The following is a 521208-nucleotide window of genomic DNA, read 5'->3' on the forward strand; positions in this document are numbered from 1 at the left end:
TGTCTCGCAACTTTCAGGTCACGGCAGTGTGAACTGAGCCTTAAGGTTTACATTTACTTTAATCTTTGGATTTTCCACATCATATGTAGTCAGGGTATTTCTTTAGAATTTAGGTATAAACCATGAGATCAACACTACATATTGAATGGAAAAAAGAATACACCTTGTAACAATCCATCATTTCAATGTATTCTAATAATGCAAGCAGTGTAATTACCTGCATTTGATCTGCCTCTTAGTACTGGTATAGCAAAGTTGGAGTGTGGGAGGAAAACGTAGTACAATTCATGTGCTAAAAGGAAAATGCTGATAGGAGGAGAGACCAGAATGACAAAGATGAGCTCATCATGGTGCTACTTCTCTTTGCAATTTCCAGGCACAGGTTGGGGTGTGTCTAGAACAGGTTTGGGCTCAGAGGAAGTGGGTTGGATAATGCTGACCATCAGACTGAGGACATCTAGCAGCAGGAAAAAGTGATGAGGGGAAAATCTCTGTTCTGATTTAAATATGCCAATCTTGGGTGCGTCCAAATGATTATACACTATGTTGAGATAGATATTGATCAATTTTATCTTGGAAAAAAACTGGTCCTCCAACAGTCCTGTAAGGATTCCTGGAAGGCCTTGATTAATAAAACCTTCCCCTTTATAAAGCTACGTATTTTAATAGGGGGAGGGCACTGCACAAATTTGATAAGGTCTGGGGAGGATGGGTAGCATCTCCTCTCGCTGTAACTGACTAGATTGTGCATCATACTCGGAGTTTCTCCTTGGGGCTTATGGCCTTTTTTGTTTGAATCAAGCATAATCGTGTAACTCTTATTTTCTAATTTTAATAGTGCAATATATTGCTTTGGGCTTGGAAAAGGGGTGTGGATGGATCCTTGTACATTCCACCGCAGTTTTGTTGCAGAGAGGCTCCTTTATCCTAAAATGTTTTATTATGTGGGTCACAGTGGTAACACTCGCAGGCATTGTTTTTGCTTTATTGTTTTTGCCCTCTATTGTTGCTTTTATTGTTCAGGACGGCTTGCCGTAATTGTGATTTGCAGTCCTAGCTTTTTATTTTGTATTGTGATATCTCTGAAAATGAATAAAGAGAATTTTTCAAAAAAAAAAAAAAGAAAGAAAAAAAATTATAATAATGGTCATTTTAATTCTCTTTCCATTTCAATCTATAACAAGTTTCTAAAACGGACCAAAACATTTAGTGGTTGCTTCCTTGTATTTTTTTTTTTTTTTTAATAATAACGAGACTGATGAATGATTACAGTAGGCAGATCTTATAATAATTGTGTACCCCGTGCTAATAAAAAAAAAAAAAAACTAAGAATAAAAAACTATGTGTCTAATGTGACTCTCCGTGAAAAGAGAAAAAAAATGTAAATTAATTTATATAGATGTGTATGTATGCTGTGCATAGTATGCAATAACATTCACTATAATTCTATCATTCTCATGAATAAGATACACAAACATAACACACTGCTGCCACCATAAATTCAAAATACAAAAATAAAAGAAAAAAGGTAAACAGTGTAACATTTTAAAGGTAGCGCTGTAAACATTAAAAGGAATATCGATATTCCAATAAAAACAAAGTATGATTGAAAGTCCATAAACATGAAAAATAAAAGTCCATACACAAACACCCAGTGCTGGTCTTCAAGAAAAAGATTAGTGAAGAGCTAATATTAAGGTTAAGTGGTATTTTCCTTATTCCAAGGGCTAGCTTTAAACCACCAAATTGGGTGCAAGTGATCCCGCTCCCAATGAATGTCAAACTCACCAGCTAATGTTGCCTTCCATTCACATGGTCGGCATAATTGCTTGTTAATTAGTATGACAATTCCAAGACATAGTTCAAGGTGCTTGCTCAAATATCATGTGAAAACAAAAAGAAGACCCCCTGTGACGAAGTCGGAAGTGACGAAACGCATCGGGAGTGGGACACAGACACCAGAATTTGCAGCTGACATCCATCGTTGGTGAGTAAAGCATCTGTTTTTTTTTAATGATCACTTGCACCCGATTTGGTGGTTTGAAGCTAGCCCTTGGAATAAGGAGGATACCACTTAACCTTAACAGGAGCTCTTCACTAATGTTTTTCACGGAGACCAGCACTGGGTGCTTATGTTTATGCACTTTTGTTTTTTATGTTTATGGACTTTCAATCATACTTTATAGTTTTATTGGACTATGAATATTCCTTTTGATTTTCACAGCGCTACCTTTAAAGTGTTACACTGTTACTTTTATTTTATTAGACAGATCTTATTTATCTTTTATATGTATTTATATTGCACCATCAATTTATGCAGCACTTTATAGATCTCTATCTCCCAAGCATACTAGGGCCGATCCAGATAGGGGACAATTAATCTATCAGCATGTGTTTGGAGACTGGAGCATTTGAAGGAAACCCATGCAAGCACAGGGGTGGGCATACAAACGCCTAACAATAAAAAGAAGAAACCACTGTTTTTTTGAGACTACAATTGACTTAGGGCTCTTTCACACAGGCGGACCGTTCAGATCCGCCTGTCCATTTTTTTGGCGGATCTGAACAGTCCCACCATGCATCCCTATGGGGCATCGGATGTCAACGGAGACATGTCCGCTGACATCCGATCCGTCAAATCTTGACGGATGAAAATCCTATTTTTCTGTCCAGCAGATGAGAACAGACCAACGGTCTGTTCCCATCCAATTCCCCCATAGAGATGTATGGAGAACTGACAGCTGTGTCACCGCACACAGTGTGAAGAACAGCTGTCATCCTCCTGCTCAGCGGAGGATCGGCAGATCGATCCCCCGCTGAGATAAACGGAGTCCGTCCGATGGACGGGCTGTGTGAAAGGGACCTACCGTAATACTATCAAACATAAGTGACCTTTCCAAATTTCAAATAAACACCAATATCAAAGCCAAGTTTCTACTTCAATCTTTTATTGTACAAAAAAATAATAAAACACCTCTATATATGTAAACACCCAACCCTTAGTTATTTTAGAAATCCATTACCAAAATGGGTAACAAATACATGCAAGTTGTAATATAACCTTAGCAGACATCCCGTGTTACAGATAATGTCATAAGTAAATACACAACACATAAATACTTGTAGACCACAGGTGACACAGACCCTCTTCTCAATTATTTAGTAGCATTAAGAGAAACAGTGCATAAAATGTCCACCAGTCCATCCATCTAAACATAAATACTTCTGTGTGAAGCTAGTTGTAGTCTCTATATGAACAAGCTTTAGTATTTTAAAAAAGTTTATTGAACCTGGGCCATAAATAATATCCAGAATAGTGACAAAGTGGAACTTCACTCCCTCAAACATTGGCTATTTTTAATCCTTATGCTGCTAGCATTAGTAAATAGATAGAAATATATATCATATTGGCTTGTTTTACATTTTTTTTTACATTTCTTCACTTACTTCCTGGTTTCCATGCCTAGGCAAATGACATCATACATCCCAGGGGTCTTTAGTAGGGGAGGGGAGAGAGGTATTCAGATGAAGTGTAGTTCCACTTTATTAAGATTCCAGTGCTTAGCTCGCAGCTACTATCCGAAGATCCACATCTGCAGTTCCTAATCCTAGTGGAAAATCTATAGTTAGTCACAGTCAAACTCATATGTTACTGTTCTATTGCAGAAAGCCCTTCTCAGAAAATAGATCACTATGGATTCAGAAGACCTCATATAAACTTCTACTGTGTAGTTTATGCTCGTACATATATGGTCATTTTAACAAGAAAAGTTTTAGTCCATAGGTGTTGTATCACACTATTACCATATGTATTCAATTACATGTATACTCAGCTCTGTCTTAATGATCACCCATGTGCATGTACTGTACTGTATATCCCTTTTCAAAATTCACTGATAGAAAGATACACTATATTTCCAAAAGTATTGGAACACCTGCCTTTTCACACACATGAACTTTAATGGAATCCTAGTCTTAGTTCGTAGGGTTCAATATTGAGTTGGCCCACATTTTTCAGCTATAACAGCTTCAACTTATCTGGGAAGGCTGTCCACAAGGTTTAGGAGCGTCTCTATGGGAATTTTTGACCATGCTTCCAAAATCACATTTGTGCAGTCAGGCACTGATGTTGGATGAGAAGGCCTGGCTCGAAGTCTCCGCTCTAATTCATCCCAAAGGTGTTCTATTGGGTTAAGGTCAAGTTCCTTCACTCCAAACTCGCTCATCCAGGTCTTTATGGACCTTGCTTTGTGCACTGGTCCAAATCATTTGGTGGAGGGGGGATTATGATGTGGGATTGTTTTTCAGGGGTTGGGCTTGGCACTTTTAAGGCATCAGCATACCAAGACAAAGGGTGGGCCAACCAAATATTGAACCCTACAGACAGACTGGGATGCCATTAAAGTTTATGTGTGTGTAAACGCAGTTGTCCCAATACTTTTTACAATATAGTATATATCTAAGCTGGATAAGTTTGGCCCTAGACACCTATCTACAACAAATCCTCCAATATCTACTATTCCATGCATAGAAAGCTATGTTGGAGCGGTCACACAAGACTTAAGACAAATGGATTTTCAGAGGGTCTGAGGGGACAGAAATTGTAAAAAAACATCATATAAAAGTGGGCACATAGGCATTGTGAAATATACCTACAGTATCTCACAAAAGTGATAACACCCCTCACATTTTGTAAATATTTTATTATATCTTTTCATGTGACAACACTGAATAAATTACACTTTGCTACAATGTAAAGTAGTGAGTGTACAGCTTGTATAACAGTGTAAATTTGATGTCCCCTCAAAATAACTCAACACACAGCCATTAATGTCTAAACTGCTGGCAACAAAAGTGAGTATACAGTATATAAATGAGAATGTCCAAATTGTGCCCAGTGTCAATATTTTGTGTGGCCACCATTATTTTACAGCACTGCCTTAACCCTCTTGGGCATGGAGTTCACCAGAGCTTCACAGGTTGCCACTGGAGTTCTCTTCCACTCTTCCATGATGACATCAACTGGTGGATGTAAGAGACCTTGCGCTCCTCCACCTTCCATTTGAGGATGCCCCACAAATGCTCAATAGGGTTTAGGTCTGAATACATGCTTGACCAGTCTATCACATTTACCCTCAGCTTCTTTAGCAAGGCAGTGGTCGTCTTGGAGGTGTGTTTGGGGATGTTATGTTGGAATATTGCCCTGCGGCCCAGTCTCTGAAGGGAAGGGATCATGCTCTGCTTCAGTATGTCGCAGTACTTGTTGGCATTCATGGTTTCCTCAATGAACTGTAGCTCCCCAGTGTCGGCAGCACTCATGCAGCCCCAGACCATTACACTCCCACCACCATGCTTGACTGTAGGCAAGACACACTTGTCTTTGTACTCCTCACCTGGTTGCCGCCACACACGTTTGACACCATCTGAACCAAATAAAAGTTTATCTTGGTCTCATCAGACCACAGGACATGGTTCCAGTAATTCAAGTCCTTAGTCTGCTTGTCGTCAGCAAGCTGTTTGCGGGCTTTCTTGTGCATCATCTTTAGAAGAGGCTTCATTTTGAGACTACAGCCATGCAGACCAATTTGATGCAGTGTGCGGCATATGGTCTGAACACTGACATGCTGACCCCCCACCCCTTCAAACTCTGCAGGTATGCTGGCAGCACTCACATATCTATTTCCCAAAGACAACCTCTGGATATGACACTGAGCACGTGCCCTCAACTTCTTTGATCAACCATGGCGAGGCCTTTTCTGAGTGGAACCTGTCCTGTTAAACTGCTGTATGGTCTTGGCCACCATGCTGCAGCTCAGTTTCAGGGTCTTGGCAATCTTCTTATAGCCTAGGCCATCTTTATGTAGAGAAACAATTCTTTTTTTCAGATCCTCAGAGAGTTATTTGCCATGAGGTGCCATGTTGAATTTCCAGTGAGCAGTATGAGAGAGTGAGAGTGATAACACCAAATCTAACACACCTGCTCCCCATTCACACCTGAGACTGTGTAACACTAATGAGTCACATGACACTGAGGAGGGAAAATGGCAAATTGGGCCCAATTTAGACATATACACTTAGTGGTGCATTCACTTTTTTTGCCAGTGGTTTAGATATTAATGACTGTGTGTGTTGAGTTATTTTGAGGGGACAGCAAATTTACACTGTTATACAAGCTGTACACTCACTACTTTACATTGTAGCAAAGTGTAATTTCTTCAGTGTTGTCACATGAAAAGATATAATAAAATATTTTCAAAAATGTGAGGGGTGTACTCACTTTTGTGAGATACTGTACTTAGGAATATGTCACAGGGTCCTTAGAATAAAGAATGGTACACTAATATACAAGCATTCTCCCACTGCCCATATAAATATTCACTAGGGATGGTCAAAATTTTGGCCCCCATGGACGCACCTCATAGTTGGAGGTAAGAAGTGCCATCAGACTAAAAGTAATTATGTTCAAGTAGGAAATCAATAGCCATAACCAAAAATTCTCACTGTTCTCTATTGTAACTTAAGCACTACACCTCGCAATATGTTCTTTGACTGATGACAGGACCAGATGATGGGGGATGGAAGAATACAGAGCCTGTACATCTAAAGTGATCCAGATAAAGTTCTCATCCCAGGAAAAATCACTACTGCAAAATAAAAGCATCTTGGTATCCCTGATGTAACCTGGGAGCCTTCTTACCAGTGGCTGGAAATAAACATCCACCCACTTGCTAAGTGGCTCCAGAAGGAAACTGATGCCGACTAAAATTGGCCTACCTACCTTCAAGTCTGTCTTGGTCAGACTCCTCCACGTAGCTACGGCTGATATATTGAGCGCACTCAACTCTACTGGAACCTATCACCAGCGACTACAGACTGTATCCTGTACCTTTCCTGGTGCTCAGATTGTATATGAGGGATAAGGTTGAGCTATAGAGGTGCCAATATATCTTCATACAGGTTGCTGCAATTGCTACTACCCTGCTCTGTATACTTAATGGTGAAGAATACAGTCTGGATTTGTGCCAGTGTATTTTTAACAAATGTTGAATACGATTCTATCAGTGAATATACCAGGCTTCTTACAAATGACCTGGAGAGGGAAAATGTATATAAACAAGCTCCTGAAGAAGCGATTAACCAAGAAACATGTAGAGCGACTAGTTTTTCATTATGTTCCAGGTTCTATGATTTTACTGGCTCTGACCTTCGGTGTCTGTACCGGTTTTGTTTTTGTTTTTATCCTCTTGTGTCTATGTTGACATTGTATTTTGTATACAAACATTTTTTATGTTTTTGTTACCAATAAAATGTAAAATTTTAATTGTGCCTGTAAAATCCATGTTTCCCAATCGCTATATACACATTTAATTAATCATTAGGACATGGCACAGATCTTTTTTTTGTCTATGCACCCACAGCATTAGCACTTTAAGTATTGCACGAAATCGTTTATTATTTTTTTGCATTATTTTGCACATCATTGGACTTTTGCAGTTTGCACCTATTATATGAATTTCAAGCATTAGTGCACTTTTCAATTATTTTATTTGCAAGCGCTGTGTTTTTTGCTAGATATTTTTCAGTCTGTGTGTACCCAGCTTTAATGATCTAGAAGCCGGGCTTCTGCATTGCATGTAAATCACTTCAATTCTGGCACTTGTACGTGTAAAGTGAAAAAGTGTCCATGCGCAAAATAGAATTCAATCTTAATAAAGCAACACAAAAAATCAAAAAGGCCCTTCCTCCAAAGAGGTCTTATTAATGACGAAATGCATCAAGGAGAGTCCTAACAGTGACAACATCTCGCACACCTGATTGCTTACCAGCGGTAGTGATTGAAGCTGACAGTCTGCTGCTCTTCTGCTATACAAAAATTTCCCTTTATTATATTGGGAAAAAAAAAAAAAAAAACACAATATTTTTAACTTTCTGCTATAAAACATATCTAATAAAGAATTGAAAAAAAATCAAATTTCTTCATACATTTTGGCCCATATGTATTCTGCTACATGTTTTTAGAAAAAAAAAATCCCAATTAGCATATATTGATTGGTTTATTATAGCGTCTACAATCTATGAGATATTTTTATTCTTTTTTTTTTACTGTTAATGTCGGCGATCAACGACTTATAGTGGGACTGTGATATTGCGGCAGACATTCAAACACTAACTGACACTTTTGACACTTTTTGGGGACCAGTAACACTAATACAGTGATCAGTGCTAAAAAATAATCACTGTCACTGTACCAATGGCTGGGAAGGGTTTACCAGGGGGGCGATCAAAGGGTTAACTGTGTGCCTAGCCTGTATTTTACTACAGTGTGGAAGGTGCTTTTACTAGGGGAAGGCATGTATCCTAGTCCCAGCTTTGCAGAGACACAGGATCCCGGCTTTGCAGAGACACAGGATCCATGCCTTCCCATTAACAGAACGGAGATCTGGCTTGTTTATACAGGCAGACCGCCTTTGTTCGTTTCTGCAGGACGATCGGCGGGTGGCCTCCAATGCACAGCTGCCGCCATGTAGCAGTCAAACTAATTAAGGAGAAGCCTAGTGTGTTCCTCTTTGTCAGTTGGGATAGATACGAGTTACCATCAAATTGTTCAGAGAAGTTTACGGTCTGTCCAGGCCTGCTACAAACACACACCTAGAGAGGTAAGAATTATTTTTTAATATTTTTACAGTAGGTATACTGTGTGAGTGGGAACACATAGCATACATTTAGTGGGGCTTTTTTAAATTTGCAAAAGTGGAAATACACTTTAAAGTTTTCTAGTTGTGTATAGAGTGGTAAAGTGGTCTGTCAGGGCACCAAGCATCTGCAATTTCATTTTTGCTAGGTGTTCCACATGAATATATTCTTCCGTATCTTCCTGGCTGATACAATTATTCTGTGAACATAATAAAGGTGTACATGATTATTGTATTAAATTGCTGTCATTTTTTTTTTTTTTAAATTTGAGTTTCTATTTCTACATTGTATCATTTAATAGGGAAATTTGTAGGCTAATTCATTGAATCAGGAGAAAATGAGAACAAAGTTGCAATTGATCATTTCCTCTTTGCATCTGCTGATCATTATTAGTTATCACTATTGCTTGTTTTCCTAATAGTTTTCTTAGTTTTCTTAGTGTCTACAGAACTTCTTTGCCTATATTATGGAGATGAGGAAGGGGGATGCATTATAATTGTGAACATAAAATGTTATAGACTAGTGATGGCGAACCTTAGCACCCCAGATGTTTTGGAACTCATGCGCTCTGCAGTGTAGTGGAGCATCATGGGAAATGTAGTTCCAAAAAATCTGGGGTGCCAAGGTTCACCATCACTTTTATAGAATCTTTCTAATAAAATAATTAATGAATACAATTGATTGGTTTTACCATTTTTACAAGGCAAAACATTCTGTCATGTAACCATGCATCTCTTCTACCTGACACTGGAGGATGGAGGTTACAGGACATTATTAACAAAAATAACTGCGCTAAACACTAAAAATATTTTAAAAGCTGCAGCTAGAAGTGGGAAACACCAAAAAATGCAGTTAACAATAATAAAGCTGCGCTACAGATGATGTATGTTAGTGAAACATATAAGTATTATGTGATATAAATGTAATATCAATATACAACATGCGGAATAGAGTCACAACCTTGAAAAAGGTGTTACAGACCCATATACATATTATGTGATATAATAGGTATGTGACAATATGCAAAATTATGCTCACAACTTAAAAAATATTGTGTGCAAACAAATAAGGAGAAGGAAGAAAAAGTCCCAAACAAATTCTAAAATGGTGAGTAATTGGATGTGTAAAGGAAAGTTGAAGTCATCCACCACAATTCAGTATCATTTTCCTCTGCAGTGTCTCTGTGCTAATGCGCTTACCAGATGGGGTAAAAAATATAGCCTTTCAAGATATTCCCTGGAGGGTCCAGATATAAAGCCAGCTCAAATGGATATCACTTAAATCTCCACACTGTGCCAAGCAAACACTAGGTACCGTGGCTTTCAAGGGCAGCTCAGACAGCAATCTCCCCCGCAGTTTCACCATATAAAAATAAGGGCCACCATAGTGAAGTACGTAGCAAACAGCATATTTATTAAAAAACACAAAGTAGAACACTCACATTTAAATGAAGAAAACAGTGTCCCCAGGAAGACGTCATTTGTGACGAAACGCGTCGGAATAGGCGTGCTGCCGTCACCACGTGATACCCGGACGTCGGGCGGCTGTGTCCTTTGTTTTCTGCCGGTTTTACGGCGCTGTTTTCTTCATTTAAATGTGAGTGTTCTACTTTGTGTTTTTTAATAAATATGCTGTTTGCTACGTACTTCACTATGGTGGCCCTTATTTTTATATGGTGATACTGCTGGGGAGATTGCTGTCTGAGCTGCCCTTGAAAGCCACGGTACCTAGTGTTTGCTTGGCACAGTGAGGAGATTCGAGTGATATCCGTTTGAGCTGGCTTGATATCTGGACCCTCCAGGGAATATCTTGAAAGGCTATATTTTTTACCCCATCTGGTAAGCGCATTAGCTTATCTTTGGCACAGAGACACTGTGGAGGAAGATTATACTGAATTGTGGTGGAGGACTTCAACTTTCCTTTTCACATCCAATTACTTACCGTTTTAGAATTTGTTTGGGACTTTTTCTTCCTTCTCCTTATTTGTTTGCACACAATCATTTTTTTAAGTTGTGAGCATAATTTTGCACGTTGTCACATACCTATTATATCACATAATACAGTGGTTCTCAACTCCAGTCCTCGGGACCCACCAACAGGCCAGGTTTGCAAGATAACTAAATTACATCACAGGTGATCTCATTTGCTGCTCAGTGATTGTGGTATTCTAGTCTGCATCCCCCAAGGTAATACTTAAAATCTGGCCTGTTAGTGGGTCCCGAGGACCGGAATTGAGAACCACTGACATAATATGTATATGGGTCTATAACACCTTTTTCAAGGTTGTGACCCTATTCCGCATGTTTTATATTGATATTACATTTATATCACATAATACTTATATGTTTCACTAACATACATCACCTGTAGCGCAGCTTTATTATTGTTACAGGACATTATGCCTGTATTCCATAGTCTGTTCAGCCTGAGGCAAGATGTAATTTATGCTTCAGCAGGGGGCGTGTTCAAGAGGCAGGCTGTGATTGGTTGGGGGTGTGGTGGCTGAACAAACCACCCAATAAAGACATGCTGTGTGTCTGCACAGGGTCCTGTACCTCTGAACGGACAGCCAAAGAATGAAAACTGACCATGCATGCACAAATCAGCTTCTGTGCTTTGTATGGCCAGTTTAAAAGGATCAACCAGGTACTTCAGATAGAATAAGTACATGAAAATGATGGAGACTGTCATTTATATCAGTGGTCTCCAAACTGCAGACTTTTGCTTGCCTTTATACAGCCTTCAGGCCACTATGAAACCACTGACACCAACAAGGGGGCACCACTTCTTCCAATGACAAACAGTAGGGAACCATTCCTGCTGTTGACACCAACAATGGATCATTTTTCCTTCCACTGACAGCAATTATGGGACACTATTCCTCCCACTGACACCAGCAATGAAGCATAATTCCTCCCACTGATATATACAATTATCCACTACTCCTACCTCTAATACCAACGATGGGGCACTATTCTTCCTTCTACTGACTACAGGCACTATGTCATTTTTTTTTTTTTTTTTCCTCCCACTGACGCTGGGGTATTGTCTACTTCCACTGGTCACTCCGGCCCCAATAAAGTCAAAAGGACAGTAAACCGGACTTTTAAGAAAATTGGAGACCCCTGATTTATATAATACACATACAGTATGTGGACACACACGTCTTCCTCCATAAATACAGTACAGTGAGGATATATGGTCTCCTTAGGACAAAAAGTGTGCTACTGGCAGGATAAACAGGCAAATAAAGGTTAAAAAGACGCCTTGCCTACAGCTTGGTGCCTCATATAAAGTCCCACCGTGCGATTTTCGTGCGTTTTTGGTGGATGCAGTCTGATTTGACCTTAGTTTTTCCGTATACAGGGATGGAGACCAATAGCATGACCTGCTTGTCTCACACAAAGTCCCAAATAGGAAATTAGGGATTGAAAGGCATTGTGCTTTACAGGCCATGCCCCATATATAAAATCCCAATCTGTCTTTATACTGCATCCACCAAGGGGATGGAGGTGTAATGCTTCTCAGCTGGTCCTTTCCAGTTTGTACCATCGTTACAACTTAGTTATTTGAGTTTTTAGATAACAGACCAGTCATGGATGGGGGTGGGTTGGAGGAGGTTTGGGCTGTCTCCCTCCCACCTGTTCCCCCATCCATCCATTAGCAGCCATGTGCTCCCAGTGTGGAGACACTAAATTAGGAAGTGTTAGGAACTGCAGATAAATCAGGGTGCCGTGTAGTGGCTCTGCAGCTTACACATGCATTTGCAAATGTGTGTCAACTAAACCCCTGTTCTTTGTATCATGAGACAGGTCTACTTGGTTGGTGACAGACTGGAGGGTGAGTACATCAGACTGGGGGGCTGGCTGACTTCCATGCACCTCTTATAATCCTTCAACCTCATTTTTTTCTTGATACAGGGATGGAGACACCGGGCACTACCTGCTGGGGTCTCACTTAAAGTCCCACCTAGCCTATTGTGTTTAAGCAACCAGGGATGGAGACGCCTTGCCTACAGCTTGGTGCCTCATATAAAGTCCCATCGTGTGATTTTCGTGCGTTTTTGGTGGATGTAGTCTGATTTGACCTTAGTTTTTCCGTATACAGGGATGGAGACCAATAGCATGACCTGCTTGTCTCACACAAAGTCCCAAATAGGAATTTAGGGATTGAAAGGCATTGTGCTTTACAGGCCATGCCCCATATATAAAATCCCAATCTGTCTTTATACTGCATCCACCAAGGGGATGGAGGTGTAATGCTTCTCAGCTGGTCCTTTCCAGTTTGTACCATCATTACAACTTAGTTATTTGAGTTTTGAGACAACAGACCAGTCATGAATGGGGGTGGCTTGGGGGAGGTTTGGGCTGTCTCCCTCCCACCTGTTCCTCCATCCATCCATTAGCAGCCATGTGCTCCCAGTGTGGAGACACTAAATTAGGAAGCGTTAGGAACTGCAGATAAAACAGGGTGCCGTGTAGTGGCTCTGCAGCTTACACATGCGTTTGCAAATGTGTGTCAACTAAACCCCTGTTCTTTGTATCATGAGACAGGTCTACTTGGGTGGTGACAGACTGGAGGGTGAGTACATCAGACTGGGGGCTGGCTGACTTCCATGCACCTCTTATAATCCTTCAACCTCATTTTTTTTTTTTCAATAAAGGTTAAAAAAGCCCGAAAGGGTAACTCCACTTTCGTGGGGAAAAAAATAATAAAAACCAATATAGCGTATACAATTGCGACACAAATCATATTGTAATTGAATGTTATTAAAAATGACCTTTCCTTTTCAGTCTGCAGCTATTGTAATTGTCTGCAAAATGCAATGCAATATGGCTACCTGGAGCTGTTCTGTACACAGATTGTGTACTGACCACACCCCAGAAACATAATTTCCTGCTTGTGTGATTGGCTTACCAATTTTCCCATAAGTCTGCCTAAGATACAAGTCAGATTTCTAGCATCTCCTGCAACTAAAATGTATTTTTTGGTGAGATACTCCCAATAGGAACACGTCTAAAGGGATGCAGGCCCAGCAGCTTTCCTCATTAGTGCTCTGCAGCTTCCACAGCTAATAGATAATTATGAAACCGCTCCCATTTGACCCACCCAGCAGAGGGGCACAGAGCAACAAACAAGGATTTCTTCAGAATAACAAAAGGTAGGAATCTGCAACAGTTAGTTAAAATCCTTGTAATGTACATAGATAACCGAGAGGGGAATGTTTTCTTCTCAACAAAAGTGGATTTATGCTTAAAAAAAGGAAAACAAATGCAATAATTTACAACCAGTATACAAATTTCACATATAAAAAATAGCCAAATATTGAATCTTTTTTTTTTACATTTTCCCTGATATAGGATGAAATCTGTTTGCATATTGCTAGTCATAACTCTATATTGCTCTTTGTTTTCTCATCTTTAGTTGAAATGAACAATCACCATTATGTCATTTTAACCCCCATCACTATAACATTTCTTTTATATGCAAAACAGTGAACAAATGCATGCTGTTTTTTTATATATATATATATATATATATATATATATATATATATATATATATATATATTGTGTTCAGCTATTATCTTTAGTGCCTTTAACAGTTTTCCATTGCACACTTATTTTCCCATGCATGTACAGATGCTGAAACACATTTGATGTGCTAATGATGGCAACATCTGCTATCGCTAGGCTGTAGGCTGGAGATATCCATACAGTAGACTTCCCATTAACAAAGTCACAGTGCTTGTTATCCTGTATTAGGCAGCACAAAGCGAACATACATACCACTAACAAAACTACACCCAACATATTATTCAGAGCCAATTACCTTTAAAATATGGGTGTCTTTTCTACTGCCAAATGCCAGCTAGCTGCCTACTCATTTTATTGACAAAGGAAAAAGAAATCAATTAACCTGACAGAACACCCCATTCAATAGCTTGTTAAAGGAAAATTATGTTTAAATAAGATAATGGAAATAATGTCCCCTATGCTGAGAATTAAATAAATATTAAAACTTTCTTTAAGTATATTTAAAGCCCATTTTTTAAAATTGGATAGAGTAAAAGATGGTTAAAACTACCATTTCTTCTTTCATCTGTCTCTTATTAGGGAGATTCCCCTTAACTTCCTATTCAGAAGATTCAAAGGGAAATGAGACAAAAGCCTCGTACACACGATCAGATTATAGAACGGTCTGTCATCCATTTTTTGTTGCATGCTAGTCTCATGTGGAAAGTGAAGAGGTTACTTTCATACGAAAATTCCCGTACGACAGAATTCTACTTCAGAAGTGATGTCTAGAGTTGAGCGGACACCTGGAAGTCTGTGTTCGGCGGGTTCGGCCGAATTTGAAAAAAAAGTCCGGGTCCGTGTCCTGGACTTTTTCCGAACTTTACCCGGACACCGAACCCCATTGAAGTCAATGGGGACCCAAACTTTCAGGCACTTAAATGGCTCTAAAACACCAATGGAAAGGGCTAGAGTGCTGCAAATGGCAGCAAAATGTAGTTAAGAGTATGGCGAGTGCTCTGCAAACAAATGTGGATAGGGAAATAACTTAAAACAACAAAAAAAAAAAACAGAAAAATAAAAATGTTTTTCATCTGTGAAGGACGAGGCCCATATGGAGTAGGAGGGAGGTTGAGGTGGTGGTGGATGTGGCGGTGTCATAGGCATGCGCACAGGGTGTACCGGGTGTGCCTGGGCACACCCTAATCACCTAGGGCACATTAGCATTATCACTCTGTTTGCCAGTGAGGAGATGGGAAAGATCCCCCTCGCACCTGCTCTGCCATAAGAGAAGTGCCACACACTTCTATTTCACTTTGCCAGCAGGGAGAGTAATGTACCGGGGCCATATACATGTAGGCAAACACATGCATGTGTATTTAAACTTTGGGGTGCACACCCTAATGCAATAGGCTGCGCACACCTATGGTCGGTGTAGGTGGAAGCGGCGGTGGAGGAGGACGAGGTAGCCAACACTGCTTTTTTTCAGTAATTTTAAATGAGGGTACACCCCAAAAGAGTGAGAAAGATCAAAAATAGAACAATGGCTGGGTAAGGTCGGTATCCATCTCTATTCTGCACAAGGTACGGAAAAGTCCTGTGGGATCCATGCCTGGTTCATTTTAATGAACGTGAGCTTGTCCACATTGTCTCTGGACAGGCGGCTGCGCTTGTCTGTGATAACGCCCCCAGCCGTGCTAAATACACGTTCAGATAATACACTGGCTGCAGGGCACGCCAGCACCTCCAAGGCGTAAGGGGCAAGCTCAGGCCATGTGCCCAATTTGGAGACCCAGAAGTTGAAGGGGGCAGACCCGTCTTTCACTACATGTAGGCGTGTGCACACATACTGCTCCACCATGTTGCTGAAATGCTGCCTCCTGCTAAGACATTCCATATGACCTGCTGGTTCTGCTGTTTGTTGTGGCGTGCTGACAAAGCTTTTCCACATTTCGGCCATGCTAAAACCCTGCCTTCTGAGGTGCTGGCGGTGCCCTGGTTGCGTTAGCAACCTCTTCCTCCTCCTCCTCCTCCTCTGCCTTGGCCTTGTGCTTCCACTGTGGCCCCGCTGTCAGGTGGGAATGCAAGCAGCATCGCGTCTACCAGCGTGCGCTTGTCCTTGTAACGGGGATCCAGCAGCGTGGCCACCCAGTAATCAGCACAAGTTAGAATGTGGGCAACTCGTTGTGGAGACACTGCAGCATGTAATCGCTCATGTGTGCCAGGCTGCCCAGAGGCAACGAAAGGCTGTCCTCTGTGGGAGGTGTATCGTCCGTGTCCTCTGTATCCCCCACGCACCAGTGATGGCCATGAGCTGGCCTGGGTGCCACCCTGCTGTGAACATGGTTCCATCTCCTCCTCCATCTCCTCCTCCTCATCCTCCAGAACTGTGCCCCTGCTGGACAATTGTGTGTAACGCTCCTGCGTTTCATGTATGGTGTGGATTTTCAGCTGCAGAAATATTCCACTTCAGTAGTCATGTAAGAGAGATGCTGAGATACCATTCCCAACCTCAATGACTCATCATGTGTGGAAGGTCTTAATTCAGCTAGTAAATACACACACTCAACAAGCTGGTTCCTAGAGTGACTTTATGTATGTAGTAACACAGTGATGAAGATTTAAGAGACAGGTTGAGTGGAGGTGGTAGGTGACAGACACTTGAAGGTAAGACAGTAGCAGATGGATGCAGGTAGGTTTAGCAATCATGTATGGTAGCAGATGACAGAGTAGCAGGTGGACATACAAGAGAGATCAACCCAGTGCAGGAATAAGTAGCAGTAGTCTTAAGAGCTAGCAATCTAGATATGCAGATGTGATAAATAGTCTTTACTATGCAGAGCTAGATAGTGTAAGCTTAGTATAAGTTTATAGAGGGTTCCCCTGCGGGGTACTTAGCACTAATAGCAATACAGCCGAAGGTTGGTTCAGGAGGAGCGGATGATCCGGAAGCGGGATGCAGGGATCAGCGCAGCGAGGTACCGTCAGCGAGGTATGCTTGCAAGCACGAAAGCTTCAAGCCAAGTTAGCATCCAGGTAAGGGTGTTTGAACGAACACATGTGAGTGAGAACCGGCGATTTAAATAGCCATCTAGTCCGGCGCTGAGTGATGACAGCTTCAGTCTTAAAGGTGTATGCGCACCTTTCCAAAAGAGAATGGTGGGGCGCATACACTTGTGAAAAGAGTAATTTAGGGTACCAAAGGTACCGGAACATTACAATACCCCCCCCTTAAGGCCGGCTCCTGAAGGCCTCTGGAGCTGGTTTGTCTGGGTATCTTGCATGAAAATTGCGGATTAATCTAGGGGCATGTATTTCAGAGGTGTTTAGCCAGGTGTCGTCTTGGGGCCCATAGTTCTTCCATCTAACCAAGTACTGAAGTCTTCTTCTGTAGATACGAGAATCCAGAATCTCTTTTATCTCGTATTCTTCTCCACCTTCAACTTGTACAGGAGGCGGAGGTGGAATATTAGGCCTTATTCCTTGGTCCGGAACATGGGGCTTCAGTAGCGACACATGGAAAATGGGATGGATTTTTAAGTCTATTGGCAATGTAAGCTGTACTGCAGCTTTTCCAATAAGTTTTTTGATTGGGAAAGGTCCCAAGAACAGAGGTCCAAGCTTTTTGCTAGGGATCTTCAGTCTTAAATTTTTTGTTGAGAGCCAAACGAGGTCCCCGATAGTGTACTGTGGAGAAGGTCTTCTGCGAAGATCATAGTACTTCTTTTGTTGACTGTGAGCGTGTGCAATGGTAGTATTTAATAAACCCAGAGAATCCTTTATTTGGGTAAGATAGTCTGAGGCTACTGGGTTGTTTGAAGGAAGGATGCGTGGTGGAAGAATAGAGGGATGAAACCCATAGTTCAAGTAGAACGGACTCTGCTTGGTTGTACTGTGGGTTGCGTTGTTGTAGGCAAATTCTGCCAGAGGGAGAAGATCCACCCAATCATCCTGTTGGTAGGAAGTGTAACAACGTAAATACTGCTCGATGCATTGGTTGACTCTCTGTCTGTCCGTTGGTCTGCGGATGGTAAGGAGAAGTGAGCTTCCGCTCGATCCGTAGTATGTGACATAGTTCTTGCCAGAACTTAGAAATAAATTGGGATCCACGGTCAGACAGAAGAGTTTTTGGGATACCATGTAATCTAAAGACATGTTTCATCAGGAGTTCTGCCGTTTGTTTGGACGAAGGTAGTCTGCGAATAGCAATGAAATGTGCCATCTTTGTCAGATGGTCCACTGACACCAAGATGGTATTAAATCCTTTGGAAAGAGGCAATTCTACGATGAAGTCCAAGGACAAAACTTCCCATGGAGTTTGGGGTATTGGTAGACTGCATAGTAGACCGGATGGTCTCGTTGTGTCAATTTTGGACCTGGCACAGACATTGCATGAAGAGACGAATTTTTGTATAGATGTTTTCATGTCAGGCCACCAGAATTGCCGGGAAATCAAATTGAGAGTCTTTGTCATACCCATATGTCCTGCCATAGGCACATCATGAGATAATTCCAAGATCTTGGTGCGTAGGGTAGGTGGTATGTAAAGTTTGTCGTTGTAGTAGAGGAAGCCTTCTGCATCAGTATTTAGTTGTGGTGGGGGTGAATCCAAACTTATACCATGCAAAACCTCTTCCTTCAAGGAACGGACAACTCCAATAATGCGTTTGTGAGGTATTATAGGAACGGAAGGGATTTCAAAGTAGTTTTCTTCAGTTAGTCGTGATAGTGCATCCGCCTTTTTGTTCTTATCTGCAGGTGTGTAGGTCACTAGGAAGTTAAACCTTAGAAAGAATAGTGACCATCGTACCTGTCGGTGCGAGAGAGTTTTGCTAGTCTGAAGATATTGGAGGTTTTTATGGTCCGTGTATATAATTATTGGTAATTGGGTGCCTTCGAGTAAATGTCGCCAATTCTCCAGAGCCAATTTTATAGCAAGCAGTTCCTTTTCACCCACGGGGTAATTTATCTCGGGACTGCTTAGGGATTTAGAAAAAAAGGCGACTGGATGAAGTGGTGAAGTGTGGGTTGGTCGTTGGGAGAGTATTGCTCCTACTGCCATGTTTGACGCATCTACCTCCAGAATGTATTGGAGGGATGGGTCTGGATGGCGTAATATGGGAGCGGAAGTAAACCTTGTCTTTAACAAGTGAAAAGCTTTATTGGCTTCTTCTGACCATTTGAATGTTTTTTTTTATGCTAGTGAGCTGTGTGAGGGGTCTCACAATAGCAGAAAAGTTTTTAATGAACTTCCTGTAGAAATTTGAAAATCCCAGGAATTGCTGTAGCGCCTTGCGTGTGGTTGGTGTAGGCCAATCCTGAATGCAGGATATTTTACTCATGTCCATCTCGATTCCTGTTTTGGATATGATGTAGCCTAGAAAGAGTACCTCATCTTTATGAAACAAGCATTTCTTCAGTTTCACATAAAGGTTATGTGCAAGCAATCTCGATAGTACAAGTCTTACATGTCTTATGTGTTCAGACAGGGATCGTGAATATATAAGTATATCGTCCAGATATACCACAACACAGACATCTAGTAAGTCTTTAAAAATATCGTTTATAAATCGTTGGAAAACTGCAGGGGCGTTGCATAGCCAGAATGGCATCACAAGATATTCGAACAATCCGTATCTGGTTCTGAATGCAGTCTTCCACTCGTGTCCATCACGGATTCGAATGAGATTGTATGCTCCTTTCAGGTCCAATTTTGAAAAATAGGTAGCTCCACGCACCTGCTCAATGAGCTCAGGGATAAGCGGTAGAGGATAGCGATCTTTTATTGTGATAGCATTCAATTTCCTGTAGTCGATGATAGGTCTGAGACTGGAGTCCTTATTGCGAACAAAAAAGAGTCCTGCTGCTGTGGAAGAAGTGGAAGGTCTAATAAAACCTTTTTCCAAATTCTCATCCAAATAGGTTTTGAGATGGGAAAGTTCATCCTGTGAAAGAGGATAAACATGACCGAACGGCAATTTGCTATTTGGGAGTAGATCAATGCTACAATCATAGTCTCGATGAGGAGGTAATGCTTGAGCATTTTTCTCAAGAAAAACCTCAGAAAGATCCTGATAACATAGTGGTGCAATCTCATCTGTCACCATAGACAGAATCTTCCCGGAAGACGGGAGGTTACACGTATCCTGGCAATAGCAAGAGAGGAAGGCCAAGGACCGTTCCTTCCAATCTATGGTTGGTTGGTGTGTGTGTAACCAGGGAAGTCCCAACACAATGGGAAAGTGGGGTGAAGGTATTAAATCGAAGGTAGTAGTCTCCCTATGAGACTCGTTAATAGTGACTAGAAGTGCTTGTGTCTGATCAGTGATCGGACCAGAGGATAACGGAACACCGGTAATAAGACTTACTGAGACAGGTTTAAGTTTAGAAATAATAGGAATTTTATTTGAAGCAGCAAAACATATATCAATATAATTTCCACAAGATCCTGTGTCAATCATGGCCTTAGTAGAAATCCTGTTCTGGTCCCACTGTAATGTCAAACAAATAAAAATGTAAGGGTTAGTGAATAAAGTTGTCAATCCCCCTAGGAGGACATGTGAACACTCACCCTTCTTTTTGTTGACTAGGGGACAGACATTTATCTTGTGATCCGGGGATGCACAGTACAAGCAGAGATTTTCATATCGTCTTTTGGCTTTTTCCATAGTTGATAGCGGTGGGCGTATGGTTCCTACCTCCATAGGAACGGGGTTAACGGCCGGAATCCGAGGGGAAACGGATAATGGCATTCCCATTTTCTCAGCCTTTCTTTCTCGTAGTCTTCTATCTATGGTAATACTGAGTTGTATTTATGCATCCAGGGTTTTTGGTAGATCCGCTCGGGCGAGCTCGTCCTTAACGGCTTCTGATAGGCCAAGCCTAAATTGGGTTTTCAGAGATGCATCATTCCATTCTGAATCAAGGGTCCATCTCTTGAATTCCGCGACAAAGTCTTCTACAGGCCTCCTTCCTTGTTTCAAGGATCTTAATTGAAGATCGGCAGTACTCTGCCTATTGGGGTCATCATATAGGCTAGTGAGTTCTGCTAGGAACAAGGCATAGGAGTTGAGAAGCTGGTCATTTTTCTCAAAAAGAGAGTCTGCCCAGGCTCGAGGATCGCCTGTTAGGTAAGAAATAATAGTACAAACCTTAATGTGATCAGTAAGGTAGGTACGAGGTTTTAGCAAAAAAAGTAACTCACATGCGTTTTTAAATTCGCAAAATTTTTTGCGATCGCCTGTAAATACCAAAGGGGGATTTATCTTGGGTTCAGGGGACTGAGCAGAGGTAAGTTGTGTCAGTCTAATTACCTGCTGCGACAGAGCCTGATTGTCTTCTTTTAATTCAGCAAGTGCGTGTATTAACGCAGTTACTTGCTGTTTTAATTGTGTCACCTGAGTGGTTATTTCTGCTGAATCCATTTGTGGGTTCGTTCAATCTGTAACGCTCCTGCGTTTCATGTATGGTGTGGATTTTCAGCTGCAGAAATATTCCACTTCAGTAGTCATGTAAGAGAGATGCTGAGATACCATTCCCAACCTCAATGACTCATCATGTGTGGAAGGTCTTAATTCAGCTAGTAAATACACACACTCAACAAGCTGGTTCCTAGAGTGACTATGTATGTAGTAACACAGTGATGAAGATTTAAGAGACAGGTTGAGTGGAGGTGGTAGGTGACAGACACTTGAAGGTAAGACAGTAGCAGATGGATGCAGGTAGGTTTAGCAATCATGTATGGTAGCAGATGACAGAGTAGCAGGTGGACATACAAGAGAGATCAACCCAATGCAGGAATAAGTAGCAGTAGTCTTAAGAGCTAGCAATCTAGATATGCAGATGTGATAAATAGTCTTTACTATGCAGAGCTAGATAGTGTAAGCTTAGTATAAGTTTAGTTTATAGAGGGTTCCCCTGCGGGGTACTTAGCACTAATAGCAATACAGCCGAAGGTTGGTTCAGGAGGAGCGGATGATCCGGAAGCGGGATGCAGGGATCAGCGCAGCGAGGTACCGTCAGCGAGGTATGCTTGCAAGCACGAAAGCTTCAAGCCAAGTTAGCATCCAGGTAAGGGTGTTTGAACGAACACATGTGAGTGAGAACCGGCGATTTAAATAGCCATCTAGTCCGGCGCTGAGTGATGACAGCTTCAGTCTTAAAGGTGTATGCGCACCTTTCCAAAAGAGAATGGTGGGGCGCATACACTTGTGAAAAGAGTAATTTAGGGTACCAAAGGTACCGGAACATTACATTGTGTCCCTGGCGTTTGTGGGTGCAGGAACCCACCCTCGGAGCCACTTGCGAATGACTGCCCTGAAAGCCTTGGAAATGTTACCTCTTTATCCTCCTCCTCCTCCTCATCCTGTGCCACATCCTCTTCCATCATCGCCCGAATTGTTTTTTGAATGAGGCATAGAAGTGGGATAGTTAAGCTGACAACGGCGTCATCGGCACTGGCCATGTTGGTGGAGTACTCAAAACAGAGCAACAAGGCACACAGGTCTCGCATGGAGGCCCAGTTATTGGTGGTGAAGTGGTGCTGTTCCGCAGAGCGACTCACGCGTGCGTGCTGCAGCTGAAACTCCACTATGGCCTGCTGCTGCTCGCACAGTCTTTCCAGCATGTGCAAGGTGGAGTTCCACCTTGTGGGCACGTCACATATGAGGCGGTGAGCGGGAAGGCCGAAGTTACGCTGCAGCGCTGACAGGCGAGCAGCAGCAGGGTGAGAACGCCGAAAGTGCGCACAGACGGCCCGCACTTTCTGCAGCAGCTCTGACATATCGGGGTAATTTTTAAGGAACCTCTGCACCACCAAATTCAGCACATGCGCCAGGCAAGGGATGTGCGTCAAACCGGCTAGGCCCAGAGCTGCTATGAGATTTCGCCCGTTATCGCACACCACCAGGCCGGGCTTGAGGCTCGCTGGCAGCAACCACTCATTTGTCTGCTGTTCCATGTTCCTCCACAACTCCTGCGCGGTGTGTGGTTTTTCCCCCAAACAGGCAAGTTTTAAAACTGCCTGCTGTCGTTTACCCCTGGCCGTGCTGAAGTTGGTGGTGAAGGTGTTACGCTGACCGGATGAGAAGGCGGTAGAGGATGAGGAAGCGGAGTAGGAGGAGTTAGGAACAGGAGGCAAACTGAAGCGCCCTGCAATCCTCGGTGGTGGAAGGACATGCGCCAAATTGCTATCCGCCTCAGGCCCATCCACCACTGCATTTACCAGTGTGCCGTTAGGGAGATATAACGCCCCTGACCGTGCTTACTGGTCCACGTATCGGTAGTTAGGTGGACCTTGGCACAGATGGCGTTGCGCAGTGCACACCTGATTTTTTCCCCCACTTGGTTGTGCAGGGAAGGGATGGCTTGCCTGGAAAAATAGTGGCGGCTGGGCACGACGTACTGTGGGACAGCCATCGACATAAGGCTTTTAAAACTGTGCGTCTCCACCAGACGGAATGACAGCATTTCAAAGGCCAAGAATTTTGAAATGCTGGCATTCAGGGCCAGGGATCGCGGGTGGGTAGGGGGGTACTTCCTCTTCCTCTGAAGTGTTTGGGAGATGGAAAGCTGAACGCTTCCACGGGACATTGTGGAGATGGTTGGTGACCCAGGTGGTGGTGTTGCTGACAGATCCTCTGTTTGCGGGGTGGCAGGTGCCGGTATCACTACAGATGTGGATGGAGAGGCCGAGACTGCAGCAGAAGAGGAAGCAGGAGCAGCCAGAGACCTTTCTTGGTTTTGAAGGTGTCTACTCCACTGCAGCTTGTGCTTTGCACTTAGATGCCTGATCATGCAGGTTGTGCTCAGGTTGAGAAGGTTTATGCCTCGCTTCAGGCTCTGATTGCACAGGGTGCAAACCACTCGTGTCCTGTCATCAGCACATTTTCTGAAGAACTTCCACGCTAGAGAACTCCTTTGAGCTCACTTTGGTGTGCTCGTTCCCTTGCTGTGTTGGGCAGTAGCAGGCGTAGTGTCTACGGCATGGCCGCTCCGCTTCTGCACCCTGCTCCCTCTTCTGCTGTGCTGGTGGCTCTGTGCGACCACCGCCTCTTCCTCCAAACTACTCGGGTCACCTGCATGACCTTTATTCCATGTGTGGTCGAGGACCTCATCATCCTCCACATCATCTTCCACCCAGTCTTCACCCCTGCCCTCCTTGTCGGTCTCCACAATTCTGAATGCCGCAGCAGTTGGCACCTGCGTTTCGTCATCATCGGAGACGTGCTGCGATGGTCCTTCCATGTGCTCATCTTGAGAAATAAGTGGTTGGGCATCGCTGCACTCAATCTCTTCCACTTCTGGGGCAGGGCTAGGTGGATGGCCCTGGGAAACCCTGCTGACAGAGTCATCAAAAAGAAGAAGAGACTGCTGCATGACTTGGGGCTCAGACTGCTTGCCTGATTTGCAAGGGGGTGAGGTGAAAGAAGGTTGGACATTGGCTGCAGGTGCCAACTCTGACCTTTCTGCAGTAGACTGGGTGGGAGACAATGTGAAGGAACTGGAGGCACTGTCAGCAACCCAATCTACTATCTCCTGTACTTCTTCTGGCCTCATCACTTCTAGAGGCACATGATGCCCTACCAAATACTGCTGCAGGTTCTGTCACCTACTCACACTTGAGGAAGGTGTTTCACTTGTGCGTGTAGCTGGCACAGATCGACCACGTCCTCTCCTTGCAACAGGAGCTCTACCAGCAGCACCACGACCCAGGCCACGGCCCCTATTTGACGGTCTCCTCATATTTCTGTAATTTATGATCTTGCCCTAGAAAGGTGTTTATTGAATAGCGGAACACAACAAATCAGTATCGCACGGGTGTATCTCACAGTCAAATATGCAAACTATGCCGCAATTTAATTTTTTTGCCCCAAAAGGGTGTATATTTTATAGCGGAATAGAAAAAAGGATAAAAAACGGTGTATCTCACATGTACAAACACAGACTAGGCCCCGATTAAAATTTTTTGTACCCTAAAGGGAGGATGAGGAAGAGGAGTAGGAGGAGTTGGAAACAGGAGGCAAACTGAAGCGCCCTGCAATCCTCGGCGGTGGAAGGAGATGCGCCAAACAAATTTAAAAAGGCGTATCTCACATGTACCGATACAGACTATGCCGTAATTTAATTTTTTACACTCAAACAGGGTGTATATTGAATAGCGGAATAGGAAAAATTTTACAAAACGGTGGTGTATCTCACACGTACAGACCCAGACTAGGCCCAAATTACTATTTTTTGTACCCCCAAAGGCAGGATGAGGAGTAGGAGGAGTTCGGAACAGGCAGGAGGCACACTGAAGCACCCTGAAATCCTCGGCGGTATGAGATGCGCCCCAAAAATTGGAAAGGTGTATCTCACACGTACCGATACAGACTATCCTGCAATTTAATTGTTTTTACCCCAAAGGTGTAGATTGAATAGCGGAATAGAAAATATGATATCAAAAGGTGTATGAATCTCAAACGTACAGACCCAGACTAGGCCCAAATTACAATTTTTTGTACCCCCAAAAGCAGGATGAGGAGTAGGAGTTCGGAACAGGCAGGAGGCACACTGAAGCCCCCTGCAATCCTCGGCAGTATAAGATGCGCCCCAAAAATTGGAAAGGTGTATCTCACACGTACCGATACAGATTATCCCGCAATTTAATTGTTTTTACCCCAAGGGTGTAGATTGAATAGCGGAATAGAAAATATGATATAAAATTGGTGATTTTTCAATAGCACATGTGAACAGCAGTGTCTTATATCAGTCAGCTCTTCTGCAGGCTATGGAGGGGAAAAAAAAAAGAAAATTCCCCTTTTAAGTTTGTAATTTTTAAATAGATTAGTACAGACTATGCCACAATTTAAGTTTTTTTAACCCAAAAGGGTGTATATTGAATAGTGGAATAGAAAAAAGTGTATACATTTTGAAATCACTCAATAATAGCACATGTGAACACAGCAGTGTATTATCACAGTCAGCAGCACTGAAGAAAAAACGCTGCACACAACTGACTGATAAAAAATACTTTTTTCTCCCTCCTCCTTAGCGGGCAAAAAGATTGTGTTCACACCACCCCACACACAGCAAAATCGATGTGGACCACTGACCCTGCCTATCTCCAGCCTCGCCCTAAAATGATCGATAAGATCGGTCACTGCCGGCAATGCAAACCCCCCACACAGCAAAATCGATTGTAGAACACTGACCCTGCCTATCTCCAGCCTCGCCCTAAAATGCCCTAACAACTCGCCCTGCCTGCAGCACTCCGACCTGTCCCTGATTCTGAATTATTTTCGGACACAATATAATTTATGACTGTCTGTCCCTAATCAGCAGCCAGCTCGTATGATGTGTGCTCTGTCCCTGTACTACAGCAGAATGACGCAGCGGCGCTCGGTCTCGAACTTATAAAGACTTGGTCACATGCTTCAGATGGCCAATTACAGCTACTAATACATTTGTAGGCATGGCTGGGATGGCTTAAGGCACACCAGTTAAACGCTTGTTGATTGGCTGTTGAAAGCCCGTCATTAAAAGCGCGCCAATACATACAAACCCGGAAATAAAATGAACGAACATGAATTTTAAACCCGAACATACAGTAAAGTTTTCAGGTCCGTGTTCGGGTAACAAAAATCCAATTATTCGGTACGAACACGAATAATACAGTCCGTGTTCGCTCAACACTAGTGATGTCATGTGTTGAATTGTTTTGTATGTGTTCTTTCTTTGCTGAGCATGCCTAGTCTTGCTCTTACGATTTTTTTCGGACGAAAACTGTACTAATTAAATGAAAATCGGACGTAGTGTTGACGTACGATAAACATTTTATAGCCTGCACATCCAGTTTTTGTCGTCCCGAAAATTCGTAATCGGCTGTCAAAAGCACCAAACTAACAATCTGAAAATCAGCAGGTCGTTCATCGGACGAAGTTTCCCTTCCGATTTTCGTATCGTGTGTACGGGCCTTAAATCTTTCCAATTTGAGGGGAATCCCCTTTTAGACAGCTGTCAAAGCAATACGTGTCCCCAATAAAATATTTACCCTCAATCACTGAGGCCAGTGGCAACTCAATATTTACCCAATGACACTGGATATCAGGACACTTAGAAAGAGTGAATCTCACTAATGGGGACAAAGACGCAGTGGAACCCTGACCTGGTCCTAACCCTCTTTCCCCCAGTTTTGCCTCTAGGTTGAATTACATTTTTAGTGACTATTAGAAATCATAAAAAAAAAAAAAAAAAAAAAAAGAAATCATAGTGGTGTAGATATTGCTTTGTGCCGCTAAAGTTCTGAACGATGTAAAAAAAAAATGTGTTATATTATATAAAGAAATCAATTTTCCCTAAATAGGTTTCAACTTTGACATTTAGGCAAAAGTCAGAAAATCAAAAGAGGAAATGAATCAATTATTCCACCATGCAATGGATCTTTCCAAAATGATTACTTGTGGGTTAGTTTTCAAGAGCACCTGTTATGATAAATTAATTTAGAGGCTGCCATTGCTGACCCCTGGGCATAAAAAGAATCCTAGCATGTGTGACTAACTACTTATTCAACTTCTAGCAAGTGGATAAAGATGATTTAAAAAACAAAAAACACACATTATGTGGTGCAACATGATCTGGCCCTCCATAGGTTTGCCTTGTGATGGCAGATACCTATTCTATCAAGAATAATCACAGAAGTGGCATAACTGCTCTTTAATTATTTCCGTTTTTCTAGTGCACCCAGACCCATTTCCTGGCCAGAGTAAAAAACTGACAGACACGTCATGCTGTTGTGTTTCAGGACTTTTTTTTCTCAAAGAAAAGGTGGTGGAACCCAACCCCCAATCAAAGGGTGAATGTGGTCGAATTGCCAAACAATTGAAGGGCCTTGTTAAGACATTTGTGCATACAATAGGGTTCAGATGTACACTGCATACAGAGTGCACAGAGTGCAGGGATCAGGAGTGCACTCCTTACAGGGTGCAAGGTTCAGGAGTGCACCATGTACAGGGTGCAAGGCTCAGAAGTGCACTACTATGGTGCAAGACTCGGAGTGTGCTAAGTACATAGGGCAGGACTCAGGAGTGCGCTGTGTACCTGGAGCAGGACTCAGGAATGCACTATGTACAGGACTCAGCAGTGTGCCACGCAGGGGGTACAAGGTTCAGGAGATCACTACGTACAGGGTGGGTTCAGAGTGCGCCTCTGTACAGGTTAAGGACTCAGGAGTGCTCGATGTACAGAGTGCAGAGTTCAGCATGCGCTATATACAGGGTGAATGTCTCAGGAGCATGCTACATACAGGGTGCCGAGTTAACTAGTACATATATCACAGGCCAGTTTACCCCCAAATTCTCAGCCCACCAGCACAGAGCTCTACCATCAAACCCACCTTTCCATCTGTCTTTTCTCACTCAAATCCGCTCTAATTAACATAGACAGTACCATAGAGAGGAGACAGGGGCTATTACCAAGGGGCAGCTACAACTTACAGTTTTGTACAGGCTGCCTGCATGGGCTTAAGATGAGCTGCTGCCAGGGCACTAGAGCAGCTCTGCACATCCCCCTGGCCTTTCCTCCCCCTGCTTTCATAGGGATAGTGCAGGGAAGGCTATGTGTGCATCGCTAGGAGAGGGGAGAGCTGTGTGTAAATTGCTGGGTTAGGGGAGAGCTGTGTGTACATTGTCAGGAGAGTTGTGTACCGATGGATAAGCAGCCTGTCAACCGCTGGGAGAGAAGCCTGTCACTTCTTCACACAGAAGCTAGGCTTCTTTGTGTGGGAGTAACAGCAGTAAGCGGCGGGCAAGGGACTAGAGCTGGAGGTGGTGGAACACCGTTCCAGCTAAAATAAAATAAAAAAAGGCCTTGCAAATGCAGCCCACCTATTACCCCCTTGTGGTTTAGACAGTTTTTTTTTTTTTGGGGGGGGGGGGGATAGAGTGGTTAAGAATCAGTTTAGACTGAAACCAGAGCAAATTTTCAGCCCAACTCCTGAAAAGCAACCCCACACCATAATTCCCTCCTCCACCAAATTATTTGGAGCAGTGAACAAAGCAAGAGTTCTGACCTCAACCCAATAATACCCCTTTCATGCTCCTAACTTTGTGGGAACAGTTTGGGGATAGCCCCCTCCTGTTCCAACATGACTGCGCACCAGTGCACAACAAGGTCCATAAAAGACATGAGTTTGGGGTGGAGAAACTTGACTGGCCTACACAGAGTCCTGATTTCCACCCAATAGAACACTTTTGGAATGAATTAGAGAAGAGACTGCGAGCCAAGGCTTCTCATTCCACATCAGTGCCAGACTGCATTCACAAATGCTCTTCTGGAAGAATGGTCAAACATTCCCATAGACACACTGATAAACCTTGTGGACAGCCTTCCCAGAAGAGTTGAAGCTGTTATAGTTGCAAAAGGTGGACCAACTCAATATTGAACCCTACAGACTAAAGCCCCGTACACGCGATCAGATTATCGAAAGATCTGTCGTCCGTTTTTTGTGGCATGCTAGTCTGATGTGGAAAGTGAAGAGGTTTTTTTCATACAAATTTTCCCGTACGACAGAATTCTACTTCAGAAGTGATGTCATGTGTTCTTTCTTTGCTGAGCATGCGTAGTCTTGCTCTTACGATTTTTTTCGGACGAAAACTGTACTAAGTAAATGAAAATCGGACGTAGTGTTGACGTACGATAAAAATTTTATAGCCTGCACATACAGTTTTTGTCGTCCCGAAAATTCGTAATCGGCTGTCAAAAGCACCAAACTAACAATCTGAATCAAACGTCTCTGAGCATACCTAGTCTTGCTCTTAAGATTTTTTTCCGTCTAAATCTGTACTAATGAGACGAAAATCGGACGTTGTATTACGGACAACAAAAATTATATAGCCTGCACATCAGGATTTTGTCAGCCGAAAAGTCGGAGTCGGCTATCGAAAGCACCATACTAACAATCCGAAAATCGGCAGATCGGTCATCGGACAAAATTTCCCTTCAGATTTTCTTATCGTGTGTACGGGCCTTTAGACTGGGATGCCATTAAAGTTCATGTGTGTGTAAAGGCAGGTGTCCCAATACTTTTGGTAACAAGTGTATCTTGTAACTTTGTATTGGACCTGAAATTTGTCTTATGGGAGGCAGATTCTGAATTTAAAGTCTGTTTGGTGTCAAGTGAAGTCCCATAATTGAGGATTTTTCCTTAGTGGTGTCACTTTGAAGTCAAATTGTCATAGCCTTTGCTGGAGGTAACCCATTTTCCAATAGCAATCTTTCTCTAATGCAAGCTGAATTTGTACTAGTTGGTATCTTATCATTTCATCTGTTAGAAATCCAAGCTCACAGGTAAAAACCAACTCACTCAAAGCTGATATAAATTGTACTGTGGATTCACCATTATGCTACACACGTTGCTGGAAGTTATATTGATCTGCAACCACATTTACTTTAGGCACAAAGAAGTTCTTTATTGCAGTGAGAGCTGTATCATAAGGGTCATCTGCTACCGGTAGGGTATAGAAATATGCTGTTCTTCCGCTCCAAGGCAGTGAATAAGTAAAGCACACTTTCTAGCAGTAGATAAGTCTCCCTGATTAGCAGCAAGTATGTGATTTCCAAACCAAAAGAATTCAAGCAGTAAAAGCCATTGCAGACTCACCAGGGTGTGGAAGAAAATATCCAAGGATGGTGTAGAAGGGGGAGAGAAATCCTTGTGAATGACTTGCCAATTTAGCATAGCTACAGTAGCTCCAAACTGTCCCTGATTTCAAGGAGCTGTCCCTAATTCGGAACAAAGGCCCTCTTTTCTCATACGTCCCTCATTTTGGTCTGTTCTGTATAGTTGTATATAAAATGCACTACTTATCTATAAAAAGAAAAATGTTTCCCAGTGCTATACCTTTCATCCAATTTTCTAAATTGCTGCATTAGTAAATTCCAAAAGCCAATATAAACGAATAATAGTGGTAAAAAGCACTTGTGGGTTAAACCACTTGCCAACCACCCGCCGCAGGCTGGCTCAGCTGTGTGAACCGCCATACCTGTACGGGGGTTCACGGGAGCTCTCTAGGGAACTCCCCACTAGGCAGCGGGGATGGTGATTTACAGGGCCGGCACCTACGATTGCTGCCAGGCATCCGTGATTGCTCCCTGCTGAGAGATAATAATGGTATGTTGTTGTAAACACAGCAGACCGTTGTTCTCTCTGAAGTGATCACAGAGCACCAGGGCTTTTTTTCTCAGAGAATAGGTGCAAGAACTCCACCCCCTTTTGAGTCAACCCCTGTGTCTACCCAATACTCACCTCTGAGCACCGTTCCTTGGTTTCACCCCCACCCCACCTTCCAGCATCACCCCTTTTAGAGAATACAGAACCAGTTATCATTTGTGGTGCTAAGTAATTTGTATGGAATTAATTGATGATGACAAGAAAGACAGTAAAATAAATTCCCGGTAGCTAGCAAAAATATACCCCCAACAAAAAGGATCCACCCCAGCAACATTAGATCTCCAACAGCCAGCATCAATAGACCCTCCAGCAGCCAGCAACAATAGACTCCTCCCTCAACAGTAGATCTCTCCCAGCAATGATCAACCCCCCAGCAGCAATAGATCCTCCTCCAACAACAATAGACCTCCCCAGCAACAACAGACACCCCTGCAAAAATAGATCCCTCCAGCAACAGTTGATTCCCCGGCAGCCAGCATCAATAGAACCTCCAGCAATCCTTGCTATTACATAAATTCAGTGCTGGAGGTGCCGGAAATGCATTCCCCCACATTCCTGCTGAAAAAAGCCCTGCAGAGCGCCTGTGATCCTCCTATTTAGGATCGCAGGTCTCTGTGTTTATTCCACAAGTCCCCCCCCCCAAATACAGTTAGAAAGCACCCCCTAGGCTCACAATTAACCCTTTGATCACCCCTAGGTTAACCCCTTCCCTGCCTGTATGTAAACAAGGCAGATTACCATTCTGCAATGGGACAAGATGGAGATCTTGTGTTCCTGGGATCTCGGTCTTCCCCCAATCAGTGCAACCCCCCCCAGTTAGTAAGCACCCCCTAGGCTCACACTTAACCCTTTGATCGCCCCTGGGTTAACCCCTTCCCTGCCAGTGTCATTATTACAGTAACAGAGCATATTTTTAGCACTGATCACTGAAGTAATGTCATTGGTCCCCCCAAAAGTGTCAAAAATGTCAGTCATCAGGGGTCCGATCTGTCTGCCGCAATGTTGCAGTCCGGCTAAAAATCGCAGATTGCTGTCATTACTAGTAAAAAAAAATGACAAATCTTTCCCCTAGTTTGTAGACACGATAACTTTTGCGCAAACCAATCAAAATATGCTTATTGGGATTTTTTTTTACCAAAGATATTCAGCAGAATGCAAATTGGCCTAAAATGATGCAAAAATTAGATTTTTTACATTTTTTTCATTGGGAATGTTATATAGCAGCGTAGCACCCTACAGGTAGGTGCTAGGTAAATGTATAGTGGGCCTTGTCTGCCTAACAGCAGGGCTGTGATTTATTTAGTTAGGGTGTCATGGCTTCCAGATGTGCCTGCTGAAGGGGGAGTCTCCCCACTGGCTCCTGTGAGAGGCTTCTCATAGGGCATTGTGGGAAGCCCAATCAGGGGACACATCCAAGCTTGTAACTACCCAAGAAGGCAGATTATGCTGCAAAGAATTCTGGGAGTGGGTATAAGTTTGGGGGGGAAGTGCGTGACAGGGTGTCTTTTGCGGGAGCAGAGTCCCAGGAGGGAGAGTGCGGCTGTCTCTCCTCCTGTCTCAGGAGGTGGATGTCTCGGGGGGGGTCGCCTGAGAATCCAGAGAGTGTTGAGCTGAGTTGAGGGGATCCGGTGTGTCGAGAGCCTGCGGAGCGTGAAAGGAGTCCAGTCCCAGGAAAGCCTACACAGGTCGTGAGTACTACGGATTGCCTCTGGGGGTCTGCCAGAGTCAGAGGGGACCACTCCGGCAGAGGTTCTGGGATCCAGTGCAAGCTAGCTGAAAGGGGGTACCTAGGTTGAGGACCCTGAAGTTACAGAGGGGGGTGCAGAGTCAGTGAACCCCGAAGAGTTCAAGGTTAAAGGGGGCACCTGCATATGGGCCCTGAATTAGACAGAGTGTGACAGTTGAGAGTTGCAGCTTTACAGAAATCTACAGTGTTCTACCTCAAGCCAGTGCAAGGCGGGAAGTTAGTATTCAGTCACTTTGCAGTACAGCAGTGTCACTAATTCTACAATTCACAGTCTTGGGTCTTCTGGACTTATTGTTGAGGATCCAGCACTTCTATCAAGTTACAGTGTGTTCTTAGTGTTGAGGAGCATTGACTGGCGTCGGCTGGCGTCAAGGAAGCGCCAACAGGCATTTTTCTAGGATTAAATCGCATGTGTAATTAGTTAAGACTAAAGGAGTGCAATAATATAAGAATTTGCTGCACTATACACCACGTATAAAGATCTAATAAATCATAGAATTAATTACATAAGCAGCTACACAAATGATTCTGAAATAATCTAAAATAGCAATGTAATAGGGGGTGTAGCGCTGGTCAAAGGATGAAACCATAAAGTCCATATATAGTAGTAGATATCCGTGTGACAATAATAGACCACGCTGACAGTCCCGATAATGCAAAAAAAGAGGTGCAATAGATCCGCCACCAAAAAGATCTTCAAAATGCCCTTACCGGACCATTAGACCAAAAGTCATAAGAAGCAGATAGTAGGCAGCTGAAAACCAACGGTCTGAAACACCAACTTCTTCACTTCCTGCATATCATCTCGAACCACTTGTCAGCCTTAATGATCTCTCAAGATACAAGCAAAAACACCTCTCATAGTGCAGTATTTTCCAAAATCATTTATTATTAGATAAGAAAGCAGCTTACATTTCAGCAGAGTGGCAGCAGAGTATTTGTATGCAATGGCACCGGCGTGATGTTATTTCAAGCCAAAAAAGCCTAAAGGACCTGCTACAGCAGAAAGTGAAAAATATTGTTTTTTTCAGAATTGACGCTCTTTTTTTGTTTATAGCGCAAAAAATAAACATTTTTATTTAAGAACAGTGTCGCACAACCACGCAATTGTCCCTTAAAGTAACACAGTGCCGAATCGCAAAAAAATGGCCTGGTCATTAAGAGGGTAAAACCTTCCAGGGCTTAAGTGGTTAAAGCAGGGTTCCACCCAAAAGCGACCTCCACATTTGGCATGTCATTTTTTTTTTTTTTTTTGGGGGGGGAGCGGGTACCTAGATTTGTCAGGTACCTGCTCCCATTTCCGCTCAGGCCGCCTAAGCGGCTCGAGCGTAAGTTCTTCTCTCCCTCCCTGCCATCTTATAGGACATGTCACAGGTCCCAGAAGATTGCCCATGCACTCAGGACACGCAGCGCGACTCGTGCTTTTGCAGCTCGCACCCGGCTGTGAAGCCGCAAGCTGTCACATCCCACTAGTTATGTCGGCGCCATGGTAGGGAGTGGGAGAGAACCGAGGCTTTCCCCGAATTTTTCTTAATTTCTGTTATAACATTTTGCAAATAAATCATCTTTCTTCATAAATTCAGGCCAAATTGTATCATTCTCTATTTCTTTGGTGAAAATAACCCAAACCAGTGTATATTATTTAGTGTGTAGAAACTTTGTCCACAAACTATGGCATATATACTGTATATCTGAAAAATCGATCAATCCTGATGTACTGAGACCCAAAAATGCCAGGACAGTACAAATACCCCCCCCCCCCCCAAATTACCTTCATTGAAAAATGAAAGTCTGATGTATTTAGTAAGAGGCATGGTGTGTTTTTTGTCTTTTTTTGAAAATTAGGAAAAACATTTTTTTTTTTTTTTTTACATACTGTCACCACTGCAGTACAGCGTCATCATATAACTGGTGACCAGGGACACTGGTGACAGTATGAAAAAAGTTGAAAAAAAGTGATTTTATTTTTCAAATAGCAAACCTGTTATTCTTATTGTACCTGCTCTGTGCAGTAGTTTTGCACAGGGCAGCCTGGATCCTTCCCCCTTCTCTGGACCCTCCTTGCTGCTCCTCACCCCTCCTTCCTGTCAAGTGCCCCCACAGCAACCAACTTGTTATGGGGCACCTCAATAGCTGCAGCTGTGTGTGTCTATTCAGACACGGAGCTGCTGTTCGGCCTAGCCCCCTCTCTCTCCTGATTGGCTGACTTTGATTGACAGCTGCGGGAGCCAATAACGCCATTGCTGTGTCTCAGCCAATCAGGAGGGAGAGTCCCCGATGGCCGAGGGACTCGTGAACATCACTGGATAGAGATGGGGCTCAGTAAGTATTAGGGGGTGCTGGGGGGCTGCTGCACACAGAAGGCTTTTTATCTTAATGTGTAGAATGCATTAGGATAAAACAAACCTTCTGCCTTTACAACTCCTTTAAAAAGATTTTTTTTTATGTCAGTTTAAAAAGAGTTTATTTCTTTTGCGTTTAAAAGGTAAATGAGAGATCTGGGGTCTTTTTGACCCCAGATCTCTCAATAAAGAGAGTCTCTCATGCTTATTTCTATTACAAGGGATGTTTACATTCCTTGTAATAGGAATAAAAGTAATAACATTTACATTTCTTGTAATAGGAATAAAAGTGATAAAGGGAAAGTGTAAAAATAAAAAAGTAAAATAAATAAGAAAAAAAAAAATGAAAAGCGCCCCATCCCATATTCTCACACACAGAAGTGAACGCAAACGTTAGCTGTGCCTGCATATGCAATGTTTAAATCAAACATGTGAAGTATCGCTGCAATCATTAGAGCGACAGCAAGAAAGAATTCTATCACTGGAACTCCTCTAAAGCACACACGTACCGATTATCGGCCGTAAATATTCGGCCGACGACCGATTGTAGGCTTGTTAGTATGATGCTTCCGACAGCCGACAGCGCATTTTCGGCCGAACAGAATCTGTCGTGCAGGCATTAAAATTTTTGTTGGCCAACACCAGAACAGCCGATTGTTCGCCAGTCAGTACAGATTTCGGCCGACAATCAGCAGATTTGCAAGACTGGGCATGCTCAGAAAAGAAAAAACACACGGAAAGTTAACCATCACATGACATCACTTCTGCAGTCGGCTGTTGTTGGCCGACAAAATTCGTGTGCAGTCTTTTGCAGTTTTCAACAGACACGACAGCCCTGGACAAAAGATGGCCGATCGTTCGGCCGACGATCAGTACGTATGTACGGAGCTTAACTCTAAACAGGTAACCTGTATAAATTGAAAAGCATCGCCTACGGAGATTTTTAGGGAACCGTAGTTTGCCGCCATTCCACAAGTGTGTCCAATTTTAAAGCATAACATGTTCGGTATCTATTTACTCAGCGTAACATCATCTTTAACATTATATAAAGACATTTGGCAATCTTAACAGTTTTATTTTTTTAATTCAAAAAAGTGTATTTTTTCTAAATAAATTGCGTTTGAAAGATTGCTGCACAAAAACAGTGTGATATAAAATATTGTAACAATCTCCATTTTGTTCTCTAGGGTCTCCACTAAAAAAAAGTAAGTAGTTTTCCAGCACAAAATACTAATTTATTTTAATTTATTTTAATTTAAACTTGTGAACAAAAAGGTGCAGAAAAGTCCTGGTCAGCAAATGTTTAAAGTAAAGTTTTACCGTATTCACTAAGCTAAGGCAAAACTGCCTTCCAAAAGTGCAAATACAGCCTATTTGCCTTTAGTAAAGCAACTCTTTGTCTTGATTCTGAAATGAGTTCCTGTCCACTATAGACTCCGCTAGGCAGGCCAGATAGGAACTGTACATCTGTAGAACATACCCGTGGGTTCATTAAAAATTCTCAAAGCAAACTGGATGAATTTTGCTATGTGTTTGCTTCCTATTACAGTCTGTGTTTGCATCTGCTGAATACTCTAGCTCATAGTTGCCATATTTGCTTATTGTTACGGTGAATGCTTTCATATACAGTAACAATTCTATAGACATAAATAATGAATAAATTGCTTGTTTCAAAAAGAAAAAAAAAGACTGTCTAGGCAAAAGTACAATTTTAAACAAAGTCAGGCTTTTTTTATTATAATGTAGGTTTGCTAGAAACCTTTCCAACATCTTTATTTTAACAGACTTTTTTTTTTTTTTACGATCGTACCAGCAAAAAAAAAAAAAAAAAAATTACATATTTTATTCAGTAAAATGTTCAAACGGCAGATTTTCAGTCCCAGTGGCTGAGGCTTCAGCTTGTGGAAAGAGGATCATTACTTTTGAAAGTTGTATTTACTTTTCCCCCAGACTGTTGGTTAAGAGCCGGAGATCGGAGAGTCGGTGCCAAATTTTTAATAGTGGGGGGTTTGATGCGGCATATCACAAACTACACTTATTACCGCCACGCAGTTTATCTGCCATGACAGCTTAGATATTTTCTTAAGTGCTTTCGGTTAGGCAATTCATGTACATCTGTAGCATTTAAACTGTCACTTAAGAGATCACCTTCTGGTAAGTAGTTTTACATCCAGATAAAAATCATGCTGATCAAACTACTGAATTGCTAAACACACTTTCATCAGCAGAAGCCAGATGAAGAATCCAAGTATCCTAGTAACAATGCTGAGGCAGCTGCAGCTGCTTCACGCGCTAGACTAGGAGAAAAATTGTACAGCGGGTTAAAGAATGGCACCTTCAAGTTTCCTACTTGGAAGATTAATGGATGGATGATGGCTTGGGAAAGCCAAATAAGAAATAATCTATTTGTCAAGATCTCCAACTGATTTGGGTTAAGGAAGAACATACAAGAGATAAAAATACTCCTTTAATCCATGTTAAAATCTAGAAAGAAGGAAGGATTGGGAGACAAGGATTTTTGGCACAACAAGGTTACTAAAATTTATTTTTATTCATGAATTCATATAAAATCAGGGGAATACACTCAATATAAAAAATATGACCTTATAGAAGGCCCAAAAGTTGTTTACAATTATGTAGCAGTTTACTTAGATATTGATTCCATATAGAATATACAGAGAGTATTGCAAACTTATATTTATGCAAATACTTCACATCAGACGGATCTTGCCGAAGGGTGACAGAAATCAGGAACTGCCGTCCAACCAGACCAGCTGATGCTGTATTTAGTTGTTCAAAGATAAATATTCAACATTGCTCAACATGTTTCGCCTTCTGGAAAGCTTCATCTGGAGCATTTTAATTGGGTACTCTGTATAGTATTATAAAACAGGACATATGCATCAGCGTCATTCGTAACTAACGAGGAGGGTATCGTGGATTTCCGGAGAATGGATCATGTATTTGGTAGAGGATAGAAACCCTTGGAATTGTAGCAACCAAGGGTTGACGAAAGCCTGGCTGGCGTCGATAGACCAAGCAACAGTAAATTACTGTGGCTTAAGTCCAAACTGGAAACACATCAAATGGGTAGCAAAGCAAAAAGGGACAGAGAAAGATGGGGCTTTGCGGGCCAGTGGGAGTAGAAGGATCAGACAAGGAACCGTTTGTAAAACCAAAATTACATTTTATTTGTATAAAGAACAATAAAACTAAGCATGGACTACCATGCATATGTGATAACAGAGGACTGACATGACATACAGTAATAAAATCAAACAATTAACGTCACTAATAATAGAGAAACATATCCCCAAAAGGGGTTGTAACCAAAAAAGCAGAGCCTGTATAGGGTGGAAAATGGGTCTCAAGCTGGATTCGGTCACGGTAGGTCCCCAGCAAGCCGACGCGTTTCGCTCAAGGCTTCCTCAGGGCCTGAGAGACCATAACAGACCGATGTTTTCCTTCTTGATAGTGACTTGTACTAGGCGACAAAGCTGTAGCGATACTAATGCTGCTTGGAACAATGTTGCTTCCGTATTTATCATAACAGACATCAAGAATATATTTCTTGCATAGGATCCAATGTATTACGTCCCAGATTGTGTTACCAGGGGCAGGGCTTTTATGGCTATCCCCACTGTGAACTTTTGGGGTGGGTCCCGACTCACAAGGTGAAGGTCCTCTCCCTGATATATTCGCCCTTATATATATATTCGCTCCTAGATATAATGGATCTAGTATTGTGTTACATAGCTTGAATAGGACAGGCAGCACCTTTCTTTCTGTGGTTCAAAGATATGGTGTATATTTCCCCAGTTTAAGGGTCCTTGGTGGCGACACAACTGACCTTTCCTCAGTCTAAGGTAGACTCCAGGCAGGAAAGGGAGACATGCATATATTTCAATTATATGGACAATACAGTCCTGGGCTGTATAAGCCCTCTATGTCTGGTTCACTAGCAGCCTGCCTCAAGTCCAAACTGGAAACACATCAAATGGGTACATCCATATGCTCCTGAACAAGTAACCACAAATCCCTCCCCGGATGGGGAACCGCCACCATTACTTGTTACTTGTTCAGGAGCATATGGATGTACCCATTTGATGTGTTTCCAGTTTGGACTTAAGCCACAGTAATTTACTGTTGCTTGGTCTATCGACGCCAGCCAGGCTTTCGTCAACCCTTGGCTGCTACAATTCCAAGGGTTTCTATCCTCTACCAAATACATGATCCATTCTCCTGAAATCCACTATATCCTCCACGTTAGTTACGAATGACGCTGATGCATATGTCCTGTTTTATAATACTATACAGAGTACCCTATTAAAATGCTCCAGATGAAGCTTTCCAGAAGGCGAAACATGTTGAGCAATGTTGAATATTTATCTTTAAACAACTGAATACAGCATCAGCTGGTCTGGTTGGACGGCAGTTCCTGATTTCTGTCACCCTTCGGCAAGATCCGTCTGATGTGAAGTATTTGCATATATATATATATATATATATATATATATATATATATATATATATATATATATATATATATATATAAGTTTACAATACTCTCTGTATATTCTATATGGAATCAATATCTAAGTTAACTGCTACATAATTGTAAAACAACTCTTAGGCCTTCTATAAGGTCATATTTTTTATATTGAGTGTATTCCCCTGATTTTATATGAATTCATGAATAAAAATTATTTTAGTAACCTTGTTGTGCCAAAAAATCCTTGTCTCCCAATCCTTCCTTCTTTCAAATTTATTAAGGATTTGGCACCATCAGTATATGTTTCATATGCTCAGATTGCTGCTATCTGAGTGCATATTCCCTTTATCATGTTAAAATCTATTTGAAGTGTAAGACTTGTTTTTCCATTTCGGATAGAGTAATGGAGGGTTATAACCCCCCATCAGTTTTTTTCTTTTTACTTCCTGTTTTAGCTATGTGACAGGAAGTGAAGGGAAGTCTTCACCAATGGAACATTGCTGGCGACTTCTTCACTTCCTGTCCCATAGCTAAAACAGGAGGTGAAAGGAAATTTCTCCAAAGTGAGGGAATCCTGAGATGTCACCAGAACCAGTGCCCACAATGGAAGATTTGGGATTTTCTTTTACTTTTACTATTAATGATAACGATAAGCAGAATAAATAGAGAGGAGAATCTCCCTAACAGGGGCACATAAAAACTGACAGGTGTTTTAATTCCTCTCTACTCTAACCAAAGCTAGAAACTCTTTTAGTTACTTTTTCATATGTTAATCTAACATAAGCCCCGAGTCTGTCCAAGTATAAGCCTCAATTCCTGATCATCAGCACTCTCAGCCAATCAGGACTTTTTGCTTTGTATATACAGTGCAGCACATAAATGAGTACACCTCAACAGATTTGTCAGAAAACCTTTCATTTCCTTTCACAATCAACATTTTCTATGGGACAGTATACTGCAAAATACAAGATTTGTTCATTTGAACACACAAAAAAAAAGCATTTTTTCTAAGAAAATCATTCAAGACCATGTTGCAAAAATGAATACACCCCAATGAAAGTCTCATAAGCAAAGCTAAATTTTAGACAACAAAATCCTACTCAACAGGAATTCAACTACAGGATAGTCTAATTATTCATTAAACAGGGGTCCAGCAGACAGTGGATTATAAAAGGGTGTTACTTAAAGAAAACCCCTTCCCATTTCATGCTGTCAACAATGGCCCCTAAGAAAAATGTCACAAGGGCTGAGAAAGAAAATTATTTCTTTACACAAGAATGGCGAAGGCTACAAGAAGATCAGCAAAGCTTTATAAGTCAGAATATTGTAGCAAAAGTAATACAAAAATTTAACAAAGATGGAACTGCGACCATCTCAGAGACGTCCAGGCCGTCCAAGGCAGGTAACGCCTTGACAGGAGAGTCTTCTGATGAGAAGGATTGAAGAAAATCCCCATGCAAGCTCACTTTAGTTAGCTAAAGAAGTAGAAAGCCGAACTGGGGTGATTGTTTCCTGTGACACAATACAGCAGGGATCCACAAACTATGGCCCTCCAGCTGTTGCGGAACTACACATCCCATGAGACATTGTAAAACTCTGACATTCACAGATATGACTAGGCATGATGGGAATTGTAGTTCCTGAACAACTGGAGGGCCATAGTTTGAAGACCCCTGCAATACAGTGTACATTGCAGAGGAATGGCATGCATGGGTGCCGTCCACAAAAGAAGCCTCTCCTAAATCCCATGCACAAAAAAGCCCACCTAGAATTTGCCAGGGCCCAGGCTGAAAAAGAACAAGACTACTGCCACTCTGTACTCTAGAGTGATGAGACCAATATAAATGTTTTTTTGGAACTAATGGCTTCAAAACTGTATGGTTTTGCAAAGTAAAAAGAAAAATGCTGGTGCATACAGTGAAACATGGTGGTGGCAGTGTCCTTCTGTGGGGCTGCATGAGTGCTGCTGGTGTTGGGGAGCTACATTTCATTGATGGTATTATGAATTCACAGATGTACTGCTCTATATTGAAAGAGAAGATGCTTCCATCACTCCGTGCCCTTGGTCAGCGGGCACTTTTCCAACATGACAATGATCCAAAACACACATCTAAGACCACTGTTGGATTCAGTGGGGCTGGTGCTCTGAATTTTTTTTTTTTGGGGGGGGGGCGCAAACAGAAAAATGAAATAGGCATTGCTTTGCGGCAAAAAATGCTGTAAAAAATTGCGTGACTTTGAGGTCTCAAAAGTGTGAAAGGGACCTTCAGGGACCTTCAGTAATTAAGGTATAGTGTGCCCCCTTTCAATTCAGCGAGACCAGCGTGCCCCCTTTCAATGCAGAGAGACCAGCGTGCCCCCTTTCAATGCAGAGAGACCAGCGTGCCCCCTTTCAATGCAGAGACACCAGCATGCCCCCTTTCAATGCAGAGACACCAGCATGCCCCCTTTCAATGCAGAGAGACCAGCGTGCCCCCTTTCAAAGCAGAGAGACCAGCGTGCCCCCTTTCAATGCAGAGAGACCAGCGTGCCCCCTTTCAATGCACAGTGACCAGCATGCCCGCTCCCGCCTCCTCCTCGGCCAATGGCATGGGGTTTGCCTTGCGGCCAATCAAGAATCAGGTATTAGACCCGCTCCCTGACTGGCCAGGAGGAGGACCCGTGTGACAATAGTGAATTTTCATTCGCTATTGTCACACAATGGGTAGGCTCGGGGCGCACTGCTCTGCGCCCCGGGTCCACCCTTTGCTGAAGCCTATTAGAGCCTCTGGCTCTAATCAGGTGATGAAAAAAAAAAGCCCCATTGAACTCCATGCGTCCGGCGCCCACATGCAGATTAGGGGGCCGGATGCATGGATGGACACCGGCCGCCACTGGTTGGTTTTCTGAAGAACGGGGTGAAAGTGATTTGGTGGCCAACTAGGTCTTCTGATCTGAACCCAATCGAACACCAATGGGGAAGTCTGAAGAGACAAGTTGAGCATCACTCTCCATCCAGCATCCAGGCTCTAAAAGAGGTAATTCTTGAAGAATGGAAAAAGATAGATAATGCATTAGATTGCCAGCATGTTCATTCCGTGCCTAGAAGATTTGGTGCTGTCCTTACAAATCACGGGAGGTCACACAAAAGACTAGATATAGTAGTTTTTGTTGTGGGGTGTATTCATTTTGCATCAACTGATTTAAGAAAAACTAAAGATTTTGTAATCTTTAATAAGTAATAATAATAATAATAATAATAATAATAATAATCTTACTTTCATATAATGAGCTAAACAAATATTCTATAAAACTCAGTTTTGTCAAAATTTTGGAAATTGTTCTTGTGTTTATTGAGATATTGAATAAAATCAATGTAGTGTAAATGTGTTCAAATGACAGAGCACAGAGAACCTCCTTAGTATCTTGTTCCTCTTCTGGTAGCCAGTCACAAGAGGTCCTTAAAGTATAAACTGTACCTGAGCACCAAAAACCAAAAGAGCTATTGAATTAATTTTTTTAATACTCAAAGCAAATTCGCCGTCCTTGTTTCTATGCTAAAAGTTAAAAGCAAGTAAATATAATATACCTCCCTATCGATTTACTAAGGCTAGTATTATAAGGATTAAAAATAGGTAACATTTATTGAGAGAATAAAGTTCCATCAATCCCACCAGAACTTCTGTCTCCTAACACATGCAGTTATTCTGCATTGGCGGCACTGATAGTTCCTTCCTCACAAGTTCACTAGAGGGCATATGTTTCAGTGTTTGCATTTCTAAATGGCTTGTTTTGTTCCCTGACCAATTCTTGCACGCTTTGTAAATTCTGTGAGCTTCCAAAACTGGGGTCATTTGGTGTCCCATATCCCAGGTCTGATTAAAGTTGAATGCAAGGTAAACAGCTAAATACACAGATGAAATAGATATAGCTTTTACCTGACAAAGGATCTATTTCTGTCCATCCATTCATGAGATTTATACAGCCCCGCCAATCCACTAAGCCAGGCTGCTGACCTGATTTTCCTCCAAGGCAGGTAAAGTAGGGAAGAAATGCTGTAAGGTTCTCTGTTAGAGAGATTCCTACCATCTGTGGCCTGGTTCACACTTCAGCTTGAGCTTCTTTGAGCGTCTTCAGAGAACATCTGTACCTATATTTTTCAGGAGAGGCAAGAAATTGCCAAAAAAAAAAAAAAAAAAACGCACACTACATGCATTTTCAGGCTCTCCTGTGGAAGTCTATATTGACAAAAGAAATGCCACTCTGCCCCAAAAAAGCATTTTTACTCTTTCAAGCTTTGAGTAACACCTTACAATTGACCCAACACTGTATCAATGGACACCATTGACTACAATGGGAATCTTGATGGTAAGCTCTTCAAAAAACACACTTCAATTCACTCCGGTGTACTGGACATAATGGTTCTCATGACCAATGTCACCAGGAATAAAGGCGAGATTGAAGCCAAAACTGACCAGAACAGAAAAATGGAGGAAGTATTCCAATTAGGACACTTGTTCCTGTGGTCGATCTAAGTGATAATTTCTTTTATATTGGAAAGATGATCCATTGTGTCTAGAGGGCAGAAAGTGAAAATAAATCTCCCTAATAAGACACACGTGGAAAAAACGACAGCAGCTCCCCTCTACTCTAAAATTGATTTAAGCAATAAAGCATGGTCACTTCACTGCCTCCAGGCTGTGATTGGACTATGAATAAGCAACAGCAGTCCAATCAGGTCACCTCTACTCCATTTAGCATTAAGCATTTGCGATACTTGGCGATGAGTCTTTCACATCGATGTGGAGGAATTTTGGTCCACTCTTCTTTACAGAATTGCTTTAATTCAGCTATACTGGAGGGTTTTTGAGCATGAACAGCCCGTTTACGGTCATGCCACAGCATCTCAATCAGATTCAGGTCCAAACTTGGACTAGAACACTCCAAAACCTTAATTTTTTATTTTTTTGTTGAGCCATTCAGAGGTGGGTTTGCTTGACCTTGAGGTCACATACTGATGGCCGGACATTCTCAGTCAGGGTTTTCTGGTAGAGCACAGAATTCATAGTTCCATCAATTATGGCAAGTCGTCCAGGTTCTGAAGCTGAAAAGCAGCCCCAGACCATCACAATACCACCACCATGTTTGACTGTTGGCATGATGTTTTTTTGTAAAAATGCTGTGTTTGTCAATGTAACAGGATGCACGCCTTTCAAAAATGTCAACTATTTGACCAAAAGTCTTGGGGATAATCAAGGAGTTTTTTGGCAAATGTGAGAAGAGCCTTTGTATTCTTTTTGGTTAGCAGTGGCTTTGGCTTTGAAATTCTCCCATGGATGCCATTTTTGCCCAGTCTCTTATTGTTGAATCATGAACACTGACTTTAACTGAGGCAAGTGAGGCCTGCAGTTCTTTAGATGTTGTTCTGAGTTCTTTAATGACCTCCTGGATGAGTCACTGTTGTGCTCTTTGGAGTAATTTTGGTAGGCCGGCCACTCCTGAGAAGGTTCAACACTGTTCCAAGTTTTCTCCATTCGTAATAATGGCTCTCATCTTGGTTTGCTGGAGTCCCAAACCCTTAGAAATGGCTTTGTAACCCTTTCCAAAATAATACATGTCAATTACCTTGTGTCTCCTCTGTTGCTGAATGTCTTTTAGATGGTAGCATGATGTGTTGCATTTTTAGATCTTTTAGCATGCTTTACTTTGTCGGACAGCTTCTACCCTGAATGCAAGCAATTGAGCTGCAAGTTTAAACATGATTTACTGGGTTATTGCTAAACTTGCCAGGCTTCAAAAGTTTGTTGAACAATTGCAGCAAGTCTGCATTGCATGGCGCTAGATCAACTTTCTTTGCAAACATTCTGCAAGTCTGCTGCAAGTTCTGGTTCAGTTATGTTGTGCAATAGTCATCCCACCACAGGGGTCATCACTGCATCCTTCTTCTTGCTAGAGACTTGCAACGTAAATTTGCTACAAGTTAGAAAAGTGTCAACTAGAACTTGTGCTTCAAGTGCTCTGCAAGTGTACAACTTGGCAGTGAAAATATTCAGCAAGCTACCAGGACTTACAATTCAATACTGCCACAAATTTGTGGCAATTTATCCTTTGCTATCTGGGTATTTAAGTGATTTATTGATTCAACGGGTCTGGCAGTAATCAGACCTGGGTGTGGCAAGTGAAATTTAAAGCGGCGTTCCACCTACATTTGCATCTTTGCATCAATTTCTTCAATCCAGCAAGTTAAAACAACATTGGGCGTTTTTTTTCTAGCTTTGTTTACCTTGTTTCCATGATGTATTTGTCTTTCTTCCCGTTTAGGGTGTTGCGGCGAGGTGCGCCATATCCTGCGGCACATTGGCTCCTGGGAGAGGAGTGTCATCATTCCCAGGAGTCAGTGGGCATCGCCGCCTGTTAGCATCACATAATTTCCAAACAGGAAATGACGCAATGCAAGGCGGTGCTAAGCGCCATTTTGAAAAAGGGCAACCAGGTGCTTGTTGCCATTGTCACTCTTTTGTCTATAGAAGAGGCAGCGGTGGTGGCAGAAGTGGCTAGGGTGGCGATCTATGTGCATATTTACAGGAAGATTACTGTACTTTTACATGTAAATATCCACTAGGACATCAGACCATGTAAGACTGAGCATTGTGATGTGCTGGGGACATGTCATTCCATTGTGATGGCAACCAGAGACACAAGTGCGCTGCATCTTGTGTCTTAAGTGCAAGCACCTATTCCCGGAAGAACACTTGTGGGCTTCACATGCCCACAGTTAAGATGGGAGCGCGCTGCTGGTGGACTATAAAGGTTCGTTTTTTAAAAAAATACTGCAATACTACAGTGACATTTCATATAATTAGCTTTTTTAACTTTTAAGAAGAACATCTCTGTGTCTTTAAAAAAAAAAATTACGGCTGGAACTTCACTTTAACTCAGCTTTCCAAAAAAATTTGGTAATCACATTTCATTCAAGATTTAGCAAGGGAGGCGAACAGGCAGGTTTGGACTGTTTTTTTTTTTCCCCATAAAAAATGAAGTCATCATTTAAAAACAGAAATTTGTATTTACTCGGGTCATCTTTGTTTAATATTACAAAGTGTTTGATGATCTGAAGTGGGACAAATATGCAAAAAAAGAAAAAAAAAAATCAGGAAGGGGCCAAATATTTTTTAACAGCACTGTGCATGCATCACACTTTATAGTTTCCTAGTGCTGAGAGCTGCTGGATGTAGCACTAAAATAGACTGTTACCAAGTCAAATTTAGATATTAATACTAATTACATTTAAAATATATATTTAATGATTATTTAATAAATACTGAACTGCATTAATGTTTTAATGTAGCCTGAGGCTAGTTTTAACATGAGATCTCATGATAGATTTCTGACAGTTTTCATTATGTCCTTTTTTATTTAATGATTTAAAATCTCCAACCAAGTGTGCACACATGGAAATGCCAGTAATGTATTAAATTGGCAGTGTGTATGTTTTTATCATGATATGTTCACTAGCTAGCTTCAGACCTGGATTAGGGTCACTCACTTCTGCCCAGGAACTCCTTGTCAGTCATAACTAGTGGTCTCCAAACTGTGGCCCTTCACTTTCCTTTATCAGGCTCTTGGGGCACTCTTCCTCCCACTAATACAAGACACTATTCTGCCAACTGACACCAACAATCAGGCACCATTTCTCCCACTGACACCAATAATGGGACACTATTCCTCCCTTTGATATCAGCGATGGAGCACTATTCCTCCCCCTCCCGCTGGCCATAGTCCAGCCCTCCTAAAGACTAAAGGACCATAAACTAACCCTTTGTTTAGAACCTTTGGATACCCCTGATCTATACTAAAGTTTTAGGGAACGGTGGCAATTTAACCGCTTCAATACAGGGCACTTTTACCCCCTTTACTACCCAGGCCAATTTTCAGCTTTAAGCGATGTCACACTTTGAATGACAATTGCGCGTTCATGCAATGCTGTACGTAAATTACATTTTTAGCATTGTTTACACGAATATAGCTTTCTTTTGATCGTATTTATACACCACTGTTTTGTTTTTTTTTTTGCTAAAAAAATGAAAAAAGAATGAAAATTTCAGAAAAAAACATTTTTCCTTAGTTTCTGTAAAAATTTTGTAAAGATGTAATTTTTCTCTCTCACTGATTTGCGCTGATGAGGCTGCACTGATGGGCACTGATAAGGCAGCACTTATGGGCACTGACAAGGCAGCACTTATGGGCACTGACAAGGCAGCACTTATGGGCACTGATGAGATGGAACTGAAGGGCACTGATGAGCAAGCCCTGATGGGCACTGAAAGGCAGCACTGATTGGCATCACTGGTGGGCACAAAGTAGCATCACTGATGGGCACAGATTGGAATCACTGCTAGGCACAGATTGGAATCACTGCTGGGCACTGTTGGGGCTGCACAGATAATCAGGGCGCTGATGATCAGTGCCCTAATTATTTGTACAGGTCTCCCCTGTGAGGAGATGCCGCTGATGGGCTTTCCTCCCCTCATTTGTTTAAAAGAAGGAAAGTGTCGCGCTCAAACATAAATATAAAGTGCCTGTGCAGATATTAGATCAACAATTCATAATTAGTAACAATCAATCTGTGCCCAACATTATAAAGTGCAAACAGTCCATATGCAGCATCAACCAGTCCACATATCATTGGTGTCACACAATGTAGCAGAGACTTGATAGATAGTGCAGATTAAGCCTTCACCTCCACACTTCACCCAGTGATCTAGTAAGGTACTCCTTACCGGAAATATATGACCCCTTGATTATAGGGGGTCACATAGACATTTTCTCCAACTCAATGCACGATCCTCAGCTCCACTGTCACACAATAGGTTCCAGTAACAAGCCTTTAGAGCATAGCTCGGATCAGGTGACAAACATGGGTGGAATGAAAAGAGACTCTCATGGTGCAGTAAATCAAAACATGTCGCTTTATTTAAAAAGAAATGCACTTACTAGAATCTCCATAAAAGAATCGCCTTTCTCATAAAAGTATACAGCGGGGTTGAGAGCACTGCCGATCGTACAGCGCTCCTCTAACCCAGAAGTGGCTACGGTCTCACGTTTCCCTTCCCGACGTACGTTTCGTCAGTACGACCTGACGTCATCAGGGGATCATGTGACCGTATGTTTACTTCTCCTTTTTATTGAGAGTAAACCACTCGGCATCCAATCAAAACCTCCTTAGTTCCTTACTCCACCCACATGACTCGGATCGGAATCATTACGGGGGCCTGATTAGAACAAAAAGGATAATAACATAATATTGCAGCATTGTCGCCGCAGCTTCTCTCTTTTATTGGAGTATACGCTTATATTGAACCCAATGCAAAAAATTGCTTAGTTTTAAACTTGGACTGCAACTATGCTTACTGGGATTTTTTAATGGAATGCCTCGCGTTACAATAAATTTATTACTTAAAAAATTTTATACCAATAACGGTGTTAATACAAATGCATAAACCTAATTAGACTCATTAACCATTTGTATACTAAATATCTTAAATAGCACGTTATAAATTGCAGATTTGCATATACTTTAAACATTAATTTAATATCTTTAAAACCCATGATTAGGAATGGATTATGAATAGTGTTGAGCGAACACGGACTGTATTATTCGTGTTCGTACCGAATAATTGGATTTTTTTTACCCGAACACGGACACGGACACTTTACTGTATGTTCGGGTAAAAATCCGTGTTCGGTCGTTTTATTTCCGGGTTTTGCATGCTTTGGCGCTCTTTTCATGGCGGGCTTTCAACAGCCAATCAACAATCGTTTAACTGGTGTGCCTTAAGCCATCCCAGCCATGCCTGCAAATGTCTTAGTAGCTGTGATTGGCCGTCTGAAGCATGTGACCAAGTCTTTATAAGTTCGAGGCAGCCGCCGCAGCAGCGTCATTCTGCTGCTTAGCTAAGGGACAGAGCACACATCAATGTGCTGGCTGCTGATTAGGGACAGATAGGCAGGAAAAAACCATTTGTGTCCGGATAGAATTGAGGGACAGGTCGGAGTGTTTAGGCAGGGCGAGTTGTAGGCATTTTAGGGATAGAGTCTGCTGAATTATAGGGTCAGTGTCTTCTACAAACTACAATCGATATTGCTGTGTGGGGGGTGGGGTGAATCTGCACTCAATCCTGATCTACGATCTCTTCTCAATCCTGTTAGGGACAGAGTCTGCTGAATTTTAGGGAAACTGTGTTCTACAAACTACAATCGATATTGCTGTGTGGTGTGGGATTGGAGATAGGCAGGTGTCAGTGATCCACATCCATTTTTCTGTGTGTGAGCTGCAGTGAACACAATCTTTTTGGGCTGCAGTGAACACAATCTTTTTGGGCTGCAGTGAACACAATCTTTTTGGGGTGCAGTGAACAAAATCTTTTTGGGGTGCAGTGAACACAATCCTTTTTGGTGTGCAGTGAACACAATCTTTGTGGGGTGCAGTGAACAAAATCCTTTGTGGGGTGCAGTGAACACAATCTTTTTGGGGTGCAGTGAACAAAATCCTTTTTGGGGTGCAGTGAACAACATCCTTTTTGGGGTGCAGTGAACACAATCTTTTTGGGGTGCAGTGAACAAAATCCTTTGTGGGGTGCAGTGAACACAATCTTTTTGGGGTGGAGTGAACAACATCCTTTTTGGGGTGCAGTGAACAAAATCCTTTTTGGGGTGCAGTGAACAAAATCATTTTTGGGGTGCAGTGAACACAATCTTTTTGGGGTGCAGTGAACACAATCTTTGTGGGGTGCAGTGAACACAATCTTTTTGGGGTGGAGTGAACAACATCCTTTTTGGGGTGCAGTGAACAACATCCTTTTTGGGGTGCAGTGAACACAATCTTTTTTGGGGTGCAGTGAACACAATCTTTGTGGGGTACAGTGAACAGAATCTTTGTGGGGTGCAGTGAACACAATCTTTGGGGGGTACAGTGAACACAATCTTTTTGGGGTGCAGTGAACACAATCTTTGTGGGGTGCAGTGAACACAATCTTTTTGGGGTGGAGTGAACAAAATCATTTTTGGGGTGCAGTGAACAACATCCTTTTTGGGGTGCAGTGATCAAAATCCTTTTTGGGGTGCAGTGAACACAATCTTTTTGGGGTGCAGTGAACAAAATCCTTTGTGGGGTGCAGTGAACAGAATCTTTGTGGGGTGCAGTGAACACAATCTTTGGGGGGGTACAGTGAACACAATCTTTTTGGGGTGCAGTGAACACAATCTTTGTGGGGTACAGTGAACAGAATCTTTGTGGGGTGCAGTGAACACAATCTTTGGGGGGTACAGTGAACACAATCTTTTTGGGGTGCAGTGAACACAATCTTTGGGGGGTACAGTGAACACAATCTTTTTGGGGTGCAGTGAACACAATCTTTGTGGGGTGCAGTGAACACAATCTTTGGGGGGGTACAGTGAACACAATCTTTTTGGGGTGCAGTGAACAACATCCTTTTAGGGTGCAGTGAACACAATCTTTGTGGGGTGCAGTGAACAACATCCTTTTAGGGTGCAGTGAACACAATCTTTGTGGGGTACAGTGAACAGAATCTTTGTGGGGTGCAGTGAACACAATCTTTGGGGGGTACAGTGAACACAATCTTTGTGAGGTGCAGTGAACACAATCTTTGTGGGGTGCAGTGAACACAATCATTGTGGGGTGCAGTGAACTCAATCTTTGTGGGGTACAGTGAACACAATCTCATACTTCTGAAGATTTGAGGGTGCTGCCTGTTCCATACTCCCCCTACTCCTCATCTAGCCTTTTAGGGGTACAAACAATAGTAATTGGGGCCTAGTGTGGTTGTGTACGTGTGATATACATACACTTTTTTTGGATCATATTTTCTATTCCGCTATTTAATCAAAAACCTTTGGGGATCAGTTAAATTGGGGGATAGTCTGTGTTGGTACGTGTGAGAGAGATCCACCTTTCCAAGTTGTTGGGGTTCATCTCATACTTCTGAAGGTTTGAGGGTGCTGCCTGTTCCATACTCCCCCTACTCCTAGCCTTTTAGGGGTACAAACAATAGTAATTGGGGCCTAGTGTGGTTGTGTACGTGTGAGATACATACACTTTTTTTGGATCATATTTTCTATTCCGCTATTTAATCAAAAACCTTTGGGGATCAGTTAAATTGGGGGATAGTCTGTGTTGGTACGTGTGAGAGAGATCCACCTTTCCAAGTTGTTGGGGTTCATCTCATACTTCTGAAGGTTTGAGGGTGCTGCCTGTTCCATACCCCCCCTACTCCTCATCTAGCCTTTTAGGGGTACAAACAATAGTAATTGGGGCCTAGTGTGGTTGTGTACGTGTGATATACATACACTTTTTTTGGATCATATTTTCTATTCCGCTATTTAATCAAAAACCTTTGGGGATCAGTTAAATTGGGGGATAGTCTGTGTTGGTACGTGTGAGAGAGATCCACCTTTCCAAGTTGTTGGGGTTCATCTCATACTTCTGAAGGTTTGAGGGTGCTGCCTGTTCCATACTCCCCCTACTCCTCATCTAGCCTTTTAGGGGTACAAACAATAGTAATTGGGGCCCAGTGTGGTTGTGTACGTGTGATATACATACACTTTTTTTGGATCATATTTTCTATTCCGCTATTTAATCAAAAACCTTTGGGGATCAGTTAAATTGGGGGATAGTCTGTGTTGGTACGTGTGAGAGAGATCCACCTTTCCAAGTTGTTGGGGTTCATCTCATACTTCTGAAGGTTTGAGGGTGCTGCCTGTTCCATACTCCCCCTACTCCTCATCTAGCCTTTTAGGGGTACAAACAATAGTAATTGGGGCCTAGTGTGGTTGTGTACGTGTGATATACATACACTTTTTTTGGATCATATTTTCTATTCCGCTATTTAATCAAAAACCTTTGGGGATCAGTTAAATTGGGGGATAGTCTGTGTTGGTACGTGTGAGAGAGATCCACCTTTCCAAGTTGTTGGGGTTCATCTCATACTTCTGAAGGTTTGAGGGTGCTGCCTGTTCCATACCCCCCCTACTCCTCATCTAGCCTTTTAGGGGTACAAACAATAGTAATTGGGGCCTAGTGTGGTTGTGTACGTGTGATATACATACACTTTTTTTGGATCATATTTTCTATTCCGCTATTTAATCAAAAACCTTTGGGGATCAGTTAAATTGGGGGATAGTCTGTGTTGGTACGTGTGAGAGAGATCCACCTTTCCAAGTTGTTGGGGTTCATCTCATACTTCTGAAGGTTTGAGGGTGCTGCCTGTTCCATACCCCCCCTACTCCTCATCTAGCCTTTTAGGGGTACAAACAATAGTAATTGGGGCCTAGTGTGGTTGTGTACGTGTGATATACATACACTTTTTTTGGATCATATTTTCTATTCCGCTATTTAATCAAAAACCTTTGGGGATCAGTTAAATTGGGGGATAGTCTGTGTTGGTACGTGTGAGAGAGATCCACCTTTCCAAGTTGTTGGGGTTCATCTCATACTTCTGAAGGTTTGAGGGTGCTGCCTGTTCCATACCCCCCCTACTCCTCATCTAGCCTTTTAGGGGTACAAACAATAGTAATTGGGGCCTAGTGTGGTTGTGTACGTGTGATATACATACACTTTTTTTGGATCATATTTTCTATTCCGCTATTTAATCAAAAACCTTTGGGGATCAGTTAAATTGGGGGATAGTCTGTGTTGGTACGTGTGAGAGAGATCCACCTTTCCAAGTTGTTGCTGCTGGCATTCCCATCTGACAGCGGGGCCACAGTGGAAGCACAAGGCAGAGGAGGAGGAGGAGGAGGTCGCCAACGCAACCAGGGCACCGCCAGCACCTCAGAAGGCAGGGTTAGCATGGCCGAAATGTGGAAAAGTGTCACGTACCTGGTAGAAGAGCCTGATACAGTGAGGAAAGCCTCTCTTACACCTCTGACTCGGGGCCCCTGATAGAGCAGACAGGTAGCACAGGAGTGCAGAGGGGCACGAGTGCCTATTGGTCTTGATAGTAGCTTAGCCGGACGAACTGTCAGGATCAAGCAGGGGAAGACTGTCGGTGGACCGCAGCGGAGCAGGAGTGCCGTATGGACACCACTGAACAGGAGACAGGAGCAGGCTGGGTCTGTCAGTAGGTTGCAGCAGAGCAGGAATGCCGGATGGACACCACCGAGCAGGAGACAGGAGAAGACCAAGTTCATCAGCGGGTTACAGCGGAGCAGGAATGCCGGATGGACACCAGTGAAAAGTAGGCAGAGACTAGCAGCAGGCAGTCCAGCAGGATAGTAGGCAGAAACAGGATCAGGCAAACCGGGTCATACACTGGCAGACGGATCAGGTGCAGATGTACAGGCAGAAGCGTGGTCAAAGACAAGCTGGGGTCAATGCAGGCAGAGTTCAGGAGAAGTCAAGGCAAGCCGGGTCGATAACAGTAATCAGATGCAGGTTTACAGGTAGCAGGTTTACACAGAAACGCTGTAGACAAGACAGCACTGAAGCACAGCACAGGCTCAGTTTAAATAGCCCCCTTGATGACCATACAAGCAACAGGTGCACGCACTTGTGCAATGGGCGTAGCCTATGCACAGCAAGCTGTCTAGAAGAGCCATTCTGTCTATGGGAATGCCCTTCCTGACAAAAAGCTTTGTCAGCACGCCACAACAAACAGCAGCACCAGCAGCTCAGATGGAACGTCTTAGCAGGAGGCAGCATTTTACCAACATGGTGGAGCAGTATGTGTGCACACGCCTACATGTAGTGAATGACGGGTCTGCCCCCTTCAACTTCTGGGTCTCCAAATTGGGCACATGGCCTGAGCTTGCCCTTTACGCCTTGGAGGTGCTGGCGTGCCCTGCAGCCAGTGTATTATCTGAACGGGTATTTAGCACGGCTGGGGGCGTTATAACAGACAAGCGCAGCCGCCTGTCCAGAGACAATGTGGACAAGCTCACGTTCATTAAAATGAACCAGGCATGGATCCCACGGGACTTTTCCGTACCTTATGCAGAATAGCAATGGATACCGACCTTACCCACCCATTGTTCCATTTTTGCTCTTTCTCACTCTTTTGGGGTGTACCCTCATTTAAAATTTTTGAAAAGAAGCAGTGTTGGCTACCTCGTCCTCCTCCTCAGGGCCAGATTAATGTAGGGGCTATTGGAGCTGCAGCTCCAGGCCCCTACCTTTTATATAGGCCCCGGGTTGGCCATATTCACTGTTACCGCTCTTCTGTCACTTGTAAACACAGAAGTCTGGCTTCTATGCTCGCTTCCCCAGGCAGCACCCTCAGAACCTCCCCACACAGCGTGAAGGCCGGACAAGGAGGGACAGTTGGCGATGCATGGATGTGTTTATGGGCTTCAGAGACAGCATCCCATGTTGAATTAGGCATGCATGGCTGCACCCTTCCTCCTCTGGGTGCATGGCAAGGCACGGCCCTTAAGGCCCTTCAAAATCCTCAGCACCAAGCCCATGATGCTGTTAATCCGGCCCTGGTCCTCCTCCACCGCCGCTTCCACCTACACCGCCCATAGGTGTGCGCAGCCTATTGCATTAAGGTGTGCACCCCAAAGTTGAAATACACATGCATGTGTTTGCCAGCAGGGAGAGTAATGTATCGGGGCCATGTACCTGTAGGCAAGGAGAAATAGAGCAGAGCAGGTCCCAGGGAGATCTTTCCCATCTCCTCACTGGCAATGCTATGTGCCCTAGGTGATTAGGGTGTGCCCAGGCACACCCAGCACACCCTGTGCGCACGCCTATGTCACCGCCACATCCACCACCACCTCAACCTCCCTCCTACTCCATATGGGCCTCGTCCTTCAGAGATGAAGAAGAACATTGTTTTATTTTTCTGTTTTTTTTTGTTGTTTTAAGTTATTTCCCTATCCACATTTGTTTGCAGAGCACTTGCCATGCTCTTAATTACGTTTTGCTGCCATTTGCAGCACTCTAGCCCTTTCCTTTGGTGTTTTAGAGCCATTTTAGTGCCTTAAAGTTCGGGTCCCCATTGACTTCAATGGGGTTCGGTGTCCGGGAAAAGTTCGGTAAAAGTCCGGGACACGGACCCGGACTTTTTTTTAAAGTTCGGCCGAACCCGTCGAACACGGACATCTAGGTGTCCGCTCAACCCTAATTATGAATTAAAATTATTTTAGTTATAAAATTTAAAATTACAATTAAAATTTAAAAATTAAAAATTGGATATAAAGCAATTCAAATCTATCTCAATGTTCATATTTATGTTTGAGCGCGACACTTTCCTTCTTTTAAACAATCGTTCAGCACATTTGCTTTTTTTGTTGCTGCTCACTACAAGGAAGCAATTCCTTTAAATTAATAATTATTTATTTATTCACAAATATTTATATTTTATATATATTTATATACACGGTTGAACCATTTGCGCAGTTTTTGGTTACACCAAACCCCCTTTCTGATTTCCTCCCCTCATACTCTGTCAGTTTGAGGCGAGGAGAGACGATAAACGGCACTTCCATGCTTACATGTGATTGCTGTGATTGGACACAGCTGATCAGGAGTAAAAAGCTGCGGTTCTTTACCAAGATAGGGGTCCCAGGGATACAGCGCGCCCGTGATCGCGGTGTGCCCGGCGACGACATAGGACATTGGCCCACAACAAGAGAGCATCCCGTCCACTGTTATTTGTCTATACGGTGGGCAAACATATATGTTCTTTATCGAGATCGGGGGTTGCGCCGTGTCCCAGGGATCCCGCCTGCCATCAATTTACTATACGGTGGGCGGGAGGTGGTTAATGTTGTTGTAAACCCTGGCAAATACGAAATTAAGTGGCTAGCCTCAGGTTATTCAAAGAAATGAAACAAATCCTCCTACATAGGTTGTACCTCTTTATCTGCAGCCATCTCTTCTGTACAGACTCATAAAGCATACATTTTAAACAGCATTTCTGAGCATCCAAAGGCAGGGGGTGGGAATTCAATGTCATTCATTGCACTGTATAGAGCAGGAATCTGAGTGAAATCCTAGGCCTGAGTAGAGGAAAATGGCACAACCCCATCAACACAGTCTCATAGAGAAACATGCGCAGTTGAGGCTGTCAATCAACTGCTGTGTGCTAAAGGAGGGGGCGAGGCCATCTCCCATGATTACTTAGTGTTGGCATAGACCAGGGGTGTCCAAACTATGGCCCTCCAGCTGTTCAGGAACTACAATTCCCATCATGCCTAGTTATGTCTGTGAATATCGGAGATTTACAATGCCTCATGGGATGTGTAGTTCCGCAACACCTGAAGGGCTGTAGTTTGGACACCCCTGGCATAGACTCTTAGATGTGACTCAGATACTGGAGGAATGACAGAGCAGACCGAAATCACACTTGTTCTTTGAATCTAACACAATTTAAAAAAAATCTTTAGCGTTTCTTAAATACGTAGTTGGAAGAAACTTTTTTTCTCTGGAATTCCTCTTTAAATCCTGCTAGGCAGCAGCAATCATATCATGTATGTGGATGGCTGTGCTAATCCGTATCTGTGCACAGCTACACGTATATACATTTACTCTGCCCCCAAACTAATATGGTTACTAAGTACATGTGACTTCTGGATGACACCATAGCATTTTATAGGGCTATGAAAAATGCAATAGAGAGAACCCGCTCCGCTATATGAGAGTTGTATGTACAATAAATGCTTTTGGTATGCAGCAATATAAAGGCCATTCTGCACGTATTTGTCTCTTACTTTGCTCTTAAAAGGTTTACAATATACATGAATGTATACATTATTAAACAGGCGATATGTTGCCTGTGTTTTCCTCTATAGTATATAAGAAACTCAAATCCCAAAGATAACTAGTGAACTTTGTTGAAAATTCTTATTGTAATATTATCTCATCACATATACTGTAGATTTCAAAGGCCAGTGTATCCCAAATGACTGGAGAGTTGAAGAAAGAAATAAGACTCAGTAGTAGCACTACAAGGTCATGGCCAGAAAGAGAACGTTACTCCCCTGCTGTAATAAACACATTATGTTGGGAAGCATTAGCAAAATAAGCTTCTTTGTCCATCTCCTGCTGCTTGATCCTAAGGTTTTTTAATTTGAAGTCTATGGAGAAAAAAAGGCGGTGTATCCATCAGATTCATATACTTTTAAATATGTGGGCAACTCGGGCTATAAAGTGCAAGCCTTAAGCACATATAAAGTCGTTTCTAAAGGCAGAAGGTTTTTTACCCTAATGCATTCTATGCATTTTTTTTTCTGGTGCTAGTAGTATTCTCTCATCCATTTGCCGACCAGCCACAGCCAATATATGGCGGCAGGTTCGTGGGTGCGATCCTAGGGGCGTGGGCGCACCACCGGAGGCACGCGTGTGTGCCTACCCGCTGGCAGGGAAGCCGATGCACGGGACCGGCGGGTACAATTGCCGTCAGGCACCCGCAATCACTCCCCGTGAATAGAGAATGGTGGTCCGCTGTAGTAAACACTGCCGACCATTGTTCTCTCTGGAATCAATAGCTAATACATCCATGGCAGCACTGGCATATAAACCGAGTCTATAGCAGCTGAGAGATTGTTTATATTTTTATTCTCAGCTGCTGGCTTCTACATGTACAGTTAAAGCGGAGTTCCACCCAAAAGTTGAACTTCTGCTCATTTGGTTCCTCCCCCCTCCGGTGCCACATTTGGTGCCCCCATTTCAGGGGGGAATGAGTACCAGTTTTTGACAGGTACACTTCCCCACTTCCGGGAGACGGCGTCGCAGCACTGTCCCTCGGAAGTTTGGCCTCCTCCTCCTTCCCCCGCCACGAGACAATCTGAATGCGCAGTCCTCAGGTTCCCTCACCGGCAATGGCGACGCCAGCACCTGACAGCCGATGGAAACATTGGCTGCGGTGCCGACATCGCTGGACTCCAGGACAGGTAAATGTCCCAATATTAAAAGTCAGCAGCTACAGTATGTGTAGCTGCTGACTTTTAATTTTTGGAGGGGGAGAGGGGAAGCTGAAACACCGCTTTAAGTGCCTTCACCTGTCCCCATGAGATAGCAATAAAGTTAAGTTGAAAAAAAAATGAAAAAAAATGTAAACAAAGTTTATTAAACACTTCTGGACCGGAAGGTTTTACCCCCTTAATGACAATTAAGGGGGTAATGTATGTGTGAATGAATGTATGCGTTCCTTGATGAACCAATCGAGGACAAATACTGCTGTGCAAGATGTGAGCGACTTGTTGCTCTGGTAGACCAGATCCTGGACCTACAGAGCACAGTGGCAACACTGCGTAGCATCAACAACCTGGAAAGGAGCTTGGACATTACCCATCAGGAGCTGGCAGGGGCCAGCATAGAGGAGGGAGAAATAGAGGAGACGCAGGCAACTGTCTTGAGAGAGCCACACAATTTAGGAACCCATAAAAACATGATTTGGCTTTGTAGCATTCTATGTACACTGCGAGTGTATTTATTCAAAATAGAAAAAAAAAAAGTGCAGATCTGTTTGATTTCCAAACCAATTCAACCCTGTGACACACTAAACTAGTTCAATGGTTTTCATTTTCAGTGGCTGTGGACATGGGGGGTACAGAGGTGGCTGTGGACAGGGGGGATGTAGAGGTGAGTTTGGACAGGGGGGGTACAGAGGTGACGGGGGGGTACAGAGGTGTCTGTGAACAGGGGGGTACAGAGGTGGCTGTGAACAGGGGGGTACAGAGGTGGCTGTGAACAGGGGGGTACAGAGGTGGCTGTGGACAGGGGGGTACAGAGGCGGCTGTGGACAGGGGGGGGTGTAGAGGCAGCTTTGGACGGGGGGGTGGTACAGAGGTGGCTGTGGACAGGGGAGGGATAAAGAGGTGGACAGGGGAGGGATACAGAGGTGGACAGGGGAGGGATACAGAGGTGGCTGTGGACAGGGGGGTACAGTGGAGGCTGTGGAAAGGGGAGGGGGTGAACAGAGGTGGCTGTGGACAGGGGGATACAGAGGTGGCTGTGGACAGGGGGTGGGGTATAGTGGTGGTGGCTGTGGAAAGGGGGGGTGGCAGTGGTGGCTGTGGACAGGAGGGGTGGCTGTGGATGGGGGGGTACAGAGGTGGCTGTGGAAGGGAGGGTACAGAGGTGGCTGTAGATGGGGGGGTACAGAGGTGGCTGTGAACAAGGGGGGTACAGAGGTGGCTGTGAACAAGTGGGGTACAGGAGGTGGCTGTGAACAAGGGGGGTACAGAGGTGTCTGTGGACAGGGGAGGGATACAGAGGTGGCTGTGGATAGGGGAGTACAGAGTATGTGGTTGTTTTTTGGGGTAGACCGCGAAATTGCATGGTCAGGGGGGCCCAAGAAAATGCTTGCCCAGGGTCAAAACAATATTAAAGACGGCCCTGATTGCTCCCTATGGGGTAATAACTCTCTTTTTATTCTATTTCACAAAGGGCTGGTTTCTCCCCAAAAACTTTTTTGGCTCCTTATAAACTTCTTTCTATGTACCTCATTTTTTTTTTTTTTTTTTTACTAGTAATGGCAGTGATCTGCGATTTTTAGCGGGATTGCTACATTGCGGCAGACAGATTGGATCCCTGACATTTTTGACACTTTTGGGGGTACCAGTGACATTACTACATTAATCAGTGCTAAAAACTTGCACTGCTACTGTAATAATGACACTGGCAGGGAACTTGGGAAATCATCACAGAGACCCGTGATCATAAATAGGAGAATCAGAGGCACTCTGTGTTCATTCCAGAGAGAACAACGGTGTGCTGCGTTTACAACAGCAGACGAACGTTGCCCTGCAGCAATCGCGGTCGCCAGCCCCATGGTTTGGCTTGCCCGCTGCCTAATGGGGGCGTGCCACCGGGAGCGCTCCACGAACCGACACACCTATACATCGGTTCGCGCAGCCGAGCCAGCCTGCCACAGTATATCAAGTAGTTACTATAAATGAAAAACACCCCACTTTTTCAAAGCCCCCTGCCCCACATACACACACGTCAGGTGTGCGTATGACTATGATGATTGCACCATGCATATTAGGCAATGTTACACATGCCAGAGATAGAGAGCAAGAATTCAAGGACCATCACGTACCATTACTCTAAATTGATACGCTGTAAATATTTTTAAAGTGTCGTCTGTAGACAATTTTGGGTACTATTGTTTTTCAACATTTTATGAGCACGTATAGTATTTAGTATCCATTTACTACAAAAATAATCTTTTATATTACAAAAAAAAAAATAATTGAGTATGTTATTGTGTGCACTGAATTTAATTGGAGTGTATTTGTATTGGAAAATATAGATTTGATAACTGGTAGCACAATTATCCTGTGACATAAAAATTGATTTTTTATATTTTAAGACTACCAATTTATTCTACAGGGTCTCCGCTTTTTTTAGAAAAAGTGTATTTTAACATAAGTGTGTGTAGCTGGGACCTGCCTACGATTATCTGATAGTGCAGACTCACCTTGTGTTCCTTCAGATTGTCTTTGTATCCCTTAAGTGTTGGTCTCAGGGTTAAATCATCATATTGCAGAGACTGAGAGAATGGCATTGTGGGAATTGTAGTCCTCTGTAAAGCTATGACTATGTGGCTGGATTGTTTAAGAACTATATTTCCCAGCAAGCTTTGGATTACAGAGGAGTATTTTGGGAGAGGCTATAAAGGGATCTGCTGAACAGGTGTTCCGTGAGAATTACCTACCCCATGAGAAATGCCTACCCTCGTCACTTCCTGTCAGGAACAGCTGAGCACCGTAGCAGTGCCCATGCTCACAGCCCCGGATACGTAATGGATCAGCTGAGGAGCTGACTAGTGCGCATGCACGGAGGGTATGAAATGATCACGGCAGTGTGTGTAACTTGGCGGTTACATTAAAACAGCTGTGCTGCAATATGAGTCATCTCCGCTCCTATCCCTGTCACTACCCTGATCTTGGCTAGTAAATATAAAAGCGGGGGCGGGTGTATGACGGAGATCTCGGCTCCGTGATTTATCTTTTCATACACCCGCCACCGCTTTTATATTTACTAGCCCAGATCAGGGAAGTGACAGGGATAGGAGTGGAGATGACTCATATTTCAGCCGAGCTGTTTTAATGTAACCGCTCGCGTTACACACACTGCCGTACACCGGAAGTGACGAGGGTAGGCATTTCCCACGGATAGGTTTTTTTCACGGAACACCGGCCTGGGCCCTCTTGCTTCCCAGGATCCATCGTGTGCACATTTGTCTGCTGTACAGAGCGAGAGATGGCAGACTGCGGCCTACTGCACACCGCCCATCTGCATACAGACTCAGCCCTGGCAGAACGCATGTTCATTGCTGCGTCACAGACATCCCTGCAGAATTGCTGATCGGGTGGAGTCAGCAGGGATCAAAGAGACAGCAGAGCACAGCCATCTCGAGGCCACAGAGCGTGGAGAATTGCAATTGCCTGGACCCTCATTGATGGACATCAGGATTTGGTGAGAGGGCACCTGCTCAGAGTTCAGACCGCATTTATTACATTTCTTGTTACACTGAACACAGACACTCTGCAATGGAATCAGCCACCAGACCTTTCAGGATTATAATCAACTATTCTGCATTGCTTGCTATACACTGAGTCCCATTGGGAACTGTTCATTTTATGAGCTGCAGCTGCCGGTGAAGATTTTAGCATGGCTTTGCAAGTAGGACATTGTCATATTATTGCTTTTAAAGGGGACACATTACTGGTATCTAGATTACCTCATCTCTGATCAGGATACAGGTGGTATAGGCCGGCCCGGGGTTCCCCTTTAGCCAGAGTGCTTCACAGTAAAAAATATATCGTTTTCTGAGAGATTCACATGAATATTCCAAAAGACTGTGTTTTAGTATCATTTGGCGTTATTAAAACCGGTTTCTCACTGTCTTTTGTGGTGTCCCCACAACCCAGGTGTCAGGATCTGTGTCATTACATGGGTCACCTGCTGGTGGCACTGTTGTTCCTGGAACTGAGGGGCGCAGTTCCAGGGCCCACCAGCGGGTGTCTCCCAGCAGCTGGACTGTTCTTTTAATTAAGCTGCACCTGAGGAGGACTGCTGAGGGAATATAAGCCCGCCCTTCACTGAGGCTCAGTGCTTCAGTATTTTCTCTGCTAGCCGTGTCCCTGTCTGAACCTGTATCCTGAAACCTGTATCCTGAAACCTGTATCCTGAAACCTGTATCCTGAAAACTGTATCCTGATCCTGAGTCCTGTTCCCTGCATCCTGCTTCCTGTACCTGGCTCCCTGCTTTCCTTGTCTCCTGTCCCTGTCCTGTCCTGCTATTGTTTGCTCCATCCCTTTGTATATAGTTTGTTAGGTTCTATTGGGGTTTTGTACTGTTATCATTTATATTTTGTTTACTTGTTTATGGTCACTGGTGTTGGTATTGGAGTGTGTCATTTTGCTTAATAAACTTATTTACATCTTTATCCATCTGGGTCCTGATTCCTTGGTGCAGCCAACTGATCTGATCACCCTTGCTGGATGCCTGCATGTGGTATCCCTGACAGAATACTGAAGCCACTAACGATCAGATCGGTTGCACCTGGGAATTAGGAATTTTCTGGTTGTTGCAAGATGCAGTCAGAGGAGGTCTTTTATTTTTCTTTGCTTGTAACAGAAGACAGGGAATATTGTCGCCAAATTTTGAAAACTTACACTAGCGAGCAGTTGTTGGAATGCATCCGTCTGGCCCACTCGTTTGTTGACAAAGGCAGAGTTTTGTTCAAAGAGATTCAGCCACTTATTCAGCTCTGTGCAGAGTTGGCTTTATCTAATACCCCTAAGGGTGGTGATGATTATTCTCCTCCTTTTAGTGTCTCTCAGGTGGTATCTCTTGTGTGGCTCTTGGAAGATGATAAACCCTATTTTATTGAACATTATTCAGTGTATTCTCCAGAGGCCCTGTTGGATTGCATGAATGCTGTATATTCTCTAATCAGACAAGGGGGTTGTAAATTGAGTTTTGTTCAGGCCTTATTGCAAACCTGGTCAGATCTTTCCAATTTAGCATCAGCTAACTCACACCAATCCACTTCTGCCTCTGGACACCAGTTTTCTCAAAGTTTATCCTCTCCGTTACCCGTAGCAACCACAGCTGCAGTTAGGTATGGTTTGCTTTCCACTGCTTGTTCATATCCTGGCTTAACGAGTTGCACTTTTCCTGCATTTAACTCTGTGAAAACTTCCTCTACTACTCTGTTGCCTCTAGCAACCTCTCAGAAATTCTCCTCTGTAACTGTCTCTCCTTTTCCACCATCTCCCAATACTGCCATTTCGCTTCCATCTACTTCACAATCTATTCATAGCCCTGCAACCACTAGCAAGATTTCTGTATCTAAACCTAAAAAGAAAAGGAGATTTTTCCCAACACATACAATTATACCTGTTACCCAGCCTGCTGATCCAGTGCCCGCTGATCTGGTGCCTCCTACTGAGCCTGTTGATCCAGTGCCCACTGATCCGGTGCCTCCTACTGAGCCTGCTGATCCAGTGCCCGCTGTTCTGATGCCTGTTGTTCCAGTGCCTGCTGATCCAGTGCCCACTGATCCGGTGCCTCCTACTGAGCCTGCTGATCCAGTGCCCACTGTTCTGATGCCTGCTGTTCCAGTGCCCGCTGATCTGGTGCCTCCTACTGAGCCCGCTGATCCAGTACCTGCTGTTCCGGTGCCCGCTGATCCGGTGCCTCCTACTGAGCCTGCTGATCCAGTGTCCACTGATCCGTTGATTTCTACTGAGCCTGCTGATCCAGTGCCCGCTGTTCTGATGCCTGTTGTTCCAGTGCCCGCTGATCCAGTGCCCACTGATCTGGTGCCTCCTACTGAGCCTGCTGATCCAGTGCCCACTGTTCTGATGCCTGCTGTTACAGTGCCCGCTGATCTGGTGCCTCCTACTGAGCCTGCTGATCCAGTGCCTGCTGTTCTGATGCCTTCTGATCCAGTGCCCGCTGATCTGGTGCCTCTTACTGAGCCTGTTGATCCAGTGCCCACTGATCCGGTGCCTCCTACTGAGCCTGCTGATCCAGTGCCCGCTGTTCTGATGCCTGTTGTTCCAGTGCCTGCTGATCCAGTGCCCACTGATCCGGTGCCTCCTACTGAGCCTGCTGATCCAGTGCCCACTGTTCTGATGCCTGCTGTTCCAGTGCCCACTGATCTGGTGCCTCCTACTGAGCCCGCTGATCCAGTGCCTGCTGTTCCGGTGCCCGCTGATCCAGTGCCTCCTACTGAGCCTGCTGACCCAGTGCCCACTGATCCGGTACCTTCTACTGAGCCTGCTGATCCAGTGCCCGCTGTTCTGACGCCTGTTGTTCCAGTGCCCACTGATCCGGTGCCTCCTACTGAGCCTGCTGATCCAGTGCCCACTGTTCTGATGCCTGCTGTTACAGTGCCCGCTTGTCTGGTGCCTCCGACTGAGCCTGCTGATCCAGTGCCTGCTGTTCTGATGCCTGCTGATCCAGTGCCCGCTGATCTGGTGCCTCTTAATGAGCCTGTTGATCCAGTACCCACTGATCCGGTGCCTCCTACTGAGCCTGCTGATCCAGTACTCGCTGTTCTGATGCTTGTTGTTCCAGTGCCCGCTGATCCAGTGCCCACTGATCCGGTGCCTCCTACTGAGCCTGCTGATCCAGTGCCCACTGTTCTGATGCCTGCTGTTCCAGTGCCCGCTGATCTGGTGCCTCCTACTGAGCCCGCTGATCCAGTGCCTTCTATTCCGGTGCCCTCTGATCCAGTGCCTCCTACTGAGCCTGCTGATCCAGTGCCCTTTGATCCGGTGCTTTCTACTGAGCCTGCTGATCCAGTGCCCGCTGTTCTGATGCCTGTTGTTCCAGTGCCCACTGATCCGGTGCCTCCTACTGAGCCTGCTGATCCAGTGCCTGCTGTTACATTGCCCGCTGATCTGGTGCCTTCTACTGAGCCTGCTGATCCAGTGCCCACTGATCCGGTGCCTCCTACTGAGCCTGCTGATCCAGTGCCTGCTGTTCTAATGCCTGCTGGTCCAGTGCCCGCTGATCCGGTGCCTCCTGCTGATCCAGTGCCCGCTGTTCTGGTGCCCGCTGTTCTGGTGACCACTACCCAGTCTGCTGACCCAGTGCTTGCTGTTCCAGTGCCCGCTGACCCAGTGCCTGCTGTTCCGGTGCCTGCTGATCCGGTGTCTCTTACTCAGCCCGCTGATCCGGTGCCAGCTGATCCCGTGCCCGCTGTTCTGGTGACCACTACTGTGCCTGCTGATCCTGTGCCTGCTGATCCTGTGCCTGCTGATCATGTGTCTGCTGATCCTGTGCCTGCTGATCCTTTGCCTGCTGACCCAGTGCTTGCTGTTCCAGTGCCCGCTGACCCAGTGCTTGCTGTTCCGGTGCCTGCTGACCCAGTGTTTGCTGATCCAGTGCCTGCTGAGCCACGGTCTGCCGCCCTGTTTGATGTGCCACTGTCTGTTGCCCAGCCTGGTGTGCCACTGCCGGATATCCTGCATGCCGCTGGCGCTCCCCTGCTTGATGTCCAGCTTGCCTTCAGTCCCAGTGTTGGGACATGTGTTGCAATGAGGGCAGGTGTATCCCTAATGTTACGCCTCTTCAGGAACTTGACCTGTGGGGTGCCAAGACGGCTTCCAGACCCTGGTGGTGGGGCCCATGATCAATTGCTGGACTCTGGTGGCACGCCTTCCGGCAAGTTAAAGGACTTTGGCCTAGAGAGTGCTAGAAGACCCGCAGACATGGAGGGGAGACCTTTTTGGACTTTTGGGGTAGAAGCACAATGGAGCGTCCGGAGGCCGCTCCTTAAAGGGGGGGAACTGTCAGGATCTGTGTCATTACATGGGTCACCTGCTGGTGGCACTGTTGTTCCTGGAACTGAGGGGCGCAGTTCCAGGGCCCACCAGCGGGTGTCTCCCAGCAGCTGGACTGTTCTTTTAATTAAGCTGCACCTGAGGAGGACTGCTGAGGGAATATAAGCCCGCCCTTCACTGAGGCTCAGTGCTTCAGTATTTTCTCTGCTAGCCGTGTCCCTGTCTGAACCTGTATCCTGAAACCTGTATCCTGAAACCTGTATCCTGAAACCTGTATCCTGATCCTGAGTCCTGTTCCCTGCATCCTGCTTCCTGTACCTGGCTCCCTGCTTTCCTTGTCTCCTGTCCCTGTCCTGTCCTGCTATTGTTTGCTCCATCCCTTTGTATATAGTTTGTTAGGTTCTATTGGGGTTTTGTACTGTTATCATTTATATTTTGTTTACTTGTTTATGGTCACTGGTGTTGGTATTGGAGTGTGTCATTTTGCTTAATAAACTTATTTACATCTTTATCCATCTGGGTCCTGATTCCTTGGTGCAGCCAACTGTTCTGATCACCCTTGCTGGATGCCTGCATGTGGTATCCCTGACACCAGGGTCTAGTTGACTAATATATTTTTGCAAGTTCTTCTTCTGAGTAACGTTAAATGCATTCATATTGTGTCAGTGTGTTACTTAAAGGTAGATGCAACATTCTGAACCTAGAGTGTCAGTAGGGCTGGACAGTTTACAGGGTCAAAGTAGTACAGAAGAACATACACTTACCAGCAACACCCAAGGGGGTAGTGCTACATATGCAAAAAAAAATGGCTAAAAAAAAATGGTAAGTATAACATGTTTGTCATTTTAAGAGAAAAAAAACAAGACTTTACAATCACTTTAGGGCTTGGTTCGCATTGGTGCGATACGGGAACCTTGCAAATTCACTGAGGGTTCCCGCATCGCACCCGACTCGCAGGCAGTTCACACTGCCATATGCAAACTTCTGGGAGTGTCAATACAATATTAATGACACCCCCAGATTAGTTTGCATATCACATGAACACCCATGCGATCCGATTCTGCTGTGGACCAAAAAAAGGATCCTGAAGGACTTTGGTCCGAATCTGTATGGCTGAATTCATACATTTTTCTGTCCATCATGCTTATCCAAAGACACACTACTTCCAGAGTCACTGACCAAGAATTTCTGTATTTTTTTTTTTTCGGATTGTAGGATTCTGTACTTTCTTCTGTTTATACAGTATCTCCCAAAAGTGAGTACACCCCTCACATTTTTGTAAATATTTTATCACAAAAATTATTATTTTATATGACAACACTGAAGAAATGACAATTTGCTACAATGTAAAGTAGTGAGTGTACAGCTTGTATAACAGTGTAAACTTGCTGTCCCCTCAAAATAACTCACAGCCATTAATGTCTAAACCGCTGGCAACAAAAGTCAGTACACCCCTAAGTGAAAATGTCCAAATTGAGCCCAAAGTGTCAATATTTTGCGTGGCCACCAATTTTTTCCAGCACTGCCTTAACCCTCTTGGCCATGGAGTTCACCAGAGCTTCACAGGTTGCCACTGGAGTCCTCTTCCACTCCTCCATGACGACATCACGGAGCTGGTGGATGTTGGAGATCTTGCGCTCCTCCACCTTCCGTTTTAGGATGCCCTACAGATGCTCAATAGGGTTTAGGTCTGGAGACATGCTTAGCCAGTCCGACGCCTTTACCCTCGGCTTCTTTAGCAAGGCAGTGGTTATCTTGGAGGTGTCGTTAGGTTTGAGTACTTCCCTACCGCCCAGTCTCTGAAGCAAGGGGATCACGCTCTGCTTCAGTATGTCCCAGTACATGTTGGCATTCATGGTTCCCCCATTGACATGTAGCTCCCCAGTGCCGGCAGTACTCATGCAGCCCCAGACCATGACACTCCCACCACCATGCTTGACTGTGGCAAGACACACTTGTCTTTGTACTCCTCACCTGGTTGCTGCCACACGCGCTTGACACCATCTGAACCAAACAAGTTTATCTTGCTCTTATCTGACTACAAAACATGGTTCTAGCAATCCATGTCCTTAGTCTGCTTGTCTTCAGCAAACTGTTTGTGGGCTTTTTTGTGCATCATCTTTAGAAGAGGCTTCCTTCTGGGATGACAACCATGCAGACCAATTTGATGCAGTGTGCGGCATATGGTCTGAGCACTGACAGGCTGACCCCCCACCCCTTCAACCACTGCAGCAATGCTGGAAGCACTCGTACGTCTATTTCCCAAAGACATCCTCTGAATATGATGCTGAGCACGTGCACTCAACTTCTTAGGTCAACCATGGCGAGGTCTGTTCTGAGTGGAACCTGTCCTGTTAAACTGCTGTATGGTCTTGGCCACCGTGCTGCAGCTCAGTTTCAGGGTCTTGGCAATCTTCTTGTAGCCTAGGCCATCTTTATGTAGAGTAACAATTCTTTTTTCCATATCCTCAGAGTTCTTTGGCATAAAGTGCTATGTTGAACTTCCAGTGGCCAGTATGAAAGCATGAGAGTGATAAGACCAAATTTATCACCCCTGCTCCCCTTTCACACCTGAGACCTTTTAACACTAATGAGTAACATGACACCGGGGAGGGAAAATGGCTAATTGTGCCCAATTTGGACATTTTCACCTAGGGATGTACTCACTTTTGTTGCCAGCAGTTTAGACATTAATGGCTGTGTGTTGAATTATTTTGAGGAGACAGCACATTTACACTGTTATACAAGCTGTAAACTCACTACTTTATTTTGTAGCAAAGTATAATTGCGTCAGTGTTGTCACATGAAAAGATAGAATAAAATATTTACAAAAATGTGAGGGGTGTACTCACTTGCGGGAGACACTGTATGTCCAGAGTGATTCAAAATAGTCAGCCAGGCAACAAGCATTTTCAGTCACAATAGCCCCCCATCTCTCCTAGCTTCAGGTCACCTTTAAGAACCAAGAATGGAAAAGCCTATGCAACATAAATCCTCATACAAATGTAGTAGATTTTATCAAGTGTGATGGACACTACTGCACACTAATTTATAGTTCATTTCTGCCTTCCCTCTACATCACCCTTTCATTCTGCTCGGGGGAAAAAAAAATGATGCTTGATCGGCTTAAAATAGTGAAAATACAGATTTCATTTTGTATTCTGAAAGTATTTGTTTATGCTGCTGGCCAAGCGGCATTTAATAAACAATGAATACAAGCACATAGTTTCCTCATCAATCAAAGCCCATAAAAAGCTCAGCCAGAGATTTAATCTCCCTTTTCTGGGAGCTGTCGTAACACAGCTCTTTTTTTACAAGATGTTTTTGTTCCGAACATATACACTCTATCCACGTCTTGTCATTAATTTGAAAAATTACATGCATGGATCACAGTCCCTGGGAAACATGGACAAATCTTACAAGTATTCTTTAGAACTAATTTTTCTCAACACAAAGTCAGGGTGATCATCTATACAATTGCTGTCAGAGAAGCTAAACCCAACCGAGGGCTCTTCAATTCAACACGTTGCACAGTTTTGTGTTTATTCCAACATTTCACAAAGACAGCTGTGAAATAATGACTTAATCAGTTCTTTTAAAAGCAGCTCATAGTCAGATCTACAGTATGGGTGCGGAAAACTGTTCATGTCAGATATAGGCAAGGCACCTTGACAAGGACTTGTTAAAGAGGAACTTATCCCGACCATGCCAAAAAAATATTAATTATTATTTTTTTATTTTTTTAAGTGATTGTAAAGTTTTCTTCTTCTTTTTTTTTTTTTTTATTAATAACAAACCTGTTATACTTACCTTCTCTATGCAGTTGGTTTCTCCTCTTCTTGGGGCCCTCGTTCCTGTTCCTTCCCTCCTGTTGAGTGCATCCACAGCTAGCAGCTTGCTATTGGGGCACCCGAGCCAAGCCTCAGCTCTGTGTATCCATTCAGACACAGAGCTGCTGTTCAGCCCCGCCCCCTCTCTCTCCTTAATGGCTAACTGACTTTGATTGACATCCGGGGGAGCCAATCAGGAGAGACATGGCAGCAGAGCCTGTGCACTGATGTCCCCTCCCAGCCATCCACAGTAAGGGTTTGTTTGCAAAGCTTGACCAGCCCGCACTTCCAAACTGTTTTTTTTCTATAACAATTTGGGGTTGTTGGTGGCTGCTGCTGTCAACGGTAGCCACCCTGCCCAAGTGGGGTGGGATGGTAACGCCCATGTTTGAAACGGTTTCCTGTTATCTGTTATATAAGATGGGTGTGGGTAGTCTTCTCATGTGGCTCTGAAGAAGAGGAATTCCTTGAAACGCGTCAGCCCATGGGGTCTTCAGTGACTGTTCTATCCATACGTGTTGATACATTGGATGGAATTTACGTATATCTGTGATGCGCAATTTTCTGTTGCCTTTGTAAGTACAATACTTACTGTGTTTTTATACAATATATTATTTGTCTCGGGTTAACCACTTGCCGACCGCTGCAAGTACATATACTGCGGCGGTCAGCCCCGGCCAGGCAAAGTGGCGTACTGGTACGTCACTAGCCTGTCACTGGCTTGTGAGCCAATAGCGGGCGCCCGCCCCGGCTCGTTCCCCAACAAGTCAGTGCGTGTGACCGGCGGACCCGATGTCCGCCGGTCACTCGCGATCGTTCGCCGGGAAGGGAGAAAGGCAGGCGGCTAGTGTAAACAAGCCGCCTGTCATTCTCCCCTGTGTAAAAATGGAGATCAGACGGTTCTACTATGTAGGACCGTTGATCTCTGTTTTTACACTAGTAGCCATGTCCAATCACCGTTAGAAGCACGCCCCTAGGGACATACTTAACCCCTCCCTCTCCAATACAATTAACCCCTTCCCTGCCAGTGTCATTTTTACAGTAACAGTGCATATGTATAGCACTGATTACTGCAGTAATGTCACTGGTAACCCCAAAAGTGTCAAAAATGTCAGTCAAGGGTCCGATCTGTCCGCCGCAATGTCGCAGTCCCGCAAAAAAAAAAAAATCGCAGATCGCCGCCATTACTCGCTAAAAAAAAAAAAAAAACACCAAAAATGACAAATCTTTCCCTTTGTTAGTAAACGCGATAACTTTTGCGCAAACCAATCAAAATACGCTTTTTGCGATTTTTTTTTACCAAACATATGTAGCATAAAACAAATTGGCCGAAAATGTTAAAAAATTTTGATTTTTACATTTTTTGGGGGGGAATTTCATATAAAAAAAATGTGAAAAATATTGTTATTTTTGCAAAATTGACGCTCTTTTTTTGTTTATAGCGCATGATCAAACAATCGCACAGGTGATCAAATACCACCAAAAGAAAGCTCTGTTTGTGGGAAAAAAAGGACGTCCAATTCGTTTAGGTACAGCGTTGCACGACCGCACAATTGTCCGTTAAAGTCACGCAGTAAAAAAAAAAAAAAATCGCAAAAACCCCCTGGTCAGGAAGAAGGTAAAATCTTCTGGGGCTTAAGTGGTTAATGCACTAGGTCGGTGCGCCCTCTGTGTGTTTTTGTATAGTTAAAGTGTTTTCTATGTGAGTGTTTTTAATTCATTTTATGGCACAATAAATTGAGTATAACAGAGAGCACTAGCTGGTGTCATTTTTTGTCCTCGTATAATAAAGTGTCATCGAGGCTCTGTGGAGCCAAGTGGAGGGAGACCAAGGTGGAAGAAAGCCAGCGGTATCCTGGTTATTGTATATCCCCAAAAGGGAACTGCTTTATCTGACCCACTGGAAACACAGAGGTCAGATCACAAGGTGGGCAGCTTGTGTGCAAAGTTGAAGGAGAGTACTTCATTGTTAATTTAGTACCAGCACTTTCTATATGCACTGCACAGTAGAAAGAGTCACGGATGAAATTTGATTTAAAGGCACACTTGCAATATGGACTTTATTGCTTGATATATTGTGAATATATGTTTATCATCAACCATTTGGCGCAACACATTTTTTTGGGGGTTTAATCGGGAGGAAGAGTCCTGGAGAGAGAAGTGGTTCAGGTAAGTATTAGGGGGTTCTGGGGAGGCTGCTACACCCAGAAGGCTTTTTATCTGAATAGATCGAATCCATTCAGATAAAAAGCCTTTTGACTTAACAATTCCTTAAATAAATGCCCTCCAATAGTATGAAGAATACATACTTACTTTTTGAATACAAAGTTTTTTTATTAAAAAAAGGTTTTCTTCCAAATATTTGAAGCAGCAACAATAAAAAGGAACATACATATGTTATTATTATTATTGTTGTTCAGTCGTTTAGTCGTGTCCGAATCTTAGTGACCTCATGAACCATAGCGCCAGGCTTTTCTGTCCTCCACTGCCTCCCGGAGCTTGCTTAACCACTTGCCTACTGTGCACTTAAACACCCTTCCCATCCAGGCCAATTTTCAGCTTTCAGCGCTGTCACACTTTGAATGACAATTGCGCGGTCATGCTACAAAAAATATAAACTATTTTACAATTTTTTTAAAAATATATTTTTTCAGCACGATTTCATCTCACCGATTAATTGTTACATGTATGGGCACTTCTTTCATAGTCTAGCACCAATTGCATAGACACATGGGCCCACGATTTTATATATTATATTTTATGTATTGAGTATAGTTAAGGCACGTATCACTTTGTCACATAATAATAAAAATATTTTAATCAATATCTATTTATTTTCCCAATCACGGCACACACTGGTTATCAGTTCACCCCGATTAAACCAGACACATCACTATTTGCACAAATGCATTTTAAACATAGTAATTGTTTTTAGTCGTACTCTGTGGTTAATAAAGTATATTGTTGCTTTTATGTACGGCAAACACAACATGAAGGGAGTTCACATGATGAATAAACATTCTTTAGGATATGGGATGGGTGCACCAAGATGGCCGCCGTGTCCGGCCTCAAATTAGGTACACCAAGATGGCGCCATCCCAGCCTATAAAAAGACCGGGAGTAGTGAGAGATGGCACGCTCCAGATGACGTCGTATGACGAAACGCGTAGGGCGTGGCTTGTGTACGTCAATACGTCACTTCCGGTATTGGTGGTTTGAGCCAGTGGAACGCGGAAGCGACCCGGTGAACACCATTCAAGCTGACAGTGAACTCCCCAAACTGTGAGTGGATGCTAAATATTTTCGCTTTATACAACAAATGCTACGCAATGGAGGTTTATTCTTTGTTGTAGTGACCAAGAAGTGTCGAGTCAAAGGCTTAAGAGTGCGGTAAGCAGCGGTGCTTCTTTGGTGGAACATCCGCCGGCGCCATATATTGTTTTAGCACGGATCACAACACGTGGCATTTGGTATTATCAGCACTTGGCACTTTGTATAAATATATGATATATGACATTTTAATGTGGCACACTGAGCACAGCCCAGGTTAATACCTATTGTTGGTTTTAAACGGCACGTAGCACTTTTCACTTTGTTTATTGCAACACATGCACTTTTATAGCACATATTTGCACAATACTATTTTAAAGTGGTAGCGCCGGGTCCAACATTTCTTGCATTTTTTCTAACTCTACTACCTCAGAGGTAGGTTGGAGGCAGCTTACACCACAAAAATGGATTTTGTACTGAAACTCCATAGCACTGGTATATAACCCCCTTTTTTATGCTACACTGTACCCATATGAAATTTTTATCATTTTTTTCACACAAATAGAGCTTTCTTTTGGTGGTATTTAATCACCTCTGGGTTTTTTATTTTTTACAAAAAGAAAAGAATAAAGACAGAAAATTTTGAAAAAAAAAAAAGTTTTTCTTATTTTCTGCGAGTAAATTTTGAAAATAATTTTTTCTCCTTCACTGATGTGCGCTGATGAGGCGGCACTGATAGGCTGCACTGATGGGCACTGATGAGGTGGCACTTATGGGCACTGATGAGGAGGTACTAATATGCCGCACTGATGAGCACTGATAGGCGGCATTGATAGGCGGCACTGATAGACGGCACTGATGAGCACTGATAGGCGGCACTGATGAGCACTGATAGGCGGCACTGCTGGGCACTAAGAGGTGGCACTGCTGGGCACTGAGAGGTGGCACTGAGAGGTGGCACTGCTGGGCACTGAGAGGTGGCACTGCTGGGCACTGAGAGGTGGCACTGAGAGGTGGCACTGCTGGGCACTGAGAGGGGGCACTGACGGGCGGCACTGATGGGCACTGATAGGCGGCACTGATGGGCACTGGCGGATGGCACTGGACACTGACGGGTGGCACTGATGAGCGGCACTGATGGGCAGCACCATCAGTGCCCACACTCAGTGCCCATAGTGCTGCCAGTCAGTGCTCATCAGTGCCTAGATGAGCAGGCACTGATGGGCACTGACTGGCAGCACTATGGGCACTGATTGTGGGCATTGATGGGGGGCACTGATGGCGGGCACTGTGGGCACTGATGGGGGGGCACTGTGTGTATGTTTTTACCTTTAGTAATCAGGGCACTGGTGATCAGTGCCCTGATTACATTCCTGTGTGTCCCCGGCGCTGTGAGGCTCCCCCTCCTTCCTCACACTGCAGGCTCTGTGTGAGGAAGGAGCGCCGGTGATGAGAGATGACCTCATATGTTTACATATGAGATCATCGCTCATTGGACGGCCCGATCACGTGGTGAATGGCCGCTGTGATTGGCCATTCACCACGATCTGTGATCGGCCGTGTCCAAGGGACACGGCCGACACAGATTTTCCCCGCTGCGCGCTCGCGGGAGCGCGCGGGGGCCGTGTCTCTGGGAGGCCGTTTAAAAACGGCCTCCCGAAGATTCAAGTCCGCGCTGCAGCCGTATATAGGCTGTAGCGCGGATGGGGGGAGGTTAACTTCATGTTCATTGCGTCAGTGATGCTATCTATCCATCTTATTTTCTGTCGTCTTCTCCTTTTTCCTTCCATGTTTCCCAACAACAGGGTCTTTTCCAATGAGTCCTCTCTTCGTATTAGCTGGCCAAAGCATTTGAGTTTCAGCTTCAGGATCTGTCCTTCCAGTCAATATTCAATGTTGATTTCCTTAAGGATTGACTGGTTTGACCTTCTTGTGGTCCAAGGAACTTTCAAAAGTCTTCTCCAACACCATAGTTCATAATAATAATAACAAGTCGCGCTAAAGGTAATAAAACAATAATGAAATTGTGTCAAATAATAATTGAATAGTCCATAAAGTCCATAAAAGCCAAATATTGAAAAGGTGACTTGTAAAATATCCGTATGAATGGGAGGCTTACCAGAAACCAATAAAAACGTGCCAGAATGAGAACACAAATTCCAGAGATTCAGCAAGGGCTAAACACGATGGATCTCACAGTCCAGACCAATCCCCCTCAATGGTATGGTTATATGTGGAATAAAAGTGAAAACGCCATAGCGTAAAACCAAAATACAAATGTAGGGTAGTAAAGAGGAAAAAAGCACTTAAGGGCGTGAGTCACCAAAGAATCCCGTGAGAAATAAAAAGTGCCAAAAATGAATAAATAATGTAAAATGGGGTGAAAAAATGAGAAACCGCCACCATAGTTCATAAGCATCAATTCTTCCACATTAAGCCTTCCTTATGGTCCAACTTTCACAGCCATAAGTTACTACTGGGAATACCATAGCTTTGACTACACGGCACTTTGTCGGTAGGGTGATGTCTCTGCTTTTTATAATGTTGTCTAGGTCCACCTAGCAGAATGTGCCTTATTAGCACATGAGCACTACAGCCGATCTGATTTTGTGCGGATTCTCCCTCTCCCAGTCTGAGCGCTGCCATAGAGTTGAGTGCAAGAGGCTGATGCCAGGACAAATTCAGGTACTTACAGTGTTTATGTAAGCTGGAAGTGTCCTCATTCCAAATGTAGCGGGCTGTAGAAAGCCTGAGCCCTGATTTGTACTGCTTTCTGCATTCTCTGGGTTTCTCCTAAGCCTAGGGCTATGTGTACTGCTCTGGGGAAGGGAGCTTGTCTCCCAAAACGCGTTAGCAGTCCAAGAACTCCTCCACATAGGAGTCCAAGCACAAGGACGTGTCCTCCTCCACATAGGAGTCCAAGCACAAGGACGTGTCCTCCTCCACATAGGAGTCCAAGCACAAGGACGTGTCCTCCTCCACATAAGAGTCCAAGCACAAGGACGTGTCCTACTCCACATAGAAGTCCAAGCACAGATCGGTACTTGGACTCCTATAGGAGTCCAAGCACAAGGATGTGTCCTCCTCCACATAGGAGTCCAAGCACAAGGATGTGTCCTCCTCCACATAGGAGTCCAAGCACAAGGACGTGTCCTCCTCCACATAGGAGTCCAAGCACAAGGACGTGTCCTCCTCCACATAGGAGTCCAAGCACAAGGATGTGTCCTCCTCCACATAGGAGTCCAAGCACAAGGACGTGTCCTCCTCCACATAGGAGTCCAAGCACAAGGACGTGTCCTCCTCCACATAGGAGTCCAAGCACAAGGACGTGTCCTACTCCACATAGGAGTCCAAGCACAAGGACGTGTCCTACTCCACATAGGAGTCCAAGCACAAGGACGTGTCCTACTCCACATAGGAGTCCAAGCACAAGGACGTGTCCAACTCCACATAGGAGTCCAAGCACAAGGACGTGTCCTACTCCACATAGGAGTCGATATGTGATATGCGATTGTATTCGTCATGTTTTGGGAGTATGTTTTTGGCTCTTCAATAAAATTTTGTAAAGTTGTCCAAAGGTAATGCACTAGGCATTTGTGCCTCCTTTTTTGTTTGTTTTCAGTATTCTATGTGTACTTTTGCCTTTTGCTGGGGAGTGTTCCCCACCACACAGAGCAATAGATGCTATGAATACCGTATTTTCCGGCGTATAAGACGACCCCCCTAATTTTCATCTAACGGTAATACTTATACTTAGGTTACCTTGGAGATATTATACTCGGCGTATAAGATGACCCCCCATTTTTGGGCGATTTTTTTGAGGTTCAAAAGTAGTCTTATAATAAGAAAATACAGTATTTATTTCACTGTGGCCAATCACTAGAAGGTTTATTGCAAGTAATGCATCCTGGATGTAGAGATACATGTTCAGAGAGCCACACCACTAGTATGTAAGAGGGCTCCAGAAGTCTTCATGAGTGAAGGAAATCTGTTGGTGCTATTTTTGGGTATTCTGTATTTGTATCCCTCTCTTCCCTGGACATTTAGCAAATAAAACCCACAAGAACCCAAAAGAAGAGATCGATGTCAGTTTTTTGGTTGCCACTGGTTGGTCAGCATCTGATTTTAGGCAATGGTAGGTCAGTGTACCAACAGCACCTCTAGGGGGGCCCATCAGTGCCAGCTACTCCTCAGGGGGTTAGTGCTTAAAACATATTTACCCACTTGAAGACCAGGCCTATTTCTGAGATTTGTTGCTTACAAGTTAAAATCAGTATTTTTTGCTAGAAAATTACTTAGAACCCCCAAACATCATATATATTTTTAAGCACAGACTCTAGAGAATAAAATGACGTTCGTTGCAATTTTTTTATATCACACGGTATTTGCGCAGTCTCTTAAACGCAATTTTTTGGGAACAAATACACTTAAAATAAATTTTACAAAAACTAAACAGTAAAGTTAGCCCAAATTTTTTGTATAATGTGAAAGATGATGTTACACCGAGTAAATGGATACCACTCATGTCATGCTTTAAAAATTGCGCACACTCATGGAATGGAGGACTCGTGGAAACTACGGTGCTTAAAAATCTCCAAAGGCAATGTTTTAAAAATGCTTAACGATTACCTGTTTAGAGTTAGAGGAAGTCTTGTGGTAAAATTGTTGCTCTCGCTCTATTGATCGCAGCGATACTTCACATGTGTGGTTTGAACACTGTTTATGTTTGAGGGTGCTTTGGCACGCAAGCACGGAGTGATGGGGCGCTTACATTTTTTTTTTCTTTTTTTTTTTATTATTATTTTTACACTGTCCCTTTAAAAAAAAAAAAAAAATATGATTGCTGTCACAAGGAATGTAAACATCCTTTGTGACAGTAACACTGTAGGCAGTGCCAGGTACTCTTTATGGAGGGATCTGGGGTCCAAAAGACCCAAAACCCCTTCACTGCACTTTAAAGTATTCAAAACATCAAATTCAGCATTTTTGGATACTGTGGATTTTTTTTAAACGGTCTGCCGGGTAAACCAAAAGTGACGTTGTGATGTTGCTTCCGGGTTACTACATTGGAGACCCGATCAAAGCCGATTTCAGCTTTTTTCGGGTCTTCAGCTAGCCAGCTGGATGGAGACCCAAGCGGAGCGATGGGAGTGGGGGGAAGGGGTGACGTTCCCTTCTGCTGCTTGTATTAACAGCCAAGCGGCTGATTAGCCACATCACTAGTTATTACAGAAAGCCAACCCTCGGCTCTAAAATAGAGTACTAGGGTGATGCCTGAAGCACCCCCGTACAACCATGTGAGCAAAATGACGTACAGGTACATAATTTTGCGGCAAGTGGTTAATATGGTTTTAAATATTGTAGAGCTACATTAAAGCGTTTGTTACCCCAACACTTCATATTCCTGATATGTGCCTGCTGTACCATGTACTTGTATGAGAAAGTATCCTGTCCTGTTTTTATTGCTTTCTTTGTGTGAAATCCCTGGTGTTCCTGCTAGTCCCTTTGCTTTGTTAATAAAAACTGACTACACTAAGCAGGCGAGCACACTGTGGTCAGTTCTCTAGCTATGCTGGGAATTCAGTGTACTCTCCTCCAATGATCAGACAGATCAATTATTTTGACAAGCCCCCACTGCACAGCCATTCACTGGGAAGCTCAGTGTGCTGCTGCTGCTTCTTCTCCCCCCAGCTCTTAGGCAGCTGAGAACAGAGGGAATGTGATCACTTCTAAAAAAAAAGGGAAAAGAGATATTTATGAGGCTTTTTTTTATATCTATACAAGCTTATTTAGCATTTAATTCCAATTTTAAACTGAGTGCGCTGTTATACAAGGTGACTGTTTACACTCACTTCAATGCGTGCCTTTTTATCTGCCTGCAATTCAACTTTAACAAAATGGCTGCTAGATCCAAACGCAATATCAGACAGCACTAGGCCAGCATGATATCCAGTTGCAGCATTTGGTCTCCTTGAATTGGCATTGTGGGAGTTCACTCTGTCTGGTCCAACAAATCCAGAATGACCACTACCATTTTGTCAAATTGGCCAAAATAGTGTCAATAACTTAAAGTAGAACTATAGGCAACTTTCCACTTTTGATAGAGTAAGGGAGGGTTAACCCCTGTTAGATTTTGTTTTGCCATCTGTGTTCCGTTACAGAGATTTGCCTTCACTTCCTGTCCCATAGCCAAAACAGGAAGTGAGAGGAAATCGCTGCAAATGGAAAATTCCTTGGGGGCCACCAGAACTAGTGTCCCCATTGGAAGATTTCCCCTCTATGACTTTTCTGGGGCCAACTCAGAATTTTGGATTTTCTTTTACTTTCACTTTTAATGATAATGGTAAAAAGGACAAATAGGGAGACCCCCTCTCTCCAACGGGGGCACAGACAGCAATAAAAACCTGACAGGGGGGTCTAACCCCTCTCCACTCTATCCAACACTAAAGAAAAGAAAAAAAAAGGTTTTCATTTAGTTAAGCTTTAATTAACTTTTTAGCATAGGGAAATAGAATATATGAATTTAAGATTTGGATTAGTGGGAAATTACTAAGTAAAAGTATTGTGGCCGTCAATATTTTACGCTTGAATAATGGTGCTTATGTAATTATTTATCTAATTTCCATTATTTAGTAGGTGTCGCACAAATAATCACACAGTTTTTAATCTGTGTGCATGATCAAAGAAACCACATCAAATGCCTCCTCGGCACATTACTGACAATACTGAAAAGTGAGACATTATTTAAAAGTTTACCTGTCGCACTGACAGCACAGGTGTCACATGACCTGTGGTGTGTCAGGCCCGTGCAGAAAGATATGAAGGCACCCAATCAAGCGCACTATATTTACCAATTTTCTTGACATTTCACCATTTATCATTAGGGATAGAATGCATAACAAAGGCTTAAGCAAAATCAATAAACTCTATAGCCACCTTCAGAAAAATAACACTCAATTATACAGCATGAACAATGGTGAAAGATGTAGTGATCATTTTATTTAGGAATTGTTCTACAGTAGACTACTGTTTGTTCACACACATTACTTTCATGGAGTCCCTCTAGGTAGTAAACGAGCATGTTGACGTGTGAAACGCATCAACCTGTAACTATGTATCCTGTTTGTGTTTGGTTTTACAATAAAGCAGTGGCAGCTGGTGCTTGGTAATTCGGGAGGGGGGGCAAACCAAATCAAGGGGTGCTCGGTAATTCCGGTTGGTCGGGACAGTCAGTCAGGCGACATATTCCTCCTACACCCCCCTCTACCTCCTTACCTCCTTCCTCCTGTTGGGAGCCGGGGAGTGCTGGATGGCTGAGCCGCTGTCCTCCTCCAGCCGAGGTGTGTCTTCTGCCTCTTCCTGGCCACTGGCCAGTAAGATTGCTTCTCTTTTCAGCCAATCAGGAAAGGGGTCTCACAACTCTCTTCCTGATTGGCTGGGAGGAGAGTCAGTGTGACAATAGCGAATATTCATTCGCTATTGTCACACAAATGGGTGGGCTCGGGGTGCAGTGCTCTGCGCCCCCAAGCCCACCCTTTTCTGAAGCCTATTAGAGCCTCTGACTCCAATTGCGTGCTTCAAAAAATAAAAATCCCCTATTGGAATCCATGCATCCGGCATGTAGGTTAGGGGGCAGGATGCATGGATAGGGGGGGGGGGCGGCGCCCCTGCGCCCTCAATGGACGGGCCGCCCCTGCAATAAAAGACTTCACTTTTCTCAAGCTTTTGGTGGTATGCGGCTGACTTTTCTTCTATATCATGGAGTCCCTCTACAAAGAAGTACATTTTTTTTTACACTAAAGGTTTGATTTACTAAAGGCAAAAAGGCAGTTCACTTTGCAGGGGGGAAGTTGCAATTTGCAGGGAAATTTGCCACAGAGCTTAGAGAATTTGATGAAAATGTATTTTGCTAGGAAAACCTGATCACATCCAAGGAAAATAAAAAACAACATTTTTGATTGTATGTAGCACCCTCCTAAGTAGGTGCTAGTGAGACAGTATAGTTTGAGCTCAGTCTGCTTACCAGAAGAGCTGTAGGTAAATTTATATTGTTCTCTGCCTACCTGAGGGCAGGATCTGTTGGTGAGGTCTGCTCATTGTTCGCAGGATGCAATTCATTCAGTCTAGGGAATGTTTCACACTGGTCCAATAGGGAGGCATATTGGACAGTGGGAGGAGACCTGCCAAATGGGTGCATGGGCTTTTGATACAGTCCTGATGATTGGCAGAGGGAAAGTGCCTATGTGCATGTTGGCATATTGTATAAAAGCCAGGGGCACATGTGCTTGAGGTCTTTCGGCTGGATAGCGGAGTTCCGGAGGGAGGTGGCGGCTGCCTCCTCCTCTGTAGAGGTGTCATGTGGCCTCAGGGGGTTGTCCTGAGGGCCTGAAGAGTAGCAGTGAGGAACTGAACCCAGAGGTCCAGAGAGGCTGACAGAGAGGAGACACTGGAGGATCTGTCTCTGCAGTACAGTGAGTACAGAAACTTGTGTCAAGGGGCCTGACCTGAGGGGGCCACCCCTGCTCTTAGGATAGTCAGTGGATGGGTGTCTGTTAAAAGGGGATGCTAGAGAGAGAGCCCTGAAGACAGGTTATCGTCCATCAAGTCATCTTGTCAGAGAGTGAAGAGAGCAAGAGACCTAACCCATCTACACTTGTGGCAGTGTGGATTAACAGCCTGGCTTTTCCTAGAAAGTCATGAAGATAGAAGTCTTCAATCAATGTGATTAGTTCAGTTGGAGTATCCCATTAGTCCTTTCTCCTATCCCAAACACAATAAACAACAAAAAAAACAACACCCCTAGACTGTTCATTTGTGCGATGATCATCGGGGCAAGGAGGGATCCAGGGACCTCATCTAAAGTTAACAGTGTGTCGGTAACCAGGGGAGCTTGTCAAGACACTATTCAGCAGGTCCTACGGGTTCAGTGCTACATGTACATAATTGGAGATGAACTACGGGGAAATCCCCTTAAAATATGCAACTCCTCTTGCAAAGCAAACATATGACTTTAGTAAATCAACCCCTAAGCCTCTACACTCTTTAATTGTTTGCCACTTGTAGTCAATAGTATAATTGTACTATATCACATGGAGAAAGAAGGTCTACATATTATGAAACATTTTACAGACAACACAGATCTATTTACGTCAGATGCTGCCCCTGATCAGGGCTTACAGTCTAATGCCCCTAGGGCACTAATACAAACACACACTATGGTGAGAAATACTAGTCAACCTACGATGATGCTTCTTTTTACATTATAAGAGAAAATTACAGACACATGAAGAAACCATACGGACCCTTGCTGGATAGCATGATAGTCAAACCCATAACCCAGAGATAAAAGGCAAAAAGGCTAACCGAGGCATGAATAGGAGAGATACCAGAGAAGACTGGTGTGCCACGGGATAGGCTCAAACCCATGTAAGCAATCCAGAAAAATCTGGAATCTGCCAGAGGGTGTAAAAATGAAAAGCCCCTTCAGTGGTGGGACAAATGGACATCAATAGTTAGCAACAGAGGTGTCCAATGAATTCAATCAGATGGGAAGCTTTAAGTATGGAAAAAACTTGCATGGAGGGGGGGAGCAGAGAGTGGGGGTATACAGCTAAATCAGGCTGAATGTAGCAGGAGGTGAGATTATAATAGCTTTATGTTATGCCATAATTGTACATTAAGCTATTATGATCTCACTTTCTGCTACATTCAATCTCATCCAGCCACAGGCCTCTGCACTCTGCTCCCCCCTTTGCAGTCTGCATTCAGTTGCAAACACAGGATCTCACCTCTTGCAACATTCAGCCATGCGCTCCCACTGCCATCACTCCTGGCACCACCCTCACAGGTTCAGTGGAGCTGGAACTAGAGAAGGCACCAAGTATCAATAAACATTGACAATATTCGCTGTCAGTGCCCATTGAAAACATTGGTATCATGTGCGTGTTTCTTCTGCACAGAAATATGCAACAGGTATGCATTTTTCTGCAGAGAAAAATACTCAAATGACACCAGCATTGTAGTGTGAACAGGGCCCATAGAAATCAGTTGTTTTCTTTATGTCCTTTCAGAGACCTACGTTAGGAAAATGCATGTCTCTGTGGATTATGTGAACCAAAAAGTATTCTATGCAGGTCAAATCTGCACCATTTTCAATAATTTCTTAGGCTGCATTCACACTTGAGCGTAGCATTTTTTACCGCGATTTTACCGCGATTTTTACCGCGATTTTTTCAGGCGTTTTTCATTGACATCAAAAACGCTGGTAATCAGCCCAAAAAGAAGCTCATGTACTTTTTTCAGCTACAGGCGTTTTGCAAAACGCTCAGATGTGAACAGGGGCCATTTAAATGAATGGGGTTTTACTTGTTGGGCGTTTTGGAAGCGTTTCTTTTGAGCGTTTTTGGAGCTGAAAACGCCCAGGTGTGAATGGAGCCTTATGCATGTAGTAAACAAGGCCAAACAGTTCCCATACAGTAGTCTGCTGTCCTATTTATGAATCACAATATTTGTGAGTTTTGTTCAAGTTTATTAAGGCCTTGTTCACAGCATATGTGCAAACAAACTAATGGAAAATATGTGCAAATTTGACTTACTTAGAATATTTTTGGCTTTTTTTTAACGTAGGTCTCTGCAAGGACATAATGAAAACTATTGATTTATATGTGCCCTGTTCACACTATAATGTTGATGCCGGGTGAGTTCTAATATTTATTCTATTATGTAAAGCTATTTAAACAATATTTGTGGATACATCTACAGCTCTCTGATCAGATCCAATGTTCCGTGAGCTGTAGATCTGAATTTTTTATTTTATTTTAGGGGTTCCCTGAGATCGCTGACTTTTTGCTAAGGGTTCCTGTGACGGATCAACCAGCACCCCGACCTGGTACCTCAGTTGACCGATGCTCCTAGTGTTTCCCGAGGGCTTCACACACTCCACTAGACACCATGAATCGCCGCAGCTTGGTTGGGGTCTCGCTGTCTCCTACCCACCCTGGATCTACGACAAGGCTCCAGGTTCCAGTGGGTGAACTTCTCTTTCCCCAGAGTGCGCAGCAGGAACAGGAACAAGCTCTTACACAAGCTCTTACAAGAGCTTAGTGATTATCCAAGGGAGTATGAAGGACATAGCAATCCCTTGTAGCATATTCCCCCAATGAGAGACAGGACTCTAGATTGAGGGTGAAGTATGACTCCACTTTATTGAACAAGAAACATACCTTTATACAGTTTTCCCCCACAAGGTTACTGCCCAGGTGGACCTTGTTGAAAACAGGCCCTGACATTCACAATCCAATGAAAACAGAGTTTTACACTCCCATAGTATACACAAAGATATACACTGTGAGACAATCCCCCCTCCCCCTTAGCAGCCAATCAGCATACACATATACATCCCATAATAAGCTTATCTTAAGGCAAGCAGAACAATGTGAGGTCATCAACATTTAACAATGAGACAGGCACAATCCACATTCCATCCCAATCCACAAACAATAGGGAAGTCTGCCAATGACGGTCTGTGTGTCTCTCTCAAGCACATGGAATACACTGTGTAAGGTGGTTTTAAATCTTCATATTCCTATATAAAGATATGGTTGACAAATATTACTGTCCAATCTGAAGCAATTCAAACCATTAAGTATCTGCTCCTCACCTCCTGTCACTGTGAATACCGTCAAAGTTCCTCTATAGTAAAAAGGTTGAGAAACACTGGTTTAGTGTCTTCTTTCTAATTTTATTATATTTTATGTTGCTTATATTACTTTGTAATTTCTTGGAAAATAATAGAAATTACATAAAAAAAAGGCCTTTACATTAGAAAATCAGTTCAATATGTTACATGGACAACTTCACCAAATGCATCCCCCCCCCTCCCCCAATGACTTCTCTACAGGCGTGCTCCCATGATGCTTCACAGTGTTTTCATAGTTACACATTCCGGTTCATCAAACACTAAGATAACAAAAAAATTACTATACCAAAAAGCAGATACAGCATCCAGTTAAAAAATCCCCAGCTGATAAGAATCAATGAATAAAATAAAAAAAATTAAAAATCAATACAATTTTTTGCCGACAGCAATACTTACATAGCATAAATGCAATGTTCGCATTCATATTAATAAAACTCTCCTTAGATACAAGCATTTTGCAATTGAAATACCAAGTTGTACATAGCCTTATAGTTTCTCATAAAAACAGCAGTGTAGCATGCTTATAACGTTTTACACAAAGCTTCAGCATATTAAGAGTTCCAATGATAACTATAAAACATACCTATTAATAACAACTACTGACAACCACTTCAAAAATCTAATCTACACCAATCTTCTGCGGCCTACTCCCTGTAATGAAGCCTATGTCAACATTTGATCATTATAGGTAACTCCAACATTTTTATTTTGATTAGTTGGGATTTATAGGAACGTTTTAGAATTATAAGACTGTGCAATGAGAGCTTTGGGACTAACTGCGTATATTGCTTCAAAGCAATGCCAAACAGAAAAGGAACATTAGGGCATTACTCTTGTTGATTTGGAATGGTTAACGTGGGCAATCACAGAAGCCTTTCTTAATTTCCACAATCCTTTGTTAGGTTATTTAGCTTTGGCTATTTTGCAAGTGAATTTGTCACAGGAGAACAAAGGATCAAACAGTATTTTGTGTTTGATTGCAGGTTTGTGTAGGTTTTTTTTTTCCTTTCTTTTCTTTAACCACTTCAGCCCAGACCCTTTACTGTGCTTTCCACACTTACTGCTTTAGCACTAGATGGGTAATGGTTAGAACCACAGTTAAGTTTTGGCTACACAGTCTTATAGCTTCCAACTGTCCCGTATTTGAAGGGACTGGCCCTCTTTTCTCCTCAGTTGTCCATTTTTGGGCATTTAACAGAATGAGCAATTGGCCAAATAATTGTACAGAGAGTAACTGAAACTTTCATTTTACTAAACAATGCATGCAAAGTTAGAAGCAATAATGGAAACCAATTTCAGGATGTCAAAAACATCCAAACACTACAGAAAAATGAAAACTGCACAAATATGGACTCTTCATAGCAATGTCTCTGTGGCTATGTCAGGTTAGGAATGGGGCTGAATAGTATAGTCCCTATAAGACTCCAACAGAATTGCAGGAGATTTACTAAAACTGGTGCACAAATAATCTGCGGCAGCTGTGCATAGTAGGCAATCAGCTTCTAACTTAAGCTTATTTAATTAAAGTGATATTAAAGGTTAACATTAAAAAATAAATAAAAAACATTTTATACTTATCGGCAACCTTGATCCTCCTCTTAAGTCCTCCGCTAGCACTCCTGGCTCCTCCTCTTCTCTGAGTGCACCCATAGAAAGCTGCTTGCTTTGGAGGCACTTGTGTGTGCTCGCTCCTGAGCCCCGCATAAAGACACACAGAACAGGGTTAGGCCCTGCTCCCTTCTCACTGTTTTTGAGATTGACAGCACTAGGAGCCAATGAGGAGGCACAGAACCGAGAGAGCAGCTTCTCCCATGCTCATCGCTGGATTATAATCGGGTTCGGATAAGTATTGGGGAGGGCTGCAGGGGGAGCGTTATACTGAAGGTTTTTTTATCTTCATGCATAGAATGTAGGGTTGCAATGATATAATTTTTACCAGGGAGTATGAGTCCCAATACTTTCGGTCAAGTACTTGCTGATACCGATTTCGGCTGATAAAAGGGAATGTCTTCAAATCACACTGCAAATTATCACATAGCAAGACTCAAAACAATTCAGAACTCAAACAGCTTACTTGTGTTGAGCTACTGCTGCTGACAGGGCACGTACTTGTGATCTCTCTGGAAGAAATACCACTAAAGGTCCAGTTCACTTCTAGTCTAGTCATATTGCTTTCAATCAAGCCCTTATGAAGGGACATTTTTGTACCCCCAAACATGTTGACTACTTTTGGGATTGTCCCCTCACTTTTTTATTGTAATAAAGTCATATCTGGACCTTATAGCAGTGGTGTGGTGCTTCAATTTACATTCTTGTAGCAATCAAAACTAGGACAGTGTTAGGGTGCCAGGATACCAGACCACACGGGGATACAGGTAAAATAAGACCACACGGGGATACAGGTAAAATAAAGTCGTTTATTGGAGAAAACAACAATAATCGCACAGCAAGAGTGAGAGAGAGAGAGCAGGAACAAGCCGGGGTCCAGTCCAGGAGCGGGTAGTCATCCAAGCCGGAGTCAGGTCCAGAAGTTGGTTGTCTGCCAATTTCAGGTCCTCAGCCGGTGCTGGGTCGAAAGCCAGGAGAGTCATCAGCCAAGCCAGGTCATGCACAGAGGAACACAGAGAACAGGAGACTGCTAGCAGAGATGCACCTTGAAGCACAAAGGCAAGGATTGCAACCCAACAGGTGATAGATATACAGTAGAAGTAGTAAGCCTGAGATAAACGAAAAAAGTAATAGGTACCTACATCCATAATAACATCTCATGGAAAAATAGTACAGGATAGAGACTGTTGTCCCCAACAAAAACAGTCTCATCGGGAGGGGGGGGGGGAGGGGGTAATGATTGGACTTTCACCGTACCTTGGTTCAGAAGTAGGATAAAAAGAATTTTCTTAAAAACATACAAATTTTATTTGATACAAAATATTAGGTTAAAAAGAAAATGGACCAAACGTCCAACAGCAATTTGCCATCAACACTGGTAAATACTTATTTATCACAATAGAGTGCAAAGATTTATTGTTGGGCCTATATTCCTCAACATATTTCGCAGTGATGATCCGCTTCTTCAGGAAGATAAATAAATATGCACTCTCTAGAAATAATAACAACATATAAGTGAATAATATCAAAAGGATATGGGTATGTAATTTAAGCAATACATGCAGACAATGCAACAACAATTTTTGAAACATTAATTAATGGGGAAAGTTTGGGCTCACCTGGAAACAGCACAGGTCACCCGGTCCCGTAGAAGTTCAGCCAATAAATACTCTCCCCGGTGGACATGGGAGACTAAAGTGAGTGGATCTAGTCAACAATGAGGTAAAAATACTATAATACAAAGCCATAGTGAAATCCTACTAAAATAAGAGGGAAAGGAAAGGAAGGGGGGGGGGAGAAAGGGGGTAAGAATGTATTTAAGTGGGTAGAAGACAATAAAGAGCGGTGAGGTGATGATCATACTTCCTTACCCTCTTCTTTTAGTAGGATTTCACTATTGCTTTGCATTATAGAATTTTTACCTCATTGTTGACTAGATCCACTCACTGAAGTCCCCCATGTCCGCCGAGGAGAGTCTATTTGTTGACTGAACTGCTACGGGACCTGGTAACCTGTGCTGTTTCCAGGTGAGCCCAAACCTGATTAACCACTTTACCACCGGAGGATTTTGCTGTCTTACGTCCAGGCCACTTTTTGCGATTCGGCGCTGTGCGACTTTGACAATTGCGCGGTCGTGCAAAGCCGTACCCAAACGAAATTTACGTCCTTTTTTTACCACAAATAGAGCTTTCTTTTGGTGGTATTTGATCACCTGTGCAATTTTTACTTTTTGTGCTATAAACAAAAAAAGAGCGTTTATTTTGAAAAAATAACAATATTTTTAACATATTTTTTGGGAGGAATTTCATATAAAAAAATGTAAAAATCTAATTTTTTTTTACATTTTTGGCCAATTTGTTTTCTGCTTCCGATGTTTGGTAAAAAAAATCACAATAAGCATATTTTGATTGGTTTGCGCAAAAGTTATTGCGTTTACTAACTAAGGGAAAGATTTCTGTCATTTTTGGTGTTTTTTTTTTTAACGAGTAATGGCGGCGATCTGCAATTTTTTTTGCGGGACTGCGACATTGCGGCGGACAGATCGGACCCTTGACTGACATTTTTGACACTTTTGGGGGTACCAGTGACATTACTGCAGTAATCAGTGCTATATATATGCACTGTTACTGTAAAAATGACACTGGCAGGGAAGGGGTTAATTTTATTGGGGAGGGAGGGGTTAATGTATGCCTGGTGCTTACTAACGTGTGGGGGGGGGGGGTGACTGAGTGAGCCAGGGACAGATCAGATGTTCAGCTATGCTGAACACTCCGATTTGTCACTCCCTGTCACTGAGGAGATCCGCCCGCTCTGTTTACACAGGCGGGCGGATCTCCAAACTAGATTCCCCAACGATCGGGGAAGAGCGGCAGCAATCGCCGCCACTCCTCCCCTGGCCCGACTCCCGCTGCGCGAGTGCCGCCTACAGGGGGAGGAGTCCAGCGACGTAGGTCTACGCCGCTGGACGATAACGAGCCACTGTGCCGCAGTAGCAGCACAGTGGCCGGAGGTAAAGTGGTTAAAGCAGATTTCCAGCCACAAAAATGTTTTTTCAATAAAAATACCCCCAGTCAGGGCTAGTACATTCCACAACGGATAGCCTCTGTACTGTCCTGGGTTGCACTTACCTTTTAGAAGAAATACTTACCTTGAAAACTTCTTCTCCAGCGCTGCCACCTCAGGTGTGGGCACCTGAAGCCAGAGCGTCCTCTTCTGCGTGCTCTTCCGTGTCTTCTCCCAGAATGCGCCCCGCTCGTCACTTCCGGTGCGGGCGCGTCATCCCTCCACAGCTTCTGGGCATGCCCAGAAGCTGTTTAGCAGGGAAAGAGTGCCCGCACCGGAAGTGGCGAGTGGGGTCGATGCCGGCGCATTGATTCCTGGGAGCGATGACGTTCAGCTCCCAAGAATCAATGCAAAGAGGAAGTGACGGCGTGGGCCGCGGCCGCAGAGGGAGGAAGTGGAAGAAAGGTGAGTATATTTTCTTCAACAAGGTAAGTAAACAAAAAAATCGTAACTATCCATTTCTTTCTCAGGTGACCAAAAGCAAGCGGATGGCCCAAAATCGATTATGTCAATTTTGTGGCCGGAACTCCGCTTTAAGGTTTTAACATTTTTGTTGCATTGTCTGCATGTATTGCTTAAATTATATACCCATATCCTTTTGGTAGTATTCACTTAAATGTTATTATTTCTAGAGAGTGCGTATATATTTATCCTCCTGAAGAAGCGGATCATCACCTCAAAACATGTTGAGGAATATACGCCCAACAATTAATCTTTGCACTCTATTGTGATAAATAAGTATTTATCAGTGTTGATGTCAAATGAATTGCTGTCACAATGTTTGGTCCATTTTCTTTTTAACCTAATATTTTGTATCAAATAAAAACTTGTGTATGTTTTTTTAAGAAAACATTTTTGTTATCACACTTCTGAACCAAGGTACCGTGAAAGTCCAATCATTACCCCCTCCCCCCTCCCAATGAGACTGTTTGTTGGGGACAACAGTCTCTGTCCTCTATTTTTCCATTAGGTGATAGATATAGTCAGGTGTGCAGCATCATCAATGTGTGACGCCCAGGCAGCAGTAAGTAATGATGCAATCAGAGTCTATAAGAGGCAGCAGTCTGCACATGTCCAAGATGGCTGCCAACAGGAGGGCACAGTAAAGCCTCGTACACACGCAGCAAATTTCCGCCGACCGGTCGTCTGTCTTTTGTCCAGAGTGGTGTCTGTTGGTTGGAATGTGCTCTAGACTGCACACGAATTTTCCCGCACGACAAAATTCTACTTCAGAAGTGATGTCATGTGTTGGATTGCTTTCTTTGTGTTCTTTCATCTCTGAGCATGCCTAGTCTTGCTCATCAGATTGTTCCCCTTTGAAATCTGTACTAATGAGAGGAAAATCGGACGGGTTTTGACGATCGACAAAATTTATATAGCCTGCACACCAGGATTTTTTCGGGCGAAAAGTCGGAGTCGGTTGTCGGAAGCATCATACTAACAAGCCGAAAATCGGCAGATCGGTCGTCGGACGAAAATTCCCGTCCGAATTTCCACTGGTGTGTGCGGGCCTTAAGACCTTGACGGACAGAGTTTTTAACTCTTCCTTACTTCCCCCATCCAAAAGACAAAATTAGTTTTGGCTGATGTTCTATCTTGCATTTGATCTGATTAGACACAGGGGGCCAAAATCCAGTCGTATGCAATATCATAAACCTCCTGGTAAAGTAGAACGCTAAGGCATATCTCCTGAGGCCTCAGTATGCATTCTCTCTTCTCATCAATACAACCCATGTAAAAAGCATGTTGTATATTGTTGGATACAAGGGATGCGACACGGCACTTCTTTAGAATGGCTTGTTGGAAATGACATACTGGATGTCACTAGGGTTGTGTTCAATGGGGAAAGCATGAGTACATCTACAACGAATAAGTCATATGTAGAAATTCTATGTTTTTATTTTTTTTTTTATATAATGCAAGAGTAATGGTGTTCTGTAAGAGTTCATACTTTGTATGCTGACAGCTAATTATATAGATCAGTGTATGACTAGACTAGGACTAGGTTTCCTAACAATTATCCAACAAAACATGTACTTGTCTCTTCTCTCACTCCCACCTCTTTGTGTTAAAACCAATGTGAAACTGTTTCATCCTATCGTCATAGGAAAGGTTCCTTAGAAATGTCACAATAACAATACTTCCCACTGACCTCCACAGTGATGTACAGTATGCCATCAAAGACTGCAGAAACTCATATCCAGTTATTTGTAGAGTTCACAGCTAGAGAATCAAGACCGTCTAACATAGTCCTTCCAGTAGTTGTTTTCTGAGCACCCATCTGTCCTACCAATGTGTCACTCCAAAATACCATACTTGGTATATTGCTTCACAAAAGGACAAATGTTAAAATGATGGCTGGCTTAATTTAGGAACATAACTTTAATCTTTAATCTTTTATCTTTAACCACTTCAGCTCCGGAAGGTTTTACCCCCTTAATGACCAGGTCATTTTTTGTGATTCGCCACTGTGTTACTTTAACGAAAAATTGCGCGGTCGTGCAACACTGTACACAAATACAATTGCTGTCCTTTTTTCCCACAAATAGAGCTTTCTTTTGGTGGTATTTGATCACCTCTGCGGTTTTTAAATTTTGTGCTATAAACAAAAAGAGAGTGACAATTTTGAAAAAAACGCCATATTTTTTACTTTCTGCTATAAAACATTCCCAATAAAAAAATTTTTTTATCAGTTTACGCCAATTTGTATTCTTCTACATATTTCTAGTAAAAAAAAATCCAAAAAAGCGTATTTTAATTGGTTTGCGCAAAAGTTATAGCGTTTACAAAACTACGGGATAGATTTTGGGAATTTTTTTTGTTTTTGTTTTTATTAGTAATTGCGGCGATCAGCATTTTTTAGCAGGACTGCGACATTGCGGCAGACAGATTGGACCCCTAACTGACATTTTTTACACTTTTTGGGGACCAGTGACATTAATACAGTATTCAGTGCTAAATTTTATGCAGTTACTGTATAAATGACACTGGCAGGGAAGGGGTTAACACTGGGGGTGATCAAAGGGGTTAATGTACGCCTAACTGTGCTTACTCACTGTGTATTGGAATGATTCTGTGACAGGCACAGATAGATTGCGGTTTCAGGTTAGCTGAAACTCCTGATCTCTCCCTGCCTGTCTCACAGAAGATCCGCCTGCTTTGTTTACATAAGCAGGCGGGTCTTCTGTCAGTTTATCTGACAATTGCGGGAGGAAGGCGGCAATCGCCGCCACTCCTCCCGGGGCCCACCTCCCGCTGTCTATTGCGCGATTTTGCGTGATTTTACGCAGCCAAGCTGCCCTGCCGCAGTACTACTACGGTGGGTGGACAACAAGAGGTTAAAGTGATACTAAACACACACTGTTTATTTTACATTGTCCCATCGACTTTTGAATGTGGAAGATGGCACTGTAATTATTTTAATAAAAAAAAAAAAAAAAAGAACCTTTTTCAAAATCGATCTACAGCTTTCACATGTTTCAGATCTTTCCCAGCCCGTCTGCAGGGAATCGAAAGCAGGAGGAGCTTCTAGTCCTCTGCTACTGATCACAAGTTCAAAAAAAAAACAGCCTTGGGAATACAGAGTAAAAATAAAATATATAATATCGTTAAACTGTATACACTATATTACCAAACGTATTGGGATGCTTGCCTTTACACGCACATGAACTTTAATGGCATTCCAGACTTATGCCTCGTACACACGCATCGATAGTTGGGCGTGAATTTTTGTGCAGACTATAAAATTTTTGTTGGCCGTCAACAGAACGGGCGATTTTCCGTCAGTCAGTACAGATTTCGGCAGACAAAAATCTGATGAGCAAGACTGGGCATGCTCAGAGAAAAAAAAAAAACACACAGAAAGTAAACCAGCACATGACATCACTTCTGAAGTTGGTTTTTGTTGGCCGAGAAAATTCGTGTGCAGTCTAGAGCACATTTCAACCAACAAAACACAACACTGGACAAAAGACGGCCGATCGTTCGGCCGATAATCGTTGCGTGTGTATGAGGCATTAGTCTGTAGGGTTCAATATTGAGTTGGCCCACCCTTTGCAGCTATAACAGCTTCAACTCTTCTGGGAAGGCTGTCCACAAGGTTTAGGAGTGTGTCTATTGGAATGTTTGACCATTCTTCCAGAAGCATATTTGTGAGGTCAGGCACTGATGTTGGACAAGAAGGCTGGGCTTGCAGTCTCTGCTCGAATTCATCCCAGAGGTGTTCTGTCAGGTTGATGTCAGGACTCTGTGCAGGCCAGTCAAGTTCCTCCACCCAATACTCGCTCATCCATGTCTTTATGGACCTTGCTTTGTGCACTGGTGCGCAGTCATGTTGGAAGGAAGGGGCCATCCCCAAACTGTTCCCACAAAGTTGGGAGCATGAAATTGTCCAAAATGTCATCTTACGAGTTTCCTTCACTGGAACTGAGGGGCCAAACTCAACCCCTGAAAAACAACCCCATACCATAACCCCCGCTCCACCAAATGATTTGGACCAGTGCATAATGGAAGGTCCATAAAGAAATGAATGAGCATGTTTGGGGGGGGGGGGGGAACTTGATGTGCATGTAAAGGCAGGCAGCCCAATAATTTTGGTAATATAGTGTATATTTGAAATCAAATCTTTATTTTTATTTTTTTTTGCCAATAAGGTGGTGTGGGCGGATTTTTGTCCTGCCCCTCCAGCCTGTGTCTTAGAATAAGAGGAAGGTAAAGCCTCCAATAATCTACATGTAATATCCCACCGCCATTGTGTTTTAGCTGGTTGGTGGGCATAGAGGAGGAGGGAGGGAGTGGGCTGTCATTTACCAATGTGTGTACTCTATAGTCACATGGGCTGAGATGTGATAAGGAGGAAATGCTCAGCATAGAACTCACTGAAAACTGAGCATGTGCAGAGATGCCACTACAGCTGCAAAATCCCTAGCTGTATTGGGTACATAAACAGAAGGTGAAGACAGTAAGTAGCAGGATCAATCAGGTTTTTTTTTTGTAGAATACAGAAAACTAATCTCATAGTGACCGAGTATGAAAAGCATGTAATACACCATTTATTGATAGATTTTTAGGATGTGGGTTTAGTAACACTTTAGGTCCAGAAAACATACACTGCAGGGATGGGGTACCTTAAAGGTTACTGCTAGGTATTGTGTTCCTTCAACACAGCTTACTACCCAGCGAGCCCCAAAGCGTCTCCATATAGCCTCTTGGGGTGCAGATCGGTCACAATGACAATTTTTCCTATGAAAGCTATAAAAACAAATCTATGTTGCCTGCAGCCATGTGTGTTAATGCACGTTTTGTTTATGTATGTTTTTCTATGCGTTAATGTGCGTATTTCTGCTTTGTTCATTTTTTAATTAAAAGGCATATTTTTATAGATTTTATCAGGGCTTTTTCCCCCCAGAAAATAGGTGCAGGTACTCAACCACGACCACCCACCCCCCCCAAAAAAAAATCTCGGGGGCCAGCTGAAGTTCCAGCTGAAAAAAAGCCCTGGATTTGATAGATAAAATTGCAGAATATTTAAAATGTAAGTAGGTCCAAATATCTCTTTTTCCAGATAATATTTATGACAAGTAACCTTTTTTTTTTTTCTTTTTTTTTAGATCTTTTGTTCTTTATTAATTATTCAAACCTGGAGCAAACCCAGAGCGTAACAGGACAGGCAGATATCCCAGCATTCAGACAATAAGATCACAATTTTCTTTTCTCCTCTCACCAGACATACAATATCTCATCTGAGCAGACAGTGAGATACACATTAATAGACACCAATTCACATAGAGATGTACTAGAGAAGACAAAGATTAGAAATTCTCTTCTACATCTGACAGCATCAGAGCACAGAGGAATCAGAGCACAGAGTATGGTGTCATTAGTAAATGACCAGCATTTTCCAACGCTGATTGCTGGGCAACCGGAGCATGGACAGAAGTCAAACATGGAGCTCAGCATTTATGAAAGTACGTGTGTTATTTGGATGTTTAATGTTCACAGAGTCATTCTAGTGTGAATTTCCTCTTTAAAAGGGCAATACCCTAATCTTATAAAAAAAAAACTGGATGTGACCAGCACTATGGAGAGCCTAAGTAAAAATAGTCAGGTGTAAGCTGCCACCAACCTACCATTGAGGTGTTAGGGGTACAAAACTATAGGTGCAGCGAGGTGTTCGTATAAGGCGCTACATTATCAAGGGGAGTAATGTGGCTTGGTGCACAAAATGTGTGTGTGTATAGGTTGCTTTAGATACGTAATCCCCAAGCTACAATCATATACATAAATTACAAAATGATATACGTTTAAAAAAATGAAAAATACATTTAAATATGAATAAAAACAAGGAGCACCGTGCTAAAATGGGAAGAAAAAAGTGTCAACTTGCTGGGTAACTGTTGATACCCCTAGGAAAGTGCTACGTGCTTAGTGCAAGTGTTGCTGCTGCTACTTATATTGTATGTGAAACAAATATTCCCCAAATATAATGCAAGTGCTCATATAAGTGCTATTTAAAAATCAGCTTTATTTAAGGATGATATTGTGTAATGCCCCAATTCCGAGGGGGTATTGTGTGAATTTTTTTAGTGCAAATAGTGCAAGCCAAGTATAAATAAGAAGTGAGTTTTATAGTGCTAAGTGCTGGACAGTGGGATGTCCAATTACTCCCGGTGATAAGTCAGCCGGGTACTGTGCAGGTGTACCAGTGCGTTTACCCTTGACGGAACTCCTCTTTCAACAGGGGTGCAGGCTATGTATGCTAAGCTTCGGTTCCTGCTAGCAAAGAATCCCTTCTTGGATGTCCGGGGTGTCTGTTGCCTCAATAGCTCTGAGTCCCCCTCGCAGTCATCTACTGGGTGTGGCAGACTCGAAGTAAAAACAGAGGATTCCCCATAGTGAAGTATGTTGTAATTGTACAAAAAAAAGCAGATAAACTCACAGTTAGAAGTACGTAGTTCACCAATCAGCGGGGACTGCCGGAGCACTTCCGCGTTCCACGGACCGGATCCCCTAACCGAAAGTGACGTGTGACGCTATCCTCCGCCCTATGCGTTTCGTCACATCAACGTCATCTGTCAGAATGACAATTTCTCATATGAAAGCTATAAAAATTAATCTATGTTGCATGCAGCCATGTGTGTTAATGCACAATTATATGCGTTTTTCTATGCGTTAATATTCGTTTTTCTGCTTTGTTAATTTTTTAATTAAAGGCCTGGTCATAAAGGGGGTATAGATGTGATAGATATAATTGCAGAATATTTAAAATTTTAAAAAGTCCCAATATCCCTTTTTCCAGGTAATATTTATGACACATAACCCGTTTTTTTTTTGTTTTGTTTTGTTTTGTTTGGTTTTTTTTAAATATTTTTTGTTCTTTATTAATTATTTAAACCTGGAGCAAACTCAGGGCATACCAGGACAGGCAGAAATCCCAGCATTCAGACAAGAAGATCACAATTTTCTTTTCTCCTCTCACCAGACATACAATATCTGAGCAGACAGTGAGAGATACACATTAATAGACACCAATTCACATAGAGATGTAGTAGAGAAGACAAATATTAGAAATTCTCTTCTACATCTATGACAGCATCAGAGCACAGAGGAAGCGTTCCCAGTTAGACTTTGTAATCACAAGACGTAGGGTTGTATGGTGTCATTAGTAAATGACAAACATTTTCCAACGCTGATTGCTGGACAATCGGAGCATGGACAGAAGTTGGAGCTCAGCATTTATGAGAGTACGTGTGTTATTTGGATGTTTAATGTTCACAGAGTCATTCTAGGGTGAACTTCCACTTTAAAAAGGGCAATACCCTAATCTTGATTTAAAGTGATAGTAAACCCTCAGTTTTTTAAGCACTTTTGGCAGCTGATTTTATTACTGATTGTGCAGCTTTTTCATATTTTTATACCATCCTATGTTCCAGATTGACCACCAGAAGGTTTTACCCCCTTCATGACCAGGCCATTTTTTTGCTACTTCGACTGGCAATTGGGTATTCATGCAACAGTGTACGCAAATTACATTTTTATCATTTTTTTTACACAAATAGAGCTTTCTTTTGGTGGTATTTGATCACCACTGGGTTTTATTTTATTATTATATAAATGAAAACATTCCTAAAAAAATTTGAAAAAATATATATATTTACTACTTTCTGTTATAAAATATATCCAATCAAAATTTCTCTATAAATTTAGGTTAAAATGTATTCTGCTACATGTCGCATATGCTAGTAGTGATCGGGGGACTGAGCCTGCTAATAATGCATTTTTTGAGACACTATACTTTTTGGGGACAATATTATACTTCTGATCGTGATCAAGATACTGATCTATACATTACAGACACATTTCAAGTAATTGCGGTGATCAGCGATTTATAGCAGGACTGTGATAGTGTGGAAGGCAATTTGGCGCTAATGAACACTGGCTATGAGAGACGCTATCTGACTGACAATGACACTAATACAGTGATCATTGATAATACTGTACACTGACACTGTACTAATGCCACTGGTTGGCAACTCCCCTTGCTTTCATTTCTGAACAGCATGGAGTAATCCAGCCGCAATCTGTTTACAAACCCAACCCTGTGATTGGCCGCAGCTAAACAACAGGTATACATCTATAGTGATTGGCTGTATCCTGCTGACAAACTTCTGCTGTGGCGAACCACGGCACAGGCCAGCAGGGGCATGCACACCCAAAGACCAGGAAGTACACTATGATGTACACCATGGTGCCTGGCGGTGCCACCAGTGGGGGCTGGTGCATTGGGGGAGCAGGGGCGCTGCCCCCCTATCCATGCTTCCGGCCCCCTAATCTACATGCAGGGCGCCGGACACATGGAGTTCAATGGGGCTTTTTTTTTAGCATGCGATTAGAGCCAGAGGCTCTAATAGGCTAAAATAAAGGGTGGGCTTGGGGTGCCGAGCACTGCGCCCCGAGCCCATCCAGTTGCGTGACAATAGCGAATGAAAATTCACTATGGTCAACGGATCCTCCTCCTGGCCAATCAGGAACAGGTCCTGAGAGCCGTTTCCCAATTGGCCGAAAGGAGAAGTCATGCCATTGGGCATGGAGGAGGAGGAGGGAGGAGACACAGAAGACTGAGGGGGAAGAAGCCGAAGCCGCCGCCGCTTGCTGCTGCACATGTCCAGATGTCCAGGCTTCCAGGCAGGGTGAGTGAGCCGGGGGGTCCTGCTGTGGTCCTGGGGGGGTATGGTGCGCGGCCTGGTGTGGTCCGGGGGGGGGGAATGTATGGTGCGGTCCATTTGCTGCCCCCCTCCCCCCGGCCCATGGAGCACCAGCCGCCACTGGGTGCCACCCGCTTGCAATATATGTACTGTGAGCAGACGGCAAGTGCTTATGCTGGTGCCATGATGACTACTCCAGATTTCCTATTTCAGGTTGGCTCCTTTCTCTTTCAGCCTCCTATGGAGCCATACTTGCATGCAAGGACTGGACTTGTGTCTCCCTACACTGTGTGAATCATTAGAAACGCACAGCCCTGTAGCGAGGGTGGCAAGGGTCTCTTTTGGCTCCAGAGACTTCAGTGTCCACTGTTATGTCTTTCCTGTGAAGACTGGATGTTCAAGGACGCAGAAGCTGGGGTAAGCATTTTACCAAATATTTTATTGGGGCCGTTTATTTTATTGTGTTCAATGTGTTAGGCTAAAAAAAAAAAAAAACTAAGGGTTTAATGTAATTTTAAGGAAACAATGTGGAGTAAGCACACCACAAATAAATATGTCATTCTAATATCTTACTAAATAGATCATAAGTAGTTTTTTCGTAAACAGAAAAGGCAAAAATGATTATGCACAATCCTTTGGGAATGCAGAGTACATCACTTTTACAATGATCTCATATTGCCTGAATGTATGTGCAGATAATCAAAGGATTACCACAGAATTATGTGCAGATAACTTGTATCAAAGGATTGAAATACCTTGGATTACATTTACAGAGGTTTAACATATAAAATCTCTACATGCATAAACAAACAATGTTACCCTAGACGATAAAAGCATTCCAACTTATTTTACAGTCCACATATATTTTTAGTCATCATGTTTGTTTATAAAGCCAACACATTTCAGACGTTCTGAGAGGTCTTCTTCAATTAGATGAAGGGTTGATGTCTTAGGCTCCGTTCACATGTTAGCGTATGGATCGTGGCGCGATTCCGCCCGCAATCCGGAGATTGTTGCAAATCGCGGGACGCCTGTGCGTTGCCCGTGATTTGCAATAGCCCCCCCAAACGCTGAGCGATGTTACCGCGATTTTACGCCTGTCGAATCGCGGTAACATCGCGCAAAAAAAAATCGCGGGACGCATTACACCCAAAAAAGTACAAGAGCTTCTATGGAGCGTATTGCGTCCCGCGATTTTTTTTGTGCGATGCTACCGCGATTCGGCAGGCGGAAATCGCTGCAACATCGCTCAGCGTTTGGGGGGCTATTGCAAATCACGGGCAACGCACAGGCGCCCCGCGATTTGCAATAATCCCCGGATCGCGGGCGGAATCACGGCGATTCTGCCCGCGATCCAAACGCTGACATGTGAATGCAGCCTTAAAGCTAAAGTTTTGATAAGTTTAGTTAGCCTGGTTTACAAGCAATACCAAGACAAAATAGTAAGGTTGAACTTGTACAGGTGCATCTCAGAAAATTAGAATATCATCAAAAAGTTCATTTATTTCAGCTATTAAATTCAAAAAGTGAAACTCATATTTACTATAGATGCATTACACACAGAGTGATATATTTCAAAAGTTTTTATTTTCATTTTGAGGATTATGACTTACAGCTAGTGAAAACCCAAAATTCGGTATCTCAGAAAATTTGAATATTACATAAGACCAATAAAAAAAGAAAAAGGAATTTTATACAGAAATGTCAGCTTACTGAAACGTATGTACATGTAGGGTATAGTATGCAATCAATACTTGGTCGGGCTCCTTTTGCACGAATTACTGCATCAATGCCGTGTAGCATAGAGGCGATCAGCCTGTGGTACTGCTGAGGTGCAATGGAAGCCCAGGTTGCTTTGATAGTGGCCTTCAGCTAATCTGCATTGTTGAGTTTGGTGTCTAATCTTCCTCTTGACAATACCCCACAGATTCTCTATGGGGTTTAGGTCAGGCGAGTTTGCTGCCCAATCAATCACAGTGATACCATAATCATTAAACCAGGTATTGGTACTTTTGGCAAGTGCCAAGTTCTCCTGGAAAATGTAATCAGTATCTCCATAAGGCTGGTCAGCAGAGGGAAGATGAGAGACACCAGCCCCAGCAATGCAGATGAGCTGAAGGCCACTATCAAAGAAACCTGGGCTTCCATAACACCTCAGCAGTGCCACAGGCTGATAGTCTCCAAACCGAACCGCATTGATGCAGTCATTTTTGCAAAAGGAGCCCTGACCAAATATTGAGTGCATACTGCACTCTACATGGACATACTTTTCAGTAAGCCAACATTTCTGTATTAAAACATCCCTTTTCTTAATTGGTTTTATGTAATATTAAATTTTTCTGAGATACAGAATGTTGGGTTTTCATTAGCTGTACGCCATAATCCTCAAAATTAAAAGAAAGAAATGCTTAAAATATATCACTCTGTGTGTAAGGCATCTGTATAAAATATAGGAGTTTCACTTTTTCAATTGAATTACTGAAATAAATTAATTTTGATGATATTCTAATTTTATGAGATGCACCTGTATGCTATGTTCTGGGAAAAGAGGAGTATGTGCTGCTGGGGAGGGGAGGCATGAAACATGTCCTGCATGGTCAAAGCACATGTTCGTTATAAAGTCATTTAGCTCATCTCTACCCTTCTGGCCATGAGTAGACACATCTCCTCTAGAGACCACAAAGCTGCTTACATTGGTGCTGCTCTAATGGTCCGCTGTTCTAATGGACACTTTCCACAAACACACTGCCTAAGGAATTCAATAATCAGCTTAGTGAAGATCACAATTCATAAAATAACAATCAGCTAACACGTCAAGCGAGAACTGATGAATCTCCTAGATAAAAACATTACGTTTTAGATCGTTCACGGTCATGGAGTTGAAAGCTGTGAATAACATTGGGAATAACTATGACCAGTGTACTACAATTTATTGTTCTAGAAAAAAAATCTCTTTGTGCTCATCTTACTGGCTTTAAAACATTTTTTGCCACTGTTACTACACTGAAGATCTACTATGAAATAACCTGCTTTCTGTTGGGTCCACTGGACCAAATGTTACCATTTCACTTTTTTTTTGTTACAATTTAGATAACCTTTTTTTTCCCCTGACAAACTCCATGGCAGCATACCACCCTCGCTACTACCCCATAGGACCCCACTCCCATATATTTAGAGGCTGAGCCAGAGGTCACATTCCTTTTTTGTCCTCACTCATAGGATTGTTGGTGTTTGAAGTTTTGGAAGCATCAGTGGGCAGATCTCAAGCAGGAACAGCTGTGCAGATACATGGAGAGTCCTGCAGCTCCAGGAGACTTGCAGCTTTAAACGGGATGACTTGAGTTATTGTGTCCCCAGCTATTATTAGAGTTGTGCTTGGCACACTTATGCAGAGGATTGTTGCTTGGAGAGTGGGTCCTGCCATCAGCATTTGCATTGACTGGAAGACCTGCTATCAGTGGGATGGAGCGTAACATAGGTTGCAGAGGTCTGATGCCTGGTAAGTGGGCCCTGCCATCGGTGAGCATATCCATTGATGGAAAGCCCTGCTATCAGTGGGTGGCTGTTAAGTATGCCCAGCATGGATACTGCAGCTGCATTCCTGCCTCTGGGATCCAGGTCGCTTGAGTACCTTATAGTTACTGCTGTTGGTATGGTAGATGTGTTTTTAGAGGCACACTCCCAGCCATCGTCAGGGCTATGTTTGACCAAAGGTCCAGCTATCGGTGGGTGGTCCAGAGTGTGTCCAGCATGTGCATTAATCGCCATGTGAAAGAGGTCTAGTATACATAAGCATGTTTGGCTTCAGGTCAGCACAGGCACCTGACCAGATGCCAGGTGGGCTGTTATAGGGAAACTACACTTTTGTTAAAAAAAAAAATAATAATATATATATATATATATATATATATTAGTAAAAAATAAAGTGGCGCTAAAGTGAGCTGAATTGCGCTAAAATTAGATCAATACAACAGCATATAAGTATTAGGTAACAAATAGTGCTGAAATCGGTGCAAAACAACTACGCAAAAATTGTGCAAAAAAATGTCCAATACAATGATGTATCCAATTTTTCAAGAAAGTGCAGTGCAATCGGAGACCAGAAAAGAGTCGCCACCACCAACACATGCCTCTTACCGAATCAACAGGACTGTAGATTATAATGTTCTAATGCGCTTAAGCAAGCAGGTGGATTTTTTTTACTGAGTACGGATTTACTTTGCTATATTTGAGATATATATATATATATATATATATATATATATATATAGCAGGATTTCCAGCCTTTGTGCTGGATGTGGGTCTGCCAGGGTTATCGCTAGTAACAACAGCACATTTAAGCTCCAAGTGTGAGAAACAGTCCAGCATCTTTGGTTTTTGTATTTATTTTAGGAACTTGGATGGGAGAAGGGAATGAGTGGGATACTCCTCTGACTCGACTATACACAATGTAATGGGACAACTGAGAAAAATGCCTCTTAACGCTGACTTGACGCTGGCAGAATGCCGGTCAACGCCGGTTGGCACTTGTTAACGCTGACTTGCTGTGTTAACACTGAACTGACTTCCTGTCATGTGCTCCCCCACAGACTTATACCCCCTCCCAGGATGCATTGTGGCAGAATCTGCTCTCTGGGAAGGATATGAACCCTGGTGTGCTATTGGTCAGGTTTCCTCCACTGTCCAATGAGAGCCCTCATCGGATACAGTGGGGAGACTCCCCAACTCAACAGTCACACCTGAGAACACATGACAGCCTAGCTGAACAATTGGACCCTGCTGATAAGCAGACAAGGTCCCCCCTATGGGTTACCTAGCACCTACCTAAGAGCGTGCTACATATATACACAGTATCTCACAAAAGTGATTACACCCCTCACATTTTTGTAAATATTTTATTATATCTTTTCATGTGACAACACTTAAGAAATTACACTTTGCTACAATGTAAAGTAGTGAGTCTACAGCTTGTATAACTGTGTAAATTTGCTCTCCCCTCAAAATAACACACATCCATTAATGTCTAAACCACTGGCAACAACATTGAGTACCCCCCTAAGTGGAAATGTCCAAATTGGGCCCAATTAGCCATTTTCCATCCTATGTGTCATGTGACTCATTAGTGTTACAAGGTCTCAGGTATGAATGGGGAGCAGGTTTGTTAAATGTGGTGTTATCGCAAACAGTCAGATAAAGCCTTGGGTGCGAACAGAGAAGTAACTTTTCTGGGCTGCAGTGCATGCTATGGCCAGTAGAATTCCCCTGTTAGGAAATTGTTTTGGACAGTCCTGTTTTCTGGCCAGCCCTAATATGCTCCCTGCATCTTTTGTCACCTGACAGTAGGCTCTTTAGTCTCTGATGAGGCTTAACAACATCACAGTGGTGTTCTATATCAGGGGAAAGGTCGGAACCTGCAGGGATAGTCTTGTGAGAGAGGTAAAGATGATTGTGACCTGGGTGGAGAGGAATCTCTCTACATTTTCAGTGAGTTTACATTAGCAACTTCTGGGAGGAATCCATATTTCATCTCCGGGCAAGATTCCAGAGTTAGACCTGCAAGCATCTACTTACTATTACAAGCTTTTCCTGAGGAGCCTGGGCAAGCAAGCCCTGGGTGCAGTTGCTGTGACAGATCAGGAAAGGTTTTCTGAAGCCGTATGCTTTCCTCCAGTCCGATCCATATAGAGATTTATTTTGGCCTGGGTTGCTTTAAGTTATCGAAACTCAGTCTTTTCCCTCAGATGAGCTCATCTGTCCCAGAGTGCAATACTCCACCCTTGCTTATCCCTTTCCAATTTTTCGTCCTGATGGAAAGAGACTATTCAGCCTTGGTTGTTTTTTTTCTCTAAGCAGATCTCTATAAGTCCTACAACATGATTTGAGTTACTTTTTTCAACGTGTACGGTTTTGTCTTCTTTAGACTCAGTCTTCAGGTCAAGTATACATGCTAGACTTCAATTGATCTTAAGCTTTCTTAGAAACGAGACCTTTGCACTCCCTGTCATATCCAACATCTCAAGGGTGAACTATCCCTTACACATCCAACACCTTGGTGGGGTATTGCATCTGAGACTCGAGGGAGAGCAGAGACTCTCTATGTGGGATTTACTACTTGCTCTTGACTTCCTTGCCAGCTCCAGATGAGATCTCTAGTCAGTCCAGCTTGGGAAAAAACTGGGCCATAAAGACAACCTCTGTTAGGGTTTTTTTTGCCTCAGTCAGGTTTGCCAGGACCTTAGGCTATAAGTGACCCTTGTTGGCACGATGCCTAGTTTGGGTAGTGGGTATACCCTTACTGGCTTGCAATTCAGGGGGGCTTCAGTATCCTACAAGAACAAATGATTTATTCCCCTCTCATGCAGAACCACTAAAGATAACTGGTTCCATGCCCTGAATATTGGGATGCTTCAAGCATGCTCACAAGCTGTAGCTTTCCTTTGAGCTTTAAGACATATTTGTCACTGTCTCTAGCAGAACCAGCAGGATGGAGATATCATGCAGAATCAGCGATTGGTGGGTCATTCCAGCTAACCAACTGTCTTATAAGGCTTAGGACCTGGTTCCTACAGTAGCAGTGGCAACACACTCAATCAGGAGTGTGTAGAATTTGTGAGCAACCTGTGACAGGACAATTGGAATAGTTGTAGGGTGATGACATGGTCCTCCACTAAGGCTGTTCTGGCTCACTGTGGTGAGAATGTAGCTTCTTTATCCTGTTTATTTGTAGCCATAAAGTTTTCCGTTGGGTAAGTGCTGATTAAAACCTTACATTTTTTTCAGCATCCTCACCCTTGTTTTTTTGGATAGTTAGTTCCCTAATGTATGTGTACCCTCCCAGTGTCTTGAGTAGGCCAGTTACAGAGCCTGACCTCTGGCTCAGCCTCAAAATTGATGGGAGTGGGGTCCCATGGAGTAGGGCGAGGGTGGAGCTACCCAAATGTATGCTGCCATGGGGGATAGGATTGTGCATATGCTAGAAAGTGGTTGGTTCCTCAAGCCAAAGAAAGGTGGGATTGTGTAGGCAAAAATGTTATAAATAAAACAAAATTTATTGTATCACAAAGAAAAAATATATACAAGAAAAATTATATAGGTGCTGTACATATCACACAGTGTCGTCTCTGCCGCATGATTGCATATTACTTAAGGTAGGTATGGTGATTCCTGATGTAGAGAAACACGGGGTTCTGATGCGTTTCGGCAAAATTTCAAACAGTGCCCTTTTCAAGGTTAATCACCAAACTCTATGGAAGTGAAAATACATGAATTTAGTGACATTCTGTGGTTTATTATTCTTATTCAAAAACATCGTCTTTTTTGTGCATACCAATAGTGCAGAGGTTCCCAACCCGGGTTTAGCTGGGGGCCCGTCTCATCTGGGGTCACTTAGGTTGCCACTGGATCTTGAAGGGTGGTCTGCACAAGAGCTGGCGGGGCGATAAATATGTGGCGCTTGTAAGTATACTGCTAGAGGAAATGGCATTTGAGTAAAATGACTGGGACTAACTGTACTTAGTCGTACAAGTCGGGGGTCCCAGTAAATGTTCCTGGGATTCCACTGTCCCTAAAAGTAAGGGGAGGGAGTGTTATCCTTAGTAGTAGAATTTCCAATGAAGTATCTCATCGAGGTCAAAAAGTAAAAAAAACTTACAGGTCTGTGAGTAATCAATGCTCCATATTGAGAAAGGACCTAAAAGGATTGTGCATATGGTGATTTCCTATTTGTGTGTGGTTTTTTTTTCCTGAACTAGATGGACTTTTTCAACCAGACTAACTACATACTGTAACTAGATAAAGAGAGTATTACATATTTCCCATCTTTATTAGTGGCAAATGCAATATAAATATGATATACTCTGTATTTAAACTGTAACTCCACTTTTGCTGAGAAAAAACATTCCCCTCTGGGTGATCTATGTACATTGCAAGGATTTTATCAAATTTTGTTGCAGATTCCCACTTTTTGGTATTCTGAAGAAATCTGTTTGTTCCTCTGTGCTAAATTAGTCTAATGGGAGTGTTTTATAATTATCACTCAACTGTGCACCTGCAGAGCTCTAATGCGGAAAACCGCTGGGCCTGCATCCCTTTAGACGTGATTTCCTATTGGGAGTATGTCACCAAAAACAACCTTTTGTTGCAGGGGATTCCTAAAATCTGACTTGTATCCTAGTGTAGACTTTTGGGAAAATCAGCGAGCCAATCACACCAGCAGGAAAATATTTAGGGGCGTCCTGTACACATTCTGTGTACAGAACACCTCCAGGTAGCCATATTGCATTTCATTTACAGAAAATTACAGGTTTTTCTGCACTACAATGCAGGTTGAAAAGGAAAGGTAATTTTTAATAGCATTCAATTACAATATGACTTGACTTGCTATTGTATATGCTATATATGTATTTATTTTTTTGCTATTTCTTTTTTCCATGAATGTGGAGGTACCCTTTAATAAAAGTTATGTGATCGCATTAAAATAAAGTAGAGTTCTGGAAATTAAACTGTAAATGTTGTAAATGGCCTGTAGCTAATATAGTTATATTGTGTTAATTTAACGCTAAAGACACTTGACATTCTGTAGACATAACTCCCTGATTGTGCGCATATCTAGTCCTCTGGGGGGAAGGTCACATCAGACAGATGTACATATTGTATAACCAGCATTAGAAAATGAAAGGTGGAGTTTGCTTGATTGCTATAGAAAGAAATGGCTTTTTTATTTTTTTTCCTTCTTTACTTTTATCATCCATCCTGCCATGCAGACTGCCTGCTAAATCTTTGAATGAGTCCTGGTTTTGGTGTATAGCAGCAATCTAACTATAAATATTGTATGATGATAACATATTACTCATTTTATCTCCTAAAATACATGAGTGGCCACCAAATGTCACTTTGGTACGTAGATGTCAGATTTCATTTCATTTCCAACTGAAACCTTTCTAAAAGTTGCCTATGGGAACATCATGTTGATCTGTGGAATTGTACTGGCCTCTAGTGGTACTGTTAAAGAGTCCAGAGAACAGAAATAATTGGTAAGCGTGCTTTAACTGCATGAAGTAATGAGTTATTTTCCCAAAACAATTAATTCTTACAGAACTACTAATTTGATTCTATAAAGTTCATTCTCAACAATCACTTTAAAGCTGAAGCAACTAAATACACAGTTGCAATATATACTGCAAGCTGAAAAAGTTTTACCTCTCACAAGAGGAGTGATTCTGTGCCACCACACTTTTGAACCAGGCACCATTCCTGCAACACAAGCAGATACTAATGGCGCTTTTCCACTGCATGGAACCGAATGGTTCGGCACGCTTTTGTGCTTTTCCACTGTTGGTACCGCATGGTATAGTGTCGGAACGGTTCGGTACGGTACGGCGGCGCTTTTCCACTGCATGGAAGCGAACGGTACGGTACGGCTCTGAAAAACAGTACCTACTCGATTGTGGTTCCAACAGGTACCATAACTGGTACCATATCCCACAATCCTTTGCATGCAGTCACTTCTAGCCACTGATTGGTCAGAGAATCCCACCCACCCCGTTGTTATCCCACCCACTTAACTTTAGTACTACTTTAGTGGAAAAACAAACCATACCGTACCGTACCGAACCGTTCTAACACCGTACCATGCGGTACCAGCGGTGGAAAAGCAAACCGGGCCAAGCAGGGCCAAGCAGGGCCGAGTAGAGCCGAGCCGGTACTTGCAGTGGAAAAGTGCCATAAGTCCTCCAGTGCAGCAATGCAGTTTTACCAAGAGTAAACCGACAGCCTGCTGACTGGACAATTTGGGAACAGAATATTGATAAGATCATCTCTCCCTACTCTGTCCTCCTGCCAGCTTTTCTATTGCCTGCAAATGTCCATGGAGCAAACTGGTTCGCTTCTAGTATTGGCCCTCCCTCCCCCAGCCTGAGAGCGAATATAGAGGGGGCTCACGTGAGTATGAGGGCAAATTCAGGAACTGGCTTTTAAACAGACATATTTTAAATATATAAAATGTAGCACTGCCCCCTAGAGGGCTGCTGAGAGTTACACTTTGTGGGACCCCTGGGTTACCATTAGCAACTGACAGTAGATAAACGGCATTAAAAGTTCTTGGCTCAGTCAATGATCAGTCCAGGGGATTTGTTTTTTTGTGTTTTATTTAGAACTGGGATGGGAGAATGGGGATGAGTGGGATACTCCAACTAGTAACTATGCACAATTCTGAGGTCAACTGACTGTAGAATGCGGCAAGTCCGCTGCTTCACCTTGCCACTGAAGTGAAGATAAGATTACTGTTCCCGCTTGAATAGTCTCTTCAGGGTTAACCACTTAAGCCCCGGAAGATTTTACCCCCTTCCTGACCAGGCCCTATTTTGCGATTCGGCACTGCGTGACTTTAACGGACAATTGCGCGGTCGTGCGACGCTGTACCCAAATGAAATTGACGTTCTTTTTTTCCCACAAACAGAGCTTTCTTTTGGTGGTATTTGATCACCTGTGCGATTTTTACTTTTTGCGCTATAAACAAAAAAGAGCGTAAATTTTGAAAAAACAACATTTTTCACTTTTTTATATGAAATTCCCCCCCCCCAAAAAAAATGTAAAAATCAAAATTTTTTAACATTTTTGGCCAATTTGTTTTCCGATACATATGTTTGGTAAAAAAAAAAAATCGCAATAAGCGTATTTTGATTGGTTTGCGCAAAAGTTATTGCGTTTACTAACTAAGGGAAAGATTTCTGTCATTTTTGTTGTTTTTTTTTTTTAACAAGTAATGGCGGCGATCTGCGATTTTTTTGCGGGACTGCAACATTGCGGCGGACAGATCAATCCCTTGACTAACATTTTTGACACTTTTGGGGGTACCAGTGACATTACTACAGTAATCAGTGCTATACATATGCACTGTTACTGTAAAAATGACACTGGCAGGGAAGGGGTTAACTTTATTGGTGATGCAGGGGTTAAGAGTGTCCCTAGGGGCAGGCTTCTAACTGTAAAGGGGTGTAGCTAGTGATGTAACCACAGAGACATACGATCCTACATAGCAGGATCGTATGATCTCTGCAGTTAGATCAGGGAGAATGATAGGCGGCTTTGTTTACATCAGCCGTCTGCCTTTCTCCCTCTCCTGCGGGAGATCGTGAGTGACCGGCGGACGTCGGGTCCGCCGGTCACACGCGCGCACTTGTTAGGGAACGAGCGGGGGCGGGAGCGCGCCTCCGGCGGTGCGCGCTCGCCCCCTAGAGGCTCACAGGCTAGTGACGTAGTACTAAGTCACTTTGCCTGTATGGGGCTGTCCGCCGCAGTAAATAGTCGTGCGGCGGTCGGCAAGCGGTTAATAACTTGGAACCCCCTTTACACTCACTGCCTGTGTGCTGATACCCGTCCTCTGACTCTAGCCTTGGAGTGGTCCCCTTTCTGGGCAGACCCCTTGGCAAGCTTCCCTGTACTCACGGACACTGTTTTTCCAGAGTTGCTCTGCCTTCACCTCCACAGTCCGCTTCCACTGGACCTCTGGGTTCAACCACACTTTCTGGTCTACTAGGCTGACTGTCTGTGACCACCATCCATAACAACAGGAGGAGAGACAGCCATCACCCTCCTCCTGGGACCTGGCTTTCCGCCCAAAGACACCCTGTCACATGTGCCCTTGGCTTTTATAACATATCCCAGGATGCACACTGTTTGTGCCAACCCACTGAGATAGTTACAAAAGCCTGTGTGTCACTGGGTGGGTTTCCTCCACTGTCCAACAGGCTCCCCTATTGGATACAGTGGGGGACACTCCCTCAGTCCAGATGGAAGCAGAGACAAAATCGGAAGTTGCATGCAAGAGAGCAGAGATGGAAGCTTTGGAGACACAATGTAAGTGTGCCAAACAGAGCAAGCTGCTAGTGAAAGTGAAGGCTGAAACAGCAGTAGACACGCAGTTGCAACGTATGACAAAACAGAGGCAGACGCTCAATTGCATTGTATGCAGCATATGCCTTACACACTCTCCCAAAACTTCAGGTTTGCCCATGATGACCCAGCCTAGGTCCAGGCATTGGGCATATGGTGCATCGTGTTGCCTGTTCATTTGTTGGCGAGCCTTGTGTACCCTTGGGATGCCTGTCAGGAAGCAGGAGAAAATCAACATACGGTATGTGGTCAGCTATGACTCTGAAGTGAGAGTGGTGACAAGCAGCTGCAGGAGTAGGGATCTTCTCTGTGTTGGTTGAAAGTTGGTTGTGGGCAATGGTATTTCTACACTGCTATTCAGGAGCGCTACTACAAGAGCAGTGTCTCCCCTGCCTGAAACTTCAGTAATATCAGCACAAGATCCCAGGGTGTATGGTAAGGCATCTCCTGTTATGTTTAACAAGTCAAAAAGCTATGATCTTGCTATAAACCAGTTACTCTGATCATTTAGAATAGTATACAGTCTTCAATAGATGAAAATATAAAGTGAACAAACAATTTATAAAATCACACCCAGCGCCTCTGAAGACCTATCAAATAAATGTCCAGCACCCACTATACACATAAAATATCCTAATACATAGGTAATGAAACAGTAGTCCAAAATTGACTTACAATAAATCCTTTATCTTTATCATTTATGGTAACTGTTTCCATTTGTGGAACTACAATTTGGAGTCCACTTATAACAGCCAGCAAGTGTGAGCACATGTACGATGATTGGGCTGGACATACTCATATCCCCCAACTCTCCACATAGAGGTTCTTTTGTTGCTTGTTCTGAGCATTGGAACTGTAAAGGGCCATACACACTATAAGATTTTCTGAAGACTTTTTCCTTCAGATTTACCTTTTCTATGTAGTGCAAGGGCCTGCCAGATTGCATACAAATTGAAAGTGTTTAGGTTTGACCTCATATTATATGGTTTTGGTAAGTCTAAAAGAAAAAGTCTTCAGAAAATCTTATAGTGTGTATGGCCCATTATGGTACCCAGGTGTTCCTCTCAGTTGCGGGTGAATACTCAATCAATGCTTTTCATGGTCCACGATAGAGTGCCATAATCATTTGTTTTTTGTATCTGTACGTGGAAAAACTGGGATATGAAGCACTGTTTGGTCTGTGCTCTCCCCACCATTCTTTGCCTTAGGAGGATTACCAGTGGAGAGAGTGGGACTGTCTTGAAATGGATGAAGCGCTTGCACGTGATCATCATTGGCACATTCTATGCACCGAATAGTAGCCTTACAGTCTTTAGCATGGTGTTCCGTGGAAGCACAGCATTTGATGCAAACCCCAAATGTATTTAAAAGTCCTTTGTGTGATTTCAAGGCTTTCTTACTGAAGCCAATGTATTTCCTAAGCAGGTGTGGCTTGTCATGCATGTGGCATTGGTTATTTGGGTTCTCAGTTTTCTTGATCTGATCAGTCTTTCAGGGACTGGAGTAGGTTCAGGTAGAATATCAGTATCTTTGACAGACATTGGACCTCTGTGGTCTCTATGTGAAATACGTGAGCTTGCAGGCCTTGGATAGGGTGGACCGAGAGGGTTGGACTCCCCAAAAGAGAAACTTGGATAATTTTTAGTTACTGCAATTAATGAGCTCAAAGAAGTAGGAAATAGGAAAGAAAGTTAATGTTTCTTTGCACTTTGATCCAAGTGATGCCCATTTTTCCTGTATGCCATAAGGTAATTTTGAAACTTGTGGATTGATCCTTCATGAGGTGTCTGGGTAACTGAGGCTGGGCAGGTGGGTATCAGCCTTGGGGAGTTGAAGCTCCAAGAGAAGGTCTCTGAAATCTTGAAACTTTAGGCTGTCACAGCCAGATATTTTTGAGAAACTTTGCAACCTTTTAAATAAAGCATCCTCAATGGATTCTGGGCTTCTGCTTAAGTATTTCCCAAGCAATGTTAGGACCTGCTAATGTGAACAGCTTTAAGTGTTTTGAGGTTCAGCAGATTAAGGACCCGGCCCCCTGATATGCAGATCCAGTTCTTTTGTAGTTCTGACATCTAGTTCACTGATGTTGGCTTTGGTGGATTTCCAGCCTCTGTAGTTTTCAGGTTTGTCATCGAACTTAGTGACATGTGTGACATATATCGGTCTCCAGACTTTGGATGCACAGCTGCATGCAGAAAGAAGTTAGTTACATTGACTGGTGTGCTGAGATTAAGTAACTTTAGGAGGTATGGTGGTGCAAAAGCATTCATACCTGACACTGGCTCAGAGATTATAGCCTTGTTGGGTTGCAGCTGTGGAGCAGTGTTCTTGGTAGGCGATAGTAGACTAGCCTCATGGTAAGATGTATTGTCCATTATCTGCATACCTGTCTCCAGATTGCTGGCATGCAAAAGCCTGGTGTACTGAGGGATGAGTAGGCAGACTGTCTTGAGAGGTGGTAGGTGTGGTGGTGTACCTACCTTTGTTGAGGGATACAGCTACTGTGGCAGGGACCTGAAGTTTTGGCAGAGCGTGTAAGCCATATGCTGCCATATGCTTCAATTGAGCGTCTGCCTCTGTTTTGTCATCTGCTGCTGTTTCAGCCTTCACTTTTACTAGCAGCTTGCTCTGTTTGGCACACTTACATTGTGTCTCCAAAGCTTCCATCTCTGCTCTCTTGCATGCAACTTCTGATTTTGCCTCTGCTTCCATCTGTGCTTTCTTGCATGCATTTTCTGCCTCCATGTCTTTCTTTTGGGAAAGGCTGCCTGAATTTTAGAAGCATCAGCTTCGGCACAGACTTTAATAAGTTGGCTGAGAGTGGAAGGTCTTGCCTGCAGAGACCTGGCAGATCTGGAGGAGTGTCTCAGATAGAGAGCGAGGAGATTTAGATTCATGAAGCTGTTCAATTATCACTTCTGCCTTTGTCTGTTTGTAGAGCTAAAATGTCTCTCTAAATTAAGCTCATAGAAAGATAAACCCTTTAATTCTTCCTGGTACCCTTAAGTGTTGTACCACTTTAGAAGGTTAGAATATTTAAAAGAGAAGTGCAGGAATACAGCTGTCTCCCGCTGGCTCTACCCTGGAAACTGTGGGATCAAACCGCTGATCGCTCAGTTCTTCCCCCCCCCTCTCTGCGGGGAGTGCTGGGCTGTAGAGGGTGCAGGGAGGCTGGTTCAAGCGCTCAGCAGCATGCTGAGAGGCTGAGCCTGGTGCTGGTCTAGGGTATCTGGATGGATCCTGACTTTAAAGTTGGGATCCATCCAGAGTTGTATAAAGTACTCGAAACCCATACTTGAGTAAAAGTACAAGTGCTCGATCAAAAAGTGACTTGAGTAGAAGTGGAAGTGCTCGATCAAAAAGTGACTTGAGTAGAAGTACTAAAGTATTCAACATTTTTTGTACTTAAGTATTGCAAGTAATTTTTTTTTTTAAATTTTGCTCCTCAAGTACTGAAAGTAAAAGTACCAGTAGTTTTGAAAAAAAAATGCTTCTCAAGTACTGAAAGTAAAAGTACAAGTACTGTGTTATGTAGTTATTAAAGAAAGAAGTCAAAAGTTTGAACATCATATTGTTTTTTATTATTTCAAATGCAGCTTTTATTTATACATACAGTTGCATTTATTTTCGTATGCGCTGATAATACACATGTTTTGAGCTTCATGAAACCTGCCATCTACTGTTCTGGCAGTGGTCATTTTTATAATTGTAACTAGTAACTATGCAGGACAAAAAAAATAAAAAAATATTGAAGTAGAAGTATTGAAATCATTGAAAAAATGTAGTGAAGTAAAAGTGGAAGTAGGAGAAAAAAATTCTACTCTAGGAAAGCACAGATACCGCCTTTCGGTACTTAAGTACAGTAGTGAAGTAGTTCTACTTAGTTACTATACATCTCTGGATCGATCCCAAGCCTGGATCAGCTGAGCTACACCAGCCAACAGCAGTCTTTAGCCCGCTGTTAGCTGAAAACAGGTGACAGGAGTGCAGAACGAACTGAACTTCTGTGATCCATAGGAAAAGTCTAGCCAAAAGAGCATTGACTATAGGTCTCCTTTTAATGTGCATTCTTTGATAACGCTCATAGATAGCAATGAATTTTCTGAGAACGCCCTCTGTTGCAGTACCTCATGAGAACGCTGGGAAAGGTATGACATGCAATCAACTAATTTGTACCATAAGGAAATATCATTAACCAGTAGTTCTTCTTGGTCAAACTCATTCTTTTGAACATTCCAAGTTGGTTTAGCCTAGCATTAAAGCGGAATTCCGGGCAGAGAAACATTTTTTTTTTTAACATACCCCCGGGACAGTCAGGGCTAGCACATTCCACAATGGCTAGCCTCTGATCTGTCCCGGTTCGCACTTACCTTTTAGAAGAAATACTTACTTAGAAATTTTCTTCCACAGCGTTTCCATCTCGGTTGTGGGCAGCTGAAGCCGGCGCGGTCCTCTTCTCTGTCTTCTTCCGCGTCTTCGTGTCCCAGAATGCACTGCACCGGTCCCTCTCGTCACTTCCGGTGCGGCGCCGCATTCCTAAACAGCTTCTGGGCATGCCCAGAAGCTGTTTAGCAGGGGAATGCGGCGTCGCCCGGAAATGACGAGCGGGGCCGGTGCGGCGCATTGATTCCTGGGAGCTATGACGTTTAGCTCCCAGGAATCATCGCGAGGCAGGAAGTGACGGGGTGAGCCTCGGCGCTGGAGGAGGAAGCTGTCATAGGTGAGTATTTACGATCGTCAATAAAAAGGTGAGTAAACAAAAAAAAAATAATAATTATCCAATTCCTTTTCAGGTGAGGCATACCTAGCGGAGGGGCACAAAAAAAAATATTTTTTGTGCCCGGAACTCCGCTTTAACCTTGTCTAGTTAGTCCCTCATCTGGAAGGAACTCTGATTCTTGCTAGGTTTAGGCTCCCACAGGAAATTTAATGTTTTACTGTAACATTGTGCTGACGATGAAAGAATTAACTAGAAATCCTTGAGAAATGTATCAGTTACTTAGCCCTGTGTGTTTTTGGAACATAGGCTGCTTTCTGTCTCACTTGCTTGAGAAGGTATTCTAAGCAGAAATCAGAGTGGCATGCAATAATGCAGGCATCTTCTATTATATACATTTATAATGTACAATTGACAGTTCCATTAAAAAAAACATTGTATTATTGTTCTCTTGTAGGCTGCTGTGATTAGCTTGCAGGGATGTACAGGCTTGTGCGACAAGGGCTGCCCAGTCCTAACCTGCTGTATACCCAGAGTCCATGTCACATCTCACAGTATATTTGAGAGCTATTATTGATTTTCTGACTGGAGCTAAACATTTTTTCGACTGTTACAATCTAAGCACTGAAAGTGTGATCTCTATAATTGATCCAGTTGTGATGAGATAGCCTAACTTAGTCTCATTAACTTGGCAAACAGTGACTCAATCCAAATGACATCTTGCAGATCTTAGAAAGCTTTCATCATAAAGCCTGTGCAGATCATAACAAATGAAGATCAGGTCAAAAAATTGTAGTGTGTCAAGCTCCAGCAGAACACAGTACATGTGAAGAATGGAAGCTAAAGCATGAAGTATGGGACTACTTTTATAGAGCATCCCCTAGTGTGAGGTAGGGACAACATTATTAAAGGGAAATAAACAGACAATGCATGTGTAATATGATATGTACAATGGCTGGCTGCTCTGATATCACTGTATGTCAGCACCCAGCCATTGATTCTGATTACTGCCACAGCAGAACAAACTCACCAGACCAATGCTGCCAGTCAGTGTCCCTAATCACCGCTGCACCAGTCAGTATGCCTAATCACCGCTGCACCAGTCAGTATGCCTAATCACCGCTGCACCAGTCAGTGTCCCTAATCACTGCTGCACCAGTCAGTGTCCCTAATCACTGCTGCACCAGTCAGTGTCCCTAATCACCACTGCACCAGTCAGTATGCCTAATCACCACTGCACCAGTCAGTGTCCCTAATCACTGCTGCACCAGTCAGTGTCCCTAATCACTGCTGCACCAGTCAGTGTCCCTAATCACTGCTGCACCAGTCAGTATGCCTAATCACCACTGCACCAGTCAGTATGCCTAATCACCACTGCACCAGTCAGTGTCCCTAATCACCACTGCACCAGTCAGTGTCCCTAATCACTGCTGCACCAGTCAGTGTCCCTAATCACTGCTGCACCAGTCAGTATGCCTAATCACCGCTGCACCAATAAGTATGCCTAATCACCACTGCACCAGTCAGTGTCCCTAATCACTGCTGCACCAGTCAGTGTCCCTAATCACTGCTGCACCAGTCAGTATGCCTAATCACCACTGCACCAGTCAGTATGCCTAATCACCACTGCACCGGTCAGTATGCCTAATCACCGCTGCACCAGTCATTGTCCCAAATCACCGCTGCACCAGTCAGTGTCCCTAATCACTGCTGCACCAGTCAGTGTGCCTAATCACCACTGCACCAGTCAGTATGCCTAATCACTGCTGCACCAGTCAGTGTCCCTAATCACTGCTGCACCAGTCAGTATGCCTAATCACTGCTGCACCAGTCAGTATGCCTAATCACCACTGCACCAGTCAGTATGCCTAATCACTGCTGCACCAGTCAGTATGCCTAATCACTGCTGCACCAGTCAGTATGCCTAATCACCGCTGCACCAGTCAGTGTCCCTAATCACTGCTGCACCAGTCAGTATGCCTAATCACCGCTGCACCAATAAGTATGCCTAATCACCACTGCACCAGTCAGTGTCCCTAATCACTGCTGCACCAGTCAGTATGCCTAATCACCGCTGCACCAGTCAGTATGCCTAATCACCACTGCACCAGTCAGTATGCCTAATCACCACTGCACCAGTCAGTGACCCTAATTAGCACCACACCCGTTAGTGTCCCTGATCCCTGCCCCGCCAGTCCCAATATCCCTGACACCACCACAACAGTACAATGTTATCAGTACTGCCAGTCACAGTGTCCCTAATCACAGTAGGAGGCATCTACAATTAAGCTTCTCTCTATAGGTGGAAAAAAAGAGCTGAAGCCATATTTTATCCATCTCATTCACATTTATACAACAGGGAATTGGTGGTGGTTTGCAGACGACCACCATTTTGTTGAAGTCCACTGGAGCCTAAAAAGCAAATTGTGGTCTTGCACCAGTCTTTTCATAATATGCTGATCCGACTGGCACAGGTTTAGGAGCATTCAGCAGTACTATTTTCATTGTTTTGGGCTACATACATAAACGGCCTTCCTAGCTGCTATTGTGAATGAGCCCTAAAAAAGCAGTTCTGATTCTACTGGATTAGGTCTCAAGTCTAAAAGTAGCGTATATACTGTACATATAAACATACATACGCACACACGCATTTAAACATACATACACAAAGTACAAACTGTACATACATACAAACACATATTATATATGTAGCACCCTTCTAGTCAGGTGCTAGATAGTAGGTATTGTTTTTGGCTTTCTCTGCTTAACAGGAAAGCAGTAGGTAAAGCATTTGAGCTCTCTGCTTATCAGGGAGCTGGATCTACTTGTTAGGCCTGTTCTATGTGTTCCATGTGTGATTCATATGGGCTGAGGGAGTGTCCCCACTGTATCCAATGGAGAGGTACATTGGACAGTGGAGGAAACCCAGCCAATGACACACAGGCTTTGATACCGACCCATGGGTTTGGCACAGAGTGGTGCATCATGGGATAAGGTATAAAAGCCAGGAGCACATGAGGCAGGGGGCCTTTGGGCAGGAAGCCAGGTCCCGGAAGGATGGTGATGGCTGTCTCTCCTTCTGTAGCTGTGGATGGTGGACTGGTGGAGTTGGAGGCAACAGTGACTCTGGAAAAACAGTGTAAGCGAGTACAGAGGAACTTGTCCGGGGGTCTGCCCAGGAAGGGGACCACTCCAGAGGATAGAGTCAGTGGACGGGTGTCAGCACACACAGTGAGAGAGAAAGGGGGTGCCAAGTTTAGAACGCTGGAGAATTGCAAGCAGGAACACTTACAATATCTTCACTTAAGTGGCAGAGTGAAGCAGAGGCCTTGCCGCATCCTAAAGTCAGTTATCCTCTACATTGAATAGTTATTAGTTGGAGTATCCCACTCATGCCTTCTCCTATCCAAGTTCTAAATAAAACTACAAAACAACATCCCCTGGACTGATTATTGACTGAGCCAAGGATTTAAAGTGATCAGTTTCTGCAACCAGTTGCTACGGGTAACCCAGGGGAAGTCAGAAAGTTTTATATCCAGCAGTCCTCTAGGGGGCAGTGCTATATATAAAAAAACACACACACACACACGCGCGCGCAAACTCATATACATACATAGCCATTTTGAAGCTTCCTTCCAACCACTTTGCATATTATTTTATATATACTGTGATTCTGTACTTGCCTTCTGGCTGCAGCCATTTTAACTGTAGGAAGCAGAAGCTACTGCCTGTTCACTTTCTGGATTTACACACACACACGCACACTGTCAGGTACCACTACTTGCCTGCACATTTCTCCTCTCTTGATGAATACTCATGGACCGCTGCAATCTCCTGTTCTCTCCGCCCTCATACAGCCCCCCCTCCCTCCCCGGCTTTGCAACTCTCATTGGCTTTCCTATGACTTCACTCCTCCTCCCTTGCTGGCAAACTCTCAAGAGATTGAGAGAGAGCTGTGCATGATGTCATTAGCCTAGGCAAATTACCAGACAAGAAAGAGGAAGTGGGCTGTATAAGGTATTTACTGGCAGAAAAAAAATGTTTTACTATCCAAAGTTAAAACAACAAGGGCAGAAGATTTAATAGATGGAAGGATGAAAAAATGATTGAAGGTCCACTTTAAGGTAATTAGCAATAGGCATGGTGAGTTTTTTTTAGGCAGTCTACTTTCCAGAAAGGGGTCATTTTGTGGATAGTTGTACGGTCTAGGCATTTTAGAGCCTCGGGAAATGAGATAGGCAGTTATTACACCAGGATTAATCAGTTTTCATATACAATATATACCATAGTTTGTAGACTAACTTTCACACAGGCTAAATATATACACTGTTTTTTGTTTTTCACCAAAGAAATTTAGCAGAATATATTTGGGACCAAATTGATGAAGAAAAATTATTTAATTGAAAAATTTTATAAAAGAAAAGCTGTTTTTTTCTATTTATTTTGGTTGCTTGTATAGCAAAAATAAATAAGAAAAACCCAGTGGTGAATAAATACCATCAAAAGAAAGCTCTACCTTTCTTTAAAAATGATATAAAATGAATTTGGGTACATTTGAGTTCAGTGTCTTGAAGCCTCCTGGGATGTAGGACATAATTTGCCTAGGCATGAAAATCAGGAAGTAACTGAAGAAATAGAAAAAGAAATAGAATATATTTACTTTCCTATCTATTTACTATTGCTAGCAGCATAAGCATTTCAAATAGTCAATGTTGACTTAGAGAGTAAAGTTCCACTTTATCGACTGTCACTGCTCACACAGGGTCTCAGTTTGACTAACTGCTGCCTCTTTCCTCAGCATTATTTTTGAGGTTGCCACTGAAGGGCCAAATACTGCTGGAACATGATTTTTCAGGGAAGCGGTCCTCCAAGATTTTGTGCCTCGAGTATCCTGCAACCCTAAACCCCCCTCCCTCCATTTGTTCAAGACCTGCAATAAATCTTTAAGAGACACGTCTAGACTGAGCTTGAGTTTATCAGTGTGCTTCTGGGACTGAAAACTAGACGAGCAATCTCCGGATAGGTATGGGGACTCCGTTTTTTCCAGCAATCCCTTTGGGGCAGGGCCAAGTTTAAAATTGATTGGACCCTGGGCAAACATTTTCTTAAACCTTCCCAAATCCACTTCTCAACTACACTCTATTGTCAAAAGTATTGGGACACCTGCCTTTACACGCACATGAACTTTAATGGCATCCCAGTCTTTTATTGCCATTCTTCCAGAAACGCATTTGTGAGGTCAAGCATTGATGTTAGATGAGAGTCCCCCCTCCACCAAATGATTTGGACCAGTGCACAAAGCAAGGTCTATAAAGACATGAATGAGGGAGTTTGGGGTGGAGGAACTTGACTGGCCTGCACAGAGTCCTGACCTCAACCCGACAGAACTCCTTTGGGATGAATTCGAGCGGAGACTGCGAGCCAGGCCCTCTCGTCCAACATCAGTGACTGACCTTACAAATGTGCTTCTGGAAGAATGGTCAAACATTCCCATTACCTTGTGGACAACCTTCCCAGAAGAGTTTAAGCTGTTATAGCTGCAAAGGGTGGGCCAACTCAATATTGAACCCTACGGACTAAGACTGGGATGCCATTAAAATTCATGTGCATGTAAATGCAGTTGTCCCAATACTTTTGACAATATAGTGCATTTTGCGGGCAGTGCAGGCTCAAGGGGAAGCTGCCTTGGGCCCTACGACAATGACTGAGCCCGGTGCAGCTGCCCCTTTTACTTTGTGTTAAAGATGGCCCTGCTTTGGGGTCATCTCTATATTTATGTCTATTTTAATGATTTTCAGGGATACCTTAACCACTTGCCGACTGCCGCCCGACTATATACGGCGGCAGTCAGCCCCTCACAGGCAAATTGACGTATGGGTACATCACTAGCCTGTGAGGCTCTAGGGAGCGAGCGCACGCCACCAATGGCACGCTCCCGCTCGCTCACGGACCCCCTGCGCGAGTGAGCAGCGGACCCGATGTCCGCCACTCACTCGCGGTCCTCCGGTACAGTGGGAGAAAGACAGGCGGCTAGTGTAAACAAAGCCGCCTGTCATTCTCCCCTGTGTAACAGCACAGATCATACGGTCCTGCTATGTAGGACCGTTGATCTCTGCTGTTACACACACAGCCACATCCAATCACAGTTAGAATCACGCCCCTAGGGACACACTTAACCCCTCCCTCTCAAATAAAGTTAACCCCTTCACTGCCAGTGTCATTCTTACAGTAACAGTGCATATGTATAGCACTGATTACTGTAGTAATGTCACTGGTACCCCCAAAAGTGTAAAAAATGTCAGTCAAAGGTCCGATCTGTCCGCTGCAATGTCGCAATCCCGCAAAAAATAAATAAATCGCAGATCGCCGCCATTACTCGTTAAAAAAAAAAAAAAATCCCAAAAATCTTCCCCTTAGTTAGTAAACGCAATAACTTTTGCGCAAACCAATCAAAATATGCTTTTTGCGGCTTTACCAAACATGGTAAAAAAAAAAAAAATTGGCCTAAAATGTTAAAAAATTATGATTTTTACATTCTTTTTTGGGGAATTTCATATAAAAAAAATGTGAAAAATATTGTTATTTTTGCAAAATTGTCGCTCTTTTTTTGTTTATAGCGCATGATCAAAAAAATCGCACAGGTGATCAAATACCACCAAAAGAAAGCTCTTTTTGTGGGAAAAAAAGGACGTCAATTTCATTTGGGTACAGCGTCGCACGACTGCGCAATTGTCTGTTAAAATCACGCAGTGCCGAATCGCAAAATAGGCCCTGTTTAGGAAGGGGGTAAGATCTACCGGGGCTTAAGTGGTTTATAAATAAAAATAATTAAACAGGCCTACTGAGTTGGCAATAGATGTGAGGATCACTCAAGAATAGTGTTGAGCGAACACGGACTGTATTATTCGGGTCCGTACCGGATAATTGGATTTTTGCTACCCGGACACGGACCCGAAAACTTTACTGTATGTTCGGGTTTAAAATCCGTGTTCGGTAATTTTATTTCCTGTTTTGTATGTAATGGCGCGCTTTTAATGGCAGGCTTTCAACATCCACTCAACAAGCATTTAACTGGTGTGCGCCATTACAGCCATGCCTACTAATATATTAGGAGCTGTGATTGGCCAGCTGAAGCATGTGACCCAGGTCTTTATAAGCTCGAGAGACACAGCGCGGTGCGTCAGTCTGCTGTAGTGTAGGGAGAGAGCACACATCATAACGGTGCTGGCTGCTGCTGATTAGGGATAGACAGGGAAAAACAACATTGTGCTGAAAAGTATGCAGGGACAGGTTGGAGTGTAGGCAGGGAAAGATATTTGAGCATTTTAGGGACAGGCTGGAGAGATTAGGCAGGGAGAGATTAGGAGACACAGGACAGAACAATTGTCCATTAGCGATCAACATCGATTTTGCTGTGTGGGGGGGTGGTGCAGTGAACAATCTTTTTGCCCTCACTTGAGCCCACTGAGGAGGAGGAGGGAGAAACAAATATATTTTTATCAGTCTGTTGTGTGCAGCGTTCAGCTATATTTTACTACAGATTGCTGTTCTAATCTGCTATTTAAAAATTACAAATTTAAAGGGGCATTTTTTTTAAGAGCACTTGCCATGCTCTTAACTACATTTTGCTGCCATTTGCAGCACTCTAGCCCTTTCCATTGGTTTTTTGGAGCCATTTTAGTGCCTGAAAGTTCGGGTCCCCATTGACTTCAATGGGGTTCGGTGTCCTGGTAAAAAAGTCCGGGACACGGACCCGGACTTTTTTTTCAAGTTTGGCCGAACCCGCCGAACACGGACATCCAAGTGTTCACTCAACTCTACTCAAGAACAATAAGGTGGATGTTGAGAAGTCTGTCTGTCCTTGCATAAATCTCATGACACCTAGACCCACTGTGTCCCCCCACCCCAGCCAAGAAAAAAAGAGAAGAAGGAGTAGGAGTTGTATTTCCTTTTTGTCTTTTTTTTTTTTTTTTTTAAAACATATTTTATTGAGGTTTTTCAAGAAATGAACAGAGTTTGCACAAACAATGCAATGCAAAATACACAACAAACAGTATCATGTAAAACAACACTCAATTAATAAACCAAAGTAGGCGTCCCGAACAGGTCTCACAGATTTGGGCCCGTAGCCTCGATATGTGGACCTGATGGGAGGCAAGTGACCATGAATGTGCATTGCATCTAGCAGTGAAGTAGTGGGGTGGAGGGGGGAAGACAAGAGAGTGCAGGTAAAGGAGGGAGGGGGGGGAGAGTCAGATTGGGAGAAGAGGGGTGGAAGGGGGGGGGGAAGAAGGGAAGGAAAGAAGAGCAAAAAAAAAAAAAGGAAGAGGAGAAAAGAGAGGAACACCATCTCATGATATCAAGTCAACGCATTAACCGGGATTAATTTAAAACACAGCATATCAGGTACAGAAAATCTGACAAATGGTTAGTAGGAAGGACCCAAATTATTGCCTAGACCTCTCGAGACAGCTCATGTGGATGTGGAGTCCCAGTCTGGAGAAGCGCAAGGTAATAGAGATACCAGCTGAATAAAAGATTGATATATCGGCTTGTGCCAAATGAGGCGGTGTAGGCATAAACAGTAAAAGAAATGGTAACCAGAATGTTAGAGTATTCAAGCAGCGGTAACTCAAGCTGTAGAGGGTTTTTGACATAAGTGGGAGCTACTGGTCCTCTATGACGTACATGCAGGCGGCAAAGTGCGCAGGAAAGAATTCCACTTGCGATTGAACTTGGCTAGATTGGGAGACGAGGCAGTTGCAAGCTCGAGGGCTTCTTTGGCTTGTAGTTGTTGCAGGCCCGAGATCACTTCGGGTAGGGTTGGAGGCAAGTCTCGTATCCATTTGTCCAGGATAGTTCTTCTGGCTATCATATAGCAGGTTAAGAGCCATGTTTTATGTGTTTTGATGATGGAGCCTTGGTTCTTTGGTAGGTTGATGATTGAAGAATCCAGGTGTCCAAACAGAAGTGCGTAAGGGTCTTTCAGGGGTGTCAGACCCGTTTTGGCAGCAACATAGGTTTCCACTGAGGTCCAAAAGGCGGAGATATGTGGGCATGACCAAAGTCTGTGGGCGAGAGTAGGTTTGGGGGCTTTGCAGAGCGGACAGCCAGACGAGTGAGTAGGATGGGAGCTTCTGGAGAATAGGACATAGCTGTGGTGCATAATCCTGAACTGTTGCTCCCTCCAAAATTCATTGGTGATAGCTTTGTGAGTGGCCAAGTAGCCAGACAAAATAAGTGAGTGAGCGTCAGGGTTGGGGAAGTCTTTAGCCCAGGTGGAGTTATGAAAAGAAGATTTGCTGATATCTGGGGAAGACAGGAGAGTTTTATATACGTCTGAAATTTTGTGAAGGCCTTGGTCCAGAAATTGGTTGACCAGGGTAGGTTGAAACCGCAGTGAAGGGTCGGGACAAGTTTTGACTACGAAGCTAATAGCTTGCAAGATTCCCAGAGTGTGGCCCTTCGGAAGGTGAAAACGCTCCCGAATCACAGAGATGGGTAAAGGTGAACCCTGGACGGGATCAAACAATTGTGAGAAACAGTGAAGACCCCGGGTATGCCAGTCTCGAAAAGGTAAATAACACTGCGCCTGTGTGAAGAGAGGATGTCCACAAATAGGCAGATGATTAGACATGGTGGGTGAGGATCGGGTTTTGCGGTGGACTTCCCTCCAAGCTATGTTGGTGTCTCTAATTAGGACACTGTTCTTCAGTGTGGGTGGTAGGGCACTGTGTTTGCAATGTAATATGGCAGCCAGGTCATAGGGCATGGACTGATGGGATTCTAGTAGGAGATTAGAATATCTGGAAGCTTTGCCAATCCAATCCAGCCCTACTCTGAACACACATGCGAGGTTGTACAATCGAGCATTGGGGAGTGCCACCCCACCCTCCCTTCTCGGCAGATACAGTTTCTGGAGGGCAATGCGGGGCCTTTTGCCTTGCCATATAAAGTTAGATACAGCTCTAGTTAGCTTTTGCATATCCGCATGCCTCACCAAAAGAGGAATCGTCTGGAGAGGATACAGCAGTTTGGGGAAACCCACCATCTTATACAGGTGACATCTGCCGAAGAGGGAGAGGGGGAGACCCATCCACGTGTCTAATGAAGATATTATTTTAGAAACAGTAGGTGGGATATTCAGGTGGTATATAGACGAGGGGGTGCGGCCAATTTTGATGCCCAGGTATGTGATAGAGGACTTAGCTATAGAGAAGAGAGGTGTAGAAGGCCAGGGATTATGTGTTGCATGGCGGAGAGGGAGGAGTTCGCTTTTGGAAAAATTTATCTTTAGCCCAGATTAGAGGCGGAAGTCATTAAATATATCATGGACTAATTTGGAGTCCCTGACAGGGTCAGATGTAAATATGAGTATATCATCAGCAAATAGGGCTATGCGTAACTCAGAGTCGCCTATACGGATACCATGAAGATCAGGATGGTGAAGAATGTAGCTGGCAAGGGGTTCTAGAGCTAAGTTGAACAAAAGTGGGGACAGTGGGCACCCCTGCCTGGTTCCCCGGCGTAGGGAGAACGGTGCAGAAACATGACCGTTGGCCACAACGCAGGCGGAAGGGTTCGTGTACATGGCTTTGATAAGGTGGACAAAGGGACCCCGGAACCCGAAACGTTGTACGACTAGATGGAGCCAATCAATGTCCACCCTATCAAAGGCCTTCTCAGCGTCTAGAGAGATAATGGCCATGTCGGACAAGGGGTGAGCTTGGGACGCTTCCAGGGCTGCTAGAACCTTTCTGATATTGGCCGTTGCTGACCTGCCAGAGGTGAAGCCTGCTTGGGCAGGGTGGATCAAGGTGGGCATGATAGGGGCATGCCTATTGGCTATGATTTTGGATAATATTTTACCATCTAGGTTTAGAAGTGAGATGGGCCGATAGGATCCTGGTTCGGTTGGATCCATACCGGGTTTAGGTATCAATTTGACATGTGCCTGGAGGCCCGTAGGGAAATAGGGATGGCCCTCCAGAACATGTTGATACAGTGATTGAAGGGACGGTGCTATGGTGTCGACCGACGCTTTGTAAAAGTCAGAGGTGAAGCCGTCGGGACCGGGCGCTTTACCAGGGGGCAATTTGGCTATGGTAGACTTGATTTCCTCTAAAGAAATTGGGGCATTTAGAAGTGAAAGTTGGTCTTCCGTAATTGTGGGGAGGGTTACAGAAGCCAGCCAAGCTTCAGCGGCTTGGGTGTCATGGTTCTCCAGACTGTAGAGGTCTGAGAAGAAGTTGGAAAGAGAAGCAGCTATTTCCGTCGGTGAGGTAGTCAGTGTGCCATCACTTGATTTCAGCACCCTAATGTGTGTAGGAGTGAACCAACCTTTGCATAACTTGGCTAGCAGTTTGCCTGGTTTATTGCCATATTTGTGGTATTGGAGATCCTGGATCGAAGAGTATAACCTCTCCTGCGCCGCCGCCCAAGTATCAAAAACTAATTTCGCCTCCTGCCACTTTTGTCTGTTAGATTGCGTATTGGATTGAGATAGAGCCAAGTGGGCGAGGCGTAGCTGGGCACTTGCATCAACATATGCTTTTTTGATGACCCGCTTGCGGCCGGCAGCGTAAGAGAGAATACGACCCCTCAACACAGCCTTCCCCGTTTCCCAAAACAAAGCAGGATTGGAGGAGTGGGAAGCATTAGTGTGTGCAAATTCCTGCCAGGTGTTCTCAATTATCGCCGCCAGTTGTGCGTCGTGTGCCAAGAAGGAAGGGAACCTCCACCCGCTTGAGGGCGGCCTGGGGAATGCTTCCAAGAAGTCAATTGAGACCGGGGCGTGGTCAGAAATTGCTATGTCGTGAATTGTGGAATCCGTGATCAAGGATTGTGAGAGGGGATTAGAGAAAAAATAATCAATGCGGGAGAGGGAGTTGTGTGGGTTAGAGAAGAAAGTGAAGTCGCGTCCCGTAGGGTGCCGGAGGCGCCATATATCCGTAAGTTGGACATGTTCTGCAAAAGCAGCCAGGTGACTGGGGTGGGGAGTTCTATCTAACGGGTGGTAGGATGACGGACGTGCCCTGTCTTCCCGTTCATCCATGACTGTGTTCATATCACCTGCAAGGATCAAAGGGACATGAAGGGAACGTGCCAATTGGGAGGTAATGTCTTGAAAGTATTGTTTTGACGGGGAATTGGGGGCATACGTAGTTGCCAGAACCCATTCCTTCGACCCAGAGGACAAAGTGACAGCAATGAATCTACCCTCCGTATCAGTGTGAGAGGAAAGGACAGTACCGGTGAAGCACTTGTGGATGAGGACAAGAACACCTGCCTTCCCCTTAACTGCGGGAGAGCCCAAAACTTGGCCTACCCATAGTTTCTGCATTCGTTTAAAGTCCTGTTCAGAGAGATGAGTCTCTTGAAGGACTGCAATTTTTGCACAAAGTCGTTTCAGGTGGCGGAGGATCGCCATTCATTTGTGGGGGGGATCGTAGGCCCTTGACGTTCCATGAAATTATCCTAACCATAGGTGAGTGCTAAACAAGTAAAATGATGCGTATATTATAGAGTTAAAATCTCGTACTGTGGAGTGAGTAAAACTGCAGAGCGTTGTATTTGGAAAGATATATAAGGAAAGTGGGCGATGGTGTAAACGAGTAGGGATAGGTGGATGGAAAATTGGCAGAGCTTGTACAACAGAAAACAAACAGTACAGAGCAGTGAAAAGACACTTACGTGTCCGTGGAAGCCTGAACTTCGCTTCTTCCCACATGTGACTATCGCCTACAGTAGCGCTACCGGGGAAGGTCGACGATCTGGCCCAAGCGGCGAGTCCGCAGCCCCATCCACAGGTAAATGAGAGTGTAGATGAGATCCAGCCCAGACATCTCCAACAACAGCAGGGTGACCACAACCAGCTGTAAAGGAGCAGACTATCCGCGGTAGCACCCTGTGAGGAGGTGGGTAAAAGAAAACAGTCAGGCAAAACCAGTGGCGTAGCGTGGGTTGTCAGCGCCCGGGGCAAGGCAAGTAATTTGCGCCCCCTAACCTGCGGACTTTTAGTACTCCCCGAGTCCCTTCCTACAATAGTACTGACCAGCCTGATTCCTATACTGACCTACCAGTCCACTACACTAACATACATGATTCCTGTACTGGCCACTACACTGACCTACCTGTCAATGACACTGACCCTTACAATGACCTACCTGATTCCTACCTGACCACTACACTGCCCACTACACTACACTACACTGCCCACTACACTGCCCACTACACAGAGGATACCACCGCGTCATTGAGCCCTTACAGGGGGCAGGTCGGGGAGGATTGTGAGAGCTTAGAGGAGGCCGGACGGAGGCACATGCAGGGCTGACTTAGAAGACGGCGAGGCAGGCTCCAGAAGCGAGGCGGGGCTCTGCCACTGGCCAGCCCCGCTGCAGCACATGACAATGTTGGCCCAATCACAGGGCGCCGACCGGCCATCGTTTAGCCTGAAGATGGCTGGGGCTGAAGTGACACGCTAGGAAGAATTTTTAAAGTTTGCTTGAGTGACACTGGCGTGGGATGCGCCCCCCCCAAATTTTGCGCCCGGTGCGGCCGGCCCCCCCTGCACCCCCCACGCTACGCCACTGGGCAAAACAGTGCACATAATCTATCAAGAGCCTATATATACGAACCAATCCATCAATGCAAGGTAGGGGGTGAGAATGAGACATGGGCATGCCAACTAGGATGTTCGGCCCCACCTGTAGATAGTTAGAGGTGTATTCAAACCACTAGGAATGTTACAGGCGGGTGGAAATGGAGCTAAGCAGTGGCTGCAGGGGCTCCCACTGGCATTCCTTAGTGTGTTGATGGAGCAAAATAAAACTGAAAGCGAACCGAGGAACAGAGATGGGGATCATCAACTTTAACGTAGGTCACACAGGATTATACTTCCCGGGAAGATCAGTGAGTCGCAGTTTTTTAGCAGGCTCCCCGCGGGGGCTCCGTTGATCTCTGGGATGTTGGTACCTGGCAGAGGATTGTGCAGGTGGTGCGGAGGTATCCATCGGCAGTCTCAGGTGGGAATTAAGGTAATCCCAGGCGTCATCCGGGTGAGTGAAGGACTTGGAGAGGCCTGTCGGATCTGTGAATCGCAAAGTCGCAGGATAAGCCAGAGTGAACTTTATACCCTGCTGATAGAGGGCGTTGCAGATTGGTTGTAGGACCTTACGGCGGCGGGAGACCTCCTGTGAGTAATCTGCGAACAGCAGTAATTTATGGCCGTCAATTTGCAGAGCTTTGGAATTTCGATAGGATTTCATCAAATTATTCCTGTCAGCAAAATTCAGGTATTTCACTATCACTGGACGTGGAGAGCGCCTTTCATTAGAGGGGGGTCCCACTCGGTGAGCCCTTTCAGCAACGCAGGGGGCTGTGAGTCCCAATGCCTGAGGTACACGCTGAGAACACAGTTCCATCAGGGAATCCGCACCAAAGGATTCCGGGAGACCTATTATACGCAGGTTATTCCTGCGTGAACGATTTTCAAGATCATCCACTTTCTCTAAGAGATATTGTTGGGTCTGTTTGAATTGTTTCTCAGAATGTAAAGATGCCTGTGTTTCTTCCTCTATGTCAGTCACTCTACTCTCAAGCTCAGTGAGGCGGAATGCATGTTCACTCAGATCCTTCCTGATCTGAGCAATGCCTGCAGCCATAGCTTTATCAACAGCTGCTGTGATCGTTGGGGATAGCAGGGCTGCGACAGCTTGAGCAATGCCATTATAGTGCTCAGGGGACACCGCACTAGTGGCAGTGGAGGTGGCCACAACAGCGGCATAGCTAGGACCGGGTGGATGCTGGCTGGGATGCAAGGTCGCGCCCTCCGCCATCTTGCCTGTCTGTGAGGCGGCAGACGAACAGTCCGAGAGGTCGGGCGGAGGAGCTGCGGGAGGTCCGTGGACCAGAAACTTGTCCATGGGGTGTTCCCCTAATTGGTAGTGGCTGCGGGGGGTGCCGCGGACCCGCAGATCGGGCGGATTAGCCGGTTTTGTACAGCGATGTGCCCGGAGCCGCTACTTCCTGCCCCTTCACATCTGGCGCTGGAACCGGAAGTTGTCCTTTTTGTCTTTTAAAAAAGAACCAGTAGATAATCAATTGCCAGCAAAAGCTCGCCAGAGTTCATTATAATTCAGTAGTTAATCCATACATGGGTCAATCCTAGCAAGCAACACTACAATCGCATTACTTGCTTTTGTTTGGCTAGTACAGCTATCCTGGATCTTTATCTTTGCCACACAACGGCAAGTAGAGGAAAATTGGAAAATTCACCTGCGGAGGCTTTGCATATCTGTGGACAGATTGTGTACACGCTTAGTGACACCCTGTCAGATTTCAATGCAAACTCAACTGACTGACTACACCATACTTTAGACTACGATAGCAAAAATAAAAGGCATCAGCAATAATCAGAAAATATGACAACACAGCTAAGAGCAGAAACATAAGGCTGATTTACAAAGTCTAAATCTAAAGCAAAAGTGCAGCAACAGCCCAGAGCAGTGAATCAGAAAGCTTGCTGACTGCTGGGGGGCAGTTGCTCCAATTTTGCTCCTGCTTTCTGGGCACCAGTCTTTGTACATCATCCCCAAAGTAAATAAAATATGAATGCACACTGACAGCATTATTTACATTAAGCTGACCACATTCACACACATATATAAAAAAAAGATGAAATACAAAAACAGATTGTTATTTATGGATTTATTTAGAATAATCAAAAGGTTCACTTTACGCACAGGGAATTTCCATGAGCCATGCAATTTAGGATAATTAAATAATATTCTTACTAAGTTAAATACAGAAAAATACATAACACAAAGACAGGTTGTGTACTGCCACCCAGGGAATAGTGTTTGGCTCTATAAAATCAATCTAACTTTATGTTTTAAACAGTACAGGAAAGCTGCTGTAAATGGATATAAAATACAGTGTGTCATTGGCAAGCAAACCAGTGTGCAACTTAATCCTTTCACTGCCAGAGCGTTTTTGTTGCATTTTTTTCCAGTTATATTTTTACCTTTATCACTTTATCACAAAATAACAGAGTGGGCAATGACATGGCAAATGAGGTTTAATGTGGATAAGTGTAAGGTTTTGCACTTGGGGACTAAAAACATAAAAACAAAATACACTTTAGGGGGGAACCCTTGGGGGAATCAAAAATGGAAAAAGATCTGGGAGTCTTGGTAGAGGATAGACTAGGTAATAGCATGCAATGTCAAGCGGCAGCTGCCAAAGCCGGCAGAATATTAGCATGCATAAAGAAAGGGATGTATTCCAGAGATAAAACTAGAATTCTACCACTTTATAAAACTCTGGTCCGACCGCATCTGGAGTATTCTGTCCAGTTCTGGTCACCAGTCCTCAGGAGGGATGTGTTGGAGCTGGAGAGAGTCCAGAGAAGGGCAATTAAACTATTTAGGGGATTGGAGGACATTAATAATGAAGAGCGTCTGCAATCGCTTAAATTAATTCTCCCTGGAGAAGAGACGCCTGAGAGGGGACATGATAGCAATTTATAAATACCTCAATGGTGATCTCGGCATAGAAAAAAAGCTATTCAGTTGCAAGGATTGCATGAGGACTCAAGGGCATACTATGCGATTAGAGGAGAAGCATTTTAACCTCAGGCAACGTGGGGGGTTCTTTGCTACAAGATTGTGGAATTCTCTACCACAAGAGGTGGTTTCTGCGGGAAGTATGGTGGCTTTCAAAAGACTCTTAGACGTACATCTCAAGGATCAGAACATTCAGGGCTATGTGAGATGATTACGGCCACGCACACCTACTGTAATGTAATGTAATGTAACTTCTACCAAGGATATTTTTCATTTTTTGCATGCATTTTAACTTGCACATTTTAGGCCTAAAGATTAGTTTAAACCCCCAAACAGTACTGTAAATTTTCTGAAAGCAGAATCCCTGGAGAATATGTAGCGCCACCCCCGAAGCCACTTGAGTATGTTTGGTTCTATACTCTGCCTTTCAACCCCAAAAACAGTCTCAGCCCCTGTGGCAAACCTGGCAAATAAGCATTATTAGGAACTCACAGTAAATGGATACAAGTTTGTAATGAACCCAAAGGTATTTTTACTGAGAAACGTTTGGCATAAAACAGACAGGAACAATATGAACCAGTAGCAGTAAAATATGGCCCAAGTAACTCAGTTGAATCTTGTTCACTGACAGATCAATAGCAATGAGTTTCAATAATATGAACAGGCTACTTTCAGGGGCTCTTTAAGGTGAATAGCTCTGAAAGTAGAAACAATCACAAAAAAATGATAACTGATTGTAATGCGGTATGAACACTTTGCACAGAATCAACAACCTCACTTGAGGTCTATGGGTCCAGGCAGAAGAAGGGCGGTGGAATGAACAGGCTTGTGTCAGACCACTCCCTTCTATTTCCTGACACCACAGTCCCAAAAAAACATCCAAAACACATTGTTTAGTTCAATAATGGATCTCAGCCTTTAAGTTATATTTTGTAAATAGAGTCCTGGGTAAAATTATGAGCCCTTATGGCACCAATTAATTTTATCCCTTGTGAAAGGGATATGTTGGAGCCTCTCAGAAGAAATGAAGGTCTTATGTCTTCAGCTAGCTCTTTGTTGGTGCACGTGGTGTCCTTTTTGGCAGAGTGAACAAGGTATATACAGTTTTGAAGATGTCCTGACAGGCATGGGTGATGTGCTGCTGGCAGTATCCTGGTAAGCAAGCTGGATACTATAACTGCTCAGCAGGGTGTAAGTGTAAAACAGGTTCTACAGGTATAGGCAAAGAGAAAGCAATGTTGTCTGCATGCAGTGTCTTTTATTTGTATCCGGGCAAGTGCCCGCTCACCAATCTTTTGACCAAGGCCCAAAGGAGGGATGTCCCAGAATAGGCTCCTCAGGTTGCCCGACTGGCTACTCAATCACTGGAATGCCCCCTGACATCTGAGGAGATGCACCAGGGTCCCTCTATTAGCGAGATGTCTGTGACTGACTGTGTAGCTGTGGCGCGAGACGGTCACACCAACCCTGGATGGCAGCACCTCTCTCCTGTGTTTGGCCTTCTCTTCACCTTGTGGTCTCTGTCCCAGCTCCCAGACAACCTTGTGGTGAAAGCTTCCTCCTTTTCTGTGTGGGTATGCTGGGGTGTGTAGTTCTGCCCCCAGGGATTGCCATGGGCCCACTAGTGATGGGAACTACATGTCCCAAGATGGTTTACCCCTGTAGCTATGGAGCCCCATTGGTCCCCTTCCCCTGCCAATGATGAAGCAGGTTAAGGAGCAGAGCGGGCGGCCGTGTCCCTGCTAGCGCCGCTCACATACAGTAGAGCTGAAGAGGAGAGGGAGGGAAAGAATTCCCCTGCAGGTTTTAATAGGCTTGCTCTCCCTCAGAGTCTGTCATTGATTGTCTCATCAGTGGCCGGCTGAGCGGCATCCGCAACAAATAAAACGCTGGTAATTTTTGTCACACAATATTAGTGCAATGGTTTATCAAAACCCATATTTTCAGGAAAAAATACACTACACTAAAGTTAGTTTTAATGCCTACAAACACAATATATTACCCAATTTTCTGGTAAAATATAAAAGATGAGGTTGCATTGCATAAAAAGATACCAAACATGTAAAGCTTAAAATCGTGGTGGGGAGATTGAGAACATTGTCCCCTTCTGCAGGCAATTTGTGTCAAATAGTTTTTTGTATGCTATAATACCTGTGCAAGGACCCAAGGATTTAGGTCATCAAAGAGAAAAATTACTATTGGGTGGCCACCCTATTCGATCCTCAATATAAAAAGGTAAAACGACCAATCTCCTGCATCCATCTAAGAGAAAGCCCAAAATGCTGCACTTTGAGAAAGTGCTGCATACAAACTTTTGCCGCATTTCCTAAATTGAACCCAGAACGCAGATTTGCCAATCACTACAGACAATGATGTTAAATATACTGGGAACTGTCCTTTGGGTGCCTGGTATAATGTATCTATGGGAAACAAGTGAAGGTTTATCAAATCCTATTTGTTTTGGTAAACTCGAACTTAAGAACAAATCTCACTGAAGTCTAGAAGGAAGTGGGGTCAGATCCTACTAATAGATCCTGGTCATTTTTAGGGCTCAGAAGCAAACTATTATCAAAAAGTCACAGGGAGCTGAACACTGCCGTGGGAAGCATGCACCAACTCAAAAAAAAAAAAAAAAGTACGCAAGGGCAGAGGGTCTTTTTTATGGCTTCAGGGTCAAACTTTGCTTGGGAATGCTTGGCCACTTGCTGCCAAATCACGTACATGTATGTGATTGACTGCAAGTGGTTATACCGAGGTTATGGCTGCTTTAGAGCCAGTGAAACTCTAGAAAATAAAATGCAATCCTAGTGACTAATTAGCCGCTGGAATGCTTTTACAGGTAGCAGAAGGGGGTCACCCTCGACTGCCCTTCGGTGTCTCTCTGGGCTCCAGGGAGCCAAGCATGTGATTCAAGGGTTCCACTGGTTTATAAAAGAGGTGAATGGAGACTGGATTGTCTCCAATCAGCTCTTGGGTTTAGGAGACCGGAAGTGACAAAAATGCACCGGATGTACACAGCGCCATTTAAAAAAAAAAAAAAAAAGCAATCTTGGTGTAACCATGTAGCTTTTAAAGAGCAAAGGAGACATCTAATAGACTCCAGACCTCTCCACAAAGAGTACCTGTCACTGCCCATTGCTGTCACAAGGGAGGTTTAAATTCTTTGTGATAGCAAAAAAAGTGATCAAAGTGATCAAAATATTTTAAGAAACAATGTAAAAAATAAATAAAAACATTTGTAAAGCACCCCCGTCCAACTGTGCTCACGTGCAGAGCATGTAAGTCTTGTACACATGTGTAAACGATTTTCGCGCCACACGCGTAAGGGATCACCACAAACATTATAGCAAGAGCAAGAATTCTAGTGCTAGACGCCCTTTGTAACTCTCAGCTGGTCCCCTATGGACATTTTTAAGTATCTTCGTTTGTTGCCATTCTACGAGCCTGCACAATTTTAAAGCATGACATGTTAACCATGTATTTACTTGTTTACTCGACATAACATCATATTTTTTATTTTACCAAAGAATTGTGTGATTTATTGTGGGTTTTTTGCATTTAGATTCAACAAAGTATATTTTTTGCTTAAAAATTGTGTTTAAAAAATAAAAATAAAACCACTGTGCAAATATCATGCGACATAAAAAAATTGCAACGACCGCCATTTTCTTCTCTAGGAGGGCCTTGTCATGGACATTTTCAGCCACTGAATACACTAGTTCATATTTTTCTCTTACAATTACATACAGCAGCAACATTTCTAACCCGATGAATTTTGGTTTCAAAAAAGATTTTTTTTTTGTTTGCTTTAGCAACAACACATGCTTTACATCAAGTGATAGCAGGCCCACTTTGACCGGCAGACAGAAATTAGCTATTAGTTTGGTAAATCGGTCTCTTTTCTGCTCTTGGCCAATTTCTATCAAACTATCAAGATGTACAGTAACTAATATTCACTTCTAAGAATTAAACTACAAGATTTGAATGACCGCAGGTGACACGGCAGTGTAAAATTGACAAGCAGCAGGATCATTTTTATCAGGAAAGCTAGGACCAAATGTACCAGGGATAAAGAGCAGTCATGGGTTTTATTACAAGAATTAAGACACTGCAGAGGGCACAGCAGGCCTGCAACAGGACAGTCCACACAGAGATAAGTCCTCTAACCAGTATGCCTAACTTTGAATGCCTAACTTTTATTTTTATCAAACAAGTTTTTGTTTTTATGTTTTTATCTCTGCTCTGTCTTTAGGGGCTTTACAACAATTTTTAGTCAAACGTACATATTTTACTCCTCTGCATGTCTACCCCATATAGAGTTGTATAAAATGTAGCCTTTAATAATAAAATTGATATGTATCCCAACTAATTTTGCTAGGTGTATTTATTTTCCATATTATCTTCCATTTAGACAAATATATATATTTTTCACATTTTTACATCATCTTACTAGCTTTTTCTGTTTTCCTCAATCTGTATTTTTTGTACATCTCTTCTTTAAATATTTCCGTCTGAGTCCAAATATCTCTTACTACCTCTCTTTAATATCCATTTACTAAAAGACTTTAAATGTGAATGCCTCCTTCCTAACTTAAAAAAAAAAAAACAAATTTTCACACTGCATACTTTACCGCATTGCATGGCTTCCGCAGAGACTACATGCTCAGGAGTGAAAAATATATGTTTGTGCACTTTGCACATGTAGCAGGTTTTCCAGGCCTGTGGCCTGATGTGGGTCTGCCATCGGTACCGGTTACCCCTCCAGCCCCTGTGAGCTGCGGCTCTGGGTGTGAACACTGAGACATTGACAACTCCGGCATCTTTGTTTTGTGGTTTTATTGTATTTAAGGGGATGGGAGAAGGGAAGGAGTGCGATATTTCTTTAGGCTCAACAAGATACAATTGTGGGACTTTTCTGGCAAAAATGCCTATTAGCGCTGTCTTGACACCAGCCGGCGCTAGTCAATGCTTCCTGACGCTTGAACACTGTGAAATTACTGAAACTGTGCTGGATCCTCGACTTTAGTCCAGAAGATCCAGGACTGTAGAACTGCTTGACTTGTAACACTACAATAGCTTTAGAGTCACTGAATGGCTCCCTCCAGCACTGCACTGTCTCCGGCCCATCTGGAGTGCCCGGGTGCCTGTCTCCGGCCCCTCCTTGTAAGTTCCTATACTGCTGCAACTATCAGCTAGCACACTTCACACTGTGCACTGACACTTCAGGGCCCAAACTACAGGCACCCCCTTTACACTGTAAGCTCTTCAGGGTCCACTGACTATGTACCCCCTCTGTCACTTCAGGGTCCTCAACCGAGGTACCCCCTTTCACCACTAGCTGGCACTGGATCCCCAAACCTCTTCCGAAGTGGTCCCCTCTAACTTCAGGCAGACCCCCAGGGGCAATCCTCAGTAGTCACGACCTGTGTAGGCTTTCCTGGGACTGGACCCCTCTGACTCTCCGCAGGTTCTCGGCACACCGGATCCCCTCAGCTCAACTCGGCACTCTCTGGATCTTCAGGCAGCATCCTGAGATCCTCCTCCTCAGACAGGAGGGGAGACAGCCATTCTCTCCCTCTTGGAACTCTGCTCCCGCCAAAGACATTGTGTCATGTGCCACCCCCAAACTTCTACTCACTCCCAGAATCCTTTGCAGCACAATCTGCCTTCTGGGGTAGTTACAAGCCTGGTTGTGTCCCCTGATTGGGTTTCCTCCACCGCCCAATGAGAAGCCTCTCACAGGAGCCAGTGGGGAGACTCCCCCTTCAGCAGGCACACCTGGAAACCATGACACCCTGACTAATAAATCACAGCCCTGCTGTTAGGCAGACAAGTCCCACAATACCTTTACCTAGCACCTACCTGTAGGGTGCTACACACACTATGCAAACAAAATGATGGCCTTTTCTATTAAACCCATTAAAAATAATAATGATAAAGCAGTGTAAAATTCACCAGAAGTAGGAATATTTTAAACAGGGATATAGGCCAAAATGTAATTACATATAAAGAGTACAGACAGGTGTTTTACTACAAGAATTAAAATACCACACAGGATACAGCAGTGTAACATTGGCCAACAACAGGGCAATTTTACTGAGCAAGGCTAGGCCCAAATTTACTAGAAACAAAGAGAACAGGCAAGGGTTGTAGAATTAAGAGGATGCATAGGATACAGCAGTGTAAAACTGGCCAGCAGCAGGACAAATTTAACCTCTTAATGCATATATATTGCATATATACTGCAGCAGGACGGCCCTCCTGTGCGAAATCACATACCTGTACATAATTTAGTGCAGTGGGATTGGGTCGCACGCCACCGGCGAGACACAGCGGGAGGCAATCAGGTCCGCCGGGACCCACTGATCGTATTCAGGAGAAGCAGAAAGGCAGTCTGCCTATGTAAACAAGGCAGACCGCGGTTCTGTGAGAGGGGAAGACAGATCTTGTGTTTCTACTAAGCGGGAACAAAGATCTCCATCTTCCTTCAGTCAAAGCATCCCCCACACAGTTAGAAAGCACTCCCTAGGAGCACACTTAACCCTTTGATCGCCCCTGATGTTAACCCCTTCCCAGCCAGTGTCATTAGTACAGTGACAGTGCATTTTTTAGCACTGATCACTCTAATAATGTCACTGGTCCTCAAAAAGTGTCCAAAGTGTCAGTTAGGTGTCCAAATTGTCCACTGTAATGTCAGTCACACTAAAAATCACTGATCGCCGCCATTACTTGTAAAAAAATAAATAAATAAAAATTCCATAAATATATTCCATAGTTTGTAGATGCAATAACTTTTGCACAAACCAATAAATACAGGCTTATTGGGAATTTTGTTTACCAAAAATACATAGCAGAATACATATTGGCCTAAATTGATTAATACATTTGATTTTTTAAATTTTTTTATTGGGTATGTTTTATAGCATAAAGTAAAAAATATTTTTTTTTTTTCAAAATGGTTAGTATTTTTTTGTTTATAGCTCAAAAAATAAAAACCACAGAGGTGATCAAATACCACCAAAAGAAAGCTCTATTTGTGGAAAAAAAAAAAAAAGACCAATTTTTTTGGGGTACAATGTCGTACGATCGCGCAATTGTCACAAAGTAACGCAGTGCCGTATCGCAAAAAATGGCCTGGTCACAAAATGGGGTAAACCTTTCCGGGACTGAAGTGGTAAATGAGGGATCATAGAAAAGACAAGTCCTGTTAACATAAAATTAAAAACAAGAAACCCCCAAAGGAAAATGAAAACCTGAGAAAATACCCCCTAAAAAAGCTCACTTTTTTTTTTAAAAGGGAAGCCTTGCTGCTGCAAAAAAAAAAAGAAGCAGTTACCTGCATTAAGGCTAAACAAAAATAAAAATGAATTCCAATTTATGAGCTCTCTCGCTCTATTCAGCACTGTCAGTCCACGGCAGTACGGCTCTCTCTGCCCACTCTCACAGGACCGATTGATAGCAGTGAAAGCCATAGGCTCCTGCTGCTGCCAAGCAAATCCAGGGAGGAGGGAACAGGGGTGCGGCCAAGCCACACTGTGTGTGTTTCTGGACATACTTTGTAGAAGAATATTCATTCAGTCTATGGTTCTTTGGAAATAAATACACGAACATGTTATTTTTTTAGATTTTTATATTAACATATCCTACATAACACAGTTAAGCATTTGCTAATGGTCTTGTAACAGAAATACTGTTATGGGGGATTAGTGAGCTAACGCAGAAGGTGTTCATGTGGGGTGTAGCACTGCATCATTCACAACTCGAAACTTGATCAATGACAATATATTTTGATATTTATTTTCAATGACAATGCACATGATTTTGGTCAATTTACTAATCAGGTATTTTAACCAGTCAGAGCATTAGGAGTAAACACTAAGAAAAGTATACACATTGCAGGAGGTGGTGTGGACATTTTTCCCACTGTCCAACTTGTTCTTTCCACATTAGACATTGTTCGAGCCAGGTAGAAGAACATGCCCCAAACTCCCTAGCTACTCCATTTGTGTGCACATAACTATTCATTTTTATGCTTTATTGAAGACTTCCATAATATGTACAAATGCTGTTCAGTTGTGCTTTCACAAATACTTGAAAATATTTTTCCTCAACAGCCACAAATGATAGAAATCCACATTCTGTGCACCAAAAGCCTTTGCTAATCCTGATAAAACCTTTTATGGGGTGTGTCTAAAAAGTCTGGTGTATGGTCCAATATCTCAATGGCAACATTGGCCAGTTGCGCACGCATGTATGTGGCTATCCAGAGACATGTCAAGAAGCGCCACCTAGCTTGGAGTACACGTGACCCTCAGGGTAAACCCACTGCAGGCAGTTGAACGTAGTTAGTGAGAGAGGTAGGGTCACAGTGCAATGGAGCAACACGTGATCATCAAGTTCTGCTACAAATTGGGGTAAACTGCGACCGAGATGCATAAAATGTTGGTGTAAGAAAATGTTTGACTGGTTCAAACCCTTTCGCGATGGGAAGGTAATGACTGGGGATGAGCCACGTTCGGGTTGACCATCAACAAGCAAAACCCTAAATATGATCAAACAAGTGCGACAAATGCCGGCACGAGATCAGCAACTGACTCTACGATTGATGCCGTAGAAACTGAGCATTAGCAAGGACACGGTGCACACCATCATCCGCAAAGATTTGGGTAAGCAGAAGATCTGTTTCAGCTTTGTGCCTCACAAGCCGACTGATGAACAGAAAGCAAAACGGATAGAAACCTCTGGAGGTTTCATTACCATGTGTGACCAGGATCCATCCTTTCTGCAAACCATCTTCACAGGGAATGAGACCTGGTGCTACCAGTTCAATCCGGAATCCAAGCAGCCGATGGAATGGCATTCACTGTCTTCCCCGTGACCGAAAAATTCCCCGCCTGAAGAGTGTCATGAAAGGCGCACGTTTTGCAGATGTGGCGGCAATCCAATAACGTGTGACGATGGGGTTCTGCAATTGATTCTGAGGAGACCTTTGCTGACAGTTTCCAGATGCTTTAGGATTGTTACCAAAAGTGTGTTGTGAAGGACGGCGATTATTTTGAAGGCCAATAAGAGCCGGTCCACACTAGCGCGACTTGTCAGGTGACTTGTCAGCCTGACAAGTAGCGCTCCCTCGCGGTCCATTGACCGCTACAGGACCCATTCTAATAGGAGCGACACAAGTCGCTCCAACTTAGAAAAAGGGTCCTGTACTACTTCGGGGCGACCTCGGAGCGACTTGCATAGACTTCCATTATGTGAAGTCCCTGCAAGTCGCTCCGAAGTCGTGGTGCAATGTAATGCACAAGTCGCCCCCGAAGTAGTACAGAGTCGTGTCGCCCCAGTGTGAACCGACTCTAAAGGTAATTTGTTTGTATCTTCTGTTTTGTTTCTTTTCTGATACCATTCACCAAACTTTTTAAACACACCTCGTAAAAGTAGCAGTGACAACACTGTGCAGAAAGCAGAACTTTGACGAGGAATCCAGCAGGCCCACTAACTACAGGCTGCCTGAAAAAAAAGACTACAATTTTCACGCTTGATTGCACAGATCTGGAAGATATACATTAAGTACAAAGATTCAAGTAATAATACATATTCCTAATACAGTAAAACCTTGGATTGCGAGCATAATTCGTTCCGGAAGCATGCTTGTAATCCAAAGCACTCTTATATCAAAGCGAATTTCCCCATAAGAAATAATGGAAACTCAGATGATTCGTTCCACAACCATTTATTCACAAATCCTTCAATTTATAGTCCATATAAAAAGATTATGGACACAGCGATAGGTTGTGTAACCATACAATGTCCATCCACAAATAGCCGCTTCCACAAGGGGATTGGAAGCAAAATCCAGCAGTAGCTACAGGGTAGCAATATGGTTCCATTTAATGAAGGTACAACATTTAGCAACTCACATGGTTGATGAATAAAACAGGCACATCTAAGTATGCAGGCATCCGGGGTAAAGCTGTTCACATAGACCATCTTCTGCACCGCCGGCTCCCAGTCTGTAATCCTGCCCGGGAAGACCACCCTGCAGTAAAGCGATCTGAAAGTGAGGGGCAGCATGGAAAGGATGACGTAGATGATGGTGCGGAGGATAGTCCTATGTGGACAGCTTTACCCCTGATGCCTGCATCCTTAGATGTGCCTGTTCCAATCATCAGCTGTGACTTGAGGCTACTTGTATATCAAGACATCGCTTGTATATCAAGTCAAAATTTATTTGAAAATTTTGCTTGTCTTGCAAAGCGCTCTTAAACCAAGTTACTCTCAAACCAAGGTTTTACTGTATTAAGAAAGTATTTGCTTATCCCTAAGTTCAGGAAATTCATAGTAAGAGAGAAAAAAGGGATCCTATTGCTGACCTCATTCTGACAATCCTAGTTGCCTGAATGCCCCTGTCTTCAATACTTAGAATATAGAAAGTCAAAGTAATGTCAGAACTCCTGATCTGCATACTTGTTTTTAAGGTTATGGTGTCAAGATTTGAAAATATATGAAGAGCATATCGTTATATAGTCAAAGAGTCCCCTTTAATATACCGTACTAAAAAAATATATTCTTCTTAATGCTTAGAATTCTAGTTGGTATGTTTTAAATACTGTGTCTCACGTTGTCCCAGAGGATATGAAATGTTCTGCCAAAAATGATAAAGTTCCCGGAAAGAGATGTTTATGAAAATAAGCCCCTTATTACCGTAAAATGTTATTTTCCCTAACATATTCAATCTTTTTTAATTGTCAGACTAACCTGTCACTACGCCCTTGCTAGGTCAAAATGACCCGAAGTGTAATTGGGATTTTCCACAAGGAATGTATTGTCATCCGCCTAGACTGTATTGTGAAACTTTGTGTTTGCAAGTACTAAAGCTGTTGGAAGAGCATAACAGTCAGGCAACTAGTATTTTCAAAAGGAGAGGGGAGCATTTGCAACATAAATACTCTTACTACAGGTCTTTGGTAATTTTACCATTTTAGATCACCCTTTTCACTTCTATAAGTTATGCCTAATTCTGTACATTTCTTTTTGTTATTAGTGTCACAAGTCGAATGCTCAGATTGGGGATTGGTGTAGGCCAGACGAGAATAAAAAATAAAAGGGATTAAAAAATAAGTACACAAAACACACAAGGTAAAAAAGAATACAAACAGCACCTTGTAAAAGCTGTCCAGAAAAATGATGATAATCCTGTCATGATCGTGGTATTTGGCTCAGGACATACTCAATCTGAAAGAGCTGGGAGTATTGAGAAAACTAATTCAGTTAATGAAAAAAAAAAAAAAAAAAAGTTTTATAATCTCAGGCTATCTGAAATAATAATGAAAGGAAAGGGAGTAATGAAATTTGGAGAATGCATTTTGTAAAGTTTGAGCTTGGGAGGAAAAATTTGGGAGTGGATTTATTCTAAACCATCAATTATTGAATTTAGTCCTATCGGTGAAAGAATATGTACAGAATGAAATTTTCTTTTTTCAATATCTCTATTATCAGTGAGAATGCAACCATGGGAGATGAGAAGGAGGATGTCAAGGATGAGTTTTATGAGAATCTGAAAAAGATATATACAAAAGCTCTCAACAATGATGTGAATATAAAAAAATGGGTGAATTAAATAGCAATGACTAAGAAGACATATACTGACCATAAACTGTATTAGTATACAAATCTTGCCTAAAGAAAATAAAAATAGGCACAACGAGAATGGGAAGAAAAAGTAGTATACTGTATTTTTTAAAAGCAAACATTTACATAAAGCTATATGAATACCTCAGACAATAGAAAGTTAACCAAATTATGTGATGAGCGATGGGAGTAAGAAGGTTTATGGATGTGGGGGGTGGCATTGATCATATTACAATTAGAAAGAGATATAAATATGTAGCATTACACCCGAAGGAGCCGCTGGTATTAACAGATTCTTCCCTCAAAGTAGAGGCTGCCCACCACCACAATCACCAATAAAACACTATAGTGGAAGTCTTTTTAAGATTTATTGCTTGAAGAAACTTTAACAGGAGATGGAATTAGGGCATGGGATACTCCAAAACACTTGATACTTAATGTTTAAAAGACGCTCTTCTACTTGAGTAATAGTCTAGAGTACAGTCTAAAACCTCACAGCTGAAGACCACGGGGCACGTCTCTTTGGCACCTGGTTACTTTGCACAGATGCACAACTGCAGGTATCCAAGGCAGTTGGGAAAACACTACACAGACACAGGGATCAGTTTAAGGTCGTAATTTACAAGGCCCTAGGGACAGCTTCCACCTTCTAGCTACCTCTGGAGAGAGTCCAGTGAGTGGGATGGCACCTCTCAAGACTGGACCCTTTATTGTGAGGTTCTGAAATCCGCTCCTGAGGCCTTTAGAGCAGCTTTACAGTCTAAGGGCAGCCCAGGGACAGCAGCCCCTCTGGCTTTGGAACCCTCCTGGGGAGAAGGAACCCTGTTCTTAATTGTTTGAGATTATTTACCATCATCCCAGCCCCCTTCTGGACACTCCTTTCTAGGAATTGGCTGATAAGTGGCTATTTGAATCTTCCACCATATGTTCTGGAAGCTTCTTCCAGAGACAGGGGGAAGCAGGGGAAAGCAATCAACTCCCAGCCTGTGAAACCCTGACCATACCAAGCAAAATAATCACTGCTCCCTTGATTACAGAAAGACCAAAAAAAAAAAAAATTGCCTAGCATTTTACGCTAGGACGGTGCTACAAATAGAGGAGTAGCACAAGAAATGTAAAGAAAGGAGATACAAAAAAAAGGAATATTTGGGCAATTGGAATAGGTGAAAAGTGGAATAGCTGAAGCAAAGTGAAAAAGAGGAATGGATGCAAGCTAAACTGAGACTGGCTTTTTGTCTATTCAGAACACAGTGACAAGTTCTCTTGATAGCTCTCTCACCTACTTAGATCTTCTTAATTATATTTTCCTCACCCACACAGGGCTGCCATCAGGGGGGGGGGGGGGGGACAGGCCATACACATGTAGGGGGTCCGGACGTACCAAGGGGCCTGGGCCACCCAGGCCCCAACCAATGAGACCAAGTTGTTGCTGATGTAGTAACTAGCAATTGCTAGAGCAGGGCAGCCATAGAGTGAAACAATGCAGCTGGTGGGATGTCTTTTTTTCTGGATTGGGATGTCTGTTTGCTGAATATATGGGTATGTCTCTTTGTTAGGTTGGGATGTCTCTTTGCTGGATTGGGACATCTCTGTGCAGATTATATGGGGCCTTCTCTTTTCTGGATTGGGATGCCTCTTTGCTGGATTGGATTAATTTTCATATATTAAGTTGTAAGAGTGGTAAAAAAAAGTGGACGCACTGAAAGACTCGGTAGGATGGCCAGTGGGCGGATTCAGTTGGACAGCCATTGGACGGGTCCTGGGTGGGCCTAGGCCTAAAGCTGTTTAAGGGGCTCAAAAATTTCTGATGGCTGCTCTGCACTCACATACCATTGTTGTCCAGCTCTATGTAAACTGTGTCATTTGACATGTAGCTATGTGTTTTTTGAACATTGTGTGTCTTGCACTTACGGTCTATTGGTATTTATTTTCATTTAGGTGTGTGTGTGTGTGTATATATATATATATATATTACATACACACACGAAAGCCTGCGACACATCTGGATCCTGAGGAAGCCCAAATTTTACAAAAATATTAGTTTGAATTAATACACTGCTGCTAAAAAAAAAACCCTGGAGGAACTCCTCTTGCCATTTGCAATACACCTTCTAGATATTGTATTCTCGTATGATGTTTTACTATCTTGCCTTTAATAAAATTTATATTTTTATAATTTGTATTTTATCAAATTGATAGTCTTGGACACACTAAAATCCCCATCCGCCTCGTCCACAGAGTTCACCTGTAAGACTTGGTATACTTTTGCCATTTTATTCTCAGGGGACTGTGCCAATATTTTTCTTTGATAATTACTATAACATAGTAGGATCATTTCCTTATACACCTCCATCATCCACAGCTATCTGCAGCTCTCCTGTGTCCTCCTCTTTCCTCCTCCCCCCTCCCTGCCTGTCACCTGTCAGGGCTCACCCCCCCCCCTCCTTCTGCTGAAACAACTTATCAATATATAATATAAATATCACATAATCCCATCTTTCATAATACTAAGTGCCCTGTATATGTGCCAAATGAAAAATATGCTGTTCTATATCTGATTACCCAGCGCTCACGTGACCGCCCACCTCTCTTCACCTCCCACTTATCAGCGAGGATTCTCAGCCCCTTCCGTTCTAGTTGTCAGATCGGGAGAGGGGAGAGATGGCCGGTCATGTAAGCGCCGAGCAGCGCTGGAAAATAAGGTACAGAATAGCATATTTTTAATAAGGCACAGGGCACTTAGTATAATGAAAGACAGGGGATTACGTGACAATTACTAATTGGGTGTACAACCACTTTAAGCCTAGTACACATGGGCTGAATGCCAGGCTGCATCAGCTGGTTTAATAGAAACCAGCCAACATTTTGCCCATGTGTCAACGGGGCACGACTGAAAAGGGTCTGCCGACCCGCTCCCATTCAGGGTTCTCAGCCAATGGCTGAAAGCACTCACTGGAGTGTTCTGAGGGGGGGCGTTCCCCTGTCAGAACACAATAGATCAGCAGGGGAGATCAATGTACTAACATCGGATGGTTAGTACAGCAGCTCCTCCTAAGCTGTCAGGTTTTTTTTTGTTCAGCCTTGCTGGGTTGAACGGAAAAATAAACTACTGGTGTGTACTAGGCTTAAGGGTGCAGTATGTCAAACTATAGAGGTAAAGATAGTAATACATGCCTGACTAAAGAGAAGAGGCAGAAATTTTGAGGAGATGTGGGTCACAGGAATACACTTACTAGTTCTTTCCTGTGACCCAAAATCTGCCAACAGCAGGCTAAAGCACGCTGTCACCTGACATCACAGAGCCACTCCAGACTTTAGAGGGATTGCAATTTCAATGTCTGGATCCACCCAGATGGCAGGCAGCTGACTCATGTTGCTGAGAGCCTGAGCCATCTACTCCTGCCCCCTTTCCTGCCAAGCACTCCAGTGAGTGCCAGAGGGGTAGAGCTCAGTCACCGCTCTCTGCTCAGAGCCAACCTGAAAACTGAGTAACCAGCGGTCATGCTTAGAGCCAGTGGGGAAAAGCTTGCAGCACCGGACCAATGTTGGAGCCATATAGGTGAGTATGTTTTTTTTTATATTCCCACACTTCTTCTGTAAGACTAACTGAACAGAGAGGATAAAAAGAGTAGATAAGAAATAAAGAAAATGTAACGCATGCATTAGACCTAATAATAATAAAAAAAACTAGGCAAGGAATTACTTACTGCAACTTATTGTCAAACGGAAAGAGAAGATTATAGAAAAGGAGCTATGAATGGTTTAGTAGTGTATGAGAGAAAGAAGAGGCAACAGGACTGGAGTACAGTGGTTTTGACCAACCTTTAATACGGGGGATAAGATGTCCAAATACAGAAGTAGAGTCACGTTAGGGAAAGCATACTTTTTTTAAAAAACAAAAACTAGCTATTGCAATAATACATTAGTACAGACTGAAGCTCTACTGTCCTTGTGGAAAGATACAGGTGACTACCTGTGTGGGGTCAGGAAGAACAGACACATTTTAAACCATACAATTTAGATCGCCATTTGGTATTTGTGGCTTTGTAAACAGCAGATATCAATTGTGGAGAAGGACAACACTTTACAGAAAATGGGAATGCTAGTACAATCTAGAACAGCAAATGGGAATGCTAGTACAATCTAGAACAGCCTTTCTCAACATTTTCAACACAGAGGAACCCTTAAATTAATTTTCAGGTCTCAGGGACCCCTGCTAAAAATGACTATATTTACAACTTTCTTTATAACTCTTATACGATACATTAAAGTGATGGTGAGTGGGATGAATGCTCCTTACACTTGTGGACACTGGGAAGAATAGCTAAAAAGCTCGATTCTGTCAGGGGGAACTTATCTGAGAGGCAGAAATTGCCCATTGCTCAAGGAACCCCTAGCAACCTCTGGAGGAACCCTGGTTGAGAAACACTGATCTAGAAGATTGGTTGAAGTATATTTGAAAAGGGAATCTTACGTTAAAAAAAAATAAAGTTGCAGACAGATGTGAACTGCAGGAACACATAGGTACAGCTTTTATTACCTCTGGTTGCCCAAAATGCCTGGCCTTCTCATTTTAAAGCGCCAATACCTGGAGGTGCTAAGGCTTGCCTTCCTATTTCTGCCTCCTGCCTATTCCTGTTGTCCACAGGTAATCCAGGCAATTTGCAACATGACCTGGAAATGTCAGAGCCTTGCCTGTAAAAATGGTCCAGAAGTTGGGCAAAGCTGTAAGGCAATGCAGGTATGTTTCAAGCTGAGGTTTAGTTTGCTTATATGCTGTCTTCCGTAGTTCTTCCCAACCACATCAACATAGTAATACAGCTTTTCTCAACTTTTTCAACACAGAGGAACCCTTGATATAAATTTCCAGTATCAGGGAACCCATGTTCAAAATGACCATATCTACTCATAATACATTAGTATGATGCTCAGTGGGAAGATTGATCCTTGTGGACTTCTGGAGAGAATTACCCCCTTACAGATAGCTAAAAAGATCAACGGTGTCAGTGGGAATTCTTCTGGGAGGCAGAGATTGCTCTTTGCTCAAGGAAACCCTAGAAAACCTCTGGAGGAACCCTAGCTGAGTAACCCTGCGGAATGCCCTTTTTTTTGTTTTTTCAAATAAAACCTTTTCGTTTTCAGTACATCCCTTATTTTATTGAGTAATTCACTGGGTCTCTGGGCTTCTTTATGCAATGCAGACACACAGGGCAGCCATCAGAAATTTTACACAGCTTTAGGCCTGGGCCCCTCCGGGCCTGACCACCAACATTTCACAGGGCCTACCCTCTGGCCGTCCCACCGAATCCACCCATTGGCAATCCCACTGAGTCCTTCAGTGCACCCACTTCTATTTTAACACTCTTACAACTTAATATATAAAAATGAATCCAAGCCAGCAAAGAAACATCCCCATATATTCAGCAAGGAGACATCCCAATCCAGCAAAGAGACAACCTCATATATTCAGCAAAGCTACATCTCCTTCCAGTAAAGAGATGGCCTCATGTATTCAGCAAAGGGACATCCCAATCCAGCATAGAGACAACTTCATATATTCAGCAAAGATACATCTCCTTCCAGTAAAGAGATGGCCTCATGTATTCAGCAAAAAGACATCCCAATCCAGCATAGAGACAACCTCATATATTCAGCAAAGAGACATTACAATCCAACAAAGAGATGGCCTCATATATTCAGCAAAGACAGATCCCAATCCAGCAAAGAGACAGCCTCAAATTTTCAGCAAAGAGACAGCACAATCCAGCAAAGAGACATTCCTTCAGCTGCATCCACCCTCTCTGCAGCCACCCTGCTTTAGCAATTGCTAGTAACTACAGCAGCAACAACTCGGTCACATTGGTTGGGGCCTGGGCCAACGGGCCCCTCAGGAATGCCCGGGCCCCCTACATATGTATGGGCTGTCCCCCCCTGATGGCTGCCCTGCAGACACATCATAGGTGGTGGGAGATGTACATAGCTTCCTAAAAAAATGCATTTTCAGGCTGACTGCTCTAGGTAAACCCACATGCAATGCTTAGCCCCTTTGACTGAATAACTGAAATCCAATGTATGAAAAAGACGGGTCAGGGAAAGCAAGGCTGGGAAGAAAAGCGCTAGATAATGCTGGATGTCCTCCAGCCAGGAAATGAGGCAAACTAACTTGCTACAGTTTCTAATGCACACTGTGAGAAGCTTAAAGTTTGGAATGGAATTAGAGTAAGCAATTTCAGTACAAGAGAGGAGACTATAACTCTGCAAACCTGAAGGGAAGGCTGGAGTTCAGCATTAAGCCCCTTTGAGTGCCTATATTTCAGACCTGCAAGCAGCATTTTATTTTCTTGAACATGCAGAAGTAAGAGTATGTGAAGAAGGCACCCTCATGGAAAAGTATACTATCAATAGACAAAGAAAATGAATAACGGAAACAATCTTTCTGATACCTGTACCTGGCTGCCATAATAAATGAAGACTAGGATTTGTCCCGGGGAGTAAAATAAACAAGCAGCTGCTGAAAAGGGATGTTATTAGTCATTGAAGACAGTTATTAAAGTATCCTAACATACAGATTTATAGAACTATTCTCAGAACTATTGTTATGTATACAGCTAACAAATGGGTACCAGAAAGTAGAGTAGCACAGACAGGTGGCAAGAAGGGTTTGAGTGATGAGGAATAGCTGTATTGCTAACGTAATTACTGTTTTTATTCTGTAAGGGAACTCCAAGTGTTAATTAATAACATTGAAGTCTGATTGGCTGATTATTAAAAATAAATAGAAAGGTTGTTTTTTTTTTTAGATATTTTGTCAATTTGTGTACATAAATGTGAAGAGTTTTCATTGAGGTTTCATTCATTAATCTTTTTTTTTTGGTTCACCATTTTTAATTTTTTTCTTTTTTGTCCAGGCCCGCCTCTTTCCACCGGGTCATTCTTGCCTAGGCGGAGCTGGCACACGTCATCGGGGGCCTGGCTGTCTAAAGCCGTAAGATACTTTAGAAGACTAAACAGAACCAAGATGGTGACAAAGGACCCCAGCTGTCTGAAACTTTTGATGACTTAGGAGGACCAAGATGTTGGTGTTGGACCCTGACAGCGGCACCTGATCAACAGATCGCAGTTCCCCTTTACCCACTTGCTGCCACTAAAGCTGCCACGAGTGTGTGCATACTCCACAAGCCATAAAGTGATCCAGTGGCTGTACAGTCATCCGATTGCTTATTGTGACCCCCCGCTTTTAGCGCGACTCCCTCATCATGCTTCCTGGGCTCCGTTGTGCCAAATGCAGGCCCAGGTCCCACATAGCAGGTGTTGCCAAGTGGAGGGGGAAGGAGACCAGCAAACATCCATTCTCTGATTTCCCCTAGCTATAATGTAAGAGGAAGAGACACGTAAAACGTCACTTATGGTTTGTTTCTGGCGACACTTTCCCTGACCTTTTTCAATGGAAGGCTGGGAACACATCAGGGGTCTAAAAGACCCCTGATTTATCATTAAAGAGAACCTATCTTAAAAATATATCACATAGGGGACTTTTTGTAATATAAATTATGTTGAAAGGATAAATTCAGCTTTTAACAAAAAATAATAAATGCACATTTTAAATTGCATTTAATATTTTGTTTTTGGAGCCTGTTAAACATTGCATCAGCAATCAGCATATCTCCTGCAGATCTCTCTCAGCATCATGGTAGTTCATTGAAAACTACAAACTAACAGCCACAAAGGCTGCCTACCTTTTAGTTTTCCATTCACAGAGGATTGAACGGCCGCGTCTTTTTTGGATCGTGGCAGCAGATACGGGGAGAAGATGCCTCGGGGATCATGGGGGGGGGGGGTCTGTGGGAGGCAGGGGCTGGTGCATTTATAACATTTTACATGTTACACCATGAAAATGGGTGTAACATGTAGCATGGTATGAAAGGTGAACTTATCCTTAAGTATTAAAAAAATAAGTCAAGAAATAATGTTACACCCAATCACTTAAAACACCGCTCAAAAAATCTTCAGCCTGCATGCACACACAAAAAAAAAAAAACGCACCCCTCGGGGGGGGGGTTGGCTTCTACATAGGAAAATGTCATTATACACCGTTCAGTCATAAAATTATGACCACTGACAGGTAAAAGGGAATATCTTTTTACTAATACATCTGGAAATTGGTGGGATATATTAGGCAGAAAGTGAACATGTTGTCAATGAAGTTGATGTGGTAAAAGTAGAAAAAGATGGGCATCGCAGTTTGTTGTGTATGGGGCTGTGAAACCCATGGTAACCCATGTCCACGGCCAAAAGATTCTACAATGATCACATGGACATCAGAACTGGACTATGGAGCATTGGAAGAAGGTGGCCTGGTCTGATGAATCACATTTTCTTTTACATCATGTGGATGGCCGGGTGTGTGTGTCACTTACCAGGATGCTGTATAAGTAGGCAAGTCGGCAGAAGCAGTGTGATGCTTTGGGCAATGTTGGGTCCTGCCATTCATGTGGATGTTACTTTGGTGTCCATGACTCAATGGGTCAGGGCTGTTTTTAGCAAAAGGGGGCCATATTCAATATTAGGTGGGTGGTTATGGCTGATCGGTGTACAATATATCGCCATGCACACCGGAATGACAGCAATAATTCTACGGCCAATATTCATGGTTAACTCTAAACTGATGACCTGTAGGGGCTTTTAAGGCATCCCCTATGGAAAATATAAGTTCATTGTCATTTTATAGATGCACATCTAAAACTTGATATGTTGGGTATCTGTTTAATCAGGGAAGGGGAGATACTCACAAACATCAGAGCATAAAAACATGGCAGGCGTAGTAAGAAATCATCCCCATGAATGGAGTGAGAGTTCAGGAAGGCCTCTAGCGGTCATGGCTTCTGGGAACGCTGCCGGTGGCTTGCGGTACTCCCTCTAGCCATGGAACCTTCTCCTGACGTCACTTCCCGGGAAGTGATGGGATGCCGTAGGCAACGCGTTTGCGGAGCATGCGCTCCTTCTTCCTCCTAGCTACCTCCAAGCTCCTTCTCGCTTGTATACAGCGCTGCCCCCCAAGTGAGCTGTGCCTGGACTTTGCTTACTATAGAAATTCCCTTATGGACTTTACATTGCATGTAGAGATTATGTCCTTTTTTTTGTCTTTTAATTGTCCGCCAGCAGAATCAGTGGGTCCCCAAAACCCTTCCGTTTGCGCCAGTACCATTGCGTTCTTTTCTGGTTGTTTACTCAGCGCAACATCATCGTTTATATTTTATCAACAAAATTTCTAATATTTTGTGTTTTTGTGCCCATAAAACGAATGTTAATGTAAATTTTACTGAAATTTCGTACTTGATAAAATGGTTGCGCAAATATGGCATGACCTAAAATAGTTGGAGCTACCACTATTTTATGCTCCAGGGTCTCTGCCTTCAGAAAATGTATAATACTCTGGGCTTTTAACCTCATCTTAAGACCTTAAAAATATTTTTTAAAAGTACAAAGTATGTAAAAATTGGCTCTGGCACTTTGTAATCGTGATACTTAGAACTTTGCTCCATAAAGTGTTTTAAAGTGATTGTAAATGATCACCTTGTAAAACAACACATTTAGTTTAAAATTGAAAGGTTTTTCGCCTTCCTCTGGATCAACTGTGGGTATAGGATTGTGTATATGGGATTGGATGGTTGGGGTTTTTTTTGTTTTTTATTATTGGTCGAGCAAGATGGACTTTTCAACCTGACTATGTAAAACATTTGTGTATAGATGTATTTATAATGTTATATTATATATATGAGATATATATAGATATATATATATATATATATATATATATATATATATATATATATATATATACACACAAAAATGTTTTACATAGTCAGGTTGAAAAGTCCATCTTGCTCGACCAATTAAAAAAAAAAAAAAAACATTATAAAATACCTTTTTCCCTTTTCTATAAGTGATCACATTCCCTCAGCTGCATAAGAGCTGGGGGGAGGAGAAACAACAGCACACTGAACTTTCCAGTGAATGGCTGTGCCAGAGGGGCGTGTCAGGACAAGTCTGATCATTGGAGGAGAGCAGTCTAAGTTCCCAGTATAGCAAGAGAACTGAGCACGTTGTGTTCTCTTGCTTAGTGTGGTCAGTTTCTAAGAGGAGGGCAGAGGGAGTGGTAGAAGCACCAGTGATTTCACACAAAAGAAAGCAACATAAGGAGAACAGGATACTTTCTCATACAAATATATGGTATATCAGGCATATATCAGGAATATGAAATGTTGGAGTAACAAACACTTTAAGTGCACACCTATTTTCCATAAAATCTGTAGTCTAGGCAGACTAAATGTTGCTGTTATTGATAAGCAAATTTAGGATTTTTTTTCTCCAAATTCAGCAGCTAAACCCCCTTCTCCATTTTTAGCCCCCCTGTTTACTTTCATACACAAAGATCAATACCACATGACTGTCACAGGTGCCTCCAATGTGAGGGCTGTGACTGACAGGAGAGACCTTTCAGTAACTTTACTTACAAGTCACAAAAATACATTCCTGAAATATCACAATATATAGAAGTAGAATACGATTTCAGAAAAGCGCTACCATTTCTTATTAAATAGCAGTCTTTGAACTCCTGACAAGTGACTGTGCCTGGGCTGACATTACATGGTCAGTCTGCTGCGGGCAGGAGAAGGGATTTCCTCAGTATCTCCTCGGCCAGTGATCAGACTGCAACACACATGTAACTGAAGAAAGGCTAGAGGCTGTAGTGGGAGCTGATCTGTGTCAGGCATTTGTGAACACAGCTAAGAACTGCACAGGCATGAGGATTTACATCATTGTACCATCTCTAACTAGCATCTCAGGTCACTTCTATAGAGGTTATGGATCATGCCTTAAAGAGGAACTTCACCCCTATTATAAAAATTACAGCAAAGGCACATTTAGAAAGTTTAGTAATGCCAACAGATATTTATAAATACAAAGAGAGAGAGGGGGCGCCACCTTCTAAGTGTAGTTTATTAACTACTTTAGCCCCGCCTCACGTAGATTTACTGCAGCACTCTGCCGCTTACAGGCAAAGCGACGTAGACTTACGTCGCTCGCACACGAGACTGTAGGGGGCGAGCGCGTGCCGCCGCCGGCGCGCTCCAGCCCCCGCTCGTTACCTGGGGAGCCAGTGCGTGTGACCAGCGGCTCTGATGGCCGCCGGCCACTCGCAACCTCCCGCATGAGAGGGAGAAACACAGATGGCTGATGTAAACACAGCTGTCCGTCATTCTCCCTGAAGCACAGAGGCTATGCAATCCCGCTATAAAGGGTCGCGTGTCTCTGTGGTTACTTCACTAGCCACGCCCCCTGACAGTTAGAATCACGCCCCTAGGGACACACTCAACCCCTTGATCACCAATAAAGTTAACCCCTTCCCTGCCAGTGTAATTTTTACAGTAATAGTGCATATTTATAACACTGATTACTGTAGTAATGTCACTGGTACCCCCAAAAGTGTCAAAAATGTCAGTCAGCGGTCCGATCTGTCCACCGCAATGTCGCAGTCCCACAAAAAAAAAAAAAAAACGCAGATCGCCGCCATTACTAGTTAAAAAAAAAAAAAATAATGACATAAATAAATCTTTCCCGTAGTTAGCAAAGGTAATAACTTTTGCGCAAACCAATCAAAATAAGCTTATTGCGATTTTTTTAACATATTTATATTTTTTAACATATTTTTTTTATTAACATATTTTTATATATTATAAAAATATGTAGCAGAAAACAAATTGGCCTAAACTGTTAAAAAATTTTGATTTTTACATTTTTTTTGAGAATTTCATATAAAAAAAATGTGAAAAATATTGTTATTTTTTTTCAAACTTATAGCTCTTTTTTTTGTTTATAGCGCAAAAAATTAAAAATATTTAAAAATCACACAGGTGATCAAATACCACCAATAGAAAGATGTTTGTGGGAAAAAAAGGACATCAATTTCATTTGGGTACAGCGTCGCACGACTGTGCAAATGTCCGTTAAAGTCATGCAGTGCCGAATGGCAAAATAGGGCCTGGTCATTGAGCAGCCAAATCCTTTAACAAAAGTGGTTAAAAACATGGTAAAATCATATATACACTACAGTATATTGTCAAAAGTATTGGGACTCCTGCTTTTACACGCACATAATCTTTAATGGCATCCCAGCCTTAGTCAGTAGGATTCAATTTGAGTTGGCCCACCCTTTGCAGGTAAAACAGCTTCAACTCTTCTGGGAAGGCTGTCCACAAGGTATAGGAGTGTGTCTATAGGAATGTTTGACCATTCTTCCAGAAGCATGTTTGTGAAGTCAGGCACTGATGTTGGACGAGAAGGCCTGGCTCGCAGGCTCTGCACTTATTCATCCCAAAGTCATTCTATCAGGTTGAGGTAAGGACTCTGTGCAGGCCAGTCAAATTCCTCCACCCCAATCTTGCTCATTCACGTCTTTATGGACCTTGCTTTCTGCACTGGTCCAGATCATTTGGTGGAGGGGGATTATGTTGTGGGGTTGTTTTTCAGAGGTTGGGCTTGGCCCCTTAGTTCCAGTGAAGGGCATCAGCATACCAAGACATTTCAGACAATTTCATGCTCTTAACATTGTGTGAACAGTTTGGGGATGGCCCCTTCCTGTTCCAACGTGACTGTGTACCAGTGCACAAAGCAAGATCCATAAAGATATGAATGAGCAAGTTTGGGGTGGAGGCACCTGACTGGCCTGCACAGAGTCCTGGCCGCAAACTGATAGAACACCACTGGGATGAATTAGAGCGGAGACTGCGAGCCAAGCATTCTCTTCCAACATCAGTGCCTGACCTCACAAATGTGCTTCACACACATTCCCATAGACACACTCTTCCCAGAGGAGCTTAAGCTGTTATAGCTGCAAAGGGTGGGCCAAGTCAATAATGAACCCTATGGACTAAGACTGGGATGCCAATAAAGTTCATGTGTGTGTGTAAAGGCAAGCGTCCCAATACTTTTGGTAATATAGTGTATGTTTAAAAATTGAATATAAAGGAACTCTTATTGTCACAGCATACACTTCCATCCTATAACATCAGCATTGTTATAGTAATACAAGCAATAGTTATTTTAATACTGATAAAATTTATATTATTGCAGATGGAACATGAGAATATGGCTTGTACAACATAGCTTTGAAAGAACTTTGATGCGAGACAAATGAGAGTGTTCACAGCCAGGCTGCACTAAACGGGGCTGGATCAACGCACAAGGCTCCTATCATCTAACCAGTGGGACTCCTGAGAATATTCAACTGCCCCTCACACCTGGCCAGCATGGTGCCCCTAGGGTGATGAACTGGAAAGACATCCTGTGTGTGATTATCTGCTCAAAGGAACTGAAAGTTCCCTTTACCCCTTTACCCATACAAAAAGGGAAGAGAACTCACTGCTCTAGGGGATTCCAGAAACGTAATGATTCAGCACACATACTAGTGTGTGAAAGGAGTCTACCTTGCCACATTTGTCACATTGGGATGTTCAGCCAATAAACCTGAATTTTGATCACACCTGGAGTGCAGCCATTTCTTCTATGTTTAACCCCTTTACCCAGTTCTGGACTGGAAGGATTTGCCCCCTTAACCACTTGCCGACTGCCTAACGCCGATCTACATCGGCAGTCAGCCCCTCACAGGCAAAGTGACGTAGGGCTACGTCACTAGCTTGTGAGGGTCTAGGGAGCGAGCGCACGCCCCCGGAGGCGCGCTCCCGCTCCCGCGTGGTCACGGACCCCCCCGCGCGTGTGACCAGCGGACCCGATGTCCGCCAGTCACTCGGCGATCGGCGGGGGAGAGGGAGAATGTCAGGCAGCTTGTGTAAACAAGCCACCTGTCATTCTCCTCGCTGTAAAGACACTGATCAAACGGATCTAGTATGTAGATCCGTTGATCAGTGTCCTTACAGCTCAAGCCACAGCCAATCACAGTAGAAAGCACGCCCCTAGGGATACACACAGCCCCTCCCTCCCAAATAAAGTTAACCCCTTCACTACCAGTGTATTTTTACAGTAACAGTGCATATGTATAGCACTGATTACTGTAGAAATGTCACTGGTAACCCCAAAAGTGTCACAAATGTCAGTCAAGGGTCCGATCTGTCCGCCCCAATGTCGCAGTACCGCAAAAAAAAAATCGCAGATCGCCGCCATTACGCGTTAAAAAAAAAAAACAACAAAAATGACAAAAATCTTTCCCTTTGTTAGTAAACGCGATAACTTTTGCGCAAACCAATCAAAATACGCTTTTTGCGATTTTTTTTACCAAACATAGGTAGCATAAAACAAATTGGCCGAAAATTTTAAAAAATTTTGATTTTTACTTTTTTTTTGGGGGGAATTTCATATAAAAAAATGTGAAAAATATTGTTATTTTTGCAAAATTGACGCTCTTTTTTGTTTATAGCGCGTGATCAAAAAATCGCACAGGTGATCAAATACCACCAAAAGAAAGCTCTGTTTGTGGGAAAAAAAGGACGTCAAATTCGTTTAGGTACAGCGTCCCACGACCGCGCAATTGTCTGTTAAAGTCACGCAGTGCCGAATCGCAAAATACCCCCTGGTCAGGAAGGGGGTAAAATCTTCCGGGGCTTAAGTGGTTAATAACCAGGCCATTTTCTGCAATTCGACACTGCGTTATTTTAACAGACTATTGCGCGGTCCTGCGCTATAAACAAAACAAAAAAAAAAAGAAGAGCGACAATTATGAAAATTTTTTTTTTCACTTTCTGCTATATAACATTCCAAAAAAAAAAAAAAGTAAAATCAGTTTTTTTTTCATCATTTTAGGCCAATTTGTATTCTGCTACATATTTTTGGTAAAAAAAGAAAATCCCAATAAGTGTATATTGATTGGTTTACCCAAAAGTTATCGTGTCTACAAACTAGGGGAAAGATTTATATCATTTTTATTTACATTTTTTTTTTTTGCTAGTAATGGCGGCGATCAGCAATTTTTACAGGGAATGCAACATTGCGGCGGACAGATTGGACCCCTTACTGACATGTTTGACACTTTTGGGGGGGGACCAGTGACATTACTACAGTAATCAGTGCTAAAAATATGCACTGTTACTGTACTAATGACACTGGCAGGGAAGGGGTTAACCTAGGGGTGATCAAAGGGTTGTGTGCCTAGGGGGTGTTCTAACTGTGGGGGTCTGGGCATGTGAAATGATCATAGAGACCTGTGATCCTATATAGAAGGATCACAGGCCCTCTGTGATCATTTCAGAGAGAACAGTCGGCTGTGTTTACAATAGCTGACTGTCCTTTCTCAGCGGGGAGCGATTGTGGGTGCCGCCGGTCCCGTGGATCGGCTTCCCCGCTGCCTAGTGGGCCAGCGCATTCGACCTAAGGAGCGCTCCTGCGGATCGCCGTACAGGTATGAAGATTAGCGCAGTTGAGCCAGCCTACCGCAGTATATATGCAGCGGGCGGTCGGAAAGTGGTTAAATGGGTTGCTTTAATTTTCTAGATTGTAAGCTCTAACGAGCAGGGCCCTCTAGTTCCTCCTGTTTTGAATTGTATTGTAACTGTATTGTCTTCCCTCACATTGTAAAGCGCTGCGCAAACTGTTGGCGCTATATAAATCCTGTATAATAATAATAATAATGTGCATTACAATAAGTACGAGTTTCCTGAACCACAAACACATCCATAGAATTTTGTTTATTCGGAAAATTATATCCATCCGGCTCCTTTAAATTTTCTTATCACTATAGTCAAAAACCTTTGGCTTTTTAACCTCACTAATCATTAGAAAATGTAAAAAAAAAAAAAATTAAATAATTCGAACAAAAATTCTATAGTTTATAATCAACTTTACTTGGGCACACTGAAACATCATTCAATAAAATGCCCAGTATGTATATCAAGTGGGTAAAAAGTTAATTTTACGTCTACTTTTATAAAGTTATTGAAGTCTACAATTAATGTATTAGCATAAATAAACTGATATCGCTTGAGTAATGGTTTATAGGAGAAGCGTGAAATGTGGACTTGTTGTTCTTGTAAAATGTAGAATGTTGCTGTTTTATTGCGGTGAGCGGTTTTAATGAACTAATATAACTGCCATACATACCAAATGTTCTTTTTTGAGCCCTATGAGATTGCAGTGGGCAGCATTTCATTTAAAAAGAAATTGTATGCACCATTTTATTAAATTAAGAGCAGCAGAAACATATTGCATTTAATTAAAAATCCTCCAATGCACAATGCACAGTCAAGTGAATATAATTACTGAACACTTGACTGCAGTGCATAACTATATGCGTGGCTAGTGATCTATGAAGATTTTACTGCTGTCTCCATGCACTTTACATGAGTAACATATCTAAAGAAAATCACTTCCACCATTTTGATTAGTATTTTCCTGGAAATTGCTCGATTGATTACTATGTATGCAGACATTGATCAAAATGCCAAATCGCTGTTAATATACACGTTTGTCCTGTTCATGATAAGATGTTACTTTATTCTCTTGTATTACAGTAGCAGCTGCGTCCGCGATTTACAGTCTGTATACTTTTTGGCTCTTCAAAAATATATAAAAATCTATTGAACAAAAAAAAAATGCCAAATCACGGGAAAACCTAGAAAATATAATTAACGCAATTATTCTGAAAAACAAGAAAAAACTTTTATCCCATATAACAAACTATTATTCTAAGTCAGCTGAACTATTCAGTTAGGTGGTACTTTTTGAAAAACCCAAGAATGGAACCAGTAACCATGGCATACAAGAATATGAAGGTAGCATAAAACTCTAGAGTTGAGTTTTACTTTGTATTAACAATACCGGTTCTATACATTTTCAAAATCTACCATTAACATTACAGCCAGCATAGAAGTAAGGAAGCTATTACAGCATTGTGCACTATATATACCTATCCTATTAAAATCTGAGGACATCTCTCCTGGAGACTTTGAAAGTATATACACCACACATAACAGCTGAAGCTCTCATTTATCAAAGTGTGTTTTATAGGCATTGGCTTCACAGCAACCACGCAAATCAAACTTGCTCTGGAAAGTAGTGATTAGAGGAAAATTTGAACCCAACCATGGCAATCTAGACAGTTATTGTGTAAGATACTTTGCTAAACATACCTCAGAGATGGGTTAAACAGCCATATTGTACAATAAAATTCTCATTATTCTCAGTTCATTAGAGCTGGATGTAGGACATTTTTCCCTTTCACGTATGGTTTATTTGACCAAGATACAGTACTACTCGAGACTTGCCGAAAACCTCCTCGTGGCTTGTTTAAAGTGACAGCTTTTAGGAAACCACCATTAAGATCTGTGTTTAACCTCCCCAAATGGGAGCTTTAACAAGCTGCTAGAAGCTTACTGAAAGCTTTGCACGAGCTTTGTAAAATGTTACTTTAAATAATGCTCTGACACACGCTGAACATATAAAGACTGTCAGCAGTTAAGTTGCCATTTTATGTGAAAAATATCATTTCTATACTTAAAATATTGCAGTTCACGAATTTAATTTGGAGAAAATGATCATGGAAAAAAAAGAATTAAAGGGATGGAGTTGAAATAACAAATTTTAGTGAATTAAATTTGCAAATATTGTGGAAATGCTTTGAAACAACTTCAAACTCACAATCTGTAGAATAATGTTCCCATGCATGGTGGCATGATCTGGAGTCAGGCTTGAAGATCAATAGCTATAGCAGCTAGATAGAAACATAGGCAGGCAGATGACACAAGCTCACCTGAGGTGCGGAATCTAAGCATTAACCAGTGTTCACCAGAGCTCCTGATGGTGGAGATGGTTTTTTCTTTATGTCAGTACCAGGTCGGGGTCCTCAGGATCACCCCACCAGGAGGTGAGCAAGCCAGGGTCCAGTAGCAGATATAGCAGGTTGGGATCAAGGAGAAGCGTAGTCTAGGAGTAGCTAAAGGTCGGTAATGAGTAGTTGAAGGTTGGGATTAGGCAGAAGCATAGCCAAGGAACAAGCCAAGTGTCGATAACGAATGGTAGCGAAGATATGGACGGCAGCAGGAGAAACAAGCGAGATATTGGCTGGGGAAGGCACAATATACTGGGAAACAGGAAGTGCAAAGACATGGCTTGAATCAGGAAGTTCATGGGAGGGTTCAAGGCAATTAAGATTCACGGCAAGATCATTCAAGGATTTCTTCAGGAAGCTGTCCCGCATTCCTGGTGGCTCAGTAAGCAGAGTCATTGCCAGGCACAGTAGACGTTCCAGGTTCAAGTCTGGGTCCTGGCACATGGTGCCCCATGATGCGGGAATGGTAATCTACATTCCACCCTTGATAGCAGAGCATAGCCACACTGAGTTGCCATTGAAATAGTCAAGATGATCATATGATCAATGTGTCAGCTTTTACATAGTGTTCACATGCAGGTTAGAGGCTTCATTCACAAAATAAACTTTCACCCTGCAGGTACCACTGTAGTGTTTTTTTTTTAATAATGAATGTTAAATATACAGTGGATATAAAAAGGTCTACACACTCCTGTTAAAATGTCATTCTGTGATGTAAAAAAAAAAAAATATATATAAGACGATGATAAATAATTTCAGAACTTTTTCCACTTTTAATTTGGCCTATGAACTGTACAACTCAATAGAAACACAAACTGAAATATTTTTTTTTTTTTTTGGGGGGGGGGGCAATAAAAACAAAACTAAATAATGTGGTTACATAAATGTGCACACCCTCTTATAACTGGGGATGTAGCTGTGTTCAAAATTAAGCAATCACATTCACACTCATGTTATATAGGAGTCAGTACACAAGTGCCATCATTTAAAGTGCCTATGATTAACCCCAAATAAAGTTCAGCTGTTCTAGTAGGTCTTTCCTGAAATTTTCTTAGTCGCATCCTACAGCAAAAGCCATGGCCTGCAGAGAGCTTCCAAAACATCAGAGGGATATCATTGTTAAAAGCTATCAGTCAGGAGAAGGGTACAAATTAATTTAAAAGGCATTAGATATACCATGGAATAGAGTGAAGACAATCATCATCAAGTGGGGAAAATAGGACATAACTGTAACATTCCCAAGAACTGGATATCTCTCCAAAATTGATTTAAAGACGAGAAGGAAACTGGCCAGGGAGGCTGCCAAGAGGCATACAGCAACATTAACGGAGCAGCAGGAATATCTGACAATTACTGGCTGTGTGGTACATGCGACAACAATCTCCCATATTCTTCATATGTCTGGGCTATGGGGTAGAGTGGCAAGATGGAAGTCTTTTCTTACGAAGAAAAACATCCAAGCCTGGCTAAATTTTGCAAAAAAACACATCTGAAATCTCACAAAAGCTTGTGGGAAAATGTGTTCTAGTCTGATGAAACCAAGTTTGAACTTTTTGGCCACAATCCCAAAAGATATATTTGGCGCAAAAACAACACTGCACATCACCAAAAGAACGCCATACCCACAGGTAAGCATGGTGGTGGCAGCTCCATGCTTTGGGGTTGTTTTTCTTCAGCTGAAAAAGGGACCTTAGACAAGCTAGAGGGAATTAGGAACAATTCCAAATACCGGTCAATATTGGCACAAAACCTTCAGGCTTCTGCTAGAAAGCTGAACATGAAGAGCAACTTCATCTTTCAGCAGGACATTGACCCAAAGCATACAGCCAAATTCAACAAAGGAATGGCCTCAAAAGAAGAAGATTAAAGTTTTGGAATGACCCAACCAGAGCCCAGACCTGAATCCGATTGAAAATCTGTGGGGGGATATGAAGAGGGCTGTGCACAGGAGATGCCCTCGCAAACTGACAGATTTGGAGTGTTTTTGCAAAGAAACCTTTTTTACTCATTCTTATTTGTCAGCCTGCGCCCGCCATACAGGCTTTAATTTCTTCTGTCACTTAGTATCTCATCTTTCATTTGGGGCTATGTTCTTTTGAATGTAGGCTTATACACACACTGTTACCCATGGGTTCTTTCGGTTATGGATTCACTTTGGCTCATGATATTTTTCATTTTTTCCTTTTCTTTACATTCCTTTGTGTCCTGTGCTTTTTTCTTGGTTCGTGGTCTCCTGTTATTAACATTATTATCGATTTATGTTTACATTTGAGTTTGCTATACTCAATAGTATTTTTCCTTTGACACTATTTTATATACAGTTACAGCATTGGAGCCCATACCAAACTCTTTTGATCACCTTCCTTCTTTGGAGATCCCAATTATGCTCCTGGTTGATGCAGTGTCCTTGTACCACAGCTCCTGTAGCAGACTCCATGGGCGGCCTTCTTGCTGCAGGTTTACCATTTCACATCATTTTTATGCAAGTACCTCTGGAGGAGGGACTTTCTCCTCCCCTTGGATACTACATTTTCCTAAAAGTTTAGACATACAACGTTATACTATTTTAATATGTTTTATTGCAGACTTATGATGCATCCGCCCCTGAAGAAGTGAGATTATTCACGAAACGCGTAGGGATTTTGGGATGCCTATTATATGTATTACATGTATGTGAACACTGTTTGTATGTATCATTGGAATATACCATGTACTTGTCACTACAGATTAAACATTGTTTTTTCAAACTCTGACCAATTTGTGGATGCCATATATTCCGTATATAAAGTCCCAAACAAACCCTTACTTTTTATATTGAATCCGGGAAGAAGACGTATTCATTATACGTTTCATTTAAAGTCTCAAATCCTCTTCTTTTCTTTTTTTTTTTTTGCAAAGAAGAGTGGGCAAATATTGGCAAGCCAAGATGTGCCATGCCAAAAGCCCCTTCCCAAAAAAGACTAAGTGCTGTAATAAAATCAAAAGGTGCTTCAACAAAGTATTTAAGGGCATGCAGACTTATGCAACCATATTATTTTAATTTTTTTTATTTTTACTTCCCTCCACCTAAAAGATTTCAGTTTATTGTTCAACTGAGTGTTACAATTTATAGGTCACATTAAAAAGGTGGAAAAAGTTCTGAAACAATTTATCTTTATCTCATTTTTTTATGACAGAAACCTGACATTTTAAAAGGGGTGTGTAGACTTTTTATATCCACAGTAATTACACTACTTCCATCTTTTAAAAAAAATGATGTATCAATGTAACGGCACCCCCCTAAATATAATTCCTATTTATAAATGCGTACTCAGCTGCTGCCATTAATTTTGGTTGTCCCAAACCTAGTATAGTGATTAGTGTTGAGGCTTTAACTACAGTATATACTGTGTATGTGTTTAAACCAATACCATTTAATATACAAAAAGAAAAAAGTGCTATCAACAATACTATATAAACTGTTCAAAGAAACAGAAATTTGTGACAAAACATATATGTGTAATAAAAGTCCACGCAGAGAATAATAATAAAAAAATAATAATTAAAAAAAAAAAAAATCTTGTATTCCATTTCTTTTTCTTCCGTTTGTAAATCAGTGATGCATCCTCTTCTTGTATATCTGTGCGCCACCACCTATTGGAAGAGGGGCCACTCACCAGAAGGCTTTGGGCCACGAGGACCCTCATCGCTTAAATGCCGATTCCTATATTGGACTTGTAGTATACATCCACTTCCTTATTACTTGTATCCAGTAATACCCGCAGGTTTAACCCAGAATAAAAACCAATAATGGGGTGATCGTGCAATACATTTATCAATACGTTTATTAAAAAGGAGTATTAGAATGCAAGCCGATACACTCACATTTTTCTGTGCTCTAAAGCAGCACCCACTATGCAGAGCCTGTTTAAAAGAAATCCTCGCCGCCGCTCGTCTCTCTGAGCCAGCGTGTGTTCCACCTTAGCCGGACATGATGTCAGAAAAGAACCCAGAACTACTGCCACTAGTAAGACCTCAACGCATTTCACCGGAAGGCGTCTTCAGGAAGTCGACTTCCCTCTTACGATAGGTGGTGGAGCACAGTATGCAAGTGAAGCACAGATTTATAAGAACAGCATGCAACACTGATTCAGAAAATGGTGGATACGTGGAAAAGGATATTTTTATTATTATTTTTTTTTTTATTATTATTATTTTCTGCAAGGACTTGTATTACACATATATGTTTTGTCACAAATGTTTCTTTCTTTGAACACTTTGTATAGTATTGTTGATGGCACCCATTTCTTTTTGTATATTGAATGGTATTGGTTTAGACACATGCACAATATGAAGCTAGAGCCTCAGCACTAATCACTTTTAAAAAAAATTATATTTTTTTTACATTTTTGCCCATTCAAGCATACTGGGATTGCTAAATTTGACATCTAAGCTTCAATAATCTCTGATCACCAAAAGGCTAAACATACTTCAGCAGATACTTTTTTTCAGCTTCTGTACATCAGTTTTATGCCCATGTTTCATAGCAAAAGAGGATTATTGACAAGTTCCTTTATATCACTTATTATCTGGAATAGTGGCTTTAAAATCGCAAAGGAAGTGATATATGACAGAGGCAGTAGTATAGTCTCTCAATTTGCAGGTTTAGTGCACATCTTTCTAACAATAGTGCTAATAATCCACTGAACCACCGATGTAAGATTACCTTCAGGGGTTCTGTAAAGGATCAAATACTTTCAGGGAAAGCACATTTCAAGCAGAACAACAATGACCTATAAGAGAAAATCATCAAGAGCTGCCTGTAGCAAACGTTCAAGTTTTATGTCTTAAAGAAATCCAAATTGCACATATGAGTAATGATTGTAGTTTTGTAATCTGAACACTTTATGTGGAAATGTTATGCATCGCTTAAAATGTCTATGTATGTTCTATTATTCTACAACGTTAAAAAAAAAAAAAAAAAAAACACTTTAAATGGGCATAATATGTATGGTATTGTGTTGCAGGGGTGTGGACACTTTTTTTAAAAAACACTTTTCCAAGGGACTAAAATGGGGGTCCCAATCTACTTGTCCTTCATGACAATCTACTTGTCCTTCATGACAATCTACTTGTCCTGATAAAAAAAAAAAAAAAAAATTATTATTTTAACCAAATTTAAATAAGAGGTGGTTTTACGAATGTCTGGGGCATTAAAAAAAAAAGAAAAAATGAAAGGGGCTTTTCATGGCGACTTAAACTTTGAATGTTTTTGACATTGCACTGTTTATGTCTTCCTCACCTCCCTGCCTGTCTTCAGCACCGCACCCTGGGGCTAGCAGGGAGGGGAGAGACCTTGCAGTGTGACGAGCACCAATTGGGTGCTTGTTAGGACAGGGGAATGTCGGGCTCTCTTAACACTCAGCAGAAGCGCATCTGCTGAGCAAGTAAATGGGGCGCCAGCCCCAATGAGAGAGGAAAAAAAAAAAAAAAAAAACTTTATTCCTTCTGGTTACCTTCCCACACTGAAACACTTGGGTGCTCAGTACAAGTGCATGCTAAGCAGCCAAACCAAGCTCCATTGTCCCCTCTGTTAACCCTTTTGCTGCCAGAGCCATTTTTACTGGGTTTTTATTGCACATATTTAAAAAAATCTATTTTGGGGATTACATAAATCCCCCAAAAACATACATTTTCTGAAAGCAGACACCCCAGAGAATAAAAAAGTGTCAGTGTCAATTTTTTATGTCACTCAATATTATTGCAAAGGTCTAGGAAACGCAAACAAAAAAACAAAAAAACAGTTAATTTAGGGCACAAAAAACCCAATAAATGACGCAATTTTTCGGTAAAATATAAAAGAAGAGGTTGCACCGAGTAAACCTCAAATTTGCACCTGTGACAAACTTTAGTTCCCCTATATTTTCTATAGGCGATGCTATTAAAAGCCCCCTATAGGACATCACTTTAGCATTACGAAGGGAGGTCTGCTGCTAGAATTACTGCTCTCATTCCTGCATGCACAGCGATATTTAATATGTGTATCGCAAGCGACATTTTCATGTGTAGGCGTCCCGACGTGTGCGTATGTGTATATGTTGGCGTCGCAGGGGGGGGCATAAAAAAAATTGTTGTGGGGGGATATTTTATGTAAATAAAAATAAGCTGCACTAGTGAGAGCTGATGGGTATGTGCAATACACCAATCACAATAGCATTAAAATGAATATGGAATTTGCCCAAAAATAACAATAATAAATAAGCATCAAGTGCCAGGTGGGCAACAAAGATACTGGATAAGTGTATATCTAGTGTCCACTGAATCATAAACAATGATAGGTAGATAAATACATAAATAGATAAAACATTGGATATCCAATAAAAAGCACATAAATGTAATGATTGTGACCGTAAATCACGAACACATAAATAGGTTAGTTCATAATAGAGCTTGGTAGAGTCCCAAAAATAGATTCCAGAATCAGAGTATTGAGTGAAGTGAATGGAAATGATCCAGTAAGGCTAATCACCACGGTGCTCCCACACAAGTGACATGCATGTCTCCTTACCAGATTCTGGTATAAATGAGCCTCTAAGTATTGGTTCCTCACAGCGGCACTCTGAAGGGATCCCAACTCCAGCAAACCTCCAGGTCATGGCCAGAAGTGGATGGTAATGCCGGTAATGTCCACAAGATGGAACTCAGTACGCCATAAAGAAAAGAGTGGACTGGATAGTGTGATACCGTACAGCATTTATTAAATAAAATATAAAATATTACTCACATGATACAGGTAAAAACTTGCATGTAAACGAAGCCGGCCGGCTCTCATGTAGCCCATCCTCAGGGCAGCGCAGTGACGTCAGCATTTATTCACTTCACTCAATACCCTGATTCTGGAATCTATTTTTGGGACTCTACCAAGCTCTATTATGAACTAACCTATTTATGTGTTCGTGATTTACGGTCACAATCATTACATTTATGTGCTTTTTATTGGATATCTAATGCTTTATCTATTTATGTATTTATCTACCTATCATTGTTTATTATTCAGTGGACACTAGATATACACTTATTCAGTATCTTTGTTGCCCACCTGGCACTTGATGCTTATTTATTATTGTTATTTTTGGGCGAATTCCATGTTCATTTTAATGCTATTGTGATTGGTGTATTGCACATACCCATCAGCTCTCACTAGCGCAGCTTATTTTTATTTACTTTTAATGTTTGGTGTTGTCTCATCTGAAGCTGCTGCTTTTTACTATCTTATTGCTAGCGCGGTTAACCATAATTTACTTATTGGATATTTTATGTGCTTGGGTTTAACTTTTATTTTTTACAATTAAATTATTATTATTTTTTTTTTTTTTTTTTTACTCAACTCTTTTTTTACCATCACGGAGGAATAAAAGTCCCCTATTTGATGATTTTTTTGGTGACAGGTTCTATTTACTAAGACCCTGCATGTCTCCTCTGAGCTTCACCGAATGTAATGCAATGCACATCGCACAGCGTCAGTTGGCTAGTTGGAGTGCTCAGTAAAAAGTATTAGGCAAGCCCCACATGCATTGGTTTCAAAAAGATTCTTCCATCCTTGCTAAACAGCATTCTAAAGTCTAACAGTCTAAATACCAAAACAGCGACTGCATCTAATAGCCTGCGATCACTGTTTAGCGGACAATTTGCCACCTGGTTCCCATTAATTTTCCATTCAAAACTGTTGTTTGTTAATCCAGATGATGCCAATAGGGCCACCAATGGTTTAAATTATGGCCGAAGCAGTTGGTATCAGATGAAATTCAAGCCATGTATGGCCAGTTTTTGTCCCAACGCTGACTAAAAGATAAACTCTAGCCAAAATTAAAAATTGAAGAAGAAGTTCACCCCTTAAAATAAATACAATGTAATACCTTTTTCTTAGTTTTGTAAAACCATTTTAACTCATCAACAATACATTTACAAAAAGAAACATGTAACTGGCCGGCTTGCCAAAGTGCCCTTAAGAAACAAATATCTTCCATCTGTATCTGCCAATTGTTGGCCGAGAACAAATGGAGCCGCCTTACACACCAGGATGGACACTCCTTTGGTTTAAGAAGTCAGGCTGGTTGCATGGAACACCTTAACAAAATATTTGTCAGGGTAGATATATGCTGTGTTCCAAAGGGAGTCTCTTGTAAGAAGACCAGGAGGGTTTCAAAGGGAGTCTCTTGTAAGAAGACCAGGAGGGTTTCAAAGGGAGTCTCTTGTAAGAAGACCAGGAGGGTTTCAAAGGGAGTCTCTTGTAAGAAGACCAGGAGGGTTTCAAAGGGAGTCTCTTGTAAGAAGACCAGGAGGGTTTCAAAGGGAGTCTCTTGTAAGAAGACCAGGAGGGTTTTCGAAGGGAGTCTCTTGTAAGAAGATCAGGAGGGTTTTCGAAGGGAGTCTCTTGTAAGAAGATCAGGAGGGTTTTCGAAGGGAGTCTCTTGTAAGAAGACCAGGAGGGTTTTCGAAGGGAGTCTCTTGTAAGAAGATCAGGAGGGTTTTCGAAGGGAGTTTCTTGTAAGAAGACCAGGAGGGTTTCGAAGGGAGTCTCTTGTAAGAAGACCAGGAGGGTTTTCGAAGGGAGTCTCTTGTAAGAAGACCAGGAGGGTTTCAGTTTTTTTTAAGCTCACGCAACAAGGCAACTCTTTTCAGGGAAGTTCAGTCCCCTGCAATTAAAGGATATGACTGTGCAGTGTTTTCCCAAGGCAGAGAATGTCATGATTGGGATGTGTTAACTGGTGTTAGAATGCACTAAAAGCCTTGGTTGCACTCACTGTAAATGTGAGTCAAAAAATAGTTTGCCGATAGAGGACTTGGGTTCTTTTCTTAGTTTTGTTTACAGTGTGGAAAAATGTAAATCCTTACCACATTCTGATCTAATATTGAAGCAGTAGCCAAACCATATCACAGCCAAGCCTACAGTTTTTTTCAGGGATCAGCTTTGAACAAGTTTCTGGATTCCAATATCCAATCAGCTAAGTAGCTGTTAGGCTGTATGCAACACCAGTCACCTCTGCCCCAAAAACCCATCAAGAAGAGCTATCTGAGGGAATTCTCTGCTTCACAGAAAGGTGTCATAAAAGCATCAGGAAGAGCCAACGGCATTGACAAGTCTATCTGATTAGGCCTAGCTCTCTTAGACGAGCCCCTTTAAATATATATTTAAATACTTTGAAGCCTAGTACACACAGGCTGAATGTGGGATGGCATTTTCTGGTTTTAAAGAAACTGGCCAACATTCAGCCCGTGTGTATGGCACCTGGTCCGACAGAAGTCGGCCTATCGAAGGGTCATGTCTGAAAAAACGGTCTTCCCACTGGCTCCCAGTCTGATCCCTTACCCAATTTTCACCCTCTGGACTGTACTGCAACTAATTAGGAGAAAAAGGAAAGAACAACTAATAAGCAATAGAAGCGCAACAAGCCTGCTTGCATGTTGTTACCTGTAACATTTTTTGAGGGCTCAATTCAGGTCGTACACTCAGACTAGTGGTCCAAAATTGGTCTTCATTAGAAAGACCCAGGGTTAGAAAAAAGCCAAAGAATTAAGAGTGACATTCTATGTAATGGACCATGGTCTGACATTTTAATGCAGGTGTTGACCCAGCACATGACTAAGTATATTCAGTCACACTTAAGTTAACAAGTGGTTGGGCATCTACTTAGCCAACTATGTTACACTATGTATGTACACACTGTATGAAAAAAGAAAGCATGCCAAATAAGGGTGAACAAATGTGAAATAAAAACAGAACAGTCTGGTGGCAACGAACTATGACCACAATGGTAGAAAATATTTCAGCTTGTTTAATAACCCCTGGAGTGTTCAAAAATGTGCTTGTTAACTAGCACCGAATCCCATGTGATCAAGAGAAAAGAGGGGAACATGTGCGAGGTTAGGGGAGTGTTACACAGACACAAAATCAGCTTGTAGAAAAGAAAACAAGTCAAAAAAAAAAAAACCTAATTGCTTGAACATTATTTTTAATAGAAGCACAAGCCAACTGGGACAGCCTTTAGTACTAGCCCAGTGACTCGAAAGATGCCTCATATCCATACACACGCCTGATTAACTGCTCACTCCTCGTACTGCCAACAGTGCTAAGTGTCAATAGCTGTGTATAATTGGCCCCATTGGTGCCCTGCTGTCTCAGTTCATTCGTGTTTAACAACATATTAAGACTAGTTATTTAACTGCCTCAATGCAAAAGAATTTGTGAAAGCTGAAGAAGCCTCAATGAAACTTACAGAACACACTTGTACACTGAGGATTTCCAATCTTTGAGCCCTTACAATAAATTATGCATAGTGTTTAATTAAAGTATAACTTAAGGCAAAACTTTTCTTTTTTGTTTTAGAGTGGGAAGGAATTAGAACACCTGTCAGGTTTTTATTGCTGACTGTGTCCTGGTTTGGGAGGTTCGCCCTTTTAAATTTATACTGGTGAGTATTATCACCGAAGGTGAAAATAAAAGAAAATTCAAAAAATGTTAGTTGTCGCCAGAACAGGAGAGTAGAAAATCTTCCAATGGGGACTATAGTACTGGTGACCCTTATGACAACCAGGGATTCCCTTACTTTGAAGGGATTTCCTCCTACTTCTTGTTTTGGATATGGGAAAGGAAGTTCCGGATTTCTTTGGAGTCGTTTCACTTCTATTATTATATATGGGTTATCAAAGATCCAGGCTACACACAATTTTTTATACATGTTTTATTGAATAATACTAATTGAATAATATACATTTTTATTTTATTTAGCATTGTCCCATAATTATTTTTTATTATTTATTTTTTCTGTTTTTGATCAGTTTTTCAATATTCTATTCATTTTTTCTTCTCTGCTGCTCCCACCAAATCAGTTTTATTTTCGTCCTGTTGTATGCCAGTATTCAGGCTTAAGAAAGGGTCATTGAGCCCCAAAACATGTTGCCTGTATATTTCTGTGGTTTCCAGTTCCTGGGGGCTATGCTAGCGTTGTATGCAGAGCGCTTCATGTCATTCTGTCCTCGTGAACTGGTCAGTCCTAGCTGAAATTACATTACTGAGTGGTGTTTGTATCCTGGCCTATCTGTGATACTCTGAAGCTGGTGGTTGTGCTCCCCTACCAGACTGGATGTCCCTCTTGCAACATTTAAGTGGATGCTTTTTTTTATTTCTAATAAATTGAATTTTATGCAGACATCAATCTGCCCTTTGCTTTTTGTTTCTCCTATCATGGGGCAGGAAGTGAAAGGAAAAATGTCCTCAATTGGACACAGAATAAAAAAAACTTGTTGTAACCCTCACTTACTTACTTTGTTACCCTCAACTTTTACATGTGTTAGCAAAACTGTACATATTTTCAACTACTTTGTGCATCCAGTAAGATTATGCCTTGTTTTTTTAGGACAAATTGTGCTTTTGTTTGTTGGTAAATGGTAATGGATATCTCCTATCGCCTGATTTTTTTTTTAATGATCAAAGAAAAACTGGCCTAAATTAGTAAAAACAAAAAATTAGCTGTATGTTTCTTGCTACTACCATGACCTACCAAAACCTACCAGCAAAGAACAACCCAAAATAAAAATCCCTGCTCTCCTGATGAACATAGTGATACCACATGTGCGCATTTTCCTTTTTTTTTTTCCCTACTTAAAAAACACACTGACACTAAAAAAAATCCTGTACAAAAAATACTGACCCTGATCTTTGACCCAAACACTAACTCTGGCACTGACCTAGATCAAACCTTGATCTATGTATTTTTTTTGGTTAAATATTTTTATTTATTTTTTCTACACACACCTTTTTTTTATCTCTATCTGCAAGGACAGAGAAAGATATGGGTCTCTCATCCATTAACAGAGACAGAAAATATAGGGGTGGGCTTTACAGTGACTGCTTACAGGGGGCTATCACAGTGATCAGGTGACCCAAAGTCGCACCACAGTGAGCTCCCAGCACAAATGAAGGTAAGCAAATATGCGGCCCCACTGAAAAAAACCTAGTCTAGTGGAGCCGCATATTTGTGTTATGTCGATTTCAAGGGGTTAATAAAAAAGGACACTTACCTGTCCAGGGATCCAGCAATGTCCTTATCCGAGCCGATTCTTCAATCTGCTTTAGGTGCAGTGGCCGGCATCTTAGGTAAGAGAAATCTGCAGTGAAGCCTGCCGGTTTCCTACTACACAAGCTTTATGAATGGTAGTGGGGCCAAACTTCCACACAGGTAGCCGCAGTGATCTGACCAGTAATGGGAGCGGATACCACCCAAAACCAGGTACCCGCTCCCACCCAAAAAGTGCCAAATGTAGCAGTAGAGGGGTGAGGGGGATGTAAACGAGTGGAACTTTCCCTTTTTGGGTGAAGTCCCACTTTAAAGTAAACCTGGTTTGTGAGAAACACAAGGGTTGATGCGGAAGCCCTCCTCTGAAAATGCAGATTGTTTGGTAGTTATGCTGATCCTCTGGCATTAGCATGACAGCTAGGCAACCAAGCAACTAGCAATGTTTAATGACAGAGGTCAGCAACAGTAGCCAACATGTTTCTCTCATGCTGTTAATGTATATGCCCTGAAATGTGGGGATTTTCTCACATCAGGATATAAAGTATACTTATGTAGCAGGTTTTCCAGGCCTGTGGCCTGATGTGGGTCTGCCATTGTTACCGGTTACCTCTCCAGCCCATGTGACATTCTAGGAACCGGTCATGCATTGCCTGCTAATTATAATGTAATATTAAACTGTCCAGGCATCACCTTTATTGGCAGCCCTGGCCAGCAGCAAAACAGGCTGCCTCCCACATCAAATGTGGTGAGATTTTTCTGAGATTGTCGGACAAAACATGCTAAAATTGTGGCAACAATTGCAACGCAAAAGGCATCTGGCTCTGTGCCACAATTTGGTACATGAGCTTTCTTTGGCGGGTTTTTGTAGTGGAGCGAGGCCCATTCAAATTCATGGTGCTGCTTCAAAAACTTGCCACTAAAAAAAATGAAACGGGGTGCAGCAGGTGTCGCTGCAGTACGCTTAGGTGTGAATGGAGCCTTAGACTAACATTTTTGATAAGCCCAAATTTTTTCTGTGTTGTGAATGATAACAGTAATTTAAAAGTAAGCCGATACAAAGTCTCTCTCTGCCTTGTCCACAACATTTAGGTAGAGCCCCGATCCAAATGCATTAAAAGGAGGTAGTGCCAAATATCTAGTACGTCCTGATGAAGTCCATTACTAGACGTAACATGTAGATATCATGCTAGCTATGCCCTGTCCCCTTTCTAGTTGGCATGTATGAATGAATGTCTGACTATGCGGACAAGCATCAGAAATCGCCCAATTACAACAACTTGTATAGTGCCTGTGGGCCACAGACAAGTGAGGTTTCTGCAAGTACAAGCTGATATCAGTAATCACAAGCTCCAGTTCACATACCAGGAACAATAACACCACAAGGATGAGTGGTACCAGGTTTTACAGGAGGAGATTTAAATCTCTGGATGACTGACTATCAGTATTGCAGACAGTTTAATGCCTGTGATGCAGCTTGTCACTGCTTGAGTAATCAAACTGGATTTTCTACTTGACAGTCATATAATTTCAGCTAGTTTGTTGCTTTGTGGATGACTTTACAATCAATCATTCTGCTTAATTTCCTATGCAACTAAGCCTATATGTCTGAATGCAATTGCTGTAATTTCAAGATTAACAACTTGCCATGAACTTCAAGCAGTTTTGTGGACATGTATTAAGTGGCAGTAAAAAGCTTTAAGCACTTTTCCCATTCAATCTACTTGCTTTAAAATGATTCTAAAACGGGGCTTTTTTTTCTCAGCGAATAGGTACAGGAACTCTCCCCTTCTGAGCCACCTTTTGTCCCCCCTCCTACCCAACTCAGAGCACCGTTTCCTGGTTCCGCTCCCTACGCACCTCCCAGTAACGCCCCAGTAACGCCCCTTTTAGAGAATACAGAACCAAGTATCATTTTGTGGGGCTAAGTATTTTGTATGGAATCAGGTAATGATAACAAGAAAGGCAGTAAAATAGATCTCCTGTAGCTAGCAATAATGAACACCCCCTAGCAACAATAAATCCCCCAGCAACAATAGACTCTCAGTTGCCAGCATCAATAGACCTAGCAGCCAGAAACAATAGAGCCCTCCCTCAACAGTAGATCCTTCCCAACGATTGTCCCACAGCAACATACAATAGATCCCCTCCAGCAGCAAATAATTACCCAGCAGCCAGACCCAATAGACCCTCCAGCACACCCCAGCACTCCTTGCCATTATATACATTCAGTGCTGGAACTGTGTTCCCACTGAAAAAACGCCCTGATTCTAAGGGAATTAATTAATTAAAAATAAATAAATAAATAACAAAAATGTAAGCAGGTTGAAATAGCCAGTTAGGTGCTTTCCCAAATGGGAGGGTAGGAGGTAATGCTTTTCCTGTTTCTTTGGTCTTTTGGTGGGTTCTTCTCTGGGTCCAGCCCTGAGATATACTGTAAATATAGGACAGTGGTGAGAGAATCCCTGAGAGGGCCAACTAGAATCAGTTCAGGTTTGAGCTACCTCCAACAGCATGTTCCAGAAAAAGACCTAATGGAAAGCCAAGACTGATGCCCATAAGGGAGTGAGACAGCAAACGACACCCACGAGAAGCAGAAGGATGTGGCTTATTATCATATTGATGGAAAGTCTTCAGAAGTTAAGGTTCACCCCAAAGATACCAGCACTGTAGGAATGCCTCTGATGGACTCTGTATTGCATGAACACTACTTTTGCAGGTATGCCGGGGCAGCACAAAGCCTGTAGTTAGAGCCAGAAATGAGGGATAAATGTTGTCTGTGAATCTTGGACTAATTACCTTTTGCACTGTTCTAAGTAAAGCGTTTGAAACGTTGTCCTTGCCTAGTCTGCAGTTACTAAAAAGGAGTGTAGTGCAAGTAACCACCACATGGTCTACCGAGTGGGTCCTAAACACATTGGTGTATGAAGACATTGGTAAGGAGTGGAGCAGTCTAAAAACACAAGTAGTTACCTGAGGTTTATCAAGCAGCCTGTCAGTAGCGTGTATGGCTTATAGGTAGAATGGCCTTCAGCAGCAAGGGAGATGTCGGCTCTCCTACTGCCAGCAGTCTCTCTCTCTCTCAGAGCAATGGGGGTGGATTTGCACCGCTGAGGTCCCCATTCTGTACAGAGGTACAGAAGTTCAAGAGTTAACTCAAGTGTACGTGTGGAGCCCACGCAGGATGCAGAGCGGGGCCCACTCCGCGACTGGAAATAGTAGTGGAAGACGCTGGACAGGTGGATGTGGACAGGGCTCAGCATGTCCCTCATAAATGCAAGGTACAGAAAAGGTGTACATTGACACAGGGACCAGAGAGTAAACTGGAGAACAGATACAGTGCAAGTGTACACGGAGTACGTTTATCTCTGCGAGTAGTGGCTTGCCTTAAGGTCCAGTATTCCCCCATGGCATCCTGAGCCTTGTCCCAGGGCATTGATAAAAGTGGCACAAAGCAAAAGGTACCCCATGTGTAGTAAAGTGACCTTGTACAAGATGCCTAGCATAGCCTAGAAGAACCCACCCTCGGGTAGGTCTCTCATGTTACCCTGGCTTGGCACCAAACAATAAGGGAGGCATATGGGACGTGACAAAAAAACACCACCCAACCCTTACAAACATGTTATACTTACCTGCTCTGTGCAATGGTTGTGTACAGAGCAGCCTTGATCCTCTTCTTTTTGGGTACCCCCCTCCCCCGGATGTCCTGGCCCCTCCCCCCTGCTGAGTGCCACCCAATAGCAAGCCTCTTGCTATGGGTACACAAGCAGGCACGCTCCCAAACCATCCCCCACCCCCAGTTATCACCTCATTGGCTCACTGCCTCTGACAACTCCTGATGCGGTGTGAGTCAATGAGTAGAGAGAGACCTGGGAGAGCCACTGCTCTCCTTCACATCACTGGATCGAGATGGGGCTCAGGTAAGTATAAGGGGGAGGGGGGCTGGTGAGGGCGAGCTGCACCCAAAAGGTTTGCATACACACACACACACTATTTTTTGTTTGGGAGTTTAGATATGCTTTAATTTGCAATATTAATAAAATAATTTATTATAGCTGATCATCCTACTGATCTGTTCTTTTGGAGCTCCATTATCTGTTGTACTTCATCCAAGTTCCCTTAGTATTTGGCAGGTGCCTCTGCCAATCTAAAACATTGCAGTTAAATACATAGAATAATCAAGTATTTGAAATGCTTAATTACAGTGTGTTTACTTTCATTAGTTTTTTCTTCACTTGTAATATGCCTTTGAACTTACTAAAAAAGGTAGAAACAGGCTTGCGCTGGTATTCTTTTCCCTGTGGAACTACATACACGGATTAAATGTTATATTGTTTGTGAGCAATTATTGACTTTATTAAAGCGGTAGTAAACTGGCATAAAGAAAAACCTGGGGCCCCTGCAAGTTTATGCCATATTGTGCTAGTATGCATCTTATACTAACATTTTGACAAATGTACTTTTCAAATGAAGCACTCAAGCGCGTGCTGTCATTGCCACTACTCCTGTTTTAAAAAAAAGTCACCAAAAGTTCAACTGCGGCCAGGATACTTCTTTACTAGTTTTTGATAGCGTGGTGAAAGATGGCAACTTTTTTTTTTTTTTGTGCTGTCTATGTCCATTTTGCAGGCTTTTCCCTCTACTTTCTGTCCGTTTCTTCCAGAAGGAACAAAGACATCCCAACCAGGACACTACTTGCATAGGGTTTGAATGTTCAACTTTTGCTTGTGTGGGTTTCCTCCAAAATTCCAAGAAACATGCTGGCTTGTTAATTGGCCCTAGTGTATGCATGCATGCGAGATAGGGACCTTGGATTAGTTAGATAGTGACCTTAGATCTAAAACAGAGGTATATATTAAATAGCAAGTAAATATTTTGTCATTGATGTGTTGTAAGCAGAAAAACAGGCATCACAATTTGTTGGGTATGGGGCTGTGTAGCCGCAGACCAGTCAGGGTGCCCATGCTGACCCGTGTCCACAGCCACAAGTGCCTACTATGGGCATGTGAACATCAGAACTGGTCCACAAAGCAATGAAAGGTGGTGGCCTGAATTAATCACATTTTCTTTTACATCTTGTGGATGGCTGGGTGCATGTGCTTCACTTTGGGCAATGTTCTACTGGGAAATCTTGGGTTCTGCCAATCATGCGGATGTTACTTTGACATGCACCACCTACCTAAACATCGTTTCTGACCAAGTACACCCCTTCATAGAAACAATATTTTTTTATGGCTGTGGCCTCTTTCAGCAGTATAATGCTCCCTGCCATACTCCAAAAATAGTTCAAGAATGGCTTGAGGAACACAACGAGTTGCAGCGATGCATACTAGCACATTAGGATATTAGAAAAAAGATAACACTATACTAGTGTATCTCCCTGCGCCTCCAAAAAGGTTTTGTTTAAATATAAGATAAAAATATAAAAATGTGTGTAATTAGTGAGATATAAATATAAAAATATATATTGTGTGGCAGCAGCTGTAGATTTAAAAGCTTTTGAAAAACGTCACAGGAAGTGACGAAACGCGTGAAGGTTGTGGAACGCACGTCAGCACGCTACGCACCACGTGGAACGCAAGCCGGAACACTCCGCTCGCCACTCTGCTAGGAGGTGTTTGTAAGCAGTTTCTTTGCCTGCAAACTTGGAGTTTGAGTCTTTCTTCGCTCCGATTTTTATGAATATTTGATGAATAAACTTTTAAAACGATAATACACTATCTGGAGCCTTTCTTTTAACCCCATATCCTGAGGATCGAGATCGGGTAAGGAGGAACCTAACCTGTATCTCACCAGGATCATCCACAAAGGGGATCCCCAATCCGGCCTGAACGGCCTCCAAGCGCTGTAGGTGCTAGTGCTATACAGCACATAGGACCCAACAATTCTGGTAAGTCATTCATTTCTACCACAAGCCACAGGAAAAGAGGAATCCATGTCACTAAAGTCACAAACTTTTATTTATTGAGCACGAAGCACTTTGCACCTGATCGACACTTGAAAAGACTTTATTTATTGAATTTTACATTTATTTTATTCACATATATTGATCACCACTGGAAAAGACTTATTTATCTATTTATCAATTCCTTGGAACTTTTTATTAATTTTCATGTGTTTAATTGATTTGTATTTTCACTTATACTGTAAAGATACGTTTTCAACATTGTTCACATACATTAATTGTTTTTCTGCGACAAGCGCTGTATATACATTAGGACATTGCCTTGCAGGGAATCTTTTTTTCCAGCAGCTGCAGGTTTACTAACACTTTAAACACATTAATAATCTGAGTTTTTAAACCTTCCCCTCTCCAAAAGTAGACAAACTTTTGTCTGGCATTCGGTATTAAGGCTTCTGTCAGACACAAAATCATGAGATATGCCCAGACAGGAAAGGTTTAAGTGATGTCCACCTATTAAACTGAAAACGCAAAGTTCAAGCAGCCTTGCTGTACTATTAAATACTTGAAATCCTTGGAAACAAGTATAATAGTACTGACATTACTTTTAAAAAGCTTTAAACTTGGTTTAAAGTTTCACAAATAGCAGTTTAACTTCTTCAGAACAGAGCTGGGCGGGTATAAAGGGAATTTTATGGTGTTCATTATTATAACACACAGTCTATGCTTCCACGGATTGACCTCTGAACACCGACATGCCTCGATATGGATCATTTCTCTAGGAGAAGTGAACAGCTGTGGCCACAAATGAGATCTCTTGTGACTTCCAACTGCTGACCCCTCAAATAGCTCTAACCACATAGTGAAATAGTAAGATATCAATGAGGGAGAAAAGTCATTCTGAAGTGCTATACTACCCTACTTTTATACCAGTAATTGTAATTATTTCTAGTGGTTTTATATTAATTGAAAAAAAAATGGTGTTTCTAGAAAACCTGAAATTCCCATAAATGTATATCACTATTCAGTGTATTAGCAAAAGCAGCTCCACTGCCAGCCATAGCTTTTAATTACTATGGTGACCAGGAGCTGCAGTGCCATCTGAGCATGAATGTGAAATGCTTTGGTTCTCTATAGCAGCCTTTTTCAACCAGGGTGCATTGAGGTTTCTTCAGGGGTGCCTTGGCAAAACGCCTAAAAACTGCCCAAAAATTGTATACAAGCCTGTGTGGATGAAGGCTGCCTTTTTAGTTACACCAAGTCACAGGTTTTCATTGTGTACCATTACAACCTTCTAGCTGTCAGCGTCCTAACGACCTAATTAGTTGATTAGGAAGATGTCCGTCGCCTGCATAGCATCCTTTTTTAAACCCTCCCCTGCCTCTCTCCATCAGCGTCGGGTTCACATTAGCTGAGTGATGGAGAAAAACTGAGGGAGAAGAGAAACATTGGTATACTAGTCAGTACCAGTTTGCAAAAGTATATTTGCTTTGGAAGAATAAATTACCTCTAATGTTGGATGTCCTACTTTGACTTGTGGATGTTGCTGCATTATGTAAAACTATTAGAATAGTGTTTACCTTTTAGAATGGGGTGCCCCAAGACTGTCCATAATTTTAAAGGGTGCCTTGACTGAAAAAAGGTTGAGAAACACTGCTCTATAGCAATCAGCGTTTTAGTGGTAGGATTTCAGCCTGAAGAGTACTGCATGAAATAGTGGAAGATGGGTCTGTGGTTCTATACAAGTGGACAAGTTCCTAACTCTAGTAATGGATTTCTATATTGGAATCCCTTTACACAATAACCTCTAAATAAAAACACCACCAATGACCCCATAAGATGATAATCAACGACTATAGAAAGTGCAGTAGAAATATAAATATCTCCAAATCTCCAAACCATTATGGTGGGGCTTCTGTGATTAAAGTGTATCTCAACCCAAGACAAAAAGCTAACACAATCCTTAGATGTGACGGCTTCATTTTTTTTTTTTTTAAATCTGGCTTTTTTTCTTATGAACCTGCCAGTGATACGCTTCTTGTTGTAGGGTTGCAAAGTTCACTTGCCGTACTGTATCTACGGAGGAGCCTAAGAAGAAAGTATTTTAGGGCTATAGAACACCTTCTTGTTTCCTCATCTCCAAAACAGTGGAAAAGTGTTCTGTAAATCACAAAGACAGCCAAGAACAAGCTAATAATAAGAGAGCACAGAAGTTACCAGTGTGGCAGAGTGCCCATTTAGTCACCATGGTCAGATGCAGGCACAGAGCCTTCAAACTCCATTTCCCACAACTCCTTGGACATCTGAACACACCCAGAGGAGACAAGTTTCTCAGCTTCCTTTCTCTCACAGCTCAGACTGCACCCAATAAGGTAGAGGTAGAGGGGCCCTCCACATCAGAACCAGCGTGCCAGCAGTCAAGTAGGAGCCTAATGGCATGCAGCTTCTCCAGAAGACCCAGCTGCTGTGCTGAGAACCACCCCAATTGCTACCAGAGCACAGCAATTCCAGTAGGGTGGGCCTTTGTCTTTGGATCCCTCCAGCTGTTCACCTGTGTTACCAGAGCTACTCTGGACTTCAGTACGAGCGCTATATATATGGATGGATGGATGGATGGAAGTAGCTCTTTGCATTCTGAACTGCTTTACTGTAGTAGTTATTCACAACTGAATACTCTTGTTATAGAGTCTAAAATAAACTTTGCTATTCAGCCACCCTGACTGAGCCCAGAGACATTGCTGTGAAAAAAAATGTTTGTCGATCTTTTCTAATCTATTTTATATTATTCTTTGTGTATCTATCATATCAGTAAATAGCAAATTACACTTACGCCCTACCTGATCATTCGGCGGATTACTTATTGTGTTAAAATTGGCATCTATGAATAGGATCAGCCATGTCAGACAATGGGGGATGGGAGATGGGCAACAATGGCACCCGATAACACTACTCCAGAGGTAAGTAGGCAACCTGCCATGCATGCAAATATGACTCCCCTATCACTGGCAGAATTCCTGCTGCAGCAATAACCCAAGTAAACAGGAGCAGGTCAGGATTTGGTTAATTGGGTAAAGAAGAGATTTCAGGGCCTGATCCAATCATATGGGATCCCAACTCCTCAGCAGGTAAAACTGACCATAAACACCTTAGAGGCAAAAGGCTAACCCTGCATCTCCCAGGAATTCCTTGACAAGGTAGGCAACCACTTGGATGTACTGTATAGTCACGCAGCAACATTAAGAGACCTTAGAGCCAATTTCATCAGTAGAAAGCAAAGAATGTGAGAATCCACCCCACATTATGCACTGGAACTGGAAGACATTGCAGCAGAGATACTCCATGAGCAAAAGGGGCTAAATAGGGTGGCCTTTCTGGGGTGATGCAGACATGGTTGAAGGAACAATTTGTAGATGTACTGCAGTTGGACAATTTCAGAGAAACCTTGGAAATACCCAAAATATGTCAAGAGCAAAAATGTACAGGCTTCGCACACCTGTGGCCATCACAGGTGGGGAATCTTTAGACCCACCTGCCTCCATGGGAGGTAGATATTTGGAAAATGACAGAGGGAATGACTTGGCTACAGACTGAGTTATCAAAGTTGAGCTCAAACAGGAATACTGCTACGAGTTGCAGAGGGGAGAAGGTAAACATCACCTTGGAGGGGGTCTGTCGTGTGCCTGGGTTCGAACCTGAGTTCTTCCAGCTTTGTGCTGTGGTCCTGTTTGCTCTGCCACTGGTGAATCTGACTCTATGCAGCTTACTCTGCTTAGTACATCTGCTCCTGGGACTCTAGCTCCAACTGCCTTCAAGCTGCAGTCAATCCACAATTAACCCGACTTAAATTGCAAAATTTCCTGTGTACTGGGCCACTTTCCTGGGTGTGTGATATGCTGCTGAGTTACTGAACTTCGACCTCTGACTGTTTCTTGGATTACCCTCTTTGCCTGATAATTCTACATTACCAATCTGTGTATGACCCTACCTACCCCTGACCATGCGTCTTGATTCTGACGTTTTACCCTGCTGTCAAGATTTGTTGCTGACCCGGCCTACCAGACTACACTAACACATAAACCCCAGCCAAAGCTCCACTCTGGACTAAACCTTTTACATGTACCTTACAAGGTCATCTCCAGAGAAACTGCACCAACCATACACAGAATGCCCTTTTGCCAGGAGTCAAGCAGTGGGGCAACAAAGTGGAAAGACTCCCCTATTTAAAAACCAAATATATCGATAAAAGATCTGAAGAGATAGAAATCCCTGACATAAATAGTGGAAGGCCTAAGAGTAGGCTGAAGGGGAACCTCATCCATGTACTTGAAGAGTATGACTGGGCAGACACACACAGAGAGGCCCAAAGGGGAGTTTTCAAAGAACCTGTGCAGATTCATGAGCAATTAAGGTCTCTGCCTCCTCCTCTTCACCCATTATCTCCAAGACCCCCACGAGAAGATATGGGTCCTGGCAACATTACACAGTCCAATGGTCACCCAGCACAGGTTCAGAGGCCTCAGAACCACTATCCACCGACGTGCCTCAAGATAGAAGCACACAGCCTCACGTCCTGGAAGATAGAACTAAGACTCAATCCCTAAGGTGCTCCAAGAGACCCAACTTTGGGTGCAGGATGGTGCAGAATATGGTCTCAAACTTGCAAGGGACAGCAAATTCAGCTGGGATGTAGTACATCAGATTACCCATTTACTCACTATGCTCAGACGTAGGCACAGGCCCCTTTAACTCCTTTTGCTCAACTCTAAGTTCTCTGCTTCCCTCCCTCAGCAGCTCAGAGAGGCCAACCCTGATAAGGCAGAGGTACCTGGGCAAGTTATCTGGGAGGACCTCCACTTTCAGAACTGACATGCAGGTAGCTGGGCACAAGCCTAATAGCAAGCAACACCTCTCGAAAATCCAGCTCCTACCGGAGTAGCACCTCTCAGATGCTACTAATAAAGTGGTACCCCTGTGTTCTTGGACCTGAGATAACTACAGCTGTTTACCCGTGTTGCCAGAACTACCCTGGACTTCACTGAGAGGGATGTTGTTTATGAGGATAAACACAAGTAGCGGTTTGTGTTCTGAACAGTTTTACTGAAGTAGTGATTCTTAGCTAGATTCTCTGTTGCTATAAAGTCTTCTAGAGCCTATAGAATGCAACCACATGAAACCCTCACTGATTGCTGTGAAGTCCACGTTTGTGCAGTCCATGTTTCCTAATCTGTTTTGTATTATTCTGCAAGTTTATGCAAGTTCTTTGACATTCTGATTCCACAAACAAAGTTCAAGCGCCAATCCTACATGCAATATCCATGTTATATCATGACCCCCAAAAAAATATAAACTGGTGAAGACTAAGTGCACCACGTTCGCCTGATCCTTAACACAGGATGGTGTATGCATACAGTTAAACAGAAGAGAAGGATGGCGCTCAGGTGTGCACCTGTGATTGAAAAGTACAAATATGACCTCAGAGAATAGTCTTTGAAATGGGCCTCAAATGTTTAATGAACTCATACAATAAAAAATGAAGATACTTTCAAACCGGACTCTGGAGCCTCTGGATATCCTAGGGAGCCGTGGGAATCCCTGGTGGTAATCATGGGACTCGCAATGACATCAGGTGACTCAGATAAAAAAAGAGATGCTCCCTGATGGAAGGCTGGAACTTCCGATTGTAGTGGCTCGCATTGTTCTGTGTGCGGCCGCAACACTGAACCGGGGCCAATGCGTAGTTGAAAGCAGAGTCCTACGTGCGGACCGGAAGTGACGCCTGCATGACGTCACCGGAAGTAGCCGAAAATAGTGCCGCGGGGATCCACGGAGGCCAGGCTGGGCGGATGGAGTATCGCAATTGCTTCTGAAGAGCTTCTGGTTGCCACAACTACATGTTTCGCTGTATATAGCTTTGTCAAGTCTTTGACATTCTGAACCTGTTTTGCATTAAAGATTTTAACTTTGCATCTGTTTAGCAAATTGCAAGTTACAGTTACTCCCTGCCTGGTTATTTGGCCAATTACCTAATCTTGTTACACATGATTCATTTCATGAGCAAAACAGGATTTACTGTATATATCACTTTAAAGTAAAGGAGGCTGGGCTTCAGAGAGACCAAAAATGAAGAGAGGGCTGTACATTGGAGAGACAAAAAAACAGGGAGGAGGGGCAGGACTTTGGAGAGACTGAAAAATTCTGTACACATGTGCTAGTGTACCTTATACAGCTAATGTTTACCCAATTCCCAGTCAGAAGGCCAGCAGGTTGCTGGGTACAGATGCTTGTGCTCCAGCACCAGGCACTGAAAGAGAGAGAGACTGTACTGTGGAGGAGTTATCTCAGCCCAAAATACAAGTATGGTCCTGGCCTGGGGAACGAGAAAGAATGGCGCGGGGGTACGTGATGGTTAAGTGACCGCCAATTGGGGGGGGGATTAACACTTTCAATACCATGACTGCCAGTGCAGGGAGAATGGGGGGGAGGGGGTTATCACTTTCACTGCCATGACCACCAATGCAAGGGGTATTGGATTAACTTTTACTGCCATGGGCGCCAATACAGGGTGGATGGGAGGGTTAACTCTTACTGCTATGACCACCAATATGGGGGGGGGGTAATTTTCATTGCCACCGACTATAAATGCAGGGTTGATGGGTTTAAAATTTGACTGCCTGTGGCTACCAGTGCAGGGGAGGTATGGGGGGGGGGTACATTTTTTACTGCCACTGACCACCAGTGTGTGTAGGTAGGTAATAGTAAATGCTGCCCCAGAGAGGCAGGGAAGTTGATAGTTGATTTTGTTGCAGGGTTTTCTTTTGGCGGCTTCACTGGGTTCAACCCACTGGTTCAGTGTGATATAAAAGGAACAGGGGGTTCAAGCCTAGAGAGGGAAACACCAGGGATAAACCTAGGGATTTTAATACTACTGTTCCCAGTCTGGAAATATAGTGATGTGCCAAATTCGGAGTTCCCACTACCCAGGAGGATTGCTGGGGCTTGCAGTCCCTCTTGAAGACACCACATTATGAATTTTGCCAGAGATAGACTCTTTCTTCTGCAGGTATGCTGGGGCAGCCACAAGCCTGAGTTAAGGATTAGGAAGGTTTGGGAAATGTATAGTTACAGCTCTGGTCACTAAACATTAAAGAGGAGATTCAGGCTCCCCCCCCCCCCCCCTGACTTTTAATAGAAGGACACTTAACTGTCCAGGGATCCAGCAATGTCCTCACCCAAGGCGATTCTTCAATTGCCTTCGGATGCAGGGGCCAGCATAGCAAGTAAGGGAAATAGGAAATGAAGCCTTGTGGCTTCCCAGCCTGTTTCCTACTGTGCATGCATGAGCCATGCTGTGCCTTTTAAAATGGCCACAAAGTCTTCTGGGATCTGTGTTGTGTCCCAGAAGACTGCAGGGGAGGGGGGCGGGGGACCTCTGGGTCAGATTGCTGCAGCAATCTGAGCCATAAGTAGGAGCTGGTGCCTGTCAAACCAATTATCCGCTCCCCCCAAACAGTGCTAAAATGTGGAAGTGGGGGGGGGGTGCAAACAAGCAGAACTTCCCCTTTTGGGTGGAGCTCCACTTTAAGTGTGTACATATGACAGATGAGATAGCCTCTTGCAGCAAGAAAAATGTTGCCAGCATCGATCTATGGTCTATTTTTAGGCCCCCCCAGGTGGGTTATGCTGGTATGCACAGCATATTAGTACATTATGGCAGACTTACCTGCCATATGGTGTCCTTCAGCGTAGTGCTGGGACTGATCCATTCCATCTTCGCTCTGCCTTCTTCCGTGTCCTGTGCCTTCAGCATGCACATGGGAGTCACATCGCCACGGCACGAATCAGAGCCGATCAGGGCCGTAAATGAATGCCGAGCTGCACATGATAGGCAGAAGGATGCATTTCTGGCAAATGAGACCAATAGGGTTTCTTCTGTCATAAATACCCTGCCTGTCAGCCACTTGTTTATACAACAACTTTATTTCCATTTCCACAGAAAGAAATGCTTGAAATATATTACTGTGTAATGAATCCATATAATATGGGTTTCACATTTTTAAATTGAATTACTGAAATACATTTTTTTGAGATGCACCTGTATAGTCCATATGCTATCCACAAACCACCTTATAGCTCATCCAGTTTTGAAGTGGATGCTGGTCTACTATCCATGCAGCAGTAGCTACTCTCTTGCTAATGGGGGCATGAGTGTGCCAGCCTCCTGCTCATGAAGGCACCTAGCTTTACTGTATTGTAGCCCTTGTAGTTTTGGCCATGTGCATTTACAAGCACACTCCAGCACTAGAACTGGAGTGTTTTGCAAGCCTGCCGCTGATCTGCATTAAGGCCAGAAGAGGCAGTAAGTACATTGCCTTACAAAAGTTGGCTTTCAAAGTATAAAATTGTATAATATAAATATATATAATATAAATATAAATATAAATAAAATATAAATAAAATATAAAATAATATAATAATATAATATAATAAAATATAAAATATAAATATATAATATAAATATATACAATTGTATAAGTATAAAAAGTATAAAAATATACTTGTTGCATGGGTTTATTCTTTATTACAGTACATGGCTAATCTAAGAACCAGACCTTTCTCTGTCAACCCTCTGATGCAGAATTTTTCCTTTTAATTAATTTACCACAAAGGCATTGCAGTATAATACACCCAGAGCCAAGTAGCATTTGGCCTATGCTCAGATCTCAGAGAAGTACATATCTTTGCTTGCATTTCCTGTACCCAAGTTATGGTAGATTAAATGTAGTGAAGACAGGGACTTCTCTGAGATCCAAGCGTAAGCCAAGCTGACAGCCATCTGACAAGACTGAGCTTGGCATCCGAATAGGTTGACCTCATCTTTAAACAAATGCAAGCACAAAACAATCTAAATTGCTTATAAACCCCTTACTAAACATCCTGATATTTTCTTTCCGGCACTCTTTGGACCAGCAGTAAAATGGTTAATAAGACACGTTGCAAGCACTAGCCAAACTGTAGAAATTGGAAATGGGGGAGGGAAAGAAGACAAGGAAAATTTAGCAGATGCACTAGTTATTTTACAAAAATAGAGTAGCACACGGATTGAAAATGACCAGGAAATAAATAAGTTGGCCCCGCGCACATCTTGCTCTGCTTTTAGCTCCCTTGGCCATAAATCTTTTTTGAAGCAGAAATTATACCCTCCTATTACCCTGAAAAGAAGGATGAATCACTACACTGAGACAGGGTCAACATCAATTTATCTGCATAAGTCATTGTCACTGCAGGTGTCAGGCTTTATCAGCCAAGATAAAGCATATTTGATTTTGCTTTTAACTTCAACAGCTTTGTTTGTTACAATGCTAAGGCCAGGAGAGCTTGAGCTAACTGATCTATCGCCATGTCATTTTTGACAACATATCAGTAGACTAAATAACATTTTGGAGAAAAAGGAACATAATAATAAAGAGGAATGCTCTTCCAGACTTCAGAAAAAAGGATACTATTTAAGACAAGAGAAACTCAAAAGCAATAAAGGATTTGTAAAACTGTGGCCAAAAGTATGCACAGGCAGCTTGGGATTTGTGGAAATGCAATCCAGGCCCAGCTTTTTAAGAGGAGGCTGCTTTTTAATTTTAACACATTCCACGTTTCTTATAAAAAGTTTAGAATGATTGATTGATGGGTTAGGGGCGTTATTATGGGTCTCCGTCGCTTTTATTAAATCAACGAGTCTTGAAAGGTGAAGTAGGTGAAACCAGGATTTTCAGCATGGTCATTATTTATAGCAGCTCCTAGTATTGTAGACCAAGTACTGCATTTTACGATATGCCACCCTACTTCCCATCAGGAACATAAATATATGGCAGTAATACAAATTTCTATCTTTGGTCTCAGAGTGAGAGGACTGCGCTTTTAGCTTTTCTAATACATCTGAAATAAAGCAGAACTTGGCAATTATTCAACAAAGGCAAGACCAACCAAAATACGTTCAACAAGGGAGCCTTTAGAGATATGGTCACATCACAGTTTGAAATACTAGCTCTACAGTATGCCAACTGTTGAGTTTTGTAAAGAAGGCAAGTCAAGAACACGGGACTAAATGGATTCTAGGGTGTATTTTTAGATTTACCCCATAATTGTCCATGTGTTTTAATCACTTAAGCCCCGGAAGATTTTACCCCCTTCAGACCAGGGGGTATTTTGCGATTCGGCACTGCGTGACATTAACGGACAATTGCGCGGTCGTGCGACGCTGTACTTAAACAAATTTGACATCCTTTTTTTCCCACAAATAGAGCTTTCTTTTGGTGGTATTTGATCACCTGTGCGATTTTTTGATCATGCGCTATAATCAAAAAAAGAGTGACAATTTTGCAAAAATAACAATATTTTTCACATTTTTTTTATATGAAATTCCCCAAAAAAAATGTAAAAATCAAATTTAACATTTTTGGCCAATTTATTTTCCACTACATATGCTTGGTAAAAAAAAAAAATCACAATAAGCGTATTTTGATTGGTTTGCGCAAAAGTTATTGCGTTTACTAACTAAGGAAACGATTTTTGTCATTTTTGTTGTTTTTTTTTGTTCAACGAGTAATGGCGGCGATCTGCGATTTTTTTTGCGGGACTGCGACATTGCGGCGGACAGATTGGACCCTTGACTGACATTTTTGACACTTTTGGGGGTACCAGTGACATTACTACAGTAATCAGTGCTATACATATGCACTGTCACTGTAAAAATGACACTGGCAGGGAAGGGGTTAACTTTATTGGAGAGGGAGGGGTTATGTGTGTCCCTAGGGGCGTGCTTCTAACTGTGCAGGGATGTGGCTGTGTGTGTAACAGCAGAGATCAACGGTCCTACATAGCAGGACCATTAGATCAGTGCTTTTACACAGGGGAGAATGACAGGCGGCTTTGTTTACACTAGCCGCCTGCCTTTCTCCCTTCACTGCGGACATCGGGTCTGCCGGTCACACGCACGGAGGTGTCCATGAATGAGCCGAGGCGGGAGCGCGCCTCCGGCGGCGCACGCCCACCCGCTATTGGCTCCCAGGCTAGTGACGTACCGGTACGTCACTTTGCCTGGCCGGGGCTGACCGCCGCAGTATATGTACTTGCGGCGGTCGGCAACCGGTAAAGTAGTCTTTTACAGCTCGCAGTTACATTATCCAATCTTCTCCAGAAGTTTCACTTACATTACCAATTTCCCTGTGTGTAGTAATCACTTTTCATATAAGTAAAAGAAAAAAGTATGTTCTGCTGTGATATACAGTATCACGCATGTTCTCTATGTCTCAGGAAGGAAATATATTAACTATAGGTGAAGGGTGACATACCATGCTTCTACATCTTAATTTAGTTCACTTTAACATCATCCCATATATACAATATATTACCAAAAGTATTGGGACACCTGCCTTTACACACACACATGAACTTTAATGGCATTCCGGTCTTCGTCTGTAGAGTTCAATATTGGACTGGCCCACCCTTTGCAGCTATGACAGCTTCATATCTTCTGGGAAGGCTGTCCACAAGGTTCAGGAGTGTGTTTATGGGAATGTTTGACCATTTTTCCAGAAGCGCATTTGTGCGGTCAGTCTCCGCTACAGTTCATCCCAAAAGTGTTTTATTGGGTTGAGGTCAGGACTCTGTGCAGGCCAGTCAAGTTCCTCCACCCAAACTTGCTCATCTATGTCTTTATGGACCCTGCTTTGTGCACTGGTCCAAATCATTTGGTGGGGGGGGGGGGTTATGGTGCAGGGTTGGGCTTGGACCCTTAGCTCCAGTGAAGGGAGCTCTTAAGGTTTCAGCGTGCCAATACAGTTTGGACAATTTCACGCTCCCAACTTTGTAAAAACTGAAAAACTGTTTGGGGATGGACCTTTCCTTTTCCAACATGACTGCGCACCAGTGCATAAACAAGGTCCAAAAAAAGACATAGATAGCGAGTTTGGGATGGAGGAACTTCTCTGACCTGCACCCAATAAAACACCTTTGGGATTAATTAGAGCAGAGACTGCGGGCCAGGCCTTCTTTTTTTTTTTTTTTTTTTTTTTATACTTTATTTTTATTTGCATATAAAATCTCAATTTACAGAGTTCCACCAATTTGGTTTAGATTCACGAGTTACATAATTACATTATGCATCAAAAAGGCACACAAAAGAAATACATATACATTTTTCCCTTCCCACCCTCCCCCTCCCTCCCAGAATTCCTCTCCTACTTGCCAGCCGTTTCGCTCTAGGATGCTTCCCCATAGTAGATATGCTAATTATTTATCTCAATATATTTAGTTGATTTTTTAAATTCTTTCCATTTCCCCCATTTTCTTATCATATTTCTTGGAATCTCCTCTTGTGTATTACATAGGTATTCCATATTATATTTATTATTTATCTTTTTACACCATTCCTTTATTTTCGGACTCTCCTTTTCTCTCCATTTTTTTGGTATGGTTCCTTTTGCTGTATTCAGCATTGTTGGGACCAAAGTCATTTTATATTTCTTTAAAGGTATTGTTGTTTTGTGAAATAGGCATGCCCATGGATCGTCCGGCACTTTTATTTCGGTGATATCTTCAATCAGTTGTCTTACCTCTAGCCAAAAATCTCTTATTTTGGGACAGTCCCAAAATAAATGATAAATTGTACCTATGTTGCCGCAGTCCCGCCAGCATTTATCTGTCTTGCCTAGTTGGTATTTGTTTATCACTTCTGGGGTGATGTACCACCTGTATAGACATTTGTAGTTTAATTCTGTAGTACTGACATCTATGGCTGTGGATCCTGCCATCCCCAGTACAATCCCTAGCTCCTGTCCTTGCAAGTGTGTTCCTATTTCTTTCTCCCATTTTCCTATATATGGAGGTTTCTCCATACTGTGCCATTCCGTCAGCATTTTGTAAATCTGAGACACTCCATGCCTTTGCATGAGAGAGTAACTCAATTTCTCGATATTGTTGAGATTTTTTTCCGACCTAATCGGCTGTGGTAATGAGCTGACAAAATGTTTCAGCTGGAGATATCTCCAATTATCTATTTTTATATTATTATTTTCTTGTTTTAATTTCTGAAGTGTTTTTATGTGCCCTTTGTGTAAAATATCTTTTAATTGAGTGTTCCCTATCCAATTTCCCCCCTGTTCTTCCTCCCCGGGTGGGAAATATTTAGTGCCTTTTAATGCTATCATTGGTGAGTTATATTCCCATTTCAGTTGCTTATTTATTCCATCCCATATTTTATAAACTACTTTTGTCAACTCATGTGCTCCCTGCGTTCCCCTATATTTTGGTGGAATCCAAATTGTTTTGTGTAACTGGTTATTATTTTGTGTACATTCTATCTCTACCCATCTTTTTTCTCTCCTTTCTATTTTTGTCCAGTCCACCATTCGTGTAATAATTACCGCCTTATAATACCTCTCTATGTCTGGGGTGGCTAATCCTCCCTGTGCTTTGCTTCTTGTCAGGATCTTGTACTGTACTCTGGGTTTTTTCCACTGCCATATATACTTTGTCAGTAGGTTTCTAATTACCCTAAAAAAATTTGCGGGGATGTTTATTGGCAATAAAGAGAAGGTATATAAGATTTTTGGCAAAAGAAACATCTTAACAACATTGTTTCTTCCAATCCATGAGATTTGACCATTTGATTTCTTTCTTATTTCTGTTTTTATTTCGTTCAGTAACGGTATATAATTAGCTTGATATAATTTTTCAGTTTGAGGAGTTAAATATATCCCTAGGTATTTTAATTTTTCTTTTGTCCACGTATATGGGAAGTGTGTTTTTATACTTTGTTCTTCCTGAGTATTTAACCTTATGTTGAGAATCTCTGATTTTATTGGATTTATTTTAAAGTTTGACAGCTTTCCATAATCTTTTAGCTCCTTTTGAATATTTGGGAGAGTGATCCTTGGATTTGTGACAATGAAAAGCAAGTCGTCGGCGTATGCTGCGACTTTGTGTTCTTCTTGATTTACCTTCACTCCTTTTATGTCTACATTTTGTCTAATTTTTGCCAGTAATGGTTCCAGGGTTAACACAAACAATAGGGGTGACAGGGGACACCCCTGTCTTGTCCCATTACTCATTCCAAATTTCTCTGATAAGCTTCCGTTTATTTTTATTTTTGCTGTGGGGTTATTATATAATGCTTCTATCCATTGCCTCATTCTTAGCCCAATCCCTAAACTTTTTATGGTTTCTTTCATGAAGTCCCAGTCGACCCTATCAAAAGCCTTTTCGGCATCAATTGATAATAGGATGGAGGGGACTTCATGTTTTGTTGTTTTTTGTAAAAGTAGCAAGGTGCGTATAACATTATCCTTACCTTCTCGACCTGGAACGAATCCAGTCTGGTCCGGATGGATCCACATTTTTAATAAATCTTTTAATCTCGTTGCCAAAATTTTCGCAAATAATTTTGTATCTGTATTTAACAACGCGATTGGCCTATAACTAGAGCATAGGGTTTGATCTTTCCCTTCTTTCGGTATGACCGTTATATATGCCATGAGAGATTCTTCTCTTAGTTCTTCCTTCCCTATTTTATTCAGATATTCTAGCATTTTTGGTATTAATATTTCTTTAAATCTTTTATAGTACTTTATTGTGTATCCATCTGGACCTGGACTCCTTCCATTTTGGGTGGTTTTTAATGCTTCTCTTATTTCACTTTCAGTAATTGGCGCTTCAAGAAGTTCCAATTTATCTTCTGGGATCTTGGGCAGGTTTGCTTCCTCAATATATTTTTGGATATTAATTATTCTTTCCTGCCTTATTTTTGAGGTTTCTTTCTTCCGGACGTTATATAGCGTACTATAGAAGGCATGGAACGCTTTAGCTATTTCTGTAGTTGGATTTACTGTTTCATTTTTACTGTTTTTGATTTTTTCTATATAATTTTTTGATTTTTTCTTCCTCAGTAATCTTGCTAGGGATTTCCCTGGTTTATTTCCAAAGTTGTATCTGTATCTAGCTATCTTATTGAAGTGATTTCTAGATTCTTCTTCCAATAGATCTTTTAAGTCATCTCTTTTAATTATAAGGTTTCCCTCTGTTTCTTTTTTAAATTCTTTTTTGTGTTTTTGTTCTAGATCATATATTTCTCTTATGAGTGTATTGATTTGATTGGACCTCTCTTTCTTTTTTTTTGAGGCACTGGCTATTAATATCCCTCGGATATACGCTTTGTGTGCTTCCCAGAGTGTAGCGGATGATATTTCTGGCGTATCATTCTCTTGAAAGAATAGCTCTAGTTCTTTTTCTAATCTATTTCCTATTTCTTCATCTAGAATTAGTTCTTCATTTAACCTCCATGTTCCCATACTTTTGTGGTGTGTCGGTGTCTTGATTGTTAGGGTTAGGGGGGCATGGTCTGACAGTGTGATTGTGCCTATTTCTGTAGTTTCTACAAATTCCAACAGGCGGTGGTCAATAAAAAAGTAATCCAGTCTTGAGTACATCGAGTGTATTGAGGAGTAGTAAGTATAGTCTCTTTTTTTTGGATGTTGAACCCTCCATGCATCTACTAATTGGCTCTGATGTAACTTTACCCTTATTTTCCTCAGTTTTTGGTCTCCTAACGTCCTTACTCCCGATGTACTATCGACATTTGGATCTAAACAAAAATTTATATCTCCTGCCATTATCAGGTAGCCTTTTTTAAAGCTCTCTAGATCATACAGGATTCTCCCCAGATATTCACTTGGTTTTTTATTTGGGTTATAAATATTGGCCAATGTCAGCTCCATCCCCCTTATTTGTCCCTTAAGGAAAATGTATCGACCGTTCGGGTCTGTTTTCATTTCTTCTAAGGAGAATTCTGTATTTCCAGCTATTCCTATTGCTACTCCTCTTGCACGTTCTATTGGTGAGTCTCCGTAATACCATTTAGGAAAGTGTTTAGAAAAAAGTTTTAAATTCGAGTGAAGAGAGATATGCGTTTCCTGTAGAAAAGCAATATTTGCTGCTTCTCTCCTCAGCTCTTCCAATATCTTATACCTTTTTGTATGGGAGTTTAATCCTCTTACATTGTACGTTATTATTTTTAGTTGTTCATCTTTCATTTTTTTTCCTTCTGCTTGATCCAGTTCCTCCACAAACAGGGGGGCACCGGATCGATTTAAATTCCACTAACAGCATACTACCAGTGTTGTTAGTCTGGCAGGCTTTTAAAATTCCTTTTCTTTTTTGGCAATGGAGAGTTTCCCTATCCCTACCCTTCCCCTCCTCTCTCACCCTCCCCCCCCCTCCCCTCCCCCCCGCCTCCGTCCCCTTCCGTCTCATGTTGATGTTTTTCTGATCCATTTTTGATCTTAGGGTATTTAGTTGTTTCTTTGGGTCATTCTCCCTGATACCCATTCCTTTGGGGTGGTGCTCTAATGGGTTAGCACGATATACCTCCCTCCTCAGCTGGAAGGACGTTCCGGCTTTGGGGGGGGGCTATCCTGCTTCCTTTGTATAGCTTACCTCCCTTCCCCTCCCTCCCTCCTCCCCCCACTCCCCCGGCCCCCCCTCCCCCAGTCCCCCCACACAGTTCGCATCTGTAAAAAAGGCCACTCTCCGCAAAGCAGGAGAGGGGGAGAAAAAAAAAAAAAAAAAAAAAAAAGGGCCAGGCCTTCTTATCCACATCAGTGCCCGACCTCACAAATGCACTTCTGGAAGAATGGTCAAACCGTCCCATAGACACACTTCTAAACCTTGTGGACAGCCTTCCCAGGAGAGTTGAAGCTGTCATAGCTACAAAGGGTAGGCCAACTTCATATTGAACCCTACGGACTAAGACTGGAATGCTATTAATGTTCATGTAAAGGTAGGCGTCCTAATACATTTGGTAATATAGTATATGTTACTGGCAAGATTACCAAGTGAAAGAAAAGGTACAATCTATCTATATCACGGGTAAAATCAGTATTGAACAGGTTATCAATTTGCTAGGTAAATATATTTCTTAAGGTGCTATTGACATGAAAAACTTTCACTACATGTCGGTAACAGCCCATGCAATCCATACATAGAAACAAACCAAAACAAATCTGTTCAGAAATTAAGGTTATGTGTAATAAAATGGAATGACACAGGGAAAAAGTATTCAAAAAACCATGTGGTTCCCCTTTGGGTGGCACTTTAGGCACTATTGTATCAAAAATTACACATTGATATATATATAAGAAAGCTTTATTGAAAGTAGTTATACAAAATGGTAAAAAACATAAGGCAAGCGAATTCAAACGTCACATTAACAGTTGAACATCCACCACATAACCCCCGGGTAAACACCCGACGCGTTTCGGAGTAAAGATACACTCCTTCAGGGGTGCCCTAGGAGGGTGGTATGGTTCACTGTAATGATTGAGGAAAGAATGCCTGCCTACTAGGCTTAAAAACAGGAAATCCAGATGCCGATGTAAACCAATGGGGTGCCGTCTGGAAGTTGTAGGTGTTGCTTTTCACAAATAAGCGGTAACTTATAAAATTTAATTGGTCGAGATTGCTTGCTCACCAGACTCACACAGGAGGCTGGGTGGGAATAGCTGAAACCCCAGGTGTGGCAATCCTTCAGAGTCCAATTTCACCAGTCAAGAGTTCCAATGGCATAGTAGATGTTATCCCATGTTCGGCAAAGGAGCAGGGAAAAAGTATTGAACACATGAAGAAAGGGAGGTGAAAAAAAAAGACATGGAAAGCCAAGACACCAGCTGAAATCTATCAGTAAATAGAAAGCAATCCTGCACATTGTCAGTGCAAATAATATCAACTGGTTCAGTCTCAACTGATGGCCTATAAAAAGGTGTCATTTCCAAGGTGTCACACAAGAAACATCTCATGATGGGTAAAAGCAAAAAGCGCTCTCAAGACCTTCACAGCCTTATTGTTGCAAAACATATTTATGGCATCGGTTACAGAAGGACTCCTAAACTTCTGAATGTTCCAGTGAGCACTGTAGGGGCCATAATACGGAAGTGGAAAGAATATCATTTCACCATAAATTGGCCACGACCAGGTGCTCTTTGCAAGACTTCTGACAGAGGAGTGAAAAGAATTATCAGAAGAGTTGTCTAAGAGCCAAGGGCCACTTGTGAAAAGCTTCAAAAAGACCTGGAATTAGCAGGTACAATTGTTTCAAAGAAAACAAACAGTAATGCAATCAACCACCATGGCCTGTGTACACGCTCCCCACGCAGACCCCATTGCTGAGGAAAAAGCATGTGGAAGCTCGTTTAAAATTTGCCACACAACATTTAGACAAGCCTCAAATATTAGGAGAATATAGTCTGGTCAGATGAGACTAAAATTTAACTCTTTGGATGCCATAATACACATAATGTTTGGAGGTCCAACGGCACTGCACATTACCCCAAAAACACCATACCAACAGTGAAGTTTGGATGTGGAAACATCATGGTGTGGTGCTGTATTTCAGCATATGGTACTGGCAAACTTCATGTCATTGAAGGACAGATGAATGGAAAAAATTGTACAAAAGACATTCTAGATAAAAATCTACTGCCATCTGCCTGGGATGATGAAGATGAAACGAGGGTGGACATTTTAGCAAGCCAATGATCCCACACACAAAGCCAAGGAAACCGAGTGATTAGTGGTATTTGATCGCTCAGTTCTCAGTGTTAGAACTGGCGGGGGACCAATGCTGCATCCACCTGGGTAAGTATAATTAAAAAAGAAAAAAAAAAAATCCCATAGTTGTCTGAAGCCTTAATGTACGCAATTCACCTGCTTTGAACACAGAATAAATTACCTGGTAAGTGTAAAGTACTTCTATGTTTCCCAGATCACATTTTCCTGTGATTGAATTTTGCTGGGGTTTAGCTACATATAGCCAAATGTAGGCATGTGTACACATGTTTACATGCATGTAAACACATAAAACCAGGCAAAACTCACCCAGGATGCCGAAATTTCTATCTTATGTAAACACAGCTAGGCGAAAAGCACCCAGATGCTACCGGAAGGTCTTGGTGTACATTCAGCCATAGCAAAGCCTTTACATGTTTCCAGGACTACTTAGAATTTAGCTTCAACCACACCTGGATGCCAATTATTTTATTTCCCACATATATACTTTTTGTGGCAATTTCTTTTCCTCTTCTTTTTCATTTAAAGGTGGCAGTGATTTTACCTCCTTTATTGCTGACCGCTGTACAAATCACCGTTGTCTGGTATTGTTCGGTCCAGTTTTCACCGCAACGAGAGGACGCATCTATCTGGACCCTGGTCCAGGAGTGTGAGCGCTCCCCGGAGGGACTTGCAGACCATGCTATTGGTCGTTGACTTACTAATTGTGCCCAAGATTTTATGATAGTGGTGAGTGCTTGACACGATACCTCTATTAAAACAATGAAACATGTACTATTTATGTCCTACTCTGATATGTCTTTTTCTTATGTGATGTTTAAGAAGATGATATTTACAATATGTTATTTGTACCTAGAACCTATTTGGAGGTCACCTGCACTTATGGTCCCTGAAGAAGCCCAAAAAGATGGCGAAACATGTTGGACCTGTGTGACCCCCATTTCTCTAGGATACGGTTCTCAATCTTTTATATTGCACGTATTCTTATGTCTGTATTGATGCTTATGCATCTTTGCTGTTTATTACTTTTTATGTGTGTATATGCATTAATAAAATTATTATATTTTATCCAATTGTTCTTTATTATTTATCTATTAATGCCAAATGAACTCCGCCTTTAAAGTCCCACGTTGGGTGTATCCTGTTCATATACACAGGTCCCTGTGGGGCTATTTCAGGGTCTGACGTATTGGAACACCAACTTCTGTCTTTGTTTCTATATTTTATTTCCCATTTGTTTGGGGCATGAACAATCAGTGTTGACTGCCTGGTCTGGAAAAGTTGTGATTATAATGTGTGTGTATTTTTTATTTTTTTTTCTGCTTAACCACCATTTGCTATGGTGCGGTGTACTTTAAACTTTCGTTGGTGGAGCATATTGTTTAGGTATTATCTTAGCTACATCTCAACACAAAATTGTTTGTAAGGTAGCAGCAAGGAATTTTGGCATCTAACAAGACTAAGCTATAATTTACTGGAATTGTTTTGTTACACATTTAAAAGGATAATTGAAGATTTAGTAGACTTTATTTTCTGTCCCAACTCCCCTAGCAGATTAAGCAAACAATATACATCTAGTAGACGTGGTCCCATTTATGTCGATGGAATTCCAATCTATCAGCCTAACAGAAGAGTTTTCCAATACAGTTGTTAGAGCTAGTAGAGAAACTAGAGACTAATGATATCACTGGCAAAGCAACCACAATATAGATCAAACACCGAGCAGCCTCAGGGAAGGTTCACTCAAAATCATGCTTATCCACAAGTAAACAAGCCTTCAGGCATAAAGGAAAATGATACAGGAAATGTCAAAGTAGGAAAAAGGGAAAGCTCCCAATCCAGCAGGTTATTCACATGAAGATCCACTATAAGTCAATAGAATGCTTTTATAGTGACAAGAATGCTAGTGTAACAGACTAAGGTAAAAAAAAAATCCTAAAAATAAAGCAAGACAAAAAAAAGGTATTTAAATCATTATAGAATCCACACACACACAAACCTCAAAAAATATACAGTAACCCTTATTTTGAAGGAAAGATCAATACAAAATAAAATAAATCTCATCAGCTGGTAATCCTTGTTGAGGAATAATCCCCCTCAGGTAAGATCTGGATCTTAATGTATGCTAAACCTCATGACTAAAGAAAACTAGTCCAATAAAGTGCAAAGTTTAAAAACATGCAATATATTAAATGATTCAAAATACCCCACAATTTATACATATTCAAAACAAGGAGCGGTTCCAAAATTAGTCTATAAAATAGATAAGACAGAACAGGTGAAGGTACAGAATACATGGCCTGGGCATCAAATCTTTGCCCTTAATGTTTTGGCACTTTCCCACTGCAAGTACCGGCTCGGCTCTACTCGGCCCTGCTTGGCCCGGTTTGCTTTTCCACTGCTGGTACCGCATGGTACGGTGTTGGAACGGTTCGGTATGGTTTGCTTTTCCACTAAAGTAGTACTAAAGTTAAGTGGGTGGGATAACAACGGGGTGGGTGGGATTCTCTGACCAATCAGTGGCTAGTAGTGACTGCATGCAAAGGATTGTGGGTTATGGTACCAGCTTGGTACCTGTTGGAACCACAATCGAGTAGGTACTGTTTTTTCAGAGCTGTACCGTACCGTACCGTTCCTACACTATACCATGCGGTACCAGCAGTGGAAAAGCACAAAAGCGTGCCGAACCGTTCGGTTCCATGCAGTGGAAAAGCGCCATTAGTGGTCCCATATGCAATGTCTTATGTGTCCCAGACCAAAATCCATATTTTCTTGGGAAATTTGAGGCATTGCCTTGGTTTTCCGTTCTTATATTACTGCAAAGGTGAGGAGAGATTATCTTACCTGTGTTATCTGTACTCCCCCCTACTCTCTAGCAGCAGCTCCAATGTTCCCCACTTCGCTGTCTTGCACCTTGAGTTTGGGGTCTTGCTGGTCCTTTCTGCTTGACTTGTTACCTGGCCCCGGGACCTCTGGTTCAACTGAGATGAGGGCCTGGAAGAGATTGTTACTGCGTCAGAGGATCCAACTACATATTCTGAGTCAGATATCATAGGGTCCCCTTTCCCTGAATCTTTGGTCTTGGTAAAACTGTGGGACATTTCCATTTAGGTGCTAGGGTCTGCTGTTACCCAAAGGGATCCCTACCCCAACCTGCAACTATGGGACAATTTAGAATGTCAGAATAGGCTGCATCCCAGAGTCTTGGACTGGTGTTGCCAAAGGAGGGTGACTTTCTCATTGTGAAGCCAGCTGAGGAGGCTCTAAAACCTTCTTCTTAATCTCTGGTAAAAGTTGTTTCTGTGTGGCGGTCCTGGAATGCAGTTGAAATTGCTAACAAATACCATCTTTGGATGCTTTACAAACTCTACAAAAATCTATTTAGGTTCCTAGATAGGAGACCCACACAAACATTGTGGATTCTCTTGATGAGAGTGGTCAAAGGGACCACAAAAAAAAATAAAATGGGGTCCCCCCAAATTCCATACAATACCATTTGGTTCAACCCCCCCCCCCTTCCTCTTTCCTAGTCAGGCTGCATGCTCGGAGGGTCTGGTAAAAAAAAAAAAATTGTGGAGACCCAGGTTTATCTTCTTGTTTTTGCACGGGGCTCCCCCTTATAAAACATACCAGATCTTAAAGGGATTCCAGGGTGCCATTTCCCTGTGTTTTTTGGGGCATTTGTTTTCTTTTTAAATGTCAGCTTTATTGTAGCAGGCTGTATACATTGTAAAGATGCTTCACTTTACAAGGCTAAGGCCTCCAGATAAAGACCAAATAAGCATGCAAGGCAGCTATAAACCTGTAAATCATAAGTGTGGGGGGGGGGGGGGGTGTTCCCAGGGAGCCTGTACAGTAGAGGGAAGGCCACAAACCTATATTGGCACGACTTTAAGGTTTAAGCAACATGGGATCAAAATTTCACACGGTCGTATAGAGTGGTGTCAATCTAGCCATGAATCATGGTGGACGTAACTCAGTTTTTAACTTCTTTTAATATAAGAGCGGGGGTTTTCCAGGCAGCCACAGCCTGTTTGGCTGCTATTATAATTTGCAGGAGAAGCTTGAATTTGGTAGTGGTTATATCTAGGTGACTAAAATGTAGTACAGTGATAATGGGATCTGCAGAAATGGGGAATTTTGGAATTTTATTGTTGCCCTAAAACATTTTTAAAATTTGCTGCTCCCCATCAAACTGATTGTTTTTTTTACATTGTTTTCTGTTTTGGTACAGTTCCTTAGGGCAGTGTCCAGCCCCCCCCCCCCCCCCCCATGTAGTTTGCTTGACAATTTATTGCCTATTAGCCTAGAAAATGTCTATTTTTTTTTTTAAACATTTGGCTCCCATTGACTTCAGTCGGGCTTGGATTCAGCACCGAAACTTTAGGCTACGTTCACATGTGGGCGTAGCGGATCGCGGGCTTCTGCCCGCGATCCGGAAATCATTGAAAATCGCGGGACGCCTGTGCGTTGCCCGTGATTTGCAATGGCACCCCAAACGCTGTGCGATGTTGCCGCGATTTCCGCCTGTCGAATCGCGGTAACATCGCGCAAACAGAATTGCGGGACGCATGACGCCCCAAAGAAGCTCTTGTACCTTTTACTAGCCTCAAACTGAAACCAGGTGTATTCAGTTCATCCATATCACTAAGCAGCACTGCTCGTGCTGGATTGACTACCCCTTATACAAGGAATTTTAGTAGTGTTTCACTGTATTTACTATGATTGGCACATAAAAAAAAAAAAAAAAAAAAAAAACTGTGGTTCGCCCTGGAGCTGAGAATCAGAGCTTTATGTTAGACCCCATGGCATTATTTTTTAAACTGAGAATTTTTTTTTTTTTTCGTTTTGCTTTTTGCGTGTGCATCTGTTGTACTGCATGAGTTTCTGCTTTCTTCTGTTTTGTGTTAATTGCAGAAAAGTTTATTTCTTGGTGTTCTTGCTGGTTAATTGTCTAATAGACCATGGTTATACAAAATTGCTGTTTTTAAATTAATGATGTTTTTTTAGTAAATAGAAATGGAACAAAGGCATGCCGTGACAAACAGGGGTGTGTGTTTCAGTGTATTAGACCCCTTTAAGACCCAATCCAGCTCCCAATCCAGCCTGTCAATCTTGGTCCCTGGTATTGGGTGAGAGTTAGGAGGAGTAATGTGGAGAATTACTTTAAATTAAATTAGGAGAATTTAATTTAATTAAATTCATTAAGTGGTGACTAAGATCTCGCGTCACAATAAGCTATAAATCATGCCGTGTCATGCACTTCTTTGGAAGATCATACCCTAGAATCTGAGAATCAGGCCAGAGAGACAATTCACCCAAATTTTAGGAACCAAGCAGTTTTCACCAACCAAAGAATCACCAAATCAGAGGCTTACAACCTAAATAGTCAACTCCACTTTCCAAACCACCAGGTCTACTTTCGACTCAATGGTCCCAGAGAATGACAATATTCCCTTCTACTAAAGAGCAGTATTCTAAACATTATGATTGAACTGGACAAGTCAATTGTCTCTATTGTACAAGAAAGCATATCCGCTAGCAAAATAGCGGCAGAAGACAGTGACATTTTTTCTGTTATACCAAAGAGAGGTATTCTAAACCTTATGGTGTTGGAAGTGGAGAAGTCCATTGTCTCTTTTGGGAAAGAAAGCATATCCAGCAAAGAGATGGAAGCTAGTGCCAAAATACCAGTATAAATTCAAAAAGGTTTAAAACCAGTGTTACCCTTTATAAAAAAATAAAAAAAAAAAGTGTCAGTTAGTGATCCTATACCCTAGCTTTAGTGAAAATAAAAAAATACACATACAAAATGTAATAAGTTAATAAAGTGAAAATAATAAAATTCAAACAGTGTCATTATTTTGAGCAATAAATTCTCCCAAAAAACATGTTCTTCTAAACGTGCTATGAAAGAAACAAAATTCCATTCCCCTACTGCTCTTTATCCACACTCTTTTCTTCACCATAAATATGACCATAATAAACTATAAAACACTTCCTCCAGATTATTTTGTGCTCCCAGTGTGCTCACACCCACAATATAGACTTACTGGAATTTTTAGGCCCTCTTAAAATTTATAGGTGGGTCCACAACAGCTTGTATTGAATATTTTTCCTCCAAGCGACCTTCTTGGCCATCTCTCTCCTCCAAACAATAGATTTTCTTGAAACCCACTTCTCTTTACTCCTACGGTACCATGCTGACCATATCAAATAAGCATAAAAGGAAGTACTATTGTGCCATATGCTTTAATTTAGAATGGATTAACCCCCCTGGAGGTCTGATTATGTACAGATTTATGTGCTAAAAGCGGTATATTCTTTTGCACGGAAATCTGTTTTACATTTTAAAACCCACCTTCCTCTGCGATCCCCCGCCGTCCTCCCTCTGTGTGCTCGGCCAATGCTGGCACCTGTCTTCCGTTTCCCTTCCCTGCGAGTGCTGCGACGCAGGGGGGGTGATCCTAACGGATTACACTGTATCATGCCATTTCAGCACAGGATTGCACCTGGTGACTTTTCCAGTGCCCTGCCTGTGCTTTTCCAGTTCTTTTTGCCTGGAAAATTGAGAACGACCATGGCGTCCAAAAATCGTTCTTTTTGCGCAAAATCGCTTTTCCAGGCACAAAGAACTGGAAAAGCACAGGCAGGGCACTGGAAAAGTCACCAGGTGCAATCTTTTCCAATACTTCCGGCATGCATTCCAAAGACCAGAAGTGACATCATGACAGATGTTTTTTTTTTCCCCTTCTCTTATATGTTCTCCTCCCATTTCATTGGTATTTAGAATCTCCTAATTCTCTTCTGCGCCATTTTGTGGCAATCTAATATATTACATCTCCAGATTTCCAAATATTATATTGGACTGCTCCTATGCCATGAAGATGCCAATGAGCAAGCCAAATATCAACTCTTAACATAATAGTTAACAAGATTTTAGTTCCCGAAATTTGAACAAATATTCTATCTATAACGAAATAGGCAAGCACATTTTTCTTTTTCTCTACAACCCCAATTCCATAAAGCCTTATTTTATTCACATTAGAAAATTGAAAACATATCAAACGTTTTAACCACTTAAGCCCCGGAAGATTTTACCCCCTTCCTGACTAGGGCCTATTTTGCGATTCGCCACTGCGTGACTTTACCGGACAATTGCGCGGTTGTGCAATGCTGTACCCAAATGAAATTGACGTCCTTTTTTTCCCATAAACAGAGATTTCTTTTGGTGGTATTTGATCACCTGTGCGATTTTTACTTTTTGCGCTATAAACAATAATTTTGAAAAAATATTTTTCACATATTTTTTTTTATATGAAATTCCCCCCCAAAAAAAATGTAAAAATCAAAATTTTTTAACATTTTTGGACAATTTGTTTTCTGCCACCTAGGTTTGGAAAAAAAAAAAAAATCGCTATAAGCGTATTTTGATTGGTTTGTGCAAAAGTTATTGCGTTTACTAACTAAGGGAAAGATTTCTGTCATTTTTGGTGTTTTTTTTTTTAACGAGTAATGGCGGCGATCTGCCATTTTTTTTGCGGGACTGCGACATTGCGGCAGACAGATCGGACCCTTGACTGACATTTTTGACACTTTTGGGGGTACCAGTGACATTACTACAGTAATCAGTGCTATACATATGCACTGTTACTGTAAAAATGACACTGGCAGGGAAGGGGTTAACTTTATTGGAGAGGCAGGGGTTAAATGTGTCCCTAGGGGCGTGCTTCTTACTGTAAAGGGGTGTGGCTTTTCATGTAACCACAGAGACATACGATCCTAAATAGCAGGATCGTATGATCTCTGCAGTTACACCAGGAAGAATGACAGGCAGCTTTGTTTACATCAGCCGCCTGCCTTTCTCCCTCTGCAGCGGACAATCGTGAGTGACCGGCGGACACCGGAGCCACCGGTCACTCGAGCTGGAGTGTCCAAGAACGAGCGGGGACGGGAGCGCGCCTCCGGCGGCGCGCGCTCGCCCCCTATTTTCTCGCGGGGGAGTGACGTATATATATACACGTCACTTTTCCCAGGAGGGGCTGACCGCCGCTGTATATAGTCGTGCGGCGGTCGGCAAGAGGTTAACCAGAATGTACCATTGTAGGAAAAAAAAAAAGAGGTAAATTCGAAATTGATGACAGCAACACGTCTCAAAATAGTTTGGGACAAGGCAACAAAAAGCTGGCAAAAGGACAACCCCAATTCAAAAAAAATGTGATGGCCATCACAGAATCGTGTCTATTTTCCATGCAGGGGCTTCAGAAGGTCTGAAGATACGGGGCATTCAATATTCCGTTTTGAACTTGTCCCTTGAGCAGAGATTTCTTCAGATTCTCAGAATCTTTTAAAATATATGATCATCTGAAGTACATATTTTTAAAGTCTTACGTTAAGGAACACTTCTCAATTTTTGGATGCAGCTTTTTACAGATTGGTGGACCTCTGCCCATCTTTACTTCTGAGACACACTGTCTCTCTAGGATGCTTTTTTACGTTGCAAAATGTTCTTCCAACTCTTCCTTGTTGGTACTATACCAACTTTTTGTTCCTCTTTCCCAACTTTTTTGAGACATGTTTCTGCCATCAGTTTCAAAGTTACCTTTTTTTTTTTCTTAAAATGGTACATTTTCTCAGTTTAAACATTTGATGTTTTTTTTATTTTTTTTTTTATATTTAAATTAAATACGGGTTTAAGAGATTTACAAATCATTGCGTGTCCCAACTTTTTTGAAATTGGGCATGTAGTTCTTTTATATTGGCCCATATTTTCTTACTTCTTTTTGATCTCTTTACTTTAATGTTTTTGATATCTTCTTTCACTAAACCTCTAAACACTTGAAGAAAATGGAGTACTAGTTTTTTTTTAGGTCAAATATTAAGTTGTTCTTAATATTTGAGAATCACTTTGAATCTGCCCGCGATTCCAAATTGTCTATGTACACGGGGCCGCAAGGTAAAAAGACAAAACAAACAGTTCAAATGAGAGGCACATGCATGTATAGTTAGGAGCAGGGCTTTTTTTTTCAGTGGGAACACTGTGGATCGCAGATCCGGCACATCTTGCACTCCAAGTATGTAATGCCAAGGGTTGCTGGGATATGCTGGAGGATTTATTGATGCTAGCTGTTGAGGGATCTAGAAGGGGTTGTTGGGTAGGGTCTGTTGTCACTGGTGGGGCATCTACATTTGCGGGAGGTGTATATTGTTGCTGGGGGGGGGGGGTCTACTGTTGAGGGGTCTATTGTTGCTAACTGCAGAAGGGTCTATTGATGTTGGCTGCTAGGAGATATTTTTGCTGGGGGGGGGGGGGTATATTGTTGCTGAAGTGGATTTATTGTTTTGGTGGGGGCATCTATTGTTGCTGGGGGATCTATTGTTGGTGATGGGGGTCTGTAATTGCTGGAGGCATCTATTTTACTGCTTTTCTTGTTGTAAATAATAAATTCTATACAAATTACTAAATGATACTTGGTTCTGTATTCTCTAAAAGGGGTGGTACAGGGAGGTGGCTAGGGGGTGGTACCAAAGGATGTGCTCAATGGCGAGCTGTGGTGGGGATAAGGACTGACTCGGGAGGAGGAGGAATACCGGCATCTATTCTCTGAGGAAAAAAAACCCTAGTTAGAAGGGATATCTTAAAGGTGTCAAGAAGAAAAATGTGGTACACCTAACATGCTACTGGTGAAAGCCTGGAAGCATGGCCAGTAGACTAATGTCATTTCATGATGTTGGGGCTTGTAGTGTGGAAGCATAAGAAGCCCCATCATTGGTGTCATTGGTAGTAATAGCAATCCCCATCACTGTTGTAAGTGGCTGCAATGGAATTTAGTTTTATTGGTTTACTCCAAACAGGATGTTTGGTGGGAGGTTCTGGAGGGTGTGTATTGGTGGGGGTAGGGGAGGGGGAAAGGGGCACCGGAAAAAAAAACACACTTGAGGGTGCCATTGCAGACTCCTACACCAGTGCTAAGGGTTACTGTTGCTGCTAATAGCACCAATGATGGGGCTTTAATTTACTCCTACACTGGTCTTAACATCCTAAAGCAACACCTACCTTTTTAGCCATGGCTAAAAGTTCCTGGCAGGGGGCATGCTACACACTCCACATTTTCCTCTTGATACCTTTATCAATTGTAATGCCTTTACATGCACGTCAGTTGTTTAAATTTGTATTTTTATTCTTGAAGGTCTGCTTTTTGTGACCAACTATTTGAGGTCTTCTGTAGTAGAAACTGATGGTCAGTATGTCTTATGTTGTGTTATCAATGAGAGGTTATACACGATAGTAGGAGTGTATGCTCCAAATTTGAGACATGGCTCCTTCTATCATAAATTATTTGCCAAACACAAATAGGGTAATCTTCTTGTAGGTGGGGATAGGAATTTAGTTGTTGATCCCCAACTTGATTCCACCTCCAACAGGAGAACCAGCTCATTCTCCCTTGCCAATCTAATATTCAAAGAGAAGATAAATGATGTATGGAGAGGTTTGCATGCTTCAGAAGATTTTTTTATGTATCACTCACCTAGATTTAATTCGTACTCTAGAATTGATTTATTATTGGTGGATAAGTGGTAAAAAAAAAAAAAAAAAAGAAGAAAAACATGTGGGACTTTGAAGGCAGCCACTTATAACCCCGTGGAAAAAATAAACTCAAGTGTTAAGATAAAAATATATTCAAACATCATCATAAAAAATTACAAAAATTACATAAAATCCATACATCAAACATGTTGAATATTTCCCTAATATGAAACAGGCTCTCTTACAAACAAGGAGAGGCCTATAGAGATACCGTAATGTAAACATATAGTTCATGTAAGTAATCAAAAATATCTAGGTATCACGGGCATCTCCAAGGATCGCTATGCGTTTTGCTTGTAGCTTCTTCAGGCAATCCTGTCAATACCTGCTTCCAAAAGGAAGGGAATGAGTATGGAGCACCTGGAGCCGTAGGATGGAAAAGCGGGAGGGGGGGGGGGGGGAGAAACCTGCACACACCTGTCCCCAAAAGAGAGAGGGCAGAGAGCCAACATGCCATGGATATTGCTCTGACATTTCCAAATTCAGGGGTGTCTGTCATGAGCCGATATCACTTGTAAAGATATGAAGCATTATGTAAGCTTATGATTTCAATTATTCCCCGGAACAGAAGACCATCTCTCAGAGAGATGGTCTTCTGGATCTGTGTCGGGGAGGGGAGCTTCTAAGGGACCGGTACTTTATTTAACAGAGAGGGGTACCTGGACGGACTACCTTCTGTTCCGGGGATCCAGACGCTAATAAGGTAGCCAAACTACCTATGGAACTTTGTTCAGTGCTTTAGGACCCCCATGGTCTTCTATTTAAACACCTCAAATTGAAAATGGGGGTGTGATTTTGTGGACATGGCTGTAAATAGAGATTTGGTTTGTGGATGTGGTAAAAAGTGGGTGTGATCAGTAGAACGCCTCTGGATATCATTTTAAAAATTCGGAAGCTTTAACATATGGTGAAGGTTTAATTTTTCATGGGAGCAAACTTTTCAGTTGTGGGTGATTCATAAAGATCTTTTTATTATCATTAAGTGTGTGAACTTTTGATAGACCTTTCATGAGTATTGTGATTTGATATTACTGCTATTTCTTTTATTGCTGCTATTAAATACTAGGACCAGCCATGACACGTATCTTGCTGGTGCCAGTCTATTTTGCATTTGAGGTGCTTGGATGATGGAAAGTGAATCAGTGGTGTGTTTTGGTTTTGTGCTGCCCTAGGCAACACTAAAATTGCGCACCTTCCTATGTAAATTTGCCCCACTCCTTTTTTAACAGATGTGACTCCCTCCATAATTGAAGGACTACAAGTCCCAGCATGAACCCCTGAGATCTCACGAGAGGGGGGGGTGAGAGGGGGTGGGAGAGAGGGGGGTGGGTGAGGGAGAGAGAGAGAGGGGCTGAGGGAGAGAGAGAGAGAGAGAGAGAGAGAGAGAGAGAGAGAGAGAGAGAGAGAGAGAGAGGGGTGGGTAAGGGAGGGAGAGAGAGATGGGGGATGAGAGAGGGAGAGAGAGAGGGGGGATGAGAGAGAGAGAGCGAGAGAGAGAGAGAGAGAGAGAGAGAGCGAGAGAGAGAGAGAGAGAGAGAGAGAGAGAGAGAGAGAGAGAGGGGGAATGAGAGAGCGAGAGAGAGAGAGGGGGAATGAGAGAGAGAGAGAGAGAGAGGGGGAATGAGAGAGCGAGAGAGAGAGAGGGGGAATGAGAGAGAGAGAGAGAGAGAGGGGGAATGAGAGAGAGAGAGAGAGAGAGAGAGAGAGAGAGAGAGAGAGAAAGAGGGGGGATGAGAGAGAGGGGGTGGGTGAGGGAGGGAGGGAGAGGGGGGGATGAAAGAGAGGGGGTGAGAGAGGGGGGGATGAGAGAGAGAGGGTGGGATCAAGGAGAGAGAGGAGGGGGGGTGAGAGAGAGTGAGGGGGGTGAGAAAGAGAGAGGGGGGGTGAGGGAGAGGGGGGTGAATGAGAGAGAGAGAGGGAGGATGAGAGAGGGGGATGAGAGAGAGGGGGGATGAGAGGTGAGAGTGAGGTAGAGAGAGAGAGGAGGGGTGAGAGAGAGAGAGAGGGGGGAGGGACAGAGAGGGGGGGTGAGAGAGAGGGGGTGGGGGAGAGAGAGAGAGAGAGAGAGAGAGAGAGTGGGGGTGAGAGAGAGGGGGATGAGAAAGGCGGCTCTAGCAACCAGTGGCCAATAGAGTCTCAGGTGGAGGGGGGTGGCTTTTTTGCTGCCCCCCTGCAAAGTGCCGCCCTAGGCCTGGGCCTTGTTGGCCTAGGCCAAAATACAGCACTGAAGTGAATACCAGAAAAGAGATTGTGGAAAGCATTGATGGACAAGGATTTCTTTAAGCTGGGCATCGAAATGGAGCAGACCATGGAAAAGGAAAGCTGCCAGTTTATGGCATCTGCTGGTACTTTCCTACTCACACACCTGGCCAAAATCTTTTCTATAAGAATGAAGTTATACCAAGCCAGGAGGTGTAGGGGAAGACAGCACTTTGCATAAACAAGCTATTTCAAGACTACAAAAATGTTTATTTTTTAGTTCAGTTTAGAGAATCGCAGTGCTATAAGCTAAGGAATAAAAGAAAATCTGAACTGTGATATCATCATCGATGATCTCCTTCTGACAATGCTAATTGCCAGGTTTTCATGTAATTACAGTCAGTCAATTGGCATTTTTAGGTCAGAGATAATGTAACCATTTCAGCACAAAATTTACATGAATGATACAACGGCAATGGAAAATAATCAACATTGTTCCAGATAGTATTAGGAGGAATAACGCTTCAATCTACTCCAATATGGAAATATTCTCAGAATTGGTCATTGACATACACCAGCTGCTGTGTTTTTAAACAAATAATGTGTGCATAAATTCTTGTATTTTATATAGCTTATAGTAGGTGGTAGATTTTTCACAATTTAAAAGAAATACATAGCAATAAATCTTTAAGAGATATATCTATACAGTTCCAATTCTAAATATTCATTTTTGTCTCCTGCAGCAGAAAAAAAACAACCTTCCAACAATTTCATATCAAACAAAACCAAAGAAAGTTTCCAGCTCAACTTACCGACCAGTCTGCACCCAACTGAGTTCTCCTGTCTAACAATATACATTAAAAACTATGGTTTAGTTTGCACACATTTGCAAATACATGCATAGGCTGCAGAAACACTTCATGGCACCCCAGTATTATCTGCAGTCCTAACTCCTAACTTTGAGAGCCTCCATAGTAGAAGCACATGTATTATAATGGGTAGGCAGAGGGCACGTAAACTAGGAGGGAGCCCATCCCTCCTTCAAGGCACAAGGGCACGCTGAACACCCAGTATATAGCAGCAAAGGTGTTCAGTGTGTCCCCTCCCCAATATTCCAACAGTACAAACAAATGGCCACTGCCCCCAACTATAACTGGCCTTTGTGGCTCTGCAGCATGTGTATGGAAACAAAACCCCTGTTTCTAACGCATTAGGACAGGATAATTTGGTTGGTTGCAGACTGGTCAGTAAGTTGAGCTGGGAATTTTCTTTGGTTTTGTTTATCGCCCTTTCATGTGCTCCTTGCTGTCAAGGCCAGTTAAAGGGTGGGGCAGTGGCCATTCGTTTGTACAGGTCCATTTCATATTTCAAATTCAGCTAAATGATATAAGATAGTTATGTCAGTTCACCGTTACGAACTCTACAAAAGAAGTTTACCAAGAGCTCAGTGATAGCCTGGGATAATTCCCTCATTGCAGTTCTCCCATTGGACTGTGACAACAGCTGCTAATTTTATACATTTGCCTAAAATGCAGATACCGATATTGTTTTTTTAAATCAATCAGGTGGAATACCTTCTATGTACCCCAATCAGTGTCGAATGACCACAGAGATGATGATCTATTCATTAGTGTTAATGAGGAACTATTTATTCATTACCGAGTTTCCCCAAAAACAGGTCTTATAATTTTGGCTACAAAAAACACACTAGGGCTTATTTTTAGGGGATGTCTTATTTATTTACGGATTGTACAATAACCTACATTTATTCAAATACAGTCATGTCATCAGGACGATCCTTAATTGGTTGTACCCTAAAAAACTATGGCCCTCCAGTTGTTCAGGAACTACAATTCCTACCATGTCTAGTCATGTCAGTGAATGTCAGAGTTTTACAATGCCTCTTGGGACGTGTAGTTCCGCAACAGCTGGAGGGCCGTAGTTTGAAGATACCCGCTTTAAAAGCATGATAGACAGCACAGTGCTTGTGTTGTGTCATTTACCCCTCTCTATGTTCTAAAAAAAAACTGGAAGAAAACAATAAAATGTTTTTTAAAACGTTGCTGTGTCCCCTGTCTTCTCTCCCTCTGTCAGCTCAGGAGTCAGCATTATGACATTCTAGAATTCCAAAAATAAACCTTGGTTAAAGGCATTGTAAAATTATGTAATCCGATTTGTAAAAAGGATGATAATGTACAGTGTGTCTCCTTTTGTAAATTTATTGTAGAAAATATCTTATTTACAGCACTGCTGGGCGCTGATGTGACCCACCACAGCTCTTCTTGCCCCACTCTGATCACTGCAGAGTTTGTTGTGTATGGGGCTGTGAGGCCCATGGTGACCCGTCTCCATAGCCAAAAGCTTCTACAATGGTCACATGAACCTCAGAACTGGACTACGGAGCATTGGAAGAAGGTGGCCAGGTCTGATGAATCACATTTTCTTTTACATCATGTGGATGGCCGGTTGTGAGTGCCTCACTTACCTGGGGAAGAGATGGCACCAGGATGCTGTATAAGAAGGCAAGTCTGCAGAGGCAGTGTGAGGCAATGGGCAATGTTCTGCTGGGAAACCTTGGGTCCTGCAATGTTATGGCTGATTTGTGTATGTTTGCCAAAGGGGCTCATGTTTATGGAAGACTTGATCAAATCTCAATAATTGTAGTACAATGTATTTGCACCTATTTACAGCATATTAATGCAAATGTAGAAATTGAGTTCCTCCTTCTGCCTGCTATAAACTGAAACATACAGACAACAACAGCGCAACATTTTTGTGTCGGGTGTGATCATAAACCAGAAGCTTATCTGAAATGTTCATGTTCCAATTCTATGAACTCTGCTTCAATGCCTGTGTATGATAAATATTGGAAGGAGCAGAGTCTCCATTGAATTTTATTAGTAGCTGAGCAGTGAAATATGTTACCTTGTTGCAGGCTTTCACTATTTGGCTACACTACTTATTACAAGGAGGCATTGAAGCACAGCCTAGCATCAAGACATAACCATTACAGATAAGCTTATTGCTTATGACACTGCTCGGAGCAAACTTGTTCCACCATTGCTTCCAGCAGGTACGTTCTGCATTACAGTTTAGAGATTATTATGGGACATTTATATTTTCTTCTCTTCATTTTATGCCTGTCATGTATCTTTATATCGTCATCTTTTTTTTTTTTTTTTTTTAGACAATTTAACATAAATTTAAACCCAGATCTATTTTTTTTTCCTCTTACATTTTGTGTCCCTATACATATATCTGATATACACAATACTCAGGGCTGGTGCTAGACTATTTTACGCCCTAGGCAAGACCAGCTACTTGCGCCCCTGCCCCCAAAAAAATAAAATAAAAAGGGAAGGGGTTAAAACTCCTCTATGTCATACCTAGTGACCCTGATCTGATGGCTCCTCTATGTTATGCTGTCATACCCAGTGACCCCCATATTCCTCCATGTCACACCTGGGCACCCATGGCACACCCAGGGACCCCAGTGCCTCATGGCACACCTGGTGACCCTGAAACCCTGTTACACCCGGTGACCCCTATCCCCCATGGCACACCTGGTGACCCTGATTCCCTTTCACACCAGGGAACCTCCATGTCACACCCAGGGACCCTGATCCCCTGTTCTGGGGACACTCACTGGGCGGTATGAAGAGAGTGGCCCGTACTCTGCCCTCCTTCACCATGATCCTGCTGATTCCTTCTCCTAGGACGCTCCTCTCCTGGGCTACAGTGCTCACCACAGCTCCAACCGGCTCCTGGTGAAGGGAGAAGCAGCAGTCAGAACTCCGCACGTCCCTAATCCCCAACCTCCTCAGACCAATCCGGTGCCTCCTCGTTTCAGCTCCAATAAAGGTGCCGCCCTCCAGTGCCAAGCTTGGGGTCAGGTTCAGCTCTCCTCCGCTCCCTGCTTAATACCGACCCAGGGAAATGAACGGCTGCCCACCAGCTCAGTGCAGAGAGTCTCTTCCTGCCCAGGGTTTACACTACTCAGCTCCAGCTAAAGAGGATAATCATGCAGGCAGCACTCCTGGGGGCTCCCTTCCTGCCTCTTGCCCCCCCCCCAACAGTGGTCGAAAGCCAGGGCCTGGTAGTTCAGCCACTGCCCCAGACACCTGGCATCTTCCTCTGTCTATTCTTCCTCCCCCACTGCCGCCCCCTCCCCTCAGCTCACAAGGACCATTCATGATGGACAGAGAGTGCCGACTCATGGCTGCGCCCCTAGGTTGCAATGCGCCCTAGGCGGCTGCCTAGTTTGCCTAGTGGAAGCATCGGCCCTGACTATAGTGTCAAATAGTATTGGGACACCGGCCTTCACAAGCACATGAATTTTAATGGCATCCCAGTCTTAAGCCTCGTACACACACGTCGAAAATCGGCAGGGAATTTTCGTCCAACGACCGATCTGCCGATTTTCGGCTTGTTAGTATGATGCTTCCGACAACCGACCCCGACTTTTCGGCCGAAAAAAATCTGGTGGGCAGACTATAAAATTTTTGTCCTCCGTCAAAACACGTGCGATTTTCGTGCAGTCAGTACAGATTTCGACAGGGAAAAATCTAATGAGCAAGTCTGGGCATGCTCAGAGAAGAAAGAACACAAAGAAAGCAAACCAACACATGACATCACTTCTGAAGTAGAATTTTGTCTGGCGAGAAAATTCGTGTGCAGTCTAGGCACATTCCAACCAACAAAACACCACTCTGGACAAAAGACGGGCGATCGGTCGGCCGATAATCGTTGCGTGTGTACTAGGCTTTAGTCTGTAGGGTTCAATTTTGAGTTGGCCCACCATTTGCAGCTATAACAGCTTCAACTCTTCTTGGAAGGCTGTCCACAAGGTTTAGGAGTGTGTCTATGGGAATGTTTGACCATTCTTCCAGAAACGCATTTATGAGGTCAGGCACTAATGTGGACGAGAAGGCCTGGCTTGCAGTCTGCGCTCTAATTCATCCATAGTTACATAGTTTGTCAGGTTGAAAAAAGACAAGTCCATCTGGCTCAACCAATACCCAAAGGTATTTTATCAGGTTGAGGTCAGGACTGTGCAGGCCAGTTAAGTTTCCCCACCCCAGACTCGCTCATTCATGTCTTTATGAACCTTGCTTTGTGCACTGATCAAAATAATTTGGTGGAGGGGGGATTATGGTGTGGGGTTCTTGTAAGGGGTTAGGCTTGGCCCCTTTGTGCCAGTGAAGGGAACTCTTCACTGGCACCAAAATACCAAGACATTTTGGACAATTTTATGCTCTCAACTTTGTGGGGACAGTTTGGGGGATCACCCATTCCTGTTCCAACATGACTGCACACCAGTGGACAAAGCAAGGTCTATAAAGACATGGATGAGTGAGTTTGGGGTGGAGGAACTTGACTGGCCTGCAGAGAGTCCTGACCTCAGCCTAACAGAACCACCTTTGGGATGAATTAGAGCGGAGACTGTAAGTCAGGCCTTCTCATCCACATCAGTGCCTGACCTCACAAATGCTCTTCTGGAGGAACGGTCAAACATTCACATAGACACACTCCTAAACCTTGTGGACAGCCTTCCCAGAAGAGTTGAAGCTGTTATAGCTGCAAAGGGTGGGCCAACTCAATATTAAACCCCACTATACTTTTGATTATATGGTGTATGTACTGTACTGTATTATTTCTGTAATAATGAAAGAGGCCAATACCTCTAACATGCATCAGTAATCTCTGATACTCAATAGAAAATTCTTCACTAAAATGACAAATCTGATTTTTTTTTTTTTATCTGAATCCTATACCCCATCACTGACACCCAAATAGGAACAGATCCTCCTGAGATATTTATTTTACCTTTTTTCAAACCTGTGTTTAGGAAATTTGCATGGACAGAAATGGGAAAAACTCACCTCCTTAGTTTGTGTAGCTGTCCGTTTTAAACTGGTATTAAACATTTGTATTTCAGCTTCCATTTCACAATGTGGTGACTGCTTTGGGTTTTTTTTTTTTCCATCTGGTGATCAGCCAGTAATAGTGTCTATACATGCTTCAATATATTATCAATTTTTTTCCCAATAAATCTCTTCCAAAAGCAAGTTAACCAATGCAATTGGCATGCCACACACAGGGAAGTAGATTTAGATCAATAATTGAGATTCAATTGGAAGTTAGTTATCGATCGCATCTTTGTTTGCACCATGGGCTCTCACAATCCAATCCAATTTATAGACAAAGTGTCTCAGTGCTACTGATGGCCTATTGGCTCATTTTGATTGAATTTGATCGAAGTCCAGTCTAAATCAGTCAGAAGTAAAGTTTAGCCATCCAATGGTTTGCAGATTTGTTGAAGGACACATTGATCGGATAACAAAATCAAAGCATGCATGGCCTACTAATTCTGTTGTTTTTCAACTTCCTTTAACAGCATTGGCAGTTAGAAGGTTATTTCAAACCATTTAACACTGACGGGGGTGCTTACAATGATCAGTTTGTATTTAGGTAAAACCTTTTATTCCAAAAAGGAAAAAAAACTGTTGCTGTAACTTCTTAAAAAACTAGCTGGAGTTCAGCTTCAGTTTATTACTCAAGCCCATCTACATGTGCTACTACATCTAACACCGCCCTCCCACCAGAATGACACTCATGCCGTCCAAAGGTGTCTCCATTATGCCTCCATCCAGAATGGAGACAACTAAAGACAGCATGCATGTCCTGGCCAGATCACTAGTGGAAATTAAAGATAGAAGGCCTAAAACTAATGCTGCCACCACATTTAAGGACTGGTAAGCTGCAATATGTTAAAGCCTACCTTCACTCAAAAAGTAGAAGAAGTATCACTTGTGGGCGGGGTCTACTGCGGTATACTTCATATGGAGCAGGCTCATTAATGCCCATTAATGGTGTAAGGGAGAAATAAAAGTTGGAGTTGGCCCTACCTAATATAAAATAATGGTATATCCAAACTTTGGGGTAATAAAAACTTTTAAAACCGTGTGTGGAATAAAGTGCCAGTGCAAGGTGCATATAAAACAACGCTTACCATGTGAATAAAATATAAATTGGATTGTTAAAAAGAGATATCACAAAAAGATATTTAACCACTTTACCACTGTGTACCGGAGTACTACTGCGGCAAAGTAGCTCGTTATCGTCTGACGACGTAGACCTACGTCGCCAGACTCCTCCCCCTGTAGGCGGCGCTCCCGCACCGCCGGAGGCGCGCTCCCGCTGTTTTCATTCACAGCGGGAGTCGGGCCAGGGGAGGAGCGGCGGCGATCGCCGCTGCTCTGCCCCGATCGTCGGGGAATCCAGTTTGGAGATCCGCCCGCTTGTGTAAACAGAGCGGGCGGATCTCCTAAGTGACAGGGAGTGACAGATCGGAGTGTTCAGCATAGCTGGACATCCGATCTGTCCCTGACTCACTCAGTCACCTCCCCCCCCCACACGTTAGTAAGCACCAGGCATACATTAACCCCTCCCTCTCCAATAAAATTAACCCCTTCCCTGCCAGTGTCATTTTTACAGTAACAGTGCATATATATAGCACTGATTACTGCAGTAATGTCACTGGTCCCCCCAAAAGTGTCAAAAATGTCAGTCAAGGGTCCGATCTGTTCGCCGCAATGTCGCAGTCCCGCAAAAAAAAAAACGCAGATCGCCGCCATTACGCGTTAAAAAAACCACCAAAAATGACAGAAATCTTTCCCTTAGTTAGTAAACGCAATAACTTTTGCGCAAACCAATCAAAATACGCTTATTGCGATTTTTTTTTACCAAACATGGGTAGCAGAAAACAAATTGGCCAAAAATGTAAAAAAAAATTGGTTTTCTTTTTTTGGGGGGAATTTCATATAAAAGAAAATTTAAAAATATTGTTATTTTTTCGAAATAAACGCTCTTTTTTTGTTTATAGCGCAAAAAGTAAAAATCGCACAGGTGATCAAATACCACCAAAAGAAAGCTCCGTTTGTGGGAAAAAAAGGACATAAATTTTGTTTGGGTACAGTGTTGCATGACCGCGCAATTGTCAGTTAAAGTCGCACAGCGCCGAATCGCAAAAAGTGGCCCAGACGTAAGACAGCAAAATGCTCTAGTGGTAAAGTGGTTAATGTGAAGTGACAGGATGGTGTATAAATTATTTGTTTTGAGATAAAAAATAGCCAGGGAACAATCCCATATAACAAGCTGTGCTCAAAAGGTGAAGGTGAGTATGGTGAACTCGAAGTGCTCGTGGATCAACTTTCCACTAGAGGTCGCACTCACCCTTAGAAAGATAACCAATAGTGGTTTTAAGAATGTTCATGGGGGATTTTTTCCAGTCCGAAGCTCCCAGGTCTAGTTCCTGGAAATCCTTACAGATAGGCGGGTCCCATCTAGGTGCTCAAACATAAAAAAACCCCATAGTGCAATATATTCTGTTATAAATGTAAAATGATATGTAGTGACTCACGGTGAGGAGTTTGCTGATCGACTCAAGAGAGTGTTAGGCGCAGCGCCGGGAAGCTTCCGCGTTCCAACCACGGCAGACTGCAGACCGGAAGTGACGTTTGACGCAGAGTACCGCCCTACGCGTTTCGTCATTGGACGTCTACTGGAGCGGTGGCTTTAATGCCCGGGACCAGGTGGTGATTTTGGTCACGTGAAAAGTCAAACATTAGGGCAGTTCCCAGACTGATATGAACTCTACTGTGTGTAGCGTTGAAGTGCAGCGGTCCTCTGACAGGTGGTTTGTCCCGTGTAGCTACATACACCTTCGAGGTTGGGTTCACACTTATGCGAATTGGATGAGGGTTTCCCCACATCCAATTTTCATGTCATGAACCTGTGACCGTTTCTCAATGAAGTCAGTTCACACAGCTCCATGATGGCTGTGGAGCCAACTATAGTCCTGTACGTCTTCTGGTCCGTTTCAGGTCCAAACTCAGCCAAAAATTTGGACCGAATTTAGACCTGAACCAGGCAACAGGGACGCACTGTACCCCTGCTGTGAGCCGCTCCACACACAGTGTGAACCCAGCCTGGATGTTTTTCATTAGGATGGACATGCCTAGCCTGCGCCCTCTCCACCAGTCCAGCGTACCTCGGTTACCTCACTCCTAGTAACAAGATGGGGTCCCGTCGAGCACATAGCCTGGACCTCATGCTTGCTCATTAGCTTCTTCATTTCCTGTACCTCAGATCTCTGTAATGCTGGTGTAGCACCCTACAGGTAGGTGCTAGGTAAATGTATAGTGGGCCTTGTCTGCCTAACAGCAGGGCCATGATTTCTTTAGTTAGGGTGTCATGGGTTCCAGATGTGTTTGCTGAAGGGGAAGTTTCCCCACTGGCTCCTGTGAGAGGCTTCTCATAGGGTAGTGGAGGAAGCCCAATCAGGAGACACATTCAACCTTGTAACTACCCCAGAAGGCAGATTATGCCGCAAAGGATTCTGGGAGTGGGTATAAGTTTTTGGGGGGGGGGGGAAGTGCGTGACACGGTGTCTTTGGCGGGAGCAGAGTCCTAGGAGAGAGAGAACGGCTGTCTCTCCCCCTTTCTGAGGAAGAGGATGTCTCGGGGTGTCGCCTGGAAATCCAGAGAGTGCTGAGTTGAGTTGAGTTGAGTTGAGGGGATCCGGTGTGCCCAGAACCTGCAGAGAGCGAGAGGAGTTCAGTCCCAGGAAAGCCTACACAGGTCGTGAGTACTGAGGATTGCCCCTGGGGGTCTGCCTAAAGCCAGAGGGGACCGCTCCAGAAAAGGTTCTAGAATCCAGTGTCAACTAGTTGAGTAAAGGGGGTACTTAGGTTGAGGACCCTGAAGTTACTGAGGGGGTATATAGTCAGTGAACCCCAAAGAGTTCAAGGTTAAAGGGGGCATCTGCAGTTTGGGCCCTGGATTGTACAGAGTGTCAATTGAGTGGCAGCCATACAGGAACCTACATCATACTACCTCAAGCCAGTGCAAGGCTGAGGGGGGAAGTAGCCAGTGACTTTGCAGTACCGCAGTGTCAGTAGTTCTATAATCCACAGTCCTAAATCTTCTAGACTTAAAGTCGAGGATTCAGCACTTCTATCAAGTTACAGTGTGTTCTGAGAGTCAGTGAGCATTGGCTAGCATCAGCTGGTGTCAAGGCAGCGCTAACAGACATTTTTCCTGGATAAAGTCCCAAGTGTATTTAGTTGAGCCTAAGGAGTATCCCACTCATTCTCTTCTCCCATCCCCTTTATCTATAATAAAACAAAGATGCCGGAGTTGTTAATGTCTCAGTTATCACACCCAGGGTCGCAGCTCACATGGGCTGTAGAGGTAACCGGTAACAATGGCAGACCCACATCAGGCTCAATGCCTGGAAAACCTGCTACACTAGTCTGCTCCCAGTTACCATGGGTGACAGACTTCTAGGGAGGGAGCCAGAGCACCGACCCCTTCAATACCGGAGGACCTGCCACCTAACCAGTTACCGTGCCTAACAACTGGTTGCTTTTAGTGTGTTCTTCCCTTTGGTTATCTATGGCAACTACCTCCTCTTCCTTGTCTTGCCGAGTTACCTTTTGTAGTTGTGTCACTCATACCCCATAGTGCTTTACAGACCCAGCTTCTTTAGAATATTCCAGAACCCAACATAAACTCCTTATAAATAACTTCAGACCAGGCTCAAAGCAGTTGAAACAACTTTACTGTTGGCAGCATCATAAAGCATAAAATCCTTCTAACTAACCTATCTGTGGCTGCCCCAGCATACCCACACAGGTAGAGCCCAGAGGTGTTGGGAGGGGGGGCTGACCGGGGCTATCTTATCTCGTATTGCTTATTTAAAATGATTAACCTTGAGTCCCTGGGGTTGGCCAGGAACTCGGGGCTAAATCCCTCAGCAGTGTAATATCTATCCAGCGCATCCAGTGATTGGTGGTCAAGCTGGGGGCAGCCGCAATGAGAGTGATTGGAGCTGCCAAATTGAAGCACTGATGTCGGGAGTGGGCGGGGCCAATATGCAGGGCTCCACCCCTTTGTCCCATGCATAGACAAACAGCCACTGGGTGGGGAGGAAGGGGGCGGGACCTATTGTAACTACTGTATGTGCACCGACATTCATGGTGTATAATACACCGCTGTGGGTGCACATACAGTAGTTATAATTAGTTTCACCCCCTGCCACCTTCCTCCCCGGCCAATGGCTGTTTGTCTATGCACAGAACAAAGGGGCAGAGCCCCACATATCATCGCGGCCATCAGTGCTTCAATTTGACAACTCCAATTACTCTCATTGTGGCTGCCACCAGCTTGCCCACCAATCACTGGCTGTGCTAGATAGATGTTACACTGCTGCATTTCCTGCTATAGGCTGCATTCATTTATGTTCCATGTGATGCCACCATTCTTCCCTCAGTTCCTGCATTCTGCTAATCAAGATTTTAAGATAAGCATGCAAGGTTTAACGCACTCCTGAACCTTGCACGCTGTACAACGCACTCGTGAACCTTAAACCCTCTACAGCGAAAAAAGGAAAAATGAGAAATCAGCGAATCTTCACCTATTTTTTTATTGTACAACGCACTCCCGAACCTTGAAAAATCAGTGCATCTTCACCTATTTTTTATTGTACAATGCACTCCTGAACCTTGCACCCTGTACAACGCACTCCTGAACCTTGCACCCTGTACAACGCATTCCAGAGGTGTGTGGGGGGGCTGTGTAATGTAAAGGGGTCCAGGGGTGTGAGAGGGGGGCTGTTTAATGTAAAGGGTTCCATAGGTGTGGAGGGCTGTGTAATGTAAAGGGGTCCAGAGGTGTCGCCCCATCAAATTCTCCAATTGGTGTTACACTTACCTTTAATCCAGCGCTGGGCAAAGCTCCCTTGCGCTGATCTTCATGCCCCATGCTGATGTCGGAAAGGGTCATCGTGGGATCAAATTTACGTTTGAGCTGAAGCCCCTGGTCTTTTTCCTACCTAGCAACACCTCTGGTAGAGCCCTTATAGGCAAAATCTATAGTGGAGCTATCACAGATGGTGGTGTCCCGAAGAGTCAACGTCTTCTTCTGCAGCGACAGCTCTTTGGAACTCAAGGCACAAGACAAGTGGGTTGGACCCCAAAATAATCCCAAAATAGATGGGGAATGGCAGCAAGAGACATTAACCTCCATAGTATTACTGCTCCGCTGTGCAATATCACAAAGTGCTACGTGATTACGTGCACGAGGTTTCAGCGGCGCGTTTAGGCACATCGGAAGGCAGGCCGCGGGAGGAGCTGCGGCGATCGCTGCCTTCCTCCTGCCATCGGCAGATAAACTGACAAACGACCCGCCTGCTTATGTAAACAAAGCAGACGAGTCTTCTGTCAGACAGGCAGGGAGAGATCAAGAGATCAAGAGTTTCAGCTAAGGTGGAGCCTTGTGTTCATTACAGACAGAACAGTTCTGTCTCCACGAGGAGCGATCGAAGGTGCCCAGCAGCAAACGCAGTCGCCGGCCCTGCAGATCAGATTCCTCTCTGGCGAATGGGCATGCAGGCGCCCCCATGAGCAATCCAGTGAAGCGACGTACGGGTACGTCGTTTCGCAGGAACCTGACAGTATATGTACGGCAGCTGGTCGGCAAGTGGTTAAAGTTCATGTGCGTGTACAGGCAGGCGTCCCAATACTTTTGGTAAATTAGTGTGAAAGTAGAGGAGTTGTGAAGGCCTTTTTAACCATTTTAGAGGTGAAGGCGACTGTAATGGGTCAAAGAAAAGAAAAGACCACCAGAAGAGAGGCAGAGAGAAGATACGCCAATACAAAGCGGACTGCCCTAGAGAGTTTAAATTTCCTCTCACCCAATTGGATGACGGCCATCTTTCTGTACTTACTATGACTATCTGTACACTCATCATTTTCTTTACATGTGTAAGTGAACTTTAGCCGAATCTGCTTTAATTATTAGACTAGTTAGGGCCCCATGATTCCACACCCCTTTTGCAATTTTGTTAATAGTTTAGACTCAATTCAGAAAATAGATACAAAAAAAACTTAATTATATGGCATGTAGTTTACTAAAGCAATTTTTATAATAAACTATTTTTTTTAATAAAATACTTTACGCCTTTCTTTTCATTCTTTGTTGCATCTTAGTGCTGCCAATCTCCTGCAGCCTTGTTGTTGCTACTTCCTGTTTATCTACATGCACTCCAGTATTGGCATCATGCCATTTCTCAGGGTGGGATTTAGGATACTGACAACAATGGATCATGTCTACATAATGTGTGCTGAAACAGCCACTTGTAAGCTCATGTGACAACACAGATGGACATAGAGAAGTCACCCTATAAAAGGAAGTGCCTGAACGAGCACCCTCATGACAGAACCACCAGATATTATTGTAGTGAAATTTGCAGCCTTAAATGTTTAAGCAGCCATTTTAGTCACAAAAAAAAAAAAAAAAAAAAAAACACAACCATACAATTACCAAACTACAAACAAACATTGTTGACAACGCAAGCAAGAGGAGGGTGTTTGGGTGTCCTTAAGGTCCTGGTCACACCTTAAACGTTTTTCAGCTCGTAAAATGCTTATCTCTGAAGTCTCAAAATGCCCAACAACCAAAATTCCTTTCATTATAATGGCCCCGGTTCCCATATGAGCGTATTGTCGCCTTACACAAAACGCCCGAAGCTCAAAAAAAAGTCCATGAGCTTCTTTTTGGCAGATTACAAGTGTTTTTGTTAGATGTCAATGCCTGCCTCCAAACACCTGGAAAAAACGCCCAAACGCCTTAAAGAGGAAGTAAACCCTCCTCTGCAACTTGTATGATAAGGCTTACCTATAGGTAGTGTAAATATCTCCTAAACATGTACCGTTTAGGAGATATTTACCTTACATGCAGCCAGTGACGTCACTGGCGCATGCGCTCTGAAGGAACGGCCGCTGGCGCCGTTCCTTCAGAGCCCCGTGCCGAGAACCGTCGGCTCCCGAGCATGTGCGCAGGAGTGACGTCACCGCGGCTCTGGCCAATCAGATGGCAGGATGCCACGATCCCAGAAGACAGGCGACTGGACATGTCGCCCATCATAGAGGTAAGCGGGCGGCACGGCGGGGGGGCTCATTCTAAGGTAAGTATTTCATAATGAGCTAGTATGCAATGCATACTAGCTCATTATGTGTTTTATTTCAGGGTGACAAAAAAATAAATTAAAAAATTTCGGTTTACAACCTCTTTAAAATGATACGCCCAGATAAGAATGGAGCCCTAGGTACAATTTATAACTATATCCACCCTGGTACTCCATCACGCCCCAACCAGCAAAAAGATGTTAGAAAATCACCCATTCTTACTTTTTCCCAGGGGACCTAGCTCTTCGGAGAACCATCAAAAACCATCCAAGTGGAAGCACTATACCCCAGATGGGCCCCAGTTTTGTGACATTCAATTACTCACTAACCCCCAGATAGCCTAGGGATAAAGATGTCCCTCTTTCTACCCTCCTCTAGATAATCAACAGGTGGGGGGAAAAAAATCCCTATCTAAATGCCCCTTACGTCCTGCTTGGAGTCCTTATTTGATGACCAACATCATCCTGGGGGGGGGACAGGTGTCTTCGGGCACCATTACAGTGCTGGATTAGCAGTCCCCTGTACCAGATCTGGCCACAGTAAGGGAACGGGACGGTGAACGTAGGGGAATATTGCTGGTTTCACCAGATAAGATTGTCAGCATAGATTAGAGGGAAGGTTGGCTTGGATAGGATTGGGTTTGGTAGAAAATGACTTCTATCCTAAAGTGGGGATTTAATACCTCCTAACAGCCCTCGACTTACCATGAACTGCAAATCAAGAGTGGGTGATTGGGGAAACGTCATCGTCATCTGAACTTTCCAGAATCAATACCCAGCAGGCCTTCACAGGAACATTCCCTGCAACTCCACTCTGCGCCCAACCTCACCTTTACTCAATCACCAATCTCATGAGACCTCCACCCTTTCCAGACTGAATTATTAACCCTGTTCCTCCCCTTAGTCATGACGACTCCCCATCCATTTTCTCTTCTGCAGGTCTCTTATTTATTCCTGGATTTTCTGATGGTGATGTGGCCGTTTGCATTTATATGAAAATGTTTCCATTCCTATTAAAACAAATGATATCACCCCCCTATAGCAGGATAATAATTGGGGAGGTTGCAATGGTCATTGTTCTGTTCCTGTGTAATGCAGAAAATACATACTACTGTGGTCGAGTACATTTTCTGTAATCTTTCCTAAGATGCTTCCAATTCTTTATATACGCGTGTCAGCAGACACATGAAAAACAACCCCTACAATGCATTACGACACTTCTTATGAAGTAGTATCTGTGGAGTCAGCCCTATAGCATTGTAAAGAAAGCCACAGATCTGCAGTGTCAACATATCGCAACTACGTGTAGAGGGATTATTATGATGTGTTTGGCAAACTGTGTATTCTTTATCTTAAAACACACAATATAAAACCATACGGGGAGCACCGCCATATTCACGTAACCAGTTCCCAGACCGCCCACCGGCCCGGCTGCGCAAAATCACGTACACGTACGAGATTTTGTGCAGGAGATGTCGGGGGCGCACACAGCGCCACTCCCACTGTGATTGGATACAGCAGGAAACAATCAGCGAGTCCAGCACCCGCCGGGACCTGCTGATCATTTGGTGAAATGACAGAATGGTAGTCTGCCTATATAAACAAAGCAGACCGCTGTTCTGTCAGGGAGAAAAAGAGAGATCTTGTGTATCGGCTAAGCTGAAACACAGATCTATCTTTTCTTCTAATGCATCCACTCCCCCCAGTTAGAAAACACTCCCTAGGAGCACACTTAACCCCTTGATCGCCCCTGGTGTTAACCCTTTCCCGACCAGCGTCATTTATACAGTGATTTTTTTTTTTTTTAGCACTGATCACTGTATTAGTGTCACTGGTCCCCAAAAAGTGTCACTTAAGCCTCGTACACATGTAGCGATCGTCTTTTGTCCAGGGCTGTCGTGTCTGTTGAAAACTGCAAAAGACTGCACACGAATTTTGTCGGCCAACAACAGCCGACTGCAGAAGTGATGTCATGTGATGGTTAACTTTCCGTGTGTTTTTTCTTTTCTGAGCATGCCCAGTCTTGCTAATCTGCTGTCTGTCGGCCGAAATCTGTACTGACTGGCGAACAATCGGCCGTTCTGGTGTTGGCCAACAAAAATTTTATAGCCTGCACGACAGATTCTGTTCGGCCGAAAATGCGCTGTCGGCTGTCGGAAGCATCATACTAACAAGCCTACAATCGGCCGATCGGTCGTCGGCCGAATATTTACGGCCGACAATCGGTACGTGTGTACGGGGCTTTAGTGTCAGATTTGTCCACCACAATGTCACAGTCCAGCCAAAAATTGCTGATCGCCTCCATTACTAGTAAAAACAATAAAAAATAAATAAATGTATCCCATAGTTTGTAGAAGCTATAACTTGAGCAAACAATCAATTTACACTTAATAGGACTTTTTTTTTTTTTTTTACCAAAAATATGTAGCAGAATACATATTGTTCTAAATTGATTAAAATATATATATATATATATATATATATATATATATATATGATTTTCAACATTTTTTTTTATTGGATATGTTTTATAGCAGAAAGTAAAAACATTTGTTATTTTTGTTTTTCAAAATGATGGCTATTTTTTTGTTTATCGCACAAAAAATAAACCTGCAGAGGTGGTCATATATCACCAAAAGAAAGGTCTATTTTTGGGGAAAAAAAGACATCAATTTTATCTGTGTACAGTGTCGCACAACAGCGCAATTGTCAGTTAAAGTGAAGTAGTGCCGTATCACAAAATATGGCTTGGTCAGGAAGGGAGTAAAACCTTCCGGAGCTGAAGTGGATTGTATTCAAAATTTTAACTTTACCCCCCCCCCCCCCACCAAACATATCAATCAATTTATCAATCAATCAATTTAACCACTTAACATCTGCTCACATTGCTGCTACTGCAGCAATGTGGCTCGTTATCGTCCAGCGACGTAGTACTACGGAGGCGCGCTCCCGCTGTTTTCAGTCACAGCGGGAGTCGGGCCAGGGGAGGAGCGGCGGCGATCACCGCTGCTCTTCCCCGATCATCGGGGAATCTAGTTTGGAGATCCGCCCGCTTGTGTAAACAGAGCGGGCAGATCTCCTAAGTGACAGGGAGTGACAGATCGCAGTGTTCAGCATAGCTGAACATCCGATCTGTCCCTGGCTCACACAGTCGCCTCCCCCCCCCCCCACACGTTAGTAAGCACCAGGCATACATTAACCCCTCCCTCTCCAATAAAATTAACCCCTTCCCTGCCAGTGTCATTTTTACAGTAACAGTGCATATATATATATATATAGCACTGATTACTGCAGTAATGTCACTGGTACCCCCAAAAGTGTCAAAAATGTCAGTCAAGGGTCCGATCAGTCCGCTGCAATGTCGCAGTCCCGCAAAAAAAATTGCAGATCGCCGCCATTACTCGTTAAAAAAAAAACACCAAAAATGACAGAAATCTTTCCCTTAGTTAGTAAACGCAATAACTTTTGCGCAAACCAATCAAAATACACTTATTGTGATTATTTTTACCAAACATATGTAGCATAAAACAAATTGGCCAAAAATTTAAAAAAAATTAGATTTTTACATTTTTTTTGGGGGGGGGGGGGGGGAATTTGATATAAAACATTTTTTAAAAATATTGTTATTTTTTCTAAATTTTTTCAAAATAAACGCTCTTTTTTTATTTATAGCGCAAAAAGTAAAAATCGCACAGGTGATCAAATACCACCAAAAGAAAGCACTGTTTGTGGGAAAAAAAGGACGTAAATTTTGTTTGGGTACAGCGTCGCACGACCGCGCAATTGCCCGTTAAAGTCGCACAGCGACGAATCGCAAAAAGTGGCCCAGACGTAAGACAGCAAAATCCTCTAGTGGTAAAGTGGTTAAACAGTCTTAAAAAACATGTTGACCTGCCCAGCAGATCCAGCAATCTGCTGTTCAGGCATGACAGTTGATGGTCTACGCTGCCATCTTAGTCCTCCCAAACCGGCTGCTTCTTCCAGGTTCAGGCAGCCCGGCCCCCTTGTGAAGAGGCTCCAAAGGCTTCCTAGGATATGTAGCAAGATTATGTAGCAAGGGGGCTGCAGAAGCATGAAACATCATTGTGGCCTGGGATAGTGGTGGTTTCTGGTCCTCCTGGGAAAAAAAAAGTTTTAAGAAAACAGTAATAGCCACCCCAAACTCCCCACACCAGCTTGTATAACTGCTAGGAGGACGGAAGGTGGAGCCATTGACCCCAAGTCGTTTTGCAGAAAAGGTCCTGCTTTAACCACTTGCCTACAGTGCACTTTCACCCCCTTCCTGCCCAGACCGATTTTCAGCTTTCAGCGCTCTCACACTTTGACTGAGAATTACTCAGTCATGCAACACTGTACCCATACAAAAATTGTGTCCTTTTTTTCACACAAATAGAGCTTTCTTTTGATGGTATTTGATCAATACTGGGTTTTTTATTTTTTGTGCTATAAATAAAAAAAGACTGAAAATATTGTGAAAAAACGCATTTTTCTTTGTTTCTGTCATAAAATTTTGCAAATTAGTAATTTTTCTTCACAAATTTTGGCCAAAATTTATACTGCTACTTATCTTTGGTAAAAATAACCCAAGTAAGTGTATATTATTTGGTCTTTGTGAAAGTTATAGAGTCCACAAGCTATGGTGCGAATCATTGAAAATTGATCACACTTGATCACACCTGATGTACTGAAGGCCTATCTCATTTCTTGAGACACTAAAAAGTCAGGAAAGTACAAATACCCCCCAAATGACCCCTTTTTGGAAAGTAGACATTCCAAGGTATTTAATAAGGGGCATGGTGAGTTTTTTGAAGTTGTAATTTTTTCCCACAATGCTTTGCAAAATGAAGATTTTGTTTTTTTTTTTTTTTTTTTTTTTTACAAATTGCCGTATTAACAGGTTATTTCTCTCACACAGCACATGTATACTTGCAACTACACCCCAAAACACATTCTACTACTCCTCCTGAGTATGGAGATACCACATGTGTGAGACTTTTTCACAGCCTGGCCACATACAGAGGCCTAGCATCCAAGTAGCCCCGTCCGGCATTCTAGGAGCACAAATTACACATATAATTTCCTGACAACCTATCACACTTTTGAAGGCCCTGGAGCACCAGGACAATGGAAACCCCCATAAAATTACCCCATTTTGGAAAGCAAACAGCCCAACGTATAATTTTTGAGGCATAATGAGTCTTTTGAATATGTCATTTTTTTCCACAAGTTTTTGGAAAATGTGGAAAGAAAATGAAAACACATTTTTTTTACACAAAGCTGTCCATTTATGCAATATTTCTAACACATAGCATGTACATAGCAAAAATTGCACCCCAAAATACATTCTGCTATTCCTCCTGAGTATGGCGATACCACATGTGTAACACTTTTTCACAGCCTGGCCACATACATAGGCCTAACATCCAAGTAGCGCTTTACACAAAGTTGTCCATTTATCCACTTTAAGACTGGGCCTATTTTTGACACTTGGTGTTTACAAGCTAAAATCATTTTTTTTTGCTAGAAAACTACTTAGAACCCCCAAACATTATATATTTTTTTTTAGCAGAGACCCTAGAGAATAAAATGGAGATCGTTGCAATATTTTTTATCACACCATATTTGCGCAGCAGTCTTCCAAATGCGATTTTTTTGAAAAAAAATTCACTTTTTTGAACTAAAACATAAGAAAACAGTAAATTTAGCACATTTTTTTTCCATAATATGAAAGATAATGTTACGCCGAGTAATTAGATACCCAACATGTCATGCTTCAAAATTGCGCATGCTCACAGAATGGCGCCAAACATTGGTACTTAAAAATCCCCATAGGCAACATTTTAAAAATTTCTGCAGGTTACTAGCTTAGAGTTACAGAGGAGTTCTATGGCTCAAATTATCGCGGCGATACCTCACATGTATGGTTTGAACACCGTTTACATATGTGGGCGGGACTTGCGTATGGTTTGCTTCTGCGCGCGAGCTAACGGAGGCAGGGCGCTTTAATTTTTTTTTTTTTCCTATTTATTTTATTTATTATTTTTTTTATTTTTTTTAAACACAGTTTAAAAAAAAAAATGTTTTGATCATTTTTATTGCTATTACAAGGAATGTAAACATCCCTTGTAATAGAAATAGGCATGACAGGTCCTCTTTATTGTGAGATCTGGGGTCAAAAAGACCTCACACCTCACAACTACACTAAAAAAGAAAAAAAAAAAAAAAAAATTGTTGAAAGAGGAAAAAAAAAAAAAGCAAAAAAAAAAGCGGCCCTTTAAACCGGTTGCTAGGCAACGTCTTTTGACGTAGCTCCGGTCCTCCAAGACCATAGAGTTGAGTGAGGGCCATCTTGCCCTCACTCGACTTCCTGTCTCTGAGGATTCGGGACCGGATAGTTTTCCCCGCTGCCGGCGGGTCCGGTAAGCTGGGAAAACGTCTGGGACGCGGCAGGAGGGGGGGGGGGCACCTCTTCCCCTGCACCGTAAGGGTAATTCCGTGGCGAATCCGCCACTGGGACCACCCTTATCTGAAAGCCGACCGCCCGCCGTTTCAAAAAATACCGGGGTTATGGGGGCTATCTGCTGCCATAACTCCAGTATTTAGCTTTTAATGGCCGACGCATATAGTCGTTAGGCGGTCAGTAAGTGATTGCATGTATATGACAAACAGGTGACGATGACTGATGGGGTGACAGGTGACGATGACTGATGGGGTGACAGGTGACAATGACTGATGGGGTGACAGGTGACGATGACTGATGGGGTGACAGGTGACGATGACTGATGGGGTGACAGGTGACGATGACTGATGGGGTGACAGGTGATGATGATTGATGAGGTGACAGGCGACGATGATTGATGAGGTGACAAGTGACGATGATTGATGGGGTGACAAATGACAATCACTGACGGGGTGACATGTGACGATGATTGATGGGGTGACAAGTGACGATCACTGATGGGGTGTCAAATGACGATGATTGATAGGGTGACAGATGACGGTGACTGATGGGGTGACAGGTGACGATGTTTGATGGGGTGACAGGTGACGGTGATTGATGGGGTGACAGGTGACGGGCGATGGTCACTGATGGGTGACAGGTGACGGGCGATGGTGCACGGCGGTACTGATGGCAGTCTCTGGTGACCGGTGAATTTTAGGCTACGTTCACATGTGAGCGTAGCGATCACGGGCAGAATCACTGCGATTCTGCCCGTGATCCAGAAATCATTGCAAATCGCGGGACGCCTGTGCGTTGCCCGTGATTTGCAATAGCACCCCAAACGCTGTGCGATGTTGCAGCGATTTCCGCCTGCCGAATCGAGGTAACATCACGCAAATAACGCATGACGCCCCAAAGAAACTCTTGTACCTTTTTTGGGCATCATGCGATGTTTGCGCGATGTTACCGCGATTCGGCAGGCGGAAATGGCGGCAACATCGCACAGCGTTTGGGGTGCTATTGCAAATCACGGGCAACGCACAGGCGTCCCGCGATTTGCAATGATTTCCGGATCGCGGGCAGAATCGCGGTTATTCTGCCTGCGATCGCTACTCTCACATGTGAGCGTAGCCTTATGGGTGTCAATTTCTGGGCACTGATGAGGTGACTGTTGGGTGACAGGGGACATTGGGGGGGGCTGAGGACTGTGTGGGGGACCTTTATTTGTGTGCTTTTTACTTTTTACAGGGGTACAGAGCAGTAACTCAATGTTTCTAGCTCTTCTCCCCTCATACTGGAAGCTGTATGAGGAGAGAAGAGCTAGTAACACTGAGTTACTGCTCTGTGTTTACATTTTGTGATCGGCTGTGAATGGATTCACAGCCGATCACATAGTAAACAGTCACTGTCAGTGACTGTTTACTACCGCCGGTGACAGCTGTGTTCCTACGGAACACAGTGCCACCGACATGACCGCGCTGCGCGCTCCCGATCGCGCATGCGCGGTCATCTCCCGGGCGCCTCCATTGTGATCGGCTGTGTCATTGGAACACAGCCGATCACGTGGGAAACAGCCATGCCTATTGGCTGTTTCCCCCCTGCCGGTGACCGGCTGTGTCCCGGGGACACGCCGACACCGGCAGTGCACGGCGGCGCGCCCGCGATCGCGCGCCTGCCGTGCATTTACTGGGTCACGTCATATGACGTCCGCCCAGGATAATAGCCGCACCGTCCCGCCGTCATATGACGGCGGGCGGGCGGTAAGTGGTTAAAGTGGTTGTAAACCCTTACATATACCCTATGAAGTGGCTAACCCCAAGTGATACACAGAGGAACCAAATCCTCCTACATAATGCAAGTTGTACCTGTTTATCTGCAGTCTTCTATTCTCTACTTAAGTTCAAAGTGCAGAATTTACACAGCTTGTCTGATCTTTCATAAAGCAGGTTCAAAATAGCTAGCTAGGTGCTTTCCCAGACGGGAGGGTAGTAGTTAATATTTCCCAGTTCTTTGGTCTTTTTTTTTTATCTGGGTTAAACCAGCTGATCCTGTGTTATATAAAAGGGACAGGGGGTCCATGCTTAGAAAGTTGCAGGTCAAAGAAGACCCATAGGGGTTTAGGGCCTGTAATAGGCCAGAGAGAGAGAGAGAGAGAGATCCAGGACCCCTAAGGGAGAGAAACGGAGAGCAACACCTGTGAGGGGAAGGAGAATGTTGCTCACTACTACTTGGATGTAAAATCATCAGAACTTGAAGTTCACCCCATAGACACCAGCTTCTGGAGGGTGCCTCTGATGGACACTGTAATTACATGGACACTATCTATGAAGGTATGCTGGGGCAGCACACAGCCTGTAGATAGGGTTAGGGATTTAGGGAAATATTGTCTCTCTGAATTTTGGACATTGTAATACCTGCACTTTGCTGCGTAAAGTTTGGAAACCTTGTCCCCGCCTGGTCTGAAGTAATTCAGAGGAGTGTAATGCAAGTAATCGGCACTACCTCATGGTTCAGGTCACTAGATACTTGTGGTATGAAGTAGGGATTGACCGATTATTGGCAAAGCCGATATATTGAGGGCTGATATGCACTTTCCACGATATATCGGAATCGGCCACCAAGGTTACCGATATTGCCGATATTTCAGAAAGTGCTTGTACCGGAGTGATGCCGGTACCAGCGTCCATAGCCGACCGTCAACTGTTTTTTAATGACAATCGATGCGGCTGAGAAGGACGCCCCCCCCCCCCCCCCGCTGCCTTCTCTCGTCCCACCAGGAGGTGATCAAACTGATCAAATACCACCAAAAGAAAGCTCTATTTGTGAGAAAAAAAGGATATCAATTGTATTTGGGTACAGCGTCGCACGACCGCGCAATTTTACGTTAAAGTAACGCAGTGCCAAATCGCAAAAAAATGGCTTGGTCATTAAGGGGGTGAACCCTTGGAATCACACTCCTGTGATTGTTTCTTCCCCTAATTGCTTTGCCCTTCCCTCCCCTGCCCACGTGTTCCCTACAATATTTAAGAGCTGTTCATGTATAGTTGATTTATTATGACTGAGGCCTATGTAGGAGGCTGAATCATGCCAATTTTTAGCAACTGATTCCTTTTTATGGTTTGATGGATTAAATAAAGGTATCAATTTTTAATGCCAAGACGTCTTGGTGTCGGATTTTTATTCTCTTCAGTAATGCCCTGTACACACGTGCAGATTATCTGAAGACTTTTGTCTTCAGATTTACCTTTTCTATGTAGTGCAAGGGCCTGCCGGATTGCATACAAATTGAAAGTGTTTAGGTTTGACCTCATATTATATGGTTTTAGTAAGTCTACAGACAAAAGTCTGCAGATAATCTGCACGTGTGTACGGGGCATTAGAGGAGATTTGGGGTGGAGAGCTGCTGTTTGAGCAGAAACAAGGAAAATGGCCTCTGCCCCCACCTATAACTGGCCTTCATAGCAAAGAACACATGGAAGGGCAACGCACATGAGACAAAGATAAAAATTCCCAGTTCAATTTTCTAACCAGTTTGTTTACCAACCAAATTAACCTAACAGTTTGCATCAAAACAGGGGTTTAGTTAGCACACATTTGCAAACGCATGTGTAAGCTGCAGGGCCACTCCACGGCACCCTGTGTTACCTGCAGTCCTAACTCTGGTAAATTATGAGAGCCTTCACAGTGGAAGCACATGCAAGCTAATGTATATATAGAGGGCAGGTGAGCCTGGAGGTGGCCCATCCCTCCTGAAAGGTAATTGGGGGCATAATGGAAGCCCAGCCAATGGTACAACAGCAAAGGCATCCAGTATGTCCACTCACCAGTATAAATTAACGAGGAAAAGGGCCTCTGCCCCCAATTATAACTGGCCTTCATAGCAAAGAACACATGGAAGGGCAACGCACATGAGATAAACAAAGATAAGATGACAGGCATTTTGCTTCAGGTGCTAGAATGGTCAGATGTGAACAGGGGCCATTGAAATAAATAGCATTTGGCTTATGGAGGATTTTAGTGTGACAAGCTTCAAACAGAAAATCGCTCAGGTGTGAATGAGGTTGAAGAGTTAATGAAGTGCACGCATGAAGTCCACGCTATATGTACGGTGGGACCTCACACCATTACAGAGAGAGTGGTAGTGGGGATACGCAGGATAGGTGGATGTGGCTCACGAGGAAGGAAACTCAGAGGACGTGAGGAACACCCTGTCACGGTGACCTGCCCTGAAGTTACACTCTGTAGAGCTCAGTAAGGATGCTGATTTGAGGGAAGAGACACACCCCTCTTCATACAGTACACAGGAACAGAGCTGAGGCTGTCAATCAGCTGGAGGTCCCTCCCCTGTCAACTTTTTTTCTCTTGGTGTCAGAAAACCTTGTCAGAAAAGACTCATGTAGATAGCAGAGGAATGACACAGCAGACAGAAATGACACTCAGTGTTCTGGATTGAGACAAGTACACACTATAGAGGAATATGCTTTGTTTATATTTCATGTCTGAGGTTTACAACCATTTTAAGTATGCTTACATGATTGCGGAAAAGGTGCATATATAGCCCATGGATCTTCAAAGTGCAATTCATAGAACATAAGCTGCTACATAAAAACTAAACCTAACATTTTAAAATTGCAAGCAGGCATTTCTATATTGCAGAAGAGATGTGCATGCCTCTTCCGCAAAAATACCCACTTACAGTAAGGGAAAAAAGTATTTCATCCCCTGCTGATTTTGTAGGTTTGCCCACTGACAAAGAAATGATCAGTCTATAATTTTAATGGTAGGTTTATTTTAACAGTGAGAGACAGAATAACAAGAATATCCAGTAAAAAAATGTTTCAAAAAAGTTATAAATTGATTTGCACTTTAATTAGTGAAATAAGTATTTGACCCCTTTGCAAAACATGAGTTAGTACTTGGTGGCAAAATCCTTGTTGGTAATCACAGGGGTTAGACCTTTGTTGTAGTTTGCCACCAGGTTTGCACACATCTCTGGAGGGATTTTTTCCCACTCCTCTTTGCAGATCCTCTACAAGTCATTAAGGTTTCAAGGCTGACGTTTGGCAACTCAAACCTTCAGCTCCCTCCACATATGTTCGATGGGATTAAGGTCTGGAGACTGGCTATGCCACTTCAGGACCTTAATGTGCTTCTTCTTGAGCCACTCGTTTGTTGCCTTGGCCATGTGTTTTGGGTCATCGTCATGTTGGAATGCCCATCCACTGATCCATTTTCAATGCATTGGCTGAAATAAGAAGGTTCTCTCCCATGATTTGATGGTACGTGGATCCGTCCATCGCCCCTTTGATGCAATGATGTTGTCCTGTCACCATAGCAAAGAAACACCCCTAAAGCATGTTTCCACCTCCATGTTTGATGGTAGGGATGGTGTTCTTGGGGTCATAGGCACCATTTATCCCCCTCCAAACACAGTGAGTTGAGTTGATGCCAAAGAGCTTGATTTTGGTCTCATCTGACCACAACACTTTCACTCAGTTCTCCTCTGAATCATTTAGATGTTCATTAGCAAACTTCAGACAGGCCTGTACATGTGCTTTCTTGAGCAGGGGGACCTTGCGGGCGCTGCAGAATTTCAATCATTCACAGCGTAGTGTGTTACCAATTGTTTTCTTGGTGACTATGGTCCCAGCTGCCTTGAGATCATTGACAGTATTCTCTTGTGTAGTTCTGGGCTGATTCCTCACTGTTCTCATGATCATTGAAACTCCACCAGGTGAGATCTTGTATGGATTCCCAGACCGAGGGAGATTGATAATTATTTTGTGTTTCTTCCATCTGCGAATAATCGCACCAACTGTTGTCACCCTCTCACCAAGCTGCTTGTCGATGGTCTTGTAGCCCTTTCCAGCCTTGTGTAGGTCTACAATCTTGTCTCTGACATCCCTGGACAGCTCTTTGGTCTTGGCCATGGTGGAGAGATTGGAATCGGATTGATTGCTTCGATGAACAGGTGTCTTTTACACAGGTAACAAGCTGAGATTAGGAGCACTCCCTTTAAGAGAGTGCTCCTAATCTCAGCTTGTTACCTGTATGGAAGACTCCTGGGGGCCAGAAGTCTTGCTGATTGATATGGGAATAAAATACTTAATTCACTCATTAAAATGCAAATCAATTTATAACTTTTTGAAATGCGTTTTTCTGGATATCTTTGTTGTTATTCTGTCTCTCACTGTTAAAATAAACCTACCATTAAAATTATAGACTGATCATTTATTTGTCAGTGGGCAAACGTACAAAATCAGCAGGAGATCAAATACTTTTTCCCCTCACTGTACCTGTCTGCTCGCAATCTTCTAATGAATGAACACTGAGTTGCGCATGCATTTCCGGGACACTCCAGCTGTGCCGGAAAGACTGACTCCTGTGCATAGGTATGGAATGATGTCATCTCCCACTGCTAATCAAGAGGCTAAATACCCGGCACCTGGAAAGAGCTGGAGGAGAAGATGACAATGGTTGGCAAAAGATGTAACCATGTCGCTATAAAGTTGGGGCAAGTATTATGTGGAGTTTTGTTCCACTTTATATCTACCATAGGTTTATAGTTTACAGTTTCACAAAAGGCATCATGTAAATTATGTAATTTAATCATTGGATTATTTGCATTCTGTATAAGCTCATTTGCTCAGTAGATTGTTATAAAAAGCTGAATGCACTCCTAAATACACAAAATATAACTAGATACTAATATTTATAGGCAATAGCACCAGAGCGAATTGATCCAGGGAACATCCGATTGCCTCTTTGGGGATCAGAAAGGAATTTATTTTTCCCCACTGGACCTAATTGGACCATGCTTTACAATATATAGGGTTTTTTTTCTCTGGGTAGAATTGTGTATATGGAGGTTTTCTATTTGTTTATTCTAATTGCTTTTTTCTATTGGTTGAACTAGATTGAACTGTTTTTTTTTTTTTAAACCTTCCTATGTAACTTTGTATTATATAAAATCAAGAGCAGACCGAACAAATCTTACCATATCAACACAAAATGGTCTAATCTGCTTGCGTTGTATTTTTCTCATCCACAAGATGGCGTACTAACCATCTACGTTTTGGAATATGCTTCTAAAATGATGAGATGCAGAATATTTTTTTGTATTTCTCCAGTGTATATTCATTTGGCAAACTACATTTACATGAAAATTGTATAAATCTGCTTAACTATAATCAGTACACAGCCCAATGGTTTATGCAGACAAATATTTGAATAATCCATAAATATCAACATTATTAAATAATTTCTGTTGGGCTAGCATAACTAAATTCATTGCACATAATCCTGATGGATTGATTGTGGAGCAAAACATGCCCAATTACAACATTTTATTACATTTAAAAAACTTCTGAATGTAAAAGTAAAGTAGAAGAAAAGGTATTACAAGAACTTATCAGGTACAAAAAGTTTAAGGTGTGTCAAACATAAATTGATTTTAGATATATTTAGAGATCCGGTACCAACATCCCTATACTTAGATATAAGTAACGCTCTGAGATTCCAGAGTTCTCGTATATACGAGGAAAAGGAGGGCTTGGCTATACCAATTTGTTTGGGACTTTTAAGGTACCAATAAAGAAAATTTGGATAAAGACAAAAGACATATATAAAAAATTATAAATTTTATTCACAACTTTAAAAGATTCATCTCATTAGACGTTTTTTAGGATGAATGTTGGCAGACAAAGAGACATACAAAAAACAAACAGGAAAACCATATATCTATAAACAGTGGAATATATCACATAGTTGAATATTGTTGTATGTATAGAGTCAAATGGCTGGTAATTGCTCAGAGTGAACAAGCAAAGGATTCGTCCACTAGGGCAAGAAACAGCGCCCGCCCGACATGTTTCACCACAAAGGCTTCTTCAGGGGCATAGCATACAGTATATTGCAGGTTATATTGCTATATGATACATAAAACAGAAACAAAAACAAAAAAAGAGAAAATATGTTAGCAACAAACCAACATCAGAAACATTTGTATTGCTTAAGGTGGTGCATGCCAAAGGTCGTGCAAGTGTCCAGGGGAACAAAGTTTCCTCTACTGCTAGGGGGACCCCAGACACCAAGGGGAAACACCGAAGCGTAATGCGCATGCAAGACAACCAGGGGTGAAATTCATACTGGGGGGGGACGGATGCGGGAGCAGATATTAGTAGATAGAATCATATAGGTGTATAATAGAAGCCTAACATAAGATGTTTGAAACTGCATGCAATATGCAGAAAAGTCTAAACAAAGGGCATATTGTACCTCAAAAAGAATAGTAAAACACCTTCATATAATATAGATATAGAGGTATTTAGGATATTAGGAGTGGTGGGGAATGCGGTTGTGCACCGTCTGTTGCTCAGGTAGTTTCTCCGTACGGTAATTTATAATAGCATTATCTAAAATAGCAATATCAAGGAAAAAGCCATTAGATTGGATCCATAGGATCATAGAAAACAAAGTAGGGAATGAGTGAAGAGAAAAGGCTCCAAGTACCAAGGCTTGAGAGACTAAATTGTGTATATACCTGAGAATAGTTATGAGCAACTAGAGTTAGTATAGCGGTATACTGCATCGTATATACTGGTAACGTTGGGTCAGACTGCACCACCCATACAGACGGTCCAGGCTCCCAGGTGAGATAATAAGATGCTGAAGGGGGATAGACAAAGAAAATAATGCCTAAGGTCATCTCCAAATTGTGTTAAGTATGTTCGAGAAGCTGAGAGATATATGCAGAGTTACTTACCGCTACGAGCTACAGGTCCAACATTCCCACACACTAGCGCCATAATGAATGGCGTGGGTTTAAGTATCCGCTCCAACCCGACAAACGCACTTCCGGAGAAGTGACGTCCGCCGGGCCTTATCTTATCAGGTACTGTAAATGTTGGTCCCCCTTAGCTCTGATCCTCCCTGTATATATTCTGTAAAACAAAACAAAAAAGAAATTGCATTTTTCTTCTATCCTGACAAATGTTCCAGTCCCTGCTGCAGAGAAACACCCCCATAACAGGATATTACCACCTCCATGCTTTACTGTAGGAATGGTGTTATTTGGATGATGAGCTGTATGGGATTTCGGACAGACATATTGTTTGGTGTTGAAGCCAAATGATTCAATTTTAGTCTAATACAAATATTACAAAGTCTAGATGTGCAAAGGTAGTAGAGACCTATCCAAACAGACTAAAGGCTGTAATTAAAGCAAAAGATGCTTCACACACATACTGACACAAGGGGGGGGGGATCCTTTTTTCAACTCAGTAAATCTGTTTTTGAATGTTTTTTTTATTTATTTTTTTCTAACAATTTGTGTAATATCTTTCACTTGGATGGTATAAGTTGCACTAGAAAATATAGCTTTGGAGGTGCCGCTTCCCTCTGGATGTAAAGGATACAACGTTTTTACCTGCTCCTTGTTTCTCAACAGATCTCACCTTTATGGTAAAGCTCAAATGCAAAATTATATAAATACCATTGACTTACTGTGTGGACATATTGTAAATTATGTGTTCTCTTTAGACAAAACAGTCCCCCTGGGGAAGACCTCTCACAGGTCGAAACGCGTTGGGGTGTGTGCTCCCCCAGCATCCGTTCTGGGGTTGAAGTGATATACCATCATGTCATTTTATGTTATGAGTTATTGAGATCAATTGATATTGTAGTTACTGGAGCTTTCATGTCTTTCCCCCTGTTGGGGTTTTAATATTTGTATATGTCATTTGTTAATAAAGTATACTTTTATCATACATATTTTTTTCATTCACTCACTACCTACTGTGCTGCCTAAAAACCCACTGGGGGTCGATACCTCGGTATCAAGTTTTTTTCCATTTATCATTACCGGGTGAGCAGCCACTCCACTGTTCAGTGTTGTATTTTTATTATAGAAAATATAGCTGGGTAATACAAAAACTGTGTCTGTCTTCATTTCAGGCTGCAAAGCAACAAAATGTGATTTTGAAAGGGGGTGATTCTTTTACTATATATAGTAGGCTCGCACGAGGTGAAAAATGCATTGCATTTCTGAAAAGATCAAAAGATTTAGTTCTGTATTTGCTGACTTTTTTTTATAACCTTGAAAATAAAAATGAATGCAGCTACCCCAGGCTACATTATATTCCATTTAGGTCTTCATACAGCAGTGTGGTTGCCTCTAATGCCATCCAGTGCAATGCAGAAAAAAATGCAGCATGTCTGTATTTTTCTGTACTGCACGTCATACCAGATACAGAAAAATGCAGGTTTTTCCATATGGTGTGAATGAGGCCTAAGGGTGCTGATAAGTCTCTAAATTTTGAATAATGGAGTGCTAAGAGTAACAACTAAAATATATTAGCAAATATCTAAGCAAAGAATAGCAGATGTAGCTTGGAATGTATAACTTAGTGGTGAATAAAGGCACCATGATAACGTAGATCATATACAGCATTATGTGTAATGACTCTGTGTGAATTTAAGCACTCTTATAATGTGCTGAGCAGCATTTAACCTCCTTTCTCCACCCTGGGCTGAGACTCTTCCTGTAAAATGATTAAAGCAGTTTTATTTTTACATTTAAACAGCCACTCCCTGCAAATGCTGTGTCATTATCATTTCATGTGCAGTCTTACTGCACAAACCACATATGTAGAGCTGAGAACTGAGTATTATGTATTGTCATAGTATCATCTGTTTTGATGGTAAAAACCTGTGAACCATGCAAGCCTAGATTTTTATGTTTTCATGTGATTTTGGAGAATTTTTGTTGCACCTTTTTTTAGGTACTTTCAGGCTTAAAGGGAAATTTGAGTCCTTGCAGTAGGAGTTGCATCAGCAATACAAGAGTAAGCTGCTCATTTAGGTCAAGAGGAAAAGTACCTGACCCCTCGTCCTTCCAGCAGATGGCACTCCCCCATACAGTGGACTGTCCCTTAATGTTATCACATCCAATGCAGGCCTATAGAACCTATAAAATTGGTTTTGATATGGTCAGGACCTTGGACAGCTGGAGTGTGTGTGGGTGGGATGGGAGGACGCTGTGGGGACCAGTCTAGCAACATGTAGGATCTAGTAAGTAAATCTTATTTTCTATGCTCTCTAGACCTAAAGCCCCGTACACACGCACAGATTGTTGGCCGTAAATTGTCGGCCAATGTCCGATCTGCCGATTGTCGGCTTGTTAGTATGATGCTTCCCACAACCAACTGCGAATTTTCAGCCGGAAAAAATCTGGTGTGCATGCTATAAATTTTTTGTTGGCCAACAAAGAACAGCCGATTGTTTTCCTCAGTCAGTACAGATTTCGGCAGACAAAAATCAGATGAGCAAGACTGGGCATGCTCAGAGAAGAAAAAACACACGGAAAGTCAACCATCACATGACATCGCTTCTGAAGTTGGTTTTTGTTGGCCAACAAAAGTCCAGTGCAAGTCTAGAGCACATTTCAACCAACAAACAACACTGGACAAAAGAGGGCCGATCGGTCGGCCAACAATCTGTGCATGTTTACGAGGCTTAAATGAGGAAATGACCCCTGCAGTTGGGCTACAAAAATGTATGATCATGCTCCAAAGAAACTCTTGTACTTTTTCTGGGCATTGAGCGGCAGCATTGCTCAGAAGTGAAAAGGCACAAGAAAACACCATGGAAATCTGGTGGTGAGCGTTAAAGCACTTCTTAAAACATGCTTCAAATCAAATCATTCAGGTAAGAATGGGGCTAGGAGTTTTGAATATTCTGCAAGAATCCAAACAGTCCATATTTGGCCACACACAAAAAGGTAACAATACAGTGTGTGTATAAACCATTCAATAAATATCGTGATCCAATAAAGTCCTTCAAATACATATATTTTTAAGCAAAATTAATTTCAAATGAAATAATTCAAATAAAACATCTAATGTAGATTAATGGTGTAATAACTAAAAGGTTCCCATCACTAATTTGATTCTTTTAAGTTTAGACAAATCTTTCCGTGCTTAAACATTGTGAATCAAGCATATAAAAAATAGGCGGAAAAAAAAAACTAGTCCAAACTTGTGAATAGTGTGGTGAAAAAGATCCTGTTGACTGGATGCTCTACACACGAAAGTGTACCACCACCTTGGATATAAAGGACTGTTAGCAGAGCAAATTTAATTTTTATATAGAAAAAGGAGTCACGTTGGGGAACATGTACCACCTCCAGGACTCCATATATGGTCACCAACACAGCACATCCAATGAAGCAAGGTATTCATACAAAGAGAACCAGGAATACCCCACCAGACGTCAGATGTGACCAAATGTGTAGGGCGGAGTTATCACTCATGACATCACAATGCACGCTATAATCAGGAAGTGACCGGTATGAATCCTGGGACCTGTATTTTTATATTGATGAGCGCTTGATGTATTTTATAAATATGCGAGTGGCTAGTACGATTTCAATACATTTTCTATACAGTTTGACACTGTCAGTATTACTCGTTCTCTTGGTATTTCACTGCACATGCATGAGTCATGCTGCTCTTTCGGAATGGATCCGCATCAGAACTGTATCTAAATCGCAGCTGAACCGTTGAAACAGCTACATTGGAAATTGGTAAAGAAAATCACACCGCACATGCTTGAACCCGGTCTAAGAATAAAAATAAGTATTGGTAATGGATATCGGCGAGTATAGTACTTGGGAAAAAGTATTGGTACTCAAACTCGGTCTTTAAAAATTGTTATCGGTGCATCCCTAAAGTAAAGTAAATTTTCAATGTATAATCATGACAGCTACACTTTACACAGGTATTGATTACAACACTGCATTAAATTGATTGTAAATGCTCTGTAAAAATATTAACAAACCAGTTTATACGTACCTGCTCTATGCAAAGGAATTGCATAGAGCACCGCTAGATCGCTTCTTCTTGGGTCCCCAGCTTCTGCCCAAGCCCCACTTTCAAGCTTAGCGAAGCCAGTAAAACCAGGAAGTGTGGGGGAAGAGAGAAGAGATGCAGACATGCACAGTGCAAACAATATACCAGGGTGCTAAATCTTATTGGCCAGTAGTGGTGCGGATGTCTTTATAAATCACTTGGCTGTGAGTGTCAATTGTGGACTAATTCCAATGCCACACATAATGCTCAACTACATTCCCAAGCAATAAACACTCTTGCTTTGGTATTGAAATAGTGTGCCAATCTCAGAAAAAAATCCAATGGACCCTTGAGTCAATAAGGGGTTAAAAACAAAGTCCTCAGTGTGTAAATGGTATCCACATAAAAGCAGCGATCATAATTGGTGCTTACACTGGTTTCCTGCAATGTGCAGTGATTGAAAAGCACAGTGCACTACAAGTGGCGCACTCTCACAAACTACCCGACCACTGGGTATAATGTGGCAAGATCTGTGCTCCCTGGAAGGTGAGAGTGGAGGAAGCTGAAGCATTCAGGCCAGGGGGGACGCTAGAGCTGATCTGTGGCACTAGAAGTGCTTTACCGCTTACAGGAAGTCCTCAGGCGGCCATATTACCGGAGTCCATAGTGCCAGTAAGCATACAGGGTCTCAAAGATGACATGTTTCAGAGGGCTTGCCTCTATCAAATCTTGGAGAGGGATGAGTTCATTAAAGTAAAAAAAAAAAAAATGTTTAGGCTTTATAACCACTTCCTTTCCATAAAACCTCTGTTCCTTATTCCATTAACCTGTTCCAGCGAGTGACAAATCATGCTGCAGTGCGGCCCATGGCGAATTCTGGGGAGGACGTCATGATGTCCACCCAGATCTGGAGTAGTCCCGTCTGGCCTTCATTAAAATATAGGCTGGGCAGGATTGTTCTAGAACTGGAAGAACGTCTATAGGGTGTCCTCCCCAGAACGTCTCATGCTGTGGCATGATCTGTCACCCACTGTACACAGCAGATAACAGATCACTGTAGCAGCCCGCTGCCAATACCATGTGATCGCTGTGACCAATCACAGCAGATCACATGACAATTGTACGCAATGGATGGCTTCAATTCATTGGGGTTGATTTACTAAAGGCAAAGCCAATTTGCATTGCAAGTGAACTTGGAATTGCAGTAGCTATAGATCCGAGGGCAAGATCTGAAATGAGGGAGGCTCTGCTGATTTATATTATCCAATAAGGTGCAAGCAAAAATGCTGTTTTTTATTATCCTTGGATGGGCCCCCAGATCTATAGCGACTGCCCTCCCAAGTGCACTTGTAGTGGATTTGCCTTTAGTAAATAAACCCCACAGTGTACTATTGTGTTGAGCTCTGTACTTGGTCACAATAATTACATAGTAAAGATAGGGCCAATCTAAGCCCATCTGAACTGTGATTAGCTGTTGCCAATCATAGGTAATCACAATAGTAAACACTGAATGAATCTATTCCATTCATCAAAAACGGCTGTTTATACCAGTGGTATTCACTATTATAAGCAATATGTGCAAAAAAAAAAAATGTAAAAAAAATGTAATAAAAAGAAAATGAATACTTATACAGTGTCTCTGATCACTGCCACACCAGTTATATGACGATACTGGACTGGTGACAGTATGAAAAAAATTAATAAAATAAAACATTGTGACAATAAATAACTTACTATGCCCCTTACTAAATACCTTGGAAATCTTCTATCTTGACATATGAGTAAAAATACTGCGTTATGGTACACCACTGGGGAATGTAACCAGCAAGGACAACAAGTTTCAGCATATTCAGGACAATATAAAGTGCTTGTAACATTCAGCCCGTGTGTATGTTCGACAAGCATGCTGTAAAAGCAGCTCCCGATCAGCGTTCTCAGCCAATGGCTGAGGGTGCTGATCAGAGCGTTCTGGCGTGGGATTGTCCCCCTATCATAACACAACAGCTCAACTGGGCAGATCGCTGTACTAACGTCAGATAGTTAATACAGTGGCTCCGACCGAAGCTGGGTTGAATGAAAAAAACTACTGGTGTGTACGATGCTTTATAGGGGCCACACCAGTTGTTGAGTGAGTGGGGACACTGAAGGGGAGCATCATTTTCACTTAAAGAGACAGCACTTTAAAAATGGCAGGACTGATCATCACATTCTGCATAAAGTTACAAAGGTATGACTAATTTAGGAATGACACGTGTTTATGTATTTATCCATTCTTTATTTTACATAATTTGTTTTTCCAATTGTTTAATTTCTTATTGCAAATGTATTTATCACAAGTACACAAGTGGGAATTTGCATTTATGTAACCAGGTAGCGCTCAAAACACCTATGTATAAAATACCTTGGACTGTCTACTTTCCAAAAAGAGGTCATTTGGGGGATTTTTGTACTGTTCTGCCATTTTCGGGCCTCAAGAAACGAGTGAGGTCAGTCAGTACATCAGGATAGATACATTTTCAGACATAATACCATAGTTTGTGGACTCTAACTTACCTAAAGACTAAAAAAAAAAAAAACACTGATTTCAGTTATTTTCATTAAATGTAGCACAATACATTTTGGTCTAAAACTTATGAAGGTTTTTTTATTTGCAAAATTTTCTAACACAGAAATACCTTTTTTTTTTTTCAAAATTTGCAGCTTTTATTTAGCAAAAAAAAAAAAAAAAAAAAAACAGTAGTGATTAAATACCACCAAAAGAAAGCTCTATGTGTGAAAAAATGATTAAAAAAAAAAAATGTATATGGATACAATTTTGGAGGATCACACAAATTCAAAGTGTGAAAGCTGAAAAAATGGCCTGGGCAAGAAAGGGAGTGAAAGAGCCTGGTATTGAAGTGGTTAAAGAACAAGGAATATGTGTCTTAACTAATTTTAGGAATTATTCTAATTACACTAAAAATTTGATTGATGACTATTTGGTTATTGTTTTTGCCCATCCTAAAAGCACCAGAATACATGAAATCCTCAAGAAAACAACTTTTTAAAAGGAAAACTTTCTAAACAACATGCATCATCCACACTTTACATGTTCAACAGTATTGATAGCCACACAAAACTAAAATGTAGAAGGGAAGAGTTAAAACATTTTTTTTATACTATACATCTCATTGGAAAGATTTCCCTTCACTGAAGTAGTTGGCTCAGAAGATTTTATATATATATGTATGAAGGTCAAACTTCATAGTTCAGTACAAAGTAAAATATGATGTGCAGAAGCAACCATAGAAACCTGTTAGAAATAACCTTTCATTGATTCGAGAACAGTAAACCTAAATATGACTGGCATGGATTCCCTTTATTTGCACACAACAGTACTGAGCTTTGCAAGCTAAAATCAATGCACTTTTGTTGAGAGAAAAAAAAACATTCCCCTCTGGGTGATCTATGTATATTGCAAAGATTTTAACAAACTTTGTTGCAGATTCCTACCTTCTGTTATTCTGAAGGACTTTCAGCTGTGTGTCTGTGTCCATATGAAAAGTGAATCTGTATGGGAGTGGTTTTATAATTATCAATCAGCTGCTGCACCTGCAGGGCACTAATGGGTCTGCATCCCTTTAAACATGATTTCCCTTTGAGAGTATCTGACAAAAAAATAAAAAATAAACATTTTTGCTGCAGGGGATGCCAGAAATCTGACTTGTATCTTACATATACTGTAGTTACATAGCAGGTGAGGTTGGATAAAGACAATAGTCCATCCAGTTCAACCTGTGTAGGTGTGTGTGGCCGTAATCATCTCTCATACCCCTTAATGTTTCGATCTTTGAGATGTGCGTCAAAGAGTCTTTTAAAAAATAGCCATACTCCCCGCAGTAACTACCATTTGTGGCAGGGAATTCCACAGTCTTGTAGCCCTTACAGTAAAGAACCCCCTGCGTGTCCTGTGGTTAAATCTCTTCTCCTCTAATCGCATTGTATGGCCTCCTGTCCTCATGCATTCCTTGCGACTGAATAGTTTTTTTTTTCTATGCTCAGATCACCGTTGAGGTATTTGTAAATCGCTATCATGTCCCCTTTCACTCTTCTTTTCTCCAGGGAGCATAAATCTAGTGGTTCTAATCGCTCTTCGTAATTAAGGTCCTCTAATGCCCTAATAAGTTTTGTTGCCCTTCTCTGTACTCTCTCAAGCTCCAATACATCCCTTCTGGGGACTGGCGACCAAAACTGGACAGAATACTCCAGATGTGGATAGACCAGAGTTTTTTTTTAGAGTGGTAGGATTGTATTTTTATCTCTGGAATACATCCCCTTCCTTATGCATGCCAAAATTCTGCCAGATTTGGCAGCTGCAGCTTGACATGCTATTGCCTAATCTATCTTCCACTAAGACTCCCAGATCTTTCTCCATTTTTGATACTCCCAGAGGTCCCCCCCCCCAGCTTGTATTTTGCTTTTATGTTATTGGTCCCTAAGTGCAATACCTTGCACTTATCCACATTAAAGCTCATTTGCCATGAAGTTGCCTACTCTGTTATTTTGTTCAGGTCATTCTGTAAGATTTCTGCCTCACGACGTGAAGTTATTGCCCTGCTCAATTTTGTGTCATCTGCAAAAACTGAGATCGAGCTCCTGATTCCGTCCTCAATGCTACTTATGAAAAAATTGAACAAAATTGGTCCCAGAACTGAGCCTTGGGGGATCCCAGTTATCACTCCAGACCAGTCCGAGTATGCATTGTTTATTACCACCCTTTGGACACGCCCCTTTAACCAGTTCCATATCCAAGAGCAAACCTTGTGGTCGATGCCTGTCGCCCTTAATTTATAAATCAAGCATTTGTGGGGAACTGTATCAAACGCCTTAGCAAAATCCAGGTACACCACATCCACTGGTCTCCCACTGTCTAGCTCACAACTAACCTCCTTGTAGAATGTTAACAGATTGGTTTGACAAGAACGCCCCTTTGTAAACCCGTGCTGATTACTGCTGATGTTGTTCTCTTTAGCAAACTCTTGGATATAGTCTCTTATCCCCTCCAGAAGTTTACATACGATCGACGTCAGGCTCATCGGCCTATAATTTCCCGGGATATGCCTCTGCCCTTTTTTGAACATCAGTAATGCAGACTTCTGGGAAAAGGAGTGAGCCAATCACACAAGAAATTAGTATATTTTTCAAAAATATTCCAACATGGCCGATCACTCAAATTTGATGGCCGCATAAAAATTGGCCATTGGTGTGAAATTAGAACTTAGTTACAACTTTCGAGAGAAAATTCTTTTGGAATTCAACCATGTATGGCTAGCCTTAAGCCATAACAGTTTTTGGATGGAAAAGGGAGAGGTTAGAAGTTTTTTTTTTTTTTGCGGCATCTGAGAGATTTAAAGAGTGACTCTTGTTGAGACGAGAAAAAAAAAACAAAAAACATTCCCCTCTGGGTAATCTACGTACATTGTAGGGATTTTAGCAAACTGTTGCAGATTCCTGCCTTTTCTTATTCTGAAAAAAAAAAAAAAAAACTTTGCTGGTCTATGTCCATGTGCAAAATGATTGCATAAGAGTGACTTTATAATGATCAATCAGCTGCTGCACTTGAATGAAGGGTACTTGACAAATTAGGTGGGGCCTCTGAAACACATCAAACACAACCCCCCTTCACACCCCTTGGTGCTTGCCCGGTTCATGGAGGACATCCGTAGATGATGCTGTTGTTCCATCTCCATATGGTGGGTCCGGTTTCCAGTGTTGCCAGTTGGCTGACTGTGCATCTTCATTACACACACACAGTCTTTTCCCTCCAAGTCCAAGCAAGCACTTATTTTACTTAAATGGAAGTGTGGATTTAGGTTTTTTTTAATAAATGATACAATACTTTACTTTTTTGAGCCCTGCACTGACTACTTTTTGTCTTTTACATGCTACAGAGGATCCTTCCCAGATCTGATATGCATAGCTGTGGAATGCTTTGAGCCCTCATCCATCCTTCTGAGTCTCACCCTGCACTCACTGTTTCCAAGGTTGCTGACCATCCATTTTGAGCCAAGAATTTATCATACCACCAGCTCTGGAGCCACACTATTATACTTCAGAACTTTACATATGTTTATTGATATTGCATTTGCCACCATTGCTCCATTGTTACTCCTGATTCAAACTTTGAACGCTGAGCGACTTTTTCTTTTTAGGTTTACAGAATAAAGTGGCAAGGTCTGAATGCCATTGGACAGGACTTCTCTTTGGGAGTATCTCAAAAATGTTTTTTTTTTTTTTGCAGCAGATGCCCTAAATCTGACTTGTGTCTTAGTGCAGACTCTTGGGGAAATCAGTAAGCCAATCATACCAGCAGGAAATTATATTTCTGGGGGAGGTTCTCTACACCATCTGTGTACAGAATGCCTTCAGGTTGCCATATTGCATTTTACAGAAAATTACAGAGCTGCGGAATGAAATGGAAATGTAATTTTTAATAACATTCATTAACAATATGCTTCATGTAGCAATTGTATATGCTATAATTTTTTTTTGCTTTTTTTCTCCAGCAAAAGTGGAATTACACTTTAACCTATTTGATCTACTAAGCATTTGTTTTGGGGGAAAAAAATTAGGAAAAATCCATTTCAATTTAACAGGAGGGGACATTTTCCATTGGAAGTATCCTGCAGTGACAATTTAAAAGGTAATTGCTCCTAACTTTGGAGGGGTTTCCACCCACTTCCAGTTTGGTTTCTAAAACAAAGTGATGGGATATCACCCTAGCAGGACAGAAAGCAAGGGAAAAAAAAATAACACTTGACAAATAGTATTTTTGATTTATTGTAAAACCATTTTCTTGGAGGTCATTAGGGGCACAGGATGAAGTATTCAGGTACATTGGATTATGCTGCCTGTAGGAGACTGGATACTGTCAAACAAAGCTGTAAAGTACAGCCCAGTATAACCCCTCTCAGGCTGCTTCAGTGTAATAGGAAGCAATAGTAGAATTGAATCATAGGAACAGAGGAGGGGCCTGTGTCCCCTATGGTGTTTTAAGAAAAGGATTTTATGGTAAGTCAAAAATCCTACTAATTGCATATTAAATGGACACAGGATGAAGTTTTCATGTAAATTGGGATGTTCAAAAGCAGTGCAACTGACAGCATTAAAAAAACATTATTTTGAGTTCAGAAATGGGACAACTGAGAAACGTCACCTGCTAAATTATCCAGCCTTGGAATTTCCATAGGAGACCGGGCAGGGGTGTGAAGTCTTGCCCAAGGCAGAATCTGATTGGCTTATATAGGGCAGCGAGAGTTTAGGTTCATACCTTATAGTTAAATGTGTGCCACTGCTCAGGCATTGCCTTAGCTTAATCTTGGCTGTATGACCCTGCAGTGAGGTGGTTAAGCATTGAAGGAATAACAATTATTCTGAGTTTCAGAATATTTATCAGGAAAACCTCTTTCTCCAGCCACCAAGTCCTTAGCACCATAACTGTGTCCAGGACGCCTCCTTAGCCTGACAGGCTGCCATCCATCACGAGGACCTTTCAAACTGGTGGAAGAATTCTGGCCCAGCACTACCAGAATGTTGAGTTGCAACAGTCTGGAGTGCAAATGGGCCTACAGAACTACTTTGAAAGAGGTCCCTAGTAAGCCCCTAATCCCCAATCAAAAAGTGGAGATTTGATTGGCTCCTTGACTGTAAAGTATAAACGCGGCAGCAGACAGTTTGGAGTTTGTCCAGGGGAAAGGAAACCTTGGACGGGGTCGTGGCTAGGATCAGGCACTTCTACTTTATACTCCAAGCAAAGCCAACTTCTGAAGATTTAAGATCTACCCTGACTGTAAGAGCAGTCTGTTGTAAGTTAGCACATAATGCAGAGAATGTTCAATGCTGCAACAATAATTTCAAAACACAGGACAAAGTTCACACTCACACGTGGATACAAGCACTGTATATATAGTGAAAAGTAAACACATTATTTACTGAAAGTAGCAATTTTTATTTGAGTTAAAATTATTTACAAAAAACCCAAAGACATACTTCATGAAACTGGTACAAACTTGATTTTTATTTTCCTGCCGTTGGCTTTTGCTCCAAATATCACAGCTGAGAAATACTGTATAAAATAAAAATAAGATTGGATTCAGAAAAGTACCCATTCTAGTCTCCAATGGCTTGTATTTACATAAATATATACAGAGGAGAGAAAAAAAAATGTTACTTTGAACTTCAGGTTAGGTTTCAAGTACCCTTAAAGCAGAATATTTGATGGGGTTTTCATCATGTACAACAATGAACAAAATGGCTCCCACCGCCACACTAAAGGCAGGCATAGATGGCTAGAATTTCCACCAAGAGAGGGAGAAAACAAAACCAATTCCCCCATCTATGCTACAAACACAGATGGAAGAATTTTCATTGCATTCAGGCAGTTGTGCCAGCTGGTGCCTGCATCCGATACTTCACCACCCAGCTCGGGTTTTTTTTTTTTTGATAGTTTGTCAAGCCAGGTATTTTAAGGGCCATCCATGGCTCAAATTCCAGAATTCAAGCAGGCAATGGGGGCTTTAGGCTACAGCATCTTCCATTACCATCCCAGAGCACATTCTAAAGAACGGAATCTTTAATATTACAAACCAATCATTTTTAATTATAAATATCGGTCACTTCAGGTAGGACTGCATACTGATAAAAGGTACATCAATGAATGAAGGAAAATCTTCATTTACTCTGAATCTAAAACAACTAGTTGGCAACTTTAAACCTCAAATCCCCATTGTCCTGCACCAAAAAACCTTGAAACTAATATGCCCAGTGTTAAGACATTGCACCTCTGATAACATTTTTATTAGAAAAAAAAAAACAAACAAAAAAACACAGTTTTCATTTTTAAACAATTTTTAAAAAGGAATGGAGATGAAAAGAGGCATTTTAAATTAACAAACGGGTTGGAGCAGTTGATAAAGTGTATAAAACGTTCAAGAGAGCCTGTCAGCTTACATCTAACCAATAAAAGGTAAAGATCCTACTGTGTTGTGTGCTATAAACACCCTCCACCTATAGTTTGCAGAGGGTTGCAGTAAATTTGGGTTCACTCTTTGCAAATGAGGTCATCAAAAACACTTACACGGGTTAGATGGAAACTGGCACAGTTGTGCTAACACCAAAAAAGGTGACTGAATTTACTAATTTTTCAAAACCAGAATTAGTAAAAAAAAATTTCAGCTACCATTCAATATTAACAGCTCAATTTTTGTGAACAAAAAGAAAAATGGAATTATGAAACATCAACAGCTTATAGTGATACATAGCAGTTAATGAGGAAGTCTGGCATCCTGTCATATTAGAATGGGAGTTCATTCTACTTGCTTCCACCGTGTAACGCTACATGCAGCATTAATAAGACTGAATTCTAGAGACAGGAAGGGGTGTTAAAAGCTAGGGAGCCATTTCAGCCTACCCCAAGTTCAGTGTTAATCAGACACTTACTAAAACTGTCACTCTGTTTAAGCGAATAGGAATTAACTCAGTACATTTGTCTTGGTTATCAAGCAGTAACACAAAGTTAACTTTGAAAAGAGAATTACAATCCTTTTCATAGTTTTTTTTTTTTTCAAAAATACGGAGAGAAGCACATTATGTAAATACGTTTATCAATCTGTGCCATTTCATAAAACTTCGTTCTATATATAGTTTGTAATTAAAAATGTACATGGGGCAGCCATAATTGCTCATTCACTTATTCTAATGAACATAAATATAAAAGGGTGTGATTAAACACAATAGACACTGGAGTCTGTAATGGCATGAAACATCCACAATAGTAGATATGAAGCATATAGTCTTTACTTAGGCTTCAAGTCACATGAAAAGTAATTTTTGTATATCTGTAATGCAGTTAGATGATAAGCACCATACTAAAGCCCCGTACACACAATCAGATTATCGAACGATCTGTCGTCCGTTTTTTGTGGCATGCTAGTCTGATGTGGAAAGTGAAGAGGTTATTTTCATACCAATTTTCCCGTACGACAGAATTCTACTTCAGAAGTGATGTCATGTGTTGGATTGCTTTTTATGTGTTCTTTCATCTCTGAGCATGCCTAGTCTTACTCTTAAGATTTTTTTCTGTCGAAATCGGACGTTGATTTGACTGACGACAAACATTTTATAGCCTGCACATCAGGATTTTGTCAGCCGAAAAGTCGGAGTTGGCTGTCGAAAGCACCATACTAACAATCCGAAAATCGACAGATGGGTCGTCGGACAAATTTTCCCTACAGATTTTCTTATCGTGTGTACGGGCCTTAATGCATGTAACTTGCCGGTAGGTTAAGTGGCTCCTGTCTAAACTGGCCCTAGTATGTGTACGCATTAATGGGAGTCAGGGACCTTAGATTGTATGTTCCTTGAGAGAAATGTACAACATTTATGTAAAGTGCTGCGTAAATTATCGGCACTATAAAAGTACCTGTAATAATGTTAATTTTAAATTATTACAGGTCCCCTTGAACAGACACTTCTATATTTTCTCATCTCAATGGTATAAAGTACAATGACTTGCATGTGTCTATCAGTTAGTAAAATGCACTTCAATCCAACAACCCAAGAAAAAATATTTTTTAATATGACACCAACCCAATAGGAACAGCTCTACTTGAATTTTAAGAACCAAAGTCAATGGGTGCTCACATTCTCAATGAGAGATTCTTATAGACCTATATAAACCATCCTAAATGTAATATAAAATCTATTTTAAATGACTGGAGCTTGCACGGAAGGTAATGCTACCAATTTAACCAAAAATAATTGGTTGTTATATTTTAAATCCATAATTTAAGTTCAGACTGACCTTGGTAAAAATATTGACGTGATACAATTTCTTCTGTTTCTTGATAAAATGATAGCAACTACAATTTTATATTTTTTAAGAGGAAACACATGTTCAAACACTGAACTTGAATAGGTGCACATAAAATAAGTAATGTTTCAATACGTATAAAAAAAAGAAAAGCCAGATATACATACTTTAGCAATCAAAGTCAACAGTGACCAGATGTGTTCTGCAACCACTGTTTTTAGGTTAGATACATAGAGGTCAATTGGAAGAAAACTGCCTTAAATCTCCTCATTTTGGAAATGGTCTAGATAAGCCAGTTAAAGTATAAGTGCACTTTTAAAACACACCCAAGCTTTTAAGCGTACCTTTTAATGGGCATAAAAGCTCAATGCCAAACTTTCACCGACCAAGATGATCAGGAGGAGTGGTTTCTCCATGAGGCTTCAAAGCAGAAACATTCTTCAATCTTCACTCATTATAGGAAATGCAAATCTAATAGGCCTATGATGTCAAAAGAGGACAATGAATGGAGGGGTTAATCTTACTGACTGGCATGGCTGTGAAATGGTATCCTTGAAAGTTAATTTTAAAGTCTGACTTCAACATCTAAATTTTACTTTGTGGCAAGCTCCAGAGCATTACCCTACTCAAGATACCAGAGATAAATGTAATATTTGTGCTTAGGCCTATATATATATATATGCAAAGCAAGAACGTTAACAAATAACCTTCATCTTCCTCTATGAGTCTAAAGCATTTCAAGAGAAAGATCACAAAAAAACAGGCAGAGAGGCTCTCTCTGCATTTCCTCCTCCAAGGATTTTTTTTTTATTGAGGACTGCACAAGTACCAGCTACTTCGCTACTAGGGAATAGTGGTATTAAGATTAATTTATAGGTCTAATGCAGTGGTCTACAAACTGCGGCTCGGGGGTCAGATCCGGCCTTTTGCTTTCCTTTCTCCAGCCCTTGGGGCACTATTCATCCCATTGATATGAGACACTTTTCTGCCCACTGACAATAGGGCATTCTTCCTGTCACTGACACAAAGGGGTACTATTCCTTCCCCTAATATCAAAGATGGGATACTGTTTACTCCCACTGATTCTAGAAACATTTTTATTCCCCCTGGCTTCAGTCCGACCCCCCTTAAAATCTTAAGGACAGTAAACTTGGCTCTTTGTTTAGAAAGTTTGGAGACCCCTGGTCTAATGCATGGGTGCTCAATCTGTGGCCCTCCAGCTATTGCTGAACTACAAGTCCCATGAGGCATTGCAAGGCTGACAGTTACAAGCATGACTCCCAAAGGCAGGGGCAGAATTGTAGTTCTGCAACAGCTGGGGGGCCACAGGTTGTGCTCCCATGGTCGAATTGTGACTTGATTGATGCCAATCATCCCAAACTTTACATTTTCAACATAGAATAGAAAACCTAATCTACCAAAGGCTGAAAATGTAGTATTGTCTGTACAATACCTGCAGAAAGTGATCTAATATGCTACCTTTTGAAAAGTTTACAATGGGGTTGGATTTACCAAATCTGGAGCATGCAGAATCTGATGCAGATCTGCAAAGAAGCCAAGCAGCTCCAAGGTTTTATGGTCAAAGCTTAATTTAACAAGCTGAAGTTATAAGCTGAGTGGCTACCATCCACAGCTGCCCCAGATTTTGCACTTACCAGTTTTCGTAAATCAACCATGAACTGCAGTTCTTCCATTGAGGAAAATAAAATGCAATAAAAATGTTTTATTTTTTTTTTTTATTGAAAGGTGCACTTATTCTTTAAATAAATTACACATTTTTGTCAGCTAAAAAGTGTAAACTGGCTTTAAAACAGTTCAAGCAGGAACTCTGACAAACTTTACAGCTTTACACACAACTTCCTTCAACCTGAAGCTGTGAATTCTAATACACTATGCTATGGAATGACAAACAAAGTATCTGGGGGAAAACTGCTATTTTAGGACAATACGGTGTTATTTATCCAACTTCTAAAAATCTGTCCTATGGTGTATGTTACTCAAAGCAAAACCTTGGGTTTAGCCAATTGTCATTTCTTTATGTACTCTTCCCTTCTGCATACTGGGGATGTCTGCTGCAGATTTACCAATATCGATAACCAAATATCCAAGGACATACCATTACATTACACCAGTAAAGCCATGCAATCTTGGGAACTAATAAATGGTCAGATATTTGCACCTCTGCAATGTAAGCATAAACAGGAAATACCCTGATTATGCAAGGCATTTGGAGGAGGGGGAGTCACCTATTTGTTCAAAGCGACAATGCATAGAAAACAGAGGTGTTAAAAAGTACTTATCCGAACAGTAAAAAGTAAACAGATAACCTGCACGTCCCCTGAAAACAAGCAAAGGTAATACGCAAAGTGATTTCTGCACTCGCATCTTTGGGATTTGCTGCTAGTGGCTGTCACATCAGCCTAAGCATCATTCAAACCAGTAGCAAAGAAAGCATATTAAGGGGGGCCTCAATCACTAAATGTTTATTGTTAAGCACAGCTGAAAATAGGCTTCCGTTTTGGCTGCTTATCAAATGCTCAACTGTATGTTAATCTAATGTATGTGAGGATTAGGAGCACTGTGCCTCATTTATGTACATTAAAGAGGTTGCAACCATCAATAGAACACTCCAGTTGCTGAGGGCTCATGACTAGTATGGGTTGAGCTGCTCATACCCTATTACGGGATTTTCAAGGCTCTAATAAAAAATGTACAAGGGTGTCTTGGGAGTGCTTGCAGCTGTCCTGGCTATTCTTGCAAGACTCAGGGCCATAACCATGGCTTTTCCATAGGTTGGCAGTTGACACTAAAAACTGAGCAGTGGTATGAGATGACCAAAGCCCAAAAGATCACAGCTGCTCAAAACGAGAAGATTTCAAACTCAAAGCTGAAGGCAGTTATATATAACTATTAGGGCTTCCCCTTGCTAAAAATCAAATATTTTTAATAAATGAGGCCCAGTACCACTTCTCATGGCGACATCGCTTGTGTACCCAAACCAAATAAATAAAAGTTACTTGCAACATCTTCGAAATTTCCCTATGGGTTTGCCCAGGAATTAAACTGCACAATAAATCTGTATATAAAAGAAAAAAAAAATAAAATAAAAAAGCTGTAAAGATAAAGCCACTCTTTGGAAAGTTAGTTTTACCTTTTCACATTTCTCAATGTGAAACTGACAACCTTCATATATTCCCATCCCACCCTCCCTTTGCTATCAAAATTGTACAGATTACAAGTGCAAAATTAGTAGATCTAAAAAGAATTTTCAAAACTGAATATATTTTATTAACATTTTCACATAAATATTGCTAAGAACCTCAACTATTTTTTTATTTATTTTTTTTGTACAAAAAGCCAAAACTACCTACAGCATTTCTCCACCTTCCTTGAACATTTTCTATGCAGGCAGAGATGCAGAATGGGTGTTGATCACCTATATGGCTTTATTAACATCTTGGTAGACAGTAATGTTTTGTTATGGTGGACATCAGATGCACCCCTGAAGAGAAAGTCTCTGGTGTACACAAAGACAACAGCAAATGGGGCATAGGTCTTAACGTTAGAATGTACCTCACCCTGAGGCTACTCACCTCAAAATATTTGCCAGCTTCAAAGAAAACTCTTAATAGAGAGCTCTTGAAGAGTCTACACTACTGCTGACAAACATGTCTGCCGCTTGCAATTTCAATGTTCTCAGAGTGCCTGCTGTTCATGTATGCCAACTAAAAGCTTTAAAACAGGTAATGTCAAGGTACTGCAAACCTCAACTTCAGCAAAGGTTACAAGAGACTAAATGTTAAAATACAAAGTCTGCTGAAGGCATGTTCCTCTGTGCCACCCAATACACTGCGAGTGGCAAAAAGCATTAGAGGAAGATGACCCACCCCCCCCCCCCCCTCCCAAAAGTCAACTAAGGGCCCCTTTAATTTACATAAGTCCAAGATGACACATCCCTTTTCATTTACATTAGTCCAAGATGACACCTGAGATGGACCACAAGAAATATAAAAATAGATCCCTATTTACTAACTGGGCACATAATGTACAACTGAGCTATTGACAAAAGCACTTCCAATTGTATTTGTGCTCTGGCACACTTAAAAACCAGGGTCTACCAGCCTGCCTTTTGGAATTTGGTGCTGCAGAGCTCTACAAATTTCACAACATAATTACTTTAAGGTATCACTAAGTCTTAAATTAACAAAGGAAATTAGGAAGGGTGCATATACAGAAAATACATTTTATGAAAAACTTATGATTGGAGCAATCTAATAAAATTTATAAAATGGGTGTAGCTGAGGAAGAAAACTATCAACAGTATTCTAAAAAATACATTTATCTCTTGTACTTTTGGAAGCATTGAAAGCCTATTAGTAAGCAGGAAGGTGAGGGGGTGGGAGAAAAGAAAAACATATAAAAGCAGCTCGTTGTCCAGATGTTTTTTTAGACTTCACCCAGGCTGAGCAGTCTTTGTACCTGGCTGGCATAGAACGCAGTATTTGATAGTAAACAGCAGTTGCATGAACAGCAGCAATTTTCCATCAATTTTATAATTCTTTTCCCTTTAACTGGCCATAACCAAATTCTACTTGAGGAAATACGCAGTGAAAACCCCATCGAATTCTTTAAAAACGCAAAAGAATCGAAATACTGCAATGATTACAACAGCCGGTCACTTATCCATATACGGAATTTCTGGTCCTTGGAATTAAAAGCTGCTGTATGCTCAGCTAAAACCTGGTTGTTGTGGCAAACATATGCTCAGTTTAACTGCAAAAATCAGAGTCCCGTTTGCCATTTCCATGTAAGTAGCACATAATCTGCACACAGTGCGTCTTCAGGTATTTTTTTTTTTTTTAACTAACATGAGTTGTATATCCAGCATTTATAAAAGTCTGTTGATGATGGTGCATTCTAGCAGTGTTCCAAATACTCAATGACTCTTGAGATGGACTTCTGGCCTGTTGTTCCCACTGCACACTGTAAGAAACAAACAAATAAAAAAAGGCATGCATAAGATATTGGGTGCCAATCATTAACAACCCCTCCTTTTAGACAATGCTGTTAATAAGGGTATTGCATACATCTGACATTCTTCAGCTACTTAATGTGGAACTAATACAGTCAATTTAACGCTTTGCCAAAACCGTTACATTAAAGACATGCCATAGCTAATCGGGGATGGGCTCAGGCATGTTCAGGACGTAGTCCCAACCCAACTGAGCAATCCCGCCAGGAAGCCCTTACTGCACACTCCCAATTATAAGCAGTGAGGCTTTTCCCTGCCCGCAGCTGCATATACACATGCTGCCTATGATTGGCGTGTGAAGTAAAGGTTTCCTGGCGGGATTGCTCAGGTGGGTCAGGACTACGATCTGAACATGCCTGAGCCCATCCCTACTGATCACATGTGCAACACCATTGCAACTGCAGATCACAGAGGCTAAGATGGCCACTTTTGCTTTGTTGTAAAGAATAGGAGGGTTTAGTACCATTTAAAGAATGCTTATTCAGCATTAAGAAATAAGAACATTTTTACTTACCAGTAAAATGTCATATCTTGGCGTACAATACAGGATACAAGCAAAGTATTCACAGAATCTGGGGTTATGGGCTTGTAGTTTAAGGTCATTTGACACTGACAAAGCTTTTGAAGATACGCCACTATAACTACCTCATTATGTGGATTTTGTAGCAAAGGATTTAGCATAAACAAGAAATGGAAGGGAGGGTGTCCTGTACTGTAGTACAAGACATGGAATTTACAGGCAAGTCAAAATTCCACCTCTCATTCGTACAGGACACAGACACTGGCAAAGTATTCATAGATTTGGGACATCCCCAAGCAATGAAGGAGATGAAGAATGGGCAACTAGGCAAATAGAACAGTGCCAAACGGCACAACAAGTCTCAACAGGCCTAACTTAAGTGAACCGCTGCAAGACCCCCTGTAGCCAAACAATGCATCCCTTGAAGTTTGGACATCCAACTGGTAGAACTTAGAAATAGTATGAAAATCGGACCAGATGGCAGCCTTACTTAACTGAGCTACAGAGGCCTAGACCCAAAATAACCAGGAAACACCCAATGATATGGTGGAATGGGTGCATAAAAGCACAGGAGGAAATTTTTCCTTGAAAGCGTAAGCTCTAGAGATCACATTTCTTATCCATCTGGCAACACTGGACTTTGCAAGGTCCTGAGGACAGGACAAAGAGGAACACTGTTTGATAAAAAACAAAAAAAAACTAAGCCTTGAAGTAGGTGTGAATGACTGACCACAATCCAGGTAATGAAGAGAGAATTCCTTTGGAAGCCTTCAAACAGTGCAATAGGATGGTAGGACAATGTCGAAATTGAGGTGGAAGACTAATACCACCTTGGGCGTAAGTCTTTTGAAGTATGAAAAACGGCTACTTACAGGAGAGAGCCACCAACTCAACCAAAATGGCAACCAAAAAGCCTACTTTACAGGAGAGATCATTTAAAGAAATATTATTAAAATAGAATAGAGAAAGCAGAGACGGATCCTTTCAAAATGCTTAAAGCGGAGCTCCCCCCAAAAAGGAAGATCCTCTTGTCTGCCCCCCCCCCCTCCGCTGCCACATCGGGGGGTGGGGGATGTGATCCAACACCTAAAGACTTAAGTAATCCACCTGCCAGTTCTCCACTCTGGGTATATGCAAGACGGAGAGGGCTGTAACAAAATTTTCTGCCCATAGTAAGATCTCAGCCACCTCCCGGGCCGCCAGGACACTCTTGGTGCCCCCTGGATGATTGACGTAAACCACGGCCGTGGAATTGTCTGATTGAACCCGAACTGGACAGCCCTGCAGACAATTTGTCCAATGACTCAAGCAAAGCTTTATCGCTCTGAGCTCCAGAATGATTGGAAGTCTGGACTCTTTCAGAGTCCAGGTCCCCTGGACACACAGCTTTCCAAGTACTCCACCCCCAGCCAGACAGGCTGGCATCTGTGGTTACCATGGTCCAATACAATGGAAGGAAAGACTTGCCCTGACGCAGGGCCAGGGAACAGAGCAACCACAGAAGAGCACTTCTTGCGTTTTGACTCAACCAAATAAAATTGTCCAAAGAGTTTGGATCCTTGTTCCACTAGACAAGAATACCCCTTTGCAGAGGTCTCGTGTGGAACTGAGCAAACAGGACCATCACAAAAAGGTAGGCACCATCAGGTCTAGAGCTCGCATGCTAGTCCGCAATGAGGACAGAGTGCTGGATAACAGCAACAGAATCGCCCTCTGCAACTTTTGCAGCTTTTCCAGGGGAAGAAACCCCCTCACAGAGGCTGAGTCCAGAGTCAGTCCCAGATAAACCATTTTGGAGGCTGGGACCAGAGCAGATTTTCTGAAACTGATGGTCTAAGCGAACTCTTGCAGAGTCCGTACAGTGATTGACAGATTGCTGCCCCCCCCCCCCCCCAGAACGGAGTGGGAGTCTGCTCTTAAGAGGAAATCATCCAGGTACCCTGGTCCTGCAATTGAAGACCCTGGGGTCGGAGGCGAGACCAAAGGGTAACAAAGGGTAAGCGAATTGATGAAAACGCTGGTGTCCAGCATAAATAGGGATGTGCAGATATGCGTCCTTGATATCGATAGAGGCCAAAAAGTCCCCTTGGTGTAGGAAACCAAGGCGTGCGAATGGACTCCATTCGAAACCTCTGTACCGGCACAAAGCACTTCAGAGCCTTGAGGTCCAGAATTAGACGCACTTTCCCTTCTTTCCTGGGAACAGTAAACAGGTTTGAATAAAACCCTTGAAAGCATTCCAGAGAGGGAACCGACACAATCACCCTTTGCGACAGCAGATCTTGTACCGCCTCTCGTAGATCCCTTAACCGATCTGAAGATAGGCGTAGATTGGATGGGAAGAATCTGTCAGACAGTCGGGACCTAAATTTGATCTAGTAACCCGAACGCAGCAGCTCGTGGATCCATTTGTCCTGAATCAAGGAGGTCCCTGGTTCCGGACAGAAAACAAAGACGTACCCCCACCCCCGATACGGGTGAGGGCATCCCTTCATGCAGACGGAGATCTGTCCGCAGATCTGGAGGGGCCTGTCCTCGGCTTACCCGACCACATCTTCTTGGAACCCCCAGATGACCTAAATGGCTTAGGTCCTTTCTCCTGCGTGCCAAAAGGCAAGGAGGGGCTGCCTGTGTGCTAAAAAAAAAAAAAAAAAAAAAAAAAAAAAAAAAAAAAAAAAAAAAAGGAGGGCCCAGTCTATTACGTGGTAACTTGCCCTTAGTGGATAGAGGAAGAAGAGTACTCTTCCCACCTCTGAGTCCTTTGATCACTTCATCCAACAAAGACCCAAATAGTAGCTACACCATGTGTGGTTACCATGGTTGCGTTTAGAACAACTCCACTGACTTGCGACAATTGTCACAGTAGATGGGAAAAGGGAGTATCTTTGCCGCTTTTAGGGGAACTGCGGGCCCCCCCATGTTATAATTTTCTGCACCGATACAATCAGTGCATCCACCAGCACCCTTGCATGCGCATGTGTAGTAAAAAAAAGGAATCATCCTCACCGCAGAGCACCCGAAGTGCGTGGACGCAGAGCCAGTAGAGTCGCTATACGCGAAGCACACCCTGAGAACATAACAAGCAGGGGAGGTCGCCGACCACAGTCCCGCAAGGAGACGCCGGCTAAAGTTCCACAAAAGGACCCCTATTAGACCTAAGGGTCGCCCACCATAAAGGACATAGCCCCCTATAAATGGGAAGAGGGGAACGCCATGACGCAGGCACTCAGACAGTGTACCCCCATGGCGCCCCACGGTTCAAGGGGGGCGCCAGGCGGTCCATATGGACACCCCGTGTCAGCAGCTCAAACAGCCTGGTCAACAGCTTGGTCAGCAGCTCAGACAGCCAGCTGCGAGTAGGCCGCAAAGCTGAAGCCTAAATTTGGGGGCTGATCCGGTCGCAAGACCGCTGTCAGCTCTGTCAGCCTGATCAGCAGCTCAGACAGCTCGGTTAGGAGCTTTGACAGCCTGTTCATTCACTCAGCCAGCTGTGTCAGCCGCAAGCTGCAGCCTCAATTTTTGGGCCAATCAGTCGGCATCCCCTGGTCAGTTTGGTCAGGCTTTCGCTCATCTCGGTCAGGCACTCGCTCATCTCAGTCAGGCACTCACTCATCTCGGTCAGCTTGGTCAGGCACTCGTTCAGTTTGATCATGTACCCGGACAGCCGCAGACTAAATTTTCAGCCCAATCCAGCCACATGAGGCACAGACCCGCGGATGATGAAACATCCGTGCCCACCCCCCCAAGCCTTTATTACCCACCGCAGGGAGCCCAAAGGACATACCTGCCCCAGTCACTAACCTCCAGGGGGCTGGAAACTTGCTGAAAGACCCCCGTGTGCGATTTGGGTAGCCCGGTCAGCAACAACTGCATCCACCCCTACTTACTGGAGCAAGTGGCAAAGCCAGCTCCTACCTACTTACCGAACACCGGGGGGGGAGGGGTAGGTTGGGGCCAAAAGACTACCTTGACTGTTAGAGGGGCTGGGGGAAATGGAAGGGAACCAGTGGGGTCCGAAAATGCACGTCCACCCCGAGACCACAAGAGCTCTGTGGGGACACTAATCACCATACCAACGACAATCTGGTGGGCGCCACTCCGGACAGACTACCTCTTCACTCGGGGTGGGGGTGCTGGCGGCCAAGGGGCACACTGCGACTCAGGTCGAACCAGGTCGTGTTCGTTCCGTCGAGCTCTTTCACTCACGGGCCAGCCCCCGTTTATTGGGGCTCTGTCGTGGCGAGGCCTAGCGCGGGGCTATAACCTGCACACGCTCGCTGGCTGGACTGGGAGACCTTAAGGATCTAGGATATCCAGTCTGAAACCCAGTTCAGCTGATGATTGCAGTTTTCTGAGGAACATAACTAGCTAGAAAATTAAAACTTAACAAAAGGTTCCATTTAAAATAAAAAAAATCAAGCTAAGACTGAAATCCCAGCAGGGAACTAGGTCCTACTTCTAAACTAGGCAGAAACAAACTGAATCCTATAGCGCAAGTGGGGATTGCCCCATAGGTGTGGTAAAGTTTTTTCCTGCCTAGTGTCCTACTCCTGTAGGGGGCAGCATAACCCAACGGCTAAGAATATGGAGCTGCGTCTGTCAATGAATGATAGAGAATATAAAAACGTCTGTAATCTGCCAAAAAAGAAGCTCATGTACTTTTTTGAGCGACGGGCGTTTTGCTTAAAGTAGAGTTCCACCCTAAAATTTTACTTTGGTCCATCTTCTTGCCCCGGGTCACCTGTAAAACAAATGGATACTCGCAATTTTTTTTTTTTTTTTCACTTACCTTGTTTTAGAAGAACATATACTCACTTTACTTCCTCCCTCTGCGGCCACGGCCCGTCGTCACTTCCTAGCTTGCAATGATTCCTGGGAGCTGAACGTCATCGCTCCCAGGAATCAATGCGCCTGCACCGGCCCCGACGTCTGTTCCGGTGCAGGCGCCGTCATACCTTGCTAAACAGCTTCTGGGCATGCCCAGAAGCTGTGCAGGGATGACCCTGCGGCACCGGAAGTGACGGCGGTGCCGGTGCAGTGCATCGTGGGACCAAAGAGGATGCAGAAGAGGATCGCGCTGGCTTCAAGCTGCCCACACCTGAGATAGCAGCGCTGGACAATACATTTTTAAGTTAAGTATTTCTTCTTGCAGGTCAGTGCGACCCGGGACAGTTCAGAGGCTATCCATTGTGGAATGCACTAGCCCTGACTGTCCCTGGGGTATTTTTATGTACTTTTTTTTTTTAGGTGGAACTCCGCTTTAAGGTAATAGAACGCTCAGATGTGAAAAGGGGCCATTAAAATTAATGTGATTTGTCTTGTTGGGCGTTTTTAAAGCTGAGGCTTAGAGCAGAAAATCGCACAAAAACACCTAGATGTGAATGAAGCCTAAATCTGCCTTGCATCTGGATACATTCTTACATGACTAGCATACACATTCTTTTTTAAATAAAGTACACAGAGGATTTATAAACGTATGACCATGACATTTAGAAAGGTAACTTACGGTGAGGTTCATGAAACTGAGAAATTTTTGAAGCATTTCGGTCATTATTGAAAAATCTCCTTCTGGTAGATGGTTCCGTACAGTAGTCACATTTATCTGACAAAGGAGAGACAAAAGCATAATCAAACAGAGCAGACATGGTTTGCTGCCACGTAAACTGCCACGTAAACTGGATTAACGAATGCACATTACTGTAGAGAAAAAGGAAAAAGTAAAAATAAAAACATAAAAAAATGGAGAGAAAAAGACAGATATCTGAAGATATAAGAATTCAAATTCAGAAAATTTAAGGAACTAAAGAAACCTTTGCTCCACAGATCTATTACCCATCCTTATTTGAAGTGCTATATTAAAGTGGTATTAAACCAAAAATCAAAACTAATATATTGCAGCTTACAAATAGATGTGGTGGATGCATTACATACATACATATACACACACACTTTTTTTTTGTGTCCCCCTCTGTTTTCAACTGGTGATCGGGCCAGTAACATCTCCTGTATTGCATACCCCCACTCTGGATGAAGGAGCACAGGGGCACAGTAAACCGCATTTTCAATCTGGGGGGAGGTAAGTGGTTGTAAACCCACTTTAAAGACTTGTACCTATAGGTAAGTCTATATTAAGGGCTTACCTAAAGGTGCTATAAATATCTCCTAAACATGCACCGTTTAGGAGATATTTACAGTGCATGCAGCCGATGACGTCATCAGCGCATGCGCTCTGAAGGAACGGCCACCCGTAACGTTCCTTCAGAGCCCTGTCCTGTTAATGGGGCTCCCGCCCGCATGCGCGGGAGTGATGTAATCGCGCCTCCGGCCAATCAGATGGCCGGTGTACACTTACCAGGAAGCAGGACGGCCGAACATGTCGGCTGTCCTGACGCTGAGCGGGCGGCACTGCGGGGGCATGGTTTTAAAGTAAGTAATTCATAATGAGCTAGTATGCCTTTGTCTTTACAGGTTTTTTTCTCATTTTTTTTGGCTGAGTTTACTTCCTCTTTAAATGGACCAGCAGAATTAGATACACTAACTGAAGTCAAACTCTAGCTCACACTGCAGTTAAGAAATGAAAGCAACAGTTTTTATATTTTGGGGTAAAGGTTTTACATAAATAGAAGCTGATCATGGTAAGCACCCCTGTCAGTGGAAAATGGTTAGTCTCACTCGTAACGGATACAACAGAAAGCCTAAAAAAGAAAACAAATGCAGCCATCACATCTAAGAACTGGTGTGGTGCAATAGAATACATATTTGATTTGGGTTTAATTCCTCATTAAGTTAACGAAAATTATTTCCTACTGAACACAAAAGCTAAATTTCTTTCAATAAAGGGAGTATAACATTTTTAAGCATAAGGTGAGAAAGGCAGTTCAGCCAGAACTGATCATATAATCCACCTAAGAACCTAACCCAATGTCTATGTTCTCTTTACACACAGATGAAAAATAAAGAGATTAAAGTGGAAGTTCAGCCAATGCTGTTCAACACTAAATTTACTCTCAACACTAAATTTACTCTCAGCCACGTTCTAACACTAATCTGTCTAATACTATTAAAAAAAACCCATACATACCTTTTATAAAGCCAATCCGGTCCAGTGTCCAGCAGCGGATGCTGGGTGCAAGAGAGAAATGACAATGGCTGGAAAATGCTTAGGAAGTGACACCACCCATAGAGTTACTATGGGGTGTCTGTTGGCTGCCTCTCCTTCGCACACCTACATACTGAAGCCACCACTGACTGCTCAGCATGGGATGGGACCGGAGTGGCTGCAGAACAGTTAAGCACAGCAATTTCTTTTTTACAGGGCTAGATGGATTAGGTTTAGAGCTAGTTAGATTTTGGCTGAACTTCTACTTTAAGGCTTAACACTAGAACTAAATGGAATGGTCAGTCCCAGCATAGATCATACCTCTGTACCATAATGCTCTGTTGTCTGCAGATACTATTCTATTGTGGGTTTAGTTACTGCTGTGTACCATGTGACACGCTGTAAAGTCTGGATGTAGACTGAGGGCCTTGCAGCCACTTCCTGTCCAAACTCTAGCCTAGGACACACCCCTCTGTAGTTTTTCAGAGTCTGCAAATGATGTAACTTCCTTCATAGCTCTGATGGTGGGAAGGATGGCTACATCCTAATTGGCATTCAATCCCACCCAGTAAGGCTCCATGTACACGGGACATTAGAATAAACGTCCTGCAAAGCTATTTCTGACGCCGGGAAAAAGCAGCTGTTAAACGTGCTTTCAGTAGCTTTTTTAATTTGCGTTATTGCACGTTTGGCCACGTTGCTTTTAGCAGCGTTTTTCTGCCTCCATTCAAAATCAATGGTTCCCTATGGGAGCCTATTGATTTGAATGGAAGTCGCACCGCAAGTCGGATTCGACTTGCGGCGCGACCTGCACTGTGAGAATCTTGAGGGGGAACTCCACGCCAAAAATGGGAAAAAAAACTGCGTGGGGGTCCCCCCCAGGTTCCAAACCAGGCCCTTCGGGTCCGGTATGGAATTTGAGGGTAGCCGCACGCCGAAAAAACTGCGTGGGGTCCCCCCAAAAATCCATACCAAACCCTTATCCGAGCATGCAGCCCGGCAGGCCAGGAAAGGGGAGGGGACGAGCGAGCGGCCCCACCCCCCCTGGACCACACCAGGCCACATGCCCTCAACATGGGGGGGGTGTTGGTGCTTTGGGGGAGGGGGAGCTCTGCACCCCCTACCTCAAAGCACCTTACCCCCATCTTGAGGAGGACAAGGGCCTCATCCCCACAACCCTGGCCGGTGGTTGTGGGGGTCTGCGGGCAGGGGGCTCATCGGAATCTGGAAGCCCCCTTTAACAAGAAGGGCCCCCACATCCCGGACCCCCTCCCTATGTGAATGGGTATGGGGTACACTGTAGCCCTACTCATTCACCACATAAAAGGCAGTGTATGGAAATAACGACAGGAGACGTTTTGGAAAGTTTATTAAAAATCTTCATTCGGCTCTTCTGGTCTTCTCCTCTCCGGTCTTCTGCTCTTTTGCTGTCCGCTTCTCTCCGGGGGTCTTCTGCTCTTTTGCTGTCCGCCCTTCTGCTGCAGTTGTGATTCATATACATGCACAATGCATCTGTTTTGGTGAGGAAAATTTGGAGTTCTGTTTTAAAGTAGAGGTTTCCCAACCACCAGGTTGTGGTTGGCTGCAGGCTCCCTCCTTTCAGGTCAAAATAGGTAAAACAGTGCAGCGCTCTAAAACTATACTAAACAGCAATAAGATCAATTCACAATAAAAAGTCAATCTTCAAGACAGTCAGATGAAAGATCGGGTATAAAGATCAAATGAGAGGTATCGGAGTTAAGGTCCTTAATATGGTGCAAAGAATCCCAATGAATTCCAGAGGAGCCAGGTGCAGATAGTAGAAAAAACACACACTCCCTCCACCTTCCAGAGTGGCCTCTCACGTGTTTTTTCTACTATCTGCACCTGGCTCCTCTGGAATTCATTGGGATTCTTTGCACCATATTAAGGACTTTAACTCCGATACCTCTCATTTGATCTTTATACCCGATCTTTCATCTGACTGTCTTGAAGATTGACTTTTTATTGTGATTTGATCTTATTGCTGTTTAGTATAGTTTTAGAGCGCTGCACTGTTTTACCTATTTTGATTTGCTATCCAGGTTTTGTTTCTGTGCCTGTTTAGTGTTCAGCTGCTAGTTGTTAGGGTCGAGCGCTGATATTCTATATCATTTGTATATCCCTCCTTCCAGGTCTCCAGACAACTGCAGAGCCCTTAACCTGATACACTGCCTTTCAGTTGCCATAGTTCCCTCCTCCAACCTCCTATAGCAGCCTGAGGTGCCCCTTAACTTCTCAGAGTATCCCCCAGCCACCTGAGTGCCCTCAATAACCACAGTGCTCCCCTAACTACTTAGACTTTACTGAGTAAGCTAAGCTGAGAAAAGCACTGAGAAAAGGATGCTAGCAAAAAAGAAAGTTATGCTGGGTAGAGGAGGGGGGTTATACAGATGCAGGCTTACTATGTTTCTGTTAGCCAATGTCAAAACATCCTGATGGCAGTAGTATAAACCAAATGTATCTGACTGCCTGTGTCCCTCTATGGACAAGAAAACCTAACTTTTCAAGGCAACAAAGATATGACAAAGCCATTGGCAAATCTAGCAGATGATCCAAGGACTGCTGAGAGTCCACCTTGGCCTAAGACCTACAAGCAGCTTCATGTAGGTCTAGAGGACAGCAACTGATCTACAAGTTAAACCATTTGCGTTGTTTCTCCAGCCAATCTGTGCTTCAGTCTTTGTAGGTGAGTACTTCCTGCACACTTCACAAGCCCCTGTCATGGAATCACATCTTACAAACAAAATTGCAAGTGTCAGCAAGATTAGAAAGAAAATTAGGACTTTGGGTTTACATATATTAATCCTTTTTCATGACTACCTGGGTTAGGTTGACAAATTCAAGTGAATGGACATTTGCCAAAAGAAAAAAAAAAAGGCAAGAATTCCCACCCACACACAATCCAAAAATTGCAAAACCCACCAATTTGTTCTCTAGGGCCTCTACTTTGAATGAATTGATTAATGAATAGATAACAGCATCAATTTGTCTTTCATATCAGCCTACAGTCCAGCTTTACATTTTTTTAAACACATACTTCAATACTAGATCAGGTACGCAAGAACTAAGTTCCTATTTAAAGCGGAATAATACTTACCTCTGCTCCAGCGATTCGGCATCCTCAAGCTAACCGTCCGGCCACTGACAGCTTCGAGCAGCTGGCTTCCGGGTCTCAATGATCAGCCGAGGTCATTAGCAGGGCGGGGATGATGTCACTCTTGATTAAGCTCCAAAGACGCAAAGTGAAATGTGTTGGGGGCATGGCCTGGGGGTTTGCATTGATGTGCAGCTTCATGGGATCCATCCTTTGCTCAACTCCCGCGCATGTGTGGGAGATCAGACGGATTTGGCACTGCTGAATTTTTAAGTATTTTGGTAGGTAGTCAGTCAATGTAGATGAGACAAAGTGTGTCTCTTCCGCATTAAAAATCCTGCCTGTCTGCCCATTTTCATAGCAACCTAAAGTTCCACTTTAAGTAGTAAACGACTGGAATGAGTCGTAACATTTAAGCCGAGGTCATACACAGCAAATTGAAACATTTCCTTAGAACAGCATATTTTTTTTTTTTACACGATTACATTTACATTATCATTCATATTTCAAATTCTACTTACTGGACTCTCCTGGCAAAGACATCCTAGAAGCAAAGCTGTGTAGGAGGCAACGATGCAATCTTCCATGTGCTTTCCAGCATGCTGGAGAGCTAAAAATAAACACAACATACATTATATTAATGCAGTTAAGATGGAAGCCAATCAATCGACAATTGAATAATGCAAAGCATTGGCAACACAGTGTTAAATCCTCATATAATTAAGTCACAGGGTTGTCTTGGTGAGCAAAACGTCTAAAAATTTTAGAAACTTTAAATCATTTCCATCTAGTATTAAAAGCTTTTACAAGTCAAAAATCCCTTAATCTTAATTGTACAGTACAGGTCACAGGCAAAGTATTCATAGATCCAAGGACGTCCTCAAGCAACAAATGAGAAGGGTGAGCAACAAGGCAGCAAACAGAACAGGCCCCACAACAAACTTCAGAGTGCTGCTTCAAGAATCCTACAGCCTAAGCCCTGGTTCACACTGCCACAACTTTAACAATTTCAACCCCTTCCTGTCCAGGCCAATTTTCAGCCTTAAGCGCTGTTGCATTTTGAATGACAATTGCGCGGTCATGAAACACTGTACCTAAACCAAATATGAATTTTTTTTCCCCAAAAATATAGCTTTCTTTTAGTGGTATTTGATCACCGCAAAGTTTTTCTTTTTTGCTAAATATAAAAAGTTTAAAAAAAAAAAAAAAGTGTTTTTAGGTTATAAAATTTTGTAAATAAGTTTTTTCCTGCACAGATGAGCACTAATGAGGCCGCACTGACTGGCAGTGATGGGGTGGCACTGATATGAAGCACTGACAGGCAGCACTGATCGTTGGGCACTGATGGGCGGCACTGAGGAGGACACTGACAGGCTCTCTGAGCACTGATTGGCTTCCCCCTCGTCAGGAGAGCTGCCGATTGGCTCTCCTCTACACGTGCCTGTTAGACGCGAACTAAGGAAAGGTCCTATTTACTATGTGACCAGCTGTGATCGAACACAGCTGATCACATGGTAAAGAGCCTACGTCATAGGCTCTTTACCGGGAAATCGGAGATGTGGAGAGTCAGTGACACACCACACCAACGATAGCAGCCCTGCCCCCCCCCCCCCTATAGGAAGCCCGGCCAGGATAGGGAAACCACTTTGCGGCCGTCATTTTGCTATATGACAGGCGGGAAGTGGTTAAAGCCAACATTCCGGCACGACTTCATTGCGGCTTGCATACAACTTCTTTAACAGAAGTCAATGCAAGCCATATTGAAGTTGCACCAAGTAGCGCAGGAACGTTTTTTTAAGTCTGAGCAACTCAAGTCGCTCCTCATAGAATGGTTCCAATGCTGCTAATGGGGCGCGACTTGTCATGCAACTTTGAACTCTCAAGTTGCATACAAAATCATGGCAGTGTGAATCAGGGATAAAGCTTCAACCGCAGAAGATTAGACTTCCGCTTGGTAGAATTTTGAAAAAGAATGGAGAACCAGGTGGTGGCCTTACATAGCTGAGCTACATAAGTTTGGTGGAGAAATGCCTAGGATACTCCCAAAAATGGTAGGACGGGGGCACAAAAGGTTATCAGGAGATCTGTTGAGAGTGTAGGTTTTAGTGATCAGATTTCTTATCCATGTCATGAGGGTGGACATGGGAGCAGAAAGTCCAATGCAAGGTCATTAAGAGAATTTGTTAGTCATATCAAAGCAGTAGCTGAGGTTGACTAATGGCTCTGACTACATCCAGAGAATGAAGAGATTTCCAATGAATGCTTTGCAGCAGGGCATAAGGATGGTAGGACTATCCTCACTGAGGTGGAAGACTGATACCACCTTGGACCCTGGATTGAGGGACTGGAACACTCCTCACCAGCCTGAAAGACTGGCAACTGTGGTTATCACTTGCCAGTGATATGGAAGAAGGGAATTACCACTATTGTAAGAGCAGAGCTTGAGATCCACCAAAATAGCAGGTTCCCTTGTTTGGCTGGACAGGGGCATGGGTAGGTCAACAAAAGGAGAATACTTGTTCTAGGTACCCAAAATGATCTACTGGAGGGGTAAGAAAAAAAAAATGGGTATATGGTACAGATTCAAAGACAGCTACCATGATGCCTAGAACCCTCATTGGATCTCTCATTGTGGGGTGTCACTGATCTCAATTCTGAAGCGTGGGCTCAGAGAACAAATTGAGCCCAGAGCATCTGAATTGTCCTGTTGATTTTACAGATAAGCTGGAAGGGAAACAAGTCCCTCAGGAGAAAGTCATCTAGACACCCAGTGACCTGGATGCCCTGAGATCGGAGAAGGGGACAAGGTCCTTTGTGAATACTCTGAGCAGAGGATGGGTCAAAAGGCAGTTTGACAAACTGGAAGGGATTATCTGCCATCGCAAAGCACAGAGTGCACAAGTGTTAATACAGTAGATAAATGGAATCCTGCAGATAGGCATCTTGGATATGTAAGCATGCCATGCATTTCCCTCATCTTAGAGAGGCAATTATTGAACATGTGGATTTCATGCAAGATTTTATTTAAAAAGTACTTATGAGAGATTTTAGGTCCAGAACAGGATGAATACCACCGTTGGCACTTCAAATAAAATCCTTTGAATAGAATCCTCTTGAATAAAATGATGGTTGAGGGCAGCAGCTTTTGGTTTATTCGATAGAAGAAAGCAGTGAGGGTAGAGCTTTGAACTATTCTCTATCCCTTTAAAACAACTGATTTAATCCCCAGGTCTGTGTCATCTGTTACCTAGACAATCAAACCGTAACATACATCGCCACACTAAGGAGTTAGGATGCCCCTTCATTGGGAAGGAGGCTTTGTGGTCTGAGGCTTGTGCCAAAAAGAAGGGCTATACATACAGTATCTCACAAAAGTGAGTACGCCCCTCACATTTTTGTAAATATTTTATTATATATCTTTTCATGTAACACTGAAGAAATTACACTGCTACAATGTAAAGTAGTGAGTGAACAGCTTGTATAACAGTGTACATTGCAGCCTGTCAAGTACTCAGACCATACGCCGCACACTGCATCAAATTGGTCTGCATGGCTGTCATCCCAGAAGGAAGCCTCTACTAAAGATGCACAAGAAAGTCCACAAACAGTTTCCTGAAGACAAGCATACTAAGGACATGGATTACTGGAACCATGTCCTGCGGTCTGATGAGAGCAAGATAAAACTTATTTGGTTCAGATGGTGTCAAGCGTGGGGCTGCAACCAGGTGAGGAGTACAAAAGACAAGTGTGTCTTGCCTAAAGTCAAGCATGGTGGTGGGAGTGTCATGGTCTGGGGCTGCATGAGTGCTGCTGGCACTGGGGAGCTACAGTTCGTTCAGGGAACCATGAATGTCAACATGTACTGTGACATACTGAAGCAGAGCATGATCCCTTCCCCTTTCGGAGACTAGGCTGCAGGGCAGTATTCTAACAACGACCTCAAACACACATCCAAGACGACCATTGCCTTGCTAAAGAAGTTGAGGGTAATGGTGATGGACTGGCCAAGCATGTCTCCAGACCTAAACCCTTTTGAGCTTCTGTGGGGCATCCTCAAATGGACGGTGGAGGAGGGCAAGGTCTCCAACATCCACCAGCTCCGTGATGTTGTCATGGAAGAGTGGAAGAGGACTTTAGTGGCAACCTGTGAGGCTCTGGTGAACTCCACGCCCAAGAGGGTTAAGGCAGTGCTGGAAAATAATGGTAGCCACACAATATATTGACACTTTGGGCCCAATTTGGACATTGTCCCTTAGGGGTGTACTCACTTCTGTTGCCAGCGGTTTAGACATTGATGGCTGTGTGTTGAGTTTTTTTGAGGGGACAACAAATCTACACTTATACAAAATATTTACAAAAATGTAAGGGGTGTACTCACTTTTGTGAGATACTGTAGGTTTGGAAGTTGAAGCCTGGGTAGAACAGTTAGGTGCTCTACATTTTGAGGAGATAGACGGTTCCTCTGAGGGGGGTTTGGTGTTCTTTGGATGGAGAAACCATCCATCCTGTAACATCTCTGATGAAATGGTCAAGTGCCTCTCTAATTAGACATCTTTAAAAATGCACACATGAGGTGCTTTTTACAGATAGCTACAGCTTACAGATCCCCATTTGGGAAATTTGTCTTATGACATGGTTTAGGGCGTCAACACCAAAAAGTTGAACAGAAGGTAATTGCACAATGTCTGGGCTTTTGCCGATAGCAGTAACGAGTACCCTCTAAAGGCTCTAAGCATAAGCGGTGGTACAATTTGCGACTTGCGGTGTGATGTTACAAATGGTCATCCTTCTGAGACTAAGCCCTGAGTGGCTGAGTTTTAGTGCCCAAAATTTGAAGGGTATACATGTAGTAAATTGCATATCAAATATCGACCCAATCTTTATCAGTAATAGTTAGAAGCATACAGGGTATTGTACTGTATACAACATTCAGGCTTAGCCTGTCACAGTCCGCAAACCCCTGAAGGGGTTTTCATGAAATAGCTTCCATTGGGATGGACCATGGCCCTGGGCCTGTCTAGCACCCTGCAGCTGACTACACACAATGCACTAAGTGTTAACCACCTACGCAGGATCCAGTGCCCAGAGTAACATTACAGGCTGTCCTCACATTGTAGGGTCTGGTTATGAATCAAGGTTTACTAAGGTTGCCCCGATCCACAGCTTTTTCTTAAGCAAGAAAGCCCCCACTTTGGGTGCTATGCTGTCTCCATCTTTGTTTAGTTCCCACAGGCCACAAGTCTTAAATTCATGGCTGGGAGAAGTGGGATCGTAGCCATGTGGATTTACTACATGCAAGCAGCGCATTACACATAAGAAGAGCAGGAGAGTCACTTCTTACATAGTTACATAGTTAGTGAGGTTGAAAAAAACATCAGTCCATCCAGTTCAACCTATGATGTGTGTGTGTGTGTGTGTGTTTGCTTTTAACCGTACATTGTATACCCCTGTATGTTGTGGTCTCTAAGGTGCCCATCTAATAGTTTTTTGAAACGATCAATGCTCCCTGCTGATACGACTGCTTGTGGAAGAGAATTCCACATCCTTACCGCTCTTACAGTGAAGAACCCCGTACGCACTTTAAGGTTAACCTGCCTTTCCTCTAGTTTTAGTGAGTGGCCACGTGTCTTTTTGTATTCCCTTTCTCTGAATAGTTTGTTCCTTATGCTAGGGTCGCCAGTACAGTATTTGTACATTGATATCATTTCCCCCCTCAATCGTCTCTTCTCCAGAGAGAATAGATTCAGTGCTTGTAGCCTTTCCTCATAGCTGATGTCCTCCATTCCCCTAATCATTTTTGTTGCCCTTCTCTGGACTTTCTCCAGTTCCAGCACATCCTTCTTGAGGACCGGTGCCAAGAACTGGACAGCATACTCCAGATGTGGCCGGACCAGAGTCTTGTAGTGTGGGAGAATAATCTCTTTATTTCTGGAGTGAATCCCCTTTTTTATACATCCCAGTATTCTGTTGGCTTTGCTTGCGGCGGCTTGGCATTGCATGCCACTGCCAAGCCTGTTGTCTACCAGTACCCCCAAGTCCTTTTCCATCCTAGACTCACCCAGAGGTCCCCCCCTAGTGAGTAGCTTGCTTTCTGGTTTCTGGCCCCCAGGTGCATTACTTTACATTTTTCAACATTAAACCCCATCTGCCATGTAGTTGCCCACCCCGTTATTTTGTTCAGGTCCGCTTGCAAGGTTTCCACATCCTGCATAGAAGATAATGGCAAGCCTAGTTTAGTATCATCTGCAAATACTGAGATTGTACTAGATATCCCCTCCTCTAAATCATTTATGAATAAATTAAACAGGATTGGTCCCAGGACACAGGAAGATCGTATGTACAGGAAGATCCACAGGAAGATCGTATGTACTTAAAAAATACGTAAACTTCAATTCTCAGATGATCATTTATGTTACTGAATGCAGTATATGTCGGTTGCAGTATGTTGGTTGCACTATCCATAATTTGAGAATAAGAATATCGAAACATGTTAATGATACAACCAATGTAAATGCCAAAAACATTTCTAATGTCTCCAAACATTTTAGGGAGATATATGCAGGGAATCTTAAATATTTTTCTGTGGTTTGGAACAGGTTAAAAAAAACAGCCAGAGGAGGTGACCACATCTTGCTACAACCTGAGTTGTGGTGGATACACAGTCCTAATACTAGAGCACTAAGTGGAATTAACATTAGATTGGATATTAACACTTTTTTAAAATGATCACATGATTAAGATGGGTCTATTGATTAATGGTTTCTCTGCATTCACAATGTGTATTTTTTCGTTTTTCTTTTCTTTCCTCTCTTCAAACTGGCTTCAACATCCCACTTGTGTGTTTGTCAATGATCTTAATTGCAATCAAGAATATACTGCCCCTATTTTGACAGGGCTGTTTTGTAAATATATAAGTCTGGTTTTATTATATTTTTGTATGCTACGAGTAAGGCTACGGCCGAAACGTGTTAGCGTTTTACCATGTTGTACACTGCGGTCATGCTGGAATATATCGCTTTAAAAAGGAAGCATTCGTGTGCCGACTTTTCTTGTTACTTGGAAGCAATTGCACCGATCCAAATACACATTTTCTACTTGTGACATTAGAAGACACGGAGATGTTTTTAGAATTCAAAGAAAGGAAAAAAAAAAAAAAAGAGTGGACAGTAAATTCCCTGGACTCACGGAGTGGGGTAGGGTTACAGGGTAAGCACCCAGTGGGCGTATCCTTAAAAGTTTGCTAGTATCCAATGTGAATACTTTGCCTGTGTCCTGTACAACTAAAATAGATATGTTTTCCTGACTTGCTTGCTGAACTTGTTCTGAGTTTCAGAAGTATTTAAAATATGCAAAAACAGCATTTTTAGTGGTAGACTATCAACACTCATACTGCTCTCATGACGGTCGTTTTTTAAGTGAACTCGTCTAGAATGTTTATTTAATGCAGCAGGAGCAGAAGTGGCAAAGACTATCTCTGAATACAGAAAGAGGAGATAAGAGCTGCAGCACAGCGCTGGATCGCGAGACGACTCAGGTAAGTGTTAAAGGGAGGAGGTGGAGCTGCAATTGTAAGGTGTGCTACCTTAAAGTAGAAAGTCCACCCTAACACTAAAATCCCTGCATCTACAGACATCCACAATCTAACACTAACCCTTTTTAGCTCTGTAAAGAAGAAATCAGTAAACCTTTTTTGAAGCCTACTTGACCTGATACCACACTGAGTGGTCAGCTGCGGCTTCGCTGTGGAGGCAGGGGCAGATGACATGACCGACAACGGAAGCCCCATAGTAAGTTTATGGGTGACGTCACTTCTCATTAATTTCACAGCCGTTGTCGGCCGTGTCCTCTGCAGAGCTTCCACCTCTGGAGCCTGGATCAGCTTCAAGAAAGGTATGTATATGGATTTAATCTTTACAGTGCTAAATAGGTTAGTGTTAGATCGTGGATGACTGTAGATGCAAGGATTTTAGTGTTAGGGTGGACTTACACATTAATGCAAAGATTGCATTAAAGTAATAAAAAAAAAAAACAAAAAACGTATGCCTTTAGAATCACTTTAAGAGGGCTTACAGATGCCTATCAACAGAATCCTTAGATGAAGAGGAAACATCCTCAATAGGAACTGTAAGGTGTTCATAGCGAGCAGAAATGGTAGGAACCACGCCTAGAACATATATCAGTTCATCTAAACTGTTTCCCATCTGGCTGTTTATAGACATAAAAATATGTGATTTGCCGATGTGGGTAGACATGCCCGTACATTCTCAATTAGCAGCTCCTAGAGCGCTCACCGGCGAGCCCGATCGCTGTGTCTTTTAGACACAGGGGATCACATGACCAGGTACAGGACCATGAAACTTGGTCCTGTACCATGTGATCAATAGGTTGATAGGTCGAATTACAGCAATCACAAATGTACAGAATAGCTGCATGGTGCAACCATCGCTTTTCTCTTCTTACACAGAGACCGTCTTTGAGAGGAGAGAGAGCTGAGAGCTGTTCAAGCGATCCTTTGAGTCATTCAGTGTCTATCAGTTTAAACACACACACCAGTGAAGTAAGCTTACAGTATTTCCTGATCACTAGCCCATCACCTGTTCCAGTGTCACTAAAGCAGGCAGAAACAGTACACCTTTTTGCTATTGACACCAGCCAGTGTCCCTAATTACAGTGACACCAGACCAGTGTAAGCCAGCACCTGCATCCTGATCATCACTAAACCAGTGCCAGTGAAGTCAGAAATACTGTTCTTATCCCTAGTTACGCCAATGTCAGCCATTCAAGCCAGCAACAATGCTCTGATCACTGTCACACTAGTACCAGTGACCGTGTCCGCACCAGTGTCCTGACCACCTCCACACCAGTACAGTGTCACCAGAAACTGAACACCATGCCCAAAAAAAGGTTTACAAGTGAGAAGGCCTTTCACATTCTGAGCATGCCAGATGAGAGTAGTTGGGATGAACTCTCAGATTCAGAATATGAACCCGTGGAGAGCAGCGGTTCAGTAACCACCTCTGATTTATAGGAGGAAAGAGTCCTTACAAAGAGAATCAGGTGTATAGAACAGCAGCAGGCAATCACCAGCAGCACAGTACATTGTAGTGAAGTGACAAACGCCAGCAGCACAGTACATCCAGATGAACGGCCAAGTGCAAGGAGTGGGGTGTAGCACCAAATTCATTATGGCTACCTTATAATTCAGAGGCACCTATCATCTTCCCATTTACAGTGTAATCAGGCATAAACTGAAAAAATTAACATTGTTTCAGTTGTTTTTACAGACATTTCATATCTTAGTGAAACAAGCGAGCACAGCGCTTGCAAAAATAAATGTCTTCAATAACCAAGTATATAGTAATATTCATCAAATATGTGCAAATATCCAGTGTATAAAGTGCAAAGTATGACCATAAATATGAATAAAATATGCTATTAATGAATAAATGTCCAATAAACTAATGATAAAGCCCAATAAAAAATAGAAAGTTCAAATTTCATGTGCACAGAGGTGCAATATGTGACCAAAAAATGAAAAAATTAAATAAAGGTGTTTCAGTGCAGGTATTAAAGTGCTTAAGATGATCACTCGTGCCAGGTGCCTTGAACCCCTTCAGGAACCCCACTCACCAGAAAGGGTGGACCCTTGTTAGGGGTCAAAATCGCTTGTATAATGAGGGATTGTTCGATCTGTATTCCTGGCTAGTTGAACCAAACTCCCTGCACAAAATTGTGAGCCAAGGACTTCGCTGCCAACTGCCTTTGGAAAAAAATAGCCAAGGCGGAAATCTGGCCCTTGATGGTGCCCAGAGCCGAACGTTGATCTACACCCAATTGTAGAAACTCCAACAGATGAGACACAGAAAAGGAGTGGGGAGAAACCCTCCGCAACTCACACCAAGTAATGTACGCCTGCCAAACTCGATAAGCATTCCTTGAAGTAGATTTCCTAGCCTTCAACAGTGTAGGAATCACCGACTCCGACAGCCCTCTGTCTTTCAGCACCTGGCTTTCAATAGCCAGGCTGATAAAGCCAGTGACCGTAAAAGCAGGATGGAAGATTGGTCCCTGAGATAGAAGATCTCCCCTGAGAAGAAGCCTCCAAGGGACGTCTGCTACCAGCCTTACCAGGCCTGTGTACCAAGACCGGCAAGGCCAGACTGGTGCCACCAGAATGACTGGAATTCCTTCTACCTCGATTCTGCGTAGCAGTCTCGACAGAAGTTGTATTGAAAGAAAGACGCAAATCAAAACGATACTGACCCCAAGGAGCCACCAGAGGATCCCGAGACCTTGACGTGAACCTCTGCACCTTCCTGTTGAGACGGGAAGCCAGCAGGTCCACATCGGGGGTCCCCCATCAAAGACACAGTTGATGAAATACATCCGGGTGAAGAGACCATTCTCCAAGATCCAACGTCTGCCGACTGAGATAGTCCACTTGCCAATTCTCTAACCCCGGAATGTGCACAGCAGAGAGGGCCGGAACATATCGTTATGCCCACCCTAAAATGCTGGCTACTTTCTGGGCCACCAGGGCACTTCTTGTGCCCCCTCGATGATTGACATATGCCACAGCCATAGCACTGTCCGATTGTATCTGTACAGGGCATCCCTGTAGACGATCCGTCCATTGAGACAGAAAGCCTGATCGCCCGAATCTCCAGGATGTTGATCGGCAACCTGGACTTCTCCCGAGGCCAGACACCTTGGGCTGAACACACTCCCAAGACACCTCCCCATCCGGACAGACTGGCATCCGTGGTGATTACAATCCAATACAGGGGAAGAAAAGGTTTTCCCAGACGTAGTGCCGGGGAGCAGAGCCACCATAGGAAAGACTCCCTTGAGCCCCAACTCAACAGGATCAGATTGTTCAAGGACATTTGATCCTTGTTCCATTTGATCAGAATCTCCCTTTCCCTTTGTAAGGGTCTGGTGTGGAACTGCGCAAACAGAACCGCCTCAAAAGGTGGAGAGCATCAGACCCAGCACTTGCATGCAAGTCCTGAGTGATGATCGATGGTTGGACAACAGGAGCCGAACAGCATCCTGTAGCTTCAGAAGTTTTGTCTGAGGATGAAACACCTGGGCTGACGCTGAATCCAGAATCAGACCCAAGTAGTAAAGCTTTGTGGACGGAGACAGTGCTGATTTCTGAAAATTCAGTGTCCAGCCGAACTCCTGCAGGGTGCGCACCGTAACGTTTAAGTCGGCTTCTAGAGGCGAGGAAGAGTCTGTGCGCAGAAGCAGATCATCCAGGTAACCTAGTATTGCATAAATAATATTGCTGCGCTAAGTGAATGAAAATCAATAACAAATAATCGCTTAGTGAAAAATGGTAAATAATGTGACCATAAACTCAAATAATGTGATAAACAATAATGAATATTGAATCAAAAAAAAAATCAGTGATATTGAAAGTCCCAATACACAGTGCAAATAAAGTGACACAATATTACTGTGATAAATAAGTCCCAATGCACAGTGCAACTAAAGTGACACAATATTAAATAAATTAATCTTCATCTGTGATTAAAGTGCTGCATGCTTCACTTAAAGTGATCCACGTGACAATGGTAAGATTAGCAGCTCACCTCAAAGAAAGACTCATGAGAGCCAAAATGCGCATGGGGTAAAATCACAGTCGCCTGGTAAGCCCTCCTGCCACCGCCTCCAAACAATCATTCAAGTTGTATATGGCATCGGCGTAATGACGTGCAGGCTCCTCCCCCGTGCGCGTTGCGTTGACTTCGTCAGCTGACCCCGCTGACGAAGTCGATGACGCAACGCATACATACAAGTCTTTCTTTGAGGTGAGCTGCTAATCTTACCATTGTCACGTGGATCACTTGGAGTGAAGCATGCAGCACTTTAATCACAGATGAAGATTCATTTATTTAATATTGTGTCACTTTAGTTGCACTGTGCATTGGGACTTATTTATCACAGTAATATTGTGTCACTTTATTTGCACTGTGTATTGGGACTTTCAATATCACCGATTTTTTTTGATTCAATATTCATTATTGTTTATCACATTATTTGAGTTTATGGTCACATTATTTACCATTTTTCACTAAGCGATTATTTGTTATTGATTTTCATTCACTTAGCGCAGCAATATTATTTATTCATTATCTCAGGTGTTTTGTGTTTGGCACTGATTGCTTGCAGCTTTGTGCACATCACTTGTATTATTTAGACAGGGATTGCGCTGATTATTTTTATTCTTTATTGTAACCTAGTATTGCAATCCCCTTCTGCCATAACAAGGCCAACACAGGGGCCAAAACGTTTGTGAACCCCCCGAGTAGCTGAGGCAAAACCAAAAAAGGGGAACACCACGAATTGAAAGTGCTCCTCGCCCACGGCAAAACGAAGAATCCTCTGATGCTCGACATATATTGAAATATAAAAGGTAAGTGCCCTTGAGATCAATAGAAGCCAGCAGATCTCCTTAATGAAGGAAAGCTACTACTGTGCGGAAGGACTCCATCAAAAATTTCTCAACATGCGAAAAGTGGTTCAGAGCCTTGAGATCCAAGATCGGACGAACCCTTCGCCTTCCTCTTCCTGGGAACTGTAAACAGATTTGAATAAAAATCTTGGAAATGTTCCGACTCTGGAACCAGTACAATAACTCCTTGTGCTAACAAATCCTGCACTGCTCTGTAGAGGCCTGGTAGCTGCTCTGGAGACAGGGGTAAGTTGGAAGGAAAGAACCTTGCCGGGGCAAGGACCGAAACTCGATCTTGTAACCGAACCAGTTTGTGGACCCATTTGTCCTGAATGAGCAAGATCCACGGATCCGGAAAGAAACAAAGAGGTCTCCCCACCTCAGACGCGGATGAAGGCGCCCCTTCAGGCTGAGGAAGGGCTGGTCTGCGGAACCAGAAGTGCCCACTTTGGACTTACCATTCCAGTGTCTGTTGGAGCCTCCCGCAAAGCTACGGGTGGATCTCAAACTCTTTTCCTGCGAACCAGACGGACAAAAGGGCTGCTTGTGAGCTGAAAATAAGTTCCGTCAGATCAGAAGAGTGTTGACTCCCCTCCAGATCCTGGCACAAAATCTTAGCCTATTCTGTTAAGGTCTGGGATACCAAGGTGATAGCAAATGCTGGTCTCAAAATGAAACCAGCCACGGTGAAGAGGTACCAGACCAGAGCCTCAGCTCCTTTGTCCATGGGGTCCTTAAAAGACAGGGAATCCTCCACCGGCAAAAGTGTGGCCTTATTTAGCCTGGAAACCTGAGAGTCCACCAACAGTGGAACCGTTAGTTTCTTTAGAAGAGACTCCTCAAAGGGATATCTTCTAGCAAAACGCTTAGGTATACCAACCATGCGTTTCGGGGAACCCGACTAGTGACAATCTCGTCAAAATATGCAGGAAAAGGGAAATACCTTATTCACCTTGGAAGCTTTGCGGTGCCAAATTGTACCGGTGTAGCTAACTCAGCAGTAGCTGAGTCCTCCAACTTTAAAGTTTCCCTCACTGCATGCGCGGCTGCATTAGAGGAGGAGTTATCCTCACTATTCGAGCACTCAGCGTGCGTGGACGCAGACACAGTGGGCTGACTCTCCTCCGCAGCAGCCAAATCCACCTCAGCATCAAGCAGAGAATACAGGTGAAGGCGGGGGGGGGCGCTTCTTGCCAGGTCTCTTTCGCAGGACCATATCTACTTTACTAGCAACTGCAGGGCTGCCATCATGGCTGCCAGGTCAGACTGAGACCCAGAAGGACCCACAGCTTCCAGTAGTGGATCGGGTGATGAAACATGCTCCATAGGCTACATTACCATAAAAGGTCAAACAAAACCACGCTGCTTAGCAAAGAAAAAAAAAAAAACAGGAGGCCCCTCCCCCTGTGCACCGCCGGGGCACCACAAGAATCAGTGCACCCACGGCGGCTATATACAGCAGCAGAAGGAATATATACCCCCTAGAGACTCACCACCCAAACTGGAGAGCGCCAAAAACTGTCTGCCTCACTGCAGGAAGAGGAAACGCTGACCTGACACTAGAGGCCCCCACAACTCATCACAGCATCTGACTACAAGAAAATGGCGGCCAGTGAAACTCTGGGGAAACCAAAATGATGGCCACTAAACTACACAAGCATGGCCACCGAAGCCAGGAATACAGAGACAACGGCAAAATGGTGGCACCACGCGTTGCTTTATGGGAACGTGGACCCACGGAAAAATGTAGACCCCAGGAGGGGACCCCCATATATTTGATCATAAATGACTTGGATGTAAATGTTAAATAAAACAAAGTAGAAATACATAAATTTATTATCACCTGCTTCTAGACCCAAGGCTGACAAATATTTAAATAGAAATAGCATGCATGGGTAAATTGTTATCCATTACTGATGAAAACCATATTAAGTCTTGTGTTCCCCTTTGAAGCAGGATGTCCATTTTTGCACAAAAAAGTTATTATTGTACCCATCTACTATGTCAAAAACTATACTTGGAAGAAAGCGGTAACAAAAAAATATATATTTTTTGCTTACTAAATTATATAAAATCAAGTGACACTATGTAATCTAATATACAGTATAAAAAGGAGATACCTTTAGTAAGGTCAAGTTCTTCATCTTCCTCCTCCTTCTTCTTTTCTGGCTCTTCAGTATTAGTAGGACTCTTTTCAGTTGAAACCCACTGGATTTCACCTCCAGTTTCTTGCCATTCCCCACTTTTGTCCTGTTGTGCTGTAGGAACTTCTTTAATTAACTCATCCGTCTGGCTTTCCGCTAACTGGGCTGCTCGCTCCCGCTCAAGGAAAAGCTAAAAAAAAAAAAAAAAAAAAAGATAAAAAGATTTTTGCATTTTAAATGCCTTTCATCATACTTTGGGGAACCTCATTATTTAACCACGTAAAGACTAAGCCTATTTCTGACACGTTATTTAAAGTTAAAACCTGTATGTGTTTTTTGCTAGAAAATTACTTAGAACCCCCAAACATTATATATTTTCTTAGCAAAAACAATATTTTTTGTCACACTGTATTTGCTCAGAGGTCTTTCAAACAATTGTTTTGGAAAGAATACACTTCACTGAATTTAAAACACTAAAAAGTAATTTTTTTTTTTTATATTGTGAAAGATGATTTCACGCAAAGTAAATAGATACTCAACATGTTACGGTTTAAAATTGTGCACACTCGTCAAATGGCGACAAACTACGGTACTTAAAAATCTCTGCAGGAGACGATTTAAAAAATGTTAACAGTTACCAGTTTGAGGTCTTTTGCTAGAATTACTGCTCTCGGTCTGATGATCACAGTGATACCTCACATGTGTGATTTTGCACACCATTTTCATTTGCGAGCGTGATTTAGGTATGCGTTTTCTTTTGTGCGCAAGCTCATGGGAACGGGGGCGCTTTCATTTTTTTTTTTTCTATTCATTTTTAACACCATTCTTTAAAAAAAAAAAAAATGGAAACGAAACAGACAAAATGGAAGAGGAAAGAATTTCTCTCATCCGCGTCCACGGACCCTAATGAGGAGTTGTCTGTCCTTCGACCCATTTGTTATTGTAGGCAATAACCAATTTTGAGAGATTACGATTAATAGGGAATGACATTTGCTCCTCTTTTTAATCAATACCTCCACAATTGTATGACTGAACAGCTTGTCATTTTGTCTATAGTAAATGCAATTTTTTTTTTTTTCATAAAACCCAATAAAAAAAGATTAAAATAAAAAGATTAAAAACCTACTTTGTGCAGCAGTCCCCCCTCAGCCCCCCTAATACTTACCTGATCCCCTTCTCAATCCAGCGATGTCCACGAATACCTAGGTCGTCCGGAATTCTCCCTCCTGATTGGCTAAGAAATAGAAGCAGCGCCATTGGCTCTGACTGCTGTCAAACTCAGTTATCCAATGAGGAGAAAGAGGGAGTGAGGCCAAACCGCAGCTCTGGGTCTAAATGGATACACAACGCTGTGGTTAGGCTCGGGTGCCCCCACAGCAGGCAGCTTGCTCTTGGGACACTCAACAGGAGGGGCCAGGAGCTCCAGCCAGGTACCAGAGAAGAGGTGGATTCGGCTGCCCTGTGCAAAAGCACTGCACAGAACACATAAGTATAACAGGTTTATTTTAACAGAAAAAAAATGTACAATCACTTTAAATCCCTATTATATGCACGTATTGTACCATACAAGTATATGCTGCACCTACACATGAACCACTTCCCCCAAATGGATGTTCCTGTACGTTCTTTGGTTTCGGTCGTTATACCAGGATGATGCCTGCACCTACAGGCATCATCCAGGTATCATTCTTTTCAGCCCTCAATTCTGAGTAAGGCAGAAGTGATCAGTCACTTTATCACTTCTGCCGGTGGCGAAGGGGGGTCCCAGCCCCTCCTGCTGCCAATCCTGGGCTCTACCGTACAATCGCGATGCCCGCGAACGATTCGGCCAGCGGCGATGGCTGCCCTGTACATAGAGAGAGGAAGACGTTGTTGCCCTCTCTGTAACCCTGGAAACCGGGAGCAATGAGTTGTTTGTCACTTCCGGTTCCGCTTCCTTGTTTACCTGGTCACCAGCATAAAAAAAAAGAAAAAGTGAAAAATAATTATTTGTATAAAATTAAATATATATATATATATATATATATATATATATATAAAAAAAAAATACACAGCGCCACTGTCCTTACGCGAAAATGCCAACACATACATTGCTCCCTGAGGTATTTTTGCAAAAGTCAAAGCGAGAGCAATAATTCTTAGGGAGGGTGGCCAGTACTGTACACCAAGATATGGAATTAACAGGAAAGACTAAATTCTTCTGATCCTATTGGATATAGGCAACTTATTGATACACCATTTGGTCGTTCACAAGCATAAAATAATAAATACATAGTTGGGCAACAACTAGCCAAAAGGAACTTCGCCATAAGACCCCAAAAAGATTTAAAGTTCTAGTCTAAACATTTTAACCTGAATTCAATTCTAGTATTAAGGTAAAAAATAATTAGGCATCAGTACCCCCCTCCATCCTTTTATTTACCTCATTGGATCCAGCGCTGTGCACGTCTGCAGCTCTTCCCTCTTGCTTTGCATTCAATCAAAGCCAGTAATAGGGAGGCGGGGGGGGGGGGGGGGGGGAGTCAAGGTCCCATTGTTTGAGTCAACAAATGCAGACAGCGCGGCTAGGGAACTCACTCCATAAGTGCCCCCACAGAAAGTGGCTATGACGGCACTCGGCAGAGGGGAGGAGCCAGGAGCGCTAGCAGGGGAGACGCCAGAAGAGGAGGTTGGTGCCAAAGGTGCTTCAACAAAGTACTGAGCAAAGGCTGTGAATACTTAAGTACATGGGATTTTTCTTTTTAAATAAATTTGCAGAGATTTCAAACAAACTTCTTTCACGTTTTCATTATGGAGTATTTTTGTAGAATTTAGAGTAAAATAATGAGCTTAATCTATTTTGGAATAAGGCTGTAACATAAAATGTAGAAAAAGTGAAGCGCTGTGAAAACTTTCTGAATGCACTGTATGTACACACTCCAATGGCTCCAACTACATTCAGGCAATCTAGAGAGAATATCTTTGGAAGTTTATGAACAGGGAAAAAGGCAAAAAAAAGCCCTCGTTGAGATGGAACACTAAAACCACCTTTGGAAAAAAGGGGCGGGTACTACGTCTGTCAATGAGCTTAAGAGAAAAGGATTTTACGGTAAGATCTTACAAAAATCTATTTTTCTCTGTCGCTCATTGACAGACGTAGTCCTCCTTGATTAATATCAACTCGGGATGTCCCAAAGCAGTGCCACAAATGAGGGGTGGGAGAATGGAAATCAAAATCCAATCTAGAAGGCCCAACCGGTGCCAACTAGAAGTTTTAAAGGCTCATCAATCAAAAGATGAGACTCAACTGAAATTCCAACGGAAAAAAACCCTCGAGGTAGACCACCGGTCTCCTCAAATTGCGGCCTGCAAAACCTTGCGGCCAAATGAGGCATCCGCCGATGCCATCACATCAACTTTATAAAATTTTGTAAAGGTATGCACCGACGACCAGGTAGCCGCCTTGCACACCTGGACCACTAACGCCTGATGGCGGTAGGCCCAGGAAGTACTGAGCGCTCGAGTGGAGTGCGCCTTAACAGGGAACGGAGGATTCCGACCCTTAATAGAATAAGCCTGTACCACCGTCTGCCTAATCCATTTGGAGATAGTCGCGGCAGATACAGGCAACCCCTTTCTGGGGCCATCCGTGATCACAAAAAGTGAATCTGTCTTACGGAACGATTCCGTAGTCTTCAGGTATACCCTGATTGCCCGCACCACATCCAAGGAATGCAAAGCACATTCCCGAGGATGACTGGGCTTAGGACACAAGGAAGGTAGCACAATATCTGCATTCAGATGAAAGTCTGAAACCACCTTAGGAAGAAAAGATGGCTTCGGATGAAGAACTACCTTATCCCTATGAATCACCAGATATGGGGAATGACACGATAATGCAGCCAGTTCTGACACCCTGCGTGCAGAAGTGATAGCCACCAAGAAGGCCACCTTCTGGGATAATGTAAGCAAGGGAATCTCCCTGATATTTTCAAAGGGAGGTTTCTGAAGAACCGACAACACCAAATTAAGATCCCAGGGTGGTAAGGGCGCGCGCACTGGCGGAGCCAAGTGCTGCACCCCCTGGATGAAATTCCGCACCAAGGAATGAGTAGCCAGAGGCTTCTGGAAGAAGATTGCTAACGCTGAAACCTGACCCTTGATAGTACTCAAGGATAGTTTCTGCTCAACCCCCTTTTGCAGAAAAGCCAAGATTCGGCTCACCGAATAGGTACGTGGGGGAAAACTCCAACGATTCACACCACGCAATATAAGCCTTCCATGTGCGATAATAGACTTTGCTGGAAGTCGCTTTCCTTGCTTTAATTAGAGTAGGAATAACTGAAGCTGACAATCCTCTGTCCTTCAGTACCTGGGTCTCAATGGCCAGGCCGTTAAAGCCAGCGACCGTAAAGCACGATGGAAGATCGGTCCTTGAAACCGCAGATCCTCCCTGAGAGGAAGTCTCCAAGGAGCGTCCGCGACTAGTCTGCCCAAGTCGGCGTACCCGGCTTGACGGGGCCAGCCCGGAATTACCAGGATAACTGGAGTTCCCTCCACCTCTATCCTGCGGAGAAATCTCAGCAGTAACTTGAGAGGGGGGAAGACATACAGTAGCTGATACTGCCCCTACGGGGCGCTCAGCGTGTCTGCTGCGGCGCGAGCCCTGTTGATCCGACCTGCCAACAGATCCATATCCGGGGTGCCCCAATGAAGGGACAGCTGGTGAAATACCTCTGGATGAAGAGACTATTCCTCTTGATCCAGAATCTGACGGCTGAGATAATCTGTCTGTCCACCCCCGGGATAAATATCGCGGAGAGAGCTGGAACAACTGTTCCGCCCAATAAAGAATGTTGGCCACTTCTATGGACGCCAGGGCACTCTTGGTGCCCCTTGGTGATTGACATAAGTCATGACCGTGGCATAGTTCGATTGGATCTGAACTGGGCTGCCCTGGAGCTGCTCGGTCCAGTAAATCAGACAAAGTCTGATCGCTCTCAGTTCCAACACATTTATCGGTACCCTGGAATTTATCAGAAGAAATGACTTCCCCTGGCTGAGCATCGGAGACCGAAGCCACCAGACCAGAGCCTCCCTGGTCCGCTCGCTCAATCGGATCAGATTGTCCAGGGAATCGGGATTCCGATTCCATATGAGAAGAATCTCCTCTTGGAGAATTCGGGTATGAGACTGGGCAAACGGTACTGCCTCTAAGGAGGCGACCATCAGTCCCAGCCAGTTGACGGACAGCAACATCCGAATCATTGACTGAATCTTCTGGAGTTTCTCCGCATGGAGAAACACTCTTGCCAGGGATGTATCCAAAATTAGGCCCAGATAGTTCAGTCTCCTGGTGGGAACCAGCCTGTGAAGATGGGGATATGAAGATAGGCATCCTAAATGTCTATGGACGCCAGGAAATCCCCCTGATGCAGGGAGGCCACCACTGTTCGGATGGACTCCATCTCTCCCAAGACCAGAATTGGACGCACCTAGCCCTTTTTCCTGGGCATTGTAAACAGGTTCGACTAGAACCCCTGAAACTGTCCAAGGAATGGGAACTACCACTCCTTGTTGCATCAAGCTGTCCCCCGCAAAGCTTTTTAAGCGACTCGGGGATGTTGAATATTGGAAGGGAAGAATTGATCGAAACTCGATCTTGTATCCCGACCGTATGACCTCGCGAACCCCTTTATCCGGGATTCTGGAAAGCCATGGATCCGGAAACCGGTGAAGACGTCCTCCCACCCTAGAGATGGGTGGTGCCCATTCTGTCAATCCAACGGGATAACAGTGGCTTTATTTAGTCTGGAAATCGGTGAGTCCACTATTGGTGGTACCGTCCATCTTTATAATGAGGGATTCCTCAAACTGATAGCGCCTAGCAATGCGTTTGGAAATAGCAGGGGTTCGTTTTCGGACGACCCCATTTGGGCAAGGGAAACCCTTTGCCATTTTGGTAGGCTTGCTAGTACCAAAAAAGGAATATCAGTCTCAGCTACCTCTGCCGGTGTAACCTCAAGATTTAAGGTTTCCCGGACAGACACAACTAGTGCCTCCACCAACGCTTCTTGTGCTATGACGGAGGCAGAAGCGTCCTCCTCACTGTCTGAGGAGACTGTACCTGAGACAACAACCCCAGAAAAGGGGCTGCAATGACCAGCTCAGAATCCGTATCTGAAGTATCAGATAAAAATAGGGGTAGGCGGGGGGTCGCTTTTCTTGACCCCCGTCCCTGACAGGCTACCTCCACCCGGGATACCAAAGACTCCAAAACTGCTGATAATGCATCATCACAAGTGGGGTACTGGAGGGTCCTGCGGCCACCTCGAGGGGATCAGGTGGGGATACGTGTGGCAGGGTTCATGATTAACAAGACACTTGCCAGAAAACACAAAAAAATAATTGCAAGAAAAAAACATTTTCTTTTTTTTTTTTACTTAGTCCCCCAGCGCAATAGCGCCCCTCAGTGTTACCTGCTTGGACCCCTCAGAGAGAGAGAGAGACCCCAAGGCTCACCTGATGCACAGAAGTTTCTTATCACCCTGCTTCCAGCACTGTCTGTTACAGACAGGAAGTCTTTGGCTTGCTTTCCCGGGCCAAGGAGGCGGCTCTGCCCCTTTGCACACCTTCCGGCGCCTCCCAATTACTCCTCGAGGTGTTTGGTCACCTCAAACATGGCCGCCCCCATGCTGGAGACACGAGGCTACGCCAATATGGCGGCCCCGTGCGATCTGCGGGAAAATGGCGGCGGCCTGTGGAGGATAGCGGCGGTTTGCAAGGTAGCAGCGTCCTGCTGGAGGTGTGCGCTCGGCCTGTGCGGCCTGCGGGAGGTAGTCCTCGGCCTGTGCGGCCTGCGGGAGGCTGTGCGGTCTGCGGGAGGTGACCGGCTTTATGGAAGGATGGCGACCTGCGGATGCGGTAATCCAGGCATAGGCATCAGCCTGTATAGCACATTATGTCAGATAGGATACCTCTATACCTTCAACAGTAATGCCTGTTCCTTACAGTGTCATATAGTGACTATAGATAGTCAGCTCCCAAACCAAGCTCTCAAGAGGGGGATCAATGACACCTGTTAGGATCACGTCCATCCATCCCAGAGAGGGGCCCACGTCCACCAGCAAACCCGACAGGGGGAGAGGGGAACATTTTACTCACCATACCGGGAACCAGGCGGGCGCCAACTCCTGACAGAACCCCTCTCCACCGGAGTGGGGGGGCTGTCGACCAATACGGACGCCGTGACTCAGTTTGTAACTGGTCATTGGCATCCAGGCGAGACGTTTAACTCGCAGGGTCAGTCCCTGTCCAGTGGGACTATGTCGCGGCCGACCAAGCGCGGAGCTAGGGCCTGCACGCGCTCGTAGGCTGAACTGGGGTGACCACTGGATCTCAACATCCAGCCCGTCGCCCAGTTTCAGCGTACTTGCTTGAAGATCTCACAGGAACACTGGAGAAGAAAAGCTGCCTAAAAAAGTATTTCTAAAAAATCTTGCCAGGACCAAAGATCCCAGCAAGGAACTTAGGTCCTTACTCCTAACTAGACAGAAAAAAACTGATATCCTGTAGCAGGAAGTGAGAGGATATACCCTCTGGGACTGCCCCTAAGGTGTGGCCAGAACGTTTTCTTTCCTGTCTAGTCCTACTCCTGTAGAGGGCAGTATAACCAGAGTTGATATTAATCAAGGAGGACTACGTCTGTCAATGAGCGACAGAGAAATAAGATTTCCAGATACAATAGTACATTTTCTTGCAAGGTAGGAATCAGACTCAGAAATCCCTCTATCCTTTAAGACCTGGGTTTCAACAGCCATGCCGTTAAAGCCGGAGACTGAAGCAGTGTGGAATAGAAGGCTTTGAGATAGTAGACCTGGCCTGTTAGGAGGCAGCCAGGGGTCATCTGCAAAAAGTCAGTATGTGTGTACCAGGTTCTTCTGGGCATATTCAATACCAGTAGAGTCGGTCTTCCTCTCTTGCTGTATTTGTTTAGACCAGGCAATTTGGAATGTTTAATGGAGGGAAGGCACAGATTAGTCTGAAGAAATTGTTGGCCAGTGAATTTCTGTCAGAGAATCTGGTTTGTTTCCTTCAGGGCAGCCAGGCTCCTTTCATGGTTGTTGTATGCCACTGTGGCACAGCACATTACAGCTTACTATTAAATGTTGATGGGGAGTTTGGTTTCTTGAACAAGTTCCCTGACCCACCAATGATTGAAAGACAGCTCTACAGCCTGACAGATTTTTGTCTGTTGTAAGAACTTCCCAAATGTAAGTAAGACTTTCCCAATGTTAGAGATGGAGTGGTGGCCCACCGGGCAAGGACATTATTATTTAGGTAGATAGGAGCATTGGTAGATCCAGGAAAAAGCCTGCATTTTCCATGCTGATTCAGTTAGAGAGTTCTTGAGTGGAATTGGGCAAAGGGTTCTACCTCAAAGGAGGCCACCATTGGACCCATAACTCTCAATGTAAACCGCATTGTGGGAGTTTCTTGGGATCTCAGTTAAACAGCGTGAGCTCTCAGAGAATGCTTTTTTCTGGAAGAAAAAGCTTTGCCTGAGATGTATCGAGGATTATACCCAAATACTCAAGGTACAGGGATGGATGTAAAGCAGATTTATTGATTACCCAGCCAAATTGTCTTTTGGACATTTGCTGAGAGTTGTAAAGGAGATTAATCCTTCAGAAGGTTGCCCAGATAGTCCATCATCTGGATGCCCTGAGTTATGAGAAGGGCATGGCAAGGGTGTCAAGTTATTTGTGAACACTCTGGGAGTAGAGGACAGGTTGAAAAAGCAATGTGATGACCTAAAGGTGATAGCCTCCCACTACAAAGCCTAGAAATCGCCAAAGAGGTGGGAAAAGGGGAACATGTAGATAGCCACCTTGAATGTCCACAGATGCCATATGTTCTCCTTGTGTCAGGCAATTACTGGCCCCATACAGTGGTGGTACTGGTATGACTCCTCCCTGGGACAAGAGGTGGTTCAGGGCCTTGTGAATTCTGACTGATCCTGGTCATTTTTTGGTTGATTTTAATGAAAAAGCAGTGAAGCAGTACAGTTTTGCACTCTATTTTGTGATCCTTTGAAACAACTGATTGAATCCACAGCTCTGGGACATGTCACTCAGAGAACTGGAAACTGCAACAGATAACTCCGCAACCAAGAGTAGAAGTAGAGAGGGCATTGGAGGGGGCTTGGCGGCCTTTGTAGTCCATGCCTTGTGCCCAAAAGGAATTAACTTAGGTTTTGAAGTTGCCTGGATCAAGTGTGAAAGTGCTCAGCATTTAGAGGAGCTAGGAGTTCCTGAAGAGAAAGGGGTTGTTTCCTTCCACAGAGAAAATAAAGCTCTCCGACCTGTAACCTTTTTGATGAATTGGTCAAGTGACTCATCAGAGACGTCAGCAACGTCTTCTGTCCAAGCCTTTAGCCATAGGATTCTTCACATGTGAATGGAAATTAGAGCCATTCTGGATATTTGTCTCAGGGCACTTACACTGAAAAAGCAGGATCCTGAATATTAATTGGATTTTTGTAAGAACTTAACGTAAAATCCTTTTCTCTGAAGTTCGACAGACGCAGCTCCATCTCTTCAGAGACTATAGGGTTATGCTCCTCCAATCAGGAAAAGGTACTAGGCAGGAAAAAAGATTAATCACGCCTATGAGGCTGTCCCTGCAGGCATTACCCCACACACTCTGCTATCAGCAAGCAGCTTAGTGGCAAGCAGTGTTAGAATACAAAAAACCCCATTCACTCAGAAGTAGAGGGGCGGGTGCTGCATCTGTCCAACTTCAGAAAAAAAGGATTTTACAGTAAGTTCTTACAAAAATCCAGTTCTCTCTATCGTTCAACGACAGATGCAGCTCCATCTCTTCAGAGACTATAGGGATGTCCCAAAGCAGTATATTCATGGAGGGGTGGGAAGATAACGCAAAGAAGCCATCATTTCCCAAAGGCTAAACTTAGCTAACCAGGTAACATGGAGCTCAACCAGGAACAACTAGAGCTCACCCAGAAAAACATACACCCTCAAGAGAAATAAAGATCCTCTTGAAACAGCAGCCTGCAAAACCTTGCGGCCAAAGGAAGCCAACCGAAGATGCCAAAACATCAACTTTGTAGAATTTTGTGAAAGTTTGCACAGACTACCAAGTTGCCTCCTTGCACACTTGCAGCACTGACGCCTGATGGCGAAAAGACCAAGAGGCACTCAGCGCCCTAGTAGAATGCGCCTTCACTGGGAAAGGAGGAACCTGGCCCTTTAGCGAATAAGCCTGAACAACCATCTGCATGATCCATCTGAATATGGTTGCAGCAGGCGCAGCCAATCCTTTGAGATAATACCAAATTCAAATCCCACGGAAGCAGCGGAGATCGTGTCGGGGGAGTCATGTGTCAGACACCCTGAACAAAAGTATGAATCAGGGCATGCGTAGCTAAAGGGCATTGGAAATATACAGCCAAAGCTGACACTTGGCCTTTGATAATGCCCAAAGCCAACTGCTGTTCAAGGAAGGCCAAAACCCTAGTGATCGAAAACAAGCGAGGGTGCACCTTCAGCGATTCACACAATGAAATGTATGATTTCCACGTAAGATAATAGAGCTTTCTGGAAGTCGACTTCCTAGCCTTCAAAAGCGTAGGAATCACAGAATCAGAAAGACTTCTCTCTCTCTCTCTCAACACCTGGCTTTCAACAGCCATGCCGTTAAAGCCAGCGACTGTAAAGCAGGATGGAAGATCAGACCTTCAGACAGCAGATCTTCCCTGAGAGGAAGTCTCCAGGGAGCATCGACGACCAACCTTACCAGGTCCGCGTACCAAGAGCGACGAGGCCAGTCTGGAGCCACCAGAATGACCGGAATCCCTTCCACCTCTATCCTGCGGAGAAGCCTCGGCAGGAGTTTCCGCAGAGGGAACGCATAGATCAGTCGATACTGACCCCAAGGAGCCACCAGTGCATCTGTGGCGTCGGCTGAAGGATCTCGAGACCTGGCTATGAACCTCTGCACCTTCTTGTTGAGACGAAAAGAAAACAGATAGACCTCGGGAAGCCCCACTGGATACACAGGTGATGAAACACCTCTGGATGTAGGGACCACTCCCCTTGATCCAAAACCAGGCGACTCAGGAAATCCGCTTGCCAGTTGTCTACACCTGGGATGTGCACAGCAGAGAGGGCTGGAACAAACTTTTACGCCCAGGCCAAAATCTCAGCCACATCCCTGGCCACCAAGACACTCTTGGTGCCCCCCTGGTCATTGAGGTAAGCCACAGCCATGGCGTTGTCGGATTGAACCCAGACAATATTGCAGACGAGTCGTCCAGTGGCTCAGACAAAGCTTTATTGCTCTGAGCTCCAAAACATTTATCGGCAGTTTGGACTGTACTGTCCAGGTTCCCTGGGCACAGAACTTCCCCAGTACCCCGCCCCAGCCTGACATCGGTGGTCACCACCGTCCAAAACAACTGGAGGAAGGACTTGCCCTGGCACAGTGCTGGAGAATGGAACCACCACAACAGAGCAGTTCTCGTATTGCAGCTCAACCGAATAAAAGTGTCCAAGGACTTTGGATCCTTATTCCATTTGACAAGAATCTCTCTTTACAATGGTCTGGTATGGAACTGAGCAAACGGAACCGCCTCGAAGGTTGATACCATCAGACCCAAGGCCATATGCAAGTTCACAGAGAGGACAGATTGTTTACCAACAACAACCGGATCGCCCACTGCAACTTCTGCAGCTTGTCTAGGGGAAGAAAGACCCTCAAAGCGGAATCCAGAGTCAGGCCCAGATAATCCAGTCTCAAGGAAGGTATCAGGGTGGATTTCTTGAAATTGATGTTCCACCTGAACTTCTGTAGGGAGTGATGAGCAGTGATCATCAGGTCGCTCATCAGGGCTGAATGGGAGCCTGCTCTCAACAAGAGATCGTCCAGATACTCGTTGGCGCAACAATGCAAACATTGGGGCCAGTACTTTGGTAAACACCCTGGGAGCGGAGGCTAGACCAAAGGGTAATGCCACAAAATGATAATGCTCTTCTACTATGGCAAAACAAGGAAACCGCTGGTGTCCAGCGTAAATAGGGATGTGTAGATATGCGTCCTTGATATTTATGGAGGCCAAGAAGTCTCCCTGTTGTATTAACGCCACCACCATGCAAATGGATTCCTTATGAAACCTCTGAACCCGCACAAAGCTGCTCAGAGCCTTGAGATCCAGAATTGGACGCACGTTGTCCTTTTTTTTGAGGCACAGTAAACAGGTTTGAATAAAAAAACTCTAAAGTGTTCCTGAGAGGGAACTGGCACAATCACTCCTTGGGACAGTAGATCTCATACCACCTCCCATAGATCCCTTACTCGATCTGGAGTTAGGAGCAGATAGGTAGGGAAGAACCTGTCCAACGGACAAGACCGGAATTAGATCTTGTACCCTGATCGGATAAGTTTGTGAACCCATTTGTCCTAAATCAAGGAAGTCCAAGGTTCCAGAAAGAAGCAAAGATGTTCCCCCAACCCAGAAGCGTTTGAGGGTACCCATTCATGCAGACGAGGATTTGTCTACAAATCTAGACTGGCCAGTCTTTGATTTACCTGACACATCCACAATATTGTGAAACAATACTGGACAAGGGAACACCTTGCCTGATTTATGGGATTTGCAGGAGCCAAAAGACACCTACATACCCTGCGCTGTGGAGTCATCAGTCAATTTGAAAGTTTCCCGCACTGAAACTATAAGGGCTTCCAACAATGCGCGTTCCCGCGTGGCGGCTGAGGACGACAGGTCCTCTTCACTGTCAGAATGCGAAGACACCGACCCCTCAGGGTGGGCTATATATGGGTGAGGGCACAACTTCATGCAGAAAGAGCCTTGTCTGCGGGTCTGGAGAAGCCTGCTTTCAGTTTGCCAGACCAGGTTCGTTTGGATCCGCCAGAGGAGGCCCTGAAAGGCTTCGAACCCTTGTCAGTCGACCCTGAGGGACGAAAAAAACTTTTCATAAGCCTAGAGAGAAGGTCCACATCTATGACAAGGTTCCTTGCCCTTAGCAGCCTGCGGAAGAAAGGTACTCCCCCCCCCCCCCCCCCCGTGAGACCTTTAATGATGTCATCCAGGGTAGCGCCAAAAAGACAGTCTCCTTGAAAGGGAAGATCAGTCAGGGCCTTTTTCAAAGTCTGATCCGCAGACCAGCATTTGAGCTAAAAGAAACGCCGAAGGACCACCGCCAAAAGCAGAGAGGTGAGCAAACAGGGGAGCCGTATCCAAAAAGGCATCGCAGATAAACTGCAACCCCTGGACCAGCTGGTCTGCCAAGCTCAGTAAAGGCAGGAGGAAGCTGTTCTCCCTCCAGGTCACGGCGTAGGAGCTTAGCCCACTCAGTCAGAGTTTTCAGCACGAGGGCAATGGTAAATACCGGCCTCATTGCGGAACCAGCGAAAGGGGTACATAATGCGGACCACAGCCTCCGCCTTCCAGATCCTTAAAGGCCGAGGACTCATCCACCGGAATCATGGTTGCCTTGATTAATCTGGAAAGCCGAGGGTCCACCAGTGGCACAGTGCACTTCTTAAGGAGGGACTACTCATAGGGGCAACGCCTAGTAAAGTGCTTAGGAACCCCATGGGGACACTTTGGTCACCTCCACTCTTTAGCGACAATTCTGTCAAAATAGGCGGGGAAAGGCTTTGCCGCTCTGAATGGCTTGTGAGTGCCAAAGGGTACCTGTGCCTCCATCGCAGCTTCAGCTGCGTCCTCCATCTTCAGGGTCTCACACACAGATACAATCAGTGCATCTACCAGCACGGTCGCAGATGTGGAGGAATCCTCCCCACAATCATTCCAGGAGCGTGGTCACCAACCCAGCTGAGTGACCCACGTCCACGGTGACTGAATCAGATTCAGGATCTGATGAGACAGATGAGGCAGGGGGCACTTTTTGCTAGCCCCTTGCCAAGCCGCCTCCACCTGGGACACAAAGGACTCCAGGACCACTGTCAGTGCATGCACGCATGGATGGTTGGGCCAGGGAGGGCCCCGCAGCCTCAGAGAGGGAATCAGGTGGGGAAACGTGCGCCAAAGACTCCATGAGTCACCAGGGGGGCCCCACAAAAAGTGTAACACACTGGTAAGGGACAAACACCACCACACTGGTAGCACCACCCGGTCGCCAAGCACAAGGCACAGAGCGATCCTCAGCAGAAGGGTAAAGGACCCTACCAGACTTACCACCCGCCGACACAGGCACCTGCAAATCACCAGGAGGATCTGCACTACACGTGCGGCAATCAGGAAGCTAAAAAAAAGAGTCAGCACCAGGGGATAAGGAGGGGTTCCCACTAGGGCTGCAACTAACGATTATTTTGTCTGTCGACTAATCTAGCGATTTTTCCCATTAGTCGACTAATCTAACGATTATTTTTATTTTTTTGCTTAATTGAGTGTTCTTTTTTTGATTAGCCAATTAATCCTTTGAATAACAAAAAGTACAGACCCCTCAGTAAGCCCCCTCCCAGTACAGACCCCTCAGTAAGTCCCATGCCAGTACAGACCCCTCAGTAAGCCCTCCCACCTAGTACAGACCCCTCAGTAAGCCCTCCCACCTAGTACAGACCCCTCAGTAAGCCCTCCCACCTAGTACAGACCCCTCAGTAAGCCCTCCCACCCAGTACAGACCCCTCAGTAAGCCCTCCCACCTAGTACAGACCACTTAGTAAGCCCCCCTCCCAGTGCAGACCCCTCAGGCTCACCTGAGATTACATGCTGCTGCTGCTGGAGTGGCGCGTGACGTCTCGTCTGTGTGGGACAGTGGGAGGGATCATCGGCGTTGGCAGCAGACTGCAGCCACAGAGAGTCAGCTTAGTTGATACACAGCCGCGCAGGCGCAGCTGCCCCGAGACGTCATGCCGCTCACAGCGGCTGACGTAGAAGAGACGGACACTCTATACTGGAGCGCAGCGGGGGCCGGGCAGTGCAGCCTACAGCGGCCCCAATTAATGCATCGGCCTGGCCGGCAATGCGAGCAGGGGGCGTGACGTCACGCGTGACGCGTCAACGCCTTTCACGCACGTTGATGTATTTCTGTAGTCGACGTAATCGATTACGTCGACGCATCATTGCAGCACTAGTTCCCATTGCCGAAATTGCGTCCCACGGGGCTCCACTGTCATGGTCGCCGCTATTTGCAATGCAAACCATAAGAAAATGGCAGCTTCGCGTGGTGCCACGAGGCCTACAGGTTCCCACAAATCCGGACACCGGATACATACTCCTGTTAAAATGCCAGGTTTCTGTGATGTAAAAAAATGAGACAAGATAAGAAAATGTGACCTACCGTATAAACTGTGAAACGCAATTGAAAAACCAACTAAAATCTTTTTCTTTTTTTTTTTGGGGGGGGGGGGGGGGGTGGGTAAACTAAAATGTGGTTGAATTAGGCTCCTTTTACACGGAGGGGGACTCCGTACTGCTCAGCGGGGGATCGATACACTGATCCCCGCTCAGCAGGCAGGTGAAAGCTCCCTCTCCGCTCTGTGTGGAGAGTGAGTTGTCAGAGCCCCCCTGCTCTCTATGGGGAATAGGATGAGAACGGACCGCCAGTCCGCTCTCATCCGATCCCCTGGACGGATGGAAAATAGGGTTTCCATCCGTCCGGATTTCACAGACAGGATCGGATGTGGATGGCAGTGGGTGTCAGCGGACATGTCTGCCCCATAGGGATGCATGGAGGATCCGATCAGGTCCACCTAAAAAACTGACAGGCGGATCGTTCGTGTTAAAGGACCCTAAGTGTGCACACCCTCTTAGAACTGGGGATGTAGCTGTTTTCATTATTAAGCAATCAAATTCAAAGCTCATGTTAAATAGGAGTCAGTACACACCTGCCATCGTTTAAAGTGCCTATGATTAACCCCAAATAAAGTTCAGCTGTTCTAGTAGGTCTTTTCTGACATTTTCTTAGTCACATCCTACAGCAAATGCCATGGTCCGGAGAGAGCTTCCAAAGCATTAGAGGGATCTCATTGTTAAAAGGTATCAGTCAGGAGAAGGGTACAAAAGAATTTCCAAGGCATTAGATAGACCATGGAACAAAGTGATGACAGTCATCAAGTGAAGAAAATACGGCACAACAGTAACATTACCAAGAACTGGACGTCCCTCCAAAATTGATAAAAAGACCAGAAGGAAACTAATCAGGGAGGCTGCCAAGAGGCATACAGCAAAATTAAAGGAGCTGGAATATCTGGCAATTACTGGCTGTGTGGTACATGTGACAACAATCTCCCATAACCTTCAAATATCTGGGCTATGGGGTAGAGTGGCAAGACGGAAGCCTTTTCTTACCAAGAAAAACATCCAAGCCAGTTACATTTTGCAAAAACACATCTGAAGTCTCCCAAACGCATGTGAGAAAAAGTGTTGTGGCCTGATAAAACCAAGGTTGAACTTTTTGGCCATAATTTCACAAGATTGGTTTGGCGCAAAAATAACACGGCACATCACTAAAAGAACGGCATACCTACAGTGAAGCATAGTGGTGGCAGAATCATGCTTTGGGGCTGTTTTTTTCTGGTTGGAACAGGTTCCTTAGTCAAGGTAGAGGGAAGGAATTATGAACAGTTCCGAATACCAGTCAATATTGGCTAAAAATCTTCAGGCTTCTGCTAGAAAGCTGAACATGAAGAGGAACTTCATCTTTCAGTATGACAATGACCCAAAGCATAAGTCCAAATTAACAAAAGGATGGCTTCACCAGAAGAGGATTAAAGTTTTGGAATGGCCCAGCCAGAGCCCAGACCTGAATCCGATCGGAAATCTGTGGAGTGATCTAAAGAGGGCTGTGCACAGGAGATGCCCTCGCAATCGGACAGCTTTGGAGTGTTTTTGCAAAGAAGAATGGGCAAATATTACCAAGCCAAGATGTGCATATTACCAAGCCAAGATGTGCTATGCTGATAGACTCATATCCAAAAAAGACTGAGTGCTGAAATAAAATCAAAAGGTTTTTCAACAAATTATTAGTTTAAGGATGTGCACATTTATGCAACTATATTTCATTTTTTTTTATTTTTACGTCGCTCCACCTAAAAGATTTTAGTTTGTTCAACTGAGTTGTACAGTTTATAGGTAACATTGAAGATGGAAAAAGTTCTGAAATTATTTAGCTTTGTCATTTTTTTACATCACAGAAACCTGATATTTTAACAGGGGTGTGTAGATTTTTTTTATATCCACTGTAAGTTAACCCTAAAAAGCTTTTAGCATTCAAAACCGTATGGACTGCGAAAAGCAGCTGTTTTGCAGCCTGGTGGTACAAGAGTGAATAGTCCTAAATTGCAACCTTGTAAACAAGGCATTCGCTGGATGGGAGATATCCTTCAGGATATTAATAGCTCTTCGAAGGCACTTCCTCTCCCCGTTCAACACTCGGTAAATGTGCCCCTTTAATAATCTTCAGCGCTGTTTTGATCACCCTCTGTAAGGCATTTCGGTCATGAACTGTGCACATCTCTTGCCACACAGGTGATAAGTCAGCACATGCTCAATGGCATCCACATAAAAACTGAGGGGGACCCACTCGGAAAAGCCAGACTTCCATAGCTTCCTCAAGAAATACAATCTCTGATAAACCTTGCCAACCAGATGGAATATATAACCTCTGTCCCATCAATCACAACTGTCTTATAACTAGTTTTTACCAAAATCTACAAATGTTTCCTTTGTCTTCTCCACATTTATTTTCTCTGCACCAATCCACTAAGTTTCCTATATCCTGCCAATAGGCAAACTCATCACTATCCCTTATTCTCCCATGGTGTCTTCAGGGAAATTTAGAGCAGAGTTCCCCTTAAAGCTAAAGATGCAATTATAAGTATATAAAGTCAACCAAAAAAAGAAGCTTAGCACACGTCACTGTAGCATCCCCTGTACGGAGGGACAGTGTCAATAAGTTGCAATAGCCAGCCTTTACCCTCTGCTGCTTATCAGCTCTAGGCATTAAAGTGTATAACCTGTAGTGTGATGTAGCACCTGAGCCTAAATCTGAGACTGAGTTCTAAGTGGTTGAATTTTAGCGCCAAGTTTGAAAAGTTTACACACTGAAGTAAATACATTCCACACATAGCTCAGTTTTACAACAGAGCTATGTAACAGAGATACAGCGTGAACCTGTATTTACAGTCCAACATCGTTGACAAGTAATAGGCCAAGCTTCACCCATCATGGTGGGCATACAATGTTTTAGATCAAAACATATTCATGTGTTAGAATGGCCCAGTCAAAGTCTAGAACCAAATACAATTGAGAATCTGTGAGAATCGGTGGCAAGACTTGAAAACTGCTGTTCACAGAAGCTCTCCAGCCAATCTGACAGAGCTTGAGCTATTTTGCAAAGAAGAATTTTTATTCTAAATGTGCAAAGCAGGTATAGACATCCCCAAAAAGACACGCAGCTGTAATTACAGGGAAAGGTGGTTCTACAAAGTATTGACTCAAGGGGCTGAATACAAATGCATGCCACACTTTTCAGATATTTGTAAAAAATGTTGAAAACCATTAATCATTCTACCTTCCACTTCACAATTACATACCACTTTGTGTTGGTCTATCAGATAAAATCCCAATAAAAATGGATTTTTGTAAGAACTTACCGTAAAATCCTTTTCTCTTAAGCTCATTGACAGACGTAGTCTTCTTGATTCTCAAGAGCTGGGTTATGTTGTCTCCGCAGGAGTAGGACTAGGCAGAATGACAAAACGTTCTGGCTCCACCCTAGGGGCAGTCCCTGAGGGTATATCCTCCCTCTCTCTGCTACAGGGAATCAGTTCTGTTTAAAGCAGTACAGAGAATTTAACCCAACCCAACTCAATGATAGAGGGGCGGGTACTACGTCTGTCAATGAGCTTAAGAGAAAAGGATTTTACGGTAAGTTCTTACAAAAATCCATTTTTCTCTATCGCTCATTGACAGACGTAGTCTTCTTGATTCTCAAGAGCTGGGACATCCAGAAGCAGTGCCACAAATGAGGGGTGGGATTGACAAAATCAAATCCAATCTAGAAGGCCCAACCGGTGCCAAACGAAGTTTTAAAGGCTCATTATAAACAAAGAATGAGGCTAAAGAAAAATTTTTCCAACGGAAAAAAACCCTCGAGGTAGACCACTGGTCTCCTCAAATTGCGGCCTGCAAAACCTTGCGGCCAAATGAGGCATCAGACGATGCCATTACATCAACTTTATAATGTTTAGAGAAGGTATGCACCGACGACCAGGTAGCCGCCTTGCACACCTGGACCACTGACGCCTGATGGCGAAAGGCCCATGACGCACTAAGTGCCCGAGTGGAGTGCGCCTTAACAGGGAACGGGGGCTCCCGACCCTTAATAGAATAAGCCTGCACTACCGTCTGTCTGATCCATCTGGAAATGGTCGCGGCAGAAGCAGGCAACCCCTTTTTGGGTCCATCTGGGATCACAAAAAGTGAATCCGTCTTGCGAAACGAGTGTCGTTTTCAAGTATACCCTGATCGCCCGGACCACATCCAAGGAGTGCAAAGCAAATTCCCGAGGATGACTGGGCTTAGGACACAGGGAAGGTAATACAATTTCTTCATTCAGATGAAATTCTGAAACCACTTTTGGTAGGAAGGATGGATTCGGACGAAGAACCACCTTATCTCTATGAACCACCAGATATGGTGAACGACAAGATAATGCGGCCAGTTCTGACACCCTGCGTGCAGAAGTAATAGCCACCAAGAAGGCCACCTTCTGGGACAACGTGGGTAGAGGAATCTCCCTAATATCTTCAAAGGGAGGTTTCTGAAGAACCGACAACACTAGATTAAGATCCCAGGGGGGTAACGGCGCGTGCACTGGCGGAGCCAGATGTCGCACCCCCTGGATGAAATTCCGCACCAAGGAATGAGTAGCCAAAGGCTTCTGAAAGAAGATGGCTAATGCTGAGACCTGACCCTTGATAGTACTCAAGGCCAGTTTCTGCTCAACCCCTTGTTGCAGAAAAGCCAATATTCGGCTAATCGAATAAGACCGAGGACGGAACCCCAAAGGTTCACACCATGCAATGTAGGACTTCCATGTGCGATGATAAATCTTTCTGGAAGTCACTTTCCTTGCTTCAACTAGAGTAGGAATAACGGAAGCTGACAAACCTTTGTCCTTCAGCACCTGGGTCTCAATAGCCAGGCCGTTAAAGCCAGCGATCGTAAAGCAGGATGGAAGATCGGTCCCTGAGACAGTAGATCCTCCCTGAGAGGAGGTCTCCATGGGACGTCCGCCACCAGTCTGACCATGTCGGCGTACCAAGCTCGACGAGGCCAGTCCGGAGCTACCAGGATTACTGGGATTCCTTCCTCCTCTACCCTGCGAAGAAGTCTTGGCAGTAACGCGAGAGGAGGAAAGGCATATATTAGCTGGTATTGCCCCCACGGGGCGATCAGTGCGTCTGCGGTCTCTGCTAGAGGATCGCGGGAGCGAGCCACGAATCTCTGAACTTTCCTGTTGAATCGTGATGCCAACAGATCCACATCCGGGGTGCCCCACCGTAGGCACAACTGGTGGAAAACGTCTGGATGGAGGGACCATTCCCCCTGATCCAGGGTCTGACGGCTGAGATAATCTGCCTGCCAATTCTCCACCCCCGGAATGAACACCGCAGAGATTGTTGGAACAAATCGTTCCGCCCAGCGAAGAATGCAAGCCACTTCTTTGCCCGCTCGGACACTCTTGGTGCCCCCCTGATGATTGACATAAGCCACGGCCGTGGCATTGTCCGACTGGATCCGAACCGGGCTGCCCTGGAGCTGCTCGGTCCAGTGAATCAGACAAAGTCTGATCGCTCTCAGTTCCAATACATTTATCGGTAACCTGGATTCTTCCGGGGACCAAAGTCCCTGGACAGATAACTGACCAAGAATTCCTCCCCATCCGGATAGACTGGCATCCGTGGTCACTATCGTCCAATATATTGGCAGAAATGACTTTCCCTGGCTGAGCATTGGAGACCGAAGCCACCAAACCAGAGACTCTCTGGTCTGTTTGCTCAATCGTATCTGATTGTCCAGGGATTCCGGATTCCGATTCCATCTGAGAAGAATCTCTTGCTGAAGAATTCGGGTATGGGACTGGGCAAATGGGACTGCTTCGAATGAAGCCACCATCAACCCCAGAACCCTCATGCACGTCCGAAGGGAAGACCAGCTGTTGGATAGTAACAACTGGACTGCTGATTGAATCTTTCGAAGTTTCCCTACCGGAAGGAAAACTCTCGTCCTGACTGTGTCTAGAATTAGACCCAGATATTCGAGCCTCTGGGTGGGAACCAGAAATGACTTTTGCTGGTTCACCAGCCACCCGAATTCCTGTAAAGAAATCATAGTAATTTCTATGTTTTGTAGCAAGGTCTGAGGAGACTCTGCATGAAGCAGAAGATCGTCTAGGTAACCTAGAATCGATATACCTCTTTGGCGCAGAAGTGCCAACATTGGGGCCAACACCTTTGTGAAGACCCGCGGAGCCGTGGCGAGACCGAAAGGTAACGCCACAAACTGATAGTGGTTCTCCTCTACAGAAAAGCGTAGAAAACGCTGATGTCCTGCGAAAATGGGAATGTGAAGATAGGCGTCCTTGATGTCTATGGACGCTAGGACATCCCCTGGATGCAGGAAGGCTGCTACCGTGCGAATGGACTCCATTCTGAATCTTCTTATGTTGACGAAAGAATTGAGTGCTCTTAAGTCCAGAATTGGACGCACTTTGTCCTCTTTCCTGGGTATTGTAAACAGGTTTGAATAAAACCCTTGAAATCGTTCTGTCCAAGGAACGTGGACTACCACTCCTTGTTGTAGTAAATCTGTGACTGCTCTCCTCAGATCTTCTAAACGATCTGCGGATAGACGGATATTGGAAGGGAAGAATCGCGCCGGTGGGAGAGATCGAAACTCGATCTTGTACCCTGACCTTATGACTTCGCAAACCCAATTGTCCGGGATTCTGGAAAGCCATGGATCCGGGAACCGGCGAAGACGTCCCCCCACCCCAGTTATGGGTGGGGGCGCACCTTCAGGCTTTGGATGGTTTATCTTCAGGTCTGGAGGGGGCGGGCTTTTGCTTGCCCGACCAACGACCCCTGACGCCTCCTGTAGGAGCTTTGGAGGACTTCGTTTTTTCACCCGCTGGACGAAAAAACCTCTTGTGAGCAGAAAAAGAAGGCCCTCGTCTTTGACGAGTTCCTCTACCTTTAAAATTTTGCGGTAAAAAGGTGCTTTTTCCACCGGTGAGATCCTTAATGATCTCATCTAAGTTAGCTCCAAATAGACGCTCTCCTGAAAAGGGGATATTAGCCAATGCTTTTTTGGAACCTTGGTCGGCTAACCAACCTTTTAGCCACAGTGTACGCCTGAGAACCACTGCTGAGACTGATGCTCGCGCCATTAATGGAGTGGCGTCTAACGCCGCATCACATACAAACTGTAACCCCTGTATCATTTGTTCCAACAAATCTGATACCGCCTGAGGGACTTCTTCTAAGTCCCGGCGTAACCACTTGGTCCATTCAGTTACAGCCTGCGAAACCAGACCAATAGCAATTATTGGTCTGAAAGCTGATCCAATCAAGGAAAACATGGTGCGAGACATAGCTTCTATCTTGCGATCCACTGGATCTTTAAAAGACGGAGCGTCTTCTAAAGGAATAACCGTGGCTTTATTCAATCTAGCAATAGGTGAATCCACCACAGGTGGTTCTGTCCATTTCTTAATAAGGGTTTCCTCAAACGGATAACGCCTGTTAATGCGTTTAGAAATAGTAAAAGTGCGTTTTGGCAGACGCCATTCTTCTTCGATTGGATTGCCAAAACATTTGGGCAATGGAAAAACCTTCGCCACCTTGATGCGCTTTTTAGTCCCAAAAGGGATCTCAGTTTCAGCTATTTCCGATGGAGTACCCTGTAACCTTAAAGTCTCTTGAACAGATACAATGAGTGCGTTTACCAACGCTTCCTCTCGGGCTATGGCGGATGCCGAAACATCCTCCTCACTGTCTGAAGAGACAGGACCCGAGACACCAATACCAGATGAAGTACCTGCAACTGCAGAAATAGGCTCAGAGTCTGAATCCGAAGTTTCAGATAATAAGGGGTTAGGCGGGGGTCGCTTTCTTGCGCCCTGTCCCTGACAAGCCACTTCCACCCGGGACACAAAAGTTTCCATAATAGCTGACAAAGATTCAATTGTCAATGGGGTGCTGGAGGATCCCGCAGACCCTTCGAGGGGATCCGGAGGAGATACATGAGTGGCAGGGTCCATGTTAATACAGGACACCTTTGCCAGTAAAAACAAAAAAACTTTTTCTTTTTTTTTTTTGTGTGTCTCCCCCTAGCGCAATAGCGCCCCTCAGAGTACCTGCTTCTCGATCCCAGAGAGAGAGAGAGGGACCCCCAAGGCTCACCAACCGATGCAGTGCAGTTTCCAACAAACTGCAGTCAGCGTCTGTCTTACACAGACTGGAAGGAGCTGTTTGCTTTTTTCCCGGGCAGAAGGCGTGGCTCCGCCCCCTGTGTACGCCTTCCGGCGTTCCCAGCCCTCCACGAGGTAGCTGGGCTCACAAAACATGGCCGCCCCCATAGAAGAGACATAAGACTCCAAAAACATGGCGGCCGGCGTGACCTGAGGACATACATGCATTCGGTCTACGGCAAAATGGCGGCGGACCGCCGATATCGTCTTCCCAGCACATCCACCTGCACTCTGCTAAGAGGTGACATATGGATCTACAGAGATACACTGCACATAAGGTAGGATTATACCTCCTATGTCTGCTGTAATTTACAGTCTGCTGGGTAGAGTGTTAGCTCTTGAACCAAGTCCACTTCCCACAAACACATGCTGTATTACAAGGGGGACTTGTAAGTATCAGATATATACTGACCATATATGGAGGGGCCCATAATATATACTGCCTCATAATGAGGAAAAAAGGGAACGTTTACTCACCATACCGAACCGATAGGCACCCTCTCTTCACAATACCCTCTCCACCGGGGTGGGGGTTTTGTGGACGCCTCGACTCTCTGGTACCTGGCGTCCCAGCGAGCTTTTAACTCGCAAAGTCAGTCCCTTTGCTGGGACTCCGTCGCGGCCGACTCAGCGCACTGGTCTGCACGCGCTCTTAGGCAGAAACCGGGGTGACCACTGGATCTCAACATCCAGCCCGTCGCCCGGCCCCGCATACTTACTTGAATATGTCGCGGCCGACCAAGCGCAATGCCATGGTCTGCGCGCGCTCGTAGGCCGGCTGGGGTGACCACAAGTGTCGCCCAGTCCGGCATTTTTGCTTGAAGATCTCACAGGAAAAAAACACTGGAGAAAACTACCTAAAAAATGTCTTTTTCTTAAAGAAAAAAAGTCTTGCCAGGACCAAAAGATCCCAGCAAGGAACTTAGGTCCTTACTCCTGACTAGACAGAAAAAAACTGATTCCCTGTAGCAGAGAGAGGGAGGATATACCCTCAGGGACTGCCCCTAGGGTGGAGCCAGAACGTTTTGTCATTCTGCCTAGTCCTACTCCTGCGGAGACAACATAACCCAGCTCTTGAGAATCAAGAAGACTACGTCTGTCAATGAGCGATAGAGAAAATACATTTACGTTTCTTGGTTGTAACATGACAGAATGTGGAAAATTTCAAAGGGTATGAATACTTTTTAAGGCACTGTATTTCTCCTCCTCAGCTCTTATAACGATTACTTATAAGCAAGTACATAAAAAAAAAAGGGGGGGGGGAATATGTGCTGGTAATGTTTTTTTTACATCTATATACAAATGTTTTGTCTTTCGTTTCTATTTTTAACTGAATGGGTTGTTTTACAAGGTGAGGGTACACATTTTAAGCAAAAAGGTTTGCTTTAATGCTACCTTCATCAGCAGCACTACTCCCGTTACTCAGATCAGCTGTCAGAATCAAAGAAAGTTTCCAGTACTCCTGGGTATGGAGAACTATACAAGAAGCTGTGATGCTTGGCAATGACCCAGCACAGTTACATGAAGGCAGGGAGAAGCCTCAGAAAATGCTTCACTCAACTTTACTTCTGATGGATGAACAGAGCTATAAGGAAGAAAAGTCAAGAACCAGCTGCTAGGGATGAGCAATAAAACAAAACCAGACACTTTGCCCTACAAGCAACAGATTTCATTTTAGATTTCAGTTCAGATGCAGAGGGTAATCGACACCTTACCTGTACCAACGCAGGGACTGCATAGACTTGATCCGTTTCCACTTCCTCCTCACAAAACGAATCATATGATTGGGTTGTTTGCATGTTCACAAGGCAATGCCGGTTTCTTGCACTATACTCAACTAAATTAATTAGTAGGCCCAATCCCTGAAGAGAAAAAAAAAAGTACAAAAAAAAAAAAATGACTGGAGAATGTATTATGTATGCTGCAGTATTCTGTAACAGCACACAGAGGATGCTTTTCTTTGTCAAACTTGTTGCATAATCAGTTACATACACACAGCAATTTCCACACACAGATAGCTGTCCCAACACTTCCATCATTAACAGACAAAAGCTAAAAGAAAATGCATCTTCGACAAGAACTTACCAAAACTCGAATATCAAATCTCTGTTCTTGAGGTAGGAACCTTGGAACTTGAAGAACGCAGTTCATTGCAGTGCTTATCAATTCGTCCTGTTCACCTGTCTTTGTACTTCCCCACTCTGTACACCAATAGAAAAAAAATGAGCCCGGTCAGTTATTTTAAAATGATTTATACCTGCAGAATTACTACCAAGTTCATACATATTTCAGGAACTATGCTCTTCAGTGACACAAACTGGAAAAAAAAAATTATCAGCCTGTCTCATGCAAAACAACAATCGATGAGATATCTGCTGGTCATCAAAAAGCTGAGATAGTCATGCTAGGAGATTTTCCAACAAGTCAGGTCACGGACAGCCTTAGGTGTGTCATGTTTCTATAGCACAAAAGGAAAACCACTTAAATTGGAACTTTAGTCAGAAAACTTAATCCTGATAGATTACTTCAAGCTGGCCCCTTTTGCATGTATAGCTATGCAAAACAATTAAAATAAGTGTCTATATGGTTTTAAAATCCAGTAATACACTCACCTTGCTCTGCACATGCTCAGTTCGTCTACATTTTTAGGCACTGCTGAATCTTTAAAGGCCGATCTGCTGACAGCCTTAATGCGGAATTAAACCCTTCTATCCTTTATAGCCAAGGAAGCTGCTTCTGTTTGATCTGCAACTGCCATGGTGCTGCATATGTGATCCGTTATGACACCAGCCATTTGATGGTTTGAGTTTGGCTGAGAGCGCAAGCAAATGGGACAATTAGCAATCCCAGCATTCCAAGAATGTGACTTTTTTAAATTGTTAAATTGATGGGTTTAGTCCTGCTTTATGATTTACTCCTGCTCAGGGGCTCTGGGCTTCAGCAAAATGACAGCCTCCAATATGAAGAAACAGGAGCAATGCTGGAGGCAATTCACAGCACACAGTAACTTTTGTAGCATAATTATTAATGTGGAATGTATGACCCTTGCTAAAGAACTTTTTTTTTTTTTTTTTAATCAAGTTATGGGTAAAATTCTGTTTTAAATTTAAGTCATGCTCAAAAAACAAAAAAGTATGGGTCTTTACACAGTACAAGTTTTTAATGATTCACAAATTATAAACAAACCATTACAATTCTCTATGGCATGTATAAAACAAAAGTTTGCTTATTTCAAGCCTACTAGAAATGGTTTATATGTGGTTTAAAACGTACTCGCCCTCCACTAAACAAAAAAATCGGAGCAATTCATAAATTCACCTATGTGCACAAAAAAATAAATAAAAACCTTATGCAAAAATATTATAAAGTGCCAGTGCATGGATTACTTAGCAACAGATTAAATTCATATAGCTACGTTAAAAAAAAAAAAAAATCAAGAAAGTCCACAGTGATAACAAAAGATCATCTACTATAAAAAGTGCCAGTGCTCAAGATTAGTACGGAGGTGATGTTTTTCTTCTTATATTAAAGTGCTTTCCACCGTCAAAACTCACCAGATGAAGATGACCCCCTTTAGCATCTGCAAATGACCCTCACCCAGTTGTGGGTGATCGCTTTCCTTTGTTTACTGCCTCTCTCTGACACAGAACCCAGGTACAGCTCTCATGCATGGGAGGATCAAACAGAAAGGGATCTCATAGTGCATACCATAGTTTATTTAAAATCCATAAAAAATATAAAAACACTCACATTTAATGGTGCCCACCCCGGCACCCAGCAATCACCTGCCGTTTTAATATTCAAACCGCCGCCGCTCTGTTATGAGGGCTTGCATGCTTTCCTCCACTGCTTGTAGATCAGAGGGGACATGTCGCCCCAAGGCGTACACGTTTCGCCTCACGCCCGCCCTCATAGCAGTGGAGAGTAGAGTTGGCAGCGGAAAGCACTTCATTTAAGTAGAGAAGTATCACCTTCGCACTAATCTTGAGCACTTGTCCTTTATAGAAGATTCTTTGTTAGTACTACATCACTAAGTTTTTATATATATATATATATATATATATATATTACGGTATATACACACACACAAAATTAATTGATTGCCAAGTAATCCATGCACTGCAGCTTAATATTTCTGTAAAGTTTTTTGTTTTTATGCACAGATGAATTTGAAAATTGGCCTCGGCAGAAAGGGGGGTTAGGTGCCTTGTACTGAAGCGGTTAAAGGTTGAACATCAGAAATATATATGTAGCCTCTTTGGGGATGAGGTTATCCTGACAATCAGTACTGACCTGGTCTCGTTGATTTTTCAGAAACTTTTGGCACAATTCGGATACGGGATACTTGGCAGGCTTAATGCAACCCTTATAAATCCAGTCCTTAATACCACTGGGTAGACAACCAAGCTTCTGCACTTAGGAAAAAAACTTGTGAAACTTCCATCTTACAATTTTTGAGGCCCCCCACTCCTTTTAAATTTCAATCCAGATACCTACTTCTACTATAGCCAATCTTCAAAGACAAGCAATGCACTGTATAGGACGTAGTTACAATCTTGAAAACCCCTTTGTGCGTCCACCTGGAAGCAGAGGACGGTACCCACTGTCCATATACAACCTATTTCAACTGCATTCCCAATCCTCTCTTCTCACCACTCTACAGGTTTGGGACAATCTCAAGTACTGTGGGGGATTACTATCCCCACATTTACCAATATAGTCTTTTATACACAAATTCAGCCTTCCAACCAGGCTTTTAAGAATTTTATCACATAAGAAAGGACTTTCTTCCATACTCTGGGAAAGATTTTATACCATTGGCAGATACCAGACACCCAAGCCTCCCATTAACTCCCTTCGTCTGAGCCGTTTTGACAAATTAAACAAAATATCTCTTCCACAAAGCTAAGGGGAGACAGATTGAGCCTAGCTCCCTTTGAATCAAAATGCCTAAAAGACCTGCACTCTGGGAAGGAACTCACTCCTATACACTACACTTATTTCTAAATTCTCCCCTAAAGGGCGTATCTGACTTCCGGTATGTAAGCAGCTTTTCTTTGGAGCTTCAGACGTGCTGAAATCCTACATCATCCTTAACGGCCTCGCTTATCCTGCCTGAAACTACAACAATCAGTGGATACAGACACCAGGAGACGATCAAGGTAAAGATAAGTCCCGGTCTTCGCCAGACACCCGCTGAGAAGCTCTCCCACTTTGCCCACGAGACTGGCCAAAATAGCGCCAGGGACACACCAGAACCTCCACACTTGCACAGCCCTGGGCTGAGGGGGGGTTCTAAAACTCTGGTTTTTAAACTCTAGCCATTAAACAGGCATTTATAAGCCATGCTTTTCACTCCATGTACTCTAATTATGCTAGAGGGGTCTCTGTTGAGGTGACCAAGTCCCTATTGTATACCCCTAATACTATTGTTACAGACCCGTATGGTAGTCTCATAGTGGTGGTTCTAATAGTTGATAACTTGCCCCATAATGTTGTAGCAGTTTATATTCCACCACCTTTTACAGTGGCTGTATGGGAGGTGCTGATGGCAAAGGTGCTCCAAATGGCAGAGGGATCAATTATTTTGGCATGGGACTTGAATACAGTGCTTTCTCCTGATATAGACCAAATGCTGCATCTACGAGTAACACCCCTTCGGAGACATGCATGACACATTATAACTTAGTTGAGGCCTGGAGATGGATACACCCAGAAGCCCGAGCATATTCCTGTTTTTCCTCCACCTACATTACTCTCTCTCGTTTAGATATAGGCTGTTTGTCTAGAGACGCTTTGCACTGGGTGGTGGCAGTTCAGTATCTCCCAAGGGCTATTTCAGACCACTCCCCCCGGTTGCTACGGCCTTGGGCCGGTTGTGCGGCTAATCTATTTGGAGACTAAGCCTATTATGGTTAGAGTAATGTTTTGAAGAATGGCTGCTGCCTCAATTGGTCATTTCTGGTATGAAAACGATGTAGAAGTCCCATTTGGGGTTACCTGGGATGCCTTTAAGGCTACCATTAGAGGGGATATCTCAATGAATATAAAGAAACTTAGATCTGACAGAGAATGGAAGGTTAAAGAATGTGAATAGGTCACTACAGAAGCTGAAGTGGAATATATAAGGAACCCATCCTCCCTTAATCTTAAGATTTGGAGAGATTATGCCCGCCAACTGGAAATGGTACTGGTAGAAAAGGCACAAAAGAAATGACTACCAATCACAGTGCATCTTTGAATTTGGATATAAAAATAGCAAACTCCTAGCTTACTTAGCTCATTCTCAACACTCCCCTGCTTCTATTACTTGCATTTATGATGAACAATCAAACTCTTTGCATCTCTCCATAGAACATGGCAAATGCATCTTTTACATTTTTCTCTACCCTCTATACCTCACATGTGAGTTATGGAGCAGATGAAGTACATGTGAGTTATGGAGCAGATGAAGTTCGGCAATATCTAGAGCAAATCCCTCTTTCAGTACTGTCTCAGAAGGCTGCAGCGGAGTTGGATCTTCCAATCTCTGTGCATGAAATAGAGGCGGCAAAGCTTTCTTTACATCCAAAAAAAAACTCCAGGACTAGATGGGTACCCGGTTGAACTAGATGGGTACCCGGTTGAATGGTATTGTACTTCTAAAGAACTGTTTGCACAAAAAACTACTGCAAGTTCATAAGGATGCTTTTGATAGTGGTAAGCTCCCAGAGTCCCTCAGGGAAACGTCAATTGTCCTGATCCCCAAGCCACACAGGGACCATAACCTCTGTGAATCCTACAGACCAATATCGTTAGTGTAGATGCTAAAATAGAGGCCAAGCTTCTTGCTAGACAACTGAATAAGGTGATAGCCTCTATTAAAAACCAACCAGACTGGTTTTAGAATGATGTGATCAACGGCTATAAATCTGTCGACTGTTTACGATCCTGCAGTCTGCTGGGCCTAACATATAATCGTAGTGTCACTGGATACTCACAAGGCCTTCGACTCAATTGAGTGATTTACTAGCGGTCCTTGTGCGGATGGGTTTCGGACCCAACTTTGTAAGTTCAAACAGGAAGACATTTATTGGAAGAACACAGCACACTTTTATACAGAATTTGGAACACCCTGCCCCCAACAACCGCCCTCCCATTGGTCAATTGCAAAGTACCTGCAGTTCCTATTCAGGTCCTCTTTTAGCCATGCAAATGAGGAATTGAAAATGAGTCAGCAGGGATTGGTCAGATAGCTTGACCAATGCAAGGAGACAGAAGCCCCAGGGGGCAATCAATGTACACAATAGTCAGACACAGAACAATGGTTGCAAAACAAGTTTTAAGGTGCAAAGCACCAGTTCCCTGCGCTCAGAGAGGTGTAGCTTCTAGTCCACCTCATTAAGGTCTTTCCACTGTTTCTGGAGCTGTGGATGCGACAACCCAGGAAAAAATGCTGCGGCCTTGCTGCCCTTTACACGACCAGGGAAGTCTGGAAATACTGTAAACAACAAACAAACACAGGGGCGCACAGGCCCAGTGCATTATCCTTTGGTTGGTTTATTAAAAATAAGAAGATTAAAAATACTCACAAACGAGTTTCTTGGTTAAAAGCATATCATGTAAGGAACGCAGTCCTCAGTAGTATGATCCGAGGGTAAGTTATCCCTTGAGTTAGTAGTGGCTAACGCGTTTCGAGGGTTAGCCTCTTCCTCAGAGGCTCTGAGGAAGAGGCTAACCCTCGAAACGCGTTAGCCACTACTAACTCAAGGGATAACTTACCCTCGGATCATACTACTGAGGACTGCGTTCCTTACATGATATGCTTTTAACCAAGAAACTCGTTTGTGAGTATTTTTAATCTTCTTATTTTTAATAAACCAACCAAAGGATAATGCACTAGGCCTGTGCGCCCCTGTGTTTGTTTGTTGTTTACAGAACAATGGTTCCCTAACGAGCCCTCAATACACATTACTCTGAGTGTCAATACATCCCTTAGCAGACAACAGGTGAGGTCATTAGCACACCTGACAATAGGTGAATGGAAAGCCCCCTCAGACAAAAAGCAACATTGTTAGCCAGCCCGTCTCCCCATTGAACTTCCTGGAATGACCATATTAGGAGTGGACTTCCTGCTCAGAGACCTCATGGCAAAGGGAACAATTGACCTTGCTGACTAAATATGAAGCAATTCAACCCATCACCCATCTGTCCTTAAATTCCAGTGATGGTGAACACCATCACACATGGGTTTAAATTACTCTATTCCTACCCTGTGGCTCGTTTACGAGTAAAAATGGATTTTTGTAAAATCTTACCGTAAAATCCTTTTCTCTTAGCCCATTGACAGACGTAGTCCTCGGTGATACAGCACCTTCGGGTTATGTTGCCTCCACAGGAGCAGGACTAGACAGGAAATTAAAAAGCTCTGGCCACACCCTAGGGGCAGTCCCAGAGGGTATATCCTCTCTCTCTCTGCCTCAGCAAATCAGTTATGTGAAAAAGCAGTCTTTAGAGATTTTAACCCAACCCAACTCAAAAAACAGAGGGGCGGGGACTACGTCTGTCAATGAGCTAAGAGAAAAGGATTTTACGGTAAGATTTTACAAAAATCCATTTTTCTCTAGCGCTCATTGACAGACGTAGTCCTCGGTGATACAGCACCTTCGGGACGTCCCAGAGCAGTATCACAAATGAGGGGTGGGAAAATGAAAATCAAATCCCAATCTAGAAGGCCCAACCGGTGCCAACTAGAAGTTTACAATGCTCATCCTTAATGATGAGACTCAACAAAAAAGAGAAAAAAATTTTTTTTTTTTTTTTCAAACAGAAAAAACCCTCGAGGTAGACCACCGGTCTCCTCAAATTGCGGCCTGCAAAACCTTGCGGCCAAATGAGGCATCCGCCGATGCCGTCACATCAATTTTATAGAATTTTGTAAAGGTATGTACCGACGACCAGGTGGCCGCCTTACATACCTGGACCACTGACGCCTGATGGCGAAAGGCCCAGGAAGTACTGAGCGCTCGAGTGGAGTGCGCCCTAACAGGGAACGGAGGACTCTGACCCTTAATAGAATAAGCCTGTACCACCGTCTGTCTAATCCATTTGGCAATGGTCGCGGCAGATGCAGGCAAACCCTTTCTGGGGCCATCCGTGATCACAAAAAGTGAATCCGTCTTACGGAATGATTCCGTAGCTTTCAGGTATACCCTGATTGCCCGAACCACATCTAAGGAATGCAACGCATGTTCCCGATGATGCTTGGGCTGAGGACACAAGGAAGGTAGTACAATATCTTCATTCAGATGAAAATCTGAAACCACCTTAGGAAGAAAAGATGGCTTAGGATGAAGTACTACCTTATCCCTATGAATCACTAGGTATGGGGACTGGCATGATAATGCAGCCAGTTCTGACACCCTGCGAGCAGAAGTAATAGCCACCAAGAAGGCCACCTTCTGGGATAAAGTAAGCAAGGGAATCTCCCTGATGTTTTCAAAGGGAGGTTTCTGTAGAACCGACAAAACCAAATTAAGATCCCAGGGCGGTAAGGGCGCGCGGACTGGTGGAGCCAGGTGCCGCACCCCCTGGATGAAATTCTGCACCAAGGACTTGGTAGCTAAAGGCTTCTGAAAGAAGATTGCTAATGCTGAAACTTGACCCTTGATGGTGCTCAAGGCTAGCTTCTGCTCAACCCCTTGTTGCAAAAAAGCCAATATTCGAGTCACCGAATAGGTACGTGGAGGAAATCCTAAAGATTCGCACCACGCAATATAAGTCTTCCATGTGTGATAATAGACCTTGCTGGAAGTCGCTTTCCTTGCTTTAATAAGGGTAGGAATGACTGAAGTAGACAAACCTCTGTCCTTCAGTACTTGGGTCTCAATGGCCAGGCCATTAAAACCAGCGACTGTAAAGCATGATGGTAAATTGGTCCTTGAGACCACAGACACTCCCTGAGACGAAGTTCCCACGGAACGTCTGCGACTAGCATGTCCAAGTCGGCCAGGCCGGCTTGAGGAGGCCAGCCTAGAATTTCTAGGACCACTGGCGCTGATAGAATCTGAACCAGGCGTCCCTAGAGGTATCTGGCCCCGACCATCCGAGAAAGTCTGGTCGTTTTCTGTTCCCACACATTTATTAGATACCTGATTGTTATCAGGAAGGGTGATCTTTTCTGGTTGAACCTCAGGGACCGAAGTCACCCGACTAGAGGCTATTTGGCCTATCTGGTCAACCAGATCCGATTCCTGTGAGGTATAGGGACTAATCTTAGGAAAAGGTAAAGGAAAAGATCTATTCAGGGAACGGTAACTACCGCTTCCTGTAGTACTTAAATGTTGGAAGGGAAGAATCGCACCGGTAGTAGTGGTTGATGCTCAATCTAATGTCCTGAATACCAGTGAAAACGTCCCCCCACCCTGAAACCGGGTGGGGGCGCACCTTCAGGCTGTGTACTCCTTTGCTTCGGGTTTGGCTGGGTTGGTCCTCTGCTTGTCCGACCAGCCCTTCTTGAACCCTCCTGGAGGAGTCTTGCCTTTCCCGCTTGTACCAGCCGGGCGCCCTTTATGGGCGGTAAAGAAAGGTCCTCGCTTGTTGCGAGGTCCCTTAGCTTTAGCAGCCTGTGGCAAGAAAGTGCTCTTGCCCCCAGTGGCATCCTTAATGATTTCATCTAGGTTGGCCCCAAATAGACGATTCCCCTGAAAAGGGAGATTTGTCAAGGTCTTTTTGGAACCTAGGTCAGCTGACCAGCATTGTAACCACAGCACACGTCTGAGGATGACCGCTGACATAGATGCATGCCCTAATAAGGGAGTAGTGTCCAAGGCTGCGTCACAGATAAACTGTAGCCCTTGTATAATCTGTTCCATCAAATCAGATGTCTCCTGGGGAATATCTTTTCCCCTAAGGTCTTGGCGTACCATTCTCGCCCATTCCGTAAGTGTCTGGGAAACTAGACCAATAACAATTACTGGTCTAAATGCTGACCCTATCAGAGAGAAGATGGTGCGGGACTCTGCTTCCATCTTTCGATCCACCGGATCCTTAAAGGACGAAGTGTCCTCCACTGGGATAACCGTGGCTTTATTCAGCCTGGAAATAGGTGGATCCACCACTGGTGGTACCGTCCATTTCTTAATGATGGATTCCTCAAACGGATAGCGTCTAGCAATACGCTTGGAAATAGTAAAGGTACGTTTAGAATGCTCCCATTCTCCTTTAATCTGATTACCGAAACACTTGGGTACAGGAAAAACCTTCACCGTTTTGATGGGCTTATTAGTACCAAAAGGAATCTCTGTTTCAGTTGCCTCTGCCGGTAAAGCCTCAAGTTTTAAGGTTTCCTGCACTGCCACAACTAGTGCGTCCACCAATGCTTCTTCCTGAATTATAGCGGGAGAAGAAACGTCCTCCTCACTGTCTGAGGGGGCTTTACCTGAGACAACAGCCCTTGCAGAGGAACCTGCAACTGCAGTGACCATCTCTGAATCTGAGTCAGAGGTGTCAGATAGTATAGGGGTAGGCGGGGGTCGCTTCCTTGACCCCCGTCCCTGGCAGGCCGCCTCCACCCGAGCCACCATAGACTCCAAGATTGCTGTAAATGACTCTACACTCTGTGCACCGGCGGGTCCCGTGGCCCCCTCGAGGGAAACAGGTGGGGGAATATGTGTGGCAGGGTCCATGATAATTCCAATCACTTCCTGGATAATATAATTCAAAAATAAAAAAACTTTTTTTTTTTTCAGACCCCCAGCGCCACAAAAAGCCCCTTAGTGTTACCTGCTAGGGATCCCTATCGATCGAGAGAGAGAGAGATAGACCCCCAGGCTCACCACTTGATGCTCAGAGTTTAACTGCAACAGGTTACAGCGCTGTCTTGACAAACAGGAAGTCTTTTGGCTGGCTGCCCAGGAAGAAAGGAGGCGGCTCCGCCCCTCTGCACGCCTTCCGGCGCCTCCCCTAGCTCCACGAGGTGTTTGGATCACCTCAAACATGGCCGCCCCCATGCTGGAGACACGAGGCTACGCCAAAATGGCGGCTCGTGCGATCCAGCAAAAAAAATGGCGGCGGCCTGTACTGAATAGCGGTGTGCTGCAGGGCACACAACACTCTCTCTGCATGGGGATTTGGCGTGGTTGGCGGTACCGGCCCTGGCGGACCGCATGGCTATTCGGGAGGCCTGCTAATAGCTGGAGATCTGATTAGGAAGGCAGTCTACATGTCCGTGGCTTCTGACTGGTAGGTAGCTATTCTTATCACCGTAAGATTCCCAGAATGCCACTGATTACAATCTTTTTAACATGTATACAATTAGATTGTTAGCTCCCAAACCAAGCCTCCTGGCTTTTTGCACATAAAATCACACTCAAAGTAGGAGGATCTGTGTCATTTATAGGATAGAGAGGGACTCTATCTTACCATACAGAGAGGGGCCCGCGTTCACCACAAGACCCGTCAGGGGAAAAGGGGGAACATACTACTCACCATACCGGAACCAGGCGGGCACCAACTCCTGACAGTACCCCTCTCCACCGGGGCGGGAGGGCTGTCGACCGATATGGACGCCGTGACTCATGGTCTTTGGCGTTTCAGCGAGACATTTAACTCGCGGGGTCAGTCCTTTAATGGGACTTTGTCGCGGCCGACCCAGCGCGGAGCTATGGCCTGCACGTGCTCGTAGGCTGAACTGGGGTGACCACCGGATCTCAACATCCAGCCCGTCGCCCAGTTCAGCTTTCTTGCTTGAAGATCTCACAGGAACACTGGAGAAAAAAAGCTGTCTAAAAAAATCTTTTAAGAAAAAAATCTTGCCAGGACCTAAGATCCCAGCAAGGTATCTAGGTCCTTACTCCTAACTAGACAGAAAATAACTGATTTGCTGAGGCAGAGAGAGAGAGGATATACCCTCTGGGACTGCCCCTAGGGTGTGGCCAGAGCTTTTTAATTTCTTGTCTAGTCCTGCTCCTGTGGAGGCAACATAACCCGAAGGTGCTGTATCACCGAGGACTACGTCTGTCAATGAGTGCTAGAGAAATAATATTATTACTAATACCTTTGACATAGGGCGGGGCACATGACAGGGGTGCCCATTGTCATCCCTGTTGTTCTCCCTTGCTATAGAACCATTGGCAGCTGTCTTGAGGGCAGATCAGGCTGTTAGGGGTTGTAGGATAAATACTTTAGAAGAAAAGACCTCTTTATATGCTGATGATATGTTACTATACTTAGCAGACGCAGACAGATCTAACTACTGCATTGAATATAATTTCAAGATTCGGGGATTATTCAGGTTTCAAAGTTGATTGGAACAAGTCAACTGTTTCCCCTTTTATTCCTGTATTTACTCCTAGGATGCCTCCGGATGTTTCCTTACAAGTGGTTCCCAAATTCAGGTATCTATGGATGGAGATCCAATTGCCAATAAATACATATGTCTCCAATACCCTCTCCCCTCTAATAACACACTTGCGAAACAGTCTCCATACTTGGTCCAAACTGCCTCTGAATATCCTAGGCCCAATCAATATATTCAAAAAGGATATACCGTTCCAGGTTTTTATATATATTTTGGCATGGCCCGACCTTTTTCCCTCAAAAACTGTTTGTGGAGATAAATAATATACACTCCTTGTTTCTCTGGGGTCCTAAACCACCTAGGATCTCTCTCGAGGCATTGCATTTGTCTACTTCTGCTGGAGGTTTGGCTTTTCAGAATCTGCAATGCTACTATTTGGCACCCCAGTTAAACATATTGGTGGTTCTTTCCAAACCTAGAGATTACCTCTGTAGCTTTTCAAGCTGCTATGGTCCACTCTTATGAGGCATTGATTAATGTGTTGTATAGAGATTGCCCCTATCCCTCTTGGGGCAGATATGCTTAAACTTTCACACAAAATATTTAATGTATGTAATAACAGAAGAGGAGGTGCCCCTTTGACCAACTCACCCAACGCTCCTTTATGGCATAATCCCCAACTCACTGAAATATACAAGATCCCAGAAGGGGAGTGTTGGGCTACTTTTGGAATCAAATATGCACACCAATTATTTGAAGATCATACCTTTAAAATGTTTAGGGCCCTACAGATCGAATATAAGATCCCTAATCAATGTTTTTTCCGATACCTGCCATTTACGTCATGCGGTGGCTGCACAAATTGGCTGACAAGGCCTCATGCACACAGGATAATTTTTCTCGCTTCTCCTGGATGCCTTTCCTCCTGACAGCAGTGTTTTGGCAGGAAAAAAAAAAGCCTGATGCTTTTAATCGCATTTAATGTATTTAGGTGCTTTAAGCGCATGGGCCTTAATTTCATTGGCCAGAAAAATAATGTATCCTGGCCCATAAAATGAATTAATGTTAAACGCAATTATTGTCATCACGCCGTTGCTCCTGGATGCACTGGGGGGTTTTTTTCTGCCTCTAAATAGCTGAGTGCACAGTAACATACATAGATTACCATGCAGGGGCATTAAAGGCCAAAAAAAACCACACGCCAGATGCCTGTAAGAGCAGCGAAAAAGTGTAAATGTCCCAGCTGTTTTTACAAAGACAAGATAAGAAATTTAAAGAAAACACATCAAATCTAATAGAAATATAACAAGCCCATACCATTATCATTTGTTAAATTGAGCAGCACACCAATGATTGCCCTCATACAGTCCTCCACGGCTTTTCCCACATTGCTGCTTGCACTGTGGTGAGGGAGTGTTTCGTTCTGAGGAATGCAGATGGTATCTTCAGCTCTGTTATACCTCTGAATGAATTTCTCACAGTGTCTAAGGGCTCTGTACACAATTACAAGAGACATGCACATAAGTGATCATACATAAGACTAAAAAGTTGTAAATTAATATAAACACAACACTGCAGTGCCAAGGCTTATTTTATTGGATATATGTTTAATATATTGCTTAGGTAGGCATGAGATAATTGTTGAAATACCTTATGGAAACAGTCATCATATTTTAATTCGGTCACATGCTAAAAGTAAACCTGTGCTTTGACAATGCAACAGGTTTACTTCATTGATGCTTCTGCCAGCTTCTCCCTTTCCTTCACTCCCCTGCCACTCAGGGTGAAGAAATGAAAAAAAAAAATGCAGTAATTTTGTGTACAGGGAGCATGTGGCCGCATAGGTGCTTGTTGACTGGCTGCACAGTCACCTAGCGCTGTGGCATGAGGGCAAACACATAGCACCCAGTTATGTAATCTCTAAGTCACAACATGGTGCATTGTCGCTTTGCACATAAAAGACAAGAAGCAAAACGAGTGTGGGTAGGTGAAGCTGGGTAGGAGTGTAGTACAGCCAAAGCTTGTCTGGCTGTACTTCTCCTGTGGATTACAGGAGTGCAGTCCGTTCTGCACTCCTATGACCCGTTTTAGGAAATCACCCACATGCCTGGACCGGCACCCGGCTCAGCCTCTCAGCGAACCGCTGAGAGCCCGAGCTGGCCACTTCCGCCCCCCTCCACAGCCCAGCGTTCTAGTGAGGGGGGTTTACAGAGCAGAGAGCAGTGACTGAAAGTCACCAACTCTCTGCTCAGGGAACTCTAAGAACCGAGTGATCAGCGATGTTTGATTGCTTAGAGCCGGCAGAGAACAGATGCAGCACAGGATCGATGCTGCATCCAAGTAGGTAACTATGTTTCTGAAGAAAAAAAAACACAACATACTTTTCTTTTAAGGTGTGAGGCTGGTATTTATGCCCTAAAAATGCAAAGCACAGGTTCACTTTAAAAACAAATACTTATCAAAATACACAAAAAATAATAATTACTTACTTTGCTGAAGCCACTATGAGCTGGGAGTCTTTATAAGCAATTAAGTAACTCTGGTTTTCTGGATTATGCACTGTAACCTGTAAAATACATTTCCCAAGTTTATTACTTTTTTACAACGATATAGTTGGTTAAACAAATCAAGTTTGCTTGGTATGTAGCAATTCCTTCAGCCCACTTTCAACTACTCTGGGACCCCATCTAACATAGAACAAGTATACGCTGGGGTATTGGGAGCAGTGATATCCGACTGTACCTTCTATTGCTGAAACCAAATTTCACTGATGTTTACTGCATACTAAGCAGCCTAAAGCCTCTACACAGATTTAGCACCTGGCTCTTGCCTTCATGTGCTGGGTTTTTATTTTAAACGTATTTACTTGTACAGTCAACACAAACAAAAGGAGCATTTCAATGTTATCTTGAAATCTCTTTTTGCGTCTGCAGCTTTCACGCAATAGTAAAAATACTTTTCAATAACACGATTATCACAATATGTTTTAGGGCTGTAACAGCAATTATCTAAAAAGGTTTGCAACTACCATGTTTAGATGTCTTGTTTAAGCACTTCAATACAGGGTACTTTCACACCCTTCCTGCCCAGGCCAATTTTCAGCTTTCAGTACTGTTGAATGACAATTGCGCAATCATGCAACACTGTACCCATATCACATTTTTATCATTTTTTTCACACAAATAGAGCTTTCTTTTCATAATATTTAATCACCATTTGGGTTTTTATTTTTTGCTAAGCAAACAAAAAAGACCAAAAATTTAGGGGGGGAAAAAACAAAAAAACAAACATTTTTTTAGTTTCGGTTATAAGATTTTGCCAATGGGATTTTCGACTTAAGCCCCATACACACACAGCGATTGTTGGCCGACCGATCGGCCGTCTTTTGTCCAGTGTTGTTGTGTTGGTTGAAATGTGCTCTAGACTGCACACAAATTTTGTCGGTCAACAACAACCAACTGCAGAAGTGATGTCATGTTCTGGTCTACTTTTCGTGTGTTTTTTCTTCACAAAGCATGCCCAGTCTTGCTCATCTGACTTTTGTCGGCCGAAATCTGTACTGACTGACGAACAATCGGCCGTTGTGTTGTGTTTATAGCCTGCACACCAGATTTTGTTCGGCCGAAAAGTCGCAGTCGGTTGTCAGAAGCATCATACTAACAAGCCGACAATCGGCCGATCGGACGTTGGCCGAAAATTTACGGCCAACAATCGCTGCGTGTGTACGGGGCTTTACTGTTCATTGACAGACACAGCTCTTGTCATTCTAGACCATTGGGTTATGCTGCCCCCTACAGGAGTAGGACACTAGGCAGAAAGAACTTCTAGGTACAGCCATGGGCAGTCCCAGGGGGTATACTCCCTCTCCCTGCTATGCTCACTCGGTTTTGTTACAAGCAGAGTCGGGAGAATTATAACTTCACAGAGGGGTGGGTGCTGTGTCCAGCAATGAACATCAGAGAAATGGATTTTACGTTGTCAAAAATCCCATTTTCTCTTTCGTTCACTGACAGACACAGCTCCTGTGATTCTTGACCATTGGGACGTCCCAAAGCAGTGTTAAACATGAGTGGTGGGAAGCGCAAAAAGTTCCCAAAGCTAAATATTAGCAAACCAGGCAACAGGGGCTTAACCAAAACAACTGAAGCCCACCTAGAAAAAAACAACAATACACCCTCAAAGAGGATAAGGTCCTCTTAACAGCAGCCTGCAAAACCTTGCAGCCAAAGGAAGCATCCGCAGATGCCAACACATCCACTTTATAGAACTTTGTAAAAGTGCGCATCGACGACCAAGTGGTCGCCTTGCAAACCTGCGTCACTGATGCTTGATGACAGAAGGCCCAGGAGGCATTAAGCACCCTAGTTGAGTGCACCTTGACAGGGAAAGGAGGAACCTGACCCCTGATGGAATAGGCTTGAACCAACATCTGTCTGATCCCTCTGGAAACGGTCGCAGAGGAAGCTCACAACCCTTTGCGAGGTCCAACCGTGAGCACAAAGAGTCTGACTTCCTGAACGACTCCGTAGCCGTCAGGTACACCCCAATTGCCCGAACCACATCCAAGGCATGCAAGGCAATTTCCTTTGGATGTTTAGGCCTGGGACACAGGGAAGGCAACACAATGTCTTAATTCAAATGAAAGTCAGAGACCACCTTAAAAAGGAATGACTGACAGGGGAGAAGCACCACCTTATTCTTGTGAATCACCAGATAAGGTAGACAGGATAACGCCAGCAGTTCGGACACACTGCACGCTGAGGCAATGGCCACCTTCCGGGACAGAGAAAGCAGGGAAAACTCCCAAAGATTCCCAAATGGAGACAGCTGGGGAACCGAAAGTACCAAATTGAGGTCCAAAGGTGGCAAAGGAGACCACACTGGAGGGACCAAGAGCCGAACACCCTGAAGTAAGGTACGCCCCAGGGATTGTGTGGCCAAAGGTCATTGGAAAAAGACCACCAAGGCTGATACCTGGCCCATATACTCAAGGCCAATTTCTGTTCAACCTCCATTGGAAGGAAGGTTAAGATCTGAGCCATCGAGAAGGAGCAAGGATGAACCCCAAAAGACTCACACCATGCAATGTACGTCTTCCACGTACGATAGTAGATCTTCCTCGAAGGTGATTTCCTAGCTGGGTACGCCAAGGCCTCGCCACAACGCCGGTCATGGGTACGCCCAGGCATCGACACGACAGTTCCCCTGAGGAAGGGAATGAGCCTGTGGAGAACCTCATCTTCGCCGTGATGTCTCAACTTCGGAACTCCCGTGTGTTGCTAGCATCCCTTCCTGATGATGAACGGTAAACACCAGCCTCAGTGCCAAACCAGCCGGTGTGTACATATTGCGGGCCACAGCCTCTGCCTTCCTGTCAGTTGGGTGCTTAAAGGCCAGGGACTCTTCAACCGGAATCATGGCTGCTTTGTTCCACCGGAGGTGGACCCTCCGGTCTCCAGATTGAACAGTCCACTTCTTAAGAAGGGATTCCTCATAGGGGTACTACAAAGCAAATCGCTTAGGGACTACAAGTGGGCGTTTTGGTAGTTACTACTCTTTAGCGACAATTCTGTGAAATAAGAGGGGAAAGGCAACACCTTTGCCGTTCCGGATGGCTTGGGAGCGCCAAAAGGGAACCTGCGCCTCCATCGCAGCTTCAGCTGCGTTCTCCATTTTTAGGGTCTCGTGCACAGATACAAACAGTGCATCCACTAGTGCCTTTTCGTGCACAGCTACAGGAGTGGAGGAATCATCCTCACTATCTGAGAACTCAGGGAGTGTGGTTGCAGATCTAGCAGAGTGACCCATGTCCGCGTTGACCGAATCAGATTCAGGATCTGAGGAGACAGATGAGGCAGGGGAAGGCGGGGAGACGCTTTTTGCTAGCCCGTCGCCCGAAAACCACCTCCAGCCAGGACACCAGGACTGCCGTCAGTGCATCGATGGATGGTTGGGACCCGGAAGGCCCCCCAGCCTCAGAGAGGATAAAATGGGGAAACGTGCTCCAAAGACTCCATGAGTCAATAGGGGGACCCCGCAAAAAAAAGTGTAAAAAACAGGCGTTTGCTATGTGACTACGAGCATTGTGAATTTACGCATATGGACTCAAGCAGATGATGCTATGTCTAAGTTTTGATGTAAGCATTGGTTTGAGTACATTCACCTCCGTTTTATACCATTTAATAAAACTTGTTTTGAGGATAATGCGCTAGGCCCACGCGCCTTCTTTATTTCCTATACCAGCAGCCACCAGGATAATCTGCACTCCACGTGTGGTGATCAGGAAGTATAAACATCCAGGAGTCAGCACCAAGTGATAAGGAGGGGCTCCCACCGCCAAAATCTCCACTCATAGGGCTCCACTGTTATGGACGCCGCTATTTTCAATGGCAAACCACCGCAAAACGGCCAGACTACACAAGCATGACCGCCGTGCATTGAGCACACAGGCTACTAGAAAATGGTGGCACCACGAGGCTCCCAGGGACCCAGGAGGGATTGCTAAGCCTAAGAAAATGGCACAAGCAGGAAGGGGGGGGGGCCTGGTAGGAGCCACCACCAGGTAGGAGCCCCCCCACACAGCCGATCACCGGCGAAGCACCCCCCCCCCCACACCACCCTGCCCCCACCCCAGGCAGAGGACCAGGCCGCCCCACAACCCAAGGGTCAGTGGAGGAATGGGGGGGAGATGGCCCACAGGGACCACCAGACCGATGAGGGGGGTGCCTAATGGGAAGAAGGGAACCCAGGTGTCCCACCATCTCATTGAGGAGCCTACTTCCACCCCAAAACCCTCCAGAGGGGAGACGGAGGACAGTTACTTGCCATACCAGGAACCAGGCAGGCACCGCTCCAGACAGAACCTCCTCTCCATCCAAATTCGGCAGACGATGCGACCTCACAAGGCGTTTAACTCGCAGGCCAGCCCCCGTCCGGTGGGGCTATGTCGCAGCCGACTGAGCCCGGAGCTGAGGTCTACGCACGCTCCATGGCCAGACTGGGGTGACCACTGGATCTAGATTATCCAGCCATCGCCCAGTTCAGCAGTTGATTGTAGATCTCACAAGAAAAAAAAAAAAAAATCTATCTAAAGAAAAAATTGCCAGGACTAGAGATCCCAGCAAAGAACTAGGTCCTTACTCCTGACTAGGCAGAAAAAAGTATCTATAACAAAAGGAGGGAGTATACCCCTGGAACTGCCCATAGGCATAGCCAGACATTTTTTCTGCCTAGTGTCTGTCTCCTGTAGGGGGCAGTATAACCCAATTGTTAAGAAGATCAGGGGTTGTGTCCGTCAATTAACGAAAGAGAAAAACAGATTTCCATGCATTAGAAATGACCAATTACAGCATGTCATAAGCAGGGATGGTGCCAGCCACCTATAACTTTCCATTTTGTACTAAAGATGTATCTGCCCATCAGAGGACATAACTATCGGCTTCCTTCCTTCCAACCAGATGCTTATTCTTGCAGTGATAGGGTAAGCCAGCCAGCACTTACAGGTTTTGCTGTGGAGAGCAAAAAGACATGATGGGGTTAGCAGGACCCATCATGGGCAAGCAACAGGGTAAGCTGGGAGTAACTTAAAGCGGAACTCCACTTAAAAGGGTAAGTTGTGCTTTAAGTCCCCCCCTGCCATGTTTGGCATGTCATTTTTGTTTAGGGAGGTGGGGTGGGGTGTTGGAGGGGAGCAGGTACCTAGTTTTGACATAAGTTCTCCTCTCCCCCTCCCTCACGTCACAGGTCCCAGAAGATAGCAAGACCATTCACAAAGCGCAGCACAGCTCACGCACGCACAGCCGGCTGTGAAGCTGGCTGCCCACAGTTAGAATGCTGGTGCCGGGAATCCAAAGGCTAGTGAAGGACTAGCCAGGTGAGGGCAGCGCTGAATCCCTGGACAGGCAAGTGTCGTTTTACTAAAAGTCAGCAGCTACAGGATTTGTAGCTGCAGAGTTAATGTGTTTTTTTTTTTTTCTAACAGAGTGGACATCCATTTAATAAAGTTATTTTAGTCTACAAAAGAATCAGCTAGCAAACGTTTATAATGAGGCTATGTTAGCAACAAAAATTAATGAAAAACTTTAATCAAAATAGGAGATTGCATTTTTCAAGTCAGCCTTCATTGTAACAACAGCAATTATATTCATAAACACTCAAATGTTTTCCTTTTGAATAGGATGCAGTTCTGGCACAGAAATCTGCTGGCATCAGACTGGTAACCCGCCTTCCTCAACACTTTTCTCTGCCAGATTTTAAATCATCAACTTGGAGAAAAATCAGTACGTTTTCAGAAAGAGAACAAACAAGATGCAGATACTTACACTCTCCAGGACCCTTAAGCATCGTTCAGCTCCCCATAAAAATGCAACTAATTTCGCCTCACTTTCTTCATTGCCAAGATGATTTGCACATTCTTTAACTGAAGGAGAAAGAAAATGAAATCCCAAATTTTTATCCATCAAGCTATGCAAGTGTATTAATACAAGATTATCCCCCTTGCCGCCTTGAAAAAGTCTCAAAATCTACATCTTCTGGATTTGTCAATTTGCTAAACCAGAGTAGTGATAATGTGCAAACTACTAACACATTGCAACCAAATCTGGGTCAGATCAACAAAAGATAAACCAAGCCTGGATGCTACAAGTTACAGCAATGAAGAGACTAAACTATTAAATACGATTTACCAAGTCAGTCCATTGTTAGAATATTCATCTAAATTGTAAGCCAACATTGCTGAATACTGTATATACTGCTGCATGGCAATATGAGCACAGCAGGAAGTAAACACACCCCAAAGTGTACAAAATCTACAATAACCTGAAGTATATCATTTTTTATGCGGTTATAAAAAGTTTAAGAAGAAACAAAAAAGAAGTTAAAGAAAAAAAGTTTCACTAAAGAAAAAAGAAGTTACCTGAAAGCAGGAAGTCAATACATACCCTTGTCTACAATATGGTCCAGTCCACCTAAAAGCCTCAGCTCCTCCTTAAACCAGTCTCCTGCTCGTTTGGATGTGAGGGACAGTAATGTTTCCATTGCTAAATGACCAGTCTGTGGAATGGAAAAGAGCATATTAACTTAGATTGTAAAGAGTATATATATATATATATATATATATATATATATATATATATATATATATATATTAATTTAAAAATAAACATGTTCTACCTCCTGGTTATGCTCTTTCAGAGAGACAGGGTAAAATGAGAAAGGTGGTGGTGACGGTCTATGTGAGAAGTGATCTCAAAGAAAATGAGAATGAGGATCTAGCTGATGGAGAGGGTGATGAGGCTGAAGCATTATGGGTGGGACTGCAAATAGATGTGCGTATTTTAAAGGTAATCATTGGAGTTCATTATAGGCCACCCAGTGTTAACCACTTAAGCCCCGGAAGATTTTACCCCCTTCCTGACCAGGGGGTTTTTTGCACTTTTTTATTGCGTGACTTTAACGGACAATTGCGTGGTCGTGCACGCTGTACCTAAACGAATTTCACGTCTTTTTTTTCCCACAAACAGAGCTTTCTTTTGGTGGTATTTGATCACCTGTGCGATTTTTTGATCATGCGCTATAAACAGAAAAAGAGCGTAAATTTTGCAAAAATAACAATATTTTTCACTTTTTTTTATATGAAATTCCCCCCCAAAAAAATGTGTGGTAAAAAAAAAATCGCAAAAAGCGTATTTTGATTGGTTTGCGCAAAAGTTATCGCGTTTACTAACTAAGGGAAAGATTTTTGTCATTTTTGGTGTTTTTTTTTTTTTTTTAACGAGTAATGGCGGCGATCTGCGATTTTTTTTGCGGTACTGCGACATTGCGGCGGAAAAATCGGACCCTTGACTGACATTGACACTTTTGGGGGTACCAGTGACATTACTGCAGTAATCAGTGCTATACATATGAACTGTTACTGCAAAAATGACACTGGCAGGGAAGGGGTTAACTGCATTGGACAGGGAGGGGTTAAGTGTGTCCTAGGGGCGTGTTTCTAACTGTAGTGGGACAGGTCTACTATTGTAAAAACAGAGATCAACAGTTCTACATAGTAGAACCGTCTGATCTCCATTTTTACACAGGGGAGAATGACAGGCAGCTTGTTTACATAAGCCGCCCGCCTTTCTCCCGCTGTACCGACGATCGTAGTGTGACCAGCGGACATCGGGTCCGCCGGTCACACGCCCGCACTCCTCTGTGAAGGAGCCGAAGCGGGCACGCGCCCGCTATCGGCTCAAAACCCAGTGACAGGCGAGCGACGTAGACCTACGTCACTCTGCCTGGCCGGGGCTGACTGCCGCAGTAAATATACTGTGCGCAGTCGGCAAGTAGTTAATGAGGAGGTGGAGACTCAGCGCCTTGCACAAATGGAAAGGGCTGCAGGGGCTGGGATGGTGATTTTACCTACCCAGATATAGAGCTGCACGATTATGGCAAAAATGAGAATCACCATTTGTTTCTTGCTTAGAATCAAGATCACGATTCTCAAAATCATATATATATATATATATATATATATACACATACACACACATACATATACACACACATATATTATATATATATATATATATATATATATATATACACATATACACACACATTATATATATATATATATATATATATATATATATATATATATATATATATATATATATATATATATATATATATATATATATACACACACACATACAGTGCATTGCGAAAGTATTTGGCCCCCTTGAACTTTTCGAACTTCTGCCACATTTCAGGCTTCAAACAAAGATATAAAACAAATTTTTTGTGAAGAATCAACAACAAGTGGGACACAATCATGAAGTGGAACAAAATTTGTTTGATATTTCAAACTTTTTTTAACAAATAAAAAACAAAAATTGGGCGTGCAAAATTATTCAGCCCCCTTAAGTTAATACTTTGTAGCGCCACCTTTTGCTGCGATTACAGCTGTAAGTCGCTTGGGGTATGGCTCTATCAGTTTTGCACATTGAGAGACTGAAATTGTTGCCCATTCCTCCTTGCCAAACATAGCTCGAGCTCAGTGAGGTTGGATGGAGAGCGTTTGTGAACAGCAGTTTTCAGTTCTTTCCACAGATTCTCAATTGGATTCAGGTCTGGACTTTGACTTGGCCATTGTAACACCTGGATATGTTTATTTGTGAACCATTCCATTGTAGATTTTGCTTTATGTTTTGGATAATTGTCTTGTTGGAAGACAAATCTCCGTCCCAGTCTCAGGTCTTTTGCAGACTCCATCAGGTTTTCTTCCAGAATGGTCCTGTATTTGGCTCCATCCATCTTCCCAATTTTAACCATCTTCCCTATCCCTGCTGAAGAAAAGCAGGCCCAAACCATGATGATGCCACCACCATGTTTGACAGTGGGGATGGTGTGTTCAGGGTGATGAGCTGTGTTGCTTTTACGCCAAACATAACATTTTGTATTGTTGCCAAAATTTGATTTTGGTTTCATCTGACCAGAGCACCTTCCACAGGTTTGGTGTGTCTCCCAGGTGGTTTGTGGCAAACTTTAAATGACACTTTTTATGGATACCTTTAAGAAATGGTTTTCTTCTTGCCACTCTTCCATAAAGGTCAGATTTGTGCAGTATACGACTGATTGTTGTCCTATGGACAGAGTCTCCCACCTCAGCTGTAGATCTCTGCAGTTCATCCAGAGTGATCATGGGCCTCTTGGCTGCATCTCTGATCAGTCTTCTCCTTGTATGAGCTGAAAGTTTAGAGGGACGGCCAGGTCTTCGAAGATTTGCAGTGGTCTGATACTCCTTCCATTTCAATATTATCACTTGCACAGTGCTCCTTGGGATGTTCAAAGCTTGGGAAATCTTTTTGTATCCAAATTCGGCTTTAAACTTCTCCACAACAGTATCTCGGACCTGCCTGGTGTGTTCCTTGTTCTTCATGATACTCTCTACGCTTTAAACGGACCTCTGAGAATATCACAGTGCAGGTGCATTTATACGGAGACTTGATTACACACAGTTGGATTCTATTTATCATCAGTCATTTAGGTCAACATTGGATCATTCAGAGATCCTCACGGAACTTCTGGAGAGAGTTTGCTGCACTGAAAGTAAAGGGGCTGAATAATTTTGCACGCCCAATTTTTCAGTTTTTAATTTGTTAAAAAAGATTGAAATATCCAATAAATTTCGTTCCACTTCATGATTGTGTCCCACTTGTTGTTGATTCTTCACAAAAAATTACAGTTTTATATCTTTATGTTTGAAGCCTGAAATGTGGTAGACGGTCAAAAAGTTCAAGGGGGCTGAATACTTGGAATACTTTCGCAATGCACTATATATATATATATATATATATATATGTGTGTGTGACCTCCTCTGTCATGGATTACCCCTGGGTACTGCTGTGGGTACTGTTGGCTGGCCGGTACTGCTGAGGGTACTGTTGGCTGGCTGGTACTGCTGTGGGTACTGTTGGTGGTTGGTACGGTTGTGAGTACTGGCGAAGTGTGAGGAGCAGCGCAGAGCCAATGCTTCCTGTAGCTCAGCGCTCCTTGGTATCCTCTCACAGGTAGAGTGCATTTGATATCACTACGCCTGTGACAGAACGGAGCCGAAACTATACAGGAAGCATCGGCTCCAATCTGTCAGATGAGCTCTGAAACAGACAGCCGCTACATTTCCACTGTGTCATCCAGACATCCCAAGTCTCTGGCATGCGGGCTGCAGCTGTTTTAGATCTTGGGGGGAAATCGAGATTGGGATTCTTATCCGATTAATTGTGCAGCTCTACCCAGATATTAACTGGGGTAATGACACTAAAGGAAGTTAAAGGGAAAACATATATGCCCATTACAAGACAATTTTAGGTCCAGTTCACAGAGGCACCGACTAGAAATGATGCTCTGCTGGAACTGGTAATCTCAAACCATGCAGAGCTGATTACTATGTTCATGAGACTGGGGACAAACAGCGGGCAAATTTTATAAACATGGCACCTCCGGTAAAACATACTAATTAACTCAGTGAGCAGCTGCCATAAATTTTTGGTATATGCCAAAAAGATATGTAAATTAATTATATTTGAGGCACTAGCTTAAATAACAATGTGTACCCACATACAAAACAAATACATATAACAAAACAGTGCTGTTGCAATAACAATATGTGAATGTCCTGTATTCAAATTCAATTGTGACTCTCCTAATAAATTTTTTTCAAAAACACCACGTGTATATTAGTGTTCAGAATTCTTCATGAAAAGTGCTCCTTTTTTGTGTGCTCCTACACCTTAAAGGGGGCCACCCACCAGATGGCTTTGGGCCAGCAGGACCCTCACAGCTTATATGGAACTCCTGCAGGAGAGATTCCACGTTCATCCAATTTCATCAGTATAAATAACCAAAAGCCTCTGGACCACCCAGAATCACTTTTTAAAAAGAATACAGAGCACTAATATACACGTGGGGTTTTGAAGAATTTTTTTTTAAGGGCAGTCACGATCGAATTTGATTACAGGATATTCACATTGTTATAGCAACAGCACTGTTTTGTTTAATACATTTGTTGTTTTTTTATGTGGGCACACATTGTCATACAGGCTAGTGCATTAAATACAATTAGTTTACAAATTTATTAAATACCTTCTTTAGCTCGGTGTATACAATAAAAGCATGGGGGAGCTCGTGTCCATAATGGGGATGTTATTGACAGCTCCAAATGAACCACTAGGACTCAAAATTGAAATATGAAATATTTAGACAGAATAATGATGAATAAAGCAGATAGCATCCACCCACGGATCCTAAAAGAATTGAGCCATGTCATTTCAAAGTGATTGTTTCCAATTTCTAGGAACTCTTTAAAGTGGAGCTCCAATCAAAGAGGAAGTTCCGCTTTAAGCACTCCTCCCACCGAAAAATGCCACATTTGGCATGTCATTTTTAGGGGAACATGTACCTAGTTTTGACAGGTACATTCTCCCACTACCGCTCGAGCGGCTTCTCCTCTACCCCTCCCTCCTTGCTATCTTCTGGGACAGGTAACAGGTCGCTGAATGTGCATCGCACAGACATTGCATGTAGTCTGTACAGAAATACGGTGCAAATCACATGTGATATCCAACATAGCACCAGTGTGAACCCAGCCTTAAAAAAGGATCAATCTTTACCATGCAACTATAGACCTGTTAGCTTAACTATAGTTAGAAAGATACTGGAGAGTTTAACCACTAAGTGAGCGCCATATAGCAGTTTTACTGCTACAGGGCGGCAACTGTGTACAGGATCACGTATATTTACACACATGAACCTGTACTTCCGGGTAGGAGGTACCAATGGGCACCGCCTGTGGCTTGCTACCCCTGTGATTATACACAGCAGGAGCTGATCGGCAGGTAATGTGGACTCTAAGATTTAACCCCCCCCCCCCCCCCCCCCTTCATGATCAGGCCATTTTTTTTCAAAACGGTACTATGTTACTTTGACAATTGTGCAGTCATGCGACCCAGAAACCAAATAAAAATGATGTCCTTTTTCTACTCACAAATAATTCTCTTTTTTGGTGGTATTTGATCACCACAGCATTTCCCATTTTATATGCTATAATCAAAAAAGACAGCTGCCATCATTACCTCTCTTGACTAGTACAAAAGACAGGCCCCTCAGCTTTATTTACATCCCCTGCACCAGAAGATTATGGTTGGGGGGGGGGGGGGGGGGGGAGTAGAATGCGGAACAGGAAAATGGAAGATAACTAAAGCAGCAGCACAGGGGAGTAAATAATAAAAAAAATTGGCACAAGGGACATTACTCATTAGTTTTGACCACATTTTTGACCATAGATAATTTCTTTGCACATTCAGGGCAAAGTGAGAGGTTCTCTATACACGCTCCTCAAAGATAACCTTTGTGGTGCTATTCTGCAGTGGGTCAGTTGGAGCCCTTGGAACCCAGTACTTTCAGGTATAAGGGTGTATGCGCCCCAAATAACTTACTTGAGCACCGAGAGGGGGGGGGGGGGCAGGACCGAGCTGTGGTTCTGTGTGTGAATGGGCACGAGCCTGCTTGGGTGCCCCCAATGCACAGTGCTTGCTCTGGGGGCACTTGGTAGGAGCCAGGAGTGCCAGCAGGGGCCCTGAGAGGTGGAGGATTGGGGCTGCTCTGTGCAAAACCACTGCACATAGCAAGTAAGTATAACATGTTTGTTGTTATTTTTATTTTATTTTTTTTTAAAGATTTTAATATCACTTAAACCTCTTTTCTACTGGAGTACATTTAAAATCAGTAAATTGGCAGCCAGTTATTTACCTACTGCCGCTTATAAACAGAACTGGATAAATGGCACCATATCAATGAATGCGGAGTTGTCAAAACTGTACACAGAGTATGGAGCTGATCTGAAGGGCTTGGTATCTTAAAATCGCTGTAATGTCATCACAGTGATCGTAAACTATTGTTTAGTTAACCCCTTCCCTTCCTTTTACAACAGAGGAATGATCATAACATATGAACAGAGAAACAAATGAATGGACCCGCAGCAGTAGATCTATGCACTCTTTTTCACTGGAATCATTTTTTATATTTTACTTTATTTACTTTCCTACACATATGATCCAAATGCTGTTCCTGTATGTACTACACATCAACCCCGTCGCCTACATCTTGCATATTAACCCATTCATCTCCTATAGCCTCTGTTTACGATCTATACAATAATTGATATAGTGCACCACTGCCAATCGCCACATTTTAGGGCTCATCTACACTGGCACAGAGGCCTGTACATCATGCAACAGCTGTTTGTTTATGCATCCTCAGCAGCACACAGGCAGCCTGTTCGTAAAAGGAGACAGCGGCTGTGCGTACTCAACCGCAGATCTGAGCTTGACAGATGTTCAGGGATGAGTGCCCACATGAACATACAATGTCTAACATCCAGGGCCACACACCTGTCCCCTTTCACCCGTGCAGGTGTGTGTTTGTAAAGCCACTGCTTCTTTATTAACAAAGGCTGCATGCATGGAGCTCCACACTGCTCCAGACAGATAAATAGCTCTTGCATGGTGTACGATTCTCTGCATCAATGTGACTGAGCCCCAAACCTCCTTAAAGAGGTGGTCCAGGCTCCTTCAGAAAAAAATAAAAGTCAGCAGCTACAAATACTGTAGTTACTGACTTTTAATATTAGGGGAAATAAAAAAAAAAAAACAAGAGGGAATACCGTGCTAATGTCCCAATAAGCAGCCAGCACAACACAGGACGAATGTAAGCAACAATACGTGCAGCGCTAATAATAAATGATTACCCATAATGTAACCATCAACACACAAATTAAATCTTGATAATTAACTTGTAAGATTTCATATACTTTATGAAAATATTAAGGATCTAGTGTGAATATAGATTAATATAAACACAGATATATTAGGAATACCTGTATGGGCATTAAATCATGAGTGACATCAATAAAGGTGATATAGTAAACTGAAAAGAATAGAACATTGCCATTGCATACTTATGCTGTATACAGAATTCATTTGAAAGTGCTTTTTATAGACTGAATTGTGTTTGAACTTTTTCATAAATCCCTTCATTGCTTCATTGTATGGTTTTACACTATGTGGAGGCTTTTTGTTTCCCTTTTATGATGATCTACCCACTGAGGAACTGTTGGAGAAGAATATATCTGTGCTTGACAGTGATGCTACCAATTCCCTAACAAATCTTTCCATTGAGGGTGGATAAGGAGCATTCAAGTGTAGGGAGAGCCATACGGAGAGTGGTGGTAGAAACTACAATATCATTCTCCCCTTCCCTACTAGGTGTGCCTACACCATCGCTAGAGTTGACCCAATAGGCGAAGCCTTCTTTAACATTGGTGGTAGATTTCTTCACAATACTTTTTTGGTTGTGGGATTTCATCCAACATTCACTTGGCACACGATTTGAAGATTTGTTTTACATACACTCATTTGGATTCAATCTATGGACTACGCTTTTTTAATTTTTTATAATTTGAAAGTTATGTCACTTTTATTGTGATTTGTCGGGTCACTATTCAGTTTAGTAGATCACCTTTATTGATGTCACTCATGTTTTAATGCCCATGCGGTTATTCCTAACATATCTGTGGTGATATTAATCTATTTATATTCACACTAGATCTTTAATATTTTCATTTAGTATATGACATTTCTTATTTTAATTATCACGATTTAATTTGTGTGTTAATGGTTACATTATGGGTAATCATTCATAATTTATTAGCACTTTACCTTGTTTTAATATTAGGACATTTACCTGTCCAGGAATCCAGCGGCGTTTTCATCCCAACCAATTTTTTCATCGGTTCTTGGGTGCTGGCGCCACCATTGCTTGCAAGGGAAACCGGCAGTGAAACCTTGTGGCTTCACATTTCCCTACTGCGCATACCTGAAGCGCTTTGTGAATAGCCAGGCGGTGGGGGGGTGAGAACCTAATTTCCGGGTGATCGCGCCAAAGTGGGGGTGGGTACCTGTCAAAACCTGAAAGGTGTCAAATATGGCACCTGAGGGGGGGGAAGGGGGGGGGGCAGATAAGGGGAGCTTCCCCTTTTGGGTGGAGCTCCACCTTAATATCAAAGTGTCATCATTTATAGAAAAAGTGACAAAAAAAATGTAATTACCTTGGGGGTGTATTTATCAAAAAAAACGACATTTTTATTCTTTTTTTAGTAAAAAATAAACACCGGTGGTTAATACCAGCAAATGAAGGCTTGGTCTAAAAAATGGTATAAAACTTGTTTGGGTACATTGTTGCATGACTGAGTACCTGTCCAACTATCACAGCACAGAAAACTCAAAAACAGCCTGGTAGTGAAGGGGTATTACATTACGGGTACAGAAGTGGTTAGGAGAGGGGCACTCAAATTCTAGCACTTTACTGAGATTTTGCAAAAAAAAAAAAAAAATGTTTCAAACTATATAAAAGAAAAACTCATTTAAAAACATTACAGATGGAAACAGTCATAAATAGAGGCAAGGGTGGAGGAAGTGCTCTGCCTTAATCACTTGACACCCAAAGCCTCCTGGACCTGGACTACCCCCAAGCACCCACTCAGGTGGTCACTTCTGGTTCCCCAAATCACTAAACCTATCTAGATAACAATATGATTATTGCAGTTATACTTCTCAAGTTACTTCTATAAAGATAAGCTTAAATATATTAATTTTGACTGTGTACTAAACATGAATAAAATAATTTGGTAAGAAAAAAAAAAGGTAAAAAAAAGTTTAAACACTTACAATACACTAGGTCATGGAAGATCATTATGTATTAACACTTACCTATGAAAATACACTAGAAACAAGGACCCCCCAATTACACCAATAAAAAAAAAAAAAAAAAAAGAAGAAAGTAAAATCAAATTTAGTAGGAAGGCCATGTAAAGTCACCAGAGCCTGGGAGAATGAGCCAGAAGCTGAAGTATGTGACGTTTTTTTAATCACAATCTGGCTTTATTCCCGATTTTAATTCAGACCTAGTGATTTTGTATTGGAGAGCAGTAACAGATAGGGTTTAGGTGCAAAAGTTTAACTACTTCGCACACAATGAAAAATACTGGAACACAGTGTCACAGTCTATATAGGTGAATGTCATAATATTTCAAAGATCATCATTGAAAGCTCAAGACTCTATGGCTGCAAATTACAACAGAGGCTGACTATACTATAGTGACAATACTAGAATTCTAGGGCACTGCCAAAAAGCTTAGAGAGAACATGTCATGACAGCTGTCACCTGGCACATCTAAGGCTTCCAATTCAATGCTGAAGGCTGCCATTCCCAATGATCAGACGCAGCACAGGACGATATAGCAAGGAGAGGCAAAGTCCTGCACTTGATAAGAGCTTTAGCTGTGAAATGTATTACCAGAAGTCCTAAGAGGCCCTAACTGGAAAACAAAAACACTTACTGTGATATTCTCCAAGTCAAGATGCTTGTTGTGAACAGTTTCACACAACTTGCGAATTTTCTCTTTTATTTTGTTCATATCTTTCTCGTTCATATGCTTGGATGTGATGTCTTGCTCCATTTCTAAAAGTCGTATCATGAGGTCCAGACTAGCTCTGTCAAGGTCCATATTTAAGCGGTCTCTGCTCAGTATATACATTAGAGCAGCAGTACAAAGAGCTAGATTCTGTGATAGAAGCACAAAAAGGACAAAGAAAAGGAGGTAAATCTTTCTGAAAGTGAGGTTTATTAACAGTCTCTCCCAGCAAAATAAGATCAATGTGGAAATCATGCACATTAATGTTAAGCTGTAGGTAGAGAAGACATTAAACTCCAAATGAACTTCGCGCAAATGCCAAACACTTAGAGATATTGTAATTATAAAATTGTGCTCACACCTAAAAAGAATAAACTTCAAACATATTTTACATTTTATAAACATACATGTGTAGCGCTGTCCCTTTAAATGAAATATACCAAAAATCTTAATCACATTAACATATGACTATAGTACACAGTGTTGCAACGGATAAAAGCATAAGTATATAAGCAGAATAAAGTCTTATGCTTGCCATACAATATATGAAAAATCGTACAAACTCCTTTTTGAAAAAGGAACATTTGACCGTGAGAGCAAACGATAGTGCCATCATGTAATGATCGATAAATCATTCAATGGACATAAATGAATCTGTTTATTGTTAGTTTTTTTCACATATACCTAGTGCAAACAGTTTGGACGAGAAACACAATCTTTCAATTTATCATTAGTTCGGCAGAAAATTTCCAAAATTGGTTGTGACGTTTTTGAGCCGAAAAAAACAAAGGATGATTACCGATTTTTGCCCATTAACTGGCCGAAAAAAAAAGAACTGTCCAAATGAGAAATGACCGAATTTCGGCCGATTTTTCATATAGTGTATGGTCAGCATTAAACTCCACTGTGAGCTCTTAGGCTCCATTAACCCACACTGCTACGTTGCTATAATCCTCTTTGTTTCCCAATGCTATTTGCTCCTTTCACAGTTTTATATATAAAAAAAAAAAAAAGCGGGATGTACCCAATTTCAGAGCACCGATCGGCCGTCAGGTGACCTGCTGCCTCTCTCCTCTTCCCCGCCTGACAGCTGCAGCGGATGGAGCCGAGATTCCCCCACTGACGTCAGTCAGGAGGAGAGAGCAGGCCGGTCACGTGACGGCTGAGCGACGCTCTGAAATCGGGTAAAGCCAGCATTTTTATTTATAAAACAGTGACAGGAGCACAGGGGAGGGGGTGGGCACCTGACACAGGCCAAATTACATAGTACACTTTATACTGTATTTTGTATTGCCGTAATAATTTTTTATATGAATAAATGGTTGAGGAACAAATCCTCTGGAGTTTCCATTATTTCTTATAGGGAAATTCACTTTGATATAAGAGCGCTTTTGATTACAAGCATGCTTCCAGAACTAATTATGCTCGCAAACCAAGGTATTACTGTATATTCACAAAGTTGCAGTGATAAATGCACACATCGAGATTTACTGTGGAGCAAATAGTTATATTACAATATCACACTATATGCAGTTTGCTTTTCTTTGACCTATTAACCTATAATACTATATATTAGACATGCGCAATTCGTTTTGGTCTGAATACAAATTCGGGCAATTTTTTCGTTATTCGCATGTATCCATATCGCCAAATGAAAAAGTAACGAATTTCATTGAAATCTGTTAGAATTTGTTTAGTTTATTTAGTTTTCTAACAAAATCCAACTTTTAAGAAAGATTAGATTTCTGATCGGTTGAAAAACGATCGACCGATTCAAATTTTGTTTGAAAAAAGCTGGTTGTTAAGCAGCAGGTTGGAAAGCCAGCCGCTTGTGTCCTTAACAACCATGAGTCACCTTGTCAGTGGGCTTCTCCACGGACAGATGAATGTAAAGAAAACAATGCCGGCATTACCCAGCAACAGGGGGGGAAAAAAAAAAAAAAACGTGTGCGATCCCCCTCCCAAAACCATACCAGACCCTTACTCAATTATGCAGCCCGGCAGGTCAGAAAAAGAGGGGCACGCGTACGGCTCAGTGATTCTGCCTGCCCTACCAAATCACAGCAAATCATGGGAGGCTTGTGTGATGCCATTACTTCTTAATGGCGCCCCAATCAAGACGCGATTTTGCCACAATTGCAGCACGATTTATCTTGCAGAAAAATTGTGGCGTGATTGGGGGGCCATTAAGAAGTAATGGCATTGCACAAGCATCCCAAGATTTGGAATCATGGGCAGAATCTCGGCGATTCCGCCCGTGATTCGGATTGCTCAGGTGTGAACGGAGCCTTTAATGTGTGAATGTAGCCTTATTAGGGAAAGATCTTTGAAAACATACAATCTGAGGCCAAAAAAGGCACATACATGCTGCAAGATTTCCCACTCGTTCAGACGCACCACTGACCTACATTGCACATGTAACAGCAACTAGAGGCATCTGTCCGCATGCACAGAAAATCTATTGCTTTGTACAGATGCGTTGCAAGTTTCTGTCAAGTATTAGGGACTTTCCAAGTCCCAAGAACTTGCCAGAGACCTGCAATGCATCTGCGCTGGATTTTGAAGATGGTAGCTCAGAAGGAGGGAAGGGGGGATGGATTAATGGGGATGTGTAGTTTCACCTTAGGCGGCCATGTCCGCAAATAAACCGTTTTAAAAAGCCCCTCCATCAAAGCTGCATTAATACTCACTTGTCTTCCGGGTCTCTCTTTACTTCTGTGTTCTATAGTGACGTACAGGTAAACAAGAGGAACCACTGAGCACAGGGGAAATTTAGTTTTTTTTCTGCAGATATCTCTTTAAAATAGTGGCGTTTGAACAAATTTATGTTACTGACAGATTTGCTTTAAAAAAAAAAAAAAAAATGGACTAGCAGTATGAAAACAGCCTGTATACCCTCACATAATGTTCTGATGTTTGCGTCAAATGTACTTGCATACACATCATTGAAGATAATTGTTTTTTTTTTTTTTTAAAAAGAACACAAAAAATGTAAAGGATTCTGGCACTACAGCAGTTAAATGCAAAACATTACAATAAATACATTAGAATTTTGTAACAATATTTATGGCTGCACAAGCAAAATTAGGTAATGACATTTACCGGGTGGTGCTGACTGTCATCCAGTGTTTTAAAGACCATGGCTACCATTCCATGTGCTCTCAGGTGCATTCGGAAACTTGGCATTGCGCACTTTGTTGCCAAGCTTATTACACTGTTGAAAAGAAAAAAAAATGTAATTTAACATTATGCTGTGACTTCAATAGACTGAAAGTGGGTAAAATGTGCTATAGTGATACAGACAAAAAGCTGACAGTGTAGCCTTCCCATATTCTAAATGTTTTTATTAGTGATTTTCTTTTTTTATTATTACACTAGAGCTTTATTAAAATTAAATTTGACAAATTAGCCCAACAATGATTGGTTACATCATCATATAGCGCATTTAAAAATCCCGACAAAGGGATGCCTCAAGGCTGTTACATGGTTTCCAAATTCAGTGTAACGTAATAACTAAAGTCCTTAGGGGAGAAAGCGTGAAGTTCTGGACTGTAGTGTGCAACGGACTAAAACAAAGACATCCAAGCATGATATTGAAGAACACAAAACATTTAAACTTGTAGACAGTGGATGTCTATATGACTATACGATATACCAGTAAGAGGATGCGATCACTGTAACCATCCTCACCAAAACGCCCAGCGGCTTGGTGGGCAATAAAGACAATTCTACATAAAGGTGAAGAACTGGAGCGAAAGCTGGGAAATGGAAGGAAAGAGGAAAGGAGTCAAGAAGAGAAGATGAAGAAGAAGAGTCCTACGGGGTGTGCGATACGAAATCGCCTAAATTGAGAGAAACTGGTTATTGAATCTAGAAGGTTGGATATAGGATATGCACGGCTGCCAGATTCTGAAAAATCTATCATTAGTGACCAAAGCAAAAGTCATCAGTTTCTCATTTACTATATTGTTCATTCGGTTCTCAACTGCTTCTCAACTGCTTCAGATCGAAGCACAGGGGTTTTCCAAGTCTTCGCAATAGTCAACTTACTTGCAGAAAAAGATGTAAAGCCAATTGGCGCTCCAAACGAAGCAGTTCTGCAATTGGTTTACAAAAGTAATGCCTTGTAAGGGGCCCTTTTAATATTGGTATGAAATATATCATGAAGAAGGGTGTAAACTCTGACTCAGTCTGCATACCTTAGGACAGTGATGGCAAACCTTGGCACCCCCGATATTTTAGAACTACATTTCCCATGATGCTCAACTACACTGCAAAGTGCATGAGCATCATGGGAATTGTAGTTCCAAAACATCTAGGGTGCCAAGGTTCGCCATCACTGCCTTAGGTCATGACCACCAAATATATGCCATAGTTTTGTTATGAGAACATCCCCAGAAGCAAAAGGAGAATAAGATTTAATGAATCGGGCCAGCCTAGCTGGCGTATAGTACCATCTAAAAAGCATTTTGTAGGCGTTTTCCAATACAAGAACATTTTTATTGCTGTTCGAAAGGGCTATGGTCATGATCTGCCAGTCCTCTGGATCTGTGTTCCATTGTAGATGGTAAGGCCACACTGGGGGTTTCTTAAAGAAGTAACGATATAAACCCCGGGGAATGGGGTTGGGTTCTGCAAAGGCTCTCAAAAGGGGTTAACGTGTATGGAGTAAGTCGTGATTTTATAAGTTGAAGTGCTTGAGTTGTAGGCAACTGTAATGTTCATGCAGGGGTATATCATGAGGAGATCTAAGAGCTTCAAAAGGTTATTATTCTTGTGGGGGGTGAATAGAGAATGAATGTCAACTAATCCATTATTGATCCAGCAGGAAAATTGATTATTGTATTGACGTTTGAGAGATAAGACATTTGAACTGCAGCAATCCTGCCAAACCAAGATAATAGCAAATGAGACCAAGAGGAGAGCAATGTCAGTCAATTTTCTAAATAGAGGTGGGAAGTTGGTCTGATATAATCCTTCATGCTGGGGGGTGAGCCAGATTCCTAAATAGGGCAAAGAAGAAAACCATTAAAATGGAAAAGGCTGTTCTCAAAGCAGCCAGTTCAGGTGAAAGCTTAACTGAGATTGCTTTAGTCTTGGTAGGGTTAACATGCAGACCCGAAAGGGACGCAAACGTTTCTAGAAAAGATAGTAAGTTAGGCACAGAAACTAGGTGTTGTCAGGGTCATCAAAATATCGTTGGCGAATAAGGAAATCTTATGAGCGGAGCCCGCTTCAATGCCCCAAATATGAGGATTTGAGAGAACTGCTTCCGCCAAGGGTTCCAAGGCTAAGATAAATAGAAGCGGTGAGAGTCGGCAGCCCTGACGAGTACCCTTTCTATTGGGAAACAGGATTCAAACACATAATATTGGATTCTGAACTTAAAAATTAAGTACCAAAAGGTGATGGAGCACAGACATAAGGTAAGGCCATGACCGTGTTAAATGCCTTGTTCACATTGAGTGATAAAGCAGTTTCCAGAGAACGGTTGTGAGCGAGGTGTTGCAACTGTATAATTCGACAGATGGCGTCCCCAGCCTGCGGTTGTGGAACAAATCTGACTTGGTTATTTTTTGATTAAGTGAGAGAGAAACGAGTTTAGACGATTAGCCAGGATCTTGGTGAAAATTTTCATATCAATATTGATGCAAGATGGGCCTAAAACAGGCCCATAAGGAGTAATCTCGGTCAGGCTTTGGTAACATGACTAGGTTAGCAGACAGAACATTATAATGGGTACGCAGAGTGATGAGAGAATTTGGGAGTAAAAGTACATAACCTGTTGGCTGGCATCGGATTTGGCTTATTTGCTTTGGCGTACCATTTCTGGCAGGACCAGCACAAAGGGTGTTTAGCCTCATCAGTTAAACATAGGTCCAGTTCTATACAAGCCTGGTCCAAGAGTTTACGATTAGCCAGAGTCGGGGATAGTTTAAGTAGTAGAGAATGGCTAGACAGTAGAGCTGCACGATTCTGGCCAAAATGAGAATCACGATTTTTTAGCTTGGAATAAAGATCACGATTCTCTGTGTAACAAAAAAAAATTGGGATAACTTTACTGTTACGTTTTTTTTTTTTATTCATTAAAGTCTATTAATTGCGTTTGAAAGGCTGCGCAAATACAGTGCGACATAAAATATTACAACAAAAGCCATTTTATTCTGTAGGGTCTCAGCTAAAAAAATATATAAAATGTTTGGGGGTTCCAAGTACTTTTCTAGCAAAAAAAAAATGATTTTAACTTGCAGGCAACAAGTGTCAGAAAAAGGTCTAGTCTTTAAGAGGTTAAACTTCCTTTCTCCCTGGCAGAGGGAAGGAAAAGATACAATGTAATCATTTTGTTTATAGTTACTGGGAGACTAATGTTGATAGGCATTTGTTTGCAGGAGGCTTTTTTTTGTTCCACAGCTGTTCTCTCTGCAGCTATGCAAAGAATCGAGCATATGTCAGGTTCAGATCGTCAGGAGGGGTGAATCGAGATCGCGATTTTCATACGATTAATCGTGCAGCTCTACTAGACAGGATTCTAATTTATGTTGTAGCTGTTAGCATTCTAGTTTGCATTTGTTTGCTGGATAATATGTCCACTAAGCACTGCCTTATATGCCTCCCAGAGAGTCACAGGAGAGGAAACCGATGCAGAGTTAAGGCAGAAGTATTCGGTTTGGGCTTTCAAGGTCTGCCTGAATTTCTTTGAGAGTCAAGAACAAGTCATTCATGACCCAAGTGTTTTTAATTATTATTTTAAAAAAGTGTAAGTTTAGACATGTTTTTGGCCAGAGTTGCACTTTAAAAATGAGCCTGTCGCAAAGGTTAAACACAAAGGTTTGAATTATCTTAGAGAAAGGTGTGATAAAGTTTTCTTTTAAGTAGGAATAACCTTGTAAAAGTAACATTTGCCAGCAGGTAGTATGGCCTTGGTAGAATATAATTTTTCAGACTCTTACAAAAAAACTGAATTTTTGTAAAATCTTACCGTAAAATTCCTTTCTCTGAGTCCTCCGACAGTCGCCGCCACTTCATAATCTTCACTAATGGGGTAATTGACCTTTGCTCCGCAGGAGTAGCTAGGCAACAAGATTTGTTAATATCAAAGCTTTTAGCATATCACACCCCTAGGGGGTGGTCCCCTCAGTCAATACCTCCCTGCTTCCAGCATTCTCAACTCAGTTTCAGTAGCATAGCAGTAGAGTACATAAACAAACCCCAAAAGAGGGGCGGGGGCTGCGACTGTCGGAGGACTCAGAAAGGAATTTTACGGTAAGATTTTACAAAAATTCCGTTTTCTCTTACGTCCTCCGACAGTCGCCGCCACTTCATAATCTTCACTAATGGGGACGTCCCAAAGCAGTGTAGACATGAGGGGTGGGAAAAAAACGCAGCCGCGCATAAAGCAACGCAGTACCCACATCAGAGAAAGGAACCATACCAAAGTAAGAGAACCAACCTGGCAACAGGAAAACATGCTCAACAGGAGCAACAACCCAGGAAGAACAAGTAACCCAGGGGTAAAAACACCCCAACAGCCAAGGGCCCAAACAAGGGACCCTAAGGCACTGCCGCACTAAGAACTTTACGGCCAAAGGAAGCATCTGCCGATGCCTGAACATCCACTTTGTAAAATTTTGAGAAGGTGTGAACGGACGACCAAGTCGCCGCCTAACACACCTGGGCCACAGAAGCCTGATGATGATAGGCCCAAGACGTACTCAGAGATCTGGTAGAGTGCGCCTTCACAGGGAAAGGAGGAACCTTCCCCCTCAAAGCATAGGCTTGCACAATCGTCTGTCTGATCCATTTGGCGATGGTAGCAGCCGACGCCGCCATGCCCTTCCGAGGTCCCTCTGGAAGGACGAATAGGGAATCCGACTTGCGAAAGGACTTAGTCGATGACAGGTAAACCCTGATCGCCCGAACAACATCCAAGGCATGCAAAGCCACCTCCTTCGGATGCTTAGGCAAGACAAGGCAAGACAATGTCCTCATTCAGGTGAAACTCCGAGATCCGTTTCGGAAGAAAAGATGGGTTAGGTCGCAAGACCACCTTATCCAAGTGAATCACCAAGTAGGGAGAGCTGCAGGACAAAGCCGCCAGCTCCGACACCCTGCGAGCCGAAGTGATCGCCACCAAAAAGGCAACCTTTTTGGACAACAGAGACAACGAGATCTCCCTGATCTTTTCAAAGGGAGCCCGTTGTAACACGGACAGAACCAAGTTCAAGTCCCATGGAGGCAAAGGTTCCCTCCTAGGAGGGGCCAAATGTCGCACCCCCTGAACAAAGGTGCTAGTCAATGAATTAGACGCCACTGGGCGCTGAAAAAGAACGGCCAGCGCAGAAATCTGACCCTTAATTGTGGCCAGCGCCAAACTCTGGTCCACTCCAGTTTGGAGGAAAGCCAATACTCTCGACACCGAGTATGAGCGAGGGGAATACCCCCTGGACTCACACCAGGCAAAGTACGCTTTCCAAATACGGTAGTAAATTTTTCCCGAAGAGGCTTTTCTAGCCTTGATCAAAGTGGGAATGACCTCAGGGGAGAGACCCCTATCCTTCAGGACCTGGCTTTCAACAGCCAGGCCGTTAAAGCCAGCGACTGTAAAGCAGGATGGAATATCGGCCCTTGAGACAGAAGGTCGTCCCGAAGCGGCAGACGCCACGGAGCTTCGACTGCCAGATTTACGAGGTCTGCGTACCAAGACCGGCGAGGCCAGTCCGGTGCCACCAGAATCACCGCGTGCGGTTCCGAGGCCAATCTGCGAAGCAGCCTGGACAGCAGCTGAATCGGTGGAAAGGCATACATCAGTCGGTACTGAGGCCAGGGCGCCACTAACGCGTCTGAGGCGTCTGCCCGAGGATCGCGCGTCCTTGCCACGAACCTTTCCACCTTGTTGTTCAGACGAGACGCGAACAGGTCCACATCCGGAAGACCCCACTTCTCGCACAACATCTGGAAGACATCCGGGTGAAGGGACCATTCCCCCTGGTCCAGGGTCTGGCGACTCAGATAGTCCGCCTGCCAGTTCTCCACCCCCGGAATGTGTACAGCCGTTATCGCCGGGACGTGCGTCTCGGCCCACGACAGAATGCTGTTTACTTCCCGAGCAGCACGGGCACTCCTGGTGCCCCCTTGATGGTTGATGTAGGCCACCGCTGTGGCATTGTCCGTCTGAACCCGAACCGGACGGCCCTGAAGCCGTTCCGACCAATGCAGAAGGCAAAGTTTTATCGCTCGCAATTCCAGAATGTTGATCGGAAGGGAGGATTCCTCCTCCGACCAAGTTCCCTGGGCGGACAGAACGCCCAGAACACCACCCCAGCCCGACAGGCTGGCATCCGTGGTGATCACCGTCCACGACAAGGGACGAAAGGACTTGCCCCCCGACACCGCCGGGGACTGGAGCCACCACAAAAGACCCCTTCGGGTGTGGCGGCTCAACGAAAGCTGCCGATCCAGAGATTGTGGACGCCCGTCCCACTTGGCCAAGATCTCCGCCTGAAGACCCCGCGAAGGGAATCGCCTCGAAAGTCGAGACCATTAGACCTAGACATCTCATACATGTCCGGAAGGACGAGCACTGAGTGTCCCTGAGGGACCTGACCTCGTCCTGAAGTGTCCGGAGCTTGTCGTCCGGCAGGACGACCTTCGCTTGAGCAGAGTCCAGGATCATCCCCAGGTAGGGAAGACGAACCGACTGACAACGCCGATTTTGGAAAATTTATCGTCCACCCAGAGTCTGCATCGTGGTGGACAGGTCGTTCACCAGGCCCTGACTGGTCGCAGACCAAAGCAAGATATCGTCCAGATATCCCAAGACAGACGCCCTGGGCTCTCAATAAAGCCAGGACCGGCGCAAGCACCTTGGTGAAAACCCGCGGAGCCGAAGCGAGACCGAAGGGTAACGCCACGAATTGGTAATGATCCTTCGCAATGGCGAATCGAAGGTACCTCTGGTGACCCTCGAAAATGGGGATGTGAAGGTACACATCCTTCAGATCGATGGAGGCCATGAATTTCCCCGGACTAAGGGCAGCCACCACTGAGCGCAGGGATTCCATGCGGAACTTGCGAACCCACACAAAGCGGTTCAGAGCTTTCAAGTCCAGAATCGGACGCACTTTGCCCTCCTTTCTGGGCACAGTGAACAGATTGGAGTAGAACCCCCGAAACCTGTCCCAATGAGGCACCGGAACCCACCACTCCCTGGGCCCGCAGATCCCGCACCGCCAGGTGCAGATCCTGCAAACGCTCCGGAGACAGCTGAAGATTTGAGGGAAAAAATCTGCTCGCCGGCCGAGAGAGAAACTCGATCTTGTATCCAGATCGAACGATTTCCTGAACCCACCTGTCCCGAATGCGGGCCAGCCAGGGTTGAAGAAAACCGAGCAAACGTCCCCCCACCCCAGAACCGGGTGAGGGCGCCCCTTCAGGCCGAATTGGTATGGGCAGCGGACCCGGACTGCCGCTTACCTGCCCACGGCTTCTTCTGGGAGCCTTGGCCCTTGAAGGGCTTGCCCTTGTATTGCGACCGAAAGGCACGAAAGGACCCCTGAGAGGGCCTAAACGAGGTATTCTTCTTACCGCGAACAAACTTATTCTTGTGAGTTTGGGGTAAGAGAGTGCTCTTACCCCCGGAAATTCCCTGTATCAGAGAATCCAAAGACTCGCCAAAAAGGCGAGATCCCGCATAGGGAAGATTAGCTAGAGTCTTGCGAGAAGATTGGTCAACCGACCAACATTTCAGCCATATCAGGCGATGGTTCAACACCGCTACACTGGAGAGGCGTGCAGCCAAAGGGACTAAATCCAAGTCCGCATCGCACAAATACATGACACCCTAATGAATTTGATCTACCATAGCCAACGTTGTCGGCGGAGCAGAGTCAGCCACCAGGGTGCGCCTGAGCACCTGTGTCCAATCTGCAATAGCTTGGGCTGCCATAATGGAAGCAAAAATAGGCCTCAGCATAGAACCAGCAACCGTATAAGTATGACGGGCCAGAGACTCCAATCTCCTGTCCGTAGGGTCCCGGAACACCGGGGTATCCTCAGCAGGAATCGCAGTAGATTTATTCAAAACTGCCACCGCGTGATCCACCTGAGGCGGCACACACCAACGCTCATCAGCGGTGGGTGTAAATGGATAACGCAGCTTGAACTTACTTGGCACAGTAAAAGGCTTCTTTAAATTGCGCCATTGCTCATCAACAGCGCGCTGAAATTCCGCAGGGCAGGGAAAAACCTGCGCTGATTTGCGTTTCCTTTTTGTCCCATAAGAGGACATCAAAGCAGGAGGACACGGTTCATCCTGCAGATGCAGTGTTTCCTTGATAGAAGTAATCAACTCATCCAGTGCAAGCTCTTCAGGCGAGCCGGGGGGAGAAGTATCAACTCCTTCTACCTCAGCCTCCCCCTCAGACCCCACAAGGTCCAGAGATGAACGAGACCCTGAGAAGGGCACTCCAGCCATAGCAGCCCCATCGCCCTCTGAATCAGAGGAAATAGATAACCTGGGCCGTTTTGCGGATCGATCAGCCATTAGCATCTGCACCTGAGAAGCCAAGTTCGCTACAACAGCAGCCAGATCAGCCCCCCTCGGGGGATGCAGCAGCCCCTTGGCCCCCCACCAAGGTGGGAGGAAACTTGCAATCCTGAGAATCCATGCCCCAGTATCAACTGAAAATAAAGTACTGCCCCTTTAAGACCGCGGCGAGCGCAGCCCACCGCACACTACTGTATGTACCGACCCCCGCAGGGATAAGGAGCACTGAGCAAGGAAATACAGGATAAGGAAGGCAAAAACCTGGAGAGAGCACACAGCTGCTGCCACCGATCGCTGTTCCAGTGAAAAAGGAAGTGATGCAATGACTGACCGCCCTATATAGCCTATGAAGGCTTCACAAACATGGCCGCTCGGCTGAGGGAATCAAGGCAATAAGAAAATGGCGCCGACATGTGCTTGCAGGAGCGATCGCCGCCAAAATGGCGGCGTTTGGCGCCAAGACACCGCGCTGTAACACACAGGGCCGGTCACCACAGTTTGCCTAGAAAAATGGCGGGCCGCATCAGCGGTCGCCGCATAGCATGTCTGAGCCCAGCCTGCCCCATACATCACACACAGCAGAGCGGGAGAGCCCCCCCCCCCGCAGCACACAGAAAGGCAGCTATTCCACACAGGAATCTGACAGGGAGCTCAGCACTTACACAGACATGCAGGGTCTCACTGTCACAGACTGACACCCAAACAGACAGGTCCCCACATAGAAATTTACTTACCAGTCCGGATGGCGTGGGGAGCCTTCTCTAGCGACCAAACCGCTGTACTGAGGACAGGGAGTGTCGCAGTCAGGACGCAGTGGACTGCGGTGCGAAACCGCAAATGGCGTCCGGTGAGGTAGACACCTCACAGGCAGCATCCCTGCAGCGAACAGGGATGGGTCGTTCAATAGGCCAGGGAAACCTGAGCTGAACGCTCGATGGCAGGCTGGGGAAACCCCTGGCTCTCAGCCCTGGGATCCAGGGTGGCCAGACCGAGACCCAGCTCCGCATGATCATCTTCATCCGAAGAAAACTAAACGAATGCTGAGAAAAAAAACAGCTAAGTAAAAGAAAGAGAAAAACACTTGAAATAAAATCAAAAAGAGGATAGAAAGCTGAGACTGAAAGCCCCAGCACAGGAACAGCCAGCTACTCCTAAGCTAGGCAATTGAAAATTGAGTTGAGAATGCTGGAAGCAGGGAGGTATTGACTGAGGGGACCACCCCCTAGGGGTGCGATATGCTAAAAGCTTTGATATTAACAAATCTTGTTGCCTAGCTACTCCTGCAGAGCAAAGGTCAATTACCACATTAGTGAAGATTATGAAGTGGCGGCGACTGTCGGAGGACGTAAGAGAAATACAATTTTACCTGCTAGCAATTTCTTCTAATTTGAACATAGACTCTGTACTGTAATCTGTAACACCAGCATGCATGCACGGGAGTTGCATCATTGTCAGTGCTCTCCCAGTAGTCAAAACAATCAGATAGCGAACCCAGAAAAAGTTACATTGGACTTGGCAGGGATGGAGCTCAGACCTCACATCACTGGAGGAGAGCACACTCACAAGTCTGTCAGGTTGTCCAAGTATGCTGTGCATCCAGAACATTTAGATATTCTTTTGGTGAAAGGAAGCCGACAGAGGGAAAGAAAAACAAACAATGTTCTGGTTGAGGTGAAAGGCAGAAATTACCTTAGACAAGAAGTCAAAGGCCTCATCACCACCTTTTCCCTAACGCAGGATATGGCCATCAGTTTGGACACTCCTCTTGCAGAATTAATGGCTACAAGAACCCCACTTAAAGCCTCGTACACTATGTTTTGTTTGTTTCAAATAACTGAAGTCACTGTACTAACAATCTAAGGTTAGATCTCCCCTGCTGAGCTATTGTGTTCTGATGGGGACAGCGCTCCAACCCCCCACCAGAACACTCCTGTCAGCCAATGGCTGAGAGCGCTGATCAGGAGGCATTTGGCTTGTCCATCCAACAGAAGCCGACCAAACGGACCAGCTGCCGTACACACGGGCCGGATGTCGGACAGTTTTCATTGAGCCAGCCGATGTCGACTGACATTCAGCCCGTGTGTACTAGGCTTTATGAATTTAAAAAAAGGTGAGAGGGTAGGGAATGTCTTTAGCAGAGATGTTTTTGCACACATTAAAATGCAAAATTTTAGGCCTGAATATTAGCAACAAACCCTGAACATATTTTCTGTAAGCAGGGACCCTGGAGAATAAAATAATTTTTCATGTCCAAGTGAAGAAAACATTTGTTGGTGACTGGCTTAAAGTGAAGCCTTAAAAAAAAAAAAAAAAAAAATGTTATGTTTACCTATGCAGCTGATTTTTAACAGAGAAGCCCAGATCCTATTCTTCTTGGGTCCCGCATTGCTGTTCTAGGCTCCTCCCTCCTATCGGGTGCCCCCACAGCAAGCAGCTTGCTATGGGGCACCCGATCAGTGCTGCAGCTTCATGTGCCCATTCAGACACGGAGCTGCTTTTCAGCCCTGCCCCCTCTCTCTCCTGATTGGCTCACTGACTTTGATTGACAGCCACGGGAGCCAATGGCACCACGGCTGTATCTCAGCCACTCAGGAGGGAGAGTCCCAGGACGGCCGAGGGACTCATGGACATCACTGGACAGAGGGGTACAGGTAAGTATTAGGGGTGCTGGGGAGGCTGCTACACACAGGCGGCTTTTTATCGTAATGCATAGAATGCATTAAGATTAAAAAAAAAAAAAAAAAAAAAAAAAAACTTCTGACTTTACAACTCCTTTAAGCTCAATCTTCTCTTGTAAGACACACCCTACAGACATATTTAATTCAAATAGGGCCTAATGAGCCACTGGGTTTTTATGCATCATAAGCCGTTGACAAGATAGGATACAAATGGGTATCTAGAGAAGTGTGCACACTGCTTTCACAGAGCTGCCCAATCTCAGGCCACACACACAACAATAAAGAAAGCGAACCAAGAAAAGACTATTCACATAAAACCTACATAAAGGCCACCATTAATATGTTTACTCCCACTATAAATCAAGGAGCAGCTTGCACGTATGTTTCAATATATGACTAAGTGTAAATAAAAAAAGATACAGAGTATTTCTGTATATGCATGCAATCCAATAAAATGTCTGGCATTTGCAATCATGCACTACAGCCAGAAGTGTGTAGTTCAGTTTCTACTTATTCTAGTGACCCATATGAGACAAAATAAAGAATAAGGCCTTTATATCAGTGCTGGTTCACACCATGAATCGCACAAGAACGTGCTGTGTGTTCCTGTGCAATTAACATTAGAACCAGGTCCAGTGCATTTTCAGGCCATTCATTTAAATGGACTGAAATTGCCCCAGACCACATCTATAGTGGATGAGCACAAAAAAAGCACAGCAACCAGATCACATGGTACTACTGTATCATGCAATCCGGTGTAGACAAACACACTGTATTTTTGAGGTCATTAAGTTAACACTGATATCCGCTGCAGATCACAAGTGAAGTGTGTTTTGAACACTGTATGAAAAATGCACATGGAATGCTGGTTTCCATTACCGCATTCTAGTGTTGAATGGCACTTAACCCCAAAAACTAGAAAGTTGGAAGCAAAGGCCTGAATAATGGGCTTTTTGACTTCCTGTCAAATCCATTTCTCCTGATATTCTTAACCATTGGGTTATACTGCCCTCTACAGGAGTAGGACACTAGGCCGAAAAGAAATCTGGCTATGCCTATGGGGAGTCCCAGGGAGTATACTCCCTCTCTCTGTTATAGGCACTCCGTTTAGTTACAAACCATGTCAGGGGAATTATAATTCCATAAAGGATGGGTGCTGTGTGTCAATGAACATCAGAGAAATGGATTTTACGTTAAGTCAAAAAACTGGATATTTGACTTACCGTAAAATAATTTTCTCTTATGCATCAGAGGACCTATCAGTAGCGTTAGATTGCCCCCTACAGGAGTAGGACACTAGGCAGAAAAATTTCTGGCTACGCCTATGGGCAGTCCCCGGGGGTATACGCTCTCTCTTCCTGCATAGGATGTCAGTTTTGATTCAAAGCAACGTCAGAAGAAACACCAACCCACTCAAAATATTAGAGGGACGGGTACTGTGTCTATCAACGAACCTAAGAGAAAAGGATTTTACAGAAGGTCAAAAATCCAGTTTTCTCTATCGTTCATTGATGGATGCATTCCTCTGATGCATATCAGTAGGGACGTCCCAAAGCAGTACCCAAATGAGGGGTGGGAACAGCAGAACACAAACAGTCCCCAAAGCCAACATGGCAAACCAGGCAACATAGTACTCATCAGAACAACCAGATGAGATCCACCCAAAAGCCAAACAAGAACACCCTCAAGGAAGGCCAAAGGCCCTCTAAACAGCAGCCGGCCAAAAGAGGCATCTACAGATGCCAGCACATCCACCTTATAAAATTTGGTAAAGGTGTGAACAGACGTCAGGTCGCTGCCTTGCACACCTAAAGCACAGATGCCTGATGGGGAAAAGTCAAGGAAGCATTAAGCGCCCAAGTAGAATGCGCCTTGACAGGGAAGGGTGGAACCTGACCCTTAGAAGAATAAGCCTGCACCACTGTCTGTCTGATAAATCTGGAAATAGTCGCAGCAGACACAGGCAGCCCTTTCTTTGGGCCATCCGTGAGCACATAGAGCAAGTCAGACTTGCAAAAAGACGCAGTCGACTCCAAATACACCTTGATAGCCCGAACAACATCCAGGGTATGGAGAGCAATTTCCTTAGGATGTGTAGGCTTGGGACACAAGGGAGGTAACACGATGTCCTCATTTAAGTGAAAACTGGAAACCACCTTTGACAGGAAAGACTGATACGGCCGCAGTACCACCATATCCCTGTGAACCACTAGGTGAGGACAGGACAATGCCACCAGTTCCAACGCAGCAGAAGTGATAGCCACCAAGAAGGCCACCTTCTGGGATAAGGTAAGCAGGGGAATCTCCTGAATACTCTCAAAGGGAGGCCTCTGGAGAACCGACAGCACCAAATTAAGGTCCCAAGGTGGTAACGGAGGTACCAAGTGTCACACCCCCTGGATGAAGTTACGCACCAGGAAATGGGTGGGCAATGTTTTCTAGAAGAAAATAGCCAAGGCCGAGACCTGACCCTTGCTAGTACTCAAGGCCAGCCTTTGATCAACTTCCCGTTAAAGGAAAGCCAAGACCTGAGCCACCAAATAGAAGGGTGGGTTCTGAGGGACTCACACCACCCAATGTACGACTTCCAGGTGCGATAAATCTTCCTAGAAGTTGCTTTTCTCACCTTCAGCAGAGTGGAATTTACTGAAGCAGACAATCCCCTGTCCTTCAGCACCTGGCTTTCAACAGCCAAGCCATCAAAGCCAGCAACTGTAAAAGCAGGATGGAAGATTGGCCCATGAGACAGCATATCCTCCCTGAGAAGAAGTCTCCACGGGGCACCTGTGACAAGCTTGACCAGATCGACGTACCAAGCTCGAGGAGGCCAGTCTGGAGCTACCAGAATGACCAGAATCCCCTCCGTCTCTATCCTGCGAAGAATTCTTGGCGGCAACTTGAAAGGAGGAAAAGCACACATCAGTCGGTACTGGCCCCAGGGAGCCACGAGCGCATCTGCGGCATCTGCCAGAGGGTCCTGAGAGCAGACCAAAAACCTCTGCACCTTCCTGTTGATTCGAGACGCCAACAGATCCACCTCCAGAGTGCCCCAACGAAGGCACAACTGCTAAAACATCTCCGGATACAGGGACCAATCCCCTGCATCCAAGGCCTTGTGGCTGAGGTAATCCACCTGCCAATTTTCCACTCCCAGAATTTGGACAGCGGAGAGAGCTGGAACATGACACTCTGCCCAACGTAGAATGCCCGTTACTTCCAAGGCTGCAAGGACACTCTTGGAGCCCCCTTGGTGATTGACATACTGTAAGCCACGGCCAAGGCATTGTCTGATTAAATGCGCACTGGACAACCCTCCAGACGTTAGGTCCAGTGCGCCAGGCAAAGCCGGATCGCTCTCAGCTCCGTGGTGGTGACAATTGTACAGTATATAGGGAGAAAGGATTTTCCCGACTGAAGCATCGGAGACCAAAGACACCAGACCAGGGACTCCCTGGTCCTGTGACTTAGCCGAATCCGAAGGTCCAGAGAATTTGGGTGTTTGTTCCACTTGAGAAGAATTTCCTTTTGAAGAAGCCTTGTGTGGAATTGAGCAAAAGGGACCGCCTCCTCGAAGGAGGACACCATCAGTCCCACCACTCTCATACAGGTCTGAAAGGACGACCGGACATCAACAGCTGAACCACTGACTGGAGCTTCTAGAGTTTGTCCGGAGGAAGACACATGCTGGCTGAGGACGAGTCCAAAAACAGACCCAGATAGACCAGTTAAATGGAAGGGGTCAGAGGCGACTTCTGTAGATTCACAATCCACCCGAATTCCTCCAGAGTTCTCATGGTGACCCCCAAGTTCTCAGTTAACAACACAGGGGACTCCGCACGGAGAATCAGATCATCCAGGTAGCTGGTACATGATGACAGCAATATTATGTAGTCATCATTTGGGAGACTGTGAAGTTACACAAGAGAAGGGAGTGCCATTTTACAATGGACCCTAAGGTGATAGTATACATGCTGGATACAGTGACCAGGAACCCAGTCTGTGTGGAAAACATCAACCCTGCCATATTGCCTAATCCATGAGAGAGTGGGTAGGCATGTGTCGCTGGTGAGTTACCATCTTTATCACATTGGGTGTCACAGCAGTGGAGGTGTGTGAGGTGGTTTGGGTCCACACACTGGTTTCCTGTGGGTCTGTGGTGTCACTGGAATTAGTGGTCACTATACATACTTTGGTAAGAGGCTCTGGTATTCAATATTAACCAGCATTAGAAACATTATCACACTACTGCGGCCCCTTTGTTTCTTTCCCCTATTGTGGTCACCAACTGGATTGAGGAGAAACATAGAAGAAGTGTGTGCTGCATTTGACGATACCCCAAGGTGTTACCATCTATACAGGATACAGTCATTAGAATCCAAGCCTGCTGTGGAGATCATCAAACTTGTCCGATTGCCTTATCCATGTGAGTGGAGGGGCATGAGCTCTGGTGAGTTGCCATTTTGTCCATGATTGGTGCCATAGTGGTGTAGGAGTTAAGAGGCGTTTTGATCTACATACGGGATCCTTTGTGGCTTTATCCTGTTACTGAAGTTATTCAGTAATATATAGACTCTACCCAAGAGACTTTATTATCATTAATTTTGCTGTTTTGAGGGGTAACACAACTGAGCCCTTAATCACAATTTCGTCTGCGCTACTAACACTTATTGGGTTTCCATGAGATTTAATTGGTGTTTTTTTGAGACTGTGCACTTTGCAAGTGTAGTTGCATTCATTTGTCTCTGAACTTTGATAAAGCTCTGCTGATTTCAACATACAATCATGAGCAAGCAAACATGCTTGTGACAGGAGTCACTTTGGGCATGGGGGTTGTGGACCCCAAATTCCTTTAAAGAGGTTGGGAGGCACTATGTCCAGCCTTGTGTGGCTTTCTTATGTTTAAGTCACCCTGCATCTGTTATGGATGCAGGGTGACCAGGAGGGTGGTGAACACTGACACTATGGTTTGGACTACTACAAATGGGACAGTCATATTCAAGAATAATGTCTCCCTTGTAATATGAAGATTTTTGTTCCCATTTGCCATGAGCTCTCTGAACAGGAAGTCAACTCCTAATATGGTCATCCCAGGAAGTTCTGAGGAGACGGACTGTCTAAGGTGGCTCCCCATTCACCTATTGTCAGGTGTGCTAATGACCTCACCTGTTGTCTGCTAAAGGAGGTATTGACACTCAGAGTAATGTGTATTGAGGGCTCGTTAGGGAACCATTGTTCTGTGTCTGACTATAGTGTACATTGATTGCCCCCTGGGGCTTCTGTCTCCTTGCATTGGTCAAAGCTATCTGACCAATCCCTGTTGACTCATTTTCAAGTCCTCATTTGCATAGCAGCCCTCCTGGTCAAGCTATCTGACCAATCACTACTGACTCATTTTCGAGCCCTCATTTGCATGTCTGGAGATGACCTGAATGGGAACTGCAGGTACTTTACAATTGACCAATAGGAAAGCGGTTGTTGGGGGCAGGATGTTCCAAATTCTGTATAAAAGTGTGCTGTGTTCTTCGAATAAATGTTGTTCCTGTTTTACCTTCAACTCAGAGCTTTGTCTCGTTATTGGGGGGAGTCTGCTGCAGGGATTGCTATGGTCTTCCATACTCCCTTAGAGAATCACTAAGCTCTTGTAAGAGCTTGTGTAAGAGCTTGTTCTGCTGCACTCTCTGGGGAAAGAGAGGTTCACCCACAGGAACCTGGAGCCTTGTCGTTGGTCCAGGGTGGGTAGGAGATGCCAAGACCCTAACCAAGCTGCGGCGGTTCGTGGAGTCTGAAGTGCTTACGGTGTCTGGTGGAGTGCTTGGAGCCCTCGGGAAGCACTAGGAGCATCTGTCAACGGAGGTACCTGCTCAGGGGTGCCCTGTTCCGTAACAATGCTATTTTTTATTTTCCTTGCATCTGACTGGGTGAAGCTTTACCACAATGAGATATATATTATATATATATATATATATATATATATATATATATATATAAATAAAATAAATAAAGGGGGAAAAAGAGCAACTGCACTTGCAAAAGGCACAAAATAAATAAAGGGGGGAAAAAGAGCAACTGTACTTGCAAAAGGCACACAGTCTGCTTTTAGTAAATACACTCCAAAAGGCACAGGTTTTCTTTGTGCACCATTATATCCTTCCAACTGCCAGCGTGCTAACAATGAAGGACATCATTGGTTGGTAAGGAGAAGGTCGGGCCCCTGCACACACAGCATCATCGTTTGCCCCTCCCCTGCTCCTGTCTGCACTGGGGTCACATTAGCTGAGTGAGGGAGAGAAACTGAGGAAGAGGAACATTGGAATACTCTAAAGTGTGTCCTACATGTCTGGATGTTGCTGTGTTATGTAAAACTGTTTTGTTTTTAACATTTTAGAATGGGGTACCTCAAGATTGCGCATCATTTTTTAGGGTGCCTTGGCTGAAAAAAGGTTGAGAAACACTGCTCTAGATCAAATGGGTATAGGATGGTGTATGTGGAGGTTTTCCATTTACTTTTTCTATTTGAACAAGATCGAATACAATTTTTTTTTTTTTTTACAACTTGACTGCGTAACCTTTTTGCAAGAACAGAACAATTCAATGTTGACTCACCTAAGGCATCGTGTGTTTATGGGCTGGTTACTTTTAAGCCCACTCAGCAAGTACTCAATATCATCCGTGAACTCCTGATTCTCTCCAAACTCCACCACATCATTGAAGTGCTTCACATGTTGAACAACAGTGTACAACTAGGAAAAAAAAATCAATATATGCAATTAAATTCGTTTTGATAGGATACCATTATGAAATTAGCAACTAGCTTCTTGAGGCATACTTTCATAAAAAGAAGTCATCATGTACTTTCTACTGGCTCTAAAATGTTCCCATGAGGGATATTTCACAACATTCACAACTAACTATATGTTGAAAAGCCCTAATCGAAGTGCTCTACAATTCAAACCGCTGTGGAGGAAGAAAGTTATCACTAAACCCACAGAACATCATGGCAAATATTCAGCAATAGGGACTTCAAATGAGAAATCAAAGTGAACCTTTTCATTCCCCAAGTTTGCAAACATAGCAATGCCTTCATAATCAGCGGTTTTCAACGCACGTATCTACTTTCTCCAAAACGTACAGACTAAAGAGCACTTTAACAGCCATAAATATGAGCTTTTTGTCAAAAGGTAAAAAGTGTAAAGTGTAAAAAATGTTAAAAAGATGAGATAAGGGTTGCTCTATCAAACATGAAAAAAATTGGATTGTCTTGCCGTAAAATAATTTTCTCTGATGTTCGACAGACAACTCTAGAATCTTCTTGACCATTGGGTTATGCTGCCCCCTAAAGGAGTACACTAGGCAGGAAAACGAAAAAACAAACAAAAAAACTTTACCATGCCTATGGGGCAGTCCAGGGGGATATACTCCCACTTCCTACTATAGGCACTTAGTTTTGTTGCAAGCAGTGTCAACCCAACTCAATAGAGGGGTGGGTGCTGTGTCCGTTAATTAACATCAGAGAAAAGGATTTTACGGTAAGACAAAAATCCAATTTTTCTTTAATTTATTGATGGACAGCTGCAGAATCTTCTTGACCATTGGGATGTCCCAAAACAGTGTCAAACATGAGGGGTGGGAAAAAACACAGCAGAACAAAATTCTTAAAGGCTAAACTTAGCCAAACAGGTAACATAAAGCTGAACCAGGAACTGGAGCTCATCTGAAACATACACCCTCAAACAGCAGCCGCAAAACCTTGTGGCCAATGCCAGCACTTCTACCTTTTGTGAAAGTGTGCACAGACGACCAAGTAGTCGTCTTGCAAACCTGCATCACTGACGCCTGATGGCTGAAGGCCCAAGAGGCACTAAGTTCCCATGTACAACGTGCCTTAACAGGGATAGGAGAGACCTGACCTTTGATTAAATAGGCCATCTGGAAATGGTCACGGCAGATGCGGCCAACCCCTTGCGAGGTCCATCCGTAAGGACAAATAGTGAGTGATTTCCTAAACCACTCAGCTGCCGCCAGGTACACCCTGATCGCCCAAACCACATCCAGAGAATGCAAGGCCATCTCCTTAGGATGCTTAGGACACAGGGAAGGCAACAAAATGTCTTCACTCAGATGGAAACCATTAACAACCATAGGAAGGAACTACTGACAAGGGCGAAGCACCACCATATCTCTGTGAACCAGCAAATATGGTGAACGACAAAACAAAGCTGCCAGCTCGGAAACCCTACATGCAGAAGTAATAGTCACCAAGAATGATACCTTCTGGGATCATGTTAGCAGAGGAATCTCACAAATATTTTTGAAAGGCGGTTTCTGAAGAACCAATAGAGCCTAATTGAGATCCCATGGGGGCAAGGGAGATCGCACTGGGGGAGCCAAGATATGCCCGCAGAGACCCTTAATACTTTACCACCTCAAACACAGAGCCTCCTGAATCTTCCACAGCATGGAGAGAGAAGCAGGAAGAGACCCTGGCTCAGCAGCAGGAAATAACCACATAGGAATTGATGTTGTTTGATAGGGATACACTGTGAAATATAGCACCAGAGCTACACAAGGATGGATTCCCATATAAAACCATAGGAAGCTGCAGGGAAAATGGCTGCCCCATGCAAGTCTATGGGGAAAAAATTTCTTTGCCCACACCTAAGATAGCAGCGCCCACAGCACACCATGCGGCTAGAGACCGACACATGAAGGCCTCAAGAACCACAACAGGGACCAGCAAGCCCAAGGTACCATGTCAGGTTTTGTACAGAGCAGTCCCAATCATCCTCTTCTTGGGCCCCCCGCCAGTGGTCAAAGCTCCTCTCCCCACTGAGGCCCTCTATGGCAAGCCGCTTGCTATGGAGACACTAATGCGTGCTCGCTCCATGTGTGTGTCTATAGACCCAAAAATTGGGGCTTGGCCCAGTCCCCTTGTCTCTGGCTGAGATCGACAGCAGCGGGAGCCAATGGCTCCCACTGTTGTATCTCAGCCAATGACGAGAAAGAGAGCCTCAAGCTCTTGTGCACATAACTGGATCGAGATCAGGCTCAGATATTTTTTTAGGGGCTGCAGAGGAAGGTTTTTTACCGTGCTGCATAAAAAGCAGTAAGGACAAAAAAATCTTCTGCAATTACAACCCTTTTGAGGGCTACATGTTCTTATACAAAATTCTTTGTGAGCTTTCACAACATGTATTCTTGTATTTTTATCAGTGCAAACAAATTTCAAATTTGCAGTAAAGGAAAACACACATTCCAAAATGCTTTACACTGCTATATTTGAAAGATAGCCAGTTAATGACAAGGCATGTACAGCTCTGTAGGGGTTAACACGGACGTCTGGGGTAGAGGGTTAAAAAAAAAAAAAACACAAGTGGTCAACACTCAGTTTTATTGCCCACTTAAACTGTGCAATTGTAGGCAGAGGGGGTAGTACATATTGGTGAGGTCTGCAGTGTGCTGGTACAGATGTGCTTTTTATGTCCCACTATGAAAACTCCCAAATGTAAACAAATCAAAATGACTCATGTTATCAAAGTCTTAGGTAAACTTAACTGAAACGGCACAAAAAAAGCTGCCCAAGAGGACATAGCATAATAGATTAATACCATTTCCCAGTGTTCTGAATAAAACAAAGATGTGGTAACAATTTTAACTGGGTTATTTCTAGAGCAACTATAGGTGTTGGTCCTCCAAGCAAGAAAATGTCAAAACTCCTCTCCTTAGATTGACAATACAAAATACTCACTTCCTTGTGCTCCTTTCTGCATTTCAGTGCAGTCACTATGTCCTGATAGGGCTGGGTGGGAATAGTCACAGTTTTTATCACTTTAGGAGGTGGAGCAGGTGCCTTAAAAACACCATCATCCTTTGGACATGGCGCCTCCGATGGCTTTGCCTATAAAAAGTAAACATTAAAATATAGCACAATTTAACATGCAATAAATTAAGTTATGACATTTAAAGCAGATTAATCATAAAAACAAAAAAACAAAGGATGTCAACAAATATAACATGCTATTAAGGACAAACAATTTTGGTACAACATTTAAATCCTTTTTAGACCCATTCTTTTAAATCTCTATCACCCTGTACGTTATAATTTTAACAGATTCTTGAAATGCCTTCATACAGAGCAGGACAAATCCTAGTCATCAGGTCACCATGGTAATTGAAAAATGCTGTCTGGTCACCTGGTCTCGTTGACTGCAATTTCTTCACTCACAACAGCTGCTAAAGCTGGCCATAGACGGACGGATGGGTTGTAGGAAATAAAATTGTTCCATAACCCCAGCAACACAGTGTTCATGGGGAAATGGGGAAATCCCCCCCCCCCCCCCGCCCCCGAACCATTGTGATCTTCTGGCAGGGAGGGGGCAGGGGGAGCAGTCCTTGCCGGGAGAACACAATGGTGATTGCTGGAGGCTATAACAGCCGATACCAATAATCGTAAGTAAAATCTGACACGCTGGTGGTACCCAAGTTAATCAATCAACTTGGGTACATTCAGTCTGCCCATACATGGCTCGAATCTCAGCAGGTTCAGCAGGGATTGTCTATGGCCACCAGCATAAGGTTTGGTTCACACTACGGCAATGTACTTTTGATGTGATTTTCAGTGTTATTATGTAGTGCAACTTTGGATGTGGTTAGCTTAGTCTATGGAGCCAAATCGTACTGAAATCACATCAAAGTAGCACAGGAATCTTTTCAAAAATAGCAACCCACAGAGTCACATTGACGTGAACTGGCACCATTGAAAATAATGTGATTTTCTTTGTCTAAGGCTCAGGAGGTGACAGAAATTGCACAAGTGTGAATCAGCACTAAGTACATGTGTGATCTAGAAACCCCATTATGAGTCTGAGTTTGTGTGTGCCAGCAACCATAGCATGCCTGTCAGTAGTCTAGTTTGTGAATATGGATCAGTGAGAAACATAAGTATATACAGTATGTGTGCAACTGAGGTCTTGGTAGGTGTGAATGTCCAAATATAGATCAAATGGTTACTGTTACTCAGTTATTTGTGTGCCCTGCACACAATGCATTAGTTACACGTGAGCATGCACTGGAGATATATACATCAGGTACATGTGTGTGCAGACTGAACAGACTATACACGTTATATGTATGCGCACACAGGAGACACTACGCACCAGGTACGTGTGTGCAGACTGAACAGACTATACACGTTATATGTATGCGCACACAGGAGACACTACGCACCAGGTACATGTGTGTGCGTGTATAGAAGACACTAGGCATCCATTACATAGCTGTGAGGTGAAACGTGGTCTGTAATGTGCTTGCGTCAGGGTATGCATAAATTTGTATAGAAAAAAAAAAAATTACCCTTTTAAAATAATTAAAATTTTGTTGCTTTGCAGCCAGAAATTAAGACAGACACAGTTTTTGTTTTATCCAGCTATATTAAGGGTCCATTCAATCTAGCGCGACTTGTCAGGCGACTTGGTCGCCTGACAAGTCGCGGTCGGTCGCCTACCATTGATTAGCACAGGACCCGTTCTAATAGGAGTGACACAGATCGCTCCGACTTAGAAAAAGGGTCCTGTACTACTTTGGGGCGACCGGGAGGCGACTTGCATTGACTTCAATTATATGCCCCAGCAAGTCGTGTCGCCCCTGTCTGAATGGGCTCTTACTCAACTGCAACTTATAACATCAAAGTCAAAGATATAAACACCAACATGACAGAAAAAAATAAACATTCAGAGTTGGAAAAAGGATCACCCCTTGTATCAGTATTTTGTTGAACCATCTTTTGCTTTAATTAAAGCCTATAGAGCCCATTCACTCTAGCGCGACTTGTGAGGCAACTTGTGTCGCCCCAGGTCACTTGACATAACAAAAGCAATGTTAATCAATCAGTGCCGTCTTAATTGGCACTACTGAAGTCGCTCCGACTTCAGAAAAGGGTCCTGTACTACTTTGAGGCGACCTGTGATCCGACCTGTCCCATATACTTCAATGGGAGTCGCCTCTTAATTATTATTATTATCTTAATTGACACGACTTTCCAGGAAGAAGAAAGATTAGCCAGGCATTCCCTACATTGCAGCCATGCCTATAATGGAATATATATAACATTACATTATATACATATACATATATATATATATATATATATATATATAAATAATGGTATATATATATTCCATCATCTCTGCTTGGTCTGTGTGAGTGGCACTGGTGGGCACCGATTCGTGGCACCGATACGTGGCACTGGTGGACACTGATACGTGGCACTGGTGGACACTGATACGTGGCACTGGTGGACACTGATACGTGGCACTGATACGTAGCACTGGTGGACACATACGTGGCACTGGTGGACACTGATACGTGACACCGATACGCGACACCGATACGTGGCACTGATATGTGGCACTGGTGGACACTGATACATGGCACTGATATGTGGCACTGGTGGACACTGATTCGTGGCACTGATACGTGGCACTTGTGGACACTGATTTGTGGCACTGATACGTGGCACTGATACGTGGCACTGGTTGACACTGATTCGTGGCACTGGTTGACACTGATTCGTGGCACTGGTTGACACTGATTCGTGGCACTGGTGGACACTGATTCGTGGCACTGGTTGACACTGATTCGTGGCACTGGTTGACACTGATTCGTGGCACTGGTGGACACTGATATGTGGCACTGGTGGACACTGATATGTGGCACTGGTGGACACTGATATGTGGCACTGGTGGACACTGATATGTGGCACTGGTGGACACTGATATGTGGCACTGGTGGACACTGATATGTGGCACTGGTGGACACTGATTCGTGGCACTGGTGGACACATACGTGGCACTGGTGGGCAATGAGGAAATGAGTAAAAAAAAAAAAAACAGAAAAGGGGAATTGGGTCACAACACATCCTATTCTGATTGGCCAAACACAAAGTCGTCTGTCATATAAGTCCTGCAAAATAATTCAAAAGTCGCAGTAAAATCGCCGTAAAGTCGCGGTAAAAAGTCGCTCCGACATGGGGCGACTTTATGGTCGTGGCAGTGTGAACCGGCTCTTAGTCTGTTGGGATATGTCTCTAACAACTTTACACATCTAGACTTGGCAATATTTGCCCACTCTTTGCAGAACTGCTCAAGTACAGTTAAATTTGAAGGTGACCATTTGTGGACTGCAGTCTTCAAGTCATTCCACAAAATTTCAATGGGGTTTAGGTCTGGGCTCTGACTAAGCAATGCGAGGACATTCACCTTTTTCTCCTTTAACCACTGTGTACTCATTTTTTGCTCTGTGATTGAAGTCATTGTCATGTTGGAAGGTAAACTTTCTTCCCATTGACAACTTTCTGGCAGAGGGCAGCAGATTTTCTTGAAGAATTTGCTGGTATTTTACCTCATCCATTTTTTCCTTCTATCCTAACAAGTGCTCCAGTCCCTGCTTCAGCCTCGGTTCACATTTATGCGATGTGGGAAGGCTGCGAATCCGCAGCCTGTTCCCGCATCACACACGCACCCCCAGCAGTTCACACTGCCATATGCGATACGCTGGGGGTGTCAATGTAATGTTAACGACACCCCCAGTTTGATCGCATATCGCAGTGCGATCGTGCAGTTCGCACAGGATCGGATCGCACAAGTGTGAACCGCTGTGCGATCCGATCCTGATGCGGCTGCCAAAAAGGGTCCCTGTGCGTGTTTGGTGCGGCTGCGGTGCGAATTTAGCCATACAAACTGTATGGCTAAACTCGCACTGCACAGCCGATCGCATGTAATGTCGGAGCAGCAGATTCCTACATTACATGCGAACCCCGCACACACACAAGTGTGAACCGGGGCTCAGAGAAACACCCCCATCACAGGATATTACAAACTCCATTCGTTACTTTATGAATGGTGTTATTTGGATGGTGAGCTGTATTGGATTTCTGCTAGACATATCGTTTGGTTTTGAGGCCAAATCATTTAATTTTAGTCTCATCTGACCAGAACACCTTTTTTTCCTGTGGCCTCAGAATCTTCAAGGTGCCTTTTGGCAAAGCTCACTCATGCCTGCATGTGGCCTTTAAGAGTGGCTTTTTTCTTGCAACCCTCCCATACAAGCCACATTTGTGGAGAATCTGTGATATTGTTGTCACATGCACACAATGATCACTCAAATTCCTGCAACTGCTTCAGAGTAGCTGGAGGCCTCTTGGAAGCCTCTCTGACCAGATTTCTCCTGGCTCTTTCATCGGTTTGGAGTGAGGTCTTTATCCAGGGAGGGTCTGGGTTGTACCAAATGCCTTCCACTTCCTTATAATAGACTTCACTGTGCTAGATGAATACAAAAAAATTCAAAAGCTTTATAAATGCCTTGAATCCTTCAAGGCATTTATAAAGCCTTTGAATTTTTTTGTATTCATCTCCTGACCTGTGCCTGTCCACAATTGTATTCCTTTTGACAGCACCTTGCCACTCATAGTTTCATAGCTCTCATAGCTTAAGTTTTCACTACTAGGGACTGAAATGCTACAGAAAAGCTCTTTTAATGCTGAGCTAATCAAAATTACCACAGCTGATCACAAATTGAAAGGCAAATGGTTTTGTATGCCATTGAGAAGGTGGCGAGCTACATCTGGATTGAGTTTACAAGTCATTTTTAGGAGGGATATTTTTTTTCCAACCAATTTTGTTTTTGTAATTGTTTTATTATTTCTGACATGTGTCATCTTTCACTTGGAGGTTATAAGTGGCACGAAAGAAAATATAGCTGGATATAACAAAAACTATCTTCATTTTAGGCTGCAAAGCAACAAAATTTGATTTTAAAAGAGGGGGTGATTCTTTTCTATACCCACTGTATGCAAGGTGTGTAAAATGTGGGAAGGAAAAAAAAAAAAACACATGATAGTAGCGCTAGGATTTCTCTAGGTCCTTTTTCAGATAGATTACTAAAGGGGCTATTAATGTGTTAGTTAAATAACACGGGAACATACAGATTGCTATGGTGACCAGGCGTATTTTTCAGCCTGAAACGTAATCAGTTTCTTACTAAATCTCTGCGAATTTTGTTAGGATTTTTTTTTATTTACCTGCAAACAGACATTGGCCAAAAAAAAAAAAAAAAAGGCATAACCGCTGCCAGCTCAGTTGAGCTTCAGTTTTGCAGCAAGCAAGGATTGACACATGCCAGAGGGGAGGGGTCTCTGTTATGTGATGTTCTCATTGCAAACGATTTTACAGGTCAACAAAAATTCCTAAATGTTATATTGTACATCACAGGATGGGTTAGGAGTCATTGCTACATTGCGTGTTCCAAAGCAATGAATCAGGGGTTTGAGCAAAAGCACAACAAGGTCAAATCCCTAAAGGGAAAAAACCCTTAAAAAAGGCGGTTGCAAGACACCCAAAACTGGCACCCAGAGTTGAAAACGTCAACTTAGTAGAACTTTGTAAACATACGAAGAGAACAACTAACAGCCTTACAAACATAATCTTGATACTGAATGGTCCAGGAAGCACCGACACTTCTAGTAAAATTAACCTTAAAGTGTTTGTTCGCTCAACATTTCATATTTCTTTTTGTGTATGCTGTATCATGTAATTGTAGTAAAAAGTATCCTCTTCTTTTTGCATTGCTTCCTTTGTGTGAAATACTCGTTTATCCTGCCAGCCCTCCTGTTCCATTTTAAACTGACCACACTAGGCACAGAAGCACATCCATCGCAGAGTGGATAGTTTTTTGTGGCTGTGCTGAGAGCACAGCCTGCCTGTTCTCCAATGGCCTGGACTTGAATAGCTCCCCCCCCCCCCCCCCCCACATAGCTCTTTACTGGGAGCAGTGTATTGCTTTTTCTATGCCTCCTGACTGTAGTCTCCACCCCCACCTCTCCAAGCCCCTTACATGACTAAGAACAGAGGTTAGGTGATGTCAAAAAAAGGTACAGTAATTATAATCACAATAAAAGGTAAGGGTCCATATGTACTTAAAAACAGAATTCCAGGAATGCAGGTACTCCAAAACGTAATACTTCCAATATGTGCCTGCTGTACCATGTACTTGTATGAGAAAGTATCCTGCTTCCTTTGTATGGAATTCATGGTGTTCCTGCCAGTTCCTCTGCTATCCCATTAATAACTGATCACACCAAGCAGGAGAGCACAGCATGGTCAGCTCTCTAGCTGTGCTGGGAACTCAGTGTACTCTCCTCCAATAATTAGACTTTTTTCCCGACATGCCCCCGCTGTACAGCCATTTACTGGGAAGCTCAGTGTACTGTTAATTCTCCTCCATCCAGAGCTCTTATGCAGCTGAGAACAGAGGAAATGTGATCACTTATATAAAAAGAGAAAAAAAAAAAACGGAATTTTTGTAAAATCTTACCTGTAAAATTCCTTTCTCTGAGTCCTCCGACAGTCGCCGCCCCTTCATATTCATCACCAATGGGTTATGTCCTCTTATCCGTAGGAGTAGCTAGGCAATAGAATATGTTAGTACAAAGACTTTTAACATATCCCCACCCCCAGGGGGTGGTCCCCTCAGTACATAACCCTCCACTTCCTGTATCCAACTCAGTTTCAGTGGAATAGCAGTAGAGAGTACATCAAAAACCCCAAAAGAGGGGCGGGGGCGGCGACTGTCGGAGGACTCAGAGAAAGGAATTTTACAGGTAAGATTTTACAAAAATTCCGTTTTCTCTTACGTCCTCCGACAGTCGCCGCCCCTTCATATTCATCACCAATGGGATGTCCCAAAGCAGTGTAAACATGAGGGGTGGGAAGAACGCAGCCGCGCCCAAGGCAACGCCGTCTCCCCATCAGAGAAAGGAACCTTACCAAAGGAAGGAAACCAGTTGGGCACAAGAACAAAACACTCGCTCAACAGGAGCAAGAAAACCCAGGGAAAAACAAATGTCCCAAACAGTTAAAGAACCCGTAACAAGGGCTCTAGGGAACTGCCGCACTAAGAACCTTGCGGCCAAAGGAAGCATCAGCCGATGCCTGAACATCTACTCTGTAGAATTTTGTGAAAGTGTGTACGGTCGACCAAGTTGCCACCTTACACACCTGGGCCACAGAGGCCCCATGACGACAGGCCCAAGACGTACTCAGAGATCTGGTAGAGTGCGCCTTCACAGGTACAGGGGGAACTTTCCCCTTCAAAGCATAGGCCTGTTCAATGGGCTGTCTGATCCATTTGGCGATGGTAGAAGCCGACGCCGCCATGCCCTTCCGAGGACCTTCCGGAAGAACAAACAAGGCAACCGACTTGCGAAAAGACTCAGTCGATTTTAAGTAGACTCTAATCGCCCGGACAACATCCAAGGAGTGAAGCAGCACCTCCGTCGGATGCTTAGGCTTCGCGCAGAGCGAAGGTAGGACAATGTCCTCATTGAGATGAAAGTCCGAAACCCTTTTTGGAAGAAAAGAAGGGTTAGGTCGCAAGACCACCTTGTCCAAATGCACAACCAGATACGGAGATTTGCAGGACAAGGCTGCCAGCTCCGACACTCGACGAGCCGAGGTGATAGCCACCAAAAAGGCGACCTTCTTGGATAACAAAGACAGCGAGATCTCCCTGATCCTTTCAAAAGGAGCACGCTGCAATACAGACAGGACTAGATTCAAGTCCCAAGGGGGAAGAGGGTCCCTCCTAGGAGGGATCAGATGACGTACCCCCTGCACAAAAGTGCCAACCAAAGCGTCAGATGCCACAGGACGTTGAAACAGAACGGCCAAAGCGGACACCTGACCCTTGATCGTAGCCAGCGCCAAACGCTGTTCAACACCCGTCTGAAGGAAGGACAACACCCTAGACACTGAATAAGTGGTAGGAGAGAAACCCCTGGATTCGCACCAGGCAAAACACGCCTTCCAAGTACGGTAGTAAACCTTCCCCGAGGAAGACTTTCCTCGCATTGATCAAGGTGTGAATGACCTCAGGGGAAAGACCCCTGTTCTTCAGGACCTCGGTCTCAACAGCCAGGCCGTCAAAGCCAGCGACTGTAAAGCAGGATGGAAGATCGGTCCTTGCGACAGAAGATCTTCTCGAAGAGGCAGACGCCACGGGACGTCGATTGCCAGGTTTACGAGGTCTGCGTACCAGGACCGGCGAGGCCAGTCCGGTGCCACAAGAATCACCGCAGTTGGTACCCGAGTGCAACCTGCGAAGGAACCTGGACAGCAACTGAATCGGTGGAAACGCATACATCAGTCGGTACTGATGCCACGGGGCAACCAACGCGTCTGCCCGAGGATCGCGCGTCCGTGCCACGAACCGTGGAACTTTGTTGTTCAGACGAGACGCGAACAGGTCTACCTCCGGGAGACCCCACTTCGCGCACAACATCTGGAAGACATCCGGGTGAAGGGACCATTCCCCCTGGTCCAGGGTCTGGCGGCTCAGATAATCCGCCTGCCAATTCTCCACCCCCGGAATGTGAACTGCTGATATTGCCGGGACATGCGTCTCGGCCCAAGACAGAATCGCGGCCACTTCTCGAGCCGCCTGGGCACTCCTGGTGCCCCCTTGGTGATTGATGCAAGCCACCGCCGTGGCATTGTCCGTCTGCACCCTGACCGGACAGCCGTGGAGACAGTCCGTCCAACGGCGAAGACAGAGAAGTATCGCACGCAGTTCCAAAATATTGATCGGAAGGGAAGACTCCTCCGTCGACCAAACACCCTGGGCGGACAGAACGCCCAGAACACCACCCCAGCCCGACAGGCTGGCGTCCGTGGTGATCACCGTCCATGAAAAGGGACGAAAAGACTTGCCCCCCGACACTGAGGGGGACCGAAGCCACCACAGAAGATCCCTTCTGGTCTGAGAACTCAAGGATATCTGAAGATCCAGAGAGTGCGGTCGCCCGTCCCACTTGGACAATATCTCCGCTTGGAGACCCCGAGTGTGAAACTGGGCGAAGGGAATCGCCCCGAAAGCCGAGACCATCAATCCCAGACACCGCATGCACGTCCGAACGGACGAGAACTGATTGTCCCTGAGGGACCTGACTCCCTCCTGAAGAGTCCTGAGTTTGTCGTCCGGTAGGAAGACCTTCGCCTGGACAGAGTCCAGAATCATTCCCAGGTATGGGAGGCGGACCGACGGACACAATGTTGATTTTGGGAAATTGATCGTCCAACCAAACTCTTGCAGAGTCTGCAACGTGACGGACAGATCCTTCACCAGACCTTGGTTGGTCGCAGACCGAACCAGAATATCGTCCAGATATCCCAGGACCGATATGCCCTGGGCTCTCAACAAGGCCAGAACCGGAGCCAGCACTTTGGTGAACACCCTCGGAGCCGAGGCGAGACCGAAAGGCAAAGCCACAAATTGGTAATGATCCTCCGCTATGGCGAATCGAAGGTACCTCTGGTGACCCTCGAAGATGGGAATGTGAAGATACGCATCCTTCAAGTCGATGGAAGCCATGAATTCCCCCGCAACCAGGGCAGCCACCACCGACCGCAGTGATTCCATGCGGAACTTGCGCACCCGCACAAAGCGGTTTAGCGCCTTCAAGTCCAGAATCGGACGTACCTTGCCCTCTTTCCTGGGCACGGTGAACAGATTGGAATAGAACCCCCGAAATCTGTCCCGATGAGGCACCGGGACCACCACACCCTGAGCCTTCAGGTCCTGCACCGCTAGGCGCAGGTCCCGCAAACGTTCCGGGGATAACAGAAGATTTGAGGGAAAAAATCTGCTCTTCGGCCGAGAGAGAAACTCGATCTTGTAGCCAGACTGAACGATTTCCTGAACCCACCTGTCCCGAACCCGGGACAGCTCCACGGCTTCTTGTGGGAGCCTTGACCCTTAGACGGCTTGCCCCTATAGTGTGACCGAAAGGCACGAAAGGACCCCTGATGGGGTCGAAAGGAAGCATGCTTCTTACCGGGAGCCGCCTTGGGCTTGTGGGATTGAGGCAAGAGCGTGCTCTTACCACCCGTAACTCCCTTAATCAGTGCATCTAAGGATTCGCCAAAAAGGCGAGAACCATCATAAGGCAAATTGGCCAAAGCCTTACGGGAAGATTGATCCACAGACCAACACTTCAACCAAACCAGGCGGCGATTTAACACCGCCACACTGTGTACACGTGCAGCCAACGGAACCATATCCAGGTCCGCATCGCACAAATACATGACACCCTGGTGGATTTGATCCACCATATCCAAGGTCGCCTGGGGGGCAGAATCAGCCACCAGGACCCGCCTAAGCACCTGCGTCCAGCTCGCGACCGCCTGGGCCGCCATAAGAGAAGCAAATAAGGCTTTCAACATAGAACCCATAATAGAATAGGTGTGACGGGCAAGAGATTCCAATCTTTTGTCCGTGGCATCCCGGAACACCGGGGTGTCTTCAGCCGGAATCGCAGTGGATTTGTGCAAAACCGCTATCGCATGATCCACCGGCGGTGGAATACACCAGCGCTCATCAGTAGCAGGCGTAAAGGGATAGCGTAGCTTAAACCTACTAGGTACAGCAAATGGTTTGCGTATATTACGCCACTGTTCTTTCACAGCGTTTTGGAAATCATCAGTGCAGGGGAACGCCTGCGACGCTTTTGCGTCTTTTCTGCGTTCCATAAGCCGCTAAGGCAGCTGGAGGACATGATTCCTCCTCTAATCGCAGTGTTTGCTTGATAGAAGCAACCAATTCATCCATGAGTGCAAGCTCTTCAGACGAGCCAGGGGGAGAATTATCAACCCCCTCCACCTCAGCCTCCATCACTGACCCGATAAGGTCCAGGGAGGAACGGGACCCCGATAAGGAGATCCCAGCCACAGCAGCCCCAGCACCATCACCCTCTGAATCAGAGGAAACTGACACCCTGGGCCTTTTTGTGGATTGAGCAGCCACCAGCTTTTGCACCTGAGTCGCAAGGCTAGCCACAATCGCAGCCAAATCCCCCCCGGGGGGGGAGATTGCAGACCCCTGGCTTCCCACTAAGGCTGTAGGAAATTTGTTTTCCTGAGAATCCATGCCCCTGTAGCAGAAAAAGAAATGGGTGACCGCCCCTTTAAGAGAGCGCTGCGATCGTAGCCCACTTCACACAAAAACCCCCCACACAAGGGACCCCCACAGGGACAACGAACCAAGGCAGGACACAGGGAATAGAGGGAAATGAACCTGGAGATCGCTGCTGCTGCTGCTGCCTGCGGTGCTTCTGAAGGAAAGGAAGTGCCGGTATACAGGGCGCTCTATTAAAGCCTATGGAGGCTACAAGAAAATGGCCGCCATGCATGTAAAACATGCGGCCGGAGCGATCGCAGCCAAAATGGCGCCGTTTGGCGCCGAAACCGCCGCTCCCACACCCCATGAGGGTGAAATAGAAAAATACACCAATTGCCCAGCAAAAGGAATAAACATGTTAAACCGCCGCAGCGGCACTGTAATGTGCCCCAAGCATGAGAAACTCAAGCCCCACAGCACACAGCCGTTCACATACAGACTGACACAGAGTGCAGCACAACCCCCCCTCCTGCAGCCCACAGCATGCAACACGAGGGATAGGGAGACAGTAACGGTGTGAACACAGGGTAAGGTAACACAGTCCCAGACTGACACCCCCCAGACAGACAGGTCCCCACATACATACACTTACCTCTTACATGGCGTGGGGAACCCGCACAGGCGAACAAACCGCTGAACATGAGGCAGGGAGAGTCGCATCTAGGACGCATCAGAGGGTGGGTTGAGAAACCGCACAGCGTCCGGTGAGGTAGCCACCTCACCTGGCATCCCTGCACGGAACAGGGATGGGTCGTTCAGATAACTCAGGAGCGATACCTGACTGAACGCTCGATGGCGGGCTGAGAAACCACTGACCCACAACCTGCGATCAGGGGGGTCAGCCCGAGACGCAGCCCGCATGATCCTCTTCTTCCGAAGAACTAACTAACGCTGATAAAATAACAGCTAACAAGAAAGAGAGAAAAAACTCAAATAAAATCCAAAGAAAGGAAAGAGAGCTGAGACAAGGTGTCCCAGCACAGAAACATCCAGCCACTCCTGACAGCTAGACAAATGAAACTGAGTTGGATACAGGAAGTGGAGGGTTATGTACTGAGGGGACCACCCCCTGGGGGTGGGGATATGTTAAAAGTCTTTGTACTAACATATTCTATTGCCTAGCTACTCCTACGGATAAGAGGACATAACCCATTGGTGATGAATATGAAGGGGCGGCGACTGTCGGAGGACGTAAGAGAAAAAAGGTATTTCGAAAAGTTTTTCATAGCTACAGGTGCATCACTAAAAATTAGAATCTCAAAAAGTTAATTGATTTCAGTAATTCAGCTCAAAAAGTGACACTCCTAGATTCATCACACAGTAATATTTGAAGAATTTCCTCGCATTAAAGTTTGATTATGGCTTACAGCTAGTGAAAACCCAAAATTCAGTATCTCAGAAAATTTGAGTATTGTGAAAAAGTTAAATATTACAGAGCACCCCGCACCTCCCCCCAACCCCTGTGGTCGTAGCACCCACATAGGTCTTCCCTGGGGTGAGTCTAGTAGGGTTATCCTTAAACCATTGGGTAAGTAGAGAAAACCTAAACACAACTGTGGTTGAACCCTCTGTATGTAGTAAGCCAAGTTACTAGGTCCATAGAGTCTTATACCAAAAATGATATCAAACCCTAGTATAGAGGAACAATGAATCCCCAAAATCAAAGCAAACTGAACCTCTTGGCGTATTTGTAGAGTAGTGTTGCGCAGATGAACACAAAAAAACAAAAATGCCAGTGGGTCACTCAGAAACAGATACATAGGGGTTCCCCCATCCCACAAAACAGAGCTGCGTGAGGGGATATGGAGTAAAGGAACTTTGCCCTCAGGGATAACCTGGTCGGGTAAAGTCTGTAGGGCGAAAATCTGGCTTAATCCCCTGCTAAACAATCACATTACTAGATATCTTAATTTTCGCAACTTAAAGCGGAGTTCTGGCCACAAAAAAAATTTCAATGAACATACCCCCGGGACAGTCAGGGCTAGTACATTCAACAATAGATAGCCTCTGATCTGTCCCGGGTTGCACTTACAGTGGGTACGGAAAGTATTCAGACCCCCTTAAATTTTTCACTCTTTGTTATATTGCAGCCATTTGCTAAAATCATTTAAGTTCATTCTTCTTCCTCATGAATGTACACATAGCACCCCATACTGACAGAAAAACACAGAATTGTTGACATTGTTGCAGATTTATTAAAAAGAAAAACTGAAATATCACATGGTCCTAAGTATTCAGACCCTTTGCTCAGTATTTAGTACAAGCCCCCTTTTGATCTAATACAGCCAGGAGTCTTTTTGGGAAAGATGCAACAAGTCTTTCACACCTGGATTTGGGGATCCTCTGCCATTCCTCCTTGCAGATCCTCTCCAGTTCTGTCAGGTTGGATGGTAAACGTTGGTGGACAGCCATTTTTAGGTCTCTCCAGAGATGCTCAATTGGGTTTAAGTCAGGGCTCTGGCTGGGCCATTCAAGAACAGTCACGGAGTTGTTGTGAAGCCACTCCTTCGTTATTTTAGCTGTGTGCTTAGGGTCATTGTCTTGTTGGAAGGTAAACCTTCGGCCCAGTCTGAGGTCCAGAGCACTCTGGAGAAGGTTTTTGTCCAGGATATCCCTGTACTTGGCCGCATTCATCTTTCCCTCGATTGCAACCAGTTGTCCTGTCCCTGCAGCTGAAAAACACCCCCACAGCATGATGCTGCCACCACCATGCTTCACTGTTGGGACTGTATTGGACAGGTGATGAGCAGTGCCGGGTTTTCTCCACACATACCGCTTAGAATTAAGGCCAAAAAGTTCTATTTTGGTCTCATCAGACCAGAGAATCTTATTTCTCACCATCTTGGAGTCCTTCAGGTGTTTTTTAGCAAACTCCATGCGGGCTTTCATGTGTCTTACACTGAGGAGAGGCTTCCGTCGGGCCACTCTGCCATAAAGCCCCGACTGGTGGAGGGCTGCAGTGATGGTTGACTTTCTACAACTTTCTCCCATCTCCTGACTGCATCTCTGGAGCTCAGCCACAGTGATCTTTGGGTTCTTTTTTACCTCTCTCACCAAGGCTCTTCTCCCCCGATAGCTCAGTTTGGCCGGACGGACAGCTCTAGGAAGGGTTCTGGTCGTCCCAAACGTCTTCCATTTGAGGATTATGGAGGCCACTGTGCTCTTAGGAAGTGCAGCAGAAATCTTTTTGTAACCTTGGCCAGATGCCTTGCCACAATTCTGTCTCTGAGCTCTTCAGGCAGTTCCTTTGACCTCATGATTCTCATTTGCTCTGACATGCATTGTGATCTGGAAGGTCTTATATAGACAGGTGTGTGGCTTTCCTAATCAAATCCAATCAGTATAATCAAACACAGCTGGACTCAAATGAAGGTGTAGAACCATCTCAAGGATGATCAGAAGAAATGGAAAGCACCTGAGTTAAATATATGAGTGTCACAGCAAAGGGTCTGAATAGTTAGGACCATGTGATATTTCAGTTTTTCTTTTTTAATAAATCTGCAACAATGTCAACAATTCTGTGTTTTTCTGTCAGTATGGGGTGCTATGTGTACATTCATGAGGAAGAAGAATGAACTTAAATGATTTTAGCAAATGGCTGCAATATAACAAAGAGTGAAAAATTTAAGGGGGTCTGAATACTTTCTGTACCCACTGTACCTGCAAGAAGAAATACTTACTTTTAAAATTTCTTCTCCAGCGCTGCCATCTCAGGTGTGGGCAGCTTGAAACCAGCGTGATCCTCTTCTGCGTCCTCTTCCGTCCCACGATGCACTGCGCCGGCCCCGCCATCACTTCCGGGTCTGCAGCGTCATCCCTGCACAGCTTCTGGGCATGCGCAGAAGCTGTTTAGCAAGGTATGACGCGCCTACACTGGAACTGACGTTGGGGCCGGTGCAGGCGCATTGATTTCTGGGATCGATGACGTTCAGCTCCCAGGAATCATTGCAAAGCGGAAGTGACGGCGCAGGCCGCAGCCGCCGAGGGAGGAAGTGGAAGAAAGGTGAGTATATTTTTCTGCAATTACAAGGTAAGTAAAAAAAAATAAAAATCTAACTACCCATTTCGTTTTCAGGTGAGCTATAGCAAGCGGATGGCCCAAAATCGACTGTCGATTTTGTGGCCGGAACTCCGCTTTAAGTAACCACTTCATTTTGAATATGAGAATAGCATGCAAGAGAAAAAATGGGATTTTTTGACATAACTTAAAATCCATTTCTCTGATGTTGATTGATGGACACAGCTCCTGACATTCTTTATCATTGGGTTATGCTGCCACCTACAGAAGTTGGACACTAGGCTGAAAAAACTTCTGGCTACACCCAAGGGCAGTCCCAGGGAGTATGCTCCCTCTTCCTGCTATAGTCACTCAGGTTTTGTTACAAGCAGTGTCAAGAGAATTATAACTTCACAGAGGGGTGGGTGCTGTGTCCGTCAATGAACATCAGAGAAATGGATTTTACAGTGAGGCAAAAATCCCAATTTCTCTTTCGTTCATGGACGGACACAGCTCCTGTCATTCTTGACCATTGGGATGTCCCAAAATAGTGTCAAGCATTAGGGGTGAGAAACGGCAAAAAAATTCCCAAGGCTAAAACAGTAGCCAACCAGGCGACGGGCTCAACCAAAACAAAACTGTAGCCCACCTGAAAAAAAAACAATACACCCTCAAAGAGGGTAAGGTCCTCCAAATGGCAGCCTGCAAAACCTTGCGGCCAAAGGAAGCATTCGCAGATGCCAACACATCCACATTATAAAACTTTGTAAAAGTGTACACCGACGACCAGGTGGCTGCTTTGCAAACCTGCGTCACTGACGCTGGATGACGGAAGGCCCAGGAGGCACTAAGCACCCTAGCAGAGTGCACCTTGACAGGAAAAAGGAGGAGCCTGACCCTTGATGGAATAGGCCTGAACCACCATCGGTCTGATCCATCTGGAAATGGTCGCAGAGGAAGCAGATAACCCTTTGTGAGGTCCATCCGTGAGAACAAATACAGAGTCTGACTTCCTAAAAGACTTCGTAGCTGCCAGGTGCCCCCGAATTGCCCAGGCCACATTGAAGGTATGCAAGGCAATTTCCTTTGGATGTTTAGGCCTAGGACACAGGGAGGCCCACACAATGTCTTCATTCAAATCAAAGTCAGAGACCACCTTCGGAAGGAATGACAGACCGGAGCGAAGCACCACTTTACCCTTGTGAATAACGAGGTATGCACAGAGAAGTGTGTGGCCAAAAGGTCGTTGGAAGAAGACCGAAAAAGCCGACACCTGGCCCTTGATGGTACAAGGCCAAATTCTATTCAATCCCCCGATGAATAAAGATCCGAGCCTACGAGAAGGAGCAAGAATGAACTCCAAGAGACCCACACCATGGAATGTACATCTTCCACGTACAATGGTAGATTTCCCTAGAGGTAGAGTTCCTAGCTTTTATCAACATAGGAATCACTTACTCAGACAAACCTCTATCCTTTAGCACCTGGCATTCAACAGCCAAGCCATCAAAGCCAGCGACTGTAAAGCAGGATGGAAGATCGGTCCTTGGGACAGAAGATCCTCCTCGAGAGGAAGCTTCCAAGGAACGTCAGCATCCAGTGCACTAGATCGGCGTACCAGGCCCAGCGAGGCCAGTCCGGTGTCACTAAGATGACCGGTAACCGTTTTGCCTCAATCCTGCATAGGAGTCTGGGCAGAAGCTTGAGAGGAGGGAAGGCGTAGATCAGACGATGCTGACCCCACGGGGCCACCAATGCGTCTGTGGCATCTGAGCCACAAACCTCTGCACCTTTCTGTTGAGCAGGGACCCCAACAGATCCACCTCAGGGGTGCCAAAACAGAGACACAGCTGATGAAACCCCTCCGAATGCAGGAACCACTCCCCTTGGTCCAACGCCTGCCGACTGAGGTAATCAACCTGCCAAATATCCACCCCGGGACATGTGTACGGCGGAGAGGGCTGGAACTAACCGTTCTCTGCCCACCTTAGAATGCCGGTTACCTCCAGAGCCACCAGGGCACTTCGGGTGCCCCCTCGGTGATTGATGTAAGCCACGGCATTGTCCGATTGAATGCGCACTCTGCATCCCTGAAGACAATCCGTCCAATGATCCAGACACAGTCTGATCGCTTGGAGTTCCAGGACATTGATCGGTATTCAGAACTCTTCCAATGTCCAGAACCCCTGAGCAGAATGCTGGCCGAGGACGCCTCCCCAGCCGCACAGGATGGCATCATTGTCCAATACAGGGGGAGAAAGAATTTTCCCAGATGAAGCCTTTGTTCCCCGATTCAACCAGGTTTGATTGTCCAGAGACTGCTGGGTCTTTTCCCAATTGGTCAGAATCGCGTGCTGGCCAGACTGGGGTGACCACTGGATCTAGATTATACAGCCCGTCGTCGAGTCTGTAGGTTGATAGTCGATCTCAAAAAGAAAAATCCAGGAGAAAAAACTTTTTCTATCTAAAAAAAATTTGCCAGGACCAAAGATTCCAGCAAGGAACTAGGTTCTTACTCCTGGCTAGACAGAAAAAAAAAAAAAAAACTAGTGTATATAGAGTGAGTATAGTAGAGAGAGGGAGTATACCCCCTTGGACTGCCCATGGATGTAGCCAGAATTTTTTTCGGCCTAGTGTCCTACTCCTGTAGGGGGCAGTATAACCCAATAGTCAAGAATGACAAGAGATGTGTCAGTTAATGAACGAAAGAAAAATTAACATTCATCTTCAGTGAAGGTCGGGAAGTTTTTGCAAATGACACAAAATTGGGCAGGGCAATAACTGCACAGCATGAAGCAGATATCCTACAGGATGACCTGGACAAAATAACGGAGTGAGCAACGACTTGGCAAATGAGGTTTAACGTGGAGAAGTGTAAGGTTTTGCACTTGGGGACTAGAGACATAAAAGCACAATACACATTAGGAGGGGAACCCTTGGGGGAATCAAAAACGGAGAAAGATCTGGGAGTCTTGGTTGATGATAGACTAGGCAATAGCATGCAATGTCAAGCGGCAGCTGCCAAGGCTAGCAGAATATTAGCATGCATAAAGAAAGGGATGTATTCCAGAGATAAGTCTATAATCCTTCCACTTTATAAAACTCTGGTCCGACCGCATCTGGAGTATTCTGTCCAGTTCTGGTCGCCAGTCCTCAGGAGGGATGTGTTGGAGCTGGAGAGAGTCCAGAGAAGGGCAACTAAACTGATTAGGGGATTGGAGGACCTTGATTATGAAGAGCGTCTGCAATCGCTTGATTTATTCTCCCTGAAGAGACGCCTGAGGGGGGACATGATAGCAATTTTTAAATATCTCAATGGGGATCTCAGCTTAGAAAAAAAGCTGTTCAGTCGAAGGGATTGCATGACTCTGGGGCATACAATGCGATTAGAGGAGAAGCGTTTTAACCTCAGGCAGCGTGGGGGGTTCTTTACTGTTAGGGCTACAAGATTGTGGAATTCTCTACCACAAGAGGTGGTTTCTGCGGGTAGTATGGTGGCTTTCAAAAGACTATTAGACGTACATCTCAAGGATCAGAACATTCAGGGGTATGTGAGATGATTACAGCCACACACACATACACAGGTTGAACTGGATGGACTGTTGTCTTTATTCAACCTCACCTACTATGTAACATATCATTTAATAATGTTATTTATTAATCCCATGTGAGCATTTCATCCTTCACCTCTGGACTCTGTTCCACTGAGCATTGTTTGTGAGCATGAAGACTTACCTCCGTTTCGGTTTTTATTAGTGGAGCACCTTAGTCCTTATAGTGGCTATTTCATCATCTTTATTGTGGACTTCACTTGTTTTGTTACAGCACCTACTGAGAGTGCTCGGATTATAGTAATTCACTTCATTTGACCATACAAAGTCAGATAAATGGACTCATTTATAACAAAGTGGGTATTGTTATTTATTCTCTTCTTCGCTTGCAATCCACAACCTATTCATAAAATGTAGGCTGCAATGTGGAGCCTGACAGAGTTCTCCCTGTTTAACACCGCAGAGAGGGATAGTTGTTTTAGGGTTTAGGGACAGCAACTGGTTATGTGACTTTGATATGTCAAGTGAGGGAGACCTCTTTCCAGCTCCAACGCCAGAGAAGCAAAATTCACACCGTGCCTTATAGATGTGTTTTTGTTTTCCTTTATAAATGGATCCCATAATTTCAGATGCAATCTGCCAGATCAGAAATATTAACCAACAGCTGTGCAATGTGGGGCTCCATCTCAGTGCTCAGTATTTCACTAGATTGATTATATAGGCTCTCGCACAGCAAAGATAATTGAGAATTTACTGATATGATAATCTTATTTAACAAAATCGGATTGCCAATTTGGCCTCAAACACAGTAACTAGGTAGATCATTAAAAACTAGAAAAGTGATTAAGCCCTACAGCCAAAAAGGTGGTAAATAATTGAGGATCTCCACCCTAGAGAGAAAAAAGTTAGTCATCAGCTACAAATACTGTAACTGCTGACTTTCAATAAAAGGACACTTGCCTGTCTAAGGATCCAGCACTGTCCTCACACAGGCTGGTTTTTCCCCAGTCTTTGGGTGCCCGGTATGTTTAGTGTGGGAAGCCGACTGACTCCTTGTGGCTTAATAGCTGGCTTCCCGCTGTGCGTGTGTGTGTGTGTGAAAGCTGAAAGTGGGAATAATGTCAGAAGGTTATTGTACCTTAATGCACTGAATGCACTAAGATAAAAAGCCTTCTGTGCTCAGTGCCCACCCCAATACTTAACTGAGCCCGATGTCAATTGGGCGCTGTACAAGGGCCCCTGCTGCTGTCAACCACAGCTCAGGGGGGTCGAGGAGCCAGAATCGCTGGCCAAGTACCAGAGAAGAGCAGGATCGAAGGCTGCTCAGTGCAAAATTAAATAGAGAGAGCTAGTTAAGTATGATGTCTGTTATTTAAAAAGAAAAACCTTTCCCTTTACAATCACTTGAACTTCCCTTTTTGGCTGAAGTTCCACTTTATGAAAAGTTGTGCAAGGAAGTCCAGTAGTTTCTGGAAATTACCCAAGCATATTATGCTGCAGTATATACCTCTCTATATATTATCACCTAGACAATGTCAGAAAAGTACCTTGGTGAGGGTATGTGGTCTAGCCGCAGAACAAAATGGCTGCCTAGTCCCTTCACTCCGTCCTACACCACGAAAATAATAGTAACCCCAAATGCCAGAGACATCCTTCCCGCTACCCTGCTTGTAGGATCCGATCCCATGTCTCCCTCTGCTATGTCAAGGAAAACATCAAAGTCTTTGAGATTGAGAAGACTGCAGGACGACCTCATAAAGCTGTCCTAGCACAGCTCCCAAGATGGTGCAGAGTGGGAGCACAGCATTCAGGCACCACCCGTATCCCAGCTCACTGCAGACTAATAATCTCTCTGATATGGGGGAATTCGCTCCGCCAGACCCGCCTGCCTCTCAGCTCTCCCCAGACTGAGGTAAGAGCAGCATTATCCCCAGCATGCTCCCCTGACATATCCCCAGCTATTAAGAAACAATGGGCAGACAAGCTTCCTGGAGACTCTGCTGACACTCTGGCTAACACACTGGCCTCTTTCCCTGCTTCAGACAACCCTGCCTCAGAGTGCACTCTGAAGGTTATGCTTATCTCTCTACAAGTAGACATGCAGAAGGAGCGGAGTTTCTTGGCAATGCATTCAGAGTCATCTAGAGGAATGCACAGATTCCCTTGAAAGGCATATGCACAAGCACATAATGCAGTGGTTGACACACAGGATGAACATGCCCAGGCTTTACACCAAATCAGTCTAAAAATCGCCGATCTGGAAGCTAGCTCCCGGCAAACCATTAAATTCTGGGGCATCCCAGAAACCATGAACTGATGCCCTATCTGCAAAAGCTCTCCTCACCATTCTCGCCCCAATCTCTCTACACTTGACCCAACAAACCCGGTTTTTGAATCCTGTGCACCCGATTACCTCTCAGCCACCATTCCAAGAGATACCTTGGCTCGCCTGCACTTCTTCCACATGAATGAACAACAAATGCGGGTAACCAGATCCATGTGAAAGCTTCCAGAACCGTCTCAGAATGTCTCACTCTTCACCGATATATCAGGGGCCATTGCACAAGCATGCAAATACTTTGATCCTGTCATCGAAACCCTGAGGGTACGGCAGTATAATCTTCAAATGGGGATACCCAAGAAAGCTCCTTGTCACCTACCAGAACCAGCATCAGAAAGCTTTTTATAAATGCTATTCTGTCTAAATTATCCCCCTAGCCCAAGGATCAGATTGTGATATGAGGGAACTGGATTCTTCAAGCACACATAGAAGAGGATCCCCTGCCCTGTCCTCCCTGCCCCTTAAAGAAGACTTGTACGATGCGTTGAGATGCCTGCACGGTTCAGAGAAGGAATATAGGTTTTTTCTCATCCACCCAAGGGTCATATTCCAGACTTGATCTGTTTCTGGTCTCTAAATCCACACTTCAATGTGCATCCTCACACACTATAGGGCTAATAACATGGTCTGACCATGCACCGATAACTCTTACCCTACAATTCACAACAACCCCCAAACCCTGCACTGTGGAGGATGAACCCCTCTGTTCTGAGAGATATACAGGCGGCAGATCAAGTTTGGAATTGAATCCTACTTTCGCCTCAACGTTGGCTCAGTCCCTAACCCTACCACTGTGTGGAATGCCCATAAATCAGTCAGGCCTATTCTTGAAGTTCTGTGCTCAGGAAAAAAAAAAAGAGGTCCCAAATCACTAACAAGTACCTGGCACGTATTCCTATGCTTGAACACAGCAATAAGATCTCCCCTTCTACCCAAATCACTAGTGAACTCCCATCAGATCTGATCTCCGTTCCCACCTTCGACAATGATTTTAATTTTATATTAAACACCTATGTCTCAACTGGCATTCCCAGGGGAATAAACCCCTGGGAAAACCCTAGCCGACCAATACAAATACAGATAAGCAAAGACGAAAATCCCATATCTGAAGTGGCCCAAGGCAATAATCCCCTCTAGATAGCTAATGGTTTCAAGGCATTCTATGCACAATTGCACAATTTTGCCTCTTCCAGTACCAATACAGTCCCCACAGATCAGCTAATGCCACTCCTAAAGAATCCTTAAAAGCTGTCATTCAGATCCAAACCACCATCCGAAATCCAGGTAAAACGCTTTTGAGGAAACAGCAAATTACCACCCCATTTCCCTTCTTAATTCCAACTTGAAACTCTATGCCACAATGCTAGCAACCTGTCTAGCCAAGATTATCACCTTGCACATATACACTGATTAAGTGGGATTTATCCCATGACATCAGGCCTCAGATGGGACATGGAGATTCATAGACCTCATTCAGTGGGCTGAGCAGCATGGAATGCCTTTTCTCTGCTCATTTCCCTAGATACAGAGAAGGCGTTCAATAGACTCCACTGGAAATACTTTGAAGCAGTTCTCCACAAGTTTGGGTTGTCAGGCAACCTCTTACGAGCCATAATAGGCTATTTGTCTTACCCGCATAGACAAGGAGCAACTATCCCAACTGACCCACTTTTCCTGGCCGCCGAACTCCACCCTCAATTATTTAGGGATTCAACTGGTATCTTCTTCCACCCATTTGCTTAACATCAACCTGGAATCTTTACGCCAGAAACTGCATGACACCTGCAAAATGTTATTACCCCACATTTTGTACTTCTTTAAAACTCTGTCACCATATTGCCTTGCCTCCTAACTAAAATACACAGGATTCTGAACTCTTTTATATGGCAACACAATAAACCTCAGACTCAAAAGTCAGCATTATACACATCGGCCTCAGTCTGGTATGGGAGCTCCAGATGTTAAAGCATACTATAAGGGGGTTATGTTGGATCAAGCTAAATCCTGGTGGCTGCCTTACAACACCTATACCTGGCAGCAGGACCTCCGCTTGGTACTATTGGCCTCCTGGCTCCGTTGATGCCCCCCTAGATCTACCCTAGCCACCGGTAACGTAACTAAGAGTGTGGTGCTCTATACTGCAATTGAACTCATGCTTATCTCGACAAACCTTATCATATCTGCCATTAGCAACCCTAGAACTGCTCACTCAGGACCTTTCACTACAACACCGAATTGAAGTGGGCGTGCGCAATATTGGATGTCTAAACACTGCACAGGGAATGGAATCATTCCAGAATCTGTCTGCCGCTTTTAACATTCATAACTAAGACTTCTTCATATATTTCCATGCTTTATCCATAGAGTGGTCCCCCAATCAGTTGACCAGAAACCTCTTTCTTTATTATGAATCTCACAAGTTAACCATGAAAGGAATATCTACAATATACAAACTCCTTACCACCCCTTCAGCTGACTACAAGTCCCCCGTTATGACATATTAGGAATCAGCTCTTCACTTCTCTGCCGCCAGCGCTCTGTGCTATAGTGCTCTCCAGAATCCCTGATCTTTCCTCAAGATATTTCCTCAATTGGGAAACAGTCATGAAAATTTACCACAGATGGTACTACACCCCTTCTAAACTAGCCACTATCTTCCCTCTCCCCCAATTGCTGGAGGAACTGTTCCCTGGAGGGATCCCCTCTATATATCTGATGGGATTGCCCTCTATTAAGTCCATTATGATCGGAAATTTAAGCCTCCCTTAAATTACTCACTGGTATTACTTTTGCATTAATCCTGCAGATGGCACTACTGGGAATAGAACTAGATGCCTTGCCTACATTACTGCGCTCACTGATCAAACACTTCTTAATCTTACCACAATGCTGTCAATAGCCCGCCTATGGAGGAACACCAACCCCCCCCCCCCCCCCCCCCTCCAACTAGTAATTAATGCCATTAATAACACTGCGCCATGGAACATATTTGTCAAGGCCCACCTGACAGTCAAAACATTTTTTTTTTAAACAATGTGAGTTGTGGCTTCTAGATCCTAGATGCACCCTTAATGATTCATCCAGTCTCCCCTGACCTTACCCGCTGCACCTAAACTCACTGACCCTGTGCCCAGAGGTGATATCTGTTGTATATTACCATATCAAGACAACTTGCTTTCCCCCCCCCCCTCCCTCCCCTTTCCTCTCTCTATCTCTTGTACTATTACTGTTATATGCAGACAATGTTTGGTGCATGATGTACACTGCTTTCTTTGTATACCGTTTGCCACGTGTACCTTCTATGCTTCTTTTCATGTATGTTGCAAATTTCAATAAAAAAATATTATTAAAAAAAAAAAGACAACTTGCTTTTTTTTTTTCTTTAGTAACTGTGTATTCATTCGTTTTTGCATGTATTGTCCTTAAAAAGATCTGAAACTCTGGTTCGCCCCACTAGTTTTCCTGCCCTGCTCATTATTTAGCACCACCTTTGAAATGTACTTACAGATGTTACTGATTTTCATCATTCTGTATACATGTTTGAATCCTGGATAAGTTTGTTCACTTTGTAGCTTCTTATGGCTTTGTATCACTTTCTCTAAACCCAATAAAAAAGTATGTGGAAAAAAAACACTTACTGGTGCAGACTGAGCTTTAAGAACAGGTACAGCTGGGAGCTCATCAGACTCTGGGTGGTTCCAGTGTCTTGCATTATAGACAGCTTTTGTTGGAGACTGAAAGAATAAAACATTAAAACATAAAATAAGATTTAGGTTACTAATATAACAATTTAATGTAATAATACAACTCCTTTTAATTACTAGCATAACAATTTAGTAAATCAGGACTAGCACTGAGCATGTTTGCAGTCAATTAAGAGACATTTCCTGGGACCCTAAAAATGCCTCCTCTTGAAGTACAGTAACGTAATGGAAAAGGGAAGAAGCAGGTCTCTCTGCGCTATGAGAAAAGCTTATTTCTCAAGCAAATGCTCCCGCCAATGTTTCAGCACTGAGAGTCTTAATCACAGGGACAGAATGGTTTGAATGCACACACTTTTGGAGAGCACAAGTTAAAGCGGATCACCTGAAAAGGGAAGTTGCGTTCATCCTCCTTTACTATTGTAAGCACCCCAATATTGTGCATTTACATGAATTGCTAGAGCATGAGCTAACAATACAACTACTACTAATGCATCCACCACCCAAAACCATGAATTTTCAGGGGGGGAAAAAAAAAAGGGGAAAAAAATTGGCTCTTACAAAAAAAAACACACACACCAAACAAATGTCTTTAAATATAAAAATGGCGCGCTGTTCCTTTAACTCATATACAGTGATATAAAAATCATTTGTAAATGTAATACAAATAAAGTGAAAAGTGCAAGTGCTAATACGATGTGCAAACACATGCAAAAGTGGCAATGAAAATTGCAAACAATATCTCAATAAAAAATACGTGACAAATCATAAAATTGTATCACTGTGGTAAAGTGCTAGGTATTCCAAATCCACTCAAAGACAGTGCTCCAGTGAAAAAGGACATGCTCATGGTGTAACGATTAAACTCTTACCAAATATTATAGATCTCCATCACAGAGATCAAACACAGCCTGTGATCACTCTTCTCGGCAAATGCTTCTCAGTAAGCGTGTCTCCGCACTCGTCTCGTAGCAGCATAAACACTTCTTTGGGAGAGATCCACTTACCACAGGAACGTGTAAGTTATATGAACAGGGAGAAGCTTCATAGGGTTAATCCATTTAAACAATTTATTGACTAAAAAGAGTAACACTTACATAATGGAAAAGAAAAATGAGCCGCGGTTGTCACCCGTCCTGCCAGCCACGACGTGGTCATACCTGCACTCCATCTGACGAGTTTCCCCAAAACTAGCGTCTTCTGGGACTGGAGCATCCTTTTTATCCAATAAATTGTTTTAAACAGATTCAAGCTATGAGGTGTCTTCTTATTCATATTACTTCCACATTCCTGTGGTGAGTGGATCTCACCCAAAGAAGGGTTTATGCTGCTACAAGAAGAGTGCGGAAACACGCTTACCGAGAAACATTTGCCAAGGAGAGTGATCACAGGCTGTGTTTGATCTCTGACGGAGATCTAGACTATTTGGTAAGAGGTTAATTGTTGCAGAAAGGGCACATTCTCTCTTTCAGGGGAACACTGTCTTGGGAGTGGATTTGGAATATCTAGCACTTTACGACAGTGATACAATTTATGATGGACTTTCAGTTTAATTTGTTATGTACTTTTTTATTGAGATATTGTTTGCAATTTTTAAAGTTACCTTTTGCATGTTAGCACAGCGTATTAGCATTTGTTATCACTTTATTTGTGTTATATTTACAGATATTCATATCACTGTATATGAGTTAAAGTAACAGCACACCATTTTTGTATTTATAGTTTATATATCCAGCATCATAGGATTTGTGTTGCAGCGGTTCACGAGAGCACTAGGGCCTAGCAAAAACTGAATTTTTGTAAAATCTTACCTGTAAAATTCCTTTATCTGAGTCCTCCGACAGTCGCCGCCTCTCCATATTCGTCACTATGGGGTTATTGACCTTTGCTCCGTAGGAGAAGCTAGGCAACAGAATATGTCAATATTAAAAGCTTTTAGCATATCCCACCCCCAGGGGGTGGTCCCCTCAGTCAATACCCTCCTGCTTCCTGTATCCATACCTCAGTTTCAGTAGAATAGCAGTAAAGTACATAAACAAACCCCAAAAGAGGGGCGGGGCGGCGACTGTCGGAGGACTCAGAGAAAGGAATTTTACAGGTAAGATTTTACAAAAATTCCGTTTTCTCTTACGTCCTCCGACAGTCGCCACCTCTCCATATTCGTCACTATGGGGACGTCCCAAAGCAGTGCATACATGAGGGGTGGGAAACGCAGCCGCGTCTAAGGCAACGCCGGACCCACATCAGAGAAAGGAACCTTAACAAAGGAAGGAAACCAGCTGGGCAGCATGAAAAAAAAAAACTTTGCTCAACAGGAGCAACAACCCAGGAAGAACAAATAACCAAGGGATAAAAACATCCCAAACAGCCAAGGGCCCAAAAATAAGGGACCCTAAGGTACTGCCGCACTAAGAACCTTGCGGCCAAAGGAAGCATCCGCCGATGCCTGAACATCCACTTTGTAGAACTTTGAGGAGGTGTGAACGGACGACCAAGTCGCCGCCTTACACACCTGGGCCACAGAGGCCCGATGATGACAGGCCCAAGACGTACTCAGAGATCTGGTAGAGTGCGCCTTCACAGGCATAGGGGGAACTTTCCCCTTCAAAGCATATGCCTGCTCAATAGTCTGTCTGATCCATTTGGCGATGGTAGAAGCCGACGCCGCCAAGCCCTTCCGAGGCCCCTCAGGAAGGACAAAAAGAGAATCCATCTTGCGAAAAGATTTAGTCGCTGACAGGTAAACCCTGATCGCCCGAACAACATCCAAGGAATGTAAATCTACCTCCTTCGGATGCTTAGGCTTTGCGCAAAGTGAAGGCAAGACAATGTCCTCATTGAGATGAAATTCCGAGATCCTTTTCGGAAGAAAAGAAGGGTTAGGTCGCAAGACCACCTTATCTAAGTGAATCACCAGATATGGAGACCTGCAGGACAAGGCTGCCAGCTCCGACACTCTACGAGCCGAAGTGATCGCCACCAAAAAAGCGACCTTCTTGGACAACAGAGGCAACGAGATCTCCCTGATCTTTTCAAAGGGAGCATGTTGCAACACGGACAAAACGAGGTTCAAGTCCCATGGAGGCAAAGGCTCCCTCCTAGGAGGGACCAGGTGTCGCACCCCTTGAACAAAAGTGCTAACCAAAGAATTAGACGCCACAGGGCGTTGAAAAAGAACGGCCAGCGCAGAAATCTGACCCTTAATCGTGGCCAACGCCAAATGCTGGTCCACACCCGTTTGAAGGAAAGACAACACCCTAGACACAGAGTATGAGCGAGGGGAAAACCCCCTGGACTCACACCAGGCAAAATAGGCCTTCCAAGTACGGTAGTAAACCTTCCCCGAAGAAGTCTTTCTAGCGTTGATTAAAGTATGAATGACCTCCGGGGAGAGACCCCTATCCCTCAGGACCTCGGTTTCAACAGCCAGGCCATCAAAGCCAGCGACTGTAAAGCAGGATGGAATATCGGTCCTTGAGACAGAAGATCTTCTCGAAGAGGCAGACGCCATGGAGCGTCGACCGCCAGATTCACGAGGTCTGCGTACCAAGACCGGCGAGGCCAGTCTGTCGCCACCAGAATCACCGTGAGCGGTTCCGAGGACAACCTGCGAAGGAACCTGGGTAGTAACTGAATCGGTGGGAATGCATACATCAGTCGATACTGATGCCACGGGGCCACTAACGCGTCCGACGCGTCTGCCCGAGGATCGCGCGTCCTTGCCACGAACCTTCCCACCTTGTTGTTCAGACAAGACGCGAACAGGTCCACATCTGGGAGACCCCACTTCGCGCACAACATCTGGAAGACATCCGGGTGGAGCGACCATTCCCCCTGGTCCAGGGTCTGGCGACTCAGATAATCCTCCTGCCAGTTCTCCACCCCCGGAATGTGAACTGCCGTGATCGCCGGGACGTGCGTCTCGGCCCAAGACAGAATGTCGGCCACCTCCCGAGCCGCTCAGGCACTCCTGGTGCCCCCTTGGTGGTTTATGTAGGCCACCGCTGTGGCATTGTCCGTCTGCACCCGAACCGGACGGCCCTGAAGCCTGTCCGTCCAAAGTCGAAGGCAGAGATTTATCGCCCGCAATTCCAGAATGTTGATCGGAAGGGAGGACTCCACCTCCGACCAAGTTCCCTGGGCGGACAGAACGCCCAGAACACCACCCCAGCCCGACAGGCTGGCATCCGTGGTGATCACCATCCACGAAAGAGGACGAAAAGACTTGCCCCCCGACACCGCCAGGGACTGTAGCCACCACAGAAGATCCCTTCTGGTGCGAGGACTCAACGAGATCTGAAGATCCAGAGATTGTGGTCGCCCGTCCCACCTGGACAGGATCTCCGCCTGGAGACCCCTCGTGTGAAACAGGGCAGAGGGAATCGCCTCGAAGGCCGAGACCATCAAACCTAGACACCTCATGCTCGTCCGGAGGGATGAGCAGGGAACGTCCCGGAGGGACCTGACTTCTTCCTGAAGTGTCCTGAGCTTGTCTTCCGGCAGGAAGACCTTCGCCTGAACAGAGTCCAGGATCATTCCCAGGTAGGGAAGACGAACCGACGGGCACAGCGTCGATTTTGGAAAGTTTATCGTCCAACCAAACTCCTGTAGAGTTTGCATCGTGACGGACAGGTCCTTCACCAGACCCTGACTGGTCGCAGACCGAACCAGAATGTCGTCCAGATACCCCAGGACCGAGATGCCCTGGGCTCTCAATAAAGCCAGAACCGGTGCAAGCACCTTGGTGAACACCCGCGGAGCCGAAGCGAGACCAAAAGGCAGCGCCACGAATTGGTAATGATCCTCCGCAATGGCGAATCGAAGGTACCTCTGGTGACCCTCGAAAGTGGGGATGTGAAGGTACGCATCCTTCAAATCGATGGATGCCATGAATTCACCCGGAACTAGAGCAGCCACCACCGAGCGCAGGGATTCCATGCGGAACTTGCGAACCCGCACAAAGAGGTTCAGAGCTTTTAAGTCCAGAATTGGACGTACCTTGCCCTCCTTTCTGGGCACAGTGAACAGATTTGAATAAAACCCTCGAAATCTGTCCCAATGAGGCACCGGAACCACCACTCCCTGAGCCCGCAGGTCCCGCACCGCCAGGTGCAGATCTCGCAAACGCTCCGGAGACAGTTGAAGATTTGAGGGAAAAAATCTGCTCGCCGGCCGAGAGAGAAACTCGATCTTGTAACCGGACCGAACAGTCTCCTGAACCCACCTGTCCCGAACGCGGGCCAGCCAGGGTTGAAGAAAACCGAGCAAACGTCCCCCCACCCCAGAACTGGGTGAGGGCGCCCCTTCAGGCCGCATTGTTATGGGCAGCGGACCCGGACTGGCTGGACTTCTGCTTACCTGACCACGGCTTCTTTTGGGAGCCTTGACCTTTGAAGGGTTTGCCCTTATAGTGCGACCGAAAAGCACGAAAGGACCCCTGAGAGGGTCTAAACGAAGCATGCTTCTTACCTTGAGCAACCTTAGCCTTGTGAGACTGGGGCAAGAGCGTGCTCTTACCCCCAGAGATCCCCTTTATCAGCATATCCAAGGAGTCGCCAAAAAGGCGAGATCCCGTATAGGGTAGATGAGCTAAAGTTTTGCGAGAAGATTGGTCCACAGACCAACATTTCAGCCAAATCAAGCGGCGTGTCAACACCGCCACGCTGTGCACACGTGCAGCCAAAGGAATTACATCTAAGTCCGCATCACACAAATACATGACACCCTGATGAATTTGATCCACCATAACCAACGTTGTCAGCGGGGCAGAATCAGCCACCAGGACGCGCCTGAGCACCTGCGTCCAATCCGCGACAGCCTGAGCTGCCATAAGGGAAGCAAAAATAGCTTTTAGCATGGAACTGGTAACCGAGTAAGTATGGCGGGCAAGAGACTCCAGTCTCCTGTCTGTGGGATCCCGGAACACCGGGGTATCCTCCGCCGGAATCGCAGTAGATTTATTTAAAACCGCCACCGCGTGATCCACCGGAGGCGGCACACACCAACATTCATCAGTGGCGGGTGTGAAGGGATAATGCAGCTTGAACCTACTTGGCACAGCAAAAGGCTTCTTTATATTGCGCCACTGTTCACTAACAGCGCGCTGAAAATCCTCAGTGCAAGGGAAAACCTGCGATGATTTGCGTCTCCGCTGCGTCCCATAAGAGGCCAGGACGGCAGGAGGACATGGTTCATCCTGCAAATGCAGCGTTTGTTTGATAGAAGCAACCAATTCATCCATGATTGCAAGCTCTTCAGACGAGCCAGGGGGGGAATCAACCCCTTCAACCTCTGCCTCCCCTTCCGACCCTACAAAGTCCAGGGACGAACGGGACCCCGATAAGGGAACCCCAGCCATAGCAGCCCCATAACCATCGCCCTCTGAATCAGAGGAAATTCAAACTCTGGGCCGTTTTGTGGATTGAGCAGCCACAAGCATCTGCACCTGAGCAGCTAGGTTAGCCACAATGGTAGCCAAATCGCCCCCCTCGGGGGAAGCAGCAGACCCTTGGCCCCCCACTAAAGTGGGAGGAAATTTGCTTTCCTGAGAATCCATGCCCCAGAAGTTTGCAGGAAAAAAAGGGGTACTGTCCCTTTAAGAGCACGGCAGCGTAGCCCACCGCACACACACACAGCACACACCGACCCCCACAGGGGGAAGTACAACAAACTTAGGCAAGGAATACAGGAATAAGGAAGGTAAATCTGGAGAGATCCCTCAGGCTGCTGCATCGATCGCTGGTCTCAGGGCAAAGGAAGTGATGTAATCCAGACCGCTCCTATAAAGCCTATGGAAGGCTCCACAAACATGGCCGCCGGTGGGGGACTGTAAAGGCAGAGCATGCAGCGCTGACATGTGGTCTGAGCGATCGCCGCCAAAATGGCGGCGCTTTGCGCCAAAAACGCCGCTCTCCTCACACAGTAATGGCCAGCAAATGCTAATAATAAAAAAATGGCGGACCGCAGCAGCGGCCGCCGCATGTATGCATAACATGTCTCACATCATGCCCCACAGCATACAGCATGTCACACAGAGAAAATACAACGCTTGCAACACAGCACAGTGCAGGATGGCCCCCCTCCTTGCAGCCCACAGAAGTAGCAAACCAGACAGGGAGCCCAATAGTGTGTACAGAAATGCAGGGTTACACAGTCCCAGACTGACACCCACTAAAGACAGGGAGAGTCGCAGCCAGGACGCAGTAGAACCGCGGTGAGAAACCGCATGGCGTCCAGTGAGGTAGCCACCTCACCGCAGCATCCCTGCAGCGAACAGGGATGGGTCGTTCACACATGCCAGGAAAAAACTTGACTGAACGCTCGATGGCAGGCTGGGAAGCCACTGGCCCACAACCTGTGACCAGGGGGGCCAGCCCGAGACCCAGCCCGCACGATCCTCTTCATCAGAAGAACTAACTAATGCTGAAAAAAGTAACCGCTAAGTAAAGAGAGAGAAAAAAAAACTCAAATAAAAAATCAAAAAAGAAGATAAAGGATGAGACAAAAGCCCCAGCCCAGAAACAGCCTGCTACTCCTGATAGCTAGACAATGAAACTGAGGTATGGATACAGGAAGCAGGAGGGTATTGACTGAGGGGACCACCCCCTGGGGGTGGGATATGCTAAAAGCTTTTAATATTGACATATTCTGTTGCCTAGCTACTCCTACGGAGCAAAGGTCAATAACCCCATAGTGACGAATATGGAGAGGCGGCGACTGTCGGAGGACGTAAGAGAAATTTACTTTCCTTTTAAGACAAATATCTGGGAAGATTAAAATAAAAAATAGAAAAAAACGTCAGTACAAATAAGCAGGGTATCTATATACAGCTAATAAGAATAGAAGGAGAGGTTTTACCCGTTTAGGTCCACTGAATATCTTTCGAGCTGCATCTCTGCTTTTATCTCCTTGTCTACTTGCAGGCTTTTTGAAGACTTCAGGTATAGCATACAGCTCATCTCCAGAATCTAAAGTATTTCAAAAACACAAAGCTCACAATACAAATAGAAGAAAAAAAAAAAAAATACATAGAAGGCAGTAAGCCATGTAACATTTCTATGGAATAAAGCCAAGCTACAGTCACACACTGTAAGGAACACATTATTGGAGCAGGGAAACTTCCCTGTCATCAGAACACAATGATCAGTGCTGTCGTCTATAGTTTGAGGCACTGATCATTCTGGAGAAAAATTTGTCAGGCTAGTTGTACACAAGTCGATCAGTAGATTGACTTGTGTACAACCAGCCTTCACATACAAAAATTGAAATTCAGCCAGTCCCTACTTAACTGGTCAAACTTCGATCTATTTGTTATTCTCAAAAACTCGGACCATGCTGAAATTAACCCCTCGTGTTAAACAATGTGCAAACTACAGTAATCAAACCATCATGATCGCATACTATATATCCGGTGATTAATCCAGTGTAATATCAATTGAAGAAAACTTAAAAATGTGAATACAATTAATCCCAAATAAATGAATAAAATTGACTTCATAAAATTCCAATTCATTCAATAAAACTGATATCAGAGCAAGCTAGGGCAGTCTTGCAACCAAACATGCAAAAGTGCCAATCCCACAGGGCCTGTCCCTGGGAAATCCAGTACTTCCCAGGATTTAGTAGCTCACAATAAATCCAATATACAAATGAAAATGAATTCAACAGATAAATAAAAAATGTAAAAGTATCTCATCAACTGATCCAGCGCAGTTTCCTCTCATGACAGTATATGTGACGGTTAAATCTTTAACTCATAGTCCAGTTCCATCCTCCTCCCATAAAGAACATAAAAAAGGGAAAGAAGGACTGTTAGCATAAAAACCTGTAAAGCTTTATTCACCACACAATAGTTGCACTTACAAAATCAGAGTGTCTAACCTGACACTAGGGATGTATTGCATACACATTGACAATGCTGGATACATTTTCAATTATATATAGGATTTATTGAGATATATTTGATTAAGTCCTAGTGAGTACTGGATTCCCATGGGAGAGGCCACATGGGATTGTGTGATATGGACACACTTGCATGTTTGATTGCAGAACTTCACTAGCTTGCTCTGATATCACTATACACTGGTGGACTTTTTTTGGATATATTGCAATTTTTAAAAATTAGATTTTTGTTTTACCATTAAATCCTTTTCTCTGATGTTCACTGACAGACACAGCTCCAGAATATTCTTGACCACTGGGACGTCCCAAAGCAGTGTCAAACATGAGGGGTGGGAAAAACAGCAGAAAAAAATCCCAAAGGCTAAACCTAGCTAATCAGGCAACATGGAGCTCAACCAGGAACAACTGGAGCTCACCTGAAAACAATACACCCTCAAAGAGGACCAAGTCCTCTCAAACAGCAGCCTGCAAAACTGCAGCCAAAAGCAGCATCCCCAGATGCCAACACATCTACTTTGTAAAATTTTGTGAAAGTGCGCACAGATGACCAGATGGCTGCCTTGCAAACCTGCATCACTGACGCCTAATGGCGGGAGGCACTAAGCACCCGTGTAGAATGCGCCTTAACAGGGAAGAAAGGAATCTGACCCTTTATTGAATAGGCCTGCACTACTGTCTGCCTAATCAGTCTGGAAATGGTCGCAGCAGACGAGGCCAACCCCTAGCAAGGTCCATTCGTAAAGACAAAAAGGAGTCTGATTTCCTAAATTACTCGGGTGCCGCTAAGTACACCCTGATCGCCCGAACCACATCCAGAGAATGCAAGGCAATCTCCTTAGGATGCCTAGGCTTAGGACACAGGGAGGGCAACACAATGTCTTCATTTAGATGCTAACCAGGGACAACCTTAGGAAGGAACTACTGACAAGGGCGAAGCACCACCATATCTCTGTGAACCACCAAATAAGGTGAACAAGACAAAGCTGCAAGCTTGGACACCCTGCGTGCAGAAGTAATCGCCACCAAGAAGGCCACCTTCTGGGACAATGAAAGCAGCGGAATCTTGGGAAAATTTTCGAAAGGCAGTTTCTGAAGGACAATACCAAATTGAGGTCTCACGGAGGCAACAGAGAATGCACAGTTGGAGCCAAGTGGCAAACCCTGTGAACAAAAGGTGCGAACCAAAGAATGCATAGCCAAAGGACATTGAAAGAAAATTACCACAGCCGAAACTTGGCCCTTGATGGTACCCAGGGCCAGGCACTGTTCCACAACTCCTTGGAGGAACGCCAAAATTCGAGCCACCAAAAAGAAACCCCCAGAGACTCACCACGCAATATATGACTTCCAGACATGAGGGTAAATCTTCCTAGGAGTGGGAATCACCGAGTCAGACAACCCCCTATCCTTCAGCACCTGGCTTTCAACAGCCAAGCCGTTAAGACCAGCGACTGTAAAGTAGGATGGGAGATCGGTCCTTGGGCCATCAGGTCTTCCCTGAGAGGGAGTTGCAAAGGGACATCGGCGACCAGCCATACCAAATCAGCGTACCAAGACCGTTAAGGCCAGTCTGGGGCCATAAGGATGACTGGAATTCCTTCTGCCTTGATCCTTCGCATAAGTCTGCAGAAGTTTGAGAGGGGGAAAGGCATACTGTATATCAGACAGTACTGCCCCCAAGGAGCCATCAGTATGTCCTTGGCATCGGCTAGAGGATCACGACACCTTGCCATGAATCTCTGCACTTTCCTGTTGAGACGAGAGGCCAACAGATCCACCTCGGGGAGTTTCCCACCGGAGACACAGTTGATAATACACCTCAGGATGAAGTGACCATTCTCCTTGGTCCAAGGTCTGTTGACTGAGGTAATCCGCCTGCCAATTTTATAACCCTCTAATTCTGCCAACCTTAGAATTTCGGCTACTTCCCAAGCTGCTAGGACACTTTGTGCCCCCTTGATAATTGACATATGCCACGGCCATCGCATTTTCCGACTGAATCCGTACTGGACACCCCTAGGGACGAATTGTCCAATGGGCCAAAGTCTGATCACCTGAAGTTCCAGTACGTGGATTGGTTGCCTGGACTTCTCCAGAGTCCAAACCCCCATGAGCACAGTCTGTGCCCAAAACACCTCCCCACCTGTACAGGCTGGCAACCGTGGTCATCACCGTCCAGTATAGGGGAAGGAAGGATTTTCCCTGTCGAAGGGCCGGAGATTGAAAGCCACCAAATCAGGGATACTCTTGTACCCCCGCTCAGCAGGATTAGATTGTCCAGAGACTGTAGATTCTTGTCCTACTTGGCAAGAATCTCCCTTCGCAGAGGTCTCGTATAAAAACGTGCAAACAGAACAACCTCGAAGGTAGACACGATCAGGCCCAGCACCCGCATGCAAATCCGGAAAGACGACCGAATAAAGGATAAAAGAAGTTGAATGGCATCCTGCAGCTTCTGGAACTTGTCTGGCTTGTCCAGACTCAGACCCAGATAGTCCAACTTGGTGGACTTTGAAAAAGGAGCGCGCGCTGGTTTCCCACCACAGTGCGTATGCTCGGAAACGCGTCAGTCATTACGCCGGAAGATCCTGTGGACAAGCATCACGGACACTGTGCGGCCCAAGCCTCCATCTCACTGCGGTTTCACCCTGCTGTCCAAGCCTCCATCTCACTGCTGTGACACCCTCCACTTCCTGCTGGACAGGAAGAGGAGATGATTACAGACCCACAGTGATGACTCCAAGCCCCAGCCTCCACATGGACACCGGAAGGACCCATCTTGTCTGCTTACCTTGATATAAGTTTTTATTACTTGTTTGCCATATTAAATCGCAGTCTTAAATCAGAGGCGCCCGTTTTCTCTTTTGTTTGTTGCATGTTTGGAGATCGCTTCTGCTCCCCAACAGGCTGGCCCTGAGCATTCAGACTATTTCCTCATCTCACCTTAAGACTTTATCATAGCCTTGATGTGCTACTATATGGACTATCGTTTTTATGTAGTGCTAACAGCTTGCACCACTTGTTCCATTTCTCAACTTGGTGAATGGAACCAGAGCAGACTTCTGAAAATTTTGAGTCCACCCAAACTCCGGCAGAGTCCGCACAGAGATTTCCAGGTTGCCCTGTAGAGCAGTCAGAGACTCTGCTCGTAGAAGATCGTCAAGGTACCCCCTGTAAGACCCCTAATGATCTCATCCATGGAAGCTCCAAATAGGCGATCTCCTACAAAAGGGAGATGAGACAGGACCTTCCTGGAAGCCTGGTCCGCAGACCAGTATTTGAGCCATACTATGCGCGCAAGATCACCGCTGTTAAAGATACCCTGCAGACTAAGGGAGCCACATCCAGAAAGGAATCCCAGATGAACTGCAACCCTTGGACCAATTGGTCCGCCAGCTTGGAGAGGTTAGGGGGAATCTGTTCCCCTTCCAAATCCTGGCGCAAAAGCTTGGAAACCAAAGTTATGGTAAAACACCAGTCTACAGATGGTACCGGCCATGGTAAAAAAGGTGTCGGACCAGAGATTAAGCTCTATTGTCAAAAGGGGTCTTTAAAATACGGAGAGTCCTTCACCAGGAGAAGGGTGGCTTTATTCACCCTGGAAACCTGAGAATCCACCACAGGTGGTACTGGTTTTTTTTTACAGGGACTCTTTCAATAGGATACCTTCCAGCGGAACGCTTAGGCACCCTGACAGAGCGTTTAGGGACACCCCAATTTTGTCAAAATAGACGGGAAAGGGGAAAACCTTTGCCGCGTTTGAGGATCTGCGGGTACTGAAATGTACCGGCATCTACGACAGCAGCAGCTGCGTCCTCCAGTTTTAAAGTTTCCTGCTCCAATACAATCAGTGCATTCACTAGTGCCTTTTCATGCTTGGCCGTAGTGGAAGAGGAGCCCCTGAAGAGGAGGGAGCATGGACACAGATCCAGTAGGGAGACTCGCGTCCACAGTAGCCAGATCAACCTCAGAATCTGAGGAGACAGAGGATGCAGGTGAAGGCGGGGGACCCTTTTTGCCTGTCCTGTTTTGCAGGACCATATCTACCTTGGACACTAGTGACTCTAGGTTCGCCGTCATGGCAGACAAAGCAGACTAAGACCCAGAGGGCCCGCAACTTCAGAGGGGGGTCAGGCGGTGAGACATGCTCCCGGGACTCCATGGGTTAACCCAGGGACCACTAGCAAAAAAAATACATACTGCTAAAGAAACCCTCAATGCTGCACCAGCAGCACCACAAGTCCCACGCAAGTTGCACGCTTTGCGGCAATCAGAGAGAAAGAGAAAGTTCAGGAAAGAAAACTAGAGGTCCACCACCGAATCACCGCCTTTTAGGCTACAAAAACATGGGTGCTGCTTTATATCAATAGGAAAATACAAGAAAATGGCCGCCGGACTACACAAACACGGCCGCCGATATATACCGCAGTCATCCACAACATGGCGGCTTCACAGCGCACACGCGGCTCCCCGAACCCCCAGAAATGAATAGGCAGTAAGGAGGGGCCGTGGCAAGAGCTCCCACCAGGACCAGCCCCCCCAAAAAACAAATTTTCAGCAGCTGGTGATGCCCCCCCAAGGCCCTAACGCCCGCTCTACACCCTCACACAGACATAATATGTATGACCGCCTATGACCGCCCATGGAGGGGAAAAGAGGGGGGAAGCTAGGTGTGGGTAAATGGGGGTGGTGCACAGGGGGACCCCGATAAATGAGGGGAGAAGCTATGTGGGAAGGAAGGGAACCTGGGGGTCCCATCGTCCCAGGGAGGGGGCCCACGTCCACCCCAAAAGGCCACCAGTGGGAGGGGGGGGGGACACTACTCATCACACCATGGAAAATCGGGTGGGCACAACTCCAGACAAACCACTGCACCATCGGAATGGGGGTTGCTGCAGGCCAGAGGCACTCTGCGACTCAGGTCGTTACCACGTCTTTGTATCCTCACAAGATGTTTACATCGCCGGCCAGCCCCCATCTAGTGGGGCTATGTCGTGACTAACCTAGCCCGGAGCAGCAGTCAGATCGCGCTCGCTGGCTGGACTGGGGAGACCATAAGGATCTAGAATATCCAGTCTGTCGCCCAGTCCAGCAGTTGATTGCAGTTCTCACAGGAATAGAAAAAAACAAACAAAATAAGTTTAAAAAAGGATAAAAATGCTAGAACTAGAGATCCCAGCAAGGAACTAGGTCCTTACTCCTGACTAGGCAGAAAAGAAACGGAATGCCTATAGCAGGAAAGTGGGAGTATACCCCCTGGGACTGCCCCATAGTCGTGGCCCACTGGTCTAGATGATTGAGCTGTGTCTGTGAATGAAAGAAAGAGAAATTGTATTTTACGTTAATGCAAAAACCCCATTTTCTCTTTTGTTCATTGATGGACACAGCTCTCCATTATTCAGAACCACAGGGACGTCCCCAAGCCGTGCCAAAACATGAGGGGGTGGGACAACAGATAATCCCAAGGCTAAACACAATAGCCAACCAAGTAAACAGGAGCTCAACAAAAAACAACTGGAGCCCAACCTGAACAAATACACCCACAAAGAGGGAACAGACCCTCTTAACAGCAGCCTGCAGAACTGTCAGATCACAAACCTTGAGTCTGACCTCCGAAAAAAAAAAAAAAAAAAACGTTGTGGCTGCCAAATACAACCAAATAGTCCAAACCACAACCAAGGCAAGCAAAACATTCCTTAGGATGTTTGGGCCTGGCACACAGGGAAGGCAACACAATGTCTTCAGCCAAATGGAAAAATACCTTCGGAAAGAACGGATATGGGCAGAGAACCACCTTATCTTTGTGGACCACAAAATAGGAGGTAGGACAAGATAACACGGCCAGCTCAGACACCCTGCGAGCAGAAGAAATGATAGCCATCATAAAGGCCACCTTCCCGAATATTTTTAAAGGAAGGCTTCTGGAGAACTGAAAGCACCAATTTCAGATGCCAAGGCTGTAGAGTAGACAGCACCAGTGGAGTCAGATGTTGAACCCCTTGAAAAAAAAAAAAAAAAAAAAAAAAAAAAAAGATATGTACCAGGGAGTGTGTGGCCAGGGGTCGGTGATAGAAGAACGTCAAAGCCGACCCTTTGCCCTTGGTGGTACTCAAAGCCGATTTCTGCTCAGCACTTCGTTGAAAAAAAGTAAAAATCCAAGACACCGTAAAAGAACGAAGGTGAACTCCAATCTACTCCAATGCTTCCACCTGACAGGCAGGAGTCTGCTTGTCAGATTTACACACAATCCCAGTGGCTGGAGCCAATGGGGAACTCCAGGACACAGCATGCTAGATAGAACGCAACTAAGCCTCTCAGCATACCGCTCCTGTCTACTCCACAACCCAGTGCTCCAGTGAGTGCTGGTGTGGCAGAGCAGAAAGCCAGGGGAGTGACAGTCAGTGTTCTCTGCTCAGAGAAGACTGAAAACCAAACGATCAGATTGGGTGCATGGTAGAGAGCAGTCAAATGATTGCTCGATTCTCGACCTTAGAGCCAGTGGGGAACAGCTGCAGCAATGTACCGATGCTGCAGCCATAAAAAAAAAAAAGGTACGGGTTCCCCCTCCCCATTAACTTCTCCTTTAAGTCAATTCTTGAACATCCATAGTCTTAATTAGACTAAGATTTGACTGTACATTTTTTTTGCAATTTCTGCACTTTTTTTTACAGTACTGACATAGAAAAATAGAAAAATAGTTTTATGTTATACTTGTATCAAATAGTTTTATGTTATTACCAAGTGTACGGGGGAGATAGCATTCAACTAAACTCTAAGAATTATGCCCATTTGATGAGTGTTAAATAAAACTGGATTGTTGTCTTACCATAAAATCCTTTTCTCTGAGGTTCACTGATGGACACAGCTACGTCTCCATTGGGTTTATGCTGTTCTCTCTTCAGGAGTAGGACTAGGCGGAAGCAATTTTGGCTATGCTCCTGAGGCAGTCCCACGGGGGGAGGGGGGTGGGGGGGGTTATCCTCTCTCTTACTCTGGCTCAAAAGGAACAGATTGTCTAGCAACTGCGGATCCTTGTTTCATTTGGCAAGAATCTCTTTGCAGAGGTCTGGTATGGAACTGAGCAAATGGAACCAACTCGAAAGTGGAGACCATCAGACCCAGCACTTGCATGCAAATCCTGAGCAATGACCAACGGTCGAAAAGGAGCCGAATCGCATCCTGCAACTTCAGTAGTTTGGCCTGTGGAAGAAACATCCGGGCCGAGGCTGAATCCATCATCCGACCCAAGTAGTCCAGTTTGGTAGACTGAGTCAGAACAGATTTCTGAAAATTCAGTGTCCATCTCTTGTAAAGTTCACACAGTAATGTCCAAATCGAAATCTAGAGCCGATGACTCTGCATGCAGCAGATCGTCTAGGTAGCCTAGTACCATGATCCCTTTCTGCCAGAGCAAGGCCAAAACCGGGACCAATACTTTTGTGAAGACTCGAGGCGCTGAAATGAGACCGAAGGGTAACGCCACGAATTGATAGGGCTCCTCACCCACGATAAAGCGAAGAAAACGCTGGTGCCCAACATATGTTGGAATATGAAGTTAAGTGTCCTTGATATCGATAGAGGCCAAAAAGAGCCCCTTGATGAAAGAATGCCACTACCGTGCGAATGGACTCCATCCGAAATTTCTGAACCCACACCAAGTGGTTCAGAGCTTTGAGATCCAACATCGGGTGGACCTTGCCTTCCTGGGAACGGTAAATGGATTTGAATAAAAACCTTGAAAATGTTGCGACTCTAGAATCAGCATAATGTCTCCTTGTGCCAACAGGTCCTGCACTGCCCCGTAGAGGCGCTGAAGCCGATCGTGAGACAGGTGTATGTTGGAGGCAATTCGGGGACCTACTTGTCCTGAATAAGCCGGGTCCACAGATCTGGAAACAAAAAAAGACACCCCCCCACCCCGGATATGGGTGAGGGCGCCCCTTCAGGCTGAGGAAGGCTTGTCTGTAGAACCAACAGGGCCCGCTTTTGACTTACCATTCCAGGGTCTCTTGGAGCCGCCCGTGAAAGTATGGGTGGATCTTGAACCCTTTTTTTCCCTGCGATCCAGTCGGACGAAAGGGCCGCTTGTGAGCTGAGACAAAAAAGGACCACGCGTACGACGAGGTTCCTTGCCCCTAGCAACCACAGAGTAATGTACTCTTACCTCCTGTAAGGCTCCTAATGAGCTCCTCCAGCAGCCTGCGGCCAAAAGAAGCATCCAAGGATGCCTACACATCTACTTTGTAGAATTTAGTGAACGTGTGCACAGATGACCAAGTTGCCGCCTTGCAAACATGTATTACTGACGCCTGATGGCGAGAGGCCCAAGAGGCACTCAGCGCCCTAGTAGAATGAGTCTTCACAGAGAAAGGTGGAACCTGACCCTTAAATGAATATGCCTGTACCACCGTCTGCCTGATCCGTCTGGATATGGTCACAGAGAGTGATTTCCTGAAAGACTCAGTAACCGCCAGGCAAACCCCAATTGCCCGAACCACAGCCAAAGAATGCAAGGCAATTTCCTTGGGATGCCTGGGCTTAGGACAGAGTGAAGGCAGCACAATGTCTTCATTCAATGGAAATCAGAAACCACCTCAAGGAAGAAATGACTGATTAGGTCAGAGGAGAAGAACGGCAGGACAGCGCCGCCAATTCAGACACTCTGCGGGCAGAGGTAATAGCCACCAAAAAGGCTACCTTCTGTGACCGTGTAAGCAGATGAATCTTCCCAAGTTTTCAAAGGAAGGTTTTTGAAGAACAGACAGTACCAAGTTAAGATCCCACTGAGGTAATGGGGACTGTATCGGAATAGCCACATGACAAACTCCCTTGATAAAAGTGTGAATCAAAGAATGCGTAGCTAAAGGGCTTTGAAAAAACACAGCCAAAGCCAACACATGACCTTCAATAGAACCCAAGGCCAACCGCTGCTCAACACCTCTTTGATTGAAAGCCAATATCCTAACCACTGAAAAGGAGCGTGGATGTGCCTTAATCGGTTCACACCATGAGATGTACGATTTCCACATACAATGATAAATCTTCCTGCAGGTAGATTTTCTAGCCTTCAACAGTGTAGGAATCACTGAGTCAGAATGACCCCTATCCTTCAATACCTGGCTTTCCAAAGAGCATCAGTGACCAACCTTTTCCAGATCTGCATACCAAGACCGGCAAGGCCTCTATTCAGCACAGAAGCTTCGGCAGAAGTTTTAGCAGAGGAAACACAAACCCCTAGGAGCCACCAGTGCCAGTGCGTCTGTGGCATCGACCAGAAGATCCTGAGACCTGGCTACAAACCTCTGTACCTTCTCATTGAGCCAAGAAACTAACAGTTCTACATCAGGTGTCCCCCACCGGACACACAACAAGTGAAACACCTCCGGGTGCAGGGACCATTCCCCCTGATTTAACACCTAACGAATCAGCCTGACAGTTCCCCCCACTCCTGGCAAATGCACGGCGTAGAGGGCTGGAACAAAATTTTCTGCCCATAAGATCTCTTGGTGCCCCCTTGATTGACAAACCACGGCCGTGGCATTGTCTGATTGAATCCGAACTGGACAACCCTGCAGACGATTTGTGCAGCAAAGCTTTATCACTCTGAGTTCCAGAATATTGATCGGAAGTTTGGACTCTTTCAGAGTCCAGGTCCCCTGGACACACAGCTTTCCGAGTACAACCCCCTCCCCCTGTACAGTGATTGACAGATCGCCCACCAGAACTGAGTGGGAGTCTGCTCTTAAGAAGAGATTGTCCAGGTACCTTAGTACTGCGATCCCCTGCTGTCACAGTAATGCCAATACCGGAGCCAACACGTTGGTGAAGACCTTGGGGCGGAGGCGAGCCCAAAGGTTAACGCCACAAATTGATAATGTTCTTCTCCTAAAGCGAAGCGTAAATAGGGATGTGCAGATATGCGTCCTCGATATCGATAGAGGCCAAAAAGTCTCCTTGGTATAGGAACGCCACTAACGTGCGAATAGACTCCGTTCAAAATCTCTGTACCCGCACAAAGCGATTCAGAGCCTTGAGGTCCAGAATTGGATGCACTATCCCCTTATTTCCTAGGAACAGTAAACAGTTTTAAATATATAACCCTTGAAAGCGTTCCCGAGAGGGAACCGGCACAATCACCCTTTGCGACAGCAGATCTTGTACCACCCTTGTAGATCCCATAACCGATCTGAAGATAGACGTAAACTGGACGGGAAGAATTTGTCTGACAGTCGGGAACTGAATTTGATCTTGTACCTTGATATGAGCCGCTCTTGGGCCCATTTATCCTGAATCAAGGAGGTCCATGGTTCCGGACAGAAAACGAAGATGTCCCCCCACCCCAGATACAGGTGAGGGTGTTCCTTCATGCAGGTGGAGATTTGTAAGCAGATCTGGAGGGCCTGTTCTCGGCTTACTCGACCACGTCTTCTTGGAACCCCCAGATGACTTAAATGGCTTAGGACCTTTCTCCTACATGCCGAAGGGGCCGCTTGCGTGCTGAAAAATAAGGGCCCATCTATTACGTGGTGACTTTCCCTCAGCGGATAAAGGAACTATTCCCACCTGTGAGTCCTTTGATCAGTTCACCCAAATAAGCAGTCCCCCGTAAAGGAGATCTGATCGAGCCTTCCGCAGACCAGCTTTTTAGTCACAACATGCGTGGTTACCATTATTGCGTTTAGAACAACTCCACTGACTCGCAACAATTTTGTCACATTAGGCGGGAAAAGGGAGTAAAGCCACTTTTAGGGGATCTGTAGGCCCAAAGGGGACCGGCACCCCCCATGCTAAAAAATTTCTGCACCGATACAATCAGTGCATCCACCAGCGCCCTTGCATCCTCACCGTAGAGCACCCAAAATGTGTGGGACCCAGTAGAGTCGCTCTATGCTAAGCTCCCCCTGAGAAAACAAACAGGGGAGGTCACCGACCACAGTCCCACAAGGAGACGCCGGCTAAAGTTCCACAAAAAGACCCCTATTAGGCCTAAGGGTCGCCCACTATAAATGACATAAAAAGGACATAGCCCCCTATAAAAGGGGGAAGAGGGGGCCCGCTGTGACGCAGACACGCAGGCAGAGTACCCCCACGGCGCCCCCCGGTTCAAGGTGGCGCCAGGCAGTCCATATGTCCACCCCTCTGAGGGGGGGGGGGCATCCGCTGCTCTATCACCCCGGGCAGCAGCTCAAACAGCCTGGTCAACAGCTTGACCAGCAGCTCGGCCAGTCAGCCGCAAGTAGGCCGTAAAGCTGTGGCCCAAATTTGGGGCCCGATAAGGTCGCAAGTCTACTGTCAGCTTGATTAGCAGCTCAGTTAGGAGCTCGGACAGCCTGGCCAGTCACCCGGACAGCTTGGTCAGTCACAGACAGCCAGCTCTGTCAGCCACAAGGCATCATGCCGACGCCTCAATTTTTGGCCCGAGCCGACAGCATGAGGAATCCGCTGGTCGGCATGGTTAGGCACCTCATCTCGGTCGGCTTGGTCAGGCACTCGGTCAGCCTGGTCAGCTACCCGGACAGCCCAGAGAAGCCCGCAAAGCCGCGGACTAAATTTTCGGCCCGATCCAGCCACATGAGACCCAGAGCCACAGATGAAGAAACATCCGATCCCCCCAAGCCTATAACCACCGCAGGGAGCCCAAAAGGAGCTCCCTGCCCCAGTCACTAAACCACAGGGGGGCCGGGAACTTGCTCATAGACCCCCGTGTGCGAGACGGTCAGCAACAACCGCATCCACCCCCCCCCCCCCCCCTTACTGGGGCAAGTTGCAAAGCCAGCTCCTAACTAACGCCGGGGCCAAAAGACCACCCTGACTGTTAGATGGACTGGGGGAATTGGAAGGGAACCCGGGGGTCTGATAATCCCAAGGAGGGGCCCACATCCACCCCAAAACCGCAAGAGCTATGGGGGGACGCTACTCACCATACCAACGACAATCGGGTGGGCGCCACTCCGGACAGACTACCTCTCCACTTGGGGTGGGGGTGCTGACGGCCAAGAGGCACGCTGAGACTCAGGCCAAACCAGGTCGTGTACGTCCCGGCAAGGTGTTTCACTCGCGGGCCAGCCCCTGTCTATTGGGGCTCACTCGAGGCGAGACCTAGCACGGGGCTACAACCTGCACACGCTTGCTGGCCAGACTGGGAGACCTTAAGGATCTAGGATATTCAGTCCCCAACCCAGTCCGGCTGTTTATTCCAGTTCTTTAAGGAACATAACTAGCTAAAAAATAAAATTAACAAAAATTCCCTTTAAAATATAAACACAAGCTAAGACCGAAGTCCCAGTCGAGAACTAGGTCCTACTCCTAAACTAAGCAGACACAAACTGAATCTTATAGCAGAGTGAGTGGGTGTATGCCTTCAGGGACTGCCCCATAGGTGTGGTGAAGTTTTTCCTGCCGAGTGTCCTACTCCTGTAGGGGGCAGCATAACCCAATGGTTATTTAGAATATGGAGCTGCGTCTGTCGATGAACGACAGAGAAATAGGAATTTTGACTTACCTGTAAATTCTTTATCTTGGCGTACTGCACAGGACTTGTAATATTAGAGCATGGGTTATACGCAGACTACCTTTAAGTGATTGGACACTGGCAAAATTCTTGCTAGGGCCATCACTAGTGCACACTATATATAACTCCACCCACTATATGAAACTCCAGGTTTTCTATTTTTTTTAGCAAGCAATAAGGAGTGAACAGAGGAGTGGTATGTGTATGGTACTCCAAGATAAGGAACCTACAGGTAAGTCGAAATTCCTATTAGGTTAAATCACATGGTACAGGACTTGCATTTACAAACCATGGGAGGGGTGGGTAACAACATATCAAACTAAACTGTAAACAAGCCCACAAGAAAAACATGGGTTGAAAACGCAAAACGACAACCTGAATCACCTTACGGCCAAAGCTTGCATCAGCCTCAAGTGAATGTCTAAACATCCACCAGGGAGAATGGTTAAACAGAGTACCAAGCGGTGGCCTTAAAAATACAGGAATCCGGATACTGAAAAGCCTAAGGAGACATTAACAGCCTGGTGGAATAGGCTCCGACAGTGAAAGAAGGAACTCTGTCCCTAAGGGTGTAGGCCCCAGAGATAAGAGGTCTAAACTATCTAGCAATGGTGGAGTGAGATTCAGACCCACAGGCGGGACAAAGACTCAATGTTGCGAATAAAGAGAGCCCTGACCACATTTAGACAGACAATGTAGGGCAATTTAATTGTCAGGTGGTCCTGCAGGACAAAAAGGAAGGAAAAACTATGTCCTCATTAAGAAGAGAAGAAACCACTTTAGGTAGGAAGGGCGGTTTTGATCTCAAAACCACTTTGACCTTGTGCAAAACAAGAACAAGCTCTTCACAGGAAAAACCTGCCAACTTAAAAATTACACCTAACAGATATAATAGCTACTACGAAGGCAGAGTACACATGGGCCAAATATCGGAAAACTGGCCGACATTCGGTCAGTGTATACCGCTAACAGAAGCTAGTCCAATGACTGGCTTTTTTGTCAAAGACATGTTAGAAAACCAGCATTCGATCAGCGCTTGCAGCCAATGGCTGCAAATGCTGATCAGTGTGTTCTTGCAAGGTAAGGTGGGGAGGAGTGGTCCCATTGTCAGAACACAAAGACACAGCGCCTAACTAAAATCACTTGTGTCAGTTCAGCCCACTAGATTGAATGAAAGGAAAAAACTTTACGCGTGTACTTAGCCTAGGGTTATCCAAAAGAATAGCTCTAATTGGTTCAAAGGGAGGTCTCTGAAGTACAGAAAGCTCCAGGTTGAGATCCCAAGGTAACATAGAAGGTCGAACTGGGGGGAATTCATATAAACAACTCCCTTAAAGAGGAAGTAAACCCTCCTCTGTAACTTGTACCTATAGGTAAGCCTATAAGGCTTACCTATAGGTACAAGTCTATAAGGCTTACCTATAGGTACTGTAAATATCTCCTAAACATGTACCGTTTAGGAAATATTTACCTTACATGCAGCCAGTAACGTCACTGGCGCATGCGCTCTGAAGGAACGGCCGCTGGTGCCGTTCCTTCAGAGCCCCGTGCCGTGACCGTCTGCTTCCGCACGCGTGCGCGGGAGTGACGTCACCGCGGCTCCGGCCAATCAGATGGCCGGATGCCGCGATCCCGGAAGACGGGCGACTGGACATGTCGCTCGTCATACAGGTAAGCAGGCGGCACGGCGGGGGCTCGTTCGAAGTTAAGTATTTCATAATGAGCTAGTATGCGATGCATACTAGCTCATTATGTGTTTGTCTTTCAGGTTCCCAAAAAAAAAATTATGTGTTTACAACCTCTTTAAGTCTTGTTAAGGGATTATGAGGCAAGAGGTTTTCTGAAATAGAGACAAACCTATCCTTTCAGGACACTCATGATCCCATGGTCAGGGCCAAACTGAAGAAAGGCAAAAAAATATGATGAGGTTTTCCCAGAGACTCCACTTCCTGTCATTGTACAGGGTAAAATAAACCTTTCATGTTAGAAAGCTGAACTTTCTTGTTCTAAACAAGGTGGGGATAACAGAGTTAGAAAAACCCCCTTTAGGATTTGACATTTAACAGTCACGCCCTTAAGGCCAGCGAAGAGAAACAGGATGGTATGAGGGGGGCCTGGGCCAGTACATCTGGTCTGTCTGGATAAGGTCAAAGTAAATCTACTAAAAGTTAAAAGTAGGTTTGTGTACTACATAATTCCAGGCCAATTTAGTGTGATGAAAATCACCAGAACCCTTTCTCCTATCTCTATGGCATCAGAAGGATACTCATTGGAGAAATGCATAAACCAATTTGAATTGAGTCCAAGGAATCTCTAAAATAGGTAATCATCTAAAGTGAAGGCTAGAGGATCCCTGATCTCAGCTACCATTTTTTCAGCTTGTTGAACCTTGAGGCCAAGATGGCCACACATCTGGTTTTCTACACTTTTGACAGAGGTCTTGAAAAATATTGGTGCAGAGACCAATACCCTGGATCTAGGGATTGCCTATTTAGAAAGTCCGTCTGCCAATTGTCAGCTACTATGTGGATGGCTGAGGAAGCTGGAATTGGAGTTTTTCTTTTACAGCAGTTTAATTTCTGGTGCCCCCTTGATGGTTTATGTAGGCCATGCCTGTGGCATTGTTCAACTGTATTCTGACTGGTTGACCCTTCAGAAAGGGGGTCCAATGTTGCAGAGATAAATCAGATGGCTTTCAAAATCAGAATGTTGAGGGGAAGTATCGACTCCTGTGGGGACCAGGACAGCCAGGGAATTGCAAACTCCTCTCCAACCTGTAAAACTGGCATCAGCTGTCACCACCTTTCAGAGCATGTGAAGAATTAACTGACTTTCCCCAACTATGGCTGAGTCTCCAGGAGAATCAATACAACCCCTCCAGCCCCACTGGTAACCAAGATGTCTGGGAATTTATTTTTTATTGTCCCTGACATCTTCTTTTGTGCTGTACAGGGTACTCACTGCAGCCTTATAGAGATGTAGGGGGGAGTGTAGAAGGAACGTCCCCTTGTGTCCTTGTAGCCGGTTTCCTATTCCCTCATCCAGGGATTTCCAGACACTTTGAGGACATCTACCCTGTAGTCAGTCAAGGCATGTGCATCCCTGAGGAAGCAGAATCCTAAAATGGCCGCTGCACTGATCCCAAGCCACTTGGGATCCCAAAGAGAATGGTGGACCCAACCAGGACACTTCACATTGATGCCTCAGTTTCAGGGACCAACAACCACTGTCTTTCCAAAGATATCATTCTGTCAACACAAGGAGGGGATGACTGAGGGAAGGGAAAAAATGAATTTTTGTACTTACCGTAAAACCTTTTTATCTTTAGTTATCGACAGACGCAGCACCCGTACCTCTGCTGAGTGAATGGGGTTTTTTGTCTTCTAAAAACACTGCTTGCAACAAAACTGGCTGCTGTAGCAGAGTGTGTGGGGTTATACCTGCAGGGACAGCCCCCATAGGCATGGTAAACCCAACAGTCTAAGAAAATATGGAGCTGCGTCTGTCGATGAACGATAGAGAAACACACAAGCAGCCTTTTCTCATAAGGAGGAGGTGTAAATGAGTTAATAAATGCTAGAGGAGCTTCATGTTCCCACTAAGGGAGCACGAAAGCACCCCACTGCATTTACTCGTGACCCTGCATATCAGATACTTGACTAGTGAGAACAGGTCTATCACCTAAATACATTGGCAAAAAAACAGTGTTATGAAGTGGGCAAGGGTTTAGGAGTGCAAAAAGGTCCAATCACCTGAAGGTAGCCTGCAGACAGCACACAATATTAGGAAGGAAGATCCAGAAACTATAGGTAGAGTGTGAGCCCACCACCTAGTAAAGGCTTATGCAGTAATAACCAATTAGTCACTTACCTTTGTTTTTGCTTGGGTCTGAACTGCTGCTTGTTTGAATGGTGGGCTTTTTGTCTGTAAAATGTGCTGTAAAATTTGCATTTTGCTTTCAATATACAATGAATAATGAAAAATAACTTCTCCTTATTTTAAAATTTTTGTGCATATCCCCACCCGAAATAAAAATCAAGCCACTAAAAAACTATTTCTTACCAATATTATTTGAAGAGTCAATAATCTGCACATTTTTATCAACTCCTGAGCTTGGCATATCAGACATTAATGTGACCTCTGCACTCATTGCTTTCTTCTTAGACTTCCTTTCTTTTTGATGCCAACCATCATCATCATCATCTTCATCATCATCATCGTCGTCACTTTCACTCAAGTCATCAAAGCCAAAATATTTAATTCTATAGCTTGACTGCCCAAATGGCTTAGAACCTCCTTCCTCACTGCAGCCATCATCTTGGTCATCAAAACCAAAGAACTCCAGTTTGGCATCTTTTTTGGACTTAATATTGCCAGGACGAAATCGTGTGGTTGTTTTTGCTGTTGCAAGATCGGCTTTCTTTCTAAGCCGCCCAGCTTCCCCTAAATCTGTTGTAGGGCTTGCAGTGAACTCATCTATACCCCTTTCCATGCTATCCTGGATGGTAACATTACATACTGAGAGACAAGATGGATGCAGAACTGTAAAATCTCTAGTCCGTCCAGTGGGTTTGGTCCCACTGCTTCTGTTCACAGTGCTTGCTCTTTCTGTGGCACTGTTAGATTTGGCCATTGAAAAGCTTGAGCCATCTAAAAGTCTGTCAAAATTGGAGGAACCTTGTGAAGATTTTGTTGTCTTGTTAGATCTACAGTATGTCCTACAATTACTAAGTTTGACACCTTGTAGCACATCCTCACTAGTTTGCTCTTCTGGATTATCCATTTGTTCTTTAGCAAGCTGGCTGTCATCTTCAGCTTTAGGTTCAAAATGAATACCTTCATCCTCATCAGAAAGAAGGTTGGGAACATATGAGTTTTCTTGGGTTAGGTCATCCCAATCGTACAGCAACAGATTCTGAGAGCTTTTGTTCTGCTCATTTTGTTCTGGAGAGTCTGACCCTTTTAGAGAATCGTAATCCCAATCATGTGTCTCTGTGGCAAAACTAGAGATGAGTGACTCCACAGGTAAATTGCTGCTGTTGCAGGATTTTGTAGACAAGCCTGAAGGTAACGTGCTTGTAGATTTTTTGCTGTCATTTTCAGCCTTCTTTGGAAAATAACAATTTTTGTCTTCTGTAAAACTATGCAGATTACCTAAAACAAGGAAAAACACATAACAGATTAGAAAAACCTTAAATAATGTTTTATTTCCTTAAAGTATATGTAAACCCCATTCAAAAATATTGACCTGGGCAAATATATCTGTAGATATATATATATATATATATATATATATATATATATATATATATATATATATATATATATATATCCCTCTCTCCAAAGCCCTAAATCCTGTGTCTTTCTGCTGCGCCATTCCTCTGTTATTAGCATGATAACTTCTGACAAGTTCTCAGACACAGGAGATAAAAGCAGAGACAAAAGCAGCTGGAAATTTGTGTCAATGCAGGTGCATAGAGCTGGTCTATTCACAGCACAGCTCTGCATGTTTCTTCCTTCCTTTGTGGAGAGGTGGGGGGGGGGGGGTGCCTTTCCTTCAATTACCTGTCACACAATTCTGCTCCAAAAGAAAAATTATGATGCCAAGCATTTGACTCCTGCACTCAGATACAAGGATCCCAGTTCACTCTGATCACGGGACTCCTACTTGGCATCCTCAATGGCAAGGCCTTGCTGCCCACTACGACCTGGGTGGTCAACCAAAAGCTACAAACAAAAGAAAGGGCGCACTGGCCTAGCGCATTATCCTCAATAGAGCTTTATCATCAGATAAAAATATATCTACTCACAAACATAATTTGTAAGCTAGCATATCAGATACGAATGACAGAGTCCATCAAATTGCAGTCCACAGTCATGATAGTTAGCGGCTAACGCCTTTCGAGGCTTCGCCTCTTCATCAGAGCCAAGCCTCGAAAAGCGTTAGCCGCTAACTATCATGACTGTGGACTGCAATTTGATGAACTCTGTCATTCGAATCCGATATGCTGGCTTACAACTTATGTTTGTGAGTAGATATATTTTTATCGGATAATAATAAAGCTCTATTGAGGATAATGCGCTGGGCCGGTGCCCCCTTTCTTTGTTTTGTTTGTAGCTGTCACACAATGTATGCCAAGACTTCACAGCCAGGGCTGAAACAGAACAAAAAAATCCTAACATGATGTTCACTTTCTAAACAGTGTAGAAAGACGAAGACAGCAGATAAACAAAACTTATGTAGAGAGAGGTGTTTCATCTCTGTGTGTAATCTGAGGATGCTCTGTTCATGGAGAATATGTGAGGGTTTACAGCAACTTTGAAGCACAGTGTAAAAAACCTAAAGCTGAAACTCATTTAAATCTACTCTTCCACTGTAAGCCATTTATGCCTTCTCTTTGCACATGTTTAACAGCTTCCGGACCGCCCGCCACCCATTTACTGCAGCAGGCTGGCCCTCCTGCACGAACCTATGTAACCCTATGTCGGTTGTGCGCTTGGTGTGTGGGGGGGGGGGGGGAGCACGCCCTGCCGCGGCGCTCTCCTGCTCTCACTAGGCAGCGGGGATCCTGACACACGGGACTGGAGGCCGCGATTGCCGCCGGGCACCCACAATCGCTGCTCCGCTGAGAAAGGAGGGTCAGCTGTTGTAAACACAGCCGACCGTTCTCTCAGAAAAGATCAGAGCGCCTGTGATCCTTCTATATAGTATCACAGGTTTCTTGGGTAATTTCACAAGTCCCTCCCCCAACAATTAGAAAACACTCCCCTAGGCTCACATTTAATCCTTTGATCACCCACTAGGTTAACCCCTTCCCTGCCAATGCCACTATTACAGTAAAAGGGCATATTTTTAGCACTGATTACTGTAGTAGTGTTACTGGTCCCCCCAAAAGTGTCAAAAATGTCAGTTAGGGGTACGATCTGTCCACCGTAATGTTGCAGTCCCGCCATTACTACTATAAAAATAAATCTTTCCCCTACTTTGTAGACTTGATAACTTTTGCGCAAACCAATCAAAATACGCTTGTCACTTTTTTACCAAAAATATGTAGCAGAATACAAATTGGCCTATTAGGATGAAAAATTTTGATTTTTACATTTTTTTTGGGGAATGTTATATAACAATGTGAAAAATATTGTTTTAATTTCAGAATTATCACTCTTTTTGTTTAAATCGCAAAAAAAAAAAATGGATTTTTGATGGGACGCAGTTCCTGATGCCTATCAGTAGGGTTATACTGCCCCCTACAGGAGAAGAACACTAGACAGAAAAAAATTTCTGGCTATGCCTATGGGCAGTTCCAGAGGGTACACCCTCTCTCTTCCTGCATAGGATGTCAGTTTTTTATCAAGTGTCAGAAATAATACCAACCCAACTCAAAATAGAGGGCGGGTACTGCGTCCGTCAATTAAGAGAAAAGGGTTTTACGGTAAGTCAAAAAACGTAATTTTTGTAAAATCTTACCTGTAAAATTCCTTTCTCTGAGTCCTCCGACAGTCGCCGCCTCTTCATATTCGTCACATATGGGGTATTAGACTTTGCTCCGAAGGAGTAGCTAGGCAACAGAATATGTTAACAATAAAGCTTTTAACATATCCCACCCTCAAGGGGTGGTCCCCTCAGTCAATACCCTCCTACTTCCTGCAACCATATCTCAGTTTTAGTGGAATAGCAGTAGAGTATACAACCAAACCCCAAAAGAGGGGCGGGGGCGGCGACTGTCGGAGGACTCAGAGAAAGGAATTTTACAGGTAAGATTTTACAAAAATTCCGTTTTCTCTTACGTCCTCCGACAGTCGCCGCCTCTTCATATTCGTCACATATGGGGACGTCCCAAAGCAGTGCAAACATGAGGGGTGGGAAACGCATCCGCGCCGAAAAGGCAACGCAGTCTCCGCATCAAATAAAGGAACCTTACCAAAGGAAGGAAACCAGCTGGGCAACAGTAAAAAACAAGTGCTCAACAGGAGCAACAACCCAGGAAAAGACAAAAAACCAGGGGATACAAAAAACTATCCCAACAGCCAGGAGTCCCCAACAAGGGACCCTATGGAACAGCCGCACTAAGAACCTTGCGGCCAAAGGAAGCATCCGCCGATGCCTGAACATCTACTTTGTAGAATTTTGTGAAAGTGTGCACGGTCGACCAGGTCGCCGCCTTACACACCTGGGCTACAGAAGCCCCATGACGACAGGCCCAAGACGTACTCAAAGATCTAGTAGAGTGCGCCTTCACAGGGACAGGAGGAGCCTAAAGCCCCGTACACACGTACCGATGGTCGGCTTACAAATGTTCCTCTTTTCTCCCCGGGATGTCGGTGTCTGCTGAAAAGTGCAAAGACAGCACAAGGACAGCACAAGAATTTTGTCCGCCGACTGCAGAAGTGATGTCATGTAATGGTTAACTTTCCCTGTGTTTTCTATTTTCTGAGCATGCCCAGTCTTGCAAATCTGCGGTCTGTCGGCCGAATTGTGTACTGACAGGCGAACAATCGTCCGTTCTGGTGTCGGCATACAAATATTTTCATGTTTGCACGAAAGACTTTTGTCCGCGGATTGTGCGCAGACATCTGTCGGAGGCACCATACTAACACGCGTACAATCGGCAGATCCTTCGTCCACCGACGTTTGTATGCCGACGATCGGTACGTGTGTACGGGCCTTTACCCTGCAAAGCATAGGCCTGTTCAATGGTCTGCCTGATCCATTTGGCGATGGTAGAGGCCGAAGCCGCCATGCCCTTCCGAGGACCCTCTGGAAGAACAAACAAGGAGTCAGTCTTACGAAAAGACTCAGTCGATTTAAGGTAAACCCTTATCGCCCGAACAACATCCAGAGAATGCAATCTCACCTCCTTTGGATGTTTAGGCTTCGCGCACAGCGAAGGCAAGACAATATCCTCATTAAGATGGAATTCCGAAACTCGTTTCGGAAGAAAAGAAGGATTAGGTCGCAAGACCACCTTATCCAAATGAATAACCAGGTACGGAGACTTGCAGGACAAAGCTGCCAGCTCCGACACTCTGCGAGCCGAAGTGATCGCCACCAAAAAGGCGACCTTTTTGGACAACATAGACAACGAGATCTCCCTGATCTGTTCAAAAGGAGCACGTTGTAACACAGATAGAACGAGATTCAAGTCCCAAGGGGGCAAAGGATCCCTCCTAGGAGGAACCAGATGCCTCACAACCTGAATAAAAGTGCCAACCAAGGAGTTGGAAGCCACGGGACGTTGAAACAGAACGGCCAGCGCAGACACCTGACCCTTTATCGTAGCCAGCGCCAAACGCTGATCAACACCCGTCTGAAGAAAAGACAGCACACGGGAAACCGAGTACGTGCGGGGTGAAAACCCCCTGGACTCACACCAGGCAAAATAGGCCTTCCAAGTACGGTAATAAACCTTCCCCGAGGAAGACTTCCTAGCGTTGATCAAAGTATGAACGACCTCTGGAGAGAGACCCTTTTCCTTCAGGACCTCTGTCTCAACAGCCAGGCCGTCAAAGCCAGCGACTGTAAAGCAGGATGGTAAATCGGTCCCTGAGACAGTAGATCATCTCGAAGAGGTAGACGCCAAGGGGCGTCGACCGCCAGATTCACGAGGTCTGCGTACCAGGACCGGCGAGGCCAGTCCGGTGCCACAAGAATCACCGTGCTGCGTTCCGAGAGTAACCTGCGAAGGAACCTGGACAGCAACTGAATCGGTGGGAAAGCGTGGGAAAGGATCAGCCTGTACTGATGCCACGGGGCCACTAACGCGTCTGACGCGTCTGCCCGAGGGTCACGCGTCCTTGCCACGAACCTTCTCACCTTGTTGTTGAGACGAGACGCGAACAGGTCCACATCTGGAAGACCCCACTTCGCGCACAACATCTGGAAGACAGCCGGGTGAAGAGACCATTCCCCCTGATCCAGGGTCTGGCGACTCAGATAGTCCGCCTGCCAGTTCTCCACCCCCGGAATGTGAACTGCCGTTATCGCCGGGACATGAGTCTCGGCCCAAGACAGAATGTCGGCCACTTCTCGAGCCGCCCGGGCACTCCTGGTGCCCCCTTGGTGGTTGATGTAGGCCACCGCCGTGGCATTGTCCGTCTGCACCCGAACCAGGCAGCCCTGCAGCCGGTCCGTCCAGCGATGAAGACAGAGATTTATCGCACGTAATTCCAGAATGTTGATCGGAAGGGAAGACTCTCCCTCCGACCAAGTTCCCTGGGCAGACAGAACGCCCAGAACACCACCCCAGCCCGACAGGCTGGCATCCGTGGTGATCACCGTCCACGAGATAGGACGAAACGACTTGCCCCCGGACACCATCGGGGACTGGAGCCACCACAGAAGGTTTCTTCTGGTGCGATGACTCAACGAGATCTGAAGATCCAGAGATTGAGGTCGCCCATCCCACTTGGACAGGATCTCCGCTTGGAGACCCCGCGTGTGGAACTGGGCGAAGGGAATCGCCTCGAAGGCCGAGACCATCAATCCCAGACATCTCATGCACGTCCTTAAAGACGAGTGCGGAACGTCCCTGAGGGACCTGACTTCCTCCTGAAGAGTTCTGAGTTTGTCTTCCGGCAGGAAGACCTTCGCTTGTACCGAGTCCAGAATCATTCCCAGGTAGGGAAGACGAACCGACGGACTCAGCGTCGACTTTGGAAAATTTATCGTCCAACCAAACTCCTGTAGAGTTTGCATTGTGACAGACAGGTCCTCCTCCAGACCCTGGCTGGTCGCAGACCGAACCAGGATGTCGTCTAGATACCCCAGGACAGAAATGCCCTGGGCCCTCAACAATGCCAGAACCGGTGCAAGCACCTTGGTGAAGACCCGCGGAGCCGAGGCGAGACCAAAAGGTAACGCCACGAACTGGTAGTGATCCTCCGCAATGGCGAATCGAAGGTACCTCTGGTGACCTTCGAAAATGGGGATGTGAAGGTACGCATCCTTCAAATCGATGGAGGCCATGAATTCCCCCGGAACCAGGGCAGCCACCACCGACCGCAGGGATTCCATGCGGAACTTGCGAACCCGCACAGAGCGGTTCAGAGCCTTCAAGTCCAGAATTGGACGAACCTTGCCCTCCTTCCTGGGCACGGTGAACAGATTGGAATAAAACCCCCGAAATCTGTCCCGATGAGGCACCGGAACCACCACTCCCTGAGCCCTCAGGTCCCGCACCGCCAGGTGCAGGTCCCGCAAACGCTCTGGAGACAGTTAAAGATTTGAGGGAAAAAATCTGCTCTCCGGCCGAGAGAGAAACTCCATCTTGTAACCAGATCGAACGATTTCCTGAACCCATCTGTCCCGCACACGGGCCAACCAGGGCTGAAGAAAACCGAGCAAGCGTCCCCCCACCCCAAAACTGGGTGAGGGCGCCCCTTCAGGCCGCACTGTTATGGGCTGCAGATCCGGATTGGCCGGACTTCTGTTTACCAGACCAGGGCTTCTTCTGAGAGCCTTGACCTTTGAACGGCTTGCCCTTGTAGTGCGGCCGAAAAGGCACGAAAGGACCCCTGAGGGGGCCGAAAATTAGCATGCTTCTTCCCAGAAGCCCCCTTAGCTTTGGGGAAATGGGGCAAGAGAGTGCTCTTACCCCCGGTGATCCCCTTAATCAACACATCCAGGGACTCCCCAAAAAGGCGAGACCCATCATAAGGTAGATTGGCTAAGGTCTTACGTGAAGACTGGTCCACCGACCAACATTTTAACCAAATCAGGCGGCGAGACAACACCGCCACACTGTGCACACGTGCAGCCAACGGAACCAGGTCCAGGTCCGCATCACACAGATACATGACACCCTGGTGGATTTGATCCACCATATCCAGGGTCGCCGGTGAGGCCGAATCGGCCACTAGGACGCGCCTAAGCATCTGCGTCCAACTTGCGATCGCCTGGGCCGCCATGAGAGAAGCAGACAGAGCCTTACGCATAGAACCCGTAACAGAATAAGTATGACGGGTAAGAGACTCCAGTCTCCTATCCGTGGCGTCACGGAACACCGGGGAATCCTCTGCAGAAATCGCAGTGGCTTTGTTTAAAACCGCAATTGCGTGATCCACTGGGGGTGGCACACACCACCTTTCATCAGTGGAAGGTGAAAAAGGATAACGCAGCTTGAATCTACTTGGTGCAGCAAAAGGTTTGCGTAGATTGCGCCATTGTTCCTTAACAGCGCGCTGAAAATCATCATTGCAGGGAAAAACCTGCGGCGTCCTGCGTTTTCTCTGCGTCCCATAAGCCGCCAAGGCGGCGGGGGGACACACCTCATCCTGCAAACGCAGCGTTTGCTTTATGGAAGCAATCAACTCATCCATGATTGCAAGCTCTTCAGGCGAGCCAGGGGGAGAATTATCAACCCCCTCAACTTCAGCCTCCACCTCAGACCCTATTAGATCAAGAGAGGAGCGGGACCCCGATGAGGAGGCCCCTGCCATAACAGCCCTATCACCCTCAGAATCAGAGGAAAGAGCAACTCTGGGCCTTTTAGTAGATTGAGCAGCCACCAGCATCTGCACCTGAGCAGCAAGGCCAGCCACAATAGTGGCCAAATCCCCCCCTGGGGGGGAGACAGCGGTCCCCTGGCTTTCCACCAAGGCTGTAGGAAATTTTCCCTCCTGAGAATCCATTGCCCCTGTAATGTCAGACAACAAAGGGTTAACTGCCCCTTTTAAGCAAGCGCGGCAAGCGCAGCCCACCGCACCACACTCAGCACAATAAGACCCCCACAGGGAATATGCAAACTGAACACAGGCAATGGATAGCAAGAACAGAAGGGCAAAACCTGAGGAGACCCTCGCCGCTGCTGCTGCCTCGATCGGTGTTCCAGGAAAGAGGAAGTGATGCTGCCAGGGCGCTCTATGTAAGCCTATGGAGGCTACAAGAAAATGGCCGCCATGCATGTAAAACATGCGGCCGGAGCGGGAGTAGGCAAAATGGCGCCGTTTGGCGCCGAAACTGCCGCTCCACAGTGCAGTAAAAAACACACATTACATTCCAGTATCAGAATACATGTCAGATCGCCGCAGCGATCGCTGTACAGTGCCCAAACATGCCAAAAAACATGCCCCACAGCACACAGCTTCACACACTGATCAGCCTGACACAGACAGTGTCACACATCTCCCCCCCCCCCCCCCCCCCTTGCAGCCCACAGCATGCAGCCGAGAGATAGGGAGACAAGCAGTGTGATTAAAGGCAGGTTACACAGTCCCAGACTGACACCCCCCCAGACAGACAGGTCCCCACATAAATACACTTACCTCACATGGCGTGGGGAACCCGCACAGGCGAACAAGCCGCTGCACATTAGGCAGGGAGAGTCGCATTCAAGACGCACAAAATGGGGGTTAAGAAACCGCACAGCGTCCAGTGAGGTAGCCACCTCACCAATCATCCCTGCACCGAACAGGGATGGGTCGTTCACTGTGCCAGGAGCGTTACCTGGCTGAACGCTCGAAGGCAGACTGGGAAGCCACTGACCCACGACCTGCGATCAGGGGGATCAGCCCGAGACCCAGTCTGCATGATCCTCTTCGTCCGAAGAACTAACTAATGCTGACAAAAATAACAGCTAAGTAAAAGGTAGAGAGAAAACTCAAACAAAATTTTAAAAAGAAGAAAGTCTGGGGCAGAAAGCCCCAGCACAGAAAAAGCCAGCCACTCCTGACAAGCTAGACATTAAAACTGAGATATGGTTGCAGGAAGTAGGAGGGTATTGACTGAGGGGACCACCCCTTGAGGGTGGGATATGTTAAAAGCTTTATTGTTAACATATTCTGTTGCCTAGCTACTCCTTCGGAGCAAAGTCTAATACCCCATATGTGACGAATATGAAGAGGCGGCGACTGTCGGAGGACGTAAGAGAAATCCAGTTTTCTCCATCGTTCATTGACAGGTGCAGTCCTCTGATGTATATCTGTAGGGACGTCCCAAAGCAGTACCCAAATGAGGGGTGGGAAAAGCAGAAGAAAAAAAAAAAAAAAAAAACTATCCCCAAGGCTAAACATAGCCAACCAGACAACTCAGGACTCATCCGAACAACAAGATGAGGTCCACCTGAAAACCAAACAGGAACACCCTCAAGGAAGGCCAAGGGGCCCCCTAAACAGCAGCCTGAAAAACTTTGCGGCCAAAAGGAAGCATCTGCAAATGCCAGCACATCCACCTTATAAAATTTGGTAAAGATGTGAACAGACGACCAGGTTGCCGCCTGTAAACCTGCAGCACAGATGCCTGATGGCGAAAAGCCCAGGAAGCACTAAGCACCCTAGTAGAACGTGCCGAAACAGGGAAAGGTAGAACCTGACCCTTAATTGAATAAGCCTGCACCACCGTCTTTCAGATCCATCTGGAAATAGTCGCAGCAGATGCAGTCAGCCCTTTTCTCAGGCCCTCCGTTGAGGACCGAGAGCGAATCTGACCTACAAAAAGACTCAGTAGTCGCCAAGCACACCTTGATTGCCCGAACTATATCCAGAGTATGCAGTGCACATTCCTTAGAATGTTTGGGGTTTAGGATAAAAAGAGGGTAACACAATCTCCTCATTCAAGTGAACACTAGAAAAACCACCTTCGAAAGGAAGGACAGATCCCGACGAAGTACCACTTGTCTCCATGAAACATATAGGGAGGACAGGACAATGTCGCCAGGGCCGACACCCTGCACACAGAAGAAGTGACAGCCACCAAGAAGGCCACTTTCCATGATAAGCATGGCAGGGGAAACCCCCGAATACTTGCAAAAGGAGGTTATCGAAGAACCGACTGCACCAAATTAAGGTCCCCAGTTGGTGATGGAGGTCGCACCTGAAGTACCAAGTGTTGCACCCCCTGGAAGACGTTACGCACCAGGGAATGGGCAGCCAACGGCCTTTGGAAGAAAATTGCCAAAGCCAAACCTGACCCTTGACAGTACTCAAGACCAGCTTTTGATCAACTCCCCATTGAAAGAAAGCCAGGAACCGGGCCACCGAGTAAGAGTGAGGGGGAGCCCAAAGAGACTCACGCCACGCAACATACGACTTTCTCGTACGATGAAAAATCGACCTAGATGTCGCTCTCCCCGCTTTTAGCAGAGTGGGAATCAATGAAGCAGACAATCCCCTGTCCTTCAGCACCTGGCTTTCAACAGCCAAGCCGACAAAGCCAGTGACCGTAAAGCAGGAAGGAAGATTGGCCCTGGAGACAATAGATCCTCCCTGAGAGGAAGTCTCCAAGGAGTGTCTGCGAGTAGCCTGACCAGGTCAGCGTACAAAGCTCGGGGATGCCAGTCTGGAGCCATGAGAAAGACCGGAATCCCTTCCGCCTCAAACCTGTGAAGAAGTCTTGGCAGCAAGCTGAGAGGAGGAAAGGCAGACATCAGCCGAAACTGACCCTCTCACACAATTATGTGGGCATCATCCTTGCGCAGGTGACCATGCTAAACTTATCAATGTCGTTAATGTAGAACTTAGTATATGTTCTTGCCTACAACAGAACCCATGGTGCCACCAGAGCATCTGCCAGAGGGTCCCGGGAGCAGGCCACAAACCTCTGCACTATCTTGTAGATGCGACGCCAACAGATCCACGTCTGGAGTGCCCCAACGAAGGCACAACTGCTGTAACACCTGCGGATGTAGGGACCATTCCCCTGCATCCAAGGCCTGTCGACTGAGGTAATCCGCCTGCCAATTACCCACAACTGGAATGTGAACAGCGGAGAGAGCTGGAGCAAGGCGCTCTGCCCAACGAAGAATGCCTGTTACTTCCAAGGCCGCAAAGACACCCTTGGTGCCCCCATGGTGAATAACATAAGCCACGGTCGTGGCATAGTCTCAATTGAATGCGGCCTGGACAGCCGCAGGTACCCAGTCCAGTGAACTAGGCAAAGTCGGAGTGCTCTCAGCTCCAGAACATTGATCGGTAACCTGGATCTTCCAGGGACCATACTCCCTGAGCAGAGAACCTGCCAAGGACTCCTCCCCACCCGGACAGGCTTACATCAGTGGTACAATTGTCCAGTATAAGGAGAGGAAGGATTTCCTGCTTGGGCATCGGGGAGCGAAGCCACCAGATCAAAGACTCCCTGGTCACCTGGCTCAGCTGGATCCGAATGTTCAGAGTTTGGAATCTAGTTTCATTTGAGAAGGATTGCCTCCTGGGGCATCCTCGAGAGGGATTGAGCGAAAGGGACTGCCTCGAAAGACGACACCAACAGTCCCAGAACTTGCATGCAGATTTGAAGGGACGACCATGTGCTGGACAGAAACAACTGAACCGCAGCCTGAAGTTTGAAGAGTTTTACTAGAGGGAGAAATACTCTGACTGCGGACGAGTCCAAAGTCAGGCCCAGAGAGTCCAGTCTCATGGAGGGTACCAGGAACGACTTCTGAAGGTTCAGAACCCACTTGAGTTCTCACGTTGACTTACAAATTTGTTAGCACCGTAGGGGACTCTGCACAGAGAAGCAGATCGGCCAGGAACCCAGGACCGATACACCCCGCTAGTGGATTATTTTCCACGGCAAAAATGGAGAACCCGTTGGTGTCCTGCACATAAAAAGGTAGGCATCTCTGATGTCTACGAAGGCCAGCAATCCTCCTGATGTAGGGAAGCCACCCTCATGCAAAGTGATTCCAGGGCCATTAGGTCCAGCCTTGTTGACTGTACAGCCCTATAGAGCACCAGCAAACGATCCGGGGACAGCCGTACAGTGGACGAAAACCTTACTGGAGAAACTCGACCGAAACTTGGTCTTGCAACTGGACCGTATGACCACCTGAACCCAGCTGTCTGGGATCCAGGCCAGCCGCAGGTCCAAAAACCGGCAAGACGTCCCCCCCACCCCACATTGTCCGCAGGTGTGGAAAAAAAAAAAAAAACTTTGTTCGCCAGACCAGAGTCGCTTGGAGCCACCCGCTCATCAGCATTATGGAGAACTTACATGTGAAGGGAATGATTAGTCTTTATGAACTGTATATGGCTGTGTTTCCCCTAAACTCCTAAATGGGTTTTGGCGTCCTTACAATATGGTTGGGAGTGTTATAAGTATCCATAATAAGGTAATAGCCATACTATTACCCATGCCCTCATATGAAATATAGGGGATCGGGACAGAGTATGCCATGCTGGATTAAGGGCAGGTACGTTTATCAACCAATTTTGTCATGCTTTGAATATTGGGTGCTATCTCAACTTTATTTATGATGTTTAGCCATCCCTGCTCATAGCCTTGCTCTGTGGATGTTACATGGGGGTGGAGGTTGGTTGAACTGTTTGCCAAATTTATTTGGAATATATTACAATACAGGGCTTGACAAATTTGCCTGAAATCTAGGAGCCAGCTAAAAAAGTTAGGAGCCAGTTTTTTTTTTTTTTTTTTAAACTAACAACCAAGCTTTATTTAATAAAACGGATACTAAATTTACACATAAATACGACTAGAACCCCACTCTCCTCTATAGCGCAATTGGATGGAAACAGACTGTCTGTCTTTTTCCATCCGATGCCATCTGATCCGATCCTCCGATTACCGCTCCATAGAGGAGAATGAGGGGTCCGATCAGGTCTGTCTGAAAAACTGACAGGCGGACCCGCTCAGACAGCCCGTGTGAAAGGGGCCTTCGGCTGTATATATAATATAAACATTCTTTTTTTTTTTCAATTCTTATTAAAAAAAAAAAAATGAGATAGATATAGATATATATATATATATATATATATATATATATATATATATATATATATATATATCATTTTTTTTAATAAGAATTGAAAAAAAAAAAAAAAGAATGTTTTTATTTTTTTTTTTTAATAATTTAAAAAAAAGAAAAAATGTATTATTATTTTTTTTTTTTTTAAATTTAAAAAATAAATTAATAATAATAACCACACTCCCTGTCCACTTACCTTTAAGCAAAGGTAACTGGACAGAGAGATGAAGCCTGCAAAAACTTCCCATCTCCTTCCAAAGAGCAGATGAGAAGGAAGGCATTGAGAACATGCATTACTCCCGGCCACCACAAGAGGGCGCCAGTTCCCCTAGCCTCTCATCTAACAGAAGAAGGCCGAAAAGCCGGGGCCTCAATTTATGGAGGGCGTGGAAGTCCGTGCACTCGGGAAAGAAGGTGGGGGCGCAAAAGGGACAGGACAGCTCCTGCAGGGCCCCCCAGGCGCCAGGTCGCTAATTCTAGTCGCAAATGCGACCTGGCGCCCGGGGTTTGTCGAGGCCTGTTACAATATACAGGGCTCGACAAACCCAGGGCGCCAGGTCGCATTTGCGACTAGAATTAGAGACCTGGCGCCTGGGGTGCCCTGCAGGAGGTGTCCTGTCCCTTTTGCGCCCCCACCTCCTCCCCGAGTGCACGGACTTCCGCGCCGTCCAAAAATTGAGGCCCCGGCTTTTCGGCCTTCTTCTGTGAGTGAGAGGCTTCCAATGGGTAACTGGCGCCCTCTTGTGGTGGCCGGGAGTAATGACTTTCCACTGCCTGTTCTCAATGCAATGAGAGGGAAGTTTTTGCAGGTTTCATCTCCCTATCTAGTTACCTTTGCTTAAAGGTAAGTGGACAGGGAGTGTGGTTATTATTATTAATTTATTTCTTAAATTAAAAAAAAAAAAAAAATTTTTCTCTTTTTTTTTTAAATTAAATAAAAAAAAATGTATTTCTTTTTTTTCAATTGTTATTAAAAAAAAATCATATATATATATATATATATATATATATATATATATATATATATATATATATATATATATATATATATATATATATATATATACACACATACATACACATACATACATACACACATATCTTTTTTTTTTTCCCCTCATCGCCATGCCACAGCCGAAGGTCCCTTTCACACGGGCTGTCTGATCAGGTCCGCCTGTCAGTTTTTCAGGCAGAACTGATCGGACCCTTCATTCTCCTCTATGGAGCAGTAATCTGCCGCCATCTGATCCTGTCCGCCAAAAACAGACGGATGGTTGTTCTATTTTCTATCCATCCCGACCGTGGATCGGATCAGATGGCAGCGGATGGAAAGAGACAGTCTGTCTTCCATCCAATTGCGCTATAGAGGAGAGTGGGGTTCTAGTCGTATTTATGTGTAAATTTAGTATCCGTTTTATTAACTAAAGCTTTGTTGTAAAAAAAAAAAAAAAAAAAAACTGGCTCCTAACTTTTTTTGTTGGCTCCTAGATTTCAGGCAAATTTGTCAAGCCCTGATAATATATTACAATATATTGGCAAATCTCTTCCCTTTTACCACTTCTTTCTCCCTCCCCTCTTTTATAGATGGGGGCCATGCAGCACACTGGGCGATAAACTAGGCGATTTCTGTCTGTTCCACATCAGTTCATTCTAACTGGCCCGAGGGTACTGGACTCGACACCCCTTCCCGCTTGGTCCCTTGATTTGGCCTCCTTTGGCCCACTTGGGTGCCATAGCCTCCCTTGTGTGGCTCTCTTGGGCTACCCACGGCATCGGTTGAGTGACCAGGGTCCTGAATTTACAGCTTCATACAAATAACATTCTCTGTAACTTGGTGAGCATGAAATGCTTATATTACTATTTTTAAATGCTTTCATGATTAAAAGTATGATGTATTGTTTATGAATTATGTATCTATATCTGTCCTAATTGTTATATTTCTTCTTTGTAATAGTCCACCTGGGATGTCAAAAGTGGTCTTTGAAAAAGCTAGATTGCGAAACGCGTCACACCCGTCCCTATCTGGTTGTGACTACAACAGTTACATGTATTATGTATCATTAATCGTGTCAGATTTGGACTGTTTTAATGGTGTTTTTTGATATTTTTATTGACTATTAATAAAATGGATGCTATATTTAATTAAAAATGGATTTTTGTAAAATCTTACCGTAAAATCCTTTTCTCTTAAGCTCATTGACAGACGCAGTCCTCTTGATTAATAACACATTGGGTTATACTGCCCTCTACAGGAGTAGGACACTAGACGGAAGGAAAACGTTCTGGCCACACCTTGGGGGCAGTCCCAGAGGGTATATCCTCTCTCTCTCTGCTACAGGAAGTCAGTTATGTCACAAAGCAGTGTCAGAGAATTTAACCCAACTCAAAAAACCGAGGGGCGGGTACTGCATCTGTCAATGAGCTCAAGAGAAAAGGATTTTACAAAAATCAATTTTTCTCTGTCGCTCATTGACAGACGCAGTCCTCTTGATTAATAACACATTGGGACGTTCCAAAGCAGTGCCACAAATGAGGGGTGGGATAACAGAAACATTTAAATCTAGAAGGCCCAACCGGTGCCAACTAGAAGTCTTTAAAGGCTCATTAAACTAAAGGATGAGACTCAACTGAAAATCCAATGGAAAAAAACCCTCGAGGTAGACCCCCGGTCTCCTCAAATTGCGGCCTGCAGAACCTTGCAGCCAAAAGAGGCATCCGCCGATGCCATCACATCAACTTTATAAAATTTTGTAAAGGTATGAACCGACGACCCTTGAAGATCTCACAGGAACACTGGAGAAAAAAAGCTGCCTAATAAAAAAGTTTTCTAAAAAATCTTGCCAGGACCAAGATCCCAGCAAGGAACTTAGGTCCTTACTCCTAACTAGACAGAAAAAACTGACTTCCTGTAGCAGAGAGAGAGAGGATATACCCTCTGGGACTGCCCCTAAGGTGTGGCCAGAACGTTTTCCTTCCATCTAGTGTCCTACTCCTGTAGAGGGCAGTATAACCCAATGTGTTATTAATCAAGAGGACTGCGTCTGTCAATGAGCGACAGAGAAAATGTGTTCATTTGGAACCTAGACTCACCTAATTAGTAACCCTCCTTATCATCCCATTTATTTTACTGGGACGGCTGGGGCCCTCCTACGGCTTGTGGGTTGGACCTCACCTTGCCCATATTTTATTTATCAATTACTCTAGGGATTGGAGGGTTGCTTAATGATGGGATTTATCCAACAATTACCTTCCTCATAACTTTCACCTTACTGGAGAAACTCAATCGAAACTTGGTCTTGCAACTGGACCGTATGACCACCTGAACCCAGCTGTCTGGGATCCGGGCCAGCCTCCGGTCCAAAAACCGGCAAGACATCCCCCCCACCCGACATCCGGGTGAGGACGCACCTTCAGACTGAGTAGGCCTTGTCCGCAGGTCTGGAAGAAAAAAAAAAAAAACTTTGTTCGCCAGACGAGGGTCGCTTGGAGCCACCTGCGGAAGTCTTGAAGGACTTCGCCTCATTGACTGTTTGTGAGCCGAAAAGGAGGGACCCCATCTGCGACGAGGGTCCTTGTTAACCCGTGGAAGAAAAGTACTCTCCCCCCGTGAGACCCTTATATAATGTCATCCAGGGGCAGTGCCAGGCAGGCGATCCGCCTGAAAAGGGAGAGCCGTTAAGGTCCTCTTAGAAGATCTGCAGACCAACACTTCAGCCAAGTATATGCCGGATAACCACTGCCGAACCAAAAGTTGACCCCATAAAAAAGCCGTGTCCAGCGCGGCATCGCAAAAACAGTGCAGCCCTGCGTCAGCTGGTCCAACAGCTCCCCCAAGGCAGGAGGGACTTGCTCCTCACCAAATCACAGCGTTGAAACTCCACCCATCAGGCAATCTGAGTCTGCGTGGCAAGGGCAATCCTAACACTGTTCTCAGTGCAGACCCCGCCAGGGAGTATAGATTGCGGGTCACAGCCTCCGCCATCCTATCCCCCAGGTCCTTAAAGGACGGGGATTCCTCCACTGGAATAACGATAGTCTTATTCAGCCTGGAGACAGGTGGGTCCACCGTAGGTTGCACAGTCCACTTCGTTACCAGAGACTCCTCAAAAGGGTAATGTCCAGCATCCACTTAGACACCCCAGGGGAACGTCTCGGACGGTCCCATTCCTTAGGAGTATGCTAGCAAATTAAGCTGCTCCAGATGGCATGCAAGTGCCAAACACAACCTGCCTTAGGCGCACCAGCCACTGCGTCCTCCAAACTGCAGGGTGTCACGCACCGAAACAAGCAGTGCATCCACCTGCGCCTGTATCTTGCGTGGCGAGGGGTAGAAATGTCATACTCCGTAACCGAGGAGACAGGGCGTGAGGTAACAGACCCAGCAGGGAGCCCACGACTGCAGTGGCCGAGTCAGACTCAGAGAATCCAAGACATTAAATGAGGCAGGGGTAGGTGGAGATCGCTTCTGCGCACCTCGTCCTCTCAAGGCCACCTCCACCTGGGACTCAAATGCTTCCAGAACTGTCGTTTACTCACCGTACCAGGAACACAGGCGGGCGCCATCTCCAGACAAAACACCTCTCCACCGAAGTGGGGGGGGGGGGGCTCTGTCAGCCAATTAGGAACGCTGCGACGTAGGCCTAGACCCTGTCCTGTGCGACCTTACGAGACGTTTAACTCACGGGGCCAGTTACCATCCAGTGGGACTATGACGTGGCCGACCCAGCGAGGAGCTAAGGCCTGCATGCGCTCGCTGGCCAGCTAGGGTGACAACTGGATCTAGATTATCCAGCCCGTCGCCCAGATTCTGGATAGTCTCTTGTAGATCTCACAGGAAAAAAATCCGGAGAAAAAGGCTAGCTAATGAAAAATATCTACATAAAAAAAAACACTTATGCCAGGACCAAATATCCCAGCAAGGAACTAGGTCCTTAATCCTGACTAGGCAGTTTAAAATGGACATCCTATGCAGAGAGAGGGTGTACCCACCGGGACTGCCCATAGTCTTTGCAGAGGACACTAAGCTATGCAGTGGAATAACTTCCTTACAGAATGTCTCCAATTAACAAGCTGATATGCACTATGAGGCAAATAAGGTTTAATGTTGATAAATGTAAAGTTATGCACTTGAGGCTAAGAATATGCATGCGTCATACATAATAGGAGGAGTAGAACTGGGGGAATCCATAGCGGAGAAGGATCTGGGTGTTCTGGTAGATCCTAGGCTTAATAATAGCATGCAATGCCAAGCTGGGGTTTCCAAAGCAAGCAAAGTCCTTTCTTGTATTAACAGAGGCATGGACTCCAGAGAGTGATATCATTTTTGCCCCTGTACAGATCATTAGTAAGACCTCATCTGGAATATGCAGTTCAGTTTTTGGCACCAGTTCTTAAAAAGGATATTGGGAAACTGAAGAAAGTGCAGAGAAAGGCAACCAAACTGATAAGAGGCATGGAGGTCAGCTATGAGAAAAGATTAGAGGAACTGAATTTATTCTCTCTTGAGAAGAGATTAAGGGGGGATATAAGTAACATGAATAAATACATAAGGGGTCCATCTAGTCAACTTGGTGTTGAGTTATTCACTTTAAGGTCAACACAGAGGACAAGGGGGCACTCTTTACGTCTAGAGGAAAACAGATTTCATCTCCAAATACGGAAAGGTTTCTTCACCATTAGGAGTTGTGAAAATATGGAACAACTCCCTCCAGAGGTGGTTCTGGCCAGCTCACTAGCCTGCTTAAAAAAGGCCTGGATTCTTTCCTGGGGTGTACATAATATAACTGGGTACTAACATTTATAGGTAAAGTTGATCCAGGGAATATCTGATTGCCTCTCGGGGGATCAGGAAGTTTTTTCGTCCCCTGCTGTAGCAAATTGGATCATACTTTGCTGGGGTTTTTTCGCCTTCCTCTGGATCAACTGTGGGTATAGGATTGTATGGTTGGGTTTGCTTTACGGTTTTTTGTTTTTTATTGGTTGTGCCAGATGGCCTTGTGTCTTGTTACAACCTGACTAGGTAACTAAATAAATAAAAAAACTTGTTTATTTTCATTTGTTACAATTAGAATAAACTCAAAATTTACAAAATATTTCTGACATTTCCAAACAAAAAAAAAAAAAAAAAGTGATCAATATAGCCACCCTTCTTTTCAATAACAGTAATAAGCCTTCCATTCATGGAGTCAGTTTCTTCATCTGTTGACTATCAAATTTTTGTGCAGCAGCAACCACAGCCTGCCAAACACTGTTCAGAGAGGTTTACCTTTTTTCCTTCACTGTAAATCTCCCACTTAGGATGGGCCTACAAGTTCTCAATAGGGCTTAGGTCAGGTGAGGAAGGGGACTATGCAATTCTTTCATATTTAATGCCTTTACTGACTAGCCATGCAATGGAGTACTTTGATGCATGCAATGCAGCATTGTCCTGCATAAATACCATGGTCTTCTTGAAAGATAAAGACAAACTTTTTCCTGAACGTGCGTATAAACAAAAAGATAAAATATGCCACCACTGCAGCACCCCAGCTAAAGATAGGTTTAGGGTAGAAGGGTAATATAATTAAGTTTAGGGTAGAAGGGTAATATAATCAAGTTAGACACCCCTTCACTGTCATATAAACCATCAACCCTACCGAAGATTCTGGGGTGTGATCCTCTCGACTACCAACAGCATATAGATACACATAGGACTACAGGTCCACAAAAGTAGCCTCAACGAGGATTCACCCTGTATACAAAATTACAAACCGCTTTATTTTAAAATTTAAAAACGTAAAAAAAATATATAAAACCTCCACCTAACAGTTTAAAATGACAACAAAGTCATGACAGACAGACAGCTGCTGCAGACATACAAGCCATACATACCGTGTTTCCCCGAAAATAAGACCTGCTGTTTTTTTCCGGGAGGGCTGCAATATAAGCCCTACCCCGAAAATAAGCCCTAGTTTAGGGTTTTTAAAATCTGCTTTATTACTGTTTAATGTCCAATGTGTGTTTCTGTAATCTAATTGTGTGAAATCCCTTTGGTACAGCGCCGCTCGGCGCTCAGCTGATGTCCCTCTGCTCTCCTTCTCTTCTCATAGCTGTAGCAGTGGGGATCTCAGCCCCTCCCCTCTGCAGTGTTCAGAGGGGGTCACGGCGCTCAGTATTATTTTATACCTTAATTGTGTGAAATACCTTTGGTACAGCGCCGCTCGGCCCTTCCGTGACCTGCTCTAAGCACTGTAGAGGGGAGGGGGCTGAGATCCCCCACTGACAGCATGGAGAAGAGAAGGACAGCAATGAGATCAGCTGAGCAGCGCTGTACCGAAGCCATTTCACACAATTACGGTATTATAATATACTCAGCGCCGTGACCTGCTCTGAGGGGAGGGGCTGATATCCCCCACTGACAGCTATGAGAAGAGAAGTAGAGCAGAGGGACATCAGCTGAGCACAGAGCGGCGCTGTACTGAAGGCATTTCACACAATTACGGTATAATACTCAGCGCCGTGACTCGCTCAACACTACAGAGGGGTGGGGCTGAGATCCCCCACTGACAGCTATGAGAAGGAGAGCAGAGGGACATTAGCTGAGTGTAGAGCAGCGCTGTACTGAAGGGATTTCACACAATTAGATTACAGAAACACACATTGGACATTATAAAAAAAAACAGTCAAAGTGGATTTTAGGATTTTACAAATACTTTTAGTAGGTTCACAAGAGGATTCCTGAAAGGCAGGGAGGGAAATAAAACCTACCCCGAAAATAAGCCCTACTGCGTCTTTTGGTGCCAAAATTAACATAAGACCGAGCTTATTTTCAGGGAAAAACTGTACATATTCACACATCTAATTCTGTTCTACCTTAATGACCAGACCATTTTTTGCAATACAGCACTGAGTTGCTTTAAAATTGTGTGGCTGTGCAAAATAGATGTTTTTTTTTCCCCACATATTGATGTCTTTCCCACACAAATAGAGCTTTCTTTTGATCCTATTTGAGCGGCTTTTTTTGCTCTGTAAACCAAAAAAAAAAAAAAGAACCACAATTAAAAAAAAAAATTATATTATATATATAAATTTGGACAAGAACATTTCTGGCCATGGCCACCTGGAGTAAGGGCACACGATTCATGTAGAATTTACTTCCTGCCCTTAACTCAAGAATGCATGCAGGAGAGTGTGCTGAGCTGAGAAAACACCTCCCCCCCCCCCCTTGCCTCCTGAAGACTTCTGGGATGTAGGACATCATTTGCCTAGGCAAGAGACCAGGAAGTAAAACTGTTTTTTACATTTCTTCAGTTAACCAAGTAAATATAGAATACTTTCCTATCTATTTACTAATGCTAGCAACATAAGGATTGAAAATAATCAATGTTGATTGAGAAAGTGAAGTTCCACTTTAAACCAACTCAGATCCAGAAGATTTTACCCCCTTCATGACCAGGCCATTTTTTGCTATTTAGCACTGCACTACTTTAACTGGTAATTGCACGGTCATCCAACTCTGTACCCAAACTAAATGTTTGTCCTTTTTCTTTTCTGATTTTTTATTATATATTTGTTTATTTTTTATTTATTGCTATCTAAATGAAAAAAAAAAAAAATTATATATATATTACTATAATAAAAAAAAAGTGACTGTAGAAGTACAAATGCATTAACCACTTGCCGACCGCCGCACGACTATTTACTGCGGCATTCAGCCCCTCACAGGCAAAGCGACGTAGTACTACATCGCTAGCCTGGGAGGGTCTAGGGAGCGAGCGCGCGCCCCCGGAGCCCCCCCCCCCCCCCCCGAGTGTGTCACTTAACGATCGTCGGGGGAGAGGGAGAAAGGCAGGCGGCTGATGTAAACAAGCCGCCTGTCATTCTCCCCTGTGTAAGAACAGTGATCATACGGTTCTACTATGTAGGACCGTTGATCACTGTTCCTACATCTCAAGCCACAGCCAATCACAGTTAGGATCACGCTCCTAGGGATACACATAACCCCTCCCTCTCAAAAGTTAACCCCTTCCCTGCCAGTGTCATTATTACAGTAACAGTGCATATTTATAGCACTGATTACTGTAGAAATGTCACTGGTAACCCCAAAAGTGTCAAAAATGTCAAGTCAAGGGTCCGATCTGTCCGCCTCAATGTCGCAGTACCGCAAAAAAAAAAAAAAAAAACGCAGATCGCCGCCATTACGCATTAAAAAAAAAACAACAAAAATCTTTCCCTTTGTTAGTAAACTTTTGAGCAAACCAATCAAAATACGCTTTTCGCGATTTTATCAAACATATGTAGCATAAAACAAATTGTCCGAAAATATTAAAAAATTTAGTTTACATTTTTTTTGGGGGGGGGGGGGAAATTTCATATAAAAAATGTGAAAAATATTGTTATTTTTGCAAAATTGACGCTTTTTTTGTTTATAGCACATGATCAGAAAATCGCACAGGTGATCAAATACCACCAAAAGAAAGCTCTGTTTGTGGGGAAAAAAAAGGATATCAAATTAGTTTAGGTACAGCGTCGCACGACCGCGCAATAGTCCGTTAAAGTCATGCAGTGCCGAATCGCAAAATAGGCCCTGGTCAGGAAGGGGGTAAAATATTCCGGGGCTTAAGTGGTTAATAGTGCATTGGAAAATAAACCATAATGCTAAAAAAAAAAGTGTGCCAATGTAGAATATAAATCCATAACAAATATCCTGTTCATAAAGTGACAATGTGCTCATTAACCACTTCTGGACCAGAAGATTTTCCCCCTTAATGACCAGGCCATTTTTTGCGTTTCGGTATTGCGGTACTTTAACGGAAAATTGCGCGGCCGCTCAACGCTGTACCCAAATAAAATTGATGTATTTTTTTCCCCCCATAATTAGAGTTTTCTTTTGGTGGTATTTGATTTTTTTTTTTTTTTTTTTTTTTTTTTTTTTTTACACTATAAAAACAAAAAAAAAAAAAGTGACAATTCTGAAAAAAAAAAAAAAAAAAAAACAATTTTCACTTTCTGCTATATAACATTCCACCCAAAAAAAAAATGTAAAAATCAATTTACTAGTAATGGCGGCGATTTTTGATTTTTAGCGGGACTGCGACATTGCAGAGGACAGATCGGACCCCTAACTGACATTTTTTACACTTTTGGGGGGGACCAGTGACATTACTACAGTAATCCATGCTAAAAATATGCACTGTTACTGTACTAATGACACTGGCAGGGAAGAGGTTAACAAGGGGTTAAATGTGAGCCTAGGGGAGTGATTCTAACTGTATGGGGGTTGGGCTTGTGAAATGATCACAGAGACCTGTGATCCTACATAGAAGGATCACAGGCACTCTGTAATCATTCCAGAGAGAGTTTACAACAGCCGACCGTTCTCTCTCAGTGGGGAGCGATAGCGGGCGTCAGGCAGCAATCGGAGCCGCCTGCCCCTTGCATCGGAGTCCCCGCTGACAAGTGGGGGCGGCGCGCGCTGGCCCCTTGGCTGCAGGCGCACGACCGACATAGACCTACTTTGGTTCATGCAGGAGGGCCAGCCTGCCTCAGTAAATTGGTGGCGGGCGGTCCGGAAGTAGTTACAGTGCTCCAAATTATCTGTGACAATAGCGCTACATAAAATTCCAAAAGGTAATATATAAACAGTTGTAGTCCATATAACAACTTTAACTCCTAAAGTGACAGGTGCTTTTCAAAGTGCTCCAAAGTGATCCGTGAGAATATCCATGCTCCCCCGATGGTCCCCCACTCACTAGAGCTCAATCCCCTCAAAAGGGGTATTAGGTCTGTCAGGAAGGTGGCTCCAAGCGGATAAGCCGACTCAGGATCCACGCTCATAACACCTTTATGGCGCTTTTCCACTGCATGGAACTGTACCGGTTCGGCACGCTTTTGTGCTTTTCCACTGCTGGTACCGCATGGTATAGGGTCGGAACAGTTCGGTGCGGTATAGGTTTGCTTTTCCACTGCATGGAACTGAACGGTACGGCTCTGAAAAAACAGTACCTACTCGATTGTGGTTCCAACAGGTACCAAACTGGTACCATATCCCACAATCCTTTGCATGCAGTCACTACTAGCCACTGATTGGTCAGAGAATCCCACCCACCCCGTTGTTATCCCACCCACTTAACTTTAGTACTACTTTAATGGAAAAGCAAACCTATACCGTACCGTACCGAACCGTTCCGTCACGATACCATGCGGTACCAGCAGTGGAAAAGCAAACCGGGCCAAGCAGGGCCGAGTAGAGGTACGAGCCGATACTTGCAGTGGAAAAACAGAATTTTTGTAAAATCTTACCTGTAAAATTCCTTTCTCTGAGTCCTCCGACAGTCGCCGCCATCTTCATATTCGTCACAATGGGGTATTAGACTTTGCTCCGAAGGAGTAGCTAGGCAACAGAATATGTTAACATTAAAGCTTTTAACATATCCCACCCACAGGGGGTGGTCCCCTCAGTCAATACCCTCCTACTTCCTGCATCCATATCTCAGTTTCAGTGGAATAGCAGTAGAGTACACAATCAAACCCCAAAAGAGGGGCGGGGGCGGCAACTGTCGGAGGACTCAGAGAAAGGAATTTTACAGGTAAGATTTTACAAAAATTCAGTTTTCTCTTACGTCCTCCCACAGTCGCCGCCATCTTCATATCCGTCACAATGGGGACGTCCCAAAGCAGTGCAAACACGAGGGGTGGGAAACGCAGCCGCGCCGTAAGGCAACGCAGTCTCCACATCAAAGAAAGGAACCTTACCAAAGGAAGGAAACCAGCTGGGCAACATGAAAAAAAACTTGCTCAACAGGAGCAACAACCCAGGAAAAGCAAATAACCCAGGGATAAAAAACATATCCCAAAACGCCAGGGGTCCAAAACAAGGGACCCTAAGGAACTGCCGCACTAAGAACCTTGCGGCCAAAGGAAGCATCTGCCGATGCCTGAACATCCACTCTGTAGATATTTGTGAAAGTGTGTACGGTCGACCAGGTCGCCGCCTTACACACCTGGGCCACAGAAGCCCCATGACGACAGGCCCAAGACGTACTCAGAGATCTAGTAGAGTGCGCCTTCACAGGCATAGGGGGAACTTTTCCCTGCAAAGCATATGCCTGTTCAATGGTCTGTCTGATCCATTTGGCGATGGTAGAAGCCGACGCCGCCATGCCCTTCCGAGGACCTTCCGGAAGAACAAACAAAGAATCCGTCTTGCGAAAAGACTCAGTCGATTTAAGGTAAACCCTTATCGCCCGAACAACATCCAAAGAGTGCAACCTCACCTCCCTCGGATGTTTAGGCTTCGCGCAAAGCGAAGGCAAGACAATATCCTCATTGAGATGAAATTCCGAAACTCGCTTCGGAAAAAAAGAAGGATTAGGTCGCAAGACCACCTTATCCAAGTGAATGACCAGATACGGAGACTTGCAGGAAAAAGCCGCCAGCTCCGACACTCTGCGAGCCGAAGTGATCGCCACAAAAAGGCGACCTTTTTGGACAACATAGACAACGAGATCTCCCTGATCTGTTCAAAAGGAGCACGTTGTAACACAGATAGAACGAGATTCAAGTCCCAAGGAGGCAGAGGTTCCCTCCTAGGAGGGACCAGATGCCGCACCCCTTGAACAAAAGTGCCAACCAAGGAGTTAGAAGCCACAGGACGTTGAAAAAGAACGGCCAGCGCAGACACCTGACCCTTGATCGTAGCCAGCGCCAAACGCTGGTCGACACCCGTTTGAAGGAAGGACAACACTCGAGAAACCGAGTACGTGCGAGGTGAAAATCCCCTGGACTCACACCAGGCAAAATAGGCCTTCCAAGTACGGTAATAGACCTTCCCCGAGGAAGGCTTCCTCGCGTTGACCAAAGTGTGAATGACCTCAGGGGAGAGACCCCTATCCTTCAGGACCTCGGTCTCAACAGCCAGGCCGTCAAAGCCAGCGACTGTAAAGCAGGATGGAATATCGGCCCTTGAGACAGGAGATCGTCTCGAAGAGGTAGACGCCATGAGGTGTCGACCGCCAGATTCACGAGGTCTGCGTACCAGGACCGGCGAGGCCAGTCCGGCGCCACAAGAATCACCGTGCTGCCTTCCGAGTGCAACCTGCGAAGGAACCTGGACAGCAATTGAAACGGCGGAAACGCATACATCAGTCTGTACTGATGCCACGGGACCACCAACGCATCTGACGCGTCTGCCCGAGGATCGCGCGTCCTTGCCACGAACCTTGTTGTTCAGACGAGACGCGAACAACAGGTCCACATCTGGAAGACCCCACTTCGCGCACAACATCTGGAAGACAGCTGGGTGGAGAGACCATTCCCCCTGATCCAGGGTCTGGCGACTCAGATAGTCCGCCTGCCAGTTCTCCACCCCCGGAATGTGAACTGCCATTATCGCCGGGACATGAGTCTCGGCCCAAGACAGAATGTCGGCCACTTCCCGAGCCGCTCGGGCACTCCTGGTGCCCCCTTGGTGGTTGATGTAGGCCACCGCCGTGGCATTGTCCGTCTGCACCCGAACCGGACAGCCCTGCAGCCTGTCCGTCCAGCGACGAAGGCAGAGATTTATCGCACGCAATTCCAGAATGTTGATCGGAAGGGAGGACTCCCCCTCCGACCAAGTCCCCTGGGCGGACAGAACGCCCAGAACACCACCCCAGCCCGACAGGCTGGCATCCGTGGTGATCACTGTCCATGAGATAGGACGAAAGGACTTGCCCCCCGATACCATCTGGGACTGGAGCCACCACAGAAGATCCCTTCTGGTGCGATGGCTCAACGAGATCTGAAGATCCAGAGATTGAGGTCGCCCGTACCACCTGGACAGGACCTCCGCTTGGAGACCCCGCGTGTGAAACTGGGCGAAGGGAATCGCCTCGAAGGCCGAGACCATCAATCCCAGACATCTCATGCTCGTCCGCAGAGACGAGTGCGGAACGTCCCTGAGGGACCTGACTTCCTCCTGAAGAGTCCTGAGTTTGTCTTCCGGCAGGAAGACCTTCGCCTGGACCGAGTCCAGGATCATTCCCAGGTAGGGAAGACGAACCGACGGACTCAGCGTCGACTTTGGAAAATTTATCGTCCAACCAAACTCCTGCAGAGTTTGCATCGTGACGGACAGGTCCTTTTCCAGACCCTAGCTGGTCGCAGACCGAACCAGAATGTCGTCCAGATACCCCAGGACAGAGATGCCCTGGGCTCTCAACAAAGCCAGAACGGGTGCAAGCACCTTGGTGAAAACCCGTGGAGCCGAGGCGAGACCAAAAGGTATAGCCACGAATTGGTAATGATCCTCCGCAATGGCGAATTCGAAGGTACCTCTGGTGACCCTCGAAAATCGGGATGTGAAGGTACGCATCCTTCAAATCGATGGAGGCCATGAATTCCCCCGGAACCAGGGCAGCCACCACCGACCGCAGGGATTCCATGCGGAACTTGCGAACCCGCACAAAGCGGTTCAGAGCCTTCAAGTCCAGAATTGGACGAACCTTGCCCTCCTTCCTGGGCACGGTGAACAGATTTGAATAAAACCCCCGAAATCTGTCCCGATGAGGCACCAGAACCACCACTCCCTGAGCCCTCCGGTCCTGCACCGCTAAGTGCAGATCCCGCAAACGCTCCGGAGACAGTTGAAGATTTGAGGGAAAGAATCTGCTCTCCGGCCGAGAGAGAAACTCGATCTCGAACGATTTCCTGAACCCACCGGTCCCGAGCAAGCATCCCCCCACCCCAGAACTGGGTGAGGGCGCCCCTTCAGGCCGCATTGTTATGGGCAGCGGGTCCGGACTGATCGGACTTCTGTTTTACCAGACCACGGCTTCTTTTGGGAGCCTTGACCCTTGAACGGTTTGCCCTTGTAGTGCGACCGAAAGGCACGAAAGGACCCCTGAGGAGGCCGAAAATTAGTATGCTTCTTACCAGGAGCCCCCTTAGCCTTGGGAAAGTGGGGCAAGAGAGTGCTCTTACTGCCCGTGATCCCCTTTATCAACGTATCCAAGGATTCCCCAAAAAGGCGAGATCCATCATAAGGCAGATTGGCTAAGGTCTTGCGCGAAGATTGGTCCACAGACCAACACTTCAACCAAACCAGGCAGCGAGACAACACCGCCACGCTTTGTACACGTGCAGCCAACGGCACCAAATCCAAGTCCGCATCACACAGATACATGACACCCTGATGGATTTGATCCACCAAATCTAATGTCGCCGGTGAGGCCGAATCAGCCACTAGGACGCGCCTAAGCACCTGCGTCCAACTTGCGACAGCCTGGGCTGCCATAAGAGAGGCAAACAGAGCTTTCAGCATCGAACCCGTAACAGAATAAGTATGACGGGCAAGAGACTCCATTCTCCTATCCGTGGCATCTCGGAACACCGGAGTATCCTCTGCAGGAATCGCAGTGGATTTATTCAAAACCGCAATCGCGTGATCCACTGGGGGTGGCAGGCGTGAAAGGATAACGCAGCCTGAACCTACTTGGCACAGCAAAAGGTTTGCTTAAATTGTGCCATTGTTCCTTAACAGCGCGCTGAAAATCATCAGTGCAGGGAAAGACCTGCGATGTCTTGCGTCTTTTCTGCGTCCCATAAGCTGCCAGGTCAGCAGGAGGACACAGTTCATACTGCAAACGCAGCGTTTGTTTTATAGAAGCAACCAATTCATCCATGATTGCAAGCTCTTCAGGCGAGCCAGGGGGAGAATTAACCCCTTCAACCTCAGCCTCCACCTCGGACCCCACGAGATCCAGGGAGGAACGGGACCCCGACAAGGAGACCCCAGCCATAGCAGCCCCATCACCATCACCCTCAGAATCAGAGGAAATAGAAACTCTGGGTCTTTTAGTGGATTGAGCAGCCACCAGCATCTGCACCTGAGCAGCAAGGTTAGCCACCACTTCGGCTAAATCCCCCCTGGGGGGGAAACAGCAGTCCCCTGGCTTCCCACCAAGGTGACAGGAAATTTGCCCTCCTGAGAATCCATTGCCCCAAAAAAATATGCCGGAGAATAAAGGGTTAATTGCCCCTTTAACAAGCGTGGCGAGCGCAGCCCACCGCACACACACAAGCACAGTGAGACCCCCACAGGGATAAAACTGAACACAGGCAATGGATATAGGAAGAACAGAAGGATAAAACCTGAAGAGACCACTGCTGCTGCTGCCTCGATCGGTGCACCCAGGAAAGAGGAAGTGATGAAATCAGGGCGCTCTATTAAAGCCTATGGAAGGCTACAAGAAAATGGCCGCCCGCAGTGCAAACATGCGGCCGGAGCAAGCGCAGTCAAAATGGCGCCAAACCGCCGCTCCCCCACCACTGTGAGAACCGCAGTATACACTACACATGTCAAAAAACATGGCGGATCGCCGCAGCGATCGCTGTATTGTGCCCAAACATGACAAAAACATGCCCCACAGCACACAGCCTGTCACACCTTCCACAGTCTGACACAGACAGTGCCACACAGCCCCCCCCTTGCAGCCCACAGCGTGCAGCCAGAGCGATAGGGAGCTAAACAGTGTGAACAGAGGCAGGTTACACAGTCCCAGACTGACACCCCCCCAACAGACATGTCCCCACATAGATACACTTACCTCCTAATGGCGTGGGGGACCCGCACAGGCGAACAAGCCGCTGCACATGAGGCAGGGAGAGTCGCATCCAGGACGCACAAAATCGGGGTTAAGAAACCGCACAGCGTCCAGTGAGGTAGCCACCTCACCAATCATCCCTGCACCGAACAGGGATGGGTCGTTCACTGTGCCAGGAGCGTTACCTGGCTGAACGCTCGATGGCAGGCTGGGAAGCCACTGACCCACAACCTGCGACCAGGGGGATCAGCCCGAGACCCAGCCCGCACGAATCCTCTTCATCAGAAGAACTAACTAATGCTGACAAAAAGAACAGCTAAGTAAAGAGAGAAAAAACTCAAAACAAAAAATCAAAAAAGAAAAGAAAGGCTGAGGCAAAATGCCCCAGCATAGAGAGATCCAGCTACTCCTGACAAGCTAGACATTGAGATATGGATGCAGGAAGTAGGAGGGTATTGACTGAGGGGACCACCCCCTGTGGGTGGGATATGTTAAAAGCTTTAATGTTAACATATTCTGTTGCCTAGCTACTCCTTCGGAGCAAAGTCTAATACCCCATTGTGACGAATATGAAGATGGCGGCGACTGTCGGAGGACGTAAGAGAAAGTGCCATTAGTTCCCCTTTCCAATTTGCAGGCAATTCAGCGTTGGTAGTAAAAAGCAGGAAATCCGGGTTTCTTGCGTTCCAAGGCCCTTAACTGGAAGTAGCAAAGTGATACAAAGACGCTTGTGGCTCTGGTGAGTGGGGGATCATCAGGGGAGCACGACTAGCGGATATCACAGATCACTATGGAGCACTTCGAAGAGCACCTGTCACTTTATGAGTTGAAGTTGTTATGTGGACTAGAACTGTTTATATATTACCTCTGGAATTTTATGTAGCGCTTAGTGGAGTAGCACTATCGTCACAGATAATTTGGAGCACTTTAATGAGCACATTGGTTATGAATTCATATTGTACATTGGCACAAGTTTTTTTAGCATTATGGTTTATTTTCCAGTGCACTATTCATGCACCATTTATATTTATACAGTCACTTTTTTATTATAGTATACATACACAAACAATTTTTTTTACATACATTGTTTATATTAGATTTTTAACAATTTCAGCATCAGTGAAAGGTGGAATAATATACTATTAGAAAATTAGACCACCTAACATATACACCTTCAGTGATTAACTATCCAATTCTCTCTATAAATTTATAATAATTATATATATTTAGCAGCACCATACCCATTAATTATTTTTACATTTTCATACTTCCCTTTTAGGGCAACTACATTTTTTTTAGTCTTTTCGTTTATTTAGCAAAAAATAAAAAAACCCAGTGGTGATTAAATATCACAAAAAGAAAGCTCCATTCTGTCAATAAATGTGTGATAGCGCTGAAAGCTGTAGATTGGCCTGGGCAGGAAGGGGGGGAGCCCAGTAGGCAAGTGGTTAAGATGCCGGCGCCTGGACATAAAAATCGGATCAGGGGAGGACATCAATAAATCCTGGGACAGGTAGGGGGTGTGTCGGGTAAGTAAAAATGTCCAAATTGGGCCCAAAGTGTCAATATTTTGTGTGGCCACCATTATTTTCCAGCACTGCCTTAACCCTCTTGGGCATGGAGTTCACCAGAGCTTTACAGGTTGCCACTGGAGTCCTCTCCCACTCCTCCATGACGACATCATGGAGCTGGTGGATGTTAGAGACCTTGCGCTCCTCCACCTTCCGTTTGAGGATGCCCCACAGATGCTCAATAGTGTTTAGGTCTGGAGACATGCTTGGCCAGTCCATCACCTTTACCCTCAGCTTCGTTAGCAAGGCAGTGGTAGTCTTGGAGGTGGGTTTGGGGTTGTTATGTTGGAATACCCAGTATCTAAAGCGAGGGGGGATCATGCTCTGCTCCAGTATGTCTCAGTACATGTTGGCATTCATAGTTTCCTCAATGAACTGAACTTAAGCTCTCCAGGCCCCGCAGCACTCATGCAGCCCCAGACCATGACACTCCCACCACCATGCTTGACTGTAGGCAAGACACACTTGTCTTAAGACTCCTGGTTGCCGCCACACAGGCTTGACACCATCTGAACCAAATAAGTTTATCTTGGTCTCATCAGACCACAGGACATGGTTCCAGTAATCCATGTCCTTAGTCTGCTTGTCTTCAGCAAACTGTTTGTGGGCTTTCTTGTGCATCAACTTTAGAAGAGGCTTCCTTCTGGGATGACAGCCATGCAGACCAATTTGATGCAGTGTGCGGCGTATGGTCTAAGCACTGACAGGCTAACCCCCCCCCCACCCCCCACCCCTTCAACATCTGCAGCAATGTTGGCAGCACTCATGCATCTATTTCCCAAAGACAACCTCTGGATATGACGCTAAGCACGTGCACTCAACTTCTTTGGTCGACCATGGCGAGGCCTGTTCTGAGTGGAACCTGTCCTGTTGAACCGCTATATGGTCTTGGCCACCGTGCTGCAGCTCAGTTTCAGGGTCTTGGCAATCTTCTTATAGCCTGGGCCATCTTTATGTAGAGCAACAATTATTTTTTTCAGATCCTCAGAGAGTTCTTTGCCATGAGGTGTCATGTTTAACTTCCAAAGTAACAAGTATGACAGAGTGAGAGCGATAACACCAAATTTAACACACCTGCTCCCCATTCACACCTGAGACCTTGTAACACTAAGGAGTTACATGACACCGGAGAGGGGAAAATGGCTAATTGGGCCCAATTTGGACATTTTAACTAAGGGGTGTACTCGCTTTTGTTGCCATCAGTTTAAACATTAATGGCTGTGTGTTATTTTGAGGGGACAGCAAATTTACACTGTTATACAAGCTGTACACGCACTACTTTACATTGTAGCAAAGTGTCATTTCTATGGTGTTGTCATATGAAAAGATATAATAAAATATTTACAAAAATTTGAGGGGTGTACTCACTTTTGTTGGATACTGTACATACTTCCATTGTAATTGAAAAATGTCCACACCTGTAATTCACCATTCCTAGACTCAACAAGCAAGGGAGGCCTTTTACTTTTCCCAGAGTTGGGCTTTCAAGAAGTAGAGCCAAAGTGCTTTTGGTGCGACTTCTACCGTAGGTCACAGGAGTGCACTTCGTTCAGCACTCCTGTCACCCAGATTCAGCTGACAGAGGGCTAAAGTCTGCTGTTGGCTGACGTCACTCAGCCAGTACAGACTCTGGAGGGATCCAGCCTAAGGTCAGGATCCACCCAGATGCCTGACCGGCAGCTGGCTCAGCCTCTCAGTGCGCTAAAGCGCCCCACTTCACTTTTAACATGATCTCTTCAATTGACCTTTGTCAATTAAACTATGACTATCATATCAATCAGTGACTAAAAAGATTGCAAGCTCATAAGGTAACTGCATTCACTTAAGTACATGTTCTTTGATAAAGTACCATAGATCTTCATTCTGCTCATTCATGTGGGAAAATAGATTTGCATCTCCAAAGAGAAGATAACCCCCCCCCCCCCCCCCCCATAAGTCCCAAACACATCTGGAGGAAGACAAATATAACAGCTGTAAGAGGAGGAGAAATATATAGGGTAAGTACCTGTGATGGTTTTCTTCGGGGAGCTATGCAGCCGTTTACCATCCTCTATGACCTTGTTAGCATTTTTTTCTTTTAGTCCATGCAAAGTGCTATCAAAAGAAAACCTGCAAGACACGGTGGTTTCAGCGGAAATTGCATGGTCCGTCTTACTGTTTTCTTCAAATAAAGGGGCCGAGTTTTCAGAAACGGAGACCCCCAAATGATCTAGAGGCTGCTGGCTTGCACTCTTGGGCTGTGCAATATTTTTCGACGATACTGGCTTTGACTCGTCATCACTATCAAATCCAAATGGATCGTCTGTAGGGTCATCATCATCAATTTTAGGCTTTTTATTGGTATCTGGGACATCTTGTTTGTGATTCTGCCTCTTCTGACCTACTTTGGCCACAAATGTGGTCTCACCCCACTTTGTACTAAGAGTGGTTCGTTTATTGGAGAAAACTTCATCAAATTTGGAGTTTCCATTTCCACCTTTGCGGCTGTATGTTTTCCCAAATCTGGACGTCATGTCGAAGCCCGTTTCATATTCTCTGCAAGGACATAAAACATTGGATTTATTATTAAACACAGCATTGCCACGGTTGTATTTTTTAGGCTGGAGGTGCCATGCAAGTATTTCTTTTTTTTTCTATGCATTATGTTTGAAATAATCTTTAGCAAATTTGTGTCTATCCTTTACTACCATTTCTTGTTTCAGGTTTAGTAGAGCTGCACGATTAATAGTAAAAAAAAAAAAAAAAAAAAAAGTTGCAATCTTGATTTACCCCCCCCCCCCTCACGAACTCAAAACTGCATTTTCTCGATTCATACAGAGCAGAGTTGTTCTCTGCTCACTAAGAGTCGGTTCACACTATGGCGACACGGCTCTGTACTACTTCGGGGGCGACTTGTGAAGTCCCGTGCACCGCGACTTCGGCGCGACTTGCACGGACTTCATATAATGAATGTCCAGAGATGTATAGTAACGAAGTAGAACTACTTAAGTACTGTACTTAAGTACCGAAATGCGGTATCTGTACTTTCCTAGAGTAGAATTTTTTTCTCCTACTTCTACTTTACTACATTTTTTCGATGATTTCGATACTTCTACTCCGATTTTTTTTTTTTTGTGCTGCATAGTTACTCATTACCACTGCCAGAACAGTAGATGGCAGGTTTCATAAAGCTCAAAAAAATGTGTATAATGTCATTTGTAAATCAGCGCATACGAAAATAAAGGCTGTGTATAATAAAAGCTGCTATACCAAATCTTTCCAATAAAAAGAAAATATGAAACAAACAAATAAATGGTGCTACAGCACTTAAAGTGCATCAAGAAACTACTAACAAACACAGGTTAATCATTTGAATAAATCATTTGAAATAATAAAAAACAATATGATGTTCAAACTTTTGACTTCTTTCTTTAATAACTACATAACACAGTACTTGTACTTTTACTTTCAGTACTTGAGTAGAATTTTTTTTTCAAAACTACTGGTACTTTTTACTTTTAGTACTCAAGTAGCAAATTTTTTGAAAAAACTACTTGCAATACTTAAAGAGGTTGTAAACTCATTTAAAAAAAATTTTTTTTTTTTACAACCTGCAAGAGAAAAACATAATGAGCTAGTATGCTTCGCATACTAGCTCATTATGAAATACTTACCTTAGAACGAGCCCCCGCCGTGCCGCTCTCTTACCTGTATGACGGGCGACATGACATGTCGCCCGTCTTCCGGGATCGCGGCATCCGGTCATCTGATTGGCCGGAGCCGCGGTGACGTCACTCCCGCGCACGCGCACGGGAGCCGACGGTCACGGCACGGGGCTCTGAAGGAACGGCACGATCAGCCGTTCCTTCAGAGCGCATGCGCCAGTGACGTCACTGGCTGCATTAAAGGTAAATATCTCCTAAACGGTGTAAGTTTAGGAGATATTTACAGTACCTATAGGTAAGCCTTATCATAGGCTTACCTATAGGTACAACTTCCTGAGGAGGGTTTACTTCCTCTTTAAGTAAAAAAAATGTTGAATACTTTAGTACTTCTACTTAAGTAACTTTTTCTGCGAGCACTTCCACTTCTACTCAAGTCACTTTTTGATCGAGCACTTGTACTTTTACTCAAGTAGAAATTTCGAGTACTTTATACAAGTCTGTGAATGTCTATGCAAGTCGCTCCGAGGTCGCCCCGAAGTAGTACAGGACCCTTTTTCTAAGTCGGAGCGACTTGTGTCGCTCCTATTAGAACGGGTCCTGTAGCAGTCAATGGACCGCGACTTGTCAGGCTGACAAGTCGCCTGACAAGTCGCGCTGGTGTTGAGTGCCGGATCACACTTATGCGATGCGGGAAGGCTGCGAATTCGCAGCCTGTTCCCGCATCGCAAACGCACCCATGGCAGTTCACACTGCCATATGCGATACGCTGGGGGTGTCAATGAGATGTTAACGACACCCCCAGTTTGATCGCATATCGCAGTGCGATCTTTACAGTTCGCAGAGGATCGGATCGCACAAGTGTGAACCACTGTGCGATCCGATCCTGATGCGGCTGAAAAAAAAGGGTCCTGTGCGACTTTTGTGCGGATGCAGTGCGAATTTAGCCATACAAAGTGTATGGCTGAATTCGCACCGCACAGCCGATCGCATGTAATGAAGGAGCAGTGCGCTCCGATATTACATGCGATCGCCACACTCGCAAGAGTGTGAACCGGCGCTGAATCGAGTCTAAAAGTTTAACATTGTTAAGAGCCAGTTCACACTGAGGTGATCCGACTTGCCGTGGGCGACCTGTGAAGTCGCAGTGCACAGCGCGCACCGCGACCTCGGAGCGGCATGCACGGACTTCATATCATTGAAGTCAATGCAGGTCGCCCCGAAGTAGTACAGGACCCTTTTTCTAAGTCGGAGCGACTTGTGTCGCTCCTATTACAACGGGTGGTCCTGTGCTAATCTATGGCAGGCGCCCCAGTGTAGGCTGCTAGATAACTATAAACAGAATGCTTTACAATGTATCATTTTGCTCTTTTAGATCAAGAGAATGAGCCTCTTAAAGATCTAGGCCTTGTTCACACCTAAGCATTTTTCAGCTCGGAAAATGCTCATTACTAAAGTCTCAAAAACAACCAAAAAGCAAAATCCTATTCATTTTAATGGCCCCTGTTCACATCTGAACATTTTGTCGCCTGAAGCAAAACACCTGAAGCTCAAAAAAGTACATGAGCTTTATTATAGGCAGATTACAAGCAAACCCCCCAAAAAAACACCTGAAAAACGATACGCTCAGGTGTGAATGGAGCCTAAGCTTTTTTCTGACACTTGTTGCTAACGATTTAAAAAACAGTACTTTTTGGTAGAAAATTACTTAAAACCCCACAAACATCATATTTATTTACACACATACACATTTTTAGCAGAGACCCTAGAGAATAAAATGGCAATCATTGCAATCTTTTGTCAATGTATTTGCACAGAAGTCTTTCAAACAGTTTTTTCAAGGAAAAAATACACTTTAAAGAATTAAAAAAAAGAAAACTCAACAGTAAAGTTAGCCCATTTTTTTGTATAATGTAAAAGATGATGTTACGCCGAAAGCAAAAAAAAAAATGGGATTCTTATTTTATCCAGAATCATGCAGCTCTGTTTAGGTTTTCCTGGTTTGGGATAGCTACATGACACACATTCATTTTGATATTCACCAGGAAAATGGTATTCGGTATATATGATATGTAACATAACTCTAGACAAAGCATTCTTAAAGAGGTTGTAAACCCACTTTGTTTACACTTACCTATAGGTGCTATAAATATCTCCTAAACTTGCACCGTTTAGGAGATATTTACACTGCATGCAGCTCATGACGTCATCAGTGTATGCGCTCTGAAGTAACGGCCACCCGTGCCGTTCCTTCAGATTCCAGAGCCGTGAACAGCGGCTCCCGCGCGCATGCGCGGGAGTGATGAAATCGCGCCCCTGGCCAACCAGATGGCCGGAGGGCGAGATCCAGGAAGCAGGACGGCCGAACATGTCGGCCATCCTGTCAGCACTGAGGGGGCTTAGTTTTTAGGTAAGTACTTCATAATGAGCTAGTATGCGATGCATACTAGCTCATTATGCCTTTGTCTTTACATTATTTTTTTTTTAAGCCGGTTTACTTCCTCTTTAAAGTGTCAACTTGTAGAGGACTTTTATCCCCTGCCTTATTAACCCCATTAAAGTCTTCGCAGTGACACACAGCCTCACGTTGAAGATTGTCACTGTCCAGTATTGCACCTACCATTTATCACCATCTTCATTCATTCCAATGGAAAGAGGGCACTCTGGAGTTTAATGTTCTATTGGAACAGATAGAGATTTTGGTTCAAATGCAAACCACAGTGAAGATCTCGGAAGACAGGGGAAAGGAAATGTGCAACTAGTCAGGGGGTCATAAAGAAGGATATTTGACCCAGGCAAAAACTAACTCTAATCCTACTCCATGCCACATTCTAAGACCAGCGCATAAGCCTGCCATTAGGATAAGTGGAACCCTCATATACCTCCTAAATTTCAGTGCATTTTTACCTGCGGGTGGTAAAACTTGTTATAGCACCTGCGCCGCCTCCCCCCCTTACCACTCACACCCGTGTGGCAGCAGGCAGGAAATCTTTCTGCCCATCACAATTATACAACAGTGCAGCCATGAGGGGCTCTGCCTACACTTCCGCATCATTCAGTTTCCTGTAAATGAAAAGACTACAAGTAACGTCAGCCACTGCAGATGATGGCTTGTAGTTCTCAATGAACTGTGAGGGCACTGGTGGGCTACGTCGCAGGTCACTGAACTTTATGCTCAGAAGTAAATGCCCTCCCTTATCAAAGATAAATGAAAACAGCAATCCTGAGTCTGCAGGAGCCGGACACAGCACCTGTGACCTGCTGACCGCGGGTTCAACACTCTGTGGGCCTCATGCACACTGGAGGTTATCAAAACGCCAGTAAAAAGCTGTACCTGTAGGAGTTTTTCAGCTTTTTTGCAGTAGCGGTTTTCTAGCTTTTTTTATCAAAACTATACACCCGCAAAATCTTATGGCTCAAAAAAACGTTGATAAATGCCAAATAGCCACATTTTTCAACTTTTATCAGTTAGTGTTACAGCTGGAAAAACTCCTTTTCAAACCCACTAGTTTTGTGTTTTCTTTCCAGCCAGAAAACGCCCCTGCCAAAAACTGCTGATAACAGCCTATGTGTGCATGGACACATAGGATAACATGCTGGGGAGTTTACTGGCTGCAGAAAAAAAAAACATCTGAAGCCAATAACAGCAGCTGTAATAATGTCCAGTGTGCATGAGGCCTTACAAAGAAAAAAAGCATATTTTACCTACCAAAAAAGTGCATTTATCATTTTTTTCCAAATGGTAAACTTAGCCTTTAATGGCATGATATCAGTAGGAGAACAACATGAGCACGAGTAGTATGTTACCCTGCTGCTGCTCCTTTAAGCTGGTCATGCACTAGGAGTTTTTTCCAAAATATCTTATATATTATTATTATTATAATATCTTATTATTTAACTCTAATTGTTAATAGGTCCAACCAGAGTTGGTTTTCGTCCGCAGTGACAAGAAAGTTTGAAGAGGCAGGATGTGAAGAGGCAGGATGAAAAATTTAACTCAAATTGAACAAACAGCAACAAAAAAAAAAAAAGAAAGTGTGTGTTAAACCTGTTTACGACCGCCCACCGCAGATGTACTGCGGCAGGCAGCTGCTCCCAGGCAAATCGCAGTACATGTACGGCGCTCGCTCTCTAGGGGGCGAACGCGCGCCACCGGCCACTCGTCAGCGGGGAAGCGGATGCGTGTCAGGTGGCTCCGATTGCCGCCTGACACCCCCGATCGTTCCCCGCTGAGAGAGAAGGACGGGCAGCTGTTCTAAACACAGCCGACTGTTCTCCCTGGGATGATCACAGAGCTCATGTGATCCTGCTATATAAGATCACATGTCTCTATGGTCATCTCAGAAGCCACGCCCCCCCCCACAGTTAGACTCACTCCCCATAGGCTCACATTTAACCCCTTGATCACCCACAGGGTTAACCCCTTCCCTGCCAATGGCATTATTTTTAGCAATGATTACTGTAGTACTCACTGGTACCCCCAAAAGTGTCAAAAATGTCAGTCAGGGGTCTGATCTGTCCGCCGCAATGTCACAGTAAAAAAAAAAAACACACCACAATAAAAATGACAAATCTTTCCCATAGTTAGAAGGCGCGATAACTTTTGCGCAAACCAATCAAAATACGCTTATTGCAGGTTTTTTTTAACAAAACCATGTAGCAGAAAAACTGACAAATTGTTAAATTTCGATTTTTTTTTGGGGGGGGAATGTCATATAGCAGAATGTGAAAAATATTTTTTTTCAAAATTGTTGCTTTTTTTTTTTTTTTGTTTATAGCGCAAAAAATATAAAAATCGCACAGGTGATCAAATACCACCAAAAGAAAGCTCCATTTGTGGGAAAAAAAGGACGTAAATTTAATTTGGGTACAGCGCCGCACGACCGCACGTTTGTTAAAGTAATGCAGTGTCGTATGACAAAATAGGGCCTGGTCAGGAAGGGGGTAAAATCTTCGGGGCTGAAGTGAAGGAAAGTTTGTTCACTCCGAAATCAAACCTTAAAAGCTGTTTTTTCTGTTTTTGTTTCAGAACACTTACCAAGTTGTCAAATCAACTGATGAGAATTTTCATACATTCATTTAAAATCTACCAGTGTATGGTCAGCTTCCCCCTTTAGGCACAGGCCAAAGGCAATTTGAGGGCAAGTTGACAAGTTTTTTATTGAGCAATGCTGCTTCGGCATAGGTCTACGACCTTTCTGTTTAATCTAGCAGAGTGTGTGAATTACAAAACCAGCTGCACAAAATTGCTAAGATGAATGATAATTCTGTATTCGGTTGCTTTTCTAGAGTCCATCTTTAAATACTGGCTTAAAAAACAAAAAACCCACGCAATACTATTTAAAGTATCTAAACCACAAACCAAAAATGTAATTTATTGCAGCTTACTAGTCTTACGTGTGGTGGTTGCATTTGTTTCCTTTATCAAGCCAAAACAGTTCTCACAGTTCAATGATTACTCGAAGGCAGTAAGGGCAAACTTCGGTAACCCAGATGTTTTAGAACTACATTTCCCATGATGCTCATGCACTCTGCAGTGTAGCTGAGCATTATGGGAAATCTAGTTCCAAAACATCTGGGGTGCTAAGGCTCCCCATCACTGCTCTAAGGCAAGGTCTAAGATCTGCTAAAAACCTAGAAATTTACTTCAAAAGCGTATCCAAACCCCGAAAAATGAATTTGATTGCAGTTTGCCAATCTTTTATCAAAATGTTTTCCTTATTACCCTGTGTCACTTACAGACTTGCTTTTATATGGGGACAAGACAAACTCACTGTATTGTCTTCTATGGAAGAGCAGCACAGTCCCCCTGGAACAGGACTACAGAATATGTCCCCCACTATAGTTCATAGAGATAGCTGGGTACAAAGCAAGTGATAAGAGTGCAGCAAAACACGCAAGTATGTTTTTGCACTTCTTTAATATATATAAAAAAAAAAAAAAACACACAACCAGGAAGCACTAAGCACCCAAGTAGAATGAGCCTTAACACGAAAGGTGGAATCTGACCCTTAATTGAATAAGACTGCACCACTGTGCCTGATCCACCTGGAAATAGACGCAGCAGACACAGGCAGCCCTTTCTTTGGGCCATCCGTGAGTACAAAGAGCGAATCTGACTTCCGAAAATACTCAGTCGCCAAATACACCCTGATTGCCCGAACCACATCCAGGAGTATGCAGTGCAAATTCCTTAGGATGTTTTGATTTAGGACACAAGGAGGGTAACACAATGTCCTCATTTAAGTGAAAACTGGAAACCACCTTCGGAAGGAAGGACGGATCTGGACGAAGTACCACCTTATCCCTGTGAACCACCAGATAAGGGAGGACAGGACAACGCTGCCAGTTCCAACACCCTGCAAGCAAAAGTAAAAGGAACCAAGAAGGCTACCTTCTGGGATAAGGTAAGCAGGTGTATCTCCCAAACACTTTCAAAAAGGAGGTTTCTGAAGAACGAACGGGTCCCAAGGTAGCAACGGAGGTACCAAGCGTCGCACCCCCTAGATGAAGTTACGTACCAGAGAATGGATGGCTAATGGCCTTTGGAAGAAATTGCCAAGGCCGAGACCTGACCCTTGAAAATACTCAATGCCAACTTTTGATCATCTCCCCGTTGAAGAAAAGCCAAGATCCGAGCCACCGAGTAAGAGCGAGGGGGGAGCCCCAAGAGACTCACACAACCTAATATACGACTTCCACGTACAATGATAGATCTTGCTAGAAGTCGTTTTCCTCGCTTTAAGCAGAGTAGGAATTACTGAACAGACAAACCCCTGTCCTTCAGCACCTGGCTTTCAAAAGCCAAGCCGTCAAAGTTAGCGACCGTAAAGCAGCATGGAAGATTGGCCCTGGAGAGACAATAGATCCTCCCTGAGAGGATGTCTCCAAGGAGCGTCTGCTACTAGCCTGACCAGGTTAGCCTACCAAGCTTGGCGAGGCCAGTCAGGAGCCACAAGAATGACCGGAATCCCTTCCGCCTCGATCCTGTGAAGAAGTCTTGGCAGCAACTTGAGAAGAGGAAAGACATACATCAACGGATACTGACCCCACGGGGCCACCAGCGCGTCTGCATCTGCTGAAACACCTCCAGATGGAGAGACCATTCCCCTGCAACCAAGGCCAGCTGAAGTAATGCGCCTGCCAATTTTTCACTTGTGGAATGTGAACAGCAAAGAGAGCTGGAACAAAGCGTTCTGCCCATCGAAGGATGCCTGCCACTTCCAAGGCCGCAAGAACACCAAGGACACTTTTGGTGCCCCCTTGGTGATTGACATAAGCCACGCCCGTGGCATTGTCCGATTGAATACACACTGGACAACCCTGCAGGTGTTCAGTGCAGTGGCCTAGGCAAAGCCTGATCGCTCTCAACTCCAGAACATGGATTGGCAACCTGGAATCTTCCAAGTACCAGACTCCTTGAGAAGACAACCTGCCGAGAACCCCTCCCCACCTGGACAGACTGGCATCTGTGGTGACAATTGTCCAATATAGAGGGAGGAAGGATTTCCCTAGCTTGAGCATCAGGGACCGAAGCCACCATATCAGGGACTCCCTGGTCACCTGGATCCGATTGTCCAGGGAATTTGGATTCTTGTTCCATTTGAGAAGGATTTCCTTCGGGAGGATCCTGATGTGAAAATGAGCGGAGGCGACTGCCTCGAAGGACGACACCATCAGTCCCAGAACGCTCATACAGGTCCGAAGGGACGACCATTTGCTGGACAGCAATAGCTGAACCACAATCTGGAGTTTTTCCGGAGGAAGAAACACCCTGGCTAAGGACGAGTCTAAAGTCAGGCCAAGATAGTCCAGTCTCAAGGAAGGGACGAAGGACGACTTCTGAAGGTTTTAAGTCCACCCGAACACCTCCAGAGTTCTCATGGTAATTTCCAAATTTGTTTCCAGCACCATGGGAGACTCCGCACGTAGAAGCAGATCGGCCAGGTAACCCAGGACAGATATCCCCCGCTGTCACAACAGCGCCAGAACCAGAGCCAACACCTTTGTGTAGACGTGAGGAGCAGAGGCAAGACCAAAGGGTAATGCCACAAACTGATAGTAATCCTCTTCCCACGGGAAAACAGAGAAAACATTGGTGTCTTGCACATATTGGGATGTGAAGGAAGGCATCCTTGATGTCTATGGAACCCACGAAATCCCCCTGATATAGGGAAGCCACCACCGTGTGAACTGATTCCATCTTAAATTTTTGACCTCGCACGAAGCAATTCAGTGCCTTTAGTTTCAGAATTGGACGCACCTTGCCTTCCTTCCTGAGTACTGTGAACAGGTTTGAATAAAAGCCCTGAAAATGTTCCGCACACAGAACTGGAACTATTACTCTCTGTTGTACCAGGTCCTGTACAGTCCCAAAGACAGCCTGTAAGCGATCTAGGGACAGTCGCACATTAGAAGGGAAAAACGGACGGATCGAAACTCGATTTTGTAACCAGACCATATGATCTCTGGAACCCATTTGTCTTGTATAAACTGTACAACTGAATTCTTTAGCTCTTGTTAAATAGGAGTCAGTACACACTTGCCATCATTTAAAGTGCCTCTGATTAACCCCAAATATATTTCAGCTGTTCTAGTGGGTCTTTTGAAAAATTTTCCTAGCCGCATACTACAGAAGAAGCCATGGTCCACAGAGAGCTTCCAAATCATCAGAGGGATCTCACTGTTAAAAGCTATCAGTCAGGAGAAGAGTACAAAAGAATTTCCAAGGCATTAGATATACCTTGGGACACAATGAAGACAGTTATCACCAAGTGGAGAAAATATGGCACAACAGTGACATTACCAAGAACTGGACGTCCCTCCAAAATTGATAAGACAACTGGTCAGGGAGGCTGCCAAGAGGCCTACAGCAACATTAAACGAGCTGCAGAAATATCTGGCAAGTAGTGGCTGTGTGGTGAATGTGACAACAATCTCCCGTATTCTTCATACATCTGGGCTATGGGGTAGAGTGGCAAGACGGTCTGATGAAACCAAGGTTGAACTTTTTGGGCATATTTCCAAAAGATGTCTGGCGCAAAAACACTGCCCATCACCAAAAGAACACCATACCCACAGTAAAGCATGCTGGTAGCAGCATCATGCTTTGGGGCTGTTGCTCCAGTTCCAAATACCAGTCAATATTGGCACAAAACCTTCAGGCTTCAGCTACAAAGCTGAACAGGAGGAGGAACTTCAAATTTCAGCATGACAACGAGCCAAAGCATACATCCAAATCAATGAATGGCTTCATCAGAAAAGTCTTATCAGGTGTATCCAGCAGCATCAACAAGCCATCGCTCGGTGTGCAGTGTTCTGTTTGTGCCCCTCCCCTACGTGTGACGACACAGGGACCTTGTGTCTTCCTCAGGCGGGTGTGAGGAAGACACGAGGTCCCTGTGTTATCACGCGTAAGGGGAGGGGCACGGATGGAACAGCTGATTTCAGGCTGACAGTTACTTCACCACCACAATAATTTAACATGATGCGAATTGCAGATTAGTGCACTCATAGCACCTTCTAAATGTGAGTAGTTTACTGCGTTTTTTTTATAAATACATTTTTAAGGTTTTCAGCACTATCGAGTTCTCTTCCTTTCATGTATGTTACCAACACTGTATACCAGAAAGAGTGATACCCTATAGAGGATCTCCACCTAGGGGGATTGAACAGATTTATCCAAGCTTAGGAAGACATTAAGCGCTTTACAACCAAGTTTAATCTAAAAAACGCATGTATTAAGGTGAGGACCCAATCACAAGGGGGTGCACATTTAGGGAGCTATTTTCACTGAGGCAACTGTTTTGTTTTGTGTTTTTTTAATCATTTTCTGTCTTTATTAGCTTATTTAGCAAAGAATAAAAAACCTAGTGGTGACTAAAAAACTACCCAAAGAAAGCTTTGTGTGGAAAAATAAAAGAGAATTTCTATTGTGGCAGGGCGGCCCTCCAGCACGAAATCACGTACCTGTACGTCATTTTTTTTTTCCAGGTCTAGAATGCTTTTGGAGTAAAAATATAGTTTTCTACACTAAACAAAATTATTAAAAAAGCAACACTTTTGTTTTTGCCCCCATTTTTCATGAGCTAAACTCAAAGATCTAAGACTTTTCTATGTACACAAAAGGCCTATTTCTCTCAAATATTGTTCACAAATCTGTCTAAATCTGTGTTAGTGAGCACTTCTTTGCCAAGATAAATCCATCCACCTCACATGTGTGGCATATCAAGATGCTGATTAGACAGCATGATTTCTGCCTAAGGCCCCTTTTACACAGGCGGACCGTTCAGATCCGCCTGTTAGTTTTTTTGGCGGATCTGAACGGTCCCCCCATGCATTCCTATGGGGCGGAGACATGTCCGATGACATCCGTCCCGATCTGTCAAATCTGGACGGATGGAAACCCTATTTTCCATCCATCCAGCGGATCGGATTGGATGGGATCAGATGAGAACGGACAGACGGTCCGTTCCCATCCAATTTCCCCCATAGAGATGCATGGGGAACCGACAGCTGTGTCTCCGCACACAGCGCGGAGACACAGCTGTCATCCTCCTGCTCAGCGGGGGATCGACGGCTCGATCCCCCACTGAGAAAAACGTAATCCATCCGACGGACGGATAGTGTTAAAGGGGCCTTAGGCTGACCACAATAAAATGCCACTCGAAGGCCTCTTTCACACGGCCATTCAGTTTTTTGTTCCGCTCCGGTGCTTCTTTTTTTTTTTCCACGGAGCGGATGACACTTGTGTCATCCGCTCCATATGTCCGCATATCATTGCATCCGTTTACGGATGATATACGGACATAATGTATGTCTATGGGCATTGCGAATGACACCGCTGACATCCGATTTTGCATCTGTTCCGTTTTTCTTAACGGAACAAAAATAGGGTTCTGTTCCGTTCCAAAAAAAGGAACAGAACTGAAAGGACGAAAATCGGATGTCAGCGGGTGGTCATCCGCAATGCCATTGACATACATTATGTCCGTATATCATCCGCAAAAAAATAGGATATACGGACATGCGGAACGCCCATGTGAAAGGGCCCTAAAATGTGCAGTTTTATCACACAGCACAATGCCACAGATGAGATGAGGGGGGGGGGTTAGTACCGCGCTTCAAGGGTGATGGGTAGCACAAAGTGGCTCGGTAATAAATAATAAATACATTGATAAATAATTCCACTGTTTTCTAATGTGTTAATTAAATAATTAAATATAGTAAAATAAATCATATACTGTAATCATAAAATAAAGTGCTGATATTGGTGAATGTGTGAAATCATATATAAATCTGTATCATAAAAACCATATACAATATTTTCTATAGATAATAAACAAATGCATAATCAATTATCAACAAAGGTGCTTATAGTGATTCCGCATACGAGTAAAATTCAATAAAGTTGATAATCATGTGCCAATAAAGTGCTCTGTGCAAATTAGTGACTAATAATTAATTATATTTCTCAATGTATAACAAATGTGTTTAGATGCCTGTATGCATCCAATAGTGCTCAAATGTCCCATACAATATTAATAACGTGAATCTTCCTCTCCTGTGTATAAAAATAACTTCTTCCACTTCTATATTTTGTGCAAAAAGGTTCTCTTCGGGGCTCATCACCTCTAGGTGTGCTAAATGCTCACGTCCGGGCCTCAGGTAATGTGCCTTTAAGATCTATTAAGGCATCCACTTCTTCTCCTCTCCTCCTCTGAATATATGGAATAGGTAAAGGGGATGGTGGTGTGCTCCTCCTTGCAGGGATCCAATTATGGGTTCACTGGTAGTACCACGGATCTCGAAATAAGGGGGCCAATATAGTATAGTATTGCCAAACAATTTTATTCAAAAAAATGTAGCCACTCACATATAAAACCGCTACTGTGCGTCGTATCTGCCGTAGGGCTGTCACGACTCGTCGACTACAAAAAATCGTCGACGTGCGGAAAATGCGTCGACGCGTCAACGTGTGACGTCACACGCCCCCGGCCGGCCGCCGCGCCGCTTGAAGCATTGCCGGCCGGGTGAAATTCCCCCGCCGGGCTCCGTCGGAGACGAGAGGTGAGTGCTGACCGTCTCCAGCACCCCTGTACTGCCACAACACACATTCGCATCCTCCCCCAGCTACTTAAACATGTCACATTTGCGGCGCTACACCGGCTTGTAATGGCCTGTACTAGGTGGGAGGGCTTACTGGGGGGTCTGCACTGGAAGGGGGGCTTACTAAGTGGTCTGTACAGTACAGACCATTTAGTAAGCCCCCCTCCCAGTACAGACCCCCCAGTAAGCCCTCCCACCTAGTACAGACCCCTTAGTAAGCCCCCCTTCCAGTACAGACCCCCCAGTAAGCCCTCCCACCTAGTACAGTCTGTACTAGGTGGGAGGGCTTACTGAGGGGTCTGCACAGGGAGGGGGGCTTACTAAGGGGTCTGTACTAGTGTACTGGGAGGGGGGCTTACTAAGTGGTCTGTACAGTACAGACCACTTAGTAAGCCCCCCTTCCAGTACAGACCCCTCAGTAAGCCCTCCCACCTAGTACAGACCCCTTAGTAAGCCCCCCTCCCACCTAGTACAGACCCCTTAGTAAGCCCCCCCTCCCAGTGCAGACCCCTCAGTAAGCCCTCCCACCCAGTACATACTGTACTAGGTGGGAGGGCTTACTGAGGGGTCTGCACTGGGAGGGGGGCTTACTAAGGGGTCTGTACTGGGAGGGGGGCTTACTAAGGGGTCTGCACTGGGAGGGGGGCTTACTGAGGGGTCTGCACTGGGAGGGGGGCTTACTAAGGGGTCTGTACTGGAAGGGGGGCTTACTAAGTGGTCTGTACAGTACAGACCACTTAGTAAGCCCCCCTTCCAGTACAGACCCCTCAGTAAGCCCTCCCACCTAGTACAGACCCCTTAGTAAGCCCCCCCCTCCCAGTGCAGACCCCTCAGTAAGCCCTCCCACCCAGTACATACTGTACTAGGTGGGAGGGCTTACTGGGGGGTCTGCACTGGGAGGGGGGCTTACTAAGTGGTCTGTACTGGGTGGGAGGGCTTACTGAGGGGTCTGTACTGGGAGGGGGGTTTAGTAAGTGGTCTGTACTAGGTGGGAGGGCTTACTGAGGGGTCTGTACTGGGAGGGGGGGCTTAGTAAGTGGTCTGTACTAGATGGGAGGGCTTACTGAGGGGTCTGTACTGGGAGGGGGGTTTAGTAAGTGGTCTGAACTAGGTGGGAGGGCTTACTGAGGGGTCTGTACTGGGAGGGGGGCTTAGCAAGTGGTCTGTACTAGATGGGAGGGCTTACTGAGGGGTCTGTACGGGGAGGGGGGCTTACTAAGTGGTCTGTACTGGGTGGGAGGGCTTACTGTGGGGGGCTGTACTGGGAGGGGGGCTTACTGAGGGGTCTGTAGTGGGAGGGGGGCTTACTGAGGGGTCTGTATTAATTACAGGATTAATTAGCTAATCAAAAAGACTAAATTAAGCAAAAAAACAAAAAATTTAAATAATCGTTAGATTAGTCGACTAATCGTAGAAATAATCGATAGATTAGTCGACAGACAAATTAATCGTTAGTTGCAGCCCTAATCTGCCGCAGGACTAATCCTTCCCGTCCTCCCCAATGTCACTTCCAATATTTTCTGCCCTACGCGTTAGGTCACAACCACACGTGACTTCTTCAGGGGAAGAAGTAGTCACATGTGGTCGTGACATAACGCGTAGGGCAGAGCACCCGAAGTGACATTGGAGGACGGGAAGGATTAGTCCTGCGGCAGATAGACGCACAGTAGCGGTTTTATATGGGAGTGGCTAAATTTTTTCGAATAAAATATCACACCTCGACTAATCTTCCATCAGCTCATTCCCTACTGTTACAACCTCTTGTACCACCTGCCCCACCCTATTAGATTGTAAGCTTTTGTGAGCAGGGCCCTCTTAATCCTCTTGTATTTTATTGTATTGTAACTGTATTGTCTCCCTCAAACATTGTAAATCGCTGCGTAAACTGCTGACGCTATAGAAATCCTGAATAATAATAATAATAATAATAATAATAAAGTCACTAATTTGCACAGAGCACTTTATTGGCACATGATTATCAACTTTGTAGAATTTTACTCATATGCGGAATCACCATAAGCACCTTTGTTGATATTTGGTTATGCATTTGTTTATTATCTATAGAAAATATTGTATATGGTTTTTATGATACAGATTTATATATGATTTCACACATTCACCAATATCAGCACTTTATTTTATGATTACCGTATATACTCGAGTATATACGCCAAGTTTTTTTAGCACATTTTTTGTGCTGAAAACGTCCCCCTCGGCTTATACTCGAGTCAAAAAAAAAAAAAAAAAGTTCCCGGCCGCTCCGATGTGTTTAAGATTTAAAAATGGCGCCGCCCGGCGTATACATGTCACCGCGCATGCGCCGCCACCACTCGGGACAGGCCGGGAATAGCCGAACGTATACCAGCTTTCCCGAGCGGCGGCACGTGCGCAATGACGTGTCGGCGCCGGGCGGCGCCATTGTTAAAATGAAGGCACCTCTGGAAGAGGTAACTGAAACAGCCGCACTAATATGCCCGCAACCCCGCATTCTCCTGTACCATGCCAGCCACCCTGCATTCTCCTGTACCCTGCATTCTCCTGTACCATGCCAGCCACCCTGCATTCTCCTGTACCATGCCCGCCACCCTGCATTCTCCTGTACCATGCCCGCCACCCTGCATTCTCACCCTAGGCTTATACTCGAGTCAATCATTTTTCCCATCTTTTTGTGGTAAAAGTAGGGGCCTCGGCTTATACTCGAGTATATAGGGTATATGATTTATTTTACTATATTTAATTGACACATTAGAAAACAGTGGATTTATCAATGTATTTATTTATTATTATTTATTACTGAGCCACTTTATACTACCCATCACCCTTGAAGCCTCCCCCCCTCCCTCCCCCTTATCTCATTTTTGTAACTGTGTGGTTAACAGCAACAGTACTGGCAGCATTGAGGGTACATATACTCATTCACCTCATAGGACAGCACGAGAATCACACCCATATATACAATGCCACAGATGTCACAAGTTGTGGGAGCGTGCAATTGGCATGCTGACTGCAGGAATGTCCACCAGAGCTGTTGCCCGTTAACCTCCCTGGCGGTCTGATTATGTCAGGATTTCTGTGCTAAAAGCAGTACACTTTTAAATTTTAAAACTCACCTTCCCCTGCGATCCCCTGCCGTCCTCCCACTGTGTCCCGGCCAATGCCATCACCTGTCTTCCGGTTCTCTTCCCTGCCAGCGTTTCAACGCAGGGGGGTGGAACCGGCAGCAATTTAGAAATTGTAAATACACTAAATGAAATGATGCAAAGCTGTGATCCTAATGGATTACACTGTATCATGCCATTTCACCACAGGATTGCACCTGGTGACTTTTCCAGTGCCCTGCCTGTGCTTTTCCAGTTCTTTGTGCCAGGAAAATTTTGAACGACCATGGCGTCCAAAAAGCCTTCTTTTTGCGCAAAAGCGCTTTTAGACGAACTGGAAAACAGCGACAGCAAAACGGAGTTACTTGAAGAACTGAGCGATAGCGATTCGTGGGAAAATTCATCATCGGGTACGGAAAGTGACGACAGCGAAGATTCTGATTTCTCTTTCTGGCACATCGCTCCGTTGGAAATTCTGAAGAATCATTTGATATACTTCCCAAATTCCACAAGCTATGTGCCAGAAAGAGACATCAGAATCGTCGCTGTCGTCACTTTCCATACCTGACAAATTTTCCCACTAATCGCTATCGCCCAGTTCTTCATGTAACTCCGTTTCGCTGTCGTTTTCCAGTTCGTCTAAAAGCGCTTTTAGGCAAAAAGAACACTTTTTGGACGCCATGGTCGTTCAAAATTTTCCAGTTACAAAGCACTGGAAAAGCACAGGCAGGGCACTGGAAAAGTCACCAGGTGAAATCCTGTGGTGAAATGGCATGATACAGTGTAATCTGTTCACAGCTTTGTATCATGTCATTTGTGTATTTACACTTTTGAATTTGCCGCCAGTTTCATCTCCCTGCGTCGCAACGCTCACAGGGAAGGGAACCGGAAGGCATGTGCCGGCAATCAGCTGTGCACAGAGAGGGGAGAGACTGAGGACGAGGAGTACGGCGGGGGAGCGCAGAGAAATCCCGAGTGTGGCTCGGGGTTACCGCTTTTGGTACTGAAAGTTAACCCCGAGCCACATTTGGGAATGCCGCTGAGGTGGTTAATTGAATGTTCATTTCTCTACCGTAAGCCGTCTCCAAAGGCGTTTCAGAGAATTTGGCAGTACATCCAGCAGGCCTCACAACTGCAGACCATGTGTACCCAACCCAGCCAAGGACCTCTACATCCAGCATCTTCACCTCCAAGATCGTCTGAGACCGGCCACCCAGACAGCTTCCGCAACAATCGGTTTGCATAACCAAAGAATTTCTGCACAAACTGTCAGAAACCATCTCAGGGAAGCTCATCTGCATGCTCGATGTCCTCATCGGAGTCTCAACCTGACTGCAGTTTATCATCGTAACAGACTGGAGAGGTCAAATTCTCATATTTCATGGCGTCTGGCACTGTGGAGAGGTGTTCTCTTCACAAATGAATCCCGATTTTCACTGTACAGGGCAGATGGCAGACAGCGTGTATGGCATCGTGTGGGTGAGCAGTTTGCTGATGTCAACGTTGTGGATCGAGTGGCCCATGGTGGCAGCAGGGTTATGGATAACTAACACCAGTGCATTTTATTGATGGCATTTTGAATGCACAGAGATACCGTGACAAGATCCTGAGGCCTATTGTTGTGCCATTCAACCACGACCATCACCTCATGTTGCAGGATGATAATGCACGGCCCCATGTTGCAAGGATCTGTACACAATTCCTGGAAGCTGAAAACATCCCAGTTCTTGCATGGCCAGCATACTCACTGGACAGGTCAGCCATTGAGCACGTTTGGGATGCTTTGGATCGGCGTATACGACAGCGCGTTCCAGGTCCTGCCAATATCCAGCAACTTCGCACAGCCATTGAAGAGGGGTAGACCAATATTCCACAGGCCACAATCAACAACCTGATCAACTTTATGCGAAGGAGATGTGTTGCACTGCTTGAGGCAACCGGATACTGAATGGTTTTCAGACACCCCCCCCCCCCCCCCCTGCACGTTTTAGAGTGGCCTTTATTGTGGCCAACCTAAGGCACACCTGAGCAATAATCATGATGTCTAAATCAGGTGGGTGAATTAGCTCAGCAAAGCAGAAGTGCTCACTAACAAAAAACTAACAGATTTAGACAGATTTGTGAATATTTGAGAGAAATAGGCTTTTTGTGTACATAGAAAAAAAAAAAAAAAAAGTCTTAGATCTTTGAGTTTAGCTCATGCAAAATTGGGGAAAAAACAAGTGTTTAGTTTATAATTTTGCTCAGTGTATTTAAGATACATTATTATTTAGTTTATTCAGCATGAACTGGAGCTTAGTTATGTAGCATGAGGCTAATGAGTTTGTTAAATTCATTAAATGAACCAAAGCTCTGCAAGTTAAGATAGCATGCACTGCACTGATGCATTCACACAATTTCACAGTAACCATGAGATAAAAACAAAGTGCAGGAATAGTCCTTTATCCCATTGTTTTGCAAATCTATGTACACTACAAATTGAATGATTGAATCAGTTCTGATATTGCTGTTTTACTAACCTGACAGTTTAATTATTCTAAATAGGAAACTTTCATTTTGTTTGCAGATATTAAAGATCCTAACTACCAGCAAGAATAAGTCCTTACATTTAAAGAGCACCTGTCATTTCAGACCCATCATGGCAGCGCCTGTTTGAAGGCATCCACACACCTGCTGCCGCCACGTCCCTCACCTTGTTGTGTCACTTCTGCATCACCAGCCATCCCATTAAAGCGGAGTTTCGGCCACGGGGGTGAAATTTAGCTAAAAATACCCCCGGGACAGTCAGGGATAGTACATTCCACAATGGATAGCCTCTGTACTGTCCCGGGTTGCACTTACCTTTTAGAAGACTTACCTTGAAAATTTCTTCTCCAGCGCTGCCATCTCGGATGTGGGCAGCTGAAGCCAGCGCGATCCTCTTCTGCGTCCTCTTCTCCCAGAATGCGCCTGCACCGGCCCCGCTCGTCACTTCGGTGCGGGCGCGTCATCCCTCCACAGCTTCTGGGCATGCCCAGAAGCTGTTTAGCAGGGAATGAGGCGCCGCACTGGAAGCGACGAGCGGGGCCGGGGCAGGCGCATTGATTCCTGGGAGCGATGACGTTCAGCTCCCAGGAATCAATGCAAAGAGGAAGTGACGGCGCGGGCCGCGGCCGCAGAGGGAGGAAGTGGAAGAAAGGGGAGTATATTTTTCTTCAATAACAAGGTAAGTAAACAAAAAAAAAAAAATCGTAACTATCCATTTCTTTTTCAGGTGACCAAGAGCAAGCGGATGGCCCAAAATCGATTATGTCGATTTTGTGGCCGGAACTCCGCTTTAAAGTGAATGGGATTGTCGGCAAGTAAATAGCACGTCAGTGGAGCCGCTGCAGATCAGAGAGGACGGTTGCTCTTTAAAAATTATGATTTCAATCGAGTTGACTCAAATCAAGCCTTTTTACTAGCAATTTAAATCAAATCCACCCTGGTCTAAATTAATAAAGAAATCGAGTTTTTCCATTTTTTATTTGATATATTTTATAGCGGAAAATATTGTTTTTGTTAACCACTTGCCGACTGCCTAACGCCGATCTACGTCGGCAGTCAGCCCCTCACAGGCAAAGCGACGTAGGTCTACGTCGCTAGCCTGTGAGGGTCTAGGGAGCGAGCGCGCGCCGCCGGAGGCGCGCTCCCGCACCCCCACGCGCGTGTGACCGGCGGACCCAATGTCGGCCGGTCACTCTGCGATCGTCGGGGAGAGGAAGAAAGTCAGGCGGCTTGTGTAAACAAGCTGCCTGTCATTCTCCCCTGTGTATGAAGGATGATCATACGGTTCTACTATGTAGAACCGTTGATCACTGTTCATACATCTGAAGCCACAGCCAATCACAGTAGAAAGCACACCCCTAGGGACACACACAGCCCCTCCCTTTCAAAAAAAGTTAACCCCTTCACTGCCAGTGTATTTTTACAGTAACAGTGCATATGTATAGCACTGATTACTGTAGAAATGTCACTGGTAACCCCAAAAGTGTCAAAAATGTCAGTCAAGGGTCGCAATGTCGCAGTACCTCAAAAAAAACGCAGATCGCCGCCATTACGCGTTAAAAAAAAAAAAAAAATCTTTCCCTTTGTTAGTAAACGCGATAACTTTTGACCAAACCAATCAAAATATGCTTTTTGCGATTTTTTTTACCAAACATATGTAGCATAAAACAAATTGGCCGAATGTTAAAAAAATTTTGATTTTTACATTTTTTTGGGGGGAATTTCATATAAAAAAAATGTGAAAATATTGCTATTTTTGCAAAATTTACGCTCTTTTTTTGTTTATAGAGCATGATCAAAAAATCGCACAGGTGATCAAATACCACCAAAAGAAGGCTCTGTTTGTGGGAAAAGAAGGACGCCAAATTCGTTTAGATACAGCGCCGCACGACCGCGCAATTGTCCGTTAAAGTCACACAATGCCGAATCGCAAAATACCCCCTGGTCAGGAAGGGGGTAAAATCTTCCGGGGCTTAAGTGGTTAAGAGCACAAAAAAAAACCCAAAAAGGTGAATAAATACCACCAAAAGAAAGCGCTATTTGGTGGGGGGGGGACGACAATTTTATTTGGGTACAGCGTAGCACGACCGCACAATTGTCAATTCAAGTAACGCAAAAAATGCCCTGGTCACGAAGGGGGGGGGGGGGGTAAATCTTCCCGGGCTGAAGTGGTTGAGACTGAAATTCTACTTTAGAAACCCACGGTTAGACATTAGGGAACTAAGGGACCCCTGAAATCTTTCAGAGGAGGAATATCTGTCAACAAACATATTGCTACAAAACATGTTTGCATCAAACTTGGAAATCATTTTACCGACAGCTAGTCAAAACACATTCCAATAAAAAAAACAAGCACCGCCTACATTTGATATCACATATAAAAACACATTACATGCACAAAGACACCAACTGTGTGACCTATATGGCAATATCTCCTGTAAGTTTCTCATATGTGTACGCACATGTAATGCTTCGGAGGTACAATTTTTTTATTTGACACTTAGAGCTCTTTTCACACTTTCAGGGTCTGCCAGTGGATTTATCTGCCCAGCATGGGATCTGTCCGCTGATACCCGCTAAGCAGGCAGATGACAAGTCCTCTATGCAGTGAAGACGGAGCTCACTTCTCAATGGGCGCTTGGATGCAAACAAACCCGCCAGCCTGTTTACATCTGACTGTCATTCGATCCGCCAGAAAGATGGGGAACGGATCCCCATCTGTCTCTTTTTAGGGGACAGGATCGGATGTTGGCAGGTGTAAACAGAAAAGAGCAATGGATGTCTGATCAGGTCTGCCTAAAGAATGGACAAGCGGGCCTGATCTGTCACCCTGTGTGAAAGGGGCCTAACAGATATTAAAATCAAAACAAATAGACAACACATTTTCCCCACAGCAAAAGCAAACATAAAATAAAGTGTGAAACATCTAACAAACCTGTGTCAGACTGGGCCTAAATATTGCCTCTACTTGATGCAACACAAAAATATTTACCAATATTATAACAAGCAGATTCACATAAACAACAAGTATGAAAAAAAAATCTGAACCTAGCTGGATGGCACTGAAGCCTCGTGACAAACTACTGCCATTTTCTCCCACAAAACACTACTTGCAGCATTTTTTGTTGGTTTTTTTCATCATCCCGATGCTGCTGGGCACCTCCAGCCTCTAACAGCCACTTCCTGTCTGCATGCATTAGCTCCATAGTCTGCGGTATATCAATACTCTGGACCAGCTTCCTGATAGTAACCAGTGGACCATGCCTGCTCAGTGTGTTCACACAGCCAACTCAAGTCTCCAACAGAAGTGTAGGTGACCAGAAACACAAATAAGAGACAGTTGTCACCAAATATGGAGAAGTTCCTGAGCAAGGACCCTAACTACAGGATCGCCGCCAGGTATTGTATTAAAATACAAAATCTATAAAATAGCGTATTAAAATATATATATAAATATATATATATTTATATTGTATTAAAATATAAAATAGTGAAAAAATCCTTTGAATTTACACAGTAATAGTTATTTGAGATTGTAACGGTTGGGTTTAGACCTGGTCTATGTCTAGTATAGACTTTTCTCTGTTGTCTAGCATATTCTAGAGAAGGATTAGAACCTCTCTCAGATATTTATTGTGGTTTGTGTCTGCACTGAGGAAAAGCATCCTCATTAATTCTACTTCTTGTCACCAAACTGTAAATGTCGAGAAATCAAATCCAATGGGGACAACAGCAGCAGTGACAAGTGTCTAAGGGCCCTTTCACACAGCCGCTCCGTATGTCCGCAAATCATCCTATTTTTTTGCGGATGATTTGCGGACATAATGTAAGTCTATGGCATTGCGGATGTCAGCGGAATACCATCCGCTGACATCCGATTTTCCTCCTGTCAGTTCTGTTCGGTTTTTTGGAACTGAAAAAATCCTATTTTTGTTCCGTTCAAAAAACGGAAAGGAAGGAAAATCGGATGTCAGCGGTGTCATCTGCTGACATCCGCAATCCCCATAGACTTACATTAGGTCCACATATCATCCGAAAACGGATGGGATGATATGCGGGCACACGGAGCGGATGACAGAAAGGTCATCCGCTCCGTGAAAAAAAAAAAAAAGTCCCTCAGCGGACTTAAGCAGCGGAGCGGCCGTCTGAAAGGAGCCTTAAAGTGGAGTTCCAGCCATTTTACTCACCTGTCCAAAGGTCCAGCGATGCGGCCGCCCAAAGCCTCGATCCTCTCCCTCGGCATCACTGCTGTGGGCACCCGGCAGTGACAGTTTGCGGCTTCACAGCCGGGTACCCACTGCGCATGCGCTAGTCGCGCTGCGCGTCGTGATTGGCCGGCAATCTTCTGGGACCTCTGACATGTCCCAGAAGATTGCAGGGAGGGAGGGGGAGAGGAGAATTTCCGCTCAGGGCGCCGCGGCGCTCCGAGCAGAAGTGGGAGCGGGTACCTGTCAAAACTAGGTACCTGCCCCCCCCCCCCCCCCCAAAAATGACATGCCAAATGTGGCATGTCAGGGGGTTAGAATACCTAAAGCGGAAGTTCCACTTTTGGGTGGAACTCCGCTTTAAGGGCTCAAGAACATGGCTGAACGTAAAAGTATTTCTACAGAACACATAATAGAAAAGTGGGACTTTTAGAGGCCACAAAGGAGGGATGATCACAGACAATTTAAAATAGTATCAAAATGTATTGGTTTATATAGCTAAAATATTATATTCTATATACACACACACACACAAAAAAAAACAAATATTCCTGTAGGAATATTGTGGAAACAAAATAGCAAATTACAAAAAATGTCCCTGATAAAATCTGTAGGTCCTCAAAGAGCTGACGCATTTCGCCAAGGGTTTCTTCAGGGCTAAACACCTTATAAATTTTCTACGAAAAGATATATACATTAATTACATTACATTTTTGTAATTTGGTATTTTATATCCACAATATTCCTATGGGAATATTTTTCTTGTCTATTATATTTTGTGTATATATATTTTTGAGCTACATGAACCAATACATTTTGATACCATTTTAAATTGTCTGTGATCATCCCTCCTTTGTGGCCTCTTAAAGTCCCACTTTTCTATTATGTGTTCTCTTTGATATCCATTTGGGATGATGGCCATCAATTCACAGTGTTTTGTGAAATCAGTATTTCTTCAGTGGGTACGGTTTGTGATCTGCAGCAGATAGGAAAGCTGTACAAATCAATGCCAAGCTGCCGCCCCCGCGTGCAGTACTTACCTGTGGTTAGGGATAGATTCCGCCTCTGAAAGAAGACCGTTCACGAGCAGGGGTGCACGTCCAACTGCAAGTAACGCTCCATGCATGATTAAATGTGGACAGTAGCAGCCTGGCATCATTTGTACAGACGTCCTGTACAGACTCGCCTGGCGTTACCTGTCCCGCCAGTAATACAAAGATCAAGGTGGTGTACAGCCCTCATCTGCCACGTGCGTGAGCCCTAAGGCCTAGTTTACACTTGCGGTAGGGAGCAACAAAAATCAGTTGTGGAGCTGCAGCTTTACCACCCGCTTTGAAAGGAGTTGTAAAGGTAGAAGGTTTTTTTATCTTAATGCATTGTATGCGTTAAGATAAAAAGCCTTTAGTGTGCAGCACTCTCTAATACTTACCTGAGCACCATCTCTGTCCAGCAATGTTCACGAATCCCTCGGCCATCTGGGACGCTTCCTCCTGAGACAAAGCCGCGGCGCCATTGGTTTCCGTGGCTGTCAAAGTCAGTTAACCAATTAGGAGACTAGGGGTGGGGCTGAACCGCAGCTCCGTGTCTGAATGGGCACGGAGCTGCAGCTTGGCTCAGGTGCCCCCATAGCAAGCTGCCTGCTGTGGGGGCGTTCGGCAGGAGGGAGGGGCTAGGAGCACCAAAGAGGGACCCAAGAAGAGGAGGATCCAGGCTGCCGTAGGCAAATTCACTGCACAGGGCAGTTAAGTAGAACATGTCTGTTTTTAAAAAAAAAACAAAAACTTTCCAATCACTTTCAGTTTTAAAGGCAGGCGGACGGAGTTGTACAGATTCTGTGGCAAAAATGCAGTACCACCGCCAAAACTGACCAATTTAAGTGCAACCTCAGGCAATACAAAGGCGACAAAACTGCCTCCTATAAAACAAGCTCTGAAAAGCAATCTATTGTCTTCAGAGGGCGACGCAAGTGTAAACAAGCCCTAGAATAGTAGTTACACCTCTGAGAAATTTCTTCTCACTTCCTGTTGCGGAGGAGGAGGGGGGGGGGGGGAGTTAAAAAGAGAAATATGACCAAAGCTTTTATAGCCATATTTCTTTTCTGGAGTGCACTTACTTTGCACACCTGTGACCCAGAATCAGCTGTAAGCTCAGAGCCTGAAAGGATCTTGGCCATTAAGGCAGCACGGTGGCTAAGTGGTTAGGACTTTCTCCTAGCAGCACTAAGGTCTTGGGTTAAAAATCCCAACCATGGCATTACCTGCCTGGAGTTTTCATGTTCTCCCTGTGTCTGTGTGGGTTTTCCTATTAGATATAGTTCCCAACCCACCTGAGCAATCCTGCCAGGAAGCCCTCACTGCAAACAACCAATCATAGCCAGTGTGTGTATGTGCAGCTAGGGGCCGGAAACTGCCTATGATTGGCAGTGTGCAGTGAGGGATTGCTCAGGTAGGTTGGGACTACGATCCCAACACACCTAAGCCCCTCCCTAAATGTGAGTTAGGGATCTTAGACTGTAAGCTACATAAGGGCAGAGACTGATATGAATGTACAACATACAGTAACTTGCAAAAATATTCACCCCCTTGACTTTTTACCTATTTTGTTACATTACAGCCTTAAGTTCAACGTTTTGTTAATCTGAATTTTATGTGATGGATCAGAACACAATAGTCTAAGTTGGTGAAGTGAAATGAGAAAAAAAATATACATAAAACTATTTTTTGTATTCACCCCCTTTGTTATGAAGACCATAAAAAGCTCTGGTGCAACCAATTACCTTCAGAAGTCATCTAATTAGTGACATGATGTCCACCTGTGTGCAAACTACGTGTCACATGATCTGTCATTACATATACACACCTTGTTTGAAAGGCCCCAGAGGCTGCAACACCTAAGCAAAAGGCACCACTAACCAAACACTGCCATGAAGACCAAGGAACTCTCCAAACAAGTAAGGGACGATATTGAGAAGTACAAGTCAGGCTTAGGTTATAAAAAAATATCCAAATCTTTGATGATCCCCAGGAGCACCATCAAATCTATCATAACCAAATGGAAAGAACATGGCACAACAGCAAACCTGGCAAGAGATGGCCACCCACCAAAACTCACGGACCGGGCAAGGAGGGCATTAATCAGATAGGCAGCACAGAGACCTAAGGTAACCATGGAGGAGCTGCAGAGTTCCACAGCAGAGACTGAAGTATCTGTATATAGGAGGACAAAAAGCCGTAAGCTCCATAGAGTTGGGCTTTATGGCAGAGTGGTCAGAAGAAAGCCATTACTTTCAGCAAAAAGCAAAATGGCACGTTTTGAGTTTGGAAAAGGCATGTGGGAGACTCTGAAAATGTATGGAGGAAGGTGCTCTGGTCTGAGGAGTCTAAAATTTAACTTTTTGACCATCAAAGAAAGCACTATGTCTGGGGCAAACCCAACACATCACATCACCCAAAGAACACCATCCCCACAGTGAAACATGGTGGTGGCAGTATCATGCTGTGGAGATGTTTTTCAGCAGCCAGGACTGGGAAACTGGTCAGAGTTGAGGGAAAGATGGATGGTGCTAAACACAGGAATATTCCTGAGAAAAACCTGTACCACTCTGTGTGTGATTTGAGGCTAGAACGGAGATTCACCTTCCAGCAGGACAGACAAACACACTGCTAAAGCAACACTTGAGTGGTTTAAGGGTAAACATGTAAATGTGTTGGAATGGCCTAGTCAAAGCCCAGACTTCAATCCAATAGTAAATCTAAAAGGCCGGCTTAAAGATTGCTGTTCACAAGTGCAAACCATCCAACTTTGAGGAGCTGGAGCAGTTTTGCAAGGAGGAATGGGCAAAAAAACCAGGGGTAAGATATGGCAAGCTCATAGAGACTAAAGCCCCGTACACACGTACCGAATGTCGGCCGAACGATCGGCCATCTTTTGTCCGGTGCTGTCCTGTCTGTTGAAAACTGCAAAAGACTGCACAGGAATTTTGTCGGCCAACAACAGCCGACTGCAGAAGTGATGTCATGTGATGGTTAACTTTCCGTGTGTTTTTTCTTTTCTGAGCATGCCCAGTCTTGCTAATCTGCTGATTGTCGGCCGAATTCTGTACTGACTGGCGAACAATCGGCCGTTCTGGTGTTGGCCAACAAAAATTTTAATGCCTGCACACCAGATTCTGTTCGGCCGAAAAGTCGCAGCCGGTTGTCGGAAGCATCATACTAACAAGCCGGCAATCGGCCGATCAGTCGGCGGCCGAATATTTACGATCGGCAATCGCTACGCGTGTACGGGGCTTTATCCAAAGCGACTTGGAGCTGTGATTGCCGCAAAAGGTGGCTCTACAAAGTATTGACTTTAGGGGGTGAATAGTTATGCACATTGACTTTTTCTGTTATTTTGTCCTATTTGTTGTTTGCTACACAAAGAAAAATAAAAAGATAAAAATCTTCAAAGTTGTGGACATGTTCTGTAAATTAAATGATGCAAATCCTCAAACAATCCATGTTAATTTCAGGTTGTGAGGCAACAAAACATGAAAAATGCCGGGGGGGGGGGGGGGAGATACTTTTGCAAGGCACTGTATATGTAAAGCACTATTTTTAAGCACCAATAATAAATGAGTATGTCCACCCAGCTGCCTGACAGACAGCTAGTTCTAGCCTTATGGCTGACGGCCAAAGTCCCACCCCAGCTCTGGAAGGGCAGTGCGGAGAGCGATGACTGACAGTCACCACTCTCTGCCCTGGTTAGACTGAGAACTGAGTGGTCATTTGATCACTGTGATTTCAATCTTAGAGCCGGTGGGCAGCATAGAGGGGAGTATAGATCGTCTTTACATCTCAATTAAAAAGAGACGTATGGGGGGGGGGGGGGGTTACCACAAAATCCTACTTAACTAGCTGGATGCAGTATCTGTCCCCTGCTGGCTCTAAGACTGACAACCAAGTGATCAAACACCAAATCGGTTCTCAGAGCTCCCTGAGCAGAGAGCTGGTGACAGACTATCTGCTCTGGCCCCCACCCCCATGCACTTACTGGAGCGTTGGGCTGTGGAGGGGCGGGATCGGCCAAGCTCAAGCTCTCAGCGGTTCACCGAGAGGCTGAGCTGGGTGCCGACTAACGGTGCACCGATCCAATATTAGGATTGGATATTGGATCTGGGATCGGTAAAATTAACCGATCCACTGGCCTATCCAGTTTCGTTCGTTTATTCTCACTGAGAATTTCTCAGGTTCAGCTGCTATGTTGCATTTAAAATTCCTGTTTGTAGGATTTTTCACTTTATAATTTTTTACATGTTTACTGTTTGATATTTATTCTATGTTCAAGGAATTAACTTTTTTTTTTCTTGTGGCTACATTTTATTCTTTTTAAATTTTGATTACATAATATTTTAGGTTTTGAATGCACAATTGTTACAACAAAACAATAGTACCGGATCGTTATCGACAGATACACAAAGTCAGGCATCAGTATCGGGACTGGAAAAGTCGGATCGGTGCACCCCTAGTGCAGACCCAGGTATGTGGGTAGATCCCGACATCATTGTCGCCATCTTTCCCAAGCCTCTCTGTGATGTCAGCAGGCTTCAGAGTGGTCAACCGGTCACAAGAGTGCAGAAGGAACTACAGCCAAACGAGCTTTGACTTGTACTGTAACTCTTCCATACTCTATTCAAAGCTTTTTTCTAGGTTACTCTGGAATACATTGTATACTGTGAGCCACTGCTTGCCTTCTCAGGCTGAGACTACCATAATGTGATCAATGTAGAATGACTTTACAATACAATCTTCATTAACAAGAGCGATGAAATGAGAGGACAGATGTAAACAATCCTGCTATCAAAAGAGCGAGCCTTTCCATTACAGAGCTGGCAACAGATGTGAAGGAGGATTGTATAATCAGAGTGTACGGCTGATCATTGAGCCAATCTACATTACCTCTACAATCTGCTGTGTCCTGCATGCTCTGATACTACTGCCATGGGGAGCATGGATTTGTCATCAGCTCCGTACGTGTATGGGCAGCACAGAGCAGAGCTGTGGCCGATCCCACTGTATGGTTTGTGTCCGATCAAGATTTATAGGCAACACAGAGCAGAGTTGTATGGTGTATGGGCAGCACAGAGCAGAGTTGTCAGAACACATTGTACAATGTATGGGTTGTATTCAATCACACTATGGTATATGGGCAGCACAGGGAAAAGTGGTACAGTGTACGGGCAGACTGGCGCAGTGTACGGTCACGCCAGAGCAGACTGGCGTGGCGTACGGTCACGCCAGAGCAGACTGGCGCGGCGTACGGTCACGCCAGAGCAGACTGGCGCGGCGTACAGGCAGCACAGGGCAGACTTGCACGGCGTACAGGCAGCACAGGGCAGAGGTGTATGGGCAGCACAGGGCAGAGTTGTGTAGGATCACATTGTATGGTGCATGGGCAGCACAGGGCAGAGTTGTGTAGGATCACATTGTATGGTGCATGGGCAGCACAGGGCAGAGTTGTGTAGGGTCACTTTGTATGGTGTATGGGCAGCACAGGGCAGTTGTATGGTATATGGGCAGCACAGGGCAGAGTTGTGTAGGATCACATTGTATGGTGCATGGACAGCACAGGGCAGGGTTGTGTAGGGTCACTTTGTATGGTGTATGGGCAGCACAGGGCAGTTGTATGGTGTATGGGCAGCACAGGGCAGAGTTGTGTAGGATCACATTGTATGGTGTATGGGCTGTTTAGGATCACATAGTATGGTGTGCACAGAACAGAGCGGTGTCAGATGACAATGTACGGTATAGGAGTAGCACAGTAGTATGGTGTATGTAGGTCCAGGCTCTGATCCTGGCATAGCTGTGTAGTATGTAGGTCCAGGCTCTGATCCTGGCATAGCTGTGTACTATGTAGGTCCAGGCTCTGATCCTGGCATAGCTGTGTACTATGTAGGTCCAGGCGCTGATCCTGGCATAGCTGTGTAGTATGTAGGTCCAGGCTCTGATCCTGGCATAGCTGTGTACTATGTAGGTCCAGGCGCTGATCCTGGCATAGCTGTGTACTATGTAGGTCCAGGCTCTGATCCTGGCATAGCTGTGTAGTATGTAGGTCCAGGCTCTGATCCTGGCATAGCTGTGTAGTATGTAGGTCCAGGCTCTGATCCTGGCATAGCTGTGTAGTATGTAGGTCCAGGCTCTGATCCTGGCATAGCTGTGTAGTATGTAGGTCCAGGCTCTGATCCTGGCATAGCTGTGTAGTATGTAGGTCCAGGCTCTGATCCTGGCATAGCTGTGTAGTATGTAGGTCCAGGCTCTGATCCTGGCATAGCTGTGTAGTATGTAGGTCCAGGCTCTGAACCTGGCATAGCTGTGTAGTATGTAGGTCCAGGCTCTGATCCTGGCATAGCTGTGTACTATGTAGGTCCAGGCTCTGATCCTGGCATAGCTGTGTACTATGTAGGTCCAGGCTCTGATCCTGGCATAGCTGTGTACTATGTAGGTCCAGGCTCTGATCCTGGCATAGCTGTGTACTATGTAGGTCCAGGCTCTGATCCTGGCATAGCTGTGTACTATGTAGGTCCAGGCTCTGATCCTGGCATAGCTGTGTAGTATGTAGGTCCAGGCTCTGATCCTGGCATAGCTGTGTAGTATGTAGGTCCAGGCGCTGATCCTGGCATAGCTGTGTACTATGTAGGTCCAGGCGCTGATCCTGACATAGCTGTGTATTATGTAGGTCCAGGCTCTGGTCCTGGCATAGCTGTGTACTATGTAGGTCCAGGCTCTGATCCTGGCATAGCTGTGTACTATGTAGGTCCAGGCTCTGATCCTGGCATAGCTGCGTACTATGTAGGTCCAGGCTCTGATCCTGGCATAGCTGTGTAGTATGTAGGTCCAGGCGCTGATCCTGGCATAGCTGTGTAGTATGTAGGTCCAGGCTCTGATCCTGGCATAGCTGTGTACTATGTAGGTCCAGGCTCTGATCCTGGCATAGCTGTGTAGTATGTAGGTCCAGGCGCTGATCCTGGCATAGCTGTGTACTATGTAGGTCCAGGCTCTGATCCTGGCATAGCTGTGTAGTATGTAGGTCCAGGCTCTGATCCTGGCATAGCTGTGTACTATGTAGGTCCAGGCTCTGATCCTGGCATAGCTGTGTAGTATGCAGGTCCAGGCGCTGATCCTGGCATAGCTGCGTAGTATGTAGGTCCAGGCGCTGATCCTGGCATAGCTGCGTACTATGTAGGTCCAGGCGCTGATCCTGACATAGCTGTGTAGTATGTAGGTCCAGGCTCTGATCCTGGCATAGCTGTGTAGTATGTAGGTCCAGGCTCTGATCCTGGCATAGCTGTGTAGTATGTAGGTCCAGGCGCTGATCCTGGCATAGCTGTGTACTATGTAGGTCCAGGCTCTGATCCTGGCATAGCTGTGTACTATGTAGGTCCAGGCGCTGATCCTGGCATAGCTGTGTACTATGTAGGTCCAGGCTCTGATCCTGGCATAGCTGCGTACTATGTAGGTCCAGGCTCTGATCCTGGCATAGCTGTGTAGTATGTAGGTCCAGGCGCTGATCCTGGCATAGCTGTGTAGTATGTAGGTCCAGGCTCTGATCCTGGCATAGCTGTGTACTATGTAGGTCCAGGCTCTGATCCTGGCATAGCTGTGTAGTATGTAGGTCCAGGCGCTGATCCTGGCATAGCTGTGTACTATGTAGGTCCAGGCTCTGATCCTGGCATAGCTGTGTACTATGTAGGTCCAGGCTCTGATCCTGGCATAGCTGTGTACTATGTAGGTCCAGGCGCTGATCCTGGCATAGCTGTGTACTATGTAGGTCCAGGCGCTGATCCTGGCATAGCTGTGTACTATGTAGGTCCAGGCTCTGATCCTGGCATAGCTGTGTACTATGTAGGTCCAGGCTCTGATCCTGGCATAGCTGTGTAGTATGTAGGTCCAGGCGCTGATCCTGGCATAGCTGTGTACTATGTAGGTCCAGGCTCTGATCCTGGCATAGCTGTGTACTATGTAGGTCCAGGCTCTGATCCTGGCATAGCTGTGTACTATGTAGGTCCAGGCTCTGATCCTGGCATAGCTGTGTACTATGTAGGTCCAGGCTCTGATCCTGGCATAGCTGTGTACTATGTAGGTCCAGGCGCTGATCCTGGCATAGCTGCGTACTATGTAGGTCCAGGCGCTGATCCTGGCATAGCTGTGTAGTATGTAGGTCCAGGCTCTGATCCTGGCATAGCTGCGTAGTATGTAGGTCCAGGCGCTGATCCTGGCATAGCTGCGTACTATGTAGGTCCAGGCGCTGATCCTGGCATAGCTGTGTAGTATGTAGGTCCAGGCTCTGATCCTGGCATAGCTGTGTAGTATGTAGGTCCAGGCTCTGATCCTGGCATAGCTGTGTAGTATGTAGGTCCAGGCGCTGATCCTGGCATAGCTGTGTACTATGTAGGTCCAGGCTCTGATCCTGGCATAGCTGTGTACTATGTAGGTCCAGGCGCTGATCCTGGCATAGCTGTGTAGTATGTAGGTCCAGGCGCTGATCCTGGCATAGCTGTGTACTATGTAGGTCCAGGCTCTGATCCTGGCATAGCTGTGTAGTATGTAGGTCCAGGCTCTGATCCTGGCATAGCTGTGTAGTATGTAGGTCCAGGCTCTGATCCTGGCATAGCTGTGTAGTATGTAGGTCCAGGCTCTGAACCTGGCATAGCTGTGTAGTATGTAGGTCCAGGCTCTGATCCTGGCATAGCTGTGTACTATGTAGGTCCAGGCTCTGATCCTGGCATAGCTGTGTACTATGTAGGTCCAGGCTCTGATCCTGGCATAGCTGTGTACTATGTAGGTCCAGGCTCTGATCCTGGCATAGCTGTGTAGTATGTAGGTCCAGGCTCTGATCCTGGCATAGCTGTGTAGTATGTAGGTCCAGGCGCTGATCCTGGCATAGCTGTGTACTATGTAGGTCCAGGCTCTGATCCTGGCATAGCTGTGTACTATGTAGGTCCAGGCTCTGGTCCTGGCATAGCTGCGTACTATGTAGGTCCAGGCTCTGATCCTGGCATAGCTGCGTACTATGTAGGTCCAGGCTCTGATCCTGGCATAGCTGTGTAGTATGTAGGTCCAGGCGCTGATCCTGGCATAGCTGTGTAGTATGTAGGTCCAGGCGCTGATCCTGGCATAGCTGTGTAGTATGTAGGTCCAGGCTCTGATCCTGGCATAGCTGTGTACTATGTAGGTCCAGGCTCTGATCCTGGCATAGCTGTGTAGTATGTAGGTCCAGGCTCTGATCCTGGCATAGCTGTGTAGTATGTAGGTCCAGGCTCTGATCCTGGCATAGCTGTGTAGTATGTAGGTCCAGGCTCTGATCCTGGCATAGCTGTGTACTATGTATGTCCAGGCTCTGATCCTGGCATAGCTGTGTAGTATGTAGGTCCAGGCTCTGATCCTGGCATAGCTGTGTAGTATGTAGGTCCAGGCTCTGATCCTGGCATAGCTGTGTAGTATGTAGGTCCAGGCTCTGATCCTGGCATAGCTGTGTACTATGTAGGTCCAGGCTCTGGTCCTGGCATAGCTGCGTACTATGTAGGTCCAGGCTCTGATCCTGGCATAGCTGCGTACTATGTAGGTCCAGGCTCTGATCCTGGCATAGCTGTGTAGTATGTAGGTCCAGGCGCTGATCCTGGCATAGCTGTGTAGTATGTAGGTCCAGGCTCTGATCCTGGCATAGCTGTGTACTATGTAGGTCCAGGCTCTGATCCTGGCATAGCTGTGTACTATGTAGGTCCAGGCTCTGATCCTGGCATAGCTGTGTAGTATGTAGGTCCAGGCGCTGATCCTGGCATAGCTGTGTAGTATGTAGGTCCAGGCTCTGATCCTGGCATAGCTGTGTACTATGTAGGTCCAGGCTCTGATCCTGGCATAGCTGTGTAGTATGTAGGTCCAGGCTCTGATCCTGGCATAGCTGTGTAGTATGTAGGTCCAGGCTCTGATCCTGGCATAGCTGTGTAGTATGTAGGTCCAGGCTCTGATCCTGGCATAGCTGTGTACTATGTATGTCCAGGCTCTGATCCTGGCATAGCTGTGTAGTATGTAGGTCCAGGCTCTGATCCTGGCATAGCTGTGTAGTATGTAGGTCCAGGCTCTGATCCTGGCATAGCTGTGTAGTATGTAGGTCCAGGCTCTGATCCTGGCATAGCTGTGTAGTATGTAGGTCCAGGCTCTGATCCTGGCATAGCTGTGTAGTATGTAGGTCCAGGCTCTGATCCTGGCATAGCTGTGTAGTATGTAGGTCCAGGCTCTGATCCTGGCATAGCTGTGTAGTATGTAGGTCCAGGCTCTGATCCTGGCATAGCTGTGTACTATGTATGTCCAGGCTCTGATCCTGGCATAGCTGTGTAGTATGTAGGTCCAGGCTCTGATCCTGGCATAGCTGTGTACTATGTAGGTCCAGGCGCTGATCCTGGCATAGCTGTGTAGTATGTAGGTCCAGGCGCTGATCCTGGCATAGCTGCGTAGTATGTAGGTCCAGGCTCTGATCCTGGCATAGCTGTGTACTATGTAGGTCCAGGCGCTGATCCTGGCATAGCTGTGTACTATGTAGGTCCAGGCTCTGATCCTGGCATAGCTGTGTACTATGTAGGTCCAGGCTCTGATCCTGGCATAGCTGTGTACTATGTAGGTCCAGGCTCTGATCCTGGCATAGATGTGTACTATGTAGGTCCAGGCTCTGATCCTGGCATAGCTGTGTACTATGTAGGTCCAGGCTCTGATCCTGGCATAGATGTGTACTATGTATGTCCAGGCTCTGATCCTGGCATAGCTGTGTAGGCCTGCCTGTGTGTAGAGTGAGGAGAACTTTCAGGCAGAGCACAGGCCGCCCTGCTGACATTACACTCTAATAGAGGAGGGGGGACTGTACTGGGCCTCCGGAAAGTTTGCAGCTTCCCCCCTCCAGGCTCAACTCAGCCCGGACAAACTTCCCAGAAGTCCGGCCTGCCATGGCGCACAGCCGGGACCCCCCTGACCACAAGTCTCCCCCACCCTCCCCTCCATACCTCACACGGTCTAATCACCCGGGGCTCCTCCGCTTCACCGGTGCCCGCCGTCACCAGCAACCCAGGCCGGAGATTCCGGTGGAGGGAGACAGCAGAGGAAATGTCCGGCTGTTTTTATTTAAACAGGGCCCGGGAACATCCCTCCGCCATATGCCCCCCTTCCGTCACTACGCTCACACAGTGCCGGGCCGGCCAATCAGCGGGCGGCTTACTCAGCCATTAGACAGCGGGGCGTACTGCGCAGGCGCCACCGAGGGCGGGGTGCCGCCAATGACGCACTACGGTGCGCGAAGAGATCGGGCAGCTAGAGCGCACATACGGAAGACGCGGAGCATGCTGGGAGTGGTAGTTCAGCAGAACACCGCCTCCCCTGCACTCTGACTTCCTCCGGGCGAGGGCGGGGCATTTGTACACCTGTACAGGAAGCAGAGAGAGAAAGAGAGAGCTACATCGTGACACCTATTCAATCGTCCTAACATCACTCCATGTATATATTCTAAAGAGAACATGTCATCACTCCATATATATATATATATATATATATATATATATATATATATATATACATAAATATCCTAAAGAGACCCTGTCATCACTCCATGTATATATCCTAAAGAGACCTTTCATCATTCCATGTACAGAATATCACAAAAGTAAGTACACCCCTCACATTTTGTAAATATTTTATTATATATTTTCATGTGACAACACTGAAGAAATGACACTTTTCTACAATGTAAAGTAGTGAGTGTACAGCTTGTATAACAGTGTAAATTTGCTGTCCCCTCAAAATAACTCAACACACAGCCAATAATGTCTAAACCGCTGGCAACAAAAGTGAGTACACCCCTAAGTTAAAATGTCCAAATTGGGCCCAAAGTGTGAATATTTTGTGTGGCCACCATTATTTTCCAGCACTGCCTTAACCCTCTTGGGCATGGAGTTCCATAGAGTTTCACAGGTTGCCACTGGAGTCCTCTTCCACTCCTCCATGACGACATCACAGAGCTGGTGGAGATCAGAGACCTTGCCCTCCTCCACCTTCCATTTGAGGATGCCCCACAGATGCTCAATAGGGTTTAGGTCTGGAGACATGCTTGGCCAGTCCATCACCTTTACCCTCAGCTTCTTTAGCAAGGCAGTAGTCGTCTTGGAGGTGTGTTTGGGGTCATTACGTTTGAATATTGCCCTGCGGCCCCAGTCTCCAAAGGGAGGGGATCATGCTCTCCTTCAGTATATCACAGTACATGTTGTCATTCATGGTTCCATCAATGAACTGTAGCTTCCCAGTGCTGCAAGCGCTCATGCAGCACCAGACCATGACACTCCCACCACAAACTGTTTTTCGAGCTTTCTTGTGAATCATCTTTAGAAGAAGCTTCCTTCTGGGATCACAGACATGCAGACCAATTCGATGCAGTGTGCGGCATATGGTCTGAGCACTGACAGGCTGACCCCCCCCACCCCTCCAACCAACATTATACTGTTGCCCCCCCCCCCCAACAGGATCCCAGCTACCTCCTACTCTGGGATGACAGGTCGGTAAGCCCAGATTGCGGGCTCTCGACCCGCCATCCCCGAGCATTAGTGTAAATAACAGAGCCGACACTAGAGGAAGCGGAGCCGATGCTTCCTGTATAGCGCCGGGTCATGTCACAGGCAGAGTGATACCAAATGTACTCCGCTTGTGACAGGGCACAGAAGAGATCCAGGAAGCAGCGGTTCTGCTCTCTACTGCAGCCACATGCATCCTCTAGCGCCACACTCCCTTGGTGTCTCAGAGGAGCTAGCAGTACTCACCAGCAGTACCAGCCAGTAGTACCAGCCAGCAGTATCCACAAGAGGTACCCACCAGCAGTACCAGCCAGCCAGCAGTACCCACCAGCAGTACCCACCAGCAGTACCAGCCAGCAGTACCCACCAGCAGTACCCGCCAGCAGTGCCAGCTAGCAGTACCAGCCAGCAGTACCCGCCAGCAATGCCAGCCAGCAGTACCCACCAGCAGTTCCCACCAGCAGTACCAGCCCTGGAGCACAGCCAGCAACAGCCACCAGCTAAACCTGCCTGGGGGACAGCAGCAGCCAGTGATACCTGCAGGAATCCTGAGGAAGAAGTGAAGATTGAGGAGAGTTGAGGCTCAGGTAAACTGCAGTGCATCCTTGTGAAAGCAGCCTTGGGCCCCATTTACACGATCGGTCCGATCTGGTCCGCCTGTCTTTTTTCAGGTGGACCCAATTGGACCCTCCATTCACCTCTTTAGAGCGGCAGATGAAAACTAACTTGTGCCCGTTTACACCCGCCTATCTCCAATCCGATCCACTTAAAATAACAGAAGGGGACTAGGGATGAGCTTCGAGTTTGAGTTGAAGCTAACTTCGATTCGAACATCGGTCATTCGATCGTTCGTCGAATGACGAACAAATGTGCTTCTTCGCAGGAAATTTGAGATTCCCATAATGGCCGCGCGTGCAGCATGTTATGTGGTTGGCCGAAGCATGCACCCTGACATCATGCTTTTGCCAATCAAATGATCTCTGCCATGATTTGACTAAAGGCAGGTTGCCTTTAGCCAATCGTGGCTCAGGGGCCAAGTTTGTAGTTACACTACATAAAGGCTGCTCGCGCAGCTGCAGCATGTAGCGTCATTGATGAGACAGGAAGAGGCACGTGTGTGAGGCAGAGCGAGAGTAGCTTTTTTTGGAGTTTGTCAGACAGTGCAGAGACATTTCTAGCAGTGTAGGGAGGGCTAGGAACGTGTGTCAGACAGGGACAGATTTCTTTCTTTACATCATATCAGACAGTGCAGCGCCAGTGAGTGATTCATTCCTAGCAGTGTAGGGAGGGACAGGAACGTGTGTCAGGCAGGGAGAGATTTCTTTCTTTACATCATATCAGACAGTGCAGTGCCAGTGAGTGATTCATTGCTAGCAGTGTAGGGAGGGCCAGGAATGTGTGTCAGGCAGGGTGAGATTTTTCTTTACATCAGATATCAGTCAGATTATTGTTCATTGGTCATTTGTGGAAAATTATATAACCATCACATACTGTACCTATAGGATTATAGATCACATCAGATATCAGTCAGAGTATTGTTCATTGGTTAGTTGTGGAAAATTCTATAAGCATCATAGACCTATAGGATTATAGATCACTTCTTATATCAGTCAGAATATTGTTCATTGGTCAGTTGTGGAAAATTCTATGAGCATCACAGACCTATAGGATTATAGATCACATCAGATATCAGTCAGAGTATTGTTCATTGGTCAGTTGTGGAAAATTCTATAAGCATCACAGATCATCCATCTATAGGATTATAGATTACATCCTATAAGCAGCACAGATCATCTATAAGGCTATCGATTACATCATATCAGGTCATTGAGTATCTATTGGTCATTTGCGTATACCCTATATTGATCTGTATCAACATCATGTCCAAAAAGACGACAAGGAGAGGCTGACGCTCACAGGCCATGAAAAGAGGGCAAGCAGCCTCTGTGTCCATTGTGAAAAGTGGTGGTCACAGTCGACATAGTGCATCCTCTGAAGGCGGGGACACGCCTATCCTTTATTTCCGGTACTGCCCGTGCTATTCAGCCACAACATGTGGAAGAGTTGGTGGAGTGGATCAATAAGCCGTCCTCATCCCCCTCGTCCTCTGACACCCATGCTTACAGTAGTTTCCCTGCCACCGCATCTGCCAAAGCGGCCCGTTCCACAGGCTCCTTCTCCACAGATACTCCTTCAGTTGCCCCACCGTCATGCACAGAGGAGTCACCTGAACTATTCAATCATAGTGTCAGTGACATGCTGCTGGAGGAAGCGCAGCAATTTGAAAGCTGTGATATTGGTTCCCAGGTTGATGAAGGGAATAACCTGAGCCTAGAGAGAGGGGGTGACAATGACGGACAAGAAACCAGCAGTCATGTTGCCACAGCTGAAGCGTATTGCCAAGTTTGCTCCAGTGAGGAGGAGGGAGGGGGATTTATGAGGTGAATGACTGTACTTGGGTGCCTGACAGGATAGAGGAGGAGGGGGAGGATGAGGCGGACGCACAACTCTAATGAGGCAAGATTTGCTCCAGGGGCCGCCATAGCAGTAGCCAACCTATTGCGTCACAGCACAGAGTTCCACAGGTGCAGGGTGCTGCAAAATCCCAGCGGACTCCAAAAAGTTCATTAGTGTGGGCTTTTTTCAGCATCTGTGCAATAGATCACAGCGCTGCTGTTTGCAACATCTGTCTAAAGCAGATCAAGCATGGCCAGAACACAAGTCGCTTGGGCACCACATGCTTGACAAGGCATATGACGACCTGCCATGCAGTCCATTGGCAACAGCACCAGAAAGAGGCACCAGATCAAAATAAGCATAATCACCTTGCTCCTCATCTGTGATCTCTAACCCTACTATACCTTATGCCTTCTCAAATACCAGCATTGAGAGGGATGATGGTATAGCAATGAGTGGTACAGAGACTTGCACCAAATCTGCTAGCAGTACACCACCGCTTGATTTGAGCACCAGGCAAATTTCACTACCCCAGTTTTTGAACCGTAGAAAGAAATACTGTCCCAGTCATCCACATGCTCAGTGTCTTAATGCTAGCTTGGTTGCTAGCATTACATTAGCTGCCTTTTCATCTGGTAGACTCAGCTCCCTTTCGCAAATTTGTGGAATGTTCTGCACCACAGTGGCAGGTCCCAAAAATACATTTCTGTTTGCAGAAGGCCATTCCGGTTCTCTACCTTCATGTGGAAGGTAGTGTTTTCGCCTCCTTGGACAAAGCGGTCAGCTGGAAGGTGCACATTACTGCTGACTCTTAGTCCAGCAGGCATGGACAGGGACGTTACATTTCTTTCACGGCGTACTGGGTAACTCTGCTGGCAGCTGGGAAGGATGCAGCACAGGGTTCGGTGTTGCAGCTTGTTTTGCCACCATGCCTCAAAAAAGCTGCTACTGGTTCTGCCACATCTGGCTACTCCACCACCTCCTCCTCCTCCTTCATTTCCTCTTATGCTCAATTGTCCTCTGAAGCAGCACTGCTCCCTAAGCGTTCAAGGGGCTACGCAAGCAGTCAGGAAAAATGATGCCATGCTGTGCTTCAGTTGGTCTGTCTAGGGGATAGGAGTCAAACCAGGGCAGAGATTCTGTCAGCTCTGCAGGGGCAGGCTCAGAGATGGTTGATGCCATGACAGCTTGAGCCAGGAATGGTTGTATGCGACAATAGCACTAACCTTCACTCCGCCCTCCGACAGTGACACTTGACACATGTTCCATGCTTGGCACATGTCCTGAATCTGGTGGTGCAGCGTTTCTTGAGCAGCTACCCGGGCTTCCAAGATCTCCTGAGGCAGGCCAGAAAAGTCTATGGCCATTTCCGCCGTTCGTTCAATGCCAGTGCTTACTTACCTGACATTCAACGGGAATTCAACCTGCCCACCAAGCGGCTCATTTGTGATATGCCCACCAGGTGGAACTCAATGTTGGCAATGCTGCAGTGGCGGAGTTACCAGCGTCGACGTCACAAGCCGGACCGAATGTACTGCCCTCCAGCGTTTGTTGGATTTCACATTAAAGGTTCTTTATGCTTTTATATGTGGTGAGTGCACCTAATTTTAAATAAATTTTATATTGGAACGTACTGCACCATGGTCTTTCCCTGCTTTTACATTCCATATATGAGAGGGTGATCCTGTCCTTGGGAGGCGATCTATGGATCCTGGGAGCTTCTACTGACACCGTTTGGAGCTGACCGTCCTGCTTTTGAGCAAAACGTTTGGCGACCAGTGTGAGAGCATTGGTCACCTGCATCTGGTAAGAGGCCATTTGGTCACTTTATGTGTGGTGGAGGTTCTCACTTTCCAGTACCAAGTTGACGGATTTTTCACCTTCCATGGTGTTTTTGGTGGATTGGACTGTTCTACAATATTATTCCGAATCAAACTTATGTCCTATATATACACAGAGTTAACTAACAGCGCTGCATTCTATATTTCATTTAATGCTGCAGTGGCTGCACATGCAGCGGAGGATGATCAATCAGTACCTGTGCGAGTATGGCACAAGGACAGGGTCAGGGGAGCTTGGCTTTTTTTTTCCACACCAGTGGCTTTTGATTGCAGATGCATGTAAGGATGGTGAGCTGGGACGATGCATGCATCAGTGACACTATCCCGCTAGTCTATCTGCTGGAGCACACGCGTCGTGGAATCATGGACAGGGCACTTGAAGCAGAACAGCGGCAGGAAGAGGAGGACTTCCTTTATGCAGATATCATTCCTGCAGGGCCACAAAACACATAGCAGGAAGAGAAGGAGGAGGACGAGGATTTTGGCAGCATGGATGTAGAGGATAGCATACAGCAGTCTTCAAGGGATAGTTTTGATTCCCCAGAAACCCCAGGAGTTGTACATGGTTGGGGAGAGGTTGCTCCTGCTGACAATGTCATCCTTAGTGCCCCAGAGGATTCAGAAGCTCATGCCTCCTCTAACTTATGATGCATGGGCTCCCTGATTCTGCAAAGCCTACGAAAGGACCCGAGGATTCGTGCTATCAAGGAGAGGGATAATTACTGGTTGGCAATCCTTCTTGATCCACCTTACAAGGGTAAAGTTGCAGAGCTGATCCTGCCTTTGCAGAGGGAGCAGAGGATGAAACATCTTGAGGAGGCTTTGAAAAAAAATTTGTGTACCACCTTTCCAGACACTGGGAGGTCAACATTCTGTGGACGTGTTTCTGAGGCATCGTTCAGCCAAAGGAGGAGCGGTGGAGAAGGCGGCCGGCTGACCGATGCCTTTAAACAGTTCTTTTGTCCTCAGCAGCATCCAGGGCTGTTAGGTTTAAGCAATCATCGGCAGCTTCTCCATCATATGGTGCATGATTATCTAGGCGCAAGAGCAGACTTGGAGACCTTTCCAACTGGGTTACTGGGTCTTGAGGATGGATCACTGGCCAGAACTTGCTCAATATGCAATGGAGCTACTGGCCTGTCCTGCTTTCAACGTGCTTTTCGAACGGATGTTCAGTGATGCTGGAGGTTTCGTGACTGACAAAAGTGTGCGTCTGTCCACAGACTCTGTTGACCAGCTGACTTTTATCAACATGAACCAGTCCTGGATCAACAAGAGCTTTCAAGCCCCTGATGCTGATGTAACTAAATTTGCTAGGGGTCTGCCATTCTTTGAAGACTGCATATGCTGCCTATCCTATTCCTCTACCTTGATTCTGCTAGCTTCCAACAATGTTTTTGGTTTAGGTCACTACCAACCCCCAAGGCCTAATTTTCCTGCTCTTGTATGACAGGTGCATACAATTTAAATGTCGTATGTCATTTTTACCAGCAGGCCCTGTCCCTTTGCACTGCTAACTGTGAGGGGTTATGGTGTTCAGGCACCACCTACAGCAAAGGCCCAATTTTTGGCACCTGTATAGCTCATGCAATTTCAAATTTGTATGGTATTCTTACCAGCAGGTCCCGTCCTGCACCCAGCAAGAGTATCTGCGAGGGCTTGGTTATGGTGTTCAGGCAATACCTAAAGCAAAGGCCCAATTTTTGGCACCTGTATAGCACATGCAATTTCAAATTTGTGTGGTATTCTTACCAGCAGGTCCCATTCCAGCACCCATCAAGAGTAACTGCAAGGGCTTGGTTACGGTGTTCAGGCACCACCAACAGCAAAGGCCCAATTTTTGGCACCTGTATAGCACATGCAATTTCAAATTTGCAGGGAATTATTACCAGCAGGTCTCGTTCCTGCACCCAGCAAGAGTAACTGCAAGGGCTTGGTTACGGTGTTCAGGCACCACCAACAGCAAAGGCCCAATTTTTGGCACCTGTATAGCACATGCAATTTCAAATTTGCATGGAATTATTACCAGCAGGTCCCGTTCCTGCACCCAGCAAGAGTAACTGCGAGGGCTTGGTTACGGTGTTCAATTACCACCTACTGCAAAGGCCCAATTTTTGGCACCTGTATAGCACATGCAATTTCAACTTTGTATGGTATTCTTACCAGCAGGTCCCGTTCCTGCACCCAGCAAGAGTAACTGCAAGGCTTGGTTACGGTGTTCAGGCATCAACAATAAATTAATTCCAGTAGCACAGGGATGGTGGGAACCTCTCACCATCAATAGAATGTATATATATATGTGTATATATATATATATGTGTATATATATATATATATATATATATATATATATACATTCTATGTATGTGAATTCCAGTCAATAGCATAACCTATCCCACATAAATCAATTACATGGACAGGACTGGTCTCATGATAAAATCAAGCAATATGAAATATATAAATATAATAAAAACAAAGAAGGAAAGTAGTCCATATATAGACAACCAAAATAATAGCACTAAATGTCCATGAGTGAAAACATCCTGGGATGGTAACTTGATGGGCAGGCAAAGTACTGGGTCACCGCTTAATGCCACCACCGTGCTCAGAGGGGGAGTAAAATTGCACACTCACCAACACTAATGGCTTAAACACTCTCGTGGTTAAGCTAACATGCAAAATATGAATCACCTCCACCTGAAAGGATCCTGGATGGTTACAGTATAATAGTGGGGGATGCCGCAGTACTCCAGGACATGTAGGAGAAAAATAAACTCCACTAGTGCAATAACGTTTTTACACTTTTATTTCCATCCACATAAAAATACACTCACGTTTTGCTGTATTAAAATCGTATGTTCATTCAAAAAGAGGGGGGTGCTAGCCGTTCAGGATCCACATCCAGGCTCCACACCCGTCACCCAACCAGTCTGGAATGCAATCCTAATTATCTGTCAATAATCATCTCTTCTGATCTGTTATTAGTATCATGGACAGGACATGTAGCTGATACCTTCTCTCTCTCCGTTTCCTCCTTCCATAATCTTTTCACAACAATCCCCAAGTCCGGAAATGACATACAAGATCATTCTAGTAGCTAACAGTGAAGGGCAGTGGATCCTACTAAAGTATGCAATACCAATGAGATTCCCCCAGCAGCGCATACAATTTGGTAGTCCATCATCTAATTTAGCAGCAGCAATAAAAGTTTATAAACCAACACTGTGTCACATGGCTTTGTCATGCCATGTCACTCCTAACTGCTATAGTGACTTCCGGTCTTTTGTGTGTTCACATATCCATTCATAATACTCACCCATCAGGTAAGTATGTTGCTCAATCACTATTGTCCTCTTCATTTGACCTGCTCACTTTGACTTAGAGTATAAGGAGGATTATAAGCAGTGAATCCCTTTCATATCAATCTGAGAAGATCTTTTTTATATTTTTTAGTAAATTATGCGTGATCATGATTATGCATGACTGAATAACATAAACACAAGTGTTATACTTTGTTCCAAGTTTTTATAGTGCAAATTAAGTTACATTTTGGTGTAGATAGATCCATTCTTGCCCAATCTAGAATGGGCATGCTTTTTCTGGTAAAAGAAATAATAAAAAAAAGAAACATTGACAACAGAAGCTAAAATACACATATTGTAGCGCTTTGGTTAGTTTGATATTATTACATCTGGCTTACTTAAGATCTGACATTGTTTATGGACTATATCTACTGCTTCTGGTCATGATCACATGGGTTGCTTTCTGACACTGGTCATTGTGTTGTTCAAGCTCTGGTACTTTGGACTGTTTATCCTAGGTACGGCCCTTGCCAGCCCATGGGAAACATTCCTAAAGTGGAATATTGTTATAGTGCAGAGATATATCAAAGAGAGCAAACAACAGACATTAGCATCGTCCCCTAATTATAAAAAAAGAGAATTATTTATAAAGTAGAAAAAGAGAAAATTTCCAGTGGCAATGCAGCAGACAGGAACCTTAAGCATTCAACAAAACACACCCACATCCACCCCAGCTTAGATTGACATTATGACCCTTATGACTGTTCAGCAGAGGTCGAGGCCGGAGAATCCAGCCACAACTTCCATACTTTATCAAATTTGCGAGGGCATCCCCTACTTAGATACATAGCCTTATAGAGCGGAGTCACCTTATTCACCAGACCCTTCGAAAAGAGGACTGTGGGGGCCAGCAGGCTCTTCCAGTGCAGGAGCAGGGCCTTGCGGGCATAAAAGAGGAGCAAGCTGACCAGCGTGCGAAGGGCCCTCGCAGGGGCCAATCCATCAACCAACGCCAGTAGACAAACCTCAATAGAATTGGGAACCGGAATTTTTACCACCTCTGTAATACAGGCCAGCACAGCAGTCCAATAATTCCGTACCACCAGGCAACGCCAGAAGATATGTCCATAATCCGCCGGTGAATAGGAGCAGCGCCAGCACTCAGTAGAGGATTCCGGATATATACGGGCCAACCGTGCTGGCGTATAATAGATCCTATGCAAAAACTTGAAAAGAATCAGGCGATCCCTTGCAGAGACCAAAGAACTACCTTTTTTACCTTTTTTTTTTTATAAATGCTCACATTCCCTCTGTTCTCAGCTGATAAGAGGTGGGTGGAGGAGAAGCAGCAGCACACTGAGTTTCCCAGTGAATGGCTGTGCAGCAGGGGCATGTCAGGACAAGTCTGATCATCCAAAAAGACTGACCTCGTGTTCTCCTTCTACTTAGTGTGGTCAGTTTTTAAAAGAAAAGCAGAGGGACTGGCAGAAAGACCAGGGATATCACACAAAGGAAGCAATACAAAGAGAACAGAATATTTTCTCATCCAAGTACAACGTACAGCAGGCATATATCAGGAATGGTACAGCAGGCACATATCAGGAATATGAAGTTTTGGGGTAACAAACTTTTAAGTGTTTTGATTTTGTTATTTTCTTCTGCAGCTATAACAGCTTCAACTCTTCTTGGAAGGCTGCCCACAAGGTTTAGGAGTGTGTCAATGGGAATGTTTGTCCATTCTTCCAGAAGCACATTTGTGAGGTCAGGCAGTGATGTTGGACGAGAAGCCCCAGCTTACAGTCTGCGCTTGAATTCATCCCAAAGGTGTTCTATCAGGTTGGGTTCAGGACACTGTAGAGGCCAGTCAAGTTCCTCCACCCCAAACTCGATTATCTATGTCTTTTTGGACCTTGCTTTGTGCACTGGTCCAAATCATTTGGTGGAGGGGAGATTATGTTGTGGGGTTGTTTTTCAGGGGTTGGGCTTGGCCACTTTGTTCCAGTGAAGGGAACTCTTAAAGCGTCAGCATACCATGACATTTTGGAGAATTTCATGCTCCCAATTTTGTGGGAACAGTTTGGGTATGGCCCTTTCCTGTTCTAACATGACTGCACAACAGTGCACAAAGCAAGGTCCATAAAGATATGAATGAGTGGATTTGGGCTGGAGGAACTTGACCGGCCTGCACAGAGTCCTTACCTCAACCCAATAGAACACCTTTGGGATGAACTAGGGTGGAGACTGTGAGCAAGGCCTTCTCCTCCACATCAGTGCCTGACCTCACAAACGTGCTTCTGGAGGAATGGTCAAACATTCCCATAGACACACTCCTAAACCTTGTGGACATCCTTCCCAGAAGAGTTGAAGCTGTTATAGCTGCAAAGGGTGGGCCAGCTCAATATTGAACCCTACAGACTAAGACTGGAATGCTATGAAAGTTCATGTGCGTGTAAAGACAGGCACCCCAATACTTTTGGTAATATAGTGTATTATGTGTTTATGTATGTGAATGTATTTCAATATTTGTACTTCTACATTTTTTTTACATGACACTTTAGTTCTACAAAGATAAGTTTAGTCATCTGGCCAGAAATGAAACTCTCAATCAGGAAATGATTCCATCGCTCTGTTTCTGGCCAAAAAGCCTGTCCACATCAGCTAGGTAGATTCTTCTAGGACAGATTCAACTGTCACAATTCAAGTAAGCCCTAGCATGTGTATGTGTATGAGTGAGGATTTAAAGCGGAAAAAGTGGAAGCCCTCCATTATCTGTCTCCTCCCCCCTTCTGGTGCCACATTTGGCTCCTTTCAGGGGGAGGGGGGGGTACCTGTTTTTGACAGGTACCCATCCCCACTTCTGTCAGACCTTGCTGTGGCAAGGTACGTCAGAAGTTCGACCCCCCTCCTCCTTCCCCATTCAGAAAGCGCAGTGCTTCACAGCCAGCTTCCCATAGAGGCTATAGCGGCGGCAGCACCTGAGAGCCGATGGAAATATCAGTTAGGGTGCCGATATTGCTGGATTCCAGGACAGGTAAGTGTCCTAAATTTAAAAGTCAGCAGCTACAGTATATGTAGCTGCAGACTTTAAATTTTTCCGTGGGGGGGGGGGGAGCACTGCTTTAACCACTTTACCACCGGAGGATTTTCCTGCTTTACGTCCAGGCCACTTTTTGTGATTCAGCACTGTGCGACTTTAACTGACAATTGCGCGGTCATGCAACGCTGTACCCAAACGAAATTTACGTCCTTTTTTTCCCCACAAACAGAGCTTTCTTTTGGTGGTATTTGATCACCTGTGCGGTTTTCATTTTTTGCTATATTAATAAAAAAACGACAATTTTGAAAAAATAACAATATTTTTCTACTTTGACAGTTAAAAAATATCCAATATATTAAATTTTTGTCTTATATTTAGGCCAAAATGTATTTAGCTACATGTCTTTGACAAAAAAATTCTCAATGAGCGTATTTTTAACCGCTTTAAGACCGGAAGATTTTACCCCATTCCTGACCAGGCCATATTTTGCGATTCGGCACTGCGTTACTTTAACGGACAATTGCGCGGTCGTGCGATGCTGTACCCAAATTTCTTTTGGTGGTGATCACCTGTGCGATTTTTACTTTTTGCGCTATAAACAAAGAAAAACAAAAAAAGAGCAACAATTTTGAAAAAATAACAATATTTTTCAAATGTTTTATATGAAATTCCCCCCCAAAAAATGTAAAAATCAAAATGTTTTAACATTTTAGGCCAATTTGTTTTCTGCTACATATTTTTTGTAAAAAAAAAATCACAATAAGCATATTTTGATTGGTTTGCGCAAAAGTTATCGCAGCTACTAACTACGGGAAATTTATGTCATTTTTATTGTTTTTTTTTTAACTAGTAATGGCGGCGATCTGCGATTTTTTTTTTCGCGGGACTGCGACATTGCGGCAGACAGATCGGATATGCACTGTTACTGTAAAAATTACACGAGCAGGGAAGGGGTTAACTTTTATTGGTGATCAAGGGGTTAATGTATGCCTGGTGCTTACTAACGTGTGGGGGGGAGGGGACTGTGACACAGGCACAGATCGCAGGTTCAGCTATGCTGAATCCTGCAATCTGTCCCTGCCTGTCACTTAGGAGATCCGCCCGTTTTGTTTACACAAGCGAGCGGATCTCCAAACTCGATCCCCGACGATCACCGCCGCTCCTCCCCTGGCCCGACTCCCGCTGTGACTGAATACAGCGCGCGAGCCTCCGGCGGCGTGTGCGCGCCGCCCACAAGGGGAGGAGTCCAGCGACGTAGGTCTACGTCACTGGACGATAACGAACCACTTTGCCGCAGTAGGCTCAATGTGAGCGGTCAGCAAGTGGTTAATTAACATTTATTGTACATTTTTATTTTTAGAATGCACCACTATATGTTTGCTATGTGTTCCCATTCACACAGCATATCTAAAAAAATATTTCTTACCGTTTCTCAGGAAGAGGTGTCATGGCTGGCTGTAAGGCTTTTTGAACAATGTTAGAGTGAGCCTGTCCCAGGTCTGTCCTTGTTAACATACACTGCAAGATGCCCAACCTCTACACCTTAAACTTTTGTTAGGACAGGCAGTGTTCAAACTGAGGTACATCTGGTAATGGAGAATCTACCTGCACAGTACAGATAAGCGTAATTATGAAAAACACAACTACCCAGCCCCCTCATTAACATAGAACTACATTGGATTGTTTCTTTGCTTGGGGGTCTGCAATAAAGCATTTAAAACAGTTAAGCTGACATTTTTAAAAACATTTCTTAAGTTATGCAATGTGAATGGGGAGATACAACAAATATAACGTAAGCGTAACCCCAGTTTGGCTGCAAAAGTGGAAATAAACTTTAAAGAGGAAGTAAAGCTTCCTCTGTAACTTGTACCTATAGGTAAGCCTATGATAAGGCTTACCTACATGTACTGTAAATATCTCCTAAACATGCATTGTTTTTAGGAGATATTTACTTTGCATGTAGCCAGTGACATCACTGGCGCATGCGCTCTGAAGAAATGGCCATCCGTGCTGTTGCTTCAGAGCCCTGTGCTCCCGCGCACATGAGTGACGTCATCGCGGCTCCAGCCACTAAAATGGCCAGATGACACGAACCCGGAAGGAAGTCCAGGTAAACATGGACGCCAATCAGGGGGTCCGGCGAACGCGGTGTCCGGAACCCGGTGATCGTTTGTAGAGAGGCAGAATTGCCATTCTGCCAGAGAGGAAAATGGAGATTTTCGGTTTCTGCTAAGCAGAAACAGGAGATCTCTGTTTTCCTTTAGTCAAAACACCTCCCCCACAGTTAGAAAGCACTCATAAGAAACACATTTAACCCTTTAAATTGTCCCTGGTGTTAACCCCTTCCCTGCCAGTTTCACTTATACAGTGACAGTGCATTTTCTTTTTTGCACTGATCACTGTATTGGTGTCACTGGTCCCCAAAAAAGTGTCACTTACCCGTGTCAGATTTGTCCTGCTAAAAATCGCTGATTGCCTCCATTACTAGTAAAAAATATTACAAATAATAAAAAGTCACTAATTCTAACCCATAGTTTGTAGACACTATAACTTTTGCGCATACCAATTAATATACGCTTGGGATTTTTTTTTACTAAAAATATGTAGCAGAATACATATTGGCCTAAATTTATGAAGAAGTTAGATTTTTTTAATTTTTTTATTGGATATGTTTTATAACAGAAAGTAAAAAATATTGGTTTTTTTTTTCAAAATTGTTGGTCTTTTTATGTTTAAAACGCAAAAAATAAAAACTGCAGAAGTGATCAAATACAACCAAAAGAAAGCTCTATTTGTGGGAAAAAAAGGACATCAATTTTTTTGGGGTAAAGAGTTGCACAACCACGCAATTGTCAGTTAAAGCAACGCAGTGCCTACAGCTTACCTGTAAATTCCTTTTCTTGGAGTACACCACGGGGAACACAGAGCAGCCATAATAATTACTATCTGGGTTACACACCACCTATAGGTGAATGGACACTGGCAACCAAAAATACAGGAAGTCCCCCTCTACATAACCCCTCCCATACAGGAAGTACCTCAGTTTTGTAGCAAGCAATAAACATCCCAGACAAGAGGGGAGGGACCACTGTGTCCCATGATGTACTCCAAGAAAAGGATTTTACAGGTAAGCTGTAGGAAAAATCCAATTTTCTTTATTGTACATCACGGGACACAGAGCAGCTATAATAATTACTAACTGGGACGTCCCAAAGCAATGCATTTGAGGGGTGGGGGACAATAAACACAAAAAAACGCTATTAGACCGAAAAGATCTACATACAGCACGCTGCAGCCAAATGCAGAATCCTCCCCGGTCCTAACATCCACTTGATAGAATCTAGTGAACGTATGTACTGAAGACCAAGTGGTGGCTCTGCAAATCTGAGCCATAGAGGCTTGATGGTGAACTGCCCAAGAAGCACCTACTCTTCTGGTAGAGTGTGGAAAAGGTGGAACCTTCCCCTTTAAACCATACACCTGAATGATGACCTGGCAAATCCACTGAGAAATTGTAGGACCTAGATGCTGCCTGCCCTTTCCTGGGCCCTTCTGGCAGTATGAACAAAAGGTCGTCTTTCAAATCTGAGCTGACATCTTCAAATAGACCTTAAATGCACGTACTACATTAAAAGACTGTAACAACTTTTCCTCTGCTGTTTGAGGATTTGGAAAAAGGAAGGCAGTATAATGTCCTGATTCAAATGAAAAGCTGACACCACCTTGGCCAAAAACCTTGAGTGTGGATGTAGAATCCCCCTATCTTGATGTAAGTTAAAAAATGGCTCCTTACAAGAAAGAGCCACTTATGCCTCGTTTCCACTGAGCGGATCGGTTCGGGTCGGTTTGGTACGGTACGCTAATTTGAGTGTTTCCATTATGAAAGTGGCCCATACAACTGAATCAAACCGCACCATTCCTGGAGCTGCTTCAGATGTAGGGCCATAGGAAATGGTACGGTACGGTTAGGGCGGAGCTACTGGCTTCACATGATAGATTCCACTGATTGGCGGACAGGAAAACTTCAATGCTCACGTCAAATGAAAGAGCAAAACAAACACCTCCTTTGGTGTAAACCCTGCATGGCCCCTGGTGGCCCAACTTGCAGTGGAAACGCTCACCTGAATAGACCGGACCATTCTAACCCTTCCAAACTGTACCGATCCGAACCGTTCCGCTCAGTGGAAACGAGGCATAACTGATACTCTTCTAGCTCAAGTTACTGCAACAAAAAAGACTAACTTTCTGGTCGAAAAAAACAGAGGAATATGCTGAATAGACTCAAAAGGCTGTTTCTGTAGAACCGCCAGGACCAAATTTAAATCCCAAGGACACAACGGTGGCCTAACTGGCGGAATCATACGTAGCACCCCCTGTATAAAAGCTCAGATCAAGGAATGCAAAGCAATCGGTCTTTGAAAAAAGACTGACAAGGCTGAAATTTGACCATTAATAGTGCCTAAGGCTAGTTTCATATCTACCCCTACTTGCAAGAAGGCTAGAATTCTCCCGATTATATATTTATGGGGATGCCACTCCCTGGACACACACCATGAAATGTAAGACTTCCAGATTGTGTAATAAATGCCCCTGGAGACTGGTTTCCTAACGTTTATCACAGTAGAGACTGCAGGACCAGATATACCTGGCTCACTCAGAATCCAGGCTTCAATAGCCAAACCGTAAAATTTAGAGATTGTAAAGCAGGGTGGAATATCGGACCCTGAGAGAGCAGATCCGGATGCAGTGGGTGAACCCATGGCCTTCCCACTGCCAACCTTAGAATTTGCGTGTACCAAATTCTCCTGGGTCAAGCTGGAGCCAGCAGGACTACTGGTCTCCCTTCTTCCTGAATCCTGCGCAGAAGTCGTGGCAGCAGCTGAACTGGGGTAAAAGCATAGATCAGGGAGAACTGCTTCCAGGGAGTAACCAAGGCATCCACTCCGATTGTGAGTGGATTCCTGGTTCTTGTTGTTGAACCTGGATGCAAACAGATGTACGTCTGAAGCCCCCATCATTGACAAACTAATGCAAAGATCTCGGGATGTAATGACCATTCCCCTGGAAACATCTGCTGGCGACTCAGAAAGTCTGCCTGCCAGTTCTCTGTTCCTGGAATGAGAATGGCCGACACACATAGAAGAAATTTCCCCACCCAGGATAAGATGTGACCCACCTTCTTCTGAGCTGACTGACTCTTTGTGCCCCCCTGATGGTTGATATAGGCCACAGCCGTGGCATTATCAGATTGTACCTTGACGGGGCAACCTCGAAGTCTGGGAGTCCAGTACCTTAATGCCTGACAAACCACTCGGATTTCCAGGAAATTGGTGGGGAAGCTCCTTTCTAACCAGGATGATTTCCCTTGGACAGTGGTTTCTTCCAGAACTGCTCCCTAGCGTGATAGACTGGCATCTGTAGTCAGCACCTTCCAGACTACTGGAAGAAAGGATTTCCCGCTCTCCAAATTCCTGGCTTCCAACCACTAACCTAGACTCTGACGTACCTGCGGTACTAGCGACATGCGACAATCTAGGACCTGAATCTTTTTGCTCCAGGCTGACAGAATGTTGTTCTGTAAAGGTCGGGCATGGAACTGAGCATAAGGAACTGCTTCAAATGAGGACACCATTCTCCCTAGCAACCTTATACAAAGATGTATAGAAGGATACTTTTTCCCTCTCACGATCCAAACTAGATCCTTCAGGGCTACGACTTTTCTTGGCGGCAAAAACACCTTTGTGTTTCCACAAGGGAACCCAGATACTCTAGACTCGGAACCAGCTGCAACCCTGACTTTGCCAAAATCAGAATCCAACCCAGGCGTTCTAAGAACAGAACTGCTCGAAACACATTCTGGCTTAGAGTAGAAGCCGACCGGTCTATAAGTAAAAGATCATCCAGGTATCCCACCACTGCTATCCCTTGAGACCTTAGATTAGCCAATACTGGAGCTTGGGTTTTTGTGAACACTTGTGGAGCTGTGGCTAGCCCGAAGGGCAAGGCCACAAACTGAAAATCATGGTCTTCCACCGCAAAGCGCAAAAAAAACCTTTGATGGGCCTGAAAGATTGGCATGTGAAGGTATGCATCCATGATGTCTATGGATGCTAGAAGTTTTCCTCCTTGCAGAAAGGCCATAACTGAGCGAATTCACTCAATTCGGAATGTGCGAATGTTCAAGAATTGGTTCAGAGCTTTGAGATCTAGCATAGGTCTCACATCTCCGTTTGGCTTGGGGACTACGAAAAGGTTTAAAGAAAACCCCCTGAATTTCTCGTCATCTGGAACCACTGTAATTATTGCTTGAGACCTCAGATGGTCCAGAGCCAGAAAGAATGATCTTCTTTTTAGAGGATCTGCAGGTACAGTATCTCACAAAAGTGAGTACACCCCTCACATTTTTGTAAATATTTTATTATATCTTTTCATGTGACAACACTGAAGAAATTACACTTTGCTACAATATAAAGTAGTGAGTGTATAGCTTGTATAGCAGTGTAAATTTGCTGTCCCCCTCAAAATAACTCAACACACAGCAATTCATGTCTAAACCGCTGGCAACAAAAGTGAGTACACCCCTAAGTGAAAATGTCCAAATTGGGCCCAAAGTGTCAATATTTTATGTGGCCACCATTATTTTCCAGCACTGCCTTAATCCTCTTGGCATGGAAATCACCAGAGCTTCACAGGTTGCCACTAGAGCCTCTTCCACTCCTCCATGACGACATCACGGAGCTGGTGGATGTTAGAGACCTTGCGCTCCTCCATCTTCTGTTTGAAGATGCCCCACAGATGCTCAATAGGGTTTAGGTCTGGAGACGTGCCTAGCCAGTCCATCACCTTTACCCTCAGCTTCTTTAACAAGGCAGTGGTCGTCTTAGAGGTATGTTTGAAATCGTTATCATGTTGGAATACTACCCTGTGGCTCAGTCTCCAAAGGGAGGTAATCATGCTCTGCTTCATTATGTCACAGTACATGTTGGCATTCGTGGTTCTCTCAATAAACTGTAGTTCCCCAGTTCCGGCAGCACTCATGCAGCCCCAGACCATGACACTCCCACCACCATGCTTGACTGTAGGCAAAACACACTTGTCTTTATACTCCTCACCTGGTTGCTGCCACACATGCTTGACACCATCCGAACCAAATAAGTTTATCTTGGTCTCTTTAGACCACAGGACATGGTTCTAGTAATCTATGTCCTTAGTCTGCTTGTCTTCAGCAAAATGTTTGTGAGCTTTCTTGTGCATCATCTTCAGAAGAGGCTTTCTTTCTGGGATGACAGCCATGCAGACCAATTTAATGCAGTGTGTGGCGTATGATCTGAGCACTGACAGGCTGACCCCCCACCCCTTCAACCTCTGCAGCAATGCTGGCAGCACTCAAATGTCTTTTTTCCAAAGACAACCTCTGGATATGATGCTGAGCACGTGCACTCAACTTCTCTGGTCAACCATGATGAGGCCTGTTCTGAGTGCATGGCCACTGTGCTGCAGCTCAGTTTCAGAGTCTTGGCAAACTTTATGTAGAGCAACAATTCTTTTTTCAGATTCTCAGAGAGTTCTTTGCCATGAGGTGCCATGTTGAACTTCCAGTGACCAGTATGAAAGAGTGAGAGCGATAACACCAAATTTAACACTCCTGCTCCCCATTCACACCTAAGACCTTGTAACACATGATACCAGGGAGGGAAAATGGCTAATTGGGCCGATTTTGGACATTTCCACTTAGGGGTGTACTCACTTTTGTTGCCAGCGGTTTAGACATTAATGGCTGTGTGTTGAGTTATTTTGAGGGTACAGAAAATTTACACTGTTATACAAGCTGTACACTCACTACTTTACATTTTAGAAATGTGTCATTTTTTCAGTGTTGTCACATGAAAAGATATAATAAAATCTTTACAAAAATGTGAGGGGTGTACTCACTTTTGTGAGATACTGTATGTTTGACCTTACAAACCGAGGATGAGAAAACTCCTGAAATTCTAGTTTGCACCCCTGCGAGACTGTGGAAATAACCCAGTTATCCTGAATCATTTCCACCCAGGACTCTGAGAACTGTAGCAGCCTTCCCCCAACCCGACTGAGTGGGGGCGTTCCTTAACAAGGTAGATTTAGAGCTAGGCTTGGTAGGCCTCTGGGCCCAGGGTTTCTTTTGCCCTTGACCTGAAGGTTCACCTCTAGATCCAGACGGCTGAGGCCGTCAAAACTGCCTGAGATTAGAAGTACTGGGAACCTGCATGTTAGACACCTTAAAAAAATGACGTTTACTTCTCCGATTAACTGGTAGAAGCGCACTCTTCCCCCCAAAATAATTTTGATATATTTGTCCAGATCGTCACCAAATAGGCGCTCCCCATGAAAGGGAAAGCCAGCTACCAATTTTTTACATGGTAATTCTGCAGATCAACTTTTTAGCCAGAGGATTCTGCACATATAAACTGACAGAAGAGCAAACCGTGACATTTGCTGTTTGGAGTTCTTAAGAGCATCTACTGCAAAACACAAAGCCTGAGGAAAATCTGCTAAACCTTTAGCAGACTCTCCCTGAGGAGGAACACTCCTGGACACCCGTTTAATGCGGTCTTTCAAAGATTGACAAACTCCTATAGCCGCCACTGCCGGTTGTATTGCAGACCCTGCAAAAGCAAAGGAAGCTTTGAGTAAAGATTCCAATTTCTTACAGCTGTATTTTTTAAAACCTGGGCATTATCTACAGGACAGGTTACATTTCTGTTTACAGAAGAAATATCCACTGTAGGCATACTCCATTTTCTTGTGAATTTTTCCTCCATAGGATACAACAAAGAATACCTTTTGGGAGGAATAAAAATCCTATCAGGATGATCCCAATTAGCATATACTATCTGCTCCAAAAGCGGATGTAAGGGAAAAGCCTGAAAATTTTGAGGAAGGTTTAACGAGCCTAATGAGAAAAAAGAGACTTCGGAAATCTCTAAGGGAGATCATTTAAATCCAGACCGGACCATTTCAGTGAGAGACTGAAATAACAATCTCTGTGATTTAGAGGCTGAAAATGGCTCCTCAGACCCTGACTTGGTCTTCTTCCAAGCCATTTACAGCTACTTCTTCCAGCAGTGGCGTACCTAAAGCACTTGGCACCCGGGGTGGATCCTATACTTGGCACCTCACCCCCCCCCCTACCCAAACTTTAAAATGTAAAAACACCCACAAAAATTTGTAATGTTTTCAAGAATATTTATTGCACATATTTCACAGCCCCCTCATCACAGTGCCCCTTGCAGTCTGCCCCCCTTTGCAGACTGCAGACATAATACAAGAGATGGTCAGACTGCAGAGATGATACAAGAGATGGTCAGACTGCAGAGATGATACAAGAGATGGTCAGAGACTGAGGACATAATACAAGAGATGGTCAGAGACTTAGGACATGATTCAGGAGATGGTCAGAAACTGAGGGCATGATACAAGAGATGGTCAGAGCCTGCAGACGATACAAGAGATGGTCAGAGACTGCAGATATGATACAGGAGATGGTCAAACTGCAGACATGATACAAGAGATGGTCAGAGACTACGGACGTGATACAAGAGATGGTCAAAGACTGAGGACATGATACAGGAGATGGGGGGCTGAAGAGCACTGGGGGTGCTGGAAGGGGGGGCTGGATAGCACTGGGGGGCCAGCAAAGGAAGTTGGATAGGAGGGGCAGTGGGGCAGCTGCATAAAGAGGAATTGATCTTTCCATATTCCTCCTGCGCCCGCTGAATGCCTGCAGAAGGGAGAGGAGGAGAATCAGGCATTCGGCGGGTGCAGGAGGAATATGGAAAGATCAATTCCTCTATATGCAGCTGTCCCGGCCGCTTCTCCTATCCAGCACACAGGGAGGCTGCTCAGGCACTTACCTTCTTCCCGCCCCGTGAGCAGAGCGAACTGAACAAGCTGCTATTGCAGCTGCCTTCACAGGGAGATGCATGCCGGCGGGCACCCCTGAGCGGCCTGACACCCCCCTGTGCATGGCACCGCCCCTGCACCTTCTGTTGGTATGCCACTGTTGGTCAGTAACCCCTAACCTCTCAGGGGAGGTTAACACAGAGGATGCATGGCTAGGATCTTCCAATCCTGACGGTGGCACACTTGTGCCCCTTCCCGCTGTGCCTCCCCCCCCCCCACACACTTTTTTTCCAGTAGGACATTGCTGCAGACAAGAAAACTTGAGGTACTCTTTAGTGTACTCAAAGCTTGTGCCAAGCTGTAACAGCTTATCACACACAGCACAGTTATCCCAAAGTAACAGAACCTGTCAATGCTTGTAAACATCCACCCACAGTGACTCACGCACCCAGCTGCAACTGCTCTGTGTCTCATCCAGCTTCTGACAGGAGCTCACGTGCCGGGAACACTCCTCAATAGACGCGCCATCTCCACCCCCTACTGCGCATTTGCAGCATGCTACGTGCACATCCGCATGCCACGTAGACGCCAACGCGTCCCGGACATGCCCCCTCCCGGCTCCATGTGCACGCTCATGCATGTAAATAGACTAAACTTGCACTGATCTCCCACCACAGGGATGGATACCAAAGTGCTCCCTGAACCTGAGTCACAGATGGTAAGTGGATGCGCGGACGATTGTACAAAGTCCCACTGCCCGTAAGCTTCGGGGGGTTGAGAGCAGAAAAGGCATCCAAGCTATGCAGGTCACAGCTGAATACACATACGGCCTCTAGTGGAGAAATAAAACATGGCACCCTGTATCTGTTGAATTAGAAGGTAACAGTGCATCATAATTAAAGTGAATTTACCATTCCCACCACAGGAGTTTGCTATAACTAACATCCAATCTTCACCCATCACAGCGGGTTCTGTCACTTGTCGACCTTCAAGGACCGGGTCCCCCTAATTTTTTGGGCCATTCCCTTGGACCTGTAGGGCACCCTGCCGGAACGCCTTTGGAGTTAGTCTTACCAAGGGTCCGGATCCCATTGTCCAGTGCCCAAGAGGGCCGCATTACAGGCATTACCCCATTCCATTTACCGAGGCTCAGGTACCATCCTTCTAGTCTTCCACTTTCGGATAGATCTGATTGCCAATCCCCTTGGATCTAGAGATCTTAACCGGGATTGTAGCATAACCTTTTTTCTTCTTCTTTAAAAATATGGAGAGTTTCTCTAACCATGACCATCATCTTCACTGGCGAAAAAACGGAGGTACTTCCTGTATGGGAGGGGTTATATAGAGCGTAAACTTCCTGTCTATTTGGTTGCCAGTGTCCATTCACCTATAGCTGGTGTTTAACCCAGATAGTAATTATTATGGCTGCTCTGTGTCCCGTGATGTACGATAAAGAAAAATGGTCTGGTCAGGAAGGGGGTAAAACCTTCTGAGCTCAAGTGGGTAATGCTAGTTACATAGGTCTAAGTAAATCTTTTATAATTGAGCCTCCACAATTATATTATTTTTCTTGCACAAGCCTAATTATGACCTCTGTAAGTTAACCAAACTGACACTGTTTATTTAAAATCTATATTATGCATCTTCACTCCGAGCTGAAAATAGTCACGTAAGCTCAGCTTTGATGTCACTAGATGCCAGACACCACATACAGGGATATAAAGGGGAAAATATTTTCAGCTGACATTTAAAAGACGTGACAGTAGCTATACACTGCAACAGAGCTTTTGCTTATGCTGCATATAAATTGAAAATGAATCAGTTTGGAATACTAGGAACTCCAAGAGATAAGACAAACAAGTAGAAAATGTTAAGGGGAATGACGAAATACATATTTGTTTGTACTTAAAGCACATGTTTGGGTAAACTTTTTTTTTTTTTAGAAATCAGCACAAGGGCTGGTACTTACATTTAATCTGAATCTGAAACTGCTGTATGGTCTTGGTCACTGTGCTGCAGCTCAGTTTCAGGGTCTTAGCAATCTTCTAATAGCCTAGGCCATCTTTATGTAGAGCAACAATTATTTTTTTCAGATCTTCAGAGAATTCTTTGCCATGAGGTGCCATGTTGAACTTCCAGTGGCCAGTATGAGAGAGGGAGAGCGATAACACCAAATCTAACACACCTGCTCCCCATTCACACCTCAAACCTTATAACACTAACAAGTCACATGACACCGGGGAGGGAAAATGGCTAATTGGGCCCAATTTGGACATTTTCACTTAGGGGTGTACTTACTTTTGTTGCCAGCGGTTTAGACAATAATGGCGTGTTGAGTGTTGAGTTATTTTGAGGGGACAGCAAATTTACCCTGTTTTACAAGCTGTACACTCACTATTGTAGCAAAGTGTCATTTCTTCGGTTTTGTCACATGAAAAGAAGTAATAAAATATTTACAAAAATGTGAGGGGTGTACTCACTTTTGTGAGATACTGTAAATACAGTATATATATAGATTTTAACTTGTAAGCAACCAATGTCAGGAAAAGGCCTGGTCTTTAAGTGGTTAAAGGGATTGTAAAGGCAGAAAGTTTTTTTATTTTTTTTTTATTTTTTATCTTAATCCATTCTATGAATTAAGATAAAAAAAAAATCTTCTGTGTGCAGCAGCTCCCCTAATACTTACCTGAGCCCCATCTTTATCCAGCGATGTTGCAGAAGTTTCTCAGCTGACCGGGACTCCCCTCCTCATTGGCTGAGACATCAGTGCGGCAAGATTGGCTCCTGCTGCTGTCAATCAAAGTCAGTCAGACAATTAGGAGAGAGAGGGGGCAGGGTGGGGCCGGGTCGTGGCTCAATGTCTAAATGGACAGTGCCCCTATAGCAAGCTGCTTGCTCTGGGGGCACTCATCAGGAGGGAGGGGCCAGGAGCACAGAAGAGGGACCCGAGAAGAGGAGGATCCAGGCCAAACCAACTGCACAGAGAAGGTAAGTATAAAATGTTTGTTATTAAAAAAAATATTTTAATGATTAATTGTGCAGCTCTACAGAATTGCACTCATATGTTTTTTTTTTTTTATGTATATATAACTGAAAGCTCTATGCAGTTCCTTTTATTTTTAGTCTATTGAGCAATTCTGGAAAGAATCGTTAATGGACAAGAAGTATGACAACCTCTACATGTATTAACCACTTAAGCCCCGGAAGATTTTACCCCCTTCCTGACCAGGGCCTATTTTGCGATTCGGCACTGCGTGACTTTAACAGACAATTGCGCGGTTGTGCGACGCTGTACCTAAACTAATTTGACGTCCTTTTTTTTTCCCACAAACAGAGCTTTCTTTTGGTGGTATTTGATCACCTGTACGATTTTTTGATTATGCGCTATAAATAAAAAAAAAAACGTAAATTTTGCAAAAATAGCAATATATATATATAAAATATTTTTCACATTTTTTTATATGAAATTCCCCCCAAAAAAAAGTAAAAATCAAAATGTTTTAACATTTTAGGCCAATTTGTTTTCTGCTACCTATGTTTGGTAAAAGAAATCGCAAAAAGCGTATTTTAATTGGTTTGCGCAAACGTTATTGCGTTTACTAACCAAGGGAAAGATTTTTGTCATTTTTATTGTTTTTTTTTTAAACGAGTAATGGCGGCAATCTGCGATTTTTTTTTTGCGGGACTGCGATATTGCGGCAGACAGATCGGACCCTTGACTGACATTTTTGACACTTTTGGGGGTAGCAGTGACATTACTACAGTAATCAGAGTTTGGTGCCTCAAGCCAAGGGGGTGGGATTTTATGGGCTAGTCAGGTAGTAAACTTGTATTTAAATTATATAGTATATATATTGGAAGCTTCAGATATACAGATATACAGATATACAGTCTCTCTCCAAACAGCTCACTTGGCTGAGCACTTACAGACAGAGATCTATATCAAAGTCACCCTTCACATTGTCACTTACTACTTATTTCCTTTTCACCTTTCACATGGGTCTATAACCCATTGGCACAAATATGATAATTATTATTGTATGAAATCTTATTTATTTATTTTCCTTCAATAAATTACTATATAATTTTACTACAAGTTTACTACCTGACTAGCCCATAAAATCCCACCCCCTTGGCTTGAGGCACCAAACCCTGCTTTAAGATTACACAATTTGGGATGTTGGCTACACCTACTACTTAGGCATCAAGGATCAATCCTCTATTTAACAGTAATCAGTGCTATACACATGCACTGTTACTGTAAAAATGACACGGGGAGGGAAAGGGTTAACTTTATTGGAGAGGGAGGGGTTAAGTGTGTCCCTAGGGGCGTGCTTCTAACTGTGATTGGATGTGGCTATGTGTGTAACAGCACAGATCAACGGTCCTACATAGCAGGACCGTTTGATATCTGCTTTTACACAGGGGAGAATGACAGGCGGCTGTGTTTACATTAGCCGCCTGCCTTTCTCCCGCTGTATCCGACGATCGCGAGTGACCGGCGGACATCGGGTCCGCCGGTCACACGCGCGGGCTTCTTAGTGAACGAGCGGGGGCGGGAGCGCGCCTCCGGCGGCGCGTGCTCGCCCCCTATTGGCTCCCAGGCTAGTGACGTACCGGTAAGTCACTTTGCCTGGGAGGGGCTGATCGCCGCTGTATATAGTCGGGCGGCGGTCGGCAAGTGGTTAAGATGCTGATCCCAGTGTAAAGGTTAATGCCTATAAAAGATATTTTACAATATTAAAGTGGCATTAAATCCAAAACCAAAATTGTAATAATTGCAGCTTACCAATCACTCGTTTTCTTTTTTATAGGCTTTTGTTTCTCTGTTTTCACCTGGTGATCTGGCCAGTAAAACACCTTCTGTATTAGAGTACTCCCCACTATGGATGAAGGAGCACAGAGGGCACCTTTGGATAGCTGCATTGTCAGTCTAGGGAATGGGGTTTTAGATGGATTAGTAGCTTTAAATACACTAACAAATTGAAGTCAAACTCCAGCTCACACTTTATTATCAGTTACAGGTAAAGGTATTACATAAATAAATAAAAGCTGATCATTCTAAGCACCCCTGTCAGTGGTAAACGGTTTGCCTCTTCCCTGTCACTGCTACACCTGCAGGACAGCCTGTTCTTTTGAAAAAACAACAGACTTTCTGGCTACAACACAAAATGAAAATAAAGGAAAGAAAGCCTAAAAAATATAACTAAAGCAGCCACAAGATCTAAGACTATCTAAGAATGGGTAAGCTGCAATATAATAAAATGTTTGCTTTTCGGGTTAATACTGCTTTACAGCCCAATATTCAAGTTGAGAGCGTGTTCACCTGGGGGTGCTTGTGGCTACACTGAAGTCTTCTCTGCATTATTATAAGCACTTTATTGTTGAACATCACAGATAAGAAATAATGTATTCCAAATTTTATGATCCTTTGTGGAATTTCATTTCACATACATGAATTTTATAATTTATATGCTATAATTATGTATTTATGAAATGTTGGCATTTACACATATGAAGCATTTTAACAGTGCGGCACACATTATTAATTATATATTTTGGAATAAATGCTTTCATTTTGGTTCTAGCAGCTTGTTATTTAGGGGACACAAGTGTATAATTTGTCTAACATTTTATATACATTCAACATTTTTCCTGTTGCTCTTGCCAGTAGATCTTTGTTTTTTCACTTTCTGCAAGAGGGTGATAATGCAGTTCATTTCTCAGTAAAATCGCACAGCAGTGTTGCTGTCAGTAAACTGTCTCTGTGGTCTCAGATGGACATATAGTTTTTAGTAAACACCAAAAAAGTTTGTGCACTGATGCACAGTTATGTTGGAACAGGAAGGGGTCATCCCAAAACTCTTCCCACAAAGATAGGAGCATGAAATTGTCCAAAATGTCTTGGTATGCTGGTGCCTTAAGAGTTCTCTTCACTAAGGAGCCAAGCCCAACCCCGGAAAAACAACCCCACACCATAATCCCCCCTCCACCAAAGGATTTGGACCAGTGCACAAAGCAAGCTCCAAAAAGACATGGATGAGCGAGTTTGGGGTGGAGGAATTTGACTGGCCTGCATAGAATCCTGCTCAACCCGAAAGAACACTTTTGGGATGAATTAGAGTGGAGACTGTGAGCCAGACTTTCTCATCCAACATCAGTGCCCTGACCTCACACTTCTGGAAGAATGGTCAAACATTCCCATAGACACTCTCCTAAACCTTGTGGACAGCCTTCCCAGAAAACTTGAAGCTGTTAAAGCTGCAAAGGGTGGGCCAAGTCAATATTGAACTCTACAGACTAAGACTGGGATGTCATTAAAGTTCATGTGCGTGTAAAGACCGGCGTCCCAATACTTTTGGTAATATAGTGTATATTGGTCAATAGCTATAGTCCCTCACTCAGATCGCTTGTAGAGAATGATAGAAAATGAATCCTTAAAGTAGAAGTCCACCATAACACTAAAATCCCTACATCTACAGACATCCACAATCTAACACTAACCTATCTAACCCTGTAAAGAAGAAATCAAAATATATACCTTTTCTAAAGCCGATCCGACCCGATCCTATGCTGAGCTGTCAGCCACGGCTTCGCTGTGGAGGCGGGTTCAGAGGACACACCCGACAATGCAAGCCCCATAGTAAGTCTATGGGTGAAATCACTCCCCATTCATTTTACAGCCGTTGCTGGCCGTGTTCTCTGCAGAGCTTTCACTTCTGGAGCCTGGATCGGCTTCAAGAAAGGTATGTATACTGATTTCATCTTTACAGGGCTAAATAGGTTTGTATTAGATCGTGGATGACTGTAGGTGCAGGGATTTTAGAGTTATGCCTCGTACACACGTACCGATCGTCAGCCGAACTATCGGCCGTCTTTTGTCCGGTGCTGTCCTGTCTGTTGAAAACTGCAAAAGACTGCACACGAATTTTGTCGGCCAACAACAGCCGACTGCAGAAGTGATGTCATGTGATGGTAACTTTCCGTGTCTTTTTTCTTTTCTGAGCATGCCCAGTCTTGCAAATCTGCTGTCTGTCGCCCGAATTCTGTACTGACTGGCGAACAATCGGCCGTTCTGGTGTCGGCATACAAAAATTTTAATGCTTGCACGACAGATTCTGTTCGGCCGAAAGTGCGCTGTCGGCTGTCGGAAACATCATACTAACAAGCCGAAAATCGGCCGATCGGTCGTCGGCCGAATCTTTTCGGGGGACAATCTGCATGTGTGTACGGGGCATTAGGGTGGACTTACACTTTCCACTTGCCGACCAGCCACTGCAGATACACGGCAGCAGATCAGGAGGTTCCTGCAAATCGCTATACCTGTACGGCGCTTTGCGGGAGCGATCGGGGGGGCACGCGTGGTCCCACAGGGAAGCTGATCCACAGGGCCGGCAGCTGTGATTGCTGCCAGGCACCCGCGATCGCTTCCCGTGGAGAGAGTATGGCAGTCTGCTGTTGTAAACACGGCAGACCGTTGTTCTCTCAGCAATCATCACAGGGCTCCTGTGTTCCTCCTATTTAGGAACACAGGTCTCTGTGTTGATTCCATAAGCCCACCCCCCCCCCCACAGTTAGAAAATACCCGCTAGGCATACATTTAACCCCTTGATCACCCCTGGATTAACACCTTCGCTGCCTGTCATTAGAACAGTAACAGTGCATATTTTTAGCACTGATTACTGTAGTAATGTCACTGGTCTCCCCAAAAGTGGCAAAAATGTCAGTTAGGTGTCCGATCTGTCCGCCGCAATGTCGCAGTCCTGCTAAAAAATGCTGATCGCTGCCATTACTAGTAAAAATAAATAAAAATGACATACATCTTTCCCCTAGTTTGTAGACGTGATAACTTTTGCGCAAACCAATCAAAATACGCTTATTGGGATTTTTTTTTTACTAAAAATAAGTAGCAGAATACAAATTGGCCAAAAATAATGAAAAAGTTTGATTTTTAATTTTTTTATTTGGAACGTTAAATAGCACAATGTGTAAATATATATATATCGCAAAATATAAAAATCGCACAGGTGATCAAATACCACCAAAAGAAAGCTCTATTTGTGAGAAAAAAAGGACATCAATTTTATTAGGCTACAGCATCGCACAACCACGCAAATGTCAGTTAAAGGAATGCAGTGCCGAATTGCAAAAAAGGGCCTGGTCGTTAGGGGGAAAATCTTCCGGTCCAGAAGTGGTTAAGAAAAATAAATTGTAACGGAGCTCAAATATACCTGGACTAACAAGTCGGCCCTAAAAGAAAATAAACATAAAGGCAAAGTCAATTTTGGAAATATCGCTAGTTTTTAATATTAGCAATACACTTCACAGACCGTGAAGAACACAAAAAAAAAACATTGTTAATTTACAATATTCAATTTACATTTCTTTTCATTTATCTTTTTCTTTCACTTCAATTTATAAATGCAATTAAATTGAAATGGTCTTGCATACCTTGTAAGCACATCATAGGATATCCGTTAGGATCTTCATTAACATTGTGCCATGGAAGACATTAATCAGTTTGAAAATTGTGCTGCTGTTCTTGATTTTTAATTTTACAGTGTCACAGTGAGGAATGTTTCTTTTGTTGCTATGGGAAGAAATTATTTTAGATTACATCCCACTATGGTCTCCAAATGGTTTCATTTACAATAGCTAGATCCAGATAGTTTAATCGTTACTGGTATGCAAATGAATATATGTTGCATTTAATAAATATGTACTTTTAAATTAGCTTTTTGAATACATTTTTTTCCCTACTACCTCAAGGGTGGTTTCTGTATAGTCACTGTCTGAATGGTAACAGTTGTTCAAAATAAAACTGAGGAAATAATAAAAAAATAAAATAAAATTGAGGAAAAACATAAAACATTTTGTACGGCCACGGCAAGCAGAAAAAAAATAAATCAGGGTTCTTCTGGCCAATGCTACATGTTATCCATAAATGGTTGAATGGATATCATTCATAATTATTACAGGAAATAGTCTAGTGGCTTTATGCACAGGCTACAAGCTTGTGACTCATCCACAGTTCCTCTTATTGTTGTTCTTTCAGTTCCACCACGGCCTGCAAATAACAGAGAGAATACAGCCCAAAGTTATAACGCCAAGCTGCAATTCTAAAATAATGTCCAATTTTTACATATGCACAATTGTCTACATAAAACCTTTCCACACTGTCTTTAATCACTCACACTTATACCTCTGCTGCTCTTTTACCCAGGGCTGGGACAAGGGGTGGGCAGGAGTGGCGGCTTCCCTGGGCACTGTGGTATCATGTGGGGGGGGGGGGGGGATTGTGTTTGCAAAGAGAATTTGGAGAGCTGCAGGGGGCAAAAATTGCTCTAGGAGGGGAAATTGCTTGGAATGGTGATTTTGGGGTGACTTGTGTCGGGAGGGGGGTTGGGAAGGAGGAATTTTGCTATGAGAGAGGAATTTCAGGGGTTAGTACTAGAAGAAGTGATTTGGTAGAGGGGGGGAGGGGATTTGTGCTAGGAGGGGAGTTTTTATTTTCTGGGAGGGGGGGGGGGGGTGGCGCTAGTAGGGAGATCATTGGGAGGTATTTGTAGGGGGGGGGGAATGGGACTAGGGTGGGGAATTTGTGCTCGGAGGGGGTTGTGAGGGGTGGAGGATTTGTGTTTGAAGCAGTAATTTTTTTTTTTTTGGGGGGGGGGAGGGGTTGTGCTGGGGATTTAGGGAGAGAAAGGATTGGATCTGTGAAGGGGATGGGGGGGATAGATTTGTGATGGGAGGGGGGATTTCAGCGGGGGGGTGGATTTATCCTTGGAAGAGGGGGAATTTATGCTTAGGGAATACGCAGGCAGATTAGATTAGTGCTCATATATCTTGGGGGGGAAGGGGCGCAGTTTGGCATGTTTGCCCCGGGCTCGATGACCTTTCCCAGCACTGCTTTTACTCACTGCCATGCATTAAAGGTATATTTGTAATATAAAGTGTATATACTGTACAGTACTGTGCAAAAGTCATAGGCAGGTGTGAAAAAGATCTGTAAATTAGGAATGCTTTCGGAAATAGAAGTGTAAGTGCCGGTTCACACTGGGGCGACCTGTGAGGCGACCTGGTCGCCTCACAGGTCGCTGCAGGTCGCCTCCCATAGGGAAGCTGCAGACCCGTTCTAATAGGAGCGACACAAGTCGCTCCGACCTAGAAAAAGGGTCCGGAGCTTCTTTGGGGCGACCAGGAGGCGACCGCCATAGACTTCAATGTTATGAAGTCCGTGGCGGCCGCTCCGAGGTTGCGGCGCGCTGCTCGCACCGCAATCTCGGAGGTCGCCCCTGCAAGTAGCGTCGCGGTAATGTGAACCGGCGCTTAATTTTTTATTTTTTATTAATTAACAAAATGGAAAGTAAATGAACAGAAAAAAAATCCAAATAAAATCAATACCATTGACCTTTGCCTTCACAACAGCATCAGTTCTTCAAATCTTGCACACAGTGTTTTGAAGGAACATGGCAGGTAGGTTGTTCCAAACATCTTGAAGAAGTAACCACAGATCTTCTGTGGATGTAAGCTACCTCAAATCCTTCTGTCTCTCCATGTAATCCCAGACAGTTTAAAAAAAATAATATTCACGCTAGGTCTCAAGATTGTAAAGAAAAAGCAGCCACTTTAAAAATCTGATACCAGTCCACTAGAGAGTACATATAAAAAGCAGTGCGAATTCTAGTGTGATTCTCAATTAGTGATAAGCGATTAAAACACCAGTCTACGTGAAATGATAAGCATCAATTGAGTGAAAAAAAAAATAAAAAAACACATGAAAACCAAAAAATTGTACATCAATAGAAAAAATGTCCATATAAGGAGAACATCCATGGAAAACAATTCATCAGTTCCCCTTAAAGGATCTCCAATTGGAAAAAGTCCAACAATAAAGTGATTCTCATTTGTTTTTCTCCTAAAGTCTCAATTGTTTTTCTCCTAAAATAACAAACATGTTAGAGCCGGTTCACACTAGCGCGACTTGTCAGGCAACTTGTCAGCCTGACAAGCCGCGCTCCCTCGCAGTCCATTGTCCGCTACAGGACCCGTTCTAATAGAAGTGACACAAGTCGCTCCGACTTAGAAAAAGGGTCCTGTACTATTTCGGGGCGACCTCGGAGCGACTTGCATAGACTTCCATTATGTGAAGTCCCTGCAAGTCGCTTCGAAGTCGTGGTGCAATGTAATGCACAAGTCGCCCCCGAAGTAGTAAGGAGTCATGTCGCCTCAGTGTGAACCGGCTCTTATACTTACCCGCTCTGTGAAGTTGGTTTTGCACAGGGCAGCATGGATCCTCCTCCTTTTGGGCTCTCCTGGCCCCTACCTCATGTTGAGTGCCCCCACAGCAAGCAGCTTGCAATGGGGGCACCCGAGCCGAGCCGCAGCTCCCTGTGTCCATTCAGACATGGAACCCTCTCTCTCCCGATTGGCTAACTGACTTGGATTGACAGCAGCGGGAGCCAATGGAGCCACTGCTGTGTCTCAGCCAATCAGTAGGAGCGTCCCAGATGGCAGAGGAACTCGTGGACATCACTGGAGGACGATGGGGCTCAAGTAAGTACTAAGGGGTGCTGGAGGGCGGCTGCTGCACACAGAAGGTTTTTGATCTTAAAGTGATTGTAAAGTTTTGTTTTTTTTCCCTATAAAAATAACAAACATGATATACTTACCTCCTCTGTGAAGTAGATTTGCACAGAGCAGCCCAGGTCCTCCTCTTCTCAGGTCCCTCTTCTGTGATCCTGGCCCCTCCCTCCTGTTCAGTGCCCCGACAGTAAGCAGCTTGCTATGGGGGCACCCATGCCGAGTCACAGCTCCCTGTTTCCATTCAGACATTCAGCTCCCCCCCGCCCCCTCCTTCTCCTGATTGGCTTTCTGACTTTGATTGTCTCAAGCAATCAGGAGGGAGAATCTCGGACGGCCAAATCACTCGTGGACATTGCTGGACAGAGAGGGACCTCAGATACTGTAAGTATTAGGGGGGCCAAGGGGGGCTGCTGCACACAGAAGTTTTTATATCCTAATGCATAGAATGAATTAGGATAAAAAACCTTCTGACTTTACAACCTCTTGAAGGTGTGCAATGAATGTTTCTCCTCCACAAAAAAATCCACCACCAAGTGATAAATACGATGTTGCCTCTTACCAGATATGTGGGACCATCATAATATACAGTAAGTGGTCATGTGCGCTTGTTACATACAAATTAAAAGCGATTCCACCTCACCAACAGCTCACGGCATCGAGGTCACCACTGAATAAAAAACACAGCAATCCATCATGAAGTATGTAAAACCATGTGCACCATTATTTAATCCTCAGCTTCAAATGGCAAAGAAAGGGGATCTTTCATTCCATAAAAAAGTGTACAGCAGGCTGACAGTTTGAGTTTTGTAAAAAGAAAGTGCCAAGACAGACTGGCAAAACTGCACAGACCGATGCTAACACGTGATGGTATCACAGACAGGCCATTACGAACATGTTTCATCAAAGTGAAGTCTTCAGGGAATAGACTGAATCCATTACTAAAAACGTCACTTTGACGAAACATGTTGGTAATGGCCTGCTTGTGATACTATCATGTAAAAAGGTTTGTGTGGTTTTGCCTTCTGTCTCAGCACTTTCGGTATCATAGTAGTCCCACATTGCAGTTTGTTTTATTTCTTTGTTTTTGTTATTAAGTTTAAAGTGGTACTAAATATTTTTTAACTTAATTCATTTTCCCCACTACCTGTCCTAACCCCCTCTGTCCCTAAACACTTACCTGGCTTCATGTCACTTTCTCTGATTCCATCATCGCTCCCCTTATTTCCTGCTTTGAGGATAGCAGAGCCATAGGCTCCTGCTGCTATCAGTCAAACTCCTGTAAAGAAGAAAATTGGGGCATGGTTTACCAGCGTTATGTGTGCCTATGTACGACGAAAGCTCAGTGCAGGGCCTGATAGGAGTGTGATTGCATGGGTGCTTCCTTAGCACCCGGTTTGCTCCAGGAGGCACCCAATGGAGGGAGGAGCTTACAGCACCAGCACAGCACAAAGAGGAGGAAAGCAACCTGTATAATATCATTGCACAGCACAGGTAGGTATAACCTCTATTTCTGTTAAAGATTAAACAATTTGTATAATATAATTTTAAATATTGCATGGTATAATTTTTAGGGCTCATTTACATCTGTGGCAGTCTCTATGATTGCTCTGAAAATCTTTCATTGATGGTTCACTTTGTAGAGCGTTGTGGAAAGCAGCTGCCAGCCATTCAGGAGGCAATACAGCCTCTTCCTGAATGCCCCTGGGATTTTGGTAATGGTGATTGGTTGTTCTGTTTTTAATCCTTGTTTGTTGTCACTGTCTGCCTGAGGAAGGGATCTTCTGAGGCCCCGAACATTCTCTTGCTTTTGGTGAAGAAAAGATTTGCTTGATATTTTATGTGTGTTGGAGCAGAGGTCACTTTGCTTATGGACTTTTTTTTTTTGCTGATGGCACCATCTGTCAGTTTGCTACAGCACCCACCTCTGTAGGTCTTTGGCTGTAAAGCATGAACTTCAGTACATTCTTTTTTGGGCCTGGCTTAGGGACACTTTTTCAAACTACCATGCGTTGGCATGCATTGCAGTGTGCTACAACACAGGTGTCTTACATTCATGCTTTGGTGTCCCAATCAAAATCAATAGCTCAGGAAAACATATTGGGTGTGGTACTGCAAAGCA

The 521208-nt window shown here is 44.3% G+C and overlaps 1 protein-coding gene across 2 annotated transcripts; it reads right to left on the minus strand.

The window, feature by feature from the left end:
* Nucleotides 1-259539: 259539 nt before the first annotated feature.
* WAPL (WAPL cohesin release factor) lies at nt 259540-485666 on the minus strand. 2 transcript variants are annotated; one of them, XM_082267623.1, is made up of 20 exons: nt 485431-485666; nt 449833-450362; nt 416061-417152; nt 415869-415922; nt 398444-398553; nt 390524-390619; nt 365739-365888; nt 362597-362733; nt 344873-344984; nt 341696-341920; nt 331698-331809; nt 331080-331177; nt 325248-325324; nt 324076-324251; nt 311565-311680; nt 311195-311341; nt 285931-286144; nt 271872-271960; nt 266643-266738; nt 259540-260567 (listed from the first exon to the last, which is right to left on the minus strand). In XM_082267623.1, the coding sequence occupies exons 2-20, from the start codon at nt 450338-450340 to the stop codon at nt 260502-260504; spliced, it is 3675 nt and encodes a 1224-aa protein (XP_082123749.1). In that variant the 5' UTR covers nt 450341-450362; nt 485431-485666; the 3' UTR covers nt 259540-260501. The 2 variants fall into 2 exon arrangements, with proteins under 2 accessions (XP_082123749.1, XP_082123750.1); XM_082267624.1 differs by lacking the exon at nt 415869-415922 and having other exon boundaries at nt 485431-485665.
* Nucleotides 485667-521208: the final 35542 nt, after the last annotated feature.

This window comes from Pelophylax lessonae, assembly GCF_965119305.1.
Source record: "Pelophylax lessonae genome assembly, chromosome: 9".
NCBI lineage: Eukaryota > Metazoa > Chordata > Amphibia > Anura > Ranidae > Pelophylax > Pelophylax lessonae.

Excerpts from the sequence above, each read along its gene's own strand:
- WAPL (XM_082267623.1), bottom strand. The coding sequence starts at position 450,340 with ATGACGTCCAGATTTGGGAAAACATACAGCCGCAAAGGTGGAAATGGA. Across the intron at positions 398,554-415,868 it reads AGACCCAAGCAAAAACAAAG|ATTCTGGAGATGAGCTGTAT; the intron begins GTAAGTGACTAA and ends GAAATACTTTAG. Across the intron at positions 365,889-390,523 it reads TTAAAGCTCAGTCTGCACCA|GCAAAGCCATCGGAGGCGCC; the intron begins GTAAGTGTTTTT and ends TACTTTTTATAG.